Here is a 512537-nt window from a genome sequence, read left to right on the forward strand (position 1 = left end):
TGAGCATTGATAGATACCTGGCAATTGTGCACGCGGTGTTTTCCTTGAGGGCAAGGACCTTGACTTATGGGGTCATCACCAGTTTGGCTACATGGTCAGTGGCTGTGTTCGCCTCCCTTCCTGGCTTTCTGTTCAGCACTTGTTATACTGAGCGCAACCATACCTACTGCAAAACCAAGTACTCTCTCAACTCCACGACGTGGAAGGTTCTCAGCTCCCTGGAAATCAACATTCTCGGATTGGTGATCCCCTTAGGGATCATGCTGTTTTGCTACTCCATGATCATCAGGACCTTGCAGCATTGTAAAAATGAGAAGAAGAACAAGGCGGTGAAGATGATCTTTGCCGTGGTGGTCCTCTTCCTTGGGTTCTGGACACCTTACAACATAGTGCTCTTCCTAGAGACCCTGGTGGAGCTAGAAGTCCTTCAGGACTGCACCTTTGAAAGATACTTGGACTATGCCATCCAGGCCACAGAAACTCTGGCTTTTGTTCACTGCTGCCTTAATCCCATCATCTACTTTTTTCTGGGGGAGAAATTTCGCAAGTACATCCTACAGCTCTTCAAAACCTGCAGGGGCCTTTTTGTGCTCTGCCAATACTGTGGGCTCCTCCAAATTTACTCTGCTGACACCCCCAGCTCATCTTACACGCAGTCCACCATGGATCATGATCTCCATGATGCTCTGTAGAAAAATGAAATGGTGAAATGCAGAGTCAATGAACTTTCCACATTCAGAGCTTACTTAAAATTGTATTTTAGTAAGAGATTCCTGAGCCAGTGTCAGGAGGAAGGCTTACACCCACAGTGGAAAGACAGCTTCTCATCCTGCAGGCAGCTTTTTCTCTCCCACTAGACAAGTCCAGCCTGGCAAGGGTTCACCTGGGCTGAGGCATCCTTCCTCACACCAGGCTTGCCTGCAGGCATGAGTCAGTCTGATGAGAACTCTGAGCAGTGCTTGAATGAAGTTGTAGGTAATATTGCAAGGCAAAGACTATTCCCTTCTAACCTGAACTGATGGGTTTCTCCAGAGGGAATTGCAGAGTACTGGCTGATGGAGTAAATCGCTACCTTTTGCTGTGGCAAATGGGCCCTCTAATTAATTTCTTGCTTTTGCGGAACAATATAGATAACTGTTTTTCTAATAACATATCTCAGGCAAAGTATATTCCATTGAGCCAGATGTATGAAGAAACAATTAGCGAAGTGATGAAACCAGATCTCAATTATTTATTGTAAAGGATTATCTGTTAATTGAAACCAAACTTTTTATACTGATATAAGGGTAAGGATATGAAGACATTAGCCAAGGTCTGCTTTCCAAACGTGAACTACAAGGCATTCAAAATCCAAACATATTTATGAAAATTCAAACACAGTTTCTCACTTGTTTGTGGACATGTTTTGTTCTAATTTTAACAGAGGAATATTAAAAAATTTTAAATAGGCTGGGCACGGTGGCCTGTAATCCCAGCACTGTGGGAGGCCAAGGTGGGCGGATCACCTGAGGTCAGGAGTTCGAGACCAGCCTGGCCAACATGGAGAAACCCTGTCTCTACTAAAAAATACAAAATTAGCCAGGTGTGGTGGCGCATGCCTGTAATCCCAGCTACTCAGGAGGCTGAGGCTGGAGAATAACTTGAATCCGGGAGGTGGAGGTTGCGGTGAGCCGAGATCGCGCCATTGTACTCCAACCTGGGCAAAAAGAGCGAAACTCTGTCTCAAAAAAAAAAAAAAAAAATTAAATAATACATAGGCCAAGAATACATTTATTTGAGGTCATTTACTTGTTTTTTTTTTTTTTTTTTTTTTTGAGATGGAATCTTGCTCTGTCACCCAGTCTGGAGTGCAGTGGCGCGATCTCGGCTCACTGCAAGCTCTGCCTCACGGGTTCGCACCATTCTCCTGCCTCAGCCTCCCAAGTAGGTGGGACTACAGGCACCTGCCCCCATGCCTGGCTAATTTTTTGTATTTTCAGTAGAGATGGGGTTTCACCATGTTAGCAAGGATGGTTTTAATCTCCTGACCTCGTGATCCACCCGCCTCGGCCTCCCAAAGTGCTGGGATTACAGGTGTGAGCCATCACGCCCGGCCACTTGTTTATTTTTTATTTTATTTTATTTTATTTTTGAGATGGAGTCTCACTCTGTCACCCAAGCTGGAGTGCAGTGGCACTCGGTTCACTGCAAAGTCTGCCTCCCAGGTTCAAGCGATTCTCCTGCCTCAGCTTCTCAAGCAGCTGGGATTAGAGGTGTGCACCACTACGCCAGGCTAATTTTTGTATTTTTAGTAGAGATGGGGTTTCACCATATTGGCCAGGCTAGTCTTGAACTCCTGACCTCAGGTGATCTGCCTGCTTCAGCCTCCCAAAGTGCTGGGATTACAGGCGTGAGCCACCTCGCCCAGCCAAGGTCTTTTACTTGTTTATAAACAGTCTCTTCATAATTAAAATTAAGGATTAATAAAGTATGACAATACCTCCTTAATCATTTTGAAGTGCCTGCTATCAATTGAAATAAAAACAATCAACTAAAAGTTATTGTTGACACTGTATAAATATGGTTGTTAAAAAATTATGAAATTGTGAAAAGTGTCATCCTCTCTTAAAATATTGGCCCTAGTTTTTTGTTTTTGTTTTTGTTTTTGAGACAGAGTTTTGCTCTTGTCGCCCAGGCTGGAGTGCAATGGCACGATCTTGGCTCACTGCAACTCCGCCTCCTGGGTTCAAGTGATTCTCCTGCTTCAGCCTCCCAAGTAGCTGGGATTACAGGCGCCTGCCACCACGCCCAGCTAATTTTTTGTATTTTTAGTAGAGACAGAGTTTCACCATGTTGGCTAGGCTGATCTTGAACTCCTGACCTCAGGTGATCCACCCACCTCGGCCTCCCAAAGTGCTGGGATTACAGGCGTGAGCCACTGGGCCCAGCCACTGGCCTTAGTTTTTAACTTTTGGGTGACTAAAAAGTTTGGTCAGTCATTTCTTACAAGTCATTTAAATCATTTAATTAATCCTTTCATACTATTAAGATAAATTGCTATCTCTGTCCTTACAGCCTTAATTAAGCAAAGACTCCAGCAAAATCTGGGAGACTTCCAATTCCTCCCAAAACAAAAACTTATCTTGCAAGCTGTCAACTGAGTTAACCAGTTACAAATGCTTCTGTTATGTTTATACATTCTTGCATGCTCTACATTTATAAAGAATACATTTGCAGAAAATTCATTTTCAGTAAAGTGGTTTTAAAGAGGGAAAGTTGATGCTGTCTTTATAGAAAATAAAATAAAATAAAATAAACTTGTGTATAGCCCCAGGGAGCGTTTTTTCCTGATCTTGTTTGTGTTAGATCTCCTGACCAGTGGATGAGAATCAGAGCTGCTGCTGTGCCATTGCTTCACCACATGCTGTACATGTGAACTCGCCCAAGGGGAGGAATCAAAGCGTTCACTGTTGCCATCTCCACTTCGGGTTGTGTGTTGCTGTCTTGCCATAGGGGACTTGGAGACGAGAGCGAATAAGTTACGGGGTGGGCGTGGTGGCTCATGCCTGCAATCCCAGCACTTTGGGAGGCCAAGGTGGGCCGGTCACTTGAGGTCAGGAGTTCGAGACCTGCCTGGCCAACATAGTGAAACCCCATCTGTACTAAAAGTACGAAAATTAGCCAGTGTGCCTGCAATCCCAGATACTTTGGAGGCCGAGGCATGACAATCGCTTTAACCTGGGAGGCGGAGGTTGCAGTGAGCTGAGATCATGCCACTGCACTTCAGCCTGGGTGCGGAGTGAGTGAGACTCTGTCTCAAAAAAAAAAAAAAAAAAAAGAAAGAAAAAAAAAAGAAGTTAGGGATGGGCCAATTCCTAGGCAGTCTTTGCTTAGACAACTTCTGTGAGGTGGGCTATGATCTGCCAAATCCTAGCTCTGCATTCCTTTGTTAGTTTGAGCATGCTACTTTTCTCTCTTAGCCTCAGTTTTCTCTTCTGTAAAACATGCTTCAGAGGGATTGAAAAAAAAAAAAAGATGATGAATACAAAGCACCTATGTTCCTGGGTCATAGATAAAGGAAAGTTTTGGATATGCCCAATCAGCGGCTGCCTCTCTTTTCCTGGTAGAGCTGTTTATTTTATTCATTTAATCATAGTGAGATAGAAACTTTAGGGCACCAAAAGACAATGGCTGGTCAAAGGGGCTTTACTGCCCCTTCATTTCCATCACAGGCTGTACCAAGCAATGGTGAGGTGCAATCCAAGTTACTTCCATATCTCTGCCTCAGGATGGGTCTTTCATTTCCTCAAAGTCAGTCAGAGCTCCCCTTATTCCAAAGTTGGAGAGAATATTCCCTCAGGACAGGAATGTAGAACCTCTGGTGACATCCAAACAAAACCCTCTTAGAATACCCAAAAGAAAGTTTCTTCCCATTAAGCAAAAGAACCATAGAAAGAAAGCCAGCATGATTTCTACTTTTTTAAATATTTATTTATTTATTTATTTATTTATTTATTTATTTATTGAGATGGAGTCTTGCTCTGTCGCCCTGGCTGGAGTGCCATGGTGTGATCTCGGCTCACTGCAACCTCCGCCTTTAAGGTTCAAGCGATTTTCCTGCCTCAGCCTCCCGAGTAGCTGGGATTACAGGCATGCACCACCACACCTGGCTAATTTTTGTATTTTTAGTAGAGACAGGCTTTCACCATGTTGGCCAGGCTGGTCTCGAACTCCTGACTTCAGGTGATCCGCCTGCCTCGGCCTCCCAAAGTACTGGGATTATAGGTGTGAGCCACTGCACCCAACAAGCCAGCATGATTTCTAAACAAAGATTGGTTTAACTGTAAATTTTCAGACATTAGACTCATGTCTTTCTTGTTGCAACATACCTAGCCTAGGTGTAATTTGCTCAGGAACAATAGAAGTGGGTTTGCTTTTGGGGTGATGTAAATGTTTTGGAACGAGTTGGAAGGGTGGGTTGCACAATATTGTGAATATACTAAATGCTATTTAATTGTACATTTTAAAATGGTTCATTTTATATTATGTGAATTTTACCTCAACAACAATAACGAGTAATAGGAACTAGTCCAGGCAATATCTGTCCCACAGTAGTTTCTCAAATTCTATTGAATAAGTAAATTAATTTCATCTGCTTCTCATGAGAAGGAATAATACAGGGTGAAGCCAAAGGGTCTTTAGACCTTTAGGGAGATTATTTGCAAGGAACTCTCCTAACAATTTGGAACGATTTCTATTGAAATAGTTGCCTATTTTGTGCCAAGCAGAATGCTAGTTTATGGAAATAATAAAGAGTTAAAGAAGTAAGTTCTGCCACTCATGGAATTCACAATCTGATAAAGGAAACACAAACGCAGGATTAACTAGACTGCAAGCAAGACAAGTATGATAATAGAGCCACAAGAAAGATTCTTTGGGACTCCAGAGGAAGGAGAAATTGATTAAATTTTAAATTCTCATAATATGATTAGCTTTTGAAGTAGACCTTGTAGGAGAGGCATGATTTTGATGAAGGGAAGGGAGAAAGGACTCCCCAGCCTGATGAAATAGCATCTGAAAAGGCACAGTGGTGTTAAGAGAGCACTGTGTGGTCAGGGGGTAGTAGTAGGGTTTTCTTGTAGTTAAAGTGCATGGGAGTGGGGCAGTGGAGCAAAGTAGGGAAAGGTGAGACCAAAGAAAAGTACAGACCTAAGAGGCAGCAGCCTTGAGTTATGGACTGAGTCAGCTGCCATCCTGCTCTGGGCTTGAGACTGTCAGGGGGTTAAGGGGCGCTGTCCACACACCCACCAGTTCAGGACTGAAGCACTCACTCTACTAGTCGTCAGGAATGTTGGCCCTGATAGCTCTCAGCTGGTCTCCCTTCAGGAATCGTCCTCCCTGGGGGCAGCTCATATTCAGTGACTGGATAATGAGGAGATACAAGCACTTGCCCCTTGCCTAGATTTGGGATAACTCTGAAGGGCCATTGCTACTCCAGAGCTCCCATAAGATTAGTGGAGGCCTCTGTTGCAACTGTGTTGCAGTTCAACTTTTCCCACTGTCCAATCTGCGTTCTTTCTTTCTTTTTTTTGAGATAGAGTTTTGCTCTTGTTGCCCAGGCTGGAGTGCAGTGGTGTGATCTTGGCTCACTGCAACCTCTGCCTCCTGGGTTCAAGCGATTCTCCTGTATCAGCCTCCTGAGTAGCTGGGATTACAGGTGCCCGCCACTAAGCCTGGCTAATTTTTTGGATTTTTTAGTAGAGATGGGGTTTCACCATGTTGGCCAGGCTGGTCTCAAACTTCTGACCTCAGGTGGTCTGCCCACCTTGGCCTCCCAAAGTGCTGGGATTACAGGCGTGAGCCACCACACCCGGCCCCAGTCTGCTTTGTTTATGCCCTTACAGGTGTGGTTTCCAAGAGGACTCCCTACTAAATCTCCTGCATGCTAATCTCAGAGCCTCAGAGCAAGCTTCCAGAATCCCAATCTAAAACAAGGACTTTCTGATCAAACTGGGGACAAGAGAACACCTAACGTAAATGGAAACTGACCTAGGAGCGGGAAAATGAGGAGACATAATCTTTGCATCAGGGATGTGCTTCATTAATTGCCTTCCAACCATCAACCTCACTTAACAGTTGGCTCCTCTATTTTCCTTTAGTCAGTCTCACTTTGGCCCCATAATTTGCGTGTCTCAAGCCCTGAGGCATCTTTCCCTATACACCTTATTCCTGTTATCGTTACAGCCCATCTCTACCCTTGGTCATGCCACAACCACCTGTCATTCTATATCCTGTACCCTACATCCAGTCAGAGATTGTCCACTCCATCTCCAGCCTTTCTTGACTCAAATGAACCAGACATAAACTCCACCCACTTTTTGTGGTCATAATACTTTACCGCTTGAAAGCTTACAATAGCTCCAAATTCCCCTTTCATAAAATCAGAAATCCAAGTGCTTTTATATATTGACACTCATTTTACCCTCTTCTTAAAGTAGATAAGGTTGATTTTATTACTCCAAGAAATTGAGGTTCAGGAGAAACAATATTTTAATCATGAATTAGACTCACTCCACCAAAAATACCCACCACCTAACTGCCTAGTAAAATTGCTAGCACAAAACTCAATTATTTTTTACTGAATGAGTGGATTTCCTTATCTCTTAATCAAGTACTCTACACTGGCAATTCAAGTTTCTATTTAACTACACAAAGTTCACTAGTCCTGTCTCCAAAATCCCCGTTGTGTTTCTAATAAGACTTTATGTGACCAAGTTCAAAGATTGACTGAATTGTTCCAGAAATACTGGTGGGCTTTAGGTCAAAAATTACTTTATTAAGACTTTTCATATTGAACATAACTGCCAAAGTCTGCATTTTCACCTTTTCTGAGAAATTGTGAAACAGCAGCAAGAAGAATGAATTTTAAAACCCCCAAACTCCATTTGCACCAGACTTAGAGACAGAGATCCTTTTCAGACTCCAAAATACCTGGATGGTCTGCCCAAAGCAGCTGAGATCAGGTGAAACCTGTGTGGGAAAGGGTGAAGTGCAGGGTGGTAAGAGATGGAGCAGGGACAGACGTCAGCAACACGCCAAAGGCATTTCCTGAGCAGAGGGTGCACAGTGAGGTGCAGGAAGAGAGGTGATCAACACTTGGGTCAGAAGTTCTCCTGGCCCCAGTTTGGTTCTGAGAAGCAGAGGAGGCAGGTTTGCCAAATTTCAAATTTGCAGGAGGCAGACAGTCAGTCTCTGTGGCAGCAGAAAAGAAGAGAGCCATCGGGTTGTGAAGACAGCTAGCCTGGAAAACTGCTGCCATCGCCTTCGTCCTAGGCAGAAACACAAACATAAGCACATTAAACAATGCAAAGACAAATACTGAGAAAAATGACACCATTGACTGTAATCTGGAGAGGAATACTAGAGAAATATAGGAAAATACAGAAAAGATTTCATTATCATGATAAAATATGTCTATCTCAGCTGAAAAGGCATCATGGGCCACTCCAGAGGCATTCCAGCTAGCTAAAAATAGGAAGGAACGCCTGTGATCACCACTTCTATATAACATTGCCCTGGAGGTACCAGCTCCACAAGATAAGGGGAATAAAGTAGAGGTATAGAAATTGGCAGTGGCTCATGCCTGTAATCCCGGTACTTTGGGAGGCCAAGGCAGGCGGATCACTGGAGGTCAGGGGTTTGAGACCAGCCTGGCCAACATGGCGAAACCCCGTCTACTAAAAATACAAAAATTAGCTGGGCATGGTGGTGCGTGCTGGTAGTCCCAGCTACTTAGGAGGCCAAGGTAGGAGAATCGATTAAACCCAGGAGGCGGAGGTTGCAATGAGCTGAGGTCACGTCATTGCACTTCAGCCTGGGCGACAGAGTGAGACTACATATTAAAAAAAAAAGAGAGTCTGAGAAGCTGTCACAGCCAAGGGGAGCCTAAGGAGACAACTACATGTCATTAGTTCTGGATCAGAAAAAGGACATTAGCTAAACATTAAGGAAACATGTCCAAAAAGAATGGACGTTAGTTAATAATAATGTATCAGTATTGGTTCAGTAAGTATAGCAAATGTAGCTTTCTAATGTATGGTGTTAATAACAGGGGAAATGTGATGTGCAGTAAATGGGAACTTTCTGTGCCATCTTCACCAGTTTTTTGGAAATCTAAAACTGTTCTAAAATACAAGTTTATTTAAAAAATTGGAAAGGGGAAGGGAAAATATTTCTAGTTCCAATAATACTGTTGAATAATTGGAACACCCAAGAGAATTACCTGAAAAACTATTATTAACAATAAGATAATTATGCAAGTTAATAAGGGAAGATGTTAATACATCAAACTCAATTACATTTATATTTACAAATAACAATCAGGAGATGTGGGATAACAGACCCACATTATGAAAGAGAATAGAAATAAATAATAATTAAAATATATATTATCTATACATAGTATGAAATAGATAGAAAATATATGGGAACAACTTAGTCTAAAACACTATTCCAGCACTAGGCCAGAAAAGGCCTTATACAAGCAAGCTCAATGGCATAAAAAACACCAGTTCTTTTCAGTTAAATTATTAAATACAATGTTATTCTTCAAGACATATTAATAGCCTTTTATAAATTACATACACCGATTTAAAAGCTTACATAAGAATGAACAACAACAAAAAATAGCCAGGACCACTCTGAAAAAGAAGAGCAATGAGGATACGCATATTATAAATTAATATGTATGTTAAATTAATTAGCTAATTAAAATATACAGCAATGTTGCAGAAAGTCAAGTGAAACAGAATGGGAAATCTAGTTTAGTATGAGATCAAAATACAAGTGAGAATTTAGTGCATATTAAAGATGGCAACTTAAATCAAAGGAGGAATACAATAAACTATTTATTCAGAAGTGGGCCAAATGTATTGGCATCTGGAAAAAAAATTAAGCTTGATTCATATGTCACACTACACATAGTTAAATTCCAAACAGAAAAAAAATATTTAAATGTAAAAATTGGAAAAATAGAAGTTCTAAAAGGAAACATGGGACAATTTCTTCACAATTTGTGCAGCAGGCAAAGCCTTTCTAAAAATAACTCAAAATTCAGAAGCCATGAAGGAAAAGATTAATAAATTCAACTATGTGAATTAAAAATATGCATGACAAAAACATCCCCAAAGAAAAAGTCAAAAGACAAATGATAAACAGGGTCATCTGGTTGCAGTTAAATGCAATTGAACTTTTTTCAAATTACCAAGTGGCACATGGATGTTTGTTACATTATTCTTGGTACTTTTCTATATGGTTGAAATGCTTAATAATAAGTAAATTAACATATACTATGAAATATGGTGCCATTAAAAAGAATAACTTTCAGCTATATACCTATACCATTCACAAATGTCCATAATATCTTAAGTGCATTTTGAAAACCTGTAAGTATAAACCCCAAACTGTTAGCCATTTTATAGAGGAAAAAATTATGCTTTGTATGTTCTAGGCTTCTTTATTTCTTTAAGCAAACATGCATTACTTTCATAATCTGCCAAAGCAATAGCAATATTTCCATTTTAGGAAAAAAAGGAGAACTTTATGATGATGGAGAACTGACTAAAATAAACCACACAGAGATACTCTAGAACATAGGGCTCCCAGGTGACTTGAGCATGCGGATGTCATCCTGATGTAACACCTGCCCACAGAGATGTGCAGTGCTTTGAAGAAGATGCTGACGTCAGTCCTGAGGATGAATAACTGAGTTTATGGTATGAGATAGGTACAAGATAGCATGCTGGAGCCTGCAGAATGTTTGAATTCTTTTGATCATGCTTGATATAAACAGACTATCATTGGAGGCGAGCAGGCAGGAAAAAGATCTGCACCAAGACTAGACTGTACAACCACCTCTCCATGGTTACCTTGGTTAGGGAGCTTCCTCCTAATTGTTTTGATGTCACAAGAAAAATGTCACACACAAATAAAGTGAACGATGGTTCACATGGAGCATTGTGTGGTCTAGTTGGGCTCCTCTTCATGGAATGACCAGGGAAGAATTTGAGGGAGTTCGTGCAGTGGACAAAGGGTAAATATATGAGGGAATGGATTTGAGTTGTAAATACAAGAGTTATTTCTAATCTGAGTCCTTAAGAACTTCTTGAGGGTTACAGATCTGTTCATTCTATTACTAGAAAGACTTCCAATTAAGGTGCAGTAAAAAGTTCACAGTTTGGGGATCTTCCTGTTTTCCAAAACTAATTGAAATGTGATAGGCAATATATAACAACAGAAGTCTGATTGATGTCTAGGTACAAATGCCACTTTGAAAAACTGTTAGACAACTCTGTGTAAAGTTGAACATGTACCTATTTTATGATCCAATAATTCTACACCTAGGTATTGATCCAAGAGAAATGAAAACTTTGGTCCATAAAACGACTTGTTCAAGAATGTTGGTAACATCACAGTTGATATGATTTGGCTGTGTCCCCACCCAAATCTCATCTTGAACTGTAGCTCCCACAATCCCCACGTGTCATGGGAGGGACCCAGTGGGAGGTACTTTGAATCATGAGGTTAGGTTTTTCCCATGCTGTTCTTGTGATAGTGAATAAGTCTCATGAGATCTGATGGTTTTATAAAGGGCAGTTCCCCGCACACACTCTCTTGCCTGCTGTCATGTAAGATGTGCCTTTGCTCCTTTTTCACCTTCCACCATGATTGTGAGGCCTCCCTAGCCATGTGGAACTGAGTCTGTGAAACCTCTTTCCTTTATAAATTACCCAGTCTCAGGTATATCCTTATTAGCAGCATGAGAACAGACTAATACAGTAAATTGGTACCAGGTAGTGGAGCACTGCTGTAAAGATACCTGAAAATGTGGAAGCGACTTTGGAACTGGGTAACAGGCAGAGGTTGGAACAGTTTGGAGGGCTCAGAAGAAGACAGGAAGATGTGGGAAAGTTTGGAACTTCCTGGAGACTTGTTGAATGGCTTAGATCAAAATGCTGATAGTGATATGGACAATAAAGCCCAGATTGAGGTGGTCTCAGATGGAAATAAGGAAGTTCTTGGGGACTGGAGCAAAGGTGACTCTTGTTATACTTTAGCAAAGAGACTGGTGGCATTTTGCTCCTGGCCTAGAGATCTATGGAACATTGAACTTGAGAGAGATAATTTAGGGTATCTGGTGGAAGAAATTTCCGAGCAGCAAAGTGTTCAAGAGGAAGCAGAGAATAAAAATTTGGAAAATTTGCCGACTGATGATTTAATAGAAAAGAAAAAAAAAACATTTTCTGGGAAGAACTCCAAGCCTGCTGCAGAAATTTGCTAAGTAACAAGAAGCTGAATATTCTTCACTAAGATAATGTGGAAAATGTCTTCAGGGGATATCAGAGACCTTTGTGTCAGCCCCTGCCATTACAGGCCTGGAGGCCTAGGAGGGAAAAATGGTTTCCTGGGCCAGGTCCAGGGCCCCCCTGCAGTGTACAGCTTAAGGACTTGGTGCCCTGTGTCCCAGCCACTCCAGCCATGGCTAAAAGGGGCCAAGGTATAGCTGGGGCTGTGGCTTCAGAGAGTGCAAGCCCCAATCCTTGGCAGGTTCCATGTTGTGTTGAGACTGCAGGTGCACAGAAGTCAAGAATTGAGGTTTGGGAACCTCTGCCTAGATTTCAGAAGATGTATGGAAACGCTGGGATGTCCAGGCAGAAGTTTGCTGCAGTGGTGAGGCCCTCATGGAGAATCTCTGTAGTGCAGAAGGGAAGGTGGGGTTGGAGCCCCTACACAAAGTCTCCACTGCTGTATTGCCTAGTGGAGCTGTGAGAAGAGGGCCACTGTCCTCCAGACCCTAGAATGGTAGATCCACCAACAGCTTGCACTGTGTACCTGAAAAAACTGCAGACAGTGTCAGCCCGTTAAACCAGCTGGGAGCGGGCTATACCCTGCAAAGCCACAGGGGCGGAGCTTCCCAAGGCTGTAGGAGCCCATCTCTTGCATCACCATGACCTGGATGTGAGACATGGAGTTAAAGGAGATCATTTTGGAACTTTAAGGTTTACTGACTGCCCTATTGGGTTTTGGACTTGCATGGAGCCTGTAGCCCCTTTGTTTTGGCCGATTTCTCCCATTTGGAGCAGCTGTATTTACCCAATGCCTGTAACCCCATTGTATCTAGGAAGTAACTAACTTGCTTCTGATTTTACAGGCCCATAGGTAAGAAGGGAGTTGCCTTGTTTCAGATGAGACTTTGGACTTGGACTTTTGCATTAATGATGGAATGAGTTAAGACTTTAGGGGACTGTTGAAAAGGCATGATTGGCTTTGAAATGGAAGGACATGAGATTTGGGAGGGGCTGGGGCAGAATGATATGGTTTGGCTGTGTCCCCACCCAAATCTCATCTTGAATTGTAGCTCCCATAATCCCCATGTGTCTTGGGAGGGACCCGGTGGGAGGTAATTTAATCATGGCAGTGGGTTTTCCCATGTTGTTCTCATGATAGTGAATAAGTCTCGCAAGATCTGATGGTTTTATAAAGGACAGTTCCCCTGCATACGCTGTCTTGCCTGCTGCCATGTAAGACGTGCCTTTGCTCCTCCTTGCCTCCTGCCATGATTGTGAGGCCTCCCCAGCCATGTGGAACTGTGAGTCCATTAGATTTCTTTCCTTTATAAATTACCCGGTCTCTGGTATGTCCTTATTAGCAGCATGAGAATGAACTAATACAATACTTAATGGTGCAAGATGGACTGCTTTCTCCCCAGGATCAGGAACAAGACTAGGATGTCTGCTCTTCCATTTGTATTCATATTGTATTGGAAGTTCTCATCAGGACAAAAATCAGCAAGAAAAAGAAATAAAAGGGATAGAGATTGAAAAGGAAGAAGCAAAATTATCTTTTTGTAGATGATGTGATCTTATATGCAGAAAATTCTAAGAAATCCACTATAAAACTATTAGAGCTAATAAGTGAGTTCAGCAGGTTGCAGGATACCAGATCAACATACAAAAAACAATTGCTTCTACTTTGGGAGGCCAAGACAGGAAGATCACCTGAGGTCAGGAGTTAGAGACCAGCCTGGCCAACATGGTGAAACCTCGTCTCTACTAAAAATACAAAAATTAGTCAGGCATGGTGGTGTGTGCCTATAATCCCAGCTACTAGGGAGGCTGAGGCAGGAGAGTTGCTTGAACCTGGGAGGTGGAGGTTCAAGATGGTATGTGAATTATATATCTCCCTCTACCCACAAAATGCTTAAAAGGTAACTTAACCCTTTGATGGGGCTCAGTCCTTTGGATGTTAATCTGACTGGGCTGGTGCACCTAAATAATTAATAAATATCCTCCTGAACCCCATCGGTCTCTCTGATTCCTTAAAATCCTGCTACATTTCTGGGAGCTCGCCCATGAATGGAGACAACAGATTTACTGTCTCCTTTGTCTGCGGGACTAGAGCCTCAGGGCCAGGGGAGACCTGGCATCCAAGGTGCACCACGGGGGAGTTTCACCTGGATGGAAACCAGCTCTCCCTGCATCCCAGCACCCTGCCTGGTAGCGGAACGGAACTGGGGGTGGGGCTGCAGGACAATACCAGCTCTTCAGGAACCACGGTAAGGAGCAAGGGCCCAAGGCAGGGAAGCCTGTCCCATAAGGACAAAGGGGAGCTTGATCACCTCCCGGGGAATGACCACTAATCCAACTCAGAGAGGCTGAGGGCGGCAGGAGTGGCTTTTCAATTTGGATGAACTTCGTGTCCCCACTAACAAAGTGAAAGTGGCTACCAAGATGTACATTAACCGAGATCAGGAGGCAAAGAAGGAGGCTGATTGGAAGCATAAGAAAGGTTAATTTACTAGCAGCAGCCCTTACGGGAAGAGAAGCTGGCTTTGCAAGGAGGCATGGACATGGGCGTGAATGCAGTCTTGGAAAAGGCTGGTCTGGACAGGAGTTTAAAAACCAGCCAAGGCCAGAGACAGATTAATGTGCATGGTGCAAAAGGAAAGGACATTGGAAGGATAAATGTCAAAAGAATAAGGAGAATGGTCAAGGCCATGGTATGAAAAAAAACACTGGTCAAGGGCTACTGCACCCAGGAGAAACCCAAGACCCCCTGCACCTGCTGTGGAAGGCAGGGTATAAAGTGTCAAGAAAAAAAAAGCTCAAATCTGCTCTAAAAGTGTCCAGCATTTAAGCTTTTATATAAGCCAAGAGAAAAGATGGCTTAGTAGTGAACAAAAGCAGGCTGTTTGTGCACTTCCTACTCCAACCACCTGGTGTCAAATAAGAGAGTTCCTAAGGGCAGCAAGGTTCTGCTGCATTTAGATCCCAAATTTCTTGCTCATGGCTAAGCCATTACATGAAGTCACAAAGAAGAGGAAAGAAGGAGCCCCTCCTCTAGGAGGCCAACCAGGAGAAGGCTTTTAAAGAAATCAAAGAAGCCTTGACTCAGGCCCCAGCTTTAGGACCGCCAGATCTAACTAACTAAGCTTTTCTTCTTGTATGTCCACAAATGAAAGGGAGGCCATAGAGGTTCTAACTCAAGCCATAAAGTCATGGCATCGCCCAGTGACATACTTATCCAGGCAATTAGATTCTATGGCACTTGGATGGCCTCCTTGTTTTAAAGCACTAGCTGCCACTGCCCTACTGGCATGGGCAGCTAATACACTGACTTTAAAAACTGTGAATACCCTAAACCTTAGCTCCTCATCAAGTCAGTCCCAGGAGGCCCCCTTCATTGCTGTGTGGATGTGGTAGATAGAGTGTTCTCAAGCCGGAGAGATTTGACACATCGGCCCCTTGGAGACCCGGACATTGAATATTTTACTGATGGAAGCAGTTTCATACTAAAGGGAGTCCGTCGTGCTGGGTATGCAGTGGTGACTTTGGACTCAGTAGCAGAGGTGCAGTCTTTGCCTACAGAAACTTCTGCTTAGAAAGCAGAGCTAATAGCTCTGACAAGAGCTCTCTGGCTAGCAAAAGGCCAAAAGACAAATATTTACACAGATTCCAAATATGCTTCTGCCACTTTGCATGTTCATGAGGCTATTTATAAAGAAAAAAAGACTTTTAACCGCTGGAAGTAAAGAAATAAAGTAACAAGGAAGAAATTCTACAGCTCTTAAATGCTGTATGGGCCCCAAAAGAGGTGGCAGTGATGCACTGCAAGGGGCACCAAAAAGCAAGAACACTAAAGGCTAAAGAAAATAGAAAGGCAGACAAAGAGGCAAAGCAGGCTGCAATGACAACTCCACCTTCTAAAGAAGAAGCCTTAGCTATGCTTCTCCTCCTGGAGATTCCCCTCCCGGAGATCCCAAGCTACACTCCAAATGAAAAGGCTTGGTTTTCCCAGGAAAATAAGAACTACATTGAAGGAGGATGGTAAAAATTCTCCAGTGGGAGGCTAGCCATACCTGAAATGGTGGCCCCCAGATCTGTAAAAGAGTTCCACCAAGGAACTCACATGGAAAAAACAGCACTAAAGACATCATTAAGGCATCATTTCCATGTGCCATGACTCACTGCTATTACTCGAGCCGTTTGTAAACAAACAGTGTTTAACTTGCACTCAGAACAATCCACCACAAGGGCCTACTTGGCCCCCGGGAGTTCAGGAAACAGGAGCCATGCCCTGTGAAAAACTGCTTATGGACTTCACCGAATTGCCCTGAGAGGGAGGCTATCAGTACATGTTGGTGTTCATTTGCACCTTTTCAGGATAGGTCATGGCCTTCCCCACCTGGACAGAGAAGGCACTAGAGGTGACCAAGGTGTTAAGAGACATTATTCCCAGATTTGGACTGCCTCTAACTCTAAGATCAGACAATGAACCAACATTTGTGGCTGAAATAGTTCAGGACTTAACTTGACTATTAAAAATAAAGTGGAAATTACAGACAGCCTACAGGCTGCAGAGCTCAGGTAAAGTGGAGTGCATGAACCGAACACTCAAACGGCTGCTGAAGAAATTTTGTCAAGAAACTCACGGTGGAATCAAGGTCTTGCCCATGGTCCTCCTCCGAGTCAGGTGCACCCCCACCTAACAAACTGGGTATTTGCCCTATGAGATTTTGTTCAGCCGGCCACCCCCCATTATAAGTCAGATTAAAGGTAATCTCTGTAAACTAGAAAAACTAACTTTAAAAAGGCAAATGCAGGCTTTAAGCATGGCCATGCAAAAGATGCATGGCTAGGTATGGAAAAGAATGCCTATAAGTCTAACAGACTTGTATACTCTTTCAAACCTAGGGACTTTGTTTAGGTTGAAAAATGGAATTCAACCACTCTAGGACCCATATAGGATAGGCCCCATATTGTTATCATGTCTACTCTCACTGCTGTTAAAGTTGCAGGTGTCACACGTTGGATTCACCATAGCCGGCTGAAACCAGTGGCAGCAGTGACTCCCGATGACAACCAGTGGATTAGCCAGCAAGACCCAAATCGCCCCACCCGAATAATCCTACGGCGAAACCTAACCACCGGTAAGAAGGACAACTGCCCTGCTCTGACCACACTGGAAGCTAAGCTCTTACCCTAAGCTCTTACCCTATGAATTCTGGTTTGAGGTTCATATTAAATCGGAGAGAGAAAAAGAAAGAGAGCTTATAGCTCAAACCAAATAATCCCCTCCCTCCTATAAAGGGCCTATTTCCTTGTACTTTGATGCCTGCCATGCCATGTATGTTCATAACCATAAAAAACCAGAAGCAATCTGCAATGGTTTGACACAAGAGAGGCTTAGCAGCAACAGTCCTAAACATCTGTACGGAGAACCACAAATCGGATGCCCGGACTGTAACATTCAGTGGTCTACGCTAACACAGCTCCAACATTTATATTCAGGAAGGACTGCTCTACTAAGTAGTATGTCAACCAAACCAGATTGTAAGACAAGGACATGCAATCCTTTAGATATTACTATCTTAAAGCCAGAGCTACCTTTTTGGTCTATAGGACAGACAGCACTATTATGAGTTGATAGACAAGGAGCAGGCCTTGGAGTTCCACTACTAATTGTCAAAAAGACTAGAAGGACTCAAATGCATCCAACCCTGCAATTCCGGGTCCATAAGTCATTCTATGAGCATTTTAATCAGCCAGTGCCCGAGCTTCCTCCATCAACCAAAAACTTATTTGCTCAGCTAGCTGAAAACATAGCTGGCAGCTTAGGAATTTCCTCATGCTATGTACGTGGAGGAACTAATATGGGGAACCAGTGGCTGTGGGAGGCAAAGGAATTAATGCCACAAGATAACTTCACTTCGCCTAACCTTGCCGGTAAACCAAAAGCCTCAGCCAGCGTTTGGTTGTTAAAAGCCTCCATAATTGGAAAGTACTATATCGCCTGATGGGGAAAGGCTTTCACAGAGGCAGTAGGAGAAACAACCTGCCTAGGGCAACAGTATTATGATGAGACTAAAAACAAAACTCTATGGAGAAACGCCCAGAACGACTCCTACTTACCAGATCCAAACCCTTTCTCTTGATTCTCTACTCTAAGCCACTCTTGGCATCAGCTAGAGGCTCCAACTGCTTGGAAGGAACCCTCTGGCCTATATTGGATCTGTGGAACACGGGCATATCGGCAACTGCTGGCTAAATGGACAGGAGCATGTGTGTTAAAAACAATCGAGCCATCCTTCTTTCTAATTCCTCGAAGGCAAGAGGAACTCTTAAGATATCCAGTTTATGATAAAAATAAAACTAGAAGAAGCATAATCACAAAAATAGACACAAATATCAAAAAGAATATGGACATAGGAAACTGGAAAAATAATGAATGGCCTCCTGAAAGAATCATTAAATACTATGGGCCAGCTACCTGGTTGCAAGACAGGTCATGGGGGTACCGTACCCCCATCTATATGCTCAACCACATCATAAGGTTGCAGGCAGTCCTTGAAATCATAACCAATGAAACATCAAAGGCACTAGATTTATTGGCAATCCAAGCAACACAAATGAGGAATGTTATATATCAAAATAGGCTGGCTTTAGATTACCTCTTAGCCTCGGAAGGAGGAGTATGTGGAAAATTTAATTTAACCAACTGTTGCCTAGAAATCGATGATAATGGCCGAGCTGTCATGGAAATCACAGCTAGAATGTTCAAGTTAGCCCATGTTCCAGTTCAGACTTGGTCCAGGTGGTCCCCAGACTCCTTGTATGAAGGATGGTTCTCAGCCTTTGGAGGATTCAAAACCCTCATTAGTGGGTTCTTGCTTATTCTTGTCATCTCCTTCATCCTCCCTTGCCTTTTACCCCTGTTTATTAGTAGTATTCAGTCAACTATGGAGGCAATAGTAGCCTGACACACTACCGTGCAGTTGATGACATTAACCAGACATCAGCCACTGCTGTTTAGAAGAAGCAGCTCAGCTCCAAGAGGAGGTGGCAAATAATGGTGCTTTCTATTAACACCTCTGTTATAAAAAGCACCAAAGAGGGGAACAGAACAGGAATTAAGAGAAATTAAAGAATGTGTAAGCAGAAACTCAGTTGTATGTAAGAAAACCCAATTCCCCCTAAGAAAGAGAAAGAGCTGGAGTCCTTAAAACCCGCCTGTTTTTCTGTGGCTAGTAAGCCTTATCTCTCCTCCCTTACCAGGCATTGTGAAGACCCTGTTTCCCTGGCTGTGCAGCTGCAAGGTCACTAGACAGATAAACTCAAGTCACAAAACATGTTTTTCCTTGAAAAGTAAGAAATGATGTAATGCATGTCTCAATTGAATAACTGTCTTTGTTTCTTACTTCTGTAGTATGCTTCCCCCTGCACAGATCTCCCCTCACCCACGAAATGCTTAAAAGGTAACTTAACTCTTTGTTCGGGGCTTAGTCCTTTGGATGTTAATCCAACTGGGCTGGTGCACATAAATAATTAAGAAATATCCTCTTGAACCCCATCAGTCTCTCTGATTCCTTAAAATCCCACTATAATAGAGTGCAAGGGAACACTCTGGATGATGGAAATTCTCTATCTTATTGGATGTGGGTGACCTGTGTGTGTGTGTATATATATATTTGGTTAGTGCAAACATAATTGCATTTTTTTTTTGAGAAGGAGTCTCACTTTGTTGCCCAGGCTGGTGTGCAGTGGTGCAATCTTGGCTCACTGCAACCTCCACCTCCTGGGTTCAAGCAATTCTCATGCCTCAGCCTCCCCAGTAGCTAGGATTACAGGTGCATGCTTGCATGCTACCACATCCAGCTAATTTTTGTATTTTTTAGTAGAGACGGGGTTTTGCCACATTCGAGACCAGGCTGGTCTTGAACTCCTGACCTCAAGTGATCTGCCCGCCTTGGCCTCCCAAAGTGCTGGGATTACAGGCATGAGCCACCACGCCTGGCCTAATTGCGGTTTTGGCCATTACTTTCAATGGCCAAAACCACAATTATGTTTGCACCAACCTAATATAAATTTATCAAAACTCATTGTACTATACACTTAAAAGTCTACATGTTTTATGGTATGTAAATTGTACATCAATGAAAAATAAATACTATTTCAAACAAACAAACAAATAGGATTAAGCATCTTTGAGGACAAGAATTAGGGAATAGAAGCAAAGTGTTGAGCAAAGCTGAGATTGTAAGTCCTCTGGGTTTTGGCACTTGAAGCAAGCAGCAGCTGCCAGGAGCTCAGATCCTGTAGGGTAACTCTGCTCCATCTAATATGGGGAGGGGGGCTGCAGTCAGAGGCTAGGGCAAGGCAGAGCTACTCCTCATCTGCAAAGAGACAAACTGCTGGTTGGCAGCTGTAGGCCTTGTTAGGCTGGAGGATAAACACAAACTCATGACTAAGATTTGAAGCAACCCCTAAGCTCCCTGCTCAACAACTAGAACTGTGGTATGCGCAAACCATTACAGGATGTGAGATTCAAACCACTAACAGAAGACCTGATTTTGGATTGCAACTCTAGGCTGCTAACTGGAAGGAGTCTTAGACTGGGTTCCTGAGAAGCAGAACCTGAGGCAGGGATTCTAGTGCCAGTGATTTATTGGAGATGCTTCCTGGAGAGGGGGAGGGAGGGAAAGAAATAGGACCAGGAAGGGGAAGAAGCTAAATAAGAATGTGCTCTGTATTAGGGTTCTCCAGAGAATCAGAACTAATAGGATATATACCCATATCCACATCTATATCTATATCATTAATCTATCTGTATCTATATCCATATCTATAGCTGTGTCTCTATTATCTATCTATATCCATAAATTTATAAATATCATAAAAAATTTGCTTACATGATTATGGAATCTGAAATGTCCCAAGGTCTGCAGTTGCCAAGCTGGAGATCCAGGAGAGCTGAGGATGTGGTTCCAGCCTCAGTCCAAAGGCCTAAGGACCAGTAGAGCCTATGGTGTAAGTCCAAAACCTGGCCATCTTGAGACCCTAAAAGAGTTGATGTTTCCATTAAGAGTCTGAAGGCAGGAAAAGACTGATGTCCCAGCTCAAGTCAGTCAGGAAGGAGGAGTCCCCTCTTACTTACGAAAGGGTCTATTCAGACTCTCAATTAATTGGATGAGACCCACCCACATTAGGGTGGGTGATCTGCTTCACTCAATTTACCAATTCAAATGTTAGTGCCATCCAGATACACACACACAGATACACCCAGAATGCTGTATGACCAAATGTCTGCGCACCCTGTAACCTAGTCAAGTTGGCACATAAAATTAACCATCACGAGTTCCCTGCTGGAGTCTAGCCCTAGCTTGATCTCATGGAGGTTTTGGAGCATGAATTATGTGACAGAATGAATCCCACTTTGAGGCAAAGGGTGTCAACTCTTTATTTTTATTTTTGAGACGGGGTCTCACTCTGTCACTCAGGCTGGAGTGCAGTGGCATGATCATGGCTTACTGCAGCCTCAACCTCCCAAGCTCAAGTGATCCTCCCACCTCAGCCTCCTGAGTAGCTGAGACTACAGGCATACACTACCATGCCCATATAATTTTTAAATTTTAATTTGCAGAGATGGGGTCTCACTATGTTGCCCAGGCTGGTTTCAAAGTCCTGGGCTCAAATGATCCTCCCACCTTGACCTCCCAAAGTGCTGGGATTACAGGGGCATGAGGTACTGCCCCTGGCTGGGTCTGGCCTTTTTTATCCATATGTCAATGAGGCATCTTCCCATTAAACAAATAGTTCTCTGGGGAAAGGGAGCAATCAACCCTCACAGCAGTTAGGGGAGTTGTGCACAAGCAGATATAGGTTTTTTTGGTAGGACATCAACAATACCCAGTACAGGGGCAACTTCAAAATTTCTATACAAAGATGGATTAGTAGAAAAGGAGAGAAAGAGGGAAATAGAGAGAGACTGCGAGAGAAAGAGCAACAAATATTTACAAACAAATAGAAAATCTCTCATTTAAAATGAGTGTGCACACCACAGTTCCATAGCCCAAGGAAGAAATATAGTTCTAAAACAGTGAACAAGATCAACAATCCAAACAGCAGCTCACCTGAGATGAAATCACTGTAATAGGATAGTGTGGAAAGTACTTTTAAATAAATATGCTGATCTATCTGGAGGAGAATAAAGTAACACCCACTAAGAAAGAACAAAAGACTGTAAAACATTTGCTGACACCAGGGAGGTGGCTCCTGCCCAATAGTGTTAGGAGAGAGAAACATGGGTGTCAACAGTAAACTTCCTTCTAGAACTGAACTTCATTTTTATTTTCAGACCTCATTTCCCCCAGAAGGCAGGGGCTTAATCTCAGTCAATTCAGCATTTCACCCATCTCCCCTTTCCTCAGTAATATCTGGTGTTGCAATTTTGCGAGTGTGACTCTGGTCTTTGTGATTTGCTGATGTCAGCTCCTCCCTGTAACTGCATCCTGTCTGGGCCTCAACCATCCAACCATGAAGTCACCTGCTAAGCTGATCCATTCCCACATACTGGGCCATGTCTCACTCAGATCCCTTGGCACTCCTTTTCGGACATGGGAAATGCTCCATTTTCTCTTGCTCTTCTCTGTAGCCTCAGAAGACTTACTGGAGCTATCGAGGGCCTTTTCTGCTTCCTGCTGCTCAAGCTGGTGTGGGAAACCATCCTACTCTTTCCCCTCCATGGCTGGTTCATGAGAACTCTTGCAGGCTGCCTTGGTCCACATGCAGACACAACCCACACTGTGTTGCGTCTGCCCTTGCACTGTGATGGGGAACTCAGGGATCTTGCTTCCTCCCCAAGCTTGACATTGGAAACGTGGCCCCGAAGCCTTATTTTCTCACATCCCAAAACCTGGGTGGGGATTTTATTGTGCTTCCTTATCCCAAGGGCTTGGCCATGGGAGGCAGCAGTGCCGGGACTCTTCTCCGGGAAGCTCCCAACTCTTCTGCTTCCTTTCTGACTCCTCTCTCCCTCCCCCTTAGCCCGTGGAAGCTTCATGCTTCTTAGGGCCCCTTCCTCAGAAGCTGGATGTGGAGAAGAAAGGCAAGGATGTGTCATTTCAGGAATATAGATGGGACAGGTTTAATTTTAAAATTATTAGAAATTCAGAGGTGGGGGTGGACAAAGAAGAGAAGAGTGAAGACAAAAGGATGATCAAGAAAATGGATGGTGGTAGAATATCTTTTACACACTGGGATATTTAATAGTCAATATATTGAGCTTGTGCTGTGACACTGTAGACCGCACCTCCTCCTCCATCTCTTTAATGCTTCTGTAAAGTTTTTACACATTAAAGAGGCCTGATGTGGATAAGTTTTTTGTGAAATTCAAGGGACTCTGTTTCACATTTGAGTCAAGATACTGCTAAAGAATGTGTAGGATGGTGAGATCGTTCATGAACTGAATGGATTCAGTGGAGGCAGAGGCAGAATGTCTAGACTGAGGAAACCATGAGAAAGTGAGCCTTCCAGGTGTTCACAGAAATTGTGGAAGGTTTTAAAGACAAACCTCATCTAGATTTTTTTTTTTTTTTTGAGACAGAGTCTTGCTCTGTGGCCCAGGCTGGAGTGCAGTGGCGCAATCTCGGCTCACTGCAATCTCCACTTCCAGGTTCAAGCGATTCTCTTACCTCAGCCTCCCTAGTAGCTGGGATTACAGGCGCCCACCACCACACCTGGCTAATTTTTGTATTTTTAGTAGAGATGAGGTTTCTCACCATGTCGGCCAGGCTGGTCTCAAACTCCTGACCTCAAGTGATCCACCTGCCTCGGCCTCCCAAAGTGCTGGGATTACAGGCGTGAGCCACTGTGCCTGGCCAAATCTTATCTAGATTTTTAAAGCGAAGGGGCACCTCAGCTGACATCTGTGTTAGACATGCTGAAAGGAAACATGTAGACTCCCTCTCAGTCTGTGAATGGAGTCATGGAAGCCTTGACTGAGGACCTACTATGGGCTAGATGTGCTGTCCTTGGTACCATGAATATGAGAATTAAAATCCTATGCCACTTGTCATGAAGGCTCCCTCAGTCAGTGGTAAACAAAGAACTATAATATTGTAAGCTAAGCGCCATAGAGAGGGATATCATCCGAGAAGATTGACAGCCTCTGCACTGACACCGTTCAGGGGAAACTAGCTCTTGGGAGGCATGGGAGAGTTTACTATCTGTTCTATTCATGTCCTCTTCTGCCCCGAAAGCCCACAGAATTTTTTGCCAACATGGTCCTAATCCTTACGTCTGAATTTCTGACACAGTTCCATGGATATTTACACGCCCTTAACCTAATTAAAGCAGGGGCATTTCTCTTCTCTTTTGGTTATTGTTATTATCGCTAACCATTGTTTAGTGATCACGGGACTATACACCGCAGAAGGTACGTGATGGCCACGTTATGATACTGTGGTTAAGCTGATGGGAGAGTAGAGGTAAAGTATGAAGAACAGGTGTCACCAAAACAGGAAAATGCCCATTATCTCAAAAACGTTTGGGTGAGAGAACTGTCTTAACGTCCACAGTTGGGGTGAAAAACAACAGGCTCCTTTTGGAGGGGGGCATTTGCCATAAACAAACTGATTGTGAGATTCTTAGCACATTCGGCATGAAGATAAAAGAGTTAGGAGACATTTTCTTTAAGTGAGAGTTGCGAAGAACAATCCATCCTCACCCTTTCCCACAGAAACAGCATCAAAATTAAAAAACAAAAAAAAAAACAAATTTCCTGTTTCAATTGTTGAAGAGGGAGAGAAGCTCTTACATCGTGGACTCCTGTAGCAGAGGGATTCATGGGACTCTGATACAATAGGAGTTTTGTAACAGACGGCAAAAAGTCCAAGCCTGCTTTCTTCCCTTTTCTGCAATGGATGAACAAACCCAAGGCAGAATAATCTTTGCAACAACTCGGCAGAGAGAGGCAGCAGTGCCTGATGGAGGCCTTGCTTGGCCAACGGAAGTAACATTACATGTGATAGATCTGAGATGGTGGTGAGAGGGAAGGGAAAGGAGAAGAGGGAAGAAAGAAGTAGAAGAGAAAAGGCTAGCCTTGAACCCTGGTTTTCTTTTTTTTCTTTCTTTCTTTCTTTTTTTTTTTTTTTGAGACAGAGTCTCTCTGTCACCCAGGCTGGAGTGCAGCGACATGATCTTGGCTCACTGCAACCCCCACGTCTCGGTTCAGGTGATTCTCCTGCCTCAGCTTCCTGAGTAGCTGGGATTACAGGGGCCCACCACCACACCCGGCTAATTTTTTTTTTTTTTTTGTATTTTTAGTAGAGACAATATTTCTTTCTTTCTTTCTTTTTTTTTTTTCTGAGATGGAGTTTCGCTCTTGAAGCCCAGGCTGGAGGGCAATGGCGCAATCTCAATTCACCGCAACCACCGCCTCCTGGGTTCAAGCGATTCACCTGCCTCAGCCTCCCGAGTAGCTGGGATTACAGGCATGTGCCACCATGCCCGGCTAATTTTGTATTTTTAGTAGAGATGGGGTTTCTCCACGTTGGTCAGCCTAGTCTCGAACTCCCAACCTCAGGTGATCCACCTGCTCCGGTCTCCCAAAGTGCTGGGATTACAGTCACATTCATTGTTTCAGAGGGTGGATACAGACTTTCCTAATAAAGAAAGATTTCTTTAGCTCTTAGGCTAAAACACTTACAGAGGTGAGGAAACACTTTTCATCCCTGAGTTTATCAACTTATTAGTACTTGAAAATAAAAAACTGTTGACTTTGTTGATGTTCTCTATTGAATACGTATTTTTCTATTTCATTAATTTCTGCTTTTACATGTATTACATGTATTTCTTTCTTCCACATTAAAAAAAATTCTTTTGGTGTTTTTTCTTTTTTTTTCATAAGAAAGGGTAGAATTTTATTGTCAAAAAGGCACACTTGGCCGGGAGTGGCAGCTTACACCTGTAATCCCAGCACTTTGGGAGGCCAAGATGGGAGGATTTCTTGCGAATAAGACTTTGAGACCAGCCTGAGCAACATAGTGAGACCCTGTCTCTACAAAAAATAAAAAATTAGCTGGGCATGGTGGCATGTGCCTGTTGTCCCTGCTACTTAGGAGGCTGAAGTGGGAGGATGGCTGGAGCCCAGGGGGTCAAGGCTGCAGTGAGTTGTGATGGTGCCACTGCACTCCAGCCTGGGTGACAGAGTGAGACCCTGTCTCAAAAAAAAAAAAAAAAAAAAAAAAAAAGAAAAGGAAGCTTTTAAGAGATTAAATTTTTTCTCTGAAAAAAATTAATTAAAAATTTTAATTGACACATAATAATTGTACATATTTATGGGTACAATGTGATGTTTCAATATATGCATACTTTGTGTAATGATCAAATCAGTATAATTAGCATATCCATCACCTCAACATTTATCTTTTTTTAGTGAAAACTCAAAATCCTTTCTTCTAGCTTTTTTGAAATATTCAATACATTATTGTTAACTATAGTCAACCTACTGTGCAATAAGGACATTAGCACTATTCCTCCTAAATAATTTTAACTTCGAAACCGTTAATTAGCTCTTTCCATTCCCTCCTTACTTAAATTTTTTTTAAAATACAAGATCTTGCTATGTTGTTCAGGCTTGCCTGGAATTCCTGGCCTCAAGTAATCCTTGCATCTTGGCTTCCTGAGTAGCTGGAATTACAGGCATGAGCCACCACACTGGGCCCTCCTTACTTCTTGAAGATGTTTTGCTCATTAAATTTCAGACTTTCGTCTTTAATAAACACATTTAAGGCTATAACTTTCCCTCTAAATATAGTGTTAGCTGTATCTCATGAGTTTTGATATGTAATGCTTTCTATATTCCTCAGCTCAAACTATATCCTAAAATCCTTAATTTAAAACCATCAGCTTTGGGAGGCCAAGGTGGGTGGATCACAAGGTTAGGAGTTTGAGACCAGCCTGGCCAGCATGGTGAACCCCTGTCTCTACTAAAAATACAAAAATTAGCCAGGCATGGTGGCGTGTGCCTGTAATCCCAGCTACTTGGGAGGCCAAGGTAGGAGAATTGCTTGAACCCAGGAGGTGGAGGTTGCAGTGAGCCAAGATCATGCCACTGCACTCCAGACTGGGCCACAGAGTGAGACTCCCTCTCAAAAACAAACAAACAAAAAAACCATCAGGGCTAGGCGCAGTGGCTCACGCCCCTAATCCCAGCACTTTGGGAGGCTGAGGCAAGTAGATCACTTGAGGTCAGAAGTTCGAGACCAGCCTGGGCAACATGGTGAAATCCCATCTCTACTAAAAATACAAAAATTAGCTGGGCATGCTGGTACACACCTGTAATCCTAGCTACCTGGGAGGCTGAGGAAGGAGAATTACATGAACCCAGGAGGCAGAGGTTGCAGTAAGCTGAGATCGTGCAACTGCACTCCAGCCTGGGCAACAAAGCGAGACTCCGTCTCAAAAAAAAAAAAAAAAAAAAAAAAAAAAATCTGGGCCCAGCGTGGTGGCTCACTACTGTAATCCAACACTTTGGGAGGCAGAGATGGGCGGATCATGAGGTCAGGAGTCTGACACCAGCCTAGCCAACACAGTGAAACCCCATCTCTACTAAAAATACAAAAATTAGCTGAGTGTGGTGGCATACACCTGTAGTCCCAGCTACTCGGGAGGCTGAGGCCGAATCACTTGAACCCGGGAGGTGGAGGTTGCAGTGAGCCGAGACCGCACCATTGCACTCCAGCCTGGGTGACAGAGTGAGACTCCATCTCAAAAAAAAAAAAAAAAAGAAAAAGAAAAAGAAAAAGAAAAAAAGCAAAGGTCTTCTGTATCTCTTTTTACGTTGGATATTTTGCCCGATACTGACCGGGCACGGTGGCTCACATCTGTAACCCCAGCACTTTGGGAGGCCGATATGGGTAGATCACTTGAGACCAGGAATTCAAGACCAGCCTGGCCAACATGAGGAAACCTCGTTTCAACTAAAAATACAAAAATTAGCCAGGCGTCATGGCGCATGTGTGTAATCTCAGCTACTCGGGAAGCTGAGGCAGAGAATCTCTTGAACCTGGGAAGTGGAGGTTGCAGTGAGCTGAGATTGCACCACTGCACTCCAGCCTGGGAGACAGAGCGAGACTCCATCTCAAAAAAAAAAAAGAAAAGATATTTTGCCTGATACTAACAAAGTTACGTCAGTTTGTTTTTTGGTTTGTATTTGCATGGTATACTTGTTTCCATCTTTTTACTTTCAACCTCTTGGTATTCATATGTTTTCAACTTGATTTCTAGTAGACAATACATAGTTTATTAAGGACATAGTCTGACAATCTTGGTCTTTTAACTGTTGCATATACCCTATTTTGTATTAATGTGGCTTCTGATAGTCCTGTATACATCTTGTTTCAGCCGGGTGCGGTGGCTTACGCCTGTAATCTCAGCACTTTGGGAGGCTGAGGTGGGTGGATCAACTGAGGTTGGGAGTTTGAGACCAGCTTGACCAACATGGAGAAACCCCGTCTCTACTAAACATACAAAATTAGCCAGGCATGGTGGCGCATGCCTGTAATCACAGCTCCTTGGGAGGCTGAGGCAGGAGAATCTCTTGAACCCGGGAGGTGGAGGTTGTGGTGAGCCGAGATGGGACCATTGCACTCCAGCCTGGGCAACAAGAGCGAAACTCCGTCTCCAAAAAAAAAAAAAAAAAAACTTATTTCATAGATTATATTTATACTACCTGTTGCAGGTTTCTTTTTCTCTCATTCCTTGCCTTTTTGGGGGAGTATATTTAATTTTCAAAGTTTAAAATTAACCAACTACCTTTGCCCTTATTACAGACATTACCAAAACAAAAACAAAAACAAAACAAAAACAAACAACAACAAAAAAAACCACAAAGACAAACAACTAAAGTAGAAATTTTAACTCTATTTCTATTGTTCCTGTCTTATAGTTCTTGTTTTTACAAGTTGTAATTTATGCAATTACAATGTTATATTGTAATTAAATCTTATGAGGTCCAATAACCATTTTTACTGCATGTCATGAATTTAATATTTGTTTACATTTATACACAGGTTTACCACTCTATTTGCTTTTCAATCTTTTTTATATCCTAGAACTTTCTAGAATCATCTTCTTTCTGACTGAGGTACATACTTTAGTGTACCCTTCAGTGAGAGTCTCTGTTTATGTTTATCATAAAATGTCTTTATTTTGCCAACATTCTTGAGGGAGAATTTTCACTGGATATGGAATTCTAGGTCAGCATTTGTTTCCTTTCAGTATATTGAATATATCATTGTATTATCTTTGGTCTTCTGCTTTTACTCTTGAGAAATCCTCTTTGAGTCTACTGCCACTCCCTTGAAGTGGCAGTAGACTATCCTCTGGCTGCTTTTAAGATGCTTCTATTTGTTGCTGGTGTTCTTCAATTTTACTTTGACATGTCTAGGTGTGAACTTCAGTTTAAATATTTGGTATTTGTTGGGCTTCTTGAATCTATGGACTGGTGTCTTAAACACTGATTCTAGAAAATCCTCATCCATTATTTCTTCAAATACTACCTCTACTTCATCTTATCTTCTCCTTCTGGAATTCAGATTAAGCACATGTTTAATCATTTCACTTTATCCTCTGGGTCTCTAAACCTTTCTTTCATGTTTTCCTTTTTGTTTGTTTTCTATGCTACATTCTATATCATTTCTTCTGATCTACATTCCACTTACTGATTGTCTCTTCTACTGTGTCTAACCAATTCCCAAACCCATATGTTGTGTTTTAAAATTTGGTTATTTTATTTTGCAGTTTCAAAAGTGCTATTTTGTTCTTTTGCAAATCTATGATGCTTCCTTGTAGTTTTCTCTTCCTGTAGATATTTTCAAGGTTGTTTTATTTAAGTATTGTAGGAATGTTTATTTTAAAATATGTCTCATAATTTCAATATCTGAGGCCTATGTGGATTTGTCTCTATGGTCTTATGTTGCTTTGTTGCATTGTGCCTTTGATTATATTTGGCTGGGGCTACCCTTTGACCTTGAAAATAATAATAATAATAATTCTTATTGTTTTTGAGATAGGGTCTCACTCTGTTGCCCAGGCTGGAATGCAGTGGTGCAATCATGGCTCACTACAGCCTTGACCCCCTGAGTTCAAGTAATCCTCCCACCTCAGCCCCCTGAGTAGCTGGGACTACAGATGCACCACTACCAAGCACAGCTAATTTTTAAATTTTTTTTTTTGTAGAGACAGGGTCTCCCTGTGTTGCCCAGGCTGGTCTTGAACTCCATGGCTGAAGTAATCCTCCCACCTCAGCCTCCCAAAGTGCTGGGATTACAGGCCTGAGCTGCCACTCCTAGCCTGACGTTGAATATTATTTGAGAGGATTTCCCAAGTTTAGGATAAATATACCCTTATTCCAAGATAATTTTGAGTTTGCTTCTGTCAGATATGTAGCTGCAATATTAGTTCTGTATAATGCTCTAATTAATCACCTTAAGTTTATTGGACTAATCTTGTGACACAAATTTAGAACATAAATCCACACTAGGGCTAGCCTCTGCTTACAACCTATCAGGGATGGGTTGTTAGTTATTCCTGCCTTGCTCAGCATCAAGGTACTTGTCCCTACACCCCCCTGAGAATTCAGAGGGGTTCCTCTGAGGGGAATTCAAGGGCGTTGCTCAGGGGGGAATTCAAGGGGTTTGCTTTCCATCTGTTATACTCCTACCCTGACAAGTGCATCCCCCAGCTAGAGCCACTCAGCTTAATGTGGGTCAGTTTCCTATTAGACTTCTCAACTTTGGTAAACCCTTCCAAACAGAGTTTTTAGTTTCATACTTATTTTGCTTTGGATAATAAAATGCAAAAGTGGCTGGTTGTGGTGGGTCATGCCTATAATACCAGCACGTTGTGGGGCTGAGGCAGGAGGATCACCTGAGCCCAGAAATTTGAGACCAGCCTGGGCAACATAGTGAGACCAAGTTTCCATTAAAAATTTAAAAAATTAGCTTGGTGTTACCAGGCACGGTGGCTCACGCCTGTAATCCCAGCACTTTGGGAGGCTGAGGCAGGTGGATCATGAGGTCAGGAGTTTGAGACCATCCTGGCTAACACAGTGAAATCCTGGCTAACACAGTGAAACCCCGTCTCTACTAAAAATACAAAATTTAGCTGGGTGTGGTGGCACGTGCCTGTAGTCCCAGCTTCTCAGGAGGCTGAGGCAGGAGAATCACTTTAACCTGGGAGGCGGAGGTTGTGGTGAGCTGAGATCGCGCCACTGCACTCCAGCCTAGGTGACAGAGCGAGACTCTGTCTCAAAAAAAAAAAAAATTAGCCTGGTGTAGTGGCCTGCATCTGTGGTCCCAGCTATTTGGGAGGCTGAGGCAGGAGAACTGCTTGAGCCCAGGAGGTTGAGGCTGCAGTGAGCTGTGTTCATGCCACTGCACTCCAGCCTGGGTGACGGAGTGAAACTCTGTCTCAAAAAAAAAAAAAAAAAAAAAGCAGAAGTGTCTCTGAATGATTTATTTATCTCTTTCTTACTATTCCATCAGCTTTTTAATGCTGTACGATGGAGGATTTGTCAGTTTTTTTGTGTTTGTATAAATTTTCTTCATATATTTTATTTTATGCATCTGCATGTTTAGAATTGTTGTAACTTTATATTTTTATTATTATTATTTTTTGAGATGGAGTCTCGCTCTGTCGCCCAGGCTGGAGTGTAGTGGTGCAATCTCAACTCATTGCAACCTCTGCCTCCCGGGTTCAAGCGATTCTCCTGCCTTAGCCTCCCAAGTAGCTGGGATTACAGGTGCCTGTCACCACTCCCAGCTAATTTTTTGGACTTTTAGTAGAGACAGGGTGTCACCATGTGGGTCAGGCTGGTCTCGAACTCCAGACCTCAAGTGATCTGCCCGCTTTGGCCTCCCAAAGGGCTAGGATTACAGGTGTTAGCTACTATGCCCGGCCTATGTTTTTAATTTTATGATGTACCTTTATATATATTTTATTTTATGCATATGTGTGTTTAGTATTGATGCGTCTTCTTGATAAATTGGAATTCTATCACTTTTGTGATAACTCTGTCTATATATATTTTTTGAGATGGAGTCTCACTCTGTTACGCAGATTTCAGTGCAGTGGCATGATTTCAGCTCACTGCAACCTCCACCTCCCGGCTTCAAGCGATTGTCATACCTCAGCCTCCCAAGTAGCTGGGCTGGGACTACAGGCATGCAACACCATGTCTGGCTAATTTTTATATTTTTTATTAGAGACAGGGTTTCCCCATGTTGGCCAGGCTGGTCTTGAACTCCTGACCTCAGGTGATCCAGCTGCATTTTCCTCCCAAAGTGCTGGGATTACAGGTGTGAGCCACCGCACCTGGACAACTCTCTATTTTTAATGATGCTTTAAAAATTAAAATGTGTTTGTTTTTCTGTTATCACTTGCAAGTGGAGCTTTAAGTTAGTGTGTGATTTTCCATGTTCCCTTTTGCCTGCTTTGGCAATTATGGAAGCAGCGCCTCAGGCGGTAGCTGCTCTGTCGGCTGCTCCTGCTCATCGTTCAGGTCTCAGTTTGGAGACCTGTAGCAGATGCTGCTGATGCCCATCCAAATTTCCTTTATGGATTGGGTCCCAGAATGAAAACACTGGGCAATAGAGACCCCAAAATTGATTGGCAAAGGACATGTAGTAAGGATAAGAAATAAATCTTTTTGTTGTAAGCTACTAAGGTTTGGGTGTTGCTTGTTATGTAACATAACTTAGCTTATATTGACTAACACAGAAATATTGGGCAAATACTTCAAAAATATTTTCCTTCTTACACAATCATACAAGACCCTTCACATTGAGCTCCCTGATATTATTGCAGCCCCATGTGTTCTCAACACTGCCCATCCCCGTCACCTATGTCGCCGTGAATGGTCTTTCTCTCTCTTAGTTCTGGCCATCTACATAGACTGTTTCTCTTTTTTTTTTTTTTGAGATGGAGTCTCGCTCTGTCTCCCAGGCTGGAGTACAGTGGCATGATCTCGGCTCACTGCAACCTCTGCCTCCCGGGTTCACGTGACACTCCTGCCTCAGCCTCCCAAGTAGCTGGGATTACAGGTGTGTGCCACCACACCCAGCTAATTTTCGTGTTTTTAGTAGAGACAGGGTTTCACCATGTTGGTCAGGCTGGTCATGAATTCCTGACCTCAGATGATCCACTCGCCTTCGCCTCCCAAACTGCTGGGATTACAGCCATGAGCCACTGCTGCAATAGACTATTTCTTTAACCTGGAATACTCTTCCCCTACTGTTCACCTGACCAACTATTGCTCATCACTCAAGTCTCAGTTTAGAGACCGACAGCAGATGCTGATGATGCCCACCCAACTTTCCTTTATGGACTGGTGTACCCAGTCCCCAGCTACCATGAGCGTTGGCTGCTAACAGCTCACAGATGCCCTCTTCTCTTTTTTTATGGCCAATTCCCTACTACCTCCCCACAGTACAACTAGTCCTCCCCTCCCACCAGTGGCAGCCTGCGGCCAATGGCTGGCTGACACGGATGGAAGGTTAAAAGACTGGCCCTCTTGACTCAAGGTGCATCCAATTTTGTGGTGAAATTAATGTGTGTGAGTTTCTCTGGAACTAGCAGCCTGATCTGACCTAGGCTAGATACATGAGGGAGCCAAGCCAACATCAGTGGAGCCTGTTCCAGACCAGAAGAACCATATAGCAGAATCATGAACTAAACAGTTGGTTTAAGCTGAAAGTAGTCTCCTTGCTTACCTTTACTCTCTTGCCCTGCACCCTTCCCTCACTTCCTTTCTCCTTAGAGCATCCCCTCTGTAAACCACGTGCACACAAAGCCCTGTCTTTGGCTCTGCAGTAAGACAGAATGCCTGGCTGCCCAGGCCTGGATTGTGAACCCCTCTTCTGCTGCTCTGCCACTCTGTACTGTCTCTCACTATGGTGCCCATGAGACTGCATTGAACTGTCTATTTACTTATCTCTTCTACTAACTAAACCTTTTGAAGGCATAGGTCATGTTTTTATTATTATTGCTATTGATAGTATCTCAATACTCTTTTAAAAAGAGACTGAGAGATGGGGTGATAAAGTGGTTATCATTTTATTCTCAATGCCCAGCATGTATTAGGTACACCTTAATAGTTGAATGAATGAATGAGTGAAAGTTGTCCTGGATTTAACAAAGAGATGCAGGCTACAAGCATTTTTGCAGAGAATATTGGAGCTTAATAACATTTCCATAAAGAATGGATCTTAGAGGCTGGGTACGGTGGCTCATGCCTGTAATCCCAGGATTTTGGGAGGCTGAGGCAGGTGAATCATTTGAGGTCAGGAGTTTGAGACCACCTGACTAACATGGTGAAACCCCATCTGTACTAAAAAATACAACACAATTAGCTGGGTGTGGTGGTGCATGCCTGTGTCCCAGCTACTTGAGAGGCTAAGGCAGGAGAATTGCTTGAACCCAGGAGGCAGAGGTTGCAGTGAGCCAAGATTACGTCATTGCACTACAGCCTGGGTGACAGAGCAAGACTCCATCTCAAAAAAAAAAAAAAAAAAAAAAGGATCTTAGAGACTTTTAAGGTGCAAAGACCAAGGACTTAAGTGATAGGCTCACTGAAATGAAGAAGGGGAAATTTCAGTGTATAAAAAACATGGGAGCAGAAAATGGCAAAATTGGTCACTAAGAGAAAGAGGAAGAGTTGGGACCAACGTGTTGTTGAAGTGTCCTGCTCAGTGAGGAGGGACTGAAAGTTCAGTTCACACCTGCTGTATGGTATTCACATTCTACATATGTTACTATTCAGATAACATGGGCACTGACGTTTTATATCAGAGTGAAGAGTTGGTTGCTTTCAAAAGCATTGCTCTATCTGAATTCTTGAGATGGGTGGCTCCTTCCTAGCTATTAAGAGGCAAAATTCTGGTGCCCAGAGTGGAAAGAAAACCAGACAGTTAATCTCAGTCTTTTTACTCTGTCCTCCACTTCTGTTTCCTGAACAATCAGAATTCCATCTTTTACCAGGTTGGCTTTTGTAGAGTTTGCAGTGAACTGAGATGAATCTGCAGTGACTTCAGGACAGGATCTGGAATATGTATTTCAACAATATCTTCCTGTTATCAGCCTATCAGGCAATCACAGAAGCTTTTAATAGAAAGCTAGATAAAACTAGTCCTCCACCTAACAACTGTTTTTTCCTGTTTTTTTTTTCTACAAGCTCTTTTTTTCTTGTAGATATTTAGTACTGCAAAAATCCCATCTAGTGGAAGCCCTTGGCATGGTAAGGTTTGGTTCCAGGTAATCACAATTTTAGGGTACAAAACCATGAAAGACTTATCAAGATCACTGGGGTGGGGGTGGGGTGCTGGCAGCAGCACAGTGACCTCTGGTCCACTACAAATAAACTCTTCAGAGAGTTTCTTGAGTATTTTACCATATTTGTCCTTTGGACTTTGCAAATGGCTTCTTGATATCTGCCGATCATGGCAGACAGTGGACAGATGAACCCAGTTGCCCACCAGGGAAGTTGTGATGTTCTTAGCATCAGAAGGCCTCAGGTTGATGTCAGTCTGTGGTGCTTCTCTGCCCTCTCTCATGTCTCCTCAGCCCGTTTCACCTCAAGGAAGAGCTCCCCTCCAGAGAAAAACCGAGAGTCATCATTTGCCTGCTCAACTATGAATAAAGTTCCACGTACCTTCTCTCTGCTCACTTCTTTCAGAGGCACTTCCGGCTCACGAAACTCTTCAGCTAAGTTCCTGGGGAATTTGCTGAGTGTCAAAACATGAATTAAACCAGAAGAGATATGATAGTGGGTTTTGTCTGAGAGGGATGCCCAGCCTTGTGAATAAGTCATCTTCCAGTGTGGAGGATTGCTTGCTCCCTGACCTGTATCCACTGGGGACCCACATATACCGGGCATTCTGCTCACCAGAGACACACACAAGACTCATGGGTCAATCACCAAAACCTGGGGCCACAGCTCAGACCTGATCTGTCATGTCAGACAAGGCTGAAATATTGTTCTTCTGTGTTGTGAGTTTTCTCAAATACAATACAAAACTTTCTCCTTGCAGCTCAATCAAGGCAATCTGCATAGTAAGAAGAGTGTGGGATTTGGAGGCAAGAGACTTGGGTGTGAGTTTCAGGCCCCTGATTTTGTGTAAATCACAATTCTTCCTACCTCTTGATTTTCCTAAACTGTAAACTGAGCTGCATGCCACCCGCCCTATTTCTTCAAAAGGTTCTTATAAAGACTGAATGAAATACTGTATGCAAAAATAACACATTAAAACCACTTTATGAATGTTATTATTCTTATTAAGCACCATCAAAGTTGAAGACATGAACCTAGAAACTTCAGAGGACAAAAGATATGTGAAAATAACCAATTTTTCAGGATACTACCATCTGGTTGGAGATAGCTCTGATCCCTGCATCTCTCCTGCCTCATCTCTGTTCATTCCAACCCCAGTCAGATTGAGGTACATGCCACCAATTTCTGGAATTCTCCATTGTCTCTCCAGACCCTGGATCTCTGCAGATGCTGCCTCCCTCTGAGAAGCACTTTCTGCTCTACTCATGCCTATCTTTTCTCCTTCTTCTCTTATTCTTCACCTGGCTCAACTCCAGGAAGCCTGCCCTGACCAGTCTCTGCTCCACATCAAGTCTAAGACTGGATTCAGCATGCTCACAGCACTCTGATCTCATCGCTGTCATTGTCTACCCCTCACAAGCTACATGGTTCATTAATAGATCTGTGCGCTCCCTGAGGGGCAAGAAATGTGTCCTACACAGTGGCATGGGGTTTAGAGTAAGTATTGAATGAATGTCTATTGGGTAAATGAAAAAAACAAAACAAAACAAACCCACCTACTAAAATAGTTAAATGCTGAGGGGCTTATCCATCACACTAGAAGGGATACACCCTGAAACCTTGGGGACTCCTCACTGGGCACTTCTTGGGACACTTCCTGATTTCAAAGTCCCCAGAAAAGAGGTCAGGTGGTCCACGACAGCCAAAGCACTCTGGTAAAAAGATCCTATTGCAGTCGGGCGCGGTGGCTCACGCCTGTAATCCCAGCACTTTGGAAGGCCGAGGCGGGCAGATCACGAGGTCAGGAGATCGAGACCATCCTGGCTAACACGGTGAAACCCCGTCTCTACTAAAAAATACAAAAAATTAGCTGGGCGTGGTGGCGGGTGCCTGTAGTCCCAGCTACTCGGGAGGCTGAGGCAGGAGAATGGCGTGAACCCGGGAGGTGGAGCTTGCAGTGAGCAGAGATCACGCCACTGCACTCCAGCCTGGGCGACAGAGTGAGACTCTGTCTAAAAATAATAATAATAATAATAATCGTATTGCTTAGTAAAAATTAAAGAAAGTTGAAGTAAATTGGACAGACTGCACCTCTTGATCAGAAATCGTATCAAAAGATTTCACCCAAAGAAACAGAAACCACATTGAGCTTTGTGTGCAGTGCCCATCATCTCATACCTCCATAAACTCTGACTGGTGGGGGGTTCACACAGTGGATTTCCTGCCTGTGTCCAGTTAATTCCCCTCAGTTAATATCTGGTGAGACCACCGGGGCCTGGCAATTTGCAAAAAGAGACAAAGGGATCCAATTCACTAAACACAGGCTAAATGAACCACTTAGCCAATGGCCTCCTGCTCCTTACCAGTGGGGCCTTGGACCTCAATTCATGCTTGCTGGGCTTTCAGACCTTTAGTGAAATGGATGGAAATACACAAATTGGAGTGTGCTACAACATAGCACTGGGTGCACATGTGATGATTTCTTAAAAATGGCCACACATTCTTTGTCATTTCTCCCATCCAAGGATGGGGATCTGTGTTTCCTCCCCTTGAATCTGGGTTATGACTACTTTGACCAGTAGAGTACAGTGGACTGATGCTATGTGACTTCTGCATCTAGGCCTTAAATGGCCATGCAGCTTCCACCTGCTTCTGTTGCAATGTTCACTCTCTGGAAGCTCCCTTCTGGAACATGCCATCAGAACCCAGCTACTGTGTTATAAGAAGCCTGAGTCACATGGAAAGACCACTTGTAGATGCTCTGTTGACTGTCCTAAGTGGCCTTAAACTTCAAGTCATCCTGGCCCAAATAGCAGGCAAGTGAGTGAAGGAATTGCCAGATGGTTCTGGTACCCAGCAGAAGCCCCAACGTCACAGAACAAAGACAAGCCATCCTTGCTGGGCTGTCCAAATTCCTGATCCATAGAATCGTGTGCATAACAAAATAGTTGCTTCATGCCACTTAAGCAGACTTACTGGTTTATTATGCAGCAACAGACAACAGCACACATTGCAACCCATGATGATGAGAAATGCCCCGTGGGCAAGGAATTCAATATGTTGGCACTGGAAAGTTGCTTACGTTTTGAGAACAAGCCAACAGAATCTTCAAGGAATCAGAGCACTGAAGAAGTCCACACTAGGGCCTTTAAGTCCAAACCCTGGATGTCGAGTCTTTTCCGTAGGCTCACGCTGCCCTCCAGCAGTCTCTGGTTAATGCTGGAGAGGCTTGGTGAATGATGCCCCTTCACCTTTCTACAGGACCTCTTCCTCCCCTTTGGGTCTGGTCTGTGTCATGTTTTATACTAGACTGTCTCCTTCACCTTTGTGTCCTCAGCCAAGCACAGTGGCTGGTCAGGAGGAGAACCAAGTTGTTGAACTGAACACAAAGGGATGCAGGGAAAGGATGGAGCATCCTAGGTGTCATTTCTTCCCTCTTGTCCCCCAGGTTTCCAGATGATCAGTTACCTGCTTCTGTGGTGGAATATGATAGGAAAGACTCAAACTAGCATTTAGTAAGCAGCTACTACATGGCAAATGCTATACAAGGTACTTTTATGATGACCTCATTTAATTTTAAAACCCCACAAGGTGGCCACCACATTTAGGAGAATAAGAAATTTAGACTTACACGATTCCCTTGCCCGAGACCATGCTGATGGAAAGTGATGGAGCAGGAACGTGACCCTGGGTTTCTGTCCTCAAAGCCTGTCCTGTTGTATCTTAGGAGACAGTGCTGCTGGTTTGGGAGTTTGGAGGAATGAAGCTGGTGGGAGGCCTGCTCACACGTGGGAAAGCCCCTTGTGGTGCAAACAGAGCAACTGTCTGGTGAGGAATCAGTTCAGAATCTTCACCGGGCATTCACAGACAACCAGAAAGCTGCTGGGCATCCACTTCTAACAAAGGTCAGGGCCAGTGGGCTGAAGGGCAAGGGACATCTGGGGAAGTATTGCTCAGTCAGACCAAGAGCAGGGGCTAGGCCAAAACCCAGAAACCACCTGGCCCCACTGTCTGGACATCGGGGCGATTTTCCTTGCAGCCCATGTGCTGATGGTCCACACCAGCTGTGTGTGCTACCACAGACCAGTCAGGATCCCTCAGACTGACTAAAAAGGTGATTTCAGAAAATGACTTCTTTTTCATAAAGGAGAGAAATAAAGACCACATGAGATCATTTCCTATTTGTGTCATTTGACAGAAGACATATTTCTTGTTGGGGAAACAATGAAAAAAAACCCCACCTCGGATTAGCATTAAACAATTTCATTCTGAATAAACTGGATTTGCTGAGAAACAAAGATAAACAGACTGACAATGACAGATAAAGAAAGTAGGTAGTGTAAGGTGGAGAAGGGAAGAGAGAGGACAGGAGGGATGATAAATCTGCAAATTCTAAGTGTGATTCTTTCTTTTTTGAGACAGGGTCTGGCCCTGCCACCCAGGCTAGAGTGCAGTGGTGTGATCTCAGCTCACTGCAACCTCTGCCTCCCAGGCTCAAGTGATCCTCCTACCTCAGCCTCTTGAGTAGCTAGGACTACAGGCATGCACCACCACATCCAGCTAATTTTTTTTTTTTTTTTTTTTTTTTTTTTTGAGACGGTGTCTCACTCTTGTCACCCGGGCTGGAGTACAGTGGCGCAATCTCGGCTCACTGCAGCCTCCGCCTCCCGCTTTCAGGCAATTCCCCTGCCTCAGCCTCCTGAGTAGCTGGGATTACAGGTGCCTGCCACCATGCCCGGCTAATTTTTGTATTTTTTAGTAGAGATGGGGTTTCACCATGTTGGCCAGGCTGGTCTCGAACTCCTGACCTCAGGTGATCCACCTGCCTCAGCCCAAAGTGCTTGGATTGCAGGTGTGAGTCACCGCACCTGGCCTAATTTTTGTATTTTTAGTAGAGATGAGGTCTTGCCATATTGCCCAGCCTAGTCTCGAATTCCTGGGCTCAAGCCATCCACCCACCTCGGCCTCCCAAAGTGCTGGGATTACAGGTCTAAGGGTAATTCTGCCTCCTCTTCATTATTCACTATCTTCAAAAAAGATATTCTGAAATTGTTTAACAGTTCCTTAAACAGTTCAATATAAATTACTATATGACTAAACAATCCCTCTCATGGGTATCTATCCAAGAGAAATGAAAACGGATGACTACACAAATAACTGTATATGGATGTTCATATCAGCATTCTTCATAATAGTCAAAACTGGAAACCATTCAAGTACCCATCAGCTGGCAAATGGATAAACAAAATGTGGTACATCCATACAATGGAATGCGACTCAGCAACACACAGGAACACATTCCTGAACATGCTACAACATGGAACAAACCTCACGGTATGCTGAGAGAGATCAGACACAAATGACTACATTGTGAGGCCGGGCACGGTGGCTGAAAGATAAATTTAATATAAAAGGTTTAGATAGTAGGTAATAAAAGTACTCCCCTTATTATTTTCCAAAGGTAGCATCCATAGAGAGAGTTGCATTTTCAATCAATTCGTGGACAGATCTGAAATAAGGTTATTGAGAGAAATCAAGAATGACTGAAGGCACATCTTATTTTAGGAAGAACATTGTAGCAGGCAAAATGTGTGCCCATGAGAGGCAGTGTAGAGTTGGATGGGTTGAGGGGAGTCCAGAGTCCAGGTGGCACTATCTATGTATTAAGATTCTGTTTTCTGGCCAGGCGCAGTGGCTCATGCCTGTAATCCCGGCGATTTGGGAGGCCCAGGTGGGTGGATAACCTGAGGTCAGGAGTTTGAGACCAGCCTGACCAACACGGCAAAACCCCGTCTCTGCTAAAAATACAAAAATTAGCTGGGCATGGTGATGCACGCCTGTAATCCCAGCTACTCTGGAGGCTGAGGCAGGAGAATCGCTTGAACCCAGGAGGCAAAGTTTGCAGTGAGCCAAGATCATGCCACTGCACTCCAGCCTGGGTGACAGAGCAAGACTCTGTTTCAAAAAAAAAAAAAAAAAAAAAAGATTCTGTTTTCCAAAAACTTCCTGGGTAAGGGGTGGCAGAGTGCTGTAGGTGGGAAAACCCATCCAAATTCCCTCACATTGATAAGACAAAACACTCTGGCTTTGGAGGGAGGTAGGCCAGGTTTGAAATCAACTCTGCCTCTTGCCAAAGTTTTAAATATTTTCAATTGTAAAATGGACTTATTGCTATTTGACCTTACAGTGTAGTTCTGAAGACTGAATGAGTGAAATATAAGGCAAGTGTACACGCTGATGAGGCAACCACACTCCACTGCTCGTGCCTTCTGGAGATTCTCTGCTTGTCTCTAGGGCAGGGGAACTGCAATTCACCAATGTACATATGCTTTAAAAGGAGTCATTTCACATTTCTTTCCAAAGCTTATCACTGTTTGGCCATGGTTCTTGAGTATCATTTTATGTTTTTGGTAACTGTGCAGTGGAGGAGTAATGAAATGAGGGTATGAGTCCATGTAGCACCTCCTTCGCCCTGTGATCTGCCCAAACATCAAATGGTGCAGAACATCTAGAAAAAGGTACTATGGAAAAACGTCCTTAACTAAGTTCCAGTGTTTGTTTCGGCTCATCTATGCCACTTGCAGCTGGCTCAACCTGTGTTTAAAGACTCACTGTTCAATCTCAGATATTTATTAGTTGTGCCTATGACAGAGGGAAAAATATACCACCAAGAAAACATTACAGATTGACATAAAAAAACTTTCCTTTCTCCCTCCTTAAAAACAAAACAAAACTACAGGGCCGGGTGCAGTGGTTCATAACTGTAATCCCAGAACTTTGGGAGGTCAAGGTAGGAAGATCACTTGAAGCCAGGAATTCAAGGCTGCAATGAGCTACAATCATGCCATTGCACTTCAGCCTGGGCAACAGAGCAAGACCCAGCCTCAAAAAAAAAAAAAAAAAAAATTACATATTCCCAGTATATAATTAAAAATACAGATAAGAAAAAGCAAGCAATCTCTCAAATACTTAGCATCCAGATATAAGTATATGAACATTTTTAAGTTATTCCTAACCTTTCTTGTGCAACACAAGCATGTATTAATATTTATGTATGCAATGTGTACCCGGACACTAGAGCCAGACTACCTGGGCTCAAACCCTGTCTCGCCACATACATCTGTGAGATCTGGTAAACCGGCAGGATGACAGTATATTCCTCAGTGTTCTTGTGAGGGGCAAGTGAGTTAAACATAAACTCAGAACTGTGCATGGTGTAGAACAAGTCCTCAACAAATGAGAGCTACTGCTCCATGTCAGGACAGGAATATCAGAAACACCACATCCTTTCCTATCTGTGCACATACACAGCACACACACACGTGCATGCCTGACTACTGACATGTGTATAGGCCTGTACTGTGTGAATATGTGAAGTTCTTATGTTGAAACACACAAAACGGGATCCAATTTAAGGTAATCTGTTTTTTCATGTATCAAAAAATTTGCATATAAGTATAGATCTCTCACCATTTTAGTGGCTAAAATACTATGCTTCTATATAGATATACCATACTATGTACACTGTGCAACTGTTAATCATTTAGATTGTTTGCATAATTGTTTTGAGCTGTATTTATAGGTTATCTAGTCCAAAAGCAAGTCAAATAACGATCAGAAAAGCAGCAGTCCACAGATCAAACCAAGACTATTTTCCATCCTTTTGAACTTCAAGTTAGTGAAGTGGTTTATTCAGCCCACTCAAGTCTAGTTATGATTTAAGTCAGACCATATAATTCAATACCTGCACATTAAAAACAGTGACATCATCATTTGAGTACAAATTTTATTTAACAAAAAGGTAACATGATTCTTCCAAAATAAAAATCACTACCACCTTTAAAGCTTCCATTCCAGCCCTGCAGATATGTATGCACGTTACTGTGCTGTCAGCCCCTCACACATTCCAGGTGGTCCCTGAAGGTGGGGCTTTGGCACTGCAGGGATGCAGGGAAACCTCAGGTGAAAATGCACATCCTAAATTCCTTTTCCATTTCCACATTCCAATCAGTGAAATGTGGCATGACAGGGAGGATCTGTGAGGTATGTTCAGGGTAGAATCCCTCAAAGACACAGGCTTTCATCATCATACATGGTCCAGCCATGAATCTTTGTTTTTTTGCGGGGGTGGGGGCATGAGTCTTTTTTCAACAGGTTTGGAGGGATGATCGTAGGTCACAGATGAGCCAATAACTGGCCTGTCCACGAACGTCACAGCACATAGTTCTGGATCATCACTGCTGCAGGGTGCCCACTCCAGTTCCAGCACGGTGATGGTGTTTGGGGCCGAGGTCATCAGGATGTGCTGGGGCACAAACAAGGTCAACTGAGGGCCCCGGGCTGGCCAATAGCGGCCAAGGTTAAAGCCATTAATCCAGACCTGGCCCTGGAGAGAGAGAGACAGAGAACCATCAACCCCAGATGCACCGAAAGCCCTGAGGAAGGTGGGGGCCCTGATGTAGGGCAGGCCAGCAGCAATGGAGGAAAGAAATGCCCCCAGAAAGGCGAGGCTGACAGCCAGGCCCATGCCAGCCTTGGTTTTAGCTTCTTGCTGGGATAACTGGCCAAGGTGGGAAGAAGGTGGATGCCCCCATCCACCTTCTTTGGGGCAACAAAAACTTGCCCCAAAGACCCACTCCTGCTTCAGGAAAATACAGGTTTGGTCCCTCTGACGGGCTTCAGTGGCCACAGATGTTGGTACCAGAGAACAGTGTGGAAATTTCTGAATTTCATCCTGGTTCCCAGGTGCTGCCTGTACCCACAGACCAGCCTCTCCCTGACTTTTCTGTACACAGAAGACAACTGCTGAACTGCTTCCTTAAATAGATCTTTTCCTTCTTTGTTCTCCTTTCCCAGAGGCAGGTCTTGACCTCACTATCTGCTGTACACCTGGTGAACACAGGGAACAGAGGACTCCAGGGCCTGCATCCTGAGGTCAGACAGGTACCAGGAGTGGTCCCCAAAACAACCCCTCAAGAGGGATAGGGGGGTTTGGGGTGAGGGAGAGGAAGAGGCTTATCCAGTTGGGTGTCTATATTACTGCTATGTTCTAAGGACTCTTACAGGCACCCTCAGAGTTAGGGTGTGGACTCCATGTTTGGTTCAGGAGCAGAGGTGATGCTATAGGTTGCATAAACAATTTCTGTGAGTAGGGGAAGCTGCTTCCCATAACAAAACTGAAAGTGGAGGATAAACTCCTAAAAAACAGGGACCATGTTTAGGTCTGTCTACACAGCCTCTCTGTATGTGCTAAAATTTGCTCAAAGGGGCTGAGTGCAGTGGCTCATGCCTGTAATCCCAGAACTTTGGGAGGCCAAGGCAGGCAGATCACCTGAGGTCAGGAGTTCGAGACCAGCCTGGCCAACATGGTGAAACCCCGTCTCTACTAAAAATACAAAAATTAGCCAGGTGTGGTGGCACATGCCTGTAATCCCAGTTACTCAGGAGGCTGAGGCAAGAGAATCACTTGAACCCAGGGAGGCAGAGGTTGCAGTGAGCTGAGATTGCGCCACTGCACTCTAGCCTTGCGCAGTGACAGAGCAAGACTCCGTCTCAAAAAAAAAAAAAAAAGATTTGCTCAAAGCTCAAAGGCTAGGATCAACAGCTGGCTGAATAGATGGACCATTCTATTACAAAGAAAGAAAGTGAAGATGGGGAGATCACATACACGCAAAAGAAAGAGAAAATCTGGGAGAAGAAAGGAAAACATAAAGGGAGAAGGAAGAGGAAAGAGGAATGGAAGAAGGGAGGGAGGCAGGAAAGAAACTGTGACCTACAATGGCCCAGATATCCTAGGAGACAGCCTGGAGGAGGCCCAGCCATGGCTGACACCTGCTGAGCCCTAATCCTCATCACGTTCTGCAACACAACTCTGCTGCTCACCCCAGGGCTCCTCAGTCTTCTTACGTTTGGGTATTTTTCAGCCTCCAAGTGTCCCCTTTACTTTAGATCCTTCTGAATTTCCTACCTGAGTTCGTATCTGTGTCCTGCCACTTACTAGCTGTCTGACCTTGGGCAGGTCTCAACTCAATTTTTCATACCAGTCATTGGGGACAATGATGATGAAGGAACAGTGTGTGGCCTGTAAGCGGTAGCACTCCTTACATGATTAAAGTGAAAAGATGTTGGTGTTCCAATGCCTACAAAAGAAGGGGGTCCGTGATTAAAAACCACCTGTCTGTTGGATTAAGTCATTTAGAAAGAGGACGACAGTTTCACAGTTCTCAGAACTATTTCACTCTTGTTTTTACCCTGGGATATGTTATCTCATTCCATCCTAAAAGGTATATACAATGACAGCTTTAGCAGGTTTTTATCAGCTTAAAATCTGCCGGTGCCTTGTTTTTGCAGTATTAGAGAACAGTAGCACTTTACTTTTGCGGTCAAGGGGGAAGACAGAGAAGTGGGAGGGCATTACGAGCAGCAGCCAAGGAATGGCACGCACCACACAGGCTTCATGCTATGGTCAGGACACAGGCCAAGCCAACTCTTGACCAAATCGCAGGTGAACAAAGTGGAGGTTTGGTCCTTTCTCAAACCTCAAGTTCCATTTCATAAGCATCCAAGAGATGGGCCCTCACATGCCGGGTGGACTGTGCACCTGGTAGGTAAGCTGGGAATTGTTTTCCCTGGATCCCCTTCCCTGGATGGTTCTGGGTTAGCGTTGGTCAGAAGAGGCCCTTGCTTGAGATTGGGAGGGTGGAGAGAAGCAGCAGCCATTGCTCTGGGGAGGTTATCGTGCAGTGGTGCAATCCTGGCTCGCTGCAGCCTCCGCCTCCACCTCCCAAGTTCAAGAGCTTCTTGTTCCTCCGCCTTCTGAGTAGCTGGGAATACAGGCGTGCACCACCATGCCCAGCTCATTTTTGTATTTTTGGTAGAGATGGGGTTTTGCCATGTTGCCCAGGCTGGTCTCCAACTCCTGGCCTCAAGAGATCCGCCCACCTCGGCCTCCCAAAGTGTTGGGATTACAGGCGTGAGCCACCATGCCTGGCCTTTTTCTTTTTCTTTTTTCCTTTTTGAGGCAAGATCTCACTCCAGACACCCAGGCTAGAATGCAGTGGCACCATCACGACTCACTGTAGTGTCAACCTCCCACCTTAGCCTCCCACATAGCTGGGACTACGGGCATGCCCCACCATGCCTGGCTAATTTTTGTACTTTTTTAGAGATGAGGTTTCGCCATGTTGCCCAGGCTGGTCTCAAACTCCTGGTCTCAAGTGATCCTCCCCCATCAGCCTCCCAAAAAGTGCTGGGATTACAGGCATGAGCCACCTCGCCTGGCCATGCACATGTTTCTTACAGGAGGGGAATGCTAGGAATGGAATTGCTGGGTCATGGGATATGCATGTGTCCAACTTTAGTGATACTATAAAGAGTAGCTATTTTTTAAAAAAGTGTGAAGGAGGAATTGAATTTTCACATTTAATTAATTTAAACTTAACCATATGTGGTTAAAAATGAACGTTCTTGTAAAGAATATTATACAAGGCCAGGTGTGGTGGCTCATGCCTGCAATCCCAGTACTTTGGGAAGCCAAGGCGGGCAAATCACTTGGGGTCAGGAGTTCGAGACCAGCCTGGTCAATATGGTGAAACCCTGTCTCTACTAAAAATACAAAAATTAGCCAGGCATGGTGGTGGGTGCCTGTAATCCCAGCTACTCAGGAGGCTGAGGCAGGGGAATCGCTTGAACCTGGAAGGTGGAGGTTGCAGTGAGCTGAGATTGCACCACTGCACTCCAGCCTGGGTGATAGAGCAAGACTCAGTTAAAAAAAACAACAACAAAACAAACAGAAAAAACCCAACAATATTATACAAGAAGCTACTGCACTGGACTACAGAGCTAAGGTATGGTGAGATCCTAGTGACTTCATTATTAGACCATCAGTCTTCCATTTCTCTCTATCCTCACAGCCTGACTTCCAGAGCAAGTCATAAATCAATGTTGTCTTAGACTGCTGCAGCCTCCTCACAGTCTCTTGACTTTATTAACTCTAGAATCTAGGCTCTGCATAGCTGCCAAAGTGAAAATAGGATTCTTTTCACACATTCCTGTTTCAAACCTCCTTCCTGTGGTCCACAGCCCATACCTTCCTCCTTTCCTCCTTGTGTCTGCCGCACTCCCCCTTGCTCACTCCACTCTCCACTACTTCTTGTTCTTTCCTTCTCTTTCTTCTCCTTCTTGTTCTTCCTTTCTCTCTTCTCTTCTCCTCTCCTCTTCTCCTTCTCCTTCTTCTCTTCTCCTCCTTCCTGTCTTCTCTCTTCTCTCTCTCTCTCTCACTCTTACATCTTGCTACATTGCCAAGGTTGGACTCCAGTTGCTATTCACAGGCACAATACAGCCTCAAACTCCTGCCCTCAAGCGATCCTCCTGCCTCAGCTTCCCGAGAAGCTGGATCTTCAGATGTGCATCACCACACACAGCTCCCCAATTACTTTCAGTTAGTTTTGCTTGGGCATCAGCTCGTCCCCATGTGCAAACACTACTCACCTCAGCCTGAAGCCTTCTCATCACTCAGGCAGGGCCACGACCCTCCTCCTTAATGCTGGGCTTTCCATTCCAAGTCACTCACTATCCTTTCATTTTTTCTTTTTCTTCTAGTTATTATCATGATTTGAAATTCATATCTTTTGTTTGATGACTAGTTTATGAGCTATTTCCAGCTATAACACAGGCTCTAGGAAGGGAAAGTCTTTGTCCATTTTGTTTGAGGCGAGATTCTCCGCACGCAGGAGAGTGATATTCAATATACACTTAGTAGCACTCATGGCTGCTGCTACTTGTTGATAATTCTGCCAAGAAAAGATTCGTTGAAGAGGTGACATGAAGCCCTTCTGAAAGAATTCTTCACGTTCCTCTGCTCCCAGTTTAAGAGTTTTAAAGAATATTGTTCACTAAAAGAAAAACATTTGCCTTCCCTCCTTGATTAGAACCAATGAAAAACACTTTAATATAATTTACCTTTAAAAATTCTATTTAAAAAATATATACATTGATTTTTATTTCTCTTAAAAAGTTATGCTTTTGCAATTATTTTTGGTGGGGAGGTATGCACGTGTTGCTGAATATGATCTAAAAGTAGATACACTCTTAATGAAGTCAGCCCCATGGGGACCAAGCAGTGGTTTCTGGGGCTTCCTAAGGCAGTCTCAGTTAAAATAGTTCCATGACAAAGTGACTTTCTCTGACCACGGCTTGACCCTGGCAGACTCTCCACCCTTTGCTGTAATCACTAAGGCAATAATAATAGTTTCATAAATGTGAGGTTCCTGGAAATGCCTGACCTACTTTTTTGTTGATCAGACAGATACATGTGTTTGTCTGTCTGTTTTAAACTATCTGGATAAATGGAATTTAAAACAAAAGTCTCCCTCCCTCCCTCCCTCCCTCCCTTCCTTCCTTCCTTCCATCCTTCCTTCCTTCCTTATGAGGCAGGGTCTCACGCTGTCATTCAGACTAGACTGCAGCTGCACTATCATAGTCCATTGCAGCCTCGAATTCTTGGGCTTAAGCGATCCTCCTGTGTCAGCCTCTTGAGGAGCTGGGACTATAGGTGTGAAACTATCGGGGGGAGGTATGCACGTGTTGTTGTTAGCCATCATGGCCAGCTAACTTAAAAACTATTTTTAAAAATAGACATAGAATCTCACTATGTTGCCTAGGCTTGTCTCAAACTCCTGGCCTCAAGTGATCCTCCTGCTTTCACCTCCCAAAATGTTGGGATTACAGGTGTGAGCCTCTGTGCCTGGTCTCACTACTGTTTTAAGTTGTAGTTTAAAATTTTCCAAAATTTTTTGGGAGCTCCTTTAAAAGCAACAATAAGCTCAGGGTGAATGCTGCCTTTGTCACACTCTGAAAGAAAACATTTAGACACTTGCAGGACTTAAAATGGGAAAGACAAAGGTCCAGTTCCCAAGGTTAAAGGCTCTCACACACCGAACTCATGAATCACTGTGATGCTTACCTGGGAGAAAGAGAAGAAAAAGAGGAGAATTGAAAAGAAAAAAAGGTAAAAGCCTCTTACAAGGCTTGCTTAGAAATAAGAGGTTAAATAGATCTCAATGAAATACACAGAAGATTAATTCTCCCCTTCCTTCAGAACCCCAAAAGGCTCTGCAGCTGACGCAAATCACACTTTTTTGCTTCCTCCTCAGTCTTAAAGTAATAAAATTAAATAACTTTATGGTTTCTCTATATTTTGGGACAGGTCCAAATAGAACTGAAGCCATCAAATGCATAAAATAACAGCATAAAAGATAAATCACTTCTCATCAAATCCCAAATAAAAATTCTTTTTCCTTCTCAACTTCCAACAGTTCCACCATAGCTAGACCTTTTTAATACAATAGCTTACCTAACAACAGTCGTCAAACCACCTCACGTATCTGGAACCAAGCTAGGAACTGATAAGCAAAAACTACTGCCTCATGTCATATTTGTTATAAAGTTCACAACCTAAAAATTGAAGAAGACCTTCTTTCACTTCTAGCCTATTTACCCATTTACAAAAGTTCTAACAAGTTTTGTTGCTAAATTAACATAATATTTGTTGAGAGTAGTCTGATGGTCTAGTTTCAAAGTTCACGGGACTTGTGCAACTGGAAACAGTGAATTAGACGGAAATAGTAGGTCTTGTAGGAGGTAAGCATAACTGCAAATTAGACAAAAAAGAAGTTTAACAAGCACATCAAATTTAGGATGAAAGTAGGGTCCAATAGTGTTAAGACCTGTGGGATATTGAACAGATGGCCCCAATTATTAGTGGGTCCCTCTATCAAGAAGTAGAATCTGTCTGGGCATGGTGGCTCACTCCTGTAATCCCAGCACTTTGGGAGGCCAAGGTGGGTGGATCACCTGAGGTCAGGAGTTCCAGACCAGCCTGGCCTACATGGTGAAACCCCATCTCTACTAAAAATACAAAAATCAGCCAGGTATGGTGGTGTGCACCTGTAATCCCAGCTACTCAGGAGGCTGAGGCAGGAGAATCGCTTGAACCTGGGAGGCGGAGGTTGCAATGAGCTGAGATCGTGTCGCTGCACTCCAGCTTGGGCAACAGAGTGAGACTCCATTTCAAAAAAAAAAAGGGGTAGAACATGTTTCTCCATTCCTTGGATCTGGCTGGTCTAGTGACATATTTTGGCCAAACAACGTGGAAGAAGTGACATGTGAATCCTGACTTTGGCCTTAAGGAGCCTTGCGCATTTGCATTCTTTCTTTGAACCCTGCTCAGTCGTGTGAACCCTGCTAGTCATGTGAACAAGCCTAGGCTAGCTTGCTGGATGATGAAAGAGAGATGGTCTCATCTTCTCTGTTGCCTCAGCTGACAGATGGCTAACACCCAGGTGGTCATGCCCAGCTGAGACCAGCAAAACCACTACTTGGTCTGCCAATACTCAAAATCGTGAACTAAATAAACTGTTGTCGTTTTAATCCACTAAGTTTTGGGTGGCTCGTTATGCAGCAGAAGCTAACTGATACACATCTCCATGGTCAGAAGGTGCCTAAGCATGCTACTTTTCAGGAAAGTGAGTGACGTTTAAAAACTCAATTTAAAAATAGTAGAGCCATCCACTACTTAGTCAGTCCCACTTTCACTGATCAATCACCAAATCCCACTGGGGCTTCCTCAGCCATGTCTGTGCCTTTCTCAGGATTGCTGAGAACAGCTGGGTGAGAAGACACCTGTGAGCACTCAGTACTGTAGCCAGCACATGGTAAGCTCTCAGATGTGGCTGGTACTATTACTATTTCCTGAAGCTGGACCGCCCTCCCTCCCTACTGCCACACTCAAGTCCAGCTCTGTTCCTTCTCTCTGGACCACTTCTCCAGCAGAAGAGTAGCTTTCAGGGGTAACAGGGAGAGAGTTCTGTTTTATACCTATCAGGCTGGAGGTGCCTATGAGACCCCCAAAGGTGGGCTCCAGAGCCTTGTAAGAGCTGAGCTGGAAAAGGAAATGTAAGCATGTCCAGCACATCTGTGAGGACAATCCCCAAAAGTGTAAGAAGAGAGCCCAGGACCAAGTCCTGAGGACTGCAACATAGAAGCTGACAGAGAAGCCTGAGAAGGAGCAAAGAGAGGGAAGAAAACCAGGAGAAGTTTGGGCACGCAAGTCAGGAGAAGCAATCCCCCCACCTCTCACCAAGTAGCTGGGACTGCAGGTGCCATCATGCCCTTGTAACTATCCTATGGTTATCTAGGGGCTCCATCCTAAGTCGCCTCATTAGCACAAACCCAGGTGGGATTGAAAGAGGCTAGTTATGAATAACAAAAGACACTCCTACCACTCAGAAAATTCCAAGGGTTTTAGGGCCCTGGAACCAGGGACAAAGACCAAATATATTTCTTACTATACTATTCCCTTGAAAAATATCAATCCCTCTGCACAAAATATCCTTCCCACTAGGAAGACCAGACCTTTCCCAGCAATCTTAAGCACTTATAATTTCTTCCTCTCCAAGGCCCAACTGCATGGTTTACATATCTCTTACAGACTCTTATAATCCTCTTGGGCTCTTTCTATACCTCTGTCTCTCCAAATGGATTGAGACCAAGTGACTAACACTGATAAGGTTTTAAAAGTTTTACATACTCTTTTCTGGCATAATCATGTCTCAGTGCAGCCTTGATTTGCTGGGCTCAAGCAATCCTCCCATCTCCCACCAAGTAGCTGGGACTACAGGTGCATGCCACCAAGCCCAGCTAATTCAAAAATTTTTTTTGTAGAGATGAGGTCTTATTAAGTTGCCTAGGCTGGTCTCAAACCCCTGAGCTCAAGTGATCCTACCACCTCGGTCTCCCAAAGGGCTAGGATTACAGGTGTGAGCCATCGCGTCGGCCAGGAAATTTCAAAAGCAAGATGCAACAAACAGTTAAAAGAAGGAATTTCTTTCAACCGTTTATCATACATTGTTTTATTTCATAGTTATTTTACATCTTGAAGGTGGGACAATTTATCTTTAAAATACAGAATTACTTTTCATCAGTATTCTATTTTGATTCTTGACTCTTCAAAGCATAATTTTGGTTAAGGAAAAATGGACACTATCCCACTCACACCATGCTCTGTCATGCACCTAAACCTACCACAAAATGTTGAAGGCTGCATAGGATATTGACAGGAGACTTATCCACACCCAGCTGAAAGAGAGATAAATAGCACAAGCACTGCTGCAGTGGCAGAACATGACATTTCAGGTTTGGCATATAGCAGGGGTCCCCAAACCCCAGGCCACAGACTGGTCTGCGGCCTGTTAGGAACCGGGCCGCACAGTGAGAGGTGAGCGAGCATTACTGCCTGAGCGCCACCTCCTGTCAGATCGGCAGCAGCATCAGATTCTCATAGGAGCAGGAACCCTATTGTGAACTGCGCACGCGAGGGATATAGGCTGTGCACTCCTTATGAGAATCTAACTAATGCCTGATGATTTGAGGTGGAACAGTTTCATCCCAAAACCATTTCCACCCCCCCACCCCTGACCACACAGTCCATGGAAACAGTGTCTTCCACGAAACTAGTCCCTGATACCAACAAGGTTGGGGACCACTGGCATACAGGACATATTGTGGAAAGCACTGGAGAAGAACGCTTCCTATCTAATGGACTTTCCAGTCAGATAAGAACTCAGTGAGGTCAAAGCATTGCCCTGTGTCTGCTGGACAGAGCAGAACATGCCTGACCCCTTTCTACTGAAGTCCCAGTTGATATTCATTCACATCTGGCATTAACCAGAAAGCCACATCCGACTCAAGTAAAGCCAGTGTAAACAAAAGTGATTTTTTAATCTTATGAATCGCCCTTATCAGTGACTTTGCTCTCTAAATCAAGGTAGTTTCTTTACAGTAAAATGAATAGGAAGAGCATAGAGTCCTGTGCCAGGGCCTTTGACAAGGGCCTCTCCTGATGAAGGATGTGGGGGTTAGTGCACAGCCTTAGAAACAGCTGGGGCTTCAGGGATCATTTTGTCCAACCCCACACCGCAACTGCCAGCTCCCTGCATTCAAACCATGTGCTAACGTGCTCATTCTTTCAAATGTCAGAGCTTAGCACTCAGTGTGGGAGTGGGATCTGCCTGTTCTGAGGTGGCTGATCATTTAGAAGCCCCAGAGCTGGCCTGGGACTGTCCCCAGCAGCAGGGACCACTGTGCACCAGAAAACAGAAACCACATTGGTTCTGTGTTAGGTAGGATGTGTGTGTACCCTTGGACCTTCACACGCATTCAGTCCAAAGTCCACAAACTTCTTGGATGGGCCTTGTGTGTGGCACTTTATTGACATAGAATTCATATACCATACAATTCAGCAGTCTTTAGTATACTACAGAGCTGCACAACCATTACCAAAGTCAATTATAGAACATTTCGTCACTCCGTTAAGAAGCCCTGTACCCTTTAACATTCTCTTCCCATCCAACCAACACTCTCTTTTCCCTGCTCTAGGCAATCACAGATCTTCCTGTCTATATGAATTTGCCTGTTCCGGACATTTCATGTAAATGGAATCATGCAACATACAGTCCTTTGTGACTGGCGTCTTTCATTAGCCTAATGTTTTCAAAATTCTTCCATGTTGTAACATGTATCAATACTTCATTTCTTTTTATTGCTGAATCATATTCCATTGTATGGATGTACTACATTTCGTTTATTCATTCCTCAGCTGATGGACATTTGGGCTGTTTCCACCTTTTGGCAATTATGGATAACGGTGCAATGAACAGTTGTGTACAAGTGTTTGAGTGGACATATGGATTAGATGGGCTTTTGGGGGTCTGAACCCTTTGACACATTCACAAATACTGTGTGGAGATGTACTTTCAAGCCTGGAGATGCAGAGCATTCATCAGACTGACCAAATAAGTAAAGAGCCCCAGCCTAGATAATGAGTATGAGTTCCTCACCGGTTCTCAATGCTGCCTGCTTTTTCACATGGGCCTTCAAGACACGGCTGGGGCTCAGGTAGATGTGCCACTGAGCACTTCTGTACCTCGTACAAGTTACTTAGCTATCTAAGCCTCCAGCTACTCATCTGCAAACTGGAGATAATGATCCATCTACCACAGGTGCCTCTTTTGATGGCTACGGAGATAGTGTCTATAAAGCGTTGAGCAGAACGCCTGGGTCAGTAACTCTTGCGTGTGACACCTTTAAGACTTGGCCAAGATGAACCTCCCTCTGACCTCCAACACATCCCACACTTTTCCATTGGTCTCTACTGCATTAGGAGGGGAGAAAAAGAGGGATCGAGGGAACAAGAACTTGCTAGCTAAAGGGGGAAGATCCAGGGAGGGCTTTCTTTGTGTTTAGGTCCTAGAGCTCCTAGTTACCACTTTTTGGCTGAAAAATGGGACTCGGCAGAAAGATGGAGAGGCTGACAAAATGCAGGTAGAGGAAATATGAGAACAGGATCTTGCCCTGAAGGAAGAAGGTGGGGAGGAGATTCAGAATTCAGACTTCCTCCTAGATACCACTGGGCAGGAAATGAGGTTGGAGGCAGAGAGATAAGTCTGACAGGAAGCTGAGGGAACAAAGGAGTTACACCTGATAGCAGTCAAGGAGGATGAGGTCTTCAGTGGAGAGGGTGGAGAGTCAGGTGGCTTAAGGAGGGTGCTGAAGGTTGAAAAGGCCAGTGGGGGAAAGGAGCAGAGAGAGACCAAGGACTGCTGGGCAAATCTGAGGGCTTCTGGAGGCTGGCAACAATGAGGGGATGGTAGCCACGATGAATGCGCTGAGAAGTCCCTTAGCTGTGCTCAGTGACTGGTGAACCAGCAGAGACACCAGTAGTGGATCCATTCTACATGGAGGAGGAATGAAGGAGGCAGAGTAGAAGGCCAAAGGGGCAAGGGGGCAGGTGGACTGATGACTCTTAAAAAAAGATCGTGGTGGCCGGGCGCAGTGGTTCACGCCTGTAATCCCAGCACTCTGGGAGGCCGAGGCAGGCAGATCACCTGACGTCGGGAGTTTGAGACTGGCCTGACCAACATGGAGAAACCCCGTCTCTACTAAAAATACAAAATTAGCCAGGCGTGGTGGTGCATGCCTGTAATCCCAGCTACATGGGAGGCTGAGGCAGGAGAATCGCTTGAACCTGGGAGGCGGAGGTTGCAGTGAGCCAAGATTGTGCCACTGTACTCCAGCCTGGGCAACAAGAATGAAACTCCATCTTAAAAAATAAATAAATAAATAAATAAATAAATAAATAAAAAAGATTGTGGTAAGGCCTAGGCTTGGTAGAGGAAGAACTGCAGCCTTAATGGTGGAATGTTTCAGGTCATTAATAAGATTTAAGGCCGGGTGCAGTGGTTCATGCCTGTAATCCCAGCACTTCGGGAGGCCAAGGCAGGTGGACCACGAGGTCAGGAGTTCAAGACCAGCCTGGCCAACACGGTGAAACCCCATCTCTACTAAAAACACAAAAATCAGCCAAGTGTGGTGGGGGGTGCCTGTAATCCCAGCTACTCGAGAGGCTGAGACAGGAGGATCACTTGAACCCAGGAGGCGGAGGTTGCAGTGAGCCGAGATTGTGCCATTGCACTCCAGCCTGGGTGACAAGAGCAAGACTGTCTCAAAAAAATAAAAAAAAAGATTTAAGAGCAAGGTTGGTAGGCATGAGAGTTTGGTGCATAGAAACATGCAGCCAGAGAGAGGATATTAAAGCCTAAAATTCCAAAGGTATGTTCAGCAAGATATATGCCTGTGCTGGGCCATAAAACAAGTCTAAATACATTTAAGAAGACTGTGCAGCCATCATTCAAGTTAGTTTCAGAGCATATCCATCAGCTCCAATAGAAACCCCATGCCCACTTAACAGTCACGCTCCATTCCCACCCTCAGCCCTAGGCAACCAGTAAGCTACTATCTCTATGGATTTGCCTTTTCTGAACATTTCATATAAATGGAGTCATACAATACATAGCCTTTTAGTTTTGGCTTCTTTTACTTAGCATAATATTTTTCCAATTCATCTGGATTGTGGCATGTTATCAGTACTCCATTCCTTTTTATTGAGGAATCGTATGGATATACATGCTTTCTCCACTTGTCAGGTGATAGACATCTGAATTAATTCCAACTTACAGTTATTATAATACTGCTATAAACACTTGCATGTAAGTTTTTATGTGAACATGTTTTCCTTTCTCTTGTGTATATACCTAGGAGCGGAATTGCTGGGTTCTATGGTAATCTATGTTTAGCCCTTGAAGAAATTGCCAAACTATGCTCCCAAATGTACCTTCTTATCTTTCTACCAGCAATGTGGGAAGATTCCCTTTCCCCCATGTCCTTTCCAACATTGCCTATTGTCCTTCTTACTATTTAGCCATCTTGGTGAGTGTGAAGTAGTATTTCATTTTGGTTTTGACTTGCATTTCCCAAATGATTAATAATGTTGAACATTAATCAGCCACTAATTTTAGTTTATAATAGACATTTTACCAAAGAAGGTATACAAATGCAAATGTACTTAGCCATCTTATGCCTTCTTTGGTAAAATGTCTATTCAAGTTCTTTGCTCCTTTTGTGACTGGGCTGTTTGTCTATTATTGAATTGTAAGAATTCTTTACATATTCTAGATATAAGTCCTTTGTTAGATATATGATTTGAAAATTATTTTTCTCCCAGTTTGTGGCTTGGATTCTCATTTTCCTAATAATGCTTTTTGAAGAACAAATATTTTTAATTCTGATAAAGTCCAATTTATCAATTTTTGTTCTTTAAGGATAATGCCTTAGGTGTCAAATCTAAGAAGTCTTTGCCTAACCCAAGATCATGGAGATTTCTCTCCCTAGAGAGAAATTTTAGAAGTTTTATAGAGGAATTAAGTTACAAATTAATAATTACAAGATATTTTTACAAACCCAAAATATGTGGAAATTAAACAGCATACTTTTTTTGTTTGTTTGTTTTTGTTTTGTTTTTGAGACACAGTCTTGCTTTGTCACCCAGGCTGGAGTGCAGTGGCATGCTCTTGGCTCACTGCAGCCTCTGCCTTCCAGGTTCGAGAGATTCTCCCACCTCAGTCTCCCAAGTAGCTGAGATTACAGTTACTCACCACCACGCCTGGCTAATTTTTGTATTTTTAGTAGAAATGGGGTTCTGCCATGTTGCCCAGGCTGGTCTTGAACTCCTGGCCTCAGGTGATCCACCCGTCTCGGCCTCCCAAAGTGCTGGGATTTACAGGCATGAGCCACCACACCCAGTAAAACATACTTTTTAATAATCTATGGTTCAAAGAAGAAATCATATGGGAAAGTAGAAAATATTTCTAACAGGATGGCTGTGGTGGCTCACACTTGTAATCCTAGCACTTTTCGAGGCCAAGTTCACATAAAAACTTACATGCAAGTGTTTACAGCAGTATTATAATAACTATAATAACTATAAGTTGGAATGAATTCAGATGTCTATCCTAGCACTTTTCGAGACTTCATTTGAGGTCAGGAGTCCGAGATCAGCCTGGCCAACATGATGAAACCCCGTCTCCAATAAAAATAAAAAAAAAACAAAAAATAAAAAATAAAATAAAAATAATAAAAAAAATTAGCCAGGAGTGGTGGTGTGTGCCTGTAGTCCCCGCTACTCTGGAGGCTGAGGCAGGAGAATTGCTTGAGCCCGGGAGGCAGAGGTTGCAGTGAGCAGAGATCACACCACTGTACTCCAGCCTAGGTGACAGAGTCCATCTCAAAAAAAAAAAAAAAAAAGAAAATATTTCAAACAGAATAATGAAAATACATTTCAATAAATTTTAAACAAGCAACACATAAATAAATAAAAGGGCATTTTATTAAACACACACCATGTACATCTTTTGCCTTCTCCTCCTCCAGCTATTAACATAATTTTCTCCTCTTCTTCAGAATTAAATTTCTCAAAAAGAACGTTTATATTCAAGTATTCCTGTTCGTATTCCTTACCCTGGTCTTCTCTATAGAATGCAATCTGGCTGGGAGATGCTTCACTCCACTGGAACAAGGCTTACTGATTCCCAAGGGCCTCCTTGCTTCTAAAACCACCGAAGTGCTTCTGTCTTTATCTTATTTGTCCTCTTGGCAGCATAAATGCTGGTTTTCTTCCTACTTGTTTGGTCTCTCCTCTTCAGTCTTCATCATGTTTTTGTCCCTCAAACATCAGCCTTACGTCCTCTTTTCTTCCCTCTGCATCCTCTCTCCTTGAGAGACCTCATCCAGCCCATGTTTTCAACAATCATCTATACAACAATGATCTTCTACATACATTCCTGGCCCAGATCCCTGCCCTGAATTCCCAGCCTATAGATCCAACAACCCTCCTCCAATACTGTCTTTCCCAGCCATTCTCCAAGGCCTCTGCTATGGTCTGAATGTTTGTGTCCACCCAAAACTCATCTGTTAAAATTCTAGCCCCCATGTGATGGGTTAGGAGGTGGGGCCCCCTCTGGGAGGTGATTAGGTCATGAAGGTGGAGCCCTCATGAATGAAATTAGTGTCCTCATAAAAGAGACCCAAGAGAGCTCCTTTGCCCCTTCAGCCATGTAAGGACATAGAGGGTGCTGTCTATGATGAAGTAGACTCTCACCAGACAGCAAATCTACTGGTGCCCTGATATTGAAGACTTCCTAGCCTCCAGAACTGTGAGAAATAAATGCCTGTTGTTTATAAGCCACCCAGCTTATGGTATTTTGTTATAGCAGCCCAAATAGACTAAGGCAGCTTTTCAAACACAATTGGTCTAAATTCAAACTCATGACCCCCCTTTCTAAGCCTAAGTCCCCTTCTGAAGCTGCTTCTTTCAGCAAATGGTACCATTCTGCCCAGCTGCAAGCTTGAGACCTGAGTCATCCGAGACATATCCCTCTCCCCAAACCCTCCTGTCCAATCCATTGTCACAATTTATTGATCCAACTTTGAACATCTCTCAAATAGTTGATGTCATCTCCATCTTAGATACCACCATCCCAGTTTCTCAATGAGACTATGGTCCAGCCTCCTAGATGGTTTCCTCGAATCCATAAGTGTCCTTACCCAAACCATTCTGCACAATGGGGTCAGAGGAGCTTGTCAGATCACAGTCTTATCATGTCACTCTCCTGCTTCAATGGCTCTCAACACAAAGACAAAACTTTAACGTGGCCTATAAGGCCCGTCCCAATCTAGTCTCTACCTACTTTCCACACTTGACATTTTCCCCTCCAACCCCATGGCCTTTGCACAAGCTGTTACCTCTCCCAGGAACATGCTTTCTTCCCTTCTTGCCATGCTAATTCTTACTCATCCTTCATATCTCTGACAAGCATCACTATCTTAGGGAAGGCTTCCCTGACCTCCCTGACAAGGCAAAATGCACCAATTATTATCAACCCCATAGCCCTTCTTAGCATCCATCACAGCTATGGTTTTACTTTTTAATATGAGTCTGCCTCCCTCACTAGACTGAAAGTTCCATGAGGGAAAGGACCATGTTTGGTTTTATTCATGATTGTATCCTTAGTGCCTGGCACACACCTTGGGCACATAGTGGCCACAGAATGAGAAGTGTGTTGAATGAGTGATGGTAAGGTGATCTAGGATGAAAACAGGACATGAGGGAGAGGAGAAGGCGGTGAAGGAAGATATGCCAATGTCTTCAAACGACAAGGCGGAGTGACTGGGAAGTGAAAATGGATGAGGAAGAGTGGAGAAGCAGACAGCTTATGATAGAAGCCCCAGGGGTGTGGGGCTGGATGCAGGTGGGGATATTCTGGGAGCACTGGGCTTGGCATAAATGAAAACCAGACAGACTCTCCCAGAGGGATCCACCTCTTTGTCTTGACTGGATTGTCCTCAAGATAAAGAGAAAGCACCCCTATAATCAGCATCAAAAGGGGTCATGATTCTTCTTGGAGGAGGCAGGATGGTGTCATTCACTACAGGAAGCCAATGACAAGGGGGCAGATGGCAGCACCTCCGAGCTGGCCACTGAATCCCTGAAGATCTGCCACAATCCGCCTCCTGAAGAATGTCCGAAACGCCACACTCAAAACCATCACACGATATCTCACTAACAGCTCTTTGTGATTCTTTCTCAGACACTAACAACCAAAAGTTTAGGCCTGAATTCAAACCCTTCCCATGAAGACACGTACCTTGGTCCATCCAGGAAACTGGATAAAGGTGTCCTGGGGCAAGTCTGGGATCCCACTGGGAATGGAGAAGTTCCCCATATAAAAGGCCGGGAGCGTGTAGTTGGATGAGTTGTGGGCCCAGGCTTCATCATGGTGGCCACTGTCACGGTGTCCCCAGCCCCCCAGGTGGCTGCACACTGCATCCTCAGTGTCCAGTGGAAAGATCGTCCAGTCCGTGAGGATATTGGAACTGAGAGTCAGGTTAGAAACCAAACCCTGCAAAGCAGAAACAGAGCACAGTGAGCTGGGGAGGGAAGGAAAAAGGCTTCACATGTCTCTGCATTCCAGGGAAATGGGAAAAGCAAACCGGGATACAAAACACCAACAGGAAATGAACCTCGAAATATGTGTACATCGAAGTAACACAGATCTAACTGGAGGTTGAATTACAAATCCTTGGGAAGAGATATATTCCCCAAACTATAGCTTTCTCCTTTGCAGGTCATGATGTCTCTATAAAAGGCCCAGAGTTTCTGCTTCTACAGAAAGGGCATTGAGTTGCTAGAGTGATTGATCCCAAATTCCCAAATTTTCAGAGTTTGGCTGAGAGCCACTGCTAGAATAGAGAAAGATGGGCACCAAGAAAGATGGGCCAGGCGCAGTGGCTCATGCCTGTAATCCCAGCACTTTGAGAGGCCAAGGCAGACAGATCACTTGAGGTTAGGAGTTCAAGACCAACCTGGCCAACATGATGAAACCCCATCTTTACTAAAAATACAAAAGTTAGCTGGGTGTGGTGGCAGGTGCCTGTAATCCCAGATACTCAGGAGGCTGAGGCATGAGAATCGCTTGAACCTGACAGGTGGAGGTTGCAGTGAGCTGAGATCGCGCCACTGTACTCCAGCCTGGGTGTCAGAGCGACACTCCATCTCAAAACAAAAAGGGATCCAGTCTCTACAAAACATACAGAAATTGGCCTAGTGTGGGGGCATGCACGTATAGTCCCAACTACTTGGGAGGCTGAGAAGGGAGGATTGCTTGAGCCCAGGAGACAGAGGTTGCAGTAAGCCGAGATTGTGCCACTGCGCTCCAGGCTGGGTGACAGCAAGATCCTGTCTCAAGATGGAATCTGGGGACAGAAGGAATGAGTGAGTGTGGGATACAAAGGAATAGTCATCCCACTGCGGATGGAGCAGGTACGACGGATGCAGCCAGGAGCAAATATTGGCCTTGAGCACCTCAGCCATCATCACAGGGAGGACCACACCCGAGTCACTCACCTGTTATGAGGGCCAAGTGAGATAACATACATGAGAATACTGTGATACCTTAAGAGGATAGGAAGGTAATGATGACGATGGCAAACCTCAGACCTGAATTCAGAAGCTGCTCTATTTGTTCCACACAGGCCAGGGCTGGGCTGTCAAGGCTCAGCTAACTTCCCCTTCCCTGGCTTGTATGTAGGGAACTTCCCCATTCCCAGTGGAATCCCAGATACCAAGTCTCGATTGCCCATTTAATAATTTGATAAATATTAACCAGGTGGCTGTATGTCAGGCTCTTTGACAGGTACTGGAGACCCAGAGACTACACAACAGAGTCGAGTCACTCCCATGGGTCAATGTGGCCTGTGAGAGCCAGGCAGGAGGCCATGAAGTCCACCCTGAGCACAAGAACTATGAGAGAGACATTTATACTGGAGGCAAAGGTGGCCTGCACACAGCTATTCCCTAAGTTCCCTAAGATGTAATTGCCTGATCTCAAGAGGGTCAGGAAATAGCCCCAGACACCTGTCCTGCCCTAGCCTGGGTGGTGCCATTGTTCCCTTGATAAGGCATTCTCTCCTCTCGCGGAGGTTGAGCTCCCTGAGAGAAGCCTGTCTCTTGACACCTTTGCATTCCCCAAAGCACCTGGTGGGGCATCTCGCGGAGTGGGAGCTTAACAAATGCTTGCTGAATAATGCTCTAAAAATATGTGTTAGAAAAACTTATTTGGGCTACACATCTGGACACAGGAGTAATCAACAGAGGTGAGAGCCAGTGCCCCAAGGGAAGAGGCTTCCTACAAGTGAAGAGTTTGCCACAGGCTAACCATCCAAACCCATAAAACAGGGCAGAACAGAGGCTCAGCTGGCTTTACTGGCAAAGGAGTGCCTTCAGTGAGCTTGGTGGTCTTTTAAAGCAGAGGAAAAGCATGGTGGAGGGGCTTCCTCCTTCTGTTTCTTTCTATAGGATGACCAAACTCAAACACAGGGGAAAGGTTCTGTTTGCAAAGCTCAACTTTCTCATCACCTACAGAGGAAAACAGCTCTTCAAAATAGCTCAACTACTTCTTTTTTTTGAGACAAGGTCTCACTTTGTCACCCAGACTAGAGTGCAGTGGCATGATCATAGGTCATTTTAATCTCCAACTTCTGGACTCAAGCAATTCTCCTGCCTCAGCCTCCTGAGTAGCTGAGACCACAGGTGCATGTCACCACACCTGGCTAAGTTTTTAATTCTTTGTAGAGGTCTCACTATTTTACCCAGGCTGGTCTTGAACTCCTGGCCTCAAGTGATCCTCCTGCCTTGGCTTCCCAAAGTGCTGAGATTACAGGTGTGAGCCACTGTACTGGGCTTCAACTTCTAAGTTGTCACCCCTTAAACCTTAGTCTTGACAGTGTGGTTTGTCCTACCTTAAAATCGTTGATATATGCACCATAGTTCACACGTCCCATGTTCTCTACCAGAAGGTCCAGAGTGGCTCCAGCTTTCCCTGTTATGTTCAGAGTGATCACATTGTTTCGCTCAAGGACTCCCTGGGGGATCTGTGGGGTTCAAGACCAAATGACAATTGAATTGAGGGTAAGAAGGTCAGCAAGGAGAGGCAGCATGCTCAGTTAATTTAGCACTCATTTTCTTGCCTTGAAGTGTCACCAGACTTGGAAAGAAATGCTTTGATAGCATCTTAGCCCAAGTTACCGGCCAGGTCGGAAAGATCCCCCAATCACTGCTTCCTAAACAGGAAAACTGCCAGACACAGCTCAGAGCATGGAACGGTCTAAGCTGGTTTCCTTTGCCCTGGAATGTTTTACTGCCAACTACTTTTAGTGGAAAATTCCAGGGGAGGATTCTTACTAGAGTAGCTGCTTCGTGTTCTGACAGCACAAAAGTCACTCACAAAAAATTGCTTCTGAACAACATGGAGAGATAAGACAAAATCAGACAAAAGAGATAAAATCAGAGAAGTTAGGTGGAGTATTCTCACCTCAAAATACTTGACATGATGCATTAACCACGAAAATCATACAACAGAATGAGGAAAAACAACAGGTATTTTATCAACAACATATTCCTAACTTTTTAAAAGGTTAGACTTTAAAAATTGACCTTACAATGATCATAATTCACTAAGACAACACCCAAGTTAGAAGCGAAGAAACAGTCACCATCAATAGAGCAGAATGTCTTAGTAATCTGCTCCCACTGAAATGAAAGCTGTTGATTACAAGAGAATGGGAAATATTTTAAAATCTTCTGAACAAATTTTCTTGGTGAAGAAAATCTTTTCCTGTGTTCCTTCCTGTGACCATTTCGGTGAGAGGACTGGAAGTCCTGAAATGCATCTGCTTTTGTTATGAAACACGGTTCTTTGTGCATTTCAGTAATAGTTGTCACGAGCAGTCCTTCAGAATATAATTTCTCATGTAGGATAAAGGCACGAAGTTCAACAAACTTTGTACAGTGGCAGGTACAAAATTGAATTGGAAATGGACCCCACCCTTAAGGAGCAAAGAAAGCACAGGCAACATCAGTCACAGAAGGGCGGCCTTGGCTGGGGAGACCCCGAAGGCTTCTGAGAGGGTGGCGCATCAAGCACAGCCCTCTGGGTTAAGATGGTGGGTAGGGTGGATTTCAGCAAATGGCACATGCATGAGGCCTCACAGCAAGCAAGAGGCACAGCTAAGGGTCACCAAGAAGAGGGGTGGAGCCCACCGTGGTGGGTCATGCCTGTAATCCCAGCAATTTGGGAGCCTGAGGCAGGAGGATCACTTGAGCTCCGGAGTTCAAGACCAGCCTGGGCAACATAGTGGGACCCTGTCTCTACAAAAAAAATCAAAACATTAGCCAGGCATGGTGGTGCACCCCTGTAGTCTCAGCTACTTGGGAGGCCGAGGTAGCAGGATCACTTGAGCCTGGGAGGTTGAGGCTGCAGTGAGCTGTGATTGCACCACTGCACTCCAGGCTGGGCAACAGAGCAAAACCCTGTCTCAAAAAAAAAAAAAAAAAAAAAAAAAAAAAAAAAAAAAAAGATGATGGGTAGAGCCTGAGGCTGAAAAGGTGAGCAAAGACCCCAAATGCTGTGTTAACAAGTGCAGGCTGCTCATCCCCACCCTCACTGGGACAAAACGCACAGTTCAGAGACGATTCTTACCCCATCCACAGCAACATATGCTCGATCGTGGACTCCATTGAGGGGTGAAGAGAGAGGTGCTGGGTTGCTGCAATCTTGAGGAAGTGTTGTCCGGTACAGCACAAACCCATAATGCTGGTTAGAAAAGGATTTAAGAAAAATACATCACTATTGCCATTCATTTAGAGAACTTGGTTACCCTAGACATGTATGAAAGCGATGTTTCTCAAACCATAAGGAATGAAAATCTTCCTCCACCTCCCGAAAAAATTAAATTTGAAAAAGGAAACTGGTTTAATTTTTAGGTCATCGAATATCTATCATAATAGTAAACTGCAAGGAACCATGAACAGTGTCTTATCAAGCATCCCTTTCCCATAAGAGGAACCTGGACCCTGAATGGGTTAAGTTACTTGCCCAGGGTCATACAGGGGATTATATCATACATAGCAAAAGTTATGGATGTTAGCTCCAAAAACAAAACTAAGTAAAACCAACAAAAAAACAAGGCAAACAAACAGCAAAGCCAAGAGATGAAGTTCTGCTCAGCAAAACTGTCTCCAAGTTCATGGGCTAAATCTGCTTTAACATACAAAACAAAAGGCAATGAGCTGGGTGCAGTGGCATGCACCTGTAGTCTCAGTTACTTGGGGAGGATCTCTTGAGCCCAGGAGTTTGAGGCTAGTCCGGGCAACATAGCAAGACCTCATCTCTAATAATAATAATAATAACAACAAAGTCCATCAGAACTGTTTTAAGTGGAGGAACGGGGGAAAGAAACAGTTAAGAGACTAGATTGTAACCAACCACTAAGTCAGAAAATATTTTTAGATGCTGACATCCCTGGTCCAAAAGGAAAGCCTCAAACAATCAGCCTCAGCAGTAACGGAATTATTCACAGATTATAGTTATTGACATAATAATCCACAGAATTATAGTTATTGACTTTGCTTATTTACTTCCTGCTGTGGACATTATTAGCAGGGCTGAGCTGGGACATAAATCCAGTTATGGAACAGAATGCAAATAGAGATCCAGCATGGAACAGAGAAAAGTTTCCCTACTTCTAGGGCCCAGAAAGAAAGAAAGTAAACTTCAGGCAAGTGGAAAGGTGACTGGGAGGAGCTGAGGAGAGCACTAATCCACCTTCCTGTGTTGCAGGAATGAGCTGAGCACAAGAAATGCTACTAAGACCACACAAACCTTCTAGCGCAAGAACACCTCCCGCCCAGGCTCCACATCTCCATCTCCTTCTGGTTCATTTATTTACTTATTTTGAAAACTAGCTAAAGTGGTAAGTTTCCTCAAGGGCTGAGGAAAGCTTTGTCAAGGGCTTCCAGAAGGAGGGGTAGAAGCTGTGATGCTCCCCAGGCAGGTGTGGCTGAGGCTCAGGGGATCCCTGCAGAGACAGTAGGCTGAGCCCCACTCCCTGAAGTCTGTGCCCTTTGGGGTTTTTTGCTGGAAATAGATATTCTGTGGACTTGCCCCAGATCTGAAAGAGCCAGGGCCCAGGAAGCCCCACCCAATCTGAGAGCACTACCTTGGCCAAAGATCAGAAAGCAGAAGGGGTCTGAGAAAGAACAATGGCTGCACGTGTTCATATAGTAACCTGGAACTCCCTCCCCAGGCTACACGTGCTCTGGGATCATTGTCTGAAGTGCTCAACAGCTCTGCTAAGTGCAGGTAAGTTCCATTTATAGATGTGGGTGCTAGGACTGCAGAGTACCCTATACAACGTTCATGAAACAGTGAATGTGTGTGTGGTGGGGGGACTTAATTATTCATTTTATTGCAAAATAGAATTGTTGGAATAAAATCACAGGTGTAAAAACAGGAACTGACAGCAAACTTCACTAAACTAAGATTAGATATGCTGTTATTATTTTGCCTTACTGTTCAGACTCCTTCCAGAAGGTGGTTGCCACAGAAAATCAGAAAGGAGGACGTGGATAACCTTCCATTTCAAAACATGGGGCTGAGATCCTAAGTGATGAAGCTTAACATTGCAGTTAAGGGACAAGCTGGTCTCACGGGCATCCTGCTATCATTCCCTGAGAAGGACATATCACCTTTGTTGTGTTCATGTCCAAAATGTCTTACTGAATCTAATTAGTGAGGCAAAGTCTACAAACACCCCGACCTTTTCAAAAATGTCCATGTCATGAGAGAGAGACTTAGGAACAGTTTCAGACGGAAGAAGACTAAGGAGAATATAATTAATGTGTGATTATGGATTGGAAACTGGATTGAGAAAAGATTAAGCTGTAAAGGACGTTATTGCAATGACCAGGGACACTTGACTATAGAATTTATATTAGATAATAGGATTGCATCAATATTAAATTTCTCATGTGTGATCATTGTATTGTGGTTCTGCAGGATAATGTTCTTTTTCTTAAAAGATGTATGCTGTGGAGTGACATGGTGCTGATAACTCAAATGGTTAGAAAAAGAAAAGCAGTTGACTACATACACAGAGAGAAAAAGGCAATTAAAGCACTGTTAACAATTGGTGAATCTAGGTAAAAAGCATATGGGTGTTTATTGTACTATTCTTGCAACTTTTTTTGGATTTAAAATTTTCCAAAACAAAATGCTGGGAAAAACTTTAAAAAAATAAAGATGAGGCAGTGTCTGGAGATCAAACACATACACATATACAAACACTGAAAAAAAAAAAAAAAAAGATGTGCTCTGTTCTCTTCAAAAGCAGGAAAAAGAATCTCAAAGAACCTAGTCTACCAAAAAACACAGTCCTTATGCCATTGAACTAAGAACAAATAATTAAACTGTCTGTTTTGAGTATTAAAACAGTGATCTTCCACTGATGCCTAGTAATAAAGATTAATTAGATTGGTCAGTGAACTCAATTTATAACTTGTACAGAATTATGTTGAAGCAGGTTGGGCTACCTCCTGTATGAGTGAGAAGAAGTGGGGCAAAAAATATAGGCATGATCAGCCCACCACGCAGCACTTCAAGCTAAAGAGAGCCTGGAAATTCATGGTTCATTTACCTGGGATCTGATGCATTTGCTTACCATTTTGGCCCCTGAATTCAGAATGGGCACTGCAAGGCAGTGCAGAAAGCACACTTTTGCAAGTAGAAAAAAGGCGAGGCATTACCTTTGAAGGCCTACCTGTTTCACCTGGATAAATGTCAAGGGATAAAGGCTTTTGATGGGCCCAGAGGGACACAGAATGTCCAGAGCTGCTCCCACTGTCTTTAACTGAAAAGAAACAAAAGCAGCATTCACACACTGCACCCCTCACTGGTCATCAGGTTACAGAGTCATTCCCTAATTATCAAAGACATCAGTGGGTTTGACCAAACCCCTAAATAAACCTAAATCATTCAAATTCCACTCAGTATTGCTTCCCAGTCTCCTTCAGTCCTCTCCATCTACTCCCTAACTCCTGATGAAAACTATGAATGATAGTAGTCTTAAAAAGGTTTCAAACATACCTATTCGGAAGTCCAACCTGCTCAGAGACCTATAAAAGATTCTTAAAATGAATGAAAACGAAGGCTCAGATGCTGCCTCCTTATAAACCCTCTCTGAACACCCCCGAGTAAAACAACTAAGAAGTAAAAGTAGTAACCAGAGGCCAGTTACATTCAACTAAGATTAGACATGCTATTATTATATCACCTTAATATTTAATACTTCCTAGTTACTTCACCCTCCTCTGAACTTGTGTGTGGCATATCTTCCATGCCTGTATCACTTTTCAGTTGCTCATCTTTGTCTTCCTCACCAGACTGTCAGCTCCTTAAGGATAAGATATGTTCCATTCTCAGCCCCAATGCCCAGAACATAGTAAATGCCTGGTAAGTATTTATTATATTCAATACAAAGGATTGTGTATTCTTGCAACCCAGGATACTTATTCTGATGCAATAACAACAATAATAATAACAGCTACCAGTCATTGCCTGTCTACACACTCCAGATGAGATACAGCGTTTTACATGCACTAGCTCATTGAATACTCACAGCTACCCTGTGAGGCAGGTACTACTGTCCCTGTGTTGTGGAGACTCACAGAAGTCCACTTGAGTAATGACAGAGCCAGGATTTGTAGTTAGATTTGGCTCCAAACCCCAGGATTTTCCATGACTATAATACTGGTTAGGATTTTTTTTTTTTTTTTTTTGAGAGAGTCTCACTCTGTCACCCAGGCTGGTAGGCTGGAGTGCAGTGGCGTAATCTTGGCTCACTGTAACCTCCTCCTCCCAGGTTCAAGTGATTCTCCTGCCTCAACCTCCTGAGCAGGCATGTGTCACCATGCCTGGCTAATTTTTGTATTTTTAGTAGAGACGGGGTTTCACCATGTTGGCCAGGCTGGTCTTGAACTCCTGACCTCAGGTGATCCTCCCGCCTCGGCCTCCCAAAGTACTGGGATTACAGGCGTGAGCCACCATGCCCAGCCCAGTTAGGAATTTCATAAACACTTCCCATGGTTACCTTGCTGATGTGCAGCATCAAGGAAAAAAATCTCATTTACAATTTCATCAAGCCAGCTACTCATATGGGTGTTTTCCCACCTGAACACTAAGAAATTCAACTCACGGTAAAAACTTATTTTCTATATAACTGTGTTCTACATAAACTTAATTCAGTTATATGCTGATTTGCTATCTTCAACTGTATATATTTATTTAAAAATAAAAAGTCATTTCTGCTCACACAATTTTCCTTCACGGTAAACAGAATGTGCTTTTGGTAATAAGCTAGCTTGGTTTTAGCAATGTTGTTGTTTTGAACATTTGGAGCTATTTTCTGTTGCATAAAAATAGATTTGTCATGGCTCTGAAACAAACAAACCAAAGTTTTCCTTAAGTAGCTGTAGCAATGAACAAGTAGAAGGTGCTCCCTTTACAAGAGTGACTGAAGTCTGATTAATCTAAAGAAAGATCCTTATCAGACAGAAAGACCACATTCTTTGTAGAATGTAGCACAGGTATCTGACACTAGGTGGAAAATGTTATAAGAACTCAACCAACCAACCATGTCAAAGGGCTTCTTGGATGGAAAAATTACATAATCATGTTTGGCATTTTGCTTGAAGATAAAAACTTACGATACTATTTTAGGATATCGAGATTCTTAAGAAATAGGTAACGGTTCTTTTTTTTTTTTCTTGTGAGTTAATACATGTAGGAGTTAGGGATTATAAAAGGGGAAAACCTGAAGACACAGATGGTCAAAACAAATTGACTTTGGCTATGTCACTCCTCTGACTATTAAGTAAAACCTCTCTTCTTTTTCGCTTTTCCTAGAATACATTGCCCTTAACTCCTATTTATGATTGATTTCTAGCTTTTCCCCCAGTGTCCCCATTTAACGTATAAACCACAGACCATAAAAATTAGGACATGACTTTGAGATGGAGGTAAGTATATAATTTAGGGCAGAGGTCTATCAAAATGCCTGTGATTTTGGGGAACTCCTAAAAAAGGTAAATACGACAAAGAGCCTTGGCAGCCATAACAATGAGGTGGCATGTTATTTCCACAAAGGCACTTGACACTGTTTAAACCACTGATAAAGGAACCAAGATGACCCAAATGATCCAAGAATGCCTACTACTCCCACCCATGTCTCATCTGCTCATCCTGTCAACAGGCATGAGTATCTTCTCACCTCTCTCTCCCCATTTTCCCAGAAACATCATTTACCCCATTAGGCTTGCAGAAAACAAATTCGCAGAAAAATAACGAACCAATTCCTCCAGCACAGCACTTTCACTCACTGCTACTAAATTCCACTTTCTCACTCCCATCTCTCACTTTCAAAGTTTCTGTTATTTTTTTTTCTTACCTTTTCCAAAGTGACCTTTCCATATGCAAACTTTGGTGTAGATGGAGGGATAGGACCTTCTGGTACTTTTTCAAACTATAAACCAGAGTAGAAAAAGAGAGAAAAGAAAAAAAGTTGGTAAACCTTCAGAAACATATTCATAAAATTTATTATTTGAAAGCAAGGTCAAAGACTCAACAGTGCCACTGCTTTTTTGGAAAATCAAAGGAACTAGAGACTTCTTCCAAAGCAGGATCTGGTAAATTTTTTACCTCTAAGTGTATGTCTGTGTTTTAAGCTTCAGGAATATCCAAATAATTATAAACCGAAAGACCTCAAAACAAAAGAGCAAAAACAAGTAGAGAGAATGAGGGTAAACAGCAGAAGGCTAGGGGAGTGGGAGGAAAAAAGGAAACAGGTACGTGACAGACTCTGAAGGGAGACAGCCTATCATAGGAAAAATATTAATCTTATTGCTAAAGTTCTGTATCAATGTTAAATTTACTGTGGTTACAAGAGAGAATACTTCTCCATATTGTTATGAAACATATAACGAAGTATTTAAAGGTAAAGGCCGTGATGTATGCAATCCTCCAATGATTTAGAAAACACACACACAGACAGAGAGAGAGAAGAAACAAGTCTATGCACGAGTGATGAAGCATGTAGAGTAAAATGTTGACACAGATAAGTCCGGGTGGAGAATATACAAATCCTCTTTTTTTTTTTTTTTGAGACGAAGTCTCGGTCTTGTTGCCCAGGCTGGAGTGCAATGGCACGATCTCAGCTCACCGCAACCTCTGCCTCCCGGGTTCAAGTGATTCTCCTGCTTCAGCCTCCCGAGTAGCTGGGACTACAAGCATGCACCACCACACCTGGCTAATTTTGTATTTTTAGTAGAGATGGGGTTTCTCCATGTTGGTCAGGCTGGTCTCGAACTCCTGATCTCAGGTGATCCGCCCGCCTCAGCCTCCCAAAGTGCTCGGATTACAGGCGTGAGCCAGCGCGCCTGGCCACAAATCCTCTTTTTTTAAACTACTTTTATTCTTGTAACTTTTTTGAAAGTCTGAAACTATTTTTCAAAATAAATCCTTATTAAATGTTAAATATTATATCTGGACATATACACATGCACACACATATATGTGCATGTATGTATACAATTATGGAGTAAGAAGATCTGGGAGAAAGTCCCACGTCTTAGAAATGTCTGTAGCCATCCGGCTTTTCAAGTAGAGTGTACTGTGAGTTCTCAAGATCCTTCTATTTCTTTCTTTCCTTCTTTTTTTTTTGGTTTCCCTTTCTAAAAGTCACAATGCTGGCAGCATCGCCTCTTTGTAGCCCGGAGCAGCTGCTGCCATCACGCTGGCTGTGGCGGAAGGAGGTCGTGGGCCGTGGCGGTGGGAGCAGCTGCTGCCATCACGCTGGCTGTGGCGGAAGGAGGTCGTGGGCCGTGGCGGTGGGAGCAGCTGCTGCCATCACGCTGGCTGTGGCGGAAGGAGGTCGTGGGCCGTGGCGGTGGGAGCAGCTGCAGGGCCAGTAGTGGCGGCGGAGAGGACCCCTGTGCCCCATGTCCCCGAGGCAGCTGACTGTGCCGTCCCCAGCCTCACGGGGCCAGGCAGGACCCACTCCCAGGCCCGGAGCCTCTGCCGCTGTTGACCCTGGCCCCGCGTCACTGCTCTTGCCTTGCTGCTGCTGTGGAAAGGGTGCAGCAGGAAGGAGGTGGTCAGTCCCTGAAGCCCGCCACGATGGGACTGGGCCGAGTCACCCGCTGGTGGGGGAGCAGCGTGGTTGGGCACGGAGGGGCGGACAGAGAAGGGCCCCGAGGTAGAGCTGTGCCCGGGGCAGTGCCACGATCCATGGAGCCAAGCAGGAGCTGGGCGTGGCTGCAGCTACCAAGCTGCAGCTGCAGACGGAAACATCTCTGCACTCTTGGGGATCCAGGAAGGTCCCCCTCCCCCAAAAGGCTAAGAGGTGTCTGCTCCCGCTGCCTAGCCTCTCTCTTCTCCCAGCGCCACTCCGACCTCGGAGCAAGGATGGGGCTGAGCCCACGTGCTGTCGCACGCTGGCTGGGTGTGCAAACGTTCAGGGTAGCACTGACATGCCAGCCCCCTGCCACCTCAGCCCCCTCTGGACTTTGGGCACCGATGAGCACAGGAGGGAGGCCGAGGGGGTGCTGAGGGCAGCTCAGCACTGGCCTGTAGGCGTCCCTTGGCACAAACAGCCCGGGCGCCATGAATGGTGGCAGAAGGTAGACAGGCTCCTGGGTGGAAGGGGGCGAGTCCCTGGTGAAGCCCCACCTTCAAGCTGGGGAGGGCCCGAAGCCTGGGGTTCGGGCCACTAGTCTCATGGACCAGAGGGGTAACTTGTGGTGCTTTTCCCTGGGCCTGCCAATGGCCGCCATGGTCCAAGCAGCACCTCCTCCCCACTGAAGCCCATAACAACTGCTGGCTCAGCAAGACCAGAAGATGGAGAGACAAGGGGAGACAATCAGCTGCAGAGAGAAACTATCCTCTCTGCTGAGAGGATGGAGGGAGGATGGGACAATCTACCCACAGAGAGGCACTACCCTCTCTGCTGAGAGCTGAACACTCGCTGGGACACCCTGGCTATGGAGACAAGCTATCCACTGTGGGCCTCCTCTGAGCTGTTCTATCGCTCAATAAAGCTACTCTTCATCTTGCTCACCCTCCACTTGTCTGTATACCTCATTCTTCCTGGATGTAGGACAAGAACTCAAGATCCGCTGAATGGTGAGGCTAAAAGAGCTGTAACACAAATAGGGCTGAAACATGCCCCTTGCTCACCACGTTGTGGGGGAAAAGGAGAGAAGAGCTATGGTCCTTTGGGGAGCCCAGACCTGGGAGCTACCCGAGCTGGGGCTGTGACTCTCTCTTTGGGGCCCTGTGGTTCCTGGCATCTCCAAGCTTCTGGGCACTATTGCATACCCTGATGCCAGCCAGAGAAGCTGTCTGCAGTGCACCTGGTCCAGCTGCAGCCTTGCAGAGGGCTGGCGCCTGTGCGGGCAACCTGGAGCTGCTCACCCTGCAGCAGCAGCAGCCAGCGTGTCTGACCGTGCACAGTGGCTCAACCCCACGCTTGCTCACACACCCCTTGCCGCTTTATGCCTGACTTGCCCTTGGCAGGTATGGGATCCAGGCAGGAAGCATGAACCGAGTGCAGCCTGCCAGGCCGAGTGGGCAGAACGAACCCAGTGGGCCCGAGCAAAACTCGGGCAAAGGCGCCACAGGCCACAGAGGTTTCCAGCCAGAAAAGTGACACCCGGCTCACGCCTATATTCCCAGCACTTTGGGAGGCCGAGGCAGGCAGATCACTTGAGGTCAGGAGTTCAAGACCAGCCTGGCCAACGTGGTGAAACCCCATCTCTACTAAAAATACAAAATTAGCCAGGCATGGTGGCACATGCCTGTAGTCTCAGCTACTTGGGAGGCTGAGACATGAAAATCGCTTGAACCTGAGAGGCGGAGGTTGCAGTGAGCTGAGATTGCACCACTGCACTCCAGCCTGGGTGACAGAGTGAGATTCTATCTCAAAAAATAAAATATAAAATAAAATAAATAAAAAGAGGAGGACAAAAGACTGTTATAGTGAAAAGCAACAGTCCCCTGCCTCACTTTTCTCTTAGTTCTTTCAGAGGAAGCCATTTAAAAATTATCATTTTTTATTATTTTGTTTTGAGATAGGCTGTTGCCCAGGCTGAAGTACAGTGGCACAATCACGGCTCACTGCAGCCTCAACCTCCTGAGTTCCAGTGATCCTCCTGTCTCAGCCTCCTGAGTAGCTGGGACTATAGGCATGCACCACCATGACCTGCTAATTTTTATTTTTATTTTTGTAGAAATGGGGTCTCACTATGTTGCCTAGCCTGGTCTCGAACTCCTGAACTCAAGCGATCCTCCCACCTTGGCCTACCAAAGTGCTGGAATTACAGGTGTGAGCTACCACGCCCAGCACATTTTAAGATTATTTAATTGTTCCTATTTTTGCTTCTTCTGGTCTCTAAGTAATATATGTGTACTGCTTTTTCTTATCATTGATTTCTTTAACACATGAGAGTACAGCCCAGAAGATAAAGAAAGTTTATCTTCCTTTCTTGCTATTATGGTTATATCACCATTTTCAGCTTCTCTCCTAGTTATCTTTGTACCTTTAAAATAATATCCTTATATCTTTATTTATTAGTTCCATCAATTAGCATATTACCCTATGTCGCCTCTTTTTTCTCGTTTTGTTTTTTTGAGATGGAGTCTCAAACTTCATGTCTATAGCATTATCCTTTTAAATTTTTATTTTTTAAAAGTAACACTCTGAGTGTGGGGTGACTAGGTCAAAGGATATGAGTATAAGACTCTTAAAATAGTGTATACTCACATTTTCATCAAGTATCCATACTTGCTTATGTCATTTACCCAAAAATTTTTTTTTTTTTTTTGATACGGAGTTTCGCTCTTGTTGCCCAGGCTGGAGTGCAATGGCACAATCTCGGCTCACTGCAACCTCCACCTCCCAGGTTCCAGCGATTCTCCTGCCTCAGCCTCCCGAGTAGCTGGGATTACAGGCATGCACCACCACGCCTGGCTAATTTTTTGTATTTTTAGTAGAAACGGGTTTTCTCCATGTTGGTCAGGCTGGTCTCAAACTCCTGACCTCAGGTGATCCGCCCGCCTCGGCCTAAGTGCTGGGATTACAGGCGTGAGCCACTGCGCCTGGTCATCATTTACCCAATTTTCTATGTAGATCTTGATATTCTGATCAGTGATATTAGCTCATTATAATACAGATATTAAGCTTTCATCTGTCTATCCCATTTACTACAATTTTCTAACTTTTCATTTTAATATTGATGATTTTCATTGATACTAGTTTGATTATCATATAGCAAAATCCTCATCTTTACCTTAGCTAATTAATGTTTCAGAAAAGAAATGAACAAATATACCAAAATGCTATACTTCTAAACCATTATTTTTCCATAATAATTTGTGCTTTAATCATACTTTTCAGAGCAATCAGAAATGTTGCTTCTCATACTTAACCGGACACATTCAACACGGGAAGCTGCTCTTTTCCCTGTGGAATCCACTAGATTCAATGGTGACCAGCTTTTCCTTCACCAAGACCTCTAATGTTTTCATACATTCATCCAACAAACTCTTATTAAGAAAGTACTCTGTGTCAGGTCCTATGCTTGGTACTAGACTTATAAACCTATTCCAGAGAGTGAGAAATGTGTATAAATCAGTTATATTAATACACCACAAAAAGTAGTATTTTCACTAGTAAAGACACGGAATCAACCTAAATGACAATCAATGGTAGACTGGATAAAGAAAATGTGGCATATATACACCATGGAATACTATGCAGCCATAAAAAAGAAACAAGATCATGTCCTTTGCAGCAACATGGATGGAGCTGGAGGCCATTATCCTAAGCAAACTAATGCAGGAACAGAAAACCAAATACTGCACATTCTCACTTATAAGTGGGAGCTAAATGATGAGAACACATGGACACAAAGAGGGGAACAGACATCAGGGCCTACTTGAGGGTGGTAGGTAGGAGGAGGCAGAGGATCAAAGAATGACCTATCAGGTACTATGCTTATTACCTGGGTGACAAAATAATCTGTATACCAAACCCCTGTGACACACAGTTAACCTACACAACAATCTTGCACATGTACCCATGAACCTAAAAGTTAAGAAAAAAAAAAAAAAAGAAAAGTAATGTTTAAAAGATTTCTACAACATAAGTGATAGAAAACAAAATGTGACTAACTTGGCTGACAAGTGGGTCAAAGAAGACTCTGCAGATAAGGTAACTGAGGTGTGTCTTCATTTCCAGGTGAATAAAGGCAGAGGGTGCAGAGACCAGGAGGTATAAACAGTGCTGTTTCATTCATGGAATTGTATATAGCTCCAACTTAAGGCCAGGAAGTCACATCTAAGAAGGGAGAATTGAAAGATGAGGCTGGAAAAATATAGGGGCCAAGTCATGGAAGGTATCCTGACCACATCAGTGTTTTAGATACTACACTTGATCTTAGCCAAAAGACTGAGAAGCGATCACATCAGTGTTTTAGAGAAATCACTCTGGGAGAGGGACTAGAAAAGCCAACTCTACAGGAAACGAAGAGACCAGTACTACAAGAGAGCAGGTGACACTTTAAAAGACTATTTAACAGTTGCTAAGTAATATTGCCTTTCTCATCTGTAACCATCAGACATAAAACACTGGTTTTCACCAGCACTATACATCAGCAAGAGACAGCTGTGTCTGCGTATCAAGCCAATGTCATTCCAGTCATAAACAGTGCAGGATGATCAATCAGCCAGTGTAGACAAATCCTGGATCAAATTTCAAACTTCATTAAGCTTTTGAAGTACAGAAAAAATCACTGTGGCTGTTCTCCCATCCCCTCTTCACCACTCAGCCCAGTTACTACCTTTGGGAATCCCAGAATCCACTCCAATTATCAAGGTCCTCACTACCACTTGATTAATTTCTACAGTGACCCATTTCCAAAACATCAGCGGAACTCTTACGTTGATGGAATCCCTATAAAGAACAGAAACAAAACTCTTAAAATGGGTCTTAAGTTGATTTGACAGCATACAAAAATAAACTCACCACTGCCCCTCTCAGGAATCAGTAGGGAAGAGGAGGTCGCTGCCCTATATTTTTATGGTTCATCCTCGAGGTCAAAGTGTTAACCATGTTTGGTTGAGTTTTACCCACACCAAAGCAAATACCTTTTAAAATGCAAATGTCATGAGCTTTGCCATGCCTTGAAGATTCATATGAAGACAACCGCCTGGGGGCCTTCACCACTGAGCACAGGCTTATGCAGCCTGCTGGGAGATTATCCCCAGGAGTCCATGTCAGTGAAATATATTGCCCATCACCACCTAATGTGTTCTTGAAATGGATTACAGAGGAGACATATTCCGCTTTTTGAGTCTTTGATGAAGGAAGGAGGCAGGTAGAGCTATATACAGGGGATATCTACCATCCAATTTCCTTTACTTGATGCAAGCAAATATTTTGAAGATCATTTAACAAATCAGCTAATGGAATGTCTACAAAGTCTCATAAGAAAGAGCCCACTGGCTGGGTGCGGTGGCTTACACCTGTAATCCCAGCACTTTGGGAGGCCAAGGCGGGTGGATCACTTGAGGTCAGGAGTTTGAGACCAGCCTGGCCAACATGGCGAAACTCCGTCTCTACTAAAAATACAAAAATTAGCCACGTGCATTGGTGTGCGCTTGTAATCCCAGCTACTCGGGAGGCTGAGGCAAGAGAATCACTTGAACCAGGGAGGTGGAAGTTGCCTGGGTGACAGAGCAAGGCTCTGTCTCAAAAAAAAAAAAAAAAAAAAAAAAAAAAAATATATATATATATATATATATATATATATATATAATCTCCACTAAATCTTGTAGTTAATTTCTCTTTCAAACCAGAAATATCAAAAAAAGAGGGAAAATATGACATGTTAAGCTGCAATCTATCATAAGCTATTGAATTACATTCATTTCTTTTTTTGTTTTGTTTTGTTTTTGAGACAGAGTTTTGCTCTTGTTACCCAGGCTGGAGTGCAATGGCATGATCTCGGCTCACTGCAACCTCTGCCTCCTGGGTTCAAGCGATTCTCCTGCCTCAGCCACCAGAGTAGCTGGGACTACAGGCATACGCCATCATGCCCACCTAATTTTTTAATTTTTAGTAGAGATGGAGTATCACCATGTTGGCCAGGCTGGTCTCGAACTCCTGACCTCAGGTGATCCACCCACCTCGGCCTCCCAAAGTGCTGGGATTACACACGTGAGCCACTGAGCCTGGCAATTTCTAAAGACTCTGTCTCCTTTGTGGGTTCTCTTACTCTGCCCAGTTGTTAAAGCTTGGGATCCCCTGGGTTTGTCTTTTGCTTGGCCCATTGCCCTCCTCAGTCAGCTCCCCATGTGCAGTCTCAACCTCTCCCTGGACTTCGGCTTCCATTTGCACTGATCGCCCCAGAATCTGCGCCAACCTTTCCGACTTCTCCCTGGAGTGTCTTACTATTAAGTGTTGGTGCTTATGGAGAAATCTGTCTACCTGGATGTTCCTGGAAATATTGAGCTGAATAAGCCCAGAATTGAACTTGCTTCCCCTGTCCCTGCCAGGGCCTCCTCTGCAATCCTCTATCTCAGGTGCCGATCCCAGTACCCACCTAGTTATCTAACTAAGGTTTTAACCTGGAAAAATCAACAACTCCTCATTCTTTCTCACATCTGTGTTCAGTCAATCACCAAATCCTATCAATTTTACCTCCTGAACACTTTTCTTTCCTAATTTAAATTTTTAAATTTTCTTGTGGAGACAGTCTCACTATGTTGCCCAAGCTGGCCTTGATTTCCTGGCCTCAAGTGAACCTCCCACCTTGGCCTCCCAAAGTGCTGGGGTTACAGGCAAGAGCCACTGTGCCCAGCCCTAAATGTTTTTCAAATTGATTTCTTCCTCTCCACTCCCTGATGCCCCTGCCGTCATCTCATTCCTAGGCTACCATGGCAGCTGCATCCAGAAGTGCCCCAAGGGAGGAATCCCACCAGCATGTTCATAGTGTCATATGTTTTTGTAAAACTTGCAAAAGTAATATAATTTGACCATAACAAGCTAAGATCCTTGTCTCTTTCTGTTCCAGCTTCCCTGTGTCAAATGTCCTCTTCCTTTGGGAGGTTTTACAGGTTGCTATAGGCATTTTGGGGACCCAAGTAAAAATCAGTTAAAGTAGGGATTTACTTTACATGGGTACAGTAGGATATACTGATATGATTCCTGGTTACTTCCGTGAGTAGGTAAGTTATGAATAATGGATCATCCCTTCACCCAATGTGCTGACTCACTTAGCATCATAGTGCAATACAATTATGCCTAAAGGCACCCAGCCCCGGAAGTACATGGGTTGTGGAGAAGCAAGGTTTGAAATGTATGGGGCCAGAACCTGTCTGTGAAAATTTCTTCCAAAAATTATAGCTCATATATGAACAAACTGGAGAGATAGTTCCCCAATTTTGATTACAATCTTAAACATTTATATAATATTATCAGTAATAAAATGTGAAGCTTTTGTTTTTCTAAACTATCAATACTAAACAAATTTCAATCAGCCAGGCTAAAAAGAAAGATTTCTATTCTCTCTAGAGGAAAAGATTACAAACATTGTGGCCATCTGAAGAGGCAAACATTGTTGCTAAAAAAGGTGATAAGAGGCTAGGCGGGGTGGCTCACGCCTGTAATCCCAACACTTTGGGAGGCCCAGGCAGGTGGATCACTTGAGGTCAAGAGTTCGAGACCAGCCTGGTCAACATGGTGAAACCCCGTCTCTACTAAAATACAAAATTAGCTAGGTGTGGTGGCGTGCACCTGTAATCCCAGTCACTCAGGAGGCTGAGGCAGGAGAATCGCTTGAACCTGGGAGGCAGAGGTTGCAGTGAGCCAATATCGTGCCACTGCACTCCAGCCTGGGTGACAGAGCGAGACTGTCTCAAAAAAAAAAAAAAAAAAAGGTGGTAAGGAATGGGGAGGCACCACCAGGAGCTGCCACGTCCCTAGAGCAGTCACGCTGGTATCATGGTGTCAGTAATTAACACTGTGGATACCTCCCATAAGGATATGATTTATGATGCCCAGATGGACTACTATGGCACCCGCCTGGCAACCTGCTCATCAGAAAAATCCGTCAAAATCTTCAAAGTGCACAACAGAGGGCAGATCCTCATTGCCAACCTCAGAAGTCATGAGAGTCCTATGTGGCAAGTGGCCTGGGCTCACCCCACATATGGCAATATCCTGGCATTGTGCTCCTATGATTGGAAAGTCATTATCTGGAAAGAGGAAAACGGCACCTGGGAGAAGACCCACGACCCCTCAGGATATGACTCCTCCGTGAACTCTGTATGCTAGGTCCCCCATGACTACGGCCTGATCCTGGCCTGTAGGAGCTCAGATGGGGCCATCTTCCTGCTGACTTATACAGGGGAAGGCCAATGGGAAGTGAAAAAGATCAACAACGCTTACACCATTGGCTGCAATGCCATCAGCTAGGCCCCTGCTGTTGTACCTGGAAGCCTCATAGACCAGCTGTTCAGGCAGAAACCCAATTACATCAAGAAGTTTCCATCAGGTGGCTGTGACAACCTCTTCAAGGATGGCCAGTGGAAGGAGAGCAGAAGCTGGAAGCACAGTGACTGGGTTTGAGATGTGGCCTGGGCCCCCTCCATCAGCCTGCCCACCAGCACCATTGCCAGCTGCTCCTGGGATGGTCGTGTGTTCATCTGGACCTGTGATGATGCCTTGGGAAATATATGGTCTCCCAAATTGCTGCACAAGTTCAATGATGTCATGTAGCATGCGGGCAGGTCCATCACAGCCAACATATTGGCCATCTCTGGTGGAGACAATAAGGTGACCCTGAGGAAGCAGTTGGTTGATGGGCAGTGGGTGTGTATCAGTGATGTCAACAAGGGCCAGGGCTCTGTGTCAGCTTCAGTCATAGAGGGCCAGCATAACAAGCAGTGACAAGACAGGCAGAGCCTCCCACCTGCCAGCTCCAGGACTGACTGATCATCTAATCTGCCTTAACATGATCAGAGATGGTTTGTAATCTACTGTCCAGCTGAAAGCATTCATGTTATGAGGCAGAAACTACAAATGATGTTCAAATCTATTATTTTAAAATATTTTTAGCCATTTTTAGGTAACTTTGGGTTCAGGCATTATTTGGGAGGTTTTGTTTCCAAAGTCACTAAATAAAGTCATATTGCTTATTAAAAAAATAAACAAAAGGTAAGGAATGAAGAATGGTAGAAGTTTCAAGCAGTTAATAAAACCAAATGATGTTTTTAAAAAAATGTTGTAGGCTGGGCGCAGTTGCCCATGCCTGTAATGCCAGCACTCTGGGAGGCCAAGGTGGGAGGATTGCTTGAGGTCAGGAGTTCGAGAGCAGCCCGGGCAACATAGGGAGACTCCATCGCTACAAAAAAATTAAAAATTAGACAGGTGTGGTGGCGCACACCTGTAGTTCTAACTGCTCAGGAGGCTGAGGCAGGAGGACCGCTTGAGTCCAGGGGTTTGAAGCTGCAGTGAGCTATGATTGCACCACTGCACTCCACCCTGGGCAACAGAACAAGACACTGTCTCAAAAAAAAAAGGTGATATTTGTGATTAATCATTTAATCTTTTTGTTATGGACTGAACATTTGTGTCCTCCCAAAACTCATATGTTGAAATTCTAATTCTTAAGGTGATGGTATTATGTGGTAAGGACTTTGAGATGGGGTTAGTGCCTTAAATGAGATCCCAGAGAGCTCTTTAGCCCCCTTTTTGTAATTAAGGATACAATTAGAAGTCAGTGCTCTGCAATGTGGAAGAGGACCCTCGCCAGAACCTAACCATGCCGGCATTTTCACCCTCAGAACCATAAGTACCACCCAGTCTATGGTACTTTGTTATTGTAGCTCAAACTGACTAAGACACTTGGAATTTGTAATGATTTCTTGATTCATTCTAACTACACATTCCTTTTTGTTGCCTCATCCAATAGCCATTTTGAAATGCATAGCCGATTATATCATTTTCTTCTTTAAACTACTTCAAAGGCACCATTACCTATAATTCAAGCTCCTTAACTTGGTGTATTCAATAGCATTTATTTTCTTGGTGAAGTAGGAGACAGTGTCACCTGTACATTAGGATAAAGTGTAAGGGTGATGGTTTATACCATACAGTGAGAAGAAGGAATGACAAAGGGCAAAAAGAGAACTAGAGATCATGAAAGATCCAAATCAGATTGGAAGTAAGATCCCTTCCTGGCCAGTCAATACTGAAGTTTAAAATTCTTCTGCCTGGCTCTGGTTCCAGAGTGTGACAGTCAGAATGGTCCCAGCAGTGGTTCATAGAGCAGGGCCTCTTAAACAGCTGCATACAGAAGGATTGAGGGTGATGGTGTAAGATTATCCCAGCCATCGATCAGAAGAGCAAGGGAAGGTCAAGAAAAGTGTGTGGAGTTTCAGGGATAGGGGATGGCAGGAAGAAGTAGCTAGAAGTATGAGAGAATAAAAATGTGCTGTTATAATGAGGCCAAAAGTAAAGTGATATTTTATGCAATAAAGCTTATGTAAATATGTGTTTTAAAACTTGATTTGATTTTTTCCACATTAGGAAAGTTCACTATTTCAGAAAGAAAATAATTCTAAAAATAAGCCTACCAGCAACTCCACTTCTAGGTATGTCCCTAGAGGAATGACAAGCAGAGACTTATCCATATTGATATTTGTACTCTGATGTTCAATGCAGCATTATTCAAATAGCCAAAAGATGGAAACAACTGAAATGGTCATCACCAGATGAACAAAATGAATAGGTAATTAAAATATCATATACGCATACAATGGAATATTAAGCCATAAAAAGAAATGAAATTCTGACACGTTACAACGTTGAAAACATTGTGCTAAGTGAAATAAGCCAGATACAAAAGGACCAATATTTTATGATGCCACTTATATGAAATATCTAGAATAGGCAAATTCACAGAGACAGAAAGTAGACTAGGAGCTACTAGAAGCTGAGGAGAGGGTGACTGGGGAGCTATTGCTTCATGGTTACAGAGTTTCTGTCTGGAAGGAAGAAAAAGTTTTGAAAATAGATAATGGTGATGGCTGTATAACATTGTGAATATAACTAATGGCACTGAATTTACATTTAAATATGGTTAAAATGGCAAATTTTGTTTTATATATATTTTACCACAATTAATTTTTTTTTTTTTTTGAGACAGAGTCTTGCTCTGTCACCCATGCTGGAGTGCAGTGGTGTGATCTCAGGTCACTGCAACCTCTGACTCCCATATTCAAGCGATTCTCCTGCCCCAGTCTCCCGAGTAGCTGGAATTACAGGTGTGCGCCACCATGCCAGCCTAATTTTTGTATTTTTAGTGGAGATGGGATTTCACCATTTTGGCCAGGCTGGTCTCGAACTCCTGACCTTAGGTGATCTGCCTGCCTCGGCCTCCCAAAGTGCTGGGATTACAGGTATGAGCCACCACACCTGGCCTAAAAAATTAATAATATAACAAAAAACATTGAATGGTGTACTTTGAATGGGAGAAATGTATGTGAATTATACCTCAACAAATCTGTTTAGAAAATAAATAAACCTGAAGTGGATTGTGAAATGAAGCAATAGTCTATAAAAGAAACAAGTCCACAGGCATTATAATCAAATCAAGTAAATCAGTAGTCCTGGCTGATAGAAGACACCCAAACTAAACATGGAACAGTAACTCTTACCTAGAAAAAACTACAGTGCTCATGTCACACTCTCTGTAACAGGATACCCTTTGGGTCTGGACACCACATAAAAACTAATAGAATGGCAGAATAATACTTCCTCCTTGATTTTCTTGGGAGCAATTGAGCAATGGTGATTACTGCAGCTACTAAAGGGCACTGTCAACAGAGGCTTTGAGCATAAGTGGGCACAAGTTTCCAGGGGAATATTTAACTCTAGTTTGAAATTTTACAATGACATAAGTGAAGAAAAACAGTAATAAAAATAACTGCTATGTATTATTCTCTGAGAAGACATGCTAACCGTATTGCACAGATGTGGAAGGAGGGTACCTTGCCCACTGAGTACTGGAGTCAACACTCAAGTTTTGTTCTGTCTCTCTCCAAAGCTTCTCCAATCTGTGACTCTACCTCTCACACAATACTGGGCGACTCTTCAAAAAAAAAAAAAAAAAAAAAAAAAAAGGCTCAGATTGGTGAGAGAGGTAACAAATTGCATATCTGCCATATCTTTAAAACTTGCTTAAAGATGATTTCATTCTATTTGGAGAAACTCTGGAGTAAGAGGGATGCTTAAAGAGAAAAATTCAAATTTATCTCTTCTGTGAGCCCCTCCAACACAGGACCATGGTAGACTTATCACTCACCTCTAGCATTTAACACGGAAATTGTAAGACTGGTGTTGAATGTTTGTATAATGATTAAGTGGATGATCGACAGATCTCAGAAAAATAATTTGTGAAAGGTTTGCCCTGTGCTCTGAAGGTTAACACCTTTGTGTATAGCAAATTCTGGAGAATCTCTTAGGGAGTAAGTAAATCTCTGAAACTAGGTTTTTGTTGACAAATCTTGCTGTGGAAAACATCTAGAACAATTGTACAAGATGTTTTAAAATATCTTTTTGAAAGCATCAGAAAGCTACCAAAGCAGAAAGGAATTAAGTGGTTACAATTCCAAAAAAATGGAAAATGTCATGATGCAAGTCTGATATTTGTTACTAGTTTTCCCATCAAGGTATTTGTCAATTCACAAGGGCCAACTGAGAGGCTAGAAGCCGAACACAACTTCTGGGAGTCTTCTAGGGCTGAGAAGATAAAAATTGGACTTCAGAGATCAGAACGGAGAAAGAACCCTGGTAAATACTTCAAGCTCTCAGTTGAGACCCCTAAGAAAGTGAACCAGAAGCGGACCAACCCTCAAGAAGACAGAAGCCCACTTTCAAATTAGCTTAATCCCTGATTGCATGAAGATGATCTCTGTCTACTCTAACTGCCTGGTAGAAGTAAAAGTAAATCTCTTTTGGAAGAAAAAACATATATAACCCAAATTATCTCTTTCTTTTTTGTTTTATTGACCTCTAGATGAGAAAAAACCCAACATATAGGAGACAACACTATCTGATCAAAAACGAATAGAAAAAAAAGCCAGGGCCGGGCGTAGTGGCTCATACCTCTAAGCCCAGCACTTTGGGAGGCCGAAGTGGGCAGATCATGAGGTCAGGAGTTCAAGACCAGCCTGACCAACATGGTGAATCCCCATCTCTACTAAAACTATGAAAATCAGCCAGGTGTGGTGGTGCACAGCTGTAATCCCAGCTACTCAGGAGGCTGAGGCAGGAGAATCACTTAAACCCAGGAGGTGGAGGTTGCGGTGAGCTGAGATCACACCACTGCACTCCAGCCTGGGCAACAGAGCAAGACTCTGTCTCAAAAAAAAAAAAAAAAAAAGGAAAAAAAAGCCATTGAAACAGACCCATAAGACATCATGGTATTGGAATAATCTGAAGAAAGCTTAAAATTATGCCAATAGACATACAACAAAAGAAGATGAGGAATTTCAGCAGAGAACTGGAAACAATTTTTAAAATCTAATGGAAGCTCTAGAACTGACAAATGCAATCATTGAAATTGAGTCTATAATATGGGTTTCACTCAGACAGTTGAAAAGAGGATTAATAAACTAGAAGATAGGTCAGAATAAAATCTAAACTAAAATATGTTCGGGGGAAAGGATAGAAACAATGGAAGCGCTTAGGAGATACACAGAACACAGGAAAAAACGTCTAACACACATATCACTGGTGTTCTGAAAGGCAAGGTGGGAGAACGAAGTAAACATAACATTGGATGAGATAACAGCCAAGAATGTTCTAAAATCCACAAAAGAAATAATGCCATAGATTTAGGAAGTTCAAACACCCTCAAACAAGATGTATATAAAGAAAACTATGCATAGGCATACCATAGGAAAATTCCTAAAAATCAAAGATGAAAAGGAAATCTTAAAAGCACTAGAGAAAAAAAGACCTATACCATCAAAGGAAAACCAGTGACAGGTGATTTTTCAAAAGAAATGATGGAGGTCATACATACAAATATGGAATGGTATTTTGAAAATGCTGATTTTTAAGACTGCATAAACTGATAGAAATAAAAAAATAGCCCTAGGAGTAGCTTAGACATAACATCTATCTAAGCTGTTCCTAGATCCTTTACCCTCAGAAACTGTGATATAATAAATATTTGTTATGTTGAGCTACTAGGTTTAGGGGTACTTTGTTACATGGCAATAGGTAGGGAGAAAATAAATCTCCTTTGAAAATTCATATGCACAGTCAGCCCTCTGATATATTTTGTAGCTAAAATTCACACTGCTTCTGTAGTACAAAAAAAATCCCTCAATTTAAGATTTTAATTTAAGGCGTAATGTTCCCTGGTACCTGCCAGAAGCAAATGCTAATTCTCTCTGGAAGAACCCACATTCACCCCAAATCTCAAATAATTCCTAAAGATAAAAGTTCCATGAGTGAGCCCAGGAGTTCAATACCAGCCTAGGCAACATAGTGAGACCCTGGCTCTACAAAAAAAAAATAAAAAATAAATTAGCTAGGCATGGTGGCACATGCCTGTAGTCCCAGCTCCTCAGGAGGCTGTGGCAGGAGAATCACTTGAGCCCGGGAGGTTGAGGCTGCAGTGAGCCAGGACTGCACCACTGCACTCAGCCTGGGCGAGAGTGAAACCCTGTCTCTAAGAACAATGACAACAACAACAACAACAAAAAGTTCCAAGAAATTCAGCTCAGTCAAAATCACAACACACACGCAGAAACAAGACACCATGAACAAGAGGTCACAGAAACAACAAAAGGCAGAATGAGACAAAGAAAGACTCTGCATACTGAAATGATCAAATAGAGATATATAACAGAAGTATCTCTAGTATGTTTAAAGAAATAAAAGAAGAACATGTATACATAAGGAAAAAGCAAGAGAATTTAAAAATGGCTGAGTAAAATTCGAACTGCTAATGTGAACTTATAGAATGAAAAATATAATTTAATAATTCAATGGAAAGGTTTTAATCTTAGAATTTATAGCTACTAAAGAGAAAGCAACAATTGAAGAACATATTTCAAGACAATCAGAATGCTGCACAGAGAAAAAGAGATTACGAGCTGTGAAGGCTAGAATCAGAAGGTCTAACAAATTATCTAATAGAAATAAATATTTGAAGACATAATGGCATAAACTTTTTAGGACTAGTGAAAAAAGATACCAAGCCACAAGTTCCAAAACTACCAAGCAGGATAAACGAAAAGAAAGTCACACTTAGATTCATCACAGAGAAACTATACAGCGTCAAATATAAAGAGAAAATCTCAGAAGCTGTCCAAGAGGAAAGATAGATTATCTTCAAGAGAGTGACAGAGTACAGTAAACTGACTTCTCAGCAGCAACAATAAAAGCCCAAAGTCAGTATGCTGAGAGAAAACTATCAGTTTAGAAAAACTACAATTTGAGGCCGGGCATGGTGGCTCACACCTGTAATCCCAGCACTTCGGGAGGCTGAGGCAGATGGATCATCTGAGGTCAGAAGTTCAAGACCAGCCTGGTCAACATGGTGAAACCCCATCTCTACTAAAAATACAAAAATTAGCCAGGTGTGGTGATGCACGCCTGTAATCCCAGCTGCTTGGGAGGCTGAGGCAGGAGAATCGCTTGAAGCTGGGAGGCAGAGGTTGCAGTGAGCCAAGATCTCACCACTGCACTCATTCTGGACAACAGAGTGAGACCCTGTCTTCAAAAAAAAAAAAAAAGAAAGAAAGAAAAGAAAAACTGCATTTTGAAAATGAGGGTGAAAAAAAAATTTTCAGACAAAGAAGAATTAATATAACTTGCTTACTAAATGAAATTCTAAAGAATATACTTCAGGCAGAAGAAGCAATAGAAGATAAAGAAAAGTGTGGTCCTGGGACAAAGGTACCAGACCTTTGTCTCAAGCTGTGCATTCATATATCCACTGCCTACTCTACATCTCCACTAGTACATATACTAGACAAGTCTAACTTTGCACAGCCAAAACTGAACTCCTGATCTTCCCCCCACATAAATGGTAACTCTGTCCTTCAAGTTGCCATTTAAAACACTTTAGAGTCACCCGACTCTCCTCTCTTTCATACTCCCCATCTGAAAATTATATTAGCACTAGTTTCATAATATATTCTGAAACTGCCTAGTTCCTACTACCTTCATAAGCCACAATCACCTCTCACTGAGATGGCTGCAAAAACTTTCTAACTGGTCTTCCTACTCTACCCTTGCCGCACCTCCCAGGGTCTAATCTCAACACAGCAGCTGGAATCTGCTTTAATAGAATGCTTTAACAACGGCTCTGCTCAACTCCTCAATGGATTCCCATTACATTCAGAGTAAAAGCCAAAGTCTTATAATGGCCTGTAATGCTCCATGTGATCTGTTCCCCATCTATATCCCTGACCCCTCATCTCCTCCTTTTTTTTTTTTTTTTTTTCCAAGTCTCGCTCTGTCGCCCAGGCTGGAGTGCAGTGGCGTGATCTCGGCTCACTGCAAGCTCCACCTCCCGGGTTCACGCCATTCTTCTGCCTCAGCCTCCGGAGTAGCTGGGACTACAGGCGCCCGCCACTATGCCCGGCTAATTTTTTGTCTTTTTAGTAGAGACGGGGTTTCACTGTGTTAGCCAGGATGGTCTCGATCTCCTGACCTCGTGATCCGCCCGCCTCGGCCTCCCAAAGCGCTTGGATTACAGGCGTGAGCCACCGCGCACAGCCTCTCCTACTTCTTACCCCTTCATTTACTGGGCTCCAGCCACACTGGCCTCCTTGCTAGTCTTTAAAAATGCCATATACCTTCCCAAGTTCTCACTGGCTGCATTCTGCCTGGAATGCTCTTGTCCAGGCGGAGATATGCCACATGGCTCTCTCACCACCTTAAAATTTTTGTTTGAGCTCCACCTTTTCAGGAAAGCCTACAGCCACCAAGCACCTAAAACTGCAACCTGGCGCATGCAGAGTACTTGATGAATGTTTGTTAAATCATTTGCCAATAAATGAACTATGTGGGTCAAGTGAAATACTATCTGAAGCCATTGTAGTAATGCCCCATGGGTTTTATTTTTTAAGGAGAGAACTAAAATACATGAAAACTAAACCCAGAGAATTAAAATACATGACAATAATAACATACAAATCAAGAGGGCTGTAATTGGAGTTACAGTAAGTTAAAGAGGGATGCAATATGGAGAAAGTAAAGATATTGATTAATTTTAAACTATTACAAGACAGCCAGACACAGGAGTGTATATTGTAGGAACTTGCTGCCTAAAAACGAGCAAAATGAATCTCTGGTGATAGAGGTGAGGACAGCTGTGAGCTCAGGAATGGGTATGTGTGTCAATGACTAGAGAGGGACATTAGAGGGGCTTCCGGGGAGCTATGTGTTTGTCACAGGGCTGCGCTCCCGTTGCCTAAATTCACTGAGCTGTGTACTACGAGTTGTTCTTTTCTGGGGGTATAGATGTCACACTTAAATGGTAACCACTAAAAAAATTAGAATGCAGTGAATAACTTCCAAAGTAGAAGAGGGGGGAAAGAAATAAGAGGAAAAAACAAAACAAAACAAAAAACCTCAATCTAAAAGAAAGCAATAAAGGGAAAGAAAGAGCCAAAAAGGTAAACGAATAGAAATTATAAAATAAGATAATTGAAATTCATCTATGTATATCAAGAAGTACAATGAATGAGAATGTATAAATATATCAGTTAAAAGACAAGAAATTTCAAACTAGATATTTTAAAAATTCGATTATATCCTGTTTATAAGGGACACATGTAAACAGAACAAAGGATATAAAAAGGATGAAATTACAGCATTGGGAAAGATACCTCAGAAAAATACCAAGCAAAAGTATGCAGGTAAATGGTGTTAATGAATAACAGACCAAAAAAAGAAAAAAAAAAAAAAAAAAGGCTTCCAGGCAAAAAGCCTTATTAGAAATAGAGGGTTATATAATCCCTTTACTATTAAGTACTGAAGGATGTAATTCTCAATTTGCCCACCTAATAACATAACCTCAGAACTGGCAGAGCTACAAAGGGAAATACATGAGGACAACTCTCACTAAATAGTAGACTGAACTGACAAAAAATTAGGAAGCAGATCAAAGATATCAATGGCACCATTAATAAACTTAATCTGATGAACATGTATGTAGAATATAGTCAACAACTGTAAAATATACTTTCTTTTTATGCGCACATTGACCATTAATATTGGTGTATGTCAGGCTCTAAGACTAGGCTCAGCAGCTTTCAAGGGATTGGTATCACAGACTATATTCTCTAACCAGAATGCAAAAAGACTAGAAATCAAAAAAACAGGAAAGTACTTATTTCCAGTAATTTAAAAAACACATATCAATGGTGAAGAGAAATCAAAATAGATATGTTTAGAAGCAAACAGTAAGAAATAGATTGCACATCAAAACTTACGAGATAAAGCCACAGCAGTACTTGAAGGAAATTTATAACCTTAAATATTTATATTAGAAAAGAAGAAAGGCTGCATTAAAAAGCTAAGCTTCAAATAAAGGAAGGAAATAATAAAGATAGGAACAGAAAGCTTCAAAACAGAACAAACATACAAGGGAGAGCTTGGGAGACATTACTATAAATTCTGTGGAGATTAAACCCATAATAAAGGAATAACATAAGCAACATTTTAACAATACATTTGAAAATTTAGATGAAATGGACAAATTATAAGTGTGGTAAGTCTAGATTGTATTTTTTATATTTAAAAAATTTGTAATATTCATTTTAACACATGCTTAAAATTAAAACGACATCATACTTAAAACAAAAAAAACCATACCATTTATAGGCAGAAAACCTTTGTTTTTTTAACTTCAAAACTCAGGTGACTGAGCATAAAAACTGTGGGTTTTTTCTTTTAACCCACAGCAGAGACAGGAAACCCCACCTAGGTGCATTAGGTGCCTCAAAAGGGTACAACGCTAGCAGGACTAAGCAGTTCAGATGCAGTCCAGAAACAGCAATCACTTGCTCCAAATAGAAAAATGAAGCTTCACTGACAGCTGACATCTGCACCATGCTTCACAGTATCTGAAGATTTTTTTTCCTATGTACATCAGCTATTTAAGTAGACACACATTTTCTTACATTTAAGATAAATAATAGTTAACGGCTACCACTTATTAGACATATATGTGTCAGGAACTGTCCTGGATGGCTTACATACGTTCTTTTCAAGCTTTACAGCACAACCAGATGCTGTAATCCCAGTTTTACAAATTAACAATCAGTAGACTGATTTGCTCATAGACTCACTCTTTTTTTTTTTTAGGTAAATAAATAATTATTGTTCATTTATTTGACTATGAAAGAAGAAAACAAACATTTATTGAGTGCCATTTATTTTTAAACTGTACAAGTCTGTGAGGTAAGTACGGCTACCTCTACTTTTATATAAAGGGAATTTACACAATTGGCTTAAGGTTGAAGAAATAGTGTCCAGGTTCAAAATCTGGTGTTCCTCATTCTGAAATCACATAGTCTGTATATTGGGCCACACATAAAAAGGAAAATAGTTTATCTTCTTCTCTCTTGCAAATAAGGACGGAGTTATTTTCTAGTGAGAAATAATTCTTATACACTTTGGTTACTGGAAACTTACTTTTTTCAGATGATGCATTAAATAAAGAAACCAGAGCTTAGCTTTACCTCTTTTGATATTGAAGTACATTAGCTGTGTCTCAAGGATAGGGGCTCCCATATATCCATGCTGCCTTAATAGGGGCTATAGTCTCAAGAGGATCTGTGCATTCTCTCCCATCACCCTACCTCTCACCTGAACTTTTGGAAAGATAATCTGGCCTGGAAGGAGAAGAAAATGGAGACAGAAATTTCCCCGGGTGAATTCTCACCATATAAGAAGTGAATCTGTAAGTAGCATTTAACACTGTATTATATATTGCAGTTTTTAAATACATGTCTTATATCTCCTACTCTCCTATAAGCATCTGCTCATAGACTCACTCTTAACCACGTGGGTACAAGATGCAAACCCAAGTCTAGCTGATGCCTCCCTTCATCCATCCTTTTAAACAGGAGGGCTCCAGGCAGGAAGTTGTCCACAGAGCCACAGTGAGTTCAAAAGAGGCTCTGTCCAAGATCAGCCCACCACAGCTCATACAAAGCACCCACCTTCTGGATGATGTTTCGCAGAGCAAAATACTTCTCAGTGAGGTCCCCAGCCTCACTCAGTGGGGCATCATAGTCGTAGCTGGTGGGCTGTGCTGCATAGGGTGAGTTGGCCCCTAGAAGACAAAAATGTGCCACTAGTTATTACTGATGGTGCAGCTCTGGGACAAGTTCTTTGGGATCCATGAGCTCAGCACTGTAGAGAGAGAAAACTAGAAGACACATTAAAACCACTTGTTGGGAGACACAGACGTGACCCTCAGGATGCAACGTTTAGAGGAAGGAATTTCTTTCTACAGGTAGCAGTTACCAGGCACCTTAGAGTTTACCAAGGACTCTTTCCATCCACTCTCTACAGAAGCTCACAGCTGTGATTCTAGCAGGTATCACCCCCACTGGACAAGCAGGGAATCTGAAGCTCCCCACAAAAATCTGCTAACACCTCACAAGCAGTAATGGCAGGGCTTATGATATGACCCCCATCTCTGACTGTTAATCCTGTCAACTCTGAACTTTTTCACGTCCTCAAGCTGTGGCTGAGAAAAGCTCAGTGGTGAAGACACAGATGACTAGGCCATGGATCAGCAGAAAACCCAGGGCTTATTAAACCAAACACAGCGGGAGATGACAGCAGACCCACATCAGCCACAGAGGTTCAAACATAATCCGAGGGCCTTTGTTGCATCTACAAAGACTGTCGATGGGGCTGTGGTGCACCTCTTGGATCCCCCTTTAGAACCAGGGCACTCACTCATTCTCCCAGCAGCTAGGGCTGTTGTCTGCTGACATTTCTCAGATGTGTCCGTCTCTGGGTGCTGGCCTGTGCTGAGCTGCCTCACCCAAGGTTACAACCCTCAGGGATAGCCCACATCCAACAACTGACCAATGTGCCTCGAACAGCCAACCCAGCTGCAGAGCTCCCTCTAAGATTGGATGAGGCCACTTGTGAAGCTGCATCATAGCCCCACTTCTCCCTCTCTATCCTACAGGCATTGCTCCAGAGAGCACAATCAATAAGCTTTCTACCAGGTAATCTCAGAGTCTGTTTCCCTGGGAACTTGACCTACAACAAAGACCAATGGATAATGCCAACACTGAGTATACAAAAGGACTAGAAAAACAAATGCCCCTGCAGTCACTGTGCAAGGGGCGGGGTCTAGACCAGAGGATCCCGACCTTGTCAGGGATGATGTTCACAGGTATGAGGTTGTCTGCAACATTGGGTGGTACTTCAAAAACTTACCCATGCTTAAGTGTCACATGGAGAGCTTGTTAAAACAGATTCCTAAGCCCCATCCCAGAGATTCTAATTCAGCAGGTCTGGAGTGGGGCCTGAAACTGCATTTCTAACAGGTGTCCAGGTGACGCTGATGCTGCCATCCATAGACCAGCAAGGCTTTGTGCCTTCCTCCTCTACTTCAGAGAGCATATTGCAATGCAAGTGTGTGAGAATGAAGTTATTTTAGGAATAGTCTTTTGTCCAACCTAATTTGTACATCAATGAGGCACAAAACATGATAGTTTACCTAGGATTAGTAATAAATTCCTTGGATGCAGCTCACCAATGATGGAGCCACCTTGGGTGACCTACTGGTTGTGGAGGTGACAGATGAGCAAGGCTGAGGATCAGATCAAGCAGGTCAGCTCCAAAGACTTTTTCATTAGTTCTCTGCACAGAATCTAAACTTTGAAAGATCTGGACCACTCAACCAACTGAACTGATCTAGTCATACCATTTCCCCCATTTCTTATTAATCAGAGACAACTCACAGCCAACAGGTCTGCCTGCCTTAAGGGATTCATAGGTTAAAACACATCCCTTCCTGTGAGACACAAAGAAAAAAAAAAACCCACATCCGTTGCTGCAAGGAACTCACCTTCTTTGTGGCCCTCGTCTGCTTCTAATGTGGTAGTCACCCATGCTGTGCTGTGTTTCTTATTTGTTATGTCTCTCTCCATGCTACACTGCTTGCACCTCAGGGGCAGAGACTGTGCCTCACTTGCCCTTGAGTCCTTAGCCAGAGCCCAGCATGGAGGGGGTTGCCAGGTTGAGTTGGGAAAGTGTGACCTCTAGAAGCACACTTTACAGGCCGAGGGAGCCCAGGCTGGGAAGCTGTCCAGTGGGTTTAAGGATGGATTGGAAGACTAAGTATTTGTTCTAGTTCTACTGGCAGAATCTTACTTTGGGTGTTTTTAGACCACCAAAGGGCAGCATCGCAGAGAAATGGTGCAGATTCAAGCCTCCTCTGGCCACTTAAGAGGGTGTGAGGTGGGAAGGTGAAAGAAATGGTGAGACTTTGCATTCATCAACATTCCACATTGTGTGAGAAGTACAGGAGCGCCTGGACCCTGTAGGCAGCCATCACACAGCTGTGGACACACACAGGTGTGGAGGAAGGAGACACACACCTGCACAGGCAGGTGCATGTTCCTGTGGGTGGGATGGGCAGTGAACTCCCCACTCCTGATGCCTTTCTCTCCCTGCTCTCCTCTAGGAAGCTGGCCTGAAGAACAGCTGCTAAGTACAGACTGGCCTTCTCTCACTTCCTCAAAGAGACAGGGCAAAAAGCAGCTTCAGGGAGGCTTGGCAGAACACAGTGGGGTGGGTGTGGGGGCTGGCTCAGGGGCTCCAGGGTGCAAAGGGTGATCCAAAGCGCAGTGACTCTGGCTCACCACCACCTGAGTTCCAGTCCAAGCTTCACCCCTTGCCAGCTGAACAGAAAACGTGTGGACTTTTTTTTGTATTCAGCTATTCTTATCTGAAAAGTGGTGCTGATAATCTCTAATTAAGATGAGGCTAATATGCAGGCTAAATAAGGCAACAGAGGAAGAAAGGGGAATTCTATGGATTATGGCAGAGGGAGGGGCAGGAGAGAGGATTAAGGACAACATTTATGTTCTGACAGTTTCTATAATGTCCAATTTTTTTTTAAGATGAATGTGTTATTTTAAGTATAACAGTAAGATTTTTAAAAAATTGTGTCATGAACCATAAAGTTCCAAAAACGATGCCTTTTTTCCTGGATCGGATGATTGGTCCCGATCCCATCAATGGCAGCTAGGGGGAATCCCCATCTACTAAGTGAAAAAGGCACCCACCAGGTCTCAACTGTTTCTCATAAGATGAACACAGAGGGATTATCTAAAATATCAGTGACCAACCTTGGCACACTATTATCTTTTCCTTTTTTTTAATTTAATTTAAGTTCCGGGATATATGTGCAGGACGTGTAGGTTTGTTACATAGGTAAACGTGTGCCATGGTGGTTTGCCACACCTATCAACTGGTCACTTAGGTATTTATTTTATTTTATTTTTGAGACAAAGTCTCACCCTGTCACCCAGGCTGGAGTGCAATGGCACGATCTCAGCTCACTGCAACCTCCACCACCTGGGTTCAAGTGATTCTCCTGCCTCAGTCTCCCGAGTAGCTGGGATTACAGGTGAGCGCCACCACAACCAGCTAATTTTTTGTATCTTTAGTAGAGACAAGGTTTCACCATGTTGGCCAGGCTGGTCTCAAACTCCTGACCTCGTGATCCACGCACCTCAGCCTCCCAAAGTGCCGGGATTACAGGCGTGAGCCACCGCACCCAGCCTGGTCACCTAGGTATTAAGCCCTGCATGCATTAGCTATTCATCCTGATGCTCTCCCTCCCCTCACCCACCCAGACACGCCCCAGGCACACTATTATCTTATATGCAGTGACATTTGAGTTTTGCAATATCTTCATTTCTTGGCTCTACTAATAGTATTAAAATTGATAATGCTTGTAAGCGATGTCTTCTCCTAGCCCATCTCAGCCTGCAAAAAAGATAGCAGTTCAAAGGAGAAACTTCATTAAGAGCTGATAGTATCCAATTTCAGATCCTGAGAGATTTAGGCCCAAACTAAGCCTTCAAAACTCAACAGCTGGGCATCCTCCATGATTCAGAGAGAAAAATGCAAATAAAGAGACAGGTGGGAAATGAAGCTTAGCGAAAAGCCAGTACAGCATCATCTGTCTTTGCAAAAAAACAACAAAAATCAAAGACGTTACAGAAAAATTTTGTCATAATTTTTCCTACACAAAAAAATACAGAAATGTAAAGTGGTGTGGCCTTTTTGGGAAACACTATGGCAGTTCCTGAAACTCTAAACATAGAGTTACCATATGACACAGCCGTTCCACTTCTTGGTATACACCCAAAGGAACTGAAACAGGAATTCAAACAAATCCTTGTACATCAATGTTCAAAGCAACACTATAACCAAAATGTGCAAATAACCCAAATGTCCATCAACCAATGAATGGATAAATAAAATACTGTACATCCACACAAGGGAATACTATTCAGCAATAAAAAGGAATGAAGCACTAGTACGTGCAACAACGTGGATGAGCGTTGAACACATTGGGCTAAATGAAAGAAGTCATACAGGTGTATATATGTGGTTCACTTATACGAAATGTTCAGAATTGGCAAACCCACAGGGACAGAAAGTATATTATTTCCAGGGGCTGAGAGGAGGGAGAGTGTGGAATGAATGCTAATGGGTATGGAGTTTCTTTTTGGGGTGATAAAATGTTTCTGAATTAGATAATGGTAATGGTTACACAACTTTGTGAATACAGTAAATACCACTGCATCATATACTTAAAAATTGTCAATTTTATGGTTTGTGAATTATACCTCAACAAAACAAAACGTTAAAAGAAAGAGACCACAGTAGAATATTTGAACAAATAAGCTACAGTTATAGACTGTGACTGAAGCCTGCCCAACTACCCTGGTTTAAAACAGTAAGGCTTCTAAATGCTCACATTTATTTCCCTTAAAAATTATTTTGTCCAGGCGCAGTGGCTCACGCCTGTAATCCCAGAACTTTGGGAGGCCAAGGCAGGTGGATCACGAGGTCAGGAGATCGAGACCACCCTGGCTAACACGGTGAAACCCCGTCTCTACTAAAAATACAAAAACAAAAATTAGCTGGGTGTGGTGGCGGGTGCCTGTAGTCCCAGCTACTCTGGAGGCTGCGGTGGGAGAATGATGTGAACCCGGGAGGCAGAGCTTGCAGTGAGCCAAGATTTGCACCTCTGCACTCCAGCCTGGGCGACAGAGCGAGACTGCGTCTCAAAAAAAAAAAAAAAAAAAAAAAGTAAGAAATATTATTTTTTAAAATTACATAGGTAATCCTTATATGTTAGAAAATTTAGGGCCAGGCATGGTGGCTCACGCCTGTAATCCTAGCATTTTGGGAGGCCAAAGTGGGAGGATCACTTGAGGTCAAGAGTTCAAGACCAGCCTGGCCAACATGGTGAAACCCCGTCTCTACTAAAAATGCAAAAACTTAGCCAGGCATGGTGGTGCATGCCTGTAATCCCATAATCCCAGCTACTTGGAGGCTGAGGCAGGAGGATCCCTTGAACCTGGGAGGTGGAGGCTGCAGTGAGTTGAGATTGTACCACTGCACTCCAGCCTGGGTGACAGAGTGAGACTGTCTACAAAAAAAAAAAAAAAAGAAAAAGAAAAAAAAAGAAAATTTAGGAGAGGATAAACAAAAAAAGGAAAATAAAATTGTCTGTGGGCACACCCCTCCTCAAATTAATCAACAGAAACATTCTAGCATAAGTTTCTACAGATATTAAAGTGCTCTTACCATTCCAATAGGCAAAATTGGTCCCACCTATAAACATGTACCTACAAGGAAACAAAAGAACACGGTACTTCACTGTGAGCCCATGGCTACTGAGGGCACCCTCCCCTCAGGCAATGAACACTCACAAGTTCACACTCGCCCCACGGGCAAGTATATCATAGAGGGAGGAAGCCACTGCTTCGGTCTTGATTGTGGAGTGAGGTTGGCCCCAGTGATCTAGCCAGCCAGTATAGAATTCAGAATTGATCTAAAACAAAAAAAGAACGTAGCCCTTAGGATAGACTTATGACCTTCCAATGCCAGGGCTTCCCTGCAATGCCCCATCTATGACAGGTGTAAAGGGGGTTGACATGCTGACATGCACTGCTTAACCCAGAGACGCCCCCCAGTGAGCACTTCCAATACCAGCAATGCCTATGTTCAGTCCTCAGGTTCTAACCTAAAGTAGATCTCATCTTATACAATGCAAGTATTCCTGAAAAGTGGTGCCTATATTAAAATTTAGATAGCTGATCCCCTGTTTAAACACAGTAGGAAAGTCTTGTTGGGCAAAGAAACTGGGTAGCAAAATATTTTTATAGAATAACAGCTCCAGGCCGGGCGCAGTGGCTCATGCCTGTAATCTCAGTACTTTGGGAGGCCGAGGTGGGCGGATCACAAGGTCTAGAGATTGAGACCCTCCTGGCCAACATGGTGAAACCCCATCTCAACTAAAAATACAAACATTAGCTGGGCATCGTGGTGCGCCCCTGTAGTCCCAGCTATCAGGAGCCTGAGGCAGGAGAATCGCTTGAACCCGGGAGGTGGAGAATGCAGTGAGCTGAGATCGCGCCACTGTACTACAGTCTGGCAACATAGTGAGACTCCATTTAAAAATAAATAAATAAATAACAGCTCCAAATTCAACCTTTGTATGAATCCAGATTTTCAGATCTCAGGTTGATTTATAACGAGGAAGGCTTGTCCCAGTATTCTGCAAAGCAGGCCTCAAACACTTCATGTTTTTCTTGGGCATTGCCCTGCCAAGCCTTGGTCTAGAGAACAAAAAAGAAGTCTGGACCTTCTTGTGGGGACTTCTTGTTTTAGGTTCCAGGAAATAGCTCCACCCAAAGTCTATGAATGCAGGGTCTGCACTGCTCACTAAGCAGAGACTAGACTCAGAAAAGGCTGTTTTATAAATCAGGCTTGTACACAGGTGGGGCAGTCTGACCTAGTGCAGAGAAGGCGCAGGATATTAACCCCTTAAACTGGGCTGAGTGACAACAAGAATAGCAACTTCAGCCAAAGACGGGAAGAACGGAGAGAGAAGGATTGATAGATTGTTGACACCCACCTGCAGCTTGCCAACCATCCCGGCTTAGCCACACACTGGCTATATGACCCTGGCAAGTGACATAGGTTCCCTGAGCCTCAATAAAAATGGAGACAATAAGACCACTTATGAGAGTTGCCCTGAGGACCAGATGAGACCAGGATGCAGGAGCACAGAACCTGATGTGTAACAGGCCATTCATGTTGGTCCCCAGTCTGTTCCACCCCAGTGCAGGAGCTCAATTTCAAATAGAAACATTGTTTCTGCTGTCATTCACATGTCCAGAATGGCTATGACTCCACAATCCCATTAGCTGCTGACTCCAGAGCCAAAAACATCAAGGGCCTACTGCCCAGTTTCAGCAGCATGTAACTTTTCTCTCTTAACAGCTGCAAACACACACCTCACCCTCGATTCTTACCAAGGGTCCTTTGGGCTCACACTTCCTCTGGCTTAGGAAAGCATCTGTGATGTTGCTGCCTGAAAATTGTAAGAGGGAGAAGGTAGGTCAGTCGTGGAAATGACAAGAAGTTAAATAACAAGAGCCCTTCATGGGACTCGGGCCTGAAGCCCTGCTACGGTCAGAATGTTAGTATCCCCCCAAAATTCTCATGTTGGAACTTAACACCCAAGATGATAGTATTAACAGGTGAGGCCACTGGAAGTGATTAAGTCATAAGGGCTCCACCTTCATGAATGGGATTAGTGCCCCTATAAAAACAGACTCCAGCCTGGCATGGTGGAGACCACCTGGCCAACATGGTGAAACCCCATCTCTACTAAAAATACAAAAATTAGCCAGGCATGGTGGCACACACTTGTAATCCCAGCTACTCAGGAGGCTGAGGCAGGAGAATTGCTTGAACCCGGGAGGTGGAGGTTGCAGTGAGCCGAGATCGTGCCACTGCACTCCAGCCTGGGCAACAGAGTGACACTCCATCTCAAAAATATTTTTTTTATTAAAAAAAATAATAATAATAAATAAATAAAAAGAGGCTCAACGGAGCTTCCTGACCATGTGAGGGCACAGCAAGAAGGCACGGCACCATTTTTGAAGCAGAGAGCAAGCCCTTGCCAGACACTGAATCTGCTGGCATCTTAATTTTGGACTTCACCACCTCTAGAACTGTGAGCAATAAATTTCTTTTGTTTATAAATTACCCAGTCTAAGATATTTTGTTATAGCAGCCCACACTGACTAAGACAGGCCCCTTTCCCTTCCCACACCCCATGGGCCTGGAATACTTCCAAGCTAGCTTCTGATTGGACCCATTTGAAGATGTGTGTGGACCAGAGAACATTGCTTCCTCTCTGAGGAGGTCCCCGTGGCCTTTCCTGTCTGCACAAGAGTTCCCTTCACAGGCCTGTCTTCTTTATCTGTGTTTCCCCAGGGCCTGGACACATATCTTGTGGGCTTATCTCTTCACAAGAACATCTGGTTGACCTGGATGCACCCCACAGGATGAGCCTGGTTTGAAGATACTTACAGCCTCAATAACACCATACACATGATACTACCACAAATATTTGCCAGTTAATTAAGAAATCAAAGGGATGTGGGGGCTCTAATTGTGTTTACCCCTGAATAATGGAATATACTCTGGATTCTAATTTGTACATCAGCCATTCCAAACCACTTGCTCTCAAGTTTTCCTCATGAAATGTCCCATTAGGGGTGTCTTGTCTTGCCTCTCGTGTCTTCTATTTTCCCTTCCTCCTCTAAAACAAAAAAGAATTTCTCCACAGAGAAGGAATGGGCTGCCAAACACTGGGGAAAGAGGAAGCATGAGCAGTGTCCACACCAACCCGAGCAGAGAATGCCCTGGCCCCACACTTCACAACCCAGTTCCCACAGCAGGTATCCCAGGGTGGACGTGGCCCCAGCCAAGACCCTCTGATAACCACTTGCTCTGAGATGGGCCTTTGGCTTCTCTGTAAGGCCAGCTTTCAGGACAGAATATGCTGATTGAGAAAGAGCAGAATCTCATTGGCTGTCTTTCTCACTATTAAGCATTAGGTGGCATTCAGCTCTTTAAACACTGTTCTCATGAGACCCATCGGGCAATGCCCCTCTCCCACACAAAGCAATGAAGCTGGCAAAAGCCTCAGACTGGAGGGCCCATCTGCCCCAGGCACCCTGGCCTTGTGGTTGTCTATTCTCCAACCCCTAGCAGTGACAGTCACGCTGTCACCTCACATACAAATTATGCTTAAAACACAATCATAATCACCTTCAATTTGTTCCTCCCAACAGAAAAATGCCGTGCTTTTTCATCGCTGTGATGAGAAGCCTGGCCAAAGCAGGAGGAAACCGGCATGTCACTTCCTCTGCAGCGCTTTGTATTAGGTTGGTGCAAAAGTAATTGTGGTTTTTGTCATGGTTTTCTTTTCTTTTTTTTTTTTTTTTTTGAGATGGAGTTTCGCTCTGTTGCCCAGGCTGGAGTGTAGTGGCGCAATCTCAGCTCACTGCAACCTCTGGCTCCCGGGTTCAAGCAATTCTCCTGCCTCAGCCTCCTAAGTAGCTGGGATTACAAAAGTGCGCCACCACGATTTTTGTACCAGCTAATTTTTGTATCTTTAGTGGAGATGGGGTTTCACCATGTTGGCCAGGCTGGTCTCAAACTCCTGAACTCATGATCCGCCTGCCTTGGCCTCCCAAACTGCTGGGATTACAGGTAGGAGGCACTGCGCTGGGCCCGTTTTTTTTTTTTAAAAGGCAAAAACTGCAATCACTTTTGCACCAACCTAACCAACCTAACGGATGAGTCCTTTTATCACCAAATGCTCTCGAAACACTCCATTCACTTAAGGTCAGTTCTTTTCTGTTCTTCTCTTTTTTGATAAGGTAGAAGAACCTCTTAAAAAATGTGACTACAGACCGGGCGCGGTGGCTCACGCCTGTAATCCCAACACTTTGGGAGGCCGAGGCAGGCAGATCATGTGAGGTTAGGAGTTTGAAACCAGCCGGGCCAACATGGTGAAACCCTGTCTCTACTAAAAATACAAAAATTAGCCAGGCGTGGTGGCAGGTGCCTGTAATCCCAGCTACTTGGGAGGCTGAGGTAGGAGAATGCTTGAACCCAGGAGGCAGAGGTTGCAGTAAGCCAGGATCGGGTCGTTGCACTCCAGCCTGGGCAACAAGAGCGAAACTCCACCTCAAAAAAAAAAAAAAAAAAAAAAAAAAAAAGCAACACCAGGCTAATTTCCTCATTTCAGTCTTCTGTACATCCCTCTTAAGAGAGGCAAACATTGGCTGTGCAATGCACATGAAGTGCCTTTTACCTCAGAGGGGAGAACATCAGGGTCTTTATGCTACTCAAGGAACTGGTCTTTTTTGTGTGTGTGTATCTTTTTTTTTTTTTGAGACAGGGTCTTGCTCTGTTGCCCAGCTTGGGGTGCAGTGGCACAATCACAGCTCACCGCAGCCTTGAACTCGTGGGCTCAAGTGATCTTCCCACCTCATCCTCCCTAGTAGCTAGGACTACAGGCACTTGCCACCATGCCTAGCCTGTAACTTTTTATTCTGCAGTGATTTCAAACTTACAGAATGTTGTAAGAATAGTACAAAAAAACTCTCCTATTCCCTTCACCTAGATTTCCCAATTGTTAGCATTTTACTAGATATACACTATCAGTTTCTCTATAAAAATATACATTTTTCTGAGCCACCTGAGAATAAATTGCAGATGTGATGGCCCTTTATCCCTAAATACATCAGTGTTCATTCTCTCAGAACAAAGGCATTCTTTAAATAAACACAATATACTTCTAAAAATCAGGAAATTATACTGATACAGTACTCTTATCTAATCTACAGACTTTATTCAAAGATTGCAATTTCTCAATAATGTCTTTCATAGCCACACACACAAAAAAAGTCCAGTCAGACATTTAGCTGTTGATATGGTTTGGATCTGTGTTAGATCTGTGTCCCCACCAAATCTCATGTCGAACTATAATCCCCAGTGTTGGAGGTAGGGCCTGGTGGCAGGCGACTGGATCGTGGGGGCAAAGTGCTTGTGAATGGGTTAGCACCATCCCCTCAGTGCTATTCTCCTGATAGTGAGTGAATGAGTTATGAGATCTGGTTGTTTAAAAGTATGTAGCACTTCCCTTCCTATCTCTTCCTCCCGCTCTGTCCATGTAAGACGTGCCTGCTTTCCCTTTGCCTTCTGCCATGATTTTAAGTTTCCTAAGGCCTCCCCAGAAGCTGTTGCCACCAGGCTTCCTATACAGCCTGTGAGTCCATTAAACCTCTTTTCTTTGTAAATTACCCAGTCTCTGGTATTTATTTAGGGCAGTGCAAGAATGGACGAATACAGCTGTCATATCCTTTATGAAAGCCACTCTCCTAAATGAAGTCTCTCTTAATATTACTTATGGCCAGAAGCATCCTAACCACATTGCCCACCCATCTGTAACCTTCACTTGCAGCATCTCCACAGTTTACACAGCACTGTGTAAGGAATCTGGCATAGCCTTTGTAGCATCTGCCAAACCACCTCCAGCCCTGACAGTTCAGTGTTCTAAGTTATGCAGAAAGACAACAAAGCATAAGGTAAGTTCCCAGCCAGTGGCTGACCTCAAGGTTGGCTACAGCCAAGGCATAACCCCGAGTGTCCTGCCAAGGTGGGAGGACAGGGAGGGCAGAAAGAGCAGAGAAGCGCGCCCCAGACACAGCCTAAAAGGTGACTGCCTCAAGGTAGAGCTTCTCACAGCTGGAGATGCCTACCTGCTTCTTCATCTTGGGTGGGCCAGCCTAGCCCCTGAGATAGCAGTACTCCATTTTCCAGGCTAGCTCCACCAGTGCTGAAAATGCAGCTACCCTGGAAGCTCTTGGCCTACAGATAACCCTCTGTTACTGAGGGGTGCAAGTATTCTATTCTACCTGTTCCTTGAAAAATGAAAACATGAAAAATCTCAATCTGCCCATGACACTTATAACAACAGCTGCCCAGAGCAACTGACTGAGTAAAAAGCTGATTTTAAGCTGCAATTTCTGTTACTACAAACACCAACCTGTTCCAAAGTCCACCGTGGTGTAGAGGCCCTGCAGGGCCCCACATTTCAGGAATGTTTTATGTGCTCCATCAGTGGTAAACAGAACCACATCATCCCCCAGATGGTGGCGAAAGCGCTTCTGCAGGAAGCGCAGGTAGTCAAAATCACAGGCAAAGTAGCTGCCATATTCATTTTCAACCTGTGAGTGAAAAAAGAGCAGGGAAAAATGAGGAGATCCTAATGTAGCCACCCTAATGCAAGCTTTTGTGTGGGAAAATATCTGAGCATCTGCTAAGATGACAAGGCTTAATGACTGCTGGAAAAATTTCCTTCACTCAGACCTCAAAACTGACTAAAAGAAAAAACACCAACAATTCACCATAAAAGTTTACCTCCTATTAACCCTCTCCCACCACTGAGAAATAAGAAAAACAAAAAACACCAAACTGGTGTTCAGATTGTAGTGGTATTCTTCCCTAGAATAGAAAGTAGATACTTTAAACATCACATAAATAATACCTTCCCATGGTAGAAATGCTAGAAAAATGAAAAGAAAACAGGAAAAGTATCCATTAATTCCATTGCCCAGAGATAATCACTGCAAGCATTTTAGTATACAGCCGTCTAGATTTACACAGACCCACACACTCCCCAAATATACGCAAATAATATACAGCAGTGTTTTCTTCCCTCAAAACTGGCATATTATATGCACCAATTGTAATTGTGTTTTCCCTTAATATACTATGCAAAATCTCCATGGCAATAAGAAGAAGGGTGAATGCCAGGGACAGACACAGCATGTTTATTTGACCTGCTGTCACACACACACCGGTGTTCAGTTTGTGCTCAATAACATCGGTGGTTCTCAACCAGGAGCTCTTTAGCCCCACAGGGGACATGTGGCTATGTCTGGAAATGTTTGAGGTTGTCATACCTCGGCAGACATGCTCATGGCATCCAGTGGGTAGAGGCCCAGGGATGCTGCCAGACATCCCACAGTGCACAGGGAAGCCCCACAATGAAGAATTATCAGGTGCAACATGGCAATAGTGCTGAGGGTGGGGTCCCTGCTCTGAAGCATGCATTCCCAGTGAGGTGGGTAGCATCCCCAAGGGGGTAAAAATTGATGCTTTGGGGATAAAAAAAATTATTCCTTATTTATATAAAACATACACACACACACACACACACACACACACACACACACACACACACACAGAGCAAATAAACCAATATACAATATCTCAGGTAATAAAATTTCATGGTGGAGAGGAGAAGGCAATTAGAAAAAAAGTTTAAAAGGGATCCTTGGGGGCAATGATGAAAAAATCAGGTTAAGAAACATTGCTCTGAAGCAATAAAACAAATGAACTTCAGCTCTACCCAATACACCAAAGAATCAGGAATATAATGTGAAGTGAAAGAAGCATGACACTGAAAAATACATACAGTACAATCCCCTTTAGAGAAAATTCAAAACAATCAAAACCAAACTATAAAGTCTGAGTACACACATAGGTGGTAAAAGTATAAAGAAAAGCAGAAAACTGATGGTCATAAGCGTCAGGACAGTGGGACGAAATGGTGTATGATCAACAAGGACACCTGGGAAGCTTCTAGGGCACTGGCCACGTGCTGTCTCCTGACCTTGGTTGGTGTTTATGTGGGTGTTCACACCATAGTGATTCATCATACTGCGCATTTACGTATGTATGCTATATTTCATTTATAAAAAATTAAAAAATACCCAACCATAACATTTTAACATGCACATAATACAAAAATATTTGTGATCCTGGGAATACATGATCTTTAAACGTAAGCACAAGAAACTGTGAGTCCCAGAAAAGAGGTGCTTAGCCTGAGTGCCTGGGAGAGATTGTTAGGGAAGGTTCCTTGGAGGGACAGCCCGAGGTAGCTCTAGAAGAAAAGGCTCTGAACTTGGGAAGGGAATGGGTAGAGGATATTCCTACATATTTGACATCACCAACAGCTCAATTTCATCCACGTGCAGAGTTGGAGAGTGGGAGAAGAATGGTGAGTGACAAAAATGAATTAAATGCTGCCGTCGTTATCTGCACAGTCCTGCCTCCCACAAGGTTTCATGAATGATCCTTCTCTCAGAGAGGATCCCTCTGGCAATACTTTCAGATTTGGGGTTCAAGAAGTAAAACAGACTGTAGCACGCATGCCCAGGACAGAGACTTCACTGGTCATGAAACCATCCTGGAAGAGGAAGTATTTGCTGCTTACAAGAGTAGAAAACTCCCATTGATGAGTTCCATGAAAGTTCCTTTTGCAATAATTTAGATAAATGCTAAGAAAAGCTTTGTAAATACTGGCAAAGTTCTTTTCTCCTCCTTTATAAGTGCTACTTACATGACTGTGTCTCCTTTTTATCATCTGGCTGTCAAGAAATTCAGAGCTAAAGATCTTAAAAGTTAGCTCCAGCAACTAAATGGTCTCACAGCCTCTGTACCTCATGTTCTCTTGAGCTCACCCCCATGCCCAAACCCAACCTTGGTTTTCTTATCATCTTGCTTTTCCAGGTCTTATTTATCCATTATCATCATTGTATCATATACTCTAAAATAAACAGGCTTGTAAAAAATGCGTACACATAATTTGGTTAGGTTTTGAGAGAGCGAGAAAAGCACAATTGCGAGGCAGCTTAGAGTTCTAGTCACAGGCACGGCTGGCAGGGGCCCAACTGTCTACATGTAAATCTGAGCTCTGCCACTTCCTACCCATGGGACTCCACCTGTAAAGTGTACCTAACTCGATGGGTTATCATGAGGATTAACTGAGTCAATACATGACTAGAACCTTGCACAGATCTGGCATCTAGTAAGTGCTCAAAATGTTAGCAGCTAAGACTCTACTCAAGTTCTATGTTACTACCAATTAGGAAAAAAAAAGGTGGGTGAAGGCTGGGGGTAGGTGAGACACACAAATGAAAAGGCTTGAAAAACCCATAGAAAAAGTCATGGCTAGGTTCAGAGGAACACCGATGTTTCTAGAGCAGGAGTCAACAAACTTTTTGAATAAAACACCAGGCTGGGCGTGGTGGCTCACGCCTGTAATCCTAGTACTTTGGGAGGCTGAGGCGGGTGGATCACTTGAGGTCAGGAGTTTGAAACCAGCCTGGCCAACATGGTGAAACCCCATCTCTACTAAAAATACAAAAAAAATTAGCCAGGCATGATGGCAGGTGCCTGTAATCCCAGCTATTTGAGAGGCTCAGGTGCGAGAATTGCTTGAACCCGGGAGGCAGAGGTTGCCATGAGCAGAGATTGCGCCACTGGATTCCAGCCTGGGTGACAGAGAAAACAAACAAACAAACAAACAAACAAAAAACCACCAGAGAGTAAATATTTTAGGTGTTGCAGCCATAGAGGTCTCCATCTCAACTACTCAACTCTGCCACTATAGTACAAAAGCGGCCACAGATGATATATAAACGGTGTGGCGATTCCAATATACTTTTACTTACAAAAAAATGTAGGTGGCAGCCATAATTTGCAGGTCTTTGTTTTAGAGTAACTGTCTCCATTCTGTAAGCTCCTTAAGCACCAGAGACTTTTAAAGATGTTGATCTTCCAAACAGTCATAAATAGGCTTATTACCTCATGATGAATGCCCTGTTAATTGGATGAAGTTAAGTTGTGGGTGGAAGGTCGTCCACTCCTAATTATTTTCACCTTGGATATTATCAATGGCTTTAGCTTTTTCAGGTAGAAACTGAGATAAACATCCACATATGCAAACCATCATAGGTGGCACTGGCTCAGCTAATCCCCCCAAAAGAGAAACATCTGCATATCTGACTGAATCATGACGATGAATAAAAGCACAGACCTGGTTTCCTGTATCTGTAACACAACAGTGTTGAGGGCCCTAAATGTTCTCAGACAGGGATTTAAGCCTTCTGGTCTGACTCATTTTTACCCTGGCTGCAAACACGTAGCTCCTCCCTGGCCATCTCAAACTCTGAGCACTGAGAGAGAAAACCAGCATCAAGAATTGAGGAAAGCCACCATTTTCTACCCTTCAACATGAATTAAGACAGAGACAGAAATCAGCTTTTACAGAAATCTTTATTTTTTTTGAGACAGAGTCTCACTTTTTTGCCCAGGCTGGAGTGCAGTGAGTGGTGTGATCACGGCTCACCACAGCCCCAACCTCCCAGGCTCAAGTGATCCTCCTGCCTCTGCCCCCTGAATGGCTGGGAACACGGGTGCATGGCAGCATACTCAGCTAATTTTTAAATTTTTTGTAGAGATGGAGTTTCACTATGTTGCCCAGGCTGGTCTTGAACTCCTGGGCTCAAGAGATCCTCCTGCCTCGGCCTCCCAAAGTGCTGGGATTACGGGCATTGAGCCATCAGCCTTGGCCCTTTTACAGAAATCTTCACACACAGAAATACTGTTTACAGGCCTGGCACAGTGGCTCATGGCTTTCATCCCAGCACTTTGGGAAGCTGAGGTGGGCGGATCATGAGGTCAAGAGATTGAGACCATCCTGACCAACATGGTGAAACCTCATCTCCACTAAAAATACACAAAATTAGCTGGCGTGGTTGCCCGCACCTGTAGTCCCAGCTATTCAGGAGGCTGAGGCAGGAGGATCACTTGAACCCAGGAGGTGGAGGTTGCAGTGAGCCGAGATCTCATCACTGCACTCAGCCTGGTGACAGAGAGAGACTCTGTCTCAAAAAACAAAAACAATAACAACAACGAAAAGAATTACTGTCTACAAATCCCCCGGTTCCTTCTTATCAAAGCAATCAGCTTCTATTCCATTCCAGAGCCGTTCGGTGGGTATGTGATGTGCACAAATGCATGATGTGCCCTCATGGCTACCAGGCAGAGGCGTGGAAGGCCAGGAGACTAGAGACACAGTGTGTCAGGGATGAAACTGCTCCCACATGTGCTTCACAAAAGGAGGCGACAGTGACGGTTCTGAAAGTCCTACGGAAGCCAATATGTCAACTGGGATGGCTTCCAGACAGAAGGAACACGTATAGGAACTGTGCGTCAGAAGGTAAGTAGGACAACCATGAAAGATGATGAAAGAATTTTGAACGATATGAAAAAGTGCTCATGACAAAGAATGAAGCAAAAAAAGCCACACAGAAAATAGGTCACACAGAATGAACTTACTCTGTAAGAAAGCAGAAAAAAAAGGCATAAAAAATATTCAAGGAAACTCCCAAAATGTGAAGAGCTTTGCTATGGCTCCTGAGGTTTGAGTAACAATTATGTTTTTTCTGCTTTCTTATGTCTATACTTGTTTATTTTGTAAACAAGGGGCAAAAATGATTAGTGGGATTCAAGCATGTGGAGATGGGAAGGGGAGAGGAGGAGGAGGAGGGGGACAGAGTCACCTGGCAGGACCCAGGGTCAAGTTAAAGTCATCTGAGGTTGCTAGGGATGGACACAAGAAGAAATATCTCCACACAGTCAACTTCATTCTCCTTTGCAGAATTAATACTTGATTATACTTTTTGTGGCATTTCCAAAACCAAAAGGGGCAGAAAAGTTGTGAGCAGAAATTGAAAGTGATTCAAGGAGAGGCAGAGACTGAAAAAAAGAGGGCATCAAAAGAGGGTTTGCACCTGAGGCCAGAAGAAAGGAAGAAGACACAGCCATGCAGAGCAAAGACGCACCCAAGTTTCAGACTTGATATCTTCATGTAGGAAAATGTGGTTCCTATTAGCTTAACCAGTACAGACACAAGATGGTAAAAACTAGGGGCACGTGGGGTGACTCACACATCCCTCTGTGAGCAGCAACCTGGCCTCTCTCAAGAAGACATCTCCTCCCACCACAAAGCCTCAGAACGGACACCCTGGCCAGTGCAGCCCTCTCAGCACCTCTGTCCACCGACACCTGAAAGGCAAAGCAGTGCCCATGCTCCCACCCTACTATGATCCATCCCCACAAGCTGCCCATAGTACTGTTCATAAGAAGGAAGCCTGGCCCACACTCCCCTAGGGAGTGCCACTTTGCATCCCTGGGATGTCCAGGATGCAGCCACTTTTACATAACTTTACTCTTTTCCATAAAAGCATCCCTGGTCATAGCTGGGCACGGTGGCTCACGCCTGTAATCCCAGCACTTTGGGAGGCTGAGGTGGGTGAATCACCTGAGGTCAGGAGTTTGAGACCAGCCTGGTCAACATGGTGAAACCCTGTCTCTACTAAAAATACAAAAACATAGCCAGGCATCGTGGTGCACGCCTGTAATGCCAGCTACTTGGGAGGCTGACACAGGAGGGTCGCCTGAACCTGGGAGGCAGAGGTTGCAGTGAGCCGAGATTGTGCCACTGCATTCCAGCCTGGGCGACAGAGCGAGACTCTGTCTCCTAAAAAAAAAAACAAAAAACCTTTACTCTTTTCCATAAGAGCATCCTTGGTCATAGCCGGGCACGGTGGCTCACGCCTGTAATCCCAGCACTTTGGAAGGCCAAGGCGGGCAGATCACCTGAGGTCAGGAGTTTGAGACCAGCCTGGCCAACATGGCGAAACCCCGTCTCTACTAAAAATACAAAAATTAGCCAGGCATGGTGGCATGCGCCTGTAATCCCAGCTACATGGGAGGCTGAGGTGGGAGAATTGCCTGAACTCAGAAGGCAGAGGTTGCAGTAAGCCGAGATTGCCCCACTGCACTCCAGCCTGGGCAACGGAATGAGACTCTCTCTCAAAAAAAAAAAAAAAAAAAAAAGAGCATCCATGGCATCCTTGGTCAATGTCCAATGAACATGGTTTTATGTTTCACCTAAGTAATTTTACCAACACCAAAAACTGTTAAAGTTCAATGTACCCCACAGTATATTAGTCCTTGCAGAGCCAAGAACACATAGAAGAAGGAGAATGGGGCAGGAAGTAAGAGAGGAAACATAACAGCCAGCCCCAATTGACCATATCCTTTTCCATTCCAGGGTTATCTGACTGTCAAGGCAGTGCCGATACCAAAGTGTTTCAGTCCACGCTGCATGCCTGCTGCCAGAAAACAATATTGCAGGAGAAACAGAGAGACAAACTCTGGGATCCACAGAATTAGGGTGCTATCCTAATTCTGCCACCTGCTGGCTGGGTGACCTTAGCCAAGTCACTTAACCTTTTCAAACTTCCTCACTGAAAAAAGAAGGTGGTTGGAAGAATTGAATAGCATTTACAAGGCACCCAGCACAAAGCCTGCCACATAGCAGGCATTCAAAAATGGCAATGCCTTCCCAAATGCAATTGAACTAAAAGCACTATCTGTGGCATTACCTCTTAAAGAAACAGACCTATGAGGCTCATGTCTGCATCACTTCTATCATTTATGTAATGTAGATGGATGGGAACCCCTCCCCCAATCCATCCATGCTCAACTCCAGGGTTACCTGCACTGTTATAACTGGCCCTCCATTCTGATAGAGGAGAGGCTTCATCTTGGGCAGAAGGACTCCCAACCACTTGTCCACAGCTGCCAGGTAATCTGGAAAACAAGAAAAGTTTAACACAAGCTTGTCCAACCCCAGCCTGTAAGCCACATGCAGCCCAGGATGGCTTTGAATGTGGCCCAACACAAATTCGTAAACTTTTTAAAAACATTCTGAGTTTTCTGGCTGGGTGCGGTGGCTCACGCCTGTAATCCCAGCACTTTGGGAGGCTGAGGCAGGCAGATCACCAGATGTCGGGAGTTCGAGACCAGCCTGACCAACATGGAGAAACCCCATCTCTACTAAAAATGCAAAATTAGCCAGGCTTGGTGGCGCATGCCTGTAATCCCAGCTACTTGGGAGGCTGAGGCAGGAGAATTGCTTGAACCCGGGGGGGCGGAGGTTGCGGTGAGCCAAGATCGCACCATTGCACTCCAGCCTGGGCAACAAGAGTGAAACTCTGTCTCAAAAAAAAAAAAAAAAAAAATTATGATTTAGTACAAAGAGACACCAGTGCAGCCTTATTACACCAGGGCTGGCAGCAGAGATCAGGATATACAGGACTCGACAAGTACCTTCTGAAGTAAAAGTCTCATAAAAGTTGTCCTGCATGTAGTTGTCTCCTCAGCTGAGCTCCTCAGGGGACGAGGACCAGTGTGCCTGTATCCATCTGCTATGGTTGGAATGTTTGTCCCTCTGAAACTCATGTTGAAATCGAATCCCCAATGTGGTAGTATTGAGAGGTGGGGCCTTTAAGAGGTGTTGAGTCATGAGGGCTCAGCCCTCATAAGTAGATCAATCCACTCATGGATTAATAGATTAATAGGTTAATGGATTCATGGGTCATCATGGGAATGGGACTGGTGGCTTTATAAGAAGAGGGAGAGAGATCTGAGCTAGGACACTCAGCCCCCTCACCATGTGATGCCCTGTGCCCCCTCAGGACTCTGCAGAGTCCCCACCAGCAAGAAGGCCCTCACCAGATATAGCCCCTCCACCTTGAACTTCTTGGCCTCCATAACTGTAGGAAATAAATGCTTTTCTTTATAAATTACTCAGTTTCAGGTATTCTGTTACAAGCAACAGAAAACAGACTAAGACCATCCTTGCCACAGGACACAAAGCCTGGAGCATAGAACATATCCAAGCAATGTTTGCTGAATGAAGAAAAGAGTGACTGAACAGTGTATCCTCTTCTCAGTCACAGGAAGGCTTTTTTTCCGTATAAAATGAAGTTCTAATAAATTCTATATTTATATTGTCAAATAGGAATAATAAATGTACATGCCACATAAAGTTGGCATAAAGATTAAATGAGTTACCACAGTGAAAACACCAATAATATGCTAAGCGTGCAAAACATGAAGGTACTGGAGTAAGACAAAGAAAAAAACTATCATTTACACATTGCTCTATAAAAGTGGCCAGAATATAGAAGGCATTGCAGCTACCAAGCAATCCAATGACACCATCCCAGAAACTGTCATTTTGTTTTTATTTCTTTTTTTTTTTTTTTTTGAGACAGAGTTTCGCTCTTGTTGCCCAGGCAGGAATGCAATGGCGCAATCTGGGCTCACTGCAACCTCTGCCTCCCAGCTTCAAGCAATTCTCCTGCCTCAGCCTCCCGAGTAGCTGGGATTACAGGCATGCACCACCACACCCAGCTAATTTTGTATTTTTTAGTAGAGACAGGGTTTCCTCATGTTGGTCAGGCTGGTCTCGAACTCCTGACCTCAGGTGATCCACCCACCTCGGCCTCCCAAAGTGCTGGGATTACAGGCATGAGCCACTACGCCCGACCTTATTTCTTTTTTTGAGACAAAGTCCCTCTCTGTTGCCCAGGATGGAGTGCAGTGGTACAATCATGGCTCACTGCAGTCTCAACCTCCCAGGCTCAAGCAATCCTCCCACCTCAGCCTCCCGGACTACAGGCATGTGCCAGCACACCTGGCTAATTTTTATAGAGATAGGGTCTCGCTATGTTACCTAGGCTGGTATCAAACTCCTGGGCTCAAGCAATCCCTCCACTTTGGCCTCCCAAAGTGCTGAGATTACAAGTGTGAGTCACCATGCCTGACTTGTCATTTTGATTAGCGAGGTGCTATCATTGGCTGTGGAATATGCTAAGTAAATAGGAAGAGAAAGCACTGAAGTCAGTTGGTCAACCGCAAACAGGGTTCAATACCAATTCAAAGAATTACCAGTTTATCAGTAAGATCTGGTTACGTAGTTCAAAGCCTAATTTCCTAGAGGTTTAGTTTGTTGCTATGCACTGGTCAGTGATAAACACTCAGACTTTCACTAAACTTTCAAAAGTATTTGTGCAGAGGTACCCCAGCCTTCAAAATACCTCCCCCTTTTGATATAAATTGTTGAAGCTTTTTTGTTTGTTTGTTTGTTTTGAGACAGAGTCACGCTTTGTCACCCAGGCTATAGTGCATTGATACGATCTCGGTTCACTGCAACTTCCGCCTCCAGGGTTCAAGCAATCCTTCTGCCTCAGCCTCCTGAGTAGCTGGGATTACAGGCGCCCACCACCATGCCCAGCTAATTTTTTGTATTTTTAGTAGGGGCGAGGTTTTGCCATTTTGGCCAGCCTGGTCTCGAACTCCCAACCTCAGGTAATCCACCCGCCTCAGCCTCCCAAAGTGTCAGGATTACAGGCGTGAGCCACCGCACCTAGGCTGAAGCTTTTATAAATCTTCTCAAGACATCTGTAACAACCTACCTGGGTCGGAGGAGCGGAGAAGAATAGACTCTTTCTCTAGCAGCCAAGCAGGTAATCCTCCCTAGTTCAGGGAAAACAAGCCATTATAATGTCTGTTCCGTGAAGGGTGCTCAGAGGAGATAGAAATTACTATTAGTAGTTATGGAAAAGAATAAAAGCTTCAAGGGACAAGGGGTATTTGAGCTGGGCTTTTTGGTTTATAACTTGCAGAGAAATTAGAAATTGGAATGTAGGACAATTAAGATCACTCTGCATGAATGCAATGTTTTAAGGACCAAAGCCCTTTTCATAAAGATTTTTCAATTTAATTTCACAAATACCCTGTGACGTAGATAGAGAAGACACCATTAACTGCTTCTTACAGATGAGCAAGCTGAGGTATGTGAGTGACCACCAAGAGGAGAGCCCATGCCCTGACCCTGGCCTGTTTCTCTGCCTGGGCACCTTGTCAAGGTAAAAGACACCTGTGCTGGGTACAGTCCCAGGCCCCATGCTCTCTGGAATGCAGGTCTGCTTTAATTCCCTTTGCCCCAGAGCTGCTGCCTGCCAGCTCACACACACCAGGTAGAGCCCAGTCTAGCCACACTCACCATTTCCCACTCTGCACAGATGTAGGGCCCGGGCCTCAGGATAACCAGCAGTCCCAGCTCATGAGCCAGCCGAAGAAAATATTCCACATCATGGTCCTCAGAAAACTGGTACTGTCCTGGCCAGGGCTCATGAAAGTTCCAGGGCACATACCTGCCAAGACACACACAGCCCCTTCCTGGATACTTGGCAGAGTCAAGAAGAAAGAAGCGTGGGGAAAGGGCCTCATTAGGACTATTGCTAACACATGGATAAGAGGGAGAAGGCGCTTTGAAAGAAAAATTATCCAAGGCTGGGCACAGTGGCTCAGGCCTCTAATCCCAGCACTCTGGGAAGTCACGGTGGGTGGATGGCTTGAGCCCAGGAGTTTGACACCAGCCTGGAAAACATGGTGAAACCCCGTCTCTACAAAAAACACAAAAAAATTAGCCAGGGTGTATGCCTGTGGTCCCAGTTACCCTGGAGGCTTGAGGTGGAGGTTTGCTTAAGCTAGGGAGGTTGAAGCTGCAGTGAGCTGTGATTGTGCCACTGCACTCCAAACTGGATGACAGAGTGAGACCCTGTGTCAAAATAAAGAAAGAAAAGAAAAGAAAAATTATCCAGAATTTGGATATAAGGCAAAAGGGTGACTGCATTTCCTTTCCATGTTATAATGGAGGACTGTCCAATGGGCCCACTGAGGCTTCCTTCATTCTCCAGGGGAGATATTTTGTTTGACTTACTATTTACTATTGATTAAGGGAAGAACTTTGAAGTTACAGATTAATTTGTAGATTATTGCCTGAGAGAGAAACAAATGATTGTCATACAGAGAAGACAACTCTAAAGGTTGCTTTTTCATTCATTGCCCTTTATGATACTAACCAGTTTTATCTCTAAAGATAACTTTATTTGAACATGACTTTCTTGACTGACCGTAAACCTCCCTTCCTCAAATTCTCCTTTGAATTAGCTTTACCATCTAGCTAGTTTCCTCAGTAATAAGTTAAATAAATTTTTAAAAACTTTTATTTTAGGTTCAGGGGTACATGTGCAGGTTTGTTATACAGGTAAATTGCGTGTCATGGGGGTTTGGTGTACAGATTATTTAGTCACCCAGATAATCTGCCTAGTACACGATAGGGGAACTCACCCTCCTCCCACCCTCCACCCTCAAGTAGGCCCCATTGTCTGTTGTTCCCTTCTTTGTGTCCATATGTACTCGATGTTTAGCTACCACTTATAAGTGAGAACATGTGGTATTTGGTTTTCTGTCCCTGTGTTTGCTCAGGATAATAGCCTCCAGCTGCATCCAGTTTGCTGTAAAGGACATGATCTCATTCTTTTTTGTGATTTTTGTAGTATTCCATGGTGTATATGTACCACATTTTCTTTATCCAGTTAAATAAATTTCTGACATATGTCCATTATATACTTGTTTGTAAGTCAGGTTTTTAGCTTTTTGTAATTATATTTTGCATAAATAATTGAATTGAGGTGCTCTGTGGAAGGGGAAAGAGCTCAAAAATCCAGTATCCTACATAAATTTCTAAACTGTCTATAGAGAAAGATATGGTGTAGAACCATAAACCACAGGACACATAGACCTTCCCGCTTGGCAGCCTCTTGGGAGGGGCCTTGTTATGAATTTTTACAGCAGCTCCCCAAGCTAGTCAGACTTCATGGGGACACTTCTTAAAATCAACAACAACAACAGAAAACTCCAGAGTTATATCAGCACTAATTCCTATTACATAAAAATTATAGCTGGGCACAGTAGCTCTCTTCTGTAATCCCTGCACTCTGGGAGGCCAAAGCAGTAGGATCGCTTGAGTCCAGGAGTTGAAGACCACCATGGGAAACATAGTGAGACCTCATCTCTAAAAACAAAGCAAAACAAAAAAATTAGCTGGTGTGGTAGCAGTGCCTGTAATCCCAACTACTCAGGAGGCTGAGGTGGGAGGATCACCTGAGCCCACTTTAAGGTTTCAGTGAACTATGATTGAGCCACTACATTCCAGCCAGGTGACAGAGCAAGACCCCAGCTCTAAAAAATTGTTTTAATAAATAAAAATAAAAATTATATATGTCCATGTGAGGCTTAGGAAAAATAAGAATATTTTGCTGAAAAGTAGTAAGAGACATATTTATTTTTTGAAGAAATAATTTTTAGTACGTGTAGGAAAAACTCCAAGCCCTAGATCCTCTGACAAAAGATTTTGTCAGGAATCATGTGGCAGGAGGTAAAATGACAAAACCTTCTACCAGCTCCTCTGTCTACCTACAGACAGCATGGGATACAAAGTTAAATATGGAGCCATCCATTACCATCACAAAGCTCTCTTTGAAGACCCTGGGTTGTGTCATTTTGCGTGTGTGTGATCCCATGATTTCAGGGTTCCCTGGAACAGTCTTGGTCTTCCAGAACTCACTGTCGGAATTATAAACAGGTGAACTTGGGTTCACTCTGCCAGTGGCCTTAGAACCAGAATAATGAGCGCATTCTCCCTAAGTATCTATCTTCGGAATCTGCCTCTGGGTTTTCTCACTCTTCATCTTTGAGAAGTTATCAGCAATCCACATCAGCACTGCAAGAGCCAGAGCAGCCAGCCACACCAACTTTCTTGCCTGTTAGTTAGTTACTTTGCAATAGCAAAAGAGATGCAGAGAGATAGCTATTGGGATAATTCTACACCCTGAAGTTATACAATTACCGCAGCAGAACCACAAAGCCAAACTGGGTTTCAGAAATCTACCTAAGCACAAGGCTTATTCTGTTATTGGGGCTCAGAAAACAATACCCCAAAGTATGGCACCTTGGCATGCTAAGTACTTTGAACTAAAGGAGATCGGAAGGCCTTAGAAGCAAATCTTCTTTCTCTGGCCTTCTCCTGCTCTTCTGTTGCCCACCCCTCCTTCTCCCCTGAAGCAAGTCAAACCAGAATTCATCTTCCCCCAGTGTGGGTCATAGAAATTAGAACCCCTCTCTCCCAAAGCAAGCCAGAAAACCTAGAAAGGTCACCTCTCCCTTCTCCCTTCTAGACCCTCATTGCAGAGGGGTCCTGCTCCATACCCAGAAGGAAGGAATGCCACCCAGAAAGGCCAAGAAGAATCTGTTGAGGCAGGCCTTGAGGGTTTCCCACTTCAGTCCACCACCATTAGGTCAGAACCTTTCATGGAATCTAAGTGTAAAAAGTTTTCCTTGGGTCTTCTTTTCTGAAGACTCTCATGTCAGATAAAACTTACATATCTGTTATGCTTTTCTCCTGTTAACCTAGCTTTTTGTATGACTACAGCCATACCTGTGCTACAGCTGCCTGCATGCCTTCCCTTCCCTTCAAATACTAGCTGAACCTCTGACCAAAGATATGGCCTTGGGCAAATTTCAGTTTCACCAGCTATAAACAGGAACAATAATACCTATCTCGAGGAAATGGAATCATTAGTATAAAGTGCCCTGTATCTGGTAAGTGCTCAATCATTGTTACTTCTGTTTGCTTCCCCCATCCTTTTCCTTTTTAAGCTATTTATTTAATGATTTCTGATGATTAAAATTGAAGATTGGAAGAAGTAGTTAATTATTTGAAAAAGGGCCAGTCCGGCTCATGACAAGCCCCTCCCAGAACATCACACTGGACCATTTCCCATTTCTGAGCAATAAAATAGCCACCCTGAGAAATACAGTTGTATCTTCTCTCCAGAGTGGGTGTTCAGGCCTAGGTGAGAGCCACATGCCCTCCTACTTACGTCTGGATGGCGTTCAGCCCAGCCATCTTCATCTTCAGCAGCCGGTCCTTCCAGTAGAAGCGGGGCACACGGGAGTAGTGAATGCTTCCTGAGATGTAGCGAAATGGCTGGCCATCCTTGAGGAAGGAGTCCCGGCTATAGTCAATTTCAAACATCCTCTGGGTGGCATTCTACAGAGCAAGGATGGGGTCACATGAGAACTTCCACCTTCTGCATTTCAGAAGCCGATCCTTTGAGAGTAGCAAGTGACTCTCTGCCTATTGAATTTGTATAATGTGCTGATGGACTTAATGCTTGTTTTCTGAGCTATCATACAAACCATTGCTAAGCCAGGTCCACCAGGGGTACTCAGGTAAGAGAAATCATCTAAGAGGATCCACATGCAGGATTCCATAAGGCTTAGCTTCTAGAGGCCAGCACTGAGCTGACAATCAGTGGCTGAGATGATATTCCACTGTGCTGTTCATGGGGCTGGGGAACATCACACACACACACGCATGCACGCACACACGCCATTGTTGCTGTGACCTGCCTGAGCACTGGATGCACCTCAACAACAATGTCACTGGGATAACCAAGACCCATTAACAAAATTCTAAGTGTAAAATACAGGGCAAAAAGCAATGGATTAAAACTCCAGAGCCTGACGCCCCATCCTAGATATTGCTCTGAATCCCATAGTGACCTGGATAAGTCCCATCTCTAACCCTACCTCTCTTCATCCATAACTATCCAGGGTATTAGACTAAAAGAACTTTAAGGCATTTAAGGCAATATTTGTAAAATTGTGGGCCATGACCTGATTTGTGAATAATAAACTCATTTTTGGTGGCAATAAGCATCTTTTAAAAATGAAAGAATTGTCCAGGCATGATGGCTCACACCTGTAATCCCAGAACTTTGGGAGGCCAAGGCAGGTGGATCACCTGAGGTCAGGAGTTCAAGACCAGCCTGGCCAACATGGTGAAACCCCATCTCTACCAAAAATACAAAAATTAGCCGGGCATGGTGGTGCACGTCTATAATCCCAGCTACTTGGGAGGCTGAGACACGAGAATCGCTTGAACCCGGGAAGCGGAGGTTGCAGTGAGCTGAGATCACACCACTGCACTCCAGCCTGGGCGACAGAGCGAGACTCTGTCTCAAAAAAATAATAAAATAAATAAAAATAAAAATCAAAGAATAGCAGGCACCGTTGCTTATGCCTATAATGCTAGCACTTTGAGAGGCCAAGGTTGGAGGATCACTTGAGCTAAGGAGTTCAAGACCAGCCTAGGCAATTCAGCGAGGCCTCGTCTCTACAAAAAAACAAACAAACAAACAAACAAAAATTAAGCAGGCTTGGTGGCACACGCCTATGCTCCCAGCTACTTGGGAGGCTGAGGTGGGAGGACTGCTTGAGCCCAGAAGGTTGAGAGTGCAGTGAACCGTGTTCATGCCACTGCACTGCAGCCTGGGTGACAGAGCAAGACATTGTCTCAAAAAAAAAAAAAAAAGGCAAGAAAGAAAATAGAGGCTGGGTGCGGTGGCTCACGCCTGTAATCCCTGCACTTTGGGAGGCTGAGGCAGGTGGATCACGAGGTCAGGAGATCGAAAGCATCCTGGCCAACATGGTGAAACCCCGTCTCTACCAAAAATTAAAAAAAAAAATAGCTACTCGGGAGATTGGGGCAGGAGCATCCCTGGAACCGGAGAGGTGGAGGTTGCGGTGAGCCGAGATCATGCCACTGTACTCCAGCCAGGTGACAGAGCGAGACTCCGTCAAAAGAAAGAACGAGAAAGAAGGAAGGAAGGAAGGAAGGAAGGAAGGAAGGAAGGAAGGAAGGAAGGAAGGAAGGAAGGAAGGAAGAAAGAAAGAAAGAAAGAATATTACACATAGTAAAGTATTACTTTATAAAACTTTTGTTATATATACATATGTGGAGTTGTATATGTACGCATGTATATTTGGTTGCAATGTAAGATTTATTTCTACCAAGCACGATTTTAAGAAACACTGTTTTGGGGTCACTTCAGGAGCTAAAATGTTAGGATTTTGAAAGGCAAGACCTCAACGGGTGGTGGGGGTGGGGGTTCGACTGTTAAGCCGAGTGGAACACTGCCCTCTGGTGGATAAGGCAGCAACAGGCCACAGGAGCCAAGAGAACCAGGGTTTTAAGAAGCCAACTAACTAGTGCTTTCCATTATGGGTCAGATTCCTTGTGCATCTTTAGGCTTTCAAAGGTCACAATACTAGCTCTAGTCACAGTAGCATCATAGTCCATGGTGGCTTTGGGGGTTGCCCTTGAAGCTGTATTTGGAAGCAACTGTGGCAGCATGAGTCCTAGATCACACATGCCTGAAATCCAACTGGCGAGCGGAAGTTAAACAACTCAGAGAAGAATTCATAGGGGCAAATGGAGAGCTTCACTGTAAGTGAATTACATCTCAATAAAGCTAAATAAACACAAACAACTAAGAATCATTTTTAAAAGGGCAAGTGTCAATTTAACATCACTTTATTCTTCTAGTAAATAAGGTTTTAATTTCTGTTCAAAGGAAAAGTCCCCTAAACTCACAAAAATAGAAAAATTATTTCTTACACCAGGTGTCTCAATGGATGCTCTTGAAAACATTCTCATAGTATATACATGGCTAAGTGTCAAATAAGTGTTCCTCACAAGTTTCCTAAGTTCAAAGGTGGCCCATGAGGTGGGAACATTCATTAGACAGGTAGAAAGGAGGCCAAGCAACTACTGGCAGAATTCGGAAAAGGGTAGAGCTGTTTGAAATCCACCTGTCTAAGTGAAAAAGTTCAGAGGAGCAGGAGATAAGGCTGGGAAAAAATGATGGTGGGAGACAATGGAATCTGGCCTTTGTCCCATACATGGTGGGACACTGTCTCTACCCTCCAATGACCTCAGTCTAGTCTAAATATCTCCCTACCATCCATTTACAAATATAGTATTACCAAGCACCTCTTACGTGCTGAGTAATCACAGACAAGAACCACACAGATGTGGCCACAACCCATATGGAGCTTCCATCTAGCCTAGAAGAAACCCAAGGGTTAACACAGTGAGGTCGAGGCGGTAAAGTAAGGGTTAGAGCAGAATGCTGCAGCAGAAATAAATGGCAGGGAACCCAGGCATGGCAGGGTTGAGGGGAGGGGCAAGGGCAAGTTTCTCAAAGGAAGAAACACCCCAAACTGTGTTTCTCAATCTTGGCTGCACAGCAAAATCATCTACGCAAGCTTTTAAAAATAGCAAAGTTCTTTGGGAGGCCAAGGCAGGTGGATCACGAGGTCGGGAGATCGAGACCATCCTAGCTAACACAGTGAAATCCCATCTCTACTAAAAATACAAAAAAAAAATTAGCCGGGCGTGGTGGTAGGTGCCTGTAGTCCCAGCTACACAGGAGGCTGAGGCAGGAGAATGGCGTGAACCTGGGAGGCGGAGCTTGCAGTGAGCCGAGATTGTGCCACTGCACTCCAGCCTGGGCGACAGTGCGAGACTCTGTCTCAAAAAAAAAAAAAAAAAGCAAAGTTGACCTCACCCCCAGACATTCATGTTTTAATTGGTCTTGGGAGGAACCCAGACATTGGAATTTCTTAAAGCTGCCTAGATGATGTAATGTGCAGCCAAGGTTGAGAACCACTGGCCTGAGCCAAGGCCTAGGATAAAGCGAAGTTAGCCATGGGGGAAGGTGACACAGATGGAGAAAACTGCGTGTGAGGCCTGGGGGAGGGAGGGCAGGACTACAGGCCAGGAGCCACAGAGCCTCAATATAGTTGAAACATGGCAGCTGCTGAGGCAGAGGAGGAGGCCAGGGCCAGATCGAATGAGCCCTGAAGTCCAGATTCAAGGGCCCGGATTTTATGCTGAGAGCCATGGAGAGCAACTGAAATGAAAGAATGATAGGACCAGATATGTGTTTTCAAATGTTTGGCTTTTTCCTGAATGGGCAAAAAAGGCAGAAGAGATGTGGCTATGGCCCACGGTGGTGACAATGAGGTGGGCAGGAGGCAGAAGGAGGACATTCCAGGATGGTGGCCAGTTAGATGTGAGGCACAGGCGCGAACCTGAAGAGGCTCCCACTGTTCTTGGGGAGAAATCTGAGTGTCAAAATGAGAGACAGAGAGAGCGAGCATGTGAGAGACTTAAGAGATATATCAATTTAAAAAATATGACTACGTGTATATTAACACCTATCAGTTCATCGTAATTTACAGGGAGAAAAAATTCATTGGTCACTTTTGGAGACTGCTAGAGTACCAACTCATTACTATGAAAAGTGATAAATACAGAGAAAGAGTCAAGCAGTTTACTTCCCCTTCACATAAAAACTGTATTTCAGGGTTATCAAAACATTGACAATGGAAAATTCTCCACTGGATCCCAGTTAATTAAATACAGAAGGGCCCGGACACAATGGCTCATGCCTGTAATCCCAGCAATTTGGGAGGCCAAGGCAGGAGAATTGCTAGAGCCCAGGAGTTCAAGACCAGTCTGGGGAACATGGCGAGACCCTGTCTCTATAAAAAAAAAAATTAAAATTAGTGTCTCCCTCACCCACTGCTGCCGCCTCCTTCTTCTCCCACTCCTGTTGCTGCTTGCGTGCTCATTCGGTGCAGTCTTGGTACCTCTTTTGTGAAGCGGCAGCTGAGACTTAGGCGCTTGCCGTGGCAGATGAAAAGCCCAAGGAAGGAATCGAGACTGAGAACAAAGATCATATTAATTTGAAGGTGGCAGGGCAGGAGGGTTCTGTGGTGCAGTTTAGGATTAAGAGGCATACACCACTTAGTAAACTAATGAAAGCCTGTTGTGAACGATAGGGATGGTCAATGAGACAGATCAGATTCCAATTTGACAGGCAACCAATCAATGAAAGAGACACACCTGCTCAGTTGGAAATGGAGGATGAAGATACAACCGATATGTTCCAACAGCAGTCAGGGGGTGTCTACTAAAAAGGGAACCTCCCACTTCACTCCAGAACTCTGTTCTTTACAGACCAAGATCACATTCTCAAATAGAAAACTGCAATTTGGTTCCACCACATCCTGACTACTACAGTATAGTTTTCTCTATTCTTTCATTTCCCCCTTCCCCATTCCTTTATTGTACATAAAGTAACTGGTAAATGTGCACAAGTATATTACTTTTTTTTTTTTAACTAAACAGCCAATGGTACGTTTTGATTGATATCAAGTGGAGATGAGATGGGGAAAAATACCGATTCTGTAAAAATACTCCCTTTTCTTCATTAGTGGCATGCTCATTCAGCTCTTATCTTTATATTTCAGTAAGTTATTTTGCTGTTTTAACAAAAAAAAAACATAAAAATCCTTGCATACTTTATTCAATTGTAGAATGTTAATGTTTTTCATTTATCATTGTAAAACCAAGGACAATTTTATAACTTTGTTGTACATAGTTGTTAAATGTAGGGCAATTTGTCTTTAAGTAGGGATAAATTAGTCTAAAAAAAAAAAGGAATCCTAGATAGTTTTTCCTTCAAGTCAAGAAGCTTGTTGTTTAAACTTCTTGTTTAAAATAAATAAACAAACAAAATTAGCTGGTGTGGTGGCAGGCACTGGTAGTCTTAGCTACTCAGGAGGCTGAGGCAGGAAGATTGCTCGAGCCCAGGAGGTCAAGGCGATGGTGAGATGTGATAGGGCCACTGCAGTCCAGCCTGGGTGACAGAGAGGGACCCTGTCTCAAAATAACAATAAATGCAGAAGGAATAAAAGCATCTGAAAACACCTTTTCCCCAACACTTAGTGAAATGGATTTAAGCTATAATCATCAATAGATGCTAAAACCATTAGAAACACTGATGGAAATTGTGTGAAGGATTGGGCATATTTTTTGTGCTCCATCTGCTCAATTTCAGCCTCAAAAAAAGTCGAATAGCCAGACATTATGTCTCTCATGTTATGATTTAACACGAAGTACAGTCTCATCTAGAAAGTAGTCCTCATTATTGAATCAAAATCACAATTGAACCCGAATCTAATAATACCATAAGGAAGCAATAAGCCAAATCCAAAATGTGGGACATTTTAAAAGTCCAATGATTCAGTTGTTCCAACAAATCAATGGTATTAAAAGAAAGAAAGGGAGTATTATTTGGAAATGAAAGAACTTCAGAGGAATAATGGCCTAATGATTGCATTAGATCATTATATGTGATATGATATGTGTAATAAGGTATGGTACAATATTCGTAATATGAAATGATACGATATTCATTAGGTCAGTGTGAACCTGGTTTGGATCCTAATTCTTTTATTTTTATTACTTTTTATTTACTATTATAATTTTTTAAGATTTTTTGGATACAGGGTCTTGCTCCGTCACCCAGGCTGGAGTGCAATGGCTCAATCATATCTCATGGCAGTCTTGAACTCCTGGGTTCAAGCGATTCTCCTGCTTCAGCAAACTATGGCATATGTATATGATAGACTACTACTCAGCAATAAAAAAGAACAAACTACTGGTATTTGTAATAATGTAAATAAATCTCAAAAATGTTGAGAGAAAGAAGCCTTACACAATTGGGTTCATACTGCATGAACCTATTTATATGAAGTCCTGGGAAAGGCAAATCTAATCTATGGTGGAAGAAAAAATCAGAATAGTTAACTCTGGGAGAGTAGAGGTAGGTATTGCCTGGGAAGGGACGTGAGGGAACTTTCTGGGGTAATGGTAATTAATATTCCATAGCTAGATAAGGGTTTTGGATTATGCAGGTGTAGGCATTTGTTAAAACTCATCAAATGGTACGTTTAAGATATGTGCATTTCATTGTATGTAAATTTTACCTTGGAAGAAAAAGGGGCTACTAACAAACACTGACTGCTAGTTAATGATATGCCTACTGAAGTATTTATTTTAGCAAGAGGAGGGCATTGATATCTGCAACTTATTTTGAAATACATTCAAAAAATAAGATGAATTGATAGATGGAGGAATGGACTGATAGTAATATGTTAATGGTATAATCTTTCAACCCTCTCTGAAAAATTTTCCTAGCAAAATGTTGACACAAATAAAAATGCAGACTGATAAAATGAATTATGGTTTATATTGTATGTGTATTGTACATGCATGTTTGTATATATACAAATACACATACATGATCAAATGTTACGCAGCTCTGGAGAGTATGTAGCCCTTGCCATTGTGAAATGATCTCCGATGGATATCCCAGCACTTTGGGAGGGATATAGGGTGAAAAGAGAAGGCAGAGGAGAGAGTTTTTTGTTTTTGAGTCAGGGTCTTTCTTGCTCAGTTGCTCTGGCTGGAGTGCAGCAGCATGATCATGGCTCACTGCAGCCTTGACCTCCTGGGCTCAAGCGATCCTCCCACCTCTGTTCCCAAGTAGATGGGACCACAGGGGTGCGCCACCATGCTCAGTTAATAATTTTCAAATTTTCTGTAGAGATAGGATCTCACTATGTTGCCCAGGCTGGTCTCCAACTGCTGGCCTCAAGCAATCCTCCCACCTCACGATCGCAAAGTTCTGGGATTACTGGCGTGAGCCACTGTGCCCAGCCTGAAAACTGTTTTTTTTTGTTTGTTTGTTTGTTTTTTGAGATGGAGTTTCACTCTTGTGGCCCAGGCTGGAGTGCAATGGCACAGTCTCAGCTCACTGCAACCTCCGCCTCCCCAGTTCAAGCAATTCTCCTGCCTCAGCCTCCTGCCCCCACACCCGGCTAATTTTTGTATTTTTAGTAGAGACGGGGTTTCACCACGTTGGCCAGGCTGGTTTGGAGCTCCTGACCTCAGGTAATCCGCCGCCTCGGCTTCCCAAAGTGCTGGGATTACAGACGTGAGCCACCGCGCCTGGTCTTTAAAAGTTTTTAAAAACATGCCTACATCAGCTGTAGCTCTGTGAATGGTCTTGTGCAAGCTCAGTATGCTTTGTGCTGATTGTCTCAACTCACACTCAGATCTCATGTCTTTTTGCCTTTCTGCCCCAACACTGGGGGAATGGGTTCAGCCCAGAAGTCCAGGAGCACCAGGCAGTCCATGCCCCTGAGGGCAACCTTCAGCCAATGAGGGACAAAGAGGGTGGAGAACTGCATTCTCTTGTTTTTTAGGCAAATAATTCTGGAGACACTTTGTGCACTTTTCAGGAGGTCTCAGAAGAATCATGTCCCGGTTCCCAGAGTGATAACTACAATATGCATTCTGACCCAGGCTGTCCCTTCTTTCCACCTGTCCCTTGCTCCTATGCTCTTGGATCACTTCTCAAACCACTTGCACCCAATGTTCTGCTTCTAGAGGGACCCAAAGTACGACCTTGATACCAGGAGTGGCCTCAACAGCAGATCATCAGGATGTGAGTCTGCACCTTGTTGTCTCATGAATGTCAAATAGCAAGAACCTTATAGCTGGTGCTAAGTGGGGTGGTAACGCCTCAAAGACAAATACCAAGGCCCTCAACTCTGTGGGACCGGGAGGAGGCATGGAGAGAGGGGGAGCAGTCGGTATCTGCACTGGCTCCACCCCTGGAGCGGGGCAGAGGTGGGGGTCACTGGTCATTGAAAGGAGTGTGAGGTTAGCTGGCTTTTATTAACAGATTTGGAAGCTTTGAAGACAGTGACGGTTTGATGGGCTCAGGTGAGCCATCCACTCAGGGCATCCTATGAATATCAGAGGCTTCTGTGGCAATGTTTAAAGAGACTCACATCTCAGGCCAGAAAAGTAAGACCTAACTATGGGGGTCACTGGGAATGGATCTTGAGGGGGAAAATCCCAGGCCGGATATGGGGAAGTTACTGGTAGGGTGTATTCTCCCATGACCTATATTCTATTGGTAAGAGCCCAGTCCCTATGCTGTTGGGAGGATCCTTGGAACCTAGACATGACGCTGGTCTACAGGAAATGAGGTGAGGATGCCAGGACTGCCTTGGCATCCTGAGAAAGGTATGGAATGGCTCAAGAGGTGGGAATGTAAAAAGGGTGACCAGAGACCCCACTACCTGGCTCTATTCCCCAGGAGAGCCCAGAGAACTCTCCCTTCAGGAAGGAAGGCACTGGTGAGGAGGGCCCTGGCATACTTGGGAAGCCCCCCCAGTGGGGCCATCCTCTGCAGGCAAGGGGCGCCCTAGTGTCGCTGGGGATGATGAGGTTCTGGCATAACCAGCATGGGACCGCTTAACCATCAGAAGCAGGAAGGCACAATTACCACAACAACCAGCAAGGTCACAGTGGCAACCAGGGTGTGCTGACCTGTGGACCAGGAGTGACCTTATGCAGTGGCTCATAAGCCACACGTTTCTGTGGGGTGAGTTGGCCAGGCAATCAGCAAGAGTACTGCTTGACATGTTTAAAAACTTGTGAGCAAAAGGCTGATGTCAACAACTGCATGGAAAATTGAGATTCCTTCATCCAATTCCCAGCTTTGAGCCAGTTCTCTAACATACAGTCAACAAAATTTGATGGAAGGTTGGATGGATCCCCTTGAGGAAGGATCCTGCATTACCACCCCAAGTCCACACAGTAAATATTCCTCCAATCCTTCCCAACAAGACTCAGGGTAACTGTGTCCTAAGAAAAGGGGCACCCCAAGGCCACCACCTTCTGAGGACTACTGGATACAGTCTGAACTGACATGGTAGCACCAGGGAACCTGAAATGCCATCACTCTCCCTTATCACTCTTAGGGAGGCCAGGGATAATGGGAGCCTTGGCCCCAGTCCTTTTCACAGAGAGTCCAACAAATCAGAGGATCCATCACACGGTTATTTCCCTGGCTATGAGTTCAAAGTGGGATGGTTTTACATAATGGCCTGCAGAACCCTCATAATGAGTAGGAGCCATCATGGATCAAGTGGAAGCTCTGGAACTGCCCACTCCCCACTCCCACTCAAGATAAATCTGAAGCAAGACCACAATCCTCTGGGAATTGTAGCTATTAGTGCCCCCTCCACAAAGACTTAAAGATCATTTCCATCATGTTCATTCAAATTGCCCGTGAGCCTCTGCCAGAAAAAACAGATCACAGTACATGATGGTGGCCACTTAATTAACCGAGTAGTAGCTCCAAAAGCAGCTACCATGTAGGTATGGGATTACCACTGGGACAGAACAACACAGCCTCTGATATTTGGTTTGCGATTAATGTTCTAATCTTTTCAAATCCTACTGATAAAAAGGATTGAAAACAGTTCGTGAGTGGGCAGGACAGCAGTATATTCTCCCTCTTGCCCGGGGCTGTGTCCACTGCCCTGCTGTATCACACGAGACCTGGACTGTCTGTGCATTCATGGACTGTCATGGTCTGAGAGATGAACATCACCATGTTATTTGAACCAGGAGAGCAGGGGACATGTCTCTGAAACAAAAACCTAGAAAAGCCACAGAGAGGGGATCAAGATGGACAGCTGCAGAAGCAGTATCACTTAAAAGACAGTTCATCATTGTTGACTGTCACAGCCAAAGTAAACAGGGACAGTCCACTTCATGGACCCAAGATGACCCCTCTCAAAAGTTACGGACCTAAAAAAAAGACCCAGCTTCCTTTGAGCTTCCTCTGAGCTGTGGAACTACTGACAGAAGGCGATCAAAAAAAGTGGGAATAGGCCAGGTACAGTGGCTCACGCCTGTAATCCCAGCACTTTGGGAGGCCGAGGCAGGTGGATCACCTGAGGTCAGGAGTTCGAGACCAGCCTGACCAACATGGCAAAACCTCATCTATACTAAAAATACAAAAATTAGCTGGGTGTGGTGGCACATGCCTGTAATCCCAGCTACTTGGAGGCTGAGGCAGAAGAATCCCTTGAACCTGGGAGGCAGAGGTTGCAGTGAGCCAAGATCGCGCCACTGCACTCCAGCCTGGGCAACAAGACTGAAACTCTGTCTCAAAAAAAAAAAAAAAAAAAAGTGGGAATAGGAGGAAGAAAGGAGGAAAAAGGAGACAGAGAGAGAGAAAACTGCCTTCAGAGTGTATTCCCCCCAAATGCAAATAATGCAAGATTTGACCTGTGTGCAAATTCTACCCTTCTAAATGAATTGGCGCAGGAATGCAATACTGAAGAGACATACTTTTATTTCATACTTGCAGGAGTGTGGTAGCATCAGTATTTAGTGCATGAGGTCACAGAAAACTTATAAAAAGCAATTCCGAACAAACCAAAATTCATAACTTCTCAAGGCTCCCCGTTAACGCATCCAATACTGGAGAGAAAAAACCCAGCAGTACAAACAAAACACCAAATACGTATCAGGAACCTAATACTGGCCAATGTAATTTTTTAAAAAGTTATTTATTCAGTTTAGATTATTTCAGTAATAAATAAGCATCTTTTTTAAAAAAAATTAAACATAACACAATATTGACATCATCAGGTAATGTGAACATCCCCCAAGTTCCCTAATCCTCAGGACTAAAAGTAATTATATTTGCATTACTTGTGCACATTCCTTGACTACAGAAATAAAAGAAGCTCAGTGACATCACAGATTATGGGTCATGCTGATTATGTGAAGATGATCTGTCTTCAGGTCCTTCAGTATAACTCTGGTAAGCACCTACTCAGCAGATCTTAATCCCCAGCACCCTACACACCCCTACAACTCACCCCAGAGACTCAAGGGCCTGGGGAATTCCTGACACGAGCTGTTCAGCTCCAGGATGCCAGAGACCCAATCCTCTTAGCCTGCAAGCACCCTGAGGCTGAGGGAACATGGATAGAGGCAAGGGGAGAGGGAAGGGGATGGAAGGGTATTTGCATAACACGGGCTTCTGAGACCCTTCAGTTCATAGAACAAAGAGAAACAGAAGAACTATTTCAGGTGACTATGGGTCAAACCCTGATTACATCAGAGCTAAGAGCCTTCCAAATACCACATGTCATGGAAGCACCATTCCATCAGATAGGCTGGAGAAGGAAAACAGGTGCAGGCAATGGTGATAATCTATATGGAGATGGAAGAATCTGTGGATAATCTGCTCTAGCTTATGCATTCGATTTTTATTAACTTTATGTTTTCACGCCTGCCTTGTGCCAAAAACATTTTTGTTCAGCATTCCAAAAGACTGGATAAAGAAGGCAAATCGCAATGGAAGAGGAGAAGCGAGCACAGCTTTAGACTGATTCCCAATCCTCACGGACTCTGGACATACACAGATTTAAATGTGCCCCCTCATCTCAGAGAAAAGGTAAATGTGCAGTTTAAAAAAATAAAAATTAAATTAAAAAATATGTAATTTCTTTAAAATTAAAAACATACAGATCTAACTTTCCACACTACATTGACCATATTTGGCCTAAGGATAAAAATACAGCTTAAACTGCATTCAGGGAAAAAAACAAAAGCAAACTGCATTCAGTAGACTTCATCTTAATAACCACATTGACGTTACTATTTTGGTTCTATTATATATGTAGTAGGATAAAAGAAGTAAGTAACTACATTAGGTTACTAAGAACCAAATTTTTCAGTGTAAAAGAGAAACAGGCTGGGTGCAGTGGCTCATGCCTGTAATCCCAGCACTTTGGGAGGCTGAGGCGGGTGGATGGCTTGACCCCAGAAGTTCCAGCCTGGACAACAAAATGAGATCCCATCCCTATAAAAAATAAACAAAAGTTAGCTGGGTATGGTGGCACATGCCTGTGGTCCCAACTACTTGGGAGGCTGAGGTGGGAGGATTGCTTGAGCCCAGAATGGTTCAGGCTGCAGTGAGTAGTGATGGTGCCACTGCAGTCCAATCAGAGTGACAGAGCAAGAGTCTGTTTCAAAAAAAAAAAAAAAAAAAGCGAGAGAGAGAGAAACAAACATAAAATCAAACAAAATTAAGAACCCCATAATCAGGAGATACAGGAAAATCTCTGTACTTTCCACTCAATTTTGCTATAAGGCTACAACTATTCTAAAAAATATAGTCCATTAAAAAACAATAAAATCCATAATCTCTTATTTGAATTGTAAATACTAGTATACACTTATGATTTTTTTTCTCTCTAAAAAAGTATTGCATTTCCTAGCAATACCCAAAGACACAGTTTGGAAATGATATCAGCGGGTAGCAATCTAACCCATATAGCGCCTAAATTGTGATCTGCAAACATTTCCCACTAAAAGTAACCAAAGCTGCTTCTTCAAGAAATTAGTTAATCCAAGTCTGTGGCATAAGATGTACAAAACAGGGCTAGATTAAAAAAAAAAACAAAACTATTAGGGTCTCATCAAAATGACAAGATGACAGGGCTCCAACCAGCTCAAGTGCAGTGGTTCACACCTGTAATGCCAGCATTTTGGGAGGCTGATTACAGGTTCACACCTGTAATCCCAGCATTTTGGGAGGCTGAGGACTGCTTGAGGCCAGGAGTTTGAGACCAGCCTGGGCAACAAAGAGAGACTCTGTCTCTACCAAAAAAAAAAAAAAAGAGCCAGGAGTGGTGGTGGTGGTGCATGCCTGTAGTCCTAGCTATCTGGAGGCCAAAGTGAGTGTATCGCTTAAGCCCAGGAAATTGAGAGTGCAGTGAGTTACAGTCACACCACTGCACTCCAGCCTGAACAACAGAGCAAGACTAAGACTCTAAAAAGTAAAAAATGAAAAATGAAAAGGTCCCAACTGGCCAAAGATGGGCTATTTTGAGTATTAAAAGATGTAACACTTTGATGAACTAAAAAACATCAGATATATAAAATATCTAAATATCTAAATTCCTAACAATATTTCACCCACCCAGAAGAAAAGCTTATTGGTCATTCTTGGAGGTTGCTGTGGTATCAGATCATTATGCTATAAACTAAGGAATCAAGTGAAAGAATCTGGTATCTGTCTTGCCTTTGTTATAGGCTTTTTCAGAGTAACCACATAATTAATGAGGAGAGTTCTTTGTAAAGGATCCATAGCCAGTAAATGCAGGAAAAAAAGGGTAGAATTTTACAAATCACTATTCTGCAATCTTTAGTGAAATAATGACATTAGGCAACAATCACCAATGACTGCTGAAACATTAAATGGAAAGATAATGCGGAATTTTCTAGTGGAGGGATCAAGCTGACAACACCTGGACCAACAGGTCAATCTTAATATCAGTGAAGCAATGAATTCTTCCTACCCAAAAAGCGAAAAAGTTGAACCTGAATCCAACCAGCCTCTAGCTCTAACCTTTAGAGAGCTTTAGCTCTATGAGCTCACAGAAAATATGAACATGTTAAATGACACCAAAATCTAAAATGTATAAAATTTTAAGACATATGACCCAGATAACTTGAACAAATAAATGATAAAAAATAAGGAAAAGGGGATGTTATAGACTTAAGGAGACTGAAGAAATACACCACAGGCAAAATATAGACCTATTTTTAGATCCTGTTTCAAACAAAATAACTATAAAAAGACAATTCCATAAGAAGAAAAAAATAAACCCAAAGCTAGCAAAAGGAAATAAAATATTAGAGTAGAAATAAACAAAAGAGAATAGAAAGATAGTAGGAAAAAAAAACAGTTGGTTTTTGAAAAAAAAATCAACAAAATTGAGAAACTTAACTAGATTTAAAAAAAAGAAGATATAAATAAATCAGAAATGAAGAGGGGACATTATAACTGATGACACAGAAATAAAGAATTGTAAGAGAATAGCATGAACAACTGTATGCCAACAAATTGGATAACCTAGAAGATATGGATAAATTTCTAGACACACCCAGCCCACCAAGACCGAATCATGAAGAAACAGAAAATCTATACAGACCAATAGCTATTAAAAAGATTGAATCAGTCATCAAAAACCTCAAAGAGGCCGGGTACGGTGGCTCCCGCCTGTAATCCCAGCACTTTGGGAGGGGGAAGCGGCCAGATCACTTGAGGTCAAGAGTTTGAGACCAGCCTGGCCAACATGGTGAAACCCCGTCTCTACTAAAAATACAAAAATTAGCCGGGTGTGGTGGCGCGTGCCTGTGGTCCTGGCTACTTGGGAGGCTGAGGAAGGAGAATCGCTTGAACCTGGGAGGTGGAGGTTGCAGTGACCCAAGATCATGCCTCTGCACTCCAGCCCCGGCGACAGAGCAAGACCATGTCTCAGCATGCGCGCACACACACACACACACACACACACACACACACACACACACACACACACACTCAAAGAAAAACCTAGAACCAGATGGCTTCACTGGAGAATTCTACCAAACATTTAAAGAAGAATTAATACCAATCCTCCTGAAACTATTACAAAAGTTGAAGAGGAGGAACATTTCTAAATTTATTCTATGAGACCAATATTATCCTAATACCAAAGCCAGACAAATACACTACAAGAAAACTACAGAACAATAATATTCCTGGTGAATATTGATGCAAAAATCCTCAACAAAATACTAGCAAACTGAATTCAACAGTACATTAAAAGGGTTATATACTATGATCAAGTGGGATTTATTCCTAAAATGCAAGAATGGTTTAACATATAAAAATCAATCAATATAATACACCAAATTAACAGATTGAAGGGCAAAAACCACATGATAATCTAAATTGAGGCAGAGAAAGCATGACAAGATTCAACACCCTTTCATGATTAAAAAAACCAACAACTCAACAAATGCAAAATAGAAGAAAACTACCTCCACATCATAAAGCCCACATGTGAAGAGCCCATAGCTAACATCATATTCAATAGTGAAAGACTGCAAGCTTTTCCTCTAAGATCAGGAAAAAGGCAAGATGTCTGTTTTTGCCACTTCTACTCAACATAGTTTTGGAAGTCCTAGTCAGAGCAACTAGGCAAGAAAGAAATAAAAGGCATTCAAATTAGAAAGGAGAAGTAAAATGATCGATTCACAGATGATATAATCTTAGATGTAGGAAACCCTAAAGACTACACACACACACACACACACACACACACACACACACACACACAAACTGTTAGAACTAATAAATGAATTCAGCAAAGTTGCAGGATACAAAAAGCAACATACCAAAATCAGTTGCTTCTCTATACACTAAAAATGAACAATCCTAAATGGAATTTCAAAAAATTCCATATATAAAAGCATCAAAAAGAATAAAATACTTAGAAATAGGCCTAACTAAGGTGAAAGACTACACTGAAAACTACAAAACACTGTTAAAAAGAAATTAAAGAAGACACAAACAAATGGAAAAAACATCCTATGTTCATGGAGTGGAAGGTTCATATTGTTAAGATGTTCATACTACCCAAAGTGATTCACAGATTCAACACAATCCCTATAAAAATCCCAATAGCATTTCTTGCAGAAATAGAAAAATTTATCCTAAAATTCATATGGAATCTCAACAGACACCAAATAGACTAAAGTCTTGAAAAAGAAGAGCAAAGTTGAAAGACTCATACCTCCTGATTTCAAAACATATTGCAAAGCTGTGGTAATCAGAATAGCATGGTAATGACATAAAGACAGACATAGAGCAATGAGAGGATAGAACACCAAGAAACAAACTCTTGTGTATATGGTCAAATGATTTTCAACAAAGATGCCAAGATCTCTTGATGTTAGAAAAGGACAATTTCTTCAGAAAACAGTGCTGGGAAAACTGGATATTCACAGGCAAGAGAATGAAGTTGGACCCTTATCTTATACCATACACAAAAATTAATTCAATATGGGTTAAAGACCTAAACGTAAGACCCAAAACTATAACACTCCTAGAAGAAAACATGGGGAAAAAAGCTACGTGATATTGAACTTGGCAATGATTTCTTGGATATGATGCCAAAATAAAAGCAAAAATAGAGAAATGGGCCTGCATTAAACTTTAAAACTCTGTGCATCAAAGGTCACAATCAGTGAAAAGGCAATGTACAGAACTGAAGAAAATATCTGCAAATTACGTATCTGATAAGGGGTTAATGTCCAGAATATATAAAGAACTCCTACATCTCCACAACAATAAATTAAATAACCTGATTTAAAGATAGGCAAAGGACTTGAATAGACATTTCTCCAAAGAAGGTATACAGGTGGCCAACAAGCCCATGAAAACATGCTCAACATGGATAAACAAAATGTGGCATGAAAATACAAGAGTATTACTGTAGTCCAGCCTTAAAAAGGACAGAAATCCAGTCACGTGCCACAACCTTAAGGTCATTATACTAACTGAAATAAGCCCGCCACAAAAAGACAAAAACTGCATGATTTCACTTATACGAGGTATCTAAAGCAGTCAAATTCATAGAAACAGAAAGTAGAATTGTGGTCACCAGGGGCTGGAGGAAGGGGGAAATGGAGCCTTGTTGCTCAATGGGTATATAGATTTGCAAGATGAAAAAGTTCTACAGATCAATTAGATCAATTTCACAACAATGTGAATATACCTAACACTGTTGAACTATTCACTTAAAAATGGTTAAGATCAACAACAACAAAAAGAACAAAAAAAATGGTTAAGATAGTAATTTTTTTGCCACAATAAAAAATATAGTTGAGATAATCAGGAAAAACTAAACACTAACTCTTCACACAGTTAACTGCATTTGAATTCTGTACTCATTTGTGACAGATACAGCTACTTAATACTCAGAGAGTGGAAAGAACACTTCTTTAAAGAGGTCAAAAATCTGGCTACTAGCCCCAAATCTCCTAACTAGCTATTAGATGATATTCAAGAATCACTGTTAATTTCATTGGATATGATAATGACACTATAGCTATGCTTTTTGAAAAAGGATTCATACTGAAGTAATTTTGGGGTAACATTATGTTTTCTATGATTTACCTTAATATACTCCAGCCAAAAAATAAAGAGTACAGGTGGGGCAGGGGTAGCTGAGAAAGGATGGCAGAGTGGTCTCGTCATGCTTGTTAAAGCTGGGAGAGAGGTACATGTACGAAAAGTTTAAAACAAACCAAACAAAACACGAGGGGAAGAAAAGCATGGATGGGTATTTGGAAGGAATGGCAGCAGGATCAATTTATTGAGATTTTGTGACAGCATCATATACTACAGACACTATTGCTGATTTTCAAAAAGCATTGCATTTCAATTTGCATCTAACAGATTAAAAATAAAGAAACAAATGAAATTGAAAGAATGATCAAGCTTCAAGTAACGTTTCTCACCACCTCCCCCGGCCACAAACAAACAAAAAGGTCCATGGTTTAAGAATGTTGAACAAAGGGACTAAAGGTGTCATGGAGACCTGCCCACCAGGGCCAGAATCTGGACAGTGATGGAGAAATTTCTGCTGCAAAAATGTCCGCCGCGTCAGGGAATACAAACCACATACGAGAGGGTGTTGATGTTGTTTCTCAGATACATAGGATGGACCTGTTTTCTTTCTGCTAATAGAAAGCAATCAGTCAAGCAAGGACTTCAGAGTGGATGAAGGGTACATAAGACCACACAATGATGGCATTCAAGAGAAAGAAAAGAGGTAAGGATGCAAAATTAAAAAAAAAATAGGACTTAATGAAAGCTAATTTCATCAAGCCCAGGTCACTGATGAGAAAGATGTAAAATCAAGAAACCAGTGAAATAACACGTAACAGGTGAGTCAAACATTACCAGCCGCATCAAACAGTGGAAGTGAAATGGCACCATCTAGCCCACCTGGTGAAATCCAAAGCGAGAACTTAAAGGGAGTAAGGATGATTCACAAAATGCGGTCGGGACACAAGAAAAGTGAGTTTGGAAGGACAGTGAAGAGAGAAAAAAGAATAAGGAAACCACCAAAATTTCAACTCAAAGATACATTTTAAACTGCATGGTATGGCCCACTGTCAATACCGTGGCTGCCTGGGAACAAAAAGGGTGGTCTCCAGATCCCCCAGAACCCCACTATACACCAGGAGGACAAGGAGGAAAGGAAGAAACCCCCTTTGCCTGCCAGAATGCACATGAGGGAAGGAAGGCAAACCCCTAGCAGTTGCTGCTTTGACACATCACCTGCCCCAGCAGCAGGCAGCTCGCTACCCACTCACATTCCCCAGGACTGGCTGCTCCATGAATCCTCTGGGCACCTGTGCCCAACAGAGTTCCTTAGCAAGCTCCACTGGAACGTTGAAAAATTAACATTGAGTGTTTACTGTGCACGCTGTGCCATGTGGAACTCATGCACAAGGCTTGATGGATCCCTCCTGACAAAACAATCTTGAGGTAGATACGATAATTATCCCCATTTTAGGGTTGATGGAAACCAAGGCTGAGTGAGGGAAAGTCACCCACCCAACGCTGCCCTATGAGTGAGCAGCAGGGTTAGCCTCTCCAGTCAGAGCGAGTGTCTTCACTCCCCATTGGAGGAAGACTTTCCATCACAAGCCTAAATCACCCAGCAGGAAACCAGCCCAGCCCTGTCTTCTCAGTGAGGCCTTTTCTAACACGGGTGCTTATCTCCATCTCAGGATCAAAGGATCTATTGCTTCTGGCAAAAGGGCAAAAGCACCGCTTTTACTGGGAGGTACAAGACCTGGTTTCTAGCCCCAAATCTCCTACATATCTTGTCATACTGCCTGTGCCCTATCTCTCTTTGCCTTGGTTTCCTTATCTCCAAATAGGGAAAAGCAGCCTGTCCCCAGTGAGCTCCCCGAAGGGTTGTATAAAATGAGACAAGGGAGGCAAAGCCCTCTGAATTCCTAAGCAGCCATGTTCTCACCATCACCGACCATGGCGCCCACCGTTCTTCTCCCCTGACCTTGCCCCCAAAGGCCCAGGAGCACAGACAGTTAAATAGCATCCCTCAAGGCCTGGAACAGGAGGAGCTTTGCATTCCAGTAGATTTTGCTGATGCCCTCAATAGAGGTGATCCTGATAGAATCAGAGGAAAAGAAAATATTCTTCTCTAGCAGCCAGAGGGCCCTTCCATCTTGCCTGTTCTCCCAAATTACCTGGCAACACTACCCCTTCCCCAGAAAGGCTCTGGATCAATGATTCTGGAAACCACTTAAGTCCTAAAGACAATTTTAAAACACCAGGAGAAAAATGCTCCTGCTCCTCCCCGCCCCACCTTCTAGAGGTATGCCTTTCTAGCAACCCCGAGGGGAGGTTCATCCCTGGGAGCTCTGCAGGAGAAGGTCCCCATTCCACATCATCTGGAAAATAGAGGGGAGTGCTAATATATGTGACCTTAGTGATCTCACAAGTGCATCAAAAAAAGCAACTGGCCAAGGAAATAGTTAAACCAGCCTGAACATGCCAGGCAGGCCCACCATAAGTCACTGTTTGAGTCAGGCTTGTGACCAAGGGTGTGTAGGCAAGGATGAGTGGGCAAGGCTGGAGGGGAAAAGCAGGCAAACCACTCTGAAGCAGGATGGAGGGTCGAGGACAAGGGCAGGGCAGAGGTGCACAGGGCAGGGCCAGTTCAGGGAGACCGCTGCAGGATGAGCTCTGTGATCTCGGCCCTGCTACCCAGCCTCATGGGTATCCCGTAGTAGGCTGTGCCTGGGCTGACATACACGAATGTAGCCTGGGCCACCTGGTAGAGACCAGCAAAGAAGGGATTCAGGAGATAGGCTGCTACGTTCAAGGGGAAGATCTGCCCAGCATGTGTGTGCCCAGAAAGGATCAGGTTAATATCTGGCCGAGCCTGGAGAGCTCTCTTGGCAGCCAGGGGCTGGTGAGCTAGCAAGATGATTGTGTGGTCTGGGCTGCAGCCCTCCAGGGCCTTGTCAAGATCCATGCCATGGCCAGAGTAGTGCAGGATGTCTGCTTCAATATCGTCCACCCCAGCCAAGCAGATCCAGTCCTCATCCTCACTCCCACTGCCACTGCCACCACCACCACGTTGGGCCCGTGTGGCGGAAATCTTCACGTTCTCATTATGAAGAGGCTGGACATGCAGGGATTCCAGAAGTGCAAACCAGTTGCTGACATCTGACGTGTAGTACTCATGATTGCCTGTGACGAAGTAGGCACCGAGATGTGAATGAAGCTGGCCCAGAGGAGCGACAGCCGTCCGCAGGACCGAGGCTTCTGAGTCGGAGAGGTCACCCACAATCACCGTGATGTCTGGTTCCAGCACATTCACCATCCTCACAAACATTTCCATCTTGGTCCTGCCCACTGTGGGGCCCAAGTGAATGTCTGAGAGGAGCACGATCTTGAGGTTGTTCATTGAGGCAGGCAGCTGATGGATGGGCACCTCCACAGTTTTCACAGCCGGGGGCTGCGCGGCATTCAGAATCCCGGCCACGCTGAGCACAGCAGTCACTCCCACTGCCAGGGCAGGCCTGAGCACGAGCTTCCTTGTCTTCTCAAGGCTGCCCACGACCCTACCACTGCGCCAGGCCAAGAGCTGGTAGGCCTGCTCCATGCCGCTGAGGATGAAGAGGAAGAAGAGCATGATGATGTAAGCACCCAGGCAGGAGTAGGCCGCCAAGGAAAAGAGATAGGGCTCTTCGGCCACTAAAAAGAACATGGTAAAGAAACTGGAATGGGCCAGGGCCAGAAATGCCAGAACCACCACCTTCCAAAGCTGAAAACAGGTTGACTCTGCAGCTGGGGAGTGGCAGAGGTTGCTCACTGTGCTGCGCCAAATGTAGAGGGAGCCAATGAGCAAGAGCGAGTTGACAAACAGGGCAAGCTGCAAGCGAAGCAGCCAACGCCAGGCCCTGAGCTCAAGGCTCTCTGCCAGATACGAGCGGGAGGCGATCATGGACACGAAGACAGTGACAGCAGCCAGGGTGGCCTTCGCGCCTAGGGACAGCTGCCTGAAGATGGCCATTTTCTCTGCTCCTAGTAGGCTCCCCCACCAGTTCTGTGCTGGTGGACTCTGGAAATGAGTTCCTTAGAAAGGACAGTGGCCAAGGAGAGGTTTCCAGGTCAACTCCGCCTGCAACCAGGAACCAGCATCAGCTTTGTGGGATATTAGAGTGTCCTTGTACCCATTCAAAACTCAAAGGCCACTTACATCTGCCCAACCCACCTTGAATCCAAGCTACTCAAATACCAGTCAGTTGCTAGCTATACTTTATTATTCAAAAAGAAACTCACAGCATTGTGACATGATGGGCAGTTTTCATTTTCTTACCACATGTTCTATACGTTTAAAGTTTCTCTACAGTAAGCATGTACTTGTTTTATAAAAACATTCCAAATCAGCGGTATTCAAAGTGTGGTCTGGAGAGAGCCCTTCAGGGGTCCAATTAGTCAAAACTATTTTTATTATAATTCCAAGCCATTACTGCCTTTTCCATTCTCACTCTGTCCTGAGGGGGTGGAGTCTTCCAGAGGCTATGTGACATGTGATATGGCAACAGATTTAATGCAGAAATAAACATGAAAATTTGACTGTCTTCTATTAAGAGACATTGAAAGAGATTTGCAGAAATGTAAAACAGTGCAACTCTTCACCCTAAAATTTGGGGAGAAATACTATTGTTTTTCAAATATATATATTGTTTATTAACGTGTAATGATGTAGTATTTCTTAACAAATAGTTTAAAATATTCTCTAGGGCTGGGCACAGTGGCTGACGCCTATAATTCCAGCACTTTGGGAGGCCGAGGCAGGCAGATTACCTGAGGTCAGGAGTTCAAGACCAGCCTGGCCAACATGGTAAAACCCTGTCTCTACTAAAAATTCAAAAATTAGCCAGGCATGGTGGTGGATGCATGTAATCCCAGCTACTCGGGAGGCTGAGGCAGGAGAATCACTTGAACCTGGGAGGTGGAAGTTGTAGTGAGCCAAGATCGTGCCACTGCACTCCAGCCTGGGCAAAAGAGCGAGACTCTGTCTCAAAAAAAAAAAAAAAAAAAAAAAAAGGAATATTCTCTTAATTTCTAGGACAGCTAAAATTTAGTTAAAATTTGAGAACCGCTGGGTCACGAGGTCAGGAGATCGAGACCATCCTGGCTAACATGGTGAAACCCCGTCTCTACTAAAAATACAAAAAAAGAAAAAAATTAGTCGGGTGTGATGGCGGGCGCCTGTAGTCCCAGCTACTCGGGAGGCTGAGGCAGGAGAATGGCGTGAACCCTAAAGAAATGTAAACAAGGAGATAATGGAAAGCTAGACTGCTGGTATCTTTCTTTAGCTGTGGGCACAGAAGCCCAAGAGGGACACCTAGGCACCTGAAATGAGAATTCCTGGGGTGATGCCAGCCTCCCTGTGTGGGCCTCAGGTATGGCAGCCACAGGGCATCCACCCTGACCCAATGACGCTGCACAAGACTGATGAGCTCACATCAGACAGATTGACCCTGTCCACCTGTTCCTGGTTCATAAATCCTTCTCTCTCTCCCTACCCCCACTCCCAGATACTGGTTAAGATCTGCCTTTCCCCTAGCCCCTTACCCTGCCACTGTTCTCCTGAACTGTGCCCCAGTTCCACCTTCCCCAGTGGTTCTCACAGCTGGCTAGCTCTGACTCCTAAGGTCCTACGGGCCTTCTGGACAAGAAAACTCTGTCTACATACTGGGGTAGGGGAACCACAGACGGGGTGAAGAGGGAGCAGCAAATAATCTGTGCTGACTTTTTCCCAAAATGAAAACATTTTCAGCAGCTGTTTTCCAAATACTTAAGATGTTCAATCTTGGTTGTAGATAAATGTACCACTTTTCTCTGCCCTAGGCACGTTATTGAAAGCGTTATTAAAGGGTGTAACTTACAAGTCAACGGTGTCAAATGCTACCAGCTCTTACTTAAAGCATACTGCAGGCTCAGCCCACCTACACCCTGGAGGAACCAAAGTTGGTCCGCGGAACGTGCAGAGGAGCAGCTTGCAACTACCCACTCTCCTTTCCGCAGGTGTGATGCAAACCTCCCCAGGCAGCGCTTTGGAGCCCCTCAGCCAGTCGCCTCAGCTCGGACGCAGCGAGTGAAGCTGTCCTTCCTCTCCCACCAACTGTGCACGCCCCGCACCTCACCTATTCGCCTCGCCAGCCCTGCCCCGATCAACGATGGCATCCCCCGGCAGCCTGCCTATTCCCCCCCTCAACCTGGACCCCCAAACGCCGAAGGAAAACGGTCCCACAAATACAAAGAAAAACCCAAGCCAAAGGGCAGGCGACGGGGAGTGGTGAGAAAGGAACAAGATGCACGAAGAGGGAGAGCACCCAGAGGGGAAATAACCCAATGTTCCCACTGCAAGGGCCTCTCCTGACCCCATTTTTCTCCTTCCGGAGCGCTCCGCAGAGCACCAACTGGGAAAGCGAGGGCGCCCCAAACCAGAGCCGGAGGCACCCTCTAACCCGCGCAACTTGGAATCCCCTCCCGGAAAGCCAACTTAGGAAATGTTTACACGCACCTCGTCTCAACACCTCGTTACAGATGGGGAAGTGGATCCAAGCGCAAAGGGCGGCCGGAGCGGAACGCACAAGCGACCGAGCTGCCTGGAAGGACGCGCGCCCCGCCCGGCCCGCCCCCGACGGGAAGGCCGGTCCACTGCCTGCGTTCCGCCGGCCGCGAGCCTGCTGGGGGGCACTTCGGGGCTCAGGCTCCCCGCCCTGCGGGACCGCGGGTGGCTGCGACCCCAGCCCGGTTCCCCGCCAGCCTGTCCCCTAGCAATGCCTCCCCGTACCCGGGTCCCGCAGACTTACGCGCAAGCCGCGCGTAGGGCCCAGAAGCAGCAGAACCAGCAACAGAGGGAGGATGCGAACCAGGAACCCCGGCATGACCACCAGCCTCCCGGCTCTGCAGTCGGCGCCCAGGCCGGCCGCTTCGCGTCACTTGACTAAGGACCCACGGCCTGGCACCGCCCCTCGTCGGCCCAGCAGCCAGCCCTCGCGCCTGCTCAGCCCCGCGCCCCGCCCCGCTGTGGCCGAGCCGGGCGGGTGGGGGCGGCTAGGAGGCTGCGCGCCGCCGCGTGACTCCAGGATAGTACTATCTGGGTTTTGCAGGCGTCTTCCCTGGGAAGGGACCCTTTGGAACTGCAGTCCGGAGGGCCTGCTTTCAGCAGCTTGATAACGCGCCTCGGGGATTGGACATGAATCATGGTCTCCCTGTTCCCTGGCTGCCTTGAGAGAGCAGAAGAGGGAAATTGTTAATCATTAAACCTAAACGCCCTAGATGGAATCCGCGTCTCATATACGGGCTCTTTGAATAACTCTAAGCCGGGGGTTAGCAAAATGTGGTCGGTCCCTGGAGCCACTGTATCAACTCACCTGGAACTTGTTAGAATGAAAATCCTGCTCACGCCTGTAATCCCAGCACTTTGGGAGGCCGAGGCGGGCGGATCGCCTGAGGTCAGGAGTTCCAGACCAGCCTGACCAGTATGATGAAACCCCGTCTCTACTAAAAATACAAAAATTAGCCGGGCGTGGTGGCAGGCGCCTGTAATCCCAGCTACTGAGGAGGCTGAGACAGGAGAATCGCTTGAACCCGGGAGGTGGAGGTTGCAGTAAACCGAGATCGAGCCATTGCGCTCCAGCCTGGGCAATAAGAGCGAAATTCCGTATCAAAAAAAAATTTTCTTTTTTAAAATAACCTTAGTTTATGCCTTGGTGTTCCAAAAAGCCTTTTTACATTGTATAACAAAGTAGCCAAAATTCTATTTGTTCACTCCTTTCTCCTTTCCTACCGGACATGTCCTTGAGAGATTGAGAAAGTATCAGAAAGGACATTTCATTGAGAGATTGAGAAAGTATCAGTTACTGGCTTTTCTTAGGTTTTTGTTTTTTGGTTTGGGGGGTTGTTTTTTTGTTTTGTTTTTGTGTTTTTTGAGACAGGGTCTCACTCTGTCACCCAGGCTGGAGTGGGGCGCAATCACGGCTTACTGCAGCTTTGGCCTCCTGGGCTCAAGCAATTCTCCCGTCTCAGCCTACCAAGTGGCTGGGACTACAGGCGTGCGCCACCACACCCGGCTAATTTTTGTATTTTTTGTAGAGACAGGGTCTCACCACGTTTCCCAGGCAGGTCTTGAAGTTCTGGGATCAAGCAATCTACCTGCCTGGAACTCCCAAAATGCTGGAATTACAGACATGAGCCACCGTGCCTGGCTTCTTTTCATGCCTGTAGTACCAATTCCGTGTCCTTGCACTGTGAAGTCCTTTCCAAGCTCTGCAATTCTAGTTCAGTATTAAAGAACAAGGGCTCTGGAGGAAGTACACTTGAGTTGGAATTCCAGCTCTGCCACTTACTGTCTGTGTAACTGTGGGCAAATTACTTAACCTCTCTGAGCTTAGTTTCTTTGTTGGTAAAGCAGGGCTAATAATATCAAATTCACTGGATAATTGGGGAAATTACCAGAGATGATGACGATAAGAAGCTTGGTATATACAGGATGTTAGTGGGACAGTTGATGAAATCAGAATTAGACTTGTAGGTTAGATTAGTACCATGCATCAATGTTAATTTCCTTTTTGGGGGGGTGGGGGGACAGAGTCTCACTCTGTCACCCAGGCTGGAGTGCAGTGGCACAATCTCGGCTCACTGCAACCTCCGCCTCCCAGGTTCAAGTGATTCTCCCACCTCAGCCTCCAAAGTAGCTGGGATTACAGGCACCCACCACTAGGCTTGGCTAATTTTTGTATTTTTAGTAGAGATGGGGTATCACCATGTTAGCCAGGCTGGTCTGGAGCTCTTGACCTCAAGTGATTTGCCCACCTCGGCCTCCCAAAGTGCTGGGATTACAGGCATGAGCCACTGTGCCCGGCCGCATCAATGTTAACTTTCTGATTTTGATAATGGTACACGGTCTAAATATTAAATAATAGTTTTGTATTAGTGTATTGATTTGGGTAACGGTAATGGTAATTTTGGTAATGGTTATATAAAAGAACATCCTTGTTTTTTAGGAAACAAAAGGGCATCATCTTTGCAACTGATTCTCAAACAGTTCACAAAAAAAAATGGAGAGAGAGAGAAAGAGAGAGAGAGAGAGGGAGAGAAATGGTATTCCAGGCATGAAAAGAACGTGAGAAAGAAAAGCAAATGTGGTAAAATGTTAACATTTGGAAAATCAATGAAGGAATTATTTTTACTCTTTTTTTCAACTTTTTGTTTCTAAGCCTGAAATTATTGCAGAACGAAGTTTAAAAACAAAACAAAACAAAAATCCTTAACACATGGCAGATTCAACTTCTTCTACCTTCTTTCCTACTCTGTACACTCAGGGTTATCATATGCAATAGGTATTTTTAACTGAACTGAGGTAGAAAGGGTTTAGAGCAGGAGTTGGCAAACTAAGGGCAGAGGATCAAATCTGGCCTGCTGCCTGTTTTTCTTTTTCTTTTTAAAATTCTTTTTACTAAGAATCGGCACAATTTGCTGCCAGTTTTTCTATGGCCTGCCACCTAAAAATGGTTTTTACATTTTTAAATGAATGAAAAAAAATCAAAAGAATAATATTTTATGACATTTGAAAATGTTGTAAGTTTCCTGTGTCAGTGTCCATAAATAAAGTTTTGTGGGGTTGGTTTTTGTTTTTTTTGTTTTGTTTTGTTTTTTTAGACACAGTCTTGCTCTGTCACCCAGGCTGGAGTGCAGTGGTGCAATCATAGCTCACAGCAGCCTTGAACTCCTGAGCTGAAGCAGTCGTCCCATGTCGGCCTCCTGAGTAGCTAAGTAGCTGGGACTACAGGCGAGTGCCACCATGCCTGAATAATTTTTTTTTTTCTAAAGACAAGATCTTGCCTTGTTGCCAGGGTTGGTCTTGAACTCCTGGCCTCAAGTAATCTGCCCACTTTGGCTGCCAAAGTGCCAAGATTACACATAAATAGTTTTCTTAGAACACAGCCACCTATAATCCTCTGCATATTGCATATGGTTGCTTTCACGCTACAACGGTAGAATGGAGTAGTTGCAACACAGATCTTAGGACCTACAAAACTGAATATATTTATGTTCTAGCCCTTTACAGTATAAGCTTGCCAAAGGAATATAGATTGTAGATTGTTTCTGAGATTTTTAGTATTTGACTATGTTTGTAGTTGAAATGGCAATAGTAGTAATAGCCATTGTTGTGCTGAATGCTTTACCAGTATGTGTCACTATTCCTCCCAATCCGAGCTGCATGCTCTTATCCACATTTCACAGATGAGAAAGCTGAGACCCAGAGGAGTTAAATGACTTGCCAGTAGCCACAGAGCTGGGGAGCAGTAGAGTCTCTAAAGTTACATTGCCTGACGTTAGGGCCTGAGTTATTTTCACAAGGCTATGCTTCTGCTCATAGTGTACTGTTTGGTTCCCATTTAAATGCACAGACAGAGTGTGCTGGATGCAAAGCCCCCTGCATACTGGAGAATATGAAGGGACCATGAGAAGGCTGTCACCCTGCAGGCACTCATCTCTAAACATGGTACATGCTCTAATATAGACTAATACTTCTCAGAGTCTGATCCTTAGACCAGTGCTGTGCAATAAGTACAGAAATTCAGCCTAGGCACTTAGAAACTTGCAGCAATTTGAGAAAGTAAGTCTATCTGTTGAATCTAATAATGAACAAAATCATTACGCATCTATTTTTATTTCATTGTTCTAGTAATGTTTTATTTTTATTTTTTTAGACAGAGTTTCGCTTTTATTGCCCAGGCTGGAGTGCAATGGCACGATCTTGGCTCACTGCAACCTCTGCCTCCTGGATTCAAGCGATTCTCCTGCCTCAGCCTCCTGAGTAGCTGGGATTACAGGCATGTGCCACCATGCCCCGCTACTTTTATATTTTCAGTAGAGATGGGGTTTCTCCATGTTGGTCAGGCTGGTCTCAAACTCCTGACCTCAGGTGATCCACCTGCCTCGGCCTCCCAAAGTGCTGGGATTACAGGCGTGAGCCACCACGCCTGGCCTCTAGTAGTTTTTGTTTGTTTGTTTTTGAGACAGAGTTTCACTTTGTCGCCCAGACTGGAGCGCAGTGGCATGATCTTGGCTCACTGCAACCTCCACCTCCTGGGTTCTCGCAATTAAACCTCGGCCTCCTGAGTAGCTGGGACTACAGGCTCACACCACCATGCCAGGCTGATTTTTTCGTATTTTAGTAGAGATGGGGTTTCACCATGTTGCCCAGGCTGGTCTTGAGCTCCTGAGCTCAGGCAATCCACCCCCCTCAGCCTCCCAAAGTGCTAGGATAACAGGTGTGAGCCACCACACCCGGCCTATTTTTCTAATAATTTATTTTTATTGAATTTTTATGAAAGGATCAATCCTTGATAGGCAGGAAAGAGCACTAATAATTAAAAAAAAAAAAAAAAAGTCCGGCCGCGGTGGCTCACACTTGTAATCCCAGCACTTTGGGAGACTGAGGCGGGGGGATCATGAGGTCAGGAGATGGAGACCATCCTGGCTAACATGGTGAAACCCCGTCTCTACTAAAAATACAAAAAATTAGCCGGGCGTGGTGGCGGGCGCCTGTAGTCCCAACTACTCGGGAGGCTGAGGCAGGAGAATGGCGTGGAACCCGGGAGGCGGAGCTTGCAGTGAGGTGAGATTGCGCCACTGCACTCCAGCCTGGGCGACAGAGCGAGAATCTGTCTCAAAAACAAAACAAAACAAAACAAACAAACAAAAAAACACAACTCATCCTTTACCAAAAATAGTTTGAGAAGCACAGAGGCCTCATCAGTAGCATAAGAACAATGAGAGGGAGAAAAACGTGTGGCCCCAAAACATAGGAAAGCTTTGTTTTTCTGTTCTAACAGGGCTCTACACACAAGTTAATCATCAAACTCAGTTTCTTTGATCTGTTTTCCCTTATGGAGTTTTCCTACTCAGCAAATTTTCATTCCCAGTGTCAGTTCTGACCTGCATTTCAATAAAAAATTTTATGTAACCTACCTTCCTTCCTTTCTTCCCTCCTTCCTTCCTTCCCTCCTTCTTTTCTTTTTCTTTCTTTCCTTCTTTCTTTTCTTTTTCTTTCTTTCTTTCCTTCTTTCTTTTCTTTTTCTTTCTCTCTCTCTCTCTTCTCTCTCCCTTTCTTTCTTCTTTCTTTCTCTCTCTTTCTTTCTCTTTTCTCTCTCTCTCTCTTTTCTTTCTTGTCTCACTTTGTTGCCCAGGCTGGAGTGCAGTGGCGTGATCATGGCTCACTGCAGCCTTGAACTCCAGGTCTCAGGTGATCCTCCCACCTCAGCCTCCTGAGTAGTTGAGACTACAGGCACAGGCCACCATGTCTGGCAAATTTTTCTTTTTTCTTTTTGTAGAGATGGGGTTGCCCCATATTGTCCAGGCTAGTCTTGAACTCCTGGGCTTAAGCAATCCGCCCACTTCAGCCTCTCAAAGTGTTGAGATTACAGGTGAGAGCCACGGCACCCGGCCTAATTTTATATTTCTAATATTTTTTAAATGCCATTAAAGTGATTATAATTTGGAATAGGTTTTAAAAGAGTATTAAATTACACACATTAAAGGCAAGAAAAATAAACATGTACTCCATTAGAAAGACAAGGCAAATAAATGTGATACATTGTCCTAGACTGGATCTTAGACCAGGGGAAAAAAAATCGGTAAGAGCATTATTGGGAAAATTAACAAAAGTTGAATATAGGCTATGGATGAGAAAATAATATTGTTTCAATATTAAATTTTCTATTTTCGATAAGTGATATTGTGGCCATGTTCTTTGGAAATACACCCAGAATTACACAGGAGTAAAGGAGCATTATGTTGCCAGGTGTGGTGTTGCACGCCTGTACTCCCAGCTACTCGGGAGGCTGAGGCAGGAGGATTGCTTGAGTCCAGGAGTTCTGGGCTGTAGTGCGCTATGCCGATTGGGTGTCCACACTAAGTTTGGCATAAATATGGTGACCTCCTGGGAACAGGGGACCACCAGGTTGCCTAAGGAGGGGTGAATTGGCCAAGGTTGGAAACCAAGAAGGTCAAAACTCCCATGCTGATCAGTAGTGGGACTGAGCCTGTGAATAGCTGCTGCACTTTAGCCTGGGCAACATAGCAAGACCCCATCTCAAAAAAAAAGGAGCATAATGTCTACACCTTATTCTCATATGATAACTATAATAATATGTTTATACTTCCATACATATAATTATATATTACACATAATACACATGTACCTTACATGAAAATGGTGGGAGACCAAGTGATAGAGCAAATAAAGCAAAATGTTAACAATTGATGAAGTAGGTAAACAGCATACAATAATTCTTAAGTCAAAATTAGAAGTTATTTAAAAAACTGAAAATAACGAGGTCTCTGGCCTACAAATGTGGGCAATTCTGCTGTGCAGCAATTCCTTAGCCTCCTCACACGTCTTTGAGCTTTCTGATGCAAAAAGTCCTGAAACCTAACTTGTCCTGGGGTTAAGTCGTGCAACCAATTTGATGGGTATGGTTATGAAACAACAACAAAAAAATTGTGAAATCATCAGCCAACAGTTTCTCTACAGTTCCTAATAAAAATTGATAGCTGTGATGAGGTACAGGACTATGCCTTATGGTAGTCACAGGTTTTGAGATGACTTTTTCCCCATGCTTACCCTCTGGGAGTCTGAGATATCTGAAAACATAAAATGCCTCAAGTGAGGCCTGCCTTAAGAAAAAAAAAGATGTTGCTTCAAACATTCTTCTCTCCTGTCTTCTGTCTGTCACCTTCCTGTCATGGGCATCTGCTCCCCAGAGTCTCTCAGATGCATCTTTGCAGGTTTGTTTTTTCTTTTTCTTTTTCTTTTTCGAGATGGAGTCTCACTCTGTTGCCCAGGCTGGGGTACAGTGGTGCGATCTCAGCTCACTGCAACCTCTACCTCCCAGGTTCAAGCGATTCCCGTGCCTCAGCCTCCTGAGTAGCTGGGATTACAGGTGCACACCACCATGCCTGGCTAATTTTTGTATTTTCAGTAGAGACGGGGTTTTACCATGTTGGCCAGGCTGGTCTCAAACTCCTGACCTCAGGTGATCCACCCACCTCAGCCTCCTAAAGTGTTGGGATTACAGGCATGAGCCACCGCACCCAGCCTATTTCTTTATTCTGTTTCTTTTTTCCCCCTCATGTCTAATCTACCACCAAAGCCTGTCATTTCTTCTTCACCTGGACCCCTGGAGCTAGCCCACCCTCTTTGTTTTTGTAGCCATGCCTGCAGTTGTGGTTCCCTCCTTCTGTGAATGATCATAGTAGTTTTCTAGCTAGATTGAAGGTTAAAACTAGATGTGGCCAGAAAAGCTATTTGATTTGACACTGTCCGTGTTGACCCACCAGTGTGTTTGATTTTATTTAATTACAGTAGTTGTCAACATTTAATCAGGGGAATTTACATAATATGGATTTCCAGTTTCTCTTCAAAGATCAGAAGGTCTGGCCACGCCAGGCCCAAGATCCCATGAGGTAACAGTACTCCAGAGATACGAGTTGGGACATTCCTTAGGCAGAATATGTCTCTCCAGTTGGCAGCCCTCTCCATCTGATTCACTTCTTTCTTTTTTTTTTTTTTTTTTTTTTGGGTAGTGACAGGGTCTCACTCTGTTGCCCAGGCTGTAGTGCAATCATAGCTCACTGCAGCCTTGAACTCCTGGGCACAAGAGATACTCCTGAGTAGCTAGGACTACAGATATGCGCTTTTTAAATTTTTTTTAATTTTTGTTTTATTTGTAGAGATAGGGTCTTGCTATGTTGCCCAGGCTGGTCTTGAGCTCCTGGCCTCAAGCAATCCTCTCACCTTAGCCTCCCAAAACACTGACATTACAGGTGTGAGCCATCACACCTAGCTTTGGTTTGCCTTTTGTTTGACATGAACTGCAGTGGGCCCCAAGGTAGAATAAACTGACATTTGCAACTTCTGGGTCAGAGTCTCAGTGGTAATTTGGTCGAACCTCCATGATTACTGTATACGACATACTCTATGATGCCTAGATTCTCTAGTCACCTTTCTCCTGAACTCTCAGCTGCCTCTCTACCATAGCTACTGCTGCAGCACATATGCCACCCAAAGCCAACCATCTGGAGTCTCTGGCTCCTCCAGACTCTTCTGGACTCACTGGAATGAGGCACCATGCTTCCCAAGTGGCTGCCAAAGACGCTAGCTAGGTGGTGGTACCCACAAGGGCAGGTAAGTTAACTCCCACATGGAGAAGCCCAGTGCAGTGGAAGACCAGAGATGAGCCAATAAATAAATTTCCTCTGCCTTCCCCCCTCTGCTGAACTATTTCAAGATGTGGTTTCTCTGACCAGAGACATTCCACATGGTATAGTGGGTGCACCTGCCAACAAACTGTCTCCGTGTCTTTAAGGCTGGCATGAAGCACTAGCCTGCACAGTAACTCACTACCTGGCACCACTTCTCCTCCTTTCCTGCCTCATTTCCCTTTCTTCTCATTGTCACTGTCGTGCACTGTACCTCCCAAATACAGGATTAGTATTTAGTTCTTGCCACAGGCTCTGTTTTCTAGAGAGTTCAAGATGAGATAATCAGTTGCTCAACATGATGAACTATTTGAGCTTTCTCCAACCTATGCACTTCCTGAGCTTTCTCCAACCTAGGGTTTTGGGGAAGTCTGTTAGATTTTGTTTTAAGGATTATGGGTTTATAGCTCATCCCCAATTCAAATCCCAGACCTAATGCCTTTTTTAAAATGAAGTAATCACTGATTGAACTAGCTAAAGGAGTTCTTTCCTTCCAGAAATTCTCGTAGCGTTCTACATACATCTAACTTTTGACATTTATTTATTTAATTAATTAATTTATTTATTTTTTTGAGATAGAGTCTTACTCTGTCACCCTGGCTGGAGTGCAATGGAGTGATCTCAGCTCACTGCAACCTCGGCCTCCTGGGTTCAAGCAATTCTCCTGCCTCAGCCTTTCATATAGCTGGGATTACAGGCGCCCACCACCACACCCGGCTAATTTTTGTATTTTTAGTAGAGACAGGGTTTCACCATGTTGGCCAGGCTGGTCTTGAACTCCTGACCTCAGGTGATCCACCTGCCTCGGCCTCCCAAAGTGCTGGGATTACAGGTGTGAGCCACCGTGCTTGGCCTAACTTTTGACATTTATCTTTTTTCTTTATCTGTGTTATGGGTCTTTATATTCTGTGCTTCAATTCGGGCCCTCCCATTTCTTGTGGGAATCACTTCAGGAGTCTCCCATACTGCTTTATGGCTCCCAGGCCCAACACTCTCTTCCCCATAAGCCTTTGCATATGTTGTGCCCTCTGCCAACAGACTTCTTCCTTTTCCATTTTTGTCTCCAGTCAACTTCTATTCTATCTTTTCATATTCTTTAAAGGAATTCAAGCATGGCCGCTTGGAAAAGCCATTCCAGACTCACCTTCAGACTAGGTTACCCAGCCCTCTTTGGGGTCCCCACAAGTACTCTGTCCACATCTCTATTCCAGCTCCATCAGTAGGGTGATTAAAGGTTTACTTATCTGTCATTTCCTAATTTTGAGTTCTCTGAGGCAAAAGTTGATATCATTTCTTTAATATAGCATCTGGAATACAATTCGCTATAGGTTTATGTAACAAATGAAACAATAAATAAATATTGCATTTCCTCTACTACACAGTCAAGGAAGTATGTCTGTTTCATCTTTGCATTTCAGCACCAAGTGCAGGACCTGGTAAAAGGTAGATGCTGAACAGTGTACTGAAAGAATGAATAAATTCACGATATAAAAGAGAATTTGTCACTTAAGTCACCTGGGGGAACATTGCCTTCTTTGGTGAGGAGACACCCTTAGACAAAGCTCTAATGAGGCTAACCAGCCACTCAAGCAGAAGGCAGCCACACTAGACATCTGGTTTCATTTCCTTTTACAAATTCTGTTGAATTGGCTAGGCATGGTGGCTCACACCTGTAATCCCAACACTTTGGGAGGCTGAGGTGGGTGGATCACCTGAAGTCAGGAGTTCAAGACCAGCCTGGCCAATATGGTGAAACCCCGTTTTTACTAAAAATACAAAAATTAGCCAGGCGTGGTGGTGTGCACCTGTAATCCCAGCTACTCAGGAGGCTGAGGCATGGGAATTGCTTGAACATGGGAGGTGGAGGGTGCAGTGAGCTGAGATCGCATCACTGCACCCCAGCCTGGGCAACAGAGTGAGACTCCATTAAAAAAAATTCTATTGAATTATAATGGAAAGCAACTGTTCCCTCCACCTCCACCTGTCCACAGACAGCCTTGCTCCTCAAAGGCAATTCCACCTGACTTCTGCCGGCCCACACTCCCTTTCTTTATGCTTTATGCTCTCTCCACAGTGGCCCTCTCTCAGTCTCTTGTAATCTTTATGTCTCCTTCCACCCATCTTCTCTGGGAGCAATGCATTGGCTTGTGATATTTGGAGGTAGCCTGGGATCCAACCAGCTCCCTGAGATTCCCCAAACTCCATTGTCAAAGTTGAGTGGTCTGGATGTAGCACAGAGCTGATGGACCTGAGGGGCCTTGGCTAAAGGAGATGGGGAATGACTTATCAATGGTGACCAACCAGGACCCAATGATGTTTCAGCAGAGGCCAGAGTGCACATACAACAGTCTCTCCCCATCAATCTCACCAGGTTGACTCAAACTGACTTCAAAGACAAGAGAAGGAGCAATATAAGAAGAAAGAACAGTTATCCTTCTTGAACTTTTCGTCAATGCATCTATTAGCTAGTGCTATGTAACAAACTACCCCCCCAAACTTAGAGGCCAATAGCAATCTTTTTTTTATTCTGAGACATGAGTTTTACTCTTGTTGCCCAGGCTGGAGTGCAATGGCGCAATCTTGGCTCACCACAACCTCCGCCTCCTGGGTTCAAGCGATTCTCCTGCCTCAGCCTCCCGAGTAGCTGGGATTACAGGCATGTGCCACCATGCCCAGCTAATTTTGTATTTTTAGTAGAGACGGGGTTTCTCCATGTTGGTCAGGCTGGTCTCGAACTCCCAACCTCAGGTGATCTGCCCACCTCGGCCTCCCAAAGTGCTGGGATTACAGGCGGGAGACACTGCGCCCAGCCAGCAATCGTTTATTTAGTTCATGATTCCGCAGGTCAGCTGAGCGATTCTTCTGGTTTTGGCTCTACTGGACTTCCCATGCCTCTGCAGACAGCTGGTGAAACTCCTGGTGTGGAATGATCCAGGATGGCCTGACGCATACAATTGAGAAGTGGCAGAAACAATGGAAAGACAATTGGGTCACATGTCTCTCAACCTTCAGCAGGCTAGCCTAGGTATAAGCACATGAAGGAAGGGTTCCAAGTACCATGAAAGAGGTGAGTCCCAGTGCATATTTGGGACCTTTTCTGCTGTCTCACTGACAAAAGTAAATCACACATCCAAACCCCATCCAAAGGGTGGAGAAACTGACTCTGCTTCTTGGTGGAGAACCTCCTCTTGGTGGAGATTGCCAAGGGGCATGGATGTGGAGAAGGCAGGAATTAAAAAAAAAATTTTTTTTGAGTCCGCATCTTACTCTGTCACCTAGGCTGGAGTGCAGTGGCGTGGGCTCAGCTCACTGCAACCTCTACCTCCCAGGTTCAAGCGATTCTCTTGCCTCAGCCTCCCAAGTAGCTGGGACTACAGGCACATGGCACCATGCCCGGCTAACTTTTTGTATTTTTAATAGAGATGGGGTTTCACTGTGTTAGCCAGGATGGTCTCCATCTCCTGACCTTGTGATCTGCCTGCCTTGGCCTCCCAAAGTGATGGGATTACAGGTGTGAACCACCTTGCCCGGCCTCTTTTTTTTTTTTTTTTTTTTTTTTGAGACAGAGTCTCACTCTGTCGCCCAGGCTGGAGTGCAGTGGCACAATCTCCGCTCACTGCAACCTCTGCCTCCTGGGTTCAAGCAATTCTCCTGCCTCAGCCTCCTAAGTAGCTGGGATTATAGGTGCTTGCCCTGCTAATTTTTTGTAGAGATGGGGTTTCACAATGTTGGCCAGGCTGATCTCAAACTCCTGACCTCAGGTGATCCACCCACCTTGGCCTCCCAAATCTGAAATAACAGCCCTGGGCAAAGGCTCTTTGGCAGGAGTTGGTAAGGCAAGGGCAAGACAGAGGAAGAAGCTGTGGCCAGAGCTTAGTATCTTGTTCAATTGAGTGATTGTGTGAGATGATTCCAAATTGTATCTCTTTGCTACTGGGAATGATAGTTACTGGCGATTTCCAGGGTAAGATGTTCTAGGATCAGGTACACATTGCGCACCATCTCCCAGCACAGCTCTCTCCACAGGCACCCTCCTCTTTCAGGTCTCTGTCCAAATGCCACCTCCTTAACCAATCTTCCCCCACCTCATCTCATTCAGCTTTTTAATTTTCTTCATATCACTACTGCAATCTTTTCTTTTTCCAAAAATTGTTTTTAAAAAAATAAAACCACGAAATATATATAAAATAATATTTACAAAATATATGTATGGCATGAAAAGTAACGACGCAATAAACATTCTCACATTTACTCCCCAATCCCTCCCCTGCGTCTGACCCTCTGCCATTCCATGTTCTTCCTCCTACCTCACTGGAAACCACTATCCTAAGTTTCTGTTTATCATTTCCCTCCCCTGCCCTCCCCTCCCCTTCCCTCTTTCTCTCTTTCTTTCCTTCCTTCTTTCTTTTTTCTTTTTTTTGAGAGAGTCTTGCTGTGTCGCCCAGGCTGGAGTGCAGTGGCACAATCTCGCCCCACTGCAACCTCTGTCTTCTGGGTTCAAGCTGTTCTCCCACCTCAGCCTTCCCAGTAGCTGGGATTACAGGCATGTGCCACCACACCCAGCTAATTTTTTGTATTTTTAGTAGAGACAGGGTTTCACCATGTTGGCTAGGCTGGTCTCCAACTCCTGACCTCAAGTGATCCACCCATCTTGGCCTCCCAAAGTGCTGGGATTACAGGTGTGAGCCACCGCGCCCAGCCTATCATTCTCTTTTCAATATAGTTTTACCCTGTATAAGGTAGGACTATATTATTTTTACTCCTAAATAATACATTGTGTGTTTTTCCATATTTTAAAACTTTAGGGTCGGGCGTGGTGGCTCACACCTGTAATCCCAGCACTTTGGGAGGCCGAGGTGGATGGATCACAAGGTCAGGAGTTCAAGACCAGCCTAGCCAAGATGGTGAAACCCTGTCTATACTAAAAACTACAAAAATTAGCCAGGTGCAGGCCGGGTGCAGTGGCTCACGCATGTAATCCCAGCACTTTGGGAGGCCGAGATGGGTGGATCACTTGAGGTCAGGAGTTTGAGACCAGCCTGACCAACATGGTAAAACCCCATCTCTACTAAAAATACAAAATATTAGCCAGCTGTGGTGGCGGGCGCCCGTAATCCCAGCTACTCAGGAGGCTGAGGCAGGAGAATTGCTTGAAACTGGGAGGCAGAGGTTGCAGTGAGCCGAGATCGCACCACTGTACTCCAGCCTGGGCGACAGAGTGAGACTCAGTCTTAAAAAAAAAAAAAAAAAAATTAGCTGGGTGTGGTGGCAGGTGCCTGTAATCCCAGCTACTCGGGAAGCTGAGGCAGGAGAATCGCTTGAACCCGGGCGGTAGAGGTTGCAGTGAGCCAAGATGGCGCCACTGCACTCCAGCCTGGGCGACAGAGCGAGACTCTGTCTCAAAAAAAAAAAAACAAAAAACAAAAAACAAACAAACAAAAAAACTTTAGGCAAATGGAATCATTCTCAATGGTTCCCCCCCGCCCCCAGATTGAACTGTTATTTGTAGCTCTAATTCTTTCATTTTCCCTGCTATAATATATTCTTCTATATGCATTTACTCTCATTTTTTTTTAAATCTACTCTTCTGTTTATGGACAGGTTATTCCTGCTTTCTGCCATTAAGAACAATGTTGCGTTACCTTACTGTAGACACTTGTTAATTACAAAAGAAAACAAATGAAGTAGGGAAAACAGACATCACCTTAATAAAGTGATCAAAATTAACACAGACAAGGGGTGGGCATTGTGTTATTTAGATTTTACACCTGAGACGGATGGCACATTGCTTCTGTGGCATTCTAGCCAAAGAGCTTAATCTGAATTTAGTCATGAGCTTAATCTGAATTTAGTCATGAGCTTAATCTGAATTTAGTCATGAGGAAACATCAGGAAAACCTCAAATGAGGAACTTTTTATAAAGTTAACTGGCCTGTGTTCTTTAAAAAAAAAAAAAAAAAAAGGCCAGGCGCGGTGGCTCATGCCTGTAATCCCAGCACTTTAGGAGGCCGAGGCAGGTGGATCATGAGGTCAGGAGTTTGAGACCAGACTGACCAATACGGTGAAACCAGTCTCTACTAAAAATACAAACATTAGCCTGGCATGGTGGCACGGGCCTGTAATCTTAGCTACTCAGGAGGCTGAGGCAGGAGAATCGCTTGAACCCTGGAGGTGGAGATTGCAGTGAGCTGAGATCATGCCATTGCACTCCAGCCTCTGCAGCAGAGCGAGACTCCATCTCAAAACAAAACAAAAAACAAAAAAAAGACTTTATTTTTTAGAGTGGTTTTAGATTCATAGCGAAACTGAGCGGAAACTACAGAGTTCAAATATACTCCATGACCCTACAACATGCGCAAGCTCCCCCACTGTCAATGTCTTGCACTAGAATGGTACATTTGTTACAATCAATGAACCTACATCAACACATCGTTATCACCCAAAGTCCGGTTTACATTAGGGCTCACTCTTAGTGTTGTACATATTATGGATTTTAACAAATGTATAGCATATATCCACCATTATACTATCATATAGAATAGTTTCACTGCTCCAATAATCCTGTCCTCTACCCATTCATTCCTCCCTTTCCATAATTCTCAGCAACCACTGATCCTTTTACTGTCTCCATAGTTTTGCCTTTTCCAGAATGTCATTTGGCTGGAATCACACAGTATGTAGCCTTTTCAGTTTGGCTTCTTTCAACCAGTAATATGCATTTAAGACTTCTCCATGTCTTTTCATGGCTTGATAGCTCATTTCTTTTTGGCTTGGAATAAAATTCCATTGTGTGTATATACCACAGTTTATGTATCCACTTACCCACTGAAGGACATCTTGGTTGATTCCAAGTTATGGTAATTGTGAATAAAGTTGCTACAAACATCCATTCGCAGGTGTGTGCATAAGTTTTAACCCATTTGGGTAAATACCAAGAAGTGCAATTTCTGGATTGTATGAGTAGAGTATGCCTAGTTTTGTAAGAAACGGCCCAACTGTCTTCTAAACTGTATGTACCATTTTGCATTGCCACTATCAATGAATGAGAGTTCCTGTTGCTCCACATCCTTGTCAGCATGTGACGTTGTCAGTGTTTTGGATTTTGTAGTGGTATCTCATTGCTGTTTTGGCCTATATTTTTCAAAAATGACAACGGCATGACAAGAAAAGCCGAGGAACCAGTTTAAAGGATATGAAATAGACTAGATGTAACAGTGATCACGGATGGACTGCATCCTAAGAGAAAAAAGTGCCATGAAAGACATAATTGGAACAGCTGACATAACCGGAAATGGAACATGATTAAAGTCTTCTATCAGTATTAAATTTCCTAAATTTGATTGTCTGGTAGTTTCATTCTTAGGACATACATACTGAAAGACTAAGGGGTTGGGCACGGTGGCTCACGCCTGTAATCCCAGCACTTTGGGAGGCAGAGGCAGGTAGATCACCTAAGGTCAGGAGTTCAAGAACAGCCTGGCCAACATGGCAAAACCTCATCTCTAGTAAAAAATAGAAAAATTAGCCAGGTATGGTGGTGTGTGCCTATGATCCCAGCTACTCGGGAGGCTAAGGCAGGGAGAATTGCTTGAACCCGGGAGGCGGAGGTTGCAGTGAGCCGAGATCGCGCCACTGCACTCCAGCCTGGGTGACAGGGCGAGACTCCGTCTCAAAAAAAAAAAAAGGAAAAAAAAAAAGAAAAAAAAAAGACTAACGGACAGTGGGCCTGATACATGCAACCTATCTCAAATGAGTCAGAAAAAAATGTAAAGATAGAAATGTGGTATAACGTTAGCAACTTGTGAATCTTGATGAAGGGTATATAGGAACTTTTTGTACTGTTTTTGCAGCTTTCTTGTAAATTATTTCAAGATTTAAAAGTTTAAAGATTTTTTAAAAGTGCTGCCATTAACATTCCATCCATATTTTTTGATGCACACGCGCAAGCTTCTCCAGCATATTCCACCGAATGGTGTTGCAGATTCATAAGGTGTGCACATCTTCAACCTGACTAGCTATACAGTTTACAAAGTGCTGACATCCTTATTAATTTTATTTTTGCACTGTCTTTTTCTCTCACTAAAATTTAAGGTTGGGCAGTGCTATTAAAAGTGCGGCCCTTGGGCCCGCAGCATTAGCCTCATCAGGGTGCTGGTTAAACACACAAATCGTCAGACCTCCACCCCAGACTTTCTGAATCAGAAACTCTGGGGGCACAGCCCAGGAATCTTCGTTTTCACAAACCTCCAAACGAATATAAAGATCGTAGATTATATAGACCGTAGGGCCGATGTATATAATCTATTAGGGCCGCGTCGGCCTTGCAGGCGGGTCTCCAAGTGAATGAGCGGCAGAGTCCCATCATGCGCATCAGCCTGCGTGAACCAGTGCGCAGCGCGCCTTTCCCGGGCACCCTCTAGGTGCTGGCAGCTGGCGCCCAGATCCCCCGGCTGGGTGGGGAGGGGCGGCCGGACGGGGCGGGCCGGAGGCTGGCGTCCCCGCCCCGAAAGCACTGGGCCCGCCGCGTCGCACCGTCCTCTTTCCTTTCCTTCTCCCTCCCCTTTTCCCTTCCTTCGTCCCTTCCTTCCTTCCTTTCGCCGGGCGCGATGGAGCCGGGGCGCCGGGGGGCCGCGGCGCTGCTAGCGCTGCTGTGCGTGGCCTGCGCGCTGCGCGCCGGGCGCGCCCAATACGAACGCTACAGCTTCCGCAGCTTCCCACGGGACGAGCTGATGCCGCTCGAGTCGGCCTACCGGCACGCGCTGGACAAGTACAGCGGCGAGCACTGGGCCGAGAGCGTGGGCTACCTGGAGATCAGCCTGCGGCTGCACCGCTTGCTGCGCGACAGCGAGGCCTTCTGCCACCGCAACTGCAGCGCCGCGCCGCAGCCCGAGCCCGCCGCCGGCCTCGCCAGCTATCCCGAGCTGCGCCTCTTCGGGGGCCTGCTGCGCCGCGCGCACTGCCTCAAGCGCTGCAAGCAGGGCCTGCCAGCCTTCCGCCAGTCCCAGCCCAGCCGCGAGGTGCTGGCGGACTTCCAGCGCCGCGAGCCCTACAAGTTCCTGCAGTTCGCTTACTTCAAGGCAAGTCCGCCTCGCCCCGTCCCAGGCCCCGGCCCCGCCCCTGACCCAGCCTCCAGGCCCTAGCCCCGCCCCTGCGCCCGGGGCCGCGTTGCCCCTCCAGTTCTAGACCTGGCTCCCTCCCATCCAGCCCTGCCAAAGGTCTCCTCCAAGTCCTGTCTCCTTCTTCATCTCAACTAGAGATGAAAATGCCTTTCTTGAAGGGTAACTCTAAGGTAGAGAATACGTACACAGAACGCAGTACAGCGCCAGGCACCCAACAAAGTGCCTGATAAATGTTCTCTGTTATTTGAGGGCAGACGCCTCTTTTCTGTATATACCATTAAAGTCGCCTTTTTTCTCAAGTGAGCGGTGACTTGCGATAATAAAGCAGAAGACCTGAGGAGCCGACAAGTACCTTTTATTTTTATTTTTTGTTGAGACAGGGTCTCACAGTCGCCCAGGCTGGAGTGCAGAGGCGCTATCATGGCTCACTGCAGCCTTGACCTCCTCAGGCTCAGGTGATCCTCCACCTCAGCCTCCTGAGTAGCTGGGATTATAGGCGCGCGCCACCACACCTAGCTAATTTTTTGGTATTTTCTGTAGAGACAGAGTTTCGCCACGTTGCCCAGGCTGATCTCGAACTCCCGGACTCAAGTGATCCTCCCACCTCGCCTCCCAGAGTTCTGGGATTACAGTCGTGAGCCATTGCACCCAGCTGACTAGTTCCTTTTAAAGAGGATGAAATTGAGGCCAGGGAAGGGCAGGGACTCCTTGCAAGGACACATCCCTGCTTAAAGGGGAACTCGTGCACCGTGAGTCATCAGGATTGGCCCTCTCCGCTGTTTCTCTCTTTCATCTAGAATTTAACACAGTTCACTGCCTCCTTTTAATGGCTGCTTAAGTTCTCTCTGTGATTGCTGGCTAAAAATAGCCACAAATTGCAGTTCTCTATCCTATGGGTTCTCACTCCGAGGACCCACAAGTTTTAAGAATGGTTAGATTCCCTGTCACTAGATAAAGAGGCTCTAGCTTGGTGGGTCCTCACAGGGTTTGGCTAAAAGAGCCCTCTCAAAGCCCAGTTTCTACTTTCTCTGAGAAAGATTTTAAAAGGAATATATTGTGTTTTTTAAAATTACTACAAAAATAGATTCATGGCATATCCTAGACTCTTGAGGTAGAAGGTTTTTGTTTTTAAACTTTGTTTTCAGTTTCTGGACTGCAAGATCTGTTTTTTCAGATTTCCACCGAGACAGAGCCACGTGTATATTGTATTTATATGAGCAATAAAATAACACAAAACCCCAAAGAGGGGAAAAGCTGGGTTACTTCTATACTTCTATGCTTAGTTACAGTTTTATTTAAAGTATCAGTTTTGTGAATGTTTGTTCTGGCAATTAAAAAAAAACAGTTTTAAAACAGAAGCAGGGAATGAGATTAATAAAATTCCAGAATGTTGAAAATGAGGGCTGGTTCATACAAAGCATCATTTTTTAAGCTAAAAATGACTTATCTAATTCTTTTTTTGTATAGCTTTTGGCAAATATGTTCTGAACCAAATTTAGGTCACATAATCAAGAGGAAATCATTTTATTTTTAAACCTAGAGAATACTAGAACCTCTGATTTCTTTAATATACAGATGAATTTGAACAAGTGTTACAGGGAAGAGGGGAAGAACATTTTACTCAATGTGACCAAAAGGCATGGGTTTTCTCTTTCATCATGGTGGCCCCAAAAGGTTAGGATGGTCATAGCTTCTCTTCAAAACCCTTTACAGGTCTTGTAACAATCACTTAGTTGAAAGTCAGTAAAATACTATCTATCTATCTGTCTATCTATCTGTTTTTTTTGAGACACAGTTTCACTTTGTCACCCAGACTGGAATGCAGTGGCACGATCTCAGCTCGCTGCAACCTCTGCCTCCAGGGTGCAAGCAATTCTTGTATCTCAGCCTCCTGAGTAGCTGGGATTACGGGCATGTGCCACCACACCCAGCTAATTTTTGTATTTTTAGTAGAGATGGGGTTTCACCATGTTGGCCAGGCTGGTCTCGAACTTCTAACCTCAAGTGATCCACCTACCTTGGCCTCCCAAAATGCTGAGATTACAGTCTGGGATTTGAACCACCATGCCCGGCCACCATCTTAACATTTTGAGATCTCATATAGGGCAGGAAAAAGCTAAGAATTTTATTAATAAACGTGAATGTTACTTAATTGTTTCAATGGAAGATATAACTGAAAAAGTAATTTTTGGTGGAGATATTGTATGGTGTATTTTTTCTCAATGATGTTTATGGCTTGGCATGATGGCTCATGCCTATAATCCCAGCACTTTGGGATGCCAAGGTGGGAGGATCTCTTGAGTCCAAGAGTTCAAGACCAGCCTGGGCAATATAATGAGATCTCATCTGTACAAAAACATTAAAAAATTAGCCGGGTGTGGTGGCGTGCCTTTCTAGTTTCAGCTACTCAGGAGGCTGAGGCTGGAGGATCACTTGAGCCCAGAAAGTCAAGGCTGCAGTGAGCTGTGATCTTACCACTGCACTCCAGCCTGGGTGACAGAACAAGACTCTTGTGTCAAAAAAAAGTGATGTTTACGTGTTTAAACTCTGTTTATGGATAGAGAGGAAAAGATGGGTGGCAGGCACATACATTCTACCTGGCACCTGAAGGCTGGAGGTCGATATGAAGGTAGATAGTGCGCTGTGGCAGGACATGGATAAATGTTACTCTGCTGTTCTGAGTTGCAGTTCTCTGTTTCAGTGATTAAGGAGAAATGCCTCAATTGATCACTGGAATAGCAATGGTGGGTTCCGACTGCCAGAGGGAGGCGAGGAGGTTTGGATGTGTGCTCTTGTAGAAAAGGGCTGTGCTACTGGTGTGCAGCCTCAGGTGCATCATAGGTTTCTCGTCACCAGCCTACTCTAGGTCCATGTCATTAGCTTTCTTTGGGTTCTCTCCACAATTACCATCTTCCACGAAAAACTCATTTTTCTCATAGGCCAAGCAAAAAGTAGGCCGGAGCACTTCATCAAATCCTTAATGACTGTTGAGCTCTAACCTGGACAGAGAACACTGACTCACAGGCACTGTTAACCCCAGGCCTTGCCTGGCTGTGGCCTCTAACTCCCCGGAACCACAGGGCCTGCCTCTGTGTCATGGCTGATTTAGGGTGGCTCATGCTGGTGGCTGTATCTCAGGAACCCAAGGCAAGGTGGTTCCCTCCATCCCTACCACCTTCTCCAAAATCTGCCTGGGGTCTGTCAGAGGTTTGGTAGCCAAGATGTGTCTCCATGTTCCAGCTGCAGAGCCTGAGTTGAAGTAAATAAAATCACTCTTTTCTCTTCAGGAAGAGATTCCGTTTTGTAAAACATCCTAAGTTAGAAGCCTTAAAAATCCTACTCTGTGCCCCTCTTTCTATTCCTTTCTTTCTTTCTTTCTTTCTTTTTTGAGACGGAATCTCACTGTGTCACCCAGACTGGAGTGCAGTGGTGCGATCCTGGCTCACTGCAACCTCCGCCCCCCGGGTTCAAGTGATTCTCCTGCCTCAGCCTCCCGAGTAGCTGGGATTACAAGCACCTGCCACTGTGCCTGGCTAATTTTTGTCTTTTTAGTAGAGATGGGGTTTCATCATCTTGGCCAGGCTGATCTTGGACTCCTGACCTCGTGATCCACCCACCTCGACCTCCTAAAGTGCTGGGATTACAGGCATGAGCCACTGCTCCCGGCCTCTGTGCCCCTCTTTCTAAGTGCTGTTCTGAGAATTAGTGACTCTAATTTCACTGGCAAATGCTTTAAAAGGCAGCATTCATACCCTCTCCCTTCCTTCCAGCTGAAGACTAGCCTTTTTCTGGCCAGGAGTGTGAAGCTTTCTGTAGGGCTGTTTTAAAGGCAGCCCTGCCACAAGCCACTAATTGGCATTCCCAAAACATCAGCATTGACATCTGGGAGTCTGCCCTCATCACCACCCACCACTTCTCTGATGTGGCCACTGCCATTGTCTCAAAATGACTTGGTTCCAATTCTGGGGCAATTCGGTACCGATATATGCCATCCTATGACTCTTAGAAGTCTAGGGTATACCAAATATTCCTTTATTTTCTCTGTCTAAACCGAATTCCCTAATTCCCGCCTTGGAGCGTCCCTCTGGATTGGCTGAGTCTCTGTGCACATGCACAGGTGCCTGCCCTTCTCCCTACTAGGTTGTGCCAAGAGTCCATCAGCATGGGGGCCCTCTGGTTGGTGGTCATGAGTCCTCACAGGGAGGCCTCTGCATCCTTATTTGCCTGCCCTCCTGAGGTCCTGCCATAACATACCTGTTCTTCCTGAGGACTTCTGCCGTCTTGAACACTGCCGATAAGTGCCAGCCCTGAAGCTCCGGGGCCCGCAGCCCTGCTGCTCTCACAGATCCCAAGGGAAACTTTTTTCCTAGCCTGGGAGATTCCCTTTCTCCCTCTTCTTCTCCCAGGCCAGTCAGCTTCTTCCTGCAGCTCCTCTCCAATTTCTTTCTCCCCTCAAACCTGTCAGGCTCTTTTGTGAGTGCAGGCTTTTTTCAAGTGAATAATTTGCTGGTTCTGACCAGATATCTACCTCCCCTGAGACAGTGAAACTCAGAATCATTGGCCCCTTCAATGGAGAGAAGACAGAGGGGAAAAGAGAGGAAAATGTGAATTAATTTTATTATATTTTATGGTCATAATGTCATTATGTTCAAATCACAGATACTTATTGTGTCCTGCCTTGTCCTGAGGACTGTGTGAGGCACCAGGAATCCAGATAATGAATGACACACAGCTGGGTCCCCCGAGGATCATAGTCTGATGGGGGAGATAGACGTACCACTGAGATTGTAGGGTGGCGTAAAATGCGGGAAGACAGAACCCAGAACTAGCCCAACAGAGAGGCTCTTAATTGAGGCCACTAGGAGACAGGGAGAACTTAACAGAATATATGGTCCATGCAGGTGGGGATTTTTTTTTCCTGTTTTGCTTATTGTTATAGACCCACAACCTAGAAATGGTGCTCTTGTAATATGACGTTTATTGCTGCATGAATGGATGAATAAGTGAGGAGGTGGTGGAGTCATTGAGAATGTTAGCAGAAGGTCTGTGGGGGATTTGGGAAAACAATATATTTGTCAAGGTGCCAGTGGAAAAGATATGGTGCAGTCATATTGGGTAATTGGAGGAAAGTTTAAGAAGGTGGTTATTTACAAAGGTGTGTGCAGTGCATGGGGAATCCACAAGAGATAGTGTTCTGCCACAGGGGTGATAGCAGTGGGATATGACCAACCCTAGGCCAAAAGGGGCAGGGGAGAGAGCAGTGATTGAAACCGGGAAGGAGGGAGACTCTATGGAGAGGGTCACCTTGAGAAGAACTGTGATCTTCAATTAAGGGACATAGCAGCCCAAGAGGACTGTGCAGGGAGGGAACCAGGAAATGAAATAACATGACCTTACTCTCTTCCCTTCCTCAGTCATCTACTGGGGCTCCTCATGGGTGAACCTCTTTGGAAGCCAGAGAGCGAGGGAGTCTGTTGTTATAGTCCACACAGGCCAGCCTCCTGGGGCATGTAGCCAGTGCAGAGTAGATTGGGAAAGGCAGACCGAGGCCATCCAGACAGTCGCTTTCAGGAAATCAGCACTTGTCTCACAGTGCCTGGACTTGGTCTTGAGGGGCCCTGGAAGTCATGGAACCTTTAGCTGGAAAAGTTATAGCAACACAAAGTTTCTGAAGGACTAAGCAGATATTCTTGTTTTACAAAAATTACCACTTAGCATCCATGGAGTAGCTTTTATGTTCTTTGTCCTTTTAGGCAAATAATCTCCCCAAAGCCATCGCCGCTGCTCACACCTTTCTACTGAAGCATCCTGATGACGAAATGATGAAGAGGAACATGGCATATTATAAGAGCCTGCCTGGTGCCGAGGACTACATTAAAGACCTGGAAACCAAGTCATATGAAGTATGTTTGGATTTTTATGTGGCAGTTAGTGGCAACCTGGACTGTTAAAGAAATGTCTCTCCATAAGCAGCTGCTGATAGCTAAGGACCTCTAGTGATTTTTGGTGACATTTGCTGAATATTATGACAATAGAAATGATTGACTTTTAGCACAAAGTGATCCATTTAATAATGATATTTTGTATGCCGTGATGATTTTAAAAGCCATGTTCCCTTTAAATGCTACATTTTAGAAATATGGTCATTTAATTATTTAGTTTTAAGAGGGTAGATTAAAGACATATCTTGGAAATCATCTAAAATGACCAGGAACACAAGAAATAGAAACATAAATCTCCAGTTTTGATGAAATGAGAAGGCATATATTTTTATACACACTTGCACACAAACGCACCCTAAATATATTAAGGTAGAAAATGAAGACGAGTTAGGAAGGCTGATGTGACAGAGTAGAGGACACTTAAATCTGCGCATCTACGAAGAAGAGTTTTGATGAGAATTAGTCGTAAGAACAACAATAAGAAAGAACGATCTCGCCCTTTTGAGCACTCACTATTGTCAAGGTCTTCTGGAACTCAGGCACTGGGGGCCTGGGTTTCAAGCAAGGGCAGGGCATTGTTGAAAATGGGAATTTGGCTGGGCACAGTGGCTCATGCCTGTAATCCCAGCACTTTGGGAGGCCGAGGCGGATGGATCACCTGAGGTCAGGAGTTTGAGACCAGCCTGGCCAATATGGTGAAACCCCGTCTCTACTAAAAATACAAAAATTAGCTGGGCGTGGTGACTCAGCATGTCTGTAAACCCAGCTACTCGAGAGGCTGAGGCAGGAGAATCACTTCATCCCGGGAGACAGAGGTTGCAATGAGCTGAGATTGCGCCACTGCACTCCAGCCTGGGCGACAGAGCGAGACTCTGTCTCAAAAAAAATGAAAGAAAATGGGGATATGTGGAAAATATCCACTAGAAGTTATAGTTCCCAAGGCCTGACCACAGGGTTTTCTGTAGAGTGATCAGATCTCAGGCTCACTTTTTGACTGCTAGGGAAAATGTATGTGTGGAAGTCTCTTTTTGGGGGTATCTGTCAGTTTTCCAGGGAAGACTTCACCAGCCTTCTGCAGGGCTGGTGGGGTGCGCATACTCCTCTGCTGGTGTCTGAGAACCAGTGTGGGGAGAGGGACAGGGTCACCCAGGTGAGTAGGAATACTTCACCTGCTTCCTGATTTTAGCCTCATGCCTCCACTTGGCCTCTGCTACGTCTGGTCCCTGACTCCTCAGCCTTTATGGGTAAAGTCTCTAGAATAAACTGCCACTCTCTGGTGAAGAGTGGCTTTGGGAGATATGATCTCTTGGGTGGGTGGGTAGGTGCTGGGAGCGGACCCAGGACCCCAACAGCCTGTTCAAACTTGCAGCCCTGCTTCTAGCTCCATGCCTTACCCCAGCCTCCCGTGGTCCCTCATGCCTGCGCATGCCAATGGGACATATAGCTTGCTTCCCCTCTGGCCCCTCCTTTGTGACTATTTCACTTCCTGCCTTTCCAAAAGTTGTTGAAATCTCATCTGCTGCTTGCTCCCTTCCCATTCTCCCATAAAAGCAATTTATGCCTTTCATAGTCTTCACTGTTGTTTTCATAGGGTTTGGGGAACGAAGCCGAGTGCGTGTGGTCAGTGCCCTGGGCTTATCTGGAATTCAGCTAGTCCTGTTGGCCCTCACTGGAGCCCTTTTGGGGTGGCTGTGCTGCCCTCCTGTGTGATCAGGGGCCTCCTCTTTCTGCTTGGTCCTTCTTGCTGCTGCTGCTGCCCCGCTGCTTCTGCAGAACCAGCTGTCTGGAGTTGGCTACTTATTGACCCATTCTTCAGGAAAGGCTCCTTCAGTTCTCAGCCTGTCTTATTTCCAGGGCATGTGGCCTGCCCAGGAGGTTTAAGAAAATCCACCCTCGGCCAGGCGCGGTCCTCATGCCTGTAATCCCAGCACTTTGGGAGGCCAAGGTGGGTGGATCACGAGGTCAGGAGTTCAAGACCAGCTGGGGCAAGATGGTGAAACCCTGTCTCTACTAAAAATACAAAAAAATTAGCCAGGCGTGGTGGCAGGCACCTGTAATCCTAGCTACTCGGGAGACTGAGGCAGAGAGAATTGCCTGAACCCAGGAGTTGGAGGTTGCAGTGAGCTGAGATTGCACCACTGCATTCGAGCCTGGGCAACAGAGCAAGACTCTGTCTCAAAAAAAAAAAAAAAAAAAAAAAGAAGAAGAAAATCCACTGTCTTTACCTGAGGCCTTAAGCTTGGTGAAAATTCTAGGTCTAAGGGGTGCCCTCAGATACCACCATTCCAGAGCAGCTGAGAACTCCAAATGGAGGGTCCCATGCTTATTCAGGGCCTGTCCTGGCCTCTGCAAGTTAGCAGGTTTTGTGTGTATCCAGGATCTCTACTTATTTCTTGGAGACCAAGCTACTTCCTTGGTCCTAGTTTATTTCTCTCTCTCTTTTTTTTTTGAGATGAAGTCTCGCCCTGTTGCCCAGGCTGCAGTGCAACGGCACGATCTTGGCTTACTGCAACCTCCACCTCCTGGGTTCAAATGATTCTCCTGCCTCAGCCTCCTGTTATTTCTCTTCTAATCGAGTCTAATCAACAATTAGCAGAAAGTCCTTGAAGTTTCCACTATCTGGCATGTGGTTGCCCTTCCTAGTAACTAGTGCTGATGCATGGTGGCACTTCTGTTTAACTGCATTGTCGGAGGAAGTGGGGTGACAGACACCTGCTGATATGGTTTGGATCTGTGTCTCCACCTAAATCTCATGTCCAGTTGTAATCCCCAGGGTTGGAGGTGGGGCCTGGTGGGAGGTGATTGGATCATGGGAGTGGATCCTTTATTAATGGTTTAGCACCATCCTCTCTGTGCCATTCTCATGATAGTGAGTGAGTTATCATGAGACCTAGTTGTTTAAAAGTGTGTAACACCTCCCCGCTCTCTTCCTTCTTCTCTGGCCATGTGAAGTGCCGGCTCCCTGTTTGCCTTCTGCCGTGATTGTAAGTTTCCTGAGGCCTCCCCAGAAGCAGAAGCTGCTATGCTTCCTGTATAGCCTGCAGAACCATGAACCAATTAAACCTCTTTTATTTATAAATTACCCAGTCTCGGTTTTTTTTTTTTTTTTTTTTTTTTGACAGAGTCTCGCTCTGTCACCCAGGCTGGAGTACAGTGGCACAATCTCAGCTTACTGCCACCTCCGCCTCCTAGGTTCAAGTGATTCTTGTGCCTCAGCCTCGTGAGTAGCTGGGACTACAAGCATGTGACTACACCTGGTAATTTCTATATTTTTAGTACAGATGGGGTTTCCCTATATTGGCCATGCTAGAGGTATTTCTTTATAGCAATGTGAGAACAGACTAATATACCTGCTCTCAAACTTACATTTTTCTTTTCGTTCCATTTTAAAAACCAGTTTTATTGAGGTACTATTTATATACAATATATTTATCAATTTTAAGTGTATAATGCAGTAAGTTTTGACAAATACATCCAGTCCTGTAACTGCCATCATAGTTACGACATAGAATATTTTCATCACCCCTGAACAATTTCCTCTTGTCCTTTTGTAGTCAAGTTTTTGCTGTAACCCCTGACTTCTGGCAGCCACTGATCTGATCTCTGTCATAGTTTTCCCATTTTCCTTAATTCAGATTATTATCAAGGGCCTGCTACTTTTTGAATTGAACTAAATAAGAAATGTACCCATCATAAGCAAAGTAGAAAAATCTAGATATAAAGTAACTCACTGATTGACTTCTTCAAGGGCCAGTGTGGCTTCTTCAGAGCTAATGAGAGCTAGCTTGGTGGTGGTCTTGGTTCCCTTTGAGATTTCATGACTGTCTCCCTTCACGCCCAAGAGCGAGCTTCACTGGCTTCTCCATGCCTTTCAGAGCCTGTTCATCCGAGCAGTGCGGGCATACAACGGTGAGAACTGGAGAACATCCATCACAGACATGGAGCTGGCCCTTCCCGACTTCTTCAAAGCCTTTTACGAGTGTCTCGCAGCCTGCGAGGGTTCCAGGGAGATCAAGGACTTCAAGGATTTCTACCTTTCCATAGCAGGTTGGTGGTAGGTCAATAGGCTCACTACTCCCATGGAATAGTCTTCCTTAGATGTCTGGTTTCTGCCTGCATGCCTGCTAGATGCCTGGAGCAGCCTCTGAGGAATTTTTGAGCATACTTATTAACGGGTAACTGAGGGTAGTCACCACCTGCATAGATAAACCTTTGACTTGGCAGGGGCTTCTAGTGAAATCACTGAGAGAAGGTTCAAGCACAGGCCTGCCAAGGTAGAATTCTGTGTCTGCCCTACTTGCTTACAGATTTCCTACAGTCATTTTGAAAAATAAAAATGGGCCCAGGAGCACCTCAGTGACTCACATTACTGAGATAACTTTGATGATGGCAATTTTCCAACACATATAAAGGTAGAATGAACCTTTAAGTGGCCATCACTAAGGTAGCTTTTTGAAATTTTCTTTTCTGATTATAAAACAATGTGTGCTCATTATAGGAAGTTTGGAAAACACAGAAAGGAAAAATGAAGAAAGGAAGAAAATGTAAAACTCTACACATAGGTAGCCCAGATTTCTCTATAGTGCCTAGACATTTCCCAAGTGCTTTACTGGGCAGCATCACTCCAGAAACTGGGAAATGGCTAAGGGAAGCTCTTTCCCAAAGTGGTTTGAGAACACTGATCCTAGAACTGTGCCTTCCTGAAAGCACTAGATAAGTAAAATCTGGACTGTACCTTGGATAAAGGTATCATGTCTATGTACTTGTAAATAAGTCTGGGAATGGGCTGAGCACTGACTGCATCTCCCACTTGAAGAATCATTGTGCACTTTAATGGTTAAAGGCCCTTAGAAATCCTGCAGTAGAGAAGCTCTTTTAAAGTTATTGAATCCAGCGTTTTCGGTTTTGTTTTTTTTTTTCAGTCACTTTTTATTCATTAATCTCTTTCTACAAAGTAGGTTTTTTTTTTTTTTTTTTTTTTTTGCCTTAAGAAAACTTCTTGTTATGGAAAATTTCAAACATACACAAAAAACAGAGAGAAGAGTAGATAAACCACCATGTACCCATGACCCAACTTCACAATTGTCAACTCATGGCTACTTGAGCTTCCTCTAATTCCCACCTACTTTTCCTCTCATGTTATTTTGAAGCGGATTCCAAATGCCATATTATTTCATTTGTAATATTTCAGTATATACCTTTAGAAGGTAAGGACTCTTTGTTTTTTAAACATAACACCAAACTATTACCCCTGTAAGAATTTTAACAATCATTCTTTGATCTCATCATTAAATACCTAAACAGTGTCCCAATCATTTCAGAAATGTCATAAATACATGTGTGTGCCTTTAATTTACCATTTGTTTGAATCAGGATCCAAATAAGGTCCATCCATTGCAATGGGTTATCTCTTGAAAATTTTTATTGTGGTAAAATATACGTTAATATGAACTTTATTATTTTAGCCATTGTTCAATGTACACTCCAGTGGCATTGACTACATTCACATGATTGTGCAACCATCAGCACCATCCATCTCTAGAACTTTTTATGTTTCCCCAAATTGAAACTCTGTATGCGATAACTCCCCATATCCCCTTCCCCCCAGCCACTGGCAACAACCTTTCTACTTTCTGTCTTTGTGAATTTGACTACTCTAGATACATCACGTAAGTGGAGTCATACAGTATTTGCCTTTTTGTGACTGACTCATTTCACTTGGCATAATGTCCTCGTTTCATCCATATTGTGGCAAGTTGGTTATCTTTTATGGCTCGTTTAATCCATAGGTTCTTCCGCCATATCTTTTCCCCTTTGCTATTGAAGAATCTGCATTTTTTGTCCCGTAGAGATTCCCATGGTCTGGGTTTTGCTGACTGTATCCCCATGTTCCTCTGTCTTCTGTATTTCTTGTAAATCGGTAATTGGATGTAGAGGCTTGAACAGGCTCGGTTTGATTTTGTTTTAGGGTTTTAAATTTTGGTGGGAGTCAACTGCTTCATAGTTGATGCTGAGTTCTTTCATCAGGAGGCACATAATGTCTGTGGTTTCTCTCCATCTATCTTTGATACAGCTAAGATATATATGTATTGTAAATCAAAGAGTATCTGAGACAAGTCTCAATCAATTTAGACAGTTTATTTTGCCAAGTTAAGGATGTACTTGTGACACAGACTCAGGAGGTCCTAACAACATATGCCCAAGGTACTCAGGGCACAGTTTGGTTTTATACATTTTAGGGAGACATGAGACATCAATCAATATATGTAAGATGTACATTGCTTCAGTCCAGAAAGGCAGGACAACCCAAAGTGGGAGGGGGTTTCCAGGTCATAGGTAGGTGAGAGACAAATGGTTGCATTCTTTTGAGTTTCTGATTAGCCTTTCACTGAATATGCAATTTGCAGGAATAGTCACTTATGCTTTAGTCTGGCTTAGTGAAACAACAGAGCAAAGGAAACAACCATATATACATTTGTTCCATGTGAGCAGAGGGATGACTGAGTTCTGCCTGTCCTTTGTCCACAAAAACTTCCTTGTGGGCAAATTATGAGAGAGATTTGTGGCTTTTTTTTTTTTTTTTTAAATTTTTGTAGCTATCTTATTTAGGAATAGGATGGGAAACACATTTGTCCTACATGGTTCCCAGCTTGACTTTTCCCTTTGGCTTAGTGATTTTGAGGTCCTGAGATTTATTTTCCTCTCACAGTATAGATATATAGATATTTAGAGTTTCTTTAGTTTTTATTTTTAAATAATTTCAAACTTGTAGAGAAGTCGGAAGAATCATACAAAGAACTCTCATGTACACCTTACCTAGATTCACCAATTTGTAACATTGATTGTGCCACATTTACTTTATTGCTCTCTCCATATGTGCTGTGGGTATAATTATTATTGTTATTATTTTATTTATTTATTTATTTATTTTTGACATGGAGTTTCCCTCTTGTTGCCCAGGCTGGAGTGCAACGGCGCGATCTCGGCTCACTGCAACCTCTGCCCCTTAGGTTCAGGCAATCCTCCTGCCTCAGCCTCCCGAGTAGCTGGGATTACAGGCATGCACCAACACGTCTGGCTAATTTTTATATTTTTAGTAGAGACGGGGTTTCACCACGTTGGCCAGGCTGGTCTCGAACTCCTGACCTCAGGTGATCCACCCACCTCGGCCTCCCAAAGTGCTAGGAGTACAGGCGTGAGCCACCGCACCCGGCCTATTATATTTTATTTTTGAGACTGAGTCTCACTCTGTCGCCCAGGCTGGAGTGCAGTGGTGCGATCTTGGCTCACTGCAACCTCTGTCTGCCGGGTTGAAGCAATTCTCCTGCCTCAGCCTCCTGAGTAGCTGGGACTACTGGCAGGCGCCACCACACCTGGCTAATGTTTTGTATTTTTAGTAGAGACAGCGTTTTGCTGTGTTGGCCAGGCTGGTTTCAAACTCCTGACCCCAAGTGATCCGCCCGCCTTGCCCTCCCAAAGTGCTGGGATTATAGGCTTGAGCCACCGCACCCAGCTCTGTATAATTATTTTTATTTCAGAACTATTTGGAAGTATGTTGCACATGCATTATTACTCTTTACCCCATTATACTTCAGTTTATTTCCTAAGAACAATAATATTATCTAAATATCCATAGTAATTAAATTCAGGAAACTTAATATACTAGATACAATGCTTGTATTCAATCTGTAGTTCATATTCTCTTTTTGTTAATTGTCACAATAATGTTCTTTCTAGCACCTTTTTTTTTCCTGGTACAGGTTCCAGTTCAGAATCATGCTTCCTATTTATTTGTCATCTTCCTTTAGAATTCTTTAATCTGGAACAATCCTTTGGCCTTCTTTGTCTTTTTATGCCAATGATATTTTTTAAGAATATAGGCTAATTACTTTGTCAACATTCCTCAATTTGGGTTTCTATTATGTGTCTTCACAGTTACATTCAGGTTGTGTATTTTTGGCTGGACCGCTATATAAATGTCCTCCTCAGGATATCACGTCAAGATATGTATGATGTTTGTTTGCACCCTTATTGTTGATGTTAATTTTTTGTTGTTGGTGGTAGTAAGTATGTAAGGCTTTTTTGTTGGTGATGGTAGTAAGTATGGAGGCGTGTTTTCAGAGTCAACCAAAGTGGAAATAATAGTTCAAAGAGTAAATGTTTCTGTAAATTAATTTTAGTGTTTTAAGGTATCATTTTGTACTTCCTACCAGCAATGTTTGAAAGTGCCTGTTCCTCCACAGTCTTATGAAATGTGTGCAACCCTTCTGGAGTCTTTTGCTTCTAGCTGCATAAAGGGAGAAAAGGGAGGGAGCCAAGGATCATGTGGGAGATTTTAGGGATTAGGCCTGGAAGTAGCATTCCTTAATTGTTACTCTCAACATGTCATTGGCCACGACTAGTCATATGGCCCCAACCTAGCTGCATGGGAATTGTAGTCTTTGACTATATTTAGGTTCACCTTACTCTCTTTCAAAGGCTGTGTAGATTCTGTTATTTTTATATACTGTAATTTATTAATCCTCATCCTATTGATTGGCATTTAGGTACTTACAAGTTTGTTTGTTTGTTGTTATAAACAGTGTTTATGTATGCCTGTGTCTAAAGAAAATTTCCTAGAAGTAGACAGCTGGGTTGGAAAATATGTGTATTTTAACCTTTGATAAATTTTGCCAAATTGTTCTCCAAAAAGTTTGTTCCTGTTTTGCTTCCATCAACAGAATATGAGAGTGTAAGTTTCACTGTTCTCTTCTTAATACTACAGTATGAATTTGTAAAACTTTTGCAATTTGGTAGTTTAAATTATTTTGGGGGTAATTGTATTTCCTAATTACAAAAGAGGTGTAGTGTCTCTCAATGTTTTTTAGACATTTTAATAATTTCTATTAATATCATTTGGCCATTTATATAGTGGATGTTCATCTTTTTCATATTGATTTGAAACAACTTTGTATATTAAAGATTTTCAGCTCCTTGTAGGTGTTGAAAATATTTTTCTTTTTCTTTTTTTTTTTTTTTTTTTGGAGACGGAGTCTTGCTCTGTTGCCCAGGCTGGAGTGCAGTGGCGCGATCTCGGCTCACTGCAAGCTCCACCTTCCGGGTTCACGCCATTCTTCTGCCTCAGCCTCCTGAGTAGCTGGGACCACAGGCGCCCACCACGACGCCCAGCTAATTTTTTGTATTTTTAGTGAGACAGGGTTTCACTGTGTTAACCAGGATGGTCTCGATCCTCCTGACCTTGTGATTCGCCCGCCTCAGCCTCCCGAAGTGCTGGGATTACAGGCGTGAGCCACCGCGCCCGGCCTGTAAATATTTTTCTTTTAACTTTTTCATTTGGGCAGGAGGCAGTAGCATATTAAGAAAGTAATGGATCCACTGCTCTGAAAATTTATATGTTTTGTTTCAGATCATTATGTAGAAGTTCTGGAATGCAAAATACAGTGTGAAGAGAACCTCACCCCAGTTATAGGAGGCTATCCGGTTGAGAAATTTGTGGCTACCATGTATCATTACTTGCAGTTTGCCTATTATAAGTGTAAGTAATCTTCTGTGACATCTTGGGTGAGGCACTTAGTCCTTCTAAGACTGTAAAATAGAGGTAATAACTCTTAGCTACGGTTGTTGAGAGTTCATCAAGGTCCACTGACAACCCTGGTGCTATGCTTTGCACAAAAAGGCAGCATGGCTTAGTGATTCAGGGCAGAGCCTGTAACCACAGTGCCTGGGTTCGATTTCAGCCTTATCACTTACTAGCTTCTCTGTGCTTTAGTTTCCTCATTGTGAATAGAGATTGTAGTACTAACCTCATAGGATTGTCCTGAGGAGTAAATGAGTTAATAGATGTGAAATGTCTGGGGTATTCCCACACTGGCACATAGCAAACTGTGTGTTTGTTTTTGTTATCATTATTTCCCTTCCTCCTTATCACTAGCTTTACTTTTCAGACTGTTAGAGTTTATTTTCTTTTCTTTTTTCTTTCTTTCTTTTCTTTTCTTTTTTTTTTTTTTTTTTTTTTTTTGAGACAGAGTCTTGCTCTGTTGCCCAGGCTGGAGTGCAGTGGTGTGATCTTGACTTACTGCAACCTCCGCCTCCCAGGTTCAAGTGATTCCCCTTCCTCAGCCTCCTGAGTAGCTGGGATTACAGGTGTGTGCCACCACGCCTAGCTAATTTTTTGTAATTTTAGTAGATATGTGGTTTCACTATCTTGGCCAGGCTAGTCTTGAACTCCTGACCTCAAGTGATCCACCCACTTCAGCCTCCCAAAGTGCTGGGATTACAGGTGTGAGCCACTGCGCCCGTCCTGTTAGTTTCATTCTAGTTGGTCCTCCCTTGATCTGAAATGGGAGTTTCTCAATCAGAACGTTCTAGTGGACAATGGGAAGCAAACGTGGGAGAGAAGGAAGTTCAGGGTTAGACTTCAGAGCCTGCGTGTTTCGGCTTTTCCTCCTCTCCCTGTACCTGACTTTGCCAAGTGCCACTTGTTCAAGCAGTGTGTCCCTTGGCAGTTCAGTTCCAAGCACAGAAGAATTATTAGGGAAAGTGGCAGTAGGACTTCCTCTGCCCTAATGAAATGCCAGGGTCTAGCGGTGGCAGGTTTCTGGCTAGAATAGATCCCCTGGGTCGCCCCTTCACACTCAGGAGTGGCTGGTCTCAGGGTGCCTTGGGAAGAGTGAGAGAGGTGATCTTGGCTTTAGCCCTCCTTTCCCACTGTGGTAATTGTGTTTTTTTTTTGCGGGGGGGGGTTCCTCTTTATCTCACCTCCCATCCTCTTCAGAACACGTAAGCCTTGCACCCTGAAGGTCAGAAAAAGAAAAAGAATATGTATTATATAAATATAAAAAGCCATAAGGTCTTCTAGCTCACTGAGCATGGCTTGGTTCTAAATGTATAAAGCTAGAACACTAGGAATTTAGAAGTGTTCTGGATGCATGCGGGCTCTGGCAGCTCCCTGGGCCTCTGAAATCCTCACGTGCCCTGAAAATCGCCCTGCATATCAGAAACTGGCAAAGACTTATCAACACTGGTGGACTGAGGCCTCTAGCTATGCTTGCTGCTTCCCAGGAAATCTGCTTTCGGGGATCAACAGTATGAATGAAGTGTACTTCCTGAAATGAGCTTCCTGAAAATCTGCCCCGTTTTGAATTTTTTCTAGACCACCTACCATGCTACATTGCTTGAGGGCAGGTGGTATTATTTATATTTGAAGAGTAAATGTCCCTAAGAGCTGGCTTTAAAGTAGTCATTACAGGAAACAGCCACTGGGTGGCACAATTTATTCATACCCAAGCTTTGGCTTCTCCGGCCAACCACAGCTTTAGCAAAGGTACTGTTGTGTAAATTAGAGTGGAATGTGCCAGAATACATACCAGGGGCTTGTGTCTCATCACCTCTTCCTCATCCTGCACTCCCAAGACAAATCCCAAGCCCTGCAAAATCCCTATGCTGAAGGTACTGTCACAGGTGGGCAACACCAAGCAGAGAGGCTGGAGGTGGGAGTTCCAACCTCAGGAGGTGGCAAAACTAGGCGACTTTCCAAATCCCCTCCAACCCAGAGGCTCCACCATCCTTTGGGTTTTCCAGGTCTGGTTTAGCTGTAGGGGAGCTAACCTAGATCTGGAGACTGTGGTCCCATCCAGATGGGATCCAGACACTCTAGGACCCAGATGAGACACCTGTTTGCTGAGCACATCCTCCCTATCTCCCTCAGCCCCAGGACAATCCAGCTTTTTCCAGCTGCTTCCAGGGACCTGAGACCAGCTCAGGTCACCAGAGCTGGAAGTGGAACATAGGCATTTCTCCATAGGCATGTGCCTAACTAGAACTAAGTTTCAAGCCTGGCCTCCAGGCTGCCGTGGAGACCCCATCTGTGGCCTGCCCACCCAGGGCTGCCAGTCGGCCCCAGGCTCTCTGAAGAAGGACTGTGGAGAAGGGGCTTGTTCATATGGCCTTTTTGTTTAGAAGCAGAGAAATTATAGGGTGTGGTTTGCTGATTTCTTCATTTGTCTTTTCTTCCCAACCCTAGTGAACGACCTGAAGAATGCAGCCCCCTGTGCAGTCAGCTATCTGCTCTTTGATCAGAATGACAAGGTCATGCAGCAGAACCTGGTGTATTACCAGTACCACAGGGACACTTGGGGCCTCTCGGATGAGCACTTCCAGCCCAGACCTGTAAGTCTGGTGCACCACACCTTCCCTTTTCTCTTCATTCTTGCCTTCTGGAGACTACCTCGTGCCTTAAGAGAAAGGGTTATTTTGGAAATAAAGGGGCTGGGCGCGGTGACTCATGCCTGTAATCCCAGCACTTTGGGAGGCCGAGGCGGGCGGATCATGATGTCAGGAGTTCGAGACCAGCCTGGCCAACACGGTGAAACCCCATCTCTACTAAACATACAAAAATTAGCCAGGCGTGGTGGCACGTGGCTGTAGTCCCAGCTACTTGGGAGGCTGAGGCAGAAGAATCGCTTGAACCCAGGGGCAGAGGTTGCTGTGAGCCGAGATTGCGCCAAAAAAAAGGAAATCAAGGAAAAGTCATTTTTTTCTGTAGTTTTGTGCATGTGTGTGTTTTAACATTTTACTGCTTCATTCTGATTTCTGAATCTGTAAAAACTCTACAAATTTCAAACATTACAGAAATATTTTACTTTGAAAACAAAATTCTCTCATAATCCTACACCTTCTTTCTCTCTCGGAAAACAAAATTCTCTCGTAATCCTACACCTTCTCTCTCTCTTTTTTTTTTTTTTTGAGACAGAGTCTTGCTCTGTCACCCAGGCTAGAGTGCAGTGGCGTGATCTTGGCTCACTGCATCCTCTGCCTCCTGGGTTCAAGCGATTCTCTTGCCTTAGCCTCCCGAGTAGCTGGGATTACAGGCGTGCACCAACATATCACACTAATTTTTGTAGTTTTAGTAGAGATGGGGTTTCGCTGGGCTAGTCTCGAACTCCTGGCTTCAGGTGATCTGCCCACCTCAGCCTTTCAAAGTGCTGGGATTTACAGGCATGAGCCACTGCGCCCAGCCTGTGCCATCTCTTTATCTCCTGCTTTAAAGGTATATATTTACTCATATATATAGTAAATATTTGTGTATTTTTATAAAAACAAGGTCATATTTACATAGTTTTACAACTTTTTGCAACTTTGTCTTTCTGACAATTTGTCGTGAATATTTCTCCATGTCACATCCATGTATCATCTTAATTATTATCCTTTAACAGCTCCCTGGTAGTCTCTTTTGCGGATGGACCATCATTTAATTCCCTTGATAGGCAAACTCACCACTTAGCATGTGTTGTCAGTGAACCCCATTCATTATATATTACTTTCAAAAGATTTTTTCTAATTGATCTTTGCTCTTGTATTTTCATTGGGATTTCTATATGCCATCTTGATTTTCATAAGTTTGTCTTCCACTGAGGGCTGGCCACTCTTTTTTAAAAATTGAGATATAATTTATATAGGATAGAATTCACCTTTTTAAAGTGTACAATTCAGTGGTTGTTAGTATATTCAGAGTTGTACAGCCATTACCACTATCTAATTTTAAACATTTTCATCACCTTAGAAAAAACCCCATATCCTGTTCCTCCCTCCTCCCAGTTCTAAGATGAAAAGGTTGGTCCTATAAACTGTTCTCTGTTGTGTCTGAACAGGAAGCAGTTCAGTTCTTTAATGTGACCACACTCCAGAAGGAGCTGTATGACTTTGCTAAGGAAAATATAATGGATGATGATGAGGTAAGTTTTCATGCTTAGCACATGTCTGGTGGCTACGAGAAAATATTACTCACATCTTTGCTAGAATCACTGGAAGGCTGAGTCCTCCCTGAAGTAAGAAACAGAGGGGACCTTGAGAAAGACAGTTCCTGTGGGTGTTTCAGTGACAGTCAGAATGCTGGCATGGGAAAGAGCGGCTTTCTAGGAAACCTAGGCAGGAGTGCCACATTTCCTGATAGCGAAACGGGTGTGGGGCCACACTCCAGGAATTCACAGTGGTCATTCTTCATCTTTTCACTTTATATAAAAACAGTGAATTTTTAATTGCTCAGCACTCTGAAGAGACATGGATACTCACACCCCAATTTTTCTGCTAGACTATTGCTATTATTATTTTTTCTAAATTGCATCTTTACTGTAAGCATTTTGTCATTCTCTAGAATTGCTTGAAATTCCTGATTCCACCTTACTCAGCTGACCCCTTTTCTGACCCTGACTCAACTGGTTATGGAGTGGTCATTTTGTGATGAGTCTGGTCACAGAAAAGCCATCATTAGCGGTAGTATTTAGAGTATTTGTTTGGAACAAACTGGAAAATGCTTACTGAGAAAGCTGGGGACTTGTCAGCTATTGGAGCTCGAAGAGAGCTGTGAGCTTGCTCTGGTCTGATCCTTCGCTTTATAGATGAGGAGCATGGGGCCAGCAAGTTTCCTGAGCCTCCAGGTCTGCTCTTCCTATACCCGTTTTAGGTGAAGTACCTCTGAATAAGACATCTTCGTGGAATTTGTTTTCTGTCTATAAATATGTATGGGATGAACTCATCACTGGCATTAAACAACTGAGTCTCAGTTCTTTATCTATAAAATGGGAATAATAATACTGCCCTCCCAGGGTTGTGAGAATAAAATACTGTGTTGCATGTGGAAATGCTTTCTAAACTGGAAAGTGATGCAATGCCTATGTCTTGGTTTGGGTATCCTTGAAGCAGAGCCTGAGACAGGATCCCAAGATGCCACAGGGGCCATTCCCCCATTCCCTAAAGGAAGGAACACCAGCCAGATACCAACAAGATTGGCCACTGTGGTTTACAAAGTATAGCAGAGGCTGGGTGTAGTGGCTCACACCTGTGATCTCAGCATTTGGGAGGCCAAAGCAGGTGATTGCTTGAGACCAGGAGTTCAAGACCAGCCTGGGCAACATGGTAAAACCTCGTCTCTACAAAAAATACAAAAAAATTAGCTGGGTATGGTGGAGTGCACCCGTAGTCCTAGCTACTTGGAAGGCTGAAGGAGTCTGGGGAGTTTGAGGCTGATATTGCGCCATTGCACTCCAGACTCGGCAATTGGAGTAAGACCCTGCCTCAAAAAAAAAAAAAAGGAAAGTATAGAAAAATATATTTAGAAAAGGTAAGAGAAGTTGAGTTCCCAGTTATCTAGAGGCAAGCTAATATGGATATTTTGGTATATATCTTTCCATTTTTTTATTATTAAAGAAAAAATTTTATAGTTTTAAATTTGTTTTTCTACATATTTATTATAAACTCAGCTATAATTATGTCTCATGACTTTTTCACTTTATATTATTATGTGAGCAGTTTCTCTTGTTATATTTTTCTAAAACAGCTTTATTTAGATATTATTCACAAAAAATGAAATTCTCCTTTTTAAAGTATACAATTCAGTTGTACTTGTTATATCCACAAAATTTTGCATCCATCACTGTTATTTAACTTTAGAACATTTTTATTGCCCCCAAAAGAAACTCCATAGCTAAGTCACTTCCCATTTCTCCTCTGGGCCAACATTCCCACTCCTGCCTCCACCTCCAGCCCCTGGAAGACTCTAATCTACTTTCTGTTTCTGTGGATTTGCCTGTTGTGGACATTTCATATAAATGGAAATATAGGGTATGTGGTCTTTTGTGACTGGCTTCTTTCACTGAGCATATGTTTTCAAAGTTCAGCCATGTTGAACATGTTGCCTGTAAAATTTCCTCTGTACTACCAAGTAATATTCTTCTTTTGGATGTACCGCATTCTGTTTATCCATTCTTCAGTTGATGGATGTTTGGGTTGGTTCCACTTTTTGGCTATTTTGAATAATGATGCTATGACCATTTGTGTACAAATTTTTGTTTGAACATAAGCTTTCCAGTTTTTTATACCTAGGAGTATATACATAGGTATTATGTTAGGCCATTTTTGCATCACTGTAAAGAAATACCTGGCTGGGTGCAGTGGTTCATGCCTGTAATCCCAGCACTTTGGGAGGCCAAGGCAGGAGGATTGCTTGAGCCCAAGACTAGCCTGAGTAACATAGTGAGACTCTGTCTCTACAGAAAATTTAAAAGTTAGCTGGGCATGGTGGCACAGGAAGTGTGGCAATGGCATCTGCTTGGCTTCTGGTGAGGTCTCAGGAAGCTTATGGTCATGGCAAAGGGGGAGCTGGCGTATGTCACATGGCAAGAGCATGCCACACTCTTTTAAACAACTAGATCTTGTGTGAACTCAGAGTGAGAACTCACTTATTATCATGAGGACAGCACCAAGACATTTTTGAGGCATCCGCCCACCTGACCCAAATACCTTCCACCAGGCCCCACTTCCAACACCGGAGATTACATTTCAACATGAGATTTGGAGGGGACATATATCCAAACCATATCAGGTACATACCTAGGAATGGATTGCTGGGCCATATGGTAATGGTTTAACCTGTTGAGAAACTGCCAGACTGTTTTTCAAAGTGGCTGCACCATTTACATTCCCATCAGCAGTGTATGAGAGTTCCAACTTTGCAATATCTTCAACAAAACTTAATATTGTCTTTTTTTTTTAATAGCCATGCTAGTGGATGCAAGTAGTATTTCATTGTGGTTCTGACTTCCACTTTCTGTTGTTTTTCTTTTCTTTTTGAGACAGAGTTTTGCTCTTGTTGCCCAGGCTGGAGTGCAATGGTGCGATCTCGGCTCACTGCAACCTCCGCCTCCCAGGTTCAAGTGATTCCCTGCCTCAGCCATCCTAGTAGCTGGGATTACAGGCGCGCACCACCACACCCAGCTAATTTTTTGTATTGTTAGTTGAGATGGAGTTTCACTATGTTGGCCAGGCTGGTCTCAAACTCCTGACCTCAGGCGATCCACCCGCCTCAGCCTCCCAAAATGCTGGGATTACAGGCGTGAGCTACTGCACCCAGCTTGACTTGCACCTTCTTAGTGACTATGTTGAGCATCCCTTCATGATTGGCCATTTGTATATCTTTGAAGAAATGTCTATTCAAATCTTTTGTCCACTTTAAAATTGTTACTTATCTTTTTATTATTGTGTTGTAGAAGTTCTTTAGATATTCTAGTTATAAGTTCCTTATCAGATATATGAATTGTAGATATTTTCTCACAATTTGTGGGTTGTCTTTTCAGTTGCTAAATGGTGTCTTGAAGCACAAGTTTTCAAATTTGATGAAATTCAATTTATCTGTTCTTTCTTTTGTTGCTTTTGTGTTGTGTGTCATATCTAAGAAACCATTGCCTAATCCAAGGTCACAAAGATTTACTCCTGATTTTTACTCCTACGATTTTTGTAATTTTAACTCCTGCATTTAAATTTACAACCCATTTGAGTTAATTTTATGTGTGATATTAGGAAGAGGTCTAGTTTCATTCTCTTGCATGTGAATAGCCAGTTGTTACAGCACTATTTGTTGAAAAGACTTTTTCACCATTGAATTGTCTTGGTACCCTTTGAAAGAAATCAGTTGACCATAAATGTGAGAGTTAATTTTCCAGACTCTCAGTCTATACCACTCATCTTGATTTCTATCCTTAAAGTTAGTACTACACTGTCTTCATTAATATAGCTTTTTTTTTTTAAATTACGTGGACTTTCAACCAAGATTAGATTACTGTAGCTTTATACTATATTTTGAAATTTGAATTGTGAGTCCTCCAACGTTGTTCTTCTTTTCCAAGATGATTTTGGCTATTTTGGGTCCTGTACATTTCCATATGAATTATAGGTTTAGCTTTTCAGTTTTTGCAAAAGGCAGCTGGGATTTTTTTATAGGAATTCCACTGAACACATAAATCTCTTTGGGGAGTATTGGCTTCTTAATATTGTCTTCTAATCCATGAACATGAGAAGTCTTTCCACTTATTTGGATTTTTTAAAAATTTATTTCACAGTGTTTTCTTATTTTATTATTCCTAAACATTCTATTCTTTTTTAAAAAATTAAAATAAATTCTTTCCAACCCCTAGTATTCAAGCATTTTATTCTTTTTGATGCTATTATAAATGAAATTGTTTTCTTATTTTCACTTTTGGGCATATTCTAAAAGAATAGAAATACAATAGATTTTGTGTATTGATTCTGCAAACTTGCTGAACTTATTTATTAGTTTGTATGTGTATGTGTATTATTTTTCTTGCGTAATTGTTCTAGTTAAAACTTCTAGTACTATGTTGAATAGAAGCAGAGAGAGTGGGCCTGGCACAGGGGCTCATTCCTCTAATCCCAGCACTTTGGGAGGCTGAGGCAGGAGGATCACTTGAACCCAGGAGTTTGAGACCAGCCTGGGCAACATAGCAAGACCCCATCTCTACAAAAAATAAAAAAATTAGGCTGGGTGTGGTGGCTCACACCTGTAATCCCAGCACTTTGGGAGGCTGAGGTGGGCAGATCACCTGAGGTCGGGAGTTTGAGACCAGCCTGGCCAATCGGTCGAAATCTTGCTTTACTAAAAATACAAAAAAATTAGCTGGGCGTGGTGGCACATGCCTGTAATCCCAGCTACTCAGGAGGCTGAGGCAAGAGAATCGCTTGTACCCAGGAGGTGGAGGTTGCAGTGAGCCGAGATCACACCACTGTACTGTAGCCTGGGTGGCACAGTGAGACACTGTCTAAAAAAAAAAATTAGCTAAGTATGATGGTGCACATCTGTAATCCTAGCTACTCAGGAGGCTAAAGTGGGAGGATTGCTGGAGCTCAGGAGTGGGAGGGTACAGTGAACCATAAGCATGCCACTGCACACTAGGCTAGGTGACAGAGCAAGACCCTGTCTCTCTGGAAAAAAAAAGAAGTGGAGAGAGTGAACATCCTTGTCTTGTTCCCAGTCTTAAAAGGAAAAAGCATACAGTCGTCTTTCAGCATTAAATGTGAAAGTACGTTATTAGCTGGGGGTTTTTTGTAGGTGCCCTTTATTAGGTTGAGGAAGTTCTATTTTTAATTCGTTGAATTTTTTTTTTTTTTTTTTGAGACGGAGTTTCACTCTTGTTGCCTAGGCTGGAGTGCAGTGGTGTGATCTCTGCTCACTGCAACCTCCGCCTCCCAGGTTCAAGTGATTCTCCTGCCTCGCCCTCCCAAGTAGCTGGAATTACAGGCATGTGCCACCACACCCGGGTAATTTTTCTGTATTTAGTAGAGACGGGGGTTTCACCATGTTGGCCAGTCTGGTCTCGAACTCCTGACCTCAGGTGATCAACTTGCCTTGGCCTCCCAAAGTGCTGGGATTACAGGCGTGAGCCACCGCACCCGGCCTGAATGTTTTTATCATGAATTTGTGTTGAATTTTGTCAAATGCTTTTTCTGCATCTATTGAGATGGTCACATGATTTTTGTTTCCCTTGTTAATATTCATTATAAAAATGACTTTTTTGTGACTAATATTACATGATATAGATAATTTTAAGAAATATAGCCTTTTTGTAGGCATTTAGTTTGCTTCCAACTTTTTGCTTTTACAAATAGCATAGCAGGGACTAAATTGTTTACTTCTTCTCTAATCATTTCCTTAGAAAAAATTCCCAGTGGTGAAATTCCTGGCCTAAGGCTGTGAACATTTTCAAGACTTCTGATGTACAAGAACAACATATATAGAAAGCAAATCATAGATACTAGAACACGAAGAGATTTTTCACATGATTCAGTAAAGCTCTCTCATGTCACAGATAAGGAAACAAACTCAGAAAGGCAGAGTGGCTTGCTCATAGTCACACAGAGGGTTAGTAATCATCTAATGAACACGCCAAGCTTATTGCAGGCTTTAAAATTCCTAGGATTCTTGGATTTGGCACTTTCAAGATAAAAGGACTTTGTTGAAGGTTCTGGAGTAGTTTGCTTATTAATTGAGGCTTTAGAATTGTGGAAGAACTAATCCATCTCTAAAGAATGAACCATTTTCTTACTATATACCAAATTATGGCAAGTAATACTTTGAAATGAAAATATAACCAAAATCATCAAATTCTTAGTTAGTCCTTCCATTTTCCAAAGGACATAATACTCCTTTGAAACAAAGCATCAGTACACTTTAGCTGCTGATATGTGTGGCATTCTTCCTTATTATCTTTCTGGTGTTGAAATGTGTATAAGCACTCCTGAAAGTTTACGCACTGGTTCAGAATTTTGCAGAGGTTTATTACAGTTTCAGAAACTTTTTAAAACAGGCTGAAACAGATGCTTCAGGTTTCAAGTTCTGATGGTTGTTTGCTTCAGGGAAGTCCAAAAGAAATAGAATATAATTTGTTGGAAGGATGTATTGAGGGAGTGCTCTCAGGTAGGAACGGAATGAGGGTCAGGGGAAGGAGCTCAACAAATACGTGGTCTCAGCTGGAGTCAAGCTTCGCCTGCTCCCATGGGGGACTCTGGAGCATGAATTGCACCACAGAGTTGTTCTTGCCTTTTGTAGTCCCCCTTATCAGTCTGTCATTCGTTCTTCGTTGCCAGGAAGGGCTGGTGTGTAACCTCCCTGTCAAGACTGCTGTTTTTTTTTGTTTTTGTTTTTGTTTTTGGCCAAAGGCAATTGCCCAGAGAAGGGGCAGCTGCTAGCCATTAGCAAGCAGCCCTCACAGGAGTTGGGGATGAGTGCACTGGGAAGGAGATCTGAGTGAGGCCCCAACAGTATTCACTACAACAGCCATGCAGGGGATGCATTTCTTTCGTCTGTGCTGCCTCGGGCACTTATTACTAGTGAGCTAAAAGCAAACAATACCATCATCCCGCAAGTCACAACAGACACACAGCAGGATATAGTAACTCCCTAAGCAGAAGTCATAGCTATACACATAATCCCTCTACTATGCTGTGTTTTCCTTTTGGGGTCTAGAAAGCAACTGAAAAACAATTTTTCCAAGCTGTAGTGTCTACAGTTTGAGTTTCTAATCTCAGGCATGACATAGTAGAAGTATTTGATGATAATACTAAGACCCCCCATTTGTGTCTCATGTACTTGATAGGTTTTCCAGTTATTCCCAAATGCTGCAAGATTTTTATAAATTTCTCTGTGTTAAAACATCAAAAGGAGCCAACAGGCTCTTGGCCTGGGATGGTGAGCTCAGTGAAGGAGGTCGAGTTTTAGCAGGGTTGGTGGGGCCAGTCTGTGTTGACTCTTATGGAAGGGGCCTCAGCCTTGGTCATTCACTCATTCTCTGCAGAAAAGAGAATGGGTGTCATCAGCTGGTGGTCCAGGAGGGTTATAGAAGAGAAGTCAATGTGGAGAAAGAAATTGGGAAGGGTGCTGGGCTGCTTCAAGTTGAAGTATAAGGCTGATTGCAGAAGGAGGGAGCAGGTGAGCTCCTGGTACCGACACTGGGCAAGTGGATCCCACTATCCCTGTGTGTCTCTCCTGTAAGAGGAGTGATTGCTTCAGTCACACCAGCAGTATGTATGCAAGCACTCAATCATTCATCCTTCAACACATGTATTGAGCACCTTCTGTGTGCTGGACTCTGGGGAAGAAAAATCAACCCAGTCCCCTGGTCCTTGAGAAGTTTGGGTTCTGGTGGTCAAGGCAGAAAGGGAACAGATAGAAAATGTTCCTGTGGGAGACCTGCACACATGAGAGGGGAGGAAGGGGAGTAGGCAGAGATGCACACAGGAGGGCCACTTAGTAGAGCTGTTCACAGGCTGGGCTGTCCGCCTCACACAGCATGTTGGCGGATCTCGCAGAGCACTTGATACCAAGTTCAAATGGAGTGGAAGCCGAGGTCCCCTCCACAGGGAGAAATCAGGTCCTCTGGGCCCCAGACCAGCAGAAAAAACCTGTTTCAGCCAAAGCAGACAGTGGTGATGGCCTCTCGGGATACTGTTTCTGCTCATCAGTACTTTTAAAAGTCCAATAGCCCATTTAATAAAGTTGTCCTGTTGTCTCTTACAGGGAGAAGTTGTGGAATATGTGGATGACCTCTTGGAACTGGAGGAGACCAGCTAGCCCACAGCAACCAAAGAGACTTCCTCTTGGCGTTCAGGAAACACAGATTCTTTGTCCTTTTCCCAACAGCCCAGGCTGTTGATACCTCAGAGCCTTCTCTTTACTCTCCAAAGTGAAAGGGAAGCCCCCGTCTCTCTAACTGCATGTCATCAGGGGTGAGCCTGCCTTTCCTATCTTCACACCTGCCACCTCATGTTCACACCTATCTTTCTCACCTTTTTTTTGAGATGGAGTCTCGCTCTCTTGCCCAGGCTGGAGTGCAATGGCACGTTCTCAGCTCACTGCAACCTCCGCCTCTTGGGTTCAAGCAATTCTGCTGCATCAGCCTCCCGAGTACCTGGGATTACAGGCATGTGCCACCACGCCCGGCTAATTTTGTATTTTTAGTAGAGACGGGGTTTTGCCATGTTGGCCAGGCTGGTCTCGAACTCTTGACTTCAGATGATCCATCTGCCTTGGCCTCCCACAGTGCTGGGATTACAGGCGTGAGCCACCATGCCCGGCCTCTTTCTCACCTTTACACCTGTCTTCTTATCCTCACATCTGTTTTCACACCTTCATCCCTGTCTTCCTCATGTTCACACTTGTCTTCCCCATGTTCATAGCTGCCTTTCTTACCATTTTGGTTTGAAGGGCAGTCTTCTCTGGCTTGTTTTTTTGTTTTTCCCAGAAAATCAGTATTATTTTTTAAATAAGAAAAACATTCCTAGAAGATGATAATTGTGAAAACCTCCTTTGGCTTATTTGCTTTTCCAGATTTTAGTCTCCTTTCTCCCCATCCGGGAAAGATGGTGGAAGACATAGGCTAAATTTCTCCAGCCTCACAATGGTCTTCACTTGGTCTGACTTGTACCAATTCTAGCACCCACTGAAAAACAAGTTGAGTAGAGAGTGTAGAGTGCAGAAATGTGGCTTTTGCCCCACTTTGCATCTCCAAAATTACAACGGTTGGCCGATCCCATTTGAGGACAATGCTTAGTTATAAGTCTCCGAGTTGGAAAAGGAAGAAAGCCAGAGCTGTCTAGTTTCATTCATTCTTTCAGTAAATATTTATTGAGTACCTACTGTGTGCTAGGCATTGACCTGGGAACTAGAGATACTTCACAGAATAACAGGGAAAGTTCCCTGTGCTCATGGAGCTTACATTCTACAGGGAGAAAGAGATAGCCAATACATAGGAATAAATATATACAAGGTATCATGTAGTGATAATTGCTGTGGAGAAAAATAAAGCAGGGGAGGGAGTAAGAAATCCTGGAGATGAGGCTGCAGTTTTAAATGGGGCCTCACTGGGAATGTGACGTTGAGCAGAGACGTTAGGGAAGTGGATCCTGGACAAGGCATTCCAGGCAGAGGAACAGGATGTGCACTGCCCCAAAGTGAGAACTTGCTCTACGTGGTCAGGAAAGAGCAGGGAGACCAAGCAGAGTCGTGGGCAGGGGTAGAATGGAAGGAGAGGCGGCTGGGGAGGACAGGTGGTGGAGGGCCTTGGCTTCTGCTAAGTGAGATGGGAACCACTGGAGGGTTTGAACAGAGGAGTGCCTTGATTGATTTATATTTTGCAAGGGTCATTCTAGCTGCCATATTGTGAAAAACTTTAGTGGACAAGGGCAGAAGGAAGAGGGAAGACCTGTTAGGAAGCTACTGCAAGGTTCCAGGCTTGGGCCTGGGCCACAGCAACAGCAGTGGTCAAATATCTAGATTTATTTTGAAAAGAGCCAATAGGATTTGCTGAGAGTTTGAATGTGGAGTGTAAGAGAAGGAAGAGTTAATGATGACATTAAGGTTTTTGGCCTGAATAGCAGGAAAGATGGAGTTACCAGTTACTGAAATAGGGAAGGATGGGCTGGGTAAGTATGGAATTTGGTGCAAAGCAGGCTGTCTGTGGTTGGAATGGGAGGTTCTGGCTGCAAATCAAAGTGGAGAGTTCTCTCAGGTCAGGTCTGCAGCAGAGCTCGAGACAGGGATCTGAATGCACTTGGTTTATTGTTGGGGGTGCTCTCAGAAGGAACCTGTGAAAGCCTTTATCAGTCATTTATTGGCTGTGAGAAGTTCTCTGGGAGTGTGGGTACATTTGAAGGCAAGTGACTTCAGTTGAGGGCAAGTCTCTGGAAAAGAGGCTGTAGGCATCTGGCAGCTACCATGCATGGTAGTGTGTTGGGGGTGGGGGTCCTGGGCACTGGCTGTGTGAAGGGATCTGGCAGGGCACCACAGCGCCCCCTACTGAACCATCAGCATGTCAGTGGCATTTAAAGCCATGCAGCTGGAGGGGCCACTGAGATTGTCTCTGAGTATTACTGAGAAGCAACAGAAAAGAGCCATGGATGGAGCCCTTGGGCTCTCTGGGAAATGGGAAATCAGCCAAAGGACTGAGAAGGAGTTACCTTAAGGTCAGAGAAAACCAAGAGAGTGTGGTGTTCTGGAAGCTGAGCTTTCTTTATTCAACCTCATTCCCTTCTCCAAATAAGCCACTTGTGTAGTTGGGCCCCTCCAGGGTTGAAGGCAAGAGGAGAAAGGCACAGCGTTTGGGAAACAAGACTTTTCCTGCAATAGCCTGGGAAGGAATAAAAGGATAGAGTGTTTGGGTTTTTGTGTAATGGTGGTTAATTGGGGTGGAACACTCACACGTTGTGCTTTTTCTGGGCTTCCCTTATCCCCCAGAACACTCTACCAACCTCGGGGAACTCGGGCACATCCTTCTGTTTCTCCTTCAGCTCTATCCTGCTTTCCTCATCCCTTCTGACACCACGTCCTCACTCACCTGCACAAGAATCCCTGCATCAGGTTCTCCTTTGAGGGTACCCACCCAGGACAGTCCCCTACCACTTCTGTCTTGGGCTGAAGTTGCCCACGTCCACAAAATCTGTACTCCCAGCGGGGGTGTTTGGCCCGAGGAGTCAGTGTTATTACTGGTGGATGCACCGTGTCCACAGCAGCCCCCAATCCCAGCGATGCGTCAGATCTTACGTGGCTTCCTGCTGGGGGAGATGGCCTTCACCCACGGGATGCCGGGTTCTCCTTTCTTTCCTCACCCCAACCTTTACTCCACCAGAGAAACTTCCTTTTGAACTCAGTGGGGAAGAGGGTGATGAGACAGGACTAGAAAGTAGTGGGGGACCCAGCGAGTGGACGCCCTGCTCCGGGATTCCTGAGTCTGTAAATAGTGTGCCCAGCAGCTGTGAACTCCCCTTATAGCCTCAGGCTGCAGTGTCCTTCCCAGCTGTGTGAGAAAATGAAAGCCGACGTCCACAGGGACCCAGGCAGGGTTGGGTGTTGTGACTCACTCCACCTCTGTGCCCTGCAGAGGTACTGTTGGGTCCTTGTCTTGTGAGCCTGGGGTGAGCTCTCTGTACATGTTGTTGTTCCACGTATGGGTTGACTTGGCATGCTGGGGGGTCCTCGTTCACTCTCTGAAGTTGGCCTCCTTTCACTGGGGATTGAAAAGCACCTCCACCCCTACCCTAGTGATGTCCCCTGAGGACCCGGGTGATAGTACAGTCAATATTGTCAGTACTTTGCTTTGATTGAAGGCTGTAGAGCTGAGTTACCAAAATTTCTATTTCAAAGGAAACCAAACCTTAAAAAAAAAAAACAAAAACTGGGCTGGGTCTTCCAAACCTACCATGAAACCCTGGTGTGCAGGCTGCACTCAATGACCTCAACCCAACACCTCCCTGAGTGTGCTTCTTGGAAGAGCCTAGAAGATTCCTGGATGGAGACCCCATTGGTTCAGCCTCAAGTCTGGCCCGTCTTCGAAAAAACAAACACATTTGTAAGCTTTGTGGGAGCTTCCAGGCCTGCTCTAAGATGCCTTGCTTGTCCTTTGACCCATCAGCATGGAGCTCAGTGGTTGCTGTTTGGTTCTGCAGGCTGGTGGGGAGGCCGCCCATCGTGGTGGGGCATCTGTCCAGCCCCATTGCCACTCAGGGCATCCAAACAGGAGGCACCCGCTGGGAAGGGTCTAAAGATACTCCTTGTGGCCACTGCTACTGTTCACACTTGACTTGTGGAGAAGCGAAGGGCTGAGGGGAGGTTTGTGTACACCCATGTATTTAAAAGTGACTGACTGACTGAAATGAGCACATACCGACATATGCAACATACTAATACCTTCCTGATTTTCGAGACTTTCTAATTACTACAACTAACCTGTTGTGCTCACCTCTGGAATTCAGAAAGAGAGCCACTGCGAGCACTGACCACAAGGGCTGCCTTAGGAAGGAAATGTGTGCTTTCAGGAGTTCTTATTAGGGGAATTTTAAGAGCACAAAAATTTTATTGAACCCACCTTAGTGACAAACAGAAAATGATTTGTTAGATTGTCAGTTGGAAGGGGTTTATTATGACTGCTGGTGAAATAAACAGTGACCAGTTTCTGCCAACATTTATGGAAATAACGTTTCTAGGTTTTAAATGTGAGCCGTAAACTGAAGCTACTTCAGTTAAAAAAAAAAAAATCAATACTTAAACTGTAGGGAAAAGGTGGATTGGTGCCAGAGAAAACATTATTTAATAGTGTCAGAACATGGAACTGCAACACAGTTTGTAGCAAGGCACTGAGAAAAACCCACAACTAATCCTTCATCGCAGCTGTCTGAACTCTTGATCATCTGCCATCCCCCAAACAGTGACTTCTTTTTTTCTGGTGACTCCAGGCCTGAATGACCTAGTGTGGAGAGTTTAAACTATGTACAAGGGAGGAAAGAAAAAAAGGAAAGGAACCTTAAGTAAGCCTCAGCCAAAGGTTTTATGCATTGGACTTCCTGTGCCTGCCCCCAGGGGCAAGACTGATCCCCATGCCTGTGCCCATGACATCTCCCTGAAAGAGGACACCATGACAGCCCGGCTTTGCCTTGACTGACCCACTGCTACCCCAGAAATAAGAATCAAGAGCAGCTATTGTTATCCTTAGAGTGTTTTCCGTCTAGGGCCGGCTCGTGAACAGCCACATATCCTTGCACCTGACACTGTCCCCACACAAATAGCTGGCTTTCGTTGCTTGTTGAATGAATGAGTGAGTTGGCTCTATATCCCCTTGGAGCTGGCCGGTAAGATATTAGTGCCTCATTTTACAAGAAGAGAATAGGAAGGAATTAAGCAATTTGGCCAACAGATACAAGATAGATTCCAGAGTTTTATCTCCCACTTTAGGGTGGCAGCCAGTAGGCCAAACTCCAAAGACCGTTGCTGATGTCTTTTTCTGCCTCCCCTCTTTGGGTTAGTGTGGTATGTACAAGCTCACTCTTGTTGAAAATTAGAAAATAGTTGAAAACAAAAGGTTTTTGTTTTTCTTTTTAAATCACATTAAATGTTTTACATTGCTTATTCTCTATTTTCTATTCTATCCACTGGACAGGGATGTCTTCACCACATTCTAGAAGCTATGTTGTAATGAGCTCTGTTTTCTCAGGTCTGTGAAATTTCTGACATTCATCTAACAAAGTAGAAACTTCAAGCCAGGGACTCCTGGATCTCATGCAAGAGGAGTGGTCCTTGCTCTCCATGAGCCAAGAGCTGGCTGAGGTCCTGTCAGGCAGTAGAGGCTCATGCCTCTCCCCCGGAAGATTGTCTTTCAGAGGAGATCTGGAATCCCACTAGGAAAAACATTTGGAATCTGTTTCAAACAGGGACACAAAGCATCTTCAGGCATGACTGTCAACAGCAACTATGCTCCATGCATGCCACTAAAGGGCAGGCAGGAGAAAGAAGAGTAGAAGGAAGCAGGTGGAAAGAGTGAGGAACCAGCCAGCACAAAAAGAAGTCCACGTTATGGAGAGTTGAAACAGCTGTCTGAAGAAGAGGTGGAGGACATGGAGGTCAGCCCAAGAATTCCAGAGGTTATGGTGAAAAAATCTGGACTGAGGAGAGGAGGTGTAGGGAGTAAGAGTTGAGTGTTGATGGATGTCTTAGGTCAGGATCCTTTGAAGCAAGGGAAGTGATGGGGTGCTCTCAAGAGAAGGGGTGTGAGAGAAGCAGGAAGGAGCCAGTAAGGATGTGTCTTCAGTTGGAGACTGACTTCAGCTTGATCTCATGGGAGCTCTGGAGCATGAATCATATCGGAGTTGGTCCCACCTTGAGGAAAGGAGGCCAGCCTTTTGCATTCCCATGACAGCTGGTCATTGGTTATAGGCTGCCCTAGCAGAGTATACCGTGGTCTAACTTCCTGGGTGAGGGAACTCTCAATAGGCCAAGGGCAATTCTCTGCGTTGGAAGGGTACACTTACGTGCTTATGAGCATTTTAACAGCCAACACTCAGGGCAGCTGGAAGACAGGTTCACCTACCTAGCAAAGGGGACCTGGGAGGGGCATCAACAATGTCCACAACATTGGAAGGCTTGGGAGGCATGGATCTGTGGTGGTCATGGATGTAAAAATGGACATAAGGCAGATGGGATTGGTGCTGATGGCGTCTGAGCTGGATTTGCTAGCTGCCCTTCCGTATCTCTTCCAACATGCCCCTCCAACATGCCCGGTGTCCCAGAAGCCTGACCTCTATGGTTCCATTGCCTGGGCTTCTTCACCCTCTGATTTCCAGTTGCCACTGGGACATGCCAACAAGAGATGGCAGGGTGAGACAAGGTCTGGTTCCTTAAAATCTTTGCTTCCTCCAGGCCACAGTTGGACACTGGCTGCATTCTCTTTGAGGCCAGAGCCCTTGTCCTGCAGGGCCTTTCCTATTACTGAGCTCTTGTTGGGTTCCATAACAGGTCCCCACCATCCCCTGATGGTTCCCCTAACTTTCCCCACACCTTTGTGAACAGTCCCTTCAGCTAACCCTCTAATTACTCCTTTGAGTGTCCTGTGAGTTAGGAGAAAGGGGATAATCAGTTCTCTCTTAGGCCAGTGCTTCTCAAGCTTTACCATTCATGCCCACCACCTGGGCATCCTGTTAGATGCAGATCCTGATTCAGCAGTCCTGGGGCAGGGCCTGAGATTCTGTACTTCTAACAAGCTCGCAGTGCCTGTGCTGCTGGGGCAGGAGCCACACTTTGAATAGCGAGGTCCCGGGTGTTTCGTTGCAGTGAAGTAAGTGGTCTCTGGTTGGGGCAAGGAAGAGGGAAGTAGGGGGGGGCGGGGCAAGGAAGAGGGAAGTAGGGAGGGAGGGGGGGGCAAGAGTGCCACCAACTTCCCTAAAATCCTGCTGCAGGAGGTAACATAACTGAGAGTTAGGTTTAGAAAGGGCAGTCTTAGATCTTAGATATAGCAAGTATTAAGACATTATTTTCAAGATTACTAGAGATTTTTTTTTTGAATGGAGCCTTGCTCTGTCCCCCACGCTGGAGTGCAGTGGCATGATCTCAGCTCACTGCAACCTCTGCCTCCCGGGTTCAAGCAATTCTCCTGCCTGATCCTCCTGGGTAGCTGGTACCACAAGCATGCTATCACGCCCGGCTAATTTTTGTATTTTTAGTACAGAAAAGATTTCACCATGTTGGCCAGGCTGGTCTCGAACTCATGACCTCAAGTGATCTGCCTACCTCAGCCTCCCAAAGTGCTGGGATTACCAGTGTGAGCCACTGTGCCCAGCGAGAATTTTTTTCTTTTTTTAAACCTTGGTGCAGTAGCCTAGAAATAAAATACATTCAGCAACTGTTGGGGCAATAATTATTTATTTTAAATATCTCAGAAGCTTTGTGTTAATAGAACCCCCTCCCCCAATTTTCATGAGCATTAAACATTCACCATTCTCAAAACATGCATGACATACAATTTAGATTTACATTGTTTTAATCATTCCCTTTCAACATGAATTTTTAGATTCTATAACATTAATTTAGAGGATACCACACCAATAAGAACTTAAAAACTGATGTGTTGGGTTTATTTCACAGTCCATGTCTACAAATAAAACATTTACCTGTATTAATAATTTGTAATAAATTTATTAATACACTGTATTAATAATTTGTAATAAATTTATTAATACACTGTATTAATATTGCCTATTTGTTGGTATAAATCCAATGTTCTGGGTTATTCCACAATAATAGTTGCTAACACAGTCCCAATGCTGAGACAGAGGTTATTTTATATAGTTAAAAATAGAAAAGTTATCTTGCAGTAGATTAGGATCTAATTTATAAATATATACAGTCTCTGGCTTTTATTCTATTATGTTTTGCTTTGGCTACATGCAGAAAGCATTTTATTCCTATTGTTCTTGACTTCGTCTGATGCACAGGTATTCTAGTTGGTACCTTCAGGCTTTATTTTACCCAACTATGGGGAATAAGATCTTTGATTATGCTGCCTCTCTTTACAGCTACTTCGCCTATTACTTTTCCAAAGCTTGCTGAAAAGAGGTGGCAGGGTAGAAAACATGTTGCGAATGTTTTTTTTCCTTAGGTAAAACACCACCAACAATTTTTCAATCATAAAAAAGATCAGGATTTCCCTCTACCACACAAAAACACTTAGACTGCTATGGTGTCTCAAAATAAATGTGTTGCATTCATCACTTTTTACCACTGATAACTATTTCTAAGAAGGTGATTCATATTAGAAAAATATAACATGTTTCATTTCTGTGCCAACATACAGGAGACTATTGCAGGTGGCATTTAGGCAGCTTCAAATGCCACCTCAGCTGCACACAGCCATGCCTGACTTCCACACAACACACACCACATACTCATCTGTGCCTTTAGGGCTTCAGCTGGCCTCGAAGTTCACATTTGAGATTATTATAAACCAACAGGCTCTCAAACTTGAGTGCATATCAAAATCACCTGGAGGGCTTGTTAAAAACAGAACTGGGCCCTACTCCCAGGGTTCCTGTTTCCTGAGTCCAGGGTGGGACTAGAGAATTTGCATCTCCAACAAATTCCCAGGTGACGCTGATGCTACTGGTCTGAGGACCACACTTTGAGAACCACTGCCATAAACCATCCTCGCTGAGCCACCCTAAGATGATTTAGATGCTACGAAATGGGTTACCCAACAGACAGGATGGATTCTGTTTCCACAGAGCTCCCAGTTTCCACACTAGAGAACAGATCAGCACAGATCATTTCATATTCTTTCACAGATTCTTCTGCTTCTCCATCAAGTATGTGCCCATACTTGATAACCTGGTGTTCGGCCCTCTGAAAACATTTCTTTTTTTTTTCTCCCGTGTCATTCTCTCTTACTGGAGTTCAGAGAAATGGTTAATCCTGAGAGAGGAAACCAAGGACTGAGTTTTGTTAGTCCTGGCAAAAATTCCAAGACATTCCTAGGCACAGACTGGTCAAGGACAACTAGGCCACTGCTTCTGAGAGGAAATGGTACTTACTGGTACAAAGCTAACTTTGTTTTTAAAAAATAATGGCAAATCCTTAACCATGAAATATTGAAAATAAAATAAAATAAATGACAGACTGTCCCACAGAATGGAGGGAACAGAGGGGGATGTGTGTTTCTTCACTCCTCAACTCCCCCAACAAAATGTCAGTCTTAAATTCTAATTTCAAGAAACAATGAAAAAAGAAACCTCAAAGCTTCTAGACTGTGTCCTGGCTCTTGGTTCATCTGCCCTCAGCAACATCACAACATTAAAAGGAAACAACCCATTATTCTTCCATATTCCTCTCCCAATAATTCAATATCCATGTCCTAGATAATACTGCTCTCATACACTTGGTTTATCATGACTATTTATAAAATTTCAGGGCATGAAGCTGGTGATTTTCTTTCTTCAAAAAGGTAATACTGTGATGTGGCTCACACCTGGAATCCTAGCACTTTGGGAGGCTAAGGAGGGCAGATCACTTGAGGTCAGGAGTTCTTGACCAGCCTGGCCAACATGGTGAAACTCCATCTCTACTAAAAATATAAAAAAATTAGCTGGGCATGGTGGTGCATGCCTGTAATCCCACCTACTTGGGAGGCTGAGGCAGGAGAATTGCTTGAACTTGGGAGGCAGAGGTTGCAGTGAGCTCAGATCGGGACACTGCACTCCAGCCTGGGCAACAGCATGAGACTCTGTCTCAAAAAAAAAAAGATAATACTGTGATGAAGGAAGAGGCGATTTTTGACCTCACACTGGAAACAGGGCCCAAGCACAGGTCTGGGATTAGTGTAGTCAATTCCAGGGCAGATGGTGGAGGAGACATTGACATGAGTGATGATGTCACCAAAGCCTCCCTGCCCTCCCAGGTGCTCCAGAGACACTTCTCAGCCTATAAAACAAAGGGCTGAGGAAAAAATGATGAGCCTCAGTCCACCTGCGTCATGCTCTAGTGAATTATCGTGTGATGTGTCACAGTTATTTTCCTCCCAAGTGGCTTTGGGAGAACCCACTCCAAAGGTGCCTAGACCTTCTCCATCTCGATCTGCTGGTGGTAGTGCCGAGCCTGCCGCTGGCCAACATTCAGCTTGTACACAGAGCTCTTGTGCTGGCACTTGCGGTAGCCCCACACCATCCCCACACCTGCCAGGAGCAGCAGTAGGCACAGGACGGTGACAATGGTGGCGATCACAGGGCCTCTGCTGAGGCCAGGACATCCGTCCCCCACACACGACTCCAAGGTGGGATGAAGCTCCTCACTTGCACCTGGCCCGGGGCCTTCCTGTCCAAAGAAGTCTTCAGACAGCAGGTATGGGAAGCTATCCTGGATCTCAGGAACAGTGGTTTCTACTGGAGGCTGGGTGGTTGCCATGATCGTTGAGGGGATGTGGTTAGGTGTCTGCTTGACAGTGTTCACTGTTAATATCTCCAGGGTGGAGCTGGTGAGCTCATAGGACAGGGTGGCCATGGGAGATTCCTCTGTGATGAATCTCCAGGGTAGAGTTGACTGGTACTTCGTCAAGTCACCATCCCCAATGCCCTCAGTCTCGGAAGCATTCACGGGTCTGAGCGCCAAAGCTTCCACATCTAGCATTTGAGATGGAAGAACTGAACTATGGGTCATGCCCTCGCTTGGTGTGAGGGTGCTACTCTTGGGCTTCTTAACTTCCACAAGAATGGGCTGATCAGGAGTAACTAGGACGTTTTCATCCAGCCCTACTGACCCATCCCCTCTGTCCCCATCTTCTTCCTCTTCTGCCTCTGTCTTCCTCCAAGCCCCCTCTGTCACAGGGTAGCCATCTAACCAGGACTCATCACTGCTGCTCACCACTGGATCTCCTGCCTTGCTGTCATTCTTGCCCACAAATGGCCCCGAGGGACCATCAGTGTTGCCGTAGATCACCTTGGTTTCAGGTTCACCTGGGACCAATTTTACACCACTGTGGTTGTCTCCAGCAGAAAACTGCTTTTTGGTGTCATCATCCACCTCCTTTTCCAACCCAGGCTTGTGGAAAGCCTCAGCAGGAAACCAGAACAAGTGCTTCTGGAGCAGCCGTGATCCTGGTGAATCTGCGGGGACACTGCTCCCAGCACCAGGCAAGCCTGTGGTTGGCACAAAGACTTTATCCCGGGCTATGTTTTCTCTCCCCACAGAAATGGAGACCAGACGGTCCTGTTTTGGAGCCTCCTCAGAGGAGTCTCCCTGACCCCTGTCCTCATCTGCCTCTGTCCGGGAATCCTCCATGAGCTCTCTGAATGACACAGATCTGTCATCAGGGAAGTTATCTTCATAGTCAATGTGTGCCTCAGCCTCATCTGGAAGAAAAGAGGGAAAAAACCTCATTAGCTCCAAAGGCACAGAGCCAGTATAGAACATAAGAAAAGGAAATTAAAAGCATAAAGGCTGGGACAGAATAAATAATACTGTTATTATTCACAGATGATATGACTGTGTATCATAGATAAACCCAAATAATCTACATATGAATATTACAAGTAACTAAAATTTAACATCTGAGCTTAGGCCGGGCATGGTGGCTCACACTTGTAATCCCAGCACTTTGGGAGGCCTAGGCAGGTGGATCACTTGAAGCCAGGAGTTCGAGACCAGCCTGGCCAACATGGCGAATGCCCATCTCTAATAAAATACAAAAAAATAGCCAGGCATGGTGGCATATGCCTGTAATCCCAGCTACTCAGGAGGATGAGACATGAGAATCGCTTGAACCCGGAAGGCGGACGTTGCAGTGAGCCAACATCGTACCACTGCACTCCAGCCTGGGTGACAGAGTGAGACTCAAAAACAACAACAACAAAAACAACAACTCAAAAACAACAACAACAAAAAACATGTGAGTTTATTAGGGATACTAGGTCTACAGTAAATATAAACATCAATTGTATTTCTAAATATTGTCAATAAACAGAAAATTAAAATTTAAAAGGATGCTATTTACAATAACATTAAAAAAACCAAACACATAGGAATAAATCTAACAAAAGATGTTCAAGACTTCTACATGGAATGATATAAGACATTGCTAAGCAAAATTAAAGAAGACTTAAATGAATGGAGGAATAGACCATGATCATGTAGTAGAAGGCTCAAGATCATTAAGTTGGCAATTCTGTCCAAATCGATCTATACAGATCTAATACAATTCCAATAAAAATCTCAGACATTAACTGAATGTTAAAGTTTATGGAAATGCAATGGATGGAAGTTTATGGAAATGCAATGTAAGAATAGACAAGGCGATATTGAAAAAGAAAAAGCCGGAAGACATATGCAAAACATTTCAAGATTTACTATAAAACTGCATTACCTTTTAAGGCTGTGGTATTGGCACAAGGACAGATAACTGGATTACATTAAAATGAAGATCCTCTGTTCATTAAAAGCTACCACAAAGAGAGTTAAAATGCAAGGCAGAGTTAGAGAAGCTATCTGCAACACATATGACCTCCAAAGGGCTTGTATCCAGAATTTAAAAAGGACTCCCACAAATCTATACTAAGTAGACAGACAAACCATAGAAAAATTGGCAAGATAGTTGACTTGGGACATCACCAGAAAGATATCAGATTAGTCATTAAACATGTGGAAAGATGCTCAACCTCACTAGTAAGAGAGAAATGTTAATTATAGTCATAATGAGATACCACTGCATAGCACCAGAATGGCTAAAATTAAACAGACCGACAATATCAAATGTTAACTAGGATATACAGCACTGTTAGTGGGAGTGTGAACTGGAACAACCACGATGGAAAACTGGGCATCTCTACTAAAATTGAACATATGGATGCTCCATGACACAGCAATTCCACTCCTAAATATATACACTTAACAGTAATGTGTGCATATGGGTACCAAAAGACACGCCTAAGAATGTTCATAATAGTAAAAAACTGGAAGCAATTCAAATGTCCATTAACTGGTACATCAGTTATGGTATACTCAATGCAAATCTGTACATCAATAAACATGAACCAACCACTGCTTCCCACAACAAAATAGATGAATTGCATGGCCATAATGTTGAGCCAGGCACAAAAGTGCACACTCTGTGTTGATTCTATTTATATAAAGTTTAAAAACAGGCAGAATTAATCTATGGATGTCGGAACTCAGGATGGTAGTTACACTTGGGTAGGAGAGAAGGGGTGATGACTGGGTATGGTACAAACAGGACTTTTAGGGTGCTGGCAATATTCGATTTCTTCACCTGTGTCAAGGCCTAAATATCAGTGTTTATTCTTGATAATTCATTGGTTTGTTGCCTTATGATTCGTATGTATTTTATAATTAAGTTCAAAAATGCATCTTTTTTTTTTTTTGAGAGAGAGTCTCGCTCTGTCTCCTAGGCTAGAGTGCAATGGTGCAATCTAGGCTCACTGCAACCTCCGCCTCCCGGGTTCAAGCGATTCTCCTGCCTCGGCCTCCTGAGTAGCTAGGATTACAGGTGCACACCACCACACCCAGCTAATTTTGGTATTTTCAGTAGAGACAGGGTTTCACCATGTTGGCCAGGCTGGTGTCAAATTCCTGACCTTGTGATCCGCCCATCTCGGCCTCCCAAAGTGCTGGGATTACAGGCATGAGTCACCGCGCCCGGCCCCCAAATGCATCTTTTAAAACACTGATTTGCTCTCTGTAAAACTTCCAAGTCATGAGATGATGCTGTAAAGTATTCTGAATTCAACTGAATAAGAAGCAATAGAGCCCCACAACTAGGAGACCAGAATGTAAGGACAGCCCGATGAGAGGGGAATCAACTGGTCAGGAAAGCTCAAGAAGCTGGTGTCCTCAGAAGACAGCAGCAGCCCTTTGACCTTCCCCTCTCTCAATGGTCTTTGAAAGCCAAGTCCTACTGGAAGATACACTTAAATTATTAAAACAGACTGCTTCTCCCACTTAACTTTCAACTTCGGAAGAACAAAATGCACAGAGCTCCAGAGCCAAGGTCTAGATGGAATGCTGAGGTGTCATGTGGTGCATTCCTGGGCTCTGAAACTAGATTAGTGGGTATCTGGCTTATTTCTAAAGGCTGTTAGAGAATAAGACTCTGTATCTTGCTTATTTAATGACTGACAGAGTTATAAATAAAAGTTAACAATCTTTTCTGATCTGCTCCTGACATGTAAGCCCATTCACTTTACATGTGTCCTCAGTCAGAAAAGGGAAACAGTGGATGAAGAGCAAACATCACTGACAAATATCAAATGCATGCGTGTTTTATGCTTAGAAAAGGACAGCCCAATCACACCCCATTGTGTCCTGTTCATAAAACCTCACACAAAAAACATATCAGATGGCTGGACCATTCTAATGAGCCTTGTAGAATTCACATACAGGCTCCCAGGGCTCAGTCAGGCCCTTCACATTCCCTGTTATATCCTCATTTCAAAACCTGCACTGACCCACTCCTTCATTCAACAGACCTCACTGAGTGCTGACTATGTGCTAGAGTTTGGGATCACTGGTGAACAGGATAAATACTCCCTCCCCCGTTGGAGCATATGGGACAGAATCTCATGGTCTTGCATCCTATAGGGTTGAACTTCAAAGATTTTGTGTGCATAAATTTTCACCCAACATTCTGAATGGGCGTTAGGTTTTGCATTGAAGTACTGTCCTTCCTTCAAAAAACAACAAAATGAAATGAATGCCACTATGACAGAACTTTTCACTACAATTTACCCAAAACATACAGACAAGTCACACTGAGATTTAAGAAAGTCATGACGTATATCTTTGACCTCAGGATAAGGTGGTTAGATTGCTTGTGCACATGTGTGTACTTACTGGCTGTGGAAGACAGACTGCAATAATGGCCACAAATCTCCACTTTTCCCTGCATCAAGTCCTTTTGCAATGTGACTTTGCACCTCTCTTCCTATGAAAAGATGGGGCCCATTTTTTCATCTCTAGAATCTGGGCTGACCTTGTCCCTTGTTTTGACCTACTGAACGCAATGAAAGTGTTGCATACCTTTGCTCTCTGCCTCGGAGCCCTGCCAGCTGCCATGTGAACAAACCTGGATGCTGAAGGATAAAAGACCCCATGAAGGAGAGGTAAACGTCCCAACTGAGGCCACCGTAGATTAGCCAGCTGTGGCTGACCACATTCACCTGAGTGAGCCCAGCCCAAACTGCTGACTCAAAGAACTGGAGCAGAATAAATTGTTGTTTCATGCCACTAAGTTTTTGGGGATGGTCTATTATGCAGAAAAAGCTAACTAACACACTAGCAATGAGCTGCTTGGGGAGCAGGCCCCAAGGCATTGTGTCCCTAAAGTAGAACAGTGCTTATCTACTATAGGTATTCTTATAGGTATTCTTGAGTGAGTGAAAGAATAAATGGTTCTGGAAGGAAAACAAGGAAAAGTCTGCAACAGCTCAGATCCCAAGCTTCTCTTCATTGCTACCTTAAAACTGTTCAGCACTGGGATCAGTTTCCAGGAGCACAGTCTCCCAAAACACAAGAGGACTATAGGCCCACTTCTAAATTACACGGAATAAATCACTTGTACCCATAGTCTCTCATAACACCCCGAAGACCCTCTGAAAAGACGCCATTGTTGAAGGACCAATTGAATACAAACACACACAGGTGTGCACCACATACGTGCACACAACACACACCCTCACACACTGGTGAGCAAATCGCTGCCACAGCCTGGCTGGTGAGAGCATCTCTTCTCATCCCAGCCTCTCCTTGGTGCCCACATCCCTATCAATTTCAAAGGGTAGCCTAGTAGAACTCCCTCCCCACTGCTAGTCGATTTCAAGCAGAATGGTGACCCCGCTCCATCAAAGCTTGCTCCTAATGCAAAGAAGCTTGGCATTCCACATGTCTGACCAGTCATTTTTGCCCCAAATCTGCCCCAACCAATTTGTTCTTAATTAAAGAAAAGAACATATTCTGCGGTACTGCAGAAGAAATTATCTTTGTGAAACAATACACCTTTGCCAGTTGTCTCCTAGAGGTTCTGCTGTTGAGGATGAATATCCCTGTTCTCAGCCAGAACCCGGCCCCCTTTCATGAGGGGTAAGGTAGGAAGCAGTAACTCTCCAAGATCATTTTTCCTCAAGAAGCTTCCACCCACTCGAAAGCATAGGCCATCACTTCATGCACCAGCTATACCTTAAGGCCTCTTTCCACACGTCATTTTACTAGGGAATATTTTTTGTTGCCTCATTGCAGCCCCAAGACATCGAACCGTGAAGAACCCCAGATTCTATTTTATTCCATGGTATTTTTGTCATTTCCCATTCTTGCTTGCACGAATCCGGAGAGTGCATTCATTTTCTTTCAGGTCATCAACTATAGCTCACTGACTGTTGGGAGTAAACAAGCTGTTTGTGCTGAACTCAGTCAGCATGATGAAAGGGAACAACATTTGCACAGAGCTTTGCCAAAGGCAGTCCTAGGTGATGGGAAAGCTGGCAGGCTGTCGGTGTCAAGGTGGGTGGTGAGTCGAAGTGCTTCCTCACTGTCCTCATGGACCACCATCTTGTCACCTCTGCAGATACCAAGACTGATACTGTCCACGGGAAAGCAGAATTCTACCCAAATAACCAACAGCTAAAAAGAAGTGTGACTGTAGGGATACTCAAAATCTTCCAGCACCTCAGAGTATCTGTGGCCCTGACAAGTCTCGCTGTAACCTCTGCTCCGGCTTCTTCCCTGTCTCTTATGCCCACACCCCATATTTCACTTCCATCTGCCCCAGTGCTCCCTGCCTTTTTGTTCTTGCTTCTGGCTGCCCGTCCCTCTGCTCTTCTTCCTCCTTCTTCTACCTCATCACTTATGTTCCAGACCACTAGAATATGTACTGGGGATACAGGCCAAAATTGCCTTATGAGCAGGGTGCATTACAGGCTACACTTGAAAATATCTAAGTGTTCCAGTTGAAACTGTATCGTATATTTTTCCCTCCCCCATACCTACCAAAATGGGGAAACACCACCAAACACACCCATACACACACACACACACACAAACACAAACATAAAACTGGGCTTACTGAATGTGAATTTCTAAAAATGAGGAAACTATACTAAACATCAGCAAAAACATTTTACCAACAGCAACCTCACGAAAAGGGAATAATATATTGCAATGAATTTCAGAAACTAGTTACCAAGAGGAGAAACAGAGGGTTCTAAAGAAGACTGGACAAGCGTGACCTGGCTTAGCTCCTAACCCACCCTCACCCTTCAGAAATGGTCCTGGGAGTCAGCAAATCCTAGAGAGACGCAAAGTGGATGGAGAGAACCAGACCAGTAACCAGGAGGGCTGCTTCTTCCTGACAGAATCTGAAATGGCAAGACTTCACATTGTGCAAGGGAAGGAAACTTTGATATAGAACATTTAAAACATTTCTGAGGAAAAAGCAGAACCCAGACTTAAAAAAATTGTTTTATGTTTTGCAGAGACAGCGTCTCACTATGTTGCCCAGGCTTGTCTTGAACTTCTGGTCTCAAGCAATCCTCCCACCTCAGTCTCCCACAGTGCTGAGATTACAGGCATGAGTCACCATGCCCAGTCACGCCCAGATATATTAAAAACAAACAAATAAACAAACAAGTAAAATATCTGAGGCAGGGGGATCATTTGAGGCCAGGAGTGAGACCAGCCTCAGCAACAAAGTGAGACTTCATCTCTTAAAAAAAAAAAAAAAAATTGGGTGTGGTGGCACACACCTGTAGTCCTAGCTACTCGGCAGGCTGAGGCAGGAGGATCACTTGAGCCCAGGAGATTGAGGCTGCAGTGGGCCATGACGTGCCACTGCACTCCAGCCTGGGCAACATACTACTTCAGCTGACTTGTCCCCTTACGGCCACCATTCCCTCTTCTGGATTAAAGGACTGTTTCACAACACAAAACTTAATAAGAAAGTGAGTGCAATAAAACAAAGCTCAAAGGTAATGTGTAAAATAACAGAATGTTATGAAAAGGGTGGTTATGAACTTCAGGCATCAAATTCAGGACCAATGTAGCATCATGACAGAACTAAAAAATCAGTTAGAAACTTCAAAGAACAGAGCAGACTGAGAATTTTATAAAACCAGAAAAAAAAGACAGAAGAGACATATTCAAGAATCACTACAAACCTCAAGCAGAATAAATTCACATAAATTGCCTACAGCCATACCAAATTAAAACTGCTAAAAACCAAAGACAGAAGAACGTAAAAGCAACCTGTGAAAGCAAATATATAATGTTTGATAAAGCAACAATAAGATTGAGAGGTGACTTTTCAAAAGAAACAATAAAAGCCGGAAGACAATGTGATAAAATATTCAAAATGTTAGAAGAAAAGAACTGCCAATATGGAATTTCTTACTCTATGAAAATGTCATAGATGGAAGCTCAGAGATGCAGGAAGGAAAGAACAATGAAATAGTAAATATGGAGGCAGAGCTAAGTGAATGTTGACTGCATAAAACAACAACATATACACACACACACAATATTCATTCAGAACATTTGACAATAGCATAGAAGCTGGGAGGAGGTAAATGGAGTCAAAGTGTTTGATGGCTTTAAATTAGCCAGGAAATGGTGTAACTATTAATTAATATTAAACTTCTATATGTCAAGGGTGCCTGTTATAATTTCTAGAGTAACCACTGAAAGGAGAGTAAAAGACTATTAGAAGGTAATAGAAGGGGTAAACATAATAAGTAAAAAATGCTTAATTGCTTCGAAAGAAGGCAGGAAAGCAGAGAAAAAGGAACAAAGGACAAATAGGAAAGAGAGAAAACAAAAACGACAGTAATTTTAAAACCAAATCTACCGATGGTTAAATGTAAAATGGATTAATGCTACTATTGAAAGACAAAAGGTGTCAGCTTGTATAAAGAAACAGAACCCATGTACCTGGTATTTATAAGAGACACACTTTAAATATAAGTACACAGATGAGTTGAAAGTAAAAGAATTAAAAAAAGTCACGAAGAGGCTAACCAGCAAAAAAGACTTTAAGGCAAAAAATACTTAGTAGAGATAAAGAAGGCTCTTTCATAAAGATAAATGTTTCAATTCACCTGGAAGATATCAAATTTTAAAATTGTATGTACTTAATAATATAGCCTCAAAATATAGGAATCTAACAGACATGAACTAAAAGAAGACACTGATAAATCCATGATCATAGTGAGATATTTTAAACATCTCTATCATTAATAATTATAACAAATAGAAAAAAGGTAAGAATATAGATTTGAACAACACATTTAATAAATATGACTTCTTTGAAATGTGTAGATGACATCCAACAACTATAGAATAAATGTTCTTTTCAAGTGCACATAGAATAATTTTTACAAAATAGACCATAAAAGAAGTATCAACAAACTTTAAAGGACTGAATCATACATACATTTTCTGGTCATAGTGAGATTAACTTAGACAAAAAATTACTTAAAAATTCCCCTATGTATAGAAATTAAACAAAACATGTCTAAATAACTCATGGCTCAAGGGAGAAATTACTGTGGAAATCAGAAAACATTCTAACTGAATGATAATGGAAATATGACATATCAAAACTTGTGGGAAACAGCAAAAGCTGAGCTCGGGGGAAGTTATACCTTTAAATATCTATGTGAGAAAAGAAGAAAGGCTGAAAAATCACATTGATTTCCCGAAGCTGGGTAAAGAAAATTAAGTTAAAAACAAAGAAATAGAAGAAGGAGATTTTTAAAAGAGGAGAAATAAATAAAAAACAAACACACAATACAGAAAATCGACATAGTCAAAAGTAAATTCTTTGAACTGACGAGTAAGGTTGATAAACTCCTAGCAAGACTAATTAAGAAGAATTTAGAGAAGATGCAAATGAAAAACATTAGGAATAAAAAAGGCATCATCACAGATGTTTCAGGTATTAGAAAATACAATAGCAGGACTTCATGATAAAAATTTATATCCAGGAAGCTGGCTGGGCATGGTGGCTTGCGCCTGTAATCCCAGAACTTTGGGAGGCTGGGGTGGGTGGATCACCTGAGGTCAGGAGTTTGAGATCAGCCTGGCCAACACGGTGAAACCCTATCTCTACTAAAAATACAAAATTAGCAGGGCGTGGTGGCACATGCCTGTAATCTGAACCTGGGAGGCAGAGGCTGCGGTGACCTGAGATGGTGCCATTGCACTCCAGCCTGGGCAACGAGAGCAAAACTCCATCTCAAAAAAAAAAAAAAAATTATGTCCAGGAAACTAAAAATTCTGATGAAATAGAAAAATTTCTAGAGAAATACAACTTACCAAAAGTGACACAAGAGGAAATAGAAAAATTTTATATACCATTAACAAAACTGAATCTCTCCACACACACAAAACTCTAGGCACAGGTGGATTTACCAATGAATTCCATCAAATGTTTAAGAGGATAATTCCAATCTTATACAAACTCTTCCAGACAAAAGAGAAAGAGGAAATACTTCCCAATTTATTTTATATATACAGTGTAACCTTGGTACCAAAACCTGGCAAGGACATAATAAAAAGGAAATACTGCAGACCAATCTCACTGAACATAGATGCAAAAGTCCCATATAAAATGTTGGCAAACTGAATCCAGCAATAAGTTAATGTCGGTAAGCTGGGTTAAGCTTTAATATATTAAGTATATATTAAAAGTTAATATATTAAAAGAATAATACATTATACCTAGTTAGATTTATCCCAGGAATTTATCATTGGTTTAATATTTGAAAAAAAGGAGTTTTAGAAAAGCATCTGACAAAGTCAACAAGATAAAAACCCTTAGAAATTAGGAATATGAGGAAACTTCCTTAACCTGATTTTTAAAATACACCTTTTTGTTTCTTTTAAAAATATATAGGCTGGGCCAGGCGTGGTGGCTCATGCTTATAATCCCAGCACTTTGGGAGGCCAAGGTGAGTGGATCACCTGAGGTCAGGAGTTCTAGAGCAGCCTGCCAACATGGTGAAACCGTGTCTCTACTAAAAAAATATAAAAAATGGCCGGGTGCGGTGGCTCACGCCTGTAATCCCAGCACTTTGGGAGGCTGAGGCGGGCGGATCACGAGGTCAGGAGATCGAGACCATCCTGGCTAACACAGTGAAGCCCCATCTGTACTAAACAAAATACAAAAAATTAGCCGGGCATGGTGGCAGGCACCTGTAGTCCCAGCTACTTGGGAGGCTGAGGCAGGAGAATGGTGTGAACCCGGGAGGCGGAGCTTGCAGTGAGCCGAGATCGCACCACTGCACTCCAGCATGGGTGACAGAGCAAGACTCCGTCTCAAAAAACAAAAACAAAAACAAAAAATTACCCGGGTGTGGTTGCAACTGCCTGTAATCCCAGCTGCTCAGGAGGCTGAGACAGGAGAATCACTTGAACCCAGGAGGTGGAGGTTGCAGTGAGCCAAGATCTTGCCACGGCACTCCAGCCTGGGCGACAGAGCAAGACTCTGTCTCAAAGAAAAAAAAAGATATATAGATATAGATATATAGTTTCCTTTATATAAAGCCAGTCACAAAAATAAACCTAATACAGTGTGATTCCACTTACATGAGGCTTTGATAGTAGTCACATTTATAGAAACAGAAAGTAGAATGGTGGTTACCAAGGGCTGAGGGAAAGGAGAAAAAGAAGAAGTTTTATTTAATGAGTATAAAGTTTCAGATTTACATGATGAAAAAGTTAGGGAGATCTGTTTCGTAACAATGTGAATATGCTTAACACTACTTATCTGCACACTTGAAGATGGTTAAGATGGTAAATTTTATGTTATGTGGTTTTTATCACAATTTTTTTAAAAAGGGAAGGATTAATAAGTTATACTACATTAAAATTCTATTTATGAAGGATACTATGAAGAACATGAAAAGGCAACTTACCTAACAGAAGACATTTGCAACATAAATAACCTTGAAAGTTCTGGTATCCAGAATAATATAAAGGACTCCTACAAATAAATATAAAATAGCCCAGTAGAAAAATGGGCAGGAGAACTGAATAGGCACTTCACAAATGAGGTATTCTAATAGCCAGAAAACATATGAAAAGGTGCTTAACATCATTAATCAGGGAAACTCAAATTAAGTGACATCACAACATACCCATCAATATGGCTAAAAATTTCCAAGACTGACAATACCAATTGTTGATGGGGAGGTAAGGCTCCCAGAACTCTTATACATTGCTCTTCAGAGCATAAATTGTTACAACCATTTGGGCATTATCTTGTTGGGTATTATCTACTAAAGTTGAACACACACACACACACACACACACACACACACACACACGTATGATCCAGCAATTCAACTCTAAATTATATAGACAAAATTCTAGAAAATGCAAAACTCTAGAGGAATACATGTAACATGGTCACCAAAAGACCTGTGCAAGAATGTCCTTATAATAGCCCCAAACATGAAACAATGAAAAATAATCCTAACAGTAGAATGGAATACTCCAAAGCAAAGAAAAAGAGTGAACAGCTCACAGAGCAACATGTATGTGTCTCACAGACATAATGTTGGGCAAAGGAAGCCATACACAAGAGTACATAATGTATGCTTCCACTTAAATAAAATTCAAGTGAGGTGGGCGAATGTAATTTATTAAGTAGTGTGGATAGTGGTTACTCTAAGGGAGGCTGGGACTGAAAGGGAGCACCAGGAGTGTTTCTGGATGGCTGGTGGTGGTCTGCTTCTTGACCTGGGTGCCGATTACATGGGTGAGTTTATGGTATGATAATTCACTGAACTCTATAATATTTGATTTTTGAAATGTTCTGTATTTATCTTACTCTTAAGTAAAAATATAAATAGACAATCAGAAGTGGACACCATGTACCAGGAAAAACTGGCACAGTATTTGGCTGCTGAATGCCAAGGATGAAGAAATAATTCAACTGATATTCAGGAAGAAAAGGCAAATCCCATGCAAGAACAAAATTAAATCAGGCTTGCCTAAAATTTCACCTCATCATGTTCAGTGGTAGAAGAAAAAAGAACAATGGCTATAATCTTTGAGGGACAGAAAATGTAATTCAACAATATTGTACTTTGTTAAGATGTCATTCAATTTTATATCAACAGTAGGCATTCATTCATCTTAAGATGTCTGTGCTATCTCAAGAACAATATACTGTGTGCCCAGGTGCAGTGGCTCATGCCTACAATCCTGGCACTTCGGGAGCCCGAGATAGGAGGATCACTTGAACCCAGGAGTTCAAGACTAGCCTGGACAACATAGTGAGACCCACTGCACCGCAGCCTGGGTGACAGAGTGAGACCCCCCTCTCCAAAAAAAAAAAAAAAGGAAAGAAAAGGAAAACACACTGTGTAATATTGTGCATGTGTTACTTATGTTAAGCTGTAACCCAGCTGCTGCTGGTATTCCAATTAAGAATTCACTCTGGGACGGACAGTTAGCATTCCCACTAGAAAAAATCCTCCTCCAGATGTGGCTAATACAAGTACTTCTTTATTTGTATCTTGACCAAAAACATTGCTTTGCTAATTAATACCCTGAATATCTGAAACAGCTTTCTATTGGTAAAATTAGTGACCTATTAACTACCAATGACAAATATTAGAAATGGGCTTTCACTGGTAAAATGAAAGGTATATATGATATAGGGATTGGGTAAAGATACCTTAGAAACACTTCATGCTCTTATACGGATAGGGTAAAACCAATTTAGATCTTGATGGTGCTTGACACTTGAACCCTAAAAGGTCTCAGTTTGGGACTAATGTGTTACTCACCAGAATGCTGGGAACAGCATCCATCCAGAACAGAGTTCACCGCTGTCACCATGCACTGACCACACCACCCTGCTCTCGCCACACAGCCTGCCCAACTCCCCACTAGCCCAGGAACTTCCTGAGAACAAGGGCATGTCCCCCCTGCCTTTGTATTCCCCCTGCCCACAGCATGGTGTATGGCATATAGTAGGCACTCCATAAATGTTTGCTGAATAAATAAATAAATAAATTAGTGAAGAGATGAATTAGTGGGTGTGAATTACAGTTTTTACAAAGCTTGATGCAGTCTGGAAGTCCATCAGCCAGGGCATCATTTGATTCATGAGAGAGGCAAAGAATGATAAATGACTTTTGAGTTCCAGTATTGGGGATAATCAATGTCTGCTAACTTCAACCTCCTGTGTTACCCATCCCATGAGCTTAAATATTGGTGGCACATGCCTGTAATCCCAGCACTTTGGGAGGCCGAGGCAAGTGGATCACCTGAGGTCAGGAGTTCGAGACCAGCCTGGCCAACATGGCGAAACCCTGTCTCTACTAAAAGTACAAAAATTAGCTGAGCGTGGTGGTGCGTGCCTGTAATCCCAGGTACTCAGGACGCTGAGGCAGAAGAACAGCTTGAACCCGGGAGGCGGAGGGTGCAGTGAGCCGAGATCACACCACTGCACTCCAGCCTGGGCAACAAGAGCGAGACTCCATCTCAAAAAAATATATATATATATAAATATATATATAAAACATAAAGTCAAAAGGCACCTGGAACACAGGCAGAAGATGAGTATGTTCTCCTCTCTCACTTTTTTGTGTGTGCAGGCAACACTGGCTTAGCATTTAATATTAGAGCAAGGATCTGGGAAAGGTCAGCTCACCCTGGCTGTGGCCTTGACCTGGACACTTACAGTCTGAACTATGTGTGTTTGTTTGTGTGCATGCATGCGTGTGTGTGTGTCTGTGTATGCATGGATGTGCATGTGATTGTGTGTGTATGTGTGTGTGTGTCTCTGTATGGGTGTCTAAGGTTCTGCCTCCAGAGCTCCCTGAGGCTACAGCAACCCTGGGCAGAAGCCCAGGGCCCCGAACTAAGCTCTTCCTGTCTCCCCAGGTTCGCAGGTCAAGGTCCTGACTTAAAAACAGGTTGTCAGTATATCACAGTTTCCCCAAAACCTCAAATGAAGACAAGAATGAGTGTTTACAATTAGCCTACTTATGAAGAAGTATCCAAAGCTTATTTTTCTCCCCATGGGGAACAGTAACATTTGTTATTCACCAGATTTCAACCAACAAGCACATTCTGCCCACAAGATGGAGAAGCCCAGCTCTCTGCCTGTGGAGGTACTGTATCTCTCACCTCCCCTCTGCTTTCCTGAGTCTGCACTCTGACTCAGATCATTCAGCCATCCTTCTAGCTCTGCCCTCACCCGACCCTCTCTGTGAAAACCTGTGCTAACACAACATGGGGCCTTCTGATTTAGACAAACAAGTCTAGGAAATGTAAGCTTTGTGGCTTCTCCTGGCAAAATGCAGGTCATTCACTGTGCATTTATATTTAACTGCTACTTTTGGAAAACAGAAGAGCACAGAAAGTCATACGTCAGGACTGAAAAGTGCAGGCTGGCTTGTGCACTGCTTGTGTATTTTATCAGAGTGGGATGTGGCTGGGGGCTGCAGGAGACAGGCCAGAGCCCAGTATCTGGGGTTCTCCCAGGGCTGCTACTTTCCATCTTTTTTTACTTTGCTGCCTTTCTGGAAGCCCCACACGTACCCTCTTTTTTTTTCCCTCTGTTCTTGGCTACACAGCCTTTAAAAATAGTAATTTTAAAAAAGACAACCAGACAAGCCAGAAATAACTACTGGTTCAATAAACCTCTGAACAAATATGGCAATTTTTGTTCCTGACAAGGAAATTCTAAATTCAGTTTCAGTCTCATGCCTTCTTCTATGAAGGAAATTAAGTCTAAAAGATGGAGAAAAACAGAAATAGAAGTTAATTTAAGAAAACAAAATAATACCTGTAGAAATGAGAAAAGAGCAAAGGAACTTACTGAGGGGACAGCTAGTTTGCAAGTGAGGAGGTGTGCTGCCCCGAGGCCTCGTTCTCCTCCCCATCTCAGGGCCCTGGAGGCAGCACATAGCATGATGCAGATATCAGGACAGGATATGCCTGGTTTTATTTTTTATTTTTATTTTTTTGAGACAGAATCTCACTCCGTTGCCCAGGCTGGAGTGCAGTGGGGTGATCTTGGCTCACTGTATCCTCCGCCTCCTGGGTTCAAGTGATTTCTGTGCCTTAGCCTCCCAAGAAGCTGGGACTACAGGCATGTGCCACCACACCTGGCTAATTTTCGTATTTTTAGTACAGACAGGGTTTGGCCATGTTGGCCAGGCTGGTCTCAAACTCCTGGCCTCAAGTAATTGGCTCGCTTTGGCCTCCCAAAGTGCTGGGATTACAGGCATGAGCCACTGCACCTGGCCAGACATGCCTGGTTTTAAACCCCGGCTCTGCTTCTTTCTGGTGTCTGACACAGGCAAGTCACTGAACCTTCCTGTACCTCAGTGTTCCCATCTATAAATTGGTACTCGACATTTCTACGGAATTCCAGACTTGTGAAAGATTAAATGAGATGAAGTGTGTAAAACTATGGTAGAAAGGGGCACAAGGAAACTTGGGAATGATGGAAGTGTTCTATATTTTAGTTATAATGGTGGTTTCATGAGTGTATACACCTGTGACAGTTCAGATAAATTTATACTTTTTTTTTTGGAACGAAGTTTCGCTCTTGCTGCCCAGGCTGGAGCACAATGGCACAATCTCAGCTCACTGCAACCTCTGCCTCCTGGGTTCAAGTGATTCTTCTGCCTCAGCCTCCTGAGTAGCTGGGATTACAGGCGCCCGCCACCACGCCCGGCTAAGTTTTGTATATTTAGTAGCGACGGGGTTTCACCATGTTGACCAGGCTGGTCTTGAACTTCTGACCTCAGGTGATCCACCCGCCTCGGCCTCCCAAAGTGCTGGGATTACAGGCATGAGCCACCACGCCTGGCCGAATTTATACTTTAAATGAGTACAGTTTATGGTATGCAAATTAAACCCAATAGAGTTGTTGAAAAAGCAGGCCCAAAAAACAACTCCCAGAAGACAGACAGCATGGAGTGAGTGTTTGGTTTATAACAGCTTTGTTCTCAATGCCTAACTGGGCAATGTGTCTTGTTTCCATGGCTGTGTCAGATCAGGGAAGGGAAAAACAAAAGCTGTACATTTGCTGTTGGACTCAGAGGCGGCGAGGCTGGTGGAGGGAGGTCCAGCTTGGGGTCAAGCACTTTCCTGATACTGCAGCCCAGAAAGCAACAAACAGAACCGATGGAACTGAGGGTAGGGGTGGGCCTTTCTGAGCCTGTCTTCACACTTGGCGGCAGATAGCCCTGTGGCATCTTTTCTTTTCTTTCTTTCTTTTTTTTTTGAGACAGAGTCTCGCTCTATCACCCAGGCTGCAGTGCAGTGGCACGATCTCAGCTCACTGCAACCTCCGCCTCCCGGGTTCAAGCAATTCTCCTGCCTCAGCCTCCCGAGTAGCTGGGACTACAGGCGCAATGCCACCACGCCCAGCTAATTTTTGTATTTTTAGTAGAGATGGGGTTTTTCCATGTTGGCCAGGGTGGTCTTGAACTCCTGACCTCAAGTAATCCTCCCGCCTTGGCCTCCCAAAGTGCTGGGATTACAGGCATGAGCCACCGCGCCCGGCCGCATCAGGACTTTTCTGTAATTAGGGCAACAACCAATTTTAGTTAGATTCTGAGTACATTAGAGAGGGCATGACAGACATTTCCTGCTACCAAACTGGGAATGGAAACCAAGAACATGTGTGGATTTTGACAGGATTATGGAAGACTAAATGGCCAGAACCAGACCTGAACTCTAGGGACCAGAGCTAGAGAAGTACCAATACACAGAGGGGAGAAAATGGCAGTTAAATAAGTCCTCGCCCATTTCAGTGAACGGTCAAGACAGAAGTCCCCGTGCTTAAGTGAGAGACTGCATCCCCACCACTTAAGCCTGGAATGTTGCTTGTGAACACACAGCCTGGTCGGCGTGTGGCTGAGGGACCCTCCTACACCATCCACTCCCTCACCTTTTGCTACCCACCAGGTATGCGTGCCACACACTAGGAAGCTACCAGCTGCGTGGGTCTCTATCAAGTCTGAAAGCCACACTGGCCATGCCCTTCTGGAAAGGCCAGCTGCCGGTCTCCAGAATCTGGGAAGCCTGCTGGCAGAGATTAACTTCTCACCCAAGTAACAGACAGTTGAAGTCACAGGCTGTCGTTAGTTATTCATGGTAACAGGGGCTAGAGTTAATAACACACAAGGAAGTGAGCAGCCAGTGTCATGCACAAATCCCTTTAGATACCTTAGGTGAAAGGGCCTGAAAGGTCTCATTGATCAGCACATAGGTGAAAGAGAATGAACATTTACTGACCCCCATACTATATTATAGGTCCTATTCTAAATGATATATTCGCAGGAACCTCATCTCTAAGGTATCTCTGTGATAACTAGTACCTATTTTTAAAATATGGGTACTATGGGCCGGGTGCAGTGGCTCACACCTGCAATCCCAGCACTTTGGGAGGCCGAGGTGGGTGGACTGCCTGGAGTCCTGCTCAGGAGTTCAAGACCAGCCTAGCCAACATGGCGAAACCCCATCTCTACTAAAAATACAAAATTAGCCAGGCGTGGTGGCGCATGCCTGTAATCCCAGCTATTCGGGAGGCTGAGGCAGGAGAACTGCTTGAACCCGGGAGGCAGAGGTTGCGGTGAGCCGAGATCATGCCACTGCACTCCAGCCTGGCGACAGAGCGAGACTCCTTCTTAAAAAAAAAAAGGGTATTATGGGCAAATTAAGGCTCAGAAAAGTCAAGAAAACGGTTTTCTCTTCTTCTCATCCTTTCTGTCATTGTTTAAATAAGCTGAAATCTCTTGTTGTAGGAAATTTTTTTAAAAAGCATCTTTAAAAGAAATCACCTTAAAAATAACAACAGCAAGCAAGCAAACAAAACAAACCCCTACAACCTCTTTGGACCTCTGATCTTCTTCCAGCTCTATCGTTTGTGTCTTCCCTATTCCGCTTCATGCAGCAGCAGAAATTTGAACCTGAGTTGTCAGTCCTTGGCCTTCTTCCTCCCTGCATCTTATTCCTGTATGCACTGCAGCGTGGCTATGGTACATCCCCCACCCTCCACATACACACTGAAAACACAAGGCTGTCAGAACCTCCTTCACACAGTGAAGCCAACGCATACATGTTAGCTTTCATTTACTTGTTTTCTATAGCCTCTGGGTTTACTGAGCACTTCCTCCACATCTGGAAACACACTTCCTGTAAAACGTCACCTTCTGTGACACCTCAATTTCCAGTCTCTATCTCATCATCTACTGCTTTTCTGTGTCTTTGAGGAACCCAGTTTACTAGAGTTTCCTTTAGGGTTGAGACAGTGTTTACTCAACTTGTATACACAGCACCTAGGATCCTGCCAAATGATGGGATGTGGAATGAATGAATGGATCAATGTCCAATCAGCCAGTACAACGAAGAGTGATTATCCAAACCCAGATGGATCCAATTCCAAAATCCTTGTTTGACCCACTCCCCCAAGTTGACTTTTCTCCAATTTGAAGCAATTCATCTGGTGAAGATACTCTTGTAAAACACACACACACACACACACACACACACACACACACACACACTCTTCTTACAAGGACACAGATAGCTTAAATGTTAAACTCTCAGACACTGTTAACAATCTGTATATCCAGCCCAAGCATATAAACCAGAATTCCTGCCCAGCAGCTTAAAGCTTTAACAACTGCATTGCAGTGGGAACATAAAGATCATTTTGGACCCGCAAAACCTGCATTTAGTGCTCATTCAACTAGGGCTAGCAAACAACCCATTTGGCTGTGGGTGTGGCTCATGAGATGGTGCAACTTCAGCACCTCACTGGAACATTAACAACTCAGGGTGGGTATGGGCCTGCTTCAAGGCGACATATTGGACCAACAGGAAGCTTGGTGCTTATGCTTGATTTTCTTGGGCAGGTGAATGATCAGAATTGGCAAGTAGCTCCCGCCTGGCACAAAGCAACAGGAACAGAAGAAAGATGAGGAAAGTTCTAGAACATTGCTCAAACTGTGCTTTCAGCACTTGTCCCAGTCTGTAACTTGTTATTAGGTATGCAACAAGGCAAGTAGAAACACCCAGAAAGTTTTTAGAAACTTTTGCAACAATTTGACAGGGGAATTTTATGTCTACTTAATTTAACACAGATTGTGCTTATATTTAGAATCTATTTTATTTTATATTAATTCATTTTTATTGCATTTTACGAAGTATTAATCAGCTAATGACTACAAAAAATGTGTAAGAGTTCACAAAGAATTTGAAAAGTAGTGAAATAGAAAACTACAAAACCAACTCATTAAAAGACACTGTGAGTTTGAAAAGATAAGCCACAGAATGAGAGAAAATACTTGCAACACATTAATTATGAATATTTCATGTAAAAATTCTATAATATGTAAATGATCAAATTCAAATCAATTAGAAAAATGGGAAAAGTACCTGGACATTTTACACAAAGAAATTCTAATGCCCTATTAACATGTGATAAGTGCTTGACCTCACTATTATCAGAGAAATGAATATTACGACTACAAATCACCACAGAGCTGTCACCAGACTGGCAGTCCTAAAGCTGATGAGGTGCTGAACGACAAGGACTCTCAGACACAGCTGATGGGAGAGCAGACTGGGCAAATACTTTAGAGAACACTTTGGCAGCATCAGCTGCAGCTGAACACACACATACTCCATGGGCAGCAATTCTACTGCTAGGAACCAACTGAAATGTGTTCACATGGGAACCAAAGGAGGCTAAGGACAATTATAGCAGCATAGTTTGTGACAGCCACAAAATGAAAATAAGCAAAATGTCCACCAACAGCTGATTGGATAAATAAATAGTGGTGTATTCACACTGTGGATAGTAAATAGCAGTGAAGACTATAGTAGCAGTGAAACCACAGCTTCAGGCAACAACGTGAATGAATCTCACAGGTGTGACAGCACCCTAGGTCTCATCTGAGTTCTCTCATGGGATCTGCAGGACATTCCAGGGACAAACTGTCCTATAAGTTCAGTAACATCATGGTGCTGGAGTTATTTCCCTCTATAGAACCAAACTCTGCTTGGTACCTAGATGTCATGGGAGGTCAGGGAGGGGGTTCTTGAAAAAGTCTTGGAGTGAGAGGAGCACTGTGAGATAAGGGAACAATTCAGGGTCTAGCATGAGGTCCGAGGTATAGGAGTCACAAGCCAGGTCAGCCATGGGGCTGCCCCAATCGCCTGCTGGCTGCTGCGTCCCTGTTGGGGTGGGGAGGCCAGGCCTGGCTGTGGCTGGACACAGCGATTTCTGCTGCTGGAGAAATTCCCAAGGGGCTGGGCAGCAGGGGTTAAGGAGGCTGCAGTAACCTGGGACTCCTAGAAATGTGATGTTGATGGAATGGGGACATCTGGGGAAATCAGATCAGGTTTGGGGAACTCAGTGTCCACTAGGACTCTTTTTAGTTTCAACTAACTATTCAGACTCCACAGGTCACTCCTGGCATTCAGAAGGCTCCAGGCCAGGGAGCAGAGCAAGGCCACTGGGAAGCAGCAAGCAAGTCTCATCCGTGGGAATAGCCCTTGCAGCAGTTCCATACAGCCGTCCTGGAGTTCGTCTCCTCGCTCCACCCCTCACCACCCCTGCTTTCCTCCCAAGATTGCTCAGGTGGATCAGAACTCATATGTGTGGTGTGGATCAATAGTGCTTGGAAGCCCCATGCCCCATAAGAGTCTGAATGTCTTGCAACAACCCACAGAATAGTTCTCAGGGTCCTCACAAAGGTCATGCTCAGATACAAGAATCACCACCCTCAGGGCAGCCCAGAGCTGGGCTTCCTAACACATATTCATTATAGTCTTCCCAGCCCAGTTTACCAATTGGGGGTCATTTTCACCAGAAGCAATGCTGCTTTGTACCACAGCTGATGTTCCGACTTGACCAGGTTTCCAGGGAAATAAACTAGAAAGTTAACTCAAGGTCAACTGTGTACTTAGAGAAGTGGGGATTTTAACTTGTTAACCCTTTACTCCCAGCATGGAAGATGAAGAGCTCAGTTGTGCATTTGAAATGCTACAGGAATCCCCAAGTGGAGATGTTGCTAGGTCCAGAGCTCAGGATAAAGGTCTGAAAGCCTCTTTTCAAAGGCACCTTGGTGGAGAAGAGCCCACCGCATGCAGCCAGCAGCAGTGGAGCCCTCAGCCAGCACTGCGTGGGCACGCGAAGGTGGCCCATCCCTGGGCTGCTTACCTTTCCCACAGGCCTGCACCAGGCCGTACCACTCCCCACAGCTGTTACATAGCAAGGTGAAGGCGGTCTCCCGGTGGCCCATGATGTGGCCTGGGGCACACACGTACAGCAGTTCATCCCCCATTTCCAAGCCGGTGCGGCCCTGCAGGATGGTGTGTGGGAACGAAGGCGGGTCTCCACACGGCTTCTCTGAGGAGAAGGAATCACAGTTAGCTTTTCCAAACTGTGCGGAACTTTTTCAGCCTATGAGAAAACAGACTTAAAACACAACTCTCCCCTGCCGCCCACCGTACCCTCAACTGTGATCACAGGGGCTGTTTCTTGGTCACCCTGGCAACTCCAAGGCCTGGCAGAATACCTGGAATAGAAGAGGCACTCAAAAATACTTGTTGCGTGAATAAACGCCACATAAAGTGCTGCAACTTTGCATTTTAAAGTTGCCAAACAATGTTACCTTCTAATGTTTCCTTGAAAGGAGGGTCTGGAGATACATACCTAGCAGCAAGCTCCTTTTTGCCGTATTTTATAAGTGAATAGGAACTCTGACAAAGGCTAAATGTTACAGACTACAGAGTACAGCAGAGGGTATCTTTCCCCCCTTCCCCGCCCACAACCTCAACACCAACAGCAACACCGTTATCAGTTTGGTATACACAAAAATTACACACACACACACACTATATATATATATACACACACACACATATATATACACACATATATACAAATACATACATATTTCTTTTTTTTACATAAATGGGATTTATATCGTATGTATTATTGAGTACCCTGCTTTTAAAAAATTGATTATTTTTTAGGTTCACATCAAAGTTGAGCAGAAAGTACAGAGAGTTCCCCTATACCCCCGACCCTTCCACGCACACAGCTTCTCCCACTATTAGCATTCTGCACCAGAGTGGTCCATTTGTGAAAACTGATGAAACTCCACTGATACCTCATTATCACCCAAAGTCCATAACTTACCTCAAGGTTACCATAATTTACTCAGTGTTGCACATTCTATGGGCTTTGACAAATGCACAGTGACACATATCTACCATTATTGTATCATACAGAATAGTTTCACTGCCCCAAAGTCCTCTGTGCTCTGCTTATTTATACCTTCCTTCTCCCTAAAGATTGCAACAGCTGATCCTTTTACTGTCTCCATAGTTTGCCTTTTCCAGAATTCACATAGTTGGAATCATAATACGTAGCCTTTTCAGATTGGCTTCTTTCACTTAGTAACATGCAATTAAAGCTCCTCCATGTCTTCTTATGGCTTGAGAGCTCATTTCTTTTTAGCACTGAATATTATTCCATTGTCTGGATGTATCACAGTTTATTTATCTATTCACCTACTGAAGTACATCTTGGTTGCTTCCGAGTTTTGGCAACAATGAATAAAGCTGCTATACACATCCATTTACAGGTTTTTGTGTGAACATTAGTTTCTGGTTCACTTGGGTAAATACCAAAGAGCGTGACTGCTGGATTGTATGGGAAGAGTATGTTTAGTTTTGTAAGAACTGCCAAACTGTCTTCCAAAATGGCTGTACCATTTTGCATTCCCACCAGCAATGAATGAGTGTTCCTGTTGCTCCACATCCTTGCTAGCATTTGTTGGTTTGTGTTCTGGATTGCAAATATTTTCCCAAGTCTGTGACCCATCTTATTCTCTAGACATTGTCTTTTGCAGAACAGAAGTTTTAAATTTTAATGAATCCCAGCTTATCAATTATTTCTTTCATGCATCATGCCTTTAGTCTAAGAAGTCATTGCCATACCCAAGGTCATTTAGGTTTTCTCCTATGATAACTTCTAGCAGTCTTACAGTTTTGGGTTTTACATTTAGGTCTATGGTCCATCTCGAGTTAATTTTTGTGAAGGGTGTAAGGTCTGCGTCTAGGTAATCGTTTTTGCATGTGGATGTCCAATTGTTCCAGCAGTTATGTAAAAGAGACTATCTTTGCTTCATTGTATTGCCTTTTCTCCTTAGTCAAAGATGAATCAACTATATTTATGTGGGTCTATTTCTGGGCTCTCTACTCTGATCCATTGATATTTGTCAGCTCTTTCACCAATATCACACTATCTTGATTGCTGTAGCTTTATAGATGTCTTCAGGTCCAACAGGTTCAGCCCTTTGACTTTGTTTTTCTCCTTCAATATTTAGTTGGTTACTCTGGGTCTATTACCTCTCCATATAAACTACAGACTTTGTTTGTTAACCCATTTATGCCAGAGGTTGCAAATTTTTTTGTGTCAAAAATCAGACCTTGGTGATGACCTTGAGAAGTAGGATATAAATAACTCCCACAAGCTTAGCATTCCAACAATGGAACACGAGGCATAAATGGGTTAATATCCGTAAAAGTAACTTGCTGAATTTTTTATTGGGATGTGTTCAATCTATAGATCAAGTTGGGAAAAACTGACATCTTCACAATCCATGAACATAGACTATTTCTCCATTTATTTAGTTCTTCTTTGATATATTTCATCAGAGTTTTACAGTATTCTTCATCTAGATCTACAGATCTTGTACGTAATTTGTTAGATTTATACCTAAGAATTTCATTTTTCCTTGGGGTGCTAATATAAATGGTAACATGGTGTTTTTTGGCTTTTTTGTTTTTTTGAGATAGGGTCTCACTCTGTCGCCCAGGCTGGAGTGCAGTGGTGGGATCATGGCTCTCTGCAGCCTTGACCTCTTGGGTTTAAGTGATCCTCCCACCTCGGCCTTCCAAAGTCTTGGGATTATAGGCATGAGCCACTGCACACAACTGGTAATGTGTTTTTAATTTAAAATTTCACTATTTAATTGCTGGTCCACAGGAAAGTGATTAACTTTTGTACGTTAACCTTGTATCCTGCAATCCTGCTATAATTGCTTTTTTTAAAAAAATTATACTTTAAGTTCTGGGATACATGTGCAGAACGTGCGGGTTTGTTACTATAACTGCTTATTAGTTCCAGCTTTTTGTTGTTGTTGATTCTTTCAGATTTTGTACATAGACAATCATGTTATCTGCAGACAAAGACAGTTTCAGTTGTTCCTTCGCAATCTATATTTTCTTTTCTTATTTTATTGTATTAGCTAGGATTTCCAGTACAATGCTGAAAAGCAGTGGTGAAAAGAGACATCTTGCCTTGTTTCTGATCTTAGTAAGAAAGCTTCAAATTTCTACCCTTAATCATGATGTTAGCTGTAGGTTTTTTTGTTTTGTTTTTGTTTTTGTTTTTAGATGTTTTCTATTGAGTTGAAGAAGTTCCCCTCTATTCCTGGTTTGTTAGGAGTTTTTATCATGAATGGGTGTTGGATTTTGTCAAATGCCTTTTCTGCATCTATCAATATAATTATGTGATTTTTCTTCCATAACCTCTTGATGTGATGGACCATATTAATTTTGAAGACTAGCCTTGCACACCTGGGATAAATCCCACTTGGTTTTGGTGTACAAATCTTTGTATACATTGTTGAATTTTGTTTGCTAATATTTTGTTGAAGATAATTGCATCTATGTTCATGAGATACATTGGTCTGTAGTTTTTTTTTTGTTGTTGTTTTGTTTTTTTTTGAGACGGAGTCTTGCTGTCGCCCAGGTTGGAGTGCAGTGGCGTGATTTTGGCTCACTGCAGGCTCCGCCTCCCGGGATCATGCCATTTTCCTGCCTCAGCCTCCCGAGTAGCTGGGACTACAGGTGCCCACCACCACGCCCGGCTAATTTTTTGTATTTTTAGTAGAGACAGGGTTTCACCGTGTTAGCCAGGATGGTCTCAATCTCGTGACCTGCCAGCCTCGGCCTCCCAAAGTGCTGGGATTACAGGCGTGAGCCACCGCGCCTGGCCCGGTCTGTAGTCTTTTTTGTAATGTCTTTGTTTGGTTTTGGTGTTAGGGTAATACTAGCCTCATAGAATGGCTTAGAAAGTATTCCTTCTGCTAACTTCTGGAAAAGATTGTAGAAAATTGGCATAATTTCTGCCACTAGTGAACCCTCTGGGCTTGATGCTTTCTTTGGAAGGTTGTAGAGGATTGGCATAATTTCTGCCTTAAATGTTTGGCAGAATCCACTAGTGAACCCTCTGGGCTTGGTGCTTTCTTTGGAAGGTTGTAGAGAATTGGCATAATGTCTGCCTTAAATGTTTGGCAGAATCCACTAGTGAACGCTCTGGGCTTGTGCTTTCTTTGGAAGGTAATTAGTTATTGATTCAATTTATTTATTTATTTAATAGCTATAGGCCTGTTCAGATTGCCCATTTCTTCTCTACAATGGGACAATTTAATGTAGGTTATCAAATTTGTAGGCATAGAGTTGTTCATAATATTCCTTTATTATCCTTTTAATGTCCATAGGATCTGTAGTGATGTCCCCTCTTTTTTTTAAAAGCATAACCAATTGTTTAATCAGTTTTATGTGACCTATGAGCCTTCAGAAATCAATACCCGAAGAACCAGGGAAAACTGTTGATTTTTATGTTTAGATTCAAAGAAGAATGGACAGCTGTGTAGAAATGTGATTGGACAAAAGGGGTATGATCTAATGGTAATATACTAAAGGGGGAAACCCAGCAAGGTTTGTTTGTTGAGCTTCTTGTTGGCCTCTCTGTGTAGCATTATTTTCTCCTAGATATAGGCAGAACCTCTCTGGAATATAGGTCTTATGACCTATTACCAAACAAGGTAGGTCAAGTTATTTCTTTCAGGCTGGGTGCTACACAGAAAGGTGGGAGAAGGCTATAATAGTATTTCCAAGTTTTACGGCTTGCTTTGGGGTTTCATTTTCAATATTAGTAATTTGCATCTTCTCTCATAGTCTGGCTAGAGGCTTATCCATTTTATTGCTCTTTTCAAAAAACCAACATTTTTTTCCATTGATTTTATGTTTGTAATTTTACTGATTTCTACTCTAATTTTTATTACAGTCATGTGCCACATAACAACATTTTGGTCAAGGAGGAACTGAATATATGATGGTAGTCTCGTAAGATTATAATGGAGCTGAAAAATTTTTATCACCTAGTGATGTAGCCATTGTAAAATCATAGAGCAATGTATTATTTATGTGTTTGTGGTGATGCTGGTGTAAACAAACCTGTTGCACTGCCAACTGTATAAAAGTATAGCACATACAATTATGTACAGTACAAAATACTCAATAATGATACTAAATGACTATGTTACTGGTTTATATATTTACCATACTATACTTTAATCATTATTTTAGAGTGTACTACTACTTATTTTTAAAAAGTTAACTAAAGCAGCCTCAGGCAGGTCCTTCAAGAGATATTCCAGAGAAGGCATTGTTATAATAGGAGATGACAGCTCCATGTGTCTTACTGCCCCTGAAGACTTTCTACTGGGACAAGACGTGAAGGTGTCAAACAGTGATATTGGTGATCCTAACCCTGTGTAAGCCTAGGCTAATGTGCATGTTTGTGTCTTAGTTTTTAACAATAAAGTTTAAAAAGTTAAAAAAAAATTTTTTTGAGACATGGTCTTGCTCTGTCACTCACGTTGGAGTGCAGTGGCATGATCATGGCTCACTGTAATCTTGAACTCCTGGGCTCAAGTGATCCTCTTGCCCCAGTTTCCTGAATAGCTGGGACTATAGGCACATGCATCTGTGCCCAGCTAATTAAAAAAATTTTTTTTGGCCAGGTGCAGTGGCTCATGCCTGTAATCCCAACACTTTGGAAGGCTGAAGCAGATGGATCACTTAAGGTGAGGAGTCAAAGACCAGCCTGGCCAACATGGTGAAACCCTAAAATTACTTTTTATACTAAAAATACAAAAAAAAATTATCCAGGCGTGGTGGTGCATGCCTGTAATCTCAGTTACTCGGGAGGCTGAGGCAGGAGAATAGCTTGAACCCAGGAGGCAGAGGTTGCAATGAGTCGAGGTTGTGCCACTGCTCTCCAGCCTCACTGACGGAGCAAGACTTTGCCTCAAAAAAAAAATTTTTTTTTTTTTTTGTAGACATAGGGTCTTACTATGTTGCCCAGGTTGTTCTTTAACTCCTGGCCTCAAGAGATCCTCCTGCCTCAGGCCTTCCAAAGTGCTGGGGTTGCAGGCATGAGCCAGCACACCCAGCAAATAATAATAATAATAATAAATTTAAAAAATAAAAAAAGTATAGAATAAGGATATAAAGAAAGAAAATGTTTGTACAGTTGTACAATGTGTTTTTAAGCTCTGTTATTATGAAAAAGTCAACAAGTTTTAAAAAATTAAAAATTTATAAAGTTACAATAAACTAAAGCTAATTTATTACTGATGAAAAAATATTTTCATAAATTTAGTGTAGTCTAAGTGTACAGTGTTTATAAAGTCTGCAGTAGTATACAGTAACGTCCTAGGCCTTCACATTCACTGAACATTCATTCACTGACTCAACCATGGCAACGTCCAGTGCTGCAAGCGCCATGCATGGTAAATGCCCTATACAGATGTATCATTTTCATCTTTTTTTTTTTTTTTTTGCATTTGTTTGGTTTTTGTTTTGGGGGTGGGGAGATTTGAGATAAAATCTCACTCTGTTGCCCAGGCTGGAATGCTGTGACATGATCGTGGCTCACTGACCTCTTGGACTCTCAAGCAATCCTCCTGTGTAGCTGAGACCAAGAGCACGTGCCACCCTGCCTAGATATTTTTTTCCCCCTTTGGAGAGACAGGGTTTCCATATGTTGCCCAGGCTGGTCTCAAACTCTTGGGCTCAAATGATCCTCCCTTCTCAGCTTCCCAAAGTGCTGGGATCACAGGCATGAGTTACTGTGCCTGGTCCATTTTTTGTTTGTTTTACCTTTTATACTGTATTTTTACTGTACCTTTTCTATGTTTAGATACACAAATACCTACCATTGTGTTACAGTTGCCTACAGTATTCAGTACAGTAACACACTGTACAGGTTTGTAGCCAAGGAACAACAGGCTGTACCATTAGTGTAGGTGCCAGTAGGCTATACCATCTAGGTTTGTGTAAGTACACTCTACGATGTTCACACAATGACAAAATCATCTACAATGCATATCTCAAAATGTATCCCTGCTGTTAGTCAATGAATACTGTATTTCTTTTCTTCTGTTTAATTTATATTTAACTTGCTCTTCTTTTTTGAGTTTTCTAAAGTGGAGGCTAAGATTATTGATTTTAGATCTTTCTTTTTTTCTAATATATGTATTCACTGCTATAAGTTTGCCTCTAAGCACTGCTTCTCACAACTTTTGAAAAGTATTTTCATTCTCATGTGGTTAAAAATATTTTAAAATTCTCTTGAGATATCTTCTTTGACCCATGCATTATTTAAAAGTATGTTGTTTAATCTCCAAGGACTTTGGGATTTTCCAGCTATCATTCTGTTATTGTTTTCTACCTTAATTCCACTGTGGTCTGAGAGCAGACATCATATTCCTATTCTTTAAAATTTGTTAATTTGTGTTTTACGGCCCAGGATGTGGTTGATCCTAGCAAATGTTCCATGTGAGCCTGAGAAGAATGTGTAATCAGCTGTTGTTGGATAAAGTAGTCTAAATATGTCAATTATATCTAGTTAACTAAATTGGCTGTCAAGTTCAACTATGTGCTTGCTGATCTGCCTGCCAGATCTGTCCATTTCTGACAGAGGGGTGTTTAAATCTCCAACTACAACAGTGGATTCATCTATTTATCCTTGCAGTTCTATCAGTTTTTCCTCATGTATTTTGGCATCCTGTTGTTAGGCACATATACATTAAAGATGGTTATGTCTTCTTAGAATATTGACCTCTTTACCATTATGTAATTCTTCTCTTTATCCCTGATAACTTTTCTTGATCTGAAGTCTGCTCTATCTAAAATGAGTATAGCTACTCCCACTTTATTTTGATTAGTGTTAGCATGGTATATCTTTCTCCATCCCTTTCCTTTTTGTTTTTTGAGACGGAGTCTTGCTCTGTCACCCAAGCTGGAGTGCAGTGGTGTGATCTCGGCTCACTGCAAGCTCTGCCTCCCAGGTTCATGCCATTCTCCTGCCTCAGCCTCCTGAGTAGCTGGGACTACAGGTGCCTGCCACTACACTAGGCTAATTTTTTGTATTTTTTTTTTTTTTAGTAGAGACAGGGTTTCACCGTGTTAGCCAGGATGGTCTCGATCTCCTGACCTCGTGATCCACCCGCCTTGGCCTCCCAAAGTGCTGGGATTACAGGCGTGAGCCACCACACCCAGCTCCCTTTACTTTTTATCTATATGTGTCTTTATACTTACAGTGGGTTTCTTATAGACAACATATAGTTAGGTCTTGTTTTTTAACACACTCTGATAATACCTGCCTTTTAATTAGTGTATCTAGACCATTGATGTCTAAAGTGATCATTGATATAATTGGATAACCACTATAATTGTTATTGTTTTCTATTTGTTACCGTATTTTCTGTTTCTATTTTTGTCTTCTATGTTTTTTAAGTCTTTTATGGTTTTAATTGAGCATTTTATATAATTCCATTTTCTTTCCTTTCTTAACGTATCAATTATACTTGTTTTTTTATTTTTATTCTTTATCTTTTTTAGTTGTTGCCCTGGTGGTTGCAATACACATTTACAAGTCCAACTCCACTTTCAAATAACACTATACTATACTTCACAGGTAGTGCAAGTACCTTATAATAACAAAATATGCCTAATTCCTCCTGCCCCCTGTATCATTGGTGTCATTCAGTTCACTATTGAATTGCTGCTATTATTTTGTACAAACTATTATCTCTCTGATCACTAAGAATACAAAAAAGTAAGTTTTTACTTCACCTTCACTTATTTATTCTCTGATGTTCTTCCTTTATTTACATAGGTCTGAGTTTCTGACCTATATCATTTCCCTGCTCCCTAAAGAACTTCTTTTAACACTTCTTGCAAGACAGGTCTACTGGCCACAAATTCTCTCATTTTTTGTTTGTTTGAGAAAGCCTTTATTTCTCTTTCACTTTTGAAGGACAATTTCTTAGGGCATACAATTTTAGGTTAATGGGGTTTTTTTTCCTCTTAACACTTTAAATATTTTATTACCCTCTTTTTTTTTTTTTTTTTTTTTTTTTGAGATGGAGTCTCGCTCTATCTCCTTGGCTGGAGTGCAGTGGCGTGATCTCAGTTCACTGCAACCTCCACCTCCTGGGTTTAAGCGATTCTCCTGCCTCAGCCTACTGAGTAGCTGGGACTACAGGCACACACCACCACACCTGGCTACTTTTTTTGTATTTTTAGTAGAGATGGGGTTTCACCATGTTGGCCAGGCAGGTCTCGAACTCCTGACCTTAGGTGATCTGCCTGCCTCAGCCTCCCAAAGTGCTGGGATTTAAGGCATAAGCCACCACACCCGGCCTTACACTGTCTTCTTTCTTGCATGGTTTCAGAGGAGGAATTGCATATAATTCTTACTTTTGCTCGTCCATAGATAAGGTAGGGTTTTTTCCTCTAGATTCTTCCAAGATTTTAAATTTATCTTTAAATTTTTTTGTAGTTTGTTAATGATATGCCAGGGTGTAGTTTTTTGGGTATTTATCCTACTTGGTGTACTCTGAGCTCCCCAGATCTGTGGTTGGTTGTCCGACATTAATTTGATGAAATTCTTGGTCATTACGATTTCAAATATTGCTTCTGTTCCTTTCTTCCTTCTCCTTCTGATACTTCCATTATGTGTGTGTTATAATTTTTGTGGTACCCCATAGTTCTTGGATATTCTGTTCTCTTTTTTTGTCTTTTATTTCTCTTTGTTTTTCAGTTTTGGAAGTTTCTATTGCCATATCTTCAACCGCAGATATTTTCTCCTCAGCTGTGTCCAGTCTACTGATGAGCCTATTTCTGTTACAGTGCTCTTGATCTCTCACATTTCTTTTTGATTCCTTAGAATTGCCACCTCTCTGTTGCTATTACCCATCTGTTCTTGTATGTCATCTAATTCTCCCATTAATGCCCTGAGCATAGTTATCATAGCATTTTAAAATTCCTGGTCTAATAAATTCAATGTTCCCGCCCTATCTGAGTCTAGCTCTGATGCTTGTTTTCAGTCTTTTCAAACTGTATCTTTTGTCTTTTAGAATGCCTCGTAATTTTTGTTGAAAAGTGGACATGATGTTCTGAGCAAAAGCCACTGTGGTAAACAGGCCTTTGGGAATGTGGTGGGAAGCTGTGGAGGGGAGAGGAAGTGTTCTAGAGTCCCATGACTAGGTCTCAGTCTTTTGTCAGCATGTGCCCCTGGACTGTGAACTTCATCAGTGCTTCTCATTTTTCCCCTCCCATCTAGGTGAGAGAGGATGGCTACAGGGAGCTGGAGTTGGGAATTTCCCTCCCTCCAGCAGGTCAGGCTCTGAAAAAATATTTTGTTCCTGATCACAGGCCTTGTTAAGAAGAACAGAATATTCTGGGGTATTTCAAAATGGTTCTTTTTCCTCTCTGTTTGCTGGAAGCAAAAGATTTTTCTCTGATATTTTCTGTAAGGACCTGATAGAGCTCCTGGAGGTAAAACTTCCAAAAGCATGGGGGCCCCTTGATGACTGGGTCCCCCTGGAGTTTTTAACTCACAAACTTGTCCACCCTGAGCTTCCAGCAATTCATCAATTACAGCTACGTTTTCCTACCCTGGCACTGGTTTCTTCCAATTGTTCTGCTTAGGTAACTTGTGATTATCTGTTTTTACCTGTTTCTCCAATTCTAGGGACAGCAGTTTGCCCTGTGACCTCACTTTGCTGATGGATCTAAGAAGAGCTGTGGATGTGTCAGTTTGTTCAGCTTTTTACTTGTTATGATGGAGCAGTAACTTCTAAACTCCTGACATGCTGGGCCAGAAACCAGAAGTCTTTTTCTTTTTTTCTTTAAATATTACAGCTCTTTCCACATTAATACTATAATCTACTTCAATCTTTGGTAGCAGACATTATTTAATCATTAGACAGATATTTATGTTGGTTCCAACTTTTCATGATTATAAATAATGCTTCAATGAACAGTCTCAAATGCACATTTTTGTACCTATCTTATTTCTTTAGGATAGACCTCTAGAAGTGGAACTGCTGCATCAAAGTAATGTTACAATTAAAAAAAATTCAAATTCAAATTTCCTCTTCTAATTTTACAGGTTGTTTTCCTTTAGTCTTTAGGCAGTCAAGTTACCTAAGAAGCATATTGCTTAAAAGAAGATAGACTTTGGGAGGCCAAGGCGGGCGGATCATGAGGTCAGGAGATTGAGACCATCCTGGCTAACACGGTGAAACCCTGTCTCTACTAAAATACAAAAAATTAGCTGGGCGTGGTGGCAGGCGCCTGTAGTCCCAGCTACTCGGGAGGCTGAGGCAGGAGAATGGCGTGAACCCGGGAGGTGGAGCTTGCAGTGAGCCGAGATTGCGCCACTGCACTCCAGCCTGGGTGACAGAGCAAGACTGTGTCTCAAAAGAAAAAAAAAAGAAGATAGACTGAGAAATGATGAAAATAGAAAATAATAAAAAATACGACTTGTGCTTTAAGCCACCCTGACTGGCCTCGCAGCTTGTAGTTTGGTAGCACTTTCCTTTCTTTCTTTTTTTTTTTTGAGACAGAGTCTCATTCTGTCACCAGGCTGGATGGAGTGCAGTGGTGTGATCTTGGCTCACTGCAACCTCCGCCTCCCCGGTTCAAGCGATTCTCCTGCCTCAGCCTCCTGAGCAGCTGGGACTACAGGCGCGTGCCACCATGCCCAGCTAATTTTTGTATTTTTAGTACAGACAGGGTTTCACCATGTTGGCCAGGATGGTCTTGATCTCTTGACCTCGTGACCTGCCCGCCTCGGCCTCCCAAAGTCCTGGGATTACAGGTGTGAGCCACCACGCCCGGTCAGCACTTTCTTAAAGACGCTCATTGCTATGCATATCCTTTTATATGAGAGAGATTTTGAATGAAGAAGTGTGTGGCTGTACTTCAGGAAGACAGCACAGAGTGACACATTTTGACCAAAACTACCTTGACTCTCTGAGTCAAGGAGCCTAGGAGATCAAGTGCTTATTTCACCTATATGGCAATTCGGGACAAGCAGTTATCTGAAACCCTTGCCACAAATTCAGATGCATCCTCCGCAGGGTGAGTAGGGGAGAATCATGTAGGTGAAGAATGAACCAAAGTCATCCACCTCAGTTATGTCAGGCTGGACCAAATTCCAGCTGGTATCTCAAAGGCAAAAGGCCTGGACTTTCCACCTTTCTCAGCTGCCCATGACTCATGCTGGATGCCCCACTGTTTTCTTCCACCAGGATCTACTGGAAGGCTGTTCAGCAAACACTATGAAAGGACTGATTAATACTTTCAGTCTCACATAAATCTATCTAAGGAACACAGGGAAACTGTTTTGGAAGTAGAGAAGGAGGAACTTCAGGCTAAACTCAGATCCCACCAGACTCATAAGATCTTCTTCAGAATTAATTTTCAAAACGATATGGGCTAGAATCTGGCTCAGGAAAACCGCAATAATGCTGCTGAGAGTCTAGGTACATACACCATATGTTTCTGGATTTCCCGCAAACATTCAAGACAGGAAACACACTTCTGAGCTGGTGTGATTCAGAAGCTCCAGTACAACAGTGCTATGCGTTAACACAACCAAGTGCGTGCCAAAAACACCACTCATATCCAGGTGCAACTTGAATTAGTTCCTTTCACCAATCTTCTCATCTTGAACCTCACAAGGGAGCTATGGAAAACAGCTGGCTATATACCTGGACCTTCTTCTCCTCTCTAGGGAAACTTAACATTTGGTAAGTGTACTAACAGTCTTTTTTTTTTTTTTATACTTTAAGTTTTAGGGTACATGTGCACAACATGCAGGTTTGTTACATATGTATACATGTGCCATGTTGGTGTGCTGCACCCATTAACTCGTCATTTAACGTTAGGTATATCTCCTAATGCTATCCTTCCCCCCTCCCCCCACCCCACAACAGGCCCCGGTGTGTGATGTTCCCCTTCCTGTGTCCATGTGTTCTCATTGTTCAATTCCCACCTATGAGTGAGAACATGCAGTGTTTGGTTTTTTGTCCTTGATACTGCTTCTCGATTATTCTGTAGATAGAAATTGTGGTTTGTGAACACAGATTTAGGACCTGGGTTTCAACCATTTCAACATCAAGAGATATATCTATTATTTTTCCTTCCAAGAAAAGAAGATTTTATAAAAGATTCTGTCTATCAACCAAATGTTTATTCATAAGCACATTTATTTCACTCATTTTTCAATTTAAAAGGGCACATTTGCCTGCCAATCAAAGCTTCTGATAACCAGTGTTTCCACAAAGAATTTAGAACTCATATGAAAGTTGATGCTTTTATTCTGATAAATTGTTGACTTTCATCTTGACCTTTGAAATTTTAAAGAAGAGCCTGCAAAACTCAATTATTACTTTGCAAGACAAAAATGTAAAATTCTGAAACAAATGCCTGATCTTTCCTCCTTCCTTTTGGTGTTACCCAAGCTATGTGTCTTTAGGGCCCCCTGCTAGCTCCCTCCCACTCACTCCACAACACACAACCAGCATTGTCCTCCCCAAGAACAGTTAGTTCTTACACTCCTCTACATCAGTGGTTCTCAAAGATGAACATGCATCAGAATCACCTGGAAGGTTTGTAAAAATACATCTGGCCCTCCTTTTGAGTTTCTGACTCTGTAGCTGAGGCCCCAAAATTTGTATTTCTTGAAAGTTCCTAGGTAATGTTGAGACTGCTGGTACAAGGACCACCCTTGGAGAACTGCTGCTGTGGATCAAAAACCTATCCTCAAAAACAGGCAAAACCTATATGTGGTGATAAGAATTGGAATAGAGATGGGCCTCTGGCTCTGCTGGAGTAGGGAGGGGCAGAAGATTATTGGAAAAGGACTCCAGGGAACTTTCTGGGGTGAAGAAAATGTTCTATATCATGACTGGGTGTTGATTACACAGGTGTATACATTTGTCAAAACTTGTCAACTTTAGATCTGTGCATTTTGCTGATGTAAATTATACCTTAATGAACTAAGTTAATTTAAAAAATACCTCCCCTTAGAAAAATCTGTAATTTATTCAGCATGAGGTATAAGTGGTTGAAAATTATTCACAACCTCTCCCAATGGATACTTCATGCCTTAAGATAGTGATTTCCAACTTGTAGGGATTCTACCAGGGAAGCAATATAGTATTTGCAAGATGTAGGCAAGTTCATATGCAAATAAACCCTGCGTCAATCAACCAATAACTCTAAATCAATTACTAATACATGGAAATCTACATGATAGTACTCCTTGAGTTTCTCCTCCTAAAAACTTATTTAAAAAATATTCTAGCCGGCTGGGCGTGGTGGCTCACACCTGTAATCCCAGCACTTTGGGAGGCTGAGGTGGGTGGATCACGAGGTCAACAGTTCAAGACCAGCCTGACCAATATGGTGAAACCCCGTCTGTACTAAAAATACAAAAATTACCTGGATGTGGCGGCGCACGCCTGTAGTCCCAGCTACTCGGGGACTGAGGCAGGAGAATCGCTTGAACCCGGGAGGCGGAGGTTGCAGTGAGCTGAGATCACGCTACTGCACTCCAGCCCGGTGGGTGGAGCGAGACTCTCCTTCTCAAAAAAAAAAAAAAAAAAAAAAAAATTCTAGAATGAAATGATATAATGTCCTGGATTTGCTTTAAAATATCTCAATTATATAAGAAAGCTTTAGGAAAAAAATCAAATTTTTCCTTTACCCTCACCAATGACAACCATTGTTTTTGTTTTGAGAAGTGTTAAATGTTCTGTATTTGATATTACACATAAATCACACTAAAATGCCTTTCAGTAAGTAAAAAGAACCATTTTAGATACAGGGAATTCTAATTAGATTGGCATAGTTAAGACCAAAAATATAAAGTACACATTGCTAGCTTATCTTCAGCCTTTGCCTTTAAGATGCAGATGAATACAAAACACAAGTGAGTCTTGCTTGGTTCTGAGACAATGAAGGAATTTCCCCAGTATTTAAATATATTCCCATAACCAGTTATATAAATCTATATATAAAACCAATCTCCAATAGATTTTAAGATGACATTCACCATCTTTGCGAAAAGTTGACCCTACTAGTGAAGTCCAGTCATATCTTTAAAAGGGGAATAGTGACAGCATTTACTGGATTGGAATTACTATTCAAATTCAAAAAACTGAACGTACTCATTTAACCACAAGCCAGTCAGTCTTAGTTAAATCAGGACTGCCCAACAAAAATATTCATCAGTCACTCATGATCTAAATTCTGGTATATGAGATTCATTAAATTATGGTACACATAAAAAAGTCATAAGACATTTCTGTTTTGTAATAAATAAGCAATGGCCAATTAGTACTCGTTAGCAGCTTTTTTGAGATAAGCTATCAAGTCTGCCCTTTCTGCCTTCTTCTTAATGCTGGCGAAGATCATTTTTGTTCCAGGGATATATTTTTAACGTGGTTTTTACTCCTTCAGTTTTTCACACATACACACAAATACATATGCACAGCACTATGCTATAATACGATATAACCATTTTAGTTTGTAGCTTGTTAATTTAACATTATATTGTGAAATTTTCTCCTTATCAACAAATATTTGTATTTTAAAAATTTATTGTAAATGACTATATATTATTCCATTTGTATGGATTTACCATAATGGGCCCCCTAGGGTGGGACATTAACTTTGTTTCTATTTCTTCCTTACTAAATAATGAACATTGTAACATACCTTTATACTGAGGGAGTTCAGGAAATGCCACCCAAAAATATACAACTCTGTTTGGCATGCTGATTACTTCAAACTGAGGGCACTTGGGGGACAGAAGATGCAGGCAGAGGCTTTCTCTGGGCTTCCCTTGTCTGCCTGATGACAGATCCTCCAAAAGGAACTCAGTTGTCATGAATCCCCTCCCCAGGAATTTCATTAAGCAGAGAAGATTTACTCCTATCACAGCAGAGGACCTAGACAGACTTTGTTACACCCACTTTTCTGAGGGCTCATTCATCTCTCTCCAAAATCATTTAATCTCCCCTAAATTGTCTACATTCCCCCACCCCAGCCCATCAAATTCCACTGTGAATATCCAAAGTCCAGTAAGATTTAGGAGCTTATATACCTTCTTCATAGAGCATATTATGTACCCTCTTCACCCTCTTCATAGAGTATATATAAGCTCCTAAATCTTACTGGGTTTTGGGTATTTACTTTTCTTTCCTGTGATGCCCTGTGCATATAATAAATTAGTATACTTTGTTTTTTTTTTTTGAGATGGAGTCTTGCTCTGTCACCCAGGCTGGAGTGCAGTGGCATGATCTCGGCTCACTACAAGCTCCACCTCCTGGGTTTAAGCCATTCTCCAGCCTCAGCCTCCCAAGTAGCTGGGACTACAGGTGCCTGCCACCACGCCTGGCTAATTTTTTGTATTTTTTAGTAGAGACAAGGTTTCACCGTGTTAGCCAGGATGGTCTTGATCTCCTGACCTCATGATCCACCCGCCTCGGCCTCCCAAAGTGCTGGGATTACAGGCGTGAGCCACTGCACCCGGCCTAGTATACCTTTTTTTCCCTGTTGATCTGTCTGTTGTCAATGTTCATAGACTCAGTTACTGAGCCCTCAGAGCATAGGAAAGTCTTCCTTCCCCTACACTACTAGCCATGCTAATATCCTTAGAATAAAATACTCAAAGTGGAACCGATGGATGAAAGGGAATATGTAGTTTTTAAGCTTCTGATAAGTTCTGCCAAGTTGAATATGAGTGTTTAAGAATTTACACTCAGGCTGGCTGGGTGCAGTGGCTCACTCCTGTAATCCCAGCACTTTGGGAGGCTGAGGCAGCAGGATTGCTTCAGGCCAGGAGTTTTGAGAGCAGCTTGGGCAATATAGCGAGATCCCATCTCAATTAAAAAATAAGAAATAGCCAGGCATGGTGGTGTGCGCCTGTAGTACTAGCTACTCAGGCAGCTGAGGTGGGAGGATCTGTTGAGCCCAGGAGCTGTAGTGAGCTATGATCAAGCCACTGTATTCTAGCCTGGGTGACAGAGTTAAGATCCTGTCTCTAAAAACCCAAAAGAATTTATATACCTACAAGTGGCATATAAATTTGCTTGTTTCCCTTCAGAACACTGAGTGCTATCATTGTTTGTAAACTTTGACAATTTTACAGGCTGAAAAAGTGATTTCTTATATTAATGCGCATATTTTTTTTTTTTGAGACAGAGCCTTGCTCTGTCGCCTGGACTAGAGTACAGTGGCATGATCTCAGCTTACTGCAACCTCCACATCCCAGGTTCAAGCGATTCTCCTGCCTCAGCCTTCCAAGTAGCTGGGACTACAGGCATGCGCCACCACATCCAGCTAATTTTTTTTCTTTTTTTTTTTTTTGTATTTTTAGTAGAGATGGGGGTTTCACCAAGTTGGTCAGGCTGGTTTCGAACTCCTGACCTCAAATGATCAGCCCACCTTGGCCTCCCAAAGTGCTGGGATTACAGGCATGAGCCACCCCGCCCGGCCTAATGCACATATCTTTAATTGGCAAGAGAGTTGAATATTTATTGACCAATTGTATTGCTTCAAAATACTTCTCTATTGTGGTCTTTATCTTTTCCTTTCAATCTATAAGATATCTACATATATCAATACAATAATCCAGGCTAGGTGGTTTATGCCTGTAATCCCAGCACTTTAGGAGGCCAAGGCAGGTGGATCACCTGAGGTCAGGAGTTCAAGACCAGCCTGACCAACATGGCGAAATCCCATCTCTACTAAAAATATAAAAAATTAGTCAGATGTGGTGGTGCGTGCCTGTAGTCCCAGCTACTTGGGAGGCTGAGCCACGAGAATCTCTTGAACCCAGAAGGTTAGAAGGTGGAGGTTGTGGTGGGCCAAAATTGCACCAATGCACTCCAGCCTGGGTGACAGAGTGAGACTCTGTCAAAAAATATATATATATAATCTAATAATTCATTGCCTTATTTTCCCATATTCATAACCAATTAGCCTAGTACTATCAAATAATCCATCCATCCTTTTCCCACTAATTTGAAGTTTCACCATTCTTACTATACACTTATGTATGTTGGGTCTATTTTGATGTTTCCAGTCTTTTGCACTGAAGTACTTGTCTGGGTCTCAGTGCCAAACAACGGTTTTTTGCATATGAGCCTCCTACATTATTGAAATAATAGCAATAAGTTGATAAGACTGAAGCAAGCAATGGGGGAGTTGCAAGCGATGAAGCTATAGGGAGGCAGGCATGAGTTCATGAAGGGCCTCATAAGCCAGGTAAAAAGTCTAGAATTCGTCCAGAGGAAAACAAGGAACCACTAAGGAGTTTAACACAGAAAATAACATGATCCCCTTGGCGGTATAGAAACAACACTATTTGCATTGTAGACGATGCATTGAGGAAGCATGCCTGGAGACTGGAGGACCAGTGAGGAGGCCATTTGAGCTGTCCAGGATAGCAGCACAGGAGCCAAATGAGGTGCAGAGGGCAGGAACTAGGTGGATCTGGCAGATACTGAAAAGGGAAGTTTTTACAGAACATTTAACTACAAGGTGTTAGGGGTGAGATGAGGATCAGGGCATAGGAGGCTGAGGGATATGAGTATAAGTTTGGGACTTGTGGATTTTGATGGGCCACAAGCAATGCCCATAGGTAGCTGCATATATGGAATTCAGGGCTTTAGGGGTCTGGAGAGATTAGGCTTGAGAAATGATTTGAGATTACCAGGCATTTAGATGAAAACTGAAGCCTTTGAAGTGTTGAGTGAGTGAGGGGAGATGAGGGTGAAACCACCTTTGCAAAAAGTATGACAATGAGAAATATCTACCATAGGAAAATTATGACAGTGAAAGAAATCTGATCTAACCGACTCCATCTTGCTTCTAACCTACAAACTGCCCTCGTTCATTCCTGGGTATGGGCCAAACTAACTTTGTGAAGAATTTATAGTGTAACATTGAAACAAAAACGATAATAGCCCCTCCCTGAAACAAACCCCCCCACCACTTGCCTGGGGACCAGACTGCCTTTGCAAAACTAACAAAGTGGCCACAAGATTAGAAATTATGGCCCAGAAGACATGCGGCCAGAGGCCTCAAGGTTCCTATCCTCCCCAGTCGCTCCTATGAATAATATCAGTATTGTAAAACCTAAGATTGGTGTTTGAGATATTTCTCAGACTCTGTATTCTGATGGACCAGCTGGTGCCATCCGGACCACTAAACTGGCTCATCTGGTCTTGTGGCACCAACCCAGGAACTGACAGAGCAAGAGGACAGCTTCAACTCCCTAGGATTCCATCCCTGACCCAATCAACTCGCACTTCTCATTCTCTTGCCCCCTACCCATCAAATTATCTTTTAAAAACCCTAGCCTCTGAATTTTCAGAGGCTGATTTGAGTAATAATAAAACTCTGGCCTCCCATTTAGCTGGCTCTACGGGTATTAAACTCTTTCTCTATTGCAATTCCTCTGTCTTAATAAATGGGCTCTATCTGAGCAGCAGGCAAGAGGAACCCACTGGCTGGTTGGTTACAAGGGGAGATGAGGGCAGAGGTCAGAGCCCAGAGGAAGTGAGCAGAGAAACAAGAGTTCACAAAGGACATCACTGTAGCCAGACATATACAAAGAAAACCTGGAGCAAGACAAGGCAGAACATGTTTCAAGGAAGTGTGTGGTCAAGTACTTAAAGCTTCAGAAACAACAAGCAAAGGGCAGGCTGAGAAATGGCCATGATATTTAGCCACAGAGAAACTACCAGTAGCCTTGGTGACAGTAGTTCCACTTAACTGATAAGGCAGAAACCAGAAGGCAGTAGATGGAAGAATGAATGATGGAAGGTAAGATAATGGAGGCCATGAGTGCAGATGATTTTGAGGGCTATGAAAGGAAGGAGAGAGATGGAATAGTAGCTAAAAGGATACAGAGTAACAGCTTGATGAAAATATGAATTATTAGTAAATAATCACTTTCCTTTTTTCTTTTTTCTTTGTTTAGCTCAGAGGCAAGAATAAATAATCACTTTCAGCTGGGCACGGTGGCTCACACCTGTAATCCCAGCACTTTGGGAGGCCGAGGTGGGTGGATCACCTGAGGTCACGAGTTCAAGACCAGCCTGGCCAACATGGCAAAACCCCGTCTCTACTAAAAATACAAAAATTAGCTGGGCCTGGTGGTGCACACCTGTAGTCCCAGCTACTCGGGAGGCTGAGGCAGGAGAATCGCTTGAACCCAGGAGGCAGAGGTTGCAGTGACCCGAGACTGTGCCACTGCACTCCAGCCTGGGGGACAGAGTGAGACTCTGTCTCAAAACAAACAAACGAAACAATAAATAATCACTTTCTAAACAGTTGCAAGTGGTTTTATTTGTTCTGAGTCCTTAAAATAATTCCCTCGTTTTTGAAATGCGAACTCTTTTCGCTTGTCCTATAATTCTTCTCTGCTTACTTAGTCCCCAATTAATCAGTGATGTGCTGATAAATATTAAATTAACAACCAGCTCTCTTGGGAAGGGGAGAAACTGCTGGGGGATGGAGGTGGGAATGGCTGTTGTGCAGGTAATTGACAAGGTCTGAGGCAGTGCACAATAGACAAGGTCTTAATGCAATTTCTGGCTCACAGTTCTAGATAAATTGAAACTACAAAAAGAGCCTGAAGTAGTTGAAGATAAGTAAAGAGATATATGCATGAAGATGTTCAATCATGGTATTTATTATAGTGAAATCCATGGAATTACCAAAACGTCTAATAACAGGAGAATGTTTAATTTATAGTACATTCATATAATGGATTATTATAGCCATTCTTTGAAGCATATTCAATGTCATGGGGAGATATAGATCTATAGCCATATAAATGAAAAAAAAAAAAACAGAATGCAATCTTATATGTTGTTCATATAATCCCAATTTAGTAAACTAAATAAAACATGTAGAGAACACAAAAGACTCATGCTAAAATACTTGTATTAGGGAAGACTGATTATGAGAGACCTTAATTTTCTTTATACTTTCCACTAAAATGACCACATATTCATATTTATAATAGAAAATCTATTCTAATTGTAAAAATGGAGCTAATGACATTTATCTCTTAGGATTGTTACTAGAATTAAACGAACATATGCCTTTCCCAGTGCCTACCACATTCCTGAAACTTAACAAGGTCCTGAATAAAAACCAGCTCCATTTCCCATATAAATGGTTGGAGACTGATGGTCTTTTGAATGGCCCTGAATGGATCTTCAAGTCATGATGGTAACTGAATACCCATTGTCCTTAAACCAAATAAAGCCAACCACACCATGGCTAAATTGGAATTGAATGCCACCTTGGGCCATGAAAAGGGGAAAAACAAAATGCTCATAAAAAGATAAAACCAGATATGAGCCTGTATTTGCCCACTACTGACATAGCAATAATGGTCAGTGATGGAGGCTTGGTTCAAGGTGAGAAGAAGCTAGCAGAGCTGGGAACACAGAGGATTACTGATGGATTCTTGGGGTTGGGCTATGGTCCATGAATGCAGCAAATAATCAGTTTAATTTGCAGTGGTGATTTGCTGGAAGGTTCCCCTTTCCCTGACACACACAAAGGTTCCCCTTGCCCTAACACAGACAACAGCTGCGTCTCTGGATCTGTCAGGATATCTTTGTTTTAACAAAAAAGAACTTCTGTAGAGAGCAGGGGAAAGCACAGATCCACATGTAACTACTCTACCATTCTCACACTCTCTACTTTTGGTAAGCAGGGCTCCCTGGGAAAGTTTTCTTCTAAGTCAATAGGGTAGGCTGACCGTATAGTTTATCATCCATATAAGGACACTTTTGAAAATGATTGGGATCCTGGTTAATAATTACCAGCACAAGAAAGAACTATCCTGAGCAAACTGGAAGGCAGGGCACCCTAACATGAGTATCGTACATTCCAACCCAAACGGCAGTGCCTGTGAAGGTAAGATATTCAAGAGTAAGAAGAAAGGAGCATCTCAGAAAACAAAAAGCCTGTAGAGTCTGGGTTTGAGTCCTTGCTCCCCTACTTACTTTGGACAAATTACTTAACTTTGTTGTGCCTAGTTACTCATCTGTAAAATTTGGATAATAGTAAATTCCTGCAGTGCTGTTGTGAGGATTAAATGAGTGAACACAGGGTACTACAGCAGGTGTTAGCTATTACTATTTTCCTTCTGAGGTTGAGAATCTGAAGCAAAGCCCACAGTTAGAGCTGCAGCCTCAGGGTCAAAAAAAGTGGTGGAGATGTTTGCACCAGGTTTAACTGGATCTTGGGGCTTGCTGCATAGGACTGGGAGGGGTGGGGACAGGAAAAGGAAGGTGCATGGGTGAGAGGTCTCATCTGCACCTCCCAGGAGCTGTGTCACTTGAGACAAAGCACCAAATCTCTCTGTTCTTCAGTTTCCTCATCTGAATAGAGAGAATGATAACACCCTGCCTACAGTATTGCCTTGCTGATTAAATGAGATAACGTTTGTGGGAACACTCGGGAAAAACACAATTTTGGAGTTATAGAATATAACTGTAAAGCTGCTCGATAATTTTTTTCTTGTTCTTTTTTGTGTTTTAAAGTATTATTTATATAAATAAAATTCATCAATTTTAAGTGTACAGCTTAGTCAATTTTGCTAAATGTATCCAATTGTATAACCACCACCACCACCACAACAATCAAGGTATAGAACAATTCTTAAAAGCCATATTCTACTTGCCTTTGGCCCTAGACACCCTCCCCTACTCCATACTACCCCAAGCAACTATTAAGCTACTTTCGCTCACTGGTAGTTTTACCTTTTCTAGAATTTCATTCAAATGGAGTAATACAGTATGTATATTTTGTGTTTGACTTTTTTTCATTTAGCTTAATATATAGAGATTCATCCATGCTTTTGCATGTATTAATATTTCATTCATTTTATTGCCAAATACTAATCCATGGTATGGATATACCACATATTTTGATCCATTCATCAGTTGATGAACATCTGTGTCGCTTCCAGTTTTGGGCTTTTATGATAAAATTGCTATGAATATTTGTGTACCCATTTTTGTGTGGTCATACACTTCTCTTGGATCAATACCCAGGCATGGAATTACTTGGTTGTACGCATATTAGCTGTATATATAATACATGTATATATATGCATATTAAACTTTGCAGAATTATTTTGAAAGAAATTATGCGTTGATTTATTGAAAACAGTGTAACATCAAGGTGAAGAAACCATACTATTATTATCACTTTATGTTGTTAGAGTTATGTGGTGCTAGATACTAATCATAGTCATAGCTCATACTTATTGAGGTGTTACTCTGTGCTATGCACTAGGCTAAGTGGTTCACTTGTATTACCCTACTCAGTCCTCTTGACAAATCTATGTCATGGGTTCTAATATTATTCCCAAGGCAAGTTAGGTGGTAGAACCAAGATTCAAACCCAGGGATTCTGGGTACAGAGCCCATGGTTCTAATCATTGTGCATTATTATTGTGTTCCAGGTGTTGTTTCCTTTGAGAACACCATGGTTTAGCTCTGATTCACTTTCTTGTCATAAACATGGGGCCTGGTGGACTTTGCAAAAAGGACAAGTTTGGGGCTTCCTGATCTACTGGACTGCACCACTAGCAGCCAGAACAATTTTCAGAAAATGTTCAAAAAGTGCATCCTAGCTGAGAACCCTACAATGGTTTCCTGTTTCACCTAAAAATTCAATCCAATATTCTCACCCCTGTATATCCAGCTCTTATCCCAATCTGTTCAGCCCTATCTTGGATCACTCCCTCTCACCTGAAACCATCTAGGCTCACTGTTTTCTCAAACACACCAAGCTCTTTCCTGCCCGCAGTCTGACATGGCTATGCAGTCTGGTCTCATCTCCCAGACCCATAACACCAGGGCCAGAGGACTGGAAAATCCACAAGAGATGTGGTACACTGCAGAGGAAAGCTTTTACTTGGGGGAAAGAGAGTTAGGAAGAATCACCCATATTTCACCCACCCCGGGACACTGAAGTCAGCAGACATGGGCTACAGGAATGTGAACATGGTGCACCCAAAATATTGAAGAAGGCCCAGTTCTAAGCACAGACCCTGGCCTCAAGAATACCCACGTAAAAGATAAAAGATAGGCTGAGAAAAGACATATAGAAGGGAGATATTTTAAAGCTACATAAGAAATGCAATAATGCATGCGCACTACTAAAAAAATCAAAATATACAAAATACAGAGCATGAACTATAAATATCTCCCTTCAGTCTCACTGCTACTCCCTTTCTAGGGTGTTTCTCCTTCAGATGTCTTTTTTTCTAGGGGAGAATTTCACACACACACACACACACACACACACACACACGTTTACACATATACACAAAAATAAGTTGTTTTTTCTTTTTTTTTGAGACGGAGTCTCGCTCTGTTGCCCAGGCTGGAGTGCAGTGGCACAATCTCGGCTCACTGCAGGCTCCGCCTCCCGGGTTCACACCATTCTCCTGCCTCAGCCTCCTGAGTAGCTGGGACTACAGGCACCCGCCACCACGCCCGGCTAACTTTTTGTATTTTTAACAGAGACAGGGTTTCACCGTGTTAGCCAGGACGGTCTCGATCTCCTGACCTCGTGATCCGCCCGCCTCGGCCTCCCAAAGTGCTGGGATTACAGGCGTGAGCCACCACGCCCAACCAAAAAAAGTTTTTTAAAGAATAAATTGGATTATACTATACATATTCTGAGACCTGCATAATATGTCTTAGAAGATTTTTCATGTCATAGCTGTCACTCTGCTATAGACTGAATGTCTGTGTCCTCCCAAAATTCATACGTTGAAACCTAATCCCCAGTGTGATGCTATTTGGAAGTGGGACTTTTGGGAGGCGATTAGGCCATGCTATGGTTCAAATGTTTGACTCCTCCAAACTTCATGTTGAAATTTCATTGCCATTGTAACAGTATTAAGAGGTGGACCTTTAATAGGTGATTAGGCCAGGAGGGCTCCACTTTCATAGGTGGAACTGGTACCATTATAAAAGGGTGAGTTCGGTTCCTCTCACTTTCTGCCATGTAAAGAAGGCTCTTGCTAGATGCTGGCACCTTGATATTGGACTCATCAACCTCCAGAACTTTGAGCCAATAAGTTTCTGTTTATTATAAATCACCTAGTCTCAGGCATTCTGTTATAGCCATACAAGACAGAGCAAGACAGATCATGAGGGTAGAAACTTCATTGAATGGGACTAGTGCCCTTATGAAAGAGACCTCACAGAACTGCCTCACCCCGTCTACCATGTGAAGACTCCACAAGAAGACAGTTATCTGTGAATTGGGAACTGGGTCCTCACAGACACCGAACCTGCCAGTGCCTTATCTTGGACTTCCCAGCCTCCAGAACTGTGAGACATACATTTCTGTCATTTGTAGCTACCCCATTTATGTTATTTTTAAATAGCAGCCTAAGCAGAAATTGGTAACAAGAAGTGGGGGGTTTGCTGTAACAAATACCTAAAAATATGGATTCAGCTTTGGAATTAACAGGTAGAAGCTAGAAAAGTTTTGAGGTGCTAGAATGTTTTAGGTGCTTCCTCTGCAGTGCACCACATCTCTTGTGGATTTTCCAGTCCTCCAGCCTTAGTGTTTTGGGTCTAGGAGATGAGACCAGGCTGGGTAGCCATGTCAAGCATGCTAGAAAAAGACTACCTTGCCACGAATGGACCATCGAGGGCAATTCTGGTGAGGGCCCAGAAGGAAACGAGAGCTGTAGAGAAAGTCTTCATCTTCTCATACAATACCTAAACAACTCTGGACAGAATGTTGGTAGGAACATGGACAATAAAGGCCATTTTGATGAGGTCTCAGATGGAAATGAAGAACATGTTGGTGAACATCAGCAGAAAAGCAATGCTTGTTATAAAATGGCAAAGAACTTGGCTGAATTGTGTTTGTGTCCTAGGGTCTTATGGAAGGCAGAACTTGCAAGCCATGAAATTTAATATTTGGTTGAGGAAATCTCTAACCAAAGTTTGAAGGACTGGCCTGGCTCCTTTATTGTTGCTTACAGTAAAATTTGAGAAGAAATAAATGATTTAAAGATGGAATTGTTAAGCAAAAAGGAACCAGAACTAAAAAATTTGGAAAATTCTCAGCTTATCATTATTGAAAACAATGAGAAACCCTGTTTTGGAAAGAACAGCATAAAGGCCCTTTCTAAAAAGGCAAATAACAGACTGCTACTAAGTGACTCTTGCAGGTCCAGAGGCTGCTGTGGAATAGCATGTAGGCAGATATCTCCAAGTCCATGCTCAGAGGTCATGTGGACCCTCACTGGATCAGCAGAGGCTTAAGAATAAAGTTGTCCCTGAGTGCACCCAGCCCTAGGCACACATGTATATGTCTGCAAGGCAGGGCTTTGAACTCCTCCTCACATTTACCACATGCCAGAAAACCAAACCACAAGTCCCTGACCACACGGACAGGTCCAGAGTGCAGCCGCAGCTCTTCTGAGTAGCACAGAAGTGGAGAAGTCTGTCTGGGTTGTTGGTGCTCATGGCCCCAGGCCACAAAGACATCCCAGAGATATCTGCCTCTGGGGCCAAAAGACCCATTGGCAACATTTCTCTGGCTGCCCAGACACTTGGCATTCGTGGAAGCTGGCTGCTGGTGTATCAGGACTGGTCTAGCCCACATTTTTGGAGCAGAAGACCTCAGGTCTGAGAAAACAAGACCTGATGCCCACCTAGGCCTGGGTGTGTGGGTGGCAGGTGAGGGGGCATCACTGCTTACTGTGATGGGGATTATTTGGGCTACCCTCTGCAGCCATCTCAGGCCTACCCAACAGCTACTCAAGCCCCCAAGCATGTGCTGACCCAGCCCACTCTCCCAGAGCTCTAGTACAACGGCACAACCACAGCTATTCTCCCAAAGCCATTGGTATCTTTAGATTCCTAGCCCTTGCTACCCCTGTTCTTCCTGTCCGCCATGTCCTATCCTCTCTTCCCCACCTATTATCCCCTCAACTTATCCATCTCAAATGCCACTGCTTAGGAAGTCTCTCTAATAACCTTTCTCCTTTGTGTCATGGAAAAATATTCATCTCTTACCTATCGTGATACACCGTTAACTCCTTGAGAGAGGGGAGAAGTTATCTATCTATCTATCTATCTATCTATCTATCTATCTGTCTATCTATCTATCTATCATCTATCTATCATCTATCTGAAGCACCCACAAGTCTGAGCATTGGACTTTGCCTGACCCTGGACAAATAAATGAACACATAAATGACTGACAGCAGGTCCATGGTAATGAGCTCAGAGGCTTTCACACTTCCCTGGGAGACCCTGAACTAAGTGTTCTCCATCAGCTGTACCAACCAATGCAATTAATTGGTTCCAATCTGGTATCACAGCTGGAAAATTTCCCCAAAGTTATTCCTGAGACACCAGGCCTTCTCCAGGCAGCCCTGGAAATTAGCTACTCTCAAAAATTCCTGATCACTCACCAAGACAGGGGAGCATCCAGCTCTCTTTTTGATGACATGAAGGAAGGGAATAATTTCACTCCTGTTTTTAAGGGCAATAGAGGCAATCATAAAGTATGCAAGGGAGGAGGAATGCAGTACTAAGAAGGTGAAGTGGGCTGGGGAGAGGGAAGCAAGGCCAGACCTGTCTTAGATGGGGAGAAACAGAAGCACACACTGAGTGAAGCCTTTCAGGGCAACAGAGGGTCAGAGGAAAATCAAAGCCTCCAGACCCCAAGCTGCAGACCCCACAGACAAGCTGCCAAGAGAAGCAAAGCCAGAAGACCCAAGTGGAGGCAGCTTATTTCATCAGAATCCAGTTGGTTAAAAATAACTTCACTTATTAGTTTAAGTGAGATCACCACAGGGCTGGAAATTCACTGTCAGTGAAACAAAAATACTGAAAGGAAAATGAGAAAAGTCTACATTCACGATGAACTTTATAAAGAAACACAGGAGGAAGCTGCCTGAACATTCCACAGGCTATGTTTTCCTTCTGGGCTCTTTATGAGGCACAGGTCTGCCATTTTTGGAATTAGCACTCTTCATTCTTCCAGTCTTGCCAAAGAGAAGCAGCTTAGCACCATGCAGCATCACTGGGAAAAAGGCAAGCTTTGGAGGAATACTGCACGGAAGCATCTGTTGAGCTGGACCTCACCTACACTCACGCGGGAACCTCACAGCACAGCCTGTTCTCCTCTGCTTCTGCCAAGGCGCTGCACCTTCCTTAAGCAAACAGATTTCCCTTGTTGACTGTGCTGTCAACAAAGACTCTACTGAGGAAAAGCAGCAACTCTGCTGAGAAGGGCGGAGGGCCTTGCAGGAGCCATTTACATGCTCTTTCTAAAGGAGAAAAGGCAGAGGGACAGGGATAGAACTCTCTCTGAGTAACTGTGGGAATCCATCCTGCTTTTCTGTTAAGCCCCAGGAGAACAGTCCTGGAGCCCTCATGCCATCTCTGCATGCATTCCTGCATCCTCTTCATGGCTCACCTGAAGCTTCCTCACCAATTAGGCCCTGCAGGGCCAAGGCTCCTGTCTTCCCTGTAGCCTTTGCCCTGTGCAGCTCTTGCCCAGGCTAGGCTGGGGTGAGCTGCTCTGGGACGCAGGGCCCTCGAGCACTGTAACAGTGATGAACCACATATAATGCCTGCTCTTTTCAAATGGCATCCAGTCTTCACACACATGCCAACAGGTGTCACGGGAGCCTTGGCATATGCCTCATCTAAAGCATGCAGTTCTACTCAGCTCACGCATGGGCATGAGCTCAGGGAGCCCAAAAGCTGAGACGACCTAGATACTCTGCCTCTGGAACACATCCGGACAGTTTGCTGCTGAGCTTTCTGGAGGCATGCCCTCGTTGTGCCCGGGTCTCCACACCCTCCAATTCCAATTGGCTCCCTCCAACAGGCGCTCCCATGATTCAGTGTTATTTTGTTTCTTAGGTTTATTTCTGTCTGCTGCTGTTGTTGTTTTTGCTGTTTTTGGAGAAGTATGTAGACCATTTGTTGTTGCTGTTGTTGTTTGAGAGAGACATAGGGACCCACTCTGTTGCTCAGGCTGGAGTGCAGTGGCATGATCATAGCTCACTGCAGCCTCAAACTCCTGAATTCTAGAGATTCTCTCACCTCAGCCTCCAGAGTAGCTGGGAATACAGGGTGCGCCACCATGCCTGGCTAATTTTTTTTATTTTTTGAAGAGATGGTTTTTAGGGACAAAGGGGCATCATATCTACAAGTTACTCTCCAATGGTTCAAAAAAGAATTATAGATACACATATATACATATTTACATATGTATATATATGTATCTTGCTATGTTGCCCAGGCTGGTCTCAAACTTCTGGGCTCAAGTTATCCTCCAAAGTGTTGGGACTACAGGCATAAGCCACCATGCCCAGCCTGAGCTTTTTTGTTTGTTTGTTTGTTTGTTTGTTTTTTGAGACAGTCTTGTTCTGTCACCCAGGGTGGAGTGCAGTGGTGCGATCTCGGCTCACTGCAAGCTCCGCCTCCCAAGTTAACACCATTCTCCTGCCTCAGCCTCCCGAGCAGCTGGGACGACAGGTGCCCACTACCACACCCGGCTAATTTTTTTGTATTTTTAGTAGAGACAGGGTTTCACCATGTTAGCCAGGATGGTCTCGATCTCCTGACCTCGTGATACACCCACCTCGGCCTCCCAAAGTGCTGGGATTACAGGCTTGAGCCACCACACCCGGCCTGTTTTATTTTGTTTTGTTTTGTTTTGTTTTGTTTTGTTTTGTTTTTGAGACAGTCTTGCTCTGTCGCCCAGGATGGAGTGCAGTGATGTGATCTTGGCTCACTGCAACCTCTACCTCCCAGGTTAAAGCGATTCTCATGCCTCAGCCTCCTGAGTGGCTAGGATTACAGGCATGCACCACTACATCTGGCTACAGCCTGAGCTTTTTGAGATTTTAAAATTTTATATAATTTCAAAGTTACATAAACATTATAAAAGCAAGGAACCCACCTTTTATGCAGGTTCACCAATGTGTTTTCATTTTCCCCTTTTTGCTTTATCATTCTCTTCTCTCTCTTCCTCTCTCCACACCTCTTCCTCTCTCCACACCACACACACACACGTGTGTGTGTATACATATATATATGAATATGTATATATGTGTATCTATAATTCTTTTTTGAACCATTGGAGAGTAAGTTGTACATATGACGTCCCTTTGTCCCTAAAAACCTTGGTGTGCATTTCTAAAAACAAGGATATTCTCTTACATAACTGCAGTAGTTATCCAAATCAGAAAATTTAAACGTTGATACAATACTATTATTTAATTCATAATCTGTATTCAAATTTCATCAATTATAGCTATTTTTTCCTAGTTCAGGATACAATCCAGGATCACGAATTGTATTTCATTGACAAGTCTTTTTGGTCTTTCTTAATCTAGAACAGTTGCTTAGCCTTTTTTATTCTTGACATTTTTTTAAAAAGAGTAGGATGTTCTTCAATTTGAGTTTGGTTAATTTTTCCTTGTGATTAGATTCAGTTACACATTTTTGGAAGGAATATGCATAAAAATGAATCACTGAATCAATGTGTTCCTCTGAGTGCAATGTATCATACATATTGAGTTGCCCATGACTCAAATCTGGAGTCACTATCATGACATTGACTTTGGTGTCCTATAGGACATTAATGGATGTTCTCAACCTTTGGCTCCATGCATTACAGTTGTGGGCAAAAGAGGCACACACTTGCATACACATAACTTGCTCGATGGTCTGTGAGGTGGAAAGCCCAGGCTGGCCTGTTGGATGAGGAGAAACACATGGCTCAGTTGCCCTTGTCACCCAAGCCAACGGCCAGCCAACTCCTAGAAGCAAGGGTACCTAGCTAACAGCAGCTGACCACAGACTTATGAATAAGTCCCACCAAGTCTGGCAGAAAAGCAACCAAATTGGTGGTTTGCAAAATTGTAAGCTAAATAAACAGTTGCTGTTTTAAGCCACTACATTTTGGGGTGATATGTTAGCTAGCAAAAGCTAACTGATATATCTTGTTTATTGGAGAAAGAAGTAAGACTCAGAAGCCCTACATTATTTCTTTGATACTACTGACGAAAAAAGGTTGTCCTGTTTTTCTTCTGGCTCTGTCCTGTCTCCCTCAGGGATATGACCCTCTGTTTATGTTTAGAATTTAAAAGATTATTTAAATTTACTAATATGGGCCAGGTGCAGTAATCCCAGCATGTTGGGAAGCCGAGGCAGGTGGATCACCTGAGGTTAGGAGTTCAAGACCAGCCTGGCCAATATGGTGAAACCACGTCTCTATTAAAAATACAAAAATTAGCCGGGCATGGTGGCGGGCGCCTGTAATCCTAGCTACTCAGGAGGCTGAGGCAGGAGAATCGCATGAACCCAGAAGGTGGAGGCTGCAGTGAGCCGAGATCACACCACTGCACTCCAGCCTGGGCGACAAGAGTAAGACTCCATCTCAAAATAAATAAATAAATAAAAATAAAAAATTTACTTGAGTGTGTGTGTGTGTGTGTGTGTGTGTGTGTGTGTGTGTGTATGTGTTTTAAGAAAAAAAATAAACCACAGATACTGCTCTCCCTGGATTTTTTGAAAACCAAGTCACATCTCTCAGTTGCTTGACTGGATCAATGATGGCAGGAGACTCTCCCAACATCCTTCCATAGAAAGCAGCAGATGCAGAGCCCTTCCTAGAGAGGGACCCCAGAGCAGAAGGCTCTTAGGGTTCACCATGACTCTTACTTTTACCAACTCCTCTGATCCCTTTCCTGGAGATAAGGATTTGGTGCCTCTGGGATGCAGCCAGACGGTTTGTACTTTCAACAAGTTCTTCTGGTATTTCACATCATCAGGGGAGTTTGGGAAACACTGCATTACAGAAAGGGTTCTCAACCTGGGCTGTACATTAAAATCACAAGGGAGTTTTAAAAAACCCAGAACATTTAAATCAGAATCTTTAGCGCTGGCACTGAGGCATCAGTATTTTTTAATTACTCCCCCCACCCCTCCCCAATGAGTCCAGTGTGCAGCCAAGAAGAACCTGTGCTCGTTTCTATGACTGATTAGTAAGAAGCTTGCTTCTCCCTCCCCATTCACATGAATATTCCTTTTACAACCGTATGTGTTTCTGATAACAGAGGTGTACTTATTTGGTGCATACAAAATGCTGCCCTTGAGGCTTCTTTATGATTTTCTCCTCACCACTCAGCTGATTTCCCAATAGGAATTTGGATTTTCCTTACTGTGAGCAGTTCCCTAAATCTTATAAATTTCCTTTTTGGGAAAAATATTATTTTCTTTTTAGTGTACTGTCCAATATGAAGAGAGACTGGAGGGCAAGCTTTGAACATCAGCAGCTGTATCAGATGCTGCCAGGGCTCTGCCCACATTCTCTAGACACCTTTACCATTCCCATGCACACGGACTCCTGGTAGGCACCTTTGCCTCTTTGTTGGAAGGTGGACTCAGGCTACTGGAACCTTTTGCCTGTGCACACACGAAAAAACAGAAGAACCTGGGAATTTATATCTCCTGAAGCAACCCTTCACACATGACTGACAGGTGTGGTATAACTACTCCAGCTCCCTCACCCCAATCAGAAAAACTGTGGTTACATACATACACTATCTCCAGGGGTTTCCTGAGTGATTGAGCCAAAGTTACTCGGCACCTCACCACCACTGTGAATTTCACTTAATATTGCACCGATGCTTGACCCCCTTCCTCATCTTGTCCACTTCCCCACCGCACTATTGGCTTTTCTTTGGAAGACTTCCTGATAAACCATGTCTAGTAAATCCTCACTTCAAGGTTTTCTTCTAGAGAAACCAACCTCATATAGCAATCCCCAAGAGCACACCCTCCAGCACCTTTAAGAAGACTCTGGCACTGACCTTCATCCTTAATACAAAGGGCACTGTATGTGCCACCAGGAACTGGGTTGCTCTCAATTCTCACATCGACAGCTCTCATGATTTGCTGTTCTCCACTTCCTTTGCTACACACAGTTGTTCTGAAATAGACAAAAAAGGCACTGAATGAGGAAAACTCTGGGTTGAAAATAATAAGGAATAATTCTCTTCTGCTGTCAGCTCCGAATCAGCAGAGATTTTTCTGATTCATGAGCTCTGTCTGAAAGCATAAATCTGGACACATTCTCTGCAAAAAAAAGGTCTAAATTCAGAAATACAGGTGATGCTTCAGTTGATGTTATAGGTATCAATTCGAGTTTCAAAGGCAATATATTGTTGATCTCTTCTAGATTATGTTGGTTTTTATTTCATAAAATTCTGCTATTTTCTTTTTCTCTTATTTTGCTGTTCTTCAAATTTCTTTAGCTCTTTAGTTCATGAAACTTCAACTTTTTTCCTTTTCTAACAAACATTTAATGTTTTAGATTTCCTTCTAGGTATAGCTTTGGCAGCACCCCATGAGTTTGGGTATGTACATTTTTAATTAGTTCTAAATATATGATAATTTCCATTATAATTTTTTTCCCATAATTTATTTAAGGATATCTTTTCTAAACAGCAAATACTTGAATTTTTAAAAGTTCATCTCACAATCTCTGTTTTCTAATTGGAGCCTCCTGTCTACTAATACTTAATTTAATCATCAATCTAATTTAAATCTGCTTTTTATTAGTTCTGCCCATTCTCTCTTCCTTTCCTCTTCTTTCTTTTTTCCCACTTTGGGTTATCTGAATTATTCTTCTTCTTTTTTGGGGCAGTATTCTCTTTTTTCTCTGTATTGATTTGGAAGTTAAATATCCTTTCTCTATTTTCTTCAGTGGTACCCAGAAGTTACAACTTCTTTGACTTATTGAAATGTATTATTACTTTTATCATCTTCCCTAATAATACAACTTGAAATACTTAAAACACTACATATGAATACACTTAAAATACTTCCCACTTATATAAATCATTTTTTAGTATCCAGTGTTACTGTTACTGCTTCAATTACATAATTTCAATTGGTCCACATATTTACTCCTTCCATTTATTCTTTTTTGCCTCTCCAGTCTTCTTCATGCAATATTTTCCTCCTGCCTGAAGAGCACTTGTTAGTGTTTAAGTGCAGACTGGATGTAATGAATTCTCTCACCTTTTGTCTGTCTGAAAACGTCTTTATTTCACCTTTATTATTGGGAGATATTTTTCACTGAGGATAAAATTCTAGGTTAGCAGTAATTTTCTTTCAGTACCTTCAAAATATCAAAAGTCTTTGGGCTTTCATTGTCAGTTTATTGTTGCTCCTTTAAAGACAATCTCAGCATTTTTAATTTATAAAAATATTCTTTTCTTCATATATGATTCTTACCAGTCTTACCATGATGTGCCTAGCTGTGAATTTCTTTGTATTTGTCTTACTTGAGCTTTGCAGGGATTCTTGAATCTGTGTCTGGATGTTTTTCTTCAATTGTGGATCATTTTCATATTACTTTTATTCTATTTTCTTTTATCTTTCTCTTCTCCTTTTAGAATTCAAATCATATTACATCTTCTTTGTCTTTTACCCTTTGTTGTATAATTTTTCATCCTTTTTCCCTCTGTTATTTATTCTGGATATCTTCCTCTGAAATATTTTCCAGTTCACTAATCCTCTCTTTGGCTCTTTTTTTTAAAAGTCTTTCTCTCCTTTCCTTTCCTTTTCTTTCTTTCTTTCCTTCATTCCTTCCTTCCTTCCTCTTTCTCTCTTCCTTCCTTCCTTTTCTTTTCTTTCTCTCTCTTCTTTCTTTCTTTTCTTTTTTTTTCTTTTCTTTTCTTTCTTTTTGCAACAAGGTCTCACTATGATGTCTAGACTGTATTTAAACTTTGAACTCCTTGGCTCAAGTGATCCTCCTGCCTCAGCCTCCCAAGTAGCTGGGACTATAGGCATGCACCACCATGCCCAGCCCTCTTTGGCTCTTTTTAATCAGCTATTAGGTCTATCCATTAAGTTCTTAATTTTAGTTACTGAATTTTTCATGTCTAGAGTTTCCATTTGGTTATTTTTACAGTTTCCACACTCTGCCAAAATTCTCCTTCTCATCTTTTATATCTTTGAACATGTCAAGGATAGTTATTTTAAAGTCTGCATCTACCAATCCTAATGTCTGGAGTTTCTATTACCTATTGTTTCTTCTGAATTTTATTCTACTTGCCTTGTCTCCTCATGCAACTAGTTATTTTATATTGTGTGACAAATCCTACATTGGCTAAATTGTTTGTTGAAATTAATTGAGGTCTAGGATACTATCTTCCTCAAAACATAATTTTTATTTGATTCTCCTAGACATCTGGAGCACTGGAAATTCAGGGTCATCTCAATCCGAATTCATGGCTATAGAGTATTTGAAGATGTGCTGCTTCTCCTAGGAGGGCCTGCGAACAGTTCACTGTACAGTGTACTGTGTCCAGCTTACCCTTAGGGCATAGCCCTGCAAGGTCCCAACCCAAAGCAAAACGGCTCACTGGGTCCCCTCCTACACAGAAGGTGAATTCAAATCTCCAACCTCCTAGTCCCATGTGGCTATTAAAACTGCTATTCAGCTTTTTAGCCACACTTTATGGAATCTGCAAAGGTTTCCAGGAGACAAGTGGCCCAAAAGTCTGAATTCATCATTCTAGGCCTTTATCATTCTCTGGATTTATGTGTACACTCAACATAAATTCATAGAGATATAGGGCAGATGTGCTAGATGTCTACTATGCCATCAATTACAAGATGCACCACACATTTAATCATTGCTTTTCAGTGTGTGGTGAGGGAGTGGAGACCTGGGCAGGAAAGGCCCACAGTGAAATGTACATACTAATGGTCAGATGCTTGTTTCTAGAAAAATAAAATGAAAGGACATTGAATAGGAATGGTGAAAAGAGAATAATATGTTTTAAAAAATAAATTAAAAAGGGATAGAAAAACTATTTTAATACATTGTATAGTAAATATAACAAGTATATTTTCTTTATTTTCTTTCTTTCATTATTTATTTTGAGACAGAGTCTAGCTCTGTTGCTCATGCTGGAGTGCAATGGTGCCATCTTGGCTCACTGCAACCTCTGTCTCCCTGGTTCAAGCGATTCTCCTGCCTCAGCCTCCTGAGTAGCTGGGACTACAGGCACACACCACCATGCCCAGCTAAGTTTTGTATTTTTTTATTTATTTTTATTTTTTTAGTAGAGACTGGGTTTCGCCATATTGGCCAGGCTGGTCTTGAACTCCCGACCACAACTAATCTGCCCGCCGTGGCCTCCCAAAATGCTAGGATTACAGGCATGAGCCACTGCACCCAGCTGTATGTTTTCTTTGTAAGGTAATATCATTTCAGCCTGCAGAGATCCACTAATATGTCTTAATACCTTATAGTAAACCTACAGAAGATGGACCTTTCTAATCATCCAGTCCTGGCATACAATGCTTGAGAGACCTAAGCCTAGTTGCAAGCGGTCTCTTCAGAATCTGTGAATACTCTGGTTATCTGATGAAATTTTATAGTAACAGGATTATGAAAAAATATTCCTACTTGACTACATTATGGAAATGCATGCACAGGGCATATTTTGTCTATTCAAGAGCATAGATATAAAATGTAAGGCAGAGAGGACCACAGTTCCAGATTCACCAAAAGGCTTTGGATGTAGCCTCAGTTGTCCCTTTATTCAGTTGCTGCTTCATACTTGGCACATTTGGAGACATGAGTCAGCATGGCTATGTTTTCTATGGCCACTCGCCAGCCAGACATCTTAGGATCATCATCTACCAAAGTAGTTCTTGGTGCCTTGTTTGCTTTCACATTTCCTGTGGCATGAAGGAAAAAGTGAAGTGGCTCCTGCCTTCTCTGAGCATGACTAAAGAAGTGTTTATTTCTGCTTTTGTTGCCTGTGTTTTTGAGATCTTATTAAAATATTTTCCCAGACCAATATCCTGAAGCATTCTTCCTATGTTTTCTTCTAGTAGTTTTATAGTTTTGGGTCTTACATTTAGTTCTATAATCTACTTTGAGTTGATTTTTATATGAGGTGAGAGGTGGGGGTCTAGTTTTATTCTTCTGCATACAGATATCCAGTTTTCCCAGCACCATTTATTGAAGATACTGTCCTTTCCCCAGTGAGTGTTCTAAGTTCTAGTGTTCTATACCACTGTAGGATGGCCATAGTTAACAATAACATATCATTTCAAATAGCTAGGAGGATATTGAATGTTCCCAGCAAAAAATAAATGATAAATATTTGAGATGACAGATATGCCAATTACCCTGATCTGATCACTCTCAATTATGTGTGTCAAAACATCACTACGCACCCCATGAATATGTACAATTATTATTTGTCAATTTAAAAAATAAAATTAGGCCAGGCATGGTGGCTCACACCTGTAAACCCAGCACTTTGGGAGGTGGAAGCCAGAGGACTGCCTGAGTCCAGGAGTTTGAGACCAGCCTGAGCAATAAGGCAAGACTTTGTTTCTACAAAAAAAACTAATAAATTAATAAAAATTTAAAACAAAGCAGGTTTCAGCACTATTAGAAAGATTTCTCCTAGCTGGCCATAACAATTACTTCTCTAAAGGATTCCACGGGTCAGGCACTCAAATAGCCACAGCAGGAATGGCTAGTCTTGCGTATAATGTCTAGGGGCTGAGCTGGCAAGACTCATAGGCTGGCAATAACTCAATGGCTGGGGGCTAGAATCACCTAGAGGCATCTTCATTCACATTTTTGGCAGTTAATGCTAGCCACTGGCTAGGACATTGGTTAGGGCTGTTGGCAAGAGCCCCTAAAGGAGATACCTCCATGTGGTCTGGCATTCCTCACAGCACACCCATCTCAGCACAGTCAGACTCCTCATGGCATCTCAAGGCTACAAAAGTGAGTGTCCCCAGAAATCTAGACAGATGCGGCATGGATTTTTCCAACCTAACTTCAGAAGTCACGTAATCTCACTTTTGCTGTATTCTATCAGTAGAGGCAAACACACCTATTGATGGCAGTGGTGTGAAAAAATTTGTGGCCATATTTTAAAACCTCCATACCACGTTCCTATACATATACATGCAGATGAGTATCCACAGAAAAAAGGGATAAAGAATGTATACCAAACAATTAATAGTCATTATCTCTGAGGTGGAGAAGAAGAGAGAAACTTAACTTTGTACTTTATATATATATGCATTATTTGAAATTTTTACAATAAGCATGTATTCTTTTTATTACTTAAAAAAAATTCAAGGCTAGGCAGGGTGGCTCACGCTTGTAATCCCAGCACTCTGGGAAGCCAAAGCAGGAGGATTGCTTGAGGTCAGAGTTCGAGACCAGCCTGGGCAACATAGCAAGCATTTTTTACCTCTATAAAAAAAAAATTAGCCAGGTGTTGTGGCACATGCCTATAGTCTTAGCTATAGGAGGCTGAGGCAGGAGAAACATTAGAGCCCAGGATGTTGAGGCTGCAGTGAGCTATAATTGTGCCACAGCACTCCAGCCTGGTGGACAGAGTGAGACCCTATGTCTAAAACAAAAAAAGAAAATTCAACATAACAAAGTAAGGGGATAAAAGAACTATGACAGAACTCCAGAAAAATGCTTTTGTAAGTAAACTCAAACATGAACACACACCAGGCGTGGTGGCTTACACTCTGGGAGGCCGAGGCAGGTAGATCACCTGAGGTAAGGAGTTCGAGATCAGCCTGGCCAATATGGTGAAACCCCATCTCTACTAAAAATACAAAAATTAGCTGGGCATGGTGGCACATGCCTGTAATCCCAGCTACTCGGGAGGCTGAGGCAGGAGAATTGCTTGAACCTGGGAGGTGGAGGTTGCAGTGAGCCTAGATTGCACCACTGCACTCCAACCTGGGCAACAGAGCTAGACTCCATCTCAAACAAAACAAAACAAAACAAAACAAAACATGAACACGCTACTGCCCACTGTACTCTGCCTGTATGGTACCTCAACAGAACAATTACTGAGTCCTATATAAGCCTTGGTGGTGCAACTGGGGTGAGTTGGAAAAGGAGTGCTCGCCTAACTTACCCAAGAGTACCATCTGCTAGCCAGCCAGTGGTGCACACCGCAAAGGAGCAATCCTGTACCACTCTCCGCAGCTCGTCTGCAGATGCCAGGTGAGCGCCCCTGCTCTTGCAGGAAAGCCGAGCAGCCTCCAGTTGTAGGCCCTGAGAGCCATTCTGAGACTCCAGCACAAAGAACTTTCCTGTGTGGGAACAAGAACAAACACATGTGGATTTCAGGATCCATGGGAAGTTAGTCTCAGCAAACATCCTCTGGCAGACGCCAGTTAGAACTGTAGTCCTTGCCTGAAGGCCCAAGTGCAGCAACTACCACATCCACATCCCTGGGACCAGGTGATGATAATTACACTAGCATTTTCGTCTTTTTTTTTTCTCTTATCTTCTTCTTCTTCCCCACCCCACCCGCCCAAAATTAACCATCTGCTCTGGCATGTCGATCTGGAAAAGCCCTTCAAATCTTTCTTTTAAAACGGTGTTTTACAAATATCATGTGTCAAGGCTCAGTGTCCTAGGCTTCCCTGAGTTAGGTCACTTGATGACTAAGGCACTGATTTAGGCCTCAGCTCTGCTTTCTTCTGCCTCCCTCAGCCCTAGGATGACCCCCTATACAACAGGTTGCTTCCCTTCTCTCTGTCCCTTGCCTTAAGATATTACCAGGCCCCTTTCACAATAAATTCATTTGTGTCTGCTGTACTTCTGTCCTACTGCACAAGAAAACAGGGATGATGTCTGGTACACCTTGGCTTCCTATAGCACATTAATATATGGACATGTAGTGGGCCTCAAAGAATGTGTGATTAATGGGGGGATGGGAACCTGAATTCAAGCAGAGGTGAAAGCCCAGGCTGAAGGCAAATGAGAATTTTAAGCAAGGAAACCACGGTACCGGAGGGAGCACTGAGGTCCCCAGGAGCCTCCTGGAGGAATGAAGCAATGCCTTGGGTGGCCCTATCAAGTTAAGCTAAAGGCAGGGGAGAAAACACCTACTTAGAATGAGACACTTTACTTCCATCTGTCACCAACTTTTTCATAATATATCAGTGATTGGACTAAGACACAACTAAGACACAAGTCATCTGCTTGCAAAAGACTAAGACACAAGTCATCTACTTGCAAAATTATTATAATAAATATAATAATTCCACAGCTTTGGAACCAAAAGTTATAATAAAAATACAAAAAAAAATTTTAAATAAACACTTCCATAGGTGACTGGCACTCCTACATTTAACTACAAAAAGGTAGTATTAACAAAACTACAAGGAAAAACAAAAAAATCCACAATCCTTGAGGAAATTTTAAACTACTATCCCTCTCAGTAATTGTTAAAACAGAAAACAAAATTAGCACTCTTGATGTAAGAACCTATGTGCACTACTGCATACCAAACTACAGAATACACATTCATTTTAGGCACACACAGAACATTTGTAAAACTGATCAAATACTGAGCTATAAAGCAAATCTAAAAAAACCTCAAAAGACAAAAATCATACAAAGCATGCCTTTTAGACTACAACAAAGCTAAAATCACTTATTTTATATATGAAACACTTATATAGTGTTTACTATGGACTAGATGTTGTTCAAATTGCTTTACAAATACTCATTAAATTAATTCTTATGACAACTCTATGATATAGGTGGTATTATCATCCTCATTTTATAGTTAAGGTTTAGTATTAATGCTTGTCCGAGATCACACAGCAGAGATACAGAACCAGGCAGTATGGCTCCGTTAGTGATTTTAATCACTTGGTTATACTGCCTCTCAATAACAAAGCAATAACTAGGAAAATCCCCTTGTGCATGGAAATTACAAAATATACTTCTAAATAAACTGTGTTCAAAGAAGAAATCCCAACTGAAATAAAACATGTCAACTCAAGGGCCAAAAACTTATGGAGAAACTAAAGTAGTTTAAGAGAAATTTATAGCCTCAGATCTCACATTATTAATACCAAAAAAGTATGGTTGAGAATCAATGATCTAAGTTTCTAGCTCAAAAAACAAACACAAAAGTCCCACAAAATCAAATCTTCTAACGTAGAAGGAGGAAATAATACAGATAGAGCAGAAATCAGTAAAACGGAAAGCAGACACACAATCAAGAAAATAAAGCCAAAAGTTGCTTTTTTCAAATGAATAATAAAACGGATAAACCCCTACTAAGACTGATCAAGACAAAAAAAGAGAAAACACAAAGTACCAATATCAAGAATGAAAGGGAACATCACTACAGATCCCGTGGACCCTGAAATGATAATTAGAGATTATTACATTGTATATGCCACATTAGACAATCTAAATGAAGTGGGGGAAAAACTTTAAAAAATAAAACTTAGCAACATTGACACAAAATTAATTTTAAAATCTGAATACTTCTTTATCTACCAAACAAATTAAATTCATTATTTAAAATCTTCCTACAAGAAAACCTTCAGACACAGATGATCTCACACCAAAACAAACAAACAAAAGCCCTCACCCGCAGAAACCCTTTCAGAGTTAAAGAAGGAGCAACTTTACAATTTGGTTTAGGAACCATCATACGTTTGATATCAACACTTGGCAAAGATATTATAAAAAATGAAAATTACAGGCTAATATGTTTCATAAACATAGATTCAATAATCCCAAACCAGCTTCCCTCACTCCAGGCTCAGTTCTAGGTCTTCTTGCTGTAAAATTTTTCCTTAGGATTCTGCCCACGCACATGATTTCAAAGACCATCCTTATACAGATGACACGTTTTTAGAAATAGTTTCTCTCCAAATCTATCTCTTCAAACATCTGTAATTCATCATACTTAAGCTGAGCATTTCTTCTTCTTCCTCCCGTCACCATAGCACACAAATAACTAAATGTAGGAACTGGTGGCAGCTAAGAATTTAGTACCAAAAAGAATCCTTTGATAATATAGCTTATAACTCTTCCTGGTTCTAGTATAAAAGTTGGAGCTCATAAAATTGAGTTTACTATAAGGAAGTATACCTATAATTGTCCACTGAGGAAGTGGGGAAAGAAAAGGAAGGAGAATGAAGAAAAGGAATCATTTCTGGCAAGCAGTAACAAAGAATCATGTGCTCTGGTGTTGTCCTTACTTTCTCTTTGACCAGTGACATTTCTGCCTTTAATTTTCTATGACCCGTATCAAGCTAGACAGGCACAAAATATTGATCCTTATCCACATGGCATTCCACTTAAACAGTTATAATGGGATGAAACTCTAAAACCTTATGGATTGCAAAAATATTTATTTAAAAGGAATTAAAGTTGGCACAATATATCTTGTTCAAAGATTAATATTAGCTCCAATTTATTCTACTTGCATTCTTTAAAATCAGCTTAATTTTCATGGCTCAATGTCAGTCAAAAAACACTACAGTGAAGAATTATCAGTAAACTGCTAATAGGTATGGGATTCTTTTGAGGAGTGATGGAAATGTTCTGGAATTAGATGCATGCAAACCATGGTTTTCACAACCTAATGAATATACTAAAACCCACTTAACTGTATATTTTAAAATGACAAATTTTATGTGAAATACATGTCAATTAAAAAAATTAGCAGTGGTTACTAACAGCCTTCAAAGTTAAAAATGTTTTGTCTCTAACACTCTCTCTGAGGATATGGAGAAATACGACATTCATCCTTAATTAGGAACGGAGAGCTTTTCAAGCCTGCACTTAAAACAGAGAGCACTAAAAACTCTACGACCTAGACGGTTTTTTCCTTGGCTTTCCCCTTTTCCTGACAACCATGCTTTTTTTTTTTTTCCCCATGTCTTCTAGTTTCACTCAATATCGTTGGCTAAACAAGAATCACATTTTAAAATATACAACGCATCCTAAATTGACGGAGGGCTTTTCTCTTTTATCAGTCTAATTCGTCCTAAGCTAGAACTACCTCATGGGTGTGAGAACTGCTGGCTTTAAGCTTGCTTCCTTCAGATGCTCCTGTACCAAGTCAGCGGGATTTTGTTCTAATATGAAAACACAGCTGAATTAGCTTTTCAAAAGGGAATGGATACAGAGCTCCAATCCTGCTCATTTTAGGGCAAGTATTACAAGCTAAATTCAGGCTGAAAAACCAAGCAAACGAACAAGAAGTGGATCAATTCTCAGAGAACCTGCCATAATCTGGCCCTTGCCCACTTCTCTACCTCATGTCTCAAGACGTCCCCTCGCCTCCAGGTACTTTGCTTTATCATTTGTCCCGTTTTTCCTGTCACTCAGAGACAGCCTTTGCACGTGCTTTTCCCTCTGGCCAGGCCATTCTCTCTCTCTTAGCCTCGCTGATTCCCACTCATCTTTCACGTCTTCCCGGACCAAGCCAAAATATCCGAGGGAGTTTTCTAACCATCGGCGGTGTCCTCAGGGGCACATTAATAGACGTTGAGAAACTGAGGGACGGCGGAAAATCACCCCTTAGCAGAGGAGGTTCTAGGGCACCTTAGAGGTGATTTCATTCGAGCTTTCTTGGAGACCTTAGGAAAGCCAGCGGCGGGACTGCGGGACCTACGCGCTCGGCGCTAAGGGAGGGTCCAGGCACCAGGCGGGCGTTTGGGCGCACGGGCACGCGGAGACTTGGTGGGCCAGGAGAGGGATGCTGGGTCGCAGGACCGCGGCTCGTTCGTTCCTCTCAGGCTTGCGCTTGCCGCTTGCCGGGCCGGTCAGAGGGAGCAGCCCCGGCGAGCTACGCCCTCCCTGCCCGGACCCCACGCTCCACCCCCCGCCCCGCCGCCTCCCGCACACTCACCATCCGCCCGCACCGAAAGGCGCGGCAGACCGAGCAGGAGCAGCGCCGCCGCCCAGAGCCCGGGGAGGCGTCTGTGCCAACGGGCAGGCGGGCTGGGTCCCTCGGCAGTCATGGTCCGGGAGTGCGCGGGCCAGCGGACTCGGGTGAGGGCTCTGGCTGCGTTTGGGGTTGCCCAGGCCACTGCCCAGCGTGCGCCACTCGGCTCTGCGCTCTGCGCTCGGCTCACGAATCGCAGGCTTCGCGCCGGGCGCGCCGAGAGGGAGGAGCGCGGAGAGCCGGGGGAGGCTCGGGACGCAGAGCCGGAGCGCCTGGGCCGCCGAACTCCCGGGGGTCTTCTCTGTGGCGCCGAGGAGGCGGCTGTAACCCGGCTCCGCCTTCGCGCTGGGCACCTGGAAACCTCGGTGCCAAAAGGGGCTGCGCTGGGCCGCGCGCTCTGCGGGTACAGCGGGGCGGAGGGCGAGGGCGCAGGGAGGCGGGGAGAGTAGCTAGCCGGCCGCAAGGAGCCCCCGCCCGTCTGGGGGACCCTTGGCGAGAGGGTGACGCAGTCTGACAGGCGGAGCCCCTCCGGCAGGGCCGTTAGACAACGAGTGTCTAACTCTGTCCTCGGCCTCTACTTTTCAACTGGCCTCCTCCCCCTCCCCACCAACACTCTTTTTTTTTTTTTTTTTTAATGAAGAGAGGAAAATCTAAGTTACCTACCACCCTCACTCTAAGGTGTGAAACGCATGGAATAGCGAAATTCCTCTTTCCTAAAAGCGAAGTTTGAGAGTCACTGAGGAAAGGATATCTTCAGGAACGCTTCCTTCACCACTTTTCCTGGTACGCTAGTATTTCTCAAGGAGCAGTAAGAGGGCTAGTGAGATTGTCACCATTATCACCCACCTCCCAAATCAGGGCTTTTTGACCTCGAAAGGGTCTGAGATTCGGACTCTGTCGGTCTGGTCTGGGAATCTACACTCTAAGTTAAAGTGTCCCAATGGATTCTGCTGCAGGGGTCCCTGTTTGACTTGATTCCTTCTTCCTGCTCGCCCCTAGCCTGTCTCCCTACCACCAGCCCTGTTCAGTGAAAGAAGAACTTGCTTTCTTCATAGGTAGAGTAATAAAGATCAGTATTGTTATAACTGAGGCATGCGCGGTGCTCTACAATTTGCAAATCCCTTTTATATTGATGTATGGGTCAACAAACATCTATTGAGTGCCCATACATGCCTGTCCCTGTGCTAGACCCTGAATGTGGCTGCAATCGGTCCTAAAAATGTTCACACTTAAATAAAATATACTTACAATTGAAAAAGTGATTGGTGCTAAAGGGGCAGATGATTATCCTCATTTAATGAACCAGGACACAGACATTGAAATAATTTACTTTCTTTTCACAGTAAGAACTTGGATTTGAATCCACATCTGATTTACTACAGGTGTCATTTTTCAGCTTGCATTAATTGTTGAAATGTACTGAAAAGATTTCTTCTCTCCTTATTACTTCCCATCAACTACAAGGGCTACTATTAATGAGTAATTATTTTGGATAATTAAACTTTGCTTTCAAAATACAAATACTGGCCGGACACGGTTGCCCAGGCCTGTAATCCAAGCACTTTGGGAGGCGGAGGCCGACCAATCACCTGAGATCAGGAGTTGGAGACCAGCCTGGCCAACATGGTGAAATTTCCATCTTTACAAAAATACAAAAATTAGCCGGGCGTGGTAGCTGTTAATGCAGTGAGGTGTTAAATGCAGTGAGGCCTGACAAGTATAAATGAATTTACTTAGCTCCTTCCCTTTTTTTTTTTTTTTTTTTTTTTTTTGAGATAGAGTCTCGCTCTGTTGCCAGGCTGGAGTACCGTGGAGCGATCTTGACTCACTGTAACCTCAGCCTCCCAGGTTCAAGCGATTCTCCTGCCTCAGCCTCCCGAGTAGTTGGGACTACAGGCGTGCACCACCACGCCCAGCTAATTTTTGTATTTTTAGTAGAGACGGGGTTTCACCATGTTGGCCAGATGGTCTCGATCTCTTAACCTCGTGATCCGCCGGCCTCGGCCTCCCAAAGTGCTGGGATTACAGGCATGAGCCACCACACCCGGCCAGCTCCTTCCCTTTTAACAGTTAGCTGGTAACCTAAGGAGTGAGACTTCACATGTCTGGACTGGAGGGGTCATTTTAAAGCCTGGTTAGTGCTGAGAACGGAGGGGAGGGATCAGAAGGTACCTGCCAAGAGCTACCAACTCACTCACTCAGGAGCTTTGCCTAGGAACATTTTAAAAACAGTCAATTGAATATTACTACTTAATTCTCCTAACATTTTCAAGATTATGCTTATTCACAATTGTCTTGGCCTGTCCTGATGTGAGGAGATGGCATGCTGTAAGGGTAATTGGTATGGTTGCTTTAGAAAACCGGCTGTTCCATCTAAACATATACCTGCCTTAGGACCCAGAAATTCCTCTCCTAGGATTATATCCAAAAGAATGAGAACCTATATTCACAAAAATATTTGTGCACAACTGTTCATAGCAGCTTTATTTGCAATGATCAAAAACTAGAAGGAATTCGGATATCATCAACAGATGAATAGAAAAACAAACTGTCATATTCACACAATAGAATACTATTCGACAACAGGAATGAACTACTGAATGAACTACTCAACACGTGAAAGAATCTCAAGGATAGCATACAGAGTGAAAGAAGTCTTACACAAAACAATTCATACTGTGTAATTCCATTTATATGAAGTTCAAGACAGGACAAAACTAATCTGTGGTGAAAACAGTCAACACAGTGGTTGCCTTTGATAGAACGGGAACACAAGGGAACATCTGAAGTGATGAAAATGTTCTATTCCTGATGGGGATGGTGGTCACATGAGTGTATATGTTTGTCAAACATCCCTAAACTGTACACTTGAAATCTTTGTATTTAATTGAATACTTATACTTCAGTAACAAATACTTTAAAAATCAGAATTTCAGTCCTTGCACTAAAAAATAAAGAAGGTTTAATAGAAGGCCAAGTGCGGTGGCTCACGCCTCTAATCCCAGCACTTTGGGAAGTGGGTGGATCACGAGGTCAGGAGATTGAGACCATCTTGGCTAACACAGTGAAACCCCATCTCTACTAAAAATACAAAAAATTAGCCAGGCGTGGTGGCACGTGCCTGTAGTCGCAGTTACTTGGGAGGCTGAGGCAGGAGAATTGCTTGACCTTCGGAGGCGGACATTGCAGTGAGCCAAGATTGTGCCACTGCACTCCAACCTGGGCGACAGAGCAAGACTCTGTCTTTAAAAAAAAAAAAAAAAAGTTTAATAGAAGAGAGTTTGATGAAAGGACCACATGCAGTGATGTGGACAGGACCGAGAGAACCAATAAGGGGTGGTGAAACTCCTGGGTCTAGCAACAGCTGGAAGCTGTAGCCATGGTGAGGCCTGAAGGTGTGAGGGAAGGTTGAGGTGTTACCAAACCAGCAACAGCTGTGGCCATGAAAGAGGCCGCCTGAAAAAAAGGATACCCATAGGTAGAAAAATCAAGATGCTGCCACTGGTCTGGTAGGGAGGGAGTGAGGAAGAAAGACCCTGACCTCTCTCTCCTTCTATCCTTGATATTCCTCTTGATACCTTCTATTGGCTGAACCATTTAAAAGCTAAAGGGTAAAGAAGCACAGGTGCAGTGGTCCTTAGAAGTCACCTTGTTAGGGTGCAGGGTTGGACAAAGAAGGTTAAAGAGTGGATCTGGAATGGCAAATGGGAAACAACCAGCACAGCTCATCTACTTTTTTCTTTCATTTGATTAAGAATAACTAGAAATAAAACAGGAGAAACACAAAATCCTGTCAGTCCTCTCTTGTATGACCTGGGAATAATGTCAACTCAGTCAAATTTCCACTTGGAGCTAAACTGTGATATTAACCATCAGTGGTTACATTCACATAAATACAGTTTCACATAAACAGAAAAGGGGAGAAGTAAACAGTTGTCACAAAATATAGATTCTACTGTCCCCACTTCTGTAACTGGTCATGAGGCCTTATTTGACAATCATTCCAATGTTTCCCTCTACTCTCTGAGCATTTTGGCCTGCATGAATTTTTTTTTAACTGATGACAGGGGCCTAAAATTTCATTCCCGCCAAAGACTTATCTTTATTAGTTTGCCAGTGACCATAATTATTGGATATGGGAGTCCTCTGAGGTCTAGACATAGTCATCCCATTATGAAGCAGGAATCCAATTTCCCCTTGGTAATCAGGTAATCAGGATCCATCACCCAGTCAGTAAACTAACCTTCTTTTCTGCCTCTTGGTTCTTCAACATGAGGACTACAAAATTACAAGAGAAAAGTCTCAGCTTCCAATTGACAAGGAAGCATTTCTGTCGTGGGCACCCAAACCTCCCAACTCACCAATCTTTTTTTTTCTTTCTTTTTTCATCCACTACTAAGAGTTGTATCCCAACTCACCAATCTAAAGGATGTGGGGATATTATGCAAAACTTTGCTAGATGGGTTACTATATGTAATAGAGAGGTCCCACTTTGACCTTGGTCCTTAAACCAGTCTCTTATGTCTATGAGAGAAATTACACCACATATTGGCTACTGGTTTAAGGCATATATTGTAACCGGAGTGAATGTCCCAAATTCCCGGGGTGCTGTCTTCTAGCTAGTACCTTAACTGTGACTTATCTTTCTGTCAAGCCACATGCTTCTAGGTAAATATCATGAAATGAGTCTATTGCCCCACCGATTTCTACAAAATCAGTTTCTTGATTAGAGATGATGTAATGTGTGCTGCTATGGCCATGGGTGAGAAGACATTCTATATACATCTACATATAGTGGTGCTAGTAGAAGAAAGCCAGACAAAGAAGGCAAAGTCAGATTTAGGATAAGAATTTATTTCAACAAATACAGCAAGAAAATAAAAGAATTTATTCCAATAAGGACAAATAACTGCAGTCTCTATGAAAAAAAAATCCAATTTAAATAACCTTTCTCTACGTAGTCAACAGGAGAGGCTGGCTAGGGAATAATGCCATATGAAGACTCACGGTGCACTCTCTCTCTCTCTCCCTCTTTCTCTCTCTCTCTCTACACACACACACACACACACACACACACACACACACACACACACGCTGTGCCCATCCCAGGAGAACCACACTGACATCCTTGCTATCAGTCTCCTAGTTCTGAACTTTTCAAGTCATTAACTGATGATTAGGCATTGTCCATAAATCAGTGAAGATCCATAAATGAAGCCATCTCTCCTTTCATGTAAACCAAAGCTCCACCCATTGGGAGGATTCTCTTTTGCTAGTTTTTACTTTTCAATAGAAAAATGTTACTCTAATAAAATATACATAGCATTTATTATTGTGACCATTTTAAGTATACAAATCAGTGGCCTTAAGAACATTTACATTGTTGTGAAACCGTCACCACCGGCCACCTCCAAGTTTTTCATCATCTCAAACGGAAACTCTGTACCCGTTAAACAATAACTCCCTATTCCCTCCTCCCTCTAGCAGCCAGTAACCACTGTTCCACTTTCTGTCTCTATGAATTTGACTATTCTACGTACCTTATATATGTGGAATCACATAATATTTGTCTTTTCATGCCACTGTTGTTTTTAGTGCTATACCAGTGTGAGGCTAACTAGTCCTACCCCATAGACATCCAAGCATAAAGCAGGTTCAAGTTTTTTCTCTTCCATTAAGTAAAACTCCCCATGAGGCCATAGGTGTGGGTTGAGGGAAAGGCAGTAAAGCAGTGGAAGCAAGTGCCATAGGAGTCTAAGCCTCTTGCTCATGTGATTTACATGTTCATTCCGAGCCTACTCTTGTATGTACCATTTTCATTTGATAGTAGAATTCTGCTTTGTGATTCAAAATACCTCATTCACGAGACCAACTAAGGCGTCACACTCATGCGGTGTCTTGTGGTCAAGCAGTCAATCTCTACCAGGGCCAGTAGCAAGGTTGGAAGTGCTTATCGTATGGTGAATAATTGACTGTACACGAAAACTGTAGGAGTCTTCACTGCAATTTTTTTGGTTTGCACAAGTGCTTCATAAGGCATTTTTATCTGCCACAGTCACTTAAAGTATTGTACCTCTTGTAACATAAGGCCAAAGCAGCAAGGCAGCTTGTACTGCAACGTAGATAGTGCAGAGCTCCCTCTTGCTTTCAAAACTGTAAACCTTATGGGTTACCACATAGTAAATGGCTTCAGAAATATTGTATCTTTTTATGTGTGATAGTAGTACCTGGGTATCAATTTGTTTCTAGATACAACCCTGAGATAAGATAGTAAAAGCAGGCTGCTACCCTTGGTAGGAGAAAGCCAACCGTTTCTGTTTGCTGATTGAATTAAAAATAAAGCATTTAGACCAGGCACGGTGGCTCATGCCTGTAATCCCAACACTTTGGGAGGCCATGACAGGCAGATCACTTGAGGTCAGGAGTTTGAGACCAGCCTGGCCAACATGGTGAAACCCCTTCTCTACTAGAAATACAAAAAATTAGCTGGGTGTGGTGGCAGGCACCTGTAATCGCAGCTACTCGGAAGGCTGAGATGGAAGAATCTCTTGAACCTGGGAGGTGGAGGTTGCAGTGAGCCGAGATCGCTCCATGGCACTTCAGCCTGGGCGACAGAGTGAGACTCTGTCTCAAATATAAATAAATAAATAAATAAATAAATAAATAAATAAAATGAAGCATTTTTGGAGTCAATAGCTACATAACAAGTACCAGAGACAGTGTTGGTTTTTTCCAGTCATGATAATATATCTGGAAGAACAGTCACAATTGGAATCAATGATTGATTAAGTTGAAGATAAGCAAAGAATCTTTTCCAAACTCTTCTGGCTTTTGCTTTTGCAAACCCGAAACAAAACAATGAACAGCCAAATATCCTGGTTTATAGATCATGTTTACAGCTGTTGTCCCAGAATTCCATCCAATTTCATATTTGACCCAGATTTTTCATTGTTTTAAAAATATATTAACAGTAGAATTAGCTTAAACCAGAATGGTAGTCCTCAATTTTGCACTTCTAGCTTCTGCATGTTCTCATCTAGTAGTGCATGAGATACATGTGCAGTTGTACCTTGAAAACATGATTAAACATGAGCAGTAATCAGAGACACATCTCATTTTCCCTGATCTGTTCCTGGTGTAATGTATCTAATTTCTCTCTTTCAAGGACAGTATGCAGAATGATTAACTACATAAATCAAGTGCACTCAGACACAAGTATCTAGGAACAGCTCGCTCTTTATGGTCTCCGGACATGGTGGAAGAATATTCAAAGTCTCTGCCAGCCACTCAGTTCATTAGGCAGTTTTCATTAGCCTCTAGAAATGCTGTAGGCCAGTAGGAAATGTGAGACATTCTAGGTTAGGTTTCTGTAAAATATGTGCAGAAAATAGAGACTAATGAATCCTGCCCTGGAGCCATTAGTGTGTAGTTTGAATGCTCTTGCTACCTAGAATGATCATTTACCTTATGGTGTAAACCTACAACTATTTATTTACTTTATTGTTTGGTAACCTATTTATTTTGAAGTACGTCCTTATGATACTAAGTTTAAGAATGGAAGTACATATTTAATGTAAAAGTATTCTATTTCCATTTTTAAGATAATTAATAATGAACATACACATTTCCCAAAATATTTGTCAACATTTACCATCCATCATGGGACTGAGGGACAACATGAACATCAGAATACATGAATCTACTGAAGGAGCTTCAGCAATCATTTCAAAAGTTGGCTATTTTTCTTTTAGAGATAGGGTGTCACTCTGTTGCCCAGGCTGGGGTGCAGAGGCACAATTATGGCTCACTGCAGCCTCAAACTCCTGGGCTCAAGTGATCCTCCCACCTCAGCCTCCCGAGTAGCTGGAACTACAGACATGTAGCATAGCTTTTTTTTTTTTTTTTTTGTAGTAAGGGTCTTACTGTTTTGTCCAGGCTGGTCTTGAACTTCTGGGCTCAAGTGATCCTCCCACCTCAGCCTCCCAAAATGCTGGGATTATGGGCGTGAGCCACTGTGCCTGGCCAACAGTTATATTAAGAGCACTGTGTGAAGGTAATATTTTAATAGGTGCAGTGCAGAAGATCCATTTACATATCATTCTATCAAACATGACTTTTCAATTAGATCAAATGGCTATTCTTCTAAATTAATTTCATTCATTTTTTTTCTTGTGCACATATGTTGGTTCCATGAACAGTTAAATGATGCCAGTTTTACACAGTGTTTTCCGACACTTTAAACAGGAAATCGGTTAACTTCAGTAATGATTCGATTATTTCATCCAATATCCAAAATTAAGATAAATCTTTCTGAAGCTCATTCTGTCAAAGAAGAAACAACTGCTATTATTTAAAGACTATTCGAAATTCACCTCATTTTTTTTTCTAGTGATTATACAAACACAAAATTTGATGGTAAAAGTAATATTCACACTAAGAACCCTCTGGATATTTCTTGAATTGTTGAATAAGTTATGATGCACACATAATTCATCATTTCAAACAAGTTATGATATTCGTCAGTTTTGGAAAATTGTATTACATTACATATTTGATGATGTTTCCTCTCCCCTGTATTGTATTGTATTGTATTGTATTGCATTGTATTGTATTGTATTGTTTTGTGTTTATTTATTGAGACAGAGTCTTGCTCCATCACCCAGGCTAGAGTGCAGTGGCTCAATCTTGGCTCATTGCAACCTCCCCCTCCCGAGTTCAAATGATTCTCATGCCTCAGCCTCCCAAGTAGCTGGGATTACAGGTGCATGCCACCATGTCCAGCTAATTTTTGTATTTTTAGTAGAGACGGGGTTTCACCATGTTGGCCAGGCTGGTCTCAAACTCCTGACCTCAGGTGATCTGCCTGCCTTGGCCTCCCAAAGTGCTGGGATTACAGACATGAGCCACCGTGCCGGTCCTACAATCTCTTGTATTTTAAAAAATTTCCTACTTTTAACATGTTGAACCTCCTGACATAGTTCTCTAATTATCTTTTTTTTCTCCCCAATTTTCCATCTCTGTCTTTCTGCTATACTTTCTAGGAGACTTTTTTCAACATTATTTTCTGATTCATCTATTGAGTTTTTCATTTCTGATATGAAATAATATTTTAGTTTCCAAGAAATATTTTTTTACACTCTGAACATTTCTATTTGTGATACAACCTCCGGTTCTACATTCTTGACTAGAGTGTCTTATCTCCATGAGGAAAGTAAGGTTATTGCTTTCAAACTTTTTATGCCCCTGCATGATTTCTTCTAGACTGCTCTTATTTCCTGTTTCTTTAGTTAGAATTTTATCTATCATATTATAGCTATTCCTTCTATACCTGGTGATCCTGCATTGTCTTCCCATCAATGTATCAGGTCATTAAGGGATATGTGCTATAATGATACTTACACACAGGGAGCCATCTGAATCATGAGACATGCATGCCCATTTTACACTTAAATGAATACATAATTTACATGATTTTCCTAGAGCCCATGCCACATAAATCCATAGATTGAGGGTTTGTTTACCGTAAGCAATCCTAGACAATCAGGTACATCCTTCTGAAAGCATTCCAGGGATAAACACTCTCCTGCTGGCAAATACTACTAGTTTGCTTACCAGGTCTGTCATTAACATGTTTACAAGGAAATTTGACTACATCACCTCCTTTCTTTTTTGATTGTGTCTCCCAAGCAATTAAGAAAATGAATTACAGAACTGTTCATTAACCAATTACTGCACTGTGTTTAAAATGTGCTGGGACCTCTGTGATCCCAGCACTTTTGGAGGCCGAGGTGGGTGGATCACCTGAGGTCAGCAGTTCGAAACTAGCCTGACCAACATGGTGAAATCCCGTCTCTACTAAAAATACAAAAATTAGGCTGGGTGCAGTGGCTCACACCTATAATCCCTCCACTTTGGGAGGCCGAGGCAGGTGGATCACCTGAGGTCAGGAGTTCGAGACCAGTGTGGCCAACATAGTGAAAACCCGTTGCTACTAAAAATAAAAAAATTAGTTGGGTATGGTGGCAGGTACCTGTAATCCCAGCTACTCAGGAGGCTGAGGAAGGAGAATCGCTTGAACCTGGGAGATGGAGGTTGCAGTAAGCCGAGATCACGCCACTGCACTCCAGCCTGGGCAACAAAAGTGAAACTCTGTCTAAAAAAAAAAAAAAAAAAAAAAAAAAAAAAATAGCTGGGCGTGGTGGCAGGCACCTGTAATCCTAGCTACTCGGGAGGCTGAGGCAGGAGAATTGCTCAAACCTGGGAGGCGGAGCTTGCAGTGAGTGGAGATCATGCCATTGCACTGCAGCCTGGACAACAGAGCAAGACTCCGTCTCAAAAAAAAAAAAAAAGAACTCTATGAGTGTAGTATTATTGTATTATTATCCCCATTTAACAAATAAGGATGTGAGACTCAGTGCTTACAGGTTCCCCAAAGTCATGATACCCGGTAAAATCTCAAATGTCCTAACCTCAAGTTTTCCTCCCCATTGTAGTCCCGAAGATAAGGTCCCCTACCCAAATAACCCTTCTTATCATAGGGGCCAGGCACAGTCTCTATGTAACCCTATCTCTCCTAACCCTGAATAGCAGACTTCAGTTCTCTGTCAATCTGAGGAATTGTTCAAACAAGCCAATCACACCCTCCCTCAGGAACCAGGAGTCACCCCACTCTCTTGTTATTACAAAGCCTATGGCCCATAGCCCCCGCTTGTTCACTCTGTTCTCTGTTCCCAAATGCAACCTCTGTGTAGCCCTGCATAGCATGTGATGTCCTCCTCCCCTAGACTGTGACCATACGTGCCCAATAAATTGTTGTCAATCTCATCTCAGGTGTCACATGTTCAGCCATCCTTATAACCCTAGGGTGGAATCCCTTGCTCACTGATGGGGTGAAGTGAGGCAATCAAAACAATCAGCAAATCTGACTTCTTAGTCCATGTGCTTTGTATTACATTACACTGCTTCCCACAGCTAAAAATCATGCTCCCTTCACCATCTCCAAAATGTAGACTCAAGAGGAGATCCAGACATGAAGCTTGAGACTAGCGAGGAATGATACACCTGGGATATTGACTTTCACCTTGTCTGGGTTCTCAGCAAAATACATCTAGGATTTCTCTAGGGTTGTTACCAGTTACTTGTATCCAGCAAGAAGGCAGGCTCACAGCCAGAGTCTCTACAACCAGAAGAACCAGAAAACTGTCAAAAGGGACATTCCTAAATTACTTTGATGAGGCTGTTTCGTTGGCAGTGGGCCCTTTCACGGGACTTGAAATCCAGGAGAGCTTCCCCCTCCCGCTGGAAGTGCTGCCAGATTCCTTTTTCTCCATGCATGTCCATATATAGGTAAGGGGCATCTTTTACCTTCAATGGCATAATTGATGTCTGTTTTTTCATCACATGACACTTGCTGTCACGTGATGATCACAAGGATGATGTGAGTGGTGTATTTATAGTAATGATGGGAAGCTAAGGGAGGAAGGGACCTTAAAAGGGGGAAGAAATTGGGGGTGGGAGAGAGCAAACAAGAGGGGACCTCGGGGAAGAGTGAAGAACAAAAGAAGATGGCCAAGGAGAATGACAGACTGGCCAAAAAGAACTGTTAAGAATAGGGAAGCCTCATACTCAGTTTTAATAATTGTTTACATTCACGTAACAAAACTCATCACTTTTCTAAAAGCTTTGATAAAAGGTAGTTTCATAGGTAAAAGCCTACAGTGAATTTGGCTTAAGCACTTTTGAATGGAAATAAAAAGTACTCCAAAATGAATTTTACATTTGGGTGAACATCATGGTGGAGACAAAGGAACAGCCATTTTCTGAAGAACCAGAAAAGAAGAGTAAGGAATTAGAAACTATAGGTGATTCTGATAACCCAAGTGTTTCAAAAATTTTCAGAAACTTTTGGGTAGACGTTGGACTTTTCGCAGGACTTAATAGATAATTGAGCTAACCATATTTCAGTCTTGCAAAACAGGAAGACCTTATCTGACAATATGCAAATAACAAAACTTGAGTGTGTTTCAAGTGTCAGGGTAGTTACGCCGATGGCAGTGGTGGGGGTCCACTTCTTAAATAAAACCAGGTAGCAGGACATCTATTAGCTCACAATTATTAAACTAGTTTTTTTTTAAAACACGTAGCAGGGGTTTCCTGTCACAAGATGATCACAAGGATGATCATATCATCTTGTTATATAAGATTAAAATATGTTTATCTTGTTTTGTTGTTGTTGTTGTTGTTTTGAGATGGAGTTTTGCTCTTGTTGCCCAGGCTGGAGTGCAGTGGTGTGATCTCAGCTCACTGCAACCTCTGCCTCCTGGGTTCAAGTGATTTTCCTGACTCAGCCTCCCCAGTAGCTGGGATTACAGGCGTGAGCCACCATGCCCAGCTCATTTTTTGTATTTTTAGTAGAGACGAGGTTTCACCATGTTGGTCAGGCTGGTCTTGAACTCCTGACCTCAGATGATCCACCCACCTCGGCCTCCCAACATGCTGGGATTACAGGCATGAGCCACTGTGCCCAGTTGGAAATATGTTTATCTTTCTTAATTCAGTATTAGCGTCATCTCTGGGAAGTCTTCTTTTGTGACTAAGCCCAGTCACTCCACTGATAACTATCTTCTTTGTGCCTCTACTCTGCCCTCAACAGTTGTCTATCTTAGTAACCGTGGCCCTAATGGAACTGTAGATCTGTCCCTCCCAATAGTCTGAATGTCCTTGCAGGCAGAGACCACATGTTTTCTGTGTTTTGAATCTCTAGTGCCTTGAGAAGTGCTTGGCTAACAGTAGGTCCTCGGTCTATGTTTGATGAATTAATCATACACCTGATCTGTCAGGTTAACTCATTAAACGACCCCAATGAGAGAGCAAGGATCTTGACAAGTCTGTCATTAAAATGAGGAACTTGCCAAGAGATCACATGGGTCTTAGCATCTTCTTTTTAGGACAATGACTCTGTCCTTCATGCTTTTCTATTCCTGTTGGCTACTCTAGTGCCTAGCACATAATAAACGTTTATTTGAGTAAGCTTTGCCAAATGGAAAGGTGAATAAGTGAGGCTCAACAGCAACATATACCAGCCTGTGTAGAATTTCAAAAGCTGATGGATCTATAGCAGTCTCACAAATCATCTGCTACCAGCCTGAAGCCCCTGAAGTAACTGAAAAATCACTGCACAATGTGGCATTTTCATGCAGGCTGCCTTCGGGGCTGTGGAGGTGGTGGCTGCTCCTGAGTAAACACAGGCTGCACTGAAGAGCCATTGTGGCCACTAGTAGTTCTTTTAAGTTCCCTTGGGGTCTGAAGTTGATTTGCAGCCAGAGCCAAGTCCCCACACAACCTCCAATTTACCCTTCCTTTCTTTATCTTCTTTTTTTTTAAATTAACTATAAGAAAAATATCCAGGGTGTAGCAGTTAGCAGTGGGCTGCCAATAGTAGAAAATTTTCTTTTGTTTACTCAGAGTGTTTGCACCTAATCTACTGAAAAACAGTAATGAGCCCTCAGAAAGCAATTCAGACGCCCTGGCCCCAAAGGAAGACAGGCTTTGAACTTGGCGGGAAGGCATCCAGGGCGGCAAGGAGTGGGGCTGTAGCATCCCTCCTCAGCATGAGTCTCATTTCCAGGTGAGTGTTGTCCACAGGCTGCTTCTGTGCTGGCATTCCCAGGACCCTGGGAAGTCTCCAGTGCTCCAATCTCCCAAATATCTCCTGTTGGCCCTAGTTCGAATCCTGCTGCTTTCTTTGTTTCTTGTTGAAATACAAATGCCACTGAGAAGGACAACCCTAGAAAAGAGTCAGATGAACTGAGTTTAATTCTGGCTTTTGCAACTTGACTTTTGGAAATGTGAATACAACAATTTACATCTCCAGGCCTCAGTTGCTTTACCCATTCAACAGAGTTGATTATGCCATGTGACATATAGGATTTTTGAAGTTGGAATTACTTTGTAAATTAAAAAAAACTTTTTTACATAAAAGTATTATCTGTAATAATTTCTATATGCATGGTACCTCAGCACATTGCAACATTGTATCTCTCTATAAACCACTTGAGGGCAAGGACTGTGTTTCATTTTGTATTCACCGCAACTAGCTCAGTACAGGGGGAAGAATAGGTGCCAATAAAGGACAGGCGAATTGAGCAGGGCTAGTTTACAGCAGCAGGAAGTTTAAGTATACTCTAACCTTCTATCATGTCTAACATTAAGATCTTCACTTCTTTAAAGATAATCACTGAACTATGTCTTTTCACTCTGGGAAAGCAGGGTAAACTGACCATCTCCACTGAATTCCCTGTGGAACTCTGAGCCATTGAACACGATGAGTATTCTGGGAACTCTTCATCCCAGATCTTCCCCAGATAGTCCACGGGTTAATATAGGTTGAGTATCCCTTATTCAAACTGCTTAGTCCCAGATGTTTTAGAGTTCAGATCTTTTCAGATTTGGGAATATTCGCATTATACCAACTGAGCATCATAAATCTGAAGATCCAAAATCTGAAATGCTCCAATGAGCATTTCCTTTGAGCATCATGTCCACACTCAAAAAAGTTGTGAATTTTGGAACATTTCGAATTTTGGATTTTTGGATGTGGGATGCACAACCTGTGGACAGTCTTATTGTACTCTTTGGTATAGATGTGCTTGTCAGGCTATGCACCAAATCTTTGTTTCCAGAAGAATACTTATCATATACAAGGGACATGGTGAGACAGCAGGAAAAACCTAATGATGTGACATGTTAAAATCACTCATGTGAGCCCATATGCTGATTTTGGCTTTTTACTGAAGCTTAGCAAAGGCAGAGATTTTTAAACATTTCCTTTGAGCCTGGGCACGGTGGCTCACACCTGTAATCCCAGCAGGTGGGATTTGGGATGTCGAGGCAGGTGGATCACCTGAAGTCAGGAGGAGTTCAAGACCAGCTTGGCCAACATGGTGAAACCCTGTCTCTCTAAAAATACAAAAATTAGCTGGGCGTGATGGCGGGCACCTAAAATCCCAGCTACTCAGGAGGCTGAGGCAGGAGAATTGCTTGAACCCAGGAGGTGGAGGTTGCAGTGAGACAAGATGGCACCACTGCAGTGCAGCCTGAGTGACAGAGTGAGACTCCATCTGAAAAAAGTTTAAAAAATAAAATAAAATTTATTTGAGAAATAATGTGGGCCCAACCCTAGGGCCATCAGAAAACTGAATTCTACCATCATCTACTTATTGTTGGGTTAATCATTCCTTTGCCCTCCATTTCTTGTTTAGTAAAGCCCAGCAAGTGGAGAGATGACTTCCAAGGAGATTTCCATTATTCTGTGTGGGAAAGGCCACTTTCCTCATGCATAGCTGTTTTCCGTGTTTAGAATGCCTCCTGTTGGCCATGCTGAAGTTTCCACTCCCTCTCCCAAAATTGGTCAGAGCATGGGACCAAATCTGGACCATGCAAGACAGAGAGTTGGCACAGTATTATTTTGGGTCTGTCACACAAGTTCATCTGGAGAAGCAAAGAGACTTTAGCAGGAAGAGGACAGAAATTTGTATCAGCTGCCAACAGCTGAGAAAAGAGCTGCACAGGATCCCCAAACAAAGATGCATCCACAAGAGACATGGGAGACCAAGCCAGTGAAGAGGAGAAGACTCATGCCAAGCAAAGTTATGCATTTTGTTTTAATTTTTTTTCATTAAAACAATTTTTTTTTTCTTTTTAGAAAAGGGGATACAGTATGTTGTCCAGGCTGGTCTCAAACTCCTGGCCTCAAGCAGTCCTCCTGCCTTGGCCTGCCAAAGTGCTGGGATTACAAGCTTGAACAACTGTGCGTAGCCCATATTTTGATTATTAAGAGTCTAGTGCCAATTTCTGAAACAAAACTGTGTTTGTAACTTAAAGTGGCAGTGAGACCATTACCCACTAAAGTGGAAAAAAGGCCGGGCGCAGTGGCTCACGCCTGTAATCCCAGCACTTTGGGAGGCCGAGGCGGGTGGATCACGAGGTCAGATCGAGACCATCCCAGCTAACACGGTGAAACCCCGTCTCTACTAAAAACACAAAAAAATTAGCCAGGCGTGGTGGCAGGCGCCTGTAGTCCCAGCTACTCAGGAGGCTGAGGCAGGAGAACGGCATGAACCTGGGAGGCGGAGCTTGCAGTAAGCCAAGATCGTGCAACTGCACTCCAGCCTGGGTGACAGAGCGAGACTCTGTCTCTAAATAAATAAATAAATAAAAATAAATAAAGTGGAGAAAAGCCATGGATCCACCGTAGGTTGGGGGACAGGGACAATTACTGTATTAAATAATATTCAGGCCAGGCATGGTGGCTCACGCCTGTAATCTCAGCACTTTGGGAGGCCAAAGCGGGTGGATCACCTGAGGTCAGGAGTTCGAGACCAGCCTGGCCAACGTGGTGAAACCCCGTTTCTACTAAAAATACAAAAATTAGCCGGGTGTGGTGGTGGGCACCTGTAATCCCAGTTACTCAGAAGGCTGAGGCAGGAGAATTGCTTGAACCTGGAAGGTGGAGTTTGCAGTGAGCCGAAATCGTGGCACTGCACTCCAGCCTGGGCAACGAGAGCAAGACTCCGTCTCAAAAAATAATAATAAAATAATAATAATATTCAAAGAAACAGTGGGAGGTAAAAATGAACTTCTGCCTTGATCACAATCCATGTATCACTCTTATTCAACATACCAACTTATATACCTTAAACATTTTTATATTCATTTCAAACCTCAGTTTATTGTCTGAATATATATATCAGACTGTGTAAAACTATTTTCCTCCTTTAATATTATGCACTGGAGGTTAAAACCACTCACTACTGAGTTAACAAATCAACAATAATTAGGTTGAGTCACCTATAAAATGTAAGATACACACATCTATAGAACTATACACATGACCGTTTTCCAGGCACTTGATTAGAATTGACTTGGTCTCAGATAGGTAATAAAGAAAAGGAGAGAAATATATTTTGTGTTTCTCCTCTGTTCCCTACAGTGGGTAACAAAATGCTTAACAGAGAAACACATGGGGTTTGCCACTCGGTATTACTATGATAAAGAGCAAATGGCTTAGCTCTCATTCATTCATTTTGTGCAATAAACATGTGATGGCCAAGTAAGAAGTCGAGAAGTAGTCTCAAGGAAGATTCAAGTTTTGAGGAGGTTGGCAGCCATAGCCTAGGGATGAAGCTAGGCTGGAATCCAGAGAAGCCCACCAGAGCACCTGGGAGGTATTGTAGGCATATAGCCCTGAGGACCCCACTGGAGATTGAACTGGGCTCTTTAATGCCTAATTAAACCCTGCAAAAGGGCGTTGCTGCTCTGGGGAGACTTGAATTAGCTGCATCTTGGATTGCTAGGTCTGGTATCTGCTATCTTAGCCCCTGTTTACTTTTATGCCATCCATAAAACAGTGGCTAAGCTTGCTTTAATTTATTGCAAAGGGTAGGAATAGCCTTGGGAGAATAATTAGAAGCCCACTGTTTTTCATTACATTATATTTTAAGACAGCATATTTTCCTGTCTAGTGACTTTTAAGAGGGCCCTGCCAAACAGTCTGTGTAAGAGTAAATGAGCAAATAAAAAGATTGCTTTGTAGCTATTTGGACTTGGTGTTTAAAGGACTTTATCTTCATTCACATGAAAAAATAAACAAACTCTAACTTCAGTTTCGCCAGGTTCCACAAAAATGTATAGTGTGTGCCTACAGAAGCAAAAGGGAGAAAAGGATGGAAAAAATGACTTAGTATTCAAGGGGAAGGATTCTGCTACCAGTGAACAGAGGGCACTTTATGGATTGATTAGGCAATGATATTGACAAATTATTTGGAAAAATGGAGCAGCAGTAGGATCTTTTGAAATGCTGTAGGGGAAACATCTACTATAAACATAGCACGTTAAAAAATAATCCGAAAATGCCAAATAAATTGTCTGGCAAAATGATGTTCTTTTCCCCAAAGTTCTGTTCTTACTCCAAAATTCCCTTTTCACCTGTATAAAAACTTCAAACACCAACCCCGTCAAAGACCAGAAGCATCCACCACTGTAAGTTTGATGGGTAAAGTTGTGTTTTCAGAAGTTCACTGAGTATATATTATGATACTATTCATGTAAAAAACAAAATACACTCTAGATAATACTATATAGTATCTATCTATCTATCTATCTATTCACTATGTTAATAGCTCCTTGATGCCTTTAAGTAGATGTTTTCCAAACCCTTTTTATCCATTTTATACATATATAGCTATATAGATATCTAATATTATATACATCTTTTTTTTTTTGAGACAGGGTCTCACTCTGTTGCCCAGGCTAGAGGGCAGTGAAATGATCTCAGCTCACTGCAACCTCCACTTCCCAGGTTCAAGCAATTCTCCTGCCTCAGCCTCCTGAGTAACTGGGATTACAGGCATGTGCCACCATACTTGGCTAATTTTTGTATTTTTAGTAGAGATGGGGTTTCACCATGTTGGCCTGGCTGGTCTTGAACTCCTGGCCTCAGGTGATCCACCTGCCTCAGCCTCCCAAAGCACGGGGATTACAAGTGTGAGCCACCACACCTGGTCAATATATCTAATAATTATCTACGAATAGCTATATCTATATGTGTGAAAATAGAAAAGGTTTCAGGGAATTTCTACTTCTGATAATGGTAGAAAGGCATCTACTTAAAGGCATCTATTTAAAGGTGTCAAGGAGCTATTAACATAATGAATAATTATTAGGCTAGGATCCAAGGAAGGGAAGGGTTCAGAGAGATGATCCCAGTGTATAGGATCTCTTTTTCCTTTGGGGGTTATTTCACCATTTACAAGGGACTGCTGAGAGGACAAGAAACTGAAAGTTTCTTTTGATAGTCTTGTTAGGCTAAGAGAACAGGAAAATGACAAGGTTCAACCAAAAACGGGGGTTCCCTGGTAAAGCTCCCTTGCTTTTTGCTGGGGTTTCAATACTCCACAATAGTAATAAGTGCGTGCAAGAGTAGGCAAGTTTTTGCAGCGATTGCAGCTCAGCTTTGAATTTGGCTTAAGGAAATCTCATATTATTTGCTCACGGATGTGAGAAAACATGAAACTCTTCTCTGAAGGAAAAATACATCATATTGAGCAAAGAATTATTCTACAAATAATCTGCATATACATATCTGGCCTACATTTAAAGCACAATGGGCAAATAGGAGATACAATAAAAAAAATAAAAACCAGCAGAAAAAACAAATGATGAAAAGGAGACCTTCAGAGAAACCAGAAACTGTGGCTATCAGACAACATTTTAAAATAATTCTGTTCACTATGTTCAGAGAGATAAAAGGAATGACTGAGAAATATGACAGAGAACTAGCAACACTAAAGAACAAAATGTTATCCAGCCTTATATTCAGAAAAAAAAAGAACAAAATGGAAAGTCTACAACTAAAAATTATAACTGAATTTAAAACACAATAGACATATATATATATATATATATATATATATATATATATATATATACTTTTTTTATTTTTGAGATAGTGTCTTACTCTGTCACCCAGGCAGGAGTGCCGTGGTGCGATCTTGGCTCACTGCAACCTCGGCCTCCCAGGCTCAAGCAATCCTCCCACCTCAGCCTTTCAGGTAGCTGGGACTACAAACATGCACCACCACACCCAGCAAATTTTCTTTTTTGTATGTTTTTGTAGAGATAGGGTCTCACCATGTTGCCCAGGCTGGTCTTAAACTCCTGGCTCAAGTGATCCACCTGCTTTGGCCTCCCAAAGTGCTGGGATTACAGGTGTGAACCACCGCACCTGGCCAAACACAATGGATATTTTTAACAGTGGATTAAACAATGCTGAATAGAGATTTAATGAACTGAAATATCTGTAGGAAGAAAATAACTAGAATGAAGCATGAGATAAAAAGAAGAAGGTGGCCGGGCACAGTGGCTCACGCCTGTAATCCCAGCAGTTTGGGAGGCCAAGGCGGGTGGATCACGAGGTCAGGAGATCGAGACCATCGTGGCTAACACAGTGAAACCCCGTCTCTACTAAAAATGCAAAAAATTAGCTGGGCGTGGTGGCGGGCGCCTGTAGTCCCAGCTACTTGGGAGGCTGAGGCAGGAGAATGGCCTAAACCCAGGAGGTGCAGCTTGCAGTGAGCCGAGATCGTGCCACTGCACTCCAGCCTGGGCAACAGAGCAAGACTGTCTCAAAAAAAAAAAAAAAAAAAAAAAAAAAAAAAGGCAGAAGGTATAAAGTAGAAAAGAAATAAGAGATATTGAGACTACAGTGTGATGATCTAATATACGACATTTTAATTTTCCAAAGGAGAGTAAGAATGAAACAAAAAAAAATTTGACAAGATTATGGCTGAGGATTTTCCTCAATTGATAAAAGATATAAAGCCACAGATGCTAGAAGACATGCAAAGCCAAAGAGGATAAATACAAAGAAAGCCATACCTAGGCACATTACAGTAAAACTTCTGAAGTCCAAATATTACCAAAAAAAGTTAAATGCTAAAGAAAAAAGAGAGAGATTATCCTCAAAGGAGAAACAAAAGAACTTACAGCTAATTTTCCCCTAGAAACAATGAAAAGCCAAAGACAACAGAATGGTATATTTAAATTGCAGACAGAAAATGACTGCCAACCTAGAATTCTATGCCTAGTGAATACATCCTTCATGAGTGAAGGTGAAATGAGGACCTTTGGTTTTCAGACATTAAAAAAACTACAGAATTTAACACCAGTATATCCACATTAAAAGAAATAACCAAAGTTATTCTTCTGGTAGAAGGAAAATGATCTAAGATGGAAGACTGGAGATACAGAAAGAAATGAAAATGAATAAAGTAGGTAAATACAGAGAATTATTGACTACATAAAACAATAATATCTTATGAAGTTTTACATGTTCAGTAAAATGTGTGATAACAGCATACAAGTAGGAGAGAGGGAATGGAGTGAAGATATTCAAAGGGTTTGTATTATCTGGGAAAGTGGGAAAGTATTGATCAGATTAGACTTTGAGGACCTCTGATGTTGACCAAGATGGACCACTACAGTCTATCTACATGATATATCACCACAAAATACTTTGGACGGAATAGAAAAACCACCTGAAACCTAAACGTAGACAATAGTAGATGGAGATGGCCATTATTAACAGCAGGTGAATTGGAAATGTAAGTCAAAACTTAATTACCTGTTTTGTTTTTCTTCATTTCACCACTTTGATCTGAGGATAAGTAAAGCTGTAGAACCTCACAATGGACTTAGACAATAAAAACCCTTGAGAGAAATCTTCTATGGTAAACAGCCTTTACTATGACCCACAATGTTTTGTGCCTCTGGAATACATGCCATTTTGTAATCTCTTCCCCTTAAGTGTGGGCGTTATTTAGTGACTTGCTTCTAATTAATAAAACATGGCAGAAGCGATGTGATGTCTCCTCTTAAATCAGATTGTAAAATGACTATGGCTTCTATTCTGAATGTCCTATTTCACTGTCTTTCTCATTCACTCTGAGATGAACTATCTGCCATGTTATAAGCTACCCTGTGAAGAGGTCAACCTGGCAAGAAACTGAGGAAAGCCTCTATCCAATAGCCAGCCAGGAATTTAGGCCCTCAGTCCAAAACCCTACTAGGAAGCAAGAGAGTTTAGAAGTGGATCTTCCCCCAAGCAAGCTTTCAGATGATACTGCAACCCTGGCCAAAAGCCTAATTGCAACCTCATGAGATCTTAAACCAGAGACACTCAACTAAGTTGTGCCCAGATTTCTGACCTACAGAAACGGTAAATGTTTGTTATTTGAAGCCAGTTTTGGAGACAATTTGCTATTACCAACAGATAATTAATACAATATGCAAAACCAGATGGTTAATTTCAGCAGAGAGATGGAAACTGTGAGAAAGAACCAAATGAAAATTCTAAGAATAGAAACCACAATAACAGAGAAAATAATCTATAAACTTGAAATAAATAGAAATTACCCAAGTGAAACAAAAAGGAAAATAAAATGAGGAAAAACAGCATCCAAGAACTCTGAGATAACATGATAACAATCTAGATAAATGGTCTAACATATGCATAATTATTATAATTATGCATGATATATGCATAATATCTCCTAGAAGGAAATAAGAGAACATGGCAAAAGAAACATTTGAGGAAATGATGGCTAAGAATTTTCCAAAATTAATGAGAGACACTAAACAGCAGATGCAATGAACTCAAAAAATACCAAACGGAATTAATACTCCCCACAAAACCCCAATAAAACAAAATATTCATCAGGACATATCACATTTAAACTGCTGAAAAACAAAGACAAAGAGAAAAATCTTGAAGTCAGCCAGAGATAAATGACATATTACTTGCAAAGAAAGATGGATAAGAATTAGAGCAGACTTCTTGTCAGAAATGAGACAAACACAAAGATAATAGTGTGACAGCTTTAAAGTGCTGAAAGAAAACAATTCAACCTAGAAATCTAGAGTCAACAAAAATATTATTTCAAAAATAAAGGAGAAATAAATACTTCCTCACACAAACAAAAACAAGGGAAATTCATTGGTAGTAGATCTACTTTATAAGAAAATAACTTTCAGGCAGAAGAATAATAAGACAGAAGTCTTGATCTATATAAAGAAATGAAGCACATTGGAACTGGAATAAATAAAGATACATTTACTTTTTCTTAGTTTTAATTGCTCTAAAAGGTAACTATGTAAAGCAAAATTACTAAGAATGTATTACCTATTTATAGCATATTTAAAAGTAAAATATATGGCAATATGACAATAATAGTGCACTAGATGGAAGGAATGAATTGGAAATATATAGCTACAAGTTCCTTGCACCACATATGATGTTGTGTAATACTATTCAAAGGTAGACTAGATTATTTAAAATGGATATTGTAGACCCTAGGGAAACCACCAAAACTTAAAAATAGGTATAAATCAAGATGGAATGACAAAAATGACAAATTTTCATGACCAAGAGAAGGCATGAAAAGAAGAAATAGTAAACAAAGAACAGATAGCCAACAGCTAACATGATGGTAGATTTTAATCCAATCACACCAATAATTATGTTAGATGAATAGTATAAACACACTGGCTAAAGGACAGAAATTTCCAGATGGACAAAAAGTCAAGAACCAATTTATATGTTGTCTATGAGAACTAAGTTTAAATATAAAAACATAGATAGGTTAAAAGTAAAAGGAGGGAGAAAGTCTTACCATGTAAACACTAGACAAACAAAAACACTGCAGTAGCTGTAAAGGCATACCTCTGAGATATTGCAGGTTCAGTTCCACACCACGGCAATAAAACATATATCACAATAAAGCAAACCACATAAATTTTTACATTTCTCAGTGCATTTAAAAGTTATATTTACACTATACTGTAGTCTATTAGGTGTGCAATAACATTGTCTAAAAAATGCACAGACTTCTATTAAAAATAATTTATTTCCTTCCCTAATCACCATGGAATGAAATAAAAAGAATTTATTGCTAAAAAATGCTAACAACCTTCTGACCCTTCAGTGAGTTGTAATCATTTTGCTGATGGAGGGTCTTGCCTTGATGTTGATAGCTGTTGACTCAGGGTAGTTGTTGCTGAAGTTTATAGTGGCTGTGGCAATTTCTTAAAATAAGGCAACAATGAAGTTTGCCACATTGATTGACTTCCTTTCACAAAAGATATCTCTGTAACATGGAGTGATGTTTGATAGCATTTTATCCACTAGGACTTCTTTCAAAATTGAAGTCAATTCCCTCTGAAAACTGAAAATGAAAAAACAGTGGAGAAAAATCAATAAAAACAAAAGCTGGTTATTTGAGATCAATAAAATTGATAAGCCTCTAGCAATATTGATGAGTAAGAAAAGAAGGAAGACAAATTACCAATAACAAGAATGAGAAAGGTGATATTACCACAATTTCCACAGCTGTTAAAAGGATAATAGGGCCAGGCATGGTGGCTTGCACCTAGAGTCCCAACATTTTGGGATGCCAAGGTGAGTGGATTGCTTGAGCCCAGGGACTGTAGACCAGCCTAAGCAACATGACAAAACCCTGTCTCTGTGGGGAAAAACATTAGTCAGATGTGGTGGCCTGAGCCTGTAGTCCCAACCACTTGGGAGGCTAAGGTGGAATGATCACTTGAGACTAGGAGGTTGAGGCTGCAGTGAGCTCAGATCACACCACTGCACTCCAGCCTGGGTGACAAAATGAGAGCTTGTCTCAAAAAAAAAAAGGTGGGGAGGATAATAAAACATTACAAACAACTTATTAAGTAATTCCAGCAAATTTGAGAACTTATATGAAATGGACAAATTCCTTGAAAGACATAGACTACCAAAGTTCACTCAAGAAGAAACAAATAATCTAAATAGCCCTATATCTAAGTTTAAAAATTGAACTTATAATTAAAAACCTTCCCACAAAGAAAATTCTTGGGCCAAATGTCTTCACTGTTGAAATGAATTAATTTCATGACACCAACCTTATCCTAACATTCAAACCAGACAAAAACAGTACACAAAAGGAAAACTGCAAGTCCTTGTCAGTCATGAACATAGATGCAGAAATCCTCAATAACATAGCAAATTGAATCCAGCAATATATAAAAAGGATAATACACCATGACTAAGTGGAGTTCATCCAAGCAATTGATTCAACATTTGAAACCTTTTATTCAACTTTCAACATTTGAAAACTCAATGTAATTCACCATAATATCAGACTAAAGATGAAAAACCTCATGATAATCTCAACAGATGTATAAAAAACATTGGACAAAATTCAAAATATATTCAGTATGAAATAAGACAAACAAAAAAGCCTCCCAGCAAATTAGAAATAAAAGAGAAGTTCCTTAACTTAATGGAGGGCATCTACTAAAAAACTACAGCTAACATTATGTGCAATGGTGAGATACAGAATGCTTTTTCCCTAAGACCTGGAAATCCTGCTCCTGGTTATTTACCCAAATGAGTTGAAAACTAATGTTCACACAAAAATCAGTGTTTGAATGTTTATAGCAATTTTATTCAAAATAGCCAAAAAATGTAAATAACCAAGATGTTCTCCTACAGGTGAATGAATACACAAACCATGTGATGTCCATGCAATGGAATACTACTTATTGATAAAAAGGAAATGAACTATTGATTCATGTAACAACATGGATGAATCCTAAATGCACTTTGCTAAGTGAAAGATCCAAAAGGCTAAATATTGTATTATTCCATTTATATGACATTCTGAAAAATGTAAGACTACAGTGATAAAAAATAGGTCACTGGTTGCTAAGGCATGAGTGTGGAAGAAGAAATTGACTACAAAAAGGCAGAGCAAGGGAATCTGGGAAAAGATGAAACTGGTCTATATGGTACTGTGAGGGACACACAACCTTATGCACTTGCCAAAAACTCACAGAGTGTACACCACAAGGAGAATATTTTACTGTATGCAAATTTTTAAAAACCAAACACCAAGATGGAATGCAGAGTATGACAAATAAATCTAACTGTATTACATATGACATATATATTATGTATAACATAACCACACTGAAGAGGATGAGAAAGAAAGGCACTGCCCTAAGAAACTTTGGAAAACAGTGTTTTGAGTAGACATTGTAATGCCAGAGATAAAAATAACTATATAACCAATGTACTCTAGTTGGTAAACATGTTTCTTATAGGGATATGCATTCTGAAATTACATGTATACTATGGTTGAACAAATAAGTAAATATACTATAGATATACAAGAATAACAAAAATTCTCACTGCCAGAGAAAGAAGTTACAAAGGAGGAATGCAAGAATTAACCCTGGGTTGCTAGATTGGAATCCAAAACATCCATATGAACTCATGGTTATTTTAATACATGTTCAGAGAGGTAACACAGAAGACATGGGTTAGCATACATGTATCATACATTCTCTAGCTCTGTTTACTTAGAGGACCTAGAAGCAGTGCTATCCTAGCAGCAATGGATACACCTAAGGCCCAGATCTCGGTTTCTAAATACCATTCTCCAATACAAAGAACCAAGGTTCTTTGGAGAAGCAGTTGACCCTGGGGCTGAGTCAAGGAAGATATAGATGATCCTGGAGTGCCTTAGGGTGCCAGAATAAGGAAGTTCTGGGAAAAAAACAAGATGAGGGCACGTCCAACAGTTCCCAATGCTGGAACAATTTGAATAACAAAATTAAAACCATAGTTTTGGGTTATAACCCACTGAATAAAACAAATATCCATGAGACCCTTGTTGATATGAATAAGTGACTGAATACATAAATAAATTAGGGAAAAGGAACAACTCTTCTTTACAGAAGAACTTCAATAACACATTAAATTTAGAAAGAATGAAGGGAGTAAAAAAATCACAATTAGAATACCACAGTAATATTAGCTGCTGAAAGATCTGCCTATGAATGTGCTAATTAGTGGGCAAATGTTTAAGAAAAAACAGGATATTTACATACCCTCAAAGTATCTCCCCGTAAGTATTAATTAAAAAGGAAAATGTAACATTACAGTGGAGAAATCTGGCCAACACTACCTCAAACAAATGATCAATGTTAACATCACCAGTAAGATACTGGCATAATGTACTCCCTGATATCATGCACTAAGAGGGCACATCGCCTGTGTGGTATTCTTCCCCCAAATCTATAGCCTTAAACTAATCATGAGAAAGTATCAGACAAACACAACTTGAAGGACATTCTACAAAATACTTGATCAGTACTCCTCAAAGGTGTTCAGGTCATAAAAGACTGGAGAAGATTGAGGAACTGTCACAGTTTAGAGGAGACTAATGAGACATGACGCCTAAATACAACGTGAGACCCTAAATTTCATGTTGAAACAGGAAAGACATTAGTGGAAAACTGGTGAAATCTGAATAAAATGCAATTTAGGTAGTAATATTGTACCAGCGTTAATTTATTAGTTTTGATAATTGTATCATGGTTAACATGTTCGCATTAGGGGGAACCTGAGTAAGGGATAAATTGGAACTCTCTGTCCTATCTTTGCAAGTATTTGGTAAGTGTAAATATTATTTCAATAATAAGAATGTACAACCATTATATAATATGAGCCATAAGCTGTGAGGGAAGAAACAATAAAAAATTTTGAAAATGCAAAACATCATTATAAAAACCCAAATAGATGAGTTGAATAAGATTGAACATGGACAAAGAATAACTAAGAACTAAACATCAAGCTGCAGGTATCTCTCAGGACATAGAGCAATAAGATAAAAAGATGGAAAATATGGGGTTGGGGTGAGAAATGTGCCGGATAGATCCAGCAGTTCCACTACATGTGTACTAGAAATCCCAGAAAAAAAATAATAGGGAAAGAAATGAAGATAAACTACTTGAAAAATAATGGCTGAGAATTTCCCAGAAATGAAGAAAGACACGTGTCTTCAAATTGATCGAAATCTTACCAAATGGCAGGAAGAATTAAAATAGTGATCACATCTAGACACATAGAGTAACATTTCAGATATCTGTGAAACAGAGAAAAATCCTAATAACTACCAGAAAGACAAATGTGTACAAATGAATGAGAATCAGTTTGATATCAGACTTCCCATCCAGAAAATACCGATATAAAAATGTGAAAGTTGGCCAGGCGTGGTGGCTCATGCCTGTAATCCCAGCACTTTGGGAGGCTGAGGTGGGTGGATCATGAGGTCAGGAGATCGAGACCATCCTGGCTAACACGGTGAAACCCCGTCTCTACTAAAAATACAAAAGATTAGCCAGGCGTGGTGGCGGGCGCCTGTAAACCCAGCTACTCGGGAGGCTGAGGCAGGAGAATAGCGTGAACCCAAGCGGCGGAGCTTGCAGTGAGCCGAGATTACCCCACTGCACTCCAGCCTGGACGACAGAGAGAGACTCAGTCTCAAAAAAAAAAAAAAAAAAAAAAAAAAGTAAAAATCTCAGGTAAAATTTCTTAATGGGTCACTACTGACATTTGGATTAAACTAATTCTTCATGTGCAGGATTTCCCTGTGCATCACAGAATGTGTTAGCACCCATAACCCTGCCCACTAAAGGCTAATAGTGTGCCCCAGTCCTTATGACAACTCTCCCCTTCCCCTTCCTTCCTTCCTTCCTACCTTCCTTCCTTCCTTTCCTTCCTTCCTCCCTTCATTTTTTCTTTCCTTCTTTCCTTCCTTCCTCCCTCCCTCTCTTTTCTTTCTTTCTCTCTTTCTCTTTCTTTCTTTTTCTTTCTTTCTTTCTTTCCTTTCTTTCTTTCTTCTTTCTTTCTTTCTTTCCTTTCTTTCCTTCTCTCTCTCTTTCCTTTTCTTTCCCTTTCTTTCTTTCTTGCTTGCTTGCTTTCCTTCTTTCTTTCCCTTCCTTCCTTCCTTCCCCTTCCTTCCTTCCTCTTTCTTTTCTTTCTTTCTTTCTCTTTCTTTCTTTCTTGTTTGTTTGGTTTTTTTTTTTTTTTTTGAGACAGAGTCTCGCTCTGTCACCCAGGCTGGAGTGCAGTGGCACGACCTTGGCTCACTGCAATCTCTGCCTCCCAGGTTCAAGCAATTCTCCTGCCTCAGCCTCCCTAGCTGGGATTACAGGTGTGCACCACCATGCCTGGCTAATTTTTGTATTTTCAGTAGAGACAGGGTTTCACCATGTTGGCCAGGCTGGTCTCGAACTCCTGACCTCAAGTGATCCACCCACCTCGGCCTCTCAAAGTGCCGGGCTTACAGGCATGAGCCACCACGCCCGGCCTTTTTTTTTTTTTTTTTTTTTTTTCCCAGACAGGGTCTTCCTCTGTCTCCCAGGCTGGAGTGCAGAGGTGCAGTCAAGGTTCACTGTAGCCCTGACAGGTGCATGCCATCATGCCTGGCTAATTTTTAAATTATTTTGTAGAGATGGGATCTCCCAATGTTGCCCAGGCTAGTCACAAACTCCAGGCCTCAAAGGATCCTCCCGCCTTGGCCTCCCAAAGTGCTGGGATTACAGGTGTGAGCCACCATACCCACCCCACTTCTCATTTCTAAACATCCTCTAGGGAAGCAATACCACCCAGGTGGAGGAACATTAGTCTTACAGAAAATAATTTTGGCCCTAGAATACTTTTAATATCCAGATGAGTTTATGATACTTCTTTGTGCCGGAAAATAAAGAGCTGATCAAAGAATGGTAGGGACGTATTAAAAGGACACAGGAAACTGTGGAGGGGCTCCCACTGGCCAAATCCAGGACAATTTTAACAGCAAAATAAATAATAACAATATTAAATTACAATCCATTGAATAAAATAAGAATTTGAGTCCATACTGATATAAATACAAGAGTGCAGAAATGCATGTGGAGAAGGGAAAGCTCTTCCTTGCAGAAGAAAATGTATGAGTAAGTGTAGAAGGAATAATGGAAATAGATAACCATCAATAGGCAAACATCATAGTGGTAGTTGATATGGGTAATGGTGGTCAATGTTTGCTAAGGTTGGTATATGGAGGTTTAATATTAACATATTATCAAAATATATTCCCACAATTTTTCAAATCCCCTATGAAGGGAAAAATGGTGACTTTACAGTGGGAACACTTTATAGAGCAGCCCTGGTTCTTGACCAATAGTCCAGGTTAACCTCACAAGTGATAGCACACATTGATATCATTACTTCCTGATGTGATACGCTGAGAAGCATAGCATCATTACTATGGTGTTCCTGCCAAGAGTACATGTCTGAATCTGGCCATAAGCAAACATCAGATGAATCCAAGTTACAGGTCACTCTACAGAATGAAAGGCGTCTATTCTTTAAGTCCATCAAGGATATAAGGGACAGGGAAAGACTGAGGAATTGTTCTGCATTGAAGGAGCCTCAAGAGACATGACAACTATATTAGTTATGTATTGATGCATACAAATTATTCCAAAACTTATGGCTGAAAACAACTATCATTTATTTTGTATTTTTAAAAATATAGTTTATTTATTTTAATATTTATTTATTTATCTATTAATTAATTAATTTCTAGACTGGGTCTCAATCTGTTGCCCAGGCTGGAGAGCAGTGATGTGAACATGCTTCCCTGCAGCCTCGATTTTCTGGGCTCAGGTGATTCTTCCACCCCAAGCTCCCAGGTAGCTGGGACTAGAGGCATGCATGACCATGCTTAGCTAATTTTTTTGTATTTTTTGTGGAGGTGGGATTTCATCATGTTGCTCAGGCTGGTCTCAAAACTCCTGGGCTCAAGCAGTCCTCCCACCTTGGCCTCCCAAAGTGCTGGGATTATAGGTGTGAGCTGCAGTGCCCAGCCCTAATTTAAATTTTAAATTTTTGTGAGTACATAGTAGGTGTATATGTTTATGGGATACATGAGATGTTTTGATACAGGCATGCAATGTATAATAACCACATCACAGAAAATGGGGTATCCATCCTGTATTAGTTTGTTCTAGCATTATTATAAAGAAATACCTGAGACTGGGTGATTTATAAAGAAAAGAGGTTTAATTGGCTCACATTGCTGCAGGTTGTACAGGAAACATGATGCTGGCATCTGCTCAGCTTTTGGGGAGACCATAGGAAACTTAAAATCATGGTAGAAGACAAAGTGGAGAAGGTACCTCACATGGCCAGAGCAGAAGCAGAAAGAAAGAGTGGGGAGGTTCCACACACTTTTTTTTTTTTTTTTGAGACGGAGTGTCACTCTGTCACCCAGCCTGGAGTGCAGTGGTGCAATCTTGGCTCACTACAAGCTCCGGCTCCCGGGTTCATGCCATTCTTCTTCCTCAGCCTCCCGAGTAGTTGGGACTACAGGCACCCGCCACCATGCCGAGCTAATTTTTTGTATTTTTAGTAGAGACGGGGTTTCACCGTGTTAGCCAGGATGGTCTTGATCTCCTGACTTCATGATCCACCCACCTCAGCCTCCCAAAGTGCTGGGATTACAGGCATGAGCCTCCGCACCTGGCCCCACACACTTTTAAATGACCAGATCTCAGGAGCATTCACTCGCTGTCTCAAGGACAGTACCAAGAAAATGGTGCTAAGCCATTCATGAGAAACCCACCCCCATGATCTAATCACCTCCCACCAGGCCCCACCTCCAACACTGGGGATTACATTTCAACATGAGATTTGGGCAGGGACACCTATCCAAACCATATCAGATCCCCTCAAGCATTTATCTTTTGTGTTACAAACAATCCAATTATACTCTTTATTTTAAAATGTACAATTAAATTATTATTGACTATTAGTTACCCTGTTGTGTTATCAAATACTAGGTCTTATTCATTCATTCTAACTATTCTTTTTGTACCCATTAACCATGCCCTCCTCACCCCCCACCCCACAATATCCTTCACTGCCTCTAGTAACTATCCTTCTGCTCTCTATCTCCATGGGTTCAATTTTTTTTTTTTAATTTTTAGATCTCACACATAAGTAAGAAAATGCGATGTTTGTCTTTCTGTACCTGGCTTATTTCACTTAACATAGTGACCTCCAGTTCCATCCATGTTGATGCAAATGACTGAATCTCATTCTTTTTTTTGTGGCTGAATAGTACTCCATTGTGTATAAGTACCATATTTTCTTTATCCATTCACATGTTGATGGACACTAGGTCACCTCCAAATCTTGGCTATTGTGAACAGAGCTGCAACAAACATGGGAATGCAGATATCTCTTTGATATACTGATTTCAACAAGCATTTATTATCTCGCAGTTTCTGTGAGACAGGAATCCAAATGTGGCTTAGCTGGATGTTTCTGGCTTAAGGTCTCTTACAAAGCAGCAATCAAGTTGTTAGCTAAGGGCTATGGTCATCCCAAGGCCCAAATAAGGGAGGATTTACTTCCAAGCTCATTTATGTAGCTATGGACAGAACTAGGGACTGGAGACATCAATTCCTTATCACACAGGATTGATGGTTATCTATTCTTTCCATAGGGCAACTCATGATGGCAGCTGCTTCCTTGAAAGTGAGCACGAGAGCAGGAGAGACTGCCCAAGGAAAAAGTCACTGTCTTTCTGTAACCAAATATCAGAAGTGATATCCCATCACTTCTGCTGTTTTCTATTTGTTAGAAGACAGTAAGTCCAGCATATACTCAGTGGAAGAGTATAATACACAGGCCTGACCACAAGGAAGCAAGGATCATGAGAGCCACCTTAGAAACAGTCTGCTAAAGGAATGCAGTGTATTCCTGGAGCAGATAGGAAAAAAAAAAAAAAGACATAGTTGAGACAGTTGGTGGAATTTGAATGGGGTCTGTGGATTGGATGGCAGTGTTGGATCAATGTTGATTTCCTGAGCTGGAGGACTGCTTCGTGGTAACAGAGGAGAATGTTCTTGTTTGGGGGAAGCTCTAATTAGTGTTTAGGGATAATGCAGCATCATGCCAGTAAAGTATTTTATAATTATATATCTATCTACCTCTCTACTGAGCAAAAGTGAAGCAAATGTGATAAAATGTTAGCAATTAGGGAATCTAGGTTAAGGATATGTGGGAGTTCTTGTACTGTTCTTGCAACTTTTCTTTTACCATAACTTTCTGTGGGTTTGAAACCATTTCAAATATTTAGAAAAAATTCTAAAAAATAATATGAGTTAAGTAAGGGTTGAGGATAAAAGGAAGAAAAACTCATACTAGAGTTCTTGTTTTATTTGGTGGAAAGAGCGACTGATTAACTACTTTGACAGAAAAATGTTTGTGTGTTTATTTTGATATTTTAAGAGTAATTACTAAAAGTTTAGAAACAATGTGTATATCTTTCAAACAAGTAGAGGGAAAAATGAAAAACTTGTTCAATCAAACAGTAAGGAAGAAACAAGCAAAAAGACCCAAACAATAGTACCTGGAACCTATAAAATAAGTTTGCAGAAACAAGTTCAAATACAACAGTATTCATAATAAATGTGGACAGATTAAACTCATCAATTCATAGAGAGGGCATCTCATATTGCAGATACAACATATTCCTATATAAATCACGTACATAATACATAAATGCATATGTATGAAAAATTATCTATAAACTCATCTATTCAAAGACAGGGCATCTATCTATGCATGCATATATGTGAAAAATTGTTTATCTTTCTATCTATCTATCACCTAAAATCAACCTTCCAAAGGACACAACCTAGAGCAAAACAACACAGAAGCTGGGCATGGTGGCTCATGCTTGTAGTCTCAGCTACTTGGGAGGTTGAGGCAGGAGTATTGATAGACCCCAGGAGTTCAAGGCCAGCCTACATAACACAGTGAGACTCCCTTCTCTAAAACAAACAAAAACCTGGTGAAAGAAACACAGAAAAATTAATAACAAAGGAATAGAGAAAGATACACCAGATTAATAATAACGCAAGATATCTGGTAAAGTAATAAAGAGTAAATAGGATTCACGGTGAAAAATTCAGGACCAAGAGGGATATTTCATATTGATAAAATGACAAATTGTCAAGATGATATTTGTTAAGAATGTGTAGGAGCTAAAAACATATATATTTTTTAAAAGCTATTTTATTAAGATATAATTTACAAACCATGTATTTCACCCATTTAAAGTGCACAATTCAAGGGTTTTTAGTATATTCACAGATAGGTACAACCACCACCAGTCGGTTTTAAAATATTTTCATCACTCGGAAAGAAACCTCATACCCTTTAGTCATCATCACCCTACCAACCCATTCCTCCTCCAGCCCTAAACAACTATTTTCTATCTCTATAGATTTCTGAACTTTCATGTGAATGGAATCATATAATAATTGGGCTTCTGTAACTGGCTTCTTTCACTGCACAATGTTTTCAAGACTCATCCAAGTTCTAGCATGCATCAGTACTTCATTTCTTTTCTATGGCTGAACATTACGTTATGTGGATATACCACATTTTGTTTGTCTATTCATCTACTGATGGACATTTGGTTTGTTTCCTCCTTTTGGTTATTATGGATAGTGTTTCTATGAACACTCAGATAAAAATTTTTGTATAATCATGTTTCCACTTTTCTTGGATATTTACTTACAAGAATTGCTGGGTTATATGGTAACTTTATGTTTAAGCATTTGAGAAACTGTCAAACTGTTTTCCACAGTGGCTGTACCATTTTTATATTCCCACCAGTAGTTTATGAGAGTTCCAATTTCTCCACATTGACACCAGCACTTGTTACTATCTGACCTTTTGATTCTAGTCCTCCTAGTGGGTGTGAAGTGGTATTTCACTGTGTGGGTTTTTTTTTTTTGTTTGCTTGGTTTTTGTTTTGTTTTGAGACAGTCTCACTCTGTCACCCAGGCTGGAGTGCAGTGGCATGATCTCAGGTCACTGCAACCTCCGCCTCCTGGGTTCAAGTGATTCTCCTGCCTCAGTCCCCTGAGTAGCTGGGATTACAGCTGCCCACCATCATGCCTGGCTAATTTTTGTATTTTTAGTAGAGATGGGGTTTCACCATGTTGGCCAAGCTGGTCTCAAACTCTTGACCCTCAAGTGATCCACTTGCCTCAGCCTTCAAAAGTGCTGGGATTACAGGTGTGAGCCACTGTGCCTGGTCTTCATTGTGGTTTTGATTTGCCTTTTCCTGATTAATAATTCTAAGTATCTTTTCACGTTCTTATTGGCTATTTATATATCTTTCTTAGAGAAATGTCTATTCAGAGCCTTTGCCTATTTTTAAGTTGAGGTATTTTTCCTTTTATTATTAAGTTGTAAATATTCTTTATACATTCTAGATACAAGTCCCTTATCAAATACATGATTTGCAAAAAATTTCTCCCATTCTGTGGGCTGTCTTTTCTCTTTCTCGATTGTGTCGTTTGAGACACAAAAGTTTTTCATTTTGTTGAAGCCCCATTTATCTATTTTTTCTTTGGTTGCTTGTGCTTTTAGTGTCATATCTAAGAATTCTTTGTCAAATCCCAGGTGGCGAAGATTAATTTCTATATTTCCTTCTAAGAATCTTCTATTTTTTAGCTCTTACATTTAGGTCTTTGATCCATTTTGAGTTCATTTTTTGCTTGGTGTAAGGTAAGAACTCAACTTTACTTTTGTTTTTGCATGTGGATATCTAGTTATCCCACCACATTTTGTTGAAAAGACTATTATTTTTCCTATTGAATGATCTTTACCTCCTTGCTGAAAATTGACCATAGATGTATGGGTTTATTTCTGGACTCTCAATTCTATTGCACGGACAATATAGCTTTAAATTTTATATAACACAAAAATTGACAAAGGATGCAAAAGAAATTGACAGCCACGGTGGAAGTTTAAAAAACACTTCTTGGCCAGATGCAGTAATCCTAGCACTTTGGGAAGTCAAGGTTGGAGGATTGCTTGAGGTTAGGGGTTCAGGACTAGCCTGGGCAACATGGCAAGACCCCGTCTCTAAAAAAAATTTAAAAATTAGCTGGTGGTATGCACCTGTAGTCCTAGCGACTCAGCAGCCTGAGTTGGGAGGATCATTTGACCCCAGGTGTTTGAGGTTGCAGTGAGTTATGATCACAGCGTTGTACAGATGGCAAATAAGCAAATGAAAAGATAAAGATAATATCATATATCATTAGAGAACTGCAAATTAGAACAATTATACACCACTATATACCTATTAGAATGGCTAAAATCCAAAACTTCTGGTGAGGCTATAGAGTAACAAGGATGCTCATCCATTGCTGGTGGGAGTGCAAAATGATACAGCCACTTTGGACGACAGTTTGGCAGTTTTTTAAAGAAAGCTAAATATACTCCTTCCATATGACCCAGCAATTGTGCTTCTTGGTATTTACACAAATGAGTTGAAAATGAACACAAAAACCTGCATACAAAGTTTATAGCAGCTTTATTTATAATTACCCAAACTTGGAAACAACCAATATGTCATTCAGTAGGTGAATGGATAAACAGGTACATCCACACAACAGATTATTATCAGCAATAAAAATAAAAGAGCTGTGAAACCATGAAAAGACATGGAAGAACCTTAAATGTATATTGGTAAGTGAGAGAAGCCAGTCTGAAAAGGCTCCATACTGTATGACTCCAACTACTACATTTTGGAAAAGGCAAAGGTATAAAGACAGTAAAAATGGCCGGATGTGGTGGCTCACGCCTGTAATCCCAGCACTTTGGGAGGCTAAGGCAGGCGGATCATGAGGTCGGGAGATCGAGACCACCCTGGCTAACACGGTGAAACCCCGTCTCTACTAAAAATACAAAAAATTAGCCGGGCGTGGTAGCGGGTGCCTGTAGTCCCAGCCACTTGGGAGGCTGAGGCAGGAGAATGGTATGATCCCGGGAGGCGGAGCTTGCAGTGAGCCGAGATCGCGCCACTGCACTCCAGCCTGGGTGACAGAGCGAGACCCCTTCTCCAAAAAAAAAAAAAAAAAAAAAAACCAGTAAAAAGTTCAGTATGGGGCCGGGCGCGGTGGCTCACGCCTGTAATCCCAGCACTTTGGGAGCCCTAGGCGGGCGGATCACGAGGTCAAGAGATAGAGACCATCCTGGCCAACATGGTGAAACCTCGTCTCTACTAAAAATACCTGCTAACAAAAGTTAGCAGGTCGTGGTTGTGGGCGCCTGTAGTCCCAGATAGTCAGGAGGCTGAGGCAGGAGAATCACTTGAACCTGGGAGGCAGAGGTTGCAGTGAGCCAAGATCGCGCCACTGCACTCCAGCCCGGGCGACAGAGCGAGACTCCGTCTAAAAAAAAAAAAAAAAAAGAAAGAAAGAAAAAGAAAAGATCAGCAGGTCAGTAGGGGTCAGAGATTGATGGGTGGTGGGGGAGGGAGCGGCACAAGGGATTTTCAGATCATAAAACTATTCTGTATAATACTGTAATAGTAGATACATGACCTTGCACATTTGTCAAAACCCGTCGTACAACACAGAATAAACCCTAATTAAACTATGGACCTTAGTTAATAATAATGCATCAGTGTTGATTCATCCGTTAACAAATGAACTACTATAATGCAAGATGTTAATAATAGCGGAAATTGTGTGTGGGTTGGAGAGATACGAAGTGTATATGAACCCTGTACTTTCTGCTCAATTTTTCTGTAAACTTAAAATAGCTCTAAAAAATAGTCTAGTAATTAAAACAAATAAAGGCAGAAATTAATCACATAGGAAAAATGGAATTGATTGGAACCATAAGATGGCTTTTTGAAAAAATTAATAAAATAATACAGATTAAGTCCTGATAATATTGATTAAGTGAAAAAGGGAGGACATGTAAAAGCGTTTAAAACCTTGTAAGAGGTAATTTTGCACTAATAAATTTGAAAATCCAGATGAAAATAATCATTTTCTATAAAGATGGAAATTACAAAAATCAACTGAAGAAAGTATAGAAAACCTAAATAGACCCACTAACCACACAAGAAATGGAAATTTTTGTGTAATTTCCCAAATGTGTCCAATAATTTTACAAACAAGTTTTGCAAAAACTTTAGGGAAGAGAAAATTGCTATCTTACACAAAGTATTCCAGAGTACAGAAAATACAGAAAACTATTTCTGATAAAACATTCACTGTTTCTGTACACATACAATACTTTTGACAGCAAATAGGTGGATTTTTTTTTCCCCCACACCAAGCAATTTTGCAACTCTCCAGATCCCGACTGAGTGTCCTACAATTTAATCCCATTTGTTGCTCAAAAGCTTTTATATGGCTTAATCCCCAGAATCCTACAACCCCTTTCTAGAGGCTAGCGGGTGGGGCTAAATGTTTCAACCCTCTAATTACTTGGGTGTTTTGGTGACCAGCTCCATCCTGAGGCTATTTAGAGGGCCTACCCTAAGTCACTCATTAGATTAACTCAGGTGTGATCAAAAGAGGCTACTTATGAATAACAAAAGACAATCTTATCAATTCCCAGGGTTTTAGAAGCCTTGTGCCAGGTACTGGGAACACAGACCAAATATATTTCTTGTACCACACATTGAATCTATTTTGTGCAGTTGGGATAATCTTGTCACAAAAATAAGACATACAGAGTGCTATGGTCTGAATATTTGTGTACCCCCAAAATTCTCTGTTGAAACCTAACCCCCAAGGTGATGATATTAAGAGGTAGGGCCTTTGGGCGGTGATTAGATACTGAGAACAGATCACTCATGAATGGGATTAGCACCCTGGAAAAAGAGACTCCAGCCTGGCCCAGTGGCTCACGCCTGTTATCCCAGCATTTTGGGAGGCCTTGGCAGGTGAGTCACTTGAGCCCAGAAGTTCAAAACCAGCCTAGGCAACATAGTGAGACCCCCTCTCTATAAAAAATACAAAAATTAGCCATGTGTGGTAGTGCATGCCTATAGTCATCCCAGCTACTAGGGAAGCTAAAGAGAGAGAGAGAGAGAGAGAGAGAGACCCAGAGAGCCAACTAGTACTGCTAGTACCTTCCACCATGTGAGGACACAGTGAAAAGCTGCCATCTATGAACCAGGAAATGGGCCCTCACCAGCCCCTGAACCTACCAGCTATCTCAATCTTGGACTTCTTAGCCTCCAGAACTGTAGGAAATAAATTTCTGTTGTTAAGCTACCCATTCTATGGTATTTTGTTATAGCAGCCCAAATGGACTAAGACATATAAACAGAAAAAAAAAGAATTAAAGCAGAAGGCAATGTCATTTCTGTATATAGATGCAAAAATCCTAAATATTAACATTAGCAAATAAATTCCACCAGATTAATAAATCACTAATAATAAGCAAATTTTATCACAGAATGCAAAAATGATTGTCAGAAATATATTGATTCAAGTAATTTGCTCATTAACAAATTAAAGTCAAAAACCATATAATCTTTTCAATAGGGGCCAGAAAATAAAGAATCCTAAATTTCATACATTATTCATTATTTTTGTCTAAAGTTATTAAATTGAATATAAATAAATATTAATAAAAACTAAAAAATAACCCAAACAACATAAATCATTATACTTACTGATAAAATTTTTAAACATCTATAATAAAAACAGGTACAGACAAGACTGATCTCCTTCATTCCTAGGATTCAGAACTTTACTGGAGGTGCTATCTCATGCAATTAAAGCAGAAAATGTAAGATATATAAGGATTGGAAATATACAGACAAAGTGTCTATTATTTGCAAATAAGATAATTATCTACCTAAAATTTTTGAACAAATCAACTGGCAGTTGGTACAAGTAATAAGAGTCCTATAGCATGCCTTCACAAATTATCAACATACAAAAATTAAGAGTTCTCTATCCAATATAACTAAATAGAACTTGTAATTTTTGTAATGATTACTGTCATTATGGTAACAGAATGTATTAAGTACCCAGAAATTAAACTCAACAAAAAAAAGTTTAAGGCCAGGCACAGTGGCTCATACCTGCAATCCTAGCAATCTGGGAGTCCAATATGGGAAGATTGCTTGAGCTTAGGAGTTCGAGACCAGCCTGGGAAACATGATGAGACCCCATCTTTACCAAAAATAAAACATAAAAAAATTAGGTGGGTGTGGTGGCATGTGCCTGTGATCCCAGCTACTCAGGAAGCCAAGGTGGGAGGATCCCTTGAGCCCAGCAGGTTCATGCTGCAGTGAGCTGTGTTTGGGCCATTGCACTCCAGTTTGGGCAACAGATTGAGAACCTGTCTTAAAAAAAAAAAAAGAAAAAAAAAGTTGGAGAAAAAGATAAAATTTTATTGAGCTAACTAAAATAAAACAAATAAATGGAGTGATAAACTGTATATATAGATGGGAAAATTCAATATTCTGCAAATGTCCATTCTCCCCCAATTTCATCTAAAATTTGATACTATCCAAGTCCAAATACTAATGGGATTTTGTTTAGAATGTGACAAAACTTTTGTAATATTTTTTATGGAATAGTAAATGTGCAAAAATAGTGAAGACACTTGTAAAAGATGAAGAAAATAAAAAAAATCCAATATATGTGTTACCACACTAAAACACTTCATATGTCTAGAAATTTTAAAATATCATCAAAGAAAGAAGAAATCATAATAAAAATCAGAAAATATTTTACACTGAACAATTATGAAAAAATTACAAATAAAATTTGAGTAATAAAAACAAATAAATGGGCCGGGCCTGGTGGCTCACGCCTGTAATCCCTGCGATTTGGGAGGCCAAGGTAGGTGGATCCCCTGAGGTCAGGAGTTCGAGACCAGCCTGGCCAACATGGTGAAACCCCACCTCTACTAAAAATACAAAAAATTAGCCAGGTGTGATGGCACATGCCTGTAATCCCAGCTACTCAGAAGGCTGAGACAGGAGAATCGCTTGAACCTGGGATGCGGAGGTTGCAGTGGGCCGAGATGGCACCACTGCACTCCAGCCTGGGCAACAAGAGTGAAACTCTGTCTCAAAACAAAGAAATAAATAAATAAAATAAACACATATATTTTTAAATTTGAGACAGGGTCTCCCTCTGTCACCCAGGCTGGAGTGCAGTGGCGCAATTTCAGCTCACTGCAACCTCCGCCTCCCAGGCTCAAGCAATCCTCCCACCTCAGCCCCCCAAGTAGCTCGTACTGCAGGTACAAGCCATCACACCCAGTGAATAATTTTTGTATTTTTTTGTAGAGATGCAGTTTCGCCATGTTGCCCAGGCTGGTCTTGAACTCCTGAGCTCAAGTGATTCACCGACCTCAGGCTCCCAAAGTGCTAGGAATACAGGCACAAGTCACTGCCCCTGGCCAAAGAAATATTTAGATAGAAAATTACACCTTAAAAATAAAATCTGGGCCGGGCGCGGTGGCTCACGCCTGTAATCCCAGCACTTTGGGAGGCCGAGGCGGGCGGATCACGAGGTCAGGAGATCGAGACCATCCTGGCTAACACGGTGAAACCCTGTCTCTACTAAAAGTACAAAAAATTAGCCGGGCGAGGTGGCGGGCGCCTGTAGTCCCAGCTACTCGGGAGGCTGAGGCAGGAGAATGGCGTGAACCCCAGGGGGCGGAGCCTGCAGTGAGCCGAGATTGCGCCACTGCACTCCAGCCTGGGCGACAGCGAGACTCCGTCTCAAAAAAAAAAAAAAAAAAAAAAAATCTGAAAGAAGAAATCTTGAAATTAAATAAGCTAAACATCCATCTCAAGATGTTATAAAAAGGTTGTAAAATAGAAAGCTAAGAGCAAAACTGAGTAAACAGAATATATGCAACAAATAACAAATTTGGTTTTTTGAAAAGACTAATAAAACCAGCAAACTCTAGGCAAGATTGATTAAGTAAAAAAGAACAAAGTTACAAATAACCAACCAATATCAGGAATAAAAGAAAGGATAACTATGGATCTTATAGATTTTTAAGATAATTTGAGGATATTATGAACTAGATATGACAAAAATTTGAAAATTTAGATGAAATGGAAAATTTATTATATTTTGTAACTTAACAAAAATGATTCAAGAAGAAATAGAACAGCCAAATAATTCCCTAAGTGTCAATAAAATTGAATTAGATATTTATTCCCACAAAAACTCCATATCTAGATGGCTTTAATAGTAAATATTACCAAATATTTAAGAAAACATTCACAAATTATTCAACGGAAAAACAGAATACATCCACCAACTCGTTTTATGTCACGTCATCCTATTGTCTTCTGACCTCAATGGTTTTCAATGAGAAATCAACTGTTCATGTTACTGAAAATCTCTGTACATGATAAGTTGCTTCTCTCTTTCTTGCTGCTTTCAAAATTCTCTCCTCGTCTTCGGCTTTCAACAGTTTGATTATTATGTGTCTTAGTGGGATCTCTTTGAATTTATCCTACTTTGACTTTGTTGAACTTCCTGAATGGATAGATTCAGGTTTTTCATAAATTTGTGAAGGTTTGGCCATAATTTCTTCAAATATTCTTTCTTCCCTTTTTCTCTTTCTTCTTCCTCTGTGGATTCCATAATAAATATATTGATATGCTTGATAGTATCTTAGGGGGGCCTTAACTTCTGTCCAATGTTTTATTTGTAATTCTTTTTTAAATGTTTTTAAATTAATTTTTTTATTTCAATATTTTTTGGGGAACAATAGTTTTTGGGTGTTTGGTTACATGGATAAGTTGTTTAGTAGTAATTTCTGAGATTTTGGTGCGTCCATCACCCGAGCAGTGTACACTGTACCCCGTGTGTAGTCTTCTGTCCCTCACCTCCCTCTCATCCTTTCCCTAGAGTCCCCAAAGTCCATTATATCATTCTTATGCCTTTGCATCCTTGTAGCTTAGCTCCCACTTATAAGTGAGAACATATGATGTTTGATTTTTGATTCCTGTGTTACTTCACTTACAATAATGGTCTCCAACTCCATCCAGGTTGCTGTGAATGCCATTATTTTGTTCCTTTATATGGCATATATATATATGGCATTTGGGTTGGTTCCATATTTTTACAATTGTGAATTGTGCTGCTATAAACATGCGTGTGCAAATGCATTTTTCATATCATGACTTATTTTCCTCTGGGTAGACACCTAGTAGTGGGATTGCTGGATCAAATGGTAGTTCTAATTTTAGTTCTTTAAGGAATATCCACACTGTTTTCCATAGTAGTGTTACTAGTTTACATTCTCACCAGCAGTATAAAAGGGTTCCCTTTTCACCACCTCCATGACAACATCTATTATTTTTTTACTTTATAATTATGGCCATTCTTGCAGGAGTAAGGTGGTATCACATTGTGGTTTTAATTTCTATTTCCCTGATAGTTATTGATGCTGAGCATTTTTTCATATGTTTGTTTGCCATTTGTATATCTTCTTTTGAGAATTCTCTCTTCATATCCTTAGCCTACATTTTGACGGGATTATTTGCTTTTACTTGCTGATTTGTTTGAGTTCCTTTTAAATTCTAGACATTAGTCCTTTGTTGGATGCATAGTTTATAAATATTTTCTCTCACTCTGTGTGCTGTCTGTTTGCTGATTGTTTGTTGTTGTTGTTGTTGTACAGAAGCTTTTTAGTTTAATTAGGTCCTATCTATTTATCTTTGTTTTTGTTGCATTTCCTTTTGGGGTCTTGGTCGTGAGCTGTTTGCCTAAGCCAATGTCTAGAAGAGTTTTTCTGATGTTATCTTCTAGAATTTTCATGGTTTCAGGTCTTAGATTTAAGTATTGGACCCATCTTGAGTTGATTTTTGTATAAGGTAAGAGATGAAGATCCAGTTTCATTCTTCTACATGTGGCTTGCCAATTATTCTGGCACCATATTTTGAATAGGGTGTCTTTTCCCTAATTTATGTTTTTGTTTGCTTCATCAAAGATCAGTTGGTTGTAACTATCTGGCTTTATTTCTGGGTTCTATATTCTGTTCCATTGGTCTACATGCCTATTTTTATACCAGTACCATGCTGTTATGGTAAATATAGCCTTATAGTACAGTTTGAAGTTGGATAATGTGACGCCTCCAGATTTGTTCTTTTTGCTTAGCATTGCTTTGGCTATGCAGGCTCTTTTTTGGTTCCCTACGAATTTTAGGATTTTTTTTCTAGTACAGTGAAGAATGATGGTGGTATTTTGATGGGAATTGCATTGAATCTGTAGACTGCTTTTGACAATATGATCATTTTTACAATATTGATTCTACCCATCTAAGAGTGTGGGATGTGTTTCTATTTGTTTATCTGTTATTTCTTTCAACAGCGTTTTATAGTTTTCCTTGTAGAGATCTTTCACCTCCTTGGTTAGGTGTATTTCTAAGTTTTTTTTTTTTCTTTTTTGTCAGCTGTTGTAAAAGGGTTTGGGCTCTTGGCCGGGTGCAGTGGCTCAAGCCTGTAATCCCAGCACTTTTCCAGCACGAGGCAGGAGGGATCACCTGAGGTCGGGAGTTCGAGACCAGCCCTACCAACATGGAGAAACCCCATCTCTACTAAAAATACAAAATTTGCCGGGCGTGGTGGTGCATGCCTGTAATCCCAGCTACTCGGGAGGCTGAGGCTGGAGAATCGCTTGAACCCAGGAGGCAGAGGTTGCGGTGAGCCGAGATCATGCCACTGCACTCCAGCCTGGGCAACAAGAGCGAAACTCTGTCTCAAAAAAACAAAACAAAACAAAACAAAAACAACAAAATGAAAAACTGGGGTTTGAGTTCTTGATTTGATTCTCAGCTTGGTTGCTGTTGGTGTATAGCAGTGCTACTAATTTGTATACACTAATATTGTATTCTGAAACTTTATAGTATTCATTTATCAGATCTAGGAGCTTTTTGGATGAGTCTTTAGGGTTTTCTAGGTATAGGATCATATAATCAGTGAACAGCAACAGTTTAACTTCCTCTTTACTGATTTGGATGCCCTTTATTTCTTTCTCTTGTCTGATTGCTCTGGCTAGGACTTCCACTACTATGTTGAGTAGAAGTGGTGAAAGTGGGCATCCTTGTCTTGTTCCAGTTCTCAGGGGGAATGCTTTTAACTTTTTCCCCGTTCAGTATACTGTTGGCTGTGGGTTTGTCATACATGGATTTTATTACCTTGAGGTATGTCCCTTCTGTGTTGATTTTGCTGAGGGTTTTAATCATAAAAGGATGCTGGATTTTGTCAAATGCTTTTTCTGCATCTACTGAGATGATCATATGATTTTTGTTTTTAATTCTGTTTATGTGATGTATCATAAATATTGACTTGCATATGTTGAACAATCCTTGCATCTCTGGGATGAAACCCACTTGATAAGCCAGGCGTGTTGGCTCATGCCTGTAATCCCAGCACTTTGAAAGGCCAAGGCAGGTGGATTGCTTGAGGTCAGGAGTTTGAGACCAGCCTGGCCAACATGGTGAAACCCCGTCTCTACTAAAATACAAAAAATTAGCCGGGCGTGGTGGCGGTGCCTGTAGTCCCAGCTACTAGGGAGGCTGAAGCAGGAGACTTGCTTGAATCCATGGGGTGGAGGTTGCAGTGAGCTGAGATTGCACCACTGCACTCCAGCCTGGGTGACAGAGCAAGACTCCATCTCAAAAAAATAAATAAATAAAATAAAAAAGGAAAAAAGAAACCCATTTTCTCATGGGGTATTACCTTTTTGATATGTTGTTGAATTTGGTTAGCGAGTATTTTGTTGAGGATTTTTGCATCTATATTCATCAGAGATTTTGGTCTGTAATTTTCTTTTTCTTTTTTTTTGTTATGTCCTGTCCTGGTTTTGGTATTAGGGTGATACTGGCTTCATAGAATGATTTAGGGAGGATTCCCTCTTTCTCTGTTTTTCTGAATAGTTTCAGTAGAATTGGTACCAATTCTTCTTTGAATGTCTGATAGAATTCAGCTGTGGATCCATCTGGTCATGGATTTTTTTTGTTGACGATTTTTAAATTACTGTATCAATCTCACTACTTGTTATTGGTCTGTTCAAGAGTTTCTATTTCTTCCTGGTTTAATCTATGAGGATTGTAGATTTCCAGGAATTTATCCATCTCCTCTAGGTTTTCTAGTCTGTGCATGTAAAGGTGTTCAAAGTAGCCTTTAATGATTTTTTGCATTTCTGTGGTATTGGTTGCAAAATCTCCCATTTCATTTCTAACTGAGCTCATTTGGATATTCTCTCTTCTGGGTTAATTTAGCTAATGGCCCATCAATTTTGTTTATCTTCTCAAAGAACAAGTTTTTTGTTTCATTCGTCTTTTTTTTTTGTTTGTTTCAATTTCATTTAGTTCTGCTCTGATCTTTGTTATTTCTTTGCTTCTGCTGGATTTGGGTTTGATTTGTTCTTTTTTCTCTATTTCCTTGAGATATGACCTTAGATTGTCTATTTGTCCTCTTTCAGACTTTTGATATAGGCATTTAATGCTATGAATTTTCCTTTTAGCACTGCTCTTACTGTATTTCAGAGGTTTTGATAGGCTGTGTCACTATTATCTTTCCATTCAAAGAATGTTTTAATTTCCCTCTTGATTCCATTGTTGACCCAAAGATCATTCAGGAGCAGATTATTTAATTTGTATATTTGTATAGTTTTGAGGGTTCCTTAGGAGTTACTTTCCAATTTTATCCCACTGTGGTCTGAGAGGGTACTTGATATCATTTCAACTTTCTTAAATTTGTTGAGACTTGTTTTGTGGCCTACCATATGGTCTCTCTTGGAGAGTGTTCCATGTGCTGATGAAAAGAATGTATATTCTGCAGTTGTTAGGTAGAATGTTCTGTAAATATCTGTTAAGTCCATTTGTTCTAAGGTATAGTTGAAGTCCATTGTTTCTTTGTTGACTTTCTGTCTTGATGACCAGGGTAGTGCTGTCAGTAGAGTATTACAAGCCCCCCACTATTATTGTGTTGCTGTCTATCTCATTTCTTAGATCTAGTAGTAATCATTTAATAAATCTGGGAGCTCCAAAGTTAGGTGCATATATATTTAAGATTGTGATATATTCCTGTTGGACTAATCCTTTTATCATTATAAATGTCCCTCTACGTCTTTTAAAACTGTTGTTGCTTTAAAGTCTGCTTTGTCTAATATAAGGATGGCTACTCCTGCTTTCTTTTGGTTTCCATCTACATGGAATATCTTTTTCTACCCCTTTACCTTAAGTTTATGTGAGTGAGTCCTTATGTGTTAAGTGAGTCTCTTGAAGACAGCAGATACTTGGTTGATGGATTTTTATCCATTCTGTCATTCTGTATCTTTTAAGTGGAACATTTAGGCCATTTACATTCAACGTTAGTATTGAGATGTGAAGTACTGTTTCATCTATTGTGCTAGATACCTTGTTTCTTTTTTCATTGTGTTATACCTTGCTTTTTTTTCATTGTATTATTGTTTTATATACTCTGTGAGATTTATGCTTTAAGGCAGTTATATTTTGGTGTATTTTGAGATTTTTGCTTCAAGATCTAGAATTCCTTTTAGCATTTCTTGTAGTGCTGGCTTGGTATTAGAGCATTCTCTCAGCATTTGTCTGAAAAAGACTTTATATCTCCTTCATTTATGAAGCTTAGTTTTGTTGGATACAAAATTCTCAGCTGATAATTATTTTGTTTGAGGAAGCTAAAGATAGGACTCCACTCCTTTTTGGCTTGTTGGGTTTCTGCTGAGAAATCTGCTGTTAATCTGATAGGTTTTCCTTTATAGGTTACCTGATGCTTTTGCCTCACAGCTCTTAAGATTCTTTCCTCTATCTTGAATTTAGATAACCTGATGATTATGTGCGCAGGTGATGATCTTTTTGTCATGAATTTCCCAGGTGTACTTTGCACTTCTTGTATTTGGATGTCTAGATCTCTAGCAAGGCCAGGGAAGTTTTCCTTGATTATTTCCTCAAATTTGCTTTCCAAATTTGTAGATTTCTCTTATTCCTCAGGAACATCAATTATTCTTAGGCTTGGTCATTGTATTTGTCCATTTTCATGCTGCTGATAAAGACATAACCAAGACTGGGAAGAAAAAGAGGTTTAATGGACTTACAGTTCCACGTGGCTGGAGAGGCCTCAGAATCGTGGCTGGAGGTGAAAGGCACTTCTCACATGGTGGCAGCAAGAAAAAATGAGGAAGATGCAAAAGCAGAAACCCCTGATAAAACCATCAGATCTTGTGAGACTTATTTACTGCCATGAGAGAACAGTATAGGGGAACCACCCCCATGTTTCAAATTATCGCCCATCACGTTTCTCCCACAACACATGGGAATCATGGGAGTACAATTCAAGATGAGATTTGGGTGGGGACACAGAGCCAAACCATATCATTCCACCCCAAACCCCTCCAAATCTCATGTCCTCACATTTCAAAACCAATCATGCCTTCCCAACAGTCCCCCAAAGTCTTAACTCATTTCAGCATTAACCCAAAAGTCCACAGTACAAAGTCTCATCTGAGACAAGGCAAGTCCCTTCTGCATATGAGCCTGTAAAATCAAAAGCAAGCTAGTTACTTCCTAGATACAATGTGGGTACACATATTAGGTAAATACAGCTGCTCCAAATGGGAGAAATTGGCCAAAACAAAGGGTTTACAGGGCCCATGCAAGTCTGAAATCCAGAGGGGCAGTCTAATTCTAAAGCTCCAAAATGATCTCCTTTGACTCCATTTCTCACATCCAGGTCATGCTGATGCAAGAGGTAGTTTCCCATAGTCTTGGGCAGCTCCACCCCTGTGGCTTTGCAGGGTATAGCCCCCTTCCTGGCTGCTTTCATGGGCTGGCATTGAGTGTCTGCAGCTTTTCCAGGCACACGGTGTAAGCTGTCAGTGGATCTACCATTCTGGGGTCTGGAAGATGGTGACCCTCTTCTCACAGCTCCACTAGGTGGGTGCCCGAGTAGGGACTCTGTGTCAGGACTCTGACCCCACATTTCCCTTCTGCACTGCCCTAGCAGAGGTTCTCCATGAGGGCCCCACCCTTGCAGCAAACTTTTGCCTGGGCATCCAGGTGTTTCCATAAATTTTCTGAAATCTAGGTGGAGGTTCCTAAACCTCAATTCTTGACTTCTGTGCACCTGCAGCCTCAACACCACATGGAAGCTGCCAAGGTTTGGGGCTTGCAACCTCTGAAACCATGGGCCAAGCTGTACCTTGGCCCCTTTTAGCAACAGTTGGAGCGGCTGGGACACAGGGCACCAAGTCCCTAGGCTGCACACAGCGTGGGGACTCGGGGCCCAGCCCACTAAACCATTTTTTCCTCCTAGCCTTCTGGGTCTGTGATGGGAGGGGCTGCTGTGAAGACCTATGGCATGCCCTGGAGACATTTTCCCCATTGTCTTGGGGATTAACATTTGGCTCCTTGTTACTTATGCAAATTTCTGCAGCCAGCTTGAATTTCTCCTCAAAAAATGGTTTTTTCTTTTCTACTGCATTGTCAGGTTGCAAATTTTCTGAACTGTTATGCTCTGTTTCCCTTTTAAAATGCAATGCTTTTAACAGCACCCGAGTCACCTCTTGAATGCTTTGCTGCTTAGAAGTTTCTTCCACCGGATACCTTAAATCATCTCTTTCAAATTCAAAGTTACACAAATCTCTAGGTCAGGGGCAAAATGCCATCAGCCTCTTTGCTAAAACATAACAAGAATCACCTTTGCTCCAGTTCCCAAGAAGTTCCTCATCTCCATCTGAGACCACCTCAGCCTGGATCCTATTGTTCATATCACTATCAGCATTTTTGTCAAAGCCGTTCAACACGTCTCTAGGAAGTTCCAAAATTTCCCACATTTTCCTCTTTTCTTCTGAGTCCTTCAACTGTTCCAGCCTCTGCCTGATACCCAGTCACATTTTTGGGTATCTTTTCACAACACCCAATTCCTGGTACCAACGTACTGTATTAGTCCATTTTCATGCGGCTAATAACAGCATACCCAAGACTGGGAAGAAAAAGAGTTTTAATTGGACTTACAGTTCTGCATGTCTCGGGAGGCCTTGGAATCATGGCTGGAGGTGAAAGGCACCTCTTATATGGCAGCTGCAAGAGAAAATGAGGAAGATGCAAAAGCAGAAACCCCTGATAAAGCCATCAGAGCTCGTGAGTCTTATTCACTACCACGAGAGAACAGTGTGGGAGAAACCACCTCCATGATTCAAATTATCTCCCACCGGGTCCCTCCCACAACATGTGGGAATTCAAGATGAGCTTTGGGTGGGGACACAGAGCCAAACTGTATCAGTCATTTAACATAATCCTAACTTTCTTGGAGTCTTTGTTCAATATTTTAAAATTCTTTTTTCTTTGTCTTTGTCTGATTGTGTTAATTCAAAAACCTTGGCTTCAAGCTCTGAAGTTCTTTCTTCTACATATTCTAGTCTATTATTGAAACTTTTCAGTGTATTTTGTATGTCTCTAAGTGTGTCTTTCATTTCAAGAAGTTGTGATTGTTTTTTCTTTATGATATTTATTTCTCTGGAAAATTTGTCATCCATATCCTGTATTTTCTTTTAATTTCTTTACATTATTTTTTAACTTTCTCTGGTATCTCCCTGAGTAGCTGAATAATCAACCTTCTGAAATCTTTATCTGGCAATTCAGAGATTTCTTCTTGGTTTGAATCCATTGCTGGGGAGCTACTGTGATCTTTTGGGCATGTTATAGAACCTTGTTTTGTTATATTACCAGAATTACTTCCCTGGTTCCTTCTCATTTGGGTAGACTATTTCAGTGGAAAGATCTGGAACTCAAGGGCTGCTGTTCAGATTCTTTTGTCCCACAGGGTGATCCCTTGATGTGGTGCTCTCCCCCTTTCCCTAGGGATTGGGCTTCCTGAGAGTTGGACTGCAGTGATTGTTATTGCTCTTTTGGGTTTAGCCACCTAGTGAGGCTACCAGGCTCTGGGCTGGTGCTGGAGAATGTCTGCAAAGAATCCTGTGATGTCATCCATTTTCAGGTCTCCCCACTGTGGATACCAGCACCTGCTCTATTGGAGGTGGCAGAGGAGTGAAGTAAACTGTAATAGTCCTTGGTTATAGTTTTGTTTAGTGTGCTGGTTTTGTCGAATGCTGGTTATTCCAGCAGTGAAGTTGTCATGTGGACAGACTCAGGACCTCTGGTAGGCCAGGATGTTGCAGGCAGTGGAATTAGCTGTTGTTTTAGCTTTCCTTGGAGTAGGGTTATTCTGTCATGAGTTCTGTAATGGCTTGAGTTGGTTGACCTCCAGCCAGGAGGTGGCACTTTCAAGAGAGCACCAGCTGCAGTAGTAGAAGGGGGATTATAAGCGTGCCCTAAATTGGCCAGGATAAATATTTGGGTTTCTCAGGTGATGGGCAGGGACATAAAGCTCCCAAGAATTTGTGTCTTTTGTGTTCAGCAACCAGGGTGGGTAGAGAAAAAACATCAGGTGGGGGCAGGGTTAGGTGGGTTTGAGCTCAGTTTCTCCTTGGGCAGGGCTTGTTGCAGCCACTGTGGGAGATGGGTGATGGTTCTCAGGCCAATGGAGTTACGTTCCAAGGGAGAATATGGTTGCCCCTGTTGCGTAACACAAGTCACTAGGGAAGTGAGGGAAAGCCAGCAGTGACAGGCCTCATCCAAATCCCACATAGCCAACAAGGCCGGTCTCACTCCCACTGTGCCCTGCCAACAGTGCTGAGTTTACATCTAGGATCCCCAGGCATGTGCATGGGGCTCAGACCTTGCCCCAAACTATGAGCCTCCCTGCTGAGAAAGTAAGTATGGCTTTCAGGCCTTGCCCTTCCCCACCTGTCCACACAATTGGCTGTGGCTCCTGCAGCAATTCCCATTTGCCCCCCAGATTCTGCTCAGGAAAATTTGTGCTCAGTCAAAATTATTACAAATTTCAGTACTGGGTGTGGTGGCTCATGCCTGTAATCCCAGCACTTTGGGAGGCCAACGTGGGTGTATCACCTGAGGTCAGGAGTTCGAGGCCAGCCTGGCCAACATGGTGAAACCCTGTCACTACTAAAAATACAAAAATTAGCCAGGTGTGGTGGCACATGCCTGTAATCCAAGCTACTCAGGAGGCTGAGGCAGGATATCACTTGAACCCAGGAGGCAGAGGTTGTAGTGAGGCGAGATCACGGCACTGCACTCCAGCCTGGGCAACAAAGCAAGACTCCTTCTCAAAAAGAAAAAAATTACTAAATTTAGTTGGAAGCTTCTTTCACCCTACCTAGTGACCCCTACCTAGTTCCGCTGCACGCCTTCCCCAAGGACCCCTGTGAGGCAGAGTCAGGGATGGCTTACCTAGGCTTGAGCTGGGGACTGGGAGTACCTACAGGGCTCTTCTCATTGCTTCTTGTATTTTAATATTTTGCTCAGCTCCCTAAATCCATTCCAACTCTAGGTAAGGTTAAATTATTCTCCTGTGATCTGGATTTTCAGGTTCCCCAGTGAGGATGTGTGTTCCGAGGCAGGTTTTCCCCTCTCATACTTTGGGAACTCAGGTTTTTAGCTGTCTCACACAGTTTGCAGCCATGAGCCGCTTCTTCCACAGGATCTGTGAACTCTTTCGGTCTTCCTGGCACATTCCTGCTGTGGTTCTTGGAGCAAAAGTACACAGTGTGAGCTTCCACATGCTGTTCTGTCTGTCCAAGTGGGAGATGCACATTAGTCCTGTCTCCTATCTATCATGTTCTCATTCTTCTTTCTAGTCTTCAGATGAATAACTTCAATTGTTCGCTGATCTTCTTCTGCTTGCTCATTCTCTTGCTAAACCCCCATGGTGAAATTTTTTTTCAGCTATTGCAGTTTTCAGCTTCAGAATTTCTATTTGGTTTCTTTTTATAATTTCTACCTCTTTATTGCTATTCTCTATTTGTTCATATGTTGTTTTCTTGGTTTCCTGTTGTTCTTTTGTTCAGGATTTTCTTTAGTTATTTGAGCATATTTAAGATAGTGGATTTAAGTCTCTCTTTAGTAAGTTTAATGTCTGGGATTTTATAGGGATGGTGTTAGGTCCACGACTATGCCAAATGTCCACTCAGGGTCAGGTTCTGGCCCATGCTGAGGTCTGAGGGGAGTGGGTGGATGGGCATTTAGCTGAAAGAACACTCGGGGGGCCGTAGGCAGGTGAATATTGTTTTATTCAGAAGCAGCTCTCATCAACAGCTTTCTCATCAGCAGCTTACTTACACCAGCTTTCTCACACTGTCTGTCTTTATCTCAGCTCTCTGCTCTGGCTCTGCGGCCCCTGCCTTCCCCATGTCTGTAGGGGCACGGCCAGTTCTCCCTTGCTTTCAGGGTCGGCAGCTTAACTCTCTCTCTCTGGGCACCAGCGTGAGCCATGCCATGGCTCGTCTGCAAGACAGACAGCTCTGGTTCTCCCTCTCTCTTTCTCTGGGCACCAGCACCATGTCAAGCCATGCCTGAGAGCCCTGTGCACAGTGTCAGCAAGGCAATTATACCTTCTACAGACAGTTATACCTTCTACAGGCTTTGAGCCAAGTATGAACTTAACACAAACAGGTTATATAACAAATGGAGGTGTGCGCCTATGCACCAATCCTGCTGTGTCATGCAGGCCTGGATGTCTGCCTCAGCCTATTCCTTGACTAAAGCACATCCACGTACCTTACAGATGGTTTCTGTGAATTTATTTTTTTCCCTTGTGAGTGGGCCATACTTTCCTGTTTCTTTGCATGCCTTGTAATTATTTTGCTGAGAACTGGACATTTTGAATATTATAATGTGGAACTCTGGAAATAAGACTCTACCCAAGGCTTTAATTTTCATTATTGAGGGCAGCCATCCACTTGTTTAATGAGTTTCCAAATTGTTTTTGCAAAGACTGTATTCTTTGTCAAGTGTGCTCATTGAACTCTCTGTTTTGTTATCTTAGCAATTGACTAGTGACCTGAAAGAGATTTCCTTAAATACCTAGAGACAGAAAAAAAAGAAAAAGAAAAACACCCACAAAACCACAAGACTGTGCCTCTGGTCTTTGCATTCTGGCTCTAAGCTAGGACACTCCTTCAATGCTAAGCCAAGCTGATGGCAACCCTACCTTAGCCTTCACTTCTTGCTTGTGTGGAGTCCAAAGATCAGCCACAAGTGTAAGTCTAGGATCCTCTTAAGCCTTTTCTGATCACGCATCTGGGCCTGTGCATGTATACTATACTCCAGATTCCCCAGTATATGCTGTAGCCCTCCAAAGCTCTTATTCCCCCAAGAATCTTCCTCCTCATTCTCAGGTTTTTGGATCTGTCTGTTGCTTGCCTCATCCTCCATTTCTTGCCCCAGGCAGCGGTGGATAGTGTATGTCTTTAAATATTTCCATCAGATCCTGTGCAGGAAGCCCTCCAACCTGAGGAGGTAAAATTAAGGGTCAGCTTCCAGGTCAGTCTCTTACAGCAGGGGTCCCCAACCCCAAGGCTATGGACCAATACTGGTCAGTGGCCTGTTAGGAACTGGGCTTGGGCTGCATAGCAGGAGGTGAGCGGTCATTGAGTGAAACTTCATCTGTATTTATAGTCTTTCTGCATTGCTTGCATTACCACCTGAGTCCCGCCTCCTGTCAGATCAATGGCAGGATTAGATTCTCATAGGACCACAAACCCTACTGTGAACTGCACATGTAAGAGATCTAGGTTGTGCATTCCTTACGAGAATCTAATGCCTGATGATCTGTCACTGCCTCCCATCACCCCCAGATGGGACTGTCTAGTTGCAGGAAAACAAGCTCAGGGCTTCCACTGATTCTACATCATGGTGAGTTGTATAATTAATTTTTTACATATTACAGTGTAATGATAATAGAAACAAAATACACAACAAACGTAATGTGCTTGGATCATCCTGAAACCATCCCCCATCCCAGTTCATGGAAAAATTGTCCACAAAACTGGTCCCTGGTGCCAAAAACATTGGGAACTGCTGCCTTAGAGAATGCAGAAACCGGTCAAATGCATAACCAAAATGTTTTGAGAACAAGGTCATAGTGCTGAGCCTGGGACCAGCAAGCTGCATCAGAACACAAGCCACCATCCATAAGACTACCACCAGGCTGGGGAGTAGAGGATGCTAGGTGGGCAAGCAAAATCCCCCATAATTCTTTCCTATCAAAATTCAGCTGCCTCTTTCTTTATTAAGCACTCCCTGGTTGACTTAAATATTTTATTAGACTCCAGAGTCTGAAATGTCGATTCTGTCATTTTTTGCCATTTAATGTTTGCTTCAGTAGAGGGACCAATTCTTGGCGCTCCCTATTCTGCTAATTCTGTGATGTCGTTTCTGTTACAACTACTTTAGAAAACAATTTGGAAACATAAATTTCTTCAGATTTATGTAGTAAATCTGTAAACCAACAACTCTACTCTGTTGACATTCCAGAGCTGTGTTTCTCAAATGGGGCAATTTTGCCGCTCTGTGGACATTTGGAAATGCCTGGAGACATTTTTTGATTTTCACAACTGGGGTGCACCATTAGCATCTAGTGGGTAGAGATCATGGATGTTGTGAAACATCTTACATTACACAGGACTACCCTCTCCCTCCAGCCTCCAGCAACAAAGATTTATCCGGCCCTACATGTTAAAAGAGCTAAGATTGATAAACCATCATCTAGAGAAATGTGTCCATGTACACTAGGAGAATGCTCATAGCTTCATCATTTATAAGAGTCCTAAATGGGAAATGATCCAAATGCCTATCAACAGTAGAAGGGATAAATATATTCTTGTGTGCATTCAGTGAGATACTTTATAGCTATAAAAATGTAGTACAAACACTTATAAAGAACTACAAGAAAGTACTTGGCACAGTGGCATGCACCTGTAGTCTCAGCTACTGAGAAGGCTGAAGTGAAGGATCACTTGAGCCCAGGAGCTCGAGGCCAACCTGGGCAACATAGCCAGACATCGCTCTCCAAAAAAACAAAAATAAATGAATAAGGAAATGCAAGAAAATGATTTCCATAAATTTCACGACAGTGATCACCTATAGGGTAAAAGTTGAAGGGGGAATTCAGATTAGGAGAGTAGACATGAGGATCATCTGGGTTGCTGGTGATGTTCTATTTCTTGAACTGGATGGTGTTTATATAAGGGTTCACTTTAACAAAATGTACGTTTGTATTCTATTACTTGTATTTATATCTCATAATAAAAAGATAAAAATAAAGGCTGTCAGTAGTTACAGTATTTATTTTCTATTATACTCCCTACTCTATCAAGTCATATTCTTACTCGGATCTTCAAACTGACCATAGTCCCAGCACAGATGTTCATTCATTCAATCATCGGTATTTACCGAACATCTACTGTAAGTCAGGAACTGTTCTAAACACTAGGAATACACAATGGAACAAGATAGACATCTTGCATTCCAGAGCGGGGAGACAGGAAGTAATTAATAAACAAAAAGGTATAAAAGATAATTTTGAGGGGGGCTAAGTACTTTGAGAACAAGGCAGAGTTAAATGAGAGAGGCTGACTGAAGTGAGAGTGACCGGAATGAGCTATTTTAGGTCAGTAAAGGCTTTTGCGAAGATGACAATTGAGGAGATAACTGACCTGTATCAAATGAAGGAAGGGCCTACATGAAGTTCTGCAGGAAGAATATTCCATATAAAGGAAGCAGATATTATTGAGGCTTTTAAGTACAAAAGTATTTGATGCGTTTGAGGAACCTCAGGAAATAAAAGTGTGGTTAGTGTGGCGTGAATGAGGGAAGAGTGACAGGAGATGGAGTTGGTGCAGTGGGCAAGGCCTCCATCGTGTACCATTTTGGTAGACCATGGAAAGCATTTGTATTTTTTTCTTTTTCTTTTTTCTTTTTTTTTGGACACAGAGTCTTGCTCTGTCACCCAGGCTGGAGTGCAGTGGCGCGATCTCCACTCACTGCAACCTCTGCCTCCCGTGTTCAAGTGATTCTTCTGCCTCAGCCTCCCAAGTAGCTGAGACTACAGGCGCCCGTCACCACACCTGGCTAATTTTTGTGTTTCTAGTAGAGATGGGGTTTCACCATGTCAGCCAGGCTGGTCTCGAATTTCTGACCTCAGGTGGTCCTCCCACCTCGGCCTCCCAAAGTGCTGGGATTACAGGCGTGAGCCACCTTGCCCGGCCTGTATTTTTTTTTAAGTGCTATGAGAAGCCACTGAAAATGCTGCTATTGTGTAGGATGCAGGAGGGAAGACATGGGGTCATAGTCCACTTGTGCTGCTATAACAAAATACCACAGGACTGTGTAATTTATAAACAAAAGAAATTTATTTTTCATAGTTCTGGAGGCTGGGAAGTCTAAGATCAATGGGCTGGCCGATTTGGTGTCTGGTGAGGGCTGCTCTGCTTCCAAGATGGTGTCTTGTTGCTGCATCCTCTGGAGGATTGCTGTGTCCTCACCTGGCAGAAGGGATGAAAAGGCAAAAAGGGGCTGAATTCACTCCCTCAGGCTCTCTTATAAGGGCATTAATCCCATTCATGAGGACAGAGCTCTCACGGCCTACTCCCCTCCTTGAGGTCCTCTTCCTAAAACTGTCACATTTTATATGTTTTCATATAAAGTTTGAAGGGGACACAAACATTCAAATCATAGCACATATGGAGATGAATTTGGGTGAGACAATAGTGGTTGTGAGGTGGAGATGTTGTAGAGTGGATAGATTGAGAATTTAAGGTGGAGTCAAGAATATGTGATAATGGACTGGAAGTGAGGTGTGAGGAAACAGCGGAATCAGGGACAATTCCTAGGTTTTTGTCTTAACAATCAAGGGGATAGTAGGGACTTTCGCTTTGAGAAGACTGGGGAGTAAGAAACTTGGATCAAGAGGTTAATTAGGGCCATATTACGTTGTGATGTCTATTAGGCACTCCGGGGGAGATGTCAGGTCAGCTGTTGAATATGATTCTTCTTCACAGATTTTTTTTTACACTTTAAAATTCTTTTTCTCTTTTTTGTAACTTTTTTTGTTGTTGTTTTTATTTTGTCATTTTTTTCTGCTTCTAACACACCAAAACTCACTCCTTCCTTCCTTCCTTCCTTCCTTCCCTCCCTCTCTATTTCTTTCTTTTTTTTTTTTTTTTTGAGACAGAGTCTCACTCTGTTGCCCAGGCTGGAGTGCAGTGGCACGATCTTGGCTCACTGCAAGCTTCACCTCCTGGGTTCACGCCATTCTCCTGGCTCAGCCTCCAAGTAGCTGGGACTACAGGCACCCGCCACCATGCCGGCTAATTTTTTGTATTTTTAGTAGAGACGGGGTTTCACCGTGTTAGCCAGGATAGTCTCAATCTCCTGACCCCTTGATCCATGGGCCTCGGCCTCCCAAAGTGCTGGGATTACAGGCGTGAGCCACCGCGCCCGGCCTTTCTCACTCTTTCTTTCTTTCGAGTCAGGGTCTTGCTATGTTGCCCAGGCTGGTCTCAAACTCCTGGCCTCAAGCAATCCTCCTGCTTCAGCCTCCCAAAGTGCTGGAACTACAAGTGTCCCATCGCACTGGGTCCTTCTTCATAGAGTTAATGGACTAGATTTCAGGATATCTAGAGTTCCCTTCAACCATATTAAAAACATTCAACAAATTGCCAGTTGATTTAATGAATTAGACAACATGCATAGAATGCTATTCCATTAAGTGGTATGCAAAGATAATAATTTTTTTTTTTTTTTTGAGACGGAGTCTTGCTCTGTCGCCCAGGCTGGAGTGCAGTGGTGTGATCTCAGCTCACTGCAAGCTCCACCTCCCGGGTTCACGCCATTCTCCTGCCTCAGCCTGCCGAGTAGCTGGGACTACAGGCGTCCCCCACCATGCCTGGCTAATTTTTTGTATTTTTAGTAGAGATGGGGTTTCATCGTGTTAGCCAGGATGGTCTTGATCTCCTGACCTCGTGATCCGCCCGCCTCGGCCTCCCAAAGTGCTGGGACTACAGGCGTGAGCCACTGCGCCTGGCCCCAAGATAATCATTTTTAATCTAAAAAAGTAGATTATAAAACAGTTACCTATGGTTTGCCACCATTTTTAAGAATACAGTATATTATAACAACTCATTGGAAGCTTGAAGCAGATAGAATGGAATCTGAGCAGTAGCTACTTCAGGTGCTGGGGTGAGTGTCGTTTTATCCTTTTAAATTCTTGTTATTGGTAATTTAAAATGTTTTCAATAATCATGCATTACCTGTATAACGTTTTTTTTAAAAAAAAAAAAATCCATGGTCTCTTTCAGCTGGGCAGTCTGCGGCTGGGTAATCTGTCAGGTGAGGGACATCAAGGTGATCAGACTGAGAGGATGGACCAGATACGAAGTGGGAGAGGCGAAGAGGCCCAGTTCCAGGGCCGGGGGCGAGGGGTGGGCGGTCCAAAGGGCACCGCCCCTGCGGGTCACGTGCTCGCCGACCACCAATGGCCGCCTCCGAGCCCACCTTGGGGACGGGGCGGGGCGCCTGGCTGGCGTCACCAGGACAACGGGCGTCGCCGGCGCCGTGTGACTTCGGGCTGTGGGCTCGCTCGCGGCTCTTCGGCCATGGTGAGTCTGGGACCCGCGTCTGCCTAGCTGCCCCGCCCTACCCCTACCGGGCTGGGTCCGCACGCCGCCGCCCGCTAGGGTCGGGCAGGCGGCGCAGGGGTCGTGGAGAGGCCGGGCCGCGGCCTGCGAGGCTGCTGGGCAGGGCAGGGCTGGGCGGGCCCGGGGAGGGGTAACCTGGGGGATTCAGAGCGCCCGCCTGCCGGGGGGCGACCGCGATGCAGCGTTCCCTGCCGCTGGAGTCGGGGTGACAGCCCGGACCCCCACCCAGTGGGCCGCCGGACGACGTGACGCTGTTTGGCCCGAGAGAGCCTGGGAAGCCACCCAAGGAGGGTGTGGTTAAAAAAAAAAATCTTGTATATGGATATCATATGTATTTATATTTACACTAAAGCAGTCTATATGCCTCCAGTTTTGTTTCTATGCAGTTATGTGTAACTAATATAAGACATATATCTTCCTTTCAAAATCAGCATTCTGATAGGTTTTTTAGCACGTGGAAATTAAAATTTTTGATTTTAGAGACCCCTCCCCTCCTTTCTAAAAAATAGAGGGCATTAAGCTGGAGGGTTTTTTTTTCTGAGTGCCGCACCCTCACTAAGGGATTTAATTAATTCATAATTAGTGCATTGTAAACGTCTTAAATCATTACCTTTGTTCAGTTAACTTCAGACGGCGTGGGCATAACACCTGGCCCCCTTTAAGCTCGTTTTAAAAACGTTGCTCGGTTTCACTCGGCGGAGGTGCTGGCTTGAACAGACAAGTTCAGAGAATTGCCAACCGAAGGCATAATTCTCCAGAGGCCTTCACGGGGTGTAAGAGAAGAGAGGAGCTAGACTCCTTGCTTGGGGACACACCCTTGGTATAGAATACTTGAGGAGGTATGGCGGTAGGTGTAGGTAATAGGGAAATACTTAGTTTTGTTTTAACCATGAGTAATTAAGTGGAGATTTTCTCCTTATCTGCAGGAGTTTAGTGGAAGTGCTGATGAGCTGAGAATGCAGGGTGCTCCCCGAGTGCCAGCTGGCCTCATGGAGAAAAAACTATCATTAGGAATCCTGGCTGGCTCAGTTTTTTTCTTAATAACCAAGGAGAGGGATGGTGGTGGGAGGTGGATGGTGTCTCTCATTGACTCTGGAAAAGCAACTTCCAAATGTGTGGCATTATTGCTGGCAGGAGAAAAACATCACCCATAAATCACAGTACCATGTAATGCCTTTATTTTGTGTATGTTTCTTTTTTAAATTGCGAATTGCTTTTTAAGTGACAAATTAATGGAGCTGGCAAGAGTTTCAGAAACTGAATTTTATGAAGATATAAGTGTTTCAAATATTGCAGTAATTTACTGTAATATGTTATATGTGAGAAAAGCCCTAACAATTGTAGCAAGGAGAAAGAATATCCAGGAATTAATTTTTCACAGCTCTCTGAAGTCTCATATTCCTCCTGTCATCCATTTTCCTTTATTTTTACTTCTTCCACTTCTTTCGTTCTGACCCACAGCCCACCCTCATTCACTATTGTGAATTTTAGAGTTTTACTTTAAAATAAAAGCATTTACTGTAGTTTTGTATTAGTGGTTGCTTTGCTGAACTTAATAATGCTTTGCTTTTTGTTTGTCTTTAAGCATTAAGAATTTAACTCACAGGAGCTTAATTGATTGATAAGGTGTCCAGGCTTCCATGGAAGTGGGGAATGGTTGGTACAGGAGGGAGAGGGATGAAGCGGCTGCATATATATGTCATCCCCAAAACTGTATTCTTTTTTTTTTTTTTTGAGACGGAGTCTCGCTCTGTCGCCCAGGCTGGAGTGCAGTGGTGCGATCTCGGCTCACTGCAAGCTCCGCCTCCCGGGTACACGCCATTCTCCTGCCTCAGCCTCCCGAGTAGCTGGGACTACAGGCGAGTGCCACCACGCCCAGCTAATTTTTGTATTTTTAGTAGAGATGGGGTTTCACCATGTTGGTCAGGATGGTCTCCATCTCTTGACCTTGTGATCCTCCTGCCTTGGCCTCCCAAGCTGGGATTGCAGGCTTGAGCCACCATGCCTGGCCCCCAGAACTGTGTTCTAAATCACATTACACTTCCTTAACTGCTTGAATCTAAACAAAACTTTAGCCGTTGATATAAATGACTTGGCACATTAATTTTGGAACTATTTCTCAATGAAAATTTCTTCAATTAAGCCATTTATTTCTACTCTATAATAATAATGACAACTAATATTTATTGTGTACATATGTACATAGTTATTACTATAGAGGCAGTAGAAATTTTTCTAAGAGTCGTAAATGATCACAACAACCTTGTGATGAAGATACCTTTATCCTATTTTAGAGATGAGGAAATTGAGGCACAGAGAGGTAAAGTAACTTGCCTAGGTCACCCCACTGATAAATTGAGCCACTTTTAAAACCTGGCAGTTTCTCTCAACCTGTTTATGGATTGTACTGTAATGTATAGTGTATCTTTATATGTTTCCTCATATATATGTTAGGAAATTAGTTTTCTTTCTTATTAGGACTTAAGGTTTTTGAGCACTTATAAATGACTTGTGTTTTGTTGTTCCTGGCACTGGGTTAGATACTACGGAACAGGGTAGGCATGCTTAGTCTTCTCTCCCCTCTTTCTTCTTTCCTTCTTTCACAAAGTTGAAATGAGAAGGAATTAATAAAGACATGAATTAGATCAGCATTCTTACTCACAGCTATACTAGCATTGAGTTTCTCCTGTCACATCAGTTCAGTTAAGGAATTGGCATCCGCTTTTTGTGTGAATCACAAAGACAAGTGTTTTACATAAAGCCTTTTGGATGTGGAGGATTTAACAGTGTTTTTAAAAAATGTATTCTCTGAGATTTTCCTAATTTTTAGATTTTAGTTTCATATTCTACAATTGTTACGAAAAGACTTCAAGGCTGGGCTCAGTGGCTCACGCCTGTAATCCCAGCACTTTGGGAGGCTGAGATGGGAGGACTGCTTCAGTCCCGGAGTTCAAGACCAGTCTGGGCAACATGGTGAGACCCATCTCTACTAAAAATTTGAAAAATTAGCCAGGCATGGTGGTGCACGCCTGTGGTCCTACCTATTTGGGCAGCTGAGGCGGAAGGATCGATCCCTTGAGTCCAGGAGCTCAAGGCTGTGCTGAATTGTGTTCACACCACTGCCCTCCAGTCTGGGCAACAGAGCAAGGCCCTGTATCCAAAAAAAAAAAAAAAAAAAAGAAAAGAAAAAAAGGCATCTAATAATTGTTTAAATTTTAATTCATATGGAACAAAATCTATTGGGATATATATGACTTGTCAAGTTTTTGTTATTGTTTAACACTTTATTGTGTAAAGCAGATTTAGTTTTTGGAAATAAATAATATTTTATCATATAATTTTCCAGTTTAATTTGTTCATTTCGACTTTCCTATTTTGACACTTCTCTCTCTGTATTTGTGGTCAAGACTTGTCACAGGTATTGGGAAGCAGAAGATGGAGGGAACACTGCAAAAATAGTTTTGCCCATTAAAGTGATTTTTTTAATTTTTAATTTTTAAATTTTTTAATTATACTTTAAGTTCTAGGGTACATGTGCACAACGTGCAGGTTTGTTACGTATGTATACATGGGCCATGTTGGTGTGCTGTACCCGTTGTCATTTACATTAGGTATATCTCCTAAGGCTATCCCTCCGCCCTCCCCCTACCCCTCAACAGGCCCCAGTGTGTGATGTTCCCCACCCTGTGTCCAAGTGTTCTCATTGTTCAATTCCCACCTATGAGTGAGAACATGCGGTGTTTGGTTTTCTGTCCTTGTGATAGTTTGCCCAGAATGATGGTTTCTGGCTTCATCCATGTCCTTGCAAAGGACATGAACTCATCCTTTTTTATGGCTGCATAGTATTCCATGGTGTATATGTGCCACATTTTCTTAATCCAGTCTATCATTGTTGGACATTTGGGTTGGTTCCAAGTCTTTGCTATTGTGAATAGTGCCGCGGTAAACATACGTGTGCATGTGTCTTTATAGCAGCATGATTTATAATCCTTTGGGTATATACCCAGTAATGGAATTGCTGGGTCAAATGGTATTTCTAGTTCTAGATCCTTGAGGAATCGCCGCACTGTCTTCCACAATGGTTGAACTAGTTTACAGTCACACGAACAGTGTAAAAGTGTTCCTATTTCTCCACATCCTCTCCAGCACCTGTTGTTTCCTGACTTTTTAATGATCGCCATTCTAACTGGTGTGAGATGGTATCTCATTGTGGTTTTGATTTGCATTTCTCTGATGGCCAGTGATGATGAGCATTTTTTCATGTGTTTTTTGGCTGCATAAATGTCTTCTTTTGAGAAGTGTCTGTTCATATCCGTTGCCCAGTTGTTGATGGGGTTGTTTGATGTTTTTCTTGTAAATTTATTTAAGTTATTTGTAGATTCTGGATATTAGCCCTTTGTCAGATGGGTAGATTGCAAAAATTTTCTCCCATTCTGTAGGTTGCCTGTTCACTCTGATTGTAGTTTCTTTTGCTGTGCAGAAGCTCTTTAGTTTAATTAGATCCCATTTGTCAATTTTGGCTTTTGTTGCCATTGCTTTTGGTGTTTTAGTCACGAAGTCCTTGCCCATGCCTATGTCTTGAGTGGTATTGCCTAGGTTTTCTTCTAGGGTTTTTATGGTTTTAGGTCTTACATTTAAGTCTTTAATCCATCTTGAATTAATTTTTGTATAAGGTATAAGGAAGGGATCCAGTTTCAGCTTTCTATATATGGCTAGCCAGTTTTCCCAGCACCATTTATTAAATAGGGAATCCTTTCCCCATTTCTTATTTTTGTCAGGTTTGTCAAAGATCAGATGTTTGTAGATGTGTGGTGTTATTTCTGAGGGCTCTGTTCTGTTCCATTGGTGTATATATCTGTTTTGGTACCAGTACCATGCTGTTTTGGTTACTGTAGCCTTGTAGTATAGTTTGAAGTCAGGTAGCATGGTGCCTCCAGCTTTGTTCTTTTGGCTTAGAATTGTCTTGGCAATGCAGGCTCTTTTTTGGTTCCATATAAACTTTAAAGTAGTTTTTTCCAATTCTGTGAAGAAAGTCATTGGTAGCTTGATGGGGATGGCATTGAATCTGTAAATTACCTTGGGCAGTATGGCCATTTTCACGATATTGATTCTTCCTAGCCATGAGCATGGAATGTTCTTCCATTTGTTTGTGTCCTCTTTTATTTTGTTGAGCAGTGGTTTATAGTTCTCCTTTAAGAGTTCCTTCACATCCCTTGTAAGTTGGATTCCTAGGTATTTTATTCTCTTTGAAACAATTGTGAATGGGAGTTCACTCATGATTTGGCTCTCTGTTTGTCTGTTATTGGTATATAGGAATGCTTGTGATTTTTGCACATTGATTTTGTATCCTGAGACTTTGCTGAAGTGGCTTATCAGCTTAAGGAGATTTTTGGCTGAGATAATGGGGTTTTCTAAATATACAATCATGTCATCTGCAAACAGGGACAATGTGACTTCCTCTTTTCCTAATTGAATACTCTTTATTTCCTTCTCCTGCCTGATTGCCCTGGCCAGAACTTTCAACACTATATTGAATAGGAGTGGTGAGAGAGGGCATCCCTGTCTTGTGCCAGTTTTCAAAGGGAATGCTTCCAGTTTTTGCCCATTCAGTATGATATTGACTGTGGGTTTGTCATAAATAGCTCTTATTATTTTGAGATATGTTCCATCATTACCTAGTTTATTGAGAGTTTTTAGCAAGAAGGGCTGTTGAATTTTGTCAAAGGCCTTTTCTGCATCTATTGAGATAATCATGTGGTTTTTGTCTTTGGTTCTGTTTATATGATGGATTACGTTTATTGATTTGTGTATGTTGAACCAACCTTGCATCCCAGTGATGAAGCCAACTTGATCGTGTTGGATAAGCTTTTTGATGTGCTGCTGGATTCAGTTTGCCAGTATTTTATTGAGGATTTTTGCATCGATGTTCATCAGGGATATTGGTCTAAAATTCTCTTTTTTTGTTGTGTCTCTGCCAGGCTTTGGTATCAGGATGATGTTGGCCTCATAAAATGAGTTAGGGAGGATACCCTCTTTTTCTATTGATTGGAATAGTTTCAGAAGGAATGGTACGAGCTCCTCTTTGTACCTCTGGAAGAATTTGGCTGTGAATCTGTCTGGTCCTGGACTTTTTTTGGTTGGTAGGCTATTAATTATTGCCTCAATTTCAGAGCCTGTTATCAGTCTATTTAGGGATTCAACTTCTTCCTGGTTTAGTCTTAGGAGGGTATATGTGTCCAGGAATTTATCCATTTCTTCTGGATTTTCTAGTTTATTTGCATAGAGGTGTTTACAGTATTTTCTGATGGTAGTTTGTATTTCTGTGCGATCAGTGGTGATATTCCGTTTATGATCTTTTATTGCGTCTATTTGATTCTTCTCTCTTTTCTTCTTTATTAGTCTTGCTAGCAGTCTATCAATTTTGTTGATCTTTTCAAAAAACCGACTCCTGGATTCTTTGATTTTTTTGAAGGGTTTTTTGTGTCTCTATCTCCTTCAGTTCTGCTCTGATCTTAGTTATTTCTTGCCTTCGGCTAGCTTTTGAATGTGTTTGCTCTTTCTTCTCTAGTTCTTTTAATTGTGATGTTAGAGTGTCAATTTTAGATCTTTTCTGCTTTCTCTTGTGGGCATTTAGTGCTATAAATTTCCCTCTACACACTGCTTTAAATGTGTCCCAGAGATTCTGGTATGTTGTGTCTTTGCTCTCATTGGTTTCAAAGAACATCTTTATTTCTGCCTTCATTTCGTTATATACCCAGTAGTCATTCAGGAGCAGGTTGTTCAGTTTCCATGTAGAGCACTTTTGAGTGAGTTTCTTAATCCTGAGTTCTAGTTTGATTGCACTGTGGTCTGAGAGACAGTTTGTTATAATTTCTGTTCTTTTACATTTGCTGAGGAGTGCTTTACTTCAACTATGTGGTCAATTTTGGAATAAGTGCAATGTGATGCTGAGAAGAATGCATATTCTGTTGATTTGGGGTGGAGAGTTCTGTAGATGTCTATTAGGTCCGCTTGGTGCAGAGCTGAGTTCAATTCCTGGATATCCTTGTTAACTTTCTGTCTCATTGATCTGTCTAATGTTGACAGTGGGGTGTTAAAGTCTCCCATTATTATTGTGTGGGAGTCTAAGTCTCTTTCTAGGTCTCTAAAGACTTGCTTTATGAATCTGGGTGCTCCTGTATTGGGTGCATATATATTTAGGATAGTTAGCTCTTGTTGTTGAATTGATCCGTTTACCATTATGTAATGGCCTTCTTTGTCTCTTTTGATCTTTGTTGGTTTAAAGTCTGTTTTATCAAAGATAGAATTGCAACCCCTGCTTTTTTTGTTTTCCATTTGCTTGGTAGATCTTCCTCCATCCCTTTATTTTGAGCCTATGTGTGTCTCTGCATGTGATATGGGTCTCCTGAATACAGCACACTGTTGGGTCTTGACTATCCAATTTGCCAGTCTGTGTCTTTTAATTGGATCATTTAGCCCATTTACATTTAAGGTTAATATTGTTATGTGTGAATTTGATTGTGTCATTATGATGTTAGCTGGTTATTTTGCTCGTTCGTTGATGCAGTTTCTTCTTAGCATTGATAGTCTTTACAGTTTGGCATGTTTTTGCAGTGGCTGGTACTGGTTGTTCCTTTCCATGTTTAGCACTTCCTTCAGGAGCTCTTGTAAGGCAGGCCTGGTGGTGACAAAATCTCTCAGCATTTGTTTGTCTGTAAAGGATTTTATTTCTCCTTCACTTCTGAAGCTTAGTTTGGCTGGATATGAAATTCTGGGTTGAAAATTCTTTTCTTTAAAAATGTTGAATATTGGCCCCCACTCTCTTCTGGCTTGTAGAGTTTCTGCCAAGAGATCCGCTGTTAGTCTGATGGGCTTCCCTTTGTGGGTAACCCGACCTTTCTCTCTGGCTGCCCTTAACATTTTTTCCTTCATTTCAACTTTGGTGAATCTGACAATTATGTGTCTTGGTATTGCTCTTCTCAAGGATTATCTTTGTGGCATTCTCTGTATTTCCTGAATTTGAATGTTGGCCTGCCTTGCTAGGTTGGGGATGTTCTCCTGGATAATATCCTGTAGAGTGTTTTCCAACTTGGTCCCATTCTCCGCATCACTTTCAGGTACACCAATCAGACGTAGATTTGGTCTTTTCACATAGTCACATATTTCTTGGAGGCTTTGTTCATTTCTTTTCTTTTTTCTCTAAACTTCTGTTCTCACTTCATTTCGTTCATTTGATCTTCCATCACTGATACCCTTTCTTCCACTTGATCAAATCGGCTACTGAAGCTTGTGCATGCATCACGTGGTTCTCATGCCATGGTTTTCAGCTCCATCAGGTCATTTAAGGTCTTCTCTACACTATTTATTCTAGTTTGCCATTCGTCTAATCTTTCTTCAAGGTTTTTAGCTTCTTTGCGATGGGTTCGAACATCCTCCTTTAGCTTGGAGAAGTTTGTTATTACCGATCATCTGAAGCCTTCTTCTCTCAAAGTCATTCTCCATCCAGCTTTGTTCTGTTGCTGGCAAGGAGCTGTGTTCCTTTGGAGGAGAAGAGGTGCTCTGATTTTTAGAATTTTCAGCTTTTCTGCTCTGGTTTCTCCTCATCTTTGTGGTTTTATCTACCTTTGGTCTTTGATGATGGTGATGTACAGATAGGGTTTTGGTGTGGATGTCCTTTCTGTTTGTTAGTTTTCCTTCTAACAGTCAGGACCCTCAGCTGCAGGTCTGTTGGAGTTTGCTGGAGGTCCACTCCAGACCCTGTTTGCCTGGGTATCACCAGCGGAGGCATCAGAACAGCAAATATTGCAGAACGGCAAATGTTGCTGCCTGATCCTTCCTCTGGAAGCTTCGTCTCAGATGGGCACCTGGCTGTATGAGGTGTCAGTCGGCCTCTACTGGGAGATGTCTCCCAGTTAGGCTGCTCAGGGGTCAGGGACCCACTTGAGGAGGCAGTCTGTCTGTTCTCAGATCTCCAACTCCGTGCTCAGAGAACCACTACTCTCTTCAAAGCTGTCAGACAGGGACATTTAAGTCTGCAGAAGTTTCTGCTGCCTTTTGTTCAGCTGTGCCCTGCCCCCAGAGGTGGAGTCTACAGAGGCGGGCAGGCCTCCTTGAGCTGCAGTGGGCTCCGCCCAGTTCGAGCTTCCCGGCTGCTTTGTTTACCTACTCAAGCCTCAGCAATGGCGGGCCCCTCTCCTCCAGCTTCTCTCCTGCCTTGCAGTTCAATCTCAGACTGCTGTGTTAGCAATGAGTGAGGCTCCGTGGGTGTGGGACCCTCTGAGCCAGGCGCGGGATATAATTTCCTGGTGTGCCGTTTGCTAAGACCATTGGAAAAGCGCAGTATTAGAGTGGGAGTGTCCCGATTTTCCAGGTACCATTTGTCACGGCTTCCCTTGGCTAGGAGAGGGAACTCCCCGACCCCTTGCGCTTTCCAGGTGAGGCAATGCCCCACCCTGCACCATGGGCTGCACCCACGGTCCGACAAGCCCCAGTGAGATGAACCTGGTACCTCAGTTGGAAATGCAGAAATCACCCATCTTCTGCATCGCTCACGCTGGGAGCTATAGACTGGAGCTGTTCCCATTCCGCCATCTTGGAACCTCCCACCCTAAAGTGATTTTTTTTTAACTCAAGGTTTACAGACAGTTTTTTGTCATTATATGACACAGTTAAGAGAATTTATATGAGATCTATGTTAATAGATCAAGGAAAGTAGAGATTTCTCTATTAATTTTCTTTCTCTTGACAATATTCATCTCCCTTTTGTCTGTACTATTGTGTGGTAGGGAGTAATTTTTAGTAATTGTAACAATAGCTTTCTTTTATAGAACCCATTCTCTGTATCCAGTTCTGGGCTGATCACATTTATTTTACTCAATTCTTCAATGTCCCTAAGAAATTGGCATTTGTTATTTAATTTTATTTATTTATTTATTAATTTTTCTGGAGACAGGGCCTCGTTCTGCCACCCAGGCTGGAGTACAGTGGCTCAGCTCACTGCAACTTCGAATTCTTGGGCTCAAGCAGTCCTCCCACTTCATCCTCCCAAAGTGCTGGGATTACAGATGTGAGGCACTGCACCCAGCCTGAGTTTGACATTATTCCCATTTAATAGGGCTAAATTGAGTAGGCAGTTTGCCCAAGGTCATATAGTTAGTGAGTGGCAGAGCCAGGATTTGAACTCAACCAGTCTGTTTCCAAAGCCTGGGCTCTTAACCATTACATTATGGCTTCTTGCCAAACTAAAGATTGTGCCCAGTGCCTGGCACAAATGTACTAATTACACCAAGATTAAGAGTCTTAATGTCTTAGCTGAGTCAGCAGTCTCTTTTAAATTTTATGACAAGCTGTTGTCATGTTGTCTAATGACATCCTGAAGGATTTACTGGGTTTTTTTTTGGTTTTCCAGTTCAGACAACCAAAGCTCAGATATGGACAGCTATGGGTTGGCTACACTTTTATTGCTGTTTTCTCTACCTCACTTTGAATCTCACTGCTATCCTGTGTAGTGTCTATATCAGCCACTTCCTCTTCCAGCACTAGGGTGGCCATGAGAGAGACAGGGATGGAGCAGGGAAGTCTAAGGAGACAGAACAGGGCATTTACTGGGAAGTTTTTAATAGAGTCAGAATCAAGGTTCAAACTCAGATTTCCCAGTTCTCAGTGCTGCCTCTACAGCTGCGTCTTTCCATTGATTTTTTTTGTTCTTTGGGTTTCTGTCCAACACATATTTATTGTGTGCTACTGTGTGCTAGTGACTGTTCTAGTCAGTGGATATCCAGCAGTGCGCAAACCGAGTATGGCTCTTCTCTCATGGAACTTATATTCTAGTGGCAGGGAGACAGATAATAAACAGATAAGGTGGTGAAAAGTACTTTGGAGAAAAATAAAGCTGGGTAGGAGAGAAAGAATTCTAGGGTAGGGTTAGAGAGTGAATGAGGGAAGGGATGTGTTGCTTTTAATGTAGAATAGAAGGGAAGGCCTCTCTGATAAAGTGACATTTGAGCAGAGGATATGCCATGGGAATGCCTGAAGAAAGACTGTGTCAAGAGAGGGCACTACTCAAAGGTGCCGAGGCAAGAACATGCCTGGTGTGTTGGATGAACAGCAAGAAAACCAGTGGGGCTGGAGTGTAGTAAGAGAGGGTAGTGTGGTAGGAAGTAAGATCAAAGTAGTTAAGGGAGTCAAATCATGTAGGACTTTTAACCTATGTAAAGGATTTTGACTTTTCCTGTGAGGGAAGGGGAAGGGATTGGTGGGGTTTATGTAGAGAAGTGGCATATATGACTTATATTTTATAAGAGAACCATTGTGGAGTAAAATTAGGGGAGAAGGGACAAAGCAGGGTGACTGTGGCATTTTTGTTGCAGTAATCCATAGGATTAGCTGATGGATTGGTTATGGAATATAAATGATTTTGATGATTTGAGCCTGAGCAAGAGGAAGAAGGAACTGCCATTTGCTGAGATGAAGACCATGGAAGGAGAAAGTTTGGAGTAGGGATGAAGAAAGCAGGAATTGGACTTCATTGACTCTTGAAGTGTTAGAGTTGGAAGAGACTTCGAGTTTATCTAGTACAGTCGTTTCCTTTTACAAGCTAGTAATACTAAATACTGAGAGGTTAAATGACTTTCCCAGAGTCAAACAGCCTATACTACCTGTTGTGCAGCATAAAGAGCCCTGGAGTTGTAGTCATGAGATGTAAGTTCAAATTGTAGCTTTTTTGTTTCTTAGCTCTGAACCTTGGTCAAGTCATTTATTTTCTCCAAGTCTGTTTTTCTTCCATCAAAAAGGATAATAAAGACTTCCATTTCCTGTTACGATGTTGCAAATTGCAACAGTTGACATTATTGCTCCCACTCTGGTAGTGAGAAAAGTCAGAGAAGGTACAAAATCATAATTTTAAAAAACCTATCAGAGTTGACACAAAAAAATCTAAAGAAACAAAAATCTGGAAAGTAATGAGTGAGCCTTCTCAAGAGAAAAAAAAAAGAGATACATAGGTACTTTCATCTATGGTGGAACAGCAAGAGGAAGAATTTGCAATAGATAGTTAAAGAGAAGTCAACAGTTACTGACTGCACATAGGCTGGAGTGACAGTTTGGAATCCTGAGGAGTTCCAGCTACAGTGCAGGACTACACCTACCTGCCAACTTTTCCCATGGGCCTTCAATTAGTACATTGGAATAGGAGTTCGGATGCTGGGGCAAGGGAAAGAGAGCTAAGAAGGGTCCTGCTGAGGTGGGTGGATTCTGCTGAAGGTTGGGGGCAGGGCAGGAGAGTTAAGAGAAATCCCTGTAGTGCACCAGGGGGTTTATGAAATCTAAGCCTGGGCGTGCAACAGGCTGGGGGCATGGCAAGACAGCTAAGAAATCTCTTTATGATTATCTAGGCTTTTACTGAGGACAAGCCAGCCTTTGAGAAGGCATAGTCAGGGTAACAGAGCAAAGAGAGATCTCCTCAAGGCACAGAAAGCAGAAGGTGCTACTGGAGACCAAGGACAACACCCTAGCTGAAAGCTGGAATGTGAGGGGAGGGCAGAGAGGAGGGAAGATATCTCACAGTTAAGAAACCTTGCATAGGTTATGAAGCTCAGAGATCTGTGAAGCTTCAACAGTGCTCAGATTTTAGCTTCTCCTGAAGGTAAAGTTCTGATTTCACCCTGAAATTATTATAAGGCAATCATGGACTAACACTACAATCTCAAACCCAGCTCAACTATAGATTAAAAGGATTGAGCCTCCACTCCCAGTTTCCCAGCAACTTAATTGAAGAAGGAACTTTCCTTTATGGAGATAAATTAATGTTCTTTTATACGCAGTATCTGGCATGAAATAAATTATGAGATATACAAAGAAACAAGAAAATGTGATCCATGGTCAGGGGAAGAAAGAGGCAACAGAAGCAGTCTCAGTGATGGCCCAGATGTTGAACAACATGGATAAACAGAGAAAATTTCAGCAGAAAGATGTAAAGTGTGAAAGATAAAGATGTAAACTATTTCTCCAAGTAGAAATGCTAGAAATGAAAAATATATTAGAAATGAAGAATTCATTTGATAGGCTTAATAGCAGACTGCACACAGCAGAAGAAAGCACCAGTAAACTTAGGGACAGATCAATAAAAAATCAGCATTCAAGATCTGTGGGACAATACAAAATTGTCTAGTATATACCTGTAACTAGAGTTCAAGGAGTGGAGGAAGAGCAGGGACAGAAGTCTGAACTGAGGTACATCAGATTCAACTTTCTGAAAATCAAAAATTTTTATAAAGGAAATCTTAAAAGGAGGTAGAAAAGAAAAATATATATAAAGGTGAACAGTAATATGAATAATTGACACCTTGTCAGAAACAGTGCAGGTCAGAGGACAATGAAATAATTTTTTTTTTTTTTGAGACCCTCTCACTCTGTTGCTCAGGCTGGAATGCAGTGGTGTGAATATAGCCGACTATAGCCTTAATGTCCTGGGCTCAAGGAATTCTCCCACCTTAGCCTCCTGAATAGCTGGAACTACAGGTGCATGCCACCATGCCCGACTAATTTTTTAAATTTTCTGTAGAGACAGTGTCTTACTGTGTTACCCAGGCTGGTCTCAAACTCCTGAGCTAAGTGATCCTCCTGACTTACCTCCCAAAGTATTGGAATTACAGGCGTGAGCTACTGTGCCTGGCCTGGAAGAACTTTTTTAAAGTGCTGTATTTTTTCTTAAGCAAATCTGCTAACCTGGAATTCAATATTCAAAAGTGAAGGAGAAATAAAGATATTTTTGACAGAAGCAAAAACAATTTGTCTACATCAGACCTATATTACAATGTTAAAAGAAGTTAAGTTGAAGGGAAGTTATAATAAAGGAAGTTCAGATCTGAAGGAATGAATTACACCAGGAAGGGTAAATATATGGATAAATATAAGGGACCTTTTAAAATATGTTTCTTTAATACATACATTTATTTTAAAAATATGGACTATTTAAAGTAGAAATAATAACATATTATTTGGTATATAGTAGAAGTAGAAGTAAGCTATCCAACAGTAAGTGCACAACAAGCAGGGGAAGTCAAGTGAAGTTAGACTGTGATAAGTTAAAGATGCACTCTATAATCACTAAAGCAAACATTGAAAAAAAATACAGAGAGGTATAGCTGTAAGATCAGTGAAGGAAACAGAATGAATATCACATTATGGAAAAAGTCAGGAAAGCAGAATAGAGGAACAAAGAAGAGAAGCAAATGGAAAATAAATATAAAGATGGCAGACTTAAAATCAACCATGTCAGTAATTACATTAAATGTAAAGACCATCATCTCCAATTAAAAGTTTGCAATTGTCAGGCTGGATAAAGTAGTGTGGTACAACTATGTGCTGTCTTTATGAATCACTGTAAATATGAAACACAGATTGAAAAAGGGTGAAAAAGATATACCATGCAAAAAGCATAAGAAAGTTGATGTTGCTATATTAACAAAGTAGACTTTAAAACAAGGATCATTTCTAGAAAAAAGGATCATCTATAATAATCAATTTATTAAAAATACATAACAGGCCAAGCACAGTGGCTCATGCTTGTAATCACAGCACTTTGGAAGGCCGAGGCAGGTGGATCACTTGAGCTCAGGAGTTTGAGACCAGCCTGGCAAACATGGTGAAACCCCATCTCTACTAAAAATACAAAAATTAACTGGGTGTGGTGGTGCACACCTGTAATCCCAGCTTCTTGGGAGGCTGAGGTGGGAGGATCATTGAGCCTGGGAGGCAGAGGTTGCAGCGAGCCAAGATCATGCCACTGCACTCCAGCCTGGGTGACAGAGCAATCCTCTGTCTCAAACAAACAAACAAAACAAATTTGTGTGTACCTCACAACAAAGCTTCAAAATACATGAAACAAAAATTGGCAAAACCAAAGAGAGAAAGAGGCAAAACCACAATCATAGTTGAATATAACACCTCTATCACTAATTGACAGAACTTGTGAAGAAAAAAAAAGTCAGTAAGGATATAAAAGATTTGAACACCACTATCAACCAACTTGATCCTTGGCATTTATGAAGCACTACACATCACTACAGAATTTGAAAAACAGCAAAATGGCAGATGTTAGTCCCTCCTTATTAGTAATTACTATAAGTACAAAAGGATTAAATTTACTAACTAAAATGTAGACACTGGCAGAATGGATAAAAAAAAAACAAGCAAAAAACTTCCCACATGATCCAATTTTATGTTGTCTGCAAGAGACCCTTGTTAGATCAATCAAAAGACAGGTTAAAAGTGAGCTGGGTTGGCTATACTAATATCAGACAAAATAGACTAAGTTATAATAAAAATTGTTACATGAGACAAAGGTGATTATATGTTGATGAAAGGTTAATTCCTACAGGAACCATAACAATTATAAGCACATATGCACCAAACAACAGAGCCACAAATATATGCAGCAAAGTGACAAATGCAGGGAGAATTTTTTCTTCTTTTTTCTATTTTAGTGATGGAGGTCTGTCTATGTTGACCAGGCTGGTCTTGGACTCCTGGCCTCAAGCAGTCCTCCCACCTTGGCCCTCCAAAGTGCTGGGATTACAGGTGTGAGCCACTGCACCTAGCTGAGAAGTGGTTTTATAATAGTAATTGGAGACTTCACAGCTGTCATCATAGCTACCATTTGTTAAGCACTTACTATATGCCAAGACTGTCTTAGGCACTTTACGTTTATGGACTCATTTCATTCACAACTGCCCTTGTGGCAGGTTCTATCACTATCCGTATTTTGCTGAAGAGGAAACTATGGCATAGAAAAGTGGCAGGTCCCATTAATATCCCCATTTTGAGGAAGAGGAAACTATGGCATAGAAAAGTTAAATGACATGCCCAAGGTTTACAAAGGTGTAAGTGGAAGATCTTGGATTATAAGACTCTTTTGGGAAATTAGATTTGATCCTTAGAGGTTTCCTAGTCTCATTTCCCACTGAAGAAGGGATTCCTTTCTCTGACAATACTGGTTCTGTAGACTCTACAGGAGCATTGAAGATGGGGGAATCACTGCTTCAACAGCAAGACATTCTAGTATGGCCTATTCTAATTGCTAGAAAGTTTTTTTTTTTCCTGTATTGGGGTGAAATCTCACAACTTTGATTCACTAGTCTTTGTAATAACAGAAAATAAGCCAATTGTTCTGACTGTTGAGATATGTGAAGGTTTTCATGTCATTCACCACTAACCCCAGCATCAGTTGGAGACTTCAGTACCATACTTTCAATAATAGAACATTTAGACAGCAGAATAAGGAAACAGAAGTCTTGAACAACACTATAAGTCAATGAAACCTGACAGAGTTATGTAGAACACTTAACCCAATCACACCAGAATTGACATTCTTCTCAAGTGTACATGGAACATTCTTCAGGACAGACATATGTAAGACCACAAAACAAGTTCCAATAAATGTAAAAAGACTGAAATAATACTAAGTATCTTCTTGGATAACAATGGAATGAAGCTAGAAATCAATAATAGAAGGAAAACTGGAAAATTCACAAATATGTGAAAATAACATTTATTTTTTTTGAGACGGAGTCTTGCTCTGTTGCCTAGGCTGGAGTGCAGTAGCGTGGTCATAGCTCACTGTGGGCTCAATCTCCTGGGCTCAAGCTATCCTCCTGCCTTAGCCTCCTGGATAGCTGGGATCATAGGGACATGCCACCATGCCCTGCTGATTTTTAAATTTTTTTGTAGAGTCGGGTCTCACTATGTTGCCCAGGCTAGCCTTGAACTCCTGGTCTTAAGTGATCCTCCTGCCTTGGCCTCCCAAAGTGCTTGAGTAACAGGCATGAGCCACTGTGCCTGGCCCCAAATTAACACATTATTAATCAATAGGTGAAAGAAATAATGGCTATTTAAAAATACTTTGAGATGAATAGAAATGAAAATATATCATATGGGATGCAATGAAAGCAGTATACTTAGAGGGAACTTTATAAATGTAAATGCTTACATTAAAAAGAAGAAAGGCCAGGCACAGTGCCTCACACCTATAATCCCAGCACTTTTGGGGACTAAGGCAGAAGGATCAGTTGAGCCCAGGAGTTCAAGACCAGCCTGGGCAACATAGGGAGATCCTATCTCTACAAAAAATCATTTTAAAAACTAGCTGGGTGTAGTGGCATGTACCTGTAGTCCCAGCTACTTGGGAAGCTGAGGTGGGAGGATTGCTTGAGCCAGGGAGGTTGAGACTGCATTGAGCTGTGATCATGCCACTGTACTCCAGTCTGACTGATAGAGTGAGACCCTGTTTCCAAAAAAAAAAAAAAAAGTCCAGTCAGTAACTTTGCACCTCAAGGAACTAGAAATATATTAGATAATTTAGCTATTTAACATAGTGCTCACTGGAACTTGGAATACAGTAGGCACTTACTAAATATTAGTCTCATATATCCAACACAAAGATTCATCATTGACACTACTTTGAAAATAAATGTAAGTTACTATTTATGGCACTATTTCCACTTCTGCAGTTTGTTTTGGTGGATTGTTTTTTTAATCCAGGTTTTAAAAATTGAGATATTCATCATATACTATAAATTTTGCTCACTTAAAAAGTACACTTCAGTGGGATTTAGTATATTCACCAAGTTGTGTGACTGTTACAACTGTCTAATTCAAGAATTTTTTCATACCTTCAAAAGAAACCTCATATACACTCACAGTCACTTTCCAGCCCTAGGCAACTACTAGTCTATTTTCTGTCTCCATGGATTTGCCTTTTCTGGACATTTAATGTAAATTGAAACATACAATATGTACCCTTTTTTGTCTGCTTTCAATAGCATATTTTCAAGACTCATTCCTGTTGTAACATGTATCATTACTTAATTCCTTTTTATTGCTGACTGATATTCCACATTTTGGAATACCACATTTTGTTTATCCCTTCATCAGCTGATGGACATTTTGTAATTGTTTCCACTATTTGGCTATTAAGAGTAATGCTGCTATGAACATTCATGGACAAGTTTTTGTATGGACATATATTTTCATTTCTCTTTAGTCTTGACTTACAAGTGGAGTTGCTGGGTCATATGGTAACTCTTTTTAACCTTTGAGGAACTGCCAGATTGTTTTCCAAAGTGGCTATGCCATTTTACATTCCCACCAGCAGTGTATGAGAGTTCCAGTTTCTCCACATGTTCACCATTACTTATTAGTATCTTTTTTATTTTAGCCAATCCTATGGGTATGATGCATCTCACTGTGTTTTGACTTACCCTTGTCTTACCCTTACGTTGAACATCTTTTCATGTATGTATTGGCCATTTACATATCTTCTTTGCAGAAATGTCTATTCAAATCTTTTGCCCATTGTAAAATTGGGTTGTCTTTTATTGAGTTTCAGAAGTTCTTTATAGTTTGCATACAAGTGCCTGCTCAGATCTGTGATTTGCGGATATTGTCTCCAATCTTGTGGGTTTTTTTCCTACACTTTCTTGATGGTGCCCTTTGAAGTACAAAGGTCTTTTGTTTGTTTGTTTGTGTTTCTGAGACAGGGTCTTGCTTTGTAACCCAGGCTGGAGTGCAGTGGCGTGATCTTGGCTCACTGCAGCCTCTGCCTCCCAGGTTCAAGCTATTCTCCCACCTCAGCCTCCTGAGTAACTGGGCCTACAGGCATGCACCATCATGCCCTGCTAATTTTTGTACTTTTAGTAGAGATGGGGTTTCACCATGTTGGCCAGGCTGGTCTTGAACTCCCAACCTCAAGCTATCCACCTGCCTTGGCCTCCCCAAGTGCTAGGATTACAGGCATGAGCTGCCACGCCCAGCCAGGTCTTTTGTTTTGATGAAGTCCAGTTTATCAATTTTTTTTGGATGTTTATGCTTTCAGTGTCATATCTAAGAAACCATTGCATAATCCAAGGCCACCAAGATTTATGCTTATGTTTTCTTCTAAGGGTTATAATTTTAGCTCTTATATTTATTTAAGTCGCTGAGCCATTTTGAATTTTTTTTTATATGAAGTGAGATAGGGGGTCCAAATTCATTGTTTTGCTTGTATATATCCAGTTGTACCAGTACCATTTCTTGAAAAGACTTCTTTCTCCATTTAAATCAGTGCTCATAAATTTAAGAGTTTATTTCTGGATTCTCTTTATTTTAGCCAGTTTTATAATTTTATTTTAGATTATCTGTTCTGTTCCATTGATCTATATGTCTACCCTTATGCCAGTGAACACATTGCTTTAACTGCTGTAGCTTTGTAGTAAATTTCAAAATCTGGAAGTTTGCGTCCTTCAACTCTTGTTTTTCCTTTTCAAGATGATTTTAGTTAATCTGGGTCCCTTGCATTTTCATATGAATTTTTTGATCAGCCTTTCAATTTCTGTAAAAAAGGCAGCTGTAATTTTGAGAAAGATTGCATTAAATCTATAGATTAGTTTAGGAAGCGTTGCTAACATAACACTAGTAAGTCTTTCAGTTCATGAACATGGATGTCTTTTGATTTATTTAAGCCTTCTTTAATTTTTCTCAACAATGTATTGTATAAGTTTTCAATATGGAAGTCTTATTCTTCCTTTGTTAAGTTTATCTCAGAGTATTTTGTTCATTTTGATGCTGTTGTAAATGGGATTGTTTTCTGAAGTTTATTTTCAGGATGTTCATTGCTACTATGTGGAAATACAGTTTATTTTTATATAACTATATTGTATATTTATGTGTTGTATCCTGCAGCCTTGCCGAACTCCTTGATTAGTTCTAATTGATTTTTGTGCATTTTTAGAATTTTCTATATGCAAGATCATGTCATCTGCAAATAGAGGTTGTTTTACTTCTTCCTTTCCAATCTGGATGTCTTTTTTATCTTTTGTCTAATTGCTTTGGCTAGAACCTCTAGTACAATGTAGTATCAAATGGCCATGTATTGCCATTTTTATGAAACAGTGATAGGACATAAAATATTTTATATTACTCAATATTAGAATATGGTGGCTGCATGAAATTAGTCACACCCTATTTGTAGGACAATAATTGGGGCCGTTCTGATCTAGTAGTATAAAAACAATTAATTTTTTCCACATTGATTAAAGAACATTTTCACAATTTCCTTTTTTTTTTTCTTTCCAGGTTTTCTCAAACAATGATGAAGGCCTTATTAACAAAAAGTTACCCAAAGAACTTCTGTTAAGGTAAATGTAGATAAATTCTGGATGAAGAGTTTAGATCTGATTTAGTCATCAAGTTCCAAGACTATCTTCTTTCTCACTGTGAGTCCATAGCATAGAAAAACAGACAGAATTAGCCTAACTGACTTTTTGTTTTTGTTTTATAGAATGCTGTTCAGCTTGTTGTTAAATTTTACTTGGTCTAATCCAGAATGTACTAAGTATGTACATAGCATTGGTCTGGATTCTTTTTGTAATGTGGTAAGTATTGTAATAATCTTCAGTAGGTGCCATTGTTTTGTTTTCAGTAGATAATCGTGATGAAGTCAGTAATATGAGGAGACATTATTGCAAGGTTGTGAGCTCCTGAAGTCATAAAGTTTTTGATGTTTTCAGACAAATGAGTTTTAAAATAAATGCAAAAAATAAGCACAGTTATGATATGTTCTTAGCACTTAAAATGCTGTCAACCCCAAGTATTGGTATGTTTTTATTCATATGAGAAGTATAAGTGACAGTAGTATAAAATAGGCTTTTTGTCTTTTGTTTCTGGCATCACTGAATATACAGTAAATGTTATTTTGGTTGTTGTTTTTACTAAGTAAAGCTATCAGCAAACATTTGTTGGCCTGGAGGCACTTCAGTTTTCTTTAGTATTATGCAATCATCAAAAGAAATCTTATTTTAAGGCCAGGAGTGGTAGCTCATGTCTGTAATCCCAGCACTTTGGGAGGCTGAGGTGGGTAGATCACTTGAGGCCGGGAATTTGAGACCAGCCTGGCCAATGTGGTGAAACCCTGTCTCTACTAAAAATACGAAACAATTAGCCAGGCGTGGTGGTGCACGCCTGTAATCCCAGCTACTGGGGAGGCTGAGGCATAAGAATTGGGAGGCTGAGGCAGGAGAATCATTTGAAGCTAGGAGGCAGAGGTTGCAGTGAGCCTAGCCTGTGCTAACTGCACTCTAGCCTGGGTGACAGAGTGAAACTCTGTCTCAAAAAAAAAAAAAAAAAAAAAAGCTTATTTTTGTTTTAGATGTTGTTATATTTTAATTCTTTATGAGGAATTAATAGGTGTACACATGGTAATCCTTGATAGTCATTCCCCTAACTGTTTCTCTTATCACTGATACTCCACAAAACAACAGCAACAGAAACCAGATTTTGTGATCAAATAACTATAGGAAACAAACTGTAGTCCTATAGGGTTAACAAAACCTATAGGACTTCACAGGGCCTTAATAGGCTAATGTGCATGGCGATGATACAAGTTGGGTAATTGTGCCATTTCAAACTTACTGACAATGGAATCCTTTTATTTTTTTAATTTTATTTATTTATTTATTTATTTATTTTGGTGAGATGGAGATTTACTCTTGTTGCCCAGGCTGGAGTGCAATGGCATGATCTCGGCTCACCGCATCTTCCGCCTCCCAGGTTCAAGCGATTCTCCTGCCTCAGCCTCCTGAGTAGCTGGGATTACAGGCATGTGTCACCACGCCCAGCTGATTTTTGTATTTTTAGTAGAGACGGGGTTTCACTGTGTTGCCCAGGCTGATCTCGAACTCCTGATCTCAGGTAATCCGCCCGCCTCGGCCTCCCAAAGTGTTGGGATTACAGGCGTGAGCCACTGCGCCCGGCCGGAATCCTTTTAATATTCCACAGAAAATTTGGGGGAAATGCTGACATACAATAAGAGATTGACCAGATGACTCCATTCCCTGGCTGTACTAAATCTCACTTTAACATTTGGGGAATGACTATGAGTTTTGTTTAAATATTGGGAATAATTATTTTCATCTCTTCCCAAGTTCACCACAGAACCACTTTGTAGATGCCACAGATTACTCACATTTGCTGTCATCAGGTTATTAAGACATTTTTCCTTCAGTTAGAAATGGGGTAAGGACTTAGCTTCTTTGTGGTAGTGATCACATTTCAGGGACTTCAGAGGGTGTTTCATTAGTCATCAGGTGTTGTTTGACACTGTTGTCATGAGCTCCTTCTCAGTTGATTAAAAAAACTGAGACAGGATTGTATGAAAAATATCAATTATATTTTCCAATAAGACAAATATTTGGATAAGAGAGAATGTTCTTTGGCATTTTTGACAAGTTTAAGGTAAGAAAGTGGTGACAAGAAAGAAATGTATGTTTGCCATATAAACCCAAAAGGCTTTGCTCAAGCACAGTAAGTTGTTAGAAGCAATACCGCTGTGTCCCGGTGGGCAGATTGTCACTATACAACTGCACGGATGCCATCCACATTGACTACAGTGTAGATGGTGCCCCCTAGGATTATGCAGTGCTTGCAGTCTGGGTCTGAACATTTCTCTAGAGTGGGCATCAAGCTGTAATCTAAATATGGTATTCTTACCCTGGGGAATCATAAGCAGCTTCAGGCAGGCCCATGTTGGTCACTAAACATTAGGGTGTGATTAAACTCCACCCTTCTCATGCATACTTCTGCTGTGACTCAAGGCTACTAACTGAATGGTTTTTTCCTTCTGGTGGGGTTTGCTTTTGTACTCCACTGAGCCATAGAACAGTTTCTGTCTGTTGATACCAAAAAAATAAAAAGGAATTATATCACTTTCTATGGTAGTGTGATTTCTAAACTGCAGTCTTGGAAACTTCAGTTCTTTTAAAGATCCATGATGGACTCAGCTGTTAGGAATTCTGGAGGTTGTCATCACTACTTATAGCTTTTGAATCATGCCATAAAGCTCATACATAGATCACTTTTCAGAAAGAATTGCCATTTGTGAGCAAATGTTAATGTCTCTTCATAGACTTATGTTCCCACTTGTATTCTTATTTCAGAGTCTGTAAGGGGAATTTAAAATATTGCCACTACAGATCTTCTCCAACTTGTGAGTCTCAAAATTAACTCTAGCCAACCATGTATTTTAATTTAAGAATTTTTTGCTGGCCTTTAAATCATTTCTGTCATTTTACTTTCAGACTTTCCATTCTCTGTGTAGCTTTCCCCCTTTTCCTAGCTATGCTTTCTTTTTTTTTTTTTTTTGAGACGGAGTCTCGCTCTGTTGCCCAGGCTGGAGTGCAATGGCGCAATCTTGGCTCACTGCAAGCTCCACCTCCCGGGTTCACGCCATTCTCCTGCCTCAGCCTCCTGTGTAGCTGGGACTACAGGTGCCCGCCACAACGCCCAGCTAATTTTTTTTTTTTTGTATTTTTAGTAGAGACAGGGTTTCACCGTGGTCTCGATCTCCTGACCTTGTGATCCGCCCGCCTTGGCCTCCCAAAGTGCTGGGATTACAGGTGTAAGCCACTGCGCCCGGCCTTTCCTAGCTACCCTTTCTAAGAAAAATGTTGAAGAAGGGTTTGAACCAGATTTCCTAAGCATCCATCTTCATCATTAGTTAATTCCACAACATTGGGTGTAACAAAGCCCCCACCTCATGAAGCTTAAATCTTTATTATTTTCTGCTCAGTTAAATTATGTCTTCATTGTCTACCCTTGGCTTATATTTTTATTTCATATTGTAGACTTCTTTGGGACAGTGTAGTCTGTTGTTCCTAATCTTGTTGAATTCCTATTCACCTTCAGTCTTACTTCCTCAATACATGTGAATTCTTTGACTTTGAGACAGACCTATTTGCTTTCAGTCCAGATCATTTTCTCTTCTGCCACTTTTGACTGCTTCTGTTACTGCCATCTTTAATTCTCAACTAGCTTCCAATACTGATCACATCAACCGAAGCTTCAGCTTCCCCTTTGGAACCATTAACAAGCATAATCTGGAATAATATGCTGCTTTTCATCTCTCTGTTATCACTTTGAATCCACTCAGAAAAATCTATGTTTTCTTTTCATCTGATTTTATTGATAGTTTTACGAATATATATTATTTACAGATTCCTTCTCTACTACCCATTTTTAGTTTGTTACTGAACAAGTTTTTACAGTTTTGCTTTTTAAAATCCAGCTCTTGCTCATAAATTAAGGCTACTGAAGTTTTTTCCCTACCCTTTGCTCTCACATAGCCCAACAAACAGCTTTTAGTATTATTCTTCCTGGGGAGTCAGTCACATAATTTTTATAACAGTGGAAGTACTTAATTTGTTGCAACCATTATCTATTAGTGAGTTGGAGTATCCTTGCATATATTTTTTCACATTGTTATTGTCCATATTACTGTTGGAATCAGACTTTCTGGGTTCAGATTTCAACTCTTCTTATTTATTAGTTGTGTGACCTTAGTTACTTAACTCTCTGGGCCTTAATTTGCCCATCTATAAAATGGGAATAGTAATAGTTCTTACCTTATGGGGTTGTTGTTCTTAGAGTACCTGGCATGTAAGTATTAAATAAATGTTCGCTCTTATTGTATATTAATATCAATTTTTGGATGCCCGAATATTTAATAAATGCTATTTGACAATGCAGTCAGCTTTAATGCAAACAACTGATGAATCCAGCTCTTAATATGGATCTTAATATATGCTACTGCTAACAATATCTCAGTAAAGTACCTGATTATTAAGTAACTCTGTGAAGGCCCAATGCTTCATTTCATTAAACTGGACGAATTCAATCTCAGTAGAAATTGCATACTACTATCTTATATTAAACTGACAATTACTGTTGCTTAAGCAAATGTGTGGTGGTGTGACACCTGATTTACAACTGCAATTACCTTGCATTATAAAAAAAGATAGTCTCTTGGAGGGAACTCTTCCCTTTTTGAGAAAAAAAAATGTCTTCTGTGAATTGAATATTGACCTAAAACTCAGATTATAAATTATAATAGTAATTTGACTTTAAGTTTTAATTTCTACTATGGTTGCTTTCAGATGTTAGTGATGAAGTAAAAGCACATGTAAAACCCCTCATAGGAGACAGCAAGTGATACCTGCAGTAAACAGCTTAAAACATCCTGAGGAGACAAAGCTCTAGTTAGTCATAAATAATAATGAAAGAAAATTACTAGACACATTTAAAACATTAAATTACTATTATTGATGTAATTTTCTTTCCTTTTTAAATTTGTGTGGATACATGATAAAATTTATTGGCTTGATAAAGGAAGATTTCATTGCCCCAAATGAGGGATTTGAGCCTAATAATTCTGGGCAATATGAAATCAAAGACACAATTTCATATAATACAACAGTTTTAGTAGTTGAATTTGCTTGGGAAAATTATAAAATGACTAGCACATCATTTTCAAATTTTCCTTTTCTTAAATTTGTAAGCCAATCCCATGAGTGAAAATCATTATGGTTTTTGTTGGAATCATTAAGATATAGCCCAGTGCTTATCATAGGTCCTTGGCAAGCAGTACAGTAAAGGGCTCATTCCTGCTATGGGTCTCATTGAGTAGGTCTTGTTGCCTGCTGGTTGGTTTCAGCACTCCATGGGCTTTTTAAAGGACTGCTGCCTCTATTTCCTGCTGTCTGTGGTGCCTGCTGCCTTATATACCAGGGCATCCTAACAGGTAAGATGCTCTTTTGGGGGTACATGCTTCAATTTCAAATTTAAGCATCTATGCAGATTTTCCCTCTTTGCCGAAGAGTTTTTTTAGGTTGGTTTGCTCGCTCTCGTGGTTGTTTTTTGACTTGTGTGTGGCAGTGTGGGACTGAATAAATGTGTATGTTGAAATCAAATGCAGAAGCTTAAAAGCCCTCATTTTCATTACCTCCCTAAACTGTTATGTACTGTTTTAAGGTTGGCACCAAGGTCCAAATTGGCAGAAGCAAATTTTCTTTAGTCTAGGTTGGGGTTATGCTTGTATATGAAAACTCTGAGGATGACTTTGGATTTTATATCTATATTGAGATGCCATGAAACATCAATAGAGCTTTTCTGATAGGAAGGATAGAAACTAGATACATTTTGCCTCAGAGCCTTATTCCTAGCAAATTATATTAGAGATCTATTCATTTAAAAACTGTGAATTCAGTAACAGAAAAGATTGGTGAATTTGACTGTATGAATCGTGAAGTATGGTAAAATTATACCATACTAAAGATAAATAGTACAGTGGTGGATGAAATAATTAGATATACATTATAAGCAAGGGCATTATTCTTCAATATGCAAAGAAAATCAAAATTATTAAGATAAAGGTAGATTGATTTTATTAGAAATACAGTTTGAAGAGGCCACTAACAAAAGAAGAAATACAAATGGCTAATAAATGTATAAACAGATGCTCAACAAGGCCCATATTTAAATACAAATCAAAATAACAATAAGATATTACCCAAAAGTTTGATAATATTAGGTTTTGGCAAGGAGATACGAGATACTTTAGGTGGGAATATAAACTGTAGCAGCCATTCTGTAGGGCCACTGGAAAAAATTTTTTAAATGCTAAATGTATGTATTCACAAATTCCATTTCTAGAAATTTACTAACATATATTTGCAAAAGCACACTGAGGCATATATACAGGATGATTACTGCAGCATTTTAAAAACTTCAGTTATGCAGAATTGGATTACTCATAATTCTTGGTTAATGATACATTTTACCATTGATCCATGCATTGCCCTCTTTTATTCATTTTGTAGTATAAGGAATGTACATAAATGCTGCCCCTCCTCATTCCCCACCATAAAGGTAATATTATCAACAACTTTGTATTTATGATTTCTTGCTTCTTAAAACTTTTTATCTTAAATATATTTTGACTAAACAATATGTTTACTTTTGCTTGTTTATTAACTTCGTAAAAAAAGTATATGGTATATTCTTAGAAATGTTTTTCACTCAAAATTCTGTTATGAAAGGTGATTCTTGTTGCTCTGATTGGCTGTTGCTCATTCATTTTTACTGCTGTATAATATTCTACTGTGTGAATGTACTAAAATTTTATTTTTTCCCCCTTTACTGAGTATTTTGGTTGTTTCCAGTGTTTTATCAGTAAGAGCAGTGCTGCTTTGGACATCCTCGTAGATGTCTCCTGGTGCACAAGTACACAATTTTCTCTGAAAGTAGAATTTCTGAGGGTTATAGGCTATACAGATATTTAACTTTATAAAGAAATATTAAATCATTTTTCCAAAGAGGTCTTACCAGTTTATGTTCATACAAAGAGTGGATAAGAGATTCAGTGCCAAACTGAATCTCTTTCCAACACTTAGTGTTGTCGCATGTCTTAATTTTTGCCAAAGAAGTGTAGAATGGCACCTTATTGTGCTTTTGTTTTGAATTTCCCTGGATTCTAGTAATGTTGAGCATCTGTTCATATGTTTATTAGTCACACGTGTTTCCTCTTCAGTGAAACACGTATTTTTGTTTTTGGCCTATTTGGTTATCGGCTTATTGATCTGTAGTTCTTTATATTCTCAGTATAATCTTTGTACTGATATTAATGTTTAGCTGACAAATACTTTATCCCATCTTCTAACTTGTTTTTTTCACATTCTAAGGCATTTTTTAATGAATACCTTTTGTGAAGTCAAATGTATCAATCTTTTCTTTTATGCTTAGCGTTTTTTGTGCTTTCTTAAGGAACTTCCTCCTTACCCTGAAGACAAAGAGATAGTCACATGTATTTTCTTCTGAAAGCTTAAAAATTTTGTTTTTGATATTTCAGTTTTTAATCACTGTGGTACATATGTTTATATATAAGATAAGAATACATTTTTGTTTTCTTTTGCATATGGATTATCAATTTTTTCCAGGTTCGTTTGTTGAATGATCCTTTCGTTTCTACATAGAAATGCCCTATCACCTCTGTCATGTATTTATGAGTCTATTTCTAGTATTTAGTATTTTCTGTGTGTCAATACTACATATTTGGTAAGGCATCTGTATTTTTGAGTGACCAGGGCCCACAAATTTATTTCTCATACTATCTTTATCTGATTTTTTTTTGAATTAATATAAGCCTCAAAGAATTGAGTTGAGCAGTATGCACGTGTTTTTCTGTCCTCCAAAAGCATCTATTTGTCTTGGTTTAATTGTTCCTTGAAAGTCTGTTAGAACTATTAAATTATGTGAGGCTAGAATTTTCTTTTTGGGAAATTAATTATTACTTTAATTTGTTAGAAATGAATAGTATTTTTCAAGCTTTTTTTCTGTTTTTTCTTGAGTCACTTTTACTAATTTTATTTTTCTAGGAGTGTGTCCACTTTGAGTTTTACATTGGTAAAACTCTTGGTAGCTGTCTTTTTATTTTCTTTGTAAACTCTGCTGTATCTGTTGTAATGTTACTTTCTTCCTTAATATCGTTAGTTTATGCTCAAGTGTTCCCTCCTTGATTAATCTCACTAGAAGTTTACCTATTTCATTAGTCTTCAAAAACTAGCTTTTGGCTTCATTCTTTTCTATTGTTTCTTCGTTTCTATTTTAATAGTTTCCATTCATGTCTCTGTAAAAATTTTTTCTTTGCGTTTTATTCTGTTTTCTTTAGCTGCCTTCATAAGTTGGACATTTAATTGCTTATTTTTTGAGCCTTAGACAATTAACTCAAAGCTCTTCTTTTGTTGCATTCTACAAATTTTGAACTGTAGTGTTTTTCTTATTCAGTTTCAAATATTTATCACGTACCGCTTTTGCTTCTTTGACCCATACGTGTTTTTTTAAAAAGCTTTATCATAAAATACAATATATAGTCAGAGAACTACACAAAACAAATATATGAAACAAATATCCTTGTAGACACCACGTAAGTCAATAAACTTTGCCAGTCACCAAAGAAGCACCTCTGTGCCCAAATCACAACTGCTTTTTTCCTCTTCTGAAGGAACCACTATCTTGACTTATAGCTATCACTATGTTTCATTTCTTTGTAGATTTATCACCTATATGTGCATCCTTAGACATTACAGCTAGTCTTGCCCATCTAAAAAAAATTGTAAATCTTTGAAGTCTCAGTTAATCTGCAGGTCCCCTCTCCATATCTTTCTCTTCCATACATTTGTCTGTTGAAGAACTTGGGTTATTTGGCCTGTAGAAGTTCCCACAGTCTGGATGCTTATTGTGTCCTCACAGTGCAATTTCAAGTTTCTTCCATCCTTTATATTTCTTGGAAGATTCACAGTTGGATCCAGAGACTTTATAAGATTGATTCTACCCCTTTGGTAGGACTTTCTGTGGTGCTGTATTTGTTCATCAGGAGTCATACAATGTTTGGTTTTATCTTTTTTCAGATGCTAGTGTCGATGCTTATTGTCTACATCATTAATTTATTGGGGCTGCAAAGTGGTGATACTCTTAATTCTTTTTCTTCCCACTTAGTGGAATACTTTTATAAACAGGCACTTCAGTTCTATTTGAGTGCCTAGTGTTATATTTTATATAGGAAAGGTGGGGGAAATGCTTGATTCTATCCTTTTATTTGCCAGTTTTAGAAATAATGAGATATATAAAGGTATGATGAGAAACAAAATATTTACATAGTTTCAAATAGTCTTTCCACTAGATAAATGTTAATTACAAAAGGAAAAATGCTAACTATAATAGGGCAGTCTGGCAGACACCACTTAAGCAAATGATCAAAGTTGGCATCACTGGTAACAATACAGATAGACATCATATGCCTGCTCATGCGATGTAGAGCACAATATCATATCTGTGGCATTCCTGACAAAAATTTATAACCCGAATCTAATCATGAGGAAGTATCAGATATACACACAAGGACATTCTACAAAGTAATTGGCCTATTTGCTTTTAAAAATATTGAAGTTATGACAGATAAAGGCTGAGGAAGTGTTCCAGATTAATGGGTACTGAAGAGAAGCCATGACAGCCAAATGCAGTATATGATCCTGAATTGGATCCTGGGTCAGATTTTTTTTTCTTTTGCATTAGGACCATTAATGGGACAGTTGGCAGATTTTGAATAATATCTGTAGATTAGATAATAGTAATATATTACTGTTAATTTCCTTATTTTGATAATTATACTGCATTTGTAAAAGAATATTCTTGTTTGGGGGAAATATTTGAGAATTTAAGGGTAAACGGGCATCATGTCTACAACCTACTCTCAAACATTTCAGAGAAAATGAGAGATATATATATAATATATTAAATATGTAGAGAAAACGATAATGCAAATGCAGTATAATTTAGCTTTGGCAAATTTGGGTGAAGAATATGCAAAAATTATTTGTCATACTTTTGCAACTTTACTGTAAATCAGAAATTATTTAAAAATAAAAACTAGTTGGTTTCTCATCCTCTGAAGGTGACCACATAGATTTTTTTAAAAAGTTATAAATTTATGAATTTAAACATATTTGATAATTTTCAGTCCATTGAAATTACCTTTATTGAAAATCACATTGTCTTGTCTTTGGCTCCTGAGTCCATTTACATGATCTTAGTAGGGTTTGTTTGTTTTTAGTTTTTTGTTGTTATTTTTGTTTGTTTGTTTGTTGAGGCAGGGTTTTACTGTGTTATCCATGCTGGCCTTGAACTCCTCAGCTCAAGCAATATTCCTGCCATTGCCTCCTCAGTAGCTGGAACCACAGGCACCTGCCACTGCACCTGGCTTCTTGTAGCTTTTTCTGGTTTACTTCCTATCTAAGATAGGATATACCAGGCTCATCTCATATAGTCCCTATCCCAGACCTGGAATTAGCCATTTCTTTAGAAGTATTGGTTTCTTTCTGTGGGAAAGGGTATTTCAAGATTATAGTCTGGTTGCTAGAGATATTCATGATTATTGGACTGGTTATTATTTCTAGGCATTTTCAGTACACTGAATTTATATCATATGAGAAACTCATAATTTCATACTTATATTGCTCATTCCAATTTAGGACTACAGGTATCACTTAATGTCATCAATCTTATGTCTCTATCTTCTTCCATCCACACTGATAGTCCTAGTTCTGGCACAGGAGATTGTAGAATTAGAATATCCTGTAAGTACTCATTTGCTTTATTCTACATTACACACATAACAGCCTCAGAATGACACTAACACAGTTGTCATCAACATGAGTACTAAAAACAGGCAATAATTTTTCTTCTTCCTATTTCTCTCAGCCCCCATTTTTTGAGATCTTTCTTCTTTTTTGATGTTGGTGTTTAATGCTATATTATAATATTATAAATCCCTCTCAGAACTGCTTTTGCTGCATCCTTAAAGTTTTGGTATGTTGTGTGTCCATTTTCATTTATTGCAAGATTTTTGATAGTTTCCTCTTAATTTCTTCTTTGACCCATTGGTTGTACAGAAGCATGTTGTTTAATTTTAGAAATTCTTCTTTTTACTGGTTTCTAGTTTCATACCATTGTGATTAGAAAACGTATTTGATGTGATTTCCAACTGCTTAAATTAGTCAAGACTTACTTGGTGGCCTAACATATGATCTATCCTGGAGAATGTTCTGTGTGTGCTTGAGAAGAAGGTGTATCCTGCTGCTGTTGGGTGGAATATTCAAAATATGTCTGTTAGGTCCTCTTGATCTCAAGTGTAGTTCAAGTACAATATTTCCTTATTGATTTTCTATCTAGATAATGTGCCATTGCTGAAAGTGGGATATCTACTATCTCTATCTACTATTTCTGTATTGCAGTCTTCTACCAGCTGCCATTTTTATATTGCAGTCTATGGCTCCCTTCAGATCTATTAATATTTGCTTTTATATATTTAGGTGCTCTGATGTTGAGTGCCTATATATTTACAATTGTTATATTCTATTGATGAATTGATCCCCTTTGTCATTATATAATCACTTTGTCTCTTTTTACAGTTTTTGACTTAAAGTCTATTTTATTTGATATAAGTATATAGCTACTCTGTCTCTCTTTTTGATTTCCATTTGCATGGAGTATCTTTTTCCATCTCTTTCAGTCTATGTGTATTCTTGCAGATAAAGTGGGTCTCTTGCAGATAGCATATAGTTGGGTCTTTAAAAAAAAATACATTCAGCTACTTTATGTCTTCTGATTGGAGAATTTAACACATTTACATTAAAGATAAGTATTGCTAGGTAAGGGCTTATTACTGCCCCTTTGTTAATTATTGTCTAGTTATTTCATAGATCCTTCATTCTTCTTTTTCACGCACTTGATATCTTCCTTTGTGATTATATGATTTTTCTGTAGTGGTATGCCTTCATTCCTTACATTTTATCTTTTGTGTATATACTATAAGCTTTTGCTTTGTAGCTACCACAAGGCTTACATAAAACATCTTACAGTTATAGCACGCTATTTTAAGCTGTTAACGACTTTAATCATATACAGGCCAGGCATAGTGGCTCACGCCTGTAATCCCAGCACTTTGGGAGACTAAGCAGGGAGGATCGCTTGAGGCCAGGAGTTTGACACCAGGCATGCCAACATAACAAGACCTTTTCTCTACAAAAAGGAAAAAAAAAGTCACATACAAAAACTCTACATTGTTTCTTTCCTCCCCTTGACATTTTAGGTTTTTGATGTCATAATTTACATTTTTAAACATTGTGTATCACTTAAAAATTATTGTAGCTATATTTATTTTTAATAGTTTTATTTTATTTTATTTTATTTTTTTGGAGATGGAGTCTCGCTCTGTTGCCTAGGCTGGAGTGCAGTGGTGCGATCTCAGCTCACTGCAATCTCTGCCTCCTGGGTTCAAGCAATTCTCCTGCCTCAGCCTCCCGAGTAGCTGGGACTACAGGCTCACGCCACCACGCCTGGCTAATTTTTTGTATTTTAGTAGAGATGGGGTTTCACCATTGTTACCAAGGCTGGTCTCGAACTCCTGAACTCAGGTAATCTGCCCACCTCAGCCTCCCAAAGTGCTAGGATTACAGGCGTGAGCCACCATGCCCTGCTTCTTAATAGTTTTATATTTTAATCTTCATACTAAACATATGTGACTTATATATGCCATAATTATAGTGTTAGAGTATTCCGAATTTTACTATGTATTTTTACCGGTGAGTTATACTTTCATGTTTTTATCTTATTAACATATATTTTCTTTTATCTTTAAGAATTATCCTTAATTATTTTTTGTAAGGTAGGTCTGATGGTGATGAACTCCTGAAGCTTTTTTTCATTTGTCTGGAAAAGTCTGTCTCTCCTTCATTTCTGAAGGACAGCTTTGCCTGGGTAAAGTATTCTTAGTAGGGAGGGTTTTTTTAAAAAAAATTATATATTTAAAAAAACATTTGAGATGGAGTCTAGTTCTGTTGCCCAGGCTGGAGTGCAGTTGTGCAATCTTGGCTCAATGTAACCTCCGCCTCCTGGGTTCAAGTGATTCTCCTGCCGCAGCCTCTTGAGTAGCTGGGATTACAGGTGCACACCACCACTCCTGGCTAATTTTTCAGTATTTTTAGTAGAGACAGGGTTTCACCATGATGGCTAGGCTGGTCATGAACTCCTGACCTCAAGTGATCCACCCACCTCGGCCTCCCAAAGTGTTGGAATTACAGGCATGAGCCACCACACCCAGCCAAATTCTATATTTTGACTATGTCATCCTATTCTCTTGTAGATTGTAAGGTTTCTGCTAAGAAATTTGCTGATAAGTGTATTGAAGTTTCCTTGTATGTGATATGCTGCTTTCACAATCCTCTCTTTCTTTAATTTTTGACAGTCTGCCAATCCTGTGTTTTGGTGTAGTCTTATTTGGATTGAACCCGATTGGAGATTTTTGAGCTGCTTGTGTGTGAATATTCATATCTATTCCCAGACTTGGGAAGTTTTCTGTTATTTAGTTATATAAGCTTTCTACCCGCCCCCACTTTTCTTTTTCTCTGCTCCTTTTGGGATCCACCCTCCTATAATGGGTATATATTACTTCACTTGTTGGTGCCTCATAATTCTGATAGGCTTTCTTCACTCTTTTTCATTTTTTTTCCTTTTTGTTCCTCTGAGTGATGAATTTTAAATGCCCTGTCTTTGGGCTCACTGATTCTTTATTCTGCTTGATCAAGTCTGCTGCTGAAGCTCTCTGTAGAATTTTTCAGTTAAGTCATTGTGTTCTTAGCTACGGAATTTGTTTGGCTCTTTTTTTTTTGAGACAGAGTCTTGCTCTGTTCGCCCAGGCTGGAGTGCAGTGCCACTATTTCGGCTCACTGCAACCTCCGCCTCCCAGGTTCAAGCAATTCTCTGGCCTCAGCCTCCTGAGTAGCTGGGACTACAGGCGCATGCCACCATGCCCGGCTAATTTTTTTGTATTTTAGTAGAGACGGGGTTTCACCGTGTTAGCCAGGATGGTCTCGATCTCCTGACCCCATGATCCCTCGCCTTGGCCTCCCAAAGTGCTGGGATTACAGGCATGCGCTACTGCATCCATCCTGTTTGGTTCTTTTTATGATTTCTGTCTCTTTGTTGAACTAATTTTGTTTATGTATTGTTTTTCTGATTTCATTTAGTTGTCTTAATGTAGCTCAGTGAGCTATGCAATATAGATAGACAACTATTTTTTATTCTTTTTTTATTTTTATTTTGAGACAGGGTCTCACTTTGTCACCCAGACTGGAGTGCAATGGTGCAATCATAGCTCACTACAGCCTCGACTTCCTGAGCTCAAACCATCCACCTGCCCCAGCCTCCTAAGTAGATGGGACCACAGGAGCGTGCCACCACACCTGGCTAATTTTTAAATTTTTTTGTAGAGACAGGGTCTCATCATATTGCCCAGGCTGGTCTCCAACTCCTGGGCTCCAAGCAGTCCTCCTGCCTCAGCCTCCCAAAGTGTTGGGATTACATGCATGAGTTACTGCACCTGGCCTATTTCTAATTATTTGTCAGGCAGTTTGTAAATCTCCATGTTTAGGGCTGGTTACTGGTGCTTTATTTTGTTCCTTTGATGGTGTTATGTTTTCCTGATTTTTGTGATTCTTGTGGCTGTGCATTGGTGTCTATGCATTTGAAGAAGTAGGGACTTACTTTGATCTTGGCAGAGTGGCTTTAGCAGGGAGAGCTTATCACCAGTCAGCCCATCCGGAGATTCTGGGAAGGCTATCTGGCTTCCAGCCCACATTTCTTAATGGTTGTGTTAAATCTACATTGTTAAAGCTTTTAGCTACTATATATTATACTCTCTCTTTAACGCTTATTTAACTTATTATTTATTTATTTTATTTATTTAACTTACTTAACATAAATTATTTATTATCCTAATAGCCAGACTGACTAGGAGGAAAAAGAGACAACATTTACCATTTTCAGGAATAAGAGAGGAGATATCACTGCAGTTATTGAAATGATAGGCCAGGAGTGGTGGCTCACCCCTGTAATCCTAGCACTTTGGGAGGCTGAGGCAGGTGGATTGCCTGAGCTCAGGAGTTTGAGACCAGCCTGGGCAACACAAGGAAACCCCGTCTCTACTGAAATGCAAAAAATTTGCTGGCATGGTGTTGTGCCTCTGTAGTCCCAGCTACTTGGGAGGCTGAGGCAGGAGAACTGCTTGAACCCGGGAGGTGGAGGTTGCAGTGAGCCAAGATTGTGCCACTGCACTCAGCCTGGGTGTCAGAGTGAGACTCCGTCTCCAAGAAAAAAAAAAAAAGATAAGACAATATTATAAACAACTTTATGCCAATAAATTTAAGAAGTTAGATGAAATAAATTCCTTGAAAGTCACAACCTACCAAAACTCGCAAAGAAATAGATAATCTAAAGAATTCTTTTTTTTTTTAATTTTAAACTCCATCAAGTCCTGGTAAACTAAAGATTTCTATACATATTAAAGAAATTGAATTGGTGGTTACATAACCTTTCCTTCCAAAAACATGCAAAACCAGATGGTTTCAATGGTGAATTCTGTCAAACATTAAAAAACAAAACAAACATCAGATTCTACATAAACTCTTCCAGAAATTTGCTTGTTTGTTTAGAGAATAGGGTCTCACTCTGTCACCCAGGCTGGAATGTAGTGGTGTGATCATGGCTTACTGCAACCTCAACCTCCTGGGCTCAAGCAATCCTCCTGACTCAGCCTTCCAAGCATCTGGGACTACAGATACATGCCACCATGCTCAGATAATTGTTTTATTTTTTTTGTAGTGGCAGGGTCTTATTATGTTGCCCAGGCTGGTCTCAAACTCCTGGCCTCAAGCCATCCTCCTGCCTTACCTCCTGAACTACTGGGGTTATAGACATGAACCACTGCATCCAGCCTCATTTAACTTATTCAGTACTCATTATCAGTCCATATTCAATTTCCATGTTGTCATTTTGTTTTGTGATTGTGATGCTTGTTCTCCAGAAGATATCTCAGGTGTTAATGGGAACAATATTCTCTGAGTTTTTATACATTGATAATAGTTTGTGCCTTTTATACTTGAAGGTCAATTTTGCTGGATATTAACTAGTGGTTCATATTTTCTTTTCTTGATTATCTTAATTATGCTATTCCATTTTCTTCTGGCATAAAGCTTTGCTGTTTAAAACTCTGATGATGATCTAATCTTTATTCCTTTATGTCTCTATATGCTTTTTTATATTGTTTATATATCCTTGATATCCTCTTTAATTTTTTTTTGCTTTTTACTTATTGTGAAATATTTAATTGATAAATAAAGATTGAATATATTCAAGGTATACATGACAACATGATGATTTAATATATGTATATATTCTATAATGATTACCACAATCAAAATGACACATCTGTCACCACTCATGCTGTACATTAGATCCTCAGAACTAATCTTATAACTGAAAGTTTGTACCGTTTGACCAACATCTCCCCATTTCCCCTGCTTTCCCAGCCCCTAGCAACCACTGTTCTACTCTCCTCTTCTATGAGTTCAACTTTTTTACATGCCACGTATAAGTGAGATCATAGAGTGTTTGTCTTTTCTATGTCTGACTTATTTCATAGTGTCCTACAGGTTCATCCATGTTGTCACAAATGGCAGGCAGGCTCTATTATGGCTAGAGAATATTCTATGGTATAGTTAAAATGTGGAATCTAAAACCATGGTAATGAACTTTTTGTATTCCGTTACATTGAACTCTACTTTTCTTGGTACTTTCAATGGATCTTTTTCCCATTTAAAGTTGATTTTGAAACATGTATCAGTCATTTGGATAATATGGTTCACTAAGTTATGCAAATATTCCCCTTGTTAATACATTTTATAATATTAAAATATCACATTCATTAATATCACCATTGATCTCATCAGAAAAGTCTTTAAGAATTGAGAAGCTAACAACTCGGAAGCCAATACAAGTTTTCCAAAATTCTAACTTTTTCTTAGAACTTGAATTTTATTATTGGTATAATTTTCCTTGAAGTGACATACTCAATTCATTAATTTTTAAAAAATGTCTGCCAAGTACCCTTGTCTGAATTACCATAATTTATGTCAGTTGTTCTTACATGTGAAAATGTGTTTCATGAAAAAAGTGGCTAGTTTAGCTTGCACTGCAAACAATTGCTTTTCCTTAAGACAAACATTTTAAGTTCTTCTTGAGACTTTTAAATTTGTCACACAGAAATTAAAAAGATGTGTGCTCAAAAGTCAAGATTCATTAGAATTACTATTTTGTTTCTGCTTAAAGTGAAATCAGCTTTTTTGTCCTCCCTCCCTTCCCTGTCTTTCATTCTTTCCTTTCTTTTCTTTTCTTTTTCTTTCTCCTTTCCTTTCCTTTTTTTTCTTTCTTTTTTTTCCTTTCTTTCTTTTCTCTTATCTTTCTTTTCCTTTCTCTCTTTCTCTGTTTCTCTCTTTCTCTTTCTCTCTCTCTTACTTTCTTTCTTTCTTTTGCCATGGCAGTGAAGACTCTAAATATGATATGGTGTCACTTTCTTGATTAGTGCTAAGGTAGTTTTACCTGCCATTTCTTTTGTATTATCAATGCAAATGTCAGTTTAAAAAAAAAAAAAGATGTGCTTTTTCCAAAGTTGGAAAAGCAAGTAACATCTTAGTATTAACTGTGAACAGGGTCCCTAAGAGGGTCTACAGGACTGGAACACACTTTGGAGACTGCTGCCCTAAGGCATTGTCTTTTTTGTTTACTCACTTTGGTGTTCTTCTGTGGTTTTTATTTCAGAAAATTTTTCTTTCATTTATAATTCTATTCTTGAGTTCTGTTATGTCATCTTAAATTTTTCTAATTCTGATTTACACTGTTCTTTCATGTCGCTTATCATTTTCTTAAATTTAACTTATTTTGAAATAGTAGGTTACAGTTTTAATCTGTTTTGTGGACATATCTTTCTGGTATGTTTTAATCATAGGGATATTATTCTGCTCTTTTTTTTTCTTTTAAAACTTTGCATGGGATTTGTGAAATTAGTTTTTCTTAATGGAGATGTAAGTGAGGAAAGCCTTTGGAATTTCATAAAGTTTCCTCTTAGTCATCGCCATTGTTGTTTAAGTGTTTAAGAAAGCAGCAGGTTGCTCTCATTTCCTGACTTTCTTCTCATCCCCAGCCTTTGACCTTTACATGGACTTTACTACTTCTTTGTTCTCTGTTTTGCTTACTTTTTTTTTTTTTTTGAGACAGGGTCTTACTCTATTGCCCAGGCTGGAGTGTAGTGACGTGATCTCAGCTCACTGCAACCTCTGCTTCCTGGGTTCAAGTGATTCTCTTGCCTCAGCCTCCTGAGTAGCTGGAATAAAGGTGTGCCCCACTATGCCTGGGTAATTTTTGTGTTTTTAGTAGAGATGGGGTTTCACCTTGTTGGCCAGGCTGGTCTCAAACTCTTGGACCTCAAGTGATCCACCCACCTCAGCCTCCCAAAGTGCCGAGATTACAGGCATGAGCCACCACGCCGAGCCACCACGCCTAGCCTCCTGCGTAATGTTTTTATTCCACCCTTAGCAGTTTCCTAAGTGTGGGATCCCATCCTAAAAGGTAGCTTTGGCAGTTGTTTTTGAGTTCCTATGGCTCAGAATGCTTCAGCCCCTTTTAGAAATTAGTGTGGACCCCTCCACTCATGTGCTATTTGATTAGTCAAAATTTCCTCCCAGTATCATCAGCTGCTGTTCTCACATTAGCTACCTGTGCTCTCTAGGGTATATTAGCTGTTTTGGGATTCTCCTGAGGTCAAAGGCCCCTTGGCTCCCTCCTGCATAGACACTGATAATAGTGGGTCCTGTGGCACTTGGCGGTTTGGCCCTCATCCACCTGTATTTTGAGGTTTGTGGGGATACTTTATCACTTAGGCTTTTTTCAGCAGTCAAATGCATTACTTATTGAAGTATAATTTACAGACAATAAAATATGCCTTTTAAGGTAATCAATTCTATGAGTTGGGCAAACATTTTCAAACATGTAACTATCACCACAGTCAGTGTATAGAATTTTCTCTGTTTTTCTTTTTTCTTCTTCTTTTTTTTGAGACAAGATCTCACTCTGTTGTCCAGGCTGAAGTACAGTGGCATGATCACAACTCACTTCAACCTTGAATTCCTGGGTTCAAGCGATCCTCCCACCCCAGACTCCCAAGTAGATATGACTACAGGTGCATGCTATCACGCCTGGCTAATTTTTAAAATTTGTACAGCAGGTCTCACTATGTTGCCCAGGCCAGTCTTGAACTCCTAGCCTTAAGCAATTTTCCTGGTTCAGCTTCCCAAAGCTATGGGATTATAGGCTTGAGCCACCATGCTCAGCCTAATATATGAATTTTTCATCACCCCCCAAAGTTCCCCAGTGCCCCTGTGTACCAGTTCCCCTTCCCCGCCTCTCGCACCGTGTTGGTGATTATTCTTTTCACAGAGAATACACTTACACCTCAACCTCAAGAGAGAAAACCCAAATCCCATTCATTCACTGCATCCAATTCATAGTTCAGGGTCTGTGGGTGATATGCATTCCTCTCCATCAGATCTGGATGTGGTACTTAATGGTTTTGTTACTCTCCCTCAACTACTGTCTCTCACCCCATATTCAGGAGCAGGGACAGGATAACAACAATAAACAATAAAACTTGTAAAAAGGAAGAATGGAAGACACACATCATTGTTTTGTAGCAATGATGAGATTCTGCTAAACAGATATTATGAAGCCCGCCTTATCCTAGCAGTAGGGGTATGTTTCTGTTCTATTCCATTCCATTCCCTATTTTGTTTACTGGAGGGGGCTCCCTTACCATTGGTCTTGGTGACTTTTAACTCCAGCCTCAGAAAGGTCTTACTTGCTCATTATTTTCCATGACTACATCTGAAGTGGATGTTAGGGAATATGCCCTTACTGGGGACTGTACATGTTGAAAATCCCTAATCCAAAAATCAGAAATCTGAAATGCTCCAAAATCTGAAACTTTTTTGAGCACAGACATGAAACTCAAAGGAAATCATTGGAGCATTTTAGATTTCAGATTTTTGGATTAGGGATACTCAGCCCATACTTATTTCACAGCCATTTCTTACCTGTGTAGTTTTGGGAACCTTAGGATTAGTTGATAATCACAGCATGTTTTGGGCCAGGTTTCTGGGTTTTTTTTGTTTTTTTGACAGAATTTAAGAACTTAGTAGTCTTCTAATTACCACGCTCTAAATTCATTCTTAGACTGTAGCCCCAGACGTCTTTTGTTTTGTTTTGTTTTGTTTCCTGTTCCCCATGGCTGTTTCTCACTGGTATCTATCTTGAGACATCTGAAACATAGGTGTGGGATGAAGGAGAGCAACTTTAATCTGATCTTTGCTACAGGTCTTGGTTGTTCTGTTTAACAGAGATTTGCAGCTCAAAGTGCTTTTCAATCTTATTTTTACTATGTGGCATTTAGAAATAGTTGACTTTTCTAACAATCTGAGGCTCTAAGTTTCTCTTTTCTCTTCCCTTTTATTTCTGCTTGCAAACCAACTAGTTATTTGTTGAGTACTCTTTCTTTTAATGCCTTGATAAATATAGGAAGGAGAAACCATTATTTGCTAACCTTTTGGCACTTCGTAATCTCTTCTCTAGATCTGCATTCTTTGTCTGCTGTCCAGATAATCATAAGCAATTATATTACATAACATGTCTTTATCTTGCCAGCTTCAGATGCATGTTTCCTGTGCTGTTACCCACTAGATGGACACACTAGACAGATGTCACATATTTTAGATTTTTGTTCGAAGTAGCACCTCACATCAAGATATCTGTTTCTAAATTAGTGTAGTTAGAGTAGGCTAATGTGGCATATACATCTAATTTTTTAAACATAACTGATGTTTTTTAAACATCTATTATTGCTCAACTAATAGAATTCGGTGTGTGAAAGGTCAGCAGGGCAATCCTCCTCTCTGTAGTTATTGAGGACCTTGTTGAAAGAAACCCTTCTGTCTTCAACCATGGCTTCCATTTATCCAGCTTACTTTTCATGGCTAGATCTCAGTTACATGGCTGTACGTACCTGCAAGGGGGTTTGGGAAATGTAGTATAGGTGTGTTTCCTGAAGGAGAAGGGAATGTGGATTTGGTGAGCAGCTAGCAGTTTCTAACACGAACTTCATTATTTGTAAAGCACGAATCCCAGGCAAGATGGGAGTTTTCTAGATTTTCCTTTAGGTGTTTTAAGACGTCACAGTCCTGGGATATATCAAGACAGAATTATAATTTTGATCATCCCTTTTGTATCTTGTTCAAATTTTACAAACTAGGTACTGCAGTGGTTCAGCACAAACTTCAAGTATGGGAGCCCCCTTGTGGGAGTGCCCATGGCAAGTTTATCTAACCTAAGGATGATTTTTTTTTTTAGTGAGGACTTATTGAAAATAATTTTTTATATATCTCTTTATTATTTTAACTATTATTGGAACCATTTGAATGTATTGCCTATTAAATAAATTAAAAAATAAAGTAATTCATCAAGTGGATGTATGATGTAATATACATGAAGTATCTATGAATTTTTAACTTTAAGAAATAATTATGGAAATTATTCCTGAAGACATTCCTTCATTTAACAGCTACTTCCTGAACACCACTGTGCTTAGAATGTTGAATTATTGAATTCTTACATATTTACTTCGATGAGCAATATCACAATCATGAAAACTGTATCATTGCCTGGGGAAATAGAATGTGTTTGTTGGAACTTAAGTGGTTCTCTTAAATGTAAGAAATAATACCTTTAGCATCTATACAGTTGATTATGTATTTTAATGTATGAGTTATTTCCAAAAGAAGGTATCATATTAACCATGAATAACTTTTATTTTTTTAAAAAATTGAAATATCAAAGCATTTCTTTATTCATTTGATATTTGGTGCTTATTTTGGTTCACACACTTTTCTAGGGGCACAAGAAGGAAATTAATGTCATTTAGGAAAATGTCACTTTATTTTTGTTTCATTTACCTAAATTCAGACATCCAAAAAATATGTAAGATATCTAAAGACAAAATCTCACAGAAGATGTGCAAGTCCTATATGGAGATAGTGATTCAGTGTTATTAACAGACATTAGAGGAAATATTAATAAGTTTCAAGAAATATATTCATGTATAGATAGGCCCAGTATTACAGATATACCCATTCTCCCTAGATCTATGGATTCAATGCAGTTCTAATTCAAATGCCATCTGGAATTTTGGGGGGGACATTTAAAAAACTGACTCTGAATGTATATGATCAAGTGATAGCCAAGATATTTTGAAGAAAAATAGATATAGGGACTGCTCTATAAGCCATCATAATTTATTATGAAGTTATAACAAGTAAAACAGTAAGGTATTTGGCATGGAATAGAGAACCAGAAACAGACCAATGCATGGGTACAGGATATAACACAGGGAAATGAGGGACAATATATGGTTCTGGGATAATTATTTATATGGGGAAAATAAAGAAATTGGATCCCTACCTCACACATACAAAAAAAATCATAATTGAATTAAAAACTTGCATGTGAAAGGAAAGACTTTAAAACATTTAGAAAAAGTATTGGAGGCTATGATCTTGGGGTAGGAAAGCATTTCTTTTTTTTTTTTTTTAGACGGAGTCTTGCTATGTCGCCCTGGCTGGAGTGGAGTGGCGCAATCTCAGCTCACTGCAACCTCTGCCTCCAGGTTCAGGCGATTCTCCTGCCTCAGCGTCCTGAGTAGCTGGGACTACAGGCGTGCACGACCATGCCTGACTAATTTTTGTATTTTTAGTAGAGACGGGGTTTCACCATGTTGGTCAGGCTGATCTCGAACTCCTGACCTGGTGATCCACCTTCCTCGGCCTCCCAAAATGCTGGGATTACAGGCGTGAGCCACCACACCTAGCCAGGAAAGTATTTCTAAAACATGACACAAAAATTGTTTACCATGGAAGAAAAGATTGTTATATATTACTACATTAAAATTAAAAACTTTATTCATCAAAAAACACCCTGAAAATTGAAAGGAAAGCCACAAACTAAAAGATACTTGTAGTACATAAAACCAACATATTCTTAGTATCCAGAATTTATGGAATTTATAAAGAACTCTTACAAATCAATAAGAAAACGACAAACAATCTAACTAAAAAATGGGGCTGGGTGTGGTGGCTCACACCTGTAACCTTAGCACTTTGGGAGGCCGAGGCAGATGGATTGCTTGAGGTCAGGAGTTCAAGACCAGCCTGCCCAACATGGAAAAATCCCATCTCTACTAAAAATACAAAAATTAGCCAGGCATGGTGGCACATACCTGTAATCTCAGCTACTTGGGAAGCTGAGGCAGCAGAATCACTTGAACCCAGGAGATGGAGGTTGCAGTGAGCTGAGATTGCACCATTGCACTCCAGCCTGGGTGACAGAGCCTGACTCCATCTCAAAAAAAAAAAGAAAAAGAAAAAAGAAAAAAAAGAAAAAGAAAAATGTGCAAAAAGCATTAACTAGTATTTTAAAGGAGAGGAAGCATAAATGGTGGAAAAAAATATGAAAAGATACTTCACATCACTAGTAATCACAGAATTTCAAAATAAAGATTACAAGTGACCATCTACTCTCGTGAGATTGGCAAAAATTAAGAAATGTGACATTATCCACAGTTGGAGAGGATGAAGATTCTTTTATACAGTTAATGTGTCACTTAACAATGGAGATACGTCCTCAGAAATGCCAGGATATGTTCTGAGAAATTTGTTGTTAGGCAATTTTGTCATTGTGTGAACATCGTAGAGTTGACTTACACAAAGCTAGATGGTATAGCCTATTGCATATCTAGGCTGTATGGTATAGCGTGTTGCTCCTAGGCTACACACCTGTATGACATGTTACTGTACTGAATACTGTAGGCACTTGTAGCAGAATTGTATTTGTGTATCTAAATGTAGAAAAGGTACGGTAAAATTATGGTATCATAATCTCATGAAACAACCATTGTATATGTAGTCCATTATTTACTGAAATGTCATTATCCAGTGCATGACTGTACATTGCTGGTGGGAAGGTGGTCAGTACCACCACTTCAGAAAACAGTTTGTCACTGCCCTGTAAAATCAAACATTGGCATATTCTGTGACCTGAATTGCCACTTTTGAGTATACCCTTAGGAACCTGCAAATGTACACGTGGTGACTAGGTGATTTTTTTTTTTTTTTTTTTTTTTTTTTTTTTGAGACTGAGCCTCACTCTGTCGCCTAGACTGGAGTGCAGTGGCGCCATCTTGGCTCACTGCAAGCTCTGCCTCCCGGGTTCACAGCATTCTCCTGCCTCAGCCTCCCGAGTAGCTGGGACTACCGGTGCCTGCCACCATGCCTGGCTAATTCTTTTATATTTTTAGTACAGACAGGGTTTTACCGTGTTAGCCACAGTGGTCTTGATCTCCTGATCTCGTGATCTGCCCACCTCGGCCTCCAAAAGTGCTGGGATTACAGGCGTGAGCTACGGCGCCTGGCCAACTAGGTGATGTTTATAAAAATGTTTATAGCAGTGGTATTCATAATAACAAAAATCCTAGAAATAACCAAATGTTCATTGACTGGAATGTTGGAAAGCAGTGAGATATACTAGAGGTTTACACAGTTGCTTGGATAAATCTTAGTCTTCTAATGCTGAGTGAAAAAAAAAGTTGTGGAAGACATATACAGCATGTACCATTTTTATAAAGTTCAAAATCAAGCAAAACTACATGATGTGTCATTTAGGAATGTGTACCTTGTGATAAAACTATAAAGAATTAAAAACAGAAGTCATGAGCATGTATATTAGTGGAGACGTAGAGAAAGGGAATAAGGGAGAGACACAAAGTAGATGCAATTACTGGTAACATTTTGGTTAAGTTTGAGGGGTGATCATACTGTTTTATTATAAGGTGTCATATATTGTGTGTGTGTCAAAATGTATTTAATATAATATTTGTTAAAAATTTGAAAGGTATGATGAAGTCTACTATGTTTTATTCTTTCCTTGATGTCTTCTGATTACTGTTTTTTGTTCTTGTGCCTCACAGTCTTGCTGTATCTCCCTTTGCTGTCTTTAGCAATAGGTGTCCCTAATCTTTTGTTTCTCTGTTTCTCATTCAGAATGATTCCCATTTGCTGTGTTCCAGCCTCTTGAATTGCTACCTTACTAAGTTCACTATTAATTCCTCAAATGACTTTTAATAAAATCTAAAGTTATTTTGTCCTTTATGGTAATTTGATTTGATCTTAAGAATACATTCTACCTAGTTTTTCTTTGCAAAAGTCTTTCTTTCTTAGGCTTAATATAGTTTCATAATGTTAACTTTGCAAATTTTTCCTCTCCAGCTTCATGGTGCAGTTTTCTAACTGGAAAATTTCACATTTCTCATCTATCAGTTGACTTACAGTTTTAAAATGAACCAAATCTTCCTTTTTTTATTATTATACTTTAAGTTCTGGGATACATGTACAGAACTTGCAGGTTTGTTACATAGGTATACACATGCCATGGTGGTTTGCTGCACCCATCAACCTGCCATCTACATTAGGTATTTCTCCAAATGATATCCCTCCCCTTCCCCCCGACGCCCAACAGGCCCCATTGTGTGATGTTCCCCTCCCTGTGTCCATGTGTTCTCATTGTTCAGCTCTCACTTACGAGTGAGAACAGGCGGTGTTTGGTTTTCTGTTCCTGTGTTAGTTTGCTAAGAATAATGGTTTCCAGCTTCATCCATGTCCCTGTAAAGGATATTAACTCATCCTTTTTATGGCTGCATAGTATCCCATGGTATATATGTACCACATTTTCTTTATCCAGTCTATCACTGATGGGCGTTTGGGTTGGTTCCAAGTCTTTGCTATTGTGAATAGTGCTGCAATAAACATATGTGTGTATGTGTCTTTATAGTAGAATGATATAATCCTTTGGGTATATACCAAGTAATGGCATTGCTGGGTCAAATGATATTTCTGGTTCTAGGTCCTTGAGGAATCACCACACTGTCTTCCACAATGGTTGAACTAATTTACACTCCTACCAACAGTGTAAGAGCGTTCCTATTTCTCCACATCCTCTCCAGCATCTGTTGTTTCCTGACTTTTTAATGATCGCCATTCTAACTGGCGTGAGATAGTATCTCATTGTGGTTTTGATTTGCATTTCTCTAGTGACCAGTGATGATGAGCTTTTTTTCATATGTTTGTTGGCCACATAAATGTCTTCTTTTGAGAAGTGTGTGTTCATATCCTTTGCCCACTTTTTGATGGATTTTTTTTTTCTTGTAAATTTGTTTAAGTTCCTTGTAGATTCTGGATATTAGCCCTTTGTCAGATGGGTAGATTGCAAAAATGTTCTCCCATTCTGTAGGTTGCCTGTTCACTCTGATGATAGCTTCTTTTGCTGTGCAGAAGCTTTTTAGTTTAATTAGATCCCATTTGTCAATTTTGGCTTTTGTTGGCATTGCTTTTGGTGTTTTAGTCATGAAGTCTTTGCCCATGCCTATGTCCTGAATGGTATTGCCTAGGTCTTCTTCTAGGGTATTTATGGTTTTAGGTCTTACCTTTAAGTCTTTAATCCATCTTGAGTTAATTTTAGTGTAAGGTATAAGGAAGGGGTCCAGTTTCAGTTTTCTGCATATGGCTAGCCAGTTTTCCCAACACCATTTGTTAAATAGGGAATCCTTTCCCCATTGCTTGTTTTTCTCAGGTTTGTCAAAGATCAGGTGGTTGTAGATATGTGGCATTATTTCTGAGGCCTCTGTTCTTTTCCATTGGTCTATATATCTGTTTTGGTACCAGTACCATGCTGTTTTGGTTACTGTAGCCTTGTAGTATAGTTTGAAGTCGGGTAGTGTGATGCCTCCAGCTTTGTTCTTGTTGCTTAGGAGTGTCTTGGCCATACGGGCTCTTTTTTGGTTCCATATGAAATTAAAAGCAGTTTTTTCTAATTCTATGAAGAAAGTCAGTGGTGGCTTCATGGGGATAGCATTGAATCTATAAATTACTGTGGGCAGTATGGCCATTTTCACGATATTGATTCTTCCTATCCATGAGCATGGAATGTTTTTTCATTTGTTTGTGTCCTCTCTGATTTCCTTGAGCAGTAGTTTGTAGTTCTCCACAAAGAGGTCCTTCACATCCCTTGTAAGTTGGATTCCTAGGTATTTTATTCTCTTCGTAGCAGTTGTGAATGGGAGTTCACTCATGATTTAGCTCTCTGTTTGTCTGTTATTGGTATATAGGAATGCTTGTGATTTTTGCACATTGATTTTTGTGTTGAAGTTGCCTGTCAGCTTAAGGAGATTTTGGGCTGAGATGATAGGGTTTTCTAAATAAACAATCATGTCATCTGCAAACAGAGACAATTTGACTTCCTCTCTTCCTATTTGAATACCCTTTATTTCTTTCTCTTGCCTGATTGCCCTGGCCAGAACTTCCAATACTGTGTTTAATAGGAGTGGTGAGAAAGGGCATCCTTGTCTTGTGCTGGTTTTCAAAGCGAATGCTTCCAGCTTTTGCCCATTCAGTATGATATTGGTTGTGTGTTTGTCATAAATAGCTCTTATTATTTTGAGGTACGTTCCATCATTACCTAGTTTACTTACAGTTTTTAGCATGAAGGGGTGCTGAATTTTGTTGAAGGCCTTTTCTGCATCTTTTGAGATAATCATGTGGTTTTTGTCATTGATGAACCAAATCTTTCTTCATCTAGGGATTCAATTATGTATTCTTTAAGATTGTACTAGCATTATAGATAAAGTGGATTAATCATTGTTTAAGCCTCTTGGATTTCCATTAAATCATTGGTCTTTCCTTTGAATATACTCTTCTTGTTAAAATGTTTTTTTAAAAAAATTTAATCAGAAGTTAATTTGATTTATAGTGTGTTTTATTTTTGTAACTAATGTTCAATATTTATCATGAAACCTTTATTCATGAATTAGTAATAGAATAAATGGAACCCAGCCATAAAAATTTCTATTCTCTACCAAAAAATATAATGATTGCAAATTTTAAAAATGTGCTAGTTAATTTAGCTCTAACTTCCCCTTGAAAATATAGAGAGTCAAAACCAAAGTGAGATTGTGCATACATATCAGGCTAATTCTGCTATTCTGGTGTCATTTTTCTCTCTTTAAATATTTATTTATTAGATTCCTTTTAAATTCAAAGGCATGATAGTTTTAGCAAATCAAACAACAAAAGTACATAAGGAAAAATATAAATCTCCCTTCAGCATCCCTTAGCTCTCACACTCTGAGATAACAAATGTAAATAGTGTCTATACTTCTTAGTTGAATTCTTTGAAGCTGCCCTTAAAGAAAATACCTCATAGAGGCCAGGTGCAGTGGCTCACGCCTGTAATCCCAGCACTTTGGGAGGCCGAGGTGGGTGGATCACAAGGTCAGGAGATTGAGACCATCCTGGCTAACACGGTGAAACCCCGTCTCAACTAAAAATACAAAAAAAAATTAGCCAGGCGTGGTGGCAGGCACCTGTAGTCCCAGCTACTGGGGAGGCTGAGGCAGGAGAATAGCTTGAACCCAGGAGGCGGAGCTTGCAGTGAGCCGAGATCGCTCTACCACTGCACTCCAGCCTGGGCCACAGAGCGAGACTCCGTCTCAAAAAAAAAAAAAAAGAAAAGAAAATACCGCATAGAATTCAAGGTTTTTTCTTTTTCTTTTCAATGATACTATTAAACTAATACAGTGAAACCTCCAATTTAACTTTTGCTTAAAGAACACATCAATATCTTTGATGTTCTGGTAAAATAATGGTTTTTTATTCAGCCGTGCACCTTGGTATATGAGCACAGGCTTAATGGTCTTTTGAAAAAAAATTATCTTCCATATCCAAACTTCAAAGACTCTAGATGTTTTCACAAAAGAATTGAGGCTGTAGTTTCATCTTTGGAGGTATTACCCTAAGTTAGGTAGTTCTTTCAAGAACCTAGGGCCTGGCATCACTTTTTGTTATCCTATTGATCTAAAGACATAGAGAATGTGTGTAAATACAAAATAAAAATGCTGAAAGTTGTCACATTCTGAAGCTTTCTGCTACCCTTAACACTCAGTAATTCTAAGCAGAACAACTGATGTTCATGTAACAATTTAAAGGTCCCCAGAATTTTCTAAAGTCCTGTTAAGATTCTGCCTCCAGCTTGAGAGAAACTGCTGATAGTTCTGTTAATTCATGATGTGTACCATATATTCTGTCTAATGTTTACTAATGATTATTATCTTAAAAAAAGTTTCTTGAATACACTGCAGCACTTTTATAATCATTGCTTGATACTCAAAACAGTCTTTTGTAAGGTAAAGCTGTTATAATCATCTTGATTTTATACATGAAAATCTGGAGGCTCAAAAGTTGAATGGCATAATCAAGATTCCACAGCTGGGAAGAACATGAAACTTGGAGTTTAAAGGGTCTGCATAGGTCTGAAACTTGAACCATAGCCTATTGACTTCAAATATCTTGTTCTTTCCTCTATACGTTATTGCTTCTTAAAAAAAAAAGTTTTGAAACTGTTTGTCCTATAATCCACCCCCAAAAATCCCTCATAGGTTTTATCTATCTACCTATAAAAGATAAGGCATATAATTTTTATTCTGTTCTGGAAAGCACAAACTTCCAGTTTTACAGATTATTCACCACTACAGGTCATGTGTCTAATCAAAAGTCAACTAGCTCAAGACTAAGAAAAAGAAGACCCAGATAAAATCAGAATAGAAAAAGAAGATATAGAAACCAAAACCACTGAAATACAAAGACTCATTAGAGACAATTATGAACAACTAAACACCAACAAATTAGAACACCTAGAAGAAATGGATAAATTTTGGGACATATACAATCTACAAAGATTGAACCATAAAGGCTTTTTCTCTAAGATCTAGATCAAAACAAGGATGCCTACTTTCACCATTTATATTCAGCATGATACTAGAAATCCTGGCCAGTGCAATAATTAGGCAAAAGAAAGAAAGGGCATCCAAATTGGAAAGGAAGAAGTCAAATTAGTCTTGTTCACAAACAACATGATCTTATATTTAGAAAAAGCTAAAGAATCTACCAAAAAAAAAAAAACTGTTAGAACTGATTAACAAATTCACTAAAGTTGCAGGATACAAAGGCAGCATACAAAAGTCAGTAGCATTTATATATGCCAGTGGTGAGCAAGCTGAAAAAGACACTGAAAAAAGCAATCCCATTCATAATTGCTACAAAGAATAAAAATTACCTAGGAATCAATTTAACCAAAGAAATCAAAGATCTGTACAAGGAAAATCTAAAACATTGATGAAAGAAATTGAAGTGGACACCAAAAAATGGAAAGACATCCCATGCTCATGGATCAGAAGAATTAATATTGTCAAAATGAATACACTGCCCAAAGCAATTTATAGATTCAATGCAATTTCTATCAAAATATCAATGATATTCTTTACAGAAATAGAAAAAAATCCTAACATTTATATGGACCCACAAAAGACTCCAAATAGGCAAAACAATCCTGAGCAAAAAACAAAACTGGAGGCATTACACTACCTGACTTCAAAATGTACTACAGAGCTATAGTAACCAAATCTGTATGGTGCTGGTATAGAAACAAACACATAGAGCGGTGGAACAGAATAGAGAACCTAGATATAGATCCCTGTACTTACAGCCAACTCATTTTTGACAACGGCACCAAGAACATAAAATGGGGAAAGGATAGTTTCTTCAATAAATGGTGCTGGGGAAACTGGATAACCCTATCCAGAAAAATGAAACTAGACCCCTGTCTCTCACCAGATGCAAAACCCAAAATGGATTAAAGACTTAAATTTAACACCTGTAATTGTGAAACTTCTAGAAGAAAACATTGGGGAAACACTCCAGGACGTTGGTTTGGGCAAATTTGTGTGTGTGCATGTGTGTGTGTGTGTGTGTGTGTGTGTGTGTGTAAGACCTCAAAAATCACAGGCAACCAAAGCAAAAATAGACAATTGGGATTACATCAAGCTAAAACTATTCTGCACAGCAAAGGAAACCATAACCAAAGTGAAGAGACAACCCACAGAATGGGACTAAATGTTTGCAAACTATCCATCTGACAAGAGATTAGTTGCCAGAATATATAAGGAACTCAAAACAATTCAGTAGCAAAACAAACAAAACAAAACAAACACCTACCTTCCCCCGACCCAGATAGTCCAATTAAAAACAGGCCAGAGATCTGAATAGACATTTCTCAAAAGAAGAAATATAAATGGCCAACAGGTATATGAAAAAATGTTTAACATCATTAATCACCAGAGAAATAGACATTAAAATCTCAATGAGGTATCACCTCACCCCAGTTAAAAGTGCTTTTATCAAAAAGATGATGGAGTAAAAGATGCTGACAAAGATGTAGAGAAAGAGGAACACTCATACACTGTTGGTGAGAATGTAAATTAGTACATCCACTATGGAGAACAGTATGGAGGTTCCTAAAAAAATTTTAAAATAGAACTACCATGTGATCCAGTAATTCCACCACTGGATATATATCCGAAAGAAAGAAAATTAATATATCAAAGAGATATTTACACTCCAATGTGTATTGCAGCATTATTCACAATAGCCAAAATATGGAATTAACTAAGTGTCCATCAGTGGATGAATGGATAAAGAAAATACGTTATATATACATAATGGAATATTATTTAGCCATAAAAAATTGAAATCCTGTCGTTTGCAGCAAGATGGATGGAACCAGAGGTTGTTAAGTGAAATAAGCCAAGTACAGAAAGACAAATATTGCATGTTCTCACTCATATGTGAGAGCTAAAAAAGTTGATGGGCATGGTGGCTCACGCTTGTAATCCCAGCACTTTGGGAGGCCAAGGTGGGAGGACCGTTTGAGACCAGGAGTTTGAGATCAGCCTGGGCCACGTAGCAAGATTCCATCTCTACAAAACTTTTTAAAAAATGAGCCAGGCATGGTGGCTACTTGGGAGGCTGAAGTGGGAGGATCAGTTAAGCAAGCCCAGGAGTTCAAGGTTGCAGTGAGCTGATAGTGACATCACACTCAAGCCTGGGTGACAGAGTGAGACCCTGTTTTTTGTTTGTTTGTTTAAGTTGATCTGGTCCAGTGTGGTGGCTCACACCTATAATCCCAGCACTTTGGGAGGCCAAGGCAGAAGGACCACTTGAGCACAGGAGTTTGAGACCAGGCTGGGCAACATGGCAAAACTCTGTCTCTAGAAAAAAATTTTAAATTAGCCAGCTGTGGTCTTGTATGCCTTTAGCCCCAGCTACTGAGGAGGCTGAGGTGGAAGGATCTCTTGGGCCGCAGAGGTTGAGGCTGCAGTGAGCTGTGATTGCACCAATCATAGTCCAAACTGGGTGATGGAGCAAGACATTGTCCAAAAAAAAAAAAAATGCTGATCTAATGAAGATAGAGAGTAGACTGATGGTTAACAGTGGCTGGGAAGGGTACGGAGTTCTGGGGATGAAGAGAGATTGATTAATGGGTACAAATATACAGTTAGAAGAAATAATACCTGTTTTTTGATAGACCAGTGGAGTGACTATAGTTAACAATAATCTATTGTGTATTTAAAAATAACTGGAAGAAAATAATTCAAATGTTCCTAGCATAAAGAAAATATAAATATTTAAGGAGATGAATATCCCAAGTACCCTGACTTGATCTTTACACGTTATATGAATGTATTAAAATACGACATGTGGCGGGTGCAGTGGCTCACACCTGTAATCCCAGCACTCTGAGAGGCCAAGCCAGGCAGCTTACTTAACGCCAGGAGTTTGAGACCAGCCTGGCCAGCATGGCAAAACCCTGTCTCTACTAAAAAATACAGAGATTAGCCAGGTGTAGTGGCGTGTGCCTGTAATCCCAGCTACTTGGGAGGCTGAGGCAGGAGAATCATTTGAACCTGGGAGGCGGAGGTTGCAGTGAGTCAAGATCATGCCACTACACTCCAGCCTGGGCAACAGAACGAGACTCTGTCACACACACACAAACACACACACACACAAACACACACACACACACAAATATATCTATATCATATAAAGTATATATTATAAAATATTCTATGTTGTATATATATAATATATATATCTTACATGTACCTGAAAATATGTACATCTGTTATGTATCAATAAAAGGTTTTTAAATACTTTAAATGAACTAGCTAATGCACCCGGTTTCATTTGCTATAATAATGGAAGTACAGGGTAGTTGATATTCTAACCTATAGACCAGACTATGTACCATACTATTAATTGTCATAAAAGAAAAAAACACCTGAATTTAGGATTCTGTAACTTTGGAATGGGACTAGCATGAAAGCATAAATAGAAAAAATGGTTACAATCAAGTAAAACAGAGAAGTAAATATGTTGTTAAAGAAAGTCATCTTAGGATACCTGTAACATTCCAGTTACAGGTATCCTAAGATTAGGCAAAGCAGATACCAGGCTGTCTGTAATGGCTAGTGGCCCTCACAGAGAAAGGAGATGAGGTCTTTGAGCCTGAGGAATTGGATATGTGACCACTACACCATGCAGGGACCCTGGAAAGGCTCCCTCCCCCTGTTCTTCTTAAACAGAGAAATCCCTGTTTCTTCTCAGGGCTCTGGGTGAAGCGGGGGAAGTTTGTCTTGAGAAATCTAGTGGTATTTATAGATGATTCAGAAATTCCAAGCTAAGAAATTAAATTAAAACTGATGCTAGAAGGATGAAACCTTTGGGAGAACTTGGCAGAATCAAATGTAAAACAACTTTATAGGGACATTTCACAAACTAAGATTCCTGAGCTTTCCACACCTCACTAATCGGATGAAAATGAGATCATGATAGTTCTTATAAGTTACTTATGGAAATGATCCTTGTTAAGGGAGAGTAAGTGGATTAAATAACTATTAGATCAAGTTGAAAGGGAATTAGAAAGCTGAAAAACACAGATGAGGAATTTATACAAAATGTAGCATAGAGAGATGAAGATACAGAGATATAGAAAAGGTTAAGAGACCCAGATGATGGGATTAGATGATTTCTAAAGGAAATTATAGACAAAGAATAGAGAGAGAATGTGGGAAGGATAATATTTGAAACAATAGTGGCTGCAATTTTTTAGAATGGATTAAATATATAAATCACCAAATTGAAAAAGCATATCAGGTTCTGGAAAGGATTAATAAAAATAAATACCTAAATTAAAAAAACCTAGATACAATATAATAAAATAGAAGAACTCTAAAGACAAAGTCCTAAATTAATCTGCAAGGTGAATAAGATTACCCAAAAGGGTCGGCAATTAAACTGACAACAAATCTCTCATCAGCCAAAGTAGAAGTGGAATAGAAAAATATTTTCCATGTGCCAATGGAAATGTAAACCTAGAATTCTTTACTTTGCTAAATTATTCTAAAATGAAGATGAAATAAAAACCTTTTCCATAATGGTACAGCCACTGCAGAAAACAGTTTGGGAGTTCCTTGAAAAGTTAAACATATAATTACTATGTGGCCTAGAAATTCCACTTTTAGGTATATACCCCAAAAAACTGAAAACTCCAACAGTACTTGTACACAAATATGCATAGCAGTATTTTTCACAATAGCCAGAATGTGGGAATAATCCAAATGTCCATCAACGGATAAATGTATGAACTAATTGTGGTATAGTCATGCGTCACTTGACAGTGGAGCTGTATTTTGAGAAATGTGTCAGGTGATTTTGCAGTTGTGTGAACACTACAGAGTGCACTTATTCAGAGCTAAATAGTATGGCCTACTGTGCATGTAGGCTATATGGTAGCCTATTGCTCCTATGCTACAAATCTGTAAAAGCATGTTACTGTACTGAATACTATAAGTGATTGTAACACGGTGGTATTTGTGTATAGAAAAGATACAGGGAAAATGCAGTATTATAATCTAGGATCACCATCATATATGTGGTTGATCGTTGAGCAAAACATCGTTATGCAATGCATGATTGTATATAAGTACAGTGGGATATTATTCAGCCATAAAAAGGAAAGGACTACGGATACATGTTACAATGTGGATTAACCTCAAAAACATTATATGAAGAAATGAAGCCAAACCCAAAAGGTCACATATTGCCTAATTACATTTACATGAACTAGGCAGAGTAGATAAATCCATGGAGACAGAAAGCATATTGCTGATTGTCAGGGGCTGAGGGGAGTGGGGGATAGGGAGTGACTGCTTAATGGGTATAGTGTTTTCTTTTGGGGCAATGAAAATATTTTGAAATGTGGTTACACAACATTCTGAATGGATTAAATTGCACACTTTTTAAAAAAACAAAATGTAACCATTTGGGTAAAAATAAGTATTGATTGTTTAAAAGAGAAAATATTGATAATAACTATGTCGAGGATTTGATGAAACAAGATGGAGCCAAAATAGTCAACAATCTTAGTTGGATGATGGGAAGAGGGTGATTAAAATGAATTAAGGTTGTTGGATATAGGTATTGATTAACTTTAGACTTTAGAAATATTAACATAAAATAGAACTTAAGATAATAGACATTATTACAAAGACTTCTGCTTCTACTTCAGAAGAACATGAAAGACTTTTGCTCCCATGATAATCATAAAAGTTACCAAGTTTTAAAATCATACTTGTTATAGGGCAAGTAAAGAGCAGCAGACAAGAGGAGGTCTGAAAAGTCTGAATTTCACAGAAAAATAAGGCCTTCATAAATGAGTAGAGAGCCACAGCAGCTTCATACCTAGGGGTGGGTGCCTGGTCATGGTACAAGTGGGTCTGACTTAGACACTAAATCACCCATGCCCTAGAGGCCCAAATGCAAAGAGGAATCATTTAGCCTAGAAATTCTTCCCCTTCCCCACCCCACCAACCCATAGAGATTTCTCTAGAGAGAAATCGTCTAGTTCTTCACATTCTCGCAGAGATTGATTCAGTGTACTTGCCACATTTGAACCAAAAAGCAAACAAAAAGTATCGAAACTGCAGCTAAACCCTTCTATATCACTTACTAACAAGATTTTTTTTTTAATATAGTGGCTCAAGGGTTTGGGTATTGAGCCAAACACAGCTGATCTAAGTGTACTTTTAGCTGTGACCCAGCTCCAGCTCAACTCTAGAAGGATTACAAATGAGCAGACACTAACCTTAACTTCCGGACAGAGGGAAGGGCTTGTACTCTGGGAAATAACAAGCCAAAATAAAATTATACTACATTCTTAACTATTCTGTCTGGAATGTGTTCTAAAATTATGAGCTACACAAATTAGCAGAAAAATGTGACCTATTAACAAGAGAAAATAGTCAATGTAGTCTGATGTTTTGGTGACCCAGTTTTGGAATTTAGTAGATGAGGGCCTTAAAACATCTGTGACAAATATGTTAAATAATTTACAGGAAAGATGGATGTAAGGATTGAAGAGATGAGATATTTCAAGGGATTCATGGAAGTTCTAAAAGAATCAAATAGAATTTCTATAACTGAAAAATCTCAAATTTTAAAAATCATTGAATAGGCATTTCAGCAATTATTCACTACACAAGAAAGGATTAGTGAACTTGAAGACAGGTTAACAGAAATTATTCAAACTGATGCACAAAGAGAAAAAAGATAGAAAAAATTAACACATCATCAGCAACGTGTAAGGAAATATTAAGAGGTCTAACATACATATAATTGGAGGTGCAAAAAAGAGAAGAGAAAGAATAGGGCATACAAGTGTTTGAACAAATAATGTCCCCCAAATTCCAAATCTGATGACAGACAACCCACAGATTCAAGAAGCTCAGTGAGTAAATATGAAACACCTATGCACACTATTAAATTACTAGAAACCAACGATAAAGAGAAAGCTTAAGACGACAGAAGAAGGAAGGCTAAAAAAATTGGGGGGAGGCTGGGTGCAGTGGCTCACATCTGTAATCCCAGCACTTTGGGAAGCTGAGGCAGGTGGAATGTTTGAGCTCAGAAATTTAAGATCAGCCTGAGCAGCATAGTGAAACCCCATCTGTACCAAAAATACCCCTCCCCCCACCAAAAAAAATATGTATGTCGGGCATGGTGGTGCATACCTGTGGTCTCAGCTACCTGGGAGGCTGAGGCGGGAGAATCACTTGAGCCTGGGAAGCAGAGATTGCAGTGAGCTGAGATCACGCCACTGCACTCCAGCCTGGGCAACAGAGTGAGACCTTGTCTCAAATAATAATAATAATAATAAGAAGAAGAATACTCACTGACCTTTAAGAAATAATTGAAAGCCAAATTATATATATATTCAAAATTCTCTTCTAAAAATAAAAGCTTTTTAGGTGAAAAAAAAAACTGAGAGGATTCATCACTAACATTTCCACAACTAAGAAATACTAAAGGAAATTCTTTAGGTGAAGAGAAATGAAACCCAGATATGTAGGAAGGAATGAAGAACACCATAAATGCTAAGTATGTGATAAATATGAAATCCCTTTTACCTCTTTTTAAAAGTCCTTTAAAAGATAATTAACTGTTTAAAGCAAAGATCATAATGATGTATTGTTGTCAAGTAAAATATTTGACAGTAGCACACAAGATAGGAAAAACCGTGAGCCAAGATTGCACTACTGCACTCCAGCCTGGGTGACAGAACGAGACCCTGTCTCAAAAAATAAAAATTTAGAAAGACAGGAAAGGATTAGAGGAAAATACACTGTTATTCTGGTGATAGAAGCATAATATTATTTCAAGGTAGACTGCAAAAGGGACGTATTTCATGTAGAACAACCATAAAATATGCATAAATATTTAATTATTTCAAAAGAGGTCTGAAAAGGGGAACAAAGGAACAAAAAGTAGATGGGACAAATGGGAAACAAATAGCAAGATGTTAGATTTGAACCATATTCATGATTAAATGTAAATGAGTCTAACACTCCTATTAAAAGCCTGGATGACAGAGTGAGACCCTGTCTCAGAAGAAGCGGGCAGGGGAGATAATTTTGTGCTATTCACACTAGCATAAAATTACCTAAGACTAAATATAACTTTGTTAGATTTGCAAGTTTAAGACCTAAAAAATGTTGCTGGAGAGAAATTTCAATAACCTAAATAAATCAGGAGGTACGTCATGTTTATGGATTGGGAGCCTGAGTTACAGATTCGAAACAATTTTAATCATAACCCTAGCAGAGTTTTTTGTTTGGAAGTTGGTAAACTGTTTCTAAATGTTATATGGAAATAGAAATGTCCTAGAATAGCCAACACAATCACAAAGAACAAGAGCAAAGTTGAGGACTTACATGGCCATATGTAAAGGCATATTATAAAACTGCAGTAATCAACACAGAGTAGTATATTAGTGTGAGGAAAAATACATAATTTATTGGCACAAAAGATTCCAGAAACAGACCCCCATATAAGGATCACCTGATTTACCAAAGTACCCTTACATTTCTATGGGGAAAGGATGACCTTTCAGTAAAATGTGCTGGGTCAATTGAAAAAAAACATGGAAAAGAAAAACAAACCTTGATACCTACCTCAGAACATATGCAAAGAGTAATCTGAAATAGTTCATAGATATAAATGTGAAAGGTAAAACAGATTCTAGAAGAAAATACACAAGAATATCTTTATAATCTCAGGGTAAGCAAATATTTCGTCAACATGACATACTGTATCTTCATAACCATTTAAAATAATTGATAAATTGGACTTCACTGAAGTAGGAAATTGTTTATTAAAAAACAACTGAGCGCAGTGACTCATGCTTATAATCCTGGCACTTTGGGAGACCGAGGTGGGTGGATCACGAGGCCAAGAGATCGAGACCATCCTGGCCAATATGGTGAAACTCCATCTCTACTAAAAATGTAAAAATTAGCTGGGTGTGGTGGCGTGCACTTGTAGTCCCAGCTACTCAGGAGGGTGAGGCAGGGGAATCGCTTGAACCCAGGAGGTAGAGGTTGCAGTGAGCCGAGATCCCACCACTGCACTGCAGCTTGGTGACAGAGCTAGACTCTGTCTCAAAACAAACAAACAACCTTGGCCTGGCGCAGTGGCTCACGTCTGTAATCCTAGCACTTTGGGAGGCCGAGGTGGGCGGATTGCCTGAGCTCAGGAGTTCGAGACCAGCCTGGGCAAAACGATGAAACCCCATCTCTATTAAAATACAAAAAATCAGCTGGACGTGGCGGCGTGTGCCTGTAGTCCCAGCTACTCGGGAGGCTGAGGCAGGAGGATCGCTTGAACCCGGGAGGTGGAGGTTGCAGTGAGCCGAGATTGCGCCACTGCACTCCAGCCTGGGCGACAGAGCAAGACTCCGTCTCAAAAACAAACAAACAAACAAAAAAACCTTAAGATAATGTGAAAGGACAGAGAAGACATCCTATCCAACAAAGTGCTCATATCCAAAAGATAAAAAGAACTACAAATCTATCAGAAAAAGAAACCCAATTTAAAAAAATGAGTGCTTCACAAAAACCCCCAAAATGGCCAATAATTATATGAATAGGTGCTCACAATCATCACTTGTAGCAGGGAAATACATTTTAAATAATACAATATCATTATATCCTTATTAGAAGGATGGTGTTAAGAAGACCAACAATACCAAGTATCCATAAAGGTGTGAAATAATTGAAACTCTTGTAAATTATTCATGGAAGGATAAATTGGCACAACTGTTATAGTTTAGAAAACTTTTAGCAATAACTACTAAATGGGAAGTTCTAGCCATAGCAATCAGGCAAAAGAAAGAAAGAAAAGGGATCCAGGTAGGAAGAAAGGAAGTCAAACTATCAGTCTTCTCAGATAATTTGATTCTATACCTAGAAAACCCCATAGTGTCTGCCCAAAGGCTCTTAGATCTGATAAACAACTTCAGCGAAGTTTCAGGATACCAACTTAATGTACAAAAGTCAGTAGCATTTCTGTAGACCAATAACGTCCAAGCTGAGAGCCAAATCAAGAACGCAATACTGTTCACAATAGCCAGAAAAAGAATAAAATGCCTAGCAAAACAGCTAACTAGGGAAGTGAAAGATCTCTACAATGAGAATTACAAAACACTGCTGAAAGAAATGAGAGATGACACAAACAAAAAAACATTTCATGCTCATGGATGGGAAGAATCAATATTGTTAAAATGGCCATACTATCCAAAGCTATTTACAGATTCAATGTTATTCCTATCAAAATGCTAATGCCTTTTTTTTCACAGAATTAGAAAAAAATATTCTAAAGTTAATGTGGGGCCAGGCATGGTGGCTCACACCTGTAATCCTAGCCCTTTGGGAGGCCAAGGCAGGTAGATCGCTTGCGATCAGGAGTTCAAGACCAGCCTGGCCAACATGGTGAAACCCTCTCTCTACTAAAAATACAAAAATTAGCTTGATGTGGTGGCAGGCACCTGTAATCTCAGCTACATGGGAGGCTGAGGCAGGAGAACCACTTGAAGGTGGGAGGTGAAGGTTGCAGTGAGCCAAGATCACGCCACTGCACTCCAGCCTGGGTGACAGAGTGAGACTTCATCTCAAAAAATAATAATAAATAAAATCCATATGGAATGAAAAAAAAAGTCTGAGTAGCCAAAACTATCCTAAGCAAAAAGAACAAAACTGGAGGTATCACCCACATGGACTTCAAACTATACTGCAAGGCTACAATAACGAAAACAGCATGGTACTGATACAAAAACAGACACTTAGACCAATGGAATAGGTTAGAGAACCCATAAATAGAGCTGCACACCTACAACCATGTGATCTTTGACAAAGCCACCAATAACAAGCAATGGGGAAAGGATTCCCTATTCAATGAATGGTGCTGGGATAACTGGCTAGCCATATACATAAGATTGAAACTAGAATCCTTCCTTTTACTATATACAAAAATCAGCTCAAGGTGGGTTAAAGACTTAAATGTAAAACCTAAAAATATAAAATCCCTGAAGAAAACCTAGGAAATACCATTCTGGACATAGGCCCTGGCAAATGCTTCATGACGAAGGCTCCAAAAGCAATTGCAGCAAAACCAAAAATTGACCAGTGGGACCTACGTAAACTAAAGAGCTTCTGCACAGCAAAAGAAACTATCAACAGAGTAAACAGACACCCTACAGAATGGGAGAAAATATTTGCAAACTATGCACCTGACAAAGGCCTAATATCCAGAACCTATAAGGAATTTAAATAAATTCACAAACAAACAAACAAAAAAACCCTTTTAAAAAGTGGGCAAAGGACATGAACAGACACTTTTCAAAAGAAGACATACATGTGGCCAACAAGAATATGAAAAAAAGCCCAACATCATTAATCATTAGAGAAATGCAAACCAAAACCACAATGAGATACCATCTCACACCAGTCAGAACAGCTATTATTAAAATTCAAAAAACAGATGCTGATGAGGATGCAGAGAGAGGGGAATCCTTATACACTACTGGTGGGACTGTAAACTAGTTCAGCCACTGTAGAAGGCAGTTTGGAGATTTCTCAAACAACTTAAAACAGAACTACCATTCAGCATGGTTGCAGCTGGAGGCCATTATCCTAAGCAAACTAATTCAGGAACACAGAACCAAATACTGCATTTTTTTAAATAAGTGAGAACTAAACATTGAGCATATGTGGACACAGAAAAGGAAACAGGAGACATGGAGGCCTTCTTGGGGTGGAGGGTAAGAGGAGGGTGAGGACTGAAAAACTACCTGTTGGATACTATGCTCATTACCTGGATGACAAAATAATTTGTACACCAAACTCCAGTGACACACAATTTACCCATGTAACAAACCTGCACATGTACCCCACCAAACCCAAAATGAAAGTTGGAAGGAAAAAAAACACTGCTAAAAGTAAATACTCTCCAACCCTTTAGTCTAACAGTTTCTTCCTAGGTATATGTTCAGGTGAAATAAATGTATGTGTCTACCAAAAGATGTGCACAAGGATATTTATAGCAGTTTTGCTCATAATAGCTAAAAGTTAGAAACAACCTAAATGTCACTTAACCACAGCATGGAAAAATAAATTGTAGTATATTCATTAAGGGAACACTACAGAGCAAAAAGTACAAACTGCTGCATCATGCAACAGCATGGACAAATTTCACAGACAGTTAAAGGTGAAAAAGTAAAACCAAAGACTGCATAGTGTTTGATTCCATTTATGTGAAGTGCAATATCAGTTGAAATTAATCTATGGTAATAAAATTCAGAGGTGTTTACTTCTGGGAGGGGATGTATTTTGTTTATCTCTGGGTGCATAAAAAGGCAAAACAGAATCTTTTGGTGTTGAATGTGTTCTATGTCGAGAGTGAGATAGTGGTATTATAAGTTTGTATATGTATTTTTATACCTAGGATTTGTATACCTTAGTGGATGAATGTTATACTTTAATAAAAAATCATTTTTGTGGGGGCGTATTTTAGATCTGGCTACTGAACATGCAATAATGACCATCCGATATCATTGTGCTGCCTTAGCATCCATATTATGGTCTTGAAATATTATTTTCCACAAAAAGAAACCAGGGCTTGGACAAAGGCTGATTGTAGGACTGAGGCAGAAAATGTATGAGATGGAACTAGAACACCTTATTGTAAAAGACAGCCAAGTAAACTGAAAGAGTTCTTTGAAAGGTACTCAGGAACCAACATGAAGAGCCTCCCCCTGGCCAAAATGGGTTATTTTGATTAAAAAAAAAAAAAAAAAAAAAAAGAAGGAAGTAGGCTGGGCGCTGTGGCTCATGTCTGTAATCCTACCACTTTGGGAGGCCGAGGCAGGCAGATCACTTGAGGTTAGAAGTTCGAGACCAGCCAGGCCAACATGGTGAAACCCCGTCTCTACTAAAAATACAAAAATTAGCTGGGTGTGGTGGCACATGCCTGTAATCCCAGATCCTAGGGAGACTGAGGCAGGAGATTTGCTTGAACCTGGGAGATGGAGGTTGCAGTGAGCTGAGATTGTGTGCCACTGCACTCCAGCCTAGGTGACCAAGTGAGATTCCTTTGCCCAAAAAAAAAAAAAAAAAAAAAAAAGAAGAGGAAGTATTTAAATTGCCTATCTTATGCAAACTGTACTAGTAAGTAAAAGAACAGTGGATGAGACTTTTCTTTAGTGAGGAACTCCAAATGAAAGAAGAATGTTGAATTTAGAATGTCACCATTTTACAGCTCTTAATAAATTAATAGATCTAGTCACTGAGCTTTCAATGCTTCTTATTACAAAAGGAGAAGTAACCAAATATTATGTGCCTCCTGATGAAAAATACCATTTGTGAAGTAGTCTTGCTCAGACAAAAAAGTCAAACCTGAAATTGATCAATTTTATAGATCCAACTACCAATTTGTAGAAAATACAGAGGCCAGAGGAATATTAAACAACATTAACATGGGTACAATTAATAAAATCCAGACTGTGAGAAACTACAGGATAATCTGATTTCTTCAACAAATAACTTGCATGGGGGAGAAAGAAGGGATGGAAGGAGGGTGCCTGCAGATTGAAAGATTTAAAAGGACAAATGAGAACCAGGAGCTATAATGTTTAGAGATGATAAATTGAATAATAAATACAGAAAAGAAAGTGAAGAGTATAAAGTGGCAGGATGGTGCCTACACTTAGAAGAAATGGAGGGTAGTACTGTGATTAGAAAGGGACATGTGGGGCCCAGCATGGTGGCTCACGCCTGTAATCCTAGCACTTTGGGAGGCTGAGGCAGGCAGATCACCTGAGGTCAGGAGTTTGAGACCAACCTGGCCAACATGGTGAAACCCCATCTCTACTAAAAATACAAAAATTAGCCGATCATGGTGGTGGGTGCCTGTAATTCCAGCTACTGGAGAGGCTGAGGCAGGAGAATTGCTTGAACCCGGGAGGTGGAGGTTGCAGTGAATTGAGATGGCGCCACTGCTCTCCAGCCTAGGTGACAGAGCAAGACTCCGTCTCAGGAAAAAAAAAAAAAAAAAAAAAAAGGACAGGTGAAGGCTCTGGGGCTCTGGGGTTGCTGACAAAGTTCTATTTCTTGACCAGGGTAGGTGTTATAATAAGATGTTTGCCTTATAAGTCATTGGTCTATACATTTCATTTTTCATTTATGCAGTTTTCCTTTCTTTTCTTTATCTTTTTTTTTTTTTTTTTTGAGACGGAGTCTTGCTCTGTCTCCCAGGCTGGAGTGCAGTGGCACGATCTCGGCTCACTGCAAGCTCCGCCTTCCAGGTTCACGCCATTCTCCTGCCTCAGCCTCTGGAGTAGCTGGGACTACAGGTGCCTGATACTACGCCCGGCTAATTTTTTGTATTTTTTAGTAGAGACGGGGTTTCACCGTGTTAGCCAGGATGGTCTTAATCTCCTGACCTCGTGAGCCTCCCGCCTCAGCCTCCCAAAGTGCTGGGATTACAGGTATAAGCCACTGTGCCCGGCCTATGCAGTTTTCTTTATATCCATTATATTGCTAATAGGAAGATTTAAAATATATATATATTAAAAATTTAAAGCTTATGAATGATAAAGAAGAAAAAACATTAAGACTTGCTTTTAGTAGACTTGTTCTACTTTTTTCACTCTCATAAGTCATTTTTAACCAAAATTCCTCAATTACGAAAAAATAGAGTTTCTGATAATGTTAGCATTTGTTACTGTGTTTATTTTAAATACGGCCATTCTGAACCAACACTCTAAGCATTTTTTGCTTTTAGGTATTTATGACGAAGAGTAAATTTCTAACAATTCTTTTTAATACTTTGTTTCCCAACTTGAGGACCAAATGCAGAATAAAATTATTTTGATTTATTTACAGCCATTAGATTCTTGCAAAACAAATATAACTTCTTTTTTTTTTTTTTTTTTTTTTTTTTTTTTTTGAGACAGAGTCTCGCTCTGTCACCTAGGCTGGAGTGCAGTGGCGCGATCTCGGCTCACTGCAAGCTCCGCCTCCCGGGTTCACGCCATTCTGCCTCAGCCTCCCGAGTAGCGTAGCTGGGACTACAGGCGCCCGCCACCACGCCCAGCTGTTTTTTTTTTTTTTTTTTTGGTATTTTTAGTAGAGACGGGGTTTCACCGTTTTAGCCAGGATGGTCTCCATCTCCTGACCTCGTGATCCGTCCACCTTGGCTTCCCAAAGTGCTAGGATTACAGGCGTGAGCCACCGTGCCCGGCCAACAAATATAACTTCTTAATATTTTCAGCCATCTGTTTTTTTTGCTTATATGCATGTTATAATTTATGATTTTGCAGGTACTCATGAATTAGTATAGTATTCAAAGCAATTATATATATATGATAGTTAAAGAACATTTTGTAATATTCATATGACACTTAAATCTATGTATATGTAGGTCTAGTTCTAACATGTAGCATAATACCAATATAATTTTGTGCAATAACAATTTAATTTCTCTTATGCTACTTTGTTACTAAACTTGAACATATATGCAGACACTTTTGGTATACTTTCTAATCTTAAGTATTATTTTTATAGATTTCAGTTGCTGTCCCCAACTGAAACTTCAGCCTAGTGAAGTTTCTCCAAATTTAGATTAATAAAAAACTTTAAAAACTACATGACTCAAGAAAAGTTGTCTAATTTGGCATTAATAATAATGGAACAAAAATTATGTAAAAACCTTAATTATAACAACATAATGAAGCAATAAAAATATTTTATTGATTAGAAATACAATATTTAGGAGTCTATGTATCTTTATTCTATTATTCAAATACTACAAACTCTTCAGCAGGACACCTAGTCATGTGTAATAATAATTATATTCAATCTTTAGTATTTTGCCTACTTCCAATTATATAGTGTAATTTTCCAGTTTTTAAAAAATTTTGTCATTATGAAGATACATCTGTCAAGGAGGGAAGAAAGAGCATATTTAAGAGTTTGCTAGCTTGATTTTTATAACTTTAAAATATTTAAACCTGTGGTATGTAGGTCTTCATTTGTACTCTTGCCCTTGGGCCTGCAAATGTTACGGATAGTCTATTACTTTTGTTACATAGTGTTTTCCAGACATACTAGCCAATGAAATTAGACAAGAAACAGAAATAAAAAATATATAAGCATTTATAAGGTATCATTAATTGAGACAATCTGTTCTACATAGCAGTATCAAAAGAATCAATAAATATGAGTATGGTAATATTATTGGATATACAATTAATATCTAACAATCAGTTTCAATTAATAGGAAAAAAATACAAAAAAAGATAACACTCATAATACAAAAAAAAAGAAAAAAAGCTATAAAATACCCTGGAATAAACTGAACAAAAAATGTGACTTTTATGGAGAAAATTAAAATTTTCTGAAAGACTAAAAACAAAATGCAAATAAATATCAAAGTAAACCACATTCCTGGATGTGAAGACTCAACACTGTAAAAATGTAATTTCAGTCAAAATCTCGGGAGGAAGCTTTGGATAATTTAACAAATTGATTTTCATATTTGTGTATAGTAGTGAAGATGGCCATATAGCTAATACAGTTTTGAAGAAGATCAAATTGAGTGGACTTATCCTTTTGCATACTAACATTATAAATCTATAGTAATTATCATGATGCTATATTGGAACAATACAATGGAAAAGAATAAAGAGTATAGTAACAGATCTATTCACACATAGGTACTTAGTATAGGATTGAGATAAAATCATAAATCAATGTGTAAGTGTTCAAAAATAAATTCCAGATGGATTGAAAACCAAAAATGTGGTAAGTAAAATTATACACTATTAAAAGAAAAAGTAGTAAAACTGAAAATCAATTACTTGAGCATCAATTGGAAGGAAATAAATTAAAACTAAAGAAAGTGGTAGGAAAGAAAATTAAACCAAAATTAAGGAAATACAAAACAAACACAACAGAGAAAGTTAACAAAGCCCAAAAGTGGTCTTTTGAAAAGATTAATTGATAAATTCTTACTAAAACTGATTAAGAAAAGAAAGAAGGCACAAATAACTGATACCAGAAACAAAAGGGGGACATCACTATAACATCTACAGGATTACTAACACTGACACCAGAAGAAACCAAAGTCTGAAGATTCCTGTATCTGTTAAAGAAATTGAATCCACAAAGCAACCTCCATGCCCAGATGGCTTCACTTGGGAATCCTTTCAGATGTTAAGATAGAAACAATGAAAGTCTTATGTTAACTTTTCCCAGAAAACAGAAAAAGAACATTTACTATATTCATTTTCTATGTCTGCTTTAACAAATTGCCACAAACTGGATGACTTAAAACAACAGTTCTGGAGATCAGAGTCTGAATTCAAAGTGTGAGCATGGTTATGCCCCCTCTGAAGGCTCTAGGGGAGAATCCATTCTTTTTTTGGCTGTGTCACTCATCAGTCTGGGCCTCTGTGGTCACATTGCCTCCTTCTCTTCTCAAGATCCCTAACTTAATTACGTTTGCACAACCCTTTTTCCAAGTAAGGTAATATTCACAGGTTCTGTTGATTAGGTCACAAATACATCTTTTTTTGGTGGTAGTGGGGCACACATCATTCAACCTACTACATTTTCTAATTCATTTTATGAGACTAGGATAATTCTGGTATCAAAACCTACCAGGACATTATAAGAAAGGAAATATACAGACCAGACTTTCTTGTGAACATAATGCAGAAATCCTGAAGAATATACAGTAACATCAGTTAACTAGAACTGATAGACATTTATAGAATGCTTTATCCAACAACAACAAAATACACATTCCTCTTAAGGTTATATGGAACATTCACCAAGATAGACCACATTCTAAGTCATAAAACACTCAACTCATTTAAAAGAATAGCATACAAAATGTTCCTACAGACCACAATGAGTTAAACTAGAAATCAATAACAGAAAGCCAAAAATTCCCAAAATATTTGGAGATTAAACAACACATTTCTAAATAATACATGGGTCAAAGAAAAGGTCTTAAAAGCAAAAATATTTTTAAATGAGAATGAAAATACAACTTACCAAACTTTGTAGGAAGCAGTGCTTAGAGGGAGATTTACTGCATTGAATGAATACATTAGAAAAAATAAAGATCTAAGATTGAGAATCTGGCCAGGTGTGGTGGCTCATGCCTGTAATCCTAGCACTTTGGGAGGCCAAGGTGGGTGGATCACCTGAGGTCAGGAGTTTGAGACCAGCCTGGCCAACATGGTTGAAACCCTGTCTCTACTAAAAATACAAAATTAGCCAGGTGTGGTGACAGGTGCTTGTAATCCCAGCTACTTGGGAGGGTGAGGCAGGAGAATCGCTTAACCTGGGAGGCGAAGGTTGCAGTAAGCTGAGATCGTGCCATTGCACTCCAGTCTGGGCAACAAGAGTGAAACTCCATCTCACAAAAAAATAAAAAATAAAAATAAAATCAAGAATCTAAGCCTCCATTTTAGGAAATTAGAGGAAACAGGGCAATAGAAGTCTAAAGCAAGCTAAAGAAATGAAATAATGGGCTGAGGCAGGAGGATTGTGTGAGATCGTGAGTTCAAGACCAAGCAAACATAGTGAGACCCCATCTCTATCAAGAAAAAAAAAAATTAGCTGGGGATGGTGGCATGTGCCTGTAGTCCTAACTACTCAGGAGGATCCCTTGAGCCCAGGATTTCAAGGTTACAGTGAGCTATGATCACCCCACTGTACTCCATCCTGGGTGACATAGCGAGACCCCGTCTCTAAAAATAAATAAATAAGTAAATAAATAAGCTTTAAAAAATAAAAAGGAGTAGAAATTAAGGAAATTAATAACAATGGAGAAAATAAGTGAAACCAAAAGCCAGTTCTTTGAAATGTTCAGTAAAATTGCTAATCCTTTAGTCAGACTAACCAAGATAAAAGAAGAACTGAAGTACCAAGATCAAAAATGAAAGGGATTGTTGTTGCTGGTCACATGGGCATTAGAAGGATAATAAAGGAATATTATCAACAACTCTGTGTTCAGATTTAAAAAAAAATTTTGTGGATACACAGTAAGCATATATATTTATGGGGTATATGAGATACTTTGATACAGGCATGCAGTGTATAATAATCATATCAGGGTAAATGGGGATATCCGTCCCTTCAAGCATTTATCCTTTGTGTTACAAACCAATTATACTCTTGTATGTTTAAGTGTAGAATTTATTATTGACTATAGTCACTCTGTTGTGCTATCAAATACTAGGTCTTATTCGTTCTTTCTAACTACTTTTCTTACCCATTAACCATCCCTATGTCCCCTCCACATCCTCCTGCCCTCACCCTTCCCAGCCTCTAGTAACCATTCTTCTACTCTCTACCCCCATGAGTTCAATTGTTTTAATTTTCAGCCTCCACAAAGAAGTGAGAACATGTGAAGTTTGTCTGTCTGTGCCTGGCTTATTTCACTTGACATAATGACCCCCAGTTCCATTCATGTTGTTGTAAATGATAGGATCTCATTCTTTGTATGGCTGAATGTATATATGTTGGATGTTGGATGGATATATGTTGGATATGTATGGATGAATGTATCCATTGTACATATGTCCCACATTTTCTTAATCCATTCGTCTGCTGATGGACACTTAAGTTGCTTCCAAATCTTGGCTATTGTGAACAGTGCCACAACAAACATGGGAGTGCAGATATCTCTTCGATATACTGATTTACTTTCTTTTGGGTATATACCCAGCAGTGGAATTGCTGGATCATATGGGAGCTCTGTTTTTAGTTTTTTTGAGGAACCTCCAAACTGTTCTTCATAACAGTTGTATTAATTTACTTTCCCACCAACAGTGTGTGAGGGTTCCCTTTTCTCCACATCCTTGCCAGCATTTGTTATTGTCTGATTTTTGGATATAAGTCATTTTAACTGGGGTGAAATGATATCTCGTTGTATTTTGATTTGCATTTCTCTGATGAACAGTGATGTTGAGCACCGTTTCATATACCTGTTTGCCATTTGTGTCTTCTTTTGAGAAATGCCTATTCAGATCTTTGGCCCATTTTTAAATTGGATTGTTAGATTTTTTTTTCCTATAGGGTTGTTTGAGCTCCTTATATATTCTGGTTATTAATCCTTTGTCAGATGTGTAGTTTGCAAATATTTTTTCCCATCCTGTGGGTTTTCTCTTCACTTTGTTGATTGTATCCTTTGCTGTGCAGAAGCTTTTTAACTTGATGTGATCCCATTTGTCCATTTTTGCTTTAGTTGCCTGTGCTTGTGGGGTATTACTCAAGAAATGTTTGCCCAAAACAATGTCCTGGAGCATTTCCCCCAATGCTTTCATGTAATATTTTCATAGTTAAAGGTCTTAGATTTAAGTCTTTAATCCATTTTAATTTGATTTTTGTATATGGTGAGAGATAGGGGTCTAGTTTCATTCTTCTGCATATGGATATCCAGTTTTCCCAACACCATTTATTGAAGAGACTGTCTTTTCTCCAGGATATGTTCTTGGGAACTTTGAGTTTATTATAGGTATATGGATTTGTTTCTGGCTTCTCTATTGTTCCATATGTGTCTGTTTCTATGGCAGTACCATGCTGTTTTGATTACTATAGCTCTGTAGTATAATTTGAAGTCAGGTAATGTGATTCCTCCAGTTTTGTTCTTTTTGCTCAGGATAGCTTTGGCTATATTCTGGGTCTTTTGTGATTCCGTATAAATTTTAGGATTATTTTTATTCTATTTTTGTGAAGATTGTCATTCATATTTTGATAGGGATTGCATTAAGTCTGTCATTTGCTTTGGGTAATATGGACATTTTAACAATATTGATTCTTACTTAAACCCAGGAGACAGAAGTTTCAGTGAACTGAGATCGCACCACTGCACTTCAGCCTGGGTGACAACAACAAAACAAAACAATTGATTCTTCTAACCCATGAACATGGAATATCAATATCTTTCTGTTTTTTTGTGTGTGTTCTTTTTAATTTATTTCATTAGTGTTTTATATTTTTATTGTAGGGATCTTTCACTTCTTTGCCTGATTCCTTATTTAATGTTATTTAATTTTATTTGTGACTTGTAAATGGGATTACTTTTTAAATTTCTTTTTCATATTCTTCACTGTTGACATATAGAAATGCTACTGATTTTTGTATGTTGGCTTTGTATCCTGCAATTTTATTGAATTTGTTTATCAGTGCTAATCATTTTTTGGTGGAATGTTTAGGTTTTCCCAAATATAAGATCATATCATCATCAAACAAGGATAATGTGACTTCTTCCTTTCCAATTTGGATGCCCTTTATTTCTTTCCCTTATCTGTTGCTCTAGCTAGGACTTCCAGTACTATGTTGAATAACAGTGGTAAAAGTGGTCATCCTTGATCTTAGAGGAAAGGCTTTCAGTTTTTCTGCATTCAGTATGATACTAGCTGTGAGTCTGTTCTGTGTGGTTTTTATTATGTTGAGGTATGTTCCTTCTATACCTAGTTTGTTGAGGGGTTTTATCCTGAAGTTAGGTTGAATTTTATCTGGTGCTTTTTCAGTATCAATTGAATTGATCATATGGTGTTTGTCCTTCATTCTGTTGATATGATGCATCACATTGATTGATTTGCATATGTTGAACCATCCTTGCATCCCTGGGATAACTCTCACGTGTTCATGATGAATGATCATTTTAATGTGTTGTTGAATTTGGTTTGTTAGTATTTTGTTGAGAATTTTTGCATCAATATTCATCAGAGATGTTGGCCTGTAGTTTTCTATTTTTGGTCTTGTCTGGTTCTGGTATCAGGGTAATACTGGCCTTGTAGAATGAGTTTGGAAGTATTCCCTCTTCATCTGTTTTTTGAAATAGTTTGAGTGGGATTGGTATTAATTTTTCTTCAAATGTTTGGCAGAATTCAGCAGTGAAGCCATGAAGTCCTGAGCTTTTCTTTACTTTAGTGACTTTTTATTATGGCTTTGATCTCATGTTCACAAATTTGATAACTTAGATGGAAAGGACTAATTCCTTGAAAGACACAAACTACCAAAAACTCACACAAAGAGAAGTAAACTGAATAGGCATATATAATAAAGAAATGTAATTAATAGTTAATAACCTTCCAAAACAGAAAGCACCAGACCCGGATGGTGGTTTTACTGGTGAATTCTACCAAACATTTAAGAAAGAAATGATACCAGTTCTCTATAATATTGTCCGGGAAATGGAAGCAGAAGACTTCCCTAACTCATTCTGGGTGCCCAGTGTTACTATAATACCAAGACCATATAAAAATATTACAAAAAAGGAGAACTCAAGACCAACATTTTTCATAAAAATAGATGCAAAAATATTTAACAAAATATTAGTAAGTCAAATCCAGTGATGTATAAAATAATTATATCCCACAATAAAGCAGAATTTATTTCAAATATGCAAGGATATTTTAACATTCAAAAGTCAGTGTAATCTATTACATCAACAGACTAAAGAAAAAAATCATGTGGTCACATCAGAAAATGCAGAAAAAATATTTGGCAAATTGTGGCACCCACTCGTGATAAAAATACTTATCAGACTAGGAATAGAGAGGAACTTCCTGATTTGATAAAGAACATCTACACAAGACCTACAGCTAACATCATAATTTTTTTTTTTTTTTTAAAGACAGAGTCCAGCTCTGTTGCCCAGGCTGGAGTGCAGTGGTGCAGTCTCTGCTCACTGCAACATCTGCCTCCCAGGTTCAGGTGATTCTCCTGCTTCAGCCTCCCCGGTAGCTGGGATTACAGGCCTGCGCCACCATGCCTGCCTAATTTTTTTGTATTTTTTAGTAGAGATGGGGTTTCAACATATTGGGCAGGCTAGTCTCAAACTCCTGACCTCAAGTTATCCACCCACTTTGGCCTCCCAAAGTGCTGGGATTACAGGTGTGAGCCACCGTGCCTAGCCAACATCATACTTAATGATGAGAAACTAGATGCTTTCTCCCTGAGATTGGGAAAGAAAAAGATGTCCCCTTTCACCACTCCTGTTAATCACAGTATTGGAAGTCCTATCTAATGTAATAAGGCAAGAAAAGAAAAGATATACATTGGAAAGAGATAAAATTGGCTTTGTTTGCAGTTGACACAATTGCCCATGTCATGAAACCCCCAAAGAATTGACAAAAAAAAATAGTAATAATAAACCTCCTCCTGGGCCGGGCGTGGTAGCTCACGCCTGTAATCCCAACACTTTGGGAGGCTGAGGCAGGTGGATCACCTGAGGTCAGGAGTTTGAGACCAGCCTGACCAACATGGTGAAACCCTATCTCTACCAAAAAATACAAAAATTAGCCGGGCATGGTGGTGGTAGCTGTAATCCCAGCTACTCAGGAGGCTGAGGCAGGAGAATCGCTTGAACCGGGAGGCAGAGATTGCAATGAGCCAAGATTGCGCCACTGCACTCCAGCCTGGGTAACAGAGCAAGATTCTGTCTCAAAAAAATAAAATAAATAAACCTCCTCCTGTAACTAATTAGCAATTATAGTAAGGTTACAGGATCTAACATTAATATTACAAAAGTTAATTACTTTCCTATATACCTGTAATGAACTACTGGAATTTGAAATTTAAAATAATACTGTTTACATTAGCATCAAAAAAATGAAATACCTAAGTATAATTCTGAAGAAAATTTTGTAAGATCTATATGAGGAAAACTACAAAACTCCAGTATTCCAGTGAAAGAAATCAATGAATATCTTAATAAGTGAAGAGATATTACATATTCATGGATAGGAAGACTCAGTATTGCTAAAATGTTAACTTTTTTCAAGTTGATATATAGATTCACCAAAATCCAAATCAAAATTTTACTAAATTACTTTGTGAGCAACAGGAGCAACAAGAACTCTTATTCATTGTTGGTGAGGATTCAAAATGGTACCGCCAGTTTAGAATACAGCTTGGCAGTTTCTTACAAAGCTAACCATAAATGTATCATTTAGTCAAGCGGTCGTATATTTAAGTCACAAAACTGGTTTTGTGGATGTTCGTAAAACCTGCTTGGAAAAGCAAGCTAGGTGCAGTGGCTTGTGCCTATAATCCCAGCAACACAGGAGGCTGAAGCAAGAGGATCACTTGAGGCCAGGAGTTTGAGACTGTCCTGGGCAACATAGTGGGACCCCCATCACTTAAAAAAAAAAAAAAAAAAAGTTAATATGGAGAAGCCAAAGACTGAGAAGAACCAGCACAGTACTGAATAAGAAAAAAGTCAGAGGACTGACACTATTGGACTAATTTTAAGACTTAGTATAAAGCTCCAGTAATCGAGACATGTAGCATTGGTGAAAGAATAGATTAATGGACCAATGAAACAGAATAGAGAGCCTAAAAGTAGAGCCACATAAATAGTCAACTGATCTTTGACAAAGGAGCAAAAGCAAGTCAATGGAGAAAGTATACATTTTTTTCGACAAATGGTGTTGGAAAAATTGGACATCTGTATTTAAAAAGATGAAGGTAGACACAGACCTTTCACAAATATCAACTCAAAATGGATCATATACCTAAAAGTAAAACACAAAATTTCTAGAAGAAGTGTAGGAGAAAATCTAGGTGACCTTAGATTTGGCAATGAACTTTTAGATACAACACCAAAAACACTACTCATGAAAGGAAAAGTGAGTAAATTGGACTTTATTAAAATTTAAAACATCTTCTCTGAGAAAGGCACTATTAAGAGAATGAAAACCACAGACTGAGAGAAAATATTTGCCAAATGTATAATAAAGGACTTGTGTGCAATATATGTAAAGAACTTTTAAAACTCAGCAGTGAGAAAATCAGCTGGGCTCTGTGGCTCACGCCTGTAATCCCAACACTTTGGGAGGCCAAGGTGGGCAGATCACTTAAGGTCAGGAGTTCAAGACTAGCCTGGCCAAAATGGTAAAAATCCGTCTCTACTAAAAATACAAAAATTAGCTGGGTGTGGTAATGTGTGTCTGTAATCCCAGCTACTGAGGAGGCTGAGGCAGAGAATTGCTTGAATACGGGAGGCGGTGGTTGCAGTGAGCTGAGATCACACCACTGCACTCCAGCCTGGGCAACACAGTGAGACTCTGTCTCAAAACAAAACAAAACAAAACAAAACAAAACAAAAAAACCCATCTCAATAGTGAGAAATAACTCAATTTTTTAAATGGGCAAAAAATCTGAACAGATATTTTACCAAAGAAGATATGCAGATGACAAGCATAAGAAAAGATGCTTAATATGATATGTCACTAGAGAATTGAAAATTAAGACAATGAGATACCACTGTATACCTATTAGAATGGGTAAATCTCAAAAATCTAAATACAAAATGGTGGTAAGATGCAGAGCAACAGGAACACTTATTCACTGTTAGTGAGGATTCAAAATGGTACAGCCAGTTTAGAATACAGCTTGGCAGTTTCTTGCAAAGCTAACCATAAATGTATCATTTAGTCAAGCAGTCACATACCTAAGTATTTATCCAAATGAGTAGAAAATTTATATCCACACAAAAACCTACACACAAATGTTTATAGCAGAATTATTCATAATCACCCCAAACTAGAAGCAACTAAGATGTCCTGCAATAGGCGAATGGATAAACAAACTGGTATATTCACACAATGAGATATTTTTCAGCAATAAAACACCGTAAGTTATCATGCCATGAATAGACTTGGAGGAGCCATAAATGCATGTTGCTAAGTAAAAGAAGCCAGTCTGAACGGTTACGTAGTGTTTGATTCCAATCATATGGCATCTGGAAAACACAAAACTATAGCGACATTAGAAAGATCAGTGGGGCTGGGCACAGTGGCTCACGCCTGTAATCCCAGCACTTTGGGAGGCCAAGGCAGGAGAATTGCTTAAGGCCAGGAGTTCAAGACCAACCTGGACAACATAGACCCCATCTCTTCAAAAAATTTTTTTTTCTAATTAGTTGGGCATGGTGGTGTGGCTTTACTTTCCCCTGCTTGGGAGGCTGAGGCGGGATGATCGAGTGAGCCCAAGAGGTTGAGGCTGCAGTGAGCCATGATCATACCACCATACTCTAGCCTGGGTGACAGTATGAGACCATGTCTGGGAAGAAAAAAATCGGTAGTGGCCAAGGGTTCATGAGAAAGAGAGGAGGGATGAATAGGTGAAACATGTTGTTGACAGTAAACTATTCTATGTGATACTGTAATGGCAGCTACATGACATGCATTTGGCAAAACCTCTAGAACTAACTATATAATACAGAGTGAACTTTGTTGTAAACTATAGACCTTAGTTAATAATAATGTATCAATTTGGTTCATTAATTGTAACAAATGTACCACACTAATACAACATGTTAATGATAGGGGGAACTATGTGTGTCTGTTGGTGGGGGTGTATATAGTAACTCTCTATACTACTTGCTCTTATTTTAAATAAAAATTTTAGGCTGGGCCCAGTGGTTCACGCCTGTAATCCGAGCACTTTGGGAGGCCGAGGCGGGTGGATCACCTGAGGTCAGGAGTTCGAGACCAGCCTGACCAATATAGTGAAACCCCGTCTCTACTAAAAATACAAAAATTGGCCGGGTGTGGTGGTGGGCGCCTGTAATCCCAGCTACTCAGGAGGCTGAGACAGGAGAATTGCTTGAACCTGGAGGCAGAGGTTGCAGTGAGCCGAGATCACGCCACTACACTCCAGCCTGGGTGACAGAGTGAGACTCCATCTGGAAAAAAAAAAAATTAAAGGGGAGATAAACAAATGTGAAAGGTGTTAAAATTGTGCATGTGCCAAATGGAAATATTTTACAGTCTGTAACAAAGGAATTATAAAATAATTGAAAGGCAGGAAAAAAAAACCTATAGTAAACATCATAATTGAATAGTGGCAGCTTTTTCTCTGAGATGAGAATGAGACAAAGATGTATTTCATTATCGGTTGTATTTATCATTGTACTAGAGAAGATCATAGCCACTGTAATAAGCAAAAGAAATAGAAAGTATAATTATTGGAAAGGAGGAAAGTTAGTTCATTATTCACTGGTGAATTGATATTTTATGTGGAAAATCAGAATGAATGGACAAATTTAGAAATATTGTTGGGTACAGGGTCAGTATATGAAAATTAACATTATATACTGGCAGCAATTAAAGAATGACATTTAAAATATTCCTTTTTTTTGAGACAGGGTCTCCTTCTGTTGCCCAGGTTCATAGCTCACTGAAGGCTTGACCTCCCCGGGCTCTGTTAGTCCTACCATCTCCACCTCCTGAGTAGCTGGGACTATGGGCATGCGTCACCACACCTGGCTAATTACTGTATTTTTTGTAGCAATGGGGTTTCACCATGTTGCCCATGCTGGTCTCGAATTCCTGGGCTTGGGTGATCCTCCTCCCTTAGCCTTCCAAAGTGCTGGGATTATAGGCATGAGCCACCACTCGCTGCCAAAAAATATTCCATTTTAATAAGAACGTCAAATAACCAGGAAAAACAATCTAAAGATGAGCAAGGTATCTATCTGGAAAACTACAAAAATTACTGTGAAAAATTAAAGAAATCCTAAATAAATTTTGAAATGGATCATGTTTCTGGATTGGAAGATTTAATATTGTAAAAATCTCAATTATTCCCAAATTTTCTACAAATTCAGTGCAATCCCAGTAAAAATTTCAGAAAGTTTTCTTGTAGAAATTGATATGCTGATTCTGAAACTTAATAGGAAATTCCGAGGATCAAGAATAACTAAGATAATCTTGATGAAGAAGAACAAAGTTGAAGGACTTACGTTACCAGACATTGTGACTTATTATTAAAGCTTCATAATTAAAACAGCCTTAGTGGCACAAAGACAGACTAATGGAGCAGAATACAAAGTCCAAAAGTATATCCAATCCCTTACTCCCCTGTGATTATTTATAACCAGGGTGCTATTGCAGTGCTTGCCTTGTAAAGCTGAGGCTATCACATTTGAGATAAGGAAGCACTTTCTAGGAAAGAATGTTTTGAAGGAGTCAGAACTCAGTTTGCCACTCATGTCGCTATCTCCGTTTCTATTGACAGTATCCCAGGCTGTGTAATTCAGGGCATTACTTTTACTCGTCGAAACATGAGTCAGGAATTGGCTTTGGTGTCAGTGTGGTAGTTTGGAGTATTGCCACGCCTATTTGTGCAAATTCAACTACTTTCAGTTTAAAAGGTTGGGGAGAGATGGGAAATAATGTAAATACTTTAGGCAATCTATTTTTTCATTCAGTAATCATAAAACTAGGTATGAGATGAGATGAGAAATGTGAATTCCTGTTGCACCTGTTGGTTCCTATGTGTCTCAGCGTGTGAGCTCTTGCTTCACTTGTGAGTGAAGCATGAGTCCAGTTTGTTCCAAACAACATACTCACTAAACGAAAACTACTTCATTTATTATTATCAGTTAAGAAATAGCACTGTCGACCTAAATAAGGAAACTGAGGCAAAATTAATCTAGAGAGTTTATTTGGGGCAAGTTTGAGATTGCAGCTCAGGTAACACTGGGAAGTGATCCCGAGAATAAAGGAGTTGCTCGAGTTGGTTTGTTTTGTTTTGTTTTTTTGAGATGGAGTCTCGCTCTGTCGCCAGGCTGGAGTGCAGTGGCGGATCTCGGCTCACTGCAACCTCTGCCTCCTGGGTTCAAGCGATTCTCCTGCCTCAGCCTCCTAAGTAACTGGGACTACAGGTGCACACCACCACGCCCAGCTAATTTTTATATTTTTAGTAGAGATGGGGTTTCACTGTGTTGACCAGGTTGATCTCAATCTCTTGACCTTGTGGTCCACCCGCCTCAGCCTCCCAAAGTGCTGAGATTACAGGTGTGAGCCACTGTGCCCATCCTGCTCGAGTTTCTAAAGAAAAAAGGATGAATCAGGAGAGGGGCAATTACAAAAGTTGTTTTTGGGAACTCTTACGGGTTTCCAGAAGTAGCATTGATTAGTGATTGATCGTACATTGTTGAACTATGGGGTAGGAGTTAGAGTATCAAGCATATGGTATTGTTAGGTTACTTTATAGCTACTTGTGTCAGTCACTCTAGAGCCCACATAGCGGCTCACATCTCTTAGATTAAAAGTTTCTTTTCTTTCTCAGGATCTAGCCCAATCCTGAGGGAAAAGCAGCTGTGTTAAGCGTTCCAAAGCAGTATATGTAGTGGTCATGGCTTGTGCTCTTGAACCAGACTACCTGGGTTCAAATCCTAGTTCAGTGTGCCCTGGGCAGGTTACTTAACCTCTATGCTCAGTGTCCTTATCTGTAAAATGGAGATAGTAATAGCACAACACCTCATAGCAGTGAACTAGCATATAAACCATGGTTGGCACATAGTTGGTGCATAATCAATGTTAACTATTTTTGTTATTACCAGTATTGTTATTACTGAGACGTGATAAAGGTGGTATGCTCTTAAGGTATTTTCAAGGGAAACAGCTAACTCTTTTTTTACCTTTGGCTTATGCTTTTAGAACCCAATCCCTGCATGAAATATGATTCTACTGTACCAGGCTAGTTTCTCTGTTTGGTGTTTGTTTCTGTAGGGAGCTGATAATCAGATGTGGCTAGCTGTGGGATGGTCATATGTCACAGAACACAGCTATTAGGGGCAGGAGAGCCTTTGTGTTGGGCAAGGTAGATGTGTAGATATCCTAAAATATATTGAATATGTATGTTTAAGTACACATATTTTAGCCACCAGCATTTTTCTATGTACAAAGATCCACTGAGTCTTTTTTTTTTTTTTTTTTGAGACGGAGTCTCGCTGTCGCCCAGGTTGGAGTGCAGTGGCGCTATCTCGGCTCACTGCAGGCTCCGCCTCCCGGGTTCACGCCATTCTCCTGCCTCAGCCTTTTGAGTAGCTGGGACTACAGGTGCCCGCCACCTCGCCCGGCTAATTTTTTGTATTTTTAGTAGAGATGGGGTTTCACCGTGTTAGCCAGGATGGTCTCGATCTCCTGACCTCGTGATCCGCCCACCTCGGCCTCCCAAAGTGCTGGGATTACAGGCGTGAGCCACCGCGCCCAGCCAAGATCCACTGAATCTTTTAAAGTCAGTGTAGCCCTTATTATGCTTCTATCCTTTGCTTTTCACTAGAAAATGATTGTAGCCTATATTGTAGGATGGCATCTATGCAGTCAGTATCCCATGGTACTGCATGTGGGTGCATTATTGTAGGGTACAACACTTTCATGTTTTATGATTCTACTCTTCTTCCCTGAGTCCGTGGATTTTTATCTCACCACCGATTGTTGCCTTTGAAGAATTTTGAGGAACATTATAGGTGGCTGTTCGCCATCTTAACCACTCTCCCCCTTCCACACTCAGAGGCACAGACTCTCATATTTACTTTCCAGGACTCTGAAAACTGAGGCACTACTCTTGTTCCTGACTTCAACCCTGTCCACCCTTCTTCTCACAGAAAAGCTGCCCTTTGTTTTTAGCTGTCACTCTGCAGTGCTGAGGCGCACACGGCTGTTTGCTCACATACTATGAGCAGCAGCTCCTCTCCTTGACTGCCAGAATGTCGAGGCTTCACTCAGTCCCCTGCCATGCTGGCAGCTACTGCTTCCTCTAAGGCATTACTGATGCCAACCAAGATTTTGTTTGCTTCTGTCTGCTTTTCTTCCCCCCACCTCTTCCCGCCCCATCTTTCCTATGTTCTCTGGCTCCTTGGCTTTTGCTTAGGAAAAACTGATCACTTATAGACTTTGCCAACTAATGAGCTCCATCTTTCTGCCAGGCAAACAAATACTTCAAACCAAATGGGCTTTGTCATCAAGCTTTTTTTGACAGTGTTATTTGAGGCTCAGGCATCTGAGCCTGTTCAGTGCATCTACCACCAAAAGAGGGCTTATGCTAGAGAGTTGGTCTTCAAATAGAACCAGTTATGGTCTTTCCTGTGTCCATTACTTAGAACAAGGGAAATATAAGCTTAATGAGTTCTAAGGTAATTTGTATTGTGTGTCCAAAATAGCTTCTGAACATGCAAACACTTAATATTTCACTGTAGTGATGTAAAGTTATAGTGCACTTGTATATTTCAGATTGAGGAATCTTGAAAAAACTTATGTATCCAGGTGGCGGATTAGAGTTTATCTTTCAAGTTATAATTATCCTGAAATGTTAACACCATCTCGTTTTTGTGTTTTTTTCCTCTCTCTGTAGAATATTTTCCTTCTTGGATATAGTAACTTTGTGCCGATGTGCACAGATTTCCAAGGTAGAGTATTCACCAGATTTTTTAATCAATAAATATCAAGTTTTATTAGAATGAGTTTTAGTTCAAATTACTGAAAATTAAAATTTTATTATCTTTTATACTTAATATAACATAATGGTATAATTTTGCATTTGATGATTAACTTAATATACATCAAAAATAGGAGTTTGGAAATAAAGGTTAATCAAGACTTTCTTTAATAGTCTCAATAAATGTGTTTCTTTCATCCCAATCCCTCTTCCTTTACCTCCCACCTTCCAGGCTTGGAACATCTTAGCCCTGGATGGAAGCAACTGGCAAAGAATAGATCTTTTTAACTTTCAAACAGATGTAGAGGTAAGTTAGCTTTGGTTTAGACAAAAAACTTTTTAAAAATATGAGTAGCTGTTCCCCCTTTCCTGACTTTTTATTTTACTGCATTTAGATCTAATATTAAAGTGCTGAGGTAGAACAGAAAGAAGAAAAACTGGAAGGGATTTGCATACATCAAAACAAAACCCTGCTTGCATTTTAAATTGTATCAGTAACAGATTTTTTTCCCTTGTTTATGTTTATAGTCTGAATTTTACTACTCAGCTTTTTAAAGCCACACACCTGCATCATTATCACCTGGTTCAGTGCTTTAACCTTAGGAGACTTGACAAATACTTATTGATCTAGAAAATCCACCGAGAATTCTAATTCAGCATCAAAAGTGGAGAAATGGCAGAAGCAGAAGCCCAAGAGTGAGGCTGGAGATCTAAAGTGTCACCCTAGCTTGGCCACTTAAGTCATATAATCTCTCAGTATTCTGTTTTATTATCTATAAAATAAAGTAATAATTAAGTCTTATACAATTATTATATACAGAATATATAAGATTCTGATATATTTATCTGTAAATATGTAAATATCTCCATTTAAGTGTGGTAAACCTGATGAAATGAGGAAAGTTTATGTTAAAACAACTTTGATATTCAATACTAAATTTCTAACCAAAAAGAAAGTTTAGGCAGGGAATAAAAAAAGAGCATTGTACTTAGGAATTGTCTGAAGTGCTGGTTTGAGGGTCTTGAGATTCTGAAGTTTATTTTCTACCTAATATAAAACCTAATTGATTTCCAGTTTAGCAAACTTACAGTAGTGGAAATGCATTTTAATTTAGTTACTCACATAGTATGTTTGCTATGTGTTTTTACCAAGATGTATATATTGGTTTTTTTTTGTTTGTTTTGGATAAGGAAATGAATGTGTTTAACAGTAGGATTGAGCTAAGCAATTTCCTGCTAGCTACTTAACCTGGCTTGACCTAGACAAACTAATGATCTAGGTCAGTTGTGGAGACTCTTCACCTCCTTCTCTAGGTTACTTACTGCCTGAGAGTCTCTGGTTCTCATCTTAAACCAGTGGAGCACAATACTTACAGTAAGTGGGGCAGAGCAGAAGATTTCCCTTTATTAAATAAAGGGGGAAACCCCTTATTTCTGTCATATTGTGGTGCTCTGCTCTTGGAAGGGGGCAGGGACCTCAAGGATTCACGCCCATCCTGGAAAGATAAGCTCTAGTTCCTGGCTTAACACTGTAGTTTCTGAATTAGGTGTTCTTTAGTGCTCTTTTGAGACTTAACAGCAGTGATTACAATAGTACTCCACCTAAACATGCCAGCATTCCATGCCAGTGAATATAATTGCCCTTCAAACTGATCATACCTAACTCTTTGTTCACTATGTTTACTTAGTGATGATGTGGAGGACATTTAATTTCTAAAAATTGTAGTCATTTCTACTGACCACAAAGTAGAGTTATTGTTTTGAAAAAATTGAGCAAAATACTTACTCTTTTTCTGTGGTTCTTCATGTCTCCTCAATTTTGATGACTTTTCCAACCATACAACTTTTTTGGAAAGCACATGAAGAACTTTTTTTTTTTTTTTTTTTTTTTTTTTTTTTGAGACAGAGTCTCGCTCTGTCACCCAGGCTGGAGTGCAGTGGCGTGGTCTCGGCTCACTGCAAACTCCACCTCCTGGGTTCATGCGATTCTCCTGCCTCAGCCTCCCATGTAGCTGGGACTACAGGCGCCTGCCACCACGCCCGGCTAATTTTTTTTTTTTTTTTTTTTGTATTTTTAGTAGAGACGGGGTTTCACCATGTTAGTCAGGATGGTCTCGATCTCCTGACATCGTGATCCGCCCGCCTCGGCCTCCCATGAACTTTTAAAGTCAGGCTGGGTGCAGTGGCCCACACCTGAAATCCCAACACTGTGGGAGGCCATGGCGGGCAGATCACTGGAGCCCAGGAGTTCAAGACCAGCTTGGGCAACATAGCAAAACTGCGTCTCTACAAAAAAATGAAAAAACAAAAGTTAGCCAGGCACAATGGCACATGCCTGTAGTCCTGGCTACTCAGGAGGCTGAGGTGGGAGGATCACCTGAGCCCAGGGGGCAGAGGTTGCAATGAGCTCTGATTGTGCCATTGCACTCTAGCCTGGGTGACAGAGTGGGGCCCTGTCTCAAAAAAAAAATTATTTTGATATTAAAAAGTACTACTATTTCAAGTAAATATCACTACCTTGTGCATTATTTGATTACAAGATTTTAGCTGACTGCTGACTTTCAGCTAACTGCCATATAAACACATCCCAGAAATACTTAAAAGTATATCCACCAAAGGGGAAGCCAGTTTATGGTTTACCAGTTATATAAAGAATTGTATGTGAAAACCTAAAATAGCTGGCACCAGAGTTTCAATCTAGTCATAACACTTAGCTTCCCTTTTGGGCTAGCCCCCTTGGTCCACCCTAGATTATGAACCAGTCTTGGGGTCTGCCATAGTCCTTAAACAAGACCCTTTGGAGGATGCTTGCCCTAGGAAGCATTTTATGGATAGTCTTAAAAATATGCACTTTGGGAAGGAAATGGTAACTTTTGGATATGGTTGAGAGAAAAGAGAAGTTGCCAAGGATCAGGATCAACACACTAATAATATTTGTTGTGTGCCTGACACTGTTGTAAGTACCATATTAAAGAAACTGAGGCAAAGAAAAGGTTGAGTAACTTACCCAAGGTCACTCACCTACTAAGAGGAGACTGTAGGTATCTTGAACGGTGGGTTGCATGACTGGCACATGAAGAAAAGGCAGAGTAAAGCATCTAGGTGACAAGTGCACACGGTACCTTCCTTCCTCATCACTCTTTCCTGAATACGTGTAGTTTACCTGAAGTTTGGGTTGGCATTTTCTGTGCCTTTAAAACTTGGACATTTTGTTGTCAGTGTCTTCATGGTTATTGAAGATTGTGCTAGGCCAAAAATGAGAAATAACTAAGTAGTGTGTGAATCTAAAAGTGATAACTCCAGGGGTCTTTAGCCCATTTTAGGGCTTATTTTTCTCTAAAGCCCTTCATTCTAAAAGCATGCCTATAACATATTGTCTAGTAGATAAGACACAGAGTCACTGGCTTGAATATTGCACTGAAATGGATTTGCATTTTCCCCCTCTTAGTTGGAAACAGTGGAACAGAAAATTGTGTATGTAGTTTTGTATTCCAGTACAAGAACTTTGCCCCAAAAGGGGAGGACTAGAAAGTTTATATAAATGTTACTAACTTGATATTCCCCATCCTGTGTCCATGTGTTCTCATTGTTCAATTCCCTGTATACATATGTAACAAACCTGCACATTGTGCACATGTACCCTAAAACTTAAAGTATAATAATAATAAAATTTAAAAAAATGTTACTAACTTGAAATGGAGAAGAGTATATTAGGTGCTCTATTTGTAGACATTGGTGTAGAGCTGCTTTTTTTTTTCCTGTTTATTAGGTACTTAAATATATATCTTTGATTTCTAAGTCATAATCTTTTTCCCCCTGGTGACAAAGATTTATTTTACAGTTGTCTGGAATTTTGCTTCAAAAAATATTAATAATCATTAATGCAAGTAGTCTCAAGAAAGTATAAATAAATGCTAGCAGTATCAAAGATTGGATTTTCAACATAATTAAGATGTTAGCTAGGTAACAATATGTATCCTGTGGGGTTTTTTGTTTGTTTGTTTTTATGAGACAGAGTCTTGCTCTGTCACCCAGGCTGGACTGCAGTGGCATGATCTTGGCTCACTACAACCTCTGCCTCCCAGGCTCAAGCGGTTCTCCTACCTCAGCCTCCCAAGTAGCTAGGACTACAGGCATGCCCCACCATGCTCTGCTGATTTTTGTATCTTTAGTACAGAAAGGGTTTCACCATGTTGGCCAGGCTGGTCTCAAACTCCTGACCTCCAGTGAATCACCTTCCTCAGCTTCCCAAAGTGCAGGGATTACAGGCGTGAGCCACTGCACCTGGCCCCTGTGGTTTTGATGTATCCTGGTGAATTCATCATGCTTACAGTTCAGTGCCAAGATTGCTGTTTTATAAAATGAGGATAACATTATTCAAAACCAATCAAATTGTCCCTTTGAACTTTTCCTCCCTTGTGGAGGTAGAGGTTGTAGTTAGTATTTATAACTACCTTCTTCCACAATGCATTTCTGTATTCCTTTGCCTTCAGCAAGCACCTCAGCTGGTGATGGTTCTTTACCTGGTGGAATGACTCAGACCTTTATTCCTGAAGGTCTGGTCATTAATAGTCGTGCTTGGATTGGGTTGTTGTAGTTTGCTACTGACATAAATCACAGGGCATGGTAGTACTACAGGATGCCCTAAGGGATCTTCTGTATTCCACACATACTCTTTCTTACCTCCATTTTGGGAGTGTTCATGAAGTTTTTTGACTATTAAATGAGCCATAATAGGTACAAGAAATTGTTCCTCAAAAAGTGGAAGTAAACCAGGTGCCATGGCATGTTCCTGTAGTCCTAGCTACTCCATAGGCTGAGGCAGGAGGATCACTTGAGCCCAGGAATTTGAGGCTGCAGTGAGCTATGACCACATCACTATACTCCAATCTGGGCACCAAAGCGAGACCCCCCAACACCAACCCTGTCTCTAAAGAAAAAAAGTGATTTGAAATAGAAAACATTTTTTAAAAAGTGGAGGTGCTTAATCATTGTTCATTGTTCATTTTCTTTTTGCTTCCTCTAATATCTCTGCCAGTACTCAACAAAAGTTCCTTTTTCAAAGCAAATGTGTTTAAGCAGAGGACAGCTAAGGAGGATGAGGGGGAGCTTTTGCAATATATTGTTATACTTTTGAAGTGGTAATGCTTAGCTCAAGTAGGATTTTCTTTTTAAAGCAGCATTGTCTTAGATCTCTGCTCAGTGGCTGGTATTCCCACAGCTAACCTCAAAAAGCCTTTTGGTTGGTGGAATAGCTGTGACCTGGGTAGGGAGGGCCTAACCCCAGGGCTAAGGCTTTCAAAAGGCAGTGTACAGGTTTTGGTTTTTGCATTTGTGTTTGTTTTTGTTTGTTGGTTGGTTTTAGAATACTTAATGCTTTAATTGGACCATTTTTCAGTGCTTGCAGCCCCTGTATGCATTAAGGATAGAACTGAGGTGTTACAGGAATGTTCCAAAATATTTTCTGTTACACTTGGAAAAATATATTCAGTTCCTAGATTTCAGGTTATTTTGCTGTTAGATAAGCAGCATGAAAAAACAGTATTTTTTCCTCCCGAACTTTCTTGATTAAAGGGTCGAGTGGTGGAAAATATCTCGAAGCGATGCGGTGGATTCCTGAGGAAGCTCAGCTTGCGAGGCTGCATTGGTGTTGGGGATTCCTCCTTGAAGTAAGTCAAATCCAGTGACTCACTGTCATGGCAGCTTGTAGCATTTTCATCAGCAAAAATAAACCAAGCCTATTACATGCTCTTCTTCTGTTAAAATTCTTTCTGTGGTAATTTGCATAGAGTAATGAGAGGACCAGGACTTTGGAATAGCAAACCTGGGTTGGAAACCGAGCTGTACTGTTGTTAGGGATGTGACCTTGGGACAAATTATTTCCCCCGGCCGAGTGTCAGTTCTCTCTTCTGCAAAGTCAGGGCAGCTATAGCTCCCACAGGACTGTCATAGGCATAACAAGAAATAACATGTATGAAGTGCCTACCTCTTTTCTATTCCCTTCTTCACTTCGGCATCTTCCTAGTTTTCCTCTCATAATATTAGCTACCTTTATATATAAATTTTACTAATTGATAAAATAACTATTTCAAAAATTTCCTTGGCATAAGCTAGAATTTTGCTTACTCATAATGAGATGTGATTTTTACATTAATTTTATTACAGTTAGCAATATATCCTATACAACCAAATATTTGCCCATCTCTTACTGGATAGCCATTATTTATTGGGGTTTTTTTTTTTTTTTGAGACCGAGTCTCACTCTGTCACTCAGGCTGGAGTGCAACGGCACAATCTCAACTCACTGCAACCTCTGCCTCCCAGGTTCAAGTGATTCTCCTGCCTCAGCCTCCTGAGTAGCTGGGATTACAGGCGTGCACCACCATGCCCAGCTAATTTTTGTATTTTTAGTAGAGATGGGATTTCACCATGTTGGCCACGCTGGTCTTGAACTCCTGAGCTCACCCATCTTGAACTCCCAAAGTGCTGGGATTACAGGTGTGAGCCACTGCACCCAGGCTATTGGGAATGTTATCAATGCTAAGGATGTGTACTGGCCAGGCACAGTGGCTCATGCCTGTAATCCCAGCTCTTTGGGAGGCTGAGGTGGAACGATCCCTTGAAGCCAGGAGTTTGAGACCAGTGTGGGCAGCAAAATGAGACTCTTCGACCAAACAAACAAACAAACAAACAAACAAACAAACCAACAACAATTTGTGCTTTGAGGATTTCTGGAGACAGAGATGATTAAAACCTTCATGTCTTTATCCTCATGGCCTCTAGTATTGCTTATGAGTTTGGCTAAAATTAGGATATACCCCCCATAACCTTGGAATACACTTTGTGTTCTTGCAGACCTAAATATTACCACAATGTACAGCAATCACAGACTTCCAGTAAGAATGTGCAACATACAGTGAATGCAGACAGTAGAATTTATAATTCAAACATCTGCTATACCATTGCTGAAAAAAAATTGATTCACAACATCTTTTAAGTATAAAAACACTCACTTTAAATGTTATGGAACAAAATGATTTTCCTTAAATGAAGAAAATTCTTTAAATCATGAATTAGATTGGCTCTTTTAAACATGTTTAAACAACCCTCCATCACTCATATAAAGCACACTTGAATTGCCATGTATTATTTATTTTATATATTATTGGATCCTATTTGCTACAATTTTGTTAAAAAATTTTGCATTTGTGGTCATGAGGAATATTGTCTTATGATTTTATTTTCTTATAATGCTTTTGTCTGGTGTAGGTATCAAGGTAATACTGGCTTCATGGAGTGAATTGGGAAGTATTTCCTCCTATTCACATTTCTGGGGGTGTGTTCAGTGGCTGACATCTATAACCCCAGTGCTTTGGGAGGCCAAGGTGGGAGAATCACTTGAGCCCAGGATTTTGAGACCAGCCTGAGCAACACAGCAAGACCCCATCTCTAAAAAAAAATTAAGTAGCTGGGTGTGGTGGTGCATACCTGTAGTCCTAGCTATTTGGGAGGCTAAAGTGGGAAGATCACTTGAGCCCAGGAGTTCAAGGCTGCAGTGAGCTATGATCACACCACCATACTCAAAGCTGGGTGACAGAGTGAGACTCTATCTCTGAAAAATAAAAACAATTTGGCTGGGTGCGGTGGCTCATGCCTGTAATCCCAGCACTTTGGGAGACTGAGGCGGGTGGATCACTAGGTCAGGAGATTGAAACCATCCTGGCTAACACAGTGAAACCCTGTCTCTACTAAAAATACAAAAAATTAGCTGGGCGTGGTGGCAGGTGCCTGTAGTCCCAGCTACTCGGGAGGCTGAAGCAGGAGAATGGCCTGAACTCGGGAGGTGGAGCTTGGCAGTGAGCAAGCAACAGAACGAGACTCCATCTCAAAAATAAATAAATTAAATAAAAAAACAATTTTAAAAAATTCTGGGAGTGTTTATGTACAATTTGTATTTTTTAAAAATGTTTTGTAGAATTCACTATTGAAGCCGTCTGCTCCTACATGTTTTTTTGGGGGAAGGTTTTTAATTACAAAGTCAGTTTCTTTTTTTTTTTCTTTTTAGATGGAGTTTCACTCTTGTTGCCCAGGCTGGAGTGCAATGGCACAGTCTTGGCTCACTGCAACCTCAAAGGATTCTCCTGCCTCAGCCTCCCAAGTAGCTGAGATTACAGTCACCCACCACCATGCCTGGCTAATTTTATATTTTCAGTAGAGACGGGGGTTTCACCATGTTGGCCAGGCTAGTCTTGAAGTCCTGACCTCAGGTGATCTGCCTGCCTCGGCCTCCCAAAGTGCTGGGATTATAAGCGTGAGCCACCGCACCCGGCCTCAATTTCTTTAATATGTATAGAACTCTTCAGATTATTTCTTCATAAATGAGTTTTGGTAGTCTGCGTCTTTCAAGGAATTTGTCAATTTCACCTAAGTTCCTGGACTTATTAGCATTAAGTTGTTTATAATATCCTCTTATTTTAATATCTGTAAAATCTGCAGTGATATCCCCTCTCATTTCTGAAATTGGTAATTGTTGTCTTTTTTTTTTTGGTCCTCGTCAGTCTGGCTATTAAGAGGTCTATCAATTTTATTGATATTCTCAAAGAACCAGCTTTTGTTTTCACCCATTTTTCATTGTTTTTCTGTTTTCTACTTCATTTATTTCCACTCTGATCTTTATTATTTCCTTCCTTTTGGTTACTTTGGGCTTCATTTGTTTTTGTTTTTGTTTTTTCTCTAGTTTCTTAAGATGGAAGCTGAAGTCATTGGTTTGAGACCTTTTTTTCTAGTATGGGAGTTTAATGACATAAACTAAGTCAATACTTTGGGGAAAATTTATGCCACAAATTCTTATATGCTATGTTTTCATTTTCATGCAAAATGCATTCTAATTCCCCTTTTGATTTCTTCCATGACCCATGGGTTGTTTAGAACAATATTATTTAGTTTCCAAATATTTGGACATTTTCCAGAAGAGCACGTTAATGATTCCTAATTCAATTCAGTTGTGATCACAGAACATAGTTATACCCTGAATCCTTTTAATTTTATTGAGACTTGTTTTGTGGCCAGTAATATGGCCAGTCTTGGCAAGTGTCCCATGTGCACTTGAAGAGAATGTATATTCTGCTGTTAGATGAAGTGTGCCATAAATGCCAGTAGGTCAGGTTGGTTGATAGTGTTGAGCAGATCTTCTATATTCTTACTAATTTTCTGACTACTAATTTATCAACTAATAAAAGGAGTATTGAAATATCTGCCTATAATTTTGCATTTGTCTATTTCTCCTCACAGTCCTATCAGCTCTTGCTTCAAGTATTTTGAAGCTCTGTTACTATGTATATAAACATTTAGAATTGCTATGTCTTTTTCATTGATTGTCCTTCTTTTATTCCTGATAGTTTTCTTTACTATAAAATCTTCTTTGTCTGATATAGTCATTCCAGCTTTCTTTTGACTAGTGTTGGCATTATATATGTTTTTCCATCATTTTATTTTAATCTATTTGTATCTATATTTAAAGTTGATTTTTTATAGTTGGGTGTTGCTTTTTTTTCCTTTTTTTTAGATGGAGTCTTGCTCTGTCGCCCAGGCTGGAGTGCAGTGGAGTGCAGCTCACTGCAGCCTCTGCCTCCTGAGTTCAAGCCATTCTCCTCAGCCTTCCGAGTAGCTGGGACCACAGGCGTGTGCCACCACGCCCAGCTAATTTTTTATATTTTTAGTAGAGATGGGGTTTCACCATGTTAGCTAGGATGGTCTTGATCTCCTGACCTTGTGATCCGCCTTCCTTGGCCTCCCAAAGTGCTGGGATTACAGGCGTGAGCCACCGTGCCCAGCTGGGTGTTGCTTTTTATCCAATATGACAATCTTTGCTTTTTAATTTGTGTTAGACCATTTGCATTTAATGTGATTATTATGGTTAGGTTTAAATCTACCCTCTTGCTGTTTGTTTTCTATTTGTCCCATACATCCTTTTTTCTCTTTTCCTCTTTTTCTTTCTTCTTTTAGATTTTTTTTTTTTTGAGACAGGGTCTTGCTCTGTTGCCCAGGCTGCAGTGCAGTGGCACAATCTCGACTCACTGCAGCCTCTGCCTCCTGGGTTCAAGCGATTCTCGTGCCTCAGACTCCCAAGTAGCTGGGACTACAGGCATGGGCCACCTTGCCTGGATAAGTTGTATATTTTTAGTAGAGACAGGTTTTCACCATGTTGCCCAGGCTGGTCTTGAACTCCAGACCTCAAATGATCTGCCCACCTCAGCCTCCCGAAGTGCTGGGATTACAGGCATGAGCCACCATGCCTGGCCGAGATTAAGTGTTTTTTATGATTTCATTTTATATTCTTTTTTAGCTTCATTTCTATAGCTCTTCATATGTTTAGTTGTTGCTTTAGAGTTTATTGACTGCATCTTTGATTTAGTACAGTCTACCTTCATATTGTATTACATAACACTTCCACTTCTCCTCACTCGGTTGTCATACATTTTAATTCTACTTACATAAACTTCATAATAGATTTAGTATCTTTAACAGCCAATTATTTTTAAGAGATTTATTATTATCATTATTATCATTATTATTATTATTTTAGATAGTCTCACTCTGTCACCCAGGCTGGAGTGCAGTACCATGGTCTAGGCTCAGTGCAACGTCTGCCTCCCAGGTTCAAGTGATTCTTGTGCCTCAGCCTCCCAAGTAGCTGAGACTACAGGCATGTACCACCCCGCCCGGCTAATTTTTGTACTTTTAGTAGAGACAGAGTTTTGCCCAGTTGGCCAGGCTGGTCTCAAACTCCTGGCCTCAAGTGATCTGCCTGCCTCAGCCTCCCAAAGTGTTGGGATTACAGGCATGAGCCACAGTGCCCGGCCTATTTTTAAGAGATTTAAATTTAAAAGTTGTATACACCCAAGTAGTTGCTATGTCCAGTCATTCCTTTCTGTAGACACATATTTTTATCTGGTATCATTTTCTTTCTGCATAAAGAAGTTTTTTTACATTTCTTTTACTGCAAGTCTGATTAATTCTTCCAGCTCTTCTATGTCTAAAAAAATCTGTTTTTTCCTCCACTTAAAAAAAATATTTTTGCTGGGCCAGGTGCAGTGGCTCACGCCTGTAATCCCAGCACTTTGGGAGGCTGAGGCGGGCGGATCATGAGGTCAGGAGATCGAGACCATCCTGGCTAACACAGTGAAATCCCGTCTCTACTAAAAATACAAAAAAAAAATTAGCCGGGCGTGATGGCGGGCACCTGTAGTCCAAGCCACTTGGGAGGCTGAGGCAGGAGAATGGCGTGAACCCGGGAGGCGGAGCTTGCAGTGAGCCGAGATTGCACCACTGCACTCCAGCCTGGGTGACAGAGCGAGACTCCGTCTCAAAAAAAAAAAAAAATTGCTGAGTCTAGAATTCTGTAGTGACTATTTTTTGTTTTTTGTATTTTAAGGATGGTGCTCCTCTGTTTTCTTGCTTTTTCATTACCAGTGATAAATCTGCTGTCACCCTTATGTTTTATTCTCTGTACATAACATGGCTTTGTTTTCTGGCTGTTTTTAGGGTTTTCCTATCACTGGTTTCTCTCTCTCTCTCTTCCTCTCTCTGGAGTCTCACTCTGTCACCCAGGGTGGAGTGCAGTGGCACCACCTTGGCTCACTGTAACCTCCACCTCCTGAGCTCAAGTGATCCTCCCACCTCAGCCTCCCAAGTGGCTGGGACTACAGGCACACACTACCACGCATGGCTAATCTGTCACTGGTTTTGATCAATTTGGTTATTATATGCCTTGGTGTGTTTTTCTTCATGTTTCTTGCACTTGTGGTTCTTTGAGTTCCTTGGGTCTATGGGTTTATTGTTTTCATAAAGTTTGGGGAAAATTTTGGCAATTATTTCTTCAGTATTTTTTCCTTCTTCCTCTGTCTCTCTTATTTAGTGATTCCAATCGCATGTATATTAGGTTGCTTGAAGTTGTCCTACAGTTCGTTCATGCTCTGTTCTATTTCTGTTTCTGTGTTTCGTTTTTGATAGTTGCTATTGCTATGTCTTCAAGTTCACTAATCTTTTCTTCTGCCATATCTAATCTGTTGTTAATCTCATCCAGTAAAGTTTTATATCAGCCATTGTGGTTTTCATTTTTTTTTTTTTTTTGAGATGGAGTCTCGCTCTGTGGCCCAGGCTAGAGTGTAGTGGTGTGATCAAGGGTCACTGCAACCTCCACCTCCCGGGTTCAAGTGATTCTCCTGCCTCAGCCTCCCAAGCAGCTGGAACTACAGGCATGTGCCACCATACCAGCTAATTTTTTTTTTTTTTTTTTTTAGTAGAGACAGGGTTTCACCATGTTGGCCAGGCTGATCTTGAACTTCTGACCTCAAGTGATCTGCTTGCCTCAGCTTCCCAAAGTGCTGGGATTACAGGTGTGAGCCACTGCATCTGGCCGGTTTTCATATCTAAAAGTTTAACTTGGATCTCTTATTTTTCCATGTGTCTACATAACATGTTTAATTGTTAGCTTCATAGAAATATATTCTAGGCAATAACATTATAACTTTTAATACCTTTGTTGTTTATGCTATTTGTGTCAGTTTAGAGTAGGTTTTGGTGGATTACCTTTTCTCTTTATTGTGGATATATTTTCCTCCTTCTATGAAAACATGATAATTTTTTGTTCAATGCCAGACATTTTGAATTTTACTTTGTTGGGTGCAGATATTTTTGTATTCCTATAAATACTCAGGTTTTGTTCTGGGATACAGTTGACTTAATTGGGAATAGTTCCTGTTAGGTCTTGTTTTTAAGATTTGTTAGGTTGTACCAAAGCAGTGTTTAGGGCTAATTATGCGCCACTCCTAAAGGAAGACTATTCTCAATACTCTACCCAATGCCCCAAGAATTGTGGCATTTTTCACTCTTGGTTGGTAGAAATGGGCACTATTCCTTGCCCTCGGTGAGCTCTGGCTACTGTTTCCTTTAATGCTTTTTGTTCATTCTGATTCCCTGGCCTTGGGCTTTGGGTAGTTTCATCACATGCATACATTGATCAGTGTGGTACTGAATTCTTTTTGTTGTTGTTGTTGTTTTGGAGATAGAGTCTCACTGTGTTGCCTAGGCTGGTCTCAAACTCTTGGGCTCAAGGGATCCTCCTGCTTTGGTCTCCCAAAGTGCTGGGATTACAGGCATGAGCCACCATGCCTGGCCTGTACTTAATTCTTGAGGGGCACCCTCCACAGATCTCTGGAGTTCTCTTTGTGACGTTCTCTCTACTCCAATGCTCTTGCCAGATAACTCCAGCTGCCTTGGTCTTCCTAGAATTTCAGCCCCATTTCTTCATCTCAGACAGTCCCATCAGGCTTGGTTCCCCCTACCGGTACCAGGGCAGGTTGGAAGGAGCAAATCTCAAAGCTGTATTTCAGAATGATGGAGACGACCTGAGCTAGTCCTTGCTGAATATGTTAAGCAGTGAGTGGTGAATAGGGCGTTTTAATGTGCTGCTTCTGGCCTTGCTACCAACCCACAGATCAATGAGGAAGTTCCTCTTCATGACTGAATGTCCTCACCAGTAAAATGAGTGGGTCTTGATACTGATTAACTGCTAGACGTCTTCTATCAATCGCCAGAAATGGTTTCTCTGGAAAGGCTCTAGGGTAAGCAAGTGACAGCATGGCACAGTACTAGAAGATTTGCCCCCTTGGTTCAAATTGATTTTTTTGTAGAGCGGAGGGAGCAGGGAGCTAGGCCTCTATTCTCATGATTCGGTGATGACTCACCAAGCTGTGGGTAAAGGAGAACTGATTGATAGGTAGTCTAGGACTCTGCTTCTCAAAACGTGGTCCCTAGACTAGCAGCACTGGCATCACCTGGGAGTTTCTTTGAACTGCAGACTGTCGAGCCCCATTCTAGATCTATCATCAGAATCTGCACTGTGACAAGAACCCTAGCTGATTGTTACGCGCTTTAATTAAGTTTGAGGGAGCGCTGTTCTAAGCGTGAATGGTTTCATATGCCCTCTAGTGGCTGTCCAGCAACTTGCAGGGAGCTTTAAAATGTTTTCTCATTTTAGGACCTTTGCACAGAACTGCCGAAACATTGAACATTTGAACCTCAATGGATGCACAAAAATCACTGACAGGTAAGTAATGAAGATTAATTGGTGACCAAATAGCCACGGGGAGAGAGAAGGGAGAGAAACGTGGTTGAAAATATCTTTAGTGCGTCTGCTCTTTTTCAGCACGTGTTATAGCCTTAGCAGATTCTGTTCCAAGCTGAAACATCTGGATCTGACCTCCTGTGTGTCTATTACAAACAGCTCCTTGAAGGGGATCAGGTAAGAGTGCCCATTGTTTGTGTCAAGAGAAATACCCAAAGCTATGAACATTCTGGAAACCTTCTTAATGGTCACGTTGGATCCAGCAAGAAATAGGTGACTCCAAGAGGTCCCAGGCATGGTCTCCCCTTCGGAATTTCTTGTGATGTACTAAACTCAGAGTTGGTCATTAACTCTCTACAGGAGAGACTGCACATAAGTTTTTGTTTCTTGTTCTCTCAGTGAGGGCTGCCGAAACCTGGAGTACCTGAACCTCTCTTGGTGTGATCAGATCACGAAGGATGGCATCGAGGCACTGGTGCGAGGTTGTCGAGGCCTGAAAGCCCTGCTCCTGAGGGGCTGCACACAGGTACCAGAGGGTTGATACAGCTGTTTGTGTTATGTGTCAGGTGTGGGCACATCATCCAGAAAGCTGCTTTTGCATTTTTCTTGGTGTCCCACTGTTCCCTCACCTGGATTCCAGCTGTCTTTTGTTTTCTCTGTCCACTCAGTTAGAAGATGAAGCTCTGAAACACATTCAGAATTACTGCCATGAGCTTGTGAGCCTCAACTTGCAGTCCTGCTCAGTAAGTAGCGTGCCTTTCCTGAACACTGTTTGCTCTATCTTGTCTCCCAAAGCAGTCTGCCTCAGGCCTCCCTGCAGCCCCCTAGGCACCTGAGATGGGCTGTGTTGCCACACCCTGATTTCCATCCTGTGTCCTTATATAACCTACCAATTTGTCACAAGCTGGAACAACAACAACAACAAAAAGGAATCATACTCAATATAAAGCCACTGACATCTCCCCTAAAAATAATACAGACTAGGTCTTGATTTTGTTGAATAGAGTATTAGGGACGCTATTGAGGAATGCAGTGAATTGGTCACTAAATAGTTTTAAGACATGAAGTGTCTTTTTTTTTAACTTATAAATTAAGGATGATGACTCCTCTCACGTTGTTTCAGTGGATAAAATGAAATAACACATGCAAAAATGCTTTAAAGAATAAAACGCATAGGCAAGAGCAAGGTGGCATTTTCATCAGGACATTAGCCTATGAAAAACTATTGGTCCTTCTCCACTGCCATTGTAAATGTTGATAATTGAAGAGGATGCTTGCTACATCCTACCAGGTTTTCAAGGGGAACATAGATTTTGAGAAAGGTAAGGGAAAACCCTTGCATTCAGCTTTAAATGAATATATTATAAATCTTTAGAGTCCCTAGTGGTGGGGAAAAAAACCAGAAACTATCTTATGGACAAACGTTGACCATATGGGCCAGGACTACTCAAAAATAGGACCTTGACTTACGTGTAGCATAGCAGTGGCTGATGGCTTGAAGTATAATATAGATGTGCGTGTTTATTTCTATATGAAGTAGTCTGTTTAAGTGAACATATTATTTTGAATCTTCATGGCCAAATTCATAGAATTTAAGGTATTTATCAATAATTTTGTGATTTATTTAATTTTCCTATTGTCTAAAACATTTGATGAAATATAAATATATGTGTATATTGTAAATATCTAAAGCATTAATCTGCAGAAATCCAATCAAATATTAATGTCAGTTAAACTAGGAAAGCCTCAAAAGTTCTTTAATCAGATTTTTAAATTATGAGTTTATAAATTTTATGAAAAAATCTATATTTTGATGACTAGTGAGGGAGAAATGGAATTTTAAACTTTTATTCTCCATTTATATTATTTAAAATTTTTACTTTATTTTTTCCTGGATGCATGTATCTTATCTAAATTGCTGAAATATTTTAAAGCTGTGCAGAGATAACACAAGTACCTGTCTACCCTCTACTTATTTTGTTGAAGTTATTTGGATAAAATGCTAGTAATCAGCAACCAAAACTGAACAACAGCAGATACTTTTCTGCTGCTCCCGTTTTGGTATTGCTGGTGTCCTCTGACTTTTCTTTCTGTGCTGCTTTTCCTCAGCGTATCACGGATGAAGGTGTGGTGCAGATATGCAGGGGCTGTCACCGGCTACAGGCTCTCTGCCTTTCGGGTTGCAGCAACCTCACAGATGCCTCTCTTACAGCCCTGGGTTTGAACTGTCCGCGACTGCAGTGAGTACACTGCACTTTTTGCTTTGCAGCTCAGAGTTTGGCTGAGTTAACCAAGAGGGCTTCCTTCAGGAGAGGACAGGCTTGCCAGGTAGTGGTGGTGGAGGCAGTAGTTATGTTGTTGTTGGCTTTTGTTGGGTAAATTGGGGTGGGGCGTGTATAAATCCAGTTCATTGGAGGATGTACTGGGAGAGTATAAAATGTCTACCACCAGTGAATCCAAACTTTAATTTCTTAATGAATGTCACACAGTTTCCCACCTAATTTACCTCATCATGTTATTGCTTTAAGCACCCGAGTGAGCACATAGTGAGGAGAGTGATAGCCTCACATCCAAAGGACATGAGCTTCTCCTCCAGAACTGCTGCCAAATGGACAGAATGAGGGGAATATCACAATCACCTTCTTACTTAGCTTCTTCCCCAGTAGGAAAAAAAGTTTTTAACAAATAATAATTTAGGCCAGGCATGGTGGCTCATGCCTGTAATCCCAACAGTTTGGGATGCTGAGGTGGGTGGGTCACCTGAGGTCAGGAATTCGAAACCAGCCTGGCCAACATGGTGACACCTCGTCTCTACTAAAAATACAAAAATTAGTCTGGTTGGTGGCAGGTGCCTGTAATTCCAGCTACTCGGAATGCTGAGGCAGGAGAATTGCTTGAACCCGCGAGGCGGAGGTTGCAGTGAGCCAAGATTGTGCCACTGCACTCTAGTCTAGGTGACAAGAGTGAGACCCCATCTCAAAAAAAAAAACAAAAAAAACAATAATTTGTATTCTCATCCTCAAGGTAATAGATTATCATTACCAGCTATGAATATTAAAATTTTAACAATGGTAACAATAGTTGACTTCAGAACCAGCAACCTTTAACTTTATCCAAGAGGCAGAAAAAAAGATACTTTTTAAAAATCTCTACTTCCCAATGAAACTGATCCATTCCCACGCTCACACCAGTTCTGTATCTTTTAAGAATTGTATATTTCTGCTTTTACCAATTTTTCTTACTGTTGTAGAGAAGGTACTATATCATTTAGATATTTCTGCTTAGTAGAAGGAATTTGGGTGATCAAAACTGGCCAGAAAGGAGGTCAAAATTATTGCTGTAAGGGAGTGTTTAACTTAGAAATGTTATTCATGCACCCATCCCTATTAAGCATGGGTAATTGAGAATTAACTTATTTTTCATTGTCCACAAATTTTTTAAATTTCCTTTAGGGTACCTGGGAATTTCCATAAATGGAGTAAATCTCAAGATGATTTTGTTGAGAAAAGTTCATTTTAAATGTGTTTAAAAAGTGAACAAGGCTGGGCATGGTGGCTCATGCCTGTAATCCCAGCACTTTGGGAGGCCGAGGTGGGTGGATTACCTGAGGTCAGGAGTTTGAGACCAGCCTGGCCAAGATGATGAAATCCCGTTTCTACTAAAAGTACAAAAATTAGCTGGGCATGGTGGCGGGCACCTGTAGTCCCAGCTACTTGGGAGACTGAGACGGGAGAATCATTTGAACCTGGGAGGCGGAGGCTGCAGTGAGCCAAGATGCTCCACTGCACTCCAGCCTGGGTGACAGTATGAGACGCTGTTTGCAAAACAAAACAAAACAAAAACAAAACCAAAAAACAAATATTAGAATACTATTTAAAAACAACATGCTGGTAAAGCAGGAAGATTCTTGGATTTACTTTCCAAGTTTGGGATGGAACTTCGGGGCTTTGGGCAGGTCACATTCCCTAAGGGCTGTTAACAGAGGCAAAAGCATGTCAAAGAGCAGAAAAGACTCAAGTATGCATCATAAAATATGTGTTTCCATTATTAACTAGTTGGTACCGTTTTCTCCCCTGTACCCACTTTCTCCTCAGAATTTTGGAGGCTGCCCGATGCTCCCATTTGACTGACGCAGGTTTTACACTTTTAGCTCGGGTAAGGCATAGATTTAAAGAATACAACCAAACTCTAATTCACCTCCCGAATTCAAAGTGACTTGGAGTGGTTTTGGGTGTGCAAAAGACTACCTTCAGAAAAGACAGGCACAAAGTAGAGTAGAACCCTTGGGGTGTGTACTGCAGTTTTTCCAGTTAGCCAGAAATCTAGGGAAGTCCTATAGAGGGTTCTGTAAAGAGTCTGAGCCTCACGCGTGGTCAAGTGGGACCAGCCTCCTCCTGGCAGGAGACTCCATTCCTCATTGGACCCCAACTTGGCCTCTCAGCAGCTCCCCCTAACTGGGCTGTACTCTGCCCTTTGTCCTGCAAACACTGACCACTGGGGGCCCCTCTGGACCTGCTGCCAGGAACCCATGTCCTCCTGGGGCTGCTGATATACTTGGCTACCTCCACCCAACCCCCACAGTGTGGCTTAGTGCCCCATCCCCATGCCCTCCCAGAGTCTAGGCTATGGCTAAAATTTACCTGCTGATGTCTGCGAGCCACTGGGAAGGTTGTAGACAACTCTCTTTACAAGTTGAGAGAAGGAAATGCAGCCAGAGGCAGCCCTATTCCCAGTTCCAAAGCACTGTAACTCAAAAGGCAGCTGTTCAGAAGTGCTGGTTTACTGGGTAGCTTTAGGAAGAGGGCATACTTCTTAACAGAAGAGAACAAGGACACTGGGCCAATACTCAGAGGGATAGGGCAAGCCACCATTGTTGCTGTCACCACTGACTCACATGTGGGGTGTGTCTTGTGGACTCTTCCAGAATTGCCACGAATTGGAGAAGATGGATCTTGAAGAATGCATCCTGGTGAGTGGACTCCTGACAGCCCTGCAGGGCAGCCTGCTCCTTAGTCATTGCTGGCCAGTGCAGCACAGCCAGAGACACTGACTCGCTATCATCCTGACCCTCCTTGATCAACCTCAGTGGCAGGGCTTGGAAACCTGTGAAGGCCATGGCAGTGGATGCGTGAACTTTTGGCCATTCTCAGTCATCAGACAGAACTACAGAAGAGAAGTTCAGGATAGCTCTATAAAATAAGCTTGCATGTCCAGTGATGGGGTGACTCCAAAGAGGAGAATCCTGGGAACCCTCCTTGCCCACTCCCTCTTTGTCCCTTGCCCCAAGCCTCCTTGGGGTACCAGAAGAGAGACAAAGAACAGTTTTGCATCTCTAGAAGTGGGCAGATTTTAGAGTGCTGGTGAAGAGAGGAGCTCCCAGCCCCAGAGTGTTTGAGATGAGTTTTTAATTCTTTTACACCTTTTGATTCTCGTGTTCAGGAGAAGCCAGGATTAGGTATTAAGTTCTGGTGTAGAAGCCACACTGACACAGCATGTTTCTCTCCAGATAACCGACAGCACACTCATCCAGCTCTCCATTCACTGTCCTAAACTGCAAGCCCTGGTGAGTCTGAGTTTTTCTGACATTATTCACCTGTTAAAGATGAAAGAGCCCTCCCACCACAACAAGAAGCTGTTTGGGTTCTCTTTCTGTAAGGTATCATCTCTCTTGATTTCAAAAATCTATTAATTGGGCTAACTTGGGAGGCAAGGTATCTAAATATTTGATTACTGCTTTCATTGAATTTGCAATTTTAAGATTCCCAAAAGAGAAATGTCCAGATCCAGATGGTTTTGTTGGGGAACTCTACCAAACATTTAAGGAATGAACATCTTTTTTTTTTTTTTGAAACAGGGTCTCACTCTATCGCCTAGGGTGGAAAGCAGTGGCACAATCTGAGCTCGCTACAACCTCCACCTCCCAGGTTCAAGCAATTCTCCTCCTCAGCCTTGCGGGGGGATTACAAACATGCGCCACCATGCCTGGCTAATTTTTGTATTTTTAGTAGAGACGGGGTTTCACCATGTTGGCCAGGCTGGTCTCGAACTCCTGACCTCAGGTGATCTGCCTGCCTCAGCCTCCCAAAGTGCTGGGATTACAGGTGTGAGCTACCGCACCTGACCTGAATTAGCATCAATTCTATACACTCTGTTTTAGGAAATAAGACAGTAAAACATTTTACAACTCTTTTTTTGAGACAGAGTCTTGCTCTGTCACCCAGGCTGGACTGCAGTGGCGCGACCTCAGCTCACTGCAACCTCTGCCTCCTTGGTTCAAGCTATTCTCCTGCCTCATCCTCCCGAGTAGCTGGGATTACAGGCGTGCACCACCACGCCCAGCAAATTTTTGTATTTTTAGTAGAGACGGGGTTTCACCATGTTGGCCTGGCTGGTCTCGAACTCCTGACCTCAAGTGATCCACCTGCCTCGGCCTCCCAAAACAACTTTTTTTTTTTAATGAGGCCAGTAATACCCTGTTATCAAAACCAAACAAAAATTGTACCAAAAAAAAAACAAAAACAAAAAAAAACACTACAGACCGATATTCCTCATAAACATAGAAGCAAGTATCTGTAACAAAATATTAGCAAATAGAATGTAGCAATATATAGAAATAATTATAATACCATGGCCAAGCAGGGTTTACTCCAGAGACACAAGTGTAGTTTAATATTTGAAAACTGACTGATGTAATCAACCATATTAACTAAAGAAGAAAAATTACATGATCACATCAACTAATGCAGAAAAAGAATTTGACAAAATTCAAGAGGGCTGGGCACGGTGGCTCACACCTCTAATCCCAGCACTTTGGGAGGCTGAGGTGGGCAGATCACAAGGTCAGGACATTGAGACCATCCTGGCCAAGATGGTGAAACCCCATCTCTACTACCAAAATTAGCTGGGCGTGGTGGCACACGCCTGTAGTCCCAGCTACTCTGGAGGCTGAGACAGGGGAACTGCTTGAACCTGGGAGGCGGAGGTTGCAGTGAGCCAAGGTCACACCACTGCACTCCAGTCTGGCGACAGAGTGAGACTCTGTCTCAAAAAAAAAAAAAAAAAATTCAAAAGAAAAAGTTACTTTAAAAAGTACCAGGCCGGCTGCGGTGGCTCATGCCTGTAATCCCCAGCACTTTGGGAGGCCGAGGCAGGCAGATTGCCTGAGGTTGGGAGTTCGAGACCAGCCTAACCAACATGGAGAAACCCTGTCTCTACTAAAAATACAAAAAATTAGCCAGGCATGGTGGCACATGCCTATAATCCCAGCTACTAGGGAGGCTGAGGCAGGAGAATTGCTTGAAACTGGGAGGGGGAGATTGCTGTGAGCTGAGATCTCGCCATTGCACTCCAGCCTGGGCAACAAGAGCAAAACTCCATAAAAAAAAAAAAAAAAAAAGTACCAGGAATATGAGAAAAATCCCCAGTTGCCATGTTCCCTACACAGGGATAACTATCACTGTGGCCAGTTTCTGTCCTTTTTGAGAAATTCTTTGTGCAATGAAAAGTGATTGTCTTTCTCTGTCCCTCTCCTCCCTGTCTCTTTCATGCACACACATCCACACCACATCCATGGGAGCAGAAGACACCTGCTGATGGCAATTAAAAGTAACCACCTCTGAGTCAGGAATGTGATATAAGCTGCTCGCTTCCAGAATGCATCACTCCTGCCAGGGATGAGTGACAGTGCATGACAGGAGAAAAGGCTTTAAGGCCAACCTGAGCTGGGTATAATTGGCAAGTCTCAAGTTCTTTGAGCCACAATGCTGTCATCTGTAAAAAGGGAATAATGACACTTACTCTGCAGAATTGGCCCGAACCAGACAGCTTTGACTATTGACTACGTTGTTAGTGTTAATATAGAAGGCCCCACTGCTGTGTGAACCATGTTGGCAGCGGATTTTCCTGTTAACTCAGAACAGGTCAAGCACCCTCTGATTTTCCTTAAATCAGTTTTTAAAAATTTCTATGAATACTTGAATATGCCAGTACATAAGTTTTTCAATTAATATAACAGTATCTCCTCAGTCTCATATGTTACTGTTAACTTCTTGATTTCTGAATTTCCCTATATTAAAACAATGGAGAAATTGACATTCATACACCATCTCCATCATCTTTCTCCAATCTGTGTTTGTAAATATACACGTATATACGTGTGAATCCATATGTAAATAAAATGAAATTGGCTGGGCACGGTGGCTCACGCCTGTAATCTCAACACTTTGGGAGGCCAAGGCGGGTGGATCACCTGAGGTCGGGAGTTCGAGACCAGCCTGACCAACATGGAGAAACCCCGCCTCTACTAAAAATACAAAATTAGCCAGGCGTGGTGGCGCATGCATGACTGAGGCAGGAGAACCGCTTGAACCTGGGAGGTGGAGGTTGCGTTGAGCCGAGATTGCGCCATTGCACTCCAGCCTGGGCAACAAGAGTGAAACTCCATCTCAAAAAAAAATAAATAAAAATTTAAAAAAAAAAGAAAATGAAATATATACATACACAGAGAGACACTTTTTTTCTCATTCCATTTTATTGTAAGTAATCAAACTTCTATTTTTTTATTTACCAATTTTAAACAGCCTCCTAAAGAACCAGTTTTCTGGCTTTACTCTTAATTCTAAAAGCTAAAAACCAATGAACAGCATTGATTACATAAATACTATTTGATGTAAACCATGTAGAGTGATTCGATTCATGAGAAAGGAAATATATTCCACATTGTTAAGATCAAGCTCAGAGAAGAATCTTTAAAGCATCAAGGTCCAACAGAATTCCTCTCCTCTAGCTTCCCTTCCCTCGAGGTGGTACTCTGCTGCCTAGTTACATAGCCAGTAGTTCTAGTTTCTAGCAGTAGTTTCTAGTTTGGGGCTGTTACAACCAGTACTGCAATGTCTTAGATTTTTTTATTCTGCAGGAATACCTTACACCCATCCACTCAGGTCTCCTCTGCCAGGACTTGTCAAGTCCAAACTCTCAGACATTTCCTTGCTTCATAGACTGCAGTAGCCATTCACTTGCTCTAAACTGTATCCACTTTCGCACTAAAAAATTTGGCAGAGTGGTTTTTCAAATTTTAACTTTACTGAAGTAAAATATACATGTAGAAAAGCACATTTATCATTGGTGTATAGATCAATGCATTTCCATAAACTGAATACACCCCGATCAAAGGTCAACATTATCATGACCCCGGAAAGGCCCTTTCTGCTCCCTTTCAATCACTGATCCCCCAAAAGTCGTGACTTCCAAATAGTATATATTAGTTTTGCCTCTTTGTATTTTATTTAAATGATATGAATGGAATTATCATGTATACTCATCTGGTTTCCTTATCCATATTGTTACATGTAGTTGTATATTGTTCATTCTCACTGCTTTATAGAATGGGTACACTGTGATTTATTTATCCTTTCTCTACTTTTGAATATTTGAGTACTGCTTCTAGTTTGGGGCCATTACAGCCAGTATTCCTGTTTTTTGGTTAACACATGTATGCATTTCAGTCAGAAACATCGAAATAACCCCTGCAGCATATGAGACTTCCAATTGCTCCACATCCTCACCAACACTTATTTTCCATCTTTTTTGAAAAACAATTGTAACATCACATTCTCCTTACAACTCCTCCCACTGACCTTGGAATCAGAACTAAATTTCTTTACATAACCTACACAACTCTGTGATCTGGCCCTTACCTCCCCAATTCCATCTGCATCTACATGCGTCCTCTTATTTCCCACCTATTATATGTTGACCTTCTTCCTAAACAGTACTTGCCGTTCTCCTGCTACCCCTGGGCCTTGCACACAACAAACTCTTTGCTCTCTTTCCTAGGATTAGCTCCTAATCCTTCAAATATCAACTCAGTGGTCTGTTCCCCAGGACAAATCCTGCTATCATATGCTCTCAAAGCACCTCAGCTTCAGTTTAAAAGATTAGCATTATTTGATTTTATAGACTCTCCAGTCTGGGCTCTGCCAGTGCAGAGAAGTATACTTTTACTCATCATTGCACACGTGGGGGCTGGGACAGAGTTAGAACTCATTTATTTGAAGGAACAAATGAACAAATGGGAATTGATACAGTACTTTTGCCTCTCTAGTTTTTATGGTGGGGTGAATCTTACATTTGATATGCACTGGGGGAAACTGTCAGGTCTGAAACTGTTTTTGATATAGAGAACTTAAGAGAATTACATAAATGTCATTTGGCTATATAATATTCATCTGAATTTATCTTTTGCAACCATTACTGTTTACCCAAGAGAAGTCAGTAATGTCAGATCACACTGTTCAAGGTCTATTTGATTATAACCTTCAAAGATGCTCAGTATATCTCTGGGTCTCAGCTATTTGTGCAATTTTCTAAATGAACAAGGACATTAGATGCATTGATTTCACTGGCATCCCCTCAAATGGAGAACTGGCCAATAAAACTGCTCTCAAGGGGGTAAACTGAAATCTCCCCTGAAGATTTTATTTCCATCTTTACACAATTAGAAGAGAGAAGCCACTCCCAGTGTAGCAAACCCATAACCAAAGGGCCCCAAGGCTTTGTGTTTGGTCCTCACTGCCTGATTAAATGTCTCAGTCTGTTTTGTGCTGCTACTACAGACTGGATAATTTGTAATGAACAGAAACTTCTCATAGTTCTGAAGGCTGGGAAGTCCAGGGGCTGGCATCTGCTGAGGGCATTCTTGCTGTGTCATCCCATTGCAGAAGGGCAAAAAGGCTAGCTTCCAGCTTTTTTTTAGGACTTGAGCCTTGGAATAAGGGTCCTGCAAACATTTACTCATGTCTTCCTGTTCCAGAGCCTGTCCCACTGTGAACTCATCACAGATGATGGGATCCTGCACCTGAGCAACAGTACCTGTGGCCATGAGAGGCTGCGGGTACTGGAGTTGGACAACTGCCTCCTCATCACTGATGTGGCCCTGGAACACCTAGAGAACTGCCGAGGCCTGGAGCGCCTCGAGCTGTACGACTGCCAGCAGGTTACCCGTGCAGGCATCAAGCGGATGCGGGTAGGTATGGGGCAGGGGAGTCAGTCACACCTGACATTTCTAAGCACCAAAGGAAAACATCAAGAATCAGACCGGGGCTAGGCACGCGGTGGCTCACGCCTGTAATCCCAACACTTTCAGAAGCCAAGGTGGGTGGACCACTTGAGGTCAGGAGTTCAAGACCAGTCTGGTCAAAATGGTGAAACCCCATTTCTACTAAAAATACAAAAATTAGCCAGGTGTGGTGGTGGGCACCTGTAATCCCAGCTACTCGGGAGGCTGAGGCAGGAGAATCACCCGAACCTGGGAAGCAGAAGTTGCAGTGAGCCCAGACTGCACCACTGCACTTCAGCCTGCACCACAGAGTGAGACTCCATCTCAAAATAAATCGATCAATCAACACTCATTTCCTGTTATGCAATAGTTATGCAAACTGATCTGGTACAATAGTGTCACCTTAAACTTCTTCAAAATGTTCTTGCTTAGACTCCACCCTGGAAGATTCAACTTGAGTTGGGTCTGGGCTGGAGATTCCACATAGTCTGGTGATCGTAGCCCTTATAAGAAAGCCTATGTTGGGATGGGCGCGGTGGCTCACGACTCTAATCCCAGCACTTTGGGAGGCCGAGGCGGGCGGATCACAAGGTCAAGGGTTCGAGACCAGCTGACCAACATGGTGAAACCGTCTCTACTAATAATATAAAAATTAGCTGGCTGCGTGCCTGTAATCCCAGCTAATTGGGAGGCTGAGGCAGGAGAATCGCTTGAACCCGGGAGGTGGAGGTTGCAGTGAGCTGAGATTGCGCCATTGCACTCCAGCCTGGGCGACAAGAGTGAAACTCTGTCTCAAAAAAAGAAAAAAGGCCTATGGTAAAGGCAAGCAATTTAAGGTCATTATGAGTGGGAGGTAGAACTCTCTTGGCTAATTTCCAGGTAAGAGAGCTTAACAGAATTTGGCTTTTTCCATATAGTTCACCTACACTGTTTTCTTGATTATGCTTTAAGTTTAGGCAACTGCATTTAACAGCCCCATCCAGGGTGCTACAGCTGTAGAGAACATTCACTTAGTTTGTAAACAGGGCTGGTTACTACCCCTGGGTGGAAACGTATCAACGTAAGTGTTTTCACTTATCCTTAGAAGGTACTAATGGGGGGCAGACGGTGCGGGGAGTAACAGGAGTAGCTCTAATCTATAGCATAAATTCTACTTCAACTAAGGTGAAGATTTTTAATAGAGGACTATAGGTTTTTCTAGAATTATGACTATAATCCTAAAAATAGTAATGTGTAAAGACTCCACTTTTTTCTTCATCCTTCCAGGCTCAGCTCCCTCATGTCAAAGTCCACGCCTACTTTGCTCCCGTCACCCCACCGACAGCAGTGGCAGGAAGTGGACAGCGACTGTGCAGGTGCTGTGTCATTCTCTGACAGCAGCTGCCTGGGCCCAAGGGGTGATGAGGCATCCTTTCCTCTAGAAGACCTGAGTCTTCCTGACCGACTCCACCATCACCCAATCTGTTGATTCTCCATTGGGAAAGGCATTTACAGGTAAAAGACTTCTGTATGGATTGCAGTTACTCTGGTGATAGTTTTCACCTTTATTCTGCTGTGAAACAATCAAATCAAAGCCTTGTGTCAGTTAACACATGACAAGTGGTCTCAATGCAGCTAGGACCATGCCAGAAACCTGGATCTCTTAAGAGATTGGTACCTACCTAGGTACGAAAGTTCTACCCTTGGCATACTCAGCATTCCTCAAAAAGACCATCAGTGTTAGCACAAACTGAGCAGAAAAAATAAGCTGTTGATTTTCTACCTGATACTTAAGCCAGTGGCCTACTTTAATTCACAATTCCATTTTGATTAGCAGGACTTTTCCACTTTGAAGATAAATAGCAACTTTATCAAAGTGACTGTACTGCAAATTAATTCATAATGCCTGATAGTTTTATATATAGAGACTTATGTGGAAGGCATGTTAATAGGTTTCCATGAGACACCAAAGAAAAGAGGACTCTATACTGGGTGGAGCAGGGTCTTCACCTTTTTGTTTCTGTCAACTTGTCATATACACCTCCAGGGACCAAAAACAAAAGCAGCTCGGAGTCTGTGTTGCCTGATTGGAAAGTAGAAGCTCTGGTGTATGCTACAGCACATAACACATTTTTACTAAAGGAAAAAAGCTAATTATGTCCATGCCTCTCGTAAAACTGGGGGGAACCTTAAAGAGAAAGAACTAAGGCTTAAGTTATCTGTAGTATAATCAATTAGAAGTAATGAATGGATGCATGTAAAATGGATGTGATTTTTTTTCAAGCTTATTTTGAAATCTTAAAAATCAGGTTACACCATAGCTACTCAAAAGTTTTACACACTTAAAACTCAGATCAGTAAGTGTTGGTACCTTTTAGACTCATAAAATTGAATAAACCATTGCAATGCTTTAAAAAAAATTAAGTCAGAGGGTTTTATTGCTATGATTTTATGGCAGACACATCCAAGCAAAACCATTTTCCAAATGCAGACCTTCCTGATGTTATCTGAAATCTGATAAAATGACCCTACTCTCTGCTGTGGTTCATTCTTGCTCCATGCTGTCCATATTTATGATCTTTATTAAGAACCTGTCAATCAGTCATCACCACCTTCATTGTAAACTTAGGTGTTCATGGTGGCTGGCCCTTCCAAACAACCACTCCCCCAAACTGAAGGGCCAGAGCTCATGAGAAACTTAAAAGTGAAACGGCAAAAGCAAGATGTGTTCCCATGACTACCAATACCTTTATTAGGCAGTTTTAGAAGTGTTTTTAAGGATATATTATGTCAGCTGCATTCTAGGAAGAGAAGCAGATTATATATATATATAATCTCCCCATAAACGGACTTAGCACAATTATCATCAGAGTAAGCATTAAAGTCATTTTATTGCCTTATGATATATTCCAGTATTCCTTGGTCTAAAAATTGTGTGGATACCATAGCAGTTAGTTAAATATACATTTATACCCACTGTTTGTTGTGGAAGAGATGATGGGGGAGGAGGACTGATGCAGGAAGCAACTTCAATAAATGAGCATATAACAGACTTGCTTCAGTGATTATGAATTAGTTTAGTTTCTATTAAAAAAAATTAACTTAAGGCTGGCCACGGTGGTTCATGCCTATAATCCCAGCACTTGGGGAGGCCAAGGCGGGTGGATCACCTGAGGTCAGGAGTTTGAGACCAGCCTGGCCAACACAGTAAAACCCCATCTCTACTGAAAATACAAAAATTAGCCGGGCGTGGTGCTGGGCACCTGTAATCTCAGCTACTCGGGAGGCTGAAGCAGGAGAAATGCTGGAACCCAGGAGGCGGAGGTGGCAGTGAGCCGAGATTGTGCCATTGCACTCCATCCAGCCCAGGAGACAACAGTGAGACTCCATCATCATCTCAAAACAAAACAAACAAACAAACAAAACAAACCACCAGAGCCTTCTATACATGATTGATTTCTTTTGAGCCAGGATACAACCTATCATCAGTCACAGCTATTGGACTTGATGCTCAATGATCCATGGCCTCATTTACAAAACAGGAGAACCTCTTGTAAGAAAATCAGGTTTGCAGGCTGGGCACGGTGGCTCACGCCTGTAATCCCAGCACTTTGGGAGGCAGAGGCGGGCGGATCGTGAGATCAGGAGATCAAGACCATCCTGGCTAACACAGTGAAACCCCGTCTCTACTAAAAATACAAAAAAAATTAGCCGGGCATAGTGGCGGGTGCCTGTAGTCCCAGCTACTCAGGAGACTGAGGCAGAAGAATGGCGTGAACCCGGGAGGCAGAGCTTGCAGTGAGCCGAGATTGCGCCACTGCACTCCAGCCTGGGTGACAGAGCCAGACTCCGTCTCAAAAAAAAAAAAAAAAAAGAAAATCAGGTTTGCTTCCTTTTAAAGTCTGGAATAGTTTAGTTAGTTAGTTAGTTAGTTAGTTAGTTAATGGAATAACAACATATCCTCAGTTGCATCAGCTTTCAGAAAATAAACTGAAAAGGAAAAAACTATGAGCCTAACCTCTTACTACATTTAGACTGGCTCAGAATACACACAGGGAAACTCCTTGATTCTATGACACGAAGTGACAGTAGCAGGAACTGGGATTTTAAATGAGACACACATTTGCAAAACAATCAGAAAACATTTATTATACTGAAATGTGTACATCCTACTATTAAAAAAACAAAGTAACAAATTTGCTGGTGCCAAAATTTATTTAGCCTGTTTCACTGGGACAAACTCACGTTCAATGCCACTCAGTATAATTTCAAGTCTGATAAGCATCTAAGTATTTTTACCCCGCTTCTAAAACCTGATGAGGAATTCAAAATAAGCACACAGCATTAAATGACATTTATTGTTCCATAAATCTTGAGACCCAAAAAGGAATGCTAAATAGACAAGCAAAACTTTTAAAACAAACGAGATAAACTCACTTCTTTCCCCAGTGACTGGTACAGAAAACATGTGGTCACACGAAAGCAAAGGGAAAAAGTCAGAAAGGAAAACTCTCTGCCTATAGGATCTATAGGAGTTACAGATATTTTCAAATCGATGATGAAAATAGATCGTGCTTCTTTGTAGCAAATAATTAACCCCCTTTATGAATAAAACATAAAATGTCAAAGCTTTTACTCACTGAAGTAGTTTGTCTTCTGGGAGAGATTTCAAACTCAAAATTACTCATTTCCTATTTTTTGCCTGAACACAATGAGGATCAAATAGTACATTCAAATCAGGACACCTGGGTATATGGACAAAGATATCCTACAATTAAAATGGAATAGAAGTTAAAAAAAAAATTCAGTCCCCTACACCACAGGCCTCAAACATGCTTGCTGATGGATTCTGGGAAGGTTTTGGATGAAGGACGGAGATATGGGAGGAAAGTGAGAAAACAGTGGATTCCCTTTGAAAAGTATGCTAGCAGACAAGCATTTGGTTTTATGAAAGAGGCACTCTTATAGAGAAAGAAGCTAGTATGTGGTGTATAAAAAGCCCCTAAATCATCACCAGAATGTCTATCCATGATTGTACTAAAGCTCAATATTTGAGAGGCTTAAGGGATTTGTATGGTACATTTTAGTGTTTGATTGATAACATCTAGTGTTTCCAGAAAAAAATTCATCTTGTTCATAATGAAGATCCCTTAACACCTAGTCAGAAGCTATCAACAATAATACTTTCTCCCCCTACTTGGGTCACCTATTTCCAATGTCTGGGGTAGGGCTTTAAAAATGTTTAATAGGATGGTGGGGGTGGGGGGTTAGGGTGGGGGTGGTCAGAGATGGAGGGAGAGAGGGAAGAAAATGAGAGAAAAACCACGAGTTTAAAAGGCAAGGAATCTCCAAAAATGAAAACCAGAAACTAAAATGCTAAAAATGGAAGCAGAAGCAAAAAAGTTTTTCAATAAATCTGTGACAAAGCCAAAACACAAAAGTCTTTGTACCTATTAGGATTTACACTGATCCTCTCACCAAGGTACTCCTGATAATGCAGTTTGCTTCAAGCCCATCTTCCTGGCTTGGATCTTCTCCAATCTGGCATGATCATATCAAACGTACACCCTCAGACATGATTTCTTCCAAGAAGGTGCCGAGCCTCTTACCTGACCACCAACGGCCACATCAGCACAACACAACTCTCCGCATACAGATTCACTGCTGGCCCCACAACAGCACTGTCCCCCATCTCCTCTCCAGGTCAGCATAAGGTTCAGGCAATAAAAGCCAAACTGGCACAGAAAGGTAAATGCCCACAGTAAGTTTCTACATTCATTTCCAAACCGCATACAGTGTAAAAAGACAGCAAAGGCTGCTTCTAGGAACTGTATTTACTGGCCTCTGCCAGAGCAGCAGGCAGCTATGCCTGCACCGTGGCCTCCAGAGCTGGATGCATGCTGTGCCGATGTGCTCACTCTCATGAGGATGCTTGGCTATGGCAGTGACAGTGAGGAGATTCACCTCTCATACAGCTCATTAGAAAGGTCATCTTGTGTTTTCAATATGAAACATTTCATATGGTAAAATCCAATCCCAAGACTTCTTGGATTCAGTCTTCACACACTTTTAAGCGTGACTATTTGGTACTGAATACAGTTCAGTCTATATAAGACATCACTTCAAAATTATGTGGATGCCATCACTACTTTCAGCTGCAGAAAAAGGAAAGACAGTATTTCTTCAGTCAGGCTTAGGAAATTAAGCCTATTAAATGGAAAACTCCCTGCCAACTACAACCTCCCTTCCCAATTCAGAGGTTACCTTTAAATGATTCTAGAGAAACAAGCAGATTAACTTGCTCTAGCTCCTCTTCCCCCAAAAAACTTCATGTACACATTCCCTTTTTAGACATTCTGCGAAGCCTGGCCCACTATCAACGCCCGCATTCCAACACTGTCTGCCAGTTCTGGGGGTAGGGGGACATCTATCAAGACACACAATAATAGTGCTGTCCATAAGGGGAGCAAGAGCTAGAAGGAGAACAGGTGAAATATACTGTGTCAGGGCAGAGGACCTGAGGGAGTAAATGCAAATGTGTACATCTACCTTTTCCAGAAAAATTTCTGAGCTACTCACAGAGATTTCAAACATTTTAAAACTGTATCATTCCTTTTGCCTAGTGTTTCTCAGTAAATAGTGAGAAGCAATATAGGCATTCATAAAAAAATGATTTTTCTCATGACGACAAAGTTTAAAAAAAAAAACAAAACAGTAAATTGAGATTAGAGGGGAGATCCTATGATTTCTAATACCAAAAAATGTCTGCTGGTTTCACAAAACAAAACTATGCAATTATAGTATATGTCTTCTTTTTCAGACAATGTCAGTTATGCAAGGTAAAAACTGTACTGCTGTGAAAACAAAAGACTGAGCAGAAGGGTACTAGGCTAAAGATGTTTCTGAAAGAGTGAACCAGTTCAGAGTTAAAACTCAGCCTTGCAGGTAACCTGATGGCATACGCAACATGTGAGGCGCAAAATAAAATCAGTATTTCAGTAGTCTGGGGACACCTGACACACATGACATCTCCCTCTTCTAGGGGCAGCTTTTGTGCTAAGACCGGATTTGGATCTTAGCTCACCTGACTTTTAAAACAGTCTATGAATGTATGATCTCTTCTCAAATAATTTTACATTTAGGAATCCCTCCTCTTTAATGTTGGAGCCACCTAAGCCTGGTCCTGGCTCTTTTCATATTCTCTCCCTAAATGACCTTAACAACTTCTACAGCTTTGAGTCACTGCTGATATGCTGAAGGTTTCCAAATTTACATCTCAAGCCCAGGCCTCTTCTCTGAGCCCCAGACTGGTAATAGTCAACTGCCTACTTGACATTTCTACATATCCAAAATCAAACTCTTGGTTGATTTACCCCAACCATACTTACCTCTTCAATGAGATCACCATCTGCCCAGTTACTTTCCACAGAAAATAAGGTGTCAGAACTATTCCTCCCTCAAAAGTGGAGCCCACTGGGACCCTGTCTATAAACGTGTAAGATACCATCACCTTTCACCTGGATATCTCCTGCCTCGTTTTGCCACCTTCTCATCTGTCTCCACAGAGTTGTGAAAGTGAAAGAAAAATCTAGTCACATTACTACTCCTTTGTTTAAACAACTTCAGTGACAACCCAATGCATTTCAAGTAAATCCGAACTACCATCATCATCCGGTCCCCGCATGCCAGACCCGGCCTCCTGCTTTGATTTGCCCTGATCCGCTCACCCTCACACACTGCATGGCACCTACATGGCCCACTGCCAGGCTTTCCAAGAAGCCAGGTGTTTTCTTTGCACACAGCCCCACGTTGCCTGGGGATGCTAATCCAATGGCCAGCTCCCGCTTCTTCTCATTCTTCAAGTCTCAGGATTAATAACACCTCCTCAGAGAAGCCTTGCCTTACAGTTTCATATTCCCCTCAACCCAGATCTCCCTTATCCATAAGTACCCCCACACTTTCCTGTTCCTTCATGGAACTTAACATATTGGGAATTTTGTGTATCTCTTGGCCAATTTTGGTTTGCTTTCCCCAATAGGAGTTTCATGGATTCTGTTTTATTCAATAGATCCACTGAGCGACAGAAGCACGGTGTCTGACACAAAGTGCTCAGTAAGACGTTGGCTGAATGAATTGAGATTTTTTTTTCCAGTCATCTAGAAAGACTGACTCCTCTTCCTTATATGCTAATTTCTGTTACAACCACTAGAAATATTCTCATTTATCAAACTTTCTTCTTAAAATGAGTAAAGCAATCATTTTAAAGAATAAACACGAGAGGCACTAATTAGAGGCACACACCATCTCTCATGATTCCAGCATTTTAAGACACACACACATGCAAAGTACCTTTTACTGTGGAGAATAAAAAACAACTCTCATCTTGAAAATTCTGAACCATCTGGAAGGATAAAGTAAATGCGTAAGTACAATTAAGATCCAACTGTCGTTTCTTAAAATGATTTTAAAACAGTAAATATTCTTCTCAAACAAACACAGGACTCAATGGCCAAAACGATAATTCATGAAGGCAGTGTGAGGCAGCAAAGATGCACACGTGCTGCACTGCCTTGTGTTCACTATGCCTGTCCATAATGGTCCCTGAGAGACCTGGTCAGTCACCCATGTGACCCACAGGGGCACATTCCCTGCCGGCTCCAGTGGATGATGACTCGAACAAAAATTGCATAAAGTGCTCTTCTATTATTACTTGCCACCAATCACTAGGGGAAAAATTATATATCTTACATGTTTTTTTAAATTAGTCATCAAATAATAGACAAAAGGAAAACACATCCAGTGACTCACCTCATAAAAAGGGCCAAAGCCTGCCACTATCCCTAGAGTGCCCCAGTGATTGGCTGCATCCTAAAGGGCTGGGGGGAGGCTAAGCCAGTTTTCCTTGGCTTGTATTCCATATTATCACTAGGATGCCTGAAACTCTTGGTTATAAGTTCTTCCAAAGTGATTCCCAACTCTCTGAAAATGATTCTCATAAGTATTTTCAAAAGAGGTCACAGAATTTTTCTACAGTTCTACAATTACATGTATAAAAGTAAATACCAGTCTGAAAAGGAAAAACAAATGATTTGATTTACCTGATCACTAACAAGAATGTGAATACCGGTGGGACCCTGTCTGTAAACCTGATTAATTTGGTGGAGAGGGATATTAAACACCAGCGCAAGTTTTCGAGCAACTTCTGAGGCAATCATTTCTTCCAAGTAGATTGCATGATAAACTGAAATTAAAAAAAAAAAAAGAAAAGCATTTTAACAGTAATCTTTGATCTGTTTTCTGCCTGATCTGTAGGATCTGTACGAAGGTCACACCTTTCAAAGTACCAAAAAAGTAAAAAAACATTTTAAATGGGAATAAACTATTTCTTTCCCCCATCTTACTACCTTGAAATCTTGAACTACCAATCTAAAACGTAAGAATACATTATTTATATCCACAAATATAATTTAATAAACATTAACAGAAATCCCTGGACAAAAAGATTTGAGGTTTGAATTTTTCTTCATATTTTTATTCAATGAATATAGTTTCATGTATTCAAAATTTAAAAACAGGAATTGGCTGCAAATGGACATGGGGGATCTTCTTGAAATAATGGAACTCAAACTGAATTTTGACAATGGCTGCCAAACTCTCTAAATTGGCTAAAATACCATTATATACTTACAATGGGAGGACTTTATGGTATGTAAATTATGCCTGAAGAAAGCTGTTTTTAAAAATAATATATACTTCATGTATTTCTAGCAATATACAAAAAGAACCCTAAAAGAGTCATAGTTCTTTTTGTTTATTTTTTTAAGACAGTGTCCTTTTTTGTTGCCCAGGCTGGAGTGCAGTGACACAATCACAGCTCACTGTAGCCTCTGCCTCCCAGGCTCAAGCAATCCTCCCACCTCAGCCTCCTAAGTAGCTGGGACTATGGTGGGGGCACACGCCACCATGCCTGGCTAATTTTTATTATTATTATTATTATTATTATTATTATTATTTGTAGAGACAGGGTTTCACCATGTTGCCCAAGCTGTCTCAAACTCCTGGGCTCACGCAGTCTGCCCAGTTAGGCCTCCCAAAGTGCTGGGATTACAGGCGTGAGCCAGCACGCCCAGTTAAGCATTATAGTTTTTGATCCAGTAATCCTACTACTAGGAATTTATCCTAAGGAATAAAAGCTATCTGTATATGCCCCTCCCCCACAAAAAATTTTAAATAAAAGATACTATATGAAAAGCTAATATAAACAATGAAGTGTGATGCTTCCTTACAGAAAGCCCCAGCCACATTCCAGTGTTCTGCATTTTTGCTACACAGAACTTATCAGCAGACATCTGCACAGTGCACATCTGTAGTGAGTCTCACTCTTGTACGTCCTGCTCAATTACTGATTAAAGCCAGACATGGATCAGGAATATCATTACTGAGAACTTTGCTTCCCCAAACAAGGGGTCTGTGAGTATAGAAACCCAGAATTTTCCATTACATAAAAGAAGCTGGAACTAAAATTACAGTAAGAATATAGAAATGATCTAGAGCAGGTGTCACCAAACCACAGCCCATATGGGCCAATTCCTGCCCTCCACTTGTTTTTTTTTTTTTTTTTTTTAAATAAAGTTTTACTGGAACAGCCTTATCTACAATTTACATATTGTCTATGGCTATTTTAGCACTACAATCACAGAGTTGAATGTGAGAGACCCTATGTATGATCTAAAGAGATGGAAATATTTACTACCTGACCTTTTACAGAAAAAGTTTGCTGATTATGGGAAAATATCCAATATTTCCCCATATCCCTCCACAAACACTCATGTTTGAGAATACACCTTCCAAAATATTATAATCTTGGCCATATCTAAGTGATGTATAAGCTCTTGATGATACATGGAGATCTCCTTTAAATTTTTATCCTTTAAGAATTTGTATACTTAATCTCAAAATTCAGAGCTTTTGAAGTCAAAATAATACCAAATAGAAAAGTTCACAGTAGTGATGCTATCCTTCCAATTTTTCAGTAAAATTCAAACCACAAGACATTTTTCAGAGCTCTACCTATTCTTAGGGCAAATAACTGCATCTCTGAATGCCATTAACACATCTTTTTTTTTTTAAAGTTCTGAGCATGTTGCCTTTGTTCTACTTCAGAGTATGGAAAGAAGGAAATGTTACCATATATCCATACAATAAATGAGAAAATATATGCCTTTTAAAATGCTTGCTTTTTTTAAGGGCCATATTTAGAGGTGAGAAGAGGGAGAAGCCAAGATTATCTCTGTCCTAATCCAGCACTATACCGTACAATTAAATGCTCAGGATGAGAAGCCCTCCCAAGATAACGTACTGGGTAGTATTATTTACAGTGACATAAAAACACGGCACCAGACGCGCCACACAAGGTGCACAATGCTGGCCGAACACTTGTCAGTGACAAGTCCACACACTTAGGACTATTACATGCAGGCACTGTTGCACATATGTTATGCTTTAAGAGTTCTCCCCATACCTAGTCAGGAAAATTGAAAAAAAAAAAAAAAAAAAAAAAGAAAAAGGAAAGAAAAACCCTCCTGCTTTTTTGTTAAGCTGCCAGTGTTATATTCATCATTTCAGTAAATCTGACCAAAAAAAAAAAAAAGCCAGAACTCAATGCATTCAAGCTAGTTTTTCCACTTGTTAGATATTTCCGGCATGAAGGGCCACATGAAAAACAGACCCATAGTGTGGCTGCAATGACTGAGAAAGAATGCCAGTTTCCTCTTCTCCCAAGGACTTCACCCTAGAGCTGCCACCTCTCATTGCTGTCAAGGCTCCCACATGAGCAACTTGGCATTCCTAACACAGCAAGAGTTCTCCAAAGCCTGCTCAATCGAGTCCTTTCCGTTTCTGTCTGACAGTCTCAGAAGTGACAGAATTGAGATGCCCTCAATACCTACCATAGGGTGCCCCACTGCCATTCTCGCTTGCACTGCTTGCAGCTTGCTGCTGCCCTTGCAGCACTGTGCTGCTTGGCTGCTCCCGGCAGACATAGATGGTTAAACGGGGTCTAACCGACCTGCAATCAGAAGATGCCACTGATGAGCCTGGGAGAGAAAGCTGCCTTACACATGTACAAATATGACAACTACAGGAATCTAAGTTCTATTTCCTTATGAGAACTTTATAATGTTATTTCGTTATACAAAGTAATTTACTAATAAAAATATAAAAACCACACACCTCACACCAACTATCACAGGTGGTCTAATATGATGATCCAGACTCTAAACCATTGAGATGGTCTGTCAGATGCTGGTAAATTTAAGTTTCAAGATTAAGTCAGCAAATTAAAAATCAGTAAGATTCAATTTTAATGGAATTCTCACACCACAAGTATAGAAAGAGCAATGATAGTAAATGGTTCTTACAAGCCAGCACAATTTACAGTTTCTGTCATTTTAATTCACAATTAGTTTACATTTTTAATAACTGTTTAGTAATAGTCATGACCTTGAAAACCATAGATTCTGTATAGCTCACCTAAATTAGAAGTTTTGTTTTCTTGGCAACAAACCCAGTCGTCTTCAAGAAATCAGTACTGCCCATGTGCATTTCTACCAGTCTTACAGTCTACCTCTGCCCTCATCAGTGCCTGCATCATATCTGGGCCTGCCCTGAAGGTGTACACAAAACAGTCTTCTTGTGAGCACAATGCTGCCAATGCTCGATGGCGCACACAGGCACACACGCCAACCTAGCGTGGAAACACATTCTGCCCAAATTCCCCACGCGAAGAAAGGTACATTCTTATTTCAAGCAAAACAGTTCACAGTATTTTACCTTGACTTCAGTGAATTATAGAGCCGAATTCCATCGGCTGCACCACAAATTTGAACTAAATCCTCCTTTGTCAGTTTTAATAAGTCGGCACCTAGAGAAGAGCAAAAATATTTTTCTCAAATAAATGGAAAAAGAACAGAACTGCTTTACAGGCATCTGTCTTCATGCAGTCCAATGTCCTTCAAAATAATCAGATATCCTGAATACACACATACACATGAACAATATAAGAAGACAAACAGACACCTGTCCTTCAGAGCCAAGGAAAATGCTGGCTTTTCCATGTCCTGTATCAAGAAGGAGCTTAGAAGTCCTGAGGCTGATGAATCAAATCAATGAGAGCAGGGCCTAAAGAACTCTTCCCGATATAGGATTTCACTCATCTACCTTATTTAGTGACTGGGTTGTGGCTATGTGAAGAAACATGATTCTAACCCACCCCACAGAAACAAACCCTGAGATCACCCGGGCCAGTCAATCTTTAATTTTAAAAAAAAGGAAATGGAAGTCCAGAGTTTGTGGGACTTGCCTAAAGTCTGTAAGAGTTGGTAGCCGAACTAGGACTGGGCCTCTTTATTCTGAAACGTGCAATGTAAAGTCAAACATGTTAAATTTTATAACATAAACAACTCTGTCACAGCAGCTAATTTTAACAGAAGAATGGCAGAGAATCACACATTATACCCTAAGATTTCCCCCAAGCACATCCTACTTACGATGTCATTTACAAGTGTAAATGTCTCTCTATACAGGTTTCCTATAGCACCACCTAGAGAAGCAGTGTTTGACACTTTTAAAAATTCTATCTGAACACTCCCTTCGCTTACCATACAAGAAAAAAAAACTTACATATAAGTATAAAAAAGCCATACCTGAGTACATACACACCATGAACTACTATTCAGTATTTCAAGCATAAATGATATGGCATCTAGGATTTGCTTTGAAATACAACAGAAGGCAGGAGAGGAAATAGTGGAGAGCAAGACTGACCAAATGCTGGTAGTTTTTGAAGGTAGGAGATGGCTGCATGGGAGTTCATCATATTCTCTCTACTTTTTAATGTCTGAATGTATCCATAATCTTTTGTTTTATTCTCTAACACCCAGGATACAGTTTATTGGGGGAATTAAGATGAACTTTGGGATGAAGGCTTGACTTCCATATGATAAATAGCCACTTACATATGTAGAAGATAATGGAGTCATCTTTCTATTTTTTAAAGGCTCAAATGCAATAGCCTACTAAATTTCTAGTCTGTAAAACAAAGATCAGAGAAGCACATCTCCCATGAGACATGAGCATTAATAGAGTCATTTTATAGAGTCAGGTAAGCAAAGAGGCTCTCTTTCATCTCTCTACTAGGGCTTACTACATGCACCTCACAGTTGTGACCAGAGAGTACTGTGTATGTGTGTGCACACCCTTAACCCATACAGAGAACTGGACAGATAACTGCAATGTACAACCCTTCCTGAAATGTGAATGCCCCCAAGGATCAGAGCAAGAAGACTCACTGTCCTCCTCACCATGCTACTGTCAGTGCTGTGACTCAGGAGATGTGCCCAAAGGGTACCATGGCTAGCTCCTCGCCCACTTTCTTGGAAGAAGCCCCCAGGATAAGGAAAAGGCAGAAGGCCACGCCATGTGATCACTGCTCACAGCGAAAGGGATTAAAACTCACCAGATAGAAACATGGATTTGCCTGATGTAAAAGGAGTAATGTGGGGCCTCCTTCAGTTCCAAATGTCGGCGCTTTTTCTATGTGCTATGCTTTTCATCTGCCTTCCATACAACAGTGCAAGACAAACCCCAGCTCCCCGACCCTGAAATTTTACAATTTCTAGTTTTTCACACATAAAAGGCTTTACTTAATCATATAAAAATGTAGTCCCCAGCTAGCAAATGACCTCCATAGGGAACTTTAAAGAGACAAAGAAGTACACGGGGAATAACTACTCATTGCACAAACATTACAATACGTGGCATAGTAAGAAACCATGTTCTTAGCAAAATCAAGCTTTTCTTCAGGCTGAGTGTGTGCACACACAAGTTCTGTCCTCTTAAAGGGATTCACAAAGTTGTGTTTTAATGGCCCTACTGCACTGCAGGTGAAGGAATGCTAACTACCACTTTACTGTGATCCAGCACTTCTCAGGATGTTTGGCCAGGCCATGTTACTAGGTGGTCATGTTGGAAAAGAGTCCCAGAGCCAAATATATTTGGGAAATGCTACCTCTGCCCCACCTGTCATTATCTATTACTGTCCCTCTAAACAGGTTTCCTATAGCACTACCTGGAGAAGCAGTGCTTGATACCTTTTAAAATTCCTTCTTAACATTCCCTTAGCTTACTGTGCAAGAAAAAAAACTTACCCATAAGTATATAAAAACTGTAATTGAGTACACTCAGACTATGAAACACTACTTAGCAGTAAAAAGGATTAAACTACTGATAAACACAACAACTTAGGTGGCCGTTATGCTAGTGAAAAAAAGCCAATCTCAAAAGGCTATATACTATATGATTGCATTTATATAACATTCTCAAAATGACAAAATTATAGACAGAATGTAAAGTGGTTGCCAAGGACTAGGGATGGTGGGGGAAGGGTGTGGGTGTGACTCCGAAGGGGTAGCAGGAGGGAGATCCTTGTAGTGATGGCACAATCCTGTCATCTTAATTGTGGTGGTGGTTACAAATATCTATACCATAACATACGTTGTGCCAATGTCAGTTTCCTGGTTTTGCTATTGTACTATAATTATGTGAGAAACGGAGTGAAGAGTACACCGAAATATCACTGTACTAGCTCTGTAACTTACTGTAAAACAAAAATTATTTCAAAATAAAGTTAAAATGAAAAAAATCATGTAAAACTATATACACCTACACACAAATGAGGTCACGTAAGTCTGGTAAAACTGCTGACTGAACCAATGTCAACTGCCTGGCTTCAATAGCATATAATAAAAATACAAGATATTCCTATTGGGGGATAGATATAAAGAACTTCTCTGTACATTTTTCTTTGCAACTTCCTATCCATAGTTATTTCAAAATTTTAAAAATATAAAGTTAATAAAAGCACAGAAACAAAAACAAAACATTCTCATGCACAGATACACACACACATACACATACCTGAAAAATTAGAGAACAGTCTTGTGTAGGAAGAGAATCTGTTTTTGAGCAGCCATTGCTGTGTTTCCTGGATCGTAGCTGAAGGCTGAATTTGCTATTAACAATGAAAATGAACATAAATAAAAGGAACCATTCAGACTTAGAACATTTAAACAAAACACAGAAAGCCTCGGAGTCTGAAGTAAAAAACACCCAAAAAGAGCATGAGTCTGACTCCAGCAACCCAAATGATGCAGGCCCTTGTCAGAAACTTAAACATGATACACAATGGGATGCTATTCAGCCATAAAAAAAGAGAAAAATCATGCCGCTGCTAATGAAATCACCTTTTGCAGCAACATGGACAACATGAACATTTCATTGTCTTAAGTGAAATAAGCCAGGCACAGAAAGACTTATATTCTCACTTATATGTGGGAACTAAAAAAATTTGAACACATGAAGGGAGAGAGTGGAAAAATAGGTAACAGAGACCGGGAAGAATGGGTGAGGGATAAGAGAGAGGATGAGAAGAACTGGATTAAAGGGTGCAAACAAACATACAATAAAACAGAAGGAGTAAATTCAGTATTTCGTAGCAGAGTAGGATGACTATACCTAAAAAAATGTACTCTACTCAGGTGATGGACACCCAAAATATCCTGACTCGATTACCACACATTACCATACATGTAACAAAACTTCTCACCTACTCCATACATTTGCACAAAAACCAAAACTTTAAAATGTAGAACCCTGAAAGCATCAGATAGTTTTAGGAGAAAGATACTTACTTCACCAGAGGTCTGTGAAGCTCCATCTCCCTGATGATTTGGGGAAGAAGAATTGCTGGGGAGAAAGGAGAAAGAAGGAAATGATGATTTTTATAATACATATATGTTTTAATCAAGGCATTAAAAGCTGTTGCATTGTAACTATGCAAATTTCAAGTAAGGCAACAGTGGGAGACAGCTATGAAAGTCTGCAACAAAATGCAAGCGCAACAGCTTAGGGTGTGGACATGATGACGAAATTAAGACACAGAAGACTGTGTCTTAATTTGTGCCTTCTTCATCTGTACTAGTAAGAAATTCAAGTTTTGTGAAACAAAAGGGCTTCCCCAATTATCTTCAGGGATGCCAAGGAAAATGAAGGATACACATTAATTTTTAAAAGTTAGGGGAAAAAATATGAAACATCAAATTAGATAAATAGTTGAAAATAATTGCAAAAAAAATGAGCTACAAGAAATAGTACAATGACCCTAAGCAAAAATATAAAATGATACTCCTTTAAGTAATACATATATCCAAGATTGATGAGGGTGAATTTCAAGAGAACAAAAGAAATTAACTTGTACCACTATCCTTGTGCTTCTAAGTAAAATGAAATGAAAAACAGCTCCACAGGGAATAGGGCTACCTTCTGGCTCTTGAGCACCGACTCCTTTCTTAGCCCCCGTGCCTCAATTGCTTAGGTTTATTATCTTGATTATTTATATCCTTTCTACCCATAAGAACTTAAGCTCCTTCAGACGGGGGTCTGTCTGTTTGGGCACTAATGTATCAGAACACTTAGAACAGTGCTGGGAACACAATAAGTTCTCCAGTCTACTAGTGAGTACATAAACTTACAGCTCACCTTTAAAGCCATAAGCATTTTCTAAGATTATTCAGACCGGACTGACTGACTAGGAAACTATTCTAAGCCCTCAGACATGGTAACCTACTGGTCCTCTGGTCACTCCTCTAATTTTCTGAGTCCAAGGCTATTTTTCTACTCTTAAAGCATAATAGCCTACATGACAACAAGCTGCCTTCTCAGTTTATCCATCTCCTCAGGGGGAGAGCACATTTTTGCTTGCTTTCTCATCAGACCTTGTCAGCATGACCGGAGAACCTTTTTCTTTGTGATCTTAGCTTTCATAATTTTCCTCCCCAACAAGAAACTTCCTAAAAATAGGGAACTTCTGATGCTAACTACTCTGCATTAGTTCTGCAGCAAAGCCCTAGAATGGAAAGCCGCCATGGGGTACTGCTGTACCTTCAAGATGCCCCAAATGCAGTCTCTTGCTCCCACCCTGAGCTTACTCTAGACTCTTGCCAGTCAAGGCTGGATAACAGAATAAAGAGTCCACCATTTCCATTTCTAAAACCACAGCAAGTCTGTAGAAACCGAAAGGTCTTCCTTTAAAGATTTAATTAAAAAAATAGCATATCTATTGGGAGAGAAAAGAAATACTGCAGAAAATAACCCATTTGATATAAGCATTACAGACAAGTGAATGAACTTAGTAATAAACTCACTTTGTCCCTCTCTCTCTACCTATAGACACTGTTAATGTTGTCTTTAATCTTACAAAGAATATATCTTGGCTATGTCTTGAAAATGGCGCCTTGTCTACAATTACCATAGTTGTGACTATGTTAAGGCACAAGGGGCTCGGAGTAAAAAAGGCTGGTAGGTGAAGAAAAGACAATGATTGTCCTCTGCCACCAAGATACAGGATACTTCCCCTTACTGTTTCCTTTAGGTACAATACAAACAAAAGGCTGCTGTACATGGAGAGATGGGGAAATGAAGGCACATGAGCATTAGTTAGCTGCAGGCACACGATCACACAAACTAGATACCTGTCTGGGACACTGCAAGTGCTCTGCTGTGGGGAGGTGAAAGTGGGCGCTGGGGAAGGGCTGTTATTCACATAGGCTGTGGGGGCATCGGGCCACGGAGAACACTAAGGACAGAAACAGAAATAAATTAGTGATATGCTTTTAAAATATGTGGAAGAAATATTTTTGTAATTCACTCACTAACCAAATGCAAGATTATAAAATGCGAGACAGCTGACATTTATCAAGCAACCTCACAGACACATGTCAAATTTACTTCTGTGTGGCAAAGAAAAGTTTTACCTGCTGTGTGCGTCTAGACACTGATTAATCTTAGAGAAGACCTAAAGTGATGACAGCAGCAAAAATTTATAAAGGCATTTAAAATATATGCTTAAGTATAATTGCTTTGAAGAGCTTTCTCCTCCCTCTTTACCAGTATCCTCTTTATCAGTTTCCCAACAGGCACCTATCAAGATTTAAGAATGGCGAAGACAAGAAAGGATTTATAAGCAACATCTGACATCACATGGTGACCTGAAACATGGCTCTGACCTAGCTAGTGCTCCTTTTGCCCTCTTCCCTAATGAGCAGCCTCACCAGTACCCATTTGCTTCTCTGATACCTCTAAAGGTTAATAATCCTCAAGACAGACCAGACAGGCCCAGCATCAAAATACATCAACTGTGTACAGTACTACATCTATCTCTATCTATCTATCTATCTATCTATCTGTCTGTCTGTCTGGTCTGTCTATCTAATCTATCTGTCTGTCTGTCTGTCTGTCTGTCTGTCTGTCTGTCTGTCTATCTATCTATCTATCTTTCCTTCTTTCTTTCTTTTATATTTTCTGGAAGGGTTATGGTGAACTTTAATATTTTTCAGCTCCAGGCAAAATTCTGACCAGAAACAGAACAAAGACACGGAGATACACTATTACAATTAGGAGGTTGAAAAAGTCAGTCAAAAGCATGCTAAGCATGCCAGAGTAATCTCAAATACAAGTCTTCAGACTTGAGATACAGACATCACATGGTGTGATTTCACTTTACAGGTATTCTTTCTAAAAACCAATGGATCTGAGGACTCAGTTTCAAGGGTCCCCTTTCATAATCATCCTTCTCTCATTTTACACAAGAAAGGCATCACATCTAACTATAGCCCTGGGGTTTAAGACTGTCCCAGGCTGGACACGGTGACTCATGCCCCTAATCTCAGTGCTTTGGGAGGCCAAGGCGGTAGCCCAGGATAGCCCAGGATAGCTTGAGCCCAGGAGTTCAAGACCAGCCTGGGCAACACAGTGAGACCCTGTTTCTACCAAAAAATAAAAACAATAAAATAAATATAATGAGGCCGGGCGCGGTGGCTCACGCCTGTAATCCCAGCACTCTGGGAGGCTGAGGTGGGTGGATCATGAGGTCAGGAGATTGAGACCATCCTGGCTAACATGGTGACACCCCGTCTCTACTAAAAATACAAAAACTTAGCTGGGCGTAGTGGCGTGTGCCTGTAATCCCAGCTACTCAGGAGGCTGAGGCAGGAGAATCGCTTGAACCTGGGAGGCGGGGGTTGCAGTGAGCCGAGATCGTGCCATTGTACTCCAGCCTGGGTGACAGAGCGAGATTCCATCTCAAAAAAAATGAAAATAGATAAATAAGTAAATATAATGAAGACTCTCCCAAAGCCAAGCTAAAGATAATAGGATTAAAAAAAAAAAAATAGCCAGGTATGGTGGAGCACACCTGTAGTCACAGCTACTTGGGAGTCTGAGACAGGAGAATTGCTTGAATCTGGGAAGGGGAGGCTGCAGTGAGCCATGACTACACCACTGCACTCCAGCTTGGGTAACAGAGTGAGACCCCCATCTTGAAAAAAAGGAAAGAAAAAGTACATAACTCTAATGACTAAGTTTTTCTGTAAGTCAGGTGATTTTCAATTATTTGCTATCAAAATAATTCAGGAGGATGGACCTATTGTCAACTGACATATATTGAAATAATCTAGTAGATCACATAAAAATGTCCCTGGGATTTTTGACAGATGATTCAAAAGGACTTCCAGGACCTGAATGACACTACCGAAAGAAAAAACAAAATTGCTCATATGTATAAAATTCTAGAAGTTATATTCTATCCTGTCTCATCATTCAAGATGCATTTCCAATAATATTTCTATTTTTACATGTAATAAATATTCATCAAAATCTGTAGGATTTGTTGTTTTGATAAATTGGTACTAATAAGTTTTAAATATCTTGACTGAGTTAAGAGGCTATGGTCACAGCAAATTTTAAAAATTAAATTTCAATTTATGTAAATTTGTTGTAAGGCAATTTTTTTAGGGTGATCATTTAAAAATTTCAGTTTCATCATTTGAAGCCTCAGGAATAAAAAATAAAAATAAATAAGAAAAAAATTTTTAAAGATTTTCAGGCATAAAACTATGTCATATTAGGATAAAATTTAAGGGGAGTGAAATACAAACATGAGACCAAGAAGGAAGAACAGAGTAAAATCTTGGATTTAATGAATTTTTTGAATGAACAATAGCAGTGGTCAAACTGCCATGGCATTTAGATTCCATAGGATGCACTTCAAGAGTAATGTCACAGTTTTATCTTAAATTGTAAACGCAAATCACCACCACGCCAGAACATTGCCTCCTTTGCAGCTATTTAAATTTATGATGAAAAAACTTTATGATGAAAACTTTCAGATGTCAATCTGGAAAGGTGCAAGTATATCCTTTTTCAAAATTCTTTTGAGGCCAGGTATGGTGGCTCATGCCTATAATCCCAGCACTTTCGGAGGCCAAGGTGGGAGGATCATTCTGAGGCCAGGAGTTGGGGATCAGCCTGAGGAACACAGCGAGAACCTGTCTCAAGTGTCTTGGATCACTTGAGCCAAGGAGTTTGAGGTTGCAGTGAACTTTGATCACACTACTGCACTCCAGGCCCAGGTGACTGGGCAAGACACTGTCTCTAAAAAAATTTAAAAATTATTTTGAGTAGGTAAGTGTCAAGACCACTGGTGTAATGGAGCTAAGAAACTGTGAAGCACACTGAGGGCAGAAATTAAGTCTCACCAATGGCTACAGGGGCTTAAAACGCTTGTCTGACATCCATCAAAAGCAATGGATACATGGAAAATAATCTCAACTACCCAATTATGTATCTCCTTAAAAAAGAAAAATGATTGCAGACTTATTACTTCTATTATCAGTCAGCTTTCAAAAAAGAAATCTAATTTAGCTGGAGAGCTTTGAATAAACTTATTGCATGGCATAGCAACTTTGCTATAAATTACATTTTACACAACAATGCCCATTCTTTTAAAATTAGGGCCTTTTAAGCCAGGTGTGATGGCACACACACACCTGTGGTCCAACTACTCAGAAGTCTGAGGCAGGAGGACTGCTTGAGGAGATTGAGGTCAGCCTTGGCAATACAGTGAAAGCCCATCTCAAAAAAATAAATAAATAACTAAAAAACTAGACCCTTGTTTTTCTTTCCACCTTACAAAGTATCACCTCCTCAGTTTACACTGTTTGATGAACCCAAGACCCTGTGAGCTGACTAGCAAATCTAATCATGGGTATCACACACTGTCACCTCACCTCTACTATCTGAAAGATTTTCCTGCTACAACATCCCCCTGCACATATAAAACATAACACAGCATAACATACATGTATAAATAATGTAAACCATTTAATATTAAAAGTATCAAGTCTCTCTAAACTTTTTGTAATTATTGCCAGCCATTTGAAGAAATGAAGCCATCAAAAAGCTTCAAGTTAGCATGGCAGAGTAATGTAGAAACACCAAGTTTACCAAAACTCCATAAATACCCATTTTGCTTTTAGATATTTAGATTCTTCTAACATTCGAAAAGCAAGCGATGGTGCAGTGCCTATGCTCCTGAATTCATAACGGCGCTAGCAATGCCTGGCCTGGGCTCATAGTTATGGTTTCGGTACACTGTGAACACAGTCCCTCCCCAGGTAAAGAATGATCACCCATTTTAGGCTGTAGAAATTGGCAGTCATCATTTGAGCCAATCATATACAGCTCAGAGATGAAGACCAACAGACACACTAAGAGTTTTGTTGTACGGCATCTCCTGGTAACCAACAGTAGTGACTATTCAGTGTGGCACCATTTCATTCGGCATCTTTTCGACTCTAACAGTAAGTCTGGATATCCCTTTTTACTGAAAGCCAATTGTAACTAGCCAAAAACTCTATGAAATGTTGGCCTTCCTTTGTAGGAGTTTGAAGAAACATATGAAATTCTGCAAACTTTCCTTTTTAAGTGACAATCTGTACCCTGCATTTTTAAAAACAGGTTTTCAAGATGAGCTCTAACCACCCCTAAAAGCATCTGAACAAAATCAAATACAGCCAGGGCAGTAAGCAATACATGAGGAAGATGTGAAATCCCAGGCCAGTGAACTGCTGACGTTTTGCATACTTTAGACTTAAGAATCATTAAGAATTTACCAACAGTTTTCCCATCTTCAGATTACCTCTGGGCTATAATGAATTTCTTTTATTTAGGAATTACCAGAACCTACTTCTTTATTAGTTAAATGGTTTATAACAGGAGAGGAAAAGTGAGTTGCCAGAATCCCCCCCAAAGAAGTTTACTAAGAACCATTGGTGGGTCTTCAGCTGAGAAATCAGAAGAGGATAAAAACAAAATTGCTGGGGCGGGTGTTTTAGGAAAGAATATACAGCTGTTTTAACAATCTTTGATTCGAATTTATTTAAAAAAAAAAAAAAAAGCCCAGTTAAAGAAAATGTAACGTGTGCTTCCAGTGGCACTAGGATGAGTACAATTTCAGTTTCATTGCATAGAGAAGCATTAAAACATTTTTATTCGATACTATAATTGGAAATGAGTTTCTTGTGATAGTGCTTGTGACAGTAACATTCAAAGTCTACATTTAACCACAGCAATTGCGATATGTGTAAGAATGAAAAATCCTCTGGTACTTTAATAGTGCAAAGACTGCAACAGTGAATACAGCAGTCACGAATACATATGATGACAATTATTTTAAATGATTCTTTAATGTTCTGTGTTTATATTTACTGAAGGTATGTAGCTGATCTAAGTTTGCAAAGCAGGATCATCGTTTGTGGACTAATAGATGAAGAGTCATGTCATAAAATAAAGATTTGCTATACTTAACTGGACAAAGCACATATTCAACCAGATGCCCCCTGACTGCATATTGGGGGCGGCCCAGGTCTAGGTGTAGCAAGGTACACTACTTTGGCCTGAAGCATTAATTCACAATGCAACTGCCAAGAAGAAACATGAATCCCATCAGAGTTTTTTTTTTTCTACCAGTGCTGCCAAACAGGCTCTTAGAAGCATAGACAGACACACATTTTTATACTACATGCAGAAAAATGTAACAAAGAACTGCACGTGTTAATGTCAAGCTTGCTGCCATCATCTAACTGTCCACAAAATTTTATCAAGTATACACATGAGAAAGCAAGACCCTTTTCAGTTACACAAAAATAATAGCTAATTTACTAAAGAAAGTATTTTCAATTAATTTCAGTGCTCTTGAAGGAGGTGTGTGTGTGAAGGAGAGAGGGAGGGAAGGAGGAAGGGAAGGAGTCAGGGAGGGAATACATATCTCTGAGTGTCTTTTTTTCCCTCCAAAACCACCCAATATGGTCAACATTGTTTTTTGCTTTGTTTTAAAGTGTTAGATTTAGGAAATTTTCCTCAGTGAGGAACAAACAGAAGCAGGAAGTCTAAACAAAAGCAAATTAAATCAAGACATGGACATCAAAAACAATTTTGGCTTTACTTTGCGGTGGAAGTTGGTCCTATATCTAACACTGCACAAGGTTTCTTGCACAATGAAAAGAGAAGCAGAAGTCCCTTACACTGCCTCGCTTTGCCAGAGAATCACCGTAGTCTGCTGGCAAAGTCCGCTTGCTGGACTTTTTCTGCTCATGTTCAACTGCATCTTCAATTATAGGCTCAAGCCTCATCTGGACAAACACCAAAGATTGGGATCAATGTCTTTTCATTATACAAAGAAAGATCTAACACCCTGTTTCATGTCTCTTCAGTCCAATTAAACAAATGCATGACTAACAGGATTCAAAGTTAAAAAAAATGCAAAACCCCAGCAGTGACAAAAATTGGACTTTCTAGGCTCCAACTTAAGTCTCTTGCCAACTTCAAAGTTTTTAAGGTCTGTTTCTAAGACCTCATTGGGATTTCAGCATCTTCATTTAAGATCCCACCCAGGAAACAGTCTATCAAAATCCCCAAATTTAAATATTTTCCCCAGAAATTTCACAGAGAATAACATGTCAAACTGCCACCCAATCTTCCCCAACCCTTTTGTAGCAGAACTCATCTTAGAAATAGACTAATATGCAACCTTTGCTTCTCTTCCAAAACCAAATGCTTTACTACATTACCTCTGTGAGGATTGTGGTATCATAGGACGGCTGATACTTTTCTTTTTCATGAGCTGTTCTCTTCTCCATCTTCTCTCGGTCAGTTTTTTGTTTCCTGTCTGCACCTTTAGGCTTAAAAACAAAGTATACTATTTCATCTATCAGGCTGCAGACACACAGCTTTACAGGCAAAACTGAGCCTTAATTACAGAAAACCCGGGTTCTCTGTCTTACCTTAAAAACTTTGATTTGGCAGCTAGCTGAGTGTAGATGATCTGTGTATTCTCCATTTTCATTCTGCTTAAAGGTGTCAACCTGGATCCTAAAGGGCACTCCCTTTTCACCTCCGTGCTTCCGTGGAGTAAATTCTGTGCTGATGCAGTGTACCTATAAAACGATTCAGGCTGAAATGGATTCAAAGAACTTCCACTGGTTATTTTTCTATTTTGTTCCCTCTTGAGTGACCTGACACCACTATAAATTCAAGATCCTTTAAAATAAACTCATCACACATATTAGCCAAATTATCTATGAACCTAATTGTTTTTAAGATATGGCTTCCCTCTCACAAATCCAACTGAGCCTCTCCAGACTTTCTGAGCTCTTGCCCATCACAGTGCCTCTCCTCTAATGCAGGACTTGGGTCCAATCAGGGGTACAACACTACAGTAGCTTCCTATGTATACTGCCCACCTCCACCTTGGACTGTCTGCTCATCTCAGACCCAGGGTACTAAGCCCTGTTCAATCCACAGCAATCTTCACTTCATTGTTTAGAGCTTCTGTTGTTTGCCCTCTACTGCCATTACCCCTATTCTACCCAGCCAACTATCTTACTGCTGTTCCTACAGATGCCAATTTGTGATACTTTGCCTGGGGAAATTTTACAGTCCAGAAAACCCACTACCCATCCTATTCTGTATCCATCTAAACTCTTTGGTCAACTCTTCAAAGTCCATTCAGGATCCAGAGGGCAATACTCATCTTCCACCACTCCTGCCCTGTCTCCTAATACCCACCCTGGATGACAGCCTTAGGGTTTCACACAGAGTTAACAGCAAGACCTTGGTCATTTCTGACTGCTGCACATCCCCCTCTTCTAATGACTCACTATTAAAACTGATCTCTGCAATATGACAACACAACCTGATATGTAAAGCCAGGTCTTGTATCACTTTGATTTACTACATAACTAGTTGCCTTATAGACAAACACCAACAGTATGAGTTTACATCAATATTCAACGGATATAAACCATGCCCCCAGGGATTAACTGATGGAGAATAATATTGGTAGAATACCAAAATGCAAAATACAAATGATTTTTTACAGTTCATGCAAAGCATAGCTTATGAAGGCTGGTCAGCAAGTAAGTGGTTTTCCTTTTCTATATATTACCTACCTGGTAGTTTAAATTCCACCACATACAAATTTGAACATTGTGGGTATTAGAATCACTATTTTTTTTAAACACAGAATAATGATATTATAGTTACTTTTTAAAACTCATCTCTTAGAGACATGATATTTATGGATGAAATGGTATGCCTGAAACTTGCTTTAAAGTACTCTAACAGGCTGGGCACAGTGGCTCACACCTGTAATCCCAGCACTTTAGGAGGACAAGGCAGGTAGATCACTTGAGGTCAGGAGCTCAAGACCAGTCTGGCCAATATGGTGAAACCCCCATCTCTACTAAAAATACAAAAATCAGCCAGGCATTGTGGTGCACACCTGTAATCCCAGCTACTCAGGAGGCTGAGAGATGAGAAGAGCTTGAATCTGGGAGGCGGAGATTGCAGTGAGCCGAGATCATGCCACTGTATTCCAGCCTGGGTGACAGAATGAAACTCCATCTCAAAAAAAAAAAAAAAAAAGTGCTCCAAGAATAACTAAAAGGGGGCGGAAACTACTAAAAACTGCTAAAGCCAGGTGATGGTTACATGGACAATTAGTCATCATTATTATCCTATTTGTAGAGGTTTGAATTTTTCAGTATTAGAATGTTTTAAAAATAATGCTAGAAGGAATTTTAAAACCTCAATCTTTTTTCAATCGTATCCTTTTAAATAGCAGCTTGTGTTCAAGAGAAATACATCTCATGAAAAATAGACATTTTCATTATTGGGACTACTAGTGGTAAAAATAACATTTGAATAATGCTTTACATATCATAGAATGTCTTCATATATGTTAGTTTAAAATAGGGTGAACTTACTAGATTAAACCTAACTATGTATATAGAAAGACACTACAACATAGTTTATAAATAGACATTTAAAGGAAATGATACTGTATCAAAAATTCAATCCTACCATGACCTAAATAACTAGGTTAGTAAGCTTCTAATAATGTAAAAATCCAAACCTGAATGAAAGCAGAGGTGCGTTTTGCTGGGTCCCACAGAAATTCAACCGCATTTAACTGGCTTGGATTCGTCCTTGTGTCAATTATTCCCACAGACATTGGAATATCTATGTTTTAAAAAGAAGTTACATAAAAACATCCACTTTAAATAACTTAAAAAACTTACAACTTACTATATTATGTTCTAATGAAATAACTGTAACTGCTTTGAACTCTGTCTTTCAATGGTCTCCATGATCAACTTCTTCAACATCGAAACCCACCCTAAACGAATATCATCGTTTCCCCTACCATGGTTTGTATTTCATTTTTTTTAAGAATATGATAAGGCTGAGCGTGGTGGCTCACGTAATCCCAGCACTTTGGGAGGCCAAGGCAGGTGGATAACCCGAGGTCAGGAGTTTGAGACCAGCCTGGCGAACATGGTGAAACCCCGTCTCTACTAAAAATACAAAAATTAGCCAGACGCAGTGGCGCGTGCCTGTAGTCCCAGCTACTCAAAAGGCTGAGGCACAAGAATCACTTGAACCCAGGAGGCGGAGGTTGCAGTGAGCCAAGATCGCGCCACTGCACTCCAGCCTGGGCAACAGAGCGAAACTCCGTCTCAAAAAAAAAAAAAAAAAAAAGATAGATGGTTTACAATTAAACGGTTTCAAAATCATAAAATTCCAGGTTCACATTAGTTTAGCACCAAAAAGCTACTTGACGTTTTAACTATAAAACAACTCTCTCGGTTCTTTATAATACGAGGATGGGAAAAAAATAAAAAGAAAATAATGTATATACATACATACATATATATGTATGTGTGTGCGTATGTATATATAGAAAACAACTCTCAAGACACAAGATCCTAGAGGGGCATGGTGGCGCGCACCTGCAATCCTAGCTACTTGGGAGGCTAAGGCAGGAAAATCACTTGAAGACGGGAGGTAGAGGTTGCAGTGAGCCAAGACTGTGCCACTGCACTTATCCTGGGCGAGAGAGCAAGGCTCTGTCTCAAAAAAAAAAAAAAAAGACACAAAATCCACAAACACCAAAACTTTCCCCACACAAGTAATTCATGATGCCAACACAACACATTACTGGCTATAGCTAAACAATACCCTCATCTCCATGGTCTTTTGATCACTGCCTGTACCTAAATCAAGAAGTCTGTCTCCTGGGCGATTCCACTTCCATCCTTCAAGTTGCTGATGCTCTGTGTATTGTAGCCGTCTGTCATGGAATACAACCCTTATGATGCTCTGTGGAATAAGTGCGGAAAATGAGTACTTTTAAACTGCTCCAGCTAAAATGCAGGACCATTTCTACTTCTTATGTGTTAACCTGTAGCAGTAGAACACATACAACTAGATTCTGTTTTAAACATTCTGTAAGTGAACTCTTTTGCCCTTGGATACCTGGATTACGGTACAATTATTTGGTGCAAAGAATTATAACTCAAAAACTAAAATTATAAATAAAATGGTAACTTAGGTATTGATTTTATAAAATGATTTGTTATTGCAATTCAAAATTAAGGTTCTTCCCACTAAAATTAATGAGCAAGAATTACATTCCTATAAAGAAAATACCAGATGCACACAGGAGTTATTAAAAATGAAAAGATGGAGACAGAGAAACCCAGAAACAATGGTAAAACTTTGTTAATTTAAAATAACAGTTAACAATTGAGTCTTCTGGCTGGGTGCGGTGGCTCACACCTGTAATCCCAGCACTTTGGGAGGCTGAGGTGGGAGGATCACGAGGTCAGGGAGATTGGGACCATCCTGGCTAACACGGTGAAACCCCATCTCTACAAAAAATACAAAAAATTAGCCAGGCATGGTGGTGGGCGCCTGTAGTACCAGCTACTTGGGAGGCTGAGGCAGAAGAATGGTGTGAACCCGGGAGGCAGAGCTTGCAGTGAGCCAAGTTCGCACCACTGCACTCCAGCCTAGGTGACAGAGCGAGACTCCATCACAAAAAAAAAAAAAAAAAAACTTTGAGTTTTGAAAAAAAAGAACTGGCATAAAACAAAAATCCGAAACACTGCCCGCTGCCTTGAAAAAGTGAACTTAGGCCAGGTGCGGTGGGGCTCATGCCTGTAATCCCAGCAGCCAATTAAAAGCAATTTTTTTCTTTGAGATAAAGAGTACCATGTGGGAGACATTTATAGGGCTCAGTGGCTGCTTTATTCCCATCTTCCTTACCTGCACCCACACCTGCAGGGCCTGTCCAAGCAATTACCCAGCACCCACTTCACACCATCACCTGACCAGAGCAAAGCTCTCATAGTGATGGTGCATAGGCTAGTGGTGGCCCCTAAGACACCAATGCCAGTGGTTCACATCTGCTAGCCAGCTCGTCTCCAGAAAAAAGTACAGCACAGAAAATATCACAGTTCTAATTGTTCCATACTCAGTAAGAACCATACTAACTACACATATTCAGATGAAAACAGTATTAGAATACAGGTATTAGACTTCAGAGCTTTACTAAGCCCCATTCTAGAAGGTTGGACTAAAATACTAAAGATAAAAGGAGGACCAAAGTTAGGAAATTACAAGATATATAAGAAAAATTCTAGCATTATATAGCTTTTAGAATTTGTCTAGCAGGTTTTCCAGTTTCTACCAGAAACCCCTACCCAAAAAAGAACGGAAAGGAAAAAAGAAAGGAATGAAAAGGAAGGGAGGAAGGGAAAGAAAAAGAAAGAGAGGGAGGAGGGCGGGAGAGAGGAAAGGAACTTCTTATATGAAACAGGGAGAAAATCTCGTTATCTGAAAGTTCTCCCTAAAAGGAGATTGACTGCATTTTCAGAACTAGCAACATGTGATGGGGCCCTAACAATAAGACTAAAAGAAAAAAATAGGACAAAAAAAGACGAAAACAGAACAATCAGAGAAAGCACATTGCTAAATATGTTCAGCACATTCAAGAAGTTCCAAAGCACCTTCGCAAACCTATCACTTGATCCCCAAGGTTCCCCCACAAATTTAAGTAGTATAGTCAAAGATCCTAGGGCCAGGAAATAAAACTCTAGAAATTTGAAGCATATTTTAGGGATTCTCTAGCTAAAAAAAGGATGTAATTTCCAAGAAACTCATCCTGCAGTCTTTGGTAGTAGCAGACAGTAGCTCTTAATCCCAGACAAGCTTACAGAATATAACTGCATGCCTGGCACATCCACCAAAAATCACACAGCTGGCTTATCAAACAGAAGATGAAGCCAATGTAAAATGCTTTAAAAATGAACCCTTTTCAATCAGTGGGCTAAATATTTAGATACTGATGCCTTCAGAATAAGTAACCTTGTCTAGGTGGAATATACTAGTGTTATGTCAGCAAAACATTCACTGTGCATTTATAAGTTAATGGTTTTGCTACTAACAGTAGTTCATTACGTCATAATGAGGTGTCATTTTTCCCTTAATTTATTTGCTTGCATTAATTTTGTATATTAAATGTTTTTACATGTTTTAATTTGGAAGTAAATACAAGGAAGTTGAACTTAAAGCAGTCATACAACTTTACCCTGCCATCCCAAGTTAATCTGACAGGTATTTTAACCAGCTTGCCAAAATATTTTAAACATTAGGTATCACCTATCAGACTAATTATTTCTAAATCCTACCACCTATTCAGGGAACTGCCCTGGAAAGCCAGCTTGTCTCCACTGATAAATGACAAAGACAATTGCTTCAGAATTGATTTTCTTCAATGCCTTGATGGACACTGAATTTTGGCATTTGGTCTGGATGTCAAAGTTTGTTATATTTTCCTCAGAACACTGAATGGTCATGAATGAAGAACTGAGTTAAAATTACAAATTAGTAAATTCTATAATCCGGCATACACAAAAAAAGCACAAGGGGAATAGATGAAACAAGTCTGGCAAATTGTGGAGAATGTTGAAGTTGGCATGAGAACTTATGAGAACTCATGATATATACCAGATATATTTATTATATACCACCATATGATGGATATATGTGGATTCATTGTACCATTCTCTTTACTTCTGGGTATGTTCAAATTTTACCATAATAAAAAGTTAAAAAAATTGTTCTAACATTTTTGGATCCAGTTTTAAAGACCTCAGTATAGGGCCCATCAAATCCTACTAAATTTTATTATGGAGTTCACAATTAAAACAACTTTCCAACCCTTTTACACTGATACATTAACAAAAAAAAAAACACAGAACAAAGAAAGACAAAAACAGAACAATCAGAGAAAGCACATTGCTGAATATGTTCTGCACATTCAAGAAGTTCCAAAGCACCTTTGGTAACCCATCATTTGATCCCTAAGTAACCTTCCAGGTGCCCTCCAGGTACTGGGCAGCTGGCTTTCCCATACATGCCAAATTAGTTAACACACCAAATTTAGATTGCCTGAATCCAATTCCCACCACAAGGCTGCCCTTCCCATGCTTACCCACTAAAAAGGCAGATCCACAGAGGGCAGGTCTTTCCAATAGAATGCCCCTCCACACTGAGGGCCCAGCAGCACCTGGGCCCTGACATGCCACTCTGTGGGAAGATGGAAGGATCAAGAGAACTTGTCTCTTGCTAACACTTAGTTAGCCACATGAGGTTTTACCTTTCCCCAATTAAGATTCTTTCATTAACCCTGCCCTGTAATGCTATGGAATTTATAACTAGCCATGATGTATGATGGATACAGGCTAGGAGGGGCCAGGGGGCAGGGATGGTTCTGAGGATACATCCTAAAAGAACAGGTTAGCTGGAAAACAGCTATGCCTCCTATACCTAGGATGACTGACTTCTTCATTCAGATACATGAGTAGGGTGAACAGAGATTTCTATTTTTTAAATGAAACTTTACAAGGTAAAGGATTTTTTAAAGTTTTATGCCAACATTGACATTCTTCCCCATATTATCTTTTACTTTTAGAGAGGCTTATAGGTTTTTGTTGTGGTGATGAGTTTTTTACCCCATAACTACAACTAACTTTTCTATTGCTCCTTGATTTCCAAGGGTCTTTCAAAATTACTCTACCCAATAACTGCTATAATTCCCATTTTACAGGTGAATAAACAAAATATAGCTCATAAAGTTAAAAAGTTGTAATACAACAATTATTGAAGTGAAATTAATTTTTTTTTAAACAAAAACTCATTCAATCACAGCAATATCCATTGGGAATTAAAATGGACTGTCCTTACCTTTACTAATTTTCCATTGATCTCAGGCATATCACCCATTTTCCGATTATCCAGCATCCGAATTTCATATGACTGACCTATTTAAAGAAATTGTGTATAAAAAACAATCCTTATAAAGAACATCACTTTGCTTAACATAATTCAAAATGCATGTTTCTCAGAACATACATTACACAATGATAGTTTGTTAATTTGCTACGGAAGCAAATTCAGGTTGATCCTTCTCTTCCCTGAAAATCACACCAACCTTCTGTTCTAACATTATTACAGGAGACAAGAGTTTCTCTGTCAATTTATCTTCATCTGCCACTCTCTTACACTAAACTTTTATTATGCTTGCATTACCTAAGACTAATTTTTGTAACAGCTTTTCTGAGATATAGTTTACATACCATAAAATTCACATTTTTAAAAAGTGTGTAAATCATTGGTTTTCAGTATAGTCAGAGTTGTGCAACCATCACCACTACCAGTTTTAGAACACTCGCATCATCCTAAGAAGAAACCTCTATTAGTCACTTCCCATCCCTCCCCCACCCCCCACCTGGCCAACTGCTAGCGATCACCAATCCACTTTCTGCCTCTACGATTTGCCCACTCTGGATACTTTCATAAACAGAATCATACAATATGTGGGTATTTGTGCCTTGCTTTTTAAACTTAGCATAATGTTTTCAAGGTTCACCCATATGTAGTATATATCAGTCCTTTTTATTGCCAAATAATATTCATTCCTTTTTATTGCCTAATACTATTCCACTGTGTAAAGACTAAACCAAATTTTGTTTATCCATTCATCAGCTGATGGATATTTGGGTTGTTTCCACTTTTAGTGTTTATTAGAAAACACAGATATTCACACATCAATCTAGATAATTAGGAAAATGCTGCTGTAAAAAAATTAATAATGTACTCCAAATCCACAAAAAATGATTTCTGGATTATCTGTTATTAAATAATAAAAATGACAGTATAATTTGGCATGCAGAAAATCAGTAAAAATTAAAGAATGCTTATAATATCACATGAAGTTGAGAATCTTTATAACTACCAACACCTTGTCCATACTCCCAGGGGGCTTACAGAAAAATATACAAAGGATTCTAGATTATAGGGTCAAAATTCAACAAGGGGTTATCAAAATACAACTACATCACTCCAAGGCTGGTGAAGGAAAACAGCATATATATAGTCTGTTACAAAGAAAAGTTGCTTACATTCATTCAACAGACAGAGAAACACTAAAAAACACCTGTATGGGAAGAGACATTTTTAAAAAGTTAAACTAAGACACAGATTGGAAGAAGATATATGCACTATATTTAACAATGGATCTATATTCTGAAAACAGAAATAATTTTCAAAATGAAGAATATAAAGTTTTGAAAAATACACCATTTATGTTTAAAATTACACTCAACCTCACAAGAATTTAGGAAATAAAAATCAACAAAAGGTTTATGCTGATTATCAGATCAATAAGAAACATTAATTTTTATTTATTTATTTATTTTGACAGGGAGCTTCGTTCTGTCGCCCAGGCTGGAATGCAGTGGCGCAATCTCGGCTCACTGCAACCTCCACCTCCCAGGTTCAAGCAATTCTCCCTGCCTTGGACTCCTGAGTACCTGGGATTACAGGTGCCCGCCACCACGCCCAGCTAATTTTTGTATTATTTTTTAGTAGAGACAGGGTTTCGCCATGTTGGCCAGGCAAGTCTTGAACTCCTGACCTCGGGTGATTCACCCGCCTCAGCCTCCCAAAATGCTGGGATTACAGGCGTGAGCCACCGCACCCGGCCATAAGAAGTATTTAATTAGGCTGCGCGCAGTGGCTCACGCTTGTAATCCCAGCACTTTGGGAGCCCGAGGCGGGCAGATCACCTGAGGTTGGGAGTTCGAGACCAGCCTGACCAACATGGAGAAACCTCATCTCTACTAAAAATACAAAAATTAGCTGGGCGTGGTGGTGCATGCCTGTAATCCCAGCTACTTGGGAAGCTGAGGCAGAAGAATCGCTTGAACCTGGGAGGCGGAGGTTGCAGTAAGCTGAGATTGCACCGCTGCACTACAGCCCAGGCAACAAGAACGAAACTCTGTCTCCAAAAAAAAAAAAAAAAAAAAAAAATTGCTAACAAATGTCCAGTATCCCTAGAAGAAAAAAATGAGCAAATGAAATGGACATGTGGGTTCACAAAAGGAAATGCCAACAGTTCTTAAACATATTGAAAGACAACTTCCATTAGAGAAATGCAAATTAAAACCACACTGAAATCATTTTTCACCTATCAGAACAGTATAAATCCCTCAGTTTTCTGCTGTATTAGATGTAAAGTGTAACAGAAAGAAGAGTTGAGGATTACTCCTGATTTTTGATCAAGGAATTGAAGAAGAGTCACCATTTCCTGACCTCAAAGACAGCCAGGAGCTGACTTGAGGCAGAAAAATCAAGAGTTGGCCAAGTGGAGTGGCTCACACCTGTAATCCTAGCACTTTGGGAGGTCAGGGCAGGCAGATTACTTGAGGTCAGGAGTTCAAGACCAGCCTGACCAACATGGTGAAACCCCGTCTCTACTAAAAATACAAAATTAGGCTGGGCGCAGTGGCTCACAATTGTAATCCTAGCACTTTGGGAGGCTGAGGTGGGCGGATCACGAGGTCAGGAGTTTGAGACCAGCCTGGCCAACACAGTGAAACCCCGTCTCTACTAAAAATGCAAAAACTAGCTGGGCGTGGTGGCAGGCACCTGTAATGCCAGCTACTCCAGAGGCTGAGGCAGGAGAATCACTTGAACCTGTGAGGCGGAGGTTGCGGTGAGCCGAGATCGCGCCATTGCACTCCAGCCTGGGCAACAAGAGGGAGACTCCATCTCAAAAAAAAAAAAAAAACCAGAAGAAAAGAAAAGACTCTATAACACTTGCTACGCTTAAAGTGGTTTCCCTATTGGAAACTATTATATTCTTCAATGGTAATATCCATTGAGAGAACAACCAGACTTTTAGAAATTTCCTAATTTGTCCCCAATCCATAATTTTTAATACCACGGCTTCCTGAAACAACAGTCTAGGTTGTAACTGAAATATAAAGAAGGATCCAGTATTAATGAAATATAAAGTTAATATAGTCCAACAGTAATATTCTGTGAGATGCTAGTCCTATTTTTAGCTTTATTTTCTCAATTTACTTTTCATGTTTTATTTTTTGTTCCATTTTTGGCTCAGAAATGCAAAAATTCTGCCAGAGTTGAAAAATATAACTGTTGTGATTCATGTCCCCACCCACCTTTGAAGACACATACTCTAGTCTAGCTTCATCAAATGGGACTCCAGGGCAACATGGAGCCCAAGATGTGACAGCCCCCACTTTGCTAAATTCAATGCTTTAGAAACCTTATTTCTAAAGTCCTATTCCTATCATGAAACTTTAGTAACATGAACTGAAACTAACCAGGAGGAAATCTACTGTTGTGAAAAATGAAACTAAGCAAAAAGAACTTTCTGAAATATTTAACGGAATTCTTAATCCAATAAACATGCTGTTTCTAGGGACTTATAGCTGTACTTTATTAACATTCTTTTTTCTTTTTTGAGACAGAGTCTCACTCTATTGCCCAGGCTGGAGTACAGTGGTGCAATCTGGGCTCACTGCAACCTCCCTCTCCCAAATTCAAGCAATTCTCATGCCTCAGCCTCCCAAGTAGCTGGAATGACAGGTGTGTGCCACCATACTGGCTTTTTTTTTTTTTTTTTTGGAGACAGAGTCTCACACTGCCATCAGGCTGGAGTGCAGTGGCACAATCTTGGCTCACTGCAACCTCCGCCTCCTGGGTTCAAACGGTTCTCCTGCCTCAGCCTCCTGAGTAGCTGGGACTACAGGCACATGCCAGTACGCCCAGCTAATTTTTGTATTTTTAGTGGAGACAGGGTTTCACCATGTTGGCTAGGATGATCTCGATCTCTCGACCTCGTGATCCACCCGCCTCTGCCTCCCAAAGTGCTGGGTTTACAGGCGTGAGCCACCATGCCCAGCCTAATTTTTCTATTTTTAGTAGAGATGGGGTTTCACCATGTTGGCCAGGCTGTTATCGAACTCCCAACCTCAGATGATCCACCCTCTTCGGCCTCCCAAAAATGCTGGGATTACAGGTGGGTTAATTAACATTCTTAGCAGCGTATTCTCCAAGTAGAATTTGGTCTCCAAATGAAAATGTATTTGGGGACTAACAAGGAGAAATTCTTTTCATTTGAAGAGTTAGGGGCTGATCCAGCAGTAGCAAGTCAGCAAGGGGGTAAGATCAGAAGTCTCACTCATATTTATCAGGTGTGGAAGCATCACAGGCTCAGCCCCCAGCTGTTAAGACAAAAGGCAGCCTATTCCAGCCAGATCTCTGCCCAAAGGGAAAGCCAGCTATGTGTACTCCACCCTCTGGTGGCTCCATTTTGGGACTACAGTTTTTACTCCAGAGTTAAAGTCAGGGACTTAACTCCTCTTCTTATTCAGGCATAACCAGGGAAACACAAACACAGGTTGCTTTTTTTCTTGCAGGGGGCGGGGGCGGGGGACTGGAGTGCAGTGGTGCAATCTTGGCTCACTGCAACCTCCACCTCCCAGGTTCAAGTGATTCTCCTGCCTCAGCCTCCCGAGTAGCTGGGACTACAGGCGTGCGCCACCATGCTCAGCTACTTTTGTATTTTCAGTAGAGATGGTTTCACCACATTGGCCAGGCTGGTCTCGAACTCTTAACCTCACGTGATCTGCCCACCTCAGCCTCCCAAAGTGCTGGGATTACAGGCATGCGCCACCGCACCCAGCCTTAAACACAAATAAGTTTTTAAACTCAGTCCCTCTGAGGTTCAAAAAGAACTCAAAAAATGACACTAAGACATCAATACAACTAGGAAAACTTGCTCCAATTTCTACTGACAAAGTGAAGACTATACCAAATTTGATTTTTATTTTCTTTACAGCATTACATAGTGGCAAATATTCTTCATCAAGAATGACCATTTCGGCTGGGAGTGGTGGTTCACACCTGTAATCCCAGCACTTTGAGAGGCCAAGGTGGGTGGATCACTTGAAGCCAGGAGTTCGAGCCTGACCAACATGGTAAAACCCCATCCCTACTAAGAATACAAAAATTAGCCACACATGGTGGCATGTGCCCATAGTCCTAGGTACTCCAGAGGCTGAGGCAGGAGAATCCCTTGAGCCTGGGTGGCAGAGGTTGCAGTGAGCAAGACTGCATCGTTGCACTCCAGCCTAAGAGACAGAGTGAGACCCTGTCTCAAAAAATAAATAAATAATAAAATTAAAAAGAAAAAGAAAAGCAAGTCTAGTGAGCTGAAGATACTTTGCTAGTCTGGATCTTTGTTTGTCTTATTACTTTAAATTAGCAAGCTTCTATTATTCAGTAGACAAAGAGGTAGGGTGAAAGATACTCAGAAATGTCTCAGTCTGGTCCAATCCTTGTCCAAATCTAGAAAAAGCTATGAATCCTCTCATTAGAAAAATATACCTTTAAGGACTACATCCCAGCTACTCAGAAGGCCTGAGGCAGGAGGACTGCTTGAGCCCAGGAGTACAAAAACAGCCTGGGCAACATAGCAAGATCCTGTCTCTAAAAACAAACAAATAAAAGGAAAAGAAAAGAAGGGAGGAGGGAGGAAAGAAGAAAAAAAGGCCAGGTTCAGTGGTTCACGCCTATAATCCCAGCACTTTGGGAGGCCAAGGCAGGAAGATCGTTTGAGCCCAGGAGTCGGAGATTAGCGTGGGCAATGAATAGTGAGATCCGCCATCTCTACGAAAATTTTTTTTAAAAATTTGCCAGGCATGGTGTCCTGTGCCTGTAGTCCCAGCTACTCAGGAGGCTAGGGTGGGTGGATCACTTTAGCCTGGGAGGTCAAGGCTGCAATAAGTCATGATTGTACCACTACACTCCAGTCTGGGTGACAGAGCAAGACCAAAAAGAGAGGGAGAAAGAAGGGAGAGGGGGAGGGAGAGGAGGAGGGGGGGAGAAAGGGGGAGAAGAGAAAGGGAGCAGAAAAAGAAAAGGAAGGGAAGGAAGAAAATATACATTTATAGAAAATTAAAAACTTGTTTAAGGATTCATGGAAAATTTTGGGTTTAAAACTTTTTGTCAAGATGATAAATGCTAAGATACAGTCTGTGCAAAGCACAACACACTATATTATATATGATACTCATATAGGTATTATTTTGAAAGTTATAATTTCTTTTAAAAGGGTACATAAAAGTACAGTTCCTTTAAAATTACTCAAAAAAAAGTTTGTTTTTTTTTTTTTTGAGACAGAGTCTCGCTCTGTCACCCAGGCTGGAGTGCAGTGGTGTGATCTTGGCTCACTGCAACCTCTGCCTCGGGTTCAAGTGATTCTCCTGCCTTGGCCTCCTGAGTAGCTGGGACTACAGGTGTGTGCCACCATGCCTGGCTAATTTTTGTATTTCTAGTAGAGACGGGGTTTCACCATGTTGGCCAGGATGCTCTTGATCTCCTGACCTCATGGATCCGCCCACCTTGGCCTCCCAAAGTGCTAGGATTACAGGCGTGAGCCATCGTGCCCGGCCCATATTTTTTAAAATTACTAAAATGTATGTTGTTTTAAACATGTCTACATATACAGTTCAGCTTTCTACCTTTTTTCTGAAAAGACTAGAAAAAATCAAGAAATAAATGAACACAATTCCAGAACCAAGAAAATACTCAACATTAATACTGCAGTAAGCAGAATAAAGGACAAGAAAATCACCTGCCCTTACATTGATTATATTCAAGTGAGGTATCACCTGAGAAAGAGGCACAAGGGAGCCTGCTGGAGTACTGGAAAAGATGGAAATAGGTAGTAGTTTCAAGGGAATATATATGTAAAAATTCATTAAGATTTGTGCACATTACTGTAATACTTCAAAAAAATTTTGTTAAAACCTAAGCTTTCCAAATGGACACTGAGCAAGGTAATTAACTGCTCTAAGTTTAATCTATAAATGAATAAATCTCTCCTAGAGTTACTGTGAGAACTGAATAAGGTTAACACATGTATTTAGTACAATGCTAGATGCACAGTATCAATTAATGTCAGTCTACTATATCACTACTACAGATGGTGGATTATGACTTTTATCGATATGAAATATCTTTATCTGGTTTAAGAACAACCATGATAAATTATGGGCATTCCCCCAGGCCAATAAATGCACATCCTACATGTTGCTTTAAACAGGGTGTATATGTGTACTAATTCATTCCATGGTATGTATGTAACAGAACTTAATCGACTATTCCACAAGTAAGGAAAATTCAGGTTATTTCCTTTTTTATCTTTAGAAATAAAGTTACAGTGAATATCCTTGCCCCTACATTGTTTCTTCTGTTATTTTTATGTCTACAACAGATTACCAAATAAGTTATTAAGGTTCTTTCAAATATAAAACTTAACTCTCAAATAAGTGATTGCCTATCCAAACACTAAATATAAAAACAAACAGGGAATTGTCACAAGTGCCAGAGACAGGACTACCTGAAGGTAAAACCTTATAGATTCTAAACTTATATATCAAATGAAAAGGTAGAAATAAGTTATTCTTCCACATTTCAGATTAATCACATGTAAAAGTCTAAAATCTATTGCTCTTTCCAAAACTTCGAGTAAAAATTCTATTTAATGACAGAAAAATAAACACTATATACTCAAGTGAACAGATGTATAATTCTAATTTTTTGAAAGAAAATGTATATACATTCAAGAAACAGACCAAAAATATTAGTCAATTTTTGGCATTATCCCTTCACATATTTCCCAGTTTTTCTACAATGAGCATATAACAGTAAAAATGTTCAAAAAATTGTTTAAAATCAGAATTCAACCTGCTTTCAGTATATGTATCCAACAAATTAATTCCTGCATTCAAAATACTTTTGTTTACAGGGGTAAGTCACATCAGCCTGTGCCCAAACTGCAAAGGGCAAACTCTCCTCTTTCCAAAGATAAACTCGGCCGGGTGCAATGGCTCACGCCTGTAATCCCAGCACTTTGGGATGCCGAGGCAGGCGGATCACTTAAGGTCAGGAGTCTGAGACTAGCCTGGCCAACATGGTGAAACCCTGTCTACTAAAATTACACAAAATTAGCTGGGTGTGATGGTGTGTGCCTGTAATCCCAGCTACTTGGGAGGCTGAGGCACGAGAATTGCTTTAACCTGGGGGGCGGAGGTTGCAGTGTGCCGAGATTGCGCCACTGCACTCCAGCCTGGGCGATAGAGCAAAACTCAGTCTCAAAAAAAAAAAGGTAAACTACCCCCACATCTCTATTTTCCCTCCTTCCCCACCAACCCTTTCATATCACTGAAATGTAACACTCTGACATAAACTACAAACAAGATATAGGGGATAAAATTTGATGTTTATTTAGCCACAGACTCCATCCTGGTGCAGCTTAAGTCTATTTTCAGCACAGAACTGCTTCATGTTCAAAATCCAGGTTCCTTGCTAGCTGGACTTCTGATTCATTCTCAAGTTCCATATTGAAATCACTGTCCCTAAAAATAACTGACTTCCTTTCCTACTTGCTAGTCCTTTGGATTATGTCTTAAAAATCCTGTAATAAATCTTCCTCCTCAGACCCTCTTTAATGCAAATCAGTTTACACAAACTGTACTTCAGCTGCTCACAGTAAAATTCCTACAATTTTCATTAAGTTGTAAAATTTAAGAAAAAGAACCTAATTTTTAATTATTACCAATAATCTAGGCTACAATGCCAAAATATTATTTTGTATTTCTGTAAATTCTTACATGTCAAATGTGACATAACCACACTAACCTTGGTTCAAATAAGTAAGCGTTTCATCATGCAGTTTTACTGCTGGTGACGTTGCAGCACACATCACATACTGAAAGGGTGGGTGCTCTGTTTCACCATCCAATGGAAGGCTGGAATCTTCCTGCTTGAAAATGGGCAATGCCAAGACATCACTGAAAAGCAAAAAATCAACACTGACCTTACTTTGGGTTTGAAATATTTGTCTACAGCCATATCATCCTGAATGCACCCAATCTTGTCTGAAATATTTAAAAGCATATAAACATTTAGGGATAGTTTTTTTTTTAAGATCAGAAATTATATGTAGAATAAAAGAACTATGAATGCTATGTGGTTCATCTAAAGGATGGCATTAACAACCCCTATCTCGGGGTGGGAAGTGGGGGAGGGCGGCAGGGCAGCTCTGAATATATATATATATATATATATATATATATATATATATATATAGCACTTTAAAAACTTCTTTTAAAACTTTAAGGTCCAGATTCTTTCTATAAAAAAAAAGCAAGTCAAGAGTACCTAGCTACTTGATTTGAAAGGCAAGAAATAATACTGCTGCCAAAGGTAGGTCACACTTGACACCATAGAATTACAAAGAAGCATCTGATTAAAATGGGGTTTTACAAAAAGTTCCCTGCTGTGCCTTGGCAAGTGTTAAGAACATGAAGCTTCATGCCTAATCTAAAACAATGGCTCCTACTGAGAGGTAAACAGGAGCAGCAGCAGTCGCAGCAGCTGCTATTCTCCCCCTAAGAATAACCTGGGGCACTGATTGGGAGAATGATGAGGGGTCTTCTGGGACACTGTTTTTATTGGATGTTGTTTGGTTTTAACAGCTTTATTGAAATATAATTTACATATCATAAAGTCACCCTTTTAAAGTCTGAAATTCAGTGGTTTTAAGTATATTCACATCATCAGTATCTAATTCTTGAATTCCAAAATATTTTCTCCCCTCAAAAAGAAATCCCATACCCATTAGTAGTCACTCACCATACTATCCCAGACCCACTCAGCCCCTGGCACCCACTGATTTGTTTTCTATCTCTACGGATTTGCTATTTGGGACATTTAAATGGAATCATATGACTATGTGGTCTTTTGTGACTGGCTTCTTTCACTTAGCATGTTTCATGGACCATCCGTGTTCTAACATGTACCAATGCTTCATTCTTTTTAATGGCTCCATTCCATTGTATAGGCATACCGTATTCTGTATCCATTCAGATGATGGCCATCTGGGTGGTTTCCATTTTTTAGCAATTATGAATCATGCTGCTATGAACACTTTTCTATGTTTTTGTGTAGATAAATTCTGCTAAGTATACACCTGGAACTGGAATTACTGGATCACATGGTAACTCTGTTTAACTTTATTTTACTTATTTTATTGGAGACAAAGTCTCACTTTGTCACCCAGGCTGGAGTGCAGTGGTGGTATCTTGGCTCACCACAACCTCTGACTCCTGGGCTCAAGTCATTCTCATGCTTCCGCCTCCCAAGTAGCTGGGATTAGAGGCATGTGCCACCACACCCAGGTAATTGTATTTTTAGTAGAGACAGGGTTTCGCCATGTAGGCCAGACTAGTCTCAAACTCCTGGCCTCAAGTGATCCGCCCGCCTCAGCCTCCCAAAGTGCTGGGATTATAGGCGTGAGCCATCACGCCCCGCCTCTGTTTAACTTTCTGAGCAACTGCCAAGCTGTTTTTCAAAGTGGTTGCAATAATTTTACATTTCCCCTATTAATGTATGGAAGGTGATTATTTGTTTTTGAGATAATTATCTGAGCTGTACGTTTGTATCTTAACTTTTCTATACTCATTCTTCAATAAAAAGTAAAATGATAATAACAGCAACAACAAAACATCAAATGAATAACTACTGTATCAACACCAATAATAGGGACTTGTCTGAACTGCTTATTTTCTCTTTTTTTCCTACAAGCTGTTCACTAAGATACTTGGGTAGCCAGGTCAATTCAATTCAATTCAAAAACAGAATGTGAAAACAAGTGAAATGGGACGGAAACCCTGGGAGAGAACGTTATCCCACCAGTAGTCCCTACTCCCCCCATGCATTTCTATTAAAGCACTGTGCTGATTTTCAAAGATACTAACTATCCACTAATTCTCCCTCTCTTATTTATACCCAGGAATTGTCAAAACACTCCTACGTACACAAGTAATAACCAAGGATCACACGGTTAGCAATGGTCCCAACACTCCCACAGAGTTCTCTCAACACCTTGACCTAGGGATTTTGCCCCACCTAAGCTCCTGCCTTGGGGGCAGATATAAAAACTTTTCAGAAGACTTCAGGCCAGGAGCAGTGACTCACACCTATAATTCCAGCACTTTGGAAGGCTGAGGTGGGTGATCACCTGAGGTCAGGAGTTCGAGACATGGCGGGGGAAACCCCGTCTCTACTAAAAATACAAAAATTAGCTGGGCGTAGTGGGGCACGCCTGTAGTCCCAGCTACTTGGAAGGCTGAGGCAAGAGAATTGCCTGAACCTGGGAGTCGGAGGTTGCAGTGAGCTGAGATCGTGACACTGCACTCCAGCCTCAGTGACAGAGCGAGATTCCATCTCAAAAAAAAAAAAAAAAAAAAAAGAATCAGATCACCTCTTTATAAAAATCAGTCATAACAGTCAAATTGGCTCCAGGGAAGATAAAAATATATACTGCATTTTGTGTATATGTAAGCATTTAAAACCCTCTCAGAGAGAAAGAAAACAAGAATGAGAGTTGTGACTCAGAACCATTAATTATACCGAAAAATAACACAGGGAATAATTTTAACATTTCAATGCTAACTGCTTGGGTTGATCATTAGATACAGATCATCAAAATAAGATGTATAACTGCATGAGAATGGCTTTTTTTAATAAATTGTCACATATGGAAGACAATTTTATATGCTTCAGATCCTAGAAGACAACCACTTTTTTATTCACTTGGTTATAGTCTCCATGATCCACACAGAAAATACTATGCTCATGGTAAGTGCTAAACGACTCCTGAACAAACATATAAACATGTAAAGATTATTTGCTATTGAATTTCCAATTAATTTTTTACTTAATTAGAAAGAAAATGCCTTCCAGTCAACACAGCAACCAGTGATCCTTTTCAAACAGAAGTTAAACCATTTCAATTCTCTGAATCCTTACATCAGCTCACTTTCAACCAAAGTCCTTACGAAATCCTACGTCTCAAAAAAAAAAAAAAAAAAGCCCTACGCAACCTGCTCTTCAACCCCTCTTCTCGTCACCCTCATTCCCCCTGCTCCAACTACCCCGGCCTCCTGATTCTACTCTTCTACTGGATATCCTAATGGCTCATTTCATTCAAATGTCATCTTTTCAGTGACAACATGACACTGGAGTCCTCCCACCCACACTCCCAATTTCCCTACCCTAGCTCTATACACAGCTCTTACCACTTTCCAAAAATATACATGACTTACTAACTTTGTATCTGCTATAAGCACGTAACTCCAAATACGTGTTTCTTCAATGACTGATGCCAGCATCTAGCACAAAGGAGCTCAAATACTTGCTAAATCAATGAACTGATTGCTGCATTAATAATCAACCAATTAGTATTAAGATTGAAAACTAGGTCTCCAGACAAGATTATAATTTCTACTATGTTGAAAGTCCTAAAACCTTGATGGTTTTTGTAATCCCATAAATGGAAACAGACTTTTGAGTACTAAAGACAGAATGTTAAACGGAACTAAAAGTAGGGTGTTTCTTTATTTTTTTTTTTTTAAGACAGGGTCTGGCTCTGTCTCCCAGGCTGGAGTGCAGTGGCATGATCATGGCTCACTACAGCCTCAACCTCCCACCTCAACCTCCCAAGTAGCTAGTATTACAGGCTTGTACCACCATGCCTGGCTAATGTTTGTATTTTTAGTAGAGTGGGGTTTCCCCATGTTGGCCAGGCTGATTTTGAACTCCTGGCCTCAAGTGATCCACCCACCTCGGCCTCCTAAAGTGCTGGGATTACAGGCATGAGCCACTGCACCAGGCCCAAATGATGCATTTTAGAAGGCAAAACTGAAAGATCTACATGTTGGTAAATTTTAATGTAGCTTAGCACCAAAAATCAGGATGCTAAAAAAGACTTGGAAATCACAACAAGCTTGATCAAATGAAGTATAAAAATCTACTAGGACATCTAAAAATCCAGCAATGTAAGCTGCCTTCAGGGAGGACAAATGAATGACTGCAAGACCCTAGTGTGAGGCAGAGACTGCACTGTACACCCTCTCATAGCCTTTGAAAATAATTATGTGAATGTACTGATTTTCAAAAACAGTGAAAATTTGAATTTTTCTTAAGGACAAGATAGATAAAACATATATGGAAGCTAAATGAGAATTCTAAAGAGACATGAAAGAAACAAAATAGAAAAAACAACATAGAGAACTGTTTAGTAATGGCAGGCTAAGTAATTTAAATGAACCTATACCCCATCCACCCTCACTGAGGATAGGGGGGAAAAAAGTTGTCAGAGAACACATATATTCTTGAAAGTATTAAAGAACTAACAAGATAAAGAAACAGGCTGAAATCTGAAAAAGTGCAGTAAGTCCAAGCAAGCCTAGAACTGAAAGTGGCTTTTACCTACCCAAACTGAGGAAAGAACTGCAAAGCTGTACTGTAGTTTTAGTGGCCTTGTGGGTGTAGGATACAGCCATCCACATTAAACTGGAATGAGAACAACTAGATGCTCAGGGTAAGGGTGAAGGGAAAGTACTGGTTAGCTTCTCCAGCCTGGTCCGGGGAACCACTGACAGGTAGGGCTCCCAGGGGTCTGACAAGCAAGTGAAAAGACTTAGGCATCAAATTATTCCAAGTAATTCTGAAATGCCAGTACACCAAAATAACCAGGCATAAAAGGACAAACAAGACTCTAGAAGCAAAAACCAACAGCAAAAACAACAGATGACATATATCCAGTTCCAGATTTTGTCTGCTGGTATTCAGATCTTTTCTGCCTCTACTGCAGAAGGTTAGAAGCCTGAAAACTACATATAGAAGAATTCTTGCTAGACAGTCTTGTCAGGCTCTCCAAAGGCAAACACTGGCGGAAAATTGAAAGAGCGGGAAAGGGAAAAGCCAGATGCAAAAACAGGCAACCACACGGAATGCAGCTGCGGAAAATTTCAGGGGATCAGCAGCCATGCCTCCAGCAACAAGCCCAAGAACAACCAGGTAACATGGCCTCCTCCTCCAACCCTTCCAGCTCCTTTGCAATCAAATACTTCACTAAATCCCTCTCTGCTTGAGACATCTCACTGATTTCTATTTTCCTGACTGGACACAGACCACCAGAGATTTCAGATGCTGGAATTATCAGATCCAAATTATAAAATCGTACTTACTCTATTTAAAGAAATAAAAGAAAAGCCTGAAAGTATCTGGAAGGAACAGGAAACTTTAAAGGACAGCAAAACTGAAAAAGAGCAAAAAGAACTTCTAGAACTGGAAAATAAAACTGTCCAAATTAAGAACTCAGGTTTAATAGCAGCTCAGACAGAAGTGAAGACTGAATTAGGAGACTGGAATGCTGGAATATAGGTAAAAAGAAGTTATTCAGAAAGCAGCACAGAGAGGAAAATGAAGAAGTTAAGAAGGGACCAAGTGAGAAGATTTTGCATTAAATTCAAGTCTCAGCAAAGAACGGAATAGGGGCAAAAACTGAAGACAGGAAGGCTGAGCAAATTCTAGAACTGGTGAAATATACCAATTCATGGATTCAAGAAGCCCAAATGACCAAACCAGAATAAATAAGAAATACACACCTAAATACACCATAGAAAAACTCACAAGCCAGTACAGCATATGAAAGTTCCGCCGGGTGCAGTGGCTCACACCTGTAATCCCAGCACTTTGGGAGACTGAGGCGGGCGGATCATTACATCAGGAGTTCAAGACCAGCCTATCCAATATGGTGAAACCCTGTCTCTACTAAAAAACTACAAAAAAATTATCTGGGCATGGTGGCACACGTCTGTAGTCCCAGCTACTCAGGAGGCTGAAGCAGGAGAATTGCTTGAATCTGGAAGGCAGAGGTTGCAGTAAGCCAAGATTGCGCCACTGCACTCCAGCCTGGGCGACAGAGTGAGACTCCGTCTCAAAGAAAAAAAAAAAAAACGAAAAAAGACAGCTCCATTTTCCCAGTAAATAACTAAGGGAATCAGTTGAAAATAGGCATGGCAAGGATGAGTTGTGAGGCTGAGGAGGTGTCATTAAGCTTTCTAGATGAGTAGGGGAGGAAATGGATGAGAATGTTATGGTATAAACTACAGAGCAGCAGGAAAGACATACTTGACAGCCAAGGTCATGAACCAACCACTATTAACAAAATCTGAATACTCTCATATCCATTAAATAAATTACATGTATAGTCAAACATTTACTCATCCAAAGAAAGTTAAAACTGGCTGGGTGCAGTGGCTCACACCTGTAATCTCAACACTTTGGGAGGCCGAGACAGGCGGACTGCTTGAGCCCAGAGACCAGCCTGGGTAACATGGTGAAACCCCGTCTCTACAAAAAATAGCAAAAAAATTAGCCAGGCATGGTGGCGCATACTCATAAACTCAGCTACTAGGGAGGCAGAGGTAGGAGAATTACCTGAGCCTAGGAAGTCGAGGCTGCAGTGAGCCATGATTGCACCACTGCACTTCAGCCTGGGTAACACAGTGTGACCCTCTTCTGGCTAAGTTCTCTGTTTTGGCAAAGTTTTTTAATTTAAAAAAATTTTTTGGTTAAAACACAATGGTTTGTAATTGTTATTCTAAATAAATTTTTTAATGTTTTCAAATTTCTTGATACTTTCACATTATGAAGTTACTACAACATATACAGCATCCTATTTATATTTAGATAAATTGAGACAAAGTAGTAACTAAACAAATACAAGCAACTGTGGTCCTACTCTACTCAAAATCACTGCTAAAAATAAGAGATCCTTTCAAGGCTAAATAGCATTCACAAGTGTGTCTCATCTTTGCATTCCCCACCCACACCAAAAAATTACATGTTTCTAAAACAGTTTTAACCACTACACATCAGAAGTGTCAAAATCATAAAAGAAGGAAAAACTAAAAATTGTTACAGGACACAAAAACTAAATGCAATACAGAATCCTGGATTGGAATCTGAAAGGACAAAAGGGAGACAACTGTGAATTCCAAATAAATTTTGTAATTTAGATAACAGTATTGCACCAAGTCTAATTTCTTGATTTTGACAATAGTACTCTGGTTGTATAAGTAGGAGAAGCTGGGTGAAGGGTACATGTGAACTCTCCATACTACTTTTGTAACTTGAAAAATTTCAAAATGAAGAGTTTTAAGTTAAAAGTTCAACTATGAATACATGAATGAGTAATAACTAGTTTTGTCATAGTTCATATCAAGGCAACAATTTCACAATGTCCAAAAAACTCAGAGTTTTTTGTTTTTTTTTTGAGACGGAGTCTCACTCTGTCGCCCAGGCTGGAATGCAGTGGCGCGATCTCAGCTCACTGCAACCTCCACCTCCCGGGATCAAACGATTCTCCTGCCTCAGCCTCCTGAGTAGCTGGGATTACAGGTACATGCCACCATGCCTGGCTGATTTTTGTATTCTTAGTAGAGACGGGGTTTCACCAGGCTGGCCAGGCTGGTCACGAACTCCTGACCTCAAGAGATCCACCCACCTCAGTCTCCCAAATTGCTGGGATTACAGGTGTGAGCCACCGCGCACCCAGCCTTTAAAAAAAAAAAAAAAAAAAAAAAAGACTACCATAGGCCGGGCACCGTGGGAGTCCGAGGCGGGCAGATCACGAAGTCAGGAGCTCGAGACCAGCCTGACCAACAAGGTGAAACCCCACCTCTACTAAAAATACAAAAATCAGCTGGGCGTGGTGGCATGCACCTGTAATCCCAGCTACTCAGGAGGCTGAGGCAGGAGAATCACTTGAACCTGGGAGGTGGAGGTTGCGGTGAGCTGAGACAGTGCCACTGCACTCCAGCCTGGGTAACAGAACAAGACTCCACATCTCAAAAAAAAAAGACTCTACCACCAAAGGCTGACAATTTCATATTCATCTATTAGATCTGTCCCAAAACAAGCAAAGTAAATAATACAGAGCCTCCTTTCAATTCAGTCATGAAGCTGGGCACCATGTGGCCCACCTGTGGGTCCAGCTACTTGGGAGTTTGTGGCAGGAGAATCCCTTGAGCCCAGGAATTAGAGCCTGTAGTGTGCAGTGATCAAGTCTGCAAATAGCCACTGCACTCCAGCCTGGGCAACAAAGCAAGACCCTGTCTCTAAAAATAATAATAATAATAGTATCAGTCATAGAACCTACAGCTAAGAAAAAAAAAGAAAAAAGCATCAGATGGTATTTCCAGCCAAAGCAAACGTTTAAATGTGTACTGGCAAACCAACAAATGCCACTATGATGAAACATCAAGTTTAGGAGACCATATCAATAAACCACCAAGTTTCAAACAGTCCTAATTGAAGGATATAAACTGTACTATATCTTACAGGGGCGGGGGAACCCTAATTTTAAAAACTGAACACAATAAAAATCTATAGACAAACAATGGAATTACATAAATTAGCTGAGACAGTTCTTAGACTACATAAAAATAATTTCTTGAAAGTAAGGTTTCAGTAGTCAGCAAATCCTTTTTTTTTTTTTTTTTTTTTTTTTTGAGAAAGAGTCTTGCTCTGTCACCCCAGGCTGGAGTGCAGTGGAGCAATCTCGGCTCACTGTAACCTCCGCCTCCCGGGCACAGGCAATTCTCCTGCCTCAGCCTCCCAGTAGCTGCGATTACACGCATGCGCTACCATGCCCAGCTAATTTTGTAAGATGGGGTTTCACCATGTTGGCCAGCCTGGTCTCAAACTCCCGACCTCAGGTGATCCACCTGCCTCAGCCTCCCAAAGTGCTGGGATTACAAGCGTGAGCCACTGCGCTCGGTGACTCTATCCTTTAGAGCAGGGGTTGACAAGCTATGGCCTAAGAGCTAAATCCAACCAGCCCGTTTTTACACAATTATGGGGTAAGAATGGTTTTACTTTTTTTTTTTTTTTTTTTTTTTGAGATGGAGTCTCTCTCTGTCACCAGGCTGGAGCACAGTGGCGCGATCTCAGCTCACTGCAACCTCCACCTCCCGGGTTCAAGCGATTCTCCTGCCTCAGCTTCCCGAGTAGCTGGGACTACAGGCATGCGCCACCATGCCCAGCTAATTTTCGTATTTTTAGTAGAGACGGGGTTTCACCACGTTGGCCAGGATGGTCTCGATCTCTTGACCTCGTGATCCGCCCACCTTGGCCCTCCAAAGTGTTGGGATTATAGGCGTGAGCCATGGCGCCCGATCTGGTTTTACATTTTTTAAAGGGTTGTAAAAAACAAAATGTGACAGAATCCATACATCCCACAAAGCCTAAAATATTTACTACCTAGCCCTTTACAGAAAGGTTTGCCAACCTTAGCTTTACAGTAATAAATTTTAAAATGTGGACACTATAATCTTAAATCAATAAATGTTTTAAATGAGTTAATTTATTAAATCATTTCCTGTACTGCAGCCAAGATTAAATCCAGGAAAAAGTTGTTAAACCTTGAAATTAGAAGTTTTATAGAAATTGCTTCATGAAAAGATTCTAAGGAAAAAAAACAGAAATTACTGCCAATTCTGGGAGTATTCTGAAGAACCCATTTTTAAATTTCACTAATCCTAAAATTGTTCTACACAGATGTTCCCCGACATATAATAAAGTCCCAATCAACCCATTGTAAGTTGAAAATATAAATCAAAGATAAATTTATCAGCCTGGCCAACATAGCAAGACCTTATCTCTACTAAAAATAAAAATTTAAAAATTAGCCAGGCATGGTGGCACTGCCTGTAGTTCCAGCTACTCTGTGGCTCAGGTGAGAAGACTGCATAAGCCCAGGAAAGTCAAGACTGCAGTGAGCCATGATTGTACCACTGTACTCCAGTGTAGGTGACAGAGCAAGACCTAGTCTCAAACGAACATTTCATGCACCTAACCTACTGAACATCATAGCTTACCTAGCCTACCTTAAACATGCTCAGATCAGTTAGATTAGCCTACAGTCGGGGAAAACCACTTGGCAACACAGTATACTGAATGGGAACTATGGCTCACTGCCACTGCCCAACATCACAAGAGAGCATCATACCATGTATCAGGAGCCTGGGAAAGACCAAAATTCAAAATACAACATACAGTGTCTACTGAAGGTGTTTCTACTGAATGAATATGGCTTATACAACAAAAATTTTAAGTCAAACCATCATAAGTTGGAGATCATCTGTACTTCCAAGATATATATCACCTACTCAGGGACATTCTATTTTAGCATGAGACCAAAAGAAAATCATCAATTATTAATAGCTACATAATAAACCCTACCCTTGCTAATCTTGTACTAACTTAATACTGATCTAAGTTGAAATTCTGTTACCTTACAGGATCTATAACATTAATTTTTTTTAACTTTTTAAAAAGTGACAGATAATAGTGTACATTACCATGTGCAACACGATGTTTTGACATATATACACTGTCCAATGTTTAAATTCAACCAATTAACAAACGTATTACCTCAGTTATCACTGTGGTGAGAACATTAACATCCACCCTTTGCATTTTTCAAGAATACATTGTATCATTAACTACAGTAACCTTGTTGTACAATAGATTTCTTAAATAAACATTTTACCTTTCAATCAACATAGGAAATCTGTCATTAGCTCAAAGCAGTTTTGATTTAGCAAATTATTTGTAAACTATGGATGTACCTCCCATTTCAAAATACATAATGTATATCTTTTGTTTCAAGAGATTTATACCACAGCGAAGTTTAACAAACAGGGCTCAGACAATACCTTTTTTAAAGTAATAATTTAATATCAAAATTTTTAAAAGAGTAAGCTATACAAGCCATTACTTCCTATAACCTTCAAAAATATTTCAATATTGAGCCCCCAAATCCTAAAAATTAACTTGGCTACAGATGATAAATTTCATACAGTGAGATGGAAAGAAAATTACCAGGTGGTCCAAAGACCCTCTTTGAGTTTTAATGAGTATTATTTTTTAAAGTCATTTGGTTATCTACTCCATACTTCACAAAACGAGAATGACCCAGATTTCAAGTTACCATGAGTTTCAGTCTTCACTCTGTGTGGGGGAAAAATCAGCCTTCATCTGTTTAAGCCAATCACTTTAACATCTATGACCCTCAGATAATGCATTTACAGTATAAGAAAAGGAGTGGTCTAGACTCTAAAAGGTTTCTAAGGAAGGTCTCTATCCATCTCTAAAATCCTGTTACTGTAACCAAGATTTTTAAAAACATTTATGACCTGCCTCATTTCAAATAGAATCTGCTGCAGTTCACATCTCACATCCAAATATAACCACCAAAAAAGACTAAACAAAAACAACAACAAAAAAGTATAATACAACAGCACACACAGAACACATGAGAACCAGAGCCAAAAGAAAAAGAGAAGCAAAGGTAATGTTAGTAATTAGCCCCAATATATTCCCAATATTACCAGCCTACATTATTTTACACAAACATATTTTTCCTACTGTTTTAAGAGAAAGGGGTGGGGGGAAACAACAAAAGAGAAGGGGGTCTCATTCTTGCCCAGGCTGGAATGCAGTGGCTATTAACAGGTGCAATCATAGCACACACTACACCCCTGAACCTCTGGGCTCAAGCAATCTCCCACGTAGCTAGGTCTACAAGCATACCAAACATCACACCTGCCTAATTTTAAGTCAGACCACTGACAGAAGCCATTTCTTCCTTTCAAACTATCCTCCCAAAAGATGAGGAAACCATTCCCTAAGAGAAGTCTTTTAAGAAATACCTCTTGTTTTAAGCCATCCAAAAAGCAAATACAGTAAGCATGTTTCATTTTGAAAGAAAAATAGAAAGCTGCCTACAAAATCAATTTGTATCAAGAAGTCATTTTTCCAGTAATTTCTTCAAGTTTACTTCTTGAACTTTGAAAGATAAGCTTTCCTTCCCACTGGATGCCAGAGGAAGTGACTGAATGCTCAAGCTGGCCATTCATAGGCACTCCAACCCTCTCAGGGCTCCAGGGCCAGGCATGGAAAGTACAACTGCAGTCCAGGGAGGCCTGCAGCAGCTAACGCCTTCTTCAGATTTTCTCCTTATCGAGTCAATTTTGGAATTTCCTTAGTTTGAGAATTTCAAACAAAGGGCCTTGAATTTGCAAGAGGCAAGCACTCTCATCTCTTAGTTTTTGAGGACTCAATTAAATACGAAAAAAAAACCTTCTTAAAAATGGTAATTACCTTCAAACTTCTTTGAAAATTTAGATTAAATGACACAACCAAAAAAGAATTCAAGGGAAAATTATCCCTGTAAAGAGTACTGTAGGTTACACAGAATTACAAAGATCTCACACATTACTTTAAAAATACATGGTCAGGGAAAGGTTTAAAATCATCAAGATTGTACTTCCTTTTCATGGAAATAAACCATACACAGAAGTTATTACATTAATAAGTTGGCTGAATCACTAAATCAAAGTACAGGTCAAATAAAACCCTAGAAAAAAGTAAAAGCTCAAAATAGCTATCAATAAGTAAACTTTTCAGCAGCAAACTTTCATTTTACCATAAAAGAGAAGCAACTGAGGAGAGACACATATTGAACTTGCTTCACGTGCCTCCTTTGCCTTGACTATAAGCCTCGTGTTTCCAGTAGAGAGCTAAGGAGCAGAATGGCACTAGAGGAGTGCGTTTTCACTAGAGAAGCACTGCCTCTAATACTCCCCTCTGGGGTGACTCCATGACTTTCAGTAGCTCAATTTCCTCAACAACTGAAACAGCTGTTTTAGAAAATAAGCCAACTCATCTACAGGCCTTAAGTTATACAACTGCAGAGAGAAGAGGTGCCAAGTTCAGGAAGCCCAACAGAGACCAAATCAGAGCCAGACGCTGGGGAACTCCAGGTTTAATATGCCTTCCACTACTCACTTCCACACTCCAAGAAATGTCTCCAACCTTTCTGAGAGTTCTTTATGGCTCAGAATTTCTCCTTAAGATTTAAAGACCCAATTACTTCAAGGAGCAGCCACCAAGATTCCAGGCCAGCTTTAACCCAGAAGTCCTCCTCTAGAGCTGCAGTAAGATGTATGAATGCTACTGGGAAACTGTAGAGCACTTCCAAAACATCAGACATTTTCTAAAGAACAGAAAGCTACACTTAATTCACATTATTGAAAAGCTGCCAAACCACTGATTTTTAGACTTTATTAGTCAAGTCAACGCTATGGTAAACTATATTTCAATAAAGCCACTAAAAAAATACAGAGTTTCCAAATTCCTAACAGTTAAAAAGGATAAAGGGCGGAGACTAAGCTCAGATCTGTTTCAATCTCTCCATATTAAAATGAATGACTGCTGGTACAGACAGCAGAGACTAAACAATTATTTGTGGTGCAATCACTGCATCTTAAAACCCTCAAGAGGAAACAGCCTGAGAGGGTAGTCTCCAAAATGAGAAACTTCACTTTGAGACAATCAAAAGAACAAAACGAAGTCACAGTGCTACTCCCACCGCTGCTCTTTCAATTATAATTTACTAACATCAAGTGATTAAAATCTGCAGCCAGAAAAGATCATAATGTAGGACAACAAAGTAGGAACTGATCCCAAAACGCTAGACAGTATTCTCCCAATATAAGTGCTGCCTTTTCGTACAGTGTATTCTAGCTCCAATGGGACTTGTAAATCACTTATAAGGAAAAGAAGCCCCTTCCCCCACCAACCCAAGCCATCCTAATAGCTGGGCGTGTTTTACAGCAAATATGAAGCACTCAGGAGCGGTCCGAGGCCGACGCTTGCGGGGCCATCCTCCCCCACCCGCCCGTCACCAGGGCGAGCAGAGGCCTTTGGGGTTCCATGGCCCCCGACCGCCACGCGGCAGGACTCCGACCCCGCAGCCCAGGAGGCCCGCGCACCTCTGGGAGCAGCCGCATCTGGCAGAGACTCAGGGCTGCGCAGGCCTTCCCCAAGGAGACAGAGGCTTCTCCCCGCCCAGGGAGCCCAGTACCTCATGCTGTAAGCGCCGGCGCCCAGTTCCTGCCCGATGCCCGAGAGGCTGGCGTCGAAGTCGTGCACCAGCCCGGACTCGATCACCTCGTCCATCTTGAGCACCCAGGCCATCTTCCGGCCTCGCCGTCGCCCCGCACACCGCGGCCTCCGCGTCCAGGGCGAAGGAGCCGGAGCTCCGCTGGCGCGTCCTGGGGGAGGGCGCGGGTGAAGCCTCCGGAGGGGCGGCGAGTGGTCACCAGCGGCGGCCGGGACGAGAGCTGCGGGGGCCCCACTGGCAGGGCACGACGAGCCCAGCGAGCAATTGCAGCGGGAGCGGCCGGGCCGCCGGCAGCGCCACCCTCCCGCGGACACCGGCCCTGCGCCTCATGCCGGCGCCGCCGCCCAGCCCCCGCGCCGCTAGCGCTGCAGCCGCCGCCGACCGCCCCGCCCGGGGCCCCCCGGTCGCATCCTCCTCCGGGACCGCTGGGAGGCTGGACCTCGGGCCGCTCCGAGGACCACACGGGGGCAAGCCCTCCGCCCGCCCGTCACCCGCCCCCAAGCCTTGACTCCTTGCCCCCGGCCCGCCCAGGCTCTAGCGCCACACCGCCCCGGCCAACCCCGCCGACGCCGCTCTGCCGGCCGGACGCTGGCTTCAACGCGACTCCGACTTAGGTTCACGCGCCGCTTCCGCCTCCCCCGGCCCCGCCCCGACCCCGCCCCGGCGTTCGCCCCACGCCTCGGCCCTCCCCGTACAGCCCCGCGCTTAGGGCCACTCCCCGCGCCTCGCGGCCCAGGAACTGTCCAGAGAGTGCAATGCGGCCCCGCCCACGCGGCTGTTCCCAGCCGGGGTGGCCTCGCTGCGTCCCCGCACAGCAGCCCAGGAAGAGGCGGTGCCAAAAGGGCTGCCAGTTTCCGCCCCTTCTAGCGAGCGAGATGATTGACAGGCCAACTGAGCAATACCTGCAAGGGCTTGGACGAAGCTCCCGTGAGTCTCTGTGTCCCCCGACTAAACAACCAATCAAAATGTTCTTCACCTTGGGCGGGCTCGAAGACGGAATTTGTTGCCAAAAGAAAGAGTTCATTGGACTGCATGGTAGAAAGCGACCCAAAACGCCACTTCCGGAGGTGATTTGCTCCTCTGTGGTATTTCCCGGTCGTCTCTGCTTTATGCCCTCTCTACCGAGGGAGTGAGCGGTTTGCACCCCATCTGGTGACAGAAAAGCCAGTTGTGCAGAAAACCTTGATTGGCGTGAGAATAAGCCAATCAACGCTCCTGAGAAAGAGCTCTGGAAAGACTTCCCCTATTGGTTGCATTGCCGAGAGCAGCTTGGCTATCCTGAGTTGAACTAGCTGTTGGTCATCCTAAGGGCAGGCGGTCTCCTGAAGTTGGACCGAACCATTAGGACGTGCCACAGTAACAGCTACGCTGCTCAGAAGGCCCGAAGGGTCTTCCTCAGCGACCTAGCGTGGGCACGCGCCACTGCGGCCAAAAGACAGAAATCTTTTTACCGGAAGAGATGAAATAGAAAGCAGGAGCCAGAGGCTGACTTACAGAGCCAGTGTGCGGATCAGAGTTCCTTAGGAGCGGCTGCTGGCGCTTGACGGGCGGAATCCTTGCTGAAGAGAACGTCAAGGCCCGGGCTTCGCCCTGCATCGAACTTACTGCCTAAGAATAAGACCCAAATGCTGAGCGCCCCGCCCCAACTTGCCAGTTTAAGTGCAAAAATACATAGATTAAAATGTCAGCCTAATAAAGCAGTGGCACTGAGCCAGAAAAAAATAGTCTCAACGCCTGTGTGATTTAGATACTAACTTACAGGCTCACGCCTGTAATCCCAGCACTTCGGGAGGCCGAGGCGGGTGAATTAGTTGAGGTCAGGAGACCATCCCGGCCAACATGGTGAAACCCCGTCTCTACCAAAAATAACAAAAATTAGCTGGATGTGGTGGCGCGCCCATGTAATCCCAGCTACTCAGGAGGCTGAGGCGGGAGTAAGGCTTGAACCCGGGAGAAGACAGAGCAACACTCGGTCTCCAAAAAAAAAAACCACAAATTAACTTGGAGAATGTTTTTCTCTTTACACAACATTTTTGCAAACATTTCATTTGATAAAGCCATACTTTAGAGATGAGGTAATTCAGGTGAAAATGTGTAAAGATTACACAGTGCAAGGTCACACAGTAAGCAGGTAAACCGGGGCTATTTGACTAATCCAGATTTCTCTGATTCCAGGCGAAAACATTAGATTGGCCATCAGTTCAGGAAGCTCCATTCCACTATTACAAATAAATCTGCACAAACAATTGGATAGTCAAGGGAAACATTGGTCTCATTGGGGGTCTCAGATATGTCTTCATTCCATGATCTCACCTCACTTGCATAACCTAGTCTATAACCAGATTAGCCAGGCCTACTATTAGTTGTTGGAAAATTTGGAGAAATGGAATTGGGGGAAGATAATTCTCTGGTTTTTGGAGAGAGTGTAAAAGTACAAGCTACCATCAATTTTTCAATCAGGCTGTGCCCTAAGGAAGTACTGGGTCAAATATTTAGAAATTGAGCCTCAGGCTGGGCAGTGTCTCAGGCCTATGATCCCAGCGCTTTGGGAGACCAAGACTTAAAGCTTGGGAGGATGGCTTAAGGCCAGCAATTGGGAGACTAGCCTGGGCAACATGGCAAGATCCCGCTTCTACAAGAAAAAAAAAATTAGTTGAGCATGATGGCACGCTCCTGTAGTCCTAGCTACTTGAGAGAGACTGAGGCAGGAGGATCACTTGAGCCTGGGAGTTTGAGGCTACAGTAAGCTATGATTGTGCCACTGCACCCTAGCCCGGATGACAAGATGAGACCCTGTCCTTAGAAAAACAAACAACAACAACGAAAAACAAAAAACAAAAAAAAAATTAGAGTTCTGGAGGATAGAAATAAAAGTGTTGGCTGGTCATGGTTGCTCACAACTGTAATCCCAACATTTTGGGAGACCAAGAGGGGAGGATCTCTTGAGGCTAGGAATTTGAGACCAGCATGGGCAACAGAGCGAGACCCCTGCCTCTACAAAAGAAAAATTTTTTTTGAGACAGAGTCTTGCTTTGTTGCCCAGGCTGGAGTGCAGTGGTGCGATCTCAGCTCACTGCAAGCTGCGCCTCCGGGGTTCGCACCATTCTTCTGCCTCAGCCTCCCGAGTAGCTGGGACTACAGACGGCCGCCACCACACCAGGCTAATTTTTTGTATTTTTAATAGAGACAGGGTTTCACTGTGTTAGCCAGGATGGTCTCGATCTCCTGACCTCGTGATCTGCCTGCCTCAGCCTCCCAAAGTGCTGGAATTACAGGCATGAGCCACCGCTCCTGGCCAAAAAAATTTTTTTAATTAGCCAGACATGGTGACCTGCACCTGTGGTCCCAGCTACTCCAGAGGCTGAGGTGGGAGGATCACTTGAGACCAGGAGGTCAAGGCTTGCAGTGAGCCATGATAATGCCACTCTAGCCTGGGTGACAGATGAGACCCTGTCTGGAAAAAAAATAGAAGTATCAAGCAGCGCTAAATAGTAATGTCATAAAGAGACCAAAATATAAAAGAAGGATAGTGTTAAAAGAAAACTTTAGACAAATTAAATATAAGAGTTTAATTTTGCAAAAAAAAGATTTGTCAATCAGGTAGCCACCCCGAACCAGAATATGTTCAGAGAGACTCCAACACTGTTGCATGGTGGAAGAAGATTTATGGACAGAAAAAGGACAGTGATGTACGGAAAACAGAAGTGAGATATAAAAACAGCTTGATTGGTTGAGTGTATTATTTGAACAGTTGGCCTCCTGTAATTAGCCAAAACTCAGCGATTGTTATAATAGGTTATAGACCATTTATACATCCAGTTAGGTTACAATTTACTGTGTACAGAGAAACCTTTAGGCTGAACTTATAAGGAGGCAACTTTAGGCTAAACTCAATTTAACAATTTCTCCCCTTTTGTTCAACCTCTCAACTTGACCAAAATAGAGAGGTTGACCAAAATCCTAGACATTGACATTACTTTCTGACCATTGTAAATGTACTTATCTGGTCGCAAATCCCATTGGGAAATAGTACAACAGTGGGTTTTGTAAGGTGCGAATAAGGACTTTAGGTTATTTTCTGGTAAGCGTTAGAGTAGAGGATACTTTTTTTTTATTATGTTGGAATTTTTATTTATTTAAATTTTATGGACATTTTATGGATGATTGTATGTAAACATTTAAAACTTTTGAAAGTCCTTAGTGCACATAGGAGACTACTATTAAGATTACCAAGAGGATAATACCAAGACTTTGGAGTATGCCCCTTAGCCAGGGTCAACATGAACTAAACTAACTAAAATCAAATAGATCAAAGAAAGAGCTAGATAAAAGATCAAGCTGTTTTAACCAAGCAGCTTGTTTATTAATCCCCTGTAACTGAATCTCTATAATACCTGATATGTTCATCTCTGTGCAACAAGAAGTGTGAGCAACTGCAGATACTTCTCTGTATCTGCATACAGAGATACATACTTCTCTGTATGCAGATACAGAGAAGTATCTGCATACAGAGATACATACTTCTCTGTATCTCAGTAAGTAATATACAGCAATTCCGTTATCTAGCACAACTTTAGCAAGAGAACTTAAAGTCTGTTGTGCCATGGCCTTTGCAGTAGAGTCAGCTATAGAGTCTACTATGAGGGATAAATTTCCTTTTTCTTTCTTTTTTTTTTTTTTACTTGTTGAGACGGAGTCTTGCTCTGTCACCCAGGCTGGAGTGCAGTGGAGCGATCTCGGCTCACTGCAAGCTCCACCTACCGGGTTCATGCCTTTCTCCTGCCTCAACCTCCCGAGTAGCTGGGACTACAGGTGCCCGCCAGCACACCCAGCTAATTTTTTTCTGTTTTTAGTAGAGACGGGGTTTCACCATGTTAGCCAGGATGGTCTCGATCTTCTGACCTTGTGATCCGCCCACCTCAGCCTCCCAAAGTGCTGGGATTACAGGCGTGAGCCATCATGCCCGGCCTTTTTTTTTTTTGAGATGGAGTTTTGCTCTTGTTGCCCAAGCTGGAGTGCAATGGTGTAATCTTGGCTCACTGCAACCTCTGCCTTCCAGGTTCAAGTGATTCTCCTGCCTCAGCCTCCTGAGTTTTTGGGATTACAGGCACCCGCCACCATGCCCAGCTAATTTTTTGTATATTTTTTTTCAGTAGAGATGGGGTTTCACCATGTTGGCCAGGCTGGTCTTGAACTCCTGACCTCAGGAGATCCACCCACCTCGGCCTCCCAAAGTGCTGGGATTACAGGTGTGAGCCACCGCGCCCGGCCATGAGGGATAAATTTCTTTTTTTTTCCTTTTTTTTTTTTTGAGAGAGTCTCACTCTGTTGCCAGGCGGGAGTGCAGTGGCACAATCTCGGCTCACTGCAACCTCCACCTCCTGGGTTCAAGTGATTCTCCTGCCTCAGCCTCCTGAGTAGCTGGGATTACAGACGTGCACCTCTATGCCCAGGTTTTTTTGTTTTTTTGTGTGTGTGTGTGTTTTTAGTAGAGACAGGGTTTTACCATTTTGGCCAGGCTGGTCTCGAACTCCTAACCATGTGATCCACACGCCTCAGCCTCCCAAAGTGTTGGATTACAGGTGTGAGCCACCATGCCTGGCCATGAGGGATAAATTTCTAATCATTGCTTCATTTATTCTAAATTATGGAAAAAGAGACAATAAATGATGTCTGTATCTACAAGACTGAAGGCCTCCTGGCAATGTTTTTTTTTAAATTTATGATATTGGTTAAGAGGAGTGGACTAAAGTTTTTGACTGATTATGAGGTAATAAAGGTATTAACATCAGTTATCTATATTGGGGTTTTTTAATTGTTTAATTTTTTTTTTTTGAGACAGAGTCTTGCTCTGTTGCCAGGCTGGAGTGCAGTGGTGCGATCTCGGCTCACTGCAACCTCCTCCTCCTGGGTTCAAGTGATGCCCCTGCCTCAGCCTCCTGAGTAGCTGGGACTATAGGTGCCCGCCATCATGCCTGGTTAATTTTTTTGTATTTTAGTAGAGACGGGGTTTCACCATATTGGCCAGAATGGTCTCGACCTCCTAACCTCGTGATCTGCCTGCCTTGGCCTCCCAAAGTGCTGGGATTACAGGCATGAGCCACTGCACCCAGCCTATTTTTTAATTTATTAAGGCACAAGGTTGTTTGTTAGAAGACTGGCTTTGAAATCTTTTATAAATAAAACTATATTCTATGAGTGCATATAAGACTTTTATTTATTTTTATTGTCTATAGAGGCATATGTAAGGAAAAAATTAAGAGGTAAGAGTCTCATGATGGTAGAGAAGTCTTGATTTGTGATCTTGGGAAAGTTGTCCATGTCTAGGATGTTGTCTGTTTTCAGAGAAAGTTTTTTTTTTTTTTTTTTTTTTTTTTTTCTGGTTGGTTTTTTGTTTTTGTTAGTTTTAGGTCTCTAATGGGTATATAGTTTTAAGAGTCTGGGCCAGGCGTGGTGGCTCATGCCTGTAATCCCAGCACTTTGGGAGGCTGATGTGGGTGGATCACCTGAGGTCAGGAGTTCGAGACCAGCCTGACCAACATGGAGAAACCCTGTCACTACTAAAAATACAAAATTAGCCGGATGTGGTGGCACATGCCTGTAATCCCAGCTACTTGGGAGACTGAGGCAGGATAAGTGCTTGAACCCAGGAGGTGGAGGTTGCAGTGAGCTGAGCTCGTGCCATTGTGTAAACGCACCAATCAGCACCCTGTCAAAATGGACCAATCAGTGCCCTATCAAAACAGACCATGCGGCTCTCTGTAAAATGGACCAATCAGCAGGATGTGGGTGGGGCCAGATAAGAGAAGAAAAGCAGGCTGCCTGAGCCAGCAGTGGCAACCCGCTCGGGTCCCCTTCCACACTGTGGAAGCTTTGTTCTTTAGCTCTTTGCAATAAATCTTGCTGCTGCTCACTCTTTGGGTCCACACTGCCTTTACGAGCTGTAACACTCACCGCGAAGGTCTGCAGCTTCACTCCTGAAGCCAGTGAGACCACGAACCCACCAGGAGGAACAAACAACTCCAGATGTGCTGCCTTAAGAGCTGTAACACTCACCGCGAAGGTCTGCAGCTTCAGTCCTAAGCCAGCAAGACCACGAACCCACCAGAAGGAAGAAACTCTGAACACATCCAAACATCAGAAGGAACAAACTCTGGACATGCCGCCTTTAAGAACTGTGACACTCACCACGAGGGTCCGTGGCTTCATTCTTGAAGTCAGTGAGACCAAGAACCCACCAATTCCAGACACATTTTGGCAACCACAAAGGGACTATCACCTATTGCCAAGCGGTGAGACTATCGCCAAGTGGTGAGACCATCGTCTATCGCTGAGCAGCAAAACAATCGCCTATCGCCAAGCAGTGAGTACCATCGGACCCCTTTCGCTTGCTATTCTGTCCTATTTTTCCTTAGAATTTGGGGGCTAAATACTGGGCATCTGTCAGCCAGTTAAAAGTGACTAGCGCGGCCGCCGGACTAAAGACATGGGTGTCAGGCTTTCTGAGAAAGGGCTCTCTAACAACCCCTGACTCTTCGGAGTTGGGAGCGTTGGTTTGCCTAAAACCAGCTTCCGCTTTTCCTGTACTTCTGGGCTGAGCCGAGGGTAGACAGAGAGGAAAGTATGCAACTCCAGGGTCCTGACAACAAGTTGGTTGACCCTGGGGCCATGAGCAGAACTCTCAAAGGCATGTCGCCCAAGCGAGACTCGCCCATCTATCCTATCTATCCTGACTCTTGCCCCCTGGGTCCTAATGCCTGCCAGACAAACTTCCTCTCACCTCTCTTCTCTGAGGTTAGTCCCACTTCTAAAAATTGCTACCTGTCTCTGGTGCTTTTCTCATTTCTCCTATAAGAATGATTTCTAGTATAAACTCCAGGACTCTGTTACCTTCTTTAGGCACCTGGGCTCCCCAATCAGAAAGACATAATTTTTGCCCAAAGCCCGTCATAGTGGGGACTACCTGGAATTTTAGGATCCCTCCTCAGACTAATAGGCCTAACAAAAGCTATTCCTGAAGCTAGGATATGGGGAGCCTCAGAAATTGTATCCTTCCTATTCACATAAGTGAGGACAAAAGGCGTCACTCTTCCAACCCTGGAGATCCCTTCCCTCCCACAGGGTATGGCCCTCCACTTCATTTTTGGGGCATAACATCTTTATAGGAGAGGGGTAAAGCCCCAGTACTAACAGGACAATGCTTAGGACTCTAACAGGTTTTCAAGAATGCGTCGGTAAGGGCCACTAAATCCGATTTTTCTTGGTCAGGCCTCCTTGTGGTCCAGGAGGACATGCAAGCGTGCAGGTTTTCGAGAATGCGTCAGTAAGGGACACTAAATCTGACCTTCCTCGGTCCTCCATGTGGTCTGGGAGGAAAACTAGCGTTTCTGCTGCTGCGTCGGTGAGGGCAACTATTCCGATCAGCAGGGTCCAGGGACTGTTGCGGGTTCTTGGACAGGGGTTGTTTCTGCTGCTGCGTCAGTGAGCGCAACTATTCAGATCAGCAGGGGCCAGGGACCATTGAGGGTTCTTGGGCAGGGGGAGAAACAAAAAAAAAAACCAAAACTGCAGGCGGTTTTGTCTTTCAGATGGGAAACACTCAGGCATCAACAGGCTCACACTTGAAATGCATACTAAGCCACTGGGACCAATTTGACCCACAAACCCTGAAGAAGAGGTGGCTCATTTTTTCCTGCACTACGGCTTGGCCCCAATATTCTCTCTCTGATGGGGAAAAATGGCCACCTAAGGGAAGTACAAATTACAATACTATCCTGCAGCTTGACCTTTTCTGTAAGAGGGAAAGCAAATGGAGTGAAATACCTTATGTCCAAGCTTTCTTTTCATTGAGGGAGAATACACAACTATGCAAAGCTTACAATTTACATCCCACAGGAGGACCTCTCAGCTTACCCCCATATCCTAGCCTCCCTATAGCTCCCCTTCCTATTAATGATAAGCCTCCTCTAATCTCCCCTGCCCAGAAGGAAATAAGCAAAGAAATCTCCAAAGGACCACAAAAACCCCTGGGCTATTGGTTATGGCCCCTTCAAGCTGTACAGGGAGGGGAATTTGGCCCAACCCGGGTACATGTCCCCTTCTCCCTCTCTGATTTAAAACAGATCAAGGCAGACCTGGGGAAGTTTTCAGATGATCCTGATAGGTACATAGATGTCCTACAGGGTCTAGGGCAAACCTTTGACCTCACTTGGAGAGATGTCATGCTACTGTTAGATCAAACCCTGGCCTTTAATGAAAAGAATGCGGCTTTAGCTGCAGACTGAGAGTTTGGAGATACCTGGTATCTTAAGTCAGTAAATGATAGAATGACAGCTGAAGAAAGGGACAAATTCCCTACCAGTCAGCAAGCCATCCCCACTATGGATCCCCACTGGGACCTTGATGCAGATCATGGGGACTGGAGTCGTAAACATCTGTTGACCTGTGTTCTAGAAGGACCAAGGAGAATTAGAAAAAAGCCCATGAATTATTCAGTGATGTCCACCATAACTCAGGGAAAGGAAGAAAATCTTTCTGCCTTCCTCAAGCGGCTACGAGAGGCCTTAAGAAAATATACTCCCCTGTCACCCGAATCACTTGAGGGTCAATTGATTCTAAAAGATAAGTTTATTACCCAATCAGCCACAGATATCAGGAGAAAGCTCCAAAAGCAAGCCCTGGGTCCTGAACAAAACCTAGAGGCATTATTAAACCTGGCAACCTCAGTGTTTTATAATAGGGACCAAGAGGAACAGGCCCAAAAGGAAAAGCGAGATCAGAGAAAGGCCGCAGCCTTAGTCATGGCCCTCAGACCAACAAACCTTGGTGGTTCAGAGAGGACAGAAAATGGAGCAGGCCAAACACCCGGTAAGACTTGTTACCAGTATGGTTTACTAGGACACTTTAAAAAAGATTGTCCAATGAGAAACAAGCTGCCCCCTCATCCATGTCCACTATGCCAAGGCAATCACTGGAAGGTGCACTGCCCCAGAGGATGAAGGTTCTCTGGGTCAGAAGCCCCCAACCAGATGATCCAACAATAGGACTGAGGGTGCCCGGGGCAAGCGCCAGCTCATGTCATCACCCTCACTGAGCCCCTGATATGTTTAACTATTGAGGGCCAGGAAATTGACTTCCTCCTGGACACTGGCGTGGCCTTCTCAGTGTTAATCTCCTGTCCTGGACGACTGTCCTCAAGGTCCGTTACCATCTGAGGAATCCTGGGACAGCCTGTAACCAGGTATTTCTCCCACCTCCTCAGCTGTAATTGGGAGACTTTGCTCTTTTCACGTGCCTTTCTAGTTATGCCTGAAATTCCCACACCCTTATTAGGGAGGGATATATTAGCCAAGGCTGGAGCTATTATCTACATGAATATGGGGAACAAGTTACCCATTTGTTGTCCCCTACTTGAGGAGGGAATCAACCCCGAAGTCTGGGCATTGGAAGGACAATTTGGAAGGGCAAGAAATGCCTGCCCAATCCAAATCAGGTTAAAAGATCCCACCACTTTTCCTTATCAAAGGCAATATCCCTTAAGGCCTGAAGCTCATAAAGGATTACAGAATATTGTTAAACATTTAAAAGCTCAAGGCTTAGGAAGGAAATACAGCAGTCGCTGCAACATCCCAATTCTAGGAGTACAAAAACCAAATGGTCAGTGGAGACTAGTGCAAGATCTTAGACTCGTCAATGAGGCAGTAATTCCTCTATATCCAGTTGTACCCAACCCCCTATACCCTGCTCTCTCAAATACCAGAGGAAGCAGAATGGTTCACGGTTCTGGACCTCAGGGATGACTTCTTCTGTATTCCCCTGCACTCTGACTCCCAGTTCCTCTTTGCCTTTGAGGATCCCACAGACCACATGTCCCAACTTACGTGGATGGTCTTGCCCCAAGGGTTTAGGGATAGCCCTCATCTGTTTGGTCAGGCACTGGCCCAAGATCTAGGCCACTTCTCAAGTCCAGGCACTCTGGTCCTTCAATATGTGGATGATTTACTTTTGGCTACCAGTTCGGAAGCCTCGTGCCAGCAGGCTACTCTAGATCTCTTGAACTTTCTAGCTAATCAAGGGTACAAGGTGTCTAGGTCGAAGGCCCAGCTTTGCCTATATCAGGTCAAATATCTAGGCCTAGTCTTAGCCAGAGGGACCAGGACCCTCAGCAAGGAATAAATACAGCCTATACTGGCTTATCCTTGCCCTAAAACATTAAAACAGTTGCGGGGGTTCTTTGGAATTACCTGCTTTTGCCGAGTATGGATCCCTGGATGCAGGGAGATAGCCAGGCCCCTGTATACTCTAATCAAGGAAACCCAGAAGGCAAATACTCATCTAGTAGAATGGGAACCAGAGGCAGAAACAGCCTTTAAAACCTTAAAGCAGGCCCTAGTACGAGCTCCAGCTTTAAGCCTTCCCACAGGACAAAACTTCTCTTTATACGTCACAGAGAGAGCTGGGATAGCTCTTGGAGTCCTTACTCAGACTCACGGTACAACCCCACAACCAGTGGCATACCTAAGTAAGGAAATTGACATGGTAGCAAAAGGCTGGCCTCACTGTTTAAGGGTAGTTGCAGCAGTGGCCATCTTAGTGTCAGAGGCTATCAAAATAATACAAGGAAAGGATCTCACTGTCTGGACTACTCATGATGTAAATGGCCTACTAGGTGCCAAAGGAAGTTATGGCTATCAGACAACTGCCTACTTAGATACCAGGCGCTACTCCTTAAGGGACCGGTGCTTCAAATATGCATATGCGTGGCCCTCAACCCTGCCACTTTTCTCCCAGAGGATGGGGAACCAATCGAGCATGACTGCCAACAAATTATAGTCCAAACTTCTGCCACCTGAGATGATCTCTTAGCATTCCCCTTAACTAATCCTGACCTTAACCTATATACTGATGGAAGTTAATTTGTGGAGAATGGGATATGAAGGGCAGGTTACGCCATAGTTAGTGAGGTAACCATACTTGAAAGTAAGCCTCTTCCCCCAGGGACCAGTGCCCAGTTAGCAGAACTAGTGGCACTTACCCGAGCCTTAGAACTGGGAAAGGGAAAAAGAATAAATGTGTATACAGATAGCAAGTATGCTTATCTAATCCTACATGCCCATGCTGCAATATGGAAAGACAGGGAGTTCCTAACCTCTGGGTGAACCCCCATTAAATACCACAAGGAAATTATAGGGTTATTGCACACAGTGCAAAAACCCAAAGAGGTGGGAGTCTTACACTGCCAAAGCCATCAAAATGGGAAGGAGAGGGGAGAACAGCAGCATAAGCAGCTGGCAGAGGCAGCAAGGAAAGAGAGAAAGAGACAGGAAGTCAAAGAAAGAGACAGAGAAGAAGAGACAGAGAGACAGAAACAGAGAGACAGAAACAGAGAGTCAAAGAGAAGGAGACAGAAAAAGAAACAGAGAGGAAGAAACAGAGAGTTGAAGAGAAAGAGACGAAGAGAAGGAGTCAGAGAGAAAGAGGGACAGACACAGAAAGTCAGAGAGTCAGAAAGAGAGGAAGAGACAAAGAAGAAGTCAAAGAGAAAGAGAGATGGAAGTAGTAAAGAAAAAACAGTGTATCCCATTCCTTTAAAAGCCAGGGTAAATTTCTGTCTACCCAGCCAAGGCATATTTTTCTTATGTGGAACATCGACCTATATCTGCCTCTCCACTAACTGGACAGACACCTGCACCTTAGTCTTTCTAAGTCCCAACATTAACATTGCCCCAGGAAATCAGACCTTATCAGTACCCCTCAAAGCTCAAGTCCATCAGTGCAGAGCCATACAACTAATACACCTACTTATAGGGTTAGGAATGGCTACTGCTACAGGAACTGGAATAGCCAGTTTATCTGCTTCATTATCCTACTACCACACACTCTCAAAGGATTTCTCAGACAGTTTGCAAGAAATAACGAAATCTATTCTTACTTTACAATCCCAAATAGACTCTTTGGCAGCAGTGACTCTACAAAACTGCCGATGCCTAGACCTCCTCACTGCTGAGAAAGGAGGACTCTGCACCTTCTTAGGGGAAGAGTGTTGTTTTTACACTAACCAGTCGGGGATGGTATGAGATGCCACCCGACATTTACAGGAAAAGGCTTCTGAAATCAGACCACACCTTTCAAACTCTTATACCAACCTCTGGAGTTGGGCAACATGGTTTCTCCCCTTTCTAGGTCCCGTGGCAGCCATCTTGCTGTTACTTGCCTTTGGGCCCTGTATTTTTAACCTTCTTGTCAAATTTGTTTCCTCTAGAATCGAAGCCATCAAGCTACAGATGGTCTTACAAATGGAACCCCAAATGAGTTCAACTAACAACTTCTACCGAGGACCCCTGGACCGACCCGCTGGCACTTCCACTGGCCTAGAGAGTTCCCCCTTGGAGGACACTACAACTGCAGGGCCCCTTCTTCACTTCTATCCAGCAGGAAGTAGCTAGAGCAGTCATCGGCCAAATTCCCAACAGCAGTTGGGGTGTCCTGTTTAGAGGGGGGATTGAGAGGTGGCAGTGTGCTGGCAGCCCTCGCAGCCCTCGCTCACTCTTGGCTCCTCCTCGGCCTTGGCGCCCACTCTGGCCATGCTTAAGGAGCCCTTCAGCCTGCCACTGCACTGTGGGAACACTGGCCAAGGCCAGAGCCAGCTCACTCAGCTTGTGGGGAAGTGTGGAGGGAGAGGCGCAGGCGGGAACTGGGGCTGCATGCGGCGCTTGCGGGCCAGCGTGAGTTCCGGGTGGTTGTGGGCTTGGCGGGCCCCAGACTCGGAGCGGCTGGCCTGCCCTGCTGGCCCCAGGCAGTGAGGGGCTTAGCACCCAGGCCAGCAGCTGTGGATGGTGCGCTGAGTCTCCCAGCAGTGCTGGCCCACCCCACCAGCACTGCACTCGATTTCTCGCCAGGCCTTAGCTGCCTCCCCGCAGGGCAGGCCTTGGGACCTGCAGCCCACCATGCCTGAGTCTCCCCTGCTGCCGCCGTGGGCTCCTGCGTGGCCCAAGCCTCCCCGACGAGCACTGCCCCCTGCTCCCCGGTGCCTGGTCCCATCGACCGCCCAAGGGCTGAGGAGTGCAGGTGCATGGTGCGGGACTGGCAGGCAGCTCCACCTGCGGCCCCAGTGCAGGAAGCCAGCTGGGCTCCTGAGTCTGGTGGGGACTTGGAGAATTTTTATGTCTAGCTAAGGGATTGTAAATACACCAATCAGCACTCTGTATCTAGCTCAAGGATTGTAAATACACCAATCAGCACCCTGTGTCTAGCTCAGGGTTTGTCAATGCACCAATCGGCACTCTGTATCTAGTTAATCTGGTGGGGAGTTGGAGAATCTTTATGTCTAGCTAAGGGATTGTAAATACACCAATCAGCACTCTGTATCTAGCTCAAGGTTTGTAAACACACCAATCAGAACCCTGTGTCTAGCTCAGGGTTTGTGAATGCACCAATCAGCACTCTGTATCTAGTTAATCTGGTGGGGACTTGGAGAATCTTTATGTCTAGCTAAGGGATTGTGAATGCACCAATCGGCACTCTGTATCTAGCTCAAGGTTTGTAAATGGACCAATCAGCACTCTATGTCTAGCTCAGTGTTTGTAAATACACCAATCGACACTCTATCTAGCTAATCTAGTGGGGACGTGGAGAACTTTTGTGTCTAACTCAGGGATTGTAAATGCACCAATCAGAACCCTGTCAAAATGGACCAATAGCTCTCTGTAAAACAGACTGACTTTCTGTAAAATGGACCAATCAGCAGGATGTGGGTGGGGCCAGATAAGAGAAGAAAAGCAGGCTGCCTGAGCCAGCAGTGGCAACCCGCTTGGGTCCCCTTCCACACTGTGGAAGCTTTGTTCTTTCGCTCTTTGCAATAAATCTTGCTGCTGCTCACTCTTTGGGTCCACACTGCCTTTATGAGCTGTAACACTCACCGCGAAGGTCTGCAGCTTCACTCCTGAAGCCAGCGAGACCACGAACCCACCAGGAGGAACAAACAACTCCAGATGCGCTGCCTTAAGAGCTGTAACACCGCGAAGGTCTGCAGCTTCACTCCTGAGCCAGCAAGACCACAAACCCACCAGAAGGAAGAAACTCAGGAAAACAGCCGAACATCAGAAGGAATAAACTCTGGACACACCACCTTTAAGAACTGTGACACTCGCTGCGAGCGTCTGTGGCTTCATTCTTGAAGTCAGTGAGACCAAGAACCCACCAATTCTGGACACAATTGCACTCTAGCCTGGGCAACAAGAGTGAAACTCCATCTCGAAAAAAAAAAAAAAAGAGTCTGGAAGGGCCCTTCTGAGTTGTAATATTATGAACTTAAATTTTGAGGTCCTGAAGTTTTGTTGCAGTGTGAATGATAAGAGTAGTCTTTTTTTGATATCATCTGTAGAAGACCCAATTTTGGGGTTTCAGATTAGGAAGGGTTTGATGGTTTTTAGTGGACTATGAAAAGGTTTTTTTTGGTGAAAATATATTTTGGTATAATGTACTAAAGTCTTGTAGTATTTAGTCATAATAGAGTTTAACAGTGGAAGCTATATGAAGTTTGTCTTGTTTTTTTTTGTTTGTTTGTTTGTTTGTTTTTGAGACAGAGTCTCACTCTGTCACCCAGGCTGGAGTGCAGTGGTGCGATCTCGGCTCACTGCAAGCTCCGCCTCCTGGGTTCACGCCATTCTCCTGCCTCAGCCTCCCGAGTAGCTGGGACTGCAGGTGCCACCACCACGCCCGGCTAATTTTTTGTATTTTTTAGTAGAAACGGGGTTTCACCGTGTTAGCCAGGATGGTCTGGATCTCCTGACCTCATGATCTGCCCACCTTGGCCTCCCAAAGTGCTGGGATTACAGGTGTGACCCACTGCTCCCAGTCATGAAATTTTATTATTAGGAACATGGGCCTTTTAGTTACTGTTGTTTACGGGGCCATTCATTTTTTATTTTTTTTGAGACAGGGTTACATTCTGTCACTCAGGCTGGAGTGCAGTGGCGCAACATAGCTGACTGCTCAAACAATCCTGCCTCAGCCTCCCAAGTAGCTGGGACACGAAACCATGCCCAGCTATTTAAAAATTTTTTTTGTAGTGATGGGGTCTCACTATGTTGTCCAAGGTGCTCTCAAACTCCTGATCTCAAGTGATCCTCTCACCTTGGCTTCTCAAAGTGATATGATTATAGACATAAGCCACTGTGCATGGCCATACATTTTTTAAATAAAAGGGTTTTAAAATAGTTAAATGTCAGAAAGGTGTATTTTGGAGACTGGTTTGGTTTAATAGGTGGTGTTTTTAACTTCGTTATTGTTTTTTAGCTAAAATTATTGAGTTTAGAGTGGAAAGGAATAGGGCAAATAAAGTATTCTCTATGTCTGGTCTAAATATGGATAGGTCTGAAAAAAAGGGAAGTCTACTTTATCTGAGGGCCTATCTTTTATGAATATTTTATTTAGGATAGTTTGTTTTTTTTGTTGTTGTTGTTCTTTGTTTTTGTTCTCTTGCCTTTGGAGTGGGATAGTTACTAAGTCAAAAAGGTTAGTAGATTTAATTTTTTTTTTTTTTTTTGAAACTGGAGATTCTCTCTTGTTGCCCAGGCTGGAGTGCAATGGTGTGATCTTGGCTCACTGCAGCCTCCACTTCCTTGGTTCAAGCAATTCCCCTGCCTCAGCCTCCTGAGTAGCTGGGACTACAGTTGTGTGCCACCATGCCCGACTAATTTTTTTGTATTTTAGTAGACATGGGGTTTCACCATGTTGGCCAGGATGGTCTCAATCTCCAGGATGATCCTCCTGCCTCAGCCTTCCAAAATGCTGGGATTACATGCATAAACCACTGCACCTGGCCAAAAGATAACATCTTAACATATGTTTCTGGGTTGTTTTCAGAAATCCAGATCCCCACCAAATGGAAAATGCTGTCCACTGGCACCTAGACCTCAGATATGGGGGAATTGAGAACTGAATGATGACCACTATTTTTTTTTTTTTTTTTGAGACAGAGTCTCACTCTGTTGCCCAGGCTGGAGTGCAGTCATGTGATCAAGGCTCACTGCAGCCTTACTCTTCGGGGCTCAGAAGATAATCACAGCTCAGGCTCCCTTAGCTGGGACTAACAGGTGTGCAACACCATGACTGGCTGAATTTTTTGTGTATTTTTTGTGGAGACAGAGTTTTGCCATGTTGCCCAGGCTGGCTGACTGCCATTCTTTGTTCTGAATTTCTTCTTGAGGAGCCTGGAGGAAGTCATGCTCATAGGCAGTTACTGGTGGAAGAGATCCAAGATGCCCAAAGTTACTGGTGGCATATCCTTGTGGGTCCATAGCAAGTTCAGTCCTTGCCTCCTCAGAAGAAAAAATTCGACTGAGGGGCATAAGGCAGAAAAAGAGACCAGGGCAAGTTCCAGAGCAGGAATAGAAGTTTATTTAAAAAGGCCTTAGAGGTCAGTCATGGTGGCTCACGCCTATAATCCCAGTGCTTTGGGACACCGAGGTGGGCGGATCACCTGAGGTCGGGAGTTTGAGACCACCCTGACTAACATGGAGAAACCCTGTCTCTACTAAAAATACAAAATTAGCCAGGCATGGTGGCACATGCCTGTAATCCCAGCTACTCAGGAGGCTGAGGAACGAGAATTGCTTCAACCTGAGAGGCAGAGGTTGTGGTGGGCCGAGATCGTGCCATTGCACTCTAGCCTGGGCAACAAGAGCGAAACTCCGCCTCAAAAAAAAAAAAAAAAAAAAGCTTTAGAACAGGAAAGAAAGGAAGGTGCACTTGGAAAAGATCCAAGCAGGGATGTGAAGGTTAAAGAGAGAAGGTCAAGTGCCCTGTTTAACCGTGATCCTAGGACTTTTTTTTTTTGAGACAGAGTCTCGCTCTGCCACCCAGGCTGGAGTGCAGTGGCGCGATCTCGGCTCACTGCAAGCTCCACCTCCTGGGTTCACGCCATTCTCCTGCCTCAGCCTCCCGAGTAGCTGGGACTACAGGCACCCGCCACCATGCCTGGCTAATTTTTTGTATTTTTTAGTGGAGACAGGGTTTCACCATGTTAGCCTGGATGGTCTCGATCTCCTGACCTTGTGATCCGCCCGCCTCAGCCTCCCAAAGTGCCGCGATTACAGGCATGAGCCACCGCACCTAGCCGATCCTAGGACTTTTACAACCTCGCCTCTTTCCCATGATTCTTCCCTTAGGATGAGCTGCCCACATGCGCAGAACCCTCCTTACCCTTGGGAAGTGAGCACACACAGTGTATTTAGGGAGTTATACACATGCCTATCTGAGGCTTTCTTCCTTTATCTGGTGTAGTGTACCCAGAAGATCATACTTTGCCATTTCTGTCTCTTAATATGCATGCCCAGGAAGCTGTTTCTTGCTGGGGCCTGCATTCAATTCACATTTTGATATTAACAGGTGTAGACCATCAGGAAACGGCCTCTCCCTGGTGCTGCCAAATTATCACTTTTAGAGAGGCAATGAGATAATTGCTGAAACATCACCAGACATTTATAGTGGGTAGGGGGAGAGCCCTCCCCTGCCCAGCTGATGCCTAATTACTGATGCAGCATTTTTTGCTTCTTAGCTCAGCTAAATCTGGGTTCTTGTCTCAGGATCAGGAAGAATTAGGCACACAGATGCACTGAAGGGTGGGGAGGATGGAATTTATTAAGCAAAAGGGGAGCTCTCAGCAAAGAGAGGAGTCCCGTCAGCAGGCTCCCACCTCAAAGATTGAATACCAGGCCACCACACATGAGCTGAAGAGGTTAGCCTCCTCTCCTGCATAAGGCATGAATTTCTTGTGGCTCCAACCCAATCCCCCAGTGGATGTGGGCCTCCAGTCTACTGTGGGCATGATCAGGCAAGACCCTGTGCATGTTCCCTTATCTGCACAAAAACATCTGGTATAAATGCTTGTGGGGTGTATTATAGATTCTCTGGGGCCAGAAAGTGACATTCTTATTCACCACAAGTTAGGAACCCTGTGTGGGGACAGTGTAGACATGGTATGAGGCCAGTTTTCCCAAGGGGCTTTAATCGGCTCTGCAAGTCAAGCTTGATTCCTTAAAGGGAAGCACACGCTTCCAGTCAAAGCCTTGGTAAAACAACCAGTTTCTCCAATTGTGTTCTCTTGCAAAAGAAAATGCATTCTTTTTGCACTAATGCAAATAACCATACTGCCATAAGTTAAGAATACTTACAACTAGTTTCCAAATTTTAGAGAAGCCAGGCAGAGAGAAACAAATAGGCTCCAAATTTTGTTCACAGGAGTTAACTTACTCGATTATTAAAGGCTATAAATAGCCCAAAATAAGTTTCCTTGACTCTGAAAAACAAAACAAGGATCAGCAATGTTTTAAGCAAAAGTAAACAAACAAACAAAAAGATTACTTCAGTTTTCTGTTTGTTCAATTCAGTCCATTAACTCTTATTCTGCTTGATATTCATAAACATTTCAACTCTTCATAAGTTCTGTACATTTTTCCTTTATTCCAGTGTCACAATCTCCAAAGTTATCAGAAATCTGCATTTTAGAGCACCAAAGTTCTATAGCTGATTATAAACCATCTTTTGAAAAGGATCAAAACAAGACAAGAATTGTCTGTGAATAACAAGATGTCCAGGGTAGTTACAGTTAAAAATATGATTGGCAGAGAAATTTGGTTATCTCTGTGGTTTACAATAACTCAACATAATAACCTTAATTATGATTGAGAGCATAAACTCAGAACTCAGATGTTAGAATTTTAGGCATCCCATAAAATTTTGGAACATTTATTAATATTCTTCTCTAAAATATAACCTGAAGAAGATTAAACATCATTTTGGCAATCCCACATATCTAAACATGTCAAATAATCCTGTTTACCTCTCTTCTGGATGCTTCAGGGGCCCTCCGTAGCATCCAAAAGCTAGGGGCCAGGAAAGAAAATTTCAAAACTGATTTTGGGAAACCTGTTTAATAAGTTAGAGGTTTAAAACACTTGAAATTATAAAATGCAATTCTAGATTACCAAGTTATTTATTTTACCAAAATGATGACTCAAACTCTTTTCTTTTTTCTTTTTTTTTTTTTGAGATGGCATCTTCCTCTGTCACCCAGCCTGGAGTACGGTAGTGTGATCTTGGCTCACCACAACCTCCACCTCCTGGGTTCAAGTGATTCTCCTGCCTCAGCCTCCTGAGTAGCTGGGATTACAGGCGCGTGCCACCATGCCTGGCTAATTTTTGTATTTTTAGTAGAGACGGGGTTTCACTATGTTAGGCTGGTCTCGAACACCTGACCTTGTGATCTGCCTGCCTTGGCCTCACAAAGTGCTGGGATTACAGGCATGAGCCACCGCGCCCAGTCACATATTTCTTTTTTTTGTTTTTTTTGAGATGGAGTCTCACTCTGTTGCCCAGGCTAGAGTGCAGTGGCATGATCTCGGCTCACTGCAACCTCCGCCTCCTGGCTATAAGCGATTCTCCTACCTCAGCCTCCCACGCAGCTGGGATTACAGATGCCTGCCACCACACCCGGCTAATTTTTGTATTTTTAGTACAGATGGGATTGCGCCATGTTGGCCAGGCTGGTCTCGAACTCTTGAACTCAGGTGATCTGCCCGCCTTGGCCTCCCAAAGTGCTGGAATTACAGGTGTGAGCCACTGTGCCCAGTGACTCAACCATTTTTTAAAAGGCAAAAAACTTCACTTATTAAGCGTGAAGACTTAGCTTTCCAAACAATTTGTCTCCTGTCTTCTCTTTCTCTTTCTTGGCAGCCTATCCACAAGGGAAACTAAAATCTTTCCTTATCCTTCATTATTACATGAGAATCTTGTACAAGGGAGAGAAAGCCAAATTTTACCCTTCCATTAGCTTACTATTAATGTCAACCCCAATTTTCTAATGAAACTTTATAGACAATTCTATCCAATCTTAACTGGTTGGACCATGAGGTGAGATTCTTATAATCCTTTTATAACCCTTTACAAATTTTGCTAAAAAGCAAATTAGTGCCTTAAGAAAAACTTGTGCTTTTATTTTAATGCTCAATTTACAGAAAACCCAATATAAGACCGTTTTGAATTTAGTTAGTGTTAACACATAGAATTTCTTTTGCAAGATTAATTTTTAGAAACCTTCCACAACTTGTTAAACCTTTAGCTTTTTCTTATCTAGTTTAAAACAATTCTTTAACCCTAGGCCAAAATTTACACTTCCATGCCTTCTTATAAACTTTTACTAAAATCACATTTCACTGTTTTTACACACCTTGCATATAAATCCATTTTCAGTGGTCTCAGTTACATGATTTAATGGTAACTCTTAGCAATTTTTAACTGTAATGTAAAATCCAGTGAGCTGTTTTAATTATGCACTAGCATCAACAAAGTTTGACTCCTTCCTGCATAGTTAAGGGCGTGATTAATTCCATATGTACCTAGGCCTTAGCAATTGTAAAGCAGGCAAATCAAACAGTTCTCGAAAGCCAAAGAAGCAGTTTATAACCTTAAAACATATAGCAAACCTAGTATCTGATCTGCAGAATTTAGATCACCTATTTACATTTTGATGACAGTTGCATTTTACCAGTAATCTTTAAGACTGTTTTTATTTCTCAAAGATTAAAGTCATGTGAAGTAAAAACCTTCACAGCTTTTACTTCTCCTTCAAAAAAAATTTTATTTAAGTGCTTATTTTTCTTTTCTTTTCTTTTCTTTTTTTTTTTGAGACAGAGTCTTGCTCTGTTGCCCAGGCTGGAGGGCAGTGGCATGATCTCGGCTCACTGCAAGCTCCGCCTCCCAGGTTCACACCATTCTCCTGCCTCAGCCTCCTGAGTAGCTGGGACTACAGGCGCCCGCCACCCCGCCTGGCTAATTTTTTGTATTTTTTTAGTAGAGATGGGGTTTCACCGTGTTAGCCAGGATGGTCTTAATCTCCTGACCTCGTGATCCGCCCGCCTCGGCCTCCCAAAGTGCTGGGATTACAGGCGTGAGCCACCGCGCCCAGCTTATTTTTCTTTTTTCTTTTTCTTTTCTTTTTTTTTTTTTTTTGAGATGGAGTCTCGCTGTGTTGCCCTGGCTGGAGTGCAGTGGTGTGATCTCGGCTCACTGCAAGCTCCACCTCCTGGGTTCATGCCATTCTCCTGCCTCAGCCTCCCAAGTAGCTGGGACTACAGGCACCTGCCACCACACCCAGCTAATTTTTTTGTATTTTTAGTAGAGATGGGGTTTCACCATGTTAGCCAGGATGGTCTTGATCTCCTGGCCTCATGAACCGCCCACCTCAGCCTCCCAAAGTCCTGGGATTACAGGCATGAGCCACCATGCCTGACCATAAGTGCTTATTTTTCTTTAGGCCAATTAACTAGTTCTTTTTTTTTTCCTTCTTCTTTTTTGAGACAGAGTCTTGCTCTTGTTGCCCAGGCTGGAGTGCAATAGCGTGATCTTGGCTAACTGCAACCTCCACCTCCTGGGTTCAAGTGATTCTCCAGCCTCAGCCTCCTGAGTAGCTAGGATTACAGGTGCCCACCACCACACCCAGCTACGTTTTGTATTTTTAGTAGAGATGGGGTTTCACCATGTTGGCCAGGCTGGTCTCAAACTCCTGATCTCAGGTGTTCCACTCACCTCAGCTTTCCAAAGTACTGGGATTACAGGCATGAGCCACTGGGCCCAGCCTAGGGCTCTTTTATGTAAACTTCACACACATATAACACATACATAACTACACAAACAGACAGTAAAAGATCCAGTAATTGTAAGATTTTTTATTTGCCATTCTCCTAATTGGATTATTGGCCTCAGGGTGGAGCCTTTTAAGAGATAGTCTAGGAAACCATGCAGTTTCTAAGGCTTAATAATCAGGTATAGCTGGAAGACAAAAAATAGATTTTGAGAGGGACCTATCAACTTCTAATTCCTGGAGTTCCATGAGGAAAACAGAGGTTTCACCCAAAATGGAATCAGTGGCGCCTTTTCTGTTTTTCCCAAGAAGTCCCAGGCCATCTGAAATTATAACTTAGGGCCTCTCATGCATGCATTAAGAGTGCCAAGACAAAATGGAGAAAAAGAATTCAATCGACTGAGAAGAAAAAAAAACTTTTTCTAGAAAAACAAGATCCAGAAAGAGAAAAACATAAAGCCCTTTTAAATGTACCTATAGCTTGGATATCCACTTTTAATTAAGCTAAGCACTTTTTAAGAAAATCCTTTTGAGGACTAAACTCTGATTTTTTTTATCTTGCCCAAATTCCTATCTAATGAGTCTGGGGAGTCATGCCCTACAAATAATAAATTCTCATCAGATGGGTTTTATTTGACTGTATATATTGTTACTTGCTTTCCAACCTGACTCTGGCATAACATTATGAGACAAGGAAGAAAATCAAAATATTTTACCCAAAACATGTTTCTTTGCTATATCGTGAAATGGCCCTGCAAAGCTGTGCTTTGTGGGGGAAATTTTGCATCTGTAAAGAATCTCTATTAACATAGCTAGATCTTTTATTCCAGGCCCTCCCAATCCTAAAGAAATTAACTAAAAGTCTAGCACCTTTTAAAGATCTAAATAGGAAATAATTTGTCATCTATTATCTCTAACCAGCAGCCACTATAAGACTTCAAAAGAACCTTTTGTTTGTTTGTTTGTTTTTCGAGAAGAGTTTCACTCTTGTTGCCCAAGCTGGAGTGCAATGGTGCGATGGTGCAATCTTGGCTCATTGAAACCTCCGCTTCCTGGGTTCAAGTGATTTGTCTCATGTGTCCGTGTGAAGAGACCACCAAACAGGCTTTGTGTGAGCAACATGGCTGTTTATTTCACCTGGGTGCAGGCGAGCTGAGTCTGAAAAAGGAGTCAGCAAAGGGTGGTGGGATTATCATTGGTTCTTATAGGTTTTGGGATAGGCGGTGGAGTTAAGAGCAATGTTTTGGGGGCAGGGGGTGGATCTCACAAAGTACATTCTCAAGGGTGGGGAGAATTATAAAGAAACTTCTTAAGGATGGGGGAGATTATAAAGAACCTTCTTAAGGGTGGGGGAGATTACAAAGTTCATTGATCAGTTAGGGTGGGGCAGAAACAAATCACAATGGTAGAATGTCATCAGTTAAGGCTATTTTCACTTCTGTGGATCTTCAGTTGCTTCAGGCCATCTGGATGTATATGTGCGGTGACTGGGGATATGATGGCTTAGCTTGGGCTCAGAGGCCTGACATGATTCTCTTGCCTCAGCCTCCCGAGTAGCTGGGATTACAAGCGTGCATCACACGTCTGGCTAATTTTTTGTACTTTTAGTGAAAACAGGGTTTCACCATGTTAGCCAGGCTGGTCCTGAACTCCTGACCTCAGGTGATCTGCCCGCCTTGGTCTCCCAAACTGCTGGGATTAGAGGTGTGAGCCATTGCGCCTCAGCCTCAGCTTTTTTATCTTTTTAACCTTTAAAAAAGATAAAAATATTTTATCTTTTTTTTTTTTTTTGAGATGGAGTCTCGCTCTGTTGCCCAGGCGGAAGTGCAGTGGCACAATCTCGGCTCACTGCAACCTCCACCTCCCGGGTTTGAGCAGTTCTCCTTGCCTCAGCCTCCTGAATAGCTGGGATTACAGGCACATGCCACCACGCCCAGCTAATTTTTGTATTTTTAGTAGAGATGGGTTTCACCATGTTGGCCAGGCTGCTCTTGAACTCCTGAACCTCAGGTGATCCACCTGCCTTGGCCTCCCAAAGTGCTGGGATTACAGGCAGGCAGCCACAGTCTTTTATCTTACCCTGAACATTTCCTGTCTATGATCCCAGGTCTTTAGATAAACTCAACCAATTGTCAACCAGAAAAATGTCTAAATTTACCTATAGCTTGGAAGCCCCTGCTTTGAATTGTCCCACCCTTCTAGTCCAAACCAATGTATTTCTTAAATGTATTTGATTGATGTCTCATGCCTCCCTAAAATGTGTAAAACCAAGCTGCGCCCTGACCACCTTAGGCACATGTTCTCAGGACCTCCTGTGGATGGTGTCACAGGCCATGGTCATTCATATTTGGCTCACAATAAATCTCTTCTAATATTTTACAGTTTGACTCTTTCCATTGACACTTTTACTACCCTTGTTATGCGACTTTAGCCATGCCAAGCGGCCAATATTTCTGGCATTTGAACTTTACCAAAATTAACCTCACCGGTGAAATCCACAAAACTCAATTAAGTTTATGACTTTATCACCAGTGTATGAGGTATTTTCAAAGAGGTAGTAAGCAGTTTTTACAAAATCTAGAAATTTTAAAGGTAGCTCAGAGAAAGGAAGTTTCAAGAAAGGAAGCTATAAGTTGTTCATGAAGCGGAAGAGAATCAGCAAATGGTAAAAGTCACACAGATATTAACCAGAAAGTATTCATCCCCTAAGCCAAGACTGAACCCAGGCCACCATTGTAGAATGCCAGAGACCAAAACAAACTACTGCCACATGGCTCTAGGTCACCCTCACAAGGACACAAAACAAGATAGAGGCCTACAGCAAGGTTTGTTACTGCCAGTTTGCTGGGCTGACTTGAACAGCAGGCTTATGGGGTCCTGGGCCCACATCCTATTCTAAGGTGCTCCTCTTTTTGACAGAACCAAACAGAAAGACATGCAAAACACACCAGGTTGGCTACAGCTTGACACCAACCTCATAAGTCCTTTTTTGTTAATCAAAACTTCAGAGAATATAAACCATGATCCTTACCTTTCCTTTTACCAGTTTGCATGGGGAGAGGGAGGCCACAAGTCCAACAGGTAAAAAAAAACTTGTACCCTTTTTCCGGCATGTCAGGCTTCTGGGTTCCCTTCCCCTAGGCTCAATTCTGAGCCAACCAGTTTAAGGTTTGGGAAATTAACTTTTCCAAGTGTGAAGGATGCATCCCAGGGGAGTGTCCTATAGTACGGGGACGTGATTACCCATCTGTGAAGAGAGGACTGAGGGGGAAAAAGGGAAAAGAAGGCATTGTTTTTAAAGGAGCCCAGGACTCAGGATGCATTCAAAAGGGGCACAGACTGAAGATGAATGGCTACTCATCTAGAATGAGAGGAGCAAGCGTCCCTTATTCTTTTCTCTTCCTAGACAATATCCAGCTTATGTGAGGGAGAGAAGGAAGAGGCTTTCATTTTCTTTCTTCTGTCCTTATATCCCTGAGTCCTGGCGACCACAACAGGGTGCAACCCATGGGTGTCAATGTGGCTTTTCACCCATGTTAACAGAGGGGCTGGGGGTGGGATTATCCACTCTTACCCACATACTGCCTTTCTCCCTGCTGTCAGTAGCCTTCAGGTTCCCTATATCTCATTTATGCCATGGATACTAGCATGACCTCTATCCTTGAAATGGGAGTCTTGGTTTAATCGGCAAGAATTAATCATGCTCATGTGAGCTGTCCCTTTTGACTTCTGTTGTCTTATGCCTCTGGATCCCTCAGATCCAGTTTTCTTTCCTAGAGCTTCAACCCAAAGCTTGGAATTTAGGTTGGGACAAAAATTTGTCTCAGCAGGGTGCACGGACTCATTAAGTCCCAGGTGAAGCTGTGGAACTGGGTCCTCTTCCAACAAGGAGAGAAAAGGGAGTCTTGTGAATTGGAGTCCCAGCCTAGTAAAA

The 512537-nt window shown here is 41.7% G+C and overlaps 7 protein-coding genes, 3 long non-coding RNA genes and 4 pseudogenes across 52 annotated transcripts in view, besides 37 other annotated features; 8 read left to right on the forward strand and 6 right to left on the reverse strand.

Annotated features, from left to right (window-relative positions):
- The window catches only part of CCR4 (C-C motif chemokine receptor 4), a 4706-nt gene extending 2170 nt beyond the window's left edge, over positions 1-2536 (forward strand). Inside the window, exon 2 of one of the 2 annotated variants that reach the window (NM_005508.5) lies at positions 1-2536. This exon is cut by the window's left edge and continues 442 nt beyond it. In NM_005508.5, coding sequence (NP_005499.1) covers positions 1-692 — 692 coding nt within the window. In that variant the 3' untranslated portion in view covers positions 693-2536. The other variant, XM_017005687.2, reaches the window with a different exon arrangement.
- On the reverse strand, positions 7295-143333 carry GLB1 (galactosidase beta 1). Of its 5 annotated transcripts, NM_001317040.2 has the most exons (17): positions 143198-143333; positions 123281-123424; positions 118731-118900; positions 115007-115157; positions 114417-114477; positions 111650-111744; positions 104276-104456; positions 99678-99736; positions 98070-98191; positions 97945-97985; positions 92307-92419; positions 70438-70512; positions 67753-67842; positions 64635-64748; positions 62896-63027; positions 60243-60497; positions 42804-43531 (listed from the first exon to the last, which is right to left on the reverse strand). In NM_001317040.2, exons 1-17 carry the CDS (start codon positions 143270-143272, stop codon positions 43232-43234), a joined length of 2178 nt encoding a protein of 725 aa, NP_001303969.2. In that variant the 5' UTR covers positions 143273-143333; the 3' UTR covers positions 42804-43231. The 5 variants fall into 5 exon arrangements, with proteins under 5 accessions (NP_001380509.1, NP_001303969.2, NP_000395.3 ...); NM_001393580.1 differs by lacking the exons at positions 42804-43531; positions 123281-123424 and adding an exon at positions 7295-7808; NM_000404.4 differs by lacking the exon at positions 123281-123424.
- Positions 20279-20448: a silencer, noted in NCBI's record as "silent region_14181". NCBI's record gives its function as "represses an Ori minimal core promoter by ATAC-STARR-seq in GM12878 lymphoblastoid cells {active_cell/tissue: GM12878}" and the evidence as "EXISTENCE:reporter gene assay evidence [ECO:0000049][PMID:35858748]".
- Positions 38108-38870, reverse strand: LOC107986072 (uncharacterized). Its single transcript, XR_001740633.2, has 2 exons — positions 38777-38870; positions 38108-38619 (listed from the first exon to the last, which is right to left on the reverse strand). It is a non-coding gene; the product is annotated as an uncharacterized LOC107986072 (long non-coding RNA).
- Positions 38974-39093: an enhancer, noted in NCBI's record as "active region_19640". NCBI's record gives its function as "activates an Ori minimal core promoter by ATAC-STARR-seq in GM12878 lymphoblastoid cells {active_cell/tissue: GM12878}" and the evidence as "EXISTENCE:reporter gene assay evidence [ECO:0000049][PMID:35858748]".
- Positions 43624-44123: an enhancer, noted in NCBI's record as "H3K27ac hESC enhancer chr3:33038929-33039428 (GRCh37/hg19 assembly coordinates)". NCBI's record gives its function as "activates a minimal SCP1, AML or CMV promoter by ChIP-STARR-seq in naive H9 embryonic stem cells {active_cell/tissue: H9 hESC(naive)}" and the evidence as "EXISTENCE:reporter gene assay evidence [ECO:0000049][PMID:30033119]".
- On the forward strand, positions 80001-81194 carry SEC13P1 (SEC13 homolog, nuclear pore and COPII coat complex component pseudogene 1; annotated as a pseudogene).
- Positions 81634-82833: an enhancer, noted in NCBI's record as "MED14-independent group 3 enhancer chr3:33076939-33078138 (GRCh37/hg19 assembly coordinates)". NCBI's record gives its function as "activates an origin of replication core promoter dependent on BRD2, BRD4, P300/CBP and CDK7 cofactors, and independent of MED14, by STARR-seq in HCT116 cells {active_cell/tissue: HCT116}" and the evidence as "EXISTENCE:reporter gene assay evidence [ECO:0000049][PMID:35650434]".
- Positions 101459-101538: an enhancer, noted in NCBI's record as "active region_19641". NCBI's record gives its function as "activates an Ori minimal core promoter by ATAC-STARR-seq in GM12878 lymphoblastoid cells {active_cell/tissue: GM12878}" and the evidence as "EXISTENCE:reporter gene assay evidence [ECO:0000049][PMID:35858748]".
- Positions 103702-103751: an enhancer, noted in NCBI's record as "active region_19642". NCBI's record gives its function as "activates an Ori minimal core promoter by ATAC-STARR-seq in GM12878 lymphoblastoid cells {active_cell/tissue: GM12878}" and the evidence as "EXISTENCE:reporter gene assay evidence [ECO:0000049][PMID:35858748]".
- Positions 103902-103981: an enhancer, noted in NCBI's record as "active region_19643". NCBI's record gives its function as "activates an Ori minimal core promoter by ATAC-STARR-seq in GM12878 lymphoblastoid cells {active_cell/tissue: GM12878}" and the evidence as "EXISTENCE:reporter gene assay evidence [ECO:0000049][PMID:35858748]".
- Positions 108073-108122: an enhancer, noted in NCBI's record as "active region_19644". NCBI's record gives its function as "activates an Ori minimal core promoter by ATAC-STARR-seq in GM12878 lymphoblastoid cells {active_cell/tissue: GM12878}" and the evidence as "EXISTENCE:reporter gene assay evidence [ECO:0000049][PMID:35858748]".
- On the forward strand, positions 123274-123878 carry SUMO2P10 (SUMO2 pseudogene 10; annotated as a pseudogene).
- TMPPE (transmembrane protein with metallophosphoesterase domain) lies at positions 136609-143333 on the reverse strand. Of its 2 annotated transcripts, none has more exons than NM_001136238.2 (2): positions 142906-143333; positions 136609-139975 (listed from the first exon to the last, which is right to left on the reverse strand). In NM_001136238.2, the coding sequence occupies exon 2, from the start codon at positions 139969-139971 to the stop codon at positions 139021-139023; it is 951 nt and encodes a 316-aa protein (NP_001129710.1). In that variant the 5' UTR covers positions 139972-139975; positions 142906-143333; the 3' UTR covers positions 136609-139020. The 2 variants fall into 2 exon arrangements, with proteins under 2 accessions (NP_001129710.1, NP_001034859.2); NM_001039770.3 differs by having other exon boundaries at positions 136609-140490.
- Positions 142921-143530: a silencer, noted in NCBI's record as "silent region_14182". NCBI's record gives its function as "represses an Ori minimal core promoter by ATAC-STARR-seq in GM12878 lymphoblastoid cells {active_cell/tissue: GM12878}" and the evidence as "EXISTENCE:reporter gene assay evidence [ECO:0000049][PMID:35858748]".
- RN7SL296P (RNA, 7SL, cytoplasmic 296, pseudogene) lies at positions 149195-149492 on the forward strand (annotated as a pseudogene).
- Positions 157822-158031: an enhancer, noted in NCBI's record as "active region_19645". NCBI's record gives its function as "activates an Ori minimal core promoter by ATAC-STARR-seq in GM12878 lymphoblastoid cells {active_cell/tissue: GM12878}" and the evidence as "EXISTENCE:reporter gene assay evidence [ECO:0000049][PMID:35858748]".
- Positions 160031-160330: a silencer, noted in NCBI's record as "silent region_14183". NCBI's record gives its function as "represses an Ori minimal core promoter by ATAC-STARR-seq in GM12878 lymphoblastoid cells {active_cell/tissue: GM12878}" and the evidence as "EXISTENCE:reporter gene assay evidence [ECO:0000049][PMID:35858748]".
- CRTAP (cartilage associated protein) lies at positions 160201-193960 on the forward strand. Of its 4 annotated transcripts, NM_006371.5 has the most exons (7): positions 160201-160735; positions 166531-166680; positions 170595-170766; positions 176126-176254; positions 178742-178887; positions 180369-180452; positions 188582-193960. In NM_006371.5, the coding sequence occupies exons 1-7, from the start codon at positions 160265-160267 to the stop codon at positions 188633-188635; spliced, it is 1206 nt and encodes a 401-aa protein (NP_006362.1). In that variant the 5' UTR covers positions 160201-160264; the 3' UTR covers positions 188636-193960. The 4 variants fall into 4 exon arrangements, with proteins under 4 accessions (NP_006362.1, NP_001380292.1, NP_001380293.1 ...); NM_001393363.1 differs by lacking the exon at positions 180369-180452 and having other exon boundaries at positions 188582-191217; NM_001393364.1 differs by lacking the exon at positions 176126-176254 and having other exon boundaries at positions 188582-191217.
- Positions 160771-160960: a silencer, noted in NCBI's record as "silent region_14184". NCBI's record gives its function as "represses an Ori minimal core promoter by ATAC-STARR-seq in GM12878 lymphoblastoid cells {active_cell/tissue: GM12878}" and the evidence as "EXISTENCE:reporter gene assay evidence [ECO:0000049][PMID:35858748]".
- Positions 160912-161903: an enhancer, noted in NCBI's record as "H3K27ac hESC enhancer chr3:33156217-33157208 (GRCh37/hg19 assembly coordinates)". NCBI's record gives its function as "activates a minimal SCP1, AML or CMV promoter by ChIP-STARR-seq in naive H9 embryonic stem cells {active_cell/tissue: H9 hESC(naive)}" and the evidence as "EXISTENCE:reporter gene assay evidence [ECO:0000049][PMID:30033119]".
- Positions 162487-162635: a silencer, noted in NCBI's record as "fragment chr3:33157792-33157940 (GRCh37/hg19 assembly coordinates)". NCBI's record gives its function as "represses an EF-1alpha promoter that drives an FKBP-Casp9 reporter gene in an ReSE screen in HepG2 liver carcinoma cells {active_cell/tissue: HepG2}" and the evidence as "EXISTENCE:reporter gene assay evidence [ECO:0000049][PMID:32094911]".
- Positions 177877-177926: an enhancer, noted in NCBI's record as "active region_19646". NCBI's record gives its function as "activates an Ori minimal core promoter by ATAC-STARR-seq in GM12878 lymphoblastoid cells {active_cell/tissue: GM12878}" and the evidence as "EXISTENCE:reporter gene assay evidence [ECO:0000049][PMID:35858748]".
- Positions 180484-180553: an enhancer, noted in NCBI's record as "active region_19647". NCBI's record gives its function as "activates an Ori minimal core promoter by ATAC-STARR-seq in GM12878 lymphoblastoid cells {active_cell/tissue: GM12878}" and the evidence as "EXISTENCE:reporter gene assay evidence [ECO:0000049][PMID:35858748]".
- Positions 196230-264997, reverse strand: SUSD5 (sushi domain containing 5). 2 transcript variants are annotated; one of them, NM_015551.2, is made up of 5 exons: positions 264873-264997; positions 260115-260292; positions 253995-254113; positions 221073-221261; positions 196230-200220 (listed from the first exon to the last, which is right to left on the reverse strand). In NM_015551.2, the coding sequence occupies exons 1-5, from the start codon at positions 264982-264984 to the stop codon at positions 198929-198931; spliced, it is 1890 nt and encodes a 629-aa protein (NP_056366.1). In that variant the 5' UTR covers positions 264985-264997; the 3' UTR covers positions 196230-198928. The 2 variants fall into 2 exon arrangements, with proteins under 2 accessions (NP_056366.1, XP_005265091.1); XM_005265034.4 differs by lacking the exon at positions 221073-221261.
- Positions 199002-200201: an enhancer, noted in NCBI's record as "CDK7 strongly-dependent group 2 enhancer chr3:33194307-33195506 (GRCh37/hg19 assembly coordinates)". NCBI's record gives its function as "activates an origin of replication core promoter dependent on BRD2, BRD4, P300/CBP, MED14 and CDK7 cofactors, with strong dependence on CDK7, by STARR-seq in HCT116 cells {active_cell/tissue: HCT116}" and the evidence as "EXISTENCE:reporter gene assay evidence [ECO:0000049][PMID:35650434]".
- Positions 233164-233458: an enhancer, noted in NCBI's record as "tiled region #10469; HepG2 Activating DNase matched - State 5:Enh". NCBI's record gives its function as "activates a minimal TATA promoter and a strong SV40 promoter by Sharpr-MPRA in HepG2 cells {active_cell/tissue: HepG2}" and the evidence as "EXISTENCE:reporter gene assay evidence [ECO:0000049][PMID:27701403]".
- A 56436-nt stretch (positions 264998-321433) lies between the features above and the next one.
- On the reverse strand, positions 321434-323541 carry LOC124909362 (uncharacterized). Its single transcript, XR_007095861.1, has 2 exons — positions 323355-323541; positions 321434-321587 (listed from the first exon to the last, which is right to left on the reverse strand). It is a non-coding gene; the product is annotated as an uncharacterized LOC124909362 (long non-coding RNA).
- FBXL2 (F-box and leucine rich repeat protein 2) lies at positions 323212-468885 on the forward strand. Of its 26 annotated transcripts, none has more exons than NR_146123.2 (17): positions 323629-323702; positions 343851-343912; positions 344056-344149; positions 405154-405208; positions 405470-405544; positions 410812-410906; positions 419279-419347; positions 419447-419542; positions 419765-419891; positions 420034-420108; positions 421475-421605; positions 423460-423520; positions 424290-424334; positions 424872-424928; positions 430176-430388; positions 431688-431915; positions 467911-468885. NR_146123.2 is itself a non-coding variant. In NM_001349326.2 (17 exons), exons 8-17 carry the CDS (start codon positions 419323-419325, stop codon positions 431793-431795), a joined length of 957 nt encoding a protein of 318 aa, NP_001336255.1. In that variant the 5' UTR covers positions 323629-323702; positions 343851-343912; positions 344056-344149; positions 349261-349347; positions 405154-405208; positions 405470-405544; positions 410812-410906; positions 419279-419322; the 3' UTR covers positions 431796-434279. The 26 variants fall into 26 exon arrangements, 10 of the variants coding, with proteins under 10 accessions (NP_001336248.1, NP_001336252.1, NP_001336255.1 ...); NR_146125.2 differs by lacking the exon at positions 467911-468885 and adding an exon at positions 449421-449849; NM_001349326.2 differs by lacking the exon at positions 467911-468885 and adding an exon at positions 349261-349347 and having other exon boundaries at positions 419428-419542; positions 431688-434279.
- Positions 323450-323519: a silencer, noted in NCBI's record as "silent region_14185". NCBI's record gives its function as "represses an Ori minimal core promoter by ATAC-STARR-seq in GM12878 lymphoblastoid cells {active_cell/tissue: GM12878}" and the evidence as "EXISTENCE:reporter gene assay evidence [ECO:0000049][PMID:35858748]".
- Positions 323584-323751: a silencer, noted in NCBI's record as "fragment chr3:33318889-33319056 (GRCh37/hg19 assembly coordinates)". NCBI's record gives its function as "represses an EF-1alpha promoter that drives an FKBP-Casp9 reporter gene in an ReSE screen in HepG2 liver carcinoma cells {active_cell/tissue: HepG2}" and the evidence as "EXISTENCE:reporter gene assay evidence [ECO:0000049][PMID:32094911]".
- Positions 323720-323899: a silencer, noted in NCBI's record as "silent region_14186". NCBI's record gives its function as "represses an Ori minimal core promoter by ATAC-STARR-seq in GM12878 lymphoblastoid cells {active_cell/tissue: GM12878}" and the evidence as "EXISTENCE:reporter gene assay evidence [ECO:0000049][PMID:35858748]".
- Positions 362750-362950: a silencer, noted in NCBI's record as "peak4597 fragment used in MPRA reporter construct". NCBI's record gives its function as "represses an SCP1 promoter by STARR-seq MPRAs in K562 erythroleukemia cells {active_cell/tissue: K562}" and the evidence as "EXISTENCE:reporter gene assay evidence [ECO:0000049][PMID:32103011]".
- Positions 428130-428330: a silencer, noted in NCBI's record as "peak4598 fragment used in MPRA reporter construct". NCBI's record gives its function as "represses an SCP1 promoter by STARR-seq MPRAs in K562 erythroleukemia cells {active_cell/tissue: K562}" and the evidence as "EXISTENCE:reporter gene assay evidence [ECO:0000049][PMID:32103011]".
- Positions 434523-487586, reverse strand: UBP1 (upstream binding protein 1). Of its 8 annotated transcripts, NM_001128161.2 has the most exons (17): positions 486521-486592; positions 485923-486112; positions 471777-471928; positions 462945-463021; positions 458909-459014; positions 457768-457874; positions 455636-455788; positions 455423-455533; positions 454877-454984; positions 448988-449091; positions 447149-447203; positions 446376-446469; positions 443232-443322; positions 442349-442467; positions 439499-439641; positions 438750-438801; positions 434523-436555 (listed from the first exon to the last, which is right to left on the reverse strand). In NM_001128161.2, exons 2-17 carry the CDS (start codon positions 486033-486035, stop codon positions 436518-436520), a joined length of 1623 nt encoding a protein of 540 aa, NP_001121633.1. In that variant the 5' UTR covers positions 486036-486112; positions 486521-486592; the 3' UTR covers positions 434523-436517. The 8 variants fall into 8 exon arrangements, 7 of the variants coding, with proteins under 7 accessions (NP_001121633.1, XP_047304802.1, NP_055332.3 ...); XM_047448846.1 differs by lacking the exons at positions 485923-486112; positions 486521-486592 and adding an exon at positions 486864-487586; NM_014517.5 differs by having other exon boundaries at positions 485923-486592.
- Positions 460337-460398, forward strand: RNU7-110P (RNA, U7 small nuclear 110 pseudogene; annotated as a pseudogene).
- Positions 472282-472839: an enhancer, noted in NCBI's record as "OCT4-NANOG hESC enhancer chr3:33467587-33468144 (GRCh37/hg19 assembly coordinates)". NCBI's record gives its function as "activates a minimal SCP1, AML or CMV promoter by ChIP-STARR-seq in naive H9 embryonic stem cells {active_cell/tissue: H9 hESC(naive)}" and the evidence as "EXISTENCE:reporter gene assay evidence [ECO:0000049][PMID:30033119]".
- Positions 484504-484798: a silencer, noted in NCBI's record as "tiled region #11903; HepG2 Repressive non-DNase unmatched - State 2:TssF". NCBI's record gives its function as "represses a minimal TATA promoter and a strong SV40 promoter by Sharpr-MPRA in HepG2 cells {active_cell/tissue: HepG2}" and the evidence as "EXISTENCE:reporter gene assay evidence [ECO:0000049][PMID:27701403]".
- Positions 485597-485831: a silencer, noted in NCBI's record as "fragment chr3:33480902-33481136 (GRCh37/hg19 assembly coordinates)". NCBI's record gives its function as "represses an EF-1alpha promoter that drives an FKBP-Casp9 reporter gene in an ReSE screen in K562 erythroleukemia cells {active_cell/tissue: K562}" and the evidence as "EXISTENCE:reporter gene assay evidence [ECO:0000049][PMID:32094911]".
- Positions 485751-485800: a silencer, noted in NCBI's record as "silent region_14187". NCBI's record gives its function as "represses an Ori minimal core promoter by ATAC-STARR-seq in GM12878 lymphoblastoid cells {active_cell/tissue: GM12878}" and the evidence as "EXISTENCE:reporter gene assay evidence [ECO:0000049][PMID:35858748]".
- Positions 486031-486350: a silencer, noted in NCBI's record as "silent region_14188". NCBI's record gives its function as "represses an Ori minimal core promoter by ATAC-STARR-seq in GM12878 lymphoblastoid cells {active_cell/tissue: GM12878}" and the evidence as "EXISTENCE:reporter gene assay evidence [ECO:0000049][PMID:35858748]".
- Positions 486031-486549: a biological region, named in NCBI's record as "H3K27ac hESC enhancer GRCh37_chr3:33481355-33481854".
- Positions 486050-486549: an enhancer, noted in NCBI's record as "H3K27ac hESC enhancer chr3:33481355-33481854 (GRCh37/hg19 assembly coordinates)". NCBI's record gives its function as "activates a minimal SCP1, AML or CMV promoter by ChIP-STARR-seq in primed H9 embryonic stem cells {active_cell/tissue: H9 hESC(primed)}" and the evidence as "EXISTENCE:reporter gene assay evidence [ECO:0000049][PMID:30033119]".
- Positions 486401-486510: a silencer, noted in NCBI's record as "silent region_14189". NCBI's record gives its function as "represses an Ori minimal core promoter by ATAC-STARR-seq in GM12878 lymphoblastoid cells {active_cell/tissue: GM12878}" and the evidence as "EXISTENCE:reporter gene assay evidence [ECO:0000049][PMID:35858748]".
- Positions 486571-486730: a silencer, noted in NCBI's record as "silent region_14190". NCBI's record gives its function as "represses an Ori minimal core promoter by ATAC-STARR-seq in GM12878 lymphoblastoid cells {active_cell/tissue: GM12878}" and the evidence as "EXISTENCE:reporter gene assay evidence [ECO:0000049][PMID:35858748]".
- Positions 486881-487070: an enhancer, noted in NCBI's record as "active region_19648". NCBI's record gives its function as "activates an Ori minimal core promoter by ATAC-STARR-seq in GM12878 lymphoblastoid cells {active_cell/tissue: GM12878}" and the evidence as "EXISTENCE:reporter gene assay evidence [ECO:0000049][PMID:35858748]".
- Positions 487281-487570: an enhancer, noted in NCBI's record as "active region_19649". NCBI's record gives its function as "activates an Ori minimal core promoter by ATAC-STARR-seq in GM12878 lymphoblastoid cells {active_cell/tissue: GM12878}" and the evidence as "EXISTENCE:reporter gene assay evidence [ECO:0000049][PMID:35858748]".
- Positions 492690-493191: an enhancer, noted in NCBI's record as "H3K27ac hESC enhancer chr3:33487995-33488496 (GRCh37/hg19 assembly coordinates)". NCBI's record gives its function as "activates a minimal SCP1, AML or CMV promoter by ChIP-STARR-seq in naive H9 embryonic stem cells {active_cell/tissue: H9 hESC(naive)}" and the evidence as "EXISTENCE:reporter gene assay evidence [ECO:0000049][PMID:30033119]".
- Positions 492740-501491, forward strand: LOC124909363 (uncharacterized). The gene is made up of 2 exons (XR_007095862.1): positions 492740-493324; positions 499223-501491. It is a non-coding gene; the product is annotated as an uncharacterized LOC124909363 (long non-coding RNA).
- Positions 494326-494825: an enhancer, noted in NCBI's record as "H3K27ac hESC enhancer chr3:33489631-33490130 (GRCh37/hg19 assembly coordinates)". NCBI's record gives its function as "activates a minimal SCP1, AML or CMV promoter by ChIP-STARR-seq in naive H9 embryonic stem cells {active_cell/tissue: H9 hESC(naive)}" and the evidence as "EXISTENCE:reporter gene assay evidence [ECO:0000049][PMID:30033119]".
- Positions 509220-509773: an enhancer, noted in NCBI's record as "NANOG hESC enhancer chr3:33504525-33505078 (GRCh37/hg19 assembly coordinates)". NCBI's record gives its function as "activates a minimal SCP1, AML or CMV promoter by ChIP-STARR-seq in naive H9 embryonic stem cells {active_cell/tissue: H9 hESC(naive)}" and the evidence as "EXISTENCE:reporter gene assay evidence [ECO:0000049][PMID:30033119]".

The sequence above is a fragment of the Homo sapiens genome, chromosome 3 (assembly GCF_000001405.40).
Source record: "Homo sapiens chromosome 3, GRCh38.p14 Primary Assembly".
Taxonomy (NCBI): Eukaryota; Metazoa; Chordata; class Mammalia; order Primates; family Hominidae; genus Homo; species Homo sapiens.

Coding starts and splice junctions, on each gene's coding strand:
- UBP1 (XM_047448846.1), bottom strand. CDS start 486,985: ATGAACTCTTTCTTTTGGCAACAAATTCCGTCTTCGAGCCCGCCCAAG. Junction 449,092..454,876: donor CTCTGGCAAAGCGAGGCAGT/GTAAGGGACTTC, acceptor TTCTGTCCTTAG/TGTTCTCCGTGGCCCGATGC. Junction 438,802..439,498: donor ACATTCTTGTTAGTGATCAG/GTAAATCAAATC, acceptor TTATCCTTCCAG/ATGGTTCAGAATTTTCAAGA.
- SUSD5 (NM_015551.2), bottom strand. CDS start 264,984: ATGACTGCCGAGGGACCCAGCCCGCCTGCCCGTTGGCACAGACGCCTC. Junction 254,114..260,114: donor CTAGCAGATGGTACTCTTGG/GTAAGTTAGGCG, acceptor TGTCTATTTCAG/AACAACTGTGTGTAGCAAAG. Junction 221,262..253,994: donor CCTTTGTATTAAGGATGAAG/GTCAGTGCCAGA, acceptor CCTTCTCCTCAG/AGAAGCCGTGTGGAGACCCG.
- CRTAP (NM_006371.5), top strand. CDS start 160,265: ATGGAGCCGGGGCGCCGGGGGGCCGCGGCGCTGCTAGCGCTGCTGTGC. Junction 178,888..180,368: donor AGCACTTCCAGCCCAGACCT/GTAAGTCTGGTG, acceptor GTGTCTGAACAG/GAAGCAGTTCAGTTCTTTAA. Junction 180,453..188,581: donor ATATAATGGATGATGATGAG/GTAAGTTTTCAT, acceptor TGTCTCTTACAG/GGAGAAGTTGTGGAATATGT.
- FBXL2 (NM_001349316.2), top strand. Junction 343,913..405,153: donor CCCAAAGAACTTCTGTTAAG/GTAAATGTAGAT, acceptor CTCTCTCTGTAG/AATATTTTCCTTCTTGGATA. Junction 425,022..430,175: donor TTGGGTTCTCTTTCTGTAAG/GTATCATCTCTC, acceptor TTCCTGTTCCAG/AGCCTGTCCCACTGTGAACT.
- GLB1 (NM_001317040.2), bottom strand. CDS start 143,272: ATGCCGGGGTTCCTGGTTCGCATCCTCCCTCTGTTGCTGGTTCTGCTG. Junction 98,192..99,677: donor GTGAGCCCAAAGGACCCTTG/GTAAGAATCGAG, acceptor TTTTTGTTTTAG/ATCAATTCTGAATTCTATAC. Junction 63,028..64,634: donor CATATGTTGCTGTGGATGGG/GTAAGAATCGTC, acceptor TGAACCCCACAG/ATCCCCCAGGGAGTCCTTGA.
- TMPPE (NM_001039770.3), bottom strand. CDS start 140,382: ATGGCCATCTTCAGGCAGCTGTCCCTAGGCGCGAAGGCCACCCTGGCT.